Here is a 521,985-nt window from a genome sequence, read left to right as displayed (position 1 = left end):
TGAATAGTGAGAATATGTGCTAGAATCAATACTAGAACAGGGTGGCCACACTCAGGGAATTCTGGGAATTATGCGTGAATTTTATCAAGGTTCTAGAGTAGCCACCCTGTAGAAGTATGTTAAAACAAAACACTGACTAGGCTGTCATTTGAAAGGGTAAACCTATCAGTAGGAAAGTTCAACATATCAATTATGACTCAGAGTAGGTGTAACAGGAAATGCACACAATGATAAGCATGTTTTGTGAGAAAATTCTTCCACAAATTTTAAAAACAAACAACAACTACGAAAATTTAAAATTCTTTAAATTAGGCACACACAGAAGATGTACAGTGGGATCCATGAATATTACCATGCAAATTGTTCATCATGATGTTCGTGCACTTTATTTGACCCAATAAGAGCTTTAAGAATTAAAAGAAAACTCAAAACAAGCTGTTGACATCATCTGCACCAGTAAAATTCATCCCTTAAAAAACATAGGATAAAAGAGAAAAATTAATGAAAATAGTCATGGACAATTGCACGTTAATACTCATGGATCCGACTGTAGTACAGTCCTGTGCAAATTAATCGGAACAAGATATTTTTATGCATGGTAGAGTCTCAAACTTGACTATAGTTTCATGATGATGAATCTATGACAAATATACAAATTATATAACTGAAAGAAGAACATATTAGCTATTAAGAAATACTATGAATATGTAATTTATTGTTTCTGAATAGTGTATGTAATTGATGAATTAGGGTATAAGTACAAAAAATACATAAAGTGTGTAGTTATTGTCATATTTCAATTAATTTGCACAGGACTACATGTGTGTGAATTCGCCCACTAATAAATGTATGAACATTGAGAAAATATTTCAAATAAAGTAGGCCAATCAGAAATGAGGTCTACAGTCCCATGCAAATTAATTGAAATACGTCAATAACTACACACGTTATGTATTTTTTTTTGTATTTGGTCTAGGAATTAATTCGTGTGCCTGGACAAGAGATGGCGTAACGAGCGTATCATCCCACAGTTCCGTGTATCCACACATGCGTTGAAAACTCCTGTCAGCGTGCATCGTTCGTAGTATAGGTCAGTTAATTGATGTGTCAACAACAGCATTTTGTAGTCAACTGAACATGGCGCAGTTCGTGCCAGATAAAGTGTTTTTGCGGGGTGTTCTGCTTCATTACTTTAACATGCAGAAAAGTGCTACCGAAAGTCATCGTATTTTGGTGGAAGTGTATGGTGACCATGCGCTAGCTGAGCGAACATGTCAGAAGTGGTTTGCACGGTTTAGAAGTGGTGATTTCGGCCTGGAAGACCAAGAGCGACCTGGACAGCCAAAAAAAATTGAAGACGAAGAATTGAGAGCATTGCTCGATGAGGATTCGTGTCAAACGCAGGAAGAACTTGCAGAAGCATTAGGCGTTGATCAAACAACAATTTCCAAATGCCTCAAAGCCATGGGAATGATTCAAAAGATGTCATATTGGGTTCCACATGAATTGAAAGACAAGAGACGTTGAAAGACGAAAAACCATTTGCGAATTGCTTCTTCAAAGACAGAAAAGAAAGGGGTTTTTGCATCGCATTGTTACTGGCGATGAGAAGTGGATCCATTACGAGAACCCGAAATGAAAAAAGGCCTGGGTAAAGCCAGGTGAACCAGGTCCATCACAACCGAAACGAGTTATTCACTGTGCAAAAGTTATGCTGTGCATATGGTGGGATATGAAAGGTGTGGTGTATTATGAGCTGCTGCAACCGGGTGAAACTATTAATGGAGAACGTTATCGACGACAATTAATGTGTTTGAAGCAAGCTCTGGCCAGGAAATGACCAGAATGGGAGAACAGACATGATAAACTTATTTTTCAACATGATAACGCTCGCCCACATGTCGCAAAACCGGTCAAAACCTATTTAGAAAATGTCGGATGGGAAGTTTTATTCCACCTGCCGTATTCACCAGACGTTGCTCCTTTGGACTACTACTTGTTCGATTGCATGAATAACGATTTGATTGGACAGCGGTTCACTTCTTCAGAAGATATCGAAAAATGGGTCTCTGACTGGATAGCTTCAAAGGATGAGGACTTCTTTCGCCACGGAATCCGTAACTTGCCTGAGAGATGGGCGAAAGTGGTGGCTCACGATGGACAATATTTTTCTTAAGGTATTTATGTATTTTGTGTTTGAACTACAGCTTCAATGTGTGCGTAACAACAGCACGAATTAATTCCTAGACCAAATACTTATACCCTAATTCATCAATTACACTATTCAGAAACAATAAATTACATATTCGTAATATTTTGTAATATCTTCTTTCTGTTATATAATTTGTATTACATGATTTGTCATAAATGCATCATCATGAAGCCATAGTCAAGTTTGAGACTCTATCATGCATAAAAATATCTTGTTCCGATTAATTCGCACGGGACTGTATGTGTACAATGAACTTGACTAGTTCCATGATGGGCAATTGTAGGGAGGCCAGAAGATGGCTTCGCATTCACATGGAATGCCAACGACTTAAGTATGATCCAAGGTCGAGCCACAATTTTAACAAATTTTCATTGCCCTATTATTTGATTTTGTTGGTATGTCCAGGAGATGTACAAGGTAAAAGTCCTGCTGGGCATAAAACACAGCACAAAAGTTCATTCTCTCACATTGAAAAAAGGGTTTAAAATTTAAAGTACTTTGTTGAGTACCTCTTGGTTGTCATGTTATTTGTGAATAAAGGTAGGGTTCTGTCAGCATTTGTAAGACTGAACATCTGTAACACCATTAAGCCTTGTTTCCATTATTATGAAAAAATATAAATATGCTGACCAAGGCAGTAATTTATTTTATTAAAAACATAAACTAAACGTAACGTTTCAACCTTCTAGCAAGGTCTTCATCAGACTCTGTATCAAGTACAAAAGTAACAAGATACCAAAAACAGGGCATTATATACACAAAACATTACTCCCTCCAGACTAATAGAAAGCAGGGGGTGCTATTCCGGCTTCCCGCGCTACGGCGGCACGTGAAGGTCTTCTGCTAGAGTGACGTCAAACAGGGGATCCCTCGGCTGCGGGCCGCTTAATAACATGTAAAGTCATTCAAGTTTATCGCCTCATAGAGGCGATTATAACTCTTGGGAAGCAATGTTTATAACATGTAGTTCTTCTTCACTGCTTTCCCGTACCTTTTCAAGTTAACTGAGGATGTAATAATAACAAGTTCATGCTGAATTCACCAAAAAGGGAATCCATGTCTTTGGTTTTTTAACACTATCTTTCTTCACTTCTACACGCAGCAATAAAGTTGGTTGGTTGGTTGATTGGTTGATTTGGTGTTTTAAGGCCACTTTATGCACAGTAAGGCTAATCGGGACTGGACCTACAGGTTAAAGTCGAATCCGAACCACCATGTGCCTTCACCGGGTATCGACCCCGGGACCCCTTGATTACGAGACACAGCAATGAAGTTAAATGCTTATTAGATGAGTCTCATCTTGAGACGAGCACAATAGAAAGAACACCCGAAAAATCGTAAAGTGAAACAATTTTTGATTGATTGATTTAGTTTATCTTACTTCACGTTTTGTGCCTCTTGGCTAATTTGCGAAGATGGGGATGAGTGATGAAATTGATGAATGGACATTCACAAACAACCAAGCCCGACCGGGATTCGAACCCTGGACCCTTGGCGTCGCAGCGCGATGTGCTAACCACTCGGCCACAGGGTCGGGCGAAACAATTTTGAATGCCTGTGTGTGCTGAGGGGGGTGGGGTAGAGTCTCGTGCGCATACGTATTTTCATGCAAATAGATTACTAACTTAATTAATTATACCATGGACATAACTGCAACAGGATCGAGAGAGTAAGACTGAACGGAAAGGATTAAGTAAGTCCCTCTACATGTATATAACGGGTCTCCATGACAGCATAACGCTTTAGGAAGCCAGAGGCCCCAGTTTGAACCATAGTAAAGCATATAGCAATGTTTGTCTCATTCTCCACTCATTAGTTCATCATTCATCCTCATAGTAGCGATCAACACAGTACAAATTCGTCTTTAAATGAACGACACATACATACATATTGATTTATTATTATTTCGCTTTTCTGCTACTTCTGGCTAATCGCGAAGATGAGGATGAATGGTGATAAGATGAGGCGTGATGAAGGAACAATCATAAACATGTAAGGACAACACAATACGAGCCCCACCAAGGATCATAATGGCCACGAGTCCAGACGCCAGAGCCTCGCTACTCGCAAGTATGCAAAATGCAGTCCAGGGTGTACTACGTGGAAATTAATACAATTGGGCTGTCCTCAGAGAAAATATATATATATATATATATATATATATATATATATATATATATATATATATATATATATATATATATATATATATATATATATATATATATATATAGTGTGTGTGTGTGTGTGTATAACAACCCTATATTTAGGTTTTTGTAGTCTTTTGTATGAGTCCTGTCGAGTTGCATCCACGGGAAGCTCCAAAATTTCGGTGTTGTGTGCGTGTGAGTAAAACTATTATTATTATTATTATGAAGTTACAGTTACGCAATTAATGCAAATATTGCCATCAGTTTCAATAATACGAATGTCTATAACGGTATCCTTCTTACATTTAATTTTTATTTAACACGTAGTGTTTTCTTTTTTCTTTTTTTATACGGAAGAAACATGCATCAAATTATGTCCATATATTATATATATACAGTGTTGTATTTTAAAAATTTCCAGCAGTAGAATTTCAGCAACTTCTTTGCAGGTGCGACTTATTGTTGACAAGAATTAATTGAAGTTACTGCTGCATTACATAATAAGTACGAGTATATTGCAAAATCATAGAGAAAATGCAGTGGGTGGGGGATGTGTATGCAAATTATCCTAGTGGGGGAATTTTCTTTAAGAGGATTTTCTTAACTAGAGAGAGAGCATTCCAAAACCTTTCCCTCTTTCAGCACTGCTGCCTCTCCTGTGAAAAAATCTTGCGGGCGTCCTTGTCAAATTGCGTCATTACGAAGCAAATATTTTTTTCTTATTTTTAGGTTGCTTTCCTGTAACTTTTACCTAATTGGAAGGCGAGGATGAGTAACGAATAGATGAAATTGATGGACACCCGCAAAGGGACACAATGTCCAGGCGGGGCTCGAGCCTTAAACCTTCGCTGGGTAGCGAGATCGTTACTGAAACAATTAATGTTTTCATCTATTTCTATTTTGAGGGCCTCCCCGATGGCATAGTGGTGGCGTCATCACCTTATAATCAAGGGATCACGGGTTCGATACCCGGTGGAGGCACATAGTGGTTCGGATCCCACTTTAAACTGTAGCACCAGTCCCAATTAGTCTCAATGTGCATAAACTGGACTTAAAACGCCAATTCAATCAATCAATCTGTTTTATTATTTCACGTCGCTTTTTGACCTATAGAGCAATCTAAGGCAATGAAATGAAAATGAAAGATGGAATAGATAAGACACACAATGATACACAACCATGAATAGATAAGACACACAATGATACACACCCATGCCTCAACCAGGGTTAGCTTTTGAGTTCATAGAGCGTTACGCTAGCCATTCCTCCAGGTAAGGGAAATACGATAGACGATTTGACGTACACCGAGGGGGTTCATACCTGCAGTTGGGAACATTCAAATGGCACGAGTTTCTTTGAATTTATTAAGGGATTACGCTTTCGCACGACATTGCATTTTATCCATTTATTATTTATTTATTAATTTCTAAAAAACATATTTTGATGTTACGGTTTTTTAAACACAAATCAGTGTGGGTAGAATATTTATGCAATTTTACCACAGTGTAAACTTTAATGTAAGTGAAAGCATGTGTGCATCACTAGTTAAAGATTCTCACATCTACAAAAAAAATCCAAAAGCCATTTCCACCTCACTCAAGGATTATGTTAATTCAATTCAAATTGTATCAATATTTACAGCTGAATGTGAACGCGGGTTCAGTGCCATGAATCTAACCTTTACTGAACAGAATGAGATTGGTTCATAGAATGTATCGCCGAAAATCAATTTCGCTGATATCCCGTTGTCGCTGTTCTATTTTCATTAGATACGAGCTCCAATTACCATTTTAATCCTTCGTTTTAAAAGTTATTCAAACACAAAAATAGTTATCGGGGGTCATTTTAAGGTCTTTTTTTTACTTCATTACTGTCTTCATTTGATTTTTTTTTATTTTCTAAGAATTTCGGTGGGCAGAAGCCCCTTAAGCCCCTCCTGCGTACACCAGTGCTTGCCACACTCATCTAACCTACACTCCCATCAAATTTATCATTTCATCATTCATTTTTATTGTTGCGGTTACCCTAAATACGTAGAAAAGCGACGTCATATAACAACACCGACAGCGACATCCTATGTATACTAGATATATAAATTATAATGAACAAATTATTAATAACAAACATCTGTGAAAATTTGAAGGTATGAAGGATAATAAGTATTGGTGTGGTAGCGAAATATTTAATACGTAAAATTGTATTTATTTACCCATACGCAACTTCAGATTTCAATGTAGGGGCGATATAAGAGGATAGTCGTGATTACTTTTTGTTTGATTTGTATGACGCCATTTATTGTAATTGTGTGCTGTAAACTTCTTCATATTATTGCCTAGGCTTTATTCCTTGCGTTTTGCTAAATATTCTGCTGCAAATGGTTAATAGAACCAAGATATGGACAATTAAAAATTAAAATATTTCCCGTAAGCTTCCATTGCTACGCGAGCCCCGCCCCTTGACAGATCCCCTTGGTCACGTCAGAGCTCGTTGCGGCTTCTGGCCAATGGGAGAGCTCCGTGTCTCGGAATGCTCTTCCTAAAGTACTTCTATATTCCTTGAATAGAAAGGTTGAAACGTTACGTTTAGTTTATGTTTTTAATAAAATAAATTACTGCCTTGGTCAGCATATTTATATTTTTTCATGAACATCTGTTTCTTCTGCTGTGATGAAAGTTGAATTTTAACCCTGTCTGTTACACCAGGGCAGTAGCAAAGCATCCTATGAGGCCAGGCCTACCCACATCATTACTCTTCTAAAGGGGTCTTTACTTATTTTGTCAAAAAATACGTAATGAAATGCAAAAGTTGAGAATTTTCACTCCTGATAATTAAATTCTAACCCTGTCCAGTATATGAACTTTCCACAGAGTGAGGCACATTTGCTTGGGTCTCTTCTCGTCACATTCTATCATATAGTCATATACCAGGTGTGCCAGTTAATAATTCTTAATTGATCCGAAAGAAAACAAGTGCATCTGGGGAGAAAGGTAACAAATGCTTTATTCAAAGTATGCGCCATCGGTAGCTATACATTGTGCCCATCTGTCCGTCAAATTGTGGATGCTCTTCCAGAAAAATCATTCACATTTTGAAGTGATCCAGTCAGCAAGCCACTGTTCGACATCTTTGTAATTGTTGAAGTGTTGCTTGGAAAGTGAGTGAGACATCGATGAAAACAAGTGGTTGTCCTAAGGGGCTAAGTCTGGTGAGTATGGCGGGTGGGGCAAGAATTCCCAGCCAAGTGCAGAAATGGTGTCTCTGACGTCTTTCGCTGTGTGTGATGAGGCGTTGTTGTGCTGCAAAATCACTTTTCAGTGTCGTGTTGCCCAATCTGGGCACTTTTCGATCAACGCATGGTTCAAATTGATGAGTTGTTGACGGTAGCGAACGGCATTCACTGTTTCACCTGGTTTCAGAAGCTCATGGTACACCACACCCTTCTGATCCCACCAAATGCACAGTATTGTTTTCCTTCCGAAGCAATTCGGTTTTGAGGTCAATGTTGAAGGTTGTCCTGGGTCAACCCATGACTTTTTGCATTTTGGGTTCTCGAAGTAGATCCATTTTTCGTCCCCAGTCACTATCCGATGCAAGAAAGACTCTTTCATGCCGAGAAAACAACACTTCACACACCGTTTTTAGCTTTTCCATTTGTCTGTCCTTCAGATGATGTGGGACCCATTTTTCTGCCTTCTGGATCTTTCCCATGGCATGAAGACGATCAGATATGGTTTGACGACCAACATTTAACTTCTCTGCCAGTTGTTGTTGCATTTGCGTATCGTCTTCGTCCAACAGTGCTTGCAATTCGGCGTCGTGGAATTTTTTCGGCTGGCCCAGGCGATCTTTGTCTTTCAAGTCGAAATCACCACTTTTGAATTGTCGAAACTAACGCACACACGTGTCTTACGTTAGGACATTGTCACCGTACGTTTCCACAAGGATACGATGGCTTTCACTCGCGTTTTTCTTTTGATTGAACAAGAAAAGCAGGACGTGCCGCACATGCTTCTTATTTGGTTTGAAGGTCAACATGTTTCCCACGCAAACCCAATATCACAATCACTCGCACTTGGTTGCACATCCATGGCGTTTTGACAGGTACTGTCCTGGCAACACACTGACGTAACAGTTGAGACTGGCACCAACCAGCGACAAAATTAAGAATTATTAACCGGCACACCTGGTATGCGGGAAGCCTAATCTTACGAGTATTGTACGTATGCTTGTAACGTGCTCATGAGGCCGGCCTCACGGTGTTACCCACTAGGAGGAATAGAAAGAATATCAGCAACACTGCATTTCCGTCAGAGTTGGAAATTTGCGGTATGCCAGCATTGTATATAAACATTAGCCTGTTTTCATGCCGAGATTTCTATTTCATTATATAGTCTGCATATTTTGTATGAAACTTAGGCCTTCCTTCCTTTCATCGACATGAGTAAGCGATGGAGTGCTGATGGTCTTGTCAATTCACTCAACACCGTAGCATAAATATAAAATCTAAAAAAACCTTGTATTTGCAAAGTAAGTTTTCATACCAAATTATGTAAATTAAAATGCTAGTTACGGTTTATATTGACAAAGTAGTTTAACTTTCAGTGGAAATAGAATAATTTATTTTTGTCGTGAACAGGGATTCCTTGGCTTGTTGGCTGTCTGTGAAAACTTGCACTGCCCATGATGCTACAAGGCAGCATGGCTTGCAAGCGCAAGGTTCGTGGTGGTAGAGCTTTGGTTGGGATTCGTGTTGTGTGCAGCGATCAGATTTATGCAAGAAAGTGCCAGATTGGACTGAGATGCAAGAACAATTGAGTTCTTCATTGAGTGAAGATGTAATCATCGATAAGGTAGGACCCATTTTTGTTTTTTTCTTCCTTGTAACACCCATGACTAAAATGTTTTCAACTATCTTTTCCTTTGCAAGTAACAGTGGCTTGTGACAGCAAAATTTTAAAAATTGAAGTTAATGCTAAGAAGTTGTTGAAACGTTATTTAATGCGTTAACACTGTCGTCGAGTAGACATTTTTCATGCAGCCGATACAAATGAAGAGGTAGGTCGTTTTGTTTACCTTGAAGAGATAACAAGAGGAGAGGGCTTTGAGAGTACAATGCAAGGGAAGACTTTTTTTGGGTTTAGGACAAAGATTCTTATGGGCAGGGTTCCCAGACACATGGAATTGTCAGGGAATTTGAATAAAAGTAAAAACTCAGGAAAATTCATCTAATTATCATTGCATCCCAATGAAACACATCTGAGGGACTAAAATATGCTTGTTTTTGTACTAATAATTCCAACTTCAGTAACTTGCTTTATATGAAATATTTGGAAGATGTAGGCTTTAGATATGTGTTTACTTGGCATCACAGATTGATATTATAGCAGGGCGTCTACCAGTCAATAAAGTCAAGAAATTATGCTTTAGGTCAAGAACCTTTGCTATTTTTTTACAGTATAGTGAACTTACAATACCTGTACAGTGATTTGATAAAATTGAATATTTGGAAATTAAAATTGTATGAGCTGTGGTTAAGATTTCTTCACTTTATTTCATAAGAATAATTTTTACGTGCATTAATTATTAAACCAAGTCTAAATCTCTTCTTAACACTAGAACCACGGAAGCGGTCATTTTGACCGCTGTTGAATTTCAAATTGCTGTTAAGACGTTAATATCTCTTAGAATCATCTGAAATTTCTTGACTTTTGTTCTTTTTACGTTGAGAATATATTTTTGATTTAAAAATTAAAAAAAAAAAAATATGTGCAGTCAAAATGACCGCTGTGCATTACCCTCCATTTTTTATGCAAAGGTAAAGAGAAACATGCAAACCTCCTTTTGGGAGATGTATTACAAAATTCTTCTTCAAGCTACTGCCACCTGGTGTGTCATTTATTAGATTTATCACTAGGTGGCAGCAGCTTACAGATGAATGTTCAATCTCTTTGAGCCGAATAGGGAGTTGTGAAACTTGGCAAGCACTGTCTTTGTTGTATGTTCTTGGTATTTGTTTCTCGCACACGTGAGTGATTATTGTGCTCTAAGAATGGCTGAACGTGGGCTATCAGCCGAAGATATATCAAAGTATTTAGACTCAATTCAGGACATAGATGCTGACAATTCCGATGGAGGTGAAAGTGAAGAGGATCCAGATTTTGTTCCACTAGAACAGGCATGTCCAACTTCAATCAAGTAGTGATCTACTTTTTATTGTCACAACAGGCAGTGAGCTACTATTAATCGTTAAGCACCGTAGGGAAAATATACAAATAACACAATAAATAATACAATAAAAGTAATATGTGTTGAAATGAAATGGCGTACCTTTTAGTTAGTGAGCCTGCATGTCATTCACCAATCTTTGGAAGTCAATCGAGTATTCAGTGAGGGCCAGTTTTAGGGAATCCTCGAGATGCTCATCTGCCATGTTGCAACGTTGTTTACTCTTCGTCATTTTTAGGTAAGAGAACGCCGATTCACAGTAATATGTTGAACTGAAATATGAGTGCACAATTTCACTGCATCTTCTCAAATTGTGGAATTTTTCTGGGTACGAACTTCCAAAAGGATTCTTCAGCGTGACTTGAGAATGACTCATTGTGTAGTTTTCACTGATAACAGCTTCAATTTCTTTAATTTTTAAATCTGATTTGAATGGGAATGACTACGCTAATTTTGTTGAAGTCATGGAATCTGTTTTCGAACTTTTGTATAACCGAACCGATTTCACTCACACATTTATCTGTACGAGCAACAAAGTCTAAATATTTTTCCAGATTGTCCTGCATGTTAGGAAAGTGATCAAAAATATTCTTTGCTAAATCAGTCAGCATTAGCTTGAATTTGGTTTTGTATGATGAAACTGTACTCGTCATTTCAGCAATTTGCCTTGTAGTGCAAGGCTCATTTAACTTAATTTACGAAAAACTAAATATGCTGACCAAGGCAGTAATTTTATTTTATTAAAAACATAAACTAAACGTAACGTTTCAACCTTCTAGCAAGGTCTTCTTCAGACTGTATCAAGTACAAAAGTAACAAGTAACAGTTTTTGTATCTTGTTACTTTTGTACTTGATACAGAGTCTGAAGAAGACCTTGCTAGAAGGTTGAAACGTTACGTTTAGTTTATGTTTTTAATAAAATAAATTACTGCCTTGGTCAGCATATTTAGTTTTTCATAATCATGGAAACAAGGCTTAATGGTGTTACACTTAATTTACCTGTAAACTCAGCTAGAAATGCCAGATAGATCAAATAACCACTCATCATTTTCTAATTCTGGTTTCTCATCTCCACTCTCCTTCACAAAAGACTTAATGAATTAAATATGTTCTGACCTGTAGTTCTCCCTTTCAAAGATATCATTCCTAACTGCGATCGACCAAAAAACGTCCTGCGATTGACCGGTCGATCGCGATCGATGCGTTGGACATGCCTGCACTAGAACAAGACATTGAATCCAACCATTCGTCAGAAGATGAAGAAAATGAAGCAGCACCTGTTTCTACAGTTCAACGGGCAGCAAAAAGAAAAGCCACAGTGTCTCCTTTTCTATCTGGAATGAAATACAGTGCTAAAGATGGAAGCGAATGGACTGTAATTGATGCCGATGTAAATGTTCCTGGTAGGCATCCAGCACATAATGTTTTACAAGAAAAGCCTGGCCTGTCAGGATTTGCTAAACGAAATATCCTCGAAGGAAAGGTTTCAAGTGCATGGCGTCGTTTTGTGAATGAGAGGATGCTTCGTCACATAAAATCGTGCACTGAAGAAGAAGCTCATCATCAAACTGGAGGAAATGACTGGTCTTGTTACATTACAGGAACTTGATTCATTTATTGCAATTTTGTATGCTCGCGGAACACATTGTGCGAAAAGTCTTGAATTAGACAGTTTGTGGGACAGTACATAGGCACCACTATTTTTTCGTGAAACCTTGGCTAGGGACAGATTTTGTGAAATAATGCGATATCTGCACTTTGATCATAAAACAACAAGGTCCGAACGTATAAAAAGTGACAAGTTTGCGCATGTGTCCGAAATATGGAATTGTTTCATTGAAAAATGTGGCACAAATTACATACCAGGAGCATACATCACTGTAGATGAACAGCTATTTCCTACAAAAGTTAGGTGTAGATTTTTGCAATACATGGCAAATAAACCAGACAAGTTCAGCATTAAATTCTGGCTTGCAGTTGATGTCAACAGTAAGTACCTGATAAATGGTTTCCCTTATTTGGGTAAAGATGAAGATCGCTCAGCAGATCAGCCTGTTGCAGAATATGTTGTACTTCACTTGATGGAACCCTTTGTTGGAGAGAAATGTCACAACCGATAATTTCTTTACGTCAAGGAAACCCTGAAAGCTAAGAACACTACCTTGGTAGGAACAATAAGACGTTCAAGAAAAGAAGTGCCTCAGCATCTCGTCTAGAACAGTATTCTACAGTTCTTCAGAGTAGTACTGACAGCACACTCACTGTACCAAGGAAAAAGAAACAAAAACGTTTTTATTCTCAGTTCCATGCATTCAAACATGTGTATTGGTGGTGATGTAAAGAAACTCCCTGAAACGGTCAGCTTTTACAACAGCACAAAGTTTGGTGTAGATGTAGTCGATCAGATGGCTCGTAAATTTTCCGTAAAAGCAGCATCGCGAAGATGGCCAGTTCATGTATTCTACAACATTTTGGACCTAGTCGCTCTCAATGCATATATTTTGTACAAGAGTACAATTGGCGAAAATTTTGGTTGTCACTTGTTCCTGATGAATGAAGATACACGCTTGCTCTTTCACAGCTGAACACACAATGGTCAGGAGTAAACTTCAGCAGCATGGTTCATGAGCCTGACTACAGGATGTACAGTCCAAGCCAAAAGTTTGTAACAGTATTTATGGCCAGACTAGGTATTAAGGATGGTTTTTAAAAATGATATTGAAGAGATCGTAATGTAGGAATATGTAGCAGTGTCGAGTTGCTGTTAACCTAAATTCTTGGAGTGAATGGAATGATTTTTCCCACAGACGGACTTCTTGGAATATTCCTATTCAGTAGTTGTAGTAGGTATCGACCTAATTCTGGGTGGTTATGTTTCCAGTGGTCCATCACATTTTTAACTTCCATCATAATTATGCTCATTCACATGTAGGGAGCAGGGTGGTGCATATTTACTAAAGACTTACGTAAAATTCCACTATTTCGTGAAAAAAACCCTCACGTGGGAAATTTCGACATTACAGGAAAATTTATATTATGTACATCATTAGTAACACCAAATGAAAAAAACCACCATAAAAATCAAATAAACAAAAAATCACCCCAAATTTGTTGCATAGTGTATCAATGACTTTGAACACCATGTGATAAGCTGTCTTCCAAAGTTTGTGATGGTGTTTGAAATGTATTTTGTTAATTTGTGTGCTGTAAAAAAAGGTGTGAAAATTTCTCCCTCCCCCCAAAAAACATACTCCTTAATTAAGTGCATAGATATAATTTTATTCTTTATTGGCTGATACTGATAAAGTACTACACAAAATTTACTAATAGGCTTACTGATCTGATATAAAATTGCAAATGCTACTTGATCATTCACATCCGTAATTAATGTACATAACCGGTGGTGATTGTGGTGGGTTTTGCCTTTGAAATGGAACTGCCTTTTTTGACATGTACTTTACAAAACCATAACATTAATTACATTTTCTTATTCATAAAATAAAAAAAAAAAGATGAATATTGCACTAAATTACAGATCATTTATAAATATATCAGATCGGTAATATTACTGATAAAATAGATGCACCATAGGCCATTGTAATAGTAATGTACTGGGTATTGAGTACTCTGGAAAATATGTGCCGATTCTGGAAAACTCAGGGAAAATGCAGTTAGAGTTTATGTGGGAACCCTGTATGGGTTCAAGTTTTTCCGGTTTAGATCTGGCAGAACAGGCCAGTGTTGCCACATTGGATTGGCAGAAAAAAGCTAAATCGTGCCTAAAAATTGGGATTCTATTTCTCCCAAGCAACTACATTTACGATGTTTCTTGATTCTCTTTAATTAATCAATTCCATTCTGCATACATTCTCATTGTCACGATTAATGTAGATCAGAACAAATGAGACGAAAACAACCAAAATTTAAATTGTTTACTTGCACATACAGGTGTCAGATATTCATTTATCTGTAAAGTCAAGGCTGGATTTAACTACAACCATTCCTTTGGTTAGACAACATATATAAATGGTGTTTTTCTCGGTGCGAAGAAGTCTTGCTCCAAAAAACTAAGTTGGCAACAGTGGTTTGTACCAAACTGACAGTCACTGAAAGTGCGGAATCCTGTTGTCTGCTCATGGCACATACCGACTCGAAAATTATGGGGTTCTTCTTTCCCCTTTGACCTAAATTGCAAAATAAATAAATACATTTAGAAAAAAAAAGTGATGAAGACTTTGACAAGAGGGTTCGACCACTATTCTTTGGATTTTCGCGTTGTCTCATTGATTGGTAGTTCTTTCTAGAGGTGTGTGCATAAATCACTCAGGGGTTTAACCCTTAGTACGCCGCGCGGTCTGACGAAAGTAAGCCCAGTGTCGCCGAGGCTTTGAGCGGGAAATTTGAATTCGTATACATAATGGAGAAAAATCGTAATAACTCTGGCACTATGGGACCAATCTACTTCGGATAACTTTTGTTTTGCAGGCAATACATCGGTGCATGCAACCATGTAAAATTTGGATGCCCCAACCATGTGGGGGGGGAGGGTTACGGGCGGGGCCTGCATCCCCCGAATTTCAATGAAAAAAACATAAAAATGTGGAGTTTGCCCCCTCTTCTCCAGCTACTTTGGGGAGAAAACCGGAACTTTTGCTTTTTTTTCAAAGAATGGACCTTCCGCAACAGAATGAAACTTGATTCATGTTCGTGGGTGCAATACAATTTGAATAATAAGGCAAAACGTAAAACTCGAGCGAATTTTAGCCAATTTGCATATTATTCATAAAATTGTTATAACTGACACTATGGGACCAATCTACTTCGGATAACTTTTGTTTTGCAGGCAGAACATCAGTGCATGCAACCATGTAAAATTTGGATGCACCAACCGTGGGGAGGGGGGGTTACGGGTGGGGGCTGCATCCCCCGAATTTCAATGAAAAATCATAAAAATGTGGACTTTGCCCCCTCTTCTCCAGCTATTTTGGGGAGAAAACCCGAACTTTTGCTTTTTTCGTTCGCACTTGCATCTTGTGTAGCTACTGTGAATCTTTCTTCCCTGTTGACTCGGCTCTTTGTGGAAATATGTCCGGAAGGAAACGATTGTGCCTTAGGGAAATCGATGAGCTGTTATATGATACGAACTGTTTATGGTGATGCCTTTGTTAGTCCTAACAGAGGAGGGAAGGGAGCCTTTGCAATCGTTTGTTTTGTCTATACTTCTGGATAGACGCACACGCTTTAGACTCATGCTTCTGGCCTCTGGCTATCGTCAAGCTTCATTGCATTTCTAACATAGATGCGGCAGAAAGCTGACACCGCCAAACCTCATCCAATCCCCTCTCTCCTTGCCCCCCCCCCGCCACTACTTCAGCTGGATCACTAGGTCTAAACACAAAGAAAAATGTGTGCCTTATCAGTACTAAATCACAGCGTTGGAAGCTTGGAGGAAAACAGCATCGTAAATACCAAGCATTTATTGTGTCTGTTAACTGAAGAGCGAACACGTGTTTGGGCTCACCCAAACACGTGACATATTCCGAGAAAGGAGGGGGGGGGGGAATTTGAAATTTTCAAAACACGATTGCAAAACATGTTTCCGAACGAACTGTCAGTGTTTCAACCTCAATATACAAATATAAGTGTGGCAAACCCTCGATAATTGTATCTAAAGCTGTTTGTAACATATGTGTTACAGCGGCTACAAGGGACATACTTTTTTTGTAACATATGTGTTACGGCGGCGAACTAAGGGTTAAAAAAAAACTGAAATGAACAAAAATCTAGATCGATATAATCTGGTGGGCAGGTGGAGATAACGTCTAACAGACATACATAATTATCGTACTGATGGTCGGTAACAACACTTTTGAATAACGTTACGCCACTGGCAAGTTAAGATGCGGCTTGGAGACACACTGAACTACTCTCCATGACATTCCCCATCTTGTACAGATTCAAGCAACTAATGGATATTATCGCATTTTTGTGCCTACCCTGCTATTCTGGATCTGTGCTTAGAAGGAACTGTACGGTAAACAAATGCACGTGTATGAATACAGTGTTGCCAATCAATAACTGCAGAATATAGCGAAAAGCAAATTCTCACAGTGTGTAGGGTTCTACATTATATTGTAGAAATGCTTTTTATGACTTAGAAGGAACTGTACTGTAAACAAATGCACGTGTATGAATACAGTGTTGCCAACCAATAACTGCAGAATATAGCGAAAAGCAAATTCTCACAGTGTGTAGGGTTCTACATTATATTGTAGAAATGCTTTTTATGACTTAGAAGAAACTGTACTGTAAACAAATGCACGTGTATGAATACAGTGTTGCCAACCAATAACTGCAGAATATAGTGAAAAGTGAATTCTCAGTGTGTAGGGTTCTACATTATATTGTAGAAATGCTTTTCATGGATAATCTCCATAATCACAATGTGGACATGTCATACCCTATTTGTTGCTAGTTTTCATAGAATAAAGATAACAAATTTTCCTCCTAATTTCCCTCACAATAAAAGCCATATTTTGAATGGCCAGTTCTTTCCGAGTGTTATCTTTGTTTATCCGTAGGTTTATTAAATATATAAATGTAGTATAAACATATTCACATAACTAGAGTAGTTTTGCATACATTTTTAGAGTTTTCCACATATTACGTAAATTGGACAAAAATTGTAAGATAATTTGAAAAACAATCCAATATCGTGGATCTGCGATTTTCTCTTTTTATGCTATCAAAAAATGAAGTAGACCCTGTCTTGCACTGGACGTAGAGAATAGATGTGCTGAATTTCATCTAATTTACTAAAAAATCGTAAGAGGTATGACGAATCGAAAATTAACAACGAAATGGAAGTTCAGCCACTTTATTTCTTCCATTTTTCAAAATTTTGAAAATTTAGCATCATATTTGCAAACAGCGACGTAGAGAACATTCGAATAGGAACATCTGCAACAATACCACAAGGATTAACACTGCTGTTAAAAAAAAAAAATAAACAAACAAAAAATAGGTCACTTCCATGTCTATTTTTGAATGAAGTCAAATAAGTATGATACTACTGTGCAAATATCTGAAAGCCATTATTGTCACCAATGCAGGGCCAAAAAATTCAAAACAGCCAATTTTAGCGTAAGAATAGGCAGATTGGCAACACTTCTCGTTGAGTCTGCTTGCACAACAGACCCTGCCACGTGCAACAAAATATAGTCCACTTTTTAACTTACAAAAATAGAACATTCCTTCAACACAATTGTAATTATCGTACTCTAGAATTATCATAACCAATATTTAGTATGTAAATGAACTCCAGGTTGTCATAAATACACAAGAGGTGACAATTTTTACTCTGGGTACAACACACATGCGTAAAGGCTGGGCAGGCGGGAGGGAATTTCAGTTTGTGCGAGATGGATGTGCATGTTGGCTACGTTAAACACTGCAGCAGAAAACCGTTGAAAAGCGGCAAGAAACAAATTGTATTGAATGTGTTTGCAAAGTTTTGCGAGAAATATCCAACTATGGTTATCCAGGACGTGATGAAATTGACATCTGAGTTTACTGAACGCTTCTGGGAATCAGATTACATGTGCGACACGGTTGTTCACCGACTTGTTATCAATCCAGCTGATAGCAGTAGCGGCGGCACCAGCAGTGAAGGGGAGGAATCTATGGAAGGAATGGACTTTCAATCTGACTCTGCTTAGGCAAGTAAAACACTTTTATATCTTCAAATTAAATTCTTAAGTACAGAAGTTCAGCTTATCTTGTGAATATTTGAATTTGAATTTGATTTTAAAATTGTGGGAGCGTCAGCACTTAGGCTATTTTGCTCCCGTCACATAATACGGGGACCAGCCCCTTATCATTACAAAAAACAACTCTAACGTTGCATAATTAAAAATCTTAAAATGTTCTGACTTCTGTTAAAAGCTGAGGCTGTAAACGGGCACTCAGCACAAATAAGGACAAAACAAATGACATCACAAACAAAATTATACTGGCCATGGGGCCAGTCGCCAGAGCCTCGTTGGTCCTCAGTCCAGGGTGCACTAACGTGGAAGTGAGGTTGACATTTGGGTGTACTACGTGGAAGGTCACCCCTTACACCCCTATCTTGTGAATAGTTATAGTTTTCCTTTATATTTAATTTCTCGTAGCTTGTAACATTGCTTTCGCGCCAACTTTCTCTCACACGTGGTGGAAGCAGCAGAAGCTTTATGATCATCCAATCGCTGAAGCCTGGCGGAGTAATACCTTTGCCCTTGTGTTTACAGTGCAGTCCCTTCTAAGCGCGGAAAAAGTATAGCAACTCTACGCTTCGCCACTGTACCAGGGTCTCAGATTATGTACCATTATCTTTCTGCATGTATGCATGCGCAATAGACAATACAGGTCATTGTGTAAATTCAGTGTGGTGTTAGATGTGTTAACAGGTGGTAGTGGAGCATTCTGCAGCTTGAAATAGAACCAGTGATATTCATTGAAACTTTCTGTTACATATCACAGGGTCTGTCACGTCCTGGTGTACAGAGTTTTTGTGTGCATTAACATAGTTGTCATTTCAACAGCATTCTAGAACATTTTCCACATTCTATATTCATTTATGACAATCCAAAGATGGAATATAATGGTAGGGTCTGCCAGATGCTGGAGTAAAAACCATGTAACAAAAATATATTTGTAAGGATGAAGGGTTAATAGGGCTGAGCCGATACAGCCTTGAACTGATACTTGAAAATTGTAACATGTTCAAAATATTGATTAATATTGGTAGGCGAGTATTCCACTTATAAAAACCAATTTTTCCAAGTTTTGCTTTTAAAATATTGCAAAAAATTACACCAGAATATAAAAAAAATATGTTAAGTAATCACAAATACAGTTTTTTCATACAATATTTGTACTCCTGTTCAGATAAAGTCAGAGGCGTTGCCTGAAGGGTGTTCACGGAGCATACGAACCCCTAACTGAAAACGGAAAAACTTCAATTTGTTTTCTTCTCTGCTTTATAAAACACTACTTTCAAGATACTTATTTAACAAAGCAGCTTTTTTTGTTCATAAAGTCTTCACAATGCTTCAAATTTACCGATTTCCTCCGACTGTTGACAAGAAAAGCTCTCAAGATCAAGCAGCAAGAGCCCAGGGCACATCTGGTGCTATGAACTCCCTCTGCTGTATTCTTCCTGCTCCACCGAAGGAGCAGAGACAAAACAAGGGGGGAAACTGGAAATCAGAGCATGTGCTCCTTCTGAAAGAAACTCAACAGGTGGCAGCAACTGTTAAATGTGCGGATAACGGCGGAGGCATGATTTTTTTTGCTATTCCCAAGTATTTTATTTTTTGTTTCCTTTAGCTTTTATATTGGAGAAAAGTAAGCAGTATATAATGCGAGCACTGTTTGCATTGTTATAGTAATTCCTAAGATCTTCAATGCTTTTTGCCTAATATCTTTCCTTTCCAATCCATTTCACCAAAAATTAAGGCCGCAAACTTCCTTAACAACTCCATTGCAAAAAGTTGTCGCACACCCGAAGCCTTGCAGTTGCATGGCGAAGGATTTGTTTTAAAAAAGTATATCACCAAAATGAGCATATTTACACTTACATCGACATTTTAAATGTGTTGCTTAAACCTTTAGATAATGTAGATGAGTCAAGAAGACGAAGACATTGCTAGTAGAAAATAATATTTATCTTGGTACACATGTAAGAGAGTAGGAATAGATATCCATTATATTTTTATTGAAAAGGAATTATAATTGTTATAAACTCCTACAGGTAAACTTTAAAACAATAATTTTAAGTATCTCAAATTGCAATTCGCATCATGAACATTGACCATTGCCAGAGACTTACCAATGAAATATAGGAAAGCTGATGTGAAATTACAAATAGCTATTGAAATTGAGAAAAAATAATAATTCGTTGGTATCATGGTTAGTGGAAATGGTGGCGGGGTTAATTCTTAGGAATAGGTAAAATAATTTCCAACCATAAATAAGGAGAGAAAAAGGCATTTCAATAATTCAAACTGTTTACCTTAGTAATTTTTCCTTGTTTTTGAGGGTATTGACAGGAGAGTAGCCCATCTCGGTTGGGGGGGGGGGTAAAATTTTCTCTTAATTTAGGCTGGGTGTGAACACCTAACGGTTTACTTCACACGACGTTACTGGATAAAGTGGCACATACTTCAATTGTCCAACCTTATAAAGTGTGAAACTTTATGTGAACACTTTGAATTTTGCATAACTTACAGGATAATTACTCCGTAATAGCGTCACATGCCATTCTTGTGTACCGTAAACACAAGATGCCAGACTGGTATTAGCCAGTACCAATACATCGGAATAACCCTTATTTTACACCATTACAGTAAAAGAAGTAATCCGAAGATGAGTACCATGGTTCTGTAAACAAAAGAAATATCTAAATTGTGTCTACCAGTCAAGAAATTTTGCTTGTGGTCAAGACTTTTTGCCATTTTTTACAGTATAGCGAATTTGCATTATTATATACCTGTACTGGAATTTGATAAAATTGAATATTTGGCAGGGGCGTGCCGTGACCTTTCGTGATAGGCAAGCGATGGGTGAATTTTTCGTTTCGGTTAATTATAACAATTTCAAATATAATATAGGCCTAGACACATCCCCATTTACAATAATGTTCATAATGGTGATGTATCCATTTACAATAATGTGCGTAATGGTGACGTATCGGGGTTGAGTGTGTGATGTGCATACATACCGTAAAATCAAATCTTTGCTGCACAGTTTTTAAAGAAGGAAAACAGCCTTTCGATATAACTTTTTAATTCGAACCATGAAGAAAATTATGATTTACCTGATATTTGAGGGCAACTATAAATTAAATTACGTTCTTCTTTAACCCTGAAAATAAGAAACATCCTATTAGCATAAAGTAAATAAACGGACGGGTTTCGGTTTCTTACTTGGCTAGAATTATGAATCATGACTTGTCTCAGTTACTGAAGATGTGCAGATGTGATTCTGCAAACGTTCATGTCTTTGCACTGCATTATAAAAATTGCTCAAGTCACTCACCGTAGCCTGTATAGTTCCATCAGTGGCGTGCTCAGGATTTTCGAGAGGGAGGGGTTATGTATACTTTTTCTAGGTAGTCAGCCCTCATTTTGTCATATTTTCCTACTTTTGATGTTCTTTTTTAGGAATACTTGGCGAAAGGGGGGGTTATAACCCACGTCAATCTCCCCCCACCCTCTTGGGCACTGAGTTCCATGGTCCTACATTTGTATTGAATAAAATGAATTGCCAACAAAATAATTTATTAAGATCATTGCTGCCACATAACCACATAATATTGTTGTACTGAGATGTTTTAAACTGCCTAATGAAAACTTTCCCATCTTTCTTAGTTGGTTTGGTTATGAACAATTCAGGACACGGTCGCTCATGGTTCACAAGCTCCAACCTTTCACCTTATGTTCTCAAACTGAATGGTTTTGAAAGAAGGCCCCTAATAATCAAGGCCTTACCTGCAACACTGCAAATCGATGGCTCGTCTGGTATGTCAACCATGGCGGAAATTTTCAATGTAGAATCATACTTTTACATCAGGTACAAAAACACTACACAAAGAACAAAAAAACACAGTAAAAAACAACATGCATCCGCAGCACCCACACTTCTTCCGTTTCACCCTACCTGCAGTTGCAGTGTTACATAACCTCCATATTTCCGAGTAACTGACTACATGACGGATATGTTCAAGTACCGGCTGTGATTTTATTTCTTATAAATAGCACACAACTGGTGATCACTGGCTAGCTTCATAATGTAATTTGTTAATTACTATAGAGTTTCAAACATGAAAATCGTGAGGTGGTGCTACGGATGCACAGAAAATTCTGGAAGTTAGCAACACTTGTGGCCCGTGTGGACGAATTCTTTCCAACACTCTTGTCAAAGACAGATGTGGTCTTGGTGTTGCTTGCCCTCGGCCTTTTGTCTTCGTGAACGGGGATGGACAGTGACCATGGAAGAACTGCATAAGTCACTCGAAAAGTGGGGAGAAAGGCGAGCAGTCCTCTTCTTCTAACGCGGTCAGTCCTGCCGCATCGTCAAGAGTGCAGCCAGTTTATGTTTCAAGCCAATAGAACAGGAAATAGGGGAAATGAAAATTCTGTAATGTAAATATCTTATAGTAAATAAATTCCATTCTAAGGTATATAAAGGCATTGAAAAACATGGACTTAAGATATCAAAAGTGTTTTAAAAAACAACGTAAGCGGCGCTTGCCCCGCCTTTCCTTACCACACGCTTCAGATATTTGGAAATTAACATTTTAGTGAGTTGTGGTTAAGATTTGTTCACTTTATTTCTTTTTCTTGTATGTGCGAAGTTTTGTAAAAATATTAGATAAAGGGGAGGAGCTACAGTTATGCACCAATTGTGTATTTATTTCAATATTGCCCGAATGGGCACTGCTGCTAAAAAAAAAAACCTCTGGATGTATCAAGAGTATGAATTTCTCTCCATGTTGCAAGTGGGAGCATTTTTTTTTATTATTATTAAGCTGGACATTATATTTTAAAAATCTGATGAATAAGAATTTTCGGAATCCCATGTATTCCCCGGCACCCACCCAGCGTCCAATGACATGGGTACCTTAGGGGGGGGGGGTAAAGGTGGTTAGGGGCATGATGCTGATCACATCACCCCCACTCACGACCGGATCAAGAAAGTGTGGAGCGTTACCCCCACACCCCCTATACGCCTTCATGGCGTGGTGCTAAGCACAGGGCAGCACTTTACCTTTTTATCATGTATTCCTTATGGGGAATCAATTTCAACATCAAGTTACGGCTAATCAAATGGAAGTGTCTACTTTCCTGCTTGTCAAACACATCTTCAAACTGCCCTCTTTCCGTTGATATCATTTTCTATTCCATCAGAAGTTTGATATTCTCAAGAGAACAAATCAAATAATACTTCCATAAGCCCAATGCATTTTTCCTATCCTGGCAGTGTTGCCAAACCTGATGCACATAAAAGAGCTAAATTTCAACTTAAATGGAGTTAAAACTGACTTTCAAGGAGCTAGATTTACGAAGTGCTTCCTAGAGTAATGTTAGTTGTCAAAGTGGTGGGGCGCTACTATTACCGTTAACTCTAAATTGATGACAATTTATTCTTAGTTTTCACCGTCTAGATCTGGTGGGATCATCCATCTCGTGGTCGTACAAAAATCGAAAATGAGGGATTCCCTGATAACAATATTATGCCAATTTCACATCAACACTGCGCTATGAAAAAAGTAGCTGGGGATATAAGAGGCGGTGGGGTGATGCAGCCAATATCACGTCACGTGCAAAACGTATAATCATGGCAAAAGTTGGTCTATGGGCCGGAACCAGTGGTACTATCATAGTGGGGCTTGGGGGCAGGCGCCCCAGTTCACAGCCAAACGAGTGCACGGAAGAGCCAGATCTGGCTCAAAGAGAGCTAAGTTGGCAACACTGCCATGGAGGAAGAGGCTCGTGGAGACTGTCCCGCATGCCCTTAAGTAATGTGGCCAATCCCAATCCAGGATAAAGTCTGAAGCATAAAATTTTACATACATTAATAATTAAAGCAAGTCTAAATTTGTTGTTAAAGTACAGCTTCAATTTCCATCTCAACTGGCTTTGTAGTAGGGATTTTTCAATTGTAATATAATTAAGCCTTGTTTCCATATTAAAAACAATAAGTTGCTGACCAAGGCAGTTTATTAAGATATAAACACTTAACACGTAACGTTTCAACCCTGTATCAGGGTCTTCCTCAGACAAAGAACTAAACTAAAATGATGAAATAAACTACACACAGAAAGATTACATACACATAGCAGGGTCACTAGCCACACAACAACAAATCAAGTTGACAGTCCTTATCTAGGAAGATTTCTCCAAAGGAATTAAACATATCACCTGCTGACAGTTGTTGACTAATGGGTCTACTACACTGACAGGTGATTGACAGGTCAAGAATAAATATATATATTCCGTCTTCTGTTTCTTCTCACACCGATGATGCTATAAATTAGCGAAAATTTTGAATTTTCCTACTGTCCGGTGAGTGTTTCCTTTTACCTTATTTGATTTTTACTTAGCCCTTTTGGCCCTCCTTGCTTTTATCCATTATATATATATATATATATATATATAATATATTCTTCATTTCCAACTATACCTAAGTAGGGGGCGGTTAAATAAATGTTAAGATAAAGGGGGGGGGGGTGAAGAAAAAGTAATCAAAAAGGCAAGAATTGAGTAGCATGTACACTCAAACTGATAGCATCATCCTAGTTGCACAACTGTTGTCCCGATTAGATACAGCCAGTTTCTTTTCTTCTGGCTGTATGGAACGGTACGCCAGACCAGCACCTTTTTATGGGCAAGAATAAAACTAACATTTTATTTTAACAAAATAAAGGTATGTGTGCACTATCAATGTACCTGTTGGTATACACAGTCCAACTTTCAAGCTTGTAGCAGACAAACATCCACACTTCATATGTTGTCTGCACCTGTTCACCAATGGCAACTTGGGCTGTAATAATGATAGCACACAGTCCACAGTATTTGCCTGTTTCTTCATGTGTGACAAACACTACAGACCAATGACACATGTCAGTGCTTGCCACTGTTGATGGTATTGTGTTTGTACCTCGAAACCTATTTTTGAAGTATGTGTAGTAGTAATGAATAAAGTTACACCATATTTTATCACAATTGTTGCAGTCCCAAAATTGGTTTATAACAAGAGACTGGATTTTAAAGGAAAGTCCTTTTTTATTTTTTCACATGAATCATGGAATAAATAACAACAGAGTTGATAATTATCTTCCACCAACAAGGTTACATGGTTTTGATTTGTTTTCCCTTTTTCAGCAAATACCCTCTTTTTAAATATTTCTCTTTCTGGTCCCTTTATTCACAAGATATCAAATAATCTGTACGACTGTTTTTTTCCCTGAACAAAACATTCAACAATTGTCTATTTGGTGCAGTTTAGAGGAAAGAAGCGCCTTCTACCTTACCACTCCATGAGTGTTGGGAATATGTTGCAGCGATTGTTGAAACAATGCAATCTGGGCTTATGCAGAGAGGCACATATTTTTGGTAAATAAAAAAGCAAAATTTCGGTACAAAAACGGAATCAATGTCAGGGTCAAAAGCGGTAAAATAAAATAAAATATCAGTGAAAAATTGGATGAAAAGTGGTATATAAAAATACATTTTGGTTTTAAAATTGTGAATATAATAAAAAGCTGCTTACAGAAGGCAGTGGATGAAACAATAGGCTACAGGGAAAGGAAAAGTGCAAAGAAACCATGGATTACTGAAAGTATGCTGGAAAAAATGGAGGAACGGAGAAAATGGAAGAATGTAAATACAGAAGAGGGAAGACATAATTACAAGATACTGAATAACCAGCTAAGAAGAGAAACTGACAGGGCAAAAGAACAATGGATGAAACAAAAATGTGAAGAAATTGAAGAACTGGAAAAAAGAGAAAGGTATGACTTGATGTATCGTGAAGTAAACTGCTTGGGCTTCCAAAAGAAGAAATGGAAAACAATGTGGATGATAGAAGACGAGGAAAGATGTGAAATCACAGACAAAAAAGGAATATCGAATGTGTGGGGAAAGTACGTTGAAGAGCTCTACCAGAAAGAGAATCGCCCAGACAGTCTGAATGTAGAAAATGAAGACGACGTGCCTGATGATGAGAAAGGATACTATATCCTGAATGAAGAATTTGAGCAAGCACTCAAAGAAATGAGGAATGGGAAAGCAACGGGCACTGATGAAATTCCTGTTGAACTTATCAAATGCCTGGGAGATGGAAAAAGAGAAATACTGCACTTATGCAATGAAATCTATGAGAAAGGGGATTGGCCACAAGATTTCACGGAGACTGTTTTGATACCTCTGCAGAAGAAAAGCAATGCCAGAAAATGTTCTGAGTACAGGACAATCAGCTTGATATCTCACTCGGCAAAAATTCTTCTAAGAATTCTGAACAGACGCCTATACTCGAAGGTCAGTGGCGAGTTAGAGGAAGAACAGTTTGGTTTCAGGAAAGGAAGAGGTACAAGGGATGCAATTGGTTTACTGAGGACCATTGGGGAAAGATATTTAGAGAAAGGAAAGGAGGTGTTTGTAGTATTTGTAGACCTGGAGAAAGCCTTTGATAGAGTGAATTGGGTTAAACTTTTAGAAATTCTGAAGAAAATTGGTGTAGATTGGAAAGAGAGAAGACTTCTAAACAACTTATACATGAATCAACGAGTTAAAGTGAGAACAGGAGACGAAATGACAGAAGGCTGTGAAATTGGAAGAGGAGTACGACAAGGATGCTGCCTATCGCCTACTTTGTTTAATATCTATTTAGAAGATATAGTGAAAACTTGTTTCCAGGGTACAGGAGGTGTCAAATTGGGAGGAAGAAGAATAAACTGCATAAGATTTGCTGATGACATGGCATTATTCGCTGAGGATGAAATAACCATAAATAGTATGTTAGAAGAGTTAAACAGCAGCTGTGAGCAGTATGGAATGAAGATTAATGTAAAGAAGACAAAGGCAATGGTTATAGGACGGAAACCAAGGAATATTAATGTGAGAGCAAACAGTGAAAGAATCCAGCAAGTGGATAGCTTCAAGTTCCTCGGATGCACTATAAGCAGTGACATGAGCTGCAACCAAGAAGTGAAAATGAGAATCGCAATAGCAAAAGAAGCTTTCAATAGAAGAAAAATGTTTTTTGTGGACCCATGGACATAGGTCTAAGGAAGAGATTAGTGAAATGTTTTGTGTGGAGTGTAGCACTATATGGTGCAGAAACCTGGACATTGAGAAGAAATGAAGAGAAACGACTCGAAGCTTTTGAAATGTGGACATGGCGAAAAATGGAGCGTGTAAAATGGACGGACAAGGTAAGAAACGAAGCCGTACTGAAAAGAGTTGGTGAAAAAAGATCAATACTGGAGACCATCAAGAAGAGGAAAAGAAACTGGTTAGGACACTGTCTAAGAAGGAACTGCCTGCTAAGAGATGCCTTGGAGGGAATGGTTGAAGGAAGAAAAGTCCGTGGAAGAAAGAGATATCAGCTTATGGATGATATTAAATTAACTGGGTCGTATGCTATTACGAAGCGTAAGGCAGAGAACAGGGAAAGCTGGAGATTGCAGTGAAAAACCTGCCAATTAGGCAGAAAACAATGAATGAATGAATGAATGAATCTTAAATTTGATTTAAAAGCTACACTTATTCTACTGAATTAACATTTCATTTCTAATAGCACATTTTTGTAGTTATCAGAGTATTAAGTTTATTTCAGTGTAAAGGAGTCCATTTTTGCTTCTCCAATATTAACAGCAGAATTAATCAATTTTCCGGGAATTGCGTAACTCTCAGGATAATTAAGACCTCACAAGGTGTCGCATCGGTGAATAAACCCTAAATTTCGTGTTTAAGAGTTAATTTCGCTTTTTGCAGTTCATTTCGCATTATTTCGTGACAAAACATGGTCACAAAATGCATCTCACACCTTTCAAAAACATGAAAAATTAACACTACAATGTGTTTTTTTGACATTTCGTTTTTTCGTCAAAAACAAAATATGCATGCCCCTACTTATGCAGCAACAAACACATTGTAAGCGACACACCTGTTGGGTTGAAAGTGTACTTATCTGCTAGATTTTTATTGTGAAGTTTTTTTTAGAGTAGCTTTAACTTAACTGTGTGACAGTGACGAGAGTATTGAGTGTCTGTACAAGTGGTACAAGTCAGTACAAGCCAGGTGCAAGTGGCAGCAAGCTATGGAATGCAGTAAGCTGTTCCCAGGAAGATTTAATCGAAACAGATGGTAAGATTATTCACTATACCTTACCTCCAAAAAAAAAAAAGAAATGAAAAAGGACTATAGTTCATTTTTGCACTCCACTAAAAATATTATTTTAAATGAAAGCACAATATATACCATTCATATATAAAAAGGGATACATGAATACGAAATTTAATGTATCCTTTTTTATATATTAATGGTATATATATTGCGCTTTCATTCAAAATAGTATTTTAGTGGTGTAAAAAACTAGTCTTCTCTCCCCTTTTTTGTCCTTTTTAGAGGAAATTCTTTCCCTTTAAAATCCAGTCCCTATTTATAACCTTTCATCTTGTAATTGAAGGGCTCGGGTGTAAAACATGGTGACATTTTGGTCAATTTGGAGTTACAATATACAGGGTGGCTCAATAAGTCACTTAACACCCCCAGTACAAGGCCACTGCAGCGCGCAACATGGAAATAGTGATGACCAATCGTTATCTGGCCAAGGGGGAACCACATTGACGCCACCCACATGGTCGGCGGCCATCTTGATGTCCGCCATCTTGAATTCAACTTCAGAATTTTAAATGGGAAGGGGGTTGTGCAACATATCAAAATGGGCTAGAATTTCACGAGAAATGCAATGGTGAAGGTTTTTTCGATGTATCTTTAACCAGTAAAAAGTTATGACTGAATTCTTGTACCAATTTGCTCCTTTTCGAGGTGTTAGAAAAATGCCTTAAAATTTGTTTAGCGCTTCGGTAATGCATTGAGATCAAAGTGACGTCTATGGAGAGACGTTCGCATGCCATTGCACATTATTTTAATCGGATACATCCATGAAGAGCTGTGCATTATGAATGGTTGTCGCGAACAATTTACAGTGTGACGCTTCCATTGAATTAAAAGTCCTTCACAGTGACAAGGCCAATTTCAGATTCCATACAGCAGTGGCCTTGTACTGAGGGTGTTAAGTGACTTATTGAGCCACCCTGTACATCATGTAGTCAATCGTAAATGGAGTTGAATCGTACTCGAAGTGTTTCATTTCGTCAACAGATGACAGAGCTAGACGTGTTGAAAGTTATGGTATCTACCAGTTGTTTCATGTAAAGCATGGTAAGTAGCAAAGATGGTGGCGAAACGGCTGTTACTGAATTGCAACGTGTCTCAGAAAGTTCGCGAGTATTAAGGCAACAGCAAAGATGAGAACGAGTTAGAAAGTGTATACGATTCCTATAATGACCTGGAATATGTACCACCGACAAAGAATGAGGAGAACGAAGAGGTTGCCAATTAAAAATGCGACTTAAAATGTGCATGGCCACGTACATTCTATTTCATGTAAAATATGGTGTCTACTGTAGACACCATTGTTTACATGCAGCACTGCTCATAATGGCAGTTTCAAATTAAATTTTACTCCCGTACCTGGATGTGAACTGCGATCTAGTAGAGAAGCACATACTTTTCTTCTACTAGATATAAATAACTATAGTCACATAGAAATTAGTTTGATTTTTAATTGAGTATGCACATGTAAGGCTGCTTTAAGATATCATGCCTTACAAGCAACGTCAAAAATGTATTACACTTAAGGAATAATATTTTTATGGTGCACCTAATAACATATTTGTAATTTAATTAACTTTCGTATTTATATGTGTGACTTTGATGAAAGCAAATTATTTTATTGTTGATATTGCAAATATGTCTTCGTCTTGGTTCGAAATTATAACTATTTTAATCCATAAGAGCTAAATATCAGTGAAAACTATTAAAAACCTAAGTCCTGTGTACATTTGAAATCATTCTTTACAAACATGTAAAGTTAAAGAAAAATACAATAGAAAGTTACAAGGTCATAATTGTGTCTTCATTGATTTGCTTTATTTTACTTCGCGTCTTGTGTCACTTTTGGCTTATTTGCGAAGTTGGAGATGAGTGATGATATGATGAAATTGATGAATAAGCATTCAAAATCATCCATGCCCAGGCTGGGATTCAAACCTGGGACCCTTGGCATCGTAATGCGATTTCCTAACCACTCCGCCACAGGGGCCGGTAATTATTATCTTGAAGATAAGAGGTTGAAACTAGGGATGGCATTTTCGAAAAAAAATATTTTTTGATTTTTCGAAAAAAAAATCGATTTTTGTTTTTCGAAGAAAAAAATTGTGCACTTTTTATTTTCGAAAAAATTATTTTTAGATTTTCAATTTTTTTTAAAAAAAGAAGCCATCCTTATTTTATGTAAAAATTGCTTATTGAATCTCAAAAATCTAATATTGCCATTGTATGCAATTTGGATAGTCTACGTAACACAGCTTTGTATCAACAGAGGCTTGTGAATCGTATTCTGCTTGGCATACTGGGGTAATAAATAGAGCCTGTGTGTGTGTGAAGTAGATATGTGAAGCTGAAAAACAGCTCATATATAAACATTTTTTTTAAGAATATTGATCTCTATATAGATATAAGGAAGTTATTTTTAATCACAAGCATTCAGAACTTATTTTTTTTAATACTAATGTAACTAATGTAATAAAAACGATAAATTTTACTACTTTTCTAATGGTGTTCATTTCAGTCATAGACATAGGAAAGCAAACACTTGTTACAACAAGTAGCTCACGCTATTGTTTATTGAATAAAATTATTATTATTAAAGGCTTTCATTTTTGTGTTAGAAATTGTTGTGGTTGCTATAAAAAGTCTGTCAAAATATTATTATTGAACTGACATCAGAAGTTAGCTTGAATTAGGGATGTGCCGAAGTTGATTACAGATGTATGAAAATCGGCAGAAATTGACACATCGGCATCGGCAAAAATCCGATATTTAAACCGGTACAGGTTATACTAGAGTTTTACCTTCTAATAAGTTTCATACTCTAGTTTTGTAAGATTTATTGAAAATTTGGTTATGATTCGTCATTATTGTAGAGTTTTTGTAATAAAATTATTGCAAACTCTCATTCAGAGGATCAACCTAACTCAAAATCGGAAATAAAACAGTACATTGCTGAACCAGGATCTGCTGTTGTATTGGAAATTCAGAAATGAATATTCAAACCTGAAGCAAGTGCTGAGAAAATACTTGGGCATACCTGCTGCATCAGTATTCAGTGTTGCTGAACAGATTTGGGTTAAGAGAAGAAGTAGGTTACTTCCTGAGGTGCTTCCAAATCTCGTGTTTCTGAAGTTGAATCTGGCAGAACAGGAATTCATTTTGCATTTCAAAGAACTGCTTGTGTACTAATATTAAATCTCTTGAGAATCCATGTTCTTCTTAAAGGTTCACATAACATTTTGTAGATGCAAATGTACATTCGCATCCCTTGAGAATATATATGTATATACATATGATATGCAATAGAAATGTACATAGCAAATTTATTTTTGTCATGCTGAAAATAACATCCCATTTCTGTTTAATAATCTTATGTATTGGAATCGGTTAAATATCGGCATCGGTTCCAAAAATTATCGGTGAGTACATCGGCATTGGTAAATTTTCAGCTTCGTCACATCCCTAGCTTGAATAAAGCGGTATCTGACCACTCATTTTTATAATATCGTTGCATGTAAAGCATGGTAACTACAACAATTCCTAGAACAACCCTCAAACAAATCGCATATAGCACCACGGAAAAAATAATTTGGATGCAATATCATGTTTGTATGATAGTAAACATACAAGTGAATCATATTTGTTGTAAACAATTTAAAAATTTATTTTAATTTGTAACTCTGATTTTTTTGAAACATCAACTTTCAATATCTCGAAACCTGTATTTTGTCACTTACGATGTTTTACACCAGAGCCCTTCGATTGTCAAATCAGCAGGTCAGATAACAAAGCCAACGATAGAATCTTTTGACACAGAAGAGTAAATTCTATTAAGTCTGTACTTTGCAACACTAATAATTTTCTCACCATTTCGACTATACTGCACAAATCAATAACAACTAATGTGTTATCTTTTTTTAGACCGGTTAGCTAAACTGCCATGGAGAAATTAGATAAATTGATTTGAACTATTTAATTTTAATGTATATTCACAAGTATTCCATGCATCCTAATATTGCAGTTTATTACAGTCCGGCAGAATTAACTTGAGAGAAAAGACCGCTCTGTGAGTGATGCATGCAACTGCACTCGAATTGGGCCAACGGGTCAACGGAAACTAATGTTTGGGTGCACGAAATGTTACCAACTGTTGAAAGGACTCATGTGCAGTGACTGGTGAAGCAAGCGAAGTGTTTATCCATTTATTGTGTAAGACAGAATACAAGCGTTCACTGTAGGTTGGTACTCCTGCATCGGTGCTGGCAGCCATTTGTCTCAACTTAATTCTGCTGGACTGTAATAAATGGTTATTAAGTACCAGTAATACTGACTCAATTAAAAAAAAAAGCACATAATGGTCGCACCTCACTTTTTTGCACAAACATTTGGCATAAAATCTGTGACGATTATGTGCTGAAATATGGTAATTTGCATCTTCAGGTATTCTACAGCAAGAACATACTGCTACTGCACTAATACACTAAACATCAAATTATATAAGAACTTTATAAAACTTTATAAACTAATTTCACACACAAAAAATAATGAAACAACCATGACCATTCAAATATGTATACAGACCCAAATACATGCAAATCTGAATATACAAATTGCCAATGATGTTTTCTTTCCATGTGAATCTGGCTCACTTAGTGCTAACTCCATCCATCTATTGTCTATTCTCTTCTACCCAGCAGCAACATCAGTCACCGAAGAAATCTCTCATGGTTGGGTTGAAACGTTAGACACAAACAATTCATTCAAAACTTAAGTCCTTTTACAAAGGCCACTAACTGCTACATGATCAGCATCCAACACTTATAATGATATGCACATAATCTTCACGTTCCTGCATGTGTCACAACACTTGACTTGTCTTCTGACAAATGTAAAAGTTTGTACATTTCAGAATTCATATTCCTTCTGATCTGATCTACTACAATTTTAAGTTCTTTTGCTTCTTTGGTGGCTTCTTGGATCTTGAAGGAAATGGAACAAAACAACATGAAACAATAGACAAAAGCATATCTTATGGACTGAATATGATTTGGAAATTAATAATTAATATTATACCGTATTTACGCATGTATATGGCGCACCCTGGTTTTTTGTGGGTAAAAGTTACAAAAAATTATATCTCGTATATACCAGGTAACCAAGAAAGTTCATGCGGTTTTTACAACTGCCCGTAGTTTTCGTGGGGTAGTACGCAGTTCAGCCGCCAGAGGTACATGTATGTGTGATTTGCGGAAAGCTCATTCCTTGGCACGTTGGCTAACGTAGATAACAGGTCGCAGTCGATAGTTCGGGAGCAAGTATTCGCAGTGAACCATGGCTGTGTCGAATGCAGTAATCAGGGCGTGTTTACTGTATGAGTAGAAGTTGGGCACAAAAGGAGCGGAAGCAGCAAGAAAAATATGTGCAGCGTTTGGAGAAGGTACAATTAGTGAACGGACAGCGCAAAAGTGGTTTCAGACCTTCTCGAGTGGCGATGAGACACTGGCAGACAAACCTCGATCGGGCAGACCAAAATCTCTCGATGTGGACCAACTGAAGGCAGCAATTGAAGAGGATTCAAGTCAAACGTGTCAAGAACTCGCTCAACGATTTGTGGTAAGTGCTGAAACAATTCGTGTGCACTTGCATGAGCTTGGCAAATCATGGAAACTGAGTAAGTGGGTCCCGCACGAGCTGACTGCTGCGAACCGTCTCCAACGACTGAACATTTGCGCTTCCTTGCTCACTAGGAACAACAACTGTCCAATTTTGGACCGCATTTTGACGTGTGATGAAAAGTGGGTAATGTACGATAACAAGAAACGCTCATACCATTGTCTATCGTGAAATGACACCATACCTTTAACTGCAAAACCTGCTCTTCATCAGCGGAAGGTGCTGCTGTGTGTCTGGTGGACTACGGCTGGGATTGTGCATTATGAGTTCTTGGAAAGTGGTAAAACCATCAACAAAGAGGTGTACTCCGCGCAATTGCAAAGAGTGGCCGAACAGCTTGCAAAAAAACAACCTGCATTAGTGAATAGGAAGTGTGTTCTTTTCCACCAAGACAACGCTAAACCGCATACAGCAAAGATGACCCTGGAGGTGATTTCTTCTCTCGGCTGGGAACTTCTGCCACATCCAGCGTATTCACCCGACATCGCTCCATCAGACTACCATCTTTTTTTGTCTATGGAAAACCATATGCGCAATCGACATTTCCAAACTCGCAAGGAGGTTGAAAACGCGGTGGTGCAGTTTTTTGCGGCCCTACACAAAGACGTTTTCAAACATGGCATCTACAGGCTTGTACAAAGATGGGAGAAGGTTGTAGAAGCGGATGGTGGATATTTTGCAGAATAAATATAAGGTAAACACATTTGTTTTGGACCTTTTCTTCTTTGTACTAAAACCGCATGAACTTTCTTGGTTACCTGGTACAATCGCAGTGCAATCCAGTTTCAAGAAATGGCTTTCTTAGTTGTACGTCGTAAAGCTGTTGCTATGCTGATCAATAATAAATATCATACCTATTCAATGAGTCACCTGTTGCTATGTGGACCAAGAGGAGAATATCCTCTTGTGTAAACAATAAGTCATCAACCCAAGCCACCTCCCCCCTCTCCCTCCACTGTGTTTAGCATCCCAAAGCTTTCACTCTTTAACCACCTTATTTATTCTGTAATAGTAGAAAGCAAGATCAAAATTATGTTATGGATTTGCAGGGCTCAGGAAGTTATTTTCTATTATTTCTCGCCCAACAAATACTGCTGATATGCATCCCATGTGACGAAAGGTGCATGCTTGAATTTTGCCAGAGTTGCACTGCTTCTCTTGGTGTCACAGAACATTACAAAGTGAATAATCGTGTGAAATGGCCTTCAAACTTTTATACGTGGTATTTATCATTCCTTCTTTACTTTTTCTAAAAGAACTTCAAAATATATACTTCTTCCCTGACTAATGTAACATTTATACAAGACACATTCAGGACCTTCCAAATAGCAGTTAGCAGCACAAGATTTCTTCCATTAAGGAATTTACACACTCCATATATAATTATTTGGCCAGTAATACATTTTAATTATTATCTTAGGTTTTCTTTCATCCAAAGCATCATAGAAATCAGAACATTACTTCATTTTGTGATTAACTTATTTCAACCGCATTTCACATTAATGTCGTTATCTTGAATGGAACACTGTTGCCATATTCAGAAACTGCAGGATTTAAGCTTTACAACGATATATACATGATAGGGTTCCGTAAATATGAAAAATCAATGCAAGTGTCCCAAAATCATGGAATGACCTTGTAAAGTTACACGTTGGCTGTCCAAATTATTCGGTGCATAATACGCACCACAGTTTTTGGGAGCAAAAATTTTGGAAAAAAGTGTGCATTATACATGAGTAAATACGGTATATGTACATTTGGACAATAGATATTAAAAAATGTGATGTTTACCACAAAATTGCTTCAAAGCTTACTTGGACCTTTGGCTGACGCGAGGGCAGCTTTTTTCGAAAAACTGCTATGGCATTCCAGTCTCAAAAATTCATATGCTTAGAATGAATTCTATAGTATTCGCGTTAATCTTTGTTTGGTTTGCTTTTGTTCTAATAGACTTAGGTAATCACAAAACTATTGAGAATATCTAGGCAACAGTGAAAGGAATCTACAAGAAGAAATTCTACGCACATGTAATTTTTCAGATTTGGAATATCATTGCTGTTTTTCGAAAAGAGAGGAAAGTTCGAAAAAAACTGCCTGCACATCAGCTAAAGGTCCAGGCCTTAAACACAGGGGTTCCTTACTATCCATAGGTTGCACATTCCAAGACCTGCAGATAGTAGCCAATCTTATAAGTAGGAACCTCGGATGTTACGGAGCGTGTGTGATACTAAGTGTACGTCCGATCCCTGTCAAAACTGCTCCGCTTAGCTTGCTGATGTAAAATACTTCTCGCACAGCAAATGCCAATGTTAGATCTCCCATATGTCATTAAGTGTACATTCGATCTTCCATCAGAACCTCGCAATATTGCTTGGTGACGCAAAATGTTGCCACAGTAGGTAAAAAACTGTGGAAATCCTCCATTTATATGTGACTTCATATCGGAATTATTTCATGTGGATCACCCTAGTTTCATTTGGATAAAATTATGTAAATGTGGCACATTTTAAGCCTAAAACACAAGAATGGTGAACATTTGCAGCATTTAAGCGCAAAATGTGTTGAAATTCGCAAATATGGTCACAATTTGCAGTTTATGCCACATTCGTGTTATATGATGATTTCAAATGGGTGAAAAATGTGCATCTGCAAAAAAATCAAGGTCCCTACCTATAAGCAGTGGCATGGCAAGGGGAGGTTGGTGGGAGCACAGAAAATTATCAAAATGATGACTGACTACTGAAAAAAATGATACATTAGTCCCCCACCCCTCTTTCGAAAATCCTGGGCTCGTCACTGCCTGCAAGTCATTTCTTTATTTAGATACAATAAACTTTATTTAACTATGCACAATGAGAATAGAGAGAGGAAGAAAAGTGCAGGAGGGGAAGTTGGTGTGGGAACAGTTATTTGTACAACAGTGAAAATTTCACCAATCTGACATCTTTAAATCAATTTTTACGACACTTAGTGAAAAAAAAACAACCATGTTACAGTCAAGTGTCTGTAATTGGCCCACTGTTTTGCACTGTAAAATACAATGATAGAAATCACAAACAGGGTCTGTATATGGTCTGGAGAGAAAAGTATACGTACATGGTCAAAGGTATTTTGACATAAAAAACATGTTTTATACAGACATATTACAGATGCTGTACAGTGTAAGCACATTTCGATGAATTGCTGTTGTGCAACTGTAAAACACATTTATAAGACTGTACATATGAAGAAACATGTATATTACAGGGAGCTAACATTTGTCATACGGAGATATGTTAAACATATGAAGTTGGATAGAAAGCACTGGACGGACATGTTTTGCAATTGTAAGCATACACACACATACCAGCTGTATTAGCAATTAATTCTCTCTGAATTCATGAATAAGCAATCAAACGTTTAAAATATTAATATGCATTATAAAATAGCTACAAAAAAAAAACTTTGAAAATGTTTAAATAAAAATGTAAGCTCAGAGAAGTACAATATTTTCATAAACTTTTAGCAAGTTTGTGTCTATGGTCATAGAAACAGCTACTAACCTTGTTCAGAATCACTTTTGATTCTGTAAGATCTTTCCCGCGGTCTGCACATTTCTTCACAAGTTCATGAAATTCATCTTCACAAAAACTGTCTTTAGCGTCACTCTGTTTTCTTGAGTATGGTACCACCTTTGCTTTTTTCTGGAAACAAAATGTATAAAAATCATACAATACTGTACATGAAATGATAGTTAAAGACACAAGCAGTGGCACTTGTTCTAGTGTTTTATTCAGATAAAATTAACATGCAAAAAAAGCCACTGAGAGATACAAATAAAATTATTCTGGAACTAAAACAAAAGAACAATTAACCTTCAAAGATTTTCAGTTTGAAAAATAAGCCTATTAAAACATTACATCATACACGTGCAATTCATATGCCTTGTTCTTAAAGTTCCCATAAATGCAAGAAGTGACACAGGCCTCTTCATTCTATAACAGGATGTCTACCATTCAAGAAATTATGTTTGTGGTCAAGAATATTAGCTATTTTTTACGGTATAGTGAATTTACATTGTTGTATACAGAGCATTCCCCGACATTCGCTACGAGACTCGGCGGCAAGCGGCCCGGCTTGTCTTTCCTGGTGAACGGGGTCTGCGACAGTGGCACGCTACAGTCTGTTTTTTTTCACTCTCCCTGCCTTCGCTCTCTTTCCCTTTCTGTTGACGTTGCAGATTGATGCCAGTATAATCCTCCCTCGGAAGTTGTGTTGTGTCGTGTCCGTGTGTTGAAAATTGTGGCTTAATATGGCACCACAAAAGTTTACATTACAACAAAGGATTTATCTTGTCGAGTGTTACTTCGGAAAGGGGAATTGTGGAGAAGTGCGACGACGTTTTGCAACGAAATTTCCTGGTGTTCTTGTTCCACATAGGACCACTATATTAAACCTCGTAAAAAAGTTTAGAGTAACAGGATCAGTTCTGAATAAAAGTGGAAAGTAAAACCCACGTGTACTTACTGAGGAAAAACTCGATGAGATAGGACAAAGGTTAGAACAGTCTCCTCGGAAATCAATCCGCCGCCTCTCACAAGAAAAGGGTATTTAAAAAACCACAGCATTTAGAGCCGCTAAAATTGTTAATTCTAAAAATAATAAAGTATACAAAGACAATCCACACACCATCTGCGAGTTAAAAGAGAGTATTGTACGAGAAATCAGGAGAATTACAGTAGACAAACTTGCACGTGTAAATGCCAATTTCCTTCCGAGATGCCAGAAATGTGTTGCAGCAGAGGGACATCATTTTCAACATCTTCTGTAGTCAAGGTTAGTACACAATATGAAAACTGTAATTTTAATAGCAGACTCTAGCAACTGTCGCAGACCCCGTTTACCGGGAAATACAAGCACTGACACCGGGCCGCTTGCCGCCGAGTCTCGTAGCAAATGTCAGGAAATGCTCTTTACCTGTACTGGGATTTGATAAAATTGAATATTTGGTAATCTGAAATTATGTTGAGTTGTGGTTAAAATTTCTTCACTTTGATTCTTAAGAATTAGATTTTTCTGCATGTGAAGTTTTGTAAAAAAAAAATTAAATTAAGTAATGTGGCCATTCCCCATCCAGGATGAAGTCTGAAGCATTAATTTTTACATGGATTAATAATTAAGGCAAATCTAAATCTTTTATTAAAGTACAGTCAGTTTTCATCTTAACCAGCCATGTGGTAGGGGTAGAAAAAGGAAAGAAACGTCAGGAAAAAGTCAAGAATTTTGGTAGACACCCTACATAAGCAAACATTCACTGTGCATGTGAATTTCGAAAGGGTCCATTATTATTAGAGACCTATTCTTTTCTTTTACAGATGCATAAAAAAATTACGTAACATAAGTTCATGTCAGTGTTTTAGTGTTTCGCACACAAAATTTTAATTTTCCTATTTTCGTGATGATTTTTAAAATTAATAATTACATTACAAAAAAATCAAATGTACAGTAACCAATATTTTCTGAATGTGTAATACTTTCGCTCCGTATCGTAAAAATTCCACTTCATATTTTCCTCAAGTTTCGAGCAACCAAAAACTTCTTTCTGGAAGCATGTGTTTTATCAAATTCGTGGCTTCTATAGTACGTGGTCAGCTGCCTACTTAGGGTTAAGGTAAAGCATGCAGCACTGTCAACATCCTATCACTTCCTTAAGCTGTCAATCACTTTTATTAAACCTTTGCAGCAAGCATTAAGGTGAGGTACATGACAATCTGCAAGTTATATTACACCCCACAACTTTACAATGATACTGGATATTGTCAATAATTTACGTGAAATATCAATACTCATTGTTTGCAAGACTGTTGTTGACGAAGGACAGTGTATGAAAAGACTTGGCTTTCATTGCTGCCAACCATTCTAATCATGAAGATGAAGATGAGTGATGAAAGTGATAAAGGGACACTCACAAAGAACAACCATGCCCAGACTGAGATTCAAATCAGCAACCCCTGGTGACGTAGCATGCTCTGCTAACCATTCCACCATGGAGGTTGGCTCAAAACTAGTGCTGGGCGATATATCATCAACATAATGAAGTGCGTATTGCTCACTATTGAATATGAAATAAATACATAAAATAGTATTAAAACTTTTCAAACTTACGTGTGTGAGTATATGTTAATCCGGACAACGTTTCGGAGGTAAATACTTCCTCCTTCTTCAGGTCTAACTAGAAATCTAGACACCGGACATGGTGTCGCGTGAAATAGTGTTAAATAGGGATATGGTTGAAGGAACTGGTAAAAAACACTTCAGAATCCTAGTTATTAAAATCGTAAAAATCCCTATCCAGGTAAAACATTCTAAGAAATACTCATATTCAAAACTAAGAAACTATAAACCAGGTGCCCACATGGCAGCCGATGAACTCCCGTCCAGCAGTAAGGTGAAGCATGTGGGTTATGGTCGACACGTGCAGAGTTGGATATTACCTCCTCCCCCACGGGACTGATTCCCCTCAACCGCAACGTCACCAATCCAATGAGAATTTGCGTTCTTCCCCTACAACTCTCAAAACACATACTCACTCATGTAAGTTTGAAAAGTTTTGATATATCATCACGATATTTTGGCGATATATATCGTGTCAGCAATATATCGTCATGGGGACAATATATCGCAGTTATCATGATATGTTAAAAATATCATATCGTATCGTATCGTCTGTGACGATATTTTCTTGACGATATATCGTGATATCAAATTTCCGATATCATCCATCCTTACTCAAAACCCATTGCTGTCACCTATTTAGATGCATTCATGAGGTTAACTACTCATGTTCTTCAAAGAAAAATTTGTAATTTTAAATTGAAATTGTATCAGTTAATTTTATATTATTACTTTATCAATATTGACAAAAAATTCATATTGAATCTTGCTACTCCGAGAACCTACCAATGAATCAAGTTCTATTTTCCGTGTTTTGGCTCCGTACTCGGCACATAGTTGTGGGACCCGTTTCCGTTTAATTGCCACGACTTGCATCAAATAATCGCATTCATCTTGCAATTTTTCTGTAAATAGAAGTAAGCTTATATAGTTTTTACTATCAACTAAGAAATAACCTGTTACACTTACAAATATGAACAATAAAAATTACAGCAACTATATTTTACGAACCATCAATGCTGTGTTTAATTATGTTTTATACGTATCTCACAGCAATGTGAGCCGACTGATTTGGCTTATTTTACTTCTCTTCTGCCACTTTTGGCTACTTGTGAAGATGAGGATGAGTGATGATCTGATGAAATTGATGAAGGGACTGACAAAGAACACCCATGACTAGGCTGGGATTTGAACCCCGGACTTCTGGCATCGTAGCGTGCTGTGCTAACCACTTCACCACGGAACCTAGCCAACATGTGACAACAGGAAGTTGATATGAGGAGCAGTACTAATCTTTTATGATCAAAAGTACTTTCTCAACACTATGCATAACAGATTATAATGTACATTATACACGAGTAATATTTCCAAACCGGAACACACACATTTCTTTTGCTTTATTTTTCAGTCTTTATACACTAAATTGAGGCTTGAGCAAATGTCTCTGTGGAGGCCAGTGAATGCTCCATGTGGTTCAAGCTTACCACCTGCACAATCAGGGTGGCTACAAACAAGCAGAAACAAAATTCCCTGACTTTTCCAGGTTTTCCAGGACAAAATTTACATTTTTCCCTGACAATTACAAACTAAACTAAAACGATGTTTTTGCAAATGGAAATAATAAACTCATACAGATCCACGTATGGTTTTGCTAAGTACCAATATTATCTTCTATTAAATTGACTTAATTTCTCTATTCTCTATGATTTGAATTCAAACTGCAAAATAGTGAATTTGGAAAATTATTACAATTTACAAGCTAAGGAAGGATTATGGAATTTTGTCATACGCAGTAAGTTTAAAATAAAATACTTATTATGTTTAAAGTTACGACTAAATGAGAAGAGTGAAGAGTGATTGATTAAGAAATACAATTTGTAATTTATCAGTTTCCTTATACATTCTCGGTATTATATGTTGATATTTCCACTGAGGTTTGGAACCCTCTGCTTGCAAAAACTATGAGTGCGGACTCATTTTTCAATGCATAAAGCTACTTCTCTCTTCTCTGTAAAGCAAACAACTTAACTCTTGCATATAAGTGAAACAACTGAATCGAACAAAAGAAAGTGTCATATTTCCTTACATTATCGATGGGATTTCTGCTTCAGTACAGTATATCCAAGTGAAGTGCTGTGAAACTGGCAACATGCAGTTATACCATTAATGCTGACGAAAAGGGTATGTAAGTATTAGAAATTTAATGCAAGGAATTTATAGAATTGCATTGTATAGGTACCTGATTTAGCTAACCAACACATTAAAACAGGAACACTCTTAATAATAAAAGCTTCTGAAAGTTCATATACGATGGTGCCTATACGCAGCGCTAATGGTCGGAGAGCGACACACACACAAGCAGGCAGGAAGAAATGGCATGTAGCTGTAATCTGGTACAGTTGCAATGCAGCCGGTTTAGGACAGTTCTAGGTTAAAGATTGCAGCTCTCATACAGTCTCCCACCGACTGCGATGTAGCCTACATTGCACACTCAGAATTTGGCACAGAGCCACCAGCAATCGTGTGAGTTATGCAGACCGGACGTCGTGAGTGATAGTATGGTCAGACGATGGTGCAGACAATTCACGGAAGGCCAATCAAATGTTCACAACCCCATACAGCTGAGTACACATGGGCCCTTTGCATCACTTCAGGTGAGAGATCTTAGACCACTCCCTGTACAGCCCTGGCCTTTCATCTCTTTGTTTAACTGAAGAGGTTTCTGGCACGGCAAGGATTTGACAGCTACACTGCGGTAGATAGTTCCAGTCTTTGCTGTCAGACACATATACCATGGACATACAAAATTTAGTGCCATGCTACGACACATACCAGAACAATGGTGGTGATTATGCCGAAAATTAGGTTAGGACTCACTGTTACTAATGCAATAAATTACAACTGATATTCTTGTTTTATTTATGCCTAATCGGTAGGGACCTTGATATTTTGTTATTTTTTTTTCAAATTGGTGTTTTTCTTATTTTTTACTATACGGTGTTATTTTTCCCAAAATTCACATTTTCATTTTAGCGCATTTTCTGGCAAATATCTGAAATTTTACCTTCATGGTGTTTTTAAACTACTGTTTCAAATTGTAAGTCACATGGCTTACGCCTCTTCGCGAGAGTTTGATATCTTGAAAGTTATTTTGGGAAAGTTATTTTCCATACCCCTTTATTAATTTTAAGGTAAGCATTTTAGATAATGGAATTTTGGTGTGGAGTTAGGGCCCCACACTTTCTTGATCACGGCTGAAGGTGAGGGTGATGTGATCAGCACCACACTCCTGGCTACCTTTATCCCTCAAAGTTTCCTCAAGGTATCAGCTTCATATGATGCTGGGTGGGCGCCGGAGCAGTTTGAATAGGTGGAAAACATCCCGGTTCTCCCCCGCAGGGGATCGACCCCGGGTCTCTTGCATAGTAGTCAGATGCCCCAACAACTGAGCTCCATTATTACTCGCTCGACAAATGCCGATAGTGTGCACTTAGCTTGGTAATTCAAAACATATCTCGTGCAACAAATACGAAGATGTGGCTCCCGTGTGATGGTAGAAATGCACTCGATCTCCTGTTAGAACCCTGCCACTTTGCTCTGTGATGCAAATGGTTTTGATAGAAGTTGAAAAAATTGTGGGAAATAAATGATTTAATGTGGCTGTTGGAATTATTCCATGTATGTATAACTCTATAGTTTACTCTTTAGTAAAATGTTGGAAAACTTGCATGTTCTATGTACACAAACATGGCCTAGAAAAGTCAAGGATGTTGGATTTCATGGAATTTTTTTTTGTTTTAGGACATTTCTTTAAAAAAAATCGCTAAAAAAACCAACAATTCGCATTATTTCGATATTTCGAACGGGCGAAAAATGTGTCCAGACATCACTGCACATTCCTAAACATAATTTCGCAGCAATTACCATTTTTCATGGTTTTGGCGTTTGCGACAAATCAATGTACCTACTAATTGGAAATTACTTTCTGGCCACCCCTCGTATAAATCAGTAGATGGAAAGTGAAAATTTAGCAGGGCTGGCAGAGAAAAGTAAATTCTTGAAGGAAGTGATTTGCTGTTATGATTGAATGATTCGAGTAAATATGATATAAAAATATTTACGTATTTATTATTAGTATTTTATTTCATAATATTGGACATTAACTTCACTCAGTGAGAGATTTAAGACCATCTCTCACGAGATTAAACAGACAGGACAGAGAATGGTGTTAATTTCATTGCAATACTAGTGTTGCAGTAAATTTGAGGTTGGGAGCATGCACTTATAACGTTCACCAATGCAGATTTATGTTTCAGGTTTTCGTGATAGTATTCAATATATATCCCGTTTGGTTGGATTCTTCTTGATATCTAAGAATATTGCAATGTCATTGTAAACGTATGTTAATTTGTGCGAAACCAGTAATACGTCAGGATGATAAAAGAAAGCCTTCGTAAGCACTGCTGCATTCAATAAGGTGAAGTGAGCCAGAAGAGTAATAAAATTCCAGCAGCATATTTGCAGTCTAAAGCTCTTCTTGTTTATGCATGCGATTTTTGTTGGATGTTGCCGTCCATGCAATTTCTGTCGCATGTTGTAGTGAGATACTTTGTCGGGTGGCGATATTCGACAAAAATCGTATGTATCAATGGAACCTATTTGTTTCCATGTTCCTTCAGTTTGCCCAACAAAATGCCTTACTACGACGTCCGACAACTATCGGACGGCACCACACCCACTCTTATCCCCTCCATCTGTTGACAAGTCCCCTTACTACTCCCATACGGACAAGAAAAAATGATAATTCAATGCATTTTCCACGTAATATTTAGAGGCTTAACCTTTACTCCTCCGATGATACCAACCATTTGGTATGATCAGAGTAAGGTCATACTGGCCCGATGATACCATATGGTATCATGGTGCTGATTACGAAATGAATGTGCTCTTTGGACCTTCATACTATTATGTTTGGGTGGAAACTCTGACACAGGTCTGGAGCAAGCCTGGGAAATTCATATTGATGACCAACCTCCCCCCTCTCCACAACATAGCCATGCCACATTTCCGAACAGAGTTTCACATTTTGGCTCATTATTCAACTTGTATGGCACCCAGGAACATGAAACATGTTTCAATCTCTTTGGAAACGTCCATTCTTTGAAGAGAATACTAAGGTTTGCACCTTCTCCCCAAAATAGCGGGAGAAGAGGAGGTAAACTCCAGATTTTTATGTTTTTTTTCATTGAAATTCGGTGGTCGGGCCCCCAAACCCCTTCAGTTCGGTGTTCTGAATTGTACACCGTTGCATGCGCTGATGTTTTAGCTGCAAAACAAAAGTTATCCGAAGTAGATTGCTCCCATAGTGCCCGAGTTATAACAATTTTCGTCAAAAGAGTGTTCGAAGTCAATGAAGACGAAATTCCCTGACTTTTTTGACACCTCAAATTCCCTGTCTTTTCCCGGTTTTCCAGGTCTGTCGCCACCCTGACAATGTACCTTAAGGCCAATGATCATCAGAGCAGTGGGAGAACATACCATTATTTTCACAGAACCATTTCCTGTTTCTTCTGTCACAATTACAATGCACAGTTATTAATTAACCTGGTGGCTAAAGGTTTTCCACTGCTCAAACGCGACTGATGAAGCCTCCTGCCTCACTGACCCCTTCCTTCCCACTCCTCTTATACAGGGTGTCTACCAAAATAACAAATACAAAATTATCACATTTTCTTGCTTTCATTTTTCTTAACCTTTTTTAATCGATTCCTACTTAGGTAAAGTTGGAAATTAGCAATTAAGAAAATAAATATTTAATGAAAAACCCTTACCAAAAGGGCAGTTAGGATGAAAACTGAAGCTGTACGTGGGCGTACCCAAAACAAACCAAACTAATTTTGTGGTGGGCAGAGCTTTTGTAGTACCGCATTTTGCCGCTAGGAGCGCATAGAGCGAACCTTCCTGAGTACATAAGCCGAGTGCCGTCGCTGAAGCAGGTCAGGACACGTTTTGGCGGAGTTTAGAGTGACAGCTGTTTTGTGTGATCGTCGTTTTTGCAATGGCTGATTTTCGGGAACAGCGTGCGGCAGTGAAATTCTGCTTTTTGCTCGGAAAGAGTGGAACAGAAACTCTTGAAATGTTAAAAACGGCGTACAAGGACGATGCTATGGGGAAAACTCAAGTGTTTGAGTGGTTTTTCCGTTTCAAAAATGGTGAAATGTCAATTGATGACAAACCTCGTTCTTGTCATCCTTCCATGGCCCGAACACATGACAATGTTGAAAAAATTCGTGAAATCATCAACGAAGATTGACGACGGACCATTGAACAAATTGTGGAGCTGTCGGGAGTGACTTGGAGTTCAGTGCAGCGAAGTTTTGAAACGATTGCGCAACAGTGTGCGGCGGAAGAGGCCCGATTTGTGGCAGTCGGGTGACTGGTTTTTCCATCATGACAATGCCCCAGCTCACACAGCCCTGTCTGTACGACAATTCTTGACCAAAAATGACCCTGTTCCTCACCCCCCATACTCACCCAACCTTGCCCTGTGCGATTTTTTTTTGTTTCCTAGAATGAAAGGAGACATGAAAGGAAAGCGTTTCGCTGATGTTGCTGAGGTGAAGAAAAAAACGACGGAGGCGCTGTCACGCATCACAAAAGATGACTTTAAAAAATGTTTTGAAAAATGGAATCAAAGATTGGACAAGTGTCTTAATGCAAGTGGAGAGTACTTTGAAGGGGATTGAAGGTTTGTACTTAAATTGTGAATCAATAAGTTCACAAAAAAATTAGTTCGGTTTCTTTTGGGTACGCCCACGTATTTTACAAGAGAATTAGACTTGCTTTATGTATCAATGCACCTGCATTTGGCTGACTAGCGGGGCTCTGGCATCTGGACTCACGGCCAGTATAATCTTATGTGGGGATCGTGTTGTTATCCCTATATGTTTGTGATTGTCTCTTCATCCATCTTATCTTACCACCATTCATCCTGAACTTCGTGATTAGCCAGAGGGACAGAAAAGTGAAGTAAAATAAACTAAATCAATCAATCAGTCATTGTGATAGCAAAAATTATTGACTTTAAGTATAATTTGTTGTTTTATTTACTTTTTCATGACTTTCTTGACTGGTAGACACCCTGTTACACTACAGTACTAATGCTTGCTCTGCATCCCACATGTGAATACTAGATTTTTTTATTTGCTTTTGTTCTTTAGCGCAGCTTTTCTGCCACATTTGGCTAATCGAAAAGATGAGGATATGATGAAATTGATTAAGGGACACTCACAAACAACACCCATGCCCACGCTGGTATTCAAACCTGGGACCCCCTGGTGCCCTGCATGCTGTGCTAACCACTCTGCCACAGAGGTCAGCATGTGCACACTAGGACATTCTTGTGCAAATATGGCAGGGTGGGCATGTAGGTCTGCCGGAAAGTAACAGCAATATATTCAAGTTCAAAGATAACTGGATATAAAATGCCCAGTGGTGATTTTCTCCTAATACAGTGGACTCTATGTAATTAAAACTTCCAGGGGACACAAAAGTATTTGAAGTAACAAGAACAAGAGAATCAATAAACAAAACTACTGTATGGCACTATACACAAAAATAATGAACATTAAAATTGTAAAAATTGCCATATTTTGAGCTTTCCTGAGACAGCTATGGTCCTATATTGCAAGCAAACCCCCCCCCCCCAAAAAAAAAACTTCACATAATAGTGAATCGAAAAGACGTTTAACACTAAAGAAGTTTGTGATTTTTGTTTGCTCTTAGAACTTCTACTTTTCTTTCTCTGGTTGTTAAGCTAGTAGCAGAAGACTTTCACAAATCATTGGCTAGAAGGGGAGGGGCTTCAAGGTGAAACACCTTCACACAAAAGGGGTGGGAAATTCCATGTTATTGAATAGAGGGCCGTCTCTGGATAGCTGCCTTCAAATTATGCAAATAAAAGATTTGGACATCCAAATTGCACGGGAATTTTTAACATTGGTTTCAATAGGAAATTCAAGGGGAATAAACTCTGTTCGAATAACTGAATAATTCGAATTATCCAAGCTTGAATGAAAAAAGAATCCACTGTAGTCGTAGAGAGGACACCTATCCTCAGCACATGGTTTTAGCTTCAATTCTTGAATGGAATAACCAGAAGTAAATTTTAAATCCAACTCGGGGTAGTAATCACACATTATTTGACAATGCAAATGAAATGAATAAATTGTGGATCATGTTTTCAGAACAATTTCTCCATACTGCACAGAGAATATAACTGGCATTGCAAATGAGAAAGAGAGGTATTTTTTAAAAAAAAAATATATATATATATATATATATATATATATTTGGAAATTGCATCACAGAATTTGTAGCATATAATTTTCTACAGAAAACCAATGATTTTAAGTGCACAGGATTTTTTCTATCATTAACATAAGATGGCACAGGAATATATGGAGGTAGGTTATTGTGTAAGTGCAGAAATCTATAAAAAAGAGTGTGTTGGAGAAGGGGGACTCTTGTAGTCATATTATTGAAGAATTTGGCATTGCAAGTTGGTTGTGTGGGTACTCACATTTTAAACTGATTCATTAGAAATAACCACACAACATAAACAATAATTCTCAATGAGTGACTGGTTTTGAAAATGCCTCACATTATGCATGTTCTTGTGCGATGTCATGAAGTATCCATGAATTCAGTTCTGCACAGTTGGTGACCAAAATTTCATTGTGCACGTAATGTGAAAAAGCCACACAAAAATCATGTGTAAATAAAATACATGCATACGTCAAACACAGAAGAGGAGACACCAAAGAAAACTTAAAAAATAAAATAAAAGGGGCACAGCCATATAGGCTAGTTAATGCAGTTTGACTCGATGATGCACCATTTATATTGTACACTCTTAAATAACACAAGGTAATGACAAGCAGCAAAATACAATAGTGAGAGTACATTGCATGGTAGTTCAGAACTCTTTAAACAATCTATCTGACCAAAGAGTGCACTTTATAAACAAAAAATAAAATGGACCCAAATTTTACAAGCCCTGGAGAAATGCATGAGGCTTCACTGTAGATATACAAAAGGATGGTGATGATTCAGGAATTATTATTACAATTTAATTAATGAATGGCGCGAGACAGTGGACAAAAAAAGCAGTTCCTTACTTGGATTAATTTCCCTGGATGTATGCAAAGCCTTCAATACCATTGATTACAAGCTGCTAATAGAAAAATTAAAGAACAGATTTGGTTTCAATAGCAAAACAACTCTCTGGATGGAAAGTTTTCTCGCGAATAGAAAAATCTCAACGGAAGTAGGATGTTTACTTTCCACTGAGCAGTCAGTGTCCTCAGGCATTCCACAAGGTTCTATACTTGGCCCAAATTTATTCAAACTATTTACTGACGATATCACACTTGGCCCAAAATTATTCAACCTATTTATTGACGATATCACACTAATAAATTCAGATTTGTCGATTACTCTGTATGCAGATGACTGCCTTCTCGGCCATGTTGGACAAACGTACCAGGATGTAAAGGAGAAAATGGAAAACTCATTCCCCAAAGTACTAAATTGGTACAACATCAACAACCTGAAGCTTAACGTTGCAAAGACGAAGGCCATGGTGATCACACCGGTCAGGGAATCCTGGCTAACACGATGGATATTACCCTTAATGATGCCAGACTACCTTTGAGCAATCATTTAAAGTATCTAGGAATCATTATAGACCCCCAGCTAAATTTTAACCTCCAAATAAATAACTATATTCGTAAAATCTATCACCATGTTTACATATTTCGAATAATTCGTAAATATCTCATCAGAAATCTTAGTAGATATTTCTACCTTTCTTTTATTCATCCCGTATTCGAGTATGGTGCTAGTCTTATTTATGGCGGTAACTTAACTCATCTGAAGAAACTTGAAACAATCCAAAACAATTGCTTAAGAACTATTCACATGCATCCCCAAGAAAATAATTCCCAACTTTTGCGCAAGATTCACAACATACCCACAGTCACTTCGAGAATACATTACATCTACCTGAATAAGGTATTCCATAGTATACATAACAAATCATCTCCATTCCAAAATAGGATACTGAGTTCAGTACCCGAAACATCAGATCGGCCTTACATAGAGACCTAGTAATCCCCAAACCTAACAAAACCAGATTTGGCCAGAAGTCCTTCTCGTACCTAGCAGTGGTAACCTGGAATTCACTCCTGACGAAGGTCAAACTCAGTACCAGCAAAGCGCAGTTCTGTTGTCTTCTACGTTCACATGCCTAGAAATTCTAACTCCAGTAATATTATTTTCAGTGCTTACCCCCCCCCCCCCCAACCAGCACCATTCCCACCACACACATATGTTTTAAAATTTTCATCCATGTACTTCGAACATTAATTTCATACACACTCATACCCAAACCCACACACCCTTACATTTTCCTTTCTTCTAAATGTGTATAACTCTCAAACTTTCTTTATTTCATTGCTACTATAGAACACTTTATACTGTATACTCATGTAAATTCATCTCATTTTCCTTAGATGCAGCTTTTGTATATTTTTTTACCATAGGGCATCAAGTCATTATTTGCATTAATATTGTTCTAAATGAAATGTTGTATGGCTTAATTGTAACCCTATTGAGATAATAAATAATAATCAAGTAAAAGGCTTCTTACAATAAACACTGTCTATACTATAAGAATTTCAGTAAATTATACATACGTAAAACTTCATGAGCCTCTTCCTTTGAGGGACACTTTTCAGTGTCTGCATTGTTTTCTTTACCATTCTGAAAGATCAGATATGAAATAATTAACATTTTACAACAGTAACCATTGAGGAAACAGTATTCATGTTCTGAATTTACGTTAACAGTTCTGAATGATTTTTTTCAAATTTTCATAGGGGGAAGACAAAGTATTGCAGAATTGTAGAAATTATTGTTACAGTATATTTGAACCTTGGTGAAAGTAATTACCATTGTTTGGAGTTCCAAAAAGTGCAATTTATCGGTGAAAAAAAATGTAAAAAGTACCTTACACAAGCATCAGTGCTACCCATCAACAAGACAAGTTTAGTTCATAGAAACAAGAGGAAGTATCAGAGAATAGTGGAAATGGTTGTGAAAGTAAATTTGAAGCTTTCTAAAAGTAATTAACACTGTTTGCAGTTCTGAAAAGTGCTATTTATCGGTGAAAAGAAGATGCTTGCTCTTCCCTGCTTACCACAGACAAGGCATTTCATGGACTACTGCTGACACGGGGCTCAAAGGGGTATTGTGCTTTGAGACCAGCACCAACATGATGAAATGTTGATAGCATTTATTGAAATTATTGTAATGCTAAGAACCCAATACCAGGCCCATCTAATCTAACCATGAAAGCATTTACAGACATCATTTGAACACTAAGAGCTCTAAACCTGACTCACCTTGTCTAACGTAACTATGAAACCCCCTTGCACCACACACAACCAAGACAGCAGTCACCGAATGGCTGGTTGCATGAGAAGAATCAAATAGGAAAATATGTAAGTGAAAACCATTCCCAAGCAAAGATGCAATAAGTAATCACTCAAACTCTGAAGTAAGTGTTAACAGACATAAATATTAATCTAACCATGATGAAATCGTAATTAAACTATCGGAACTTGGACCAATTTTATTCCTGTGGTGATTTCCTAGACAATTTACAATGTATAAAAATGGACCTGGAGTGCCATTTGCCAAGGCATTTTATGTTTACAGTGCTTAGAAGCTCCTCGATGGGAGGGTGGTAATGTAAGCACCTTGTAATCATGCAGTCTCAGGTTCGGTACTCGGTAGAGGTACATTTTAAACTGTAAACTGTAGGTCCAGCCCTGATTAGCCTATCTGTGTATAATGTTGATTCCCACTTGCATGTCGGTGGAGGCACATGGTGGTTCGGATCCCACTTTAAACTGTAGGTCCAGTTCCGATTAGCTTTAATGTGCATAAAGTGGACCTAAAACACTAAATCAATCCAAAAACCCACTTACATGATCACTATAACCTGTATGAATATGAAACTTTGATAACATCAATTCTCGCATTTGTAAGACATGGAAATTATTAAAAAATTATGTGGACGAAGGTATTGTACTAGTAAATTGTAATTGCACTATTTTAGCACCTTGTTTAATACTCATTAAGCTTACAAGTAGAAAACTTAGTTTTATGCGCAAAGTTCTTTAATATACTACCAAACTCAATGGAACTTACAACCTTAGTGACAATGAAGTTCGACCAGTCACAAATATAGGAGTGCGTTGTGAAAGAAGGAGAACACATGCATATGCTGAACATATTTTATTCAGCAGGCTACATGGAACAAAGGAAAACATAAATTTCCGCTGCAACGCAGCAATGTATGGTGTCCACACAAAATAAAACATTTTCGTCCATCTACACGTGACATTGAAGTTCGACCACTGTTAGAGGGGATCCTGTTTACCATGGTGTGACGCCGCCCCGTCGGCGAATAACTGTGGCAATGCGTCGGGGCATGCTGCGGACAAGTCGTTCAAGGTATTCCACATCGATGCGGTGCCATTCCTCCTGCAGCAGGCAATAAGAGCAGCCACTGCCGTGACTGTTGCACACATCGCTTAAGAACACGCCACACATTCTCAATGGGCGAGAGGTCGGGACTTGATGGTGGCCATGGCAGAGTTCGCACATGATGGCGAGTCAACCATTCTCTTGTCAGCCACGCTGTATGAGGCCTGGCATTGTCGTGTTGAAAGATGAGACACCGCCTGTGGAACAGGTGCCTTCGCACTGTGGGAAGATGCCGCTCCAGTATGCGTGTATAGGCGTGTGCATTCACAATGCCCTCACAGACGTGTAGTGGGCCAACCCCAGATGCCGTCATGCATCCCCATACCATCACTCACGCAGGTTTCTGTACCCGACGTGCATAACATTTTGCTTCATTCTGTTCCTCCTTCCGACAAATGACTGTTTTCTGTATTTTCCCGTACACAACATTGAAAATGGATTCGTCCATCCACAAAACCCTGTTCCACTGCCGAAATGTCCATCCCCGGTACATTCGTGCCCACCGTAGTCGATTGCCTTTGTTCAACATGGAAAGGAAGGGTTTACGTTTCGCCTTGTACACTCGGTAACCGCATCGCTGTAGGTAATGGCGAATGGTTCTGGTTGACACTTCAATGTGAAAGCGTTCTCGAGTCCACAGTCGTAATTCGGCCACAGAAACATGATTGTTGGTCTGGATATAGCGCCTAAATATCCGTAGGTCACGCACGCTCAGCAGGCGTTTTCGACCGGGGGCCTTACCTGGCTCTGTAGTACCTGTATTTTCGTGGTGTTTGATGATGCAGCGGACGGTTGACTTGGGTAAGTTGAGTTGGCACCCTATTTCCCGTTCACTGAATCCATCCCGTTGCAACTCCACCACTCTTCTCCTCACGGTGTTGTCAATAGGTTTGCCACTGGCCATGGTGATGATGCACTGCAGTTCCTCGGTGCACAGCACGCACTTATATACGGCGGACTCCCTTATCATGTCCGTGACGTCATGCTTCCGTCGAATGCGCCACTATCTGGAATTTTCCGTATGGGTCTGGTGCCTGGTCGAAGTTCAATGTCACGCGTATAGTTCCCCGTTTTCGTTCTTTATGTGACCTTGGGTGCAACATGCTGGAATCACGATTCTTGCCTGCTCACACGCCTCCTCTTACACACATGCGTCACTTCTGCGGGTCACCCATTCCACCGCCTATGCCTCTGTGCATTTAATCACGTATTCCTTTTTGGTTGTACTTCCTTGTCACCAAGGTTGTAGATGTTACATTGCTTTGCAGAACAGATTTAGTTAGGTAGTAGAGCAGCCCTAGGCTGAACCTCGCTCAGTAGAAAATAAAGAAACTACTCTATTCTATCTACACACGGTCACAGAAGTATTCGGACACCCATTCATTTCCGTTAATTAACCATGTATCTGGTGTAAAATGAAATTAGTGAAGAATGAAGATCGGCCAGTGATGAAGTATGACTTACAAAGATATAAACATCATTAAATATCCCTTTTTTGATTGACATAGAAAGAGATACAATCTTATTTATTCCCAATGCCAGAAAAGTTTGTGCAACAAACGTATTCAGACATCGGTATGCATGGAAGAAATGTCTGTGAATGCGATAACAGAGGGCGTTGTAAATCGGAAGCTGTGCTAGAGATTCACGTTGTTTGCCCACCTGCTGCACAGGCAAAATTGTTCTTCCAGTGCGTGAAGAATTTCAAGAAAAGTGGTCCGAAGAGGAAAGGAAAGCAACTTTCAGTAGTGACAACTTGTTGTTTTCCACCATACAAAAGCAAAAACATGCAGGCAGATCGCAGAAATGTTCCAGATGAAGAAGATCACGGGATTTGACATTATCAAACGCTTTAACAAGGAAGATATGCTCGAAGATCGTGCTCACACCAGACGTCCTGAAATGTTTTCTTTAAGAGAAGAGGCTGTGATTGTGAGAAAAGAGAAGAAAGATCCTATATCAAGTGCTCCCCAAATTGCAGTCGAGGTGGAATCTGGGATAGAAAAGAAAGTTTGTCCTGAAACAATTCGTAGAGTGCTGAGGAGGGCTAATTTTCATGGTCATGTGTCCTGGCGAAAGCTGTTTGTCAACAAGATCAACCGAAAGAAAACACTAAATTTTGCGAACGAATACGCTGACAAGGGTGAGGAATGGTGGAATCGTGTAATTTTTGTTGACGAAAGCAAGTTCAACTTACACGGTTCGGATGGGCAGTCATATGTGTGGAGAAGACCCAAGGAAGAGTTAAAAGGGAAAAACATGCAAGCCACAGTTAAACATGGTGGTGGGAATGATGGTTTGGGGCTGCATGTCAGCGAGTGGTGTCGGCAATTTGGAATTTATTGAAGATACTATGAACAAGGAAACTTTTATGACCCAATTTAAAGGCCACTGTCCAAAAAATGGGAATTTCTGATAGGTTCATGGACAATGACCCAAAGCATACGGCTCATATTGTGCAGATGTGGCTTTTTTACAATTGTACCAAAGTGCTTCATTCCCCTCCTCAGTCCCCTGACATCAACCCCATCGAGCACTTGTGGGATAAAATTCAAGATGGGCTAAGGAAAACCCCGATCGACTCAAAGGAACACCTAAAATGCAGGCTTCGGGAGGAATGGGCCAAACTGTCTGTGGATTACATGGAAAAACTTGCGGCAAGTACGCGGAATAGACTAAAGGAGATGTTAAAAATGAAGGGCATGCCCACAAGGTATTCATTTTTGTTTCTTGTTTGAAAGTTTTATATGTTTTGACCTGTGTCTGAATACTTTTGTAGTTCTCAGAAATGTGTTTCCTTTTATTTAATTAACGATAACAACATTTTAATTTTATTTTTTCAAGCAGGTGGCAATTTTCATTACATGTTCATTTATTCCTTTGGGTAAGAATTGACAATATAGAGAAAGTCTGTAATTTTGTTAATTTTCAGTATACTCACTAATTTTAGTCTCCTAATCACAAATCTGTTGTAATAAACTGGGGGTCATGTGTGGAAATTGTACATTTTGATGAAACATTGTTGGTTGGCCCCAAAAACCATCCATGGGTAGCCCGGTAAAAATTTACTATCCTTCGGACACCTCTAATTTTTTTCGTTTCGTCAATTTTTGACAATCGTACTTACGTATCTGCTTCGCGGAACATTCCTGAAGGTGTATCAACGTTGTTTTGATGAAATTAATTGCAATTTTTCACATTACCAGTACGTCTTTCTGATAGGCCTTTTCGCTTGCTTGAGACGAACTAACCTAACCACGCGCCAATGTTTCGCAATTATTTCCAATTTCTAGATCCTGATACTAACACGACACCAAATTTTAACTATGTTTCCTAACCTATCCACGCGCGAATGGTTCGTGGGGCTAGCTATTCTCCGTCGGAGAATTAATTTTCAACGAACAACATGAATTTCAGCTATGAAACATTCCCACATCACACAAAACACCTTCCCGATGTTCGACAATGCTACAGGATTTTATTACGGTAAGTAGTTTCTTCTGTAAAAATAAATAAATGTGTCCGAAGGATAGTAAACAAGTACCCCAGATAATTGTGGTTATGGGATTTTTTTATATGTTTAAAAACAAGAATATGTAGACTTAAGTTTATTACATCACACCTTCTACTCAATTTTTCTCCTATCTACTCAATAAACAAAATATTTACCTCCATTTTTCAAACAAAAATTTTGCACAGACTACTTCAACCGTTGCTAGGTTTCTCTTTCTTCTATTGGTGAGTTTCATGTGACGTGAGGATGCGAACTGCCAGCTTTATTTGGGCCCGTTCCGAAAGTCGCACGAGTTTAACGCGTTAAACGAGTTATGGTAACTGGCTGTCCCATAAGTGCTTCCGTGCGTTTCATTATGCTGTCCCAAAAGTCGCATTCCGTGCGTTTGGAGAATCTCGTTCTTGCACGAAACGCACGGACCAGGAGGCTGGTTTCTTCCGTGAGAATCGTCTGCTCCTTGCAGACAAAGCACATGCTGATGGATTCAAACTTCACTAATTCGGAAAATGTATTATAATTTTAACACAGACCGATATGAAGCAACGTGAACAAGATGAGTATGCCTTGACCGTTCTTAGAATGTGATTAAAATGAGTAACAGTGCCCACAGCAGAGTTTATTTTTGCCATAAGGACATTCCTTCCGCTGACGCCATGCGGAAACTTTCTCTAAACAGTGTTGCCAACAGCACGAGAGAAAAACGGGCTAAATCGCACCCAAAATGGAGCTAAAATTCACATCCAAGGGGCTAGGTTTACAAAGGTGCGGCTGCGCACTGAAAAAAGAATCTGGTTCTTAATTCTTGGGTGTTTTGGTGCAAAATTTCTGAAACTCAAGAACCACAACTAATCAACTGTCAAGATGAGGAGCATACGCTCAACCAAATTAAATTTTCTTAACTTAAATAATTTATTTCCCCCTTAAATTGTGGTGCAGTAGATTACACAAAAGCATTACACATTTTCGGCATATTCCTCCTTCATATATATGCACACGTACACTCACACACACACACACACGGCCGCACGAACGAACTAGTCTCTGGGTGAGCCTCACTGTTACGAACGATTCGTCGATTCCGCACCGCACTTCTGTGAACTTTCAAGGACCAGATGCAATGCAACTGAATGAAGATTCGCATTTTCTTGAATCGACGTTATCCGTAATTCGCCTCTGGCTACACAGCATACCAAAACCAGAAACAAGGGGATAAAGTGACAACGTGTACTTGCTACCTGCTCCCCAGGAGGGGTCGCAGGACGAGCTTGCAGGTGCAGAGGAGGGTCGGTTAAGTGAATTCTTCTTTGCAGTTTACTGAAATACCAAAAAAACATTTCATTACTGAAAGGGCTAGATTTGTAGCAAGATTTCTCTCTGTAGGGCTAAAAAGCCCCTTGGGGCTTTTGCTGAATTTTGGGGCTGAGTACGTACTCAAAAGGGCCAGTTCTGGCCCCAAAAGGGCAAACTTGGCAACACTGTCTCTAAACAAAACCCTGTGCCTGCGCTTTCGCCTAGGGTGTTCCATAAGTCTGTAAAATAACTGGTTTCACCAGATTCACGAGCCCAGTTATTTTCGTTGAATGCGTTCGTTTCGTTAAGACTTTCGGAACGCACCCTTTGTCGTTCAATTGCAACGTTTGTTTTATCATGATTTATTTATTTGCCTATAAATATTTGGATTGCAACCACAGCGCTTGAGTCAAGTATAGTCCATTTACAAAATTTTTTAAAATTTCAGTATTCGCCAAACGTCTGAAATTCCTTTATTTTCTCCTTTTCCACATTGATACAGGGGCGCCGACTTGCCAAAATTATTGGGGGGGGGGCCTCTGATCACTGAAATAAATTAATAAATGACTCACTCTCTCCCTTTAAGTTTTGACTTCAGTGTTCGGAATCTCATAAAAGCCCATGAATTCCTAAAAAATATCAAATTTTTTATTCACAGTTCGAATGCAGAGTATTAATTGTCCACGGATGGATATGTCACAAGTTTCGTCAACCCGACTTTTAATATCTGCTACCACGGAGCGCAAAACAGATCTCCCTAATATATCAATGATCTCGTTCTGAATGTCATGTGAGAGCAATTTGTAGCCCGAACTACCCTAGTTCATGCACATCGTCTTTTGAAACTCTTTTTAGTAAAAATTTTAACAATACTCATAATTATATACTTAGTATATAGTAATAAGTCATGTGTTTTGCCGTGTCTGGTCATGCCCCCCCCCCCAAAGTTGATGGTTTAGCGGTCTCAGCCCCCCAAAGTTGCTAGTCTACAACATTTCAAATGTGTGTTTAAAGTTAAGTTCATGTAGCACAATTCTGAGTAAACTTTACAAGTGAAGCAAAATAATACATTAGATCCTCTTAAGCAAAATTATTTAGAGAGCTCTGCCCCCACATCGTTAACACTGGGGGATTCGAGCCCCCTAAGCCCCATGGAGTCGGCGCCTATGCATTGGTAGTTACGTATTTTGCATTTCTAAGGATTCTTGAAGGTGGCATTTCGTTTTTTCACAACAAGTTCAATTTTCCACATATCCGTTCGTTTTTCGGTTGCGTCATACACAATATGGCTGGCAAATCACGACTAGCGTTGTCTACGATCACTGAGTGTTTCCAACCTTCTTCATCGAAAAATACCTAATTTTGTGTTACTGATTTTGTATTTTTATTCCGGGTTCGAAAACCAGACGAACCATGTACGGATAGTCCCACGAACCATTCACGGCAAGGTTAGGTTAGGCAAACAGTTAAAATTGTCATGTTCTTGCAAAACACGGCGTGGTTGGAAACAATGATAAGGGGCTAAATCCTCGAACGCACGGAAGATTTGGTTCACGTAGTAGAAGGACATAGAGGCAGGGTTGGCATTTTTTTTTTAAAAAAAAGTACAAAACAAACTGTTTTTTTTGTTTTAAACATTAGTTAAAAAACATGTTTTAAACAAAAGAAAGTCAACCTTTTCTCAGTAAATTATAGTTAAAGTCGTTAAAGAAAAAAATACACATTTTTATGAAACTATATTACTGAAGTACAATGGCGGCAAGGACAGTTTATTTCCCTTTGGAGATAAGGGGTGCGTTCCGAAAGTCTTAACGAAACGAACGCATTCAACGAAAATAACTGGGCTCGTGAATCTGGTGAAACCAGTTATTTTACGGACTTATGGGACACGCTAGGCGAAAGCGCAGGCGCAGCGTTTTGTTTAGAGAAATTTTCCGCATGGCGTCAGCGGAAGGGATGTCCTTATGGCAAAAATAAACTCTTATTATGGCCACTGTTACTCATTTTAATCACATTCTAAGAACGGTCAAGGCATACTTATCTTGTGCATGTTGCTTCATATCGCTATCTGTTAAAATTATAATACATTTTCCGAACTAGTGCAGTTTGAATCCATCAGCACGCGCTTTGTCTGCAAGGAGCAGACGATTTTCACGGAACAAACCAGCATCCTGGCCCGTGCGTTTGGTGAATCTCGTTCTTGCACGAAACGCACGGAATGCGACTTTTGGGACAGCATAATGAAACTCACGAAACGCACGGAAGCACTTATGGTCGGGACGGGAAATTCTTTAAATCCCGACATTCGGGACGGGGAAAATTCTCAATTTCCCGACAAGGTAGGGAAATTTTCGGGACGGGATATGTTCCAAATTTCCCGCAGCTCTTGAAAACTCGAATTCTACACGTAATATTCATCTTAAATGCTTGTACAAAAACTAACAATTTCCGATACGTTCCAAACATATATTTACAATGAAGAAAATGTCGAGAATTGACGACTTTTTAAAATGACCATTCGGTATTTTCCTACTGCCTGGGATACCGAAAAGTCGGGAAGTTATTTTCCGATTCCGGTCCCGACTTTTCGGGATCCTGCACACCTTATTGCAGGCATACCAGCCACTGCTGAAGTAGGTTAGGATTCATATTCATTTCAAGAAACTAAATATATTCTCGTCCTGGAAAAATGAGGGTGAAATATTTCCTACTGCCTGAACAGTTCATATAGCAGAAAACAACCTGCAATGTCATAATAGATTCTTCAGATCAATTTATCTTTCCAAAGAACAAAATTATGTTACCAAAAGTAAGCGTCTGCGCTTCATTCAGTTATACAAACCAATGAATCGTATCGCAAGAGAAAAAAAAATCAAGTCATGATCAAAATCACGCATTGCGTATTCAGATATTAGTTTCCAGCTTCCACCAGTCTCAAACTTACAGAACGGTACGATACAAAGAACTGAGAAGTTTATATTTCTGCAGTAAAGCACTGGCCCTTCTTGTCGCACAACAGTCTTCCTACCTTCTGCATACATAGCTAGCCTGCCTAACCTAACAACGTAAGCATTCAAGCCCATATCACACGGAACTGGATTTCTAGTAGGAATGCCCTAGTTGGCGCTGAACTAAAGCCCGCATCACACGGAACTGGAAGTCCAGTAGGTATGCCCAGGTTGGCGCTGGACTGGCTACCAATTTGCTAGACTTCGCCTCACAGGATACTTATCAGCGTACTAGTTGATAGACTTTTGTTCCCATACGAGGGAAGTTGTAATGGCGGCCGCTTGAGATGTAAACAATGTATCACTTCACATTTTTAAAAGCCGATAACTATTCAACCGAGAGGAATATTGTTTCGTATAAAACGTTATTAGGTACAAAACAATGTCACTGCTTAAATACATACTTTACAACGTTTACTGTACACGTATGGAAGAATATTTTAGTTGTTTCAAATTTAAACACCGTGCACTCAGCATAGATGGTGTAACTCAACGCGACTTTCATGCTGTATATGTTATACATTGCTGAGTAACAGTCGGAAACCACAGACAAAAACGCTCCTTTGCACACTCACAGATTATCTTCACATGGCGAAACTTTGCTCTGATTGGCTGTTCCACAGAATCCAGTCGAGGAAAGCAAGTAGCAATTAGAACATGTTCTATTCCTCCAATCCAGTCAAGCAGTCAGCCAGGCGGCCATGATTGCTACCTAGAAAGTTAGTTCATTGCCAACTAGGGCATTCCTACTAGAAATCAGGGTTGACATTTTTTTTTAAAAAAATAACAAAACAAACTGTTTTTTTGTTTTATACATAGTTTTAAACATGAGTTAACAAAACATGTTTTAAACATGTTTCAAACAAAAGAAAGTCAACCTTTTCCCAGTATATTATAGTTAAAGTCGTTAAAGAAAAAAAATACTCATTTTTATGAGTACAGTGGTGACAAGGAGAGTTTATTTCCCTTTGGAGATGGGATGTGCGGGACAGAAGTTTTTGGGTCGGAACGGGAAATTCTTTAAATCCCAACATTCGGGACGGGGAAAATACTCAATTTCTCGACAAAGTCGGGAAATTTTCGGGACGGGATGTGTTCGAAATTTCCCAAAGCTCTTGAAATCTCGAATTCTACACGTAATTTCCATCTTAAGGGCTTGTTTTTGCACTTCTGGTACAAAACCTAACAATTTCCGATAAGTTCCGTTTTTGTCTGTGGTTGTAAATCAATGCAGAGAACGTCTAGAATGGACGACGTTTTAAAATGACCATTCGGAATTTCCCGACTGCTTGGGATCCCGAAAAGTCGGGAAGTCATTTCCGGAAGTCGAGATCGGGACGGAAATTTTCTTTCCCGATCCCGGTCCAGACTTTTCGGGATCTCGAAAAGTCGAGAAGTCATTTCCGGAAGTCTGGATCGGGACGGACATTTTCTTTCCCGATCCCGGTCCCGGTCCCGACTTTTCGGGATCCCGCACACCTCTACTGCAGGAAGAAAAGTTGGGGGTAATAGCCACCCCCTTTTTCCTCCACTACTGAAGTAGGTTAGGATTCATATTCATCTAAATTTCATGAAACTAAATATTATAGAATTACTATCGTCGTCCTGGAAAAATCAGGGTGAAATATTTCCTGCTGCCTGAACAGTTTATATAGCAGAAAACAACCTGCAATGTCATAATAGATTCTCCAGATCAATTTATCTTTCCAAGTACAAAATTATATTATCAAAAGTAAGCATCTGCGCTTCATTCAGTTATACAAACCAATGAATCGTATCGCAAAAGAAAAAAAAATCACGTCATGATCAAAATCATGCATTGTGTATTCAGATATTAGTTTCCATTTCCAGCTTCCACCAGTCTCAAACTTACAGGACGTGCTTTACGGGTCTCACTTATCGCACAACACTTGAGCAACCTTATGTTATGACGTCACGGGAAAAAGCTTTTTAATTTGGTAGTGTCTGCTGCCACGTTATTTTTCTGCTAATGGAACCTAACCTAACAGGCCTAACCTAAACTCCTAGGCATACCTCGTCCCCGTGATGGTTCGTGGGGCTATCTTGAATTTTTGGGGCTACCCGTGGATGTTTCTTAGGGCTAACGTCAATGGTTTGTGGGTCTACCCGTGGAAGGTTTTTGGGGCTAACGTCAATGCTTTGTGGGGCTAACGTGAATGGTTTTTGGGGCTAACGTCCATGGTTTAATAATTACTCTTTATGTCAAAAATTGATCTTTTTCTCGTGGAAAAAGCAAAATAGTATCTTGAAGAATCTTTCGCAATGCAGAATAGGTAAGTAGGAATGTTAAAAATGACGAAATAAACGAGTGAGAGGTGTTGGGACGCTAACGAAGTTTTACCATTGATGGATGGCATTAATACTTCTAAATACAATAATTTACGTACCTCATCATCAATTTATGGGACCATACAGTAATTTATTAAATTAAATAAGACATCCTAAGAGCCATCGCCATTGAACAGGCCTCGTCTTCGTTCTCATCGTAGAGTTGCCCCAACCAGAATCAAAATGTCAATTTGACATGTGCAAACTTTACCCTTTCATCAGCCGCTTCCCGTGCATAATTTTCCTGGGGGTTCACCAAAATTATGCAAAGTGGACTTATCTAAACCTTTTAAGACACTACACGCTTTGGTTCGTAGAGATAGTACTGGGAAAATTATCAAATTTTGGCCGGTAGATTACTGACAAAGTTAATTTGCTTTATGTTCAACTCAACTCAACTAATCTTTATTGGACTTACAGCTTACAAGTGGCTGTTTATGCCCAGCATACATTATAAGTACATAAGATACATTTTTAATATAAATTTTACACACAAAATTCATAAACGCTCTTAAACACAATTTTATATAACTACATTAGCTCATTCAGTAACAAAAATATATTATAATTTTATATCAGCTTTTCTCAAAAAAGCAAGTATAACATATCCAATTCTAATATCTGGAGCATACAACATTGAAGTCATATTAATAGGGAAAGGAACATTAATTTTTGACAATGTTTTGTATAAAGTCTTTCTTCTCTCTGAGTGAATTGGACATTCCAAAATAATATGATGAGCATCACCCCTTAAATCACCACAGTCACAATTCGGAGATTTTAAAATGTGTATTTTAAATAAATGATGATATGTTCTCGCGTGACCACTTCTTAGTCTATTTATTAAAACAATTGCATTTCTTGAACCTTTACAATTATAAAACCAAGGTTTTTTCCTAGTGTAATCAACATAAGGACGATAACTTTCACCAACGCTTTCTAATGCATTATTACACCATAAGTTCCATTCTTCAAAAATTTTCTTCTTAACCCTCGGCAGAAGATCTGTGTAATGCAATGGTAACTGGATTGTTTCATTCATCTGAGCAGCTTGTTTTGCATATCTGTCTGCTTGTTCATTTCCGTAAATATTAATGTGTGATTTTACCCACACATAATGAACTACCTTTCCATTGCTAATTAAGCTATTAGTTGCACGAATACAATTGATGACATATGGTGATATTTTAAATAAATTTTTATAATTAGATTGTATTGCTTGTAAAACACTTTGCGAATCAACCAGTATTAGAAATTTCTGTTCAGGAACTGTACCAATATAAATCAAAGCTTGATATACCGCATATATTTCTGCTGTAAATATGGATGCCTCCACTGGTAACCTAAACATTTTTGATATATTTCTTTCAGTATCATAAAGAGCTGCTCCTACTCCACTTTCAGTTTTAGACCCATCTGTATATATATGATAAAAGTCTTCCCAAGATTCTCTAAACTCAGCTGAATTATTAAATTTCGGGAAATATATGTTTTGAATTGGTTGTGTGGGAAATTCTAACGAGTACACTGGCAATGTTCTTGCTATGAGTACTTGACTACATTCATGATGATATTTACTAAATAGTTGTACCCAAAGCGTAGCTGATTTATCATTGGTTATTCCTGAATCATGCAGCTCTAAAAGATTTAATAAAACATCATTGAAAGGATGCCATGGTGAATGTTGAATTTTAAATAACATTTTTATAGCAATTAACTTTATCCTCACAGAAACCGAACATTCTACTGACTCCATATATACCACTACATTAGGAGTACTGTTCATTAATCCCAAACATCTTTTTAGAATTTTTCGTTGCTGGACTTCTAGTGAAGAAAGTTTTGTTACTGGAAGATTACACAAGACCATTAATCCATAATCTAATACTGCTCGATAATAATTCTTATAAAACATAAGCATGCTGGTAGGATGTGCTCCCCATTTGGTATTCGCCATAGCTTTAAATAAATGAAATATTTTATCGGATCTATTTTTCATCATATTTATTTGATACTGCCATGATAATGAAGCATCAAAGTATACACCTAGATATTTTACTTGTGAAACAATTGGAATTTGTAATCTCCTAGGAATAATGTTGAAAATATTTTGAAGACCCTTATGCTTAAATACTACTATTTTGGACTTTTCTAAAGATATTGATAATTTTTTCTGCTTTAACCATTCGTTAAATTCTATTAATTTATATTCAAACATTGAAAAATCTTTTAAGTGATTGTTTGAGTCTAAATATATACATACATCATCAGCATATTGTAGAAACTGAAATGGGGAATCTATTATTGTTTTAATATCTGATAAATAAACATTAAATAATAATGGGCTAAGAGGACTTCCCTGTGGTAGTCCTTGTCCAATATATATTGGACCTACCATTTCTGAACCAAAATGAAAATAAAGTTGTCTTTTAGATAACAATTTCCATGTCATTATGAGTATACAATGTGGCACTTTTAGTAATTGTAGTTGTCTCAATAGAACAGTAATATCTACGTTGTCATATGCACTTTGAATATCAATAAAGGCTGAAAGTACTGATTGGTTTCTTTTAATAACGCTATAAATATGAGAAGATAATGTTACTAATGCATCCTGGGTTCCATAACCTTTACGAAATCCCATTTGTCTGGGCGAAAATACCTTTTGACCTTCCATAAACCACTCTAATCTTTTTAATAAAAGCTTCTCGAAAATTTTTGCCAGTACGGAACTTAGAGCTATTGGGCGATATGACTGACCCAACGAAGGGTTTTTCCCTGATTTTAGAATTGGTATAATAATTTGAGAGGTCCATGCAACGGGAATTTTACCCGATAGAAATATTTGATTGAAAATTTTACATAACATGCTTAGTGCATTCTGTGGAAGATTTCGTACCATAGAATACGTAATTCCGTCAATGCCAGGAGCAGAATCTTTAGACCCTTGAAGAATTTCATGAATTTCATTTACAGTGATAGAGGATGTGAACCCCTTTGCGTATTTTGATGTAGATGAGAACGTGTAGAATATATTAGGAGGTTCACAGGCTGATGTAAAGGGTGTAGGAATGACTTTATTAATAAAATCGGTTTTCCATTCAGTGGACAAAGGTAAAGTCCGACTTACATGTGCTTTTCTAAGTGATCTGAACTTGCGCCATATGACGTCTAATTTTGTGTTAGGGTTTATTTCTTCGCAATATATTTGCCATGAAAATCTCTTAGCCTTTATATATACTTTTCTAGATTTTGCAGTAGTTCGTTTCAAATTTATCAAAGTTGCAGGTGAAGGAGCACTTACAAATTGTTTCAATGCTTGTATTCGCTTCCTTTTTGCTTGAAAACATTCTTCATTCCACCAATCTATTTTAGGAAAATTTCGATCATATTGCGGTTTTAGTCGGGGACAGGCATAATCCATAACTTGAGTTATTATATCCACAAATTTTTCATATTGTACAGTATATTGGTTTTGATATTCTTTAGCTGAAAATTTTAAGTCTAAAACTGAATTATATTTCATCCAATCTGCCCTCTTTACGCTCCACTTACGAATTGTTTTTTGTTTTATTAATTTTGGAAATTTTTGAGATAATGTTAGCGTGATAAAACATGGAAAATGATCACTAGTTCGTAAATCAAAGTCTATTTCCCACACAAAATCAAAACACTGATTATCAGATATTAAAGTCAGATCAATAGAGGACATATTATTTCCATTTGGTGGAACATGTGTTGGAGATCCATCATTTATAACTGTCAAGTTATTATAATCCATCCAATCTTCAACTGTCTTTCCCAAAGTATCAATTCTATGATCACCCCACAATGTATTATGACAATTAAAATCTCCTGTTATGATAAAGGGATGTTGAAAGCCAGATATAAGAGAATTTAGATGAGAGCTCTGTATTTGTTGCGAAGTATAATGAGATGGAATATACAAGCTAATAATATTATAAAGTAAGTTGTTTAACTGAATTTTTATACCGACCACTTCTACATTATATTTGGAAAATAAATCATGTGTTGAATTAAACTGAATTTGTTGAAATGGTACACTTTCATGAACAAAAATTCCCACACCCTTACTTCGCACATTATAATCATTTAATATACTATGATAGTGAGCAATATGACAATTTTCTGATTTTAAACCCCATACCTCACTAACGCAAATAATTAACGGGTGACACTCATCTATTAATTTAATTAATTGAAGTTTCCTTGCAGGGAAGGATCTTAAATTCCATTGTATTATTAATGGCAAGTATTTTCTTTGCTGGTAACACATTGTTGTTTTAAATTAAGGGGTGTCCCCGAAATCTTGTAAGTCTTGAATTAGTTTTAAAATTTGTGCAGAAATTTCATTACATTTTAAGATTATTTTCCTAATATATAATAAATCATCACTCACTGAAATTGTTGTGGTAAGTTCAGCTATTAGATGTAGCAGATTTACTAGCGATTCTTTCTGAGAAGGACTCTCCGCTGTTGTCCGGCGTCCAATCGAATCTGATTTTCTATCCTGTTCCTTAGAGGAACACGTTGTGTTCACAGGTTCACTTGTATTAGCCACTGCTGATGATGTTGACGCAATTTGTGGATCCTTGTGTTTATTTTTGTCCTTTATCAAAACAGGTTTAATTGTTTTCCTCAATTGTGAAGCAGAATGCAGTCTAAAATTTTCCCCGTGTTGTTTTTTAAAACTTTCATAAGACCGGTCAGATTCTGGTGGCACTTTCTTCCAACAGAGGTTACTCAGATATGTGTCATTTCTTCTATTTTCCCAATCTGTAACAGAATTTAATCTGATCGTAGTAGGACTTTCTGATGTGCAAGGGCTTTCCTTGTTTATTGATTCCTTTCTTATCTCTAGCAATTTAGGAAAGTCTTTAGCAGAGGTCGCATATGTTCGCTGTTCATTTCGTGGATCAATTCCAAAAAGTACTTGTTTCCTTGCATCTTGATAGGAGATGTTGTTATAAGCAATCAGCCTTTGTATTTCTCTCTCTTGCTCCCATCTTACACATGACTTATCAGTAGATAAGTGGTTTCCTTTGCAATTAATACATTTAGGACTGGCATTGCAGATTCCATGTTCCGCTTGACCGCATCTATAACACACGGGAGAGGATTTACACTGTGTTTGTGTGTGAGAGAAACGGAAACATTTCTTGCATAAAATCACAGATCTTACTTTTGGCTTCACTTCAAATATTTGTCTCCACAACTTCACTTCTTTTGGTAACTGTTGAGATTGAAATGTTACACTAATCAGTTTAGTAGGTTCTTGCCTTACTTCCCCCTCTTCATTGAAAAAAGTTTTCTTCATCCTTATTACATCTATTATTGGAACTTCAGCTCTAATGTCTTCGATTATCTCGTCTACTGGGATGTCGGTAGGTACACCATATATTAATCCTTCTCTCACTAAAAGACCTTTAGGAATTCTGGCTTCTAAATGGTATTTTTCCTTGATGAATTCATTTTTAGCAAATTTATTTGCATCATATGCTGTGCGAAATGTCAATTTTGCCTGCTTCAAACCACTTTGTTTAACGAATTCAACATCAACCTTCTCCTTACACAAATTATAACCTAATTTTACCGTATTCAAGCTCTGTGATCCAGGTAATGTACTGTCCACCAACACGATATATGGGCCTTGATGTCCCTCATAATATAAAGACATATCATATGCCTCATTTTTATATTTAGCAACACCAACCTTTGTACTTGCACTTACTTTCGGATTTTTTGGGTTTTTCTCCACTTCAGGTTCCGTGCATTCTTCATTAGATCGACCTCTTTTGAAAGAAGTCTTATCACTAACTTCCATTTCCGCTAACTGTTCAGGTACAATCACATTCATATCACTCTGGATTGCTTGCATTAAATTTTTCTCATTAATCTTCACATCCTGAGCCATCTTTGGAAATCACAAGCGATTTTATTTCGCTTTTCTCTTTCACATATCAAATGTAAAATGTATAGAGAGATTTAATCTTGTAACTCTAGAACTATTATTCTCAAATCAAACTTCAATTAATTAGATCTCAAACTAGAAAAACAAACAATTCAACACGCTATTCACACAGAATCCAAACGATACCACCATGAAAATTCCAACCTCATCACTCTCGCTTTATGTTCAGATAACAATGACAGCACCAAGGAGTGTGTGTGTAGGGGGCGATCATTTTAATTTAAGATTTTCGTATGGTATTGTATTTAGGGGTATCTCAGAATTCAGAAAATATTCTCGCCTCAATTTTGCCTCTTCTACTCTTGCCAACTCTTTTCTGGTCCCACCACTGTCAAATAGACTATATTATTGAAACTGGATCCTGAACCTACAACTAAAAATACAAATCTCTGCCTGCTAAAATGAGTAAGTATCAGTAATCGAAGCCAAGACCCTTTGATTACAAGATAATTCTTACATAAATATTCGAAAGTATATCGCTAAATCAAAGCGATTCGATTCTATTCTATGCAATATGTTAACTTCTCACACAGCAACACTCCTTCCAATACACAATCCACTTCACTCCACTGAACGTATCACCACGCCAAATATAGTTTAATCACCAGCCACTTGGTTGTCTTCTGACGTAAGTGCGAAATGCCTTCATTGTTAGGTTAGGCTTGAATAAACAGTAAATACTACATTTTTGATCAAGCACGGTAAAGTCCCGAAAATTGCAGTGTATATATTCTAAGACAACTAAACCTAAAAAGCCTAACATGTCAACGAAAGCATTGTCTGACATAAGAAGACCAAAAGGTTGTTTAAGTCTTGTCCGATAAGCGACACCTCGCCCTCGCGTTATTTGTGACTTTTCGGCTCCTTCCACCTGAAGTGTTTCCATCTTAAAGAAGAAAACTCTGAATGTGTAGGCAAGTTGTTTTCTATCATATTTATCTTATTTGTCCCATCATCTTTACTTCTAGCTTTCGTTTGGGGTCACCTCTGCATATATATTACACCCTCTTCATTAATCTAATAAGTCTTGTAAAATATAAATAATACAAAGAGAATGCCAAATGAATTCAAATTGAAACACATAGTGCAACACTGGAAGAGAGAAGAGCTTCTTGGTTCACTCCAGCTCGCTGGTGATCCTACGAACTGCGCATGTCCGTTTTGACGAGACGACCTTCCTCCAGTATCCGACTGCATGTATTTTCGCCATATGTACGCGTCGAGCTTCTGCTAGCCGTCCTATGCTTTTAGCATGGTAGGCGTTGCCTTGCGGAGGTTCAGCGGAGACTTTGCACGAAACGGAACTAGAGGGGAGCTGAGTGGCTCTGGCCCGCGGTTTCTCCTTCTCACTAAGAGAATTTGGCACTCTACGCTTATGAACATCTCAGTTATTGTTTATTTTGTATACTACTGGGGGTTCACTTCACATTTGCGCTATACAGCCAACCGCGCCTGCCTTTCATCCACATTTTCCGAATTGGAATCCGATTTCCCAACACTTATCAACCATATTATAATATTACGTTGTTCGGAAAGTAAGTTCCATCATGCAATAAAATGAAAAATATAAATAGTAATATCATGATCTTTATAGGGGTGAGAATATATACATGGTACAATATTCACACATAATCGCCATAAGAATTCAAGCACGCGTCACAGCGAGATACCAAGTTCGTTATACCCCTATCATAGAACGTTTCCGCCTGAATGGAGAACCATTAGGAAACTGCAAGTTTCAGTTCTTCGTCAGTACCATAATGTTTTTGGGATTTTCGGAGAGCTGGTGAGGGACCCAACGGTTACACAATTCAAATTTCAAATTTACTGTTACAATTTCATACAGCACAGTTCTGGAGATTTGTGGAAACTCTAATGACAGCTCAGACAAAGTGAATCGTCTGTTCTCCCTAATCTGCTCTTCCACTAAACGAACCAAATTGGGATTCACAACAGACGGTCGACCACTTCGTTCTTCATCATGAACACTAACCCGTCCACCTCGAAACCGTCTCACCCATCTTCTTACCATTGAAGCACTCATTATTCCTTCTCCATACACCTCACAAATCTGACGGTGGATATCCGTAACTGGAACATTACGTGCATCCAGAAAACGGATCACGGACCGTACCTCACGCTTGGCGGGAGTTTGGATTGTCCGAAACATAACAACAACGCACTACGCACTACTTTCCTGACCAACTTGCCTCAGACTGACGTCTGGACTTCATCAAGGTTGTGGCTACACAAGGCGCATGCGCATTCACACTGCCCCGCTTGCAACGCCACGGTATTCATCAGTGGAACTTACTTTCCGAACGAAGATATTATCGTCAGCAAACAGTTGTGGCGGTAGTAATAGTAGAAAGTAGAATTATCACACTCTGCATTGAAGAAAGTAGCCTGTGCTAAGGAATATTATAATACGACGTCACAGCAGACGACGAGCTGGGTCTGAGTCTAAACAAATAAAAACGTAATTTTTTCCTATTCAAATACATTGAGTTTCCCATTGCAAAGGATAACTTTAAGAATCGTGACAGCAGTTACGAGACAAAAAATGTGATGTGCATCGTACATCAATGTAAAGATGAAATTTCGGAGAATACGTCTATACAGGGTGTTTCCGGGCTGATGGTACAAACTTTCATGAATGATAGACAAGGGCGGGCACATGTATCAAATTAGAGATAATGAACCCTGGTCCGGAAACGACTTAGTCGAGAGTTATGGACTGTGTTAAAAATGTAAACATAAACATTGGTGAGGTCTTGCCCGGTTCCCCCGAAACTTCCGGTTTAGGCCATTCCCCGTTGCTTCCAGTACAGAAACAGCGGCATTCAAAGTAACATATGAGCGCTTGTTTTCATCAGTTGAGCGACGATAGTCAAGAAAGGTATTTGTTAAAGTTCTACTATGAAACAGTGGACGTCTAGAATCTGTCTGATGATCAATTCCACTGTAGATTATTAAAATATGACGCGTCTTTGTGGCCGCCATTTGTATATGCATAGATACAAGTAGCTATCTCATGTACACCACGGGCAGTACAAGCACGACGAACTCAAAACGTACGAAAGTTTAGAAGATATATATTCAATTATTTTGTGAATGGAAAAGTGAGTGGAAGGGAATTCTATAAAATCAGTGATATTGTTATATAGTATATTATAATGTATGCTGAAGTGAATGTTTGTCAACAAATCTGCAGAAGTAATGACACATTCAAATGCTAGGAAATGTGTGTACTATCAACTTTCCCTTTGCGCCTGAAGGATTTACTGAAAACCTATGATAAGACATGCCACTTTCACTTGCACGAATTTACTTCAAACAACAAGGGAGTTTTCAGATTGAAGCGACACCACGCATGCGCAAATAATAGACCGGTGCAACACGATGTACGTCATTGATAAAACGGTCCAGTCCGAGCGACATGAAAGCGACAAGCGACACCTGGAAGGTTTTGTTTACTTTTGAATGTTGGTTTCCAAGATACACATGTCGCTTTGGTCTGAAAGCTTCCTTTCGAACCAAATCGCCACGAGAAAATGCGTACCATGCATTGTATCGCCTCGGTCTGTTGTACTTTTATGCGAGGTGAATTGTTTGCTTTAGAATGAAGGATCCTGTGTTGCTTTTCGCTTCGGTGTGTAATCTATTGGAAGTAAACCTCCAGTGATCAATGCAATCTTTCGAACCGAAGCTACACCCCAAGCTGCACGTGTCGCTCATACTCCCAATGGCGTGCATCGTGCCGCCTGAGACTTGATTGCCCATGCGCAGTAAATGCTTGCTTATAGACTAGAGGGACTTGTGTCCCTTGTCACTTCGGGGCGAACCACCGCTGCCGTGTGTCACTTCGGTCATCTCCGATGGCGCAGTGGTAACGTCTTTGCCTTGTAATCAAGAGGCCCGGGTTCGATACCCGGTGGAGGCACATAGTGGTTCGCATCCCACTTTGAACTCTAGGTCATTCAGTTCCGATTAGCCTTACTGTGCATAAAGTGGACTTAAAAATCAAATGAATCCAATCTAAGCGTGTCGCTTCGGTATGAAACCTCACTAAGAGGCATGTAACACATACGCAGATAACCGATCGACAAAATGCAAGTCGCACGAATGACTGTGTTGAGCCGGGTGCCAATCCTTTCTTCGATCCGCTTGTATCCACAGGTTTCTTTCTACGTCCTTCGGAAACCTACAAAGTGATACTTGACTCAATAAATTTGTTCCTGATCGAACAGTGCAACCATATGCTCAGGGGCGGCGCCAGGGGGCGCGACGGGGTGCTTGTGCACTCCTTAATATTCTTCCGCACCACCTTCAGCACCCCCTACGTTCAACTGAAAACACTAACCATTAGAGTGTCATAGTATTATTTCATGTCGTCATATCAAGCGTCGAATGTTAGGTATTGAAGTAAGACCGTTATTATTGTATGCATCAGGCAAGCACTGAAAGAGATGCCGATATAAAGTACATACTTTCCTTTACTGGCGGCAACCTCTATAAAGATCAGCGGCCGTTTCTTTTTCTTTTGACAGCATTGTTGTTGTGCATTTTTTCTTCCTTTGTTTCTTCAAGTGGTCTGTTTGCGGTTTTCGATAATTGCGTACAGATTAATGTGAGTTACGTTATGCTTTCTTTTTCTTTTGCATTGTTCATAAACGGTTTATTTTCCGCCTATTTGTTCTGCTGCTTTCAAGGTATCACCAGGTCACTGACCAAGTCGTGCTCGGGAATTATAGCGAGTTGTAACGTGAACAGGGGCGGCGCCAAAAAATTTCGACCGGGTGGGCAGAAGCTCCATAGTGATAGATTAGGGTGGGCAGTATAAATGTAAGACCATATACTATATAGTATATATGTGTATGTAAGACGTATGTATCCCCCTCTATTTTACACTCCCGATTTTCCTCTTAATTCTTTTCCCTTTCTTTTCTTGTTTTCCTCTTTATTCTTTTCTAATCTATTCTCGCATCTTGTTCCATTTCCTTTCGTTTTGTCTCTGATGGACACAATTATTTCAAGGAAGTGTTTACACATGCGCAGCCATACATTCTAATCACATTCTTTCATGCATGTTAATACAGTGAAATAAATGTGAATTAGGTTTAAGCTTGTGTTGCAAATACAAGGCACATACTTGATTTTATGTAATCGGCGACAATGATAGAAAGTGCGATGGTAGACAATCGTGAAGTTTCTCGTAATTTAAATGCATGTTCCTGAGCATAGTATTTTCATCGTTTAAGTTTTTGACTGAAAGAGTTATCTTACTCCTTGGGGGTTATTTTTCTTAGCTTACAAGGTTTGTACAACTGACAAATCTATCTGAATGTTTGTAGTAGCAGCGATTGGGTGCCAACATTTGATGGGCAAGGACAATATACGCAGGGGTGCCCATCCCCCCCCCCCCAAGGCCAATGGCGCATCCCCACAAAAATCATGTCCATGTCATCCGCCTCCCCCAAATCATATCATTTGCGCCCTGAAACTATATCGTAATCCCTATACCGAAAGTAACTTTTTCTTAGCTTTTTATTACAAATGATGCACCTGCTTTAAAATAAGCAGTATACCAACACTAAGCACTATATTTTAAGAAGTGATGTTACTCATGAATATGGAGAATATTGCTCATGTCTTGTAATGCAGCTATAGCATAAAAATTCACATCCACTTCAGTAAAGCGCCAAACACGCATTGTTGTAACAAACACATTATTGCGAGCGAAGCAAGCAAGAATATTTTTACATGCATTTCTTTGCAGGCTTTCAAGAATATTATTTTAACGGGGTGTCAATACTTTCTTAGGATCCCGGGATATTTAGTCTTTTCGAACTTCTGTTTTGGCACGTTCGGGGTCGAAAACTTGTGGATACCATATCGCTAAATACAGTCTCCAAAATTTAATGTTCTAACTCTCTCTTCACTACAGAAATCCCTTGGCAATCTAAGATTTAACACTTTATCAAAAGCTTCCTATCTCCCCCTTTAAATTTAATACTCAATCCTTCCACAAAAATGTCCATGCCAATTTTAGACTTACTGTTGATATTGAAGACTGGATATTGCCTCCTCCAAAAAATTAATTCTCAGTCTCCACACCAGAATTTCTGCAACATTCTAAGACAATAGTAATACACAAGAATTGGATACCTTAATGCTCAATGCTCCTCTAACTAAAATACCCGCCATAATCTAAGACTTAGAGTTGAATACTGTTCCCGCCAACGTTTAATTCAGAATTCCCCCCAGAACCCACGTGTCAATTAAGGCCTAATATATAAGAGTTGGATATTTACCCCCCCCTCGGACATTCAATAATGACCTTAAACGCTTTGTTTTCTTCATCTAATGGATTAAATATGGTGAATTTAAGGTGTAAAATTTTTACCTGTATTTTGGAAAAATATATAAATGTTCAATTTTACATTATTTGAAGGGAAAAAATCCCCCAAAGAATCTCGATGGCGCAGCTGCGCCATAATTCCCCCTATGGGCACCCCTGAATATACGTTTTCTTGGCAGAAAAGGCTGAGCATAAAGAGGCCATAGAGCGGTGGCAAAATGTGGCTGGGGAACTGCATCCCCCACTTCCCGCTCCTCCTAATCGCCGCCACTGAATGTTTGGATTAAAATGAACGCCTTATTAGGAATGATTTAAAACACACACGGAAAACAAATTATTTGTTCATTGTCCATTAAGTATCCCTAGGCTAATGAAAGGCTATTTTGACAAAATATCACTCGTCATAAATAATAAACAAGTAAGATTGAGAAATCTGTTCAGAATTTAAGAGATTATTAGCTAAGTTGCTATTCGTGTTCTGAAGAACTGTCATATTACTAATGCGGGAGAAGCAATACACGTATGGTTACATGAACATATTTTTTGAGGTAACAAAATGATTTAGGTCACAAGGAATTCATCGAAGTTGATCATCGTACCAGTAATATTTCATCTATTTTTCATTGGGTTGTATGGCGTGACCATCTCGAACACACTAGAATGTCAACCTCTATCCTGTGCAGCATACCCTGGAAACTTTATTCTTTCAGGGTAACGATTCCCTGGCGCCTGGAATCATGTCAAAGTAATAATTTATGAGGGTTTGTATTTTGAGTGTCGGCGTGTGTTTGTTTTCGCCCCTTCGTTGCTTTCATCTAATCACCATTGAACCTTATAACGTCGTCATTATCAAAATTAGCAGAACAATGACTTACAATAAAACAAATCAACCAGAACTTACTCTTCCAAAAATGGAGTTTCATTAGTTTATACCTCTTAGAAAGTTGAGGTGGTAATTTCAATCGTACAGCGTTTCATTAGTGGATCAAGGCAGCTAATTGCGTGAACAATGACGTTGTTTTCCGAAAGTCTTAAATATTTGTGTCAGTCAATCACCCTCTAAAAGTAGAAGCATCTTCTGTGGTGATGAAATGATACGTTTGGTGCGAGATCTTTCTGTATATTTTTTCCCCAATGGCATAACGCTGCCGTATTATAATGAAGAGGTCCTGTGTTTGACTCCCCCCTTCCTCTGGTGGAAGCACAATGCACACGGGTTCGGACTACAAGTTAAACTGTAGGTTTAGTCCCGATTAGCCTATCTGAGCATGAAAGTGGGCTTAGAAACAAACTAACAAAATCGTCTTCTATATACTTCGTGACATTACTTTTTTCTTTACTTCAGCTGCATCTACAGATTCTGTTGACATTTTCGGCTGATTGATGTGACAAAATTTATGTGTAGAACGAGGATTTCTAAATAGGATAAGCCACTCATTAGCAATTGAATAATTCTGTAGCTTTTTCCATATATAACTGATTTATTAAAATTTATTCACGTCGGTATTGTAGTGAATGTTGTGATTCCTTCTTATTAGTAGAGAGAATATAAAGTTGATATTTCGTATACCATACTGATATTTTAAGATGACAGGTATATAAAAATTGTAATGAAAAAAATGGACACTTCTGGAATTTCAATGCAGAGCTAATTAAAATTATATTATACTCTATAGCAGGCATGTCCAACTTCAATCAAGCAGTGATCTACTTTTTATTGTCACAACAGGCAGTGATCTACTATTAATCGTTCCCCTTTGTAAAAATTTGTGCCTACTCAGCCATTATACATTATAGAAGTTGAATTCAAATAACGTATATTTGTATAATTACAATAGATAACTGCGATAGACCAACAAACGCCCCGCGATCGACCGGTCAATCGCGATCGACATGCCTGCTCTATAGCATACTTAAACCCGAACTTTTATAGCTGCAGCAACATAAGCCTTCCAGCTGTCCCTATCCTGGGCAAGATCAATTCAATTTTTTCCATCCCTACCGATTTCATTTAGGTCCATCTTAACGTTATCCCTCCATCTTCGTCTTAGCCTTCCTACTGGTCCCTTACCATAAGGTTTCCCAACAAGAATCCTGTAAACTATTCTTTCCTCTGCCATTCGTGTCACATGGCCTGCCCATCTAACTAAGTCTTCTCGATTAAATTATTCTAATATTAATTAAAAAGTCGAAATAATTTATTGTGTTGCTGGAGGAAGTAACACTAACATGATGTTTAGATTTGTTTATTTGGAGATTATTTTAACCATAGCCAGACCGGAATATATACGTAGTGGAGGCCCGGAGCTGCAGCCCTCAAGTTCACCCTAAATTCTGATTTAATCTTGATGATACCCTTAGGGTGACCAGACACACACATTCAAAAAAGAGGACAGAGCAGGCGAAAAAGGAGGACAAAGTCATAGAAAAGAGGACACCGCAAAAAATGGCACCACATTTGCCATTACTCACAATTTAAGCAATATTAAAAAATCTTACCAACACTTTCTTCACAGATACTTTTCAGGTGATCTCTTTCAATAACTTCCTCTTACCTTTAAGCAACGAAAGGAATCTACTAATCTGTTATTTAACAAATGACAAAGAATATCTACAATTTGAAGCACAGATTTTTTACTCCTTTTCTAATTCTTGAATATTAGAATGAAATATCCTCACAAGTGAATGCAAATGTAACAAGTAAGATTTATTTTAACTTATTTCCAAAAACAGAATAAACATTTTAGGTCGTTTGGATTGTTTCAAGAAATATGATTTTAATGCCAGGAACATTTCTAGCACTCTTTCAACAGCAGAGGAGAGTGACAGCCAGCTTACACTTACCTCATATTTGTTTCTTCCATCCTTTTAAAAGACGGATATTTTCTTGCAAGATCATTGTTGAATTTACACTTTCGCTTCGTTATTTCAAGAAAGTTAATATTACTTATTAATCCAAATTCTCACTACGCGTTTCTGTATCGCCTATGTATAACTCGAAAAGGAACTGGCCGATCTACGTGGTGGAGTGGTTAGCATACAGCGCCACAACGCCAGGGGTATCGGATTCTAATCCCGGGCCTGGTATGGGTGTTCTTTGTGAATGTCCCTTCATCAAAATCGTCATATCATCGCTCATACCCATCTTCGCGATTAGCCAAAAGGGACAGAAAAGCGAAGTAAATTAAACCAAATAAATCAATCGAAAAGGAACTGCACAGAGTCAGTAGTTAGGGTGTCTGACTACCATGCGAAAGAGAGGTTCGATCCTTGGCGGGGGATTTTTTTCTACCGGTTCAAGCTGCTCTAACGCTCAGCCAGCGTCGTATTAAGTGGATCCCTGGAGGAGACTGGGGGGGGGGGGGGAAAGGCGGCCAGGCACTTGGTGCTGATCACATCACCCCCACCTCCGACCGTGATCAAGGAAGTGTGGGTGCCTAACTCCACACCCCCCTATACGCCTTCATGGCTGGTGCAAAGCACAGGGGAGCACTTTACTTTTACAGACTATGTGCGTTCCTGCAGTCTCAAAGGGCGAAGCAACGAGTTAGAATAATACTAATGACTAGGGTATGAAATGTTGCCTATTTCATTTCTTTGTAGTAAAACATAGGCTTTAATGTTTAAAGTTCGTTTCATGGCGTTTGTAGTCCGAAAATACATTTTTATAGTGCCTGTAAATGCCTATTTTGAGGGTTAGTGCCTATTTCGCTTAATTGTGCCAAAAAATTGATATTCTGCAATTTTTGCATACTTCAGGATTTTATTACGTGCCTTTGGCTTTCCCTATATTGGAGAAGGCTTTGTTTATGTTATCTGGTATTCGGCAGATTTGAGGGTCACAATTGGAACACTGTTTACAATTTTTGTCACAATGATGCAAATTGTTTTTTCATCATTTGTTCAAATCCGCACAGTCGTAAGCACAAACTTCTTTTGTGAGAATTACTTTAACTGACGATTCCCAACAAATGCGAATTTCGATCAAAAGCGTATTAATAGTTTGTGAATCATTAGCGCACTTTTATGTATAAACTGAAGTGCTAATATAGTATAACTGTATATTGTAAGAAGAAAATTTAAATAAGTCCACATTCATTGCCCATTTTAATGTTTTTTTTTTAAAAAATTTTAGGGTGCCTATTTTCGTGCATTGTTTAGCATATAGTTCTTTTTAACTGCCTACTATCATCATTTTGGTGCCTATTTGAGAGGTTTTTAGTGCCTATAAATCCGCTCCCTACTAATGACTCAGCCGGGAAAGTGATCGTGTTCAGCTCCCAGATGCTACGTGGACATTGTTCGAACATGGATGTCCGCAGGATTTTTTCCAGGAGGGGGCAAGGAAGGTATTTTTTTCCAGGCGGGGGCAAACAAGGCACATTTCCCCCAAAAATAGTGTTGTTCCCTAAAAAAAACATTGCTTAAATTTGAATTTATGGTGTTCATGCAATAATTAACACATATTATTGTGGCTAAAATGAAATTATATGTGTGAAATACATAATTTTTGGTTGACTTTCATTTTCCAGGGGGGGGGGCACGGCCCCCCCTTCCGGACGCCCCTGTGTTCGAATACTTAACGCACCCCAAGTGATATGATGATCGTTATGTGTGGAAGCATTCTCTATGCAGCACATTTGCTATGGTCGATGTCATACTCTTTCCAAAAAAGGAGGACATTTAACGATTTCTAAAAAATCCGCCCGGACGCCGGACAGACACCTAAATAGGAGGGCATGTCCGGATAAAAGAGGACGTCTGGTCACCCGAGATACCCTGCATAATTTTGAACCTCCTAAGCCTACTAGCTGCTTTTAAACATGGAAGTATTAATTTGATCACAGTTTTTGTTTCAACAATGACAAAAGTGGCTTTTTATGGGTTGATAATATGTGAACATTTCCAGCGTAGATAATATTCACAAGTAAAATATACATGTTATGAACACCAGGTTACACTCAAATATTTAATCATTCATAAATCCCCGAGTATATGTACTTATTGAATTTGATTGGGTGGGCAATCGGGTGGGCACAAGAATTTTTGGGTGGGCGCTTGCCCACCCGTGCCCACCCCTGTCGCCGTCCCTGAACGTGAAGGGTAGTTTTCTTGTTAATACGTTCTGTGCATTTGTTCCACGTAACATGTCTACTAAACGTACCATTTCAGGCTTTTTCAAAACCCGTTAGAAAGAGGCCCTATGTTCACGAAGAACAGAAAAGTGTCAATACTAAGTAGCGTGACTTCGTGACTACATACACACTACTTTGTCGGGTCCAGCACCCCCTCCCCCTGCTCCCCACGAAATAAAGCAACCCTAATCATACCAAAAGTTGAAACCACCCCCACCCTTACGTGAACTATATATACGCCCACGTGTATAACATTATAACCCATACTGAAATGGTACGATATATTTTGAATTTTGTACTGCGAAAAGAGCCGCCTCATCTCGTTACCCCGAACGCATTAATTGGTCTGTTCACAACTTCACCACTAAGGATCCTATCGAGACGAGACATGGCAGCCTTGGTCTCGTTCTCGTTGAGAGTTGTAAATGTCTGTCTCGTGTTTATTTGTAAATGTCTCATTGACAGTCTCGTCTCGATTTATACACATTCGTCTCGGTTTCGGAGGGCAATTCTCGTTCTCGTCTCAAGTCTCGAAAAAATATAAAATTAGCAACGTATGTTGGCAAAATTTGTGTTTTTTTAAAAAAAGAACAAAACAAACTGTATTTTTTATTTAAAACATAGTTTTAAACATGAGTTAAAAACATGTTTTAAACATGTTTTAAACAAAACGAAGTCAACCTTTTCCCAGTAAATTATAGTTCAAGTCGTTAAAGAAAAAATACTCATATTTACGGGTATGAGTACAGTTTATTTCCCTTTGGAGATAAGGTTTATCATACTGCAGGGAAGGGGTGTGCGGGACAGAATTTTTTGGGTCGGGACGGGGAATTCTTTAAATCCCGACATTCGGGACCGGGAAAATTCTCAATTTCCCGACAAAGTCGCAAATTTTAAACACTTGTTTTTCACCATAGAAATCACGTTGCATTTTCAAATGTTCGTACACATACATTTCCACACATTAGAAGCACTTTAACCAACAACTTGCTGACCCATAACGTATATTTAACCTGTCTTGCTGGCGATTTTAAACAAACGAACAAAGAGTGTGGAGATCACGTGACCGAGTCAGCTTCCATCTGCACTGCTGCAGGCCCGTAGCCAGAAATTCTTAGTGGGGGGGGGGGCAAAGTCAATCCTAGAGGGGGCAAATTTTTAATATGTTGTGTCGCATTGGCAGACATAGCAGGGTACGTACACAGAGGCACTTGCCCCCTCCCCCAAAAGAGATAAGTAACAGAAAAGGGATTCAAATTCTTTATTCAAATTCTTTATTTGCGTGGGCGAGGTTCAGCCTGAGGCTGTTCTGCCACCTAACCCGTGTCATCGATTACATTTAAATTTACATTTCTTATGTTATTACAGTATTAATACAGTGTACAATAAACTGTATGATTTAGTTACAAAATCTATTGATAAAGTAATTGTAATAAATGTATGAATAAAATGATACAAAAATTGTGAAAAGACAACTACATAAAAATAAAATAAAATGAATAAAAAGTAAATAAAAATAAAAATATGTAGACAAAATACATAACATAAACATACAAGTTACATCATAGTATTTGAACACAATCTCTGCTCTGCCAAAAGAAAATTCCTTACTTCATTTCGGAAAGATTCTATTTTAGATATGCTCGACATGGTCTTAGGTAGGGCACTCCATATTTTTGCAGCAAAATATGAAAACGACGACTGATATGCCTGTGTTTTGCAGAGTGGAAGGTTAAATTTGAAATTATTTCTTGTATGGTGGCTGTGAACACTGGTGCGAGGGATCAACATGTCTGCCAGATACGACGGCTTGCCAGATGCAATTTATTTATTTATTTATTTGAGAAAATTTCAGATACAGCACAGGTGGCCATTTTACACTGAAATTGTCAACAATGAGAAAGCAATAATTATAATAAGCATAAAGATAAAAAATAAAATAAAATAAATAAATAAAAATAAATAAGAAATAATTAAGAGTAACAAAACAACATAAAAGTGAATAGCAAATTAACAAAAAAATAAGTAAGAGATGGCACTATGTGATATTAATTACAAGTATTTCTTCTGATAGAAGACCGAAAGGCAAACTCGGAGGAAAATATATCAATATTTCAGGGGAGATCATTGTATTGTGTGGCAAGTCTATAAAAGAGAGATCTTTTTTGAATTTCCAGTCTAGGTTTTTTTGTATAAAATAACCTTGTATTGCGAGTTGTGCGCATAGGTACTCTAAAGTGGAATTCCTCAAGGAGTGTGTTGCAGCGGATTTTGCCATTCACAATTTTGTGTAAGTAACTGAAATCATTCTGCAAACGTCGCTGATAAGCAGTTTGTAAGTTTAGAAAAGACAAGAGATGCGGAGATGAAAAATTGCGTAATGAGGGAACCCTGTGACGGACTATAGCTAGGAAGAAGTGAAAGACTGAATCGATTCTGGAGAGGTGAGTGGGACATGCCATGGACCAGACGGGAGAGCAGTATTCTATTATTGGGGAGATGAATGATTTGAAGTACAAAGTGAGGGCTGAGATGTCACTAATTTCAGTGAAACGGTAGAGTAAATCCAAGAGACGCATGGCCTTTTTTGTGGTGCATAAAATATGTTCCTCAAATGTGAGCTTTTGGTCGAAAACAATGCCTAGGTCCTTATGAGAGGATACTGCTTTGATGTTATTGCCAGAGATGGAGTAAGATGACTTTAACAGATTCTTCTTGAGAGAGATAGTGAGAGTAGTACACTTGTCAGGATGTAATGTAAGGTCCCATGTCAGGCACCAGGAAGTAAATGTTGCTATGTCATTCTGAAGAAGATGAGTATCGTCGGAAGTGGAGATTTCCCTGAAAATTTTACAGTCATCTGCGAAAAGAAGGTAATTGCTAGAGGGAGCTGTGAGATGGTCGGCAAGGTCATCGACGAATAATATGAACAGGAGAGGTCCTAGAACACTACCCTGTGGAACTCCAGAGAGGACAGGAAGAAAGTTAGAAACAGTTCCAGGAAGAACGACACGTTGTTGGCGATCGCTAAGGTAATCTGTGAGAAGGGTGAGAAATTTGCCATGAATGTTGAATCTATTGCATAATTTGTGAATCAGAAGACGATGACTAACAGTATCAAAGGCTTTGGCCAGATCAAAGTATATTACATCTAATTGTGAATTATTTTAAATGCATTTCATAGCATGTGAGTATAAGGCAATATGTATGCAGTAGTCGCCTACGGTACATATTGAGGATATTCTTATTATTTATGGAAGGTAAAATATGTTCACGCCTCGGGATGCAAAATATGAACCGCATGCACGCATTTTGGCATTTTTGAATTTTTGCTTGTAAAGTTTTATTTATTCTACCAGAGTACACTACGTCACAATAGTCGAGAAATGGATATATAAGTGTTTCAACTAATCGCTGCTTGATTTCTGAAGATAATAGTTTGTTAAATTTAAACAAGAATCTAAGTGTTCCAAATGATTTATTGATTTGGCGGCTAATATGCTCATCCCATGATAGACGAGTGTCAAATATCAGTCCAAGACTTTTAACTACTTGAGCTCTAGGTATGACATCATCATTTATTTTAATTGTTGTATTAGTGTGCTCGACCGAACCAATAGCATTTCGAGTTCCAATAAATGTATAACATGACTTATTAGCATTAATTGTAAGGCAATTTGCATCACACCATGTTTTTATCGCACCCAAATCATTACTTATGTATTCAATACTTATGGCAATTTCTGTTGGATTGAATGATTTCGTTAGTTGAGTGTCATCAGCATATGAATGTACGTTACAGTATTTGACAACTGAGGGTAGGTCTGCAATATAAATCGTAAACAATAAGGGACCTAGTATAGATCCTTGTGGAACACCAGATGAAATATATAAATTATTAGATAATAAAGTAGGCGACAGTTTTACACGTTGATTTCGGTTACTTAGATATGAAAAATACCAGTTAAGGGTAGATTGTGAAAAACTGTAATATTTCAGTTTACTGAGCAGTAATTTATGTTGTACCGTATCAAATGCTTTGGACAGGTCCATAATATTAATGCAGTGAGGAATTTCTTATCCATAGCCTGGAGGACGTCATTTGTGACTTTCAGCAAAGCCGTAGCAGTGCTGTGTGCCGGCCGAAATCCTAACTGTGAGGGTGGAAGAATATTGTTTTGGGCAACGAAGCTAAATGTCTGTTTATAGATTATTTTTTCTAGTAGTTTTGAACACACAGGCAGAACACTAATAGGTCGAAGGTCGTTTACATTAGTTGGTCTTAGGGAGTGGTGTTACCAAAGCTTCTTTCCATTTCCTGGGAAATACGGATTTCTCGAGCGAAAAGTTAATAATATGTGTCATAATAGGCAAAATAAAAGGTAGCGATGATATCTTGAAACTGCAACGGACCAAAAAAACTTCGTGCAACATCAAATGGCAATATTTCGATAATGACCTTTCCAGATAGCCTATTTATGTTAAACTTTATATTCTTTGGCAAATATGGACTTATCTACTTGATATTTACAGATCGATAATGTTAATAGACGATTAATATGTACCAACAGCTTTGGGCCTCTCTTCGAACTGATTAAGGGAGCCCTTTATAAATCATGCTTCATAATGATTCCCTCTAGTATGAAAGATTATTACGCACAAAGGAATCTAACGAGAATCCAACAACAAAGTGGTGTTGTGTTATGCAAGAAAAATCGAATTAATTAAATAATAATGGTTACATATTATCTATACTTTGATGAATTGTGTCAAATTTGTAATACATTTTTTTGTACTTGCTAAAACATGCGTCCCTTAGTCTACCACGAACTCTATTTCCTTCAAAGGGGAGACTCTTGCATCACTATAGACAATGTTTGCCTACTGGTTACGTTAACCATTTTGCAAAATATTTTGTGAATTGTATTGTTTAGTTGAAATACATGTTTTGACACCTGACAAACAAATAGGAATCCCTTGATTGGTCAATGACTTCTTGGATTACAATGTCATGTCATCATTATTATTTCATAATAAGTTTCATAGAAAGAAATTGTTTTAATAGGACGCAAATAATTTTACGGGGAGCCATGGCATTCTCACTAACATTTTTTTTCACATAGATCGTTTGGCTCCCAGGGCCGACTCCCGCCGCCCTATAGCTATGGCTCTGAACTTGGACTATAAGAACAGAAGACAATGCGAGCGAAGCGAGCAAGAAAATTTTACGAAATGTATTTTTATTTGTATAAAATTTGAAATCGAGAGGGGGACAATTGCCCCTCTGTGCCCCTTGCAAGTGCCCTTGGCCGTTTGAAGAAAAATGAAAGGAACACGGAAAAACTAATTCCATCATGAGTATCCAATTGTCCTGCTATTCTTAGATTCTCCTGGTCTTTTTCCTTTACTTCAATGTTTGCTTCCCCTAGAATGGACTTCCGTCCAAGGTCGGAAGGGGGGGAGGGGGATGCTCCCTGCCGTCCTGTGGTTGCGGCACTGTTTATGAGTTTCTCTTCATCAATTTCACGTCATTACTCATTGTTGCGATTAACTATAAGTGGCAGAAAAGCAACGCTAAGTAACAAACATCAAATATCTACTCTCTCTCTCTCTCTCTACCACACGAATCACTATTACCAAAAGTTAGACTTGAGAAACAAAAATTTAAGCAGTTCCAAGTTCATAGCAACACGTCCAAGAAAAACGTCCGAACACATTAGGCACCCTTAATACAAGACTATTCAAAATGTCACAACTGTTCTAGATACTGAAAATTGCAAAATCATTTCCCGAAGTCTGTATCTGGAAGGGAATTCCCCCCCCCCAAATCCTGATACGACATTATACTGAATCCCACACACCTTCATAAATCACAAAATCAATAATTGTCTTTGTTATGTTGCTAGAGTAACACATGGCTTAATTGTAAAGGTTAGTGAGAATTCCAGGTAGGAATGTGTTCTGTATTTTCCACAGGGGGGCCAAGCAGGCTCTCAGGGGGCAGTTGCCCCCTTGCTCCCCCTCTAGCTACGGGCCTGCTGCGAGCTATGAACTTGCGCACTACTGTTCTTGGCGCTTTCGAACTGTACTAGGTGACGTCACTTCCGCCAAAACCATGCCTCAAGTACGTACTTCGTACCTTTCGGACAGAGCCAAACTTTCACAGTGCCATAGAGATTATAAATACAAAAAAAAAAAAACTATTCTTAATGATTTTTGTTTGTTTGTTTGACTCCTCGTTTCGACGCTACGAGCCCTCGAAAACTGGATGTTATCCTGCTTATATATGCAAACCAAACAGCAGATTCAGAATTACCACGAATGAACTGGCGTTGTAATTACAAGTATTATACACAAAATTCATGATTTCCCTGAGGAAGTCGCATGTTCCAGGTTTGACTCTCGACCTGGGCATGACTGTTTTCTTGTGAGTGACATTTCATTGAACCGGAAATTATTATATGGGGAATGTTTGCTCGAGACTTTGGGGACAGCTAGGGGGATACTTCTATTGTTGACGTTAATGTTGCTCACGAGACGAGACATTTTCCGTCTCATCTCATAAAAGGAGACGGGACAAGCGAATGTTTTCGAAATGAGATGGGACAGACCAAAAAGTTCGTCTCGTATCGTGGTAGGTTGGGTGATACTTAGATTGTGCTGGTTGTTGGTGGTGGTAGTGTGCGTGTGTGTGTGTGTGGGGGGGTTCTCCTGGCGCTCCAACTTCGAATACTGCTTGTAGTCATTCATCTTCATTGCCGCGATTAGCCAAAAGTTGGAAGAAATGTGATGTTAGAGAAGATACATACTAAATTAACCATGCGTTCTCATCGCTGCGGTTAAACAAAGTGACGGAAAAGCGACGTAAAAGTAGGATAAATACAAAATTTGCAATATATATATGCTAATTGAAGAAAACTGTCGTTTACTAAAGGAAATTAAAAAAACTCCCCGTACCTTTTTATACCGTATCACCACCTCTTATAAATTGGCGTGTAAACCAGTGTTCTAAACGTAGTGTTATTTTAAAATATGCGAAGAAAATATTATGACGAAAATAATTGTAATTCCAGAAAATGCATTCCTATAACAATATTTCTTGCCAGTCAGAACCAACCTATGTCTTCGCAATGAACAAGGCTGTTCACGCGTTCAGCCATTGACTGTTACAAGTTTTGCTTTGTCAGCCTAATGAGAAAACCCTGTACCAAGTTGGTGAATTATTAGTAAATATTTCTATAAAGTCTTTTAGTTTTAGGACATAATTCGTCTCCAAGAAACGGAGCACACATTTTTGCACTGGAAGTTATAAGATACTTGTTTTACACAGTAGCAAGTGATTTTGCTTTCGCTTTCACGGCTCATGCTAAGAAGCCCTACCTGCACGCATATCCAAGTGATGACGTCAGAGGACCCCTAGTCTGTGCAGAGAACGTTTTCAAATCAGTGACGTAGGACGTGAATTTCAGTGGTGTTTGAAGACGTGTCTCTCGAGAACCGAAACATATCGCCGAGATATTTTGCACATCTCATGTTTGTGTCATTATCCGTAAAATGAATGGATTTAAAACGTTTTTCATGTCAAAGTGGAAATGTCCATTACCTCCCGCTACTTTGACTTCGGGTCGTAAATCAGATGAAAGAAAGTGGTTTCTTCTTTTTATTATGTGAATTTAACCTTGATCAAGTCTTGAGCAAAATAATATCTGCTGTCTACATTTTCACTCCAAACAAATTTTATAAAGTAGTTTTACAAAATTTCAGAGGAGGCTGAGTCTGCCTCGCTACGGCCCTGTTTCACTTTTTAAGCAGGCACGTTCTATGTTTTCTGCGTCTCTGACGTCAAACTTTACAGCTCTATCCATTTCCAAAAGGGGGCTTCAAAAACAAGGCAGGCGGTGAGCAGGTCAACGGGCATTGGGTCGGCATGTTCCCCCACAGATGAATAGAAATAAAGATCTGGAGATATTTTATTTTTATTTCCTGACAAACCCTCCCAGAGAAGGGACGTTTGCAGATTTTGCCAGATTCTACAACTATGCCTAAGTCCCAAAAAGTTTCAAGTCAATGAAATCATTCTCTACCCTTCCTTGTCATTCTTGTTTGAGGAAATTGTGCGTGCGGGTGTTTAGAATCGCGAATGTGGAAAATGAAATGTCTTGGGAACGAGACAACTTTCGTAAATTTTAATCAGGATTCCAAAAGGCTATAAAAGAGGAACGAAGGGAGGACGCGTTTTTAAAAAGTCAGAAGGGTGACTTCGAAATGTTATTACCTCTAAATACAGTTTGCTCCAAATTCCGCCGCGATGGATAAACGGAAATAATAGCAAAATCCTGGGGTTTAGTGTTAGCGTTGTTGTTAGTGATTAGTCGCAGCCGCTAGTGCCAGTGGCAGTGGTGATCGTAAATTTAACTCTTCTGTGAGCCAGTTGGCAATGTAGGGACAAATTGCGAGGAAATGTGTATTTCATCTTCTGCACCAGATGATAGCTTAGTTCTGCTTCTGCTTCTAGACTCAGGTGAATGACCGTCGGTTTTAAATACTACATTTCCAGTACATGGCTGCACACACAAAGGATATTTATTCTAGGGCTTATAGCGCAGAAACGAGGTCTCAATCAGCAAAAAGTCATTAAGAAAAGTTCTTTACCTTGATGACAGTTTCCTCTACAGGGTGTCAAATTTTAGATTTCGTTGGTGGTAAGTAGTTGTCAATATGTACCTTTGACAACAATTTTGATTTCTTGACCCCACGACCGCCAAACCCTCAAAAACTCACTTTCTCTCCACGTTCCACGCCTCATTTATTGCGCTGACGATGTTTCACGGCGCAAAAAAAGCCGTGATGAGTGAAAGATGAGCTCTCATCCTCTCATCCTCTCATCCTCTCATCCTCTCATCCTCTCATCCTTGAAGGATGAATGCATCTTATTGTAATTTTCCAAGTCCCGGTCAAATGTTTGTATATCGTGACCTTTGTAAACCTCTCTCTTTCGGGAACGATGTGCCACACACACGCACACACACGCGCGCGTGTGTATCACTTTCTCCCCACGTTCCGCGCCTTATTTATTGCGCTGACGATGATTCACGGCGCAGAAAAGCAGTGATGAGTGAAAGATGCACTCTCATCTTCTCATCCCCTCATCTTCTCATCCTCTCATCTTCTTATCCTCTCATTCTCTCATCCTCTCATTCTCTCATCCTCTCATCCTTTCATCCTCTCATCCTCTCATCCTTTGAAGGATGAATGCACCTTATCGTAATTTTCCAACCCCGGGGGACCAAAAATGTTTATATATCGTGACCTTTGTAAACCTCTCTCGGGGAACGATGTGCCACACGCGCGCGCCTGCCTCTTATTATTTCCGTATTGTGACACAAACAAACAAATAATAATTGTTGTTTTTTAGGATTCCTGGCCCCTATAACCTCGCCAGGGTGCGTGGTGCCCAACCAAAGAAGTAAAAGGTTTTCTAACGGCTGCGGTTCTAGATAACCACACCTCTGTAGAGTTTCACGTGTTTTTTTTTTTCTCAAACTTCCATGAAACTCTACAGAGGACCTCCGTAATGCATGCAACGTGTGCTAACGACTCTAGTGTTATTTTGATGTTGTAATATTTTTGGATATAGAGTTTTATTGTGAGATATAGATAAAAATAATTATGTTTATTATAATATTTTCTTGATGAAGATGGAGAATATATGTGTGTGTGTTACAAATAAGGTTGCATGCTTTTTTTTTCTAGTGTGTGTGTATGTGTTTTTGATGTTTCGACAGCATCTGAAACGATAAAAAAAGAAAGAATTTTATTGTTAATTTTCTTGTGTAAAAACAACAACAAATTTTTTTGTGCAAATTTTCTGATTTGTCTCTCGTGCTATAGTGCAAAAAAAGATATTGTAACTGATAACTAATGAAATTGATATTTGTAACTGATCTGAACTAGTGAAATTCGTATTGTGCTATTGTAACTGATTGTGCTAGTACAAAAAATTTCTTATTTGTGCAAGAAAAGATGTTAAAAAACTTGTTAAAACTGCTCTGTGACCCTCTCGTTCTTCACGTCGTAGGCGAAGGACTTCTCTGCAATCAGGATGACACTGCATAGGGTATCCTCGGGCAAGGCATCGTGGAACTCGCAGACGACCTTGATGTTGGTTCGATCGTTGACCACCACCTGCTTTCTCTTAGATGTGTTGATGACGGTCATGGGTCTCCGTGCTTTGAATTCGCTGGGCGTGTAGTACATGTCCACGCTTCCCTCGGTCACGCGTTTGTAAGCCGAGAACGCTTCGTAAAGTTTGAGGTAATCGTTTTTTGTCATGTCGAGGTTGTAATTCTCGCGCGGGAACACTTCGTTGCGTCCATTCTTGAGATAAATGTTCTTGATCTTGCAGTCGTCGAACTTGCTGGAATCTTTTTCCTGATTCTTGTCTCTCCCGGTCTGAAAGAGCACTACGACGAAATCTGGCATATCGAACTGTATGTTGTTGAACTGCGTCGTCACGTCGAATTCCATGTGACTTCCCGATGCCACCTTCTGTACGCACTGGTAACCGTGAAAGTGAATCGGCACCTGCGGACTTTTCAAGATCTCCGCTTTGTACTTGAGGGCGTAATTCGTTTCGTATTCCACCACCGGCATTCTCAATTCCATGCTCCGGATGACGCATTTTGCTGCTTCGGGTAAAGTGTTGGCTATCGGCGTGGTGCCGTCCGGACCCAAAGTAGCGTATCGCATCAGTGCGTTGTTGTCGTTGGCCGCTCTTCGAAACGTGATCCTCAGTCCTCCCTTCCACATGATCTCCTTGTAGTCCGAGAAGAAACCAGGCAGCAGACGCATGGGAAAGAGCACCGTGTGACTTCTCGTCGATATTTTGGTCCCGGCTTCGAATCCCCCGGCCTGGTAGTACGCTGCGTCCGTTTTGGATAATTTCAACGTTCCCACTGCCGTCGACGTGATGCCTGGATAATCTATTCTGTCGATGACGGTGTTGTGTTTCCTCACCTCCACCTGCGAGAACAGGTAAGGCACGAAGTTGTCCACGAGTATCAAGTTTGCTGCTGCGGGAAACGCGTCTCCGCTTTCCTTCTTCACCACGTCGAATTGAAGGTAGAGGTCCGCTCTGTGAGGATGAATGAACCCGTCGCCTACGTCCACGTCGTATTCGATCTCCCTGTTCGCTTCGTTCAGATTGGCGAACGTGCGACGGTTGGGAGGGAAAGATTGCAATTCGTAACTTTCGATTTGCTCCATTTTACATGTATGGTTATTTATTATATGTTGATCTCCACGATGGCCGTCGTAGTGGCACCTGCGAAATCCACCACGTCTCCTTTCTCGTTCGTCACCACCAACTCTATGTCGTCTATGCGGTTGCGACATACTGGAAAATAGATCGGCGAAGAGGGCGTGTAGATGATCGGTTCCATGAACTCGGAACTTGGTTTGAAAGTGGCTATGATTCCCGTCTGCTTGTGACTTCCTAATAATCCGTCCGAAGATTTCGTGATCATGCCTTCCGCCACGTTGCAGTGTACGTTCAGAGTCTCTATGGCCAAGAATTTAGGAATGTTGGTTGCTACGTGCTTGATGCCAGCTTCGAGTTTTGGGTGGTTGTTCTCGAAACCTAAAAGTTCTCCCATGGTGCCCAGGTCCACGGTCTCCGTCGCGGATAGGATTTCCACTCTGTGCGTGACCGAATTTTGAGAAAGGTATGTGCCTTTGGGTAATTGAGCTTGCAAAGTGGAAAGATTGTATTGTCCTGGCGTGACGACGATGTGTTCGCTTCCGACGCTAATTTTGTTGTTGTGCTGCGTGACGTTAGGTATGAGGTACATGCTGTAGAATGCACGCAGAGCCACGGATTTAGGATAGACGATGTCGTCGTGCAGCGTGAGTTTCAAGATTGAAGATTCGCTCGTGAGATGGAACACGCCCATCCTAGTGATGCTGTTTGAGGTTCCACAATGCTTTCTGGAAATCCTTGATCGTAGGGTTATTTATTTTAGAGAGAAACGCGAGCACGGAGAGGCAGAGATGGCCGCAGTTCACGTCTCCGAAATTTTGAATGCGTTCGTCGTTGTAGTATATAGAGGTTTTGTTCGTTTTCAGATAATGAATTAAATTTGTAGGTGGAACACCTCCGAAAGAATCGAAAACGAATGCTTTATCATTGTCGTTTTTGTGGTAACATATCCAATGCGTGCCTGGATTTTCTTGACCGTCCAAGTTGACTACTCCGCATTCTCTTCTTTTAACGCTTGAAGGTAACGAGTCGGACATGAAAACTCCTCTGAAGTGTTTGATTTGTAACGGTTCGATCAGAGATTCAATGTCTCGGTTGGTGAGTGCTGTTGTTTCTTTTTTTTAAACTTCTTCATCACGCCCTTCCCCCCTTTCTTCTCCATGGCCAGGTTGTGACGTTTCTGTTCTTCCAATTCCGCCTTGTTCTTCTTCGAGTCGATGACGGTTTTCGCGATGGCGGCACTTCCGCCAGCCAAACTTCCAACGGCCCCCAATGCTGCTAGGATGGCCGGGATGCTGAATATGAAACCTCCGATCTTTTGCTGTTTCCGCGAACGCTGCAAGCGTCTCAATTGAGGTGTGCTGAGAAGTAATTTCATTCCGTGTCCTTTGCTCAAGCAAGAACGTTTCTTCTCGCGTTGTTTCTTGGTGAGTAACCCATCGAGGGCACCTAGATTTTTAAGATTGGAGTATGGTATCTGGTACACGACACCCTTGGGCTTCATGTTGATGCTCTATGTGTTATTTTCACGATATGTTATTTATATATATATTCTGAGATTTTTTCTTGTGTAGTTTTTTTTTTTACGGTATGTTATTTATATATAAATGTTCTGAGATTTTTTTTCAAGGCCTCGCAGTCGTTACACAAATTCTATTACGTGCTTCGTTTTCTTGCCAAGAAGTTCCTTTGTCCCCTTGTACACGATTCGAGTTTTGTTCTCGATTAAAATAGATAGCTTCTCGTCGGATAACATGTTAGCGTATCGATCTGGTAAAAATAGACTGTATTGTGCGTTGAGCAACAGGCGTACCTTGGGACCATGCTGGGTAGAAACGATTGAACCGGAAGTTATCGTGTAAGGTTTGTCGACTTCCAATTCCCGAATTTTTACATACTCGACTGACAAATTTAGCATTTGTTTTAATGCTTGGAGATCCCTCATTTTTTCAGTCGTCATATCAAAAAAAAATTTCAGAGTGTTAGAGAGAAATTTAATTGTTTTTTCACGATGTGTGTTATTTATATATACCGAAGATTATTTTTTTCACGATGTGTGTTATTTATATATCAAGTTTTTTTTTTTTGACACGTATATATATTATTATTTTTTTAACAGAGGAAGAAAGTCCGTGCTTCGGAAAACGCGATGATGTGCGTAATGATATCTTCCGTCTCCTGCTTAGACTTGCGCCAATCTACTGTGTACCGTCTTCTTCCCTGCCTTGCCTCGTGCAATTCATCTAACCTATCGTTTAATTTTTCCCCTGCAGCCAAAAGCAGAATGTTGAGATCACCGCACCTCAGGCCGCTGATCTCCCGAAGATGGTCCTTGAGAACTATTTCGCATCCCATGTGAAATGCCGGCGTCGTTTTAGCTATGATCACAAGTTTATTAACATCTCCGTTAACTACCTTTTTGAATATTTTAGATAGTAGTTCGTGCGGCAAATCAGTTATGCAAGCCATGTTGTTTTTTTTACTGTATGTTATTTATATACCCCACCCCAATTTTTGTTTTGTGTTCATGGCGATGGTGGTACCCAGTGCGGCGACCCGTTCACCCAGCGATGCGTCTCTGCTCACGAACCTTTCGAAAGCTGCGTGCTCTAACTTTCTGTCTGCTTCGTGACGTGCATCCAGATCCGTCTGCGTGGTGTTGTAAGCGATGTCGTGATCTTTGCATGCGGCGTCCAACGGATTCACACCCTTGTCTCCTCTCTCCAATCTTTTCTCGAGTTTGGTACCCGGTCCGCAGTACTGGTAGCCAGGTAAATGCATCTCGAAAGGTAACTTGTTGATGATGTCGTTCACGAGTCCTTTTCCTTCGGCCACGTTCCAGAATCTCGGAGGTAGCGTGTTGATGATTTTGATCAGGTAACCTATGCCCTTGTCGTCGTTCACGATGAAGTTGGAAAGTTTCGTGCTGATCATGTCCACGATGCCAACCTTCTCGTTGTAGAAATTACGGTTGCCTGCATTCTCTTCGCCGGCTATCACCAACAATCGGTCCACGAGCTTCCTCACGTCGTCCACCCAAACGAATTCTTTGGGTAACGTGTTGTAGCGTTTGACGCCGCTGCCTGTTTTGACCTGGTTCCAAATCGGTTTGATGAGATTCCTGTACTTCTCGCCGCTGCTCGATTTCACCCTATTCTGCGAGGCATCGTTGTTCTGGTACAAGGCATCCGTCATGATCAAAATTTCCTTGTAACTCTGGTCATCTTCGTCGGTGTAATCTTTCGGCTGCTTTTTGGCAACGAGTTCCCACAGTCCCACCGTACCCGGATACCTGTTCCAACTATCCTTGTCGCCTAAATTAACTTTAATGTCGTTGCCTTCGAAGGTCACCTTCGATTTCCCAATCTTCCACACCACACCACCGCCTTCGTTGGTTTCCATGCTAGGATACAAACCGAACACTTCATCCTTGTCGAATTTCCCCGTACTCAGGTAGTCTCGTGCCAAAGGTCCCAACTCGATCTTATCCGAAGACGACGTGCTACCAATGGCTCGACGTCGTGCCGGTGCATCCTTCAGTTCGAACGGTGTCGAAGGAATGCTCGAAATAGGCGTGGGTACAGCGTAACTTTTAGCTGCGAGCGGTACGAGTTCGTTGATCAAATTTTTATTTTGTTCCGTGACACTTTTAATTTCTTTACCTAGACCGCTGATGGCATCGATCACAGGTTGATCCTGACGTTTCTTCTCTTCGTAGAATCCGCGATTCTCCGATTTCCAACCTTTGAAGCGTTTCGCGAGGTAATCGCGGAGCTTGAGATTTTCCTCTTCGATTTTTCGTTTCGTCATGACGTTTATTTATATACGTCGTTTCTCACAACGTTGCAACGTTTAGAAAGTCGTTGATTTTGTTTCTGTATTTTCCGTCGTTGGGTTTCCTCGTCATGTCGATCGTCGCGAATCCGAAATCGTCACCGTTCCAGCAAGTAGAGCAGCAGCGTTCCGAAAATTGATTGTAGTTCATGTCTCCGCCTACGTAGTCATCGTACGCGTGCTTGAGGTTGGTGTGATCTTGACGAAACAAACATATGAAATTAGCGTTGTCGCGTACTAACTGTTTTGGAATTTTGGAAAACGTTTGAGCTAGGTAGAAGCAATCCATTCCTTTGTGACGACCTTGCGTGAAAAAGTTGCGAATTTCATTTTGATTTTCCAGGATGGCGTCGTCGAACACAACGACTGAATTTTCACGACAATCGTCGAGTGGTTTTATTTCCGAAGCGAACGTTGCAATGTCCAGACCATCGTACACTTTCATCAGTTGCTGGTATTTGGATTGCTCCAAACTTTTCGAGAACACGTACAGGTGCCTGTTCTTCCAATCTAACCAATTCGGTGCGAGGAGAAAATTGTCCACGAGCAGTGTCGTTTTCCCACACCCCGAAGGACCTACGATCAGACAGCGGATGCTGTCGGGAAGCAACTCGCCGTTCTTTTTTTTTTCTCGTTTGACTTTCCGGATCAGGTAGACGCTTCACCACGTTCCACGTACTCACAAGATCACTTCGTTCGCGTCGATCCAACTCTTTTCCGGAAGTCCCAGCCATTTGACAAACAGTTTGTCACCTTTCCTACGCAATACTTTCTCGATGAGGTACGTGTCGGGGTGTTTCGTTTTAGAGAGTTCCTCTTCGTAAAATCTTCCTTTCAAAATCTCGCCGCTACTATCTTTTATTATATACGTGTGTCGGTTTCCGGGTAGAACTCGAACCACGGTAAAAAGTTCTGTGCTCCAATTTTTTGTGAATCCCTTCTCGAAGGTGCGTTTGAATTTGCTGATCCTCACCTGGTCTCCAATTTTGTATTTAGCTTTTTTGTCGTGGGTGTGTACTTTGGACAGTAAACTGTAGAAATTAAACGCTGCTCGTCGGACTTGGTAACGTCGGCTGGCTTCATGCCTATCGTTCTGTGTACCGTATCATTATAGGTGTCGACGAGTTCCGGCAGGATGTCGACCCATTTGTAATTTCCCCGAAGCGTGAATCGTTTCCACATGTGAGTTTTCAAGGTTCGATTGAATCTTTCCACGATGCTGGCTTTGATGTGACTGAAGGTCGAATAATGTTGAATGTCATGTTTTTGAATAAACTTTTGGAATACAGCGTTGTAAAATTCCTTCCCCTTGTCTGTTTGCAGAAACCGTGGTCGTCTGCCACCGCTTTCGCGAAAAATTGTCTTGAATGCTTCCGTGACGCATGTTCCCGTTTTCGCCTTCAAAGGTAGAGCCCATGCGAATTTCGAAAATGTGTCTATGACGGTGAGGAGGTACTTGTTGCTCTTGTTCAATTTATGTACGTTTTTCAAATTGCCGCTACTCATCTCCACGAGGTCACTTTGCCAGAGGTCGTCGATGCCCTTGGTTACCACAGCCAAACGTTCGTAGTTGCGGCGTGCAGGTTTATGCAATTCTTCGACGATGGCTTGCCTAGACATTTTTTTAGAGATTACGTTTCAAGAGAAGCACAAGCGTGATGGGATTCAAAGAGGGTGGTACCTCGCTCGTGTTTTGAATGATCAGCTTATCGCCGGCACTCACGTCGAAAACGGTAAGATCTTCGTCTTCGTGTATTTCATATATGTTGCGCGTTTCGTTCCAACGTGCCAGAGGAATGTTTCCTGCTTTCTGGACACCACGATTCGATATCAAAGTCATGGTAGGAACGCTAGCTTTTCTACCGTGAGACCAGTACGAAAATTCGTTTATCTGAATCGTGCCATCGAGGAGAAACTTGTAGTACGGATGATAAGGATGTAACATGTACAGTTTGTTACCTTCAACGAACGTGGAGATTCTCTGTTGATTGGGTACGCTGTTGATTTCGATGGCTTGCAGAGAATGCAGTTTAGCGAATTTAGTGTCGACGCCGAGCAGATTACTGTGAACGTGTCCGAGTTTATTTTCGATGGGCAGCAAATGCTCGACTATGGTATCCGTTACGGCAGACAACGACGGTTTGATTTTCACTTCCACGTTCAACTGCTTGTAGTTTTCGTTGAGTTCTTGTAACTTGGCACCGAAAGGAGCTAGCGTCGATTCCTGCGTGGATTCCAGCACTCCGACTTGATCTCTGATGTTGACGACGATGTTCTGAAGGTTCTCGACTTGATTCAATTTCGAGCTCTTCTCAGTAAGATCGTTCACGATGCTTCGCATCTCAGTAAACTGCGTGTGAAGGTCGGCGACGCTCTGCGAAGTGGGCAGCGTCGACACCAGCGAACTAATTTCGTCTCGAATCTGTTCCACGTTCGCCGTTTCCGTTTCTAGTCGTTTCAGCATTCGAGATATGTTTCTTTTCAAAGCGTGCAATTCTTTGGAGGTGGGGAGATTGACCACCCTACTCTCGAGATCGCTCAATGAACTTTTGATGTCGCTCGATTCGGATAGTGCCGTCACCGCCGTTTTCAATTTTTCCAAATCTTCGCTCGAAGGCACGCTCGTCCGTAACGATTCCAAGTCACCCTGTATGTTGTCCAGTACGTGATGAAAATGAGCAAGATTGGATTCGACGTTTAAATTTTCTAAATATTCGATTTTATGCTGAACCGTGCTCAACGTGTCTTGTATGCTCGTCAGAGCGCTCGCTTCAGCGTGAATATTTTTAATTTCTTCGTTGATCAACTCCAGTGACGCCTGAAGCGTAGCGATGGTGGTTTGAATGTGTTCGAAATCTTGATACGCCTCCAATTGAATTTTTATGTTCGCGACGCTTTTACCGATGACCTGCAGTTTGTCCGACGATGGTAGGTTCGTCATGGTATCTTCCAAAGTCTGTAACTTGGATTTGATTTCTTCCAACGTGCCGGTGAATTCTTCTTGTAATTTGGAAACGACGACATGCAAGCGTTCTGCGTCTATATCGTTCACGACGGTTTGAAGTTCAGAGAAATTCTTTTCTATTGCGGAAGTTCGTTCTTCGATTTCGATTTTTAATTTTTCCAAATCTTCATTTTTCGATTGAAATTGCTGTAATTTGGCCAAATCATTTTGAAGCGAATCCACGCTCAACTGTATATTTTGAACGTTGTCGTAAGAAGGTACGTCGACATAATTTTTTATCAGCGTCTTCAGTTCGGAATCGATTTTCAGAATGGGGTCGAGACATTGCGTTTGGAGCGTAGCGATTTCCGACTCTAAACTTTTGTTTAAGGTTTCCTGCAAAGCGATCAAATCGGTCCTCAACTTCTTAACTCGAATGTCCAACATGAGAATCTCTTCTGCGTGGCCTACACGCTTGGTGTTGCCGAAAATGTCGTTAGGCATTTTTGGTTAACGGTTATTTATAATAGGATAGACGATTCGTAATTCTACGAAGAGAGGAATAAGTTTGTCGTAATCTCCGAGGAGTTCCATGTAAAGATAATCTCCTACAGACACATCGTACGTAATGTTAGAAAGCATCTTGTCGTGCTTGATTCGAAAAATGTTCTTGCCAGTAGAAATTTTGATTTCGCCTACGTTTTCCGGATTCACGGTGATCCGAAGTTTCCCGTCGATCGGAATTTCGTAGAAATGTAAATTGTTATTGAAGACGTAAAACATCTTGCCCACATCGTCGTCCAATTTCGTCCAAATACTGTTGAGGTGAACGATCAGTAGACCGTTGAGTTTGGATAACATGGAAGGTAAGAGGTTATTGGAATTTGGTGGTGCACTTTCCATGTTGATCTGTTTCCGGAAACCAAAAAGATTCATTGTCCTTGTTAGTTATTTAAATTTTCTATATGCTGTGCCCCTTTGTAGATCGAATAAAAAGAAGAGAAGATTTTATCTACGGCGATGCAATTCAAAAGACTCGAACGAGAAATTATGTCATTAGATCAGGATGAAGAAGAAAAAATAAGAGTTGAATTTAATGAGGCCTCGTTTAGAGCGAGCTTAACGAGATAATAACAACTTCCAACTTTTCATCCCCCGAGGGCTCCTCTTTTCCTCCATATGTTTTTGAAGAATGCCAAAAGACACAGCGGACTTCATGGCTATGGGGTTACGGTTAACACACGTCACATTTATCGCTTCCATTACAGTGGCCCCACTCTCTCGTGTGGATTTGACAATCGAGAACACGTAACTTGTTGTCTCTGGCATCCAATGCGACCTTGGTTACGCGCGTCGTGTACAGTTCGTGTAATTTATTCGCAATGCGATGATCTGTGCTGAGTTGTCTTTTACCTTGAAACAGGCATTCTTTGTAGTCTTTCATGCTAAATTTGCTGGTACTTATTTTTCCTACCCCTTTCGCTTTCTTGATCTCTTTTTCTTCTGCAATCTTGACGCAGTACATTTTGGCACGAAGCCCCACAAATTCGCTGATGTAATTACCAACCGTTTCATCTTTGAACTTTCCTATGGTCATTTTATTTTCTGTCGAATGCAAGTGATGACCTGATGGTAAGTTGCTAAAATCAAAAAGATGCTTCATCGAACTCAGATCATGTTCGAGGCTTGGTGTTTGGATTAGAAAAATGAAGCTATCCGTATCAATGTAACATATTTGGATGTTATCTCCATAAAAAGGTTGAAACTGATCGTAGTACGATTGGTACATGTGCAATTTTGATAGTTCAAGGACGGTGGCACCTATGGCAATCGGCTTGTTGAGCATCACTTGCTTCTTGTTCTTCTCGACGAATACTAGATTCTCGTCGAAAATGGTGAAGTTTTTAAAGTAGGGAGACACGACAATCTTCTCAAATTTCTTTTCGTCCGTGACCAACGTTGCGTCGATGTAATTACGCACGTTCTCCATCGTCTTGCCGTAGATGGCGTTATTGAACAGTTTGTACAGATCCTTGTCTGCAGACGATGTCGATTGCGCTCTGCGTCGCGTGTTCTCGGCTATGTACGGTTCGAGCCACCTACTCTGTCGGAACTTCAATCCTCTATGTACTTTCTTCAGTTGCAAGCCGTGACTCACGTAAAATTGGAGGAGTCGGTAGTGCAGAACGTAATTCCGCTTGTTCTCCATGCTTAGTATTAGTTTTGGCTCCGATCCTCCAGGTGGCTTCTCTTTGGTGGGGGCCAGGGCCAATCCGCGATGTTTCTCGTGAAGCGTTTCGGGAAAATCGAGATCCACTTCCAAGAAACAGCCCCATTCGTTATCTTCGCTCCAGTTGAGAAAATCCTCGCAGGAGAGTTCCTCTTCGATCATCCACGCGTAGTCGCTGATGGGAAGACACTGGGACATGGAGTGGCCATACAAGTTGTTGACATCCCAGTAGACGATGTAGGTGTTGGTCTTCGATGCATCGTAACCAGGTGTATGAGGGTTATTTGCCTGGGCATGGCGTCGAGGACATTGGACGATGCCACCGCGTATCGCACTCTCCATGAAGGCATACTGTTCCTTCTCTGCGATGAGTCCCAGTTCCACGTTGGTGTATTTCATCATCGATTCCCAAGTCAATCCCGGCGTCGTGAAGAAATACGCAGGATCCAACTTGTAGATCGAGATGCATCTCTTGCGAAACGATTCGAAAATGTCCATGAGAAGAGTCACGTCCAATTTGAGATAGAGATCGTGATAATCACGAAAAGTTTGGCAATTGAAGGCTGTCCACACACTACGAGCGTGTTCGTAGTCCTCTTCGGAACAGACGTCCTCCGTGAGATGAGAATAAAATGCCTCCCGGGGTGGAAGTTCCGTCTCGTCAAATTTGTCGAAATCGTTGACGTACTCGTAGGGGTAGACGCCCTTGCGACGCAACAGATTCAAATTCTTATCTCTCCCCGAAAAACATTTTTGTTTGGTGGCCACAAGATCTTCGTCGCCAAGTTGAGCTGCAAGAGTAGCGAGGCTGGAGGACAGGAAATTGTAAGAGTCCAGGATTCTAACTTCCACACTTCCTCCTTCTTCGAGAGGGATCCACACTCTCACTGTAATATACTTCTCGCTCGTTCTCGGAATGATGCTGATTCGAGTTGTTATGTTGTAGAGCTCTTTGACGAACAGATGCGTATCGTATTTTTCCGTGTAATGCAGAAACACGGCAACAAAATGCGACTCCTTAATTTTAAGATTGCACGAATTACAGATGGTGCTCCATTCTGGTGGTCATGGTGTACGACCTTGTGATTTTCGGGGGTGAAAGTCTGGTTACACTCCGCGCATCTTGTCGCCGTGTCATGTCTCCGCTGTTGTTCCGTTGTGAGAGCAGGTGGAGAAACGTAAGAGCCTTTCAGGCTGGGTGCAAGTTCTCTCGCGCATTCCGCTATCTTCTTAACAAAATGTTTTGCCGCATCGGGTCCGCAATACAAGATGACATCATTTAATTTTTCTCCGTAGATGGAGAAACTGCAAGGCTCGTGGTGAAAAATTTGGATTGTGCTTGAGGTAGAGGGATCAGGGTTGCAAGAGGTCATGGGAACTTGGAAGCTTTCAAAGTCGGCATAAAAAACGACGGGATGGTGGAGAAGAGCCTGGTGTTTCTGAAATTTCATCTTGGTTCCGGGTTCCGGCATGACATCTTCGGGTTCTGCATTCACGGAACCAAAACACTTGTGCTGTTCTCTCATCTTCTTTCCCACGCGAAAAGTTCTCAAGCATCGATCGCAAATGTCGATCTTATCGTGATGCTTGCTGATCTGTCTTCCTACTAATCGTGAGAAATTCCGTATCAAACTGTAACGGCCATCTACAAGCAAGAGTCGAATTACATTATTCTGGCTTCTCGCAGGTCTTAACACACGAATGTTGTCGCAATCGTCAACCCCAAACACAAAAATATCGATATCTTCTTTTTTTTCCTCTCTATAGTTTTTTAAAAATTGATCGATCTCATTCACGGGCACAGGATAGGAAATTCCTCGCATGACATTCTTGTATTTCCCCTCGTATCGTCTGTAATTGGACAGGCGTTGGGGGTTAACATTATTAGCTGGGTGTAATGCGGCGATGACAGACCATAGGAAACTCTTCTCATCATTACTTTGTATGTTTAACACTGCATTTTGCTTTTTTTTTGCTTGTTTTTTTGAGCGCTACGTAAGGGTTTGAAATTGCACACTCGAAGCTGTAACGTGTGGCTGCGACCGCAAAGGGTCCATCCACTTCCTCTACCTTCAAACTCTTCTTGTTTTTGTGTCAGGTGCTCAAATAGCCGTGTCACTATCTCGTCCAGATCCTTGTGATTGCCCTCATGCAAGTCTTCACACCCTACGTAAAAGCTGAAAGTGCTTGTCTTGGATGAGACAACTTTCTCATACATGAGGGTCAAGACGAGATGAATTTTAATTGAAACATTGACGAGGCAATCACGTAATTGATCAACTACCAGAGATTTCACATTGTCGAGGAAGGTGCTCGAGTCACATTTTTCGTCACCTCCAGATTTATACGTCATGATGCGTGCACTTTTATTCAAAGCACCGCCTTCATGCGCATCAATGCGAGATTTCTTTGCCGGGGGGGCGACATCATGTTCAGGTAGACGACATTTTTTCAAATGCCTGGCAATATTGGGTTTAGAAATTAATTTTCCACAGTTACGACATGCCACTTTCCCGCAAAAACCGGAGGGACCTGGTTGCGGTTCCATTTTTTTCTCTGTTATTTATATATACAGAGAAATTTTTTTGGGGGGAGGGGGGTTGTGGTGGTGGTAGGGGAAAGCGCACTGAAACAGAAGGAAAAAAAATAGATCAAAAAAGCTGAAAAGTGCTAGATATTTTTTCCTTACACAAAAATGCATATATATATTAGACGCGAACAGTGTGTGCACTGTTGTAGGAGGTGTGTGTCAATTTTTATGACGCCTCTCAATATGTGCGTGTGTGTGTGTCAGACGCAAAACAAAAGAAATATATATCGTGAAAACAAAATAAAACACACTTGAAAAAAAAACTTACCTTTCAAGAGAGATAGAGAGACTTCAAAAAACTTGTAGCTTACTAAAACTTCCACGATGATATATGTATACTGTCAGACAAACAATTAAGAATACTGAACTGCCACAATTGACGTTCACCTTTCAAGAAAGATAGAGAGACTTCAAAATAAAACTTGTAGCTCACTAAAACTTCCACGATGATATATATGTATACTATCAGACAAACAATTAAGAATACTGAACTGCCACGATTGAGGTTCACTATGATAATGATGTACAAAAAGAGAAACTGGTGTGTTATATAGGAACGGGGAGTTTGTTGCCGTTTGTGGTTGCCGAGGGTGGAGTCGTCCACTGCGGAAGCGGATGGCAATAAACACCGTTGACAGTTCCACCTTATGCGTGTTTGTCATGGTATTCGATCATTTTTCCTCAACCAGATTCTCTTCGGGCGGAAGCAGATGCGAGATGATTAGGTTCGGGGAGTTTGTTGCCGTTTGTGGTTGCCGAGGGTGGAGTCGTCCACTGCGGAAGCGGATGGCAATAAACACCGTTGACAGTTCCACCTTATGCGTGTTTGTCATGGTATTCAATCATTTTTCCTCAACCAGATTCACTTCGGGCGGAAGCAGATGCGAGATGATTAGGTTCGGGGAGTTTGTTGCCGTTTGTGGTTGCCGAGGGTGGAGTCGTCCACTGCGGAAGCGGATGGCAATAAACACCGTTGAGGTTTCGTATAGGATTATCGATTTATGTTTCATGGAATAATCTACGTAAGATTCCAGCATTGAGAACAAACAACGTTGATTGAATTTTTGGCAGCATTTGCAATACAAATCCAAACTTGTGACGATTTTCGCCGCCACGCACCCTGGCGAGGTTATAGGGGCCAGGAATCCTAAAAAACAACAATTATTATTTGTTTGTTTGTCACAATACGGAAATAATAAGAGGCAGGCGCGCGCGTGTGGCACATCGTTCCCCGAGAGAGGTTTACAAAGGTCACGATATATAAACATTTTTGGTCCCCCGGGGTTGGAAAATTACGATAAGGTGCATTCATCCTTCAAAGGATGAGAGGATGAGAGGATGAAAGGATGAGAGGATGAGAGAATGAGAGGATGAGAGAATGAGAGGATGAGAAGATGAGAGGATGAGAAGATGAGGGGATGAGAAGATGAGAGTGCATCTTTCACTCATCACTGCTTTTCTGCGCCGTGAAACATCGTCAGCGCAATAAATAAGGCGCGGAACGTGGGGAGAAAGTGATACACACGCGCGCGTGTGTGTGCGTGTGTGTGGCACATCGTTCCCGAAAGAGAGAGGTTTACAAAGGTCACGATATACAAACATTTGACCGGGACTTGGAAAATTACAATAAGATGCATTCATCCTTCAAGGATGAGAGGATGAGAGGATGAGAGGATGAGAGCTCATCTTTCACTCATCACGGCTTTTTTTGCGCCGTGAAACATCGTCAGCGCAATAAATGAGGCGTGGAACGTGAAGAGAAAGTGAGTTTTTGAGGGTTTGGCGGTCGTGGGGTCAAGAAATCAAAATTGTTGTCAAAGGTACATATTGACAACTACTGTGGTAAAAGGGGATACGACGAACACGCGCGTGGGTATAACAATAGATAATAATACTAATAACCAGGTTGGCTTTCTTATGAAAAACGGGTGATGTCGATATTTTCAATTTTCATAATACAGGGTCCTCGCGTTCCCTAACGGCAGCCCTGCTTTGCAGACATGATTTTCATGTACGGACAAACAAATGGAATCAGTACGGAGGCCGAAAGGTTGTATTGGGCCAAGTACCCACGTAGGAGACATCCGTGGAGATATGTTTCCAAGAATGTTCCAACGGTTAAAGGAAACAGGGCATGTGGAGCCACAATTCCAGGAGCGAGGAGGATAACGATACATACGTACTCCCGCATTGGAAGAAGCAGTGCATGCACGTGTGGATGAGGAGCCTTCAATCAGCACCCGATCAGTTGCACGTGAAATGGGTGTCGCGCACAGTACTGTGTGGAAAATAATACGGGAACAGCAGCTACACCACTACCATCGTCAGAAAGTGCATGCTTTGACTCCTGCTGACTTCGGACCTCGCGTCGAGTTCAGCCAATGGTTGCTGCAACTCTGTATGGTCGATCCTAACTTTCCTGCGTATGTTCTTTTCTCGGATGAAGCCTGTTTCACCAGAGACGGAGTACTGAATACTCGCAACAGTCATGTATGGGCCGGTGAGAATCCCCACGCTACAGTTGTGACGAGCCATCAACACAGATTTGCAGTGATCCTGTGGGCGGACATAGTCAATGATTAGTTAATAGGCCCGTATTTTCTTCCTCCCCGCTTAACTGCACCAGTCTACCTTGTGTTTCTGCGAGACATACTCCTCGCGTTGTTGCAATATATCCCACTTGATCTTCGTCAACGTATGTGGTTCCAACATGATGGAGCCCCAGCTCACTTTGAACGTGCTGTCCGTGAACAGCTGCGCCAGACGTTCCGTGAAAGGTGGATAGCAAGATGAAGGAGGTGGGGCGTCCTGTTCCGTGGCCAGCTCGGTCACCTTATCTGACCCCACTTTATTTCTTCTTGTGGGGTCATGTGAAAGTACCAGACACCTGTTGAGACTGCAGAGGATCTCCTGGCAAGAATTCTCGCTGCCTGTGACATTGTTCGAACGACCCAGGGTTGTTCCAACGGGTACGCCAGAACTTTGTTCGCTTGCAGCGAAGCTGGGGGTCGCCACTTTGAACTACTTTTGTGAATGTAGCAGCTTGGAAACTTGTGCAGGTAATAAAAGTATTACATCTTCATACACCGATTTTCGATTATAACTTTCGACTAAGTCGTTTCCGGACCAGGGTTCCTGATCTCAAATTGATACATGTGCCCTTCTCCAGCATCCCTGAAAGTTTGTATTATCAGCCCGGAACACCCTGTATATAACATATACCTTACATTTGACAATGTAAAGAATAAATGGAGTTAGAAAATGTGTAAAGCGAATGTCAGAAAGGTATCCGATCCGGAATCGCAGCCAATGGGCGCCATCGGTTTAATCGCCTGAGGCTGCTGGTCTCCCATCATCCATAGGAGCAGGGTGACCGACTTGAGATCGGGTGAGCTTCGGCGCGGCTTCGGGGCTGTGCTTGGAAGTGGAATGTTATGAAAATGCATGATTTTCTTACTCCGGTTATTCTTTACCTTATTCTCTGTAAGATATGTGTGATATTTAGCCGTATTCTCCGAAATCTCATCTTTACATCGATGTAGGACACGCATTATAATTTTGTTTCATAACTGCTGTCACAATAACTAAAACTACCCCTTCCGATGGAAAATACAATTGATTTGAATAGGAAGAAAACACGTCTTGCCCGTTCTTTAGACTCAGTTCCAGCTCGTCGTCTGCCTGTGACGTCACCACTAATGAACTCCATTGCTGCTACAACCATTTTCGTCGTCGCCTTCTTCTAAGAGAACCCTGATCCATTGACCCTTTGCCCTGACCCAGTGGTCTGAAGTAGCTCTGTTGACATTGGGTGGCATCTTTCCATACAATGTTTCTTGGACTTGACAGTATTTGGGAATGAAGATAAATTCAATTTTTTAAATACCAACTTATTGATGGCAGATATTCTAGACGAAATAATTCTGTACATTTGAAAGTTCCTCTGCACTGTTGTTCGTGACCGAGTCTCATGATACCAGAGGACATGGTGAGGCTTTTCCTGATTTGTGAACATTTCCGGTTTTCTGGGCACTGACACTGCTACACTACAGCCACATTACTGAAACCTGCAACAAATAAACTTGGTTAGTTTTCCAACATTTTGGCACCACTTTCACATCTCTACCTTGCATATAGCGGATATGAATAAAGTTTGTAATCAGGGAAAGACTTCTGGGACACCCTGTATATCATGCGTTTACGAACTTAATACATTTTCTCTTTATAGTTTTGGGAGTTTCTTCTATTCCTACTCCCGCCGTCGAATTACACATGCTCGCAACCAGAAAAAAAAAGCATAGTGTAAAAATCTATTTTTTTGTATTATCAACCCATGGCAGCTCGAGAGGACCCAAATGACGTCAAGTTTAGTGCTGTTTGTGCATAAACGTACTATATTTAGCTGTTTTTTTGCAACCTATCCGTTGCGCTTTAACATTAATTACGAGTCGTCTCCGTTTCGAATGCCACCGATCAATATTGATTTTTCCCCATTTACCAGGCCTGTGCTTTACTTCTCAGACAAATATGTGATGATATGTTATTTATTAAGTGTTTAAATTGAGTATAAGAGATTTTTTGTTAGTGTAGATGTTTAAAGAAACCAAAATGACAAAAGAGTTACTGTCTTATAATTTTATTGTATTTTTCATGGTTAACTTGACTTTTTTTTCATTCAAATAAGTTTTTATAACACAATTTTCCATTAGACCTTGCATTTACATTGTTCATATGGGTTACCTAACCGGTTGCTCAAAGTGGGGACATTGCATATTTTCCAGAAAAATGTTTTTCCTACCTCCCCATATGATTTCTTACATAACAACCTTGTTTCCTGATAGTCTAGGACCTACTCAGAAAAGAAAAGGTTTGAAACATTTTTTCATTGATAAATTTGCTCTTGTAGGCCAAAGTATGTTAGTGTCTCCATTTTGGACTACTCTCTCCTATGCAGCTGAAGAATTTAGTGATATATATACATATATATATACATACACACACACACACTATATACATATCAGCGGCGGCGATTAGGGGCGAGGGAGCAGTTGCCCCCCACTTTTCGCCACTTTTGCCCCCGCACTCTGCTAAACCTTAGTTCTTTTTGCCCTCCCCCCAGTTTTGGCGCCTTACCCTCTGGTTTTGGAACCCAATCGTCGCCACTGATATATATATATATGAAAGAAGGTAAAAGGAAACACTCACTAGACAGTAGAAAAATTCAAAATTTTCGCTAACTTCGTAGCATCATCGGTGTGAGGAGAAAGAGACGGAACCGGAGAGAGAGAGAGAGGGAGAGAGGGAGAGAGAGGGAGAGAGAGAGAAAGAGAGAGAGAGAAGAGAGAGAGAGAGATAAAGATATAAGAAAGAGAGGAAAGGAGATACAGAGAAAGAGAGAGGGGAGGATGAGAAAGAAAAAAGCAACTGGGGTATTTATTTCAACATAACTATAGTATAGAGCCGTGGGTACTGTTTTGGACGAGAACATGGGAACTCTCACGTGAAAAAAAAAACAAACTGTTCTGTAAGTAGAAGTGGCATGTTTTTTACCTTTGTCCTCTCGAGTCACAAGCAATATCTCGTCTCTAGGCAGGCGAAGGGGACCGACCATTGCTTCGCGTAGCCCACGGAACAATGCCATTGTGGCAGGAACATAAACAAGTTAGGAGCAGTAATGGATAATTTGAAAACCCCTTTCAGGGTCCGTGGACGCTTCGCTAATGTAGTTTGGGTGAACGGCAAGTCGGTCGACAGCTTCTACGAGCCTTCACTGGAGCAGTCTCTTAGGTCCAGCGCGAGGACAACGTTCCAACGAGTACCTTGAGATTTCCATAGTTAACGTGGTAGAGTGGGATTGTTTTCTTAACATCTCTGGCTGTTTACAACGTGCAGCTTGAAAACGAGTTACAGTTCCCGAAACGTCCAATCAACTAGCGGGGATCCTGCAAGCATCATACGTCATATCAGCCCTACACCAATCAATCTACATATTGCTCATGTTCTAGGCTCGCTGGAGAAGCTGGGAAAGTAAAATGATTCCACAGGTCGTTCAGTTTCACGTGGATGCAGTGGCGTACGCAGAAAGGAGCTGATGGGGTCATAGTCCTTCCCGAAATTTTGAGAAAATCAAAATTTTAAAATGAAAGCAATAAATATCTTGAGAAGAACCAATTCCCCTTAAAATTACCCTGACTACCATTTTTGTCTTTGAACAACTTTTAGAAAGAAGGTTGAAAATGAAGAGTACAGAGGAAAAATCTGATAAGTTCAATTTTATCTATGGCATTAAATAGCCTTGTATGCTATAACTGCACAGACGAAAAAGTAGGGAAGTGCTGAGAAATGCGAAAGCTTAAAAATGGTATACAGAGGTAAAGTAGTGAGTCTTGAATGCTTGAAATTGTTCTGGTAAAAATGTGTTAATAAGTTTCCCCCCCTGGACATATACGAAATATCTTATAGCGTATCCCCTACCCCTGCTATCTATTTAGAATTTCAGCCCCTTCCGAAAAAAATCTGTGTACGCTAGTGCCTGTAGGGAAGAAAAAGATGGAGTAAGGGATAATTGCCTACTTATGTTTCTCCATTCATTCCTTTGTTCACTTTCTCTCTCTCTCTACTTATCATTTCTTTTTCTATCCGCCTCAAGTTTCCTTCCTTTAAAATTCTTAAATTCAAGCGTGAGATAACTTTAAAGTTAACTTTAATTTCATAACCAATTATTTAAGAAGCAATTATTACTTGTATAATAATAATGAGCTACGTATTGAAAAATGAATTTGGACAGATGTCAGGTTATAAATATGTGGTAGAAATAGTACAGTGTAAAGTGATACCAAACAGAAGCAAAAAATAATAATAATATGGATGTGTAAATATAAATAGCAACCTCATAACAGAAACGCCAAGCTTGAAATACATAAGATACACACACACACACACACACACACACACACACACACACACTTCGTTATTTAAAAAAGACAATGAAAGTATCATCACAGTGTTTCTGGTAAATTTCTGATTTCATTTCTCATAGATTTCGGACTGACACATTCTCCCTCCCATAGCCTTCGCAAATTACGCCTCTGTATAAGTTTCTTTCATGCTAGATCAGTCATCACTCACACGTTAAACCTTGTTATTGACAGAATCAGAGAAGAAACCATTTGCATATAAAATAATAGGGCAAATGAACGAAGGAGAATAAGGTATCATATTTAATTAGAAGAAATCGTTAAATATTATGGATACATAAAAGCACCAAAGAAGATAATGGATGCAATATAGTTCTGTGAAGACGGTGGCAGAGGACCAAATGTTAAATAAGCTACATCAAAAAGGAAAGTATGAACTAGGCGAGACAGATGCATGATAGTGCACTTTGTGCACAGATAGACCAATCGGTACTGGGCATACAGTTTTAAGTTTAACCACCATTTGCCTCCGCCGGGTATCAAATCCGAGACCCATTGATTATAAGGCCACGACACTTTGGTGTTGAGGATTTGAGAATGCTGAAGATTAGGTATTGGAGAAGGAAGATTGTGAGGGACATTAGAGCATGGCTGGGAAGGGGCTAAAGCTCATTAAGGGATTTAGTAGAAAGAGGTGGAAGAGAAAGGAAAATATATAAGGAGAGAGAGAAGGATGGAGACAGAGATAGAGATCGAGAAAGAAAGAACGAGATAGGGAGGAAAAAGATGCAGGGAGAGAAAGAGAGGGAGAGAAAGAGGTAGACATAGAAATAGAGAGAGAAAGAAAGAAACAGGGATAAAAAGAAAGAGATAGGAAGAGAAAGAGAGGCAGAAAAGGAGAGGAGAAAGAAAGAAAGAACGATGAAAGAAAAGGAAGAGAGGGAAAGAAAGAGATAGGGAGAGAAAGAGAGGGAAAGGAAGAGATAGGAGAGAAAGAGAAGGAAAGATAGAGGAAGAGAAAGAGAGAGATAGGGAGAGAAAGAGAGGAAAATAAAGAGACAGGGAGAGAAAGATAGGGAAAGAAAGAAAGAGATAGGGAGAGAAAGAGGGAAAAAGGAATAACATAGAGAGAGAGAGATAAACCAAGAGCCACACAGAGGTGCACGCAGGCACACATACATAACTTGCATACATGTAATAATAAACTCCACGACGTATCAGTTCATTGAGGTTTAAAATATACCAGTTCTTTTCCTTGGGTGAAGCTCATCGAGTCCCATTGCTTATTGCCTTTATTACTATGCCCAAGCGAGCTTCTATTCTTACTAAGTATACTCTGTCCCAGGAATCTGTGAAGCAAGGCTGCGCATAACGGTGGAGAAAAGGAGAAAGCGAGTGGTCCGAGCGAAGCAGTACACGCCGCTGCGAAGGCTGGTAACTGCATTCGCTTCCCCCGTATCCACGCAATCCTCTTCCCTCTCGCGTGTTCATTGGTGGAGCTGCTTCGCGTCACTACTTGCGATGAGACTTTTTTCGTTCGCCTACTCCAGAGATAGTTGGAAGAGGGTGTAGTTGCGAAGTCGGTGTAATCCCCTTCCCACGCAGGCGTTCATTGGTCGACGCAGAGGAGTCATTTTTGTTCACTTGCCTCGGAGATTCGCCTCACACCGGCCCCCGTGGTTAGCAGATCGCGCTACAACGCCAGGGGTGCCGGGTTCGAATCCCGACCTGGGCATGGGTATTGGTGAGTGTCCATGCATCGATTTCATCATATCATCCCCATCTTCGCAAATTAGCCGAAAAGTAGCACAAGAAGCGAAGTAAAATAAACAAAATCAATCCAATTGTCCTCACGATGCTGGGTCAACGCCTATCATCTCCTGTACCAACGACGACAGCGCTAACCACTCGGCTACGCGGGAGCAAGAATAACATCAACAATCATTAGAGGCACATATTTTTGTTAAATAAAAAAGCAAAATTTCGGTACAAAAACGGAGTCAATTTCGGGTTCAAAAGCGGTAAATAAAATAAAATATCGGTGTTATAGCGGTGAAAAATTTGGATGAAAAGTGGTATATAAAAAGACATATTGGTTTTAAAATTGTGAATATAATCCTAAATTTGATTTAAAAACTACACTTATTCCACAGAATTAACATTTCACTTCTAATAGCACATTTATGTAGTTATCAGAGTATTAAGTTTATTTCTGTGTAAAGGAGTCCATTTTTGCTTCTCCGATATTAACAGCAGAATTAATCAATTTTCCGGAAATTGCATAACTCTCAGGATAATTCAGACCTCGGAAGGTGTCGCGTCGGTGAATAAACCCTGAATTTTGTGTTTAAGAGTTCATTTCGCTTTTTGCAGTTCATTTCGCATTATTTCGTGACAAAATATGGTCTCAAAATGCATCTCACACCTTTCAAAAACATGAAAAATTAACACTACAATGTGTTTTTTCAAATTTCGTTTTTTCGTTAAAAACGAAATATGCATGCCCCTAACAATCATCAAAAAATAAGAACAACTTCCGATATTTCGAAACCTGAAAACTGATGTACAACTCCATTTCTGGCTTATGTAATTGGGCTTTTGATATTTAACTTCTTTTAATGAGAAAATTGGACATTAACTATTCATCTGAAAAAAAAAGCTAGTATATCGACACAGCCGCCGGCAAAGGGAATGCATTTTGAAACTTTAAAACCGATTTCAGTCTGTAAACCAGCGGGAAAAAAAGCGTAAATTTCCCATCAAAGGAAATTATCCGACCATTACAAATTGCAATCTCTAATCCCGTGGAAATTTGATTTCCAATCCATAGATGAGGGGAAGAGGGACGGAAGCGAACAATATTACAAGAAAAAAAGGATTTATCCAGTATTATGGATTGACATAAAATCCACAGTTAAGCTTTTTGTTAACATTTTGCTGTCGATATGAGTTGAAAGCTCTCGGTTTGTTGTTAGTGGATATTCATGAAAGCAGCAATTTAGCACATTGAATTATTTAGCTTCTGTTCCATCGCCGAAGCTGCGAGTTCTAAATATTATTTGCCACGGTGGGAATGTGGGTGCACTGCCGTTAAAATGTATGGTAAGGTGAGAAGGGAGTTGGTGGATCTCTTCCCTTCAATTACGGTCATTTTTTGTAAATTACAGGAACTTGAAGGGGTATTAACGGTGGGGAGTGGACCATGGATCACCCAAAATTAGGCTAAGACAGTATATGATTCACTGATTGATGATAAAAATAAAAATCAAAACACATACAATAAAAAAACAATTTCTTGCGAATTACCAGAAAATATATGACCTTAAACTGGATTCGAACTAAGTAGAAATACGGTATGCGCCAAAATATACAGTACTGAAACTCGCGCATCTCGAACACGTGGTTGCGTTTGTCGACGGGGCATAGCTCCAGCTGCACGTGTTCGCAGTAGTGAAAAGCAAGTTGTGTTGTGCAGTTGTTGTTGGAAATGGGTCTCTCGACGGAGGAAAAAGTATTCATAGTTGAGCATTATTTCCGCTCATACGGAAGCGGTCGTGAAGATGGACCGAGTTTGAAAAAGGTGACTGGTCTATATGCAACCCAAATGACAATCGTCCACTCCACATGCCCTAACCTAACCTAACCTTAGGTTTCCTGACAGTTACGCAACCCAAGAGGCACGATTGTTATTTGGGTTGCATATAGACCAGTCACTATATTGTAACATGTCTTATACTTTTGTTCATCTTTTTATTTCAGTACTGTATATTTTGGCGCATACTGTACATGTATTATTATTATTATTATTATTTATGTTACTTATTTGCACACAAGCACTGTATATACTCGTATTTCATCTGTGTTTTGTCATTTCTTTATGTAGTAGCATTAGCTTTTCTTTACATAAGTCTTTTACGTTATTTCATTCATGCAGTATCGTATAATTTTCCAGTATGATAATGTAATCTTTATTTGTGAGGTTAGGTGATAGATCTGCATTTGCTGAACCTTGCCCAAGAATAAAGAGAATTGAATAAAGTGTGGGGGGCCATCAGCGGCTGGAAAGGCGCTGACTTTAGAGACGCGAGACACACTCTGTCCTTAAAAATTCTTCAAGGGAAAATGGGGGGGGGGGGGTCAGTGCCCTTCTCCCATTTTTCTTTCCTTCTTTCTTTCTTTCCTTCTCACTTCTTTCTCTCTCTCTTTCTTCTCACAAGAAAGAAAGAAGGAAAGAAAGAGAGAGAGAGTTTTTCCTTCTTTCTTTCTTTCTCTCCTTCCTACTTTCTTTCTTTCTTTTTCTTTCTCTCTCTCTGAAAGAAAGATAGAAGGAAAAAGAAAGAAGGAAATAAAGAAAGAAAGAAAGAAAGAAGGAAAAACTCTCTCTCTCTCATTCTCTCTTTCCTTCCTTCCTTCTTTCTTTCCTTCCTTCCTTCTTTCTTTCCTTCTCTCCTTTCTACTTTCTTTCCTTCTCTCCTTCCTACTTTCTTTCTTTCTTTCTTTCTTTCTTTCTCTCTCTCTCTGAAAGAAAGAAAGAAGAAAAAAGAAAGAAGGAAAGAAAGAAAGAAAGAAAGAAAGAAAGAAGGAAAAACTCTCTCTCTCATTCTTTCCTTCCTTCCTTTTTTCTTTCCTTCTCTCCTTCCTACTTTCTTTCTTTCTTTCTTTCTTTCTCTCTCTCTCTCTCTCTCTGAAAGAAAGAAAGAAGAAAAAAGAAAGAAGGAAAGAAAGAAAGAAGGTAAGAAAGAAGGAAAGAAAGAAAGAAGGTAAGAAAGAAGGAAAGAAAGAAAGAAGGAAAGAAAGAAGGGAAGAATTAAAGCTTTTCTCTCTCTCTCTTTCTTCTCACAAGAAAGAAAGAAGGAAAGAAAGAAGAAAAGAAAGAAGAAAAGAAAGAAAGAAGGAAAGAAAGAAGGAAAGAAAGAAAGAAAGAAGGAAAACTCTTTCAATATCCACTCTCAAAGGACAATTTTTATTGTACCATAAACGAATGGCAATATGTAATAATTGGTAAGGTATCCTTCTCTAAAGCACCCATCCGTTTAGTAAGTTCCAAATAACGTTACACTTCCCTCTCTCCCCGGAGGAGAATTGTGACACCCCATTAAACATGCGAAAAAGACAATAAAAGTTGTTTGTCCTCTGGGAAGTTGCATGTTAAGTAAGTGGGAGAGAGGGCTACTATTCATGTAATGCCTATTTTAATCATAATGCCATGGTATTGACATTTGCCAATAACCGCCGAATCACACAGGCTTAGGGAATTTAATTATACGTACAGTTGCAGTCACTACTAGATTTTAACGATTCCATTGCAACAATACAAAAGTGTTCGTGACTGTACATGAGCAAATGTAGGATCCTCAGCTTTGTGTCCCCCGGTGCGGTGACACTACTCGCATCCACTACCGACCTCCGTGGAGTAGTGGTTATCACATAGCGCTACGACGCCAGGCCTCCCGGGTTCGAATCCAGGCTGAGCATGGGTGTTATTTGTGAGAGTCCCTTCATCAATTTCATTATATCGCCACTCATCCTCTTCTTCGCGATTAGCTAAGACTGGCAGAAAAGCGAAGTAAAATAAACCAAATCAATCAATCACTCGCACCTCCGCACTCGTACTCAGCCAGACGTCAGAAAACCAAGGACGGTGCTTTACGAAAAAGGTGTTTGAGAATTGTGCTATAAGTGAGACACTGCATTTAGACACTAAACGAAAATTCGCACGCTAGCTCTAAATTTGCCAACCCATTGTGCGGTCTGAGGTTAACTGTCTCTCAGGATACAGCGGTTGATTGAAATTCAAAGTTCCATTTCCTGTGCAAATTTACAATGGCCTTTAACCTACTTTTGATCGTGACTGTATAAGCATATAATTGTTTTAATTTGGCCTAGAAATTCCTATTATTGCCATTGAGCTTCATTCACTTGCTCGAACTTTTTCACATCAGCTCAGGAGAAGAGTGGTTCGAAATTCATTCTCTTTTAACTTTTTACTCTCTGACTGCAGTTCCTAATTCTTGCTTTCTCCTCGTTGTCATTTTGACAGCGTTTTTTTTTCTGTGGGCGAGCCATCCATCATCCTCTCGTTTGTCAGTGTCAGTCTTGTGTTGCCGATTCAGCTTGAATCGACACATTCTACACGCCAGTGCTGGGAGCTAGCTTAAAGAGAGAAATGAATCGAACCGATTATTCATCTGGTAGAGTTACTCACCAATTCGGCGCCCTCAGGGGAGTTTAAAGGAGGAAGGAGGGGGTCAGGCGAATTCCCCTGGAATAAGAAAGACTTGCTTATTCTTCCTTATTTTATATGTAAACTTTTTTCCTTGCTCTTTTATGATTTTGTACTGTTTTGCTCCATTTCGTCTTTCTCAGTCTTGGAATTTATTTCCTACTTACTGTTTTGATCTCTTGTCGATCATTTCTTTTATTACCTTTCCTCTTTTCATATGCTTCCTTCTTTTCTCACTCTCGCGTTTGTTTCTGTTCTCTATATTTTTCTCATTTGGTGTCTTTCTCTCTCTCTCTTCTTATATTTTTGTTTCTTTCACTCTCTTCTGTTCTCACTTTGCTGTTTTTCTCTTTCCTTTATTTTTGTTTCTCTTGGTCTGTCTCTCCCTTTAGTTCTGTATCTTTATCTCTCTCTTGCTTCTTTAACTTCGTTGTTTTTCTTTTTCTCTCTCTCTTTTATTTGTGTTTCCTTTGGTCTCTCTCCCTGTTTTTCTTTATTTCTGTTTTTTCAACTCGCTCTCCCTTTTCTCACTTTGTTGTTTTTCTCTTTCTTTCTTTTATATCTGTTTCTCTTGAACTCTCTTTTCTCCCCGTCTTTCGCTATATTTCAGTTTCTTCTTTCCTTTCTTCGGCTTCTCTCTCTAGCACTAGTTCTTTCCTCTTTCTTTCTCTTTGTGTATTCCTGTCACTTTCTTCTTCGTTGATGCTTCTTTCATTTACCATTTTACAACTATTTTACGATCACATCATGACGTCACACAATCTTCAATATAACATACATTCCGCTTCAAAACACAAGGTTTTGATTTAAACCGCTCCCCTTAGAAAATTTTCTGTGAGTCTCTTCAATTCTCACCAACAGTATTCTAAGTCAGGCTAGCATATATCTCGTATGTGCAGGCTCGAGCTAATATCGTCATTTGTCCCTCCTCTTTTTATCTACAACTAGTGTGAGCTGCTCCTGTTACCTGGATATGATGCCGTATATACATACAGTCAGGAGCGTATATTCTAATCTAGGTAGGCTATCTGCGAAGCCTGAAGCGTCAAGAATAAAATACAGGAAAAAATCGATCAGAAATTGTAAATAAAATTATTCATATCAGTGAGATGAGGATGGTGATTCTGGAGTTCGTAATCTGATTTCTTATGAGTTGGCAACCTGATTACTTATGAGTTGGCAACCTGATTTCTTATGAGTTGGCAACCTGATTACTTATGAGTTGGCAACCTGATTACTTATGAGTTGGCACCCAGATTTCTTATGAGTTGGTAACCAGATTTTCTATGAGTTGGCACCCAGATTTCTTATGAGTTGGTAACCAGATTTTCTATGAGTTGGCAACCTGTTTTCTTAGTAGTTAGTTAACTTATTTCTATTCATAGCCTAGGAGCACGTTGACATAGTGAGATAGCCCAGAGTTTGGACTCAGTATACGCTACTGATATATGTGTATATACATAATCGTTGGGTCAATTCCATTGTGTCTGACCTTTTAAACATATTTCAAATATCTCATTTCTTTCATGTTGTTGTCGTTTTCAAAGCAATCCTACTATCGAGGCCACCTTTCAGATAGAGTCTGGGGCTTTTTGATTTATTTTATTTTACTTCGCTTTTCTGTCACTTTTCGCCAATCGCGAAGATGAGGATGAATGATTATAAGACGAAACTGACGAAAGGACAATCATAAATATACGAACAGAACACAACACAAGCTCCACAGAGGATTATACAGGCTGTGAGTCCAGTTTAGTGACAACTAATTTAAACCAAATGTTATATTTATCGACAAACATAGGCATAATCAAACTTATATTTTATGATTATATCATCATTTATTTACTAATATTTAATTTCAAAGGTACATATTAAGTAGAGCTAATGCAATAAGTTAGATAAATCAGAAAGGTATTTATGAGTAAAATTGTTGGGACCTGTGCATTGACTTTTAAATTCTCTTCACGAAGGCCAAGAAACACTGCTACAAAGAATTAGTGTTTAATGTTTTTTTAAAATTACAATTTTACACCTTTCGTCAACATTATGATAGATAAAATTAGGACAAAACCTTAAGTGGGAACACATGTTCAGCGATATTTTGACTTTTTCAAGGGGCAAAGTGCAGGTTGGTTGCGTAGAATTTCTACCAATAGCTGCAACTGCTTGTATGGTGACGTCATTTTCCCAACCTCTCTGAATCTCAGTCGTGCACTCCACCGCTGGACTTTGGGTCTCCATTTTACGCCGGAGATCAATACAGAGTTAGCCTCAGTCCAGTGAATCCTCACAACAGTGATTAAGGAGCCGAGGGTGCCACGGTAAAAGCATCAATATTCTAATGGATACCCTGAGGCGGAAACGTGCCTCACGTTTCCTACGAAAATGGCTCAACCAAGTCAACAAGCTCTCTCACGCTCAAACACGATAGGGCCGAAAATTAGATCCCGGGAAGGTAACGCTCAGGGCGCTATGTTACCTCTCGCACTATACCCATTGGAGGAAGAAGCTGTTGCGTAGTAAACCCTTGAGAAGTGATCTTGAAGTTAAGGCGACGAGTGAAAGTTTCGCACTCCCATGTTGCAAGTGGAAGCTGTTTTTATAGTTGATTATTAAGCTAGGTACGATCTGTAAAAAAAATTATGAAGAATCCCATGTATTCCTTGTGGAGAATCAACTTCAGCTTCAAGGCAAGGTAAGGCTAGTCAAATGGAAGTTTCGACGTATCCCAACACAAGCAAAATCTTCAACCTGTCCTCTTTCTGTTCATGTGCTTTTTTATATGCCATCGGAAGTTTGATATTCCGAAGAGAACAAGTGAAATAATACTCTTATAAGCGTAATGCCAGGTTTTTACCCGTCCTACAACCATCCTGGGCACAGACCTCTCTTTCCTCAGCTCGCCGCGGATAAAGATCGGTGGGGGAGGAGCTGTTTCGGATTCTCAAGTCTGGATGGACATGGAAACTGATGCTTGTACCCTTAAGATCTACCATTTTCTGTCAACTTTTCCACTGTTGCATTTATAAAATTCTTTGTTCTTCCTTTTCTTTTGACTTCAGTGTATGTGAACTCACATGTTCTTAACTAAACGTTGGCCAAGATAAGTATGTCCATGTGGCGCTGTAGTCGAATTTTCAACCGTAAGCGAACGTGGCCGATGCAATCAGCTGCTTGTATTGTTCCTGTTTCCGCATTGACAAATTTTGCTGCACTGTCAAGGGGAAGCGAGAGTAGAACGCAAATGAATGTTCTACTTAGCGAGTTTTCGGGGACATTCTTATCATGGTTAAACTGTAGCTGACTGCCCAAGGCTGGCTAGCCAGTCTACCAACACTGCAGAGCGTGAGCAAGAGTGTTAGTGATAGGTGTCGCGATGAGATAACGTCAGCGGCGCGCTTGGTGATTGGCGGCTGAGGGAGTTGTAACTCGCACCCAAGCTACAAATGGAAAATAGCCAGGCATCTTACTCTACAGCAGCCTGTGTCTGAACTTCGCTCACTAAATATTTCGTATATTATCCAAGAGTAAATATAAAAGCCGTGCCCTGAAATGTAATCAAATCTAACATATTTTATGGAATTTCTTGGTGTTGTGGCTTCAATATAAAACAAAACCCGTTAAAATTCATCGTCTGATACAGGGATGTCCCTCCTTCTGCCGTGTCTATCTTGGTTGGTTTTTCAATAAGTGCGGAAAATTCGGACGGTACTATTAATTATCTAGTATAAAAAAACATTAATCACTTACAAGAAAGTGGGCACAGTTCAGAAATACCATTTAAGAGGAAGATAATTTGTTTATGCGCATTGTTCATTAATTGGATACTCTCTTATAACTAAGTCTCTATCACTACACCAGTGAATTGCTAAGACGTAGTTGATTGATTTGGTTTATTGTACTTCGCTTTCTGCCCCTTTTGGCTCATCGCGAAGGATGAGTGATGATATGATGAAAGGACACTCACAAAGAACACCCATGCTCAGGCCGGGATTCGAGCCCGGGACCCCTGGCGTCAAAGCGCGCTTTACTAACCGTTCTGCCACGGAGGTCAGTACGACGTCATTCTGATTGCTTTTTTTATGTCGAACGTCTTAGCAGTTGGTAGATAAGAAGGAAAGGGCCACAATAATTTTCGCTCATATATAAGTATTAATATTTTGATGGATAACTTTGCAAATGAATGTTCACAACAGTATATAGCTAGTGTAAACAAATTCATAATAGTTAATCAATCAATTATATAATGGCTTCACGTTAATTACTGATGGATTTTCAGTCAAGTTTTAGTTACGTGGAGAAGCATAGATGACACTCTATACTCTATGATCATCTAATTATTATATATTTAATGATTTATTCAGTAAAGAGATCAAAGTAATGAGTCTTTTACTAGCTAAATAATGCACCTTACTTGGTTTTACTTTGAGAAATATCTTCCTACTATCTCTTTATTTCGTGGAAAATTCGAATGAAGTTTATACGTACTCTTTTGTTATGGCGAGATAGAATACGATGGAAACGCTGCACTTCTGACATAATAACATGACATGATTCACCCACATCACTTAGAAAGCCTTACCACGCAGTAGATATCTTACAAGGCCCATGAGATTCTGAAGCCATAAAACTACGTACGTAGTGAGAGCTAATTGACATTAATAAAATATTGATACCTGTTCTGAGGAAATACACCGTGTTCGAAAAGTCATTGAACCGAGATTCTGAACGTAAGTAACTTTTGTACAAAATGCGATAGAGATACTAAACTTACATGGGAATTAACTTCGTCTGTGTAGATATTTTTGAAACACTAAACAAGAAAATCGTGCTCTGCATAAACGTTCAGTACGTGGATCGAATTGATAAAAGAACGATAAATCTTTACGCATTTTACGCTTTACATACGATTTTTGGGGTTAATTATGGAATATTCATAAAAAAAGTGTTCTTTTTTACGAGGTGTACTGGCAAAATTGGTCGTGTCAGAGGGCAGTATAGTTCAGGCCCTGATTCGAACGCCACTTTACTTCAAAGAAAGTTCCGAGAGATCAGTTTTCCTCTGACAACCACATGTCAAGTCCACGTGGAGTAAATGCGATGTTGCCAATTCAGTTTCTTTAGAGATTTCATATTGTGAGGTTACGGTTATCTCTGCTAGGTTGTGTTATTGTGTTGTGCTATATTTTTATACAATGTGGAGACGTTAGGAGTGTAACGTCGCCGCAGTTCTTGCTGGATGTCTCAACGCTGCAGGTAAAAGTGACAACAGGGCTTCTCAAATGCTGTCTCGAAAGCGGATACGCGTCCGGTCGGCTTCGAGCTATGTAAACGATACCGAACTGGCGTTCGAATCAGGACTTCAACTATACCATATACTCGATTAAAATTTTCACTTTACGTTTTCCCTCTTGAGTGTTGGCAACTATTGCTTCATTGTTTTGCAAGCGGTTGCTAAGTAGCTGGTTCAAAGAACAGGTCTTGGTAACTTCATGTTTGATAGGTGTGTGCTAGAGGATATTTTACTCAGAAAGTTGGATATCGCTGGACTAAATTTGTGAGTAGAATGGAATATAAACTTTCTGAAGGGTAATATTGTGTGATCAATAGTACAGTTTAAACACTATTTATTTTCTAAAATTACTATACATCTTATAGTTTTCGGGTTCAGCAGATTTTACTACTACTAATAATAAATACACTTTTTGGGACTTCATTCATATGTGACAGGTGTTTGGGGCTTGCCAAGGATATCCCCGCATGGAAGATGATCAGATAAAGTCCGTCATGATCGTAAATATGTATAAGGCAAAGCGTCATAATTGAACTGGGTCTCATATCTCATCTCATCAGCAATCTTGATGGTTTTCTATTGAAATTTCGGCAAGATTCGTGCCATGCCTTCTTATTTGTTAGTTTGGCCTTTTATCATGTCTTCTTCTTTTCTTCATTTTTTGGACACTGTTATTCATTTTGCTCAATTGTCATGTAAAGTGAGCATATTACATTCATTGTATATATGTGGTAGGATTTACTTATATGTTAAACTTGGCTAGCTAACTATACTAGACCTGCTGTATTTTCTTCTATTTTCTTGTAGAGAGAGAGACGGTCACAATTACAATGCTCGATTTATGTTGCTTATTTCTTTTATTATTACTATTCCTGGTTCCTTTTAGTGAATGACTGACGCTATGCGCACATCCATTTTGTTGTTTTAATATTTAGCCTGCGATTTCACTTAATTGAATCGTGGCATTTTGTGAATTCTTCTTAACGAATTCCGTTGATGATGTTGCTTATTCCAGAATTTGATCTTTTCCCTTAACATAAAATCATATAGCGTTTCCTGATCTAACATTTCCCTGATTTCAATGCTTGAAACGTATTTGTCATTGCCTTATTTTGTACACTTTAAAAGTAAGTTGGAGGTCTTATAAGTGCTAAGGCAGACCACACACAAAGCCATTATTGGCCCATTGTGGCCCGCGGGCCGTAGTTTGGGCAACCCTGTTATAACATGTGCGCAACAAAAGATAATTGAAATTGTAACTTTATAATAACAACTGGAACCATGGACACTATTTACGATCGTTTTACAAAACACTACATATAAATTTTACTAAACATATTTCATTTTGCACAATTATAACTTGTAATTTCGTTTGAATTGTTGTGTTAAGTCCACTTTAGGCACAGATAGGCTCATAGCAACTGGACAGTGGAATTCGAATTACTGTGCAATGTGCCTCCACCGGGTATCCAACCAGAGGCCCTTCATTACAAGGCAACGACGTTACCATTAAACCATCAGGGTTGTAGTTTAGTATTTTTACAAAGATATGACATACCTCTAGTAAAATTATGAATTTTCTGCCTTAAAATCACGTTTAGCCAGTGAAAACCCAGTGATGAATGATATAATATAACCGTAACTGTGGTTACATATACAGGGTGGCCCAAAAAGGTAACTGAACACATAATACAACGTTCTACATTTCGGTTACATTTTTTGGGAGCTCCCTGTACTTTCGAAGGTTAGGAACTTATCATTCCCTGGTTGGAAAAGAAAAATCTTCAGTTTAAAATCAAACACAGCATCAGCTTGCTATAACGGGACGTTAATATCATTTTTAGTTGCTAAAACCAATAATTTGGTATTTCTGGGTGCTTCAACTTCATGGAGACTTTAGGAACCGCACTACAGACAATTTCTACGTCAGGGAACAATGCCTGCAGTTGCATCCAGTTTTCCCGTAGCAGTCTGGACAATAGCGTCTCCATGGCGCTATTGAAGGGCTACTAAACTTCTCCAGTTGGATTTGCATGTGGTTGAGCGGACACCAACTTGACTGCGAAAACAGTGAGGTTCAGCAAGTTAGAAGCTGCGGTTTTGGTGGCTACCCACGAGCAAAAAAGGGATAAATCGAAGTTTAGCCACAGCGTATGCAAACATTCATGGCAATAAGTGGGAAGTTGAAACAAATATAATTGCAATTATTGTAAACTGCAAGTGTTTCCAACCCGAATTATATATCCCTAACATGGAATTTTCTTTACAATTACGTTTACACCTATCATGTTTCCACGCTAGCAAGAGTTCCGCACGGCATTAATCACCAAATCTCGAACTATGATATAGCGACATTTTGTTCTATATATGAGCATGTCATCATGGACCCGCATGAAATAATTTACAAACGTTACTTTTACTGCATAGCGGAGAGAAAAAATCTCAACCGAAAAGCCTTTAAATAGGAAAAAGATTCAAAAACGTTACCTGCATTCCTATTTGTTAATGACCAAAATTATTGGTGAGAAACTTTTGAAACACTGAGGTTTCTTGAATACTAAAACGTGCGACATTCAAAATAGTTACAGTCAATAATACTCGGATCACGGTTACCCGACACAGCGACACAAGAACAGTAAGGGACGGGGGTACAGAGGTACATCGTAGTCTCCTAAATCTGATCCGTATAGTGCTCCTTGTACACTCACCTCACTTAGTACTCTGGCAGTTTGTTTCTTTACACAGTATATATGCAGAAGATACAATTAAACCTACAAATGTATCAATATACGCTGCACATGTACAGAACCCACGTTGTCCGTACAGTTGGACGCACAAGTATTGTTGATGACTATTTTCTTTATTTCTTCTGTTGCATCCTACATGTTTCTAAGGACTAGATTTTTTATGTGTACAGTGGAATGTACAAGTATTGCTCGGTAAATTGTCCAGGACTACTTTAATTGATTTTACTCTCGCATCCTACGTGTATTTAATCGGTTTGTACAGTGGGATCCATGAGAATCACCGTGCAAATTGTCCATCACCATGTTCGTGCACTTTATTTGACCCAATAAGAGCTTCAAGAATAAAAGAGAAACTCAAAACAAGCTGCTGACAACTTCTGCACCAGCATACATAAAAATCCATCGCTTAAAAACACATAGGATGTAAGAGAAAAATTAATGAAAATAGTCATGGACAATTTTACTCACATTTCCCACTGTACGCACGCTCGTGCAGAGAAGCTCTAGTTGGTAAAACAAAGAGAATAAGCATGGTCATGGACAATTTGCTTGGTAGTACTGATGCATCCAACCATGTCCCAAGATTCTAGATCCTAGTACAGTGAGTTGCATAAGTTTTACCACAACAAAATTGTCCATCACTGTGCTTCATTTCTTTGTTTTACGAACCGAGAGCTTCAACAATTGAAACAGAATTTGAAGCAATCTGCTGACAACTTATGCATCAGCATAAGCAATAATCCATTACTAAAAAACTCGCAGGATGCAAGAGAAAAATTAATGAAAATAGTCATGGACAATTTGCCGAGCAATACTTGTGCATCCCATTGTATCCTCCTTGGATAATTTGACTGAATGCAATATGCTGTCGTTGAAGAAAGCTTGATAAAGAGATAAACGCAAAAAGTTTCTTTAGTCGACACAATTTCCCGACACAAAGGAATTCAAACCACTGGAAAACTATAGTTTGCGGTACTAATTACCTTACGTAAGCTATGCTCTTGTAAAACTTTATAAGGAAGTTCAAACTGTTTGAAATTTGTTTAAAATTAGTGTAAAAAGCTGGAATAAGTTGCATTATGTATTTTCTCATTCACTTCATTTCTGTCGCTTATCTACCTCGTCAGATTAATGATGACGTTGAATATCATTCATGATTACATAAAATTGATGAAGATAAATTACAAAAGAACACCCAAGCATGGGCTGAGACCTCAATCCAGTATCTTCTGTTGCTAGTACCCAACACCTTTGGCCACCTTCTTCCACCATTTTTGCTACTATTATGCATTATGAGTGGTGTCCATGTGATCACCCAGCGTTTTTACAGGAACGGCCTTAATCTAGTCCCTTGCATGGATTCTTAACTACACTAAATCCACAGAAAGGCACAGTTCAGCAGACGATACAACCCAGTTCTTTGCAATGTCTAGTCTTACGGCGGGCGCTCTACATGCTGGCAAGGGAAGTGGGGAGCGGGTAATACGTTGGGGCAGCGTTGGGGCCGTGAGTTACGAAGTCACGGGAGGAGGTGCTGCGCGCACCTCCTTCTACAAGCTGCTGTGTTACTCAACGCGCTGGATTGGTCGCTTCATTCCTTTCCAGCATGTAGGCCGACCGCCGTAAGACCATACAAGAGCTACCCGATTGTGAACTTGACAAGTGCGTGATACCACTCAGCAGCTTTTGCCGTACACACACATTGTCATCAGATTTTAAGATCAAATTGTAAACAAAAATCCATGACAAATTCTCGCAAAGAAACGCATTTGAATGACGCTATCGATTTCATGATACTTCAAAGTGGCGTTTGTTTTACCAGCGGCAACAAAAACTATTTAGAATATATTGATGTGGTAGCTATATTCATAACCTTATTATATTCTGGTTTCGATTTATATAAGGCTGTAGTAGCATCATCCACATATCCGTGGATGTGCATTGCTTTGATTTGAGATACGAATTAATTTTTAATACATTTCCCAAGCAACTCCTACAAATTGTGGTGGTTTCTATGGAAACGAGATTCCAATATTACAGTAGTTGCAGGATGGAAATTCTAGTTGAATCATACGGCTAAACCGAAGTAGAATTTACTGTTTGAACAAAAATTGACTATTTTTTTCCCAGTCCATTCATTATTGCGATAGAGACAACCGTTTCCTTTGCTGGAGAACTTTCAGTTGGCAGCAAAGTTAAAAGTTCCCGGAGTAGCTACAGACAGGAACTAGCTAGGAGGAAAAAGAACACCCGGAACTGTGCCAACTGGAAACAAGGCTGTGGAGGTTCTGGCACGTTCCAAGGAAGTGGACGACCAAATTCGGGGTCACGTGGTAGTTGCAATTATGCAATTCTCCATGGAGGAAAGAAAAGGGAAAGAGGCACAAAGGGTAGGTTGGATCATGAGAGAAAATAGAGTTGGTGGAATTCTAAAAACAAGCCGTTCGATCAATCTTAGCCAAACAGAAAACGTTACAAGAAACGGTTACTTTTTAAGTAACTCTAACTAACTAACGCTCTAGCCTTCTGTCCCTATCCTGGGCAAGCTCAATCCAATCTTTTCCATCCTTACCTATTTCATTTAGGTCCATCTCAACGTTATCCCTCCATATTCGTCTTGGCCTTCCTTGGTCTCTTACCATCAGATTTGCAAACAAGAATCCTGTAAACTCTTCTTTCTTCTCCCATTCGTGCCACATGGCCTGCCCACCAAAGTCTTCTTGATTTAATATTCTACGTAATAATATCTGGACAGGAATATAAAGTGTGTAGTTCTAAATTATGTAACCTTCTCCACGCACCTGTCTCGTCATCCCTCTTAGGTCGAAATATTTTCCCAAGGATTTATTTTCAAATACTTTTAATTTATGTTCCTCTTTTAATGTAAGGGACCAAGTTTCACATCCATATAATATTACAGGCAAAATTACTGTTTTGTATATTAAGCCTGCTTTCTATTTCCTCTTTATTATCATCTTCATTTGTTAATACGTACTTGAATTTGGAGACTGATTCAAACGAGTTACCAATAATTAAATTTTGATTATTACTTAACACTTGGTTTCGGCCTGTAAGCATATATTTAGTTTTCTCTTTGCTAACTTCCAAACCTATCTCTTTAGCGGTTTTGAAAAATATTTTAGCATTATTCTTAATTGTATTTATATCATCCCCTAATAAGTCTACATCATCTGCATATGCTAACAACTGAGTCACACCATTTAATTGTAGTCCTTCTTTAGTTTCTTTTACCTTCCTAACAGTATTCGAAGGCAAAATAAAAGAGCAATGGAAGATAATGCATCTCTCTGTCTTAACCCATCGTGAATTGTAAATTTGTCAGACATATCAATACCACCACGAATTTTATTTCTCTTTCATTATTGCATACTTTTATCATATCAACAAGTTTCTTAGGTATTCCAAATTCGGCTATTATATGGCCCTTCAAAATCAATGAATAGCTGATGGACATTTTGATTATATTCCCACTTTTTCTCAAGTGTGTATAAAGTGAAAAACCTGATCTATAGTTGATCGGTTACGTTTAAATCCACATTGATAATCACCTATAATTTCATTACCATGTGAGTCCTGTTAAAAGAATGTTAGATAATATTTTATATGATGTTGAGAAGCAGAGAAATCCTACGGTAATTATTGCAGTTCATTTTATCACCTTTTTTAAACACAGGAACAATGATAGATTCTCTCCACTGTTGAGGAATTCATCTTTATTCCATATTGAACAAATTAATTTATGAATTTCACATATTAACGAATTCCCACCATATTAAATCAATGCCAAGTGCTTTGTTATTCTTTAGCCTTTTAATAGCATCGTTAATCTCGTACTAAAGGTTCTGCTGTGAGTACTTCATTTACTTCTAATTTATCTCCTGTACATGAACATTTAAAAGGTCTTTAAAGTAGTTCCTCCATCTATTTAAAATATAGCCTGGGTCCGCTAAAAATTCACGGTTTTAATCTTTTATCAAGTTTACTTTAGATTACCACCCTTTTTTAAATTTATTACACCTTTATATTAATCTGACATTTTTCAATAACTCTAGCACAGTGCCTTTCCTAAAAGCACACAAATAACAACTTTGTCTTAGTAACGCAGTAAAGTTAATTTTACCGTGACTTACCTTTACTCACAAGGATGTATTTAGGGGGGCAGGGGGCTACGGCACTACCGAAAGACACACCAAATACTTAAATAAAATAATGAAAATATCCTTCTTTAGCATTTTTCCCCTATGTTGTTTCAATAGAAATGCTTATATGCATACCTGCAAAGGAGGGAGGGAGAATAAATACAAAAAACAGGAATTCTGTGTGTAATCAAGGTGTCCCGGGATCGATACCCGGCGGAGGCACATAGTGGTTCTGCATAAGTAGAAATAGAAAACCTGAACAAACATAAAGAAAGCTAATTACATATACCACGTGAGGAGAGAATACATCGGATGTTGTAACGTAAGTTGGAAGTCCTCGCCTCGATACCTAATCGTGACGTTATTCAACGGTGTTCGCTGAATATCCTGTACGTACAGTCCTACCTCTTTGCATCCACCTTGACATAATATGTAACTTCTTACTTTATGACTTATGCTGGGCATAAACAATCACGTGTAAAGCTGTAAGTCCAATAAAATTTTGTTGAGTTACTTTACGACAGGAACAATTTTTAACAATTGCATTCTGGCAAGATTTCCTTCTCAGATTCCGAGAAGCTTTTCAACGCACATAGTTGCGAAATTTGTTTTAATTACATGCTAGGAAACATCTTCCCACGTTGCTCTATCCTTTACCATTCTTCCAAAACCATCCAATAAGAAGTTCCCGTCTAGTTGCAGAAAGAATTCTCAAAGTTTCATACCACTTTGGTTACCACACGATGTTTCTCTACCCATGAAGAAGGTTCTTTCCCGACCCAAACCGCAGAGAGATGTTTCCAGGAAGATAATAAGTGACGTAACCAGCGCGTTCGTCAGCCACTCATTACGCACATATTTCTTAATCAGAAACGCATTTCATTCCAGAGCCCTCACCCTTCTTCCCACGGACAGTTGAGTTTAGCTTGATGAGATGGGTCTGTAATTTCGTTACAGGTTTCGAAACGGTTTGCAAGACGCAAGGGGGAAAAATCTCATCACGTGATCATATGGAAATGCGTGCGACAAGTCGAGTGGGAAAGGTGGTCAAGTGACTGATAGATTCTAATGCCCTGGACATTACACCAAGAATAAACAGGATTGGTCACTTCCTATGTTTTCCACGTAAGTTTTGCGAACACCATGACGTCACAAAATGTAGCAGGCAGGCAAACCTGGTAGTTGTAGTGAATACTACACTCTCGGCATCAGATGATTCGGCCTACGCCATCAAGTAAACCTTCCATATTCCACGCTATAGTTCCTTGTTATTTAGTTGAAATAATGTTTGTTCGTTCTTTTAATTTCCCAACTACTTAATGTGTCACAGGCAACTAGTATTAGATGGACAAATAGACTAACCTATAATGTGTAAACCTGACAACATAATGAAACAAACTGATAGATTTATCAACAAGCAAAAAACAGGATAGAAGCAAGATAGCTGTCGTATCGAAATATCGACAGATAATTCCGATGTGTGTATTCAAGTTTCTAAAATGTTGTTAAGTGTATTCACGAACAACAAATATTTCTATTAAGGTAAAACAGGAAGTTTTGTTTACCACAACCTGTGATTACTTGCTACGACCCTGGGGGTACGTACTTAAATGTTATTTACCACGGCTACAGAAATATCTTAATCTCAGGGGATATGTTCTTTATTCGAGAATTCCAAATAAGAAAGCGTTTTAAAGCCAAGAGGATATAGTTAAATGCGGATCTATATTCTGAAAACTGTACACAATACAGAGAAAATATATAGCAAAGCTTGTATATACATTGAAATATATATATATATACATTGAAATATATATATATATATATATATACTGATTCCAAATTTACGTCGGTGATATTCTTCTTATAAATATATGTATAATTGAAAGGAAATTTCATTCTTCTTTTCTTCTCATAATTTTGGGAAAAAGGCTTCTTCTTCTTTTCTTCCTTCTATTTTGTTAAAAGGCTTCTTCTTCCTTCCTATCTTTGATTTGGGAAAAGGCTTCTTTTTTCTATCGTTGATTAGTGAAAAGGCTTCTTCTTCATTTCTTCCTTCTATTTTTGGAAAAGGCTTATTCTTCTTTTCTTTCTTCTAATTGTGTCGTCGGAACTGGAACGTGACATACTAGAGTCTTTTGCTCACGACGTGAGGAGCGAAGGATATATTCCTAAACTGACTCGAAGTTTAAAACCAAACTTTCACAAGTAACATTTTTAGTATGAGCCACCGTGTTAGAATTGGGTCCAGACAACTGATGTTAAATTACTATTATTTTGATTGCGAAAAAGAAAACATAATAAATATTTTTTCTTTCATTTACTTGTCCCAATGTTTGCCGGTCTTTTTGCCTGTACAAATGCATGAAGTATGCACTAGACCTTCTTCATATGTACTAAAATAACAATAACGTGAATAATTCAATGTATTTTGAGCTCCCATATCCCATATCATATTTAGGCGAAGATACACCTGGTGATGAGACTACCAATTGCCGTCAACACACTCGGAGAACCTGTTTTGCACATACAAATTTTGTTAAGCAAAATCAAACACTGTAATACAATAATATAGATTTTATTCCGGACATTGAATAGAAGTTAACAGTTCACATAATATGAACAAAGGATTAAGACACAATGACATGAAATCGAGTTTTGAAATATTATCTCAAAATGCATAAAGTTGAAAAAGATTCTTTGTAATATGAAGCACGATTTATTATGGAGTTTGTGTTGCATGTACATTATCAGAAAATGCATATTGTAATGTACACTTGAGTACATTAAAATTTCAGGCTCTCTTCATTTTGGTTCTCTATTGCAAATACTTACCGTTACTATATTTTTAGAGAAATTTATTTCAGGTCGCTGTAAGCGGATATAGATAGAAAATTATTTACAAGTATCATGATTAATAAAGATGCATTGTCTTTTATGAGAGTAATGGAGCATTTGGAGTTATAATCTTGCAGTTGGAAACGCTGATTGTTCATTCGCGGAACACCATACTGAAAGGAGACATGGCTGAATTAAAATTATATACACTGGGTATTTCATCACGGTATCACAACTTTCAGACGTCACATAACTTGGAGAATACACCGGTACTTTTCATGTTTCTTTTAAAAATATTTACAAATTTTTATTATCTTCACTTTTACGTCGTAGAAAAAAATTGGGTATCTTCAGCACGACGAAGCCCGAGCGCACATTTCTTCCGGCAGCGTTACAAATGCGAATCCGAATCGGGGCTGAGCACTATCGCGGAATTGGAGTCCTTGAACAGAGGTACCAGCTCCGTCGGCGCGTCGTCGTGGTTGAGAGCTCTCCTGAGCAGCAGCTCCTGCTCGCTGGATATGTTGAGCTTGGTCGTGCTGTTGCGAAGCGGATGCGGCGATCCTTTGTGCCTCGAGGGACCCGTGCTGTCTTCCGTAGACTCGCTCGACTCCCGCACGACGCTCAGCTTCCTCGGATGGTCCGCCGACTGGACGACGCCATCTTGGATCGGTTCCAACGCCGGGAGATCCCCTGCGGGTGACGTTATGCTCGCCACCTTGGAACGCGACGACGGTTCCGAGGTAATGCTGTCGCTCGAACTGCTCCTGCCTTTAATAAACTTGAAACTGTCGATGGATGTGATCTGCGTAAGGAGCGAGCCGCGATGCTGCGCGGCTCCTGTCGAAAACGTGTTCTTCTGCGCAGAATTCCCTGTCGAGTACGCACCCTTGTACTTTGCCGCCTTCTTGGTGCAGAACCCGTACTTGCTGAGTATCGTGAACAAGTCTCTCCGATATTGCTTCGTGAGTATCGCGTACAGGTAGGGATTCGCACACGAATTCAGCGGATAGAAGAACACCAACAGGATCTTAGAGTTGGTGACGTCAATGAGCGGGTACCCTGCGACAGCCGTGAGGGCGAAGAAAGCGATCGGCGCCCAGCATGCAAAGTCCGTGAACACGAGCAGCGCCATTCTTTTCGCTACAGTCTGGTCTGTCTGCGACGCCATTACATTGTGACCGCTTATGGCACAGTATATTTTTAAGTAACAAGCACAAATGAGTACGAAGGCTAGACCATTGACCATCAGCAGCGTTACGAGGTAGATCCTATCTTCCAGTTCTTCATTTTCCATGGGGAGGCATATGCTGCGAAGAAATAACAAAAACAAATATATGACATAATTTCTAAAAACTGTAGAAGTTCCTTATTTTAAAAACACTTGTAACAAATAACAATAGACTGAAAATAAGAACACTGATACAACACATTTTCCTACAAAGAAGTGACATAGGTGAATACTATTTCTTATTTATATGTACTGTAACTAGAGGAAGTGATACAGGCCTCTCGTAACATGAGTAAATTCGCTTGCGACTGAAACACATTGAAATGCAACTTTCTTGTTGTACATGCAATATTATTGTTAAGGTCCAAATGGTGTTCACTGGCTGAGGTTATGAGGTTGGAGGCGAAGATGTAGTTCGGAGGCAGACGCCGTGTGAGGTCGGAGAGGCCGAGATGGAGTTCGAAGACAGAGACCGTGTGAGGTCAGAGAGGCCGAGATGGAGTTCGAAGGCAGAGACCGTGTGAGGTCGGAGAGGCCGAGATGGAGTTCGAAGACAGAGACCGTGTGAGGTCAGAGAGGCCGAGATGGAGTTCGAAGGCAGAGACCGTGTGAGGTCAGAGAAGCCGAGATGGAGTTCGAAGGCAGAGGCCGTGTGAGGTCGGAGAGGCCGAGATGGAGTTCGAAGGCAGAGACCGTGTGAGGTCGGAGAGCCCGAGATGGAGTTCGAAGGCAGAGACCGTGTGAGGTCGGAGAGGCCGAGATGGAGTTCGAAGGCAGAGGCCGTGTGAGGTCGGAGAGGCCGAGATGGAGTTCGAAGGCAGAGACCGTGTGAGGTCGGAGAGGCCGAGATGGAGTTCGAAGGCAGAGGCCGGAGGCAAGACTCATGCTGGTTGGGCCTTGCGAGCCAGAAGTCAAATGGACATATCTGGTCAGTACACCAATAAAATTGCATTTACTTGCATTTGGATTACATGGGAATTTATCCAAATTTCTTAGTCTTACTTTCGACATAAAAGCTAAAATGTCAATAGTCGAACTTGTAAAAATACTGTAAAATGTTTAATGTATTAAATGCTAGAAGCAGTAGTAACAGAAATAAGATCACAGTGAGACTATTAGTTGCAGCAAGAGCCAATTGGAAGCAAACGATATTGGGTTGAGAATGGCATACACCTAACAGACACAAATGAAGATAATTAAGGATGCACACGTAGCTAAGCTAATTAAAACAGTAGACATCATTGGATAATGCAAAACTATTTTTACTATGGATACAAAGCATCAAGCACATTCACTTACCTCTGATTTTGCACTAGAATAAAGCAAATAGCATTCATGCAAAACAGCAAACAAACAAACAAACAGCAGTGGTAGGATATAAAGGAAGCACGTGCACTTCATCAATTCTCTCATTGGATGGAAGCTTTAACGTCATAGAAGAGGTATGAAAGCAGCACAAGGGAAAGTTTATGTGGCGAAAAAATCCTCAGTTTGTTTCACTATATCACACACTCATCGTTTCCATATAATGGTGTCTCATGTTAACGATCCAGTTACTTCGGATTGTTCGTTGTAGAATATCGTATGTTTAACTGAACTATTTATTAATTACAAATAGTTAAAACTTGATTGATTGAGTTGGTGTTCTAAGTCAACTTTACTGCTACCACTGCGCCATCGGTGGGAGGTCCAGTTGAAACATGAAATTAGAAGATTGTTTTCATTAACCGGTAAAGATACGAGCGATAGACATGTAACAATGAACGAAAAATATGAAAGAAGGATACCTATTTTGAAAATTTATATATTGTAAAACGTGTTTTTTTTTTTAGCTGAATTTGAAGAAATACGAAGTTTTATGATTCTTGGGTTTGTATGGAAGAGTCACATAAGATGAAGCAATGCACTTCCGTGTGTGAAAATCGTAGCTGAGAAATTTCATATACAGGGTGTTTCAAAAACGGTAACTGAACATGTATGTTTTGCTGAGTTTCAGTTACTTTTCTTTAAAACACACTGCACTATGAATATAAAGCTGAGAAGATTAAAGCATTATAGAAATTGCACACACGTAAAAAAAGGCTGAGAATAAAGCTAGCATGCACAAGCACATAGATTCAGAACCGAAAGAAAACAGAATCCTACCTTGTTTTCGAATATCCGCTGATGCCAACCAGTGGGAGGGCTGCCATAGCGATAGAGTATGTCCACCCAATGGCCATTATTTTCGCAGCCATCCTCAGCTTCAATCTTTTGTCCAGGTGCAAGGCGTACGTGATGGCGTACCACCGCTCGCTTGTAATCACTGTCAATGTGTAGATGGATAGTTCGCTGGCAAAGACAGTGAGGAAACCTGCAATTTGGCACCCAGGACCTGCAATGAAATTTTATAATTGTTGAAAATTTGCTAATGAAGTTCAGCAAAGTTTACTCCTTTCCAAGAGTGGAATAGAATTTACAAGGTTATTTAAAAAGAATGCTACAAAATTAAAGTTAATATATTTTTAAGGTAAAAGAGATACAAAAGCAATTCTGGTGGGAAAGAAGAATGGAAGGTTGTAATTTTACCAGACCAATTACATATGTTGGATATGAGCACTCTGGCTAACACGGCAGATGTCAAAACGATAATTCATTTCTTGCCAGACGCGTTCCAACATATCCTCGGTTATCAGCTCTACTGCATGAGATATGCGCTACTTTAAATTATCCAGGTCTTGTGGTAGTGGAGGAACGTACACAGTGTCTTTCACAAACCCCCATAAAAAGAAGTCGCATGGGGTAAGATCTCTGGATCCTGGAGGCGCTTTTAGCAATCATAGTAGAAGTCATTGCCATTTTAGCTATCAACAACAAGTAGCACCTCTAGCGGATTTTACGTCAACTACAACCACAGACTATAAATTTACAACCTTCCTTTCTTCTTTCCCACCAGAATTGCTTTTGTATCTCTTTCAACTTAAAAATAAATTAACCTTACTTTTGTACCATTCTTTTTGAATAACGCTGTATTACCAAGTCGCAAGATTTACTCTTGCAGAAATAGCACAAGATTTCGAAGTACACCCACATGTCTGCTGGTAGCTGAAAGAATGTCTTACAGGTATAGTATTCTAGCAAGATTCAACGATATGCAGGTTCGATGGTAACAGTCGATAGAGTTGATTTATAGCGTGTCACCATCGAACTTTGGAGCAGGTGGAACGCATTCTCTATGAAGATCAATCAAGTTCAATCTTATGGGAATCCGATGGAAGCATTTGGATCTCACGGACGCCAGAACACAAGCTTCTCGAATTTGTAGCGATAGCTCACTTCTTTTGTTGTTTGCTATATAGGCCTTCTCGATGTCGCAGTGATAACGTCGTCGCTATGGGTCCTGGGGTCGATACCCGGTGGAGGCAAATAGTGGTTCCTAAACTTAAAATAACGTAAAGGTCTGAATGCAAGGGTCAGATAGCTTTTGTGATATCCATCAAACTGTTACCAAGCGTTCAGAATCAATTATTTATTTACTTATTGAAATTTACAGTAAAGTAGAAAACACTTTTAAACAGGAAAAACAATAGTAAAACAGTAGACTAGTGTCAAAAATAAAACAAACAGAAAAAAAAAGACAAGACAGTACCAACAGAAATCAGTTTCAGAATAACATTACTTACGTACATTTTCTTGTAACTTGTTGATAAAGACGAATAGGAACTGAAGATATCACTTCGTTTGAGATGGTGTTAACTGATTTGGTAGCCATATGGAACGTTGAACGAGAGAGAGTCTGGAATTATCAGTGTGGAAAGTTTCATTGCTCCGTGATTTATGTCCACATACTCTGAGGAAAAGTTCGTGAAATGGGATGCTACATCTCAAGTTTCCATTTATGACTTTATAAAAAATTCATACCTGCAATGTATCTACTTGATTATAGGGGTACTGAACGGCTTAGTTTAACCATGGAGCTGATCAGATTACATACAGAACGAGCCAAAATCAAGGATGTGTAGAGTCTTAGAGTCTTACGCCTTCATGGTGCGGAGCAATTCACAAAAGAGATATACTTTTGAGTTTTATGTAGTAAGACCATCCTCATCAAAGCTATTCCCGCAGAAATGGAGGTAAAGTCAAATAAAAGTAACATGTTGTTACATTGCCCGGTTTTTATCACAGTAAAAACTTGTCGTTACTCCTTCGCGGAAAACAACGAGACGTTTCAAGCCTACACTGATACCACGTGAGGTAAACTCTTCGATTTTTGATGAATTATCTTAAGCATCCACACTACCTGTCAGTCAGTACTCAATACAACTTTCATGTGGTAACGTCCTCACCTTGCAATCAAGGGGTCCCGGGTTCGATACCCTTTGGGGACATATAGTGGTTCGGTTCCCACTTTAGGTCCAGTCCCGATTAGCCTACCTGTGCATTAAAAACTCAAACAACTTCCACAAACAAAACAGTATTAATCTGGAAATATTTTCCTCAGTTACACTATCGAAATGATACGTTTTCATCAGCTTACGTCATACTGCTAATAAAGAACTAACTTCTCCTAGCAACCGGAAAACCTTCAGGTTGACGTCACAATATGACAAAAGTATATATTTTATATTTAACAATTTGAACGTCGCATTATTGTTTCACACGAGAGCGTAACAATTTTTGCTACAGCAATTCAGAAGTTTCAAGCAGCCCGAGTGAAATGCATTGGTACATACTCTCGACTTCATGGGACATTTGCAGTTTCCATAAGAGTCCAAAGAGTAACTTTAGTATTTCAGAAAAAAACATGAACTCGATAAAATATGGTTATATTAAATGATATTGAAACGCCAACCTAGTGATGTGTATGGTCTTGGATCTTCGTAAGCGTGCATTGGTAACACTGTTGCCTTGTAATCAAGTGCCCCCGGGTTCGATTTCTGGGGGAAGCCCACTGCATAGTGGTTCGGAACCCACTTTAACCTGCAGCTCCAATCCAGATTACCTTATATGAACACCTAACGTGGACTAAAAAGGAACTTTTTGGTCTGTATAGACTTTCCGAAATAAATTAAGTCAATACTTAAACCTTGTTTCGTTTCAGCATATGGTAAAATTTATCTACATTTGTTTTCTTTTCCAATAGTCCCACTTGCGTATAGTTTGTAAATTAAATCTTAGAGAGGGTTTCTGTGTTAACACAAAATGCATGTCCATATTTTAAGAGGAAATTTAGATACTTCGGGAGAGATAAATGCAATTTAATATTGATGTTAACAATAACAAAAAGGAAAAAAACAAAACAAACAACATAAAAATTAGGGATGGGCCGATATGAAATTTTCGCCGATACCGATAAAGTACCGATATAAAATTTACCGATACCGACAACCGATATTCTACCGATCCGATATAAAATTAGAAATGGCCCTTGAAGAACCTGGAAGGTTCATTGACCTCCTTAATATATGTGTGCTTCAAGGTGACTGCAGTGCAAAAGGAGTTGCATATTTACACATTTACTTTTTTTAGAAAGTAGGGCATGGAGATTATCCATAAAAATTACAACAAAATGGCAGAATTTTGCACTAAATTATCATATTTATCGATATATCGGATCGGTAAAATAATCGGTAATTTTACCGATAAACCGATACACCGATATGCCTATATCGGCCGATACCGATAGAGTACCGATTAATCGGTCCCATCCCTAAAAAATACATAACGCATGACACAAATATATTTCCAGAGCTTTCGCTCTTGCATCGCTGGCTCTATTGATTTTCATTTTCACATATATTCGCTGACTTCTCGGTCTACAATAAATTTAGATTTCTTTATAAATTTAAAACTTCTAAATTCAAAAGTTAATTAACAATTGTTGGATCTTTGACGTGAGAGTGACGAAGCGAGAAGCTTTGCAATGATGTAGATTTTTCTGTCTTATGATATTCTACCATTGAATTTATGTGTTACTCTAATTTAGCTCTCCACCCCCCGCCCCAAAAAAAACTGAAATATTGTTAGTATATGGGTTGTCAGTTTCAAAAGAGGTGTGTTTTCAGATGTAGTATTGATGGCATTTGAAAGCACGAAATACAATATTTACTTCAGACATAAGTTATCGTTTTAAAATCTAATGGAAATATTTGTGTTACAAATGTGTGGTTATTATCCTGTTATTTGGGAATAAAATCATTTCTGGCAGGGATGAAAATTTGCCTTTGATAAAAAAGGGGTGTAACAGCCCCCTAAGGTAGATTAAAAAATGCAGGTCGTAAATCGACCTGCATTGGACAAACATAACACATTAAAAAGGTAAAGATAATTTAAAAACTATCTCAGAAACAGTGGAAGAGACCTGCTCTTCTCAAAGAACCTAAAAACATTGGTTAAAACACTGACATCGTCTCCCAACATAGAAGACAAATCGTTGGAAAGGTTAAAACACTGCCTGAGGTGATTAAAATCAGCACATTCCAACACTTAAAAGAACAATGCAAGTACGGCACAACGGAGAAGAGGACTCTGCTTGTGTATTACACAAATTCTGAACAAGTCTCCCTTGTTTTCTTATTGCTGGTTCATGCAAGCAATTTGACATTAACTTATACCAACAAAGTGTGTGTTATACAGCGTGTCCCAAAATGATTATCGGGTTTTCAAGTAGTTGGTATATTTAAAAGACGAAGGTGGATGTTTATATCGTACCTGTACGATAAGAACGGCTGTGCAAGTTTGCTATCCTGAGCGATTGTCATTTGTTTCCCATCAGTCACAGCGACGTAGGTGTATTACAAGATGGCGACTCCCGTCCTTTTTTGTAATTGAATTTGCAAGGTGTGATTATGCTGGTTCAGTTCAGCGAGCTTTACGATGGCGATTTGGAAGTTATCCTCCGTCCGATAACAACATTCGTCAATGGTTTAATAAGTTTCAAACAACTGGATGTGTCTGCAAAGGAAGGAGTTCTGGTAGCTTGCATTGAACATTTGTAAGGTACGCTATGTAAACTTGTTGAGTTGTTGTTTACTCCCATGTAAGCTTTGTCCGTGTACCGCACATATAAGGGAAATTATACGACTATGAAACCCCGATAATCATTTTGGGAGACGCTGTATTTGAACAAAAAAAAAAGGCTTTTGATTTACCTGTTTGCCAGTCAATGGCGAAGTTGAAGTAAACATCCAGCGTGCGCAGGTCCATGGCTGCAATGAGTAGCAAGTACAACCCCATGCAAAAGTCCGCGAAGGCCAGGTTGCACATAAGAAACTTGGGTACAGTCATGCGAAACCTGCTGCTGAGGAGCACAACGACCACGGCCAAATTCCCAACGATCGCAGCCACCACCACAAACCACACGGCGATGCGCAGCAGCCAGTTACCCATGATGTCCTCGCAAGGGTTGAAGGCGTCCGGTGCCGGCTGACAGTTGACGTCACGAAGGTTCCTCGACAAGTTTCCGCAGTATGCCTGAATCATCTTGGAGTTGAGCGAAGCCGTCGTTTGGTGGAAGAATCCATCGAACTGGCTCTCCCCACCGGATCCTCCATGTTCCAGAGTGTTGCCGAAAGCTGTCTTCGGATCCAGGAAGAACGGGTCGAAGTGATCGACTAATGTTCTCTGAGTTGGGTCCCTTATGATAACGGGTCCAGGAGAGATTAGGATTCCCCAGTTGACCCGAGGAGTGGTCTGATCGTCGGGGAAGAATACAAGATGCCCATACTCTTCTTTGTCTTCGCTGGATTCAGGTCTCTGCGTTGAATCTTCATAGTCTTTGGACTTCAAGTTTCTCCGCCTCCTAGACCATGAGACCTCCGGTGCATCTGGAAGTGGCGTGGTGGTCTCGAAGCAATACTCTGCCACTTCTTTCTGAAACAATACGTAATTTACGATAAGAAAAAGAATTTGATAGTATTGATCTGGCATAGAACTCAGATTAACAGTATCACTAAAGAATTGAATTTTGTAGGAAAACTCGTTTCTATGGATACAAAGGTCGGAACACTACAGCATGAAGCTTTTTTGGGAACAATGCAAGATGAAGCATTATTCCGTTTCTATGGTGATTTAAGAGGGGAAATTATGTGCAAAAATTTCAGATCTGGAATCAACATCGCCATGTAAACAAACAAAAAAAAACACAAACAAAAAACAAACGTCAACAAGGAAATCTACAGTGTAACATACCCCACAGGATACCCCCCTTAGTGAAAATCAAGAGTGAAAGTGAAAGTGAATTGTGAAAGTGCCATAAGGATTACCGAGGAAGAAGACACGAAGAAGTAGGAACACATCAATCAGTCCCGCTGGCTCGAAATCGCAAAGGATAGGCGGTGTGAGCCAAGAAACAGCAAGCAAGCAAGCAAGTCTGGAATCTTCAAGCATTCAAGGTCTGCAATGGGTAAGATAATTTGGTATGTCACTACAGAATATTCAGTTTTATTGAGAACACACAATATTATTTCACTCACATAATAAATAAAAATAAGGTGTTAGTGCATTTGATAACATTGCTGATATTTAGTAATAAGCTTGTAGATGTAATGGCAATAAACGTTACAACAATTAATAAATTAAAGATCTTGTCTAATAAGTAAGAACTGGAGACAAATAAAATGCTATTTCTATAATTACAGTAGGTAGTACGCGTATAGCCACATGCATGGGGAACGATGAAAATAAGGGAAAAGTGATTCATACCTTGGACGGAAAGAATGACGAATGGCGATGTACAGAAAAATATCAAGAACTATTAATATATATATATATATATATATATATATATATATATATATATATATTTGGATGCCTAAAGAGTAACTAAACTTTTGAACTAATTCTATTCTAGAAAGGAAGAAAGATGGAGGAAAAACACAAATATGCAAAATGGTATGACTGTGTACATATTCAGACTAGCTAAAGGTACATAATACATTTGATTAGATAACATTCGAGATGGCACAGAAAGTTGAAGATGAATATACAATGAACGAGAAGAGGTAAGAAGACATTTATTATTAATACATTACTAGAATTAGATAGATTTAGAACATTGGTAGTCTACTCTGAAAGTGATTACCCTGTAAGGATTTACGCTGAAAAATGAACAGAAGTGTGAACGAAATTCTAACGATTGACTTTCGGTAGTAGTGTCTACGAAAATTAATGCTACAGTGGACCTCGGCCGCTTCGAGACTTTTAAGGATGAAATATAACAAGTAACTCACTAAGAAGGCGTTCATTACCAAGGATGACGACATTCGCATTGAAACTTCAATTATATAAACAAATGGTAGTTTTGTCAAAAATACTACCGACATGCACGGCATACCTCATTCTCCTTTAGACATATTGAGGAAGAGGAATTATTTACTACGAAAGGGAAAGCAAAATGATACAAGTGAGGAGTACCGTTATTACGTCTCTCGATACAATGTTGATTCCTACCAGTTTGGACTTGTAACAGTGGATTTACATGAATTCAGGATTAAAAATTGAATTCTTTGAAAAACCTGTTGGGCCTGAAAAAGACACCACAGAAATGTTACTCCAATGATCCATAACGTAATTACGTCAGGACTTACCTGATGTTTTGCATACCGTTCGGGATCGTGAGTTTCTGGGTACTTGAACGCACAGCAATGGTACGGGTATGTGAGGCGAGCGTCTGTCAGGTACTACAACGGAAGAAAACAAATCTGTAAGTCACGTATTCGCACAAGGCAGCATACATGGCCTAATACCACTGCACTGTTAACAAAAAAGATATATAGTATATGTATACAGAAATAATTGTCTTTTTGCAGTGAAGGTCCGATTTATCACCTCTGATATTTACACAAGAAGTGTATGGATGATTCTACAATTAGGGGACAATATAAAATCCCAGCTCTGTAGCAATAGTCACTAAGTGTAGTAAATTCTAAAAAAATCCCATATTCTAGGTATACAAACCCATTATGACATACCAATTATTATAAAAAAAGGTTCAAATATGTCATTAGCATGGATGTCCCTGGCAAGACATATTAAAGTTGAAATGCAAAATATTATTTTTCTCTGGAGTAACAGTACACGCTATTTCAAGCTACAGTGAGTGATCATGTGATTCGGATAATTCTAATCTGATTGACTGGGTTACAAATACTTTTCTTGTAAAACCAAGGTCAGTACATTAATTTGTTGTTATTCAGTAAACTAGTAATAAAATTATAATATAATTAGAATTTACTTGTTGAATGATTTGAAATCAGAAGCCAAAAGCCGGTTGTAATTCAACACAATCTCCTAAAAAATAAAAATTAAAAAGATCTCGTTTGTCAATAGCATGGGCACTACTCACTTGCATGGAGCATGAACTTTTCAATGATTAAATAAAACGTTATTTCTGAACATTCAATTCTGCTGCCTATATAGCATCAAAATACGTATTATACATCTAGTATCAAGAAGAAGTAGTAGTATATAACTTTTTGATCTTCATTTTTCCCCCAAGTCCCTTAATTGTAGAATTGCCCATATTGTACTGTACATATTCACAAATTTATAAATTGATTTGGAATTTCGTTCTCACATGGAAAAAAAATCAAATCGATCGCATTCAAATTTGAACAAGTAAAATCCTTCTGGATCAATCATTATTATCCTTAACGAAAGTAATTGGACAACTTATTGCCTTGTTATTGGAAACGACGAATTTCTTATTTTGCATACTTCTCGACATTGCCTGCAACACAATTTCCATAACAATAACAGAACAATTGAATCAAGAAAATATAGATGGACAAATTAGGTTCCACTTATGGGGAAGGAAACTAAAACATGTATAGGCACTCACTCAGGTAAACCTGAAGGTAAGAGGCTTTTGAGAGTGCGTGGGCGAAACAGAGGATAAAGTAAAAAACGGAATTGAACATATGGTGCAATGACACTGTAGAATAAGGAAAAAAAGGTTTTAGTGTTGGAAGACAAATGGAAGCATATATAATCGATAAAGGATAAGACGAAAACAGACTTTTGTTTCATTGGCATTGAGGAAGATATGATAGAAAGAAGAAAAATTGTGTGTGTGTGCGTGTGTAATCACAGGAAAAATTGGAGGCATGTATTGCTGTGACAATGAAATGATAGGAACATATTGAGTCTTGTGTAACTGTGACAATAAAACATACAAACAGGGGAGGCATATATGTGCTGTCACAATGGAATAATATAACAAACTGTGTGTTGTGTAGCTGCGATAATAAAATATGGAAACAAGCAGGGGCGTTTCAAGATAAAATTTTCACCCGACCGAGGTGAATTTTAGGCACCCCCTACTACCCACCCTGCCATCCATAACTTTCCATCCTGTTCCTGCTACTTTCCACTCCCAATTAAAACCTTGACCATGTTACATATTTGCGATTTTAAATAAGAAAAATAGCAGCCTTATTTAAAAATACTTTACTTGTTACTGTTAAAGATTGCGTTTATTGTATGTATGCATTTATTCAATACCTACGTAATGATATAAAAATAACAGCAATCTCTTAGCTTAAATTGCTACTTGATTTTGTAATGTATGTGTTGTTATGCAGCATTAAAGTTTTTAATAAATCTCCGTTGGAGAAATGGTAGTATCAAAGATAAAGGCTAAATTGAGCTGCGCTTCTGGAGCCTTAAATTCTGCACTGCACTGCATACATTTGAAGTGGAGTATCGGACTGGTTGGTGTCCCCTGACTCTATTAATATATATATATTTTTAAAGCCACTAACTATTATGCGAGGGTCACTATTTATATTTTGAGCTTTGGCAACACTGATTGAAGTTAGGCGCGATTTGGCGTTTGTACGGAATCGTCTGGCATTATTGACCATAACGTACCTCAAATGTTTTGTCAATAGCTTCATTTGTGTTGTTTATGTTGCCTTGGAGATTGCGCGACAACAATAAAATGAAATTAACTCGTGAACATTTTCGTGCGATGATTTTTTACGATTTTCGACGTGGATTATCAAGACAAGAGTGCATCGATCAACTTACTTCCACATTTGGCGATGAAGCCCCATCCTTTGCCACTGTGAAACGCTGGTATAACGAATTTAATCGTGGCCGCCATTCGCTCACCGACGAGATTCGCGAAGGTCGTCCAAAATCAGTTGTTGTTCAAGAAAACATTGATGCTGTGCAAAACCTAATACTGCAAGATCGTCATGTGACATACTGTGAGATTGAGGCAACCATAGGCATTAGTTCCACCAGCATATATAAAATATTACATGATCATTTAGCTGTGAGAAAGGTATGTTCTCGTTGGATCCCACACAATTTGACAAAAACTCAAAAAGACGCTCGCGTCAATTGGTGCAAACAAATGCTCGATAAATACAATCGTGGTGCTTCAAAAGACGTATATAAGATTGTAACAGGTGACGAATCATGGATATATGCATATGAGCCGGAACGTAAACAGCAGTCGACTGTATGGGTGTTTCAAGATTAACCCAATCCAACAAAAGTTGTTCGCGCTCGAAGCACATCGAAACAAATGGTCGCCTGCTGTTTTTTCTGGAAAACTGGTCATGTGACAACTGTGCCTTGAGAGGAACGTAGAACGGTCAACTCTGAATGGTACACAACAATTTGTTTGCCAGAGGTCTTCGGTCAAATACGGAAAACAAACAAACGCCGTCGGATCATTCTTCATCAAGACAATGCCAGCTGTCACACATCTCGTCTAACAACCGACTTTATGAACAGTCAAAAAATCGAATTGATGGGTCATCTGCCGTACAGTCCTGATTTGGCACCCAATGACTTCTTCTTGTTCCCGAATGTCAAGAATAAATTGCGTGGACAACGATTTTCGTCGGCGGAAGACGCCGTTGATGCGTTCAAAAACCATATTATGGAGGTGTCTCAAGAAGATTGGAAAAACTGCTTTGACAAATGGTTCGAACGAATGCAAAAGTGTATTGACCATAAAGGAGAATACTTCGAAAAACAATAAAGCAGTTTTCAATGCCAAATTCCCGTTTCTTCATTGTTAGGCTCAAAATATAAATAGTGACCCTCGTAGTGGCTGCCAAAAAGAGAGGATAAAGTGATGAAATTATGAATGTTTATCCTTTCTACCTGTAGCTTAATCACCTCTTACTTCTTTGAATACTTATTTATGTGTACCTAACAATTAAGTGCAGGTTTGAACTTGTTCAATAATAAAAACCACTTCTATTTTTCTTCTATCTAATATCTATTTTTTATACATCGCTTTCATCTTCTCCAAATCTTTCTATCACATTTTTACTTTCACTTAATCGATATTTATCCTCCGACAATTAATTTATATTCTTTCATCTTGTGCTGTCATATGGAGGCATATGTGCTGCGACAATCAAATGATAGGAGCAAAATGATTTTTGTGTAACTCTGACAATGAAACATAGGAACAAGTGGAGGCATATGTGCTGCGACAATCAAATGATAGGAGCAAACTGAGTCTTGTGTAACTCTGACAATGAAACATAGCAACAAGTGGAGGCATATGTGCTGTGACAATCAAATGATAGGAGCAAAATGATTCTTGTGTAACTCTGACAATGAAACATAGGAACAAGTGGAGGCATATGTGCTGCGACAATCAAATGATAGGAGCAAAATGATTCTTGTGTAACTCTGAAAATGAAACATAGGAACAAGTGGAGGCATATGTGCTGCGACAATCAAATGATAGGAGCAAACTGAGTCTTGTGTAACTCTGACAATGAAACATAGCAACAAGTGGAGGCATATGTGCTGTGACAATCAAATGATAGGAGCAAAATGATTTTTGTGTAACTCTGAAAATGAAACATAGCAACAAGTGGAGGCATATGTGCTGTGACAATCAAATGATAGGAGCAAACTGAGTCTTGTGTAACTCTGACAATGAAACATAGCAACAAGTGGAGGCATATGTGCTGTGACAATCAAATGATAGGAGCAAAATGATTCTTGTGTAACTCTGAAAATGAAACATAGGAACAAGTGGAGGCATATGTGCTGCGACAATCAAATGATAGGAGCAAACTGAGTCTTGTGTAACTCTGACAATGAAACATAGCAACAAGTGGAGGCATATGTGCTGTGACAATCAAATGATAGGAGCAAAATGATTTTTGTGTAACTCTGACAATGAAACATAGGAACAAGTGGAGGCATATGTGCTGCGACAATCAAATGATAGGAGCAAACTGAGTCTTGTGTAACTCTGACAATGAAACATAGCAACAAGTGGAGGCATATGTGCTGTGACAATCAAATGATAGGAGCAAAATGATTCTTGTGTAACTCTGACAATGAAACATAGGAACAAGTGGAGGCATATGTGCTGCGACAATCAAATGATAGGAGCAAAATGATTCTTGTGTAACTCTGAAAATGAAACATAGGAACAAGTGGAGGCATATGTGCTGCGACAATCAAATGATAGGAGCAAACTGAGTCTTGTGTAACTCTGACAATGAAACATAGCAACAAGTGGAGGCATATGTGCTGTGACAATCAAATGATAGGAGCAAAATGATTCTTGTGTAACTCTGAAAATGAAACATAGGAACAAGTGGAGGCATATGTGCTGCGACAATCAAATGATAGGAGCAAACTGAGTCTTGTGTAACTCTGACAATGAAACATAGCAACAAGTGGAGGCATATGTGCTGTGACAATCAAATGATAGGAGCAAACTGAGTCTTGTGTAACTCTGACAATGAAACATAGGAACAAGTGGAGGCATATGTGCTGCGACAATCAAATGATAGGAGCAAACTGAGTCTTGTGTAACTCTGACAATGAAACATAGCAACAAGTGGAGGCATATGTGCTGTGACAATCAAATGATAGGAGCAAAATGATTCTTGTGTAACTCTGAAAATGAAACATAGGAACAAGTGGAGGCATATGTGCTGCGACAATCAAATGATAGGAGCAAACTGAGTCTTGTGTAACTCTGACAATGAAACATAGCAACAAGTGGAGGCATATGTGCTGTGACAATCAAATGATAGGAGCAAACTGAGTCTTGTGTAACTCTGACAATGAAACATAGGAACAAGTGGAGGCATATGTGCTGCGACAATCAAATGATAGGAACAAACTGAGTCTTGTGTAACTGTGACAATGAAAAATAGGAACAAGTGGAGGCATATCTGCTGCGACAATCAAATGATAGGAACAAACTGTGTCTTGTGTAACTGTGACAATGAAAGATAGGAACAAGTGGAGGCATATGTGCTGCGACAATCAAATGATAGGAACAAACTGAGTCTTATGTAACTGTGACACTGAAACATAGGAACAAGTGGAGGCATATGTGCTGCGACAATCAAATGAAAGGAGCAAACTGAGTCATGTGTAACTTTGACAATGAAACATAGGAACAAGTGGAGGCATATGTGCTGAGATAATCAAATGATAGGAACAAACTGAGTCTTGTGTAACTGTGACAATGAAACATAGGAACAAGTGGAGGCATATGTGCTGCGACAATCAAATGATAGGAACAAACTGAATCTTGTGTAACTTTGATAATAAAACATAGGAACAAGTAGTAGAGGGATATGTTGCTCTAACAGTGAAATGATAGTAAAAAAAAATGTCTCTTGTGTAACTAGTCTCGTCTTCTGTGGTCAGACAGAGTAACAGAAACAAGTGGAGGCATATGTTGCTGTGCCAATGAAGTGACTGGAACAAACAGAGGGTTATGTTATGTATCTGTGACAACAGTATATAGGAACAGTCGAAACACGTCTTGCTGTAGCAAAGAAAGGAAGAGAACAGACATGTTTTTTTTTAACTGTACTGTCGCAATAAAAGTACATTCATGTGTTATAATGGCAGTGAAAGGATATGAACAATGGGTGTGTGGTTGCTATGACAATAAAATATACAGGTGCACATAATGGTTAGATCCAGTCCAGATTAGCCTTTATGTGCATAAAGTGGACTTAAAACTAACACTCCGACAATATAACATAGGGAGAAATGGAGGGTTGGGTCTCTGCGCCTACAAAGATTGGAAAGAAGCTGAAGGCTTGTTCTATCGTTTCAACGAAAGATGGAAACAAAAAAAATAAAGAACGTGTTGTTACTACAATGAAAGATAGGTGCATCATTGCCATAATAAAGCATAATTGCAAATGTAACGTTTGGTGTCATAATAGAGGATAGGTGAAAGAGAAATAATTGTGTTGTCACGGGATAAAATGGTAACAGCAAATGGAATGTTTGCGTTTGTGCGTCAGTAAAGGATAGAGTAAAAGGAGTATTACGTTGTTACGCATGACTATACAAGATTGTGAGACGTGCAATTCAAAATGTATTACTCCTTACCTGGAAATTGAAAATGGATGGGACCACTTTGAGCGTTCGGGTGTTGACCACTCGGAGAACTTCCAAGTCCTTCAATCCTTCTGTCGGGAGCTGAGTGATGGAGGTGTTGGACAAGTCTCTGAAAGAAACGGAATTATTAATGAAATGTAACATTCTTGCTATAGACCGTCTGCTTCAGTCGGGACCACCGACGCAATTCCGCATGCGTTGACTGGACGAGTCCAGTGGCAAAATAGGGGTGGAACGGATAAGGGATACAGGTTCCGTGGAAATCGTTTTATGCTGAAACAACATTGAAGTCCACACGTTGTAACGTCACCGGCAATACGAGGCACATGTAAAAAAAAAAAAAAAGGTCGATATTTTTTTACTTGCGACTGGCAACACTGACGAAGCTGCGCGTGCACGGAAGCATGCTTTAGTATTCTGTGCCTGCAACAGAGGTATATTTCTCAGTGTGGAGGTGCGTACGTGCGTGTAGCAGGAAGTTGAAATGGCTGCTGTAATAGAAAATCCAGCCAAATCATGGCAACCGTGTTCTGGGACCAAAAAAAAAGTGCCAATTGGTTATTACAGAGCATAAAATTAAGCGAGAAAATGTTTATTTTGATGCTATACAAGTGCGTACCCTGGCTATTTTTCTACATAGTCACCATGTCGCTCCATGCATCTTTGTTACCGTGGAACAAGTTTACGTAGACCCTCTGCGTAGAAATCTGCCGCCTGGGATCTCAGCCAGTCGAGAACTGATGTCTTGAGAACTTCGCTATCATCGAAACGTTACGAAGCAAGCCACTTTTTGAGATGAAGGAACAGAAAGTAATTACTTGGGGCAAGATTGGGACTGTATGGTGGGTGATTAAAACGTTCAGCAACAGTACGGTCAGCTGTGTGTGGTCGTTGTCATGAAGAAGCAGAATTCCATACCGTAACATTCCTCTTCACCGGTTTTGGATGGAACGTCGCAGATTAGACAGTGTTTGGCAATACATGACTGTGATGGTCCCTGTTCCAGAAATTCGACGAGGATTACACCGTTTTGGTCCCAAAACATAGTTGCCATGATGTGGCTGGATTTTCTATTACAGCAGCCATTTCAACTTCCTGCTACTCGCACGTACGCACCTCCACACTGAGAAATATACCTCTGTTGCAGGCACAGAATACTAAAGCATGCTTCCGTGCACGCGCAGCTTTGTCAGTGTTGCCAGTCCAAAGGAAAAAAATCGGCCTTTTTTTTTTTTTTATATGTACCTCGTACATTAAGGAGTTAGGGGTTAAGAGTTGAGTGGTGATTAAGAGCCATCATAAACACGACAAAGTGAGCTAAAAACAGAACAACCAAACTCATACAGAGGAAATACTGATCCGCGGCCTACAGATGTTTCTGCCTGCTTCCTTTCTAACTCGTCTTCTGTGGTCAGACAATAACAGTGTTGAGAATGAGTTACGGCTTACTTAGTTAGCTGCTAAAAGTAATGCCAATTCACTGTATACCCTTTATTGACTATTAACTCATCTTAAAAGCTGTTACATCATGACTAGCAGATCATTACCATTAAACTATTGTATCATGTATTATAAACAGTCTTTGGAATGTTACTTTTTTCAAAAGTAACCGAGTTACAATTACTTCACTCAGAGAGAGTTATAGGTACAGTTACTCATTTTGAAATAACACTGTTACAGTTACAGATCTATGGGCAGGTAGTGACTCGAGAGGGCTCGACCAATGAACGAGTGAGAGGAAATGGGAGGGGGCAAGGCGATTGCAGCTACCAATTGTTTGCAGCAGCTCGTACTGTTTCGCTCCGCCCACTTGCTTTCTCCCCTTCTCTACAGTTATGTGCGGCGTTGCTCCAGACCCCTGGGTCGGAGTATAGAGAAGGTGTAACACATTTCTTGCAAGCAACCAGGGTGTCCAAGTATAGATAGGAGACATGGGTTAATCTGTTAACGATCTTAATATTTGACAACATAAAAGGAATATCGAGATAAGTTACCGTATGAAAATTAAGTGGATTCCATCTAACCATATGCTTCTTCACGAATGTTTGTTCCAGCCTAAATATAAAGTTCCTAAATTTTCCCTAATGCCTATATTTTGAAGGTACTATTAGTCATTATAGTTCTCAAACAATTGAAAAACGGATTCACAAATAACCTAATCATCAAACATATGCTACTAGAAAGCAGGGTACAGAAAATTATAACAGTTAAGTATCCAAGCAAAGTGACCTGTGATTGAATGTAAGGTTGCGTTAAATGAGTATGTAAAAAAATTATTGCTGCATTACACAATTATTCTTGCTTCCCGCACGGTCGATTGTGCTGTTAGATTAAGTGAATAATAATAAAAAGCACGAGAGCAGTATTTGAAAATAAGATCCTTAGGAAAATATTTGGACCTAAAAGGGATGAGGATCCAGGTGAGTGGAGAAGGTTACATAATTTAGAAGTACATAGTTTGAATTCATGTCCAGATATTATTAGAATGATCAAGAAGACTTAGGTGGGCAGGCCATGTGGTACGAATGGGAGAGGAAAGAAGAGTTCACAGGATTCTTGTTGGGAAACCTGATGGTAGAGGCCTGTAGGAAGGCCAAGACGAACATGGAGGGATAATGTTGAGATTCACCTAAAGGAAATTGGCAGGGATGGAAAAGAGTATATAGATCTTGCTCAGGATAGGGACAGATGGAAGGTCTGTATTGCTGCAGCCATGAACCTTCGGGTTTAAGAAGGCTAGAGACTTAGTTAGAGACCAGCAGCTTCTTAGTTGCCAAAGCTCTATAATCAAAAGATATCGGGTTCGAGTATCGATGAGTTTACATTTGAATGTGTTACGTTCCTAGGAACTTTCCTCACCCTTTACTCCTTTAGTCGGGAGCATTGAGGCTCTAAAAGGTTTACACTGAAACCTATCTTCAGGGTAGGTGTAGAACAAATCCAACCAAAGTCGTGAAGTTTTAATCAAATGTTTATTTACCGCTTGAGTACTTACAGCCAGTGGTTAGGTAAATCGTAACTGGAACTTGGAGATCAATTGTTAATAGATAATTTAAAACTTACTAGAAAGGTCAAACTAGGGTGGCCCAAAAACCTAGGTTTTACAGAAGAGCGGCATACACCTATTCACTTCTTCCTAGACTTGAAATTATCACCCGAGACCGCCAATTTAGGCTTTTACAGAAGAGCGGCTAACACCTGTTCACTTCTTCCTAAATTGGAACTTATATCCCATTCGGCTAACCTAGGTTTTACAGAAGAGCGGCTTACACCTATTCACTTCTTCCTAGACTGACACCAGAAGAGACCCCCATACAGACCAAACTGCTTCGTATTTATACCCAAAGTTCCAGCCTCGAACACCTGTCTTTAGGTAATTTCTTATTACAATACTCCAAATTACAACAGAAGGATATTTGAAAAATAAATAGTTTGGCTATTAATCATTTACAAAGAAAGTTTACATATTCATTTGAGTTAACAATTATTTCTTTAACGTTGATAAAATCTTACATTTTGGAAATATACAAATTTAAATGTTCCGACATTTTTTTAATTACAATTAGGTTAGTTCATCAAATATTGATAATCTTTGATTGGTAAATCTATATTTACATCATAATAATGCCAGTTGTCTTAAGCAAGCAGACTTCATTAGATTGCTGCAGAAAGGTTAATACATTAGTTCAACAACGCCTTGATTGGCGGGTTCATATTTGCGTCACAACATGTAGTATCATAGACATTAACAAGAACTCGAGGTAACACTATATCAATTTTTATTTTAACATGGAATTGCAAAATTATAAAATAAGTAAGGTCGTAACAAATGGTTTCTATCGTATTTTAGCTCTTGTCTCAAAGGTGGCTTAAACTTATTTTCTTCATATATATATTTCTTTTATATATATATATAAAAGAAATATATATATGGCCCGATGGCGCAGTGGTAGCGTCGTCGCCTTTTAATCAAGGGGTCCCGGGTTCGATACCAAGTGGTTCGGATCCCACTTTAAACTGTAGAACCAGTCCCGATCAGCCTTACTGTGCATAAAGTGGACTTAAAACAACATATCAATCAATCAATCAATCAAATAGTCTTAACATTAAGTTTTGAACCCGCACTAAAAGAGACAATTCGTTACATGGTAAACGACAACGCGATATCATCCGGGCAGAAAATTGTAAAGTGAATTTTGTATATGACGATCAAAACACAGGCGACCGGAAGGATATCTGGTGCCACAGGCGCGTACTAACACCTAATGGACTCGCTCCGAGAGTAATTAATTGCTCGCGAACTTCCGTGTAACAGAGCGATGATGTTAATTAAGCCATATCTCTGGCGATTTGACAAATTAACAACGACGCTTCATAGCGTAATCAGTACGGTTAATGCGGGTGAACAACTATTGAAAAACGACCCAGAATCATACCCCCGCAGTCAAGTCAACGTGGGGGATGATGGGAAAAGTCTCGTACTTCGATCTATACACAGAAAAATAGGAGCCAAGCGAGTCTTCACACGTCATGAATGAATTTTGTCAAGTACTGAGCTGCCAGAATTCGGTCTCTCGAAAATTAATAACGACTAAGTGTTGCCAACCCAAAACTGTTGCATGAAAGCACAGTTCAAAGCAAGTTTCCAGAGCATGCCCTAGAAGTGACAGCAGGGCACTCGCACCAGGCCTTGTGCTTCAGAGGCCACAGAGCTGGTCAGAAGCCCTAAAAGAATCAAGAGCAGCTTATAATCTCAATGTGAATTACGTTAAAATCCAAGGAGGCAAACTGTTTTGTTTTTTGAAATATCGATGGTTACTGAAAACAAAAAAACAAACCCCAAAACCTCCACATTGAAACATGTTATAAATACAGTTGCGCCAAAATATACAGTACTGAAATAAAAAGATGAACAAAAGTATAAGACATGTTACAATGTAGTGACTGGTCTATATGCAACCCAAATAACAATCGTGAATTTTGGGTTGCATAACTGTCAGGAAACCTAAGGTTAGGTTAGGGCATGTGGAGTGGACGATTGTCATTTGAGTTGCATATAGACCAGTCACCTTTTTCAAACTCGGTCCACCTTCACGACCGCTTCCGTATGAGCGGAAATAATGCTCAACTATGAATACTTTTTCCTTCGTCGAGAGACCCATTTCCAACAACAACTGCACAACACAACTTCCTTTTCACTACTGCGAACACGTGCAGCTGGAGCTATGCCCCGTCGACAAACGCAACCACGTGTTCGAGATGCGCGAGTTTCAGTACTGTATATTTTGGCGCATACCGTACTTCAGTGTCAATCAAAATATTTTTGTATGCACCCACCAATCACATAAAATGGCATGGTGATGTGAAAATCTAAGTTAATGTACTAGCGTTTCGGTGAAACTAGCCAATCTCCGTAGCAGTGGTTAGAACAGCGAGTTGCGACGGCAGGGGGTCTATGGTTCGAATCCCGGTCTGGACATGGGTGTTCTTTGTTATCAATTTCATCATATCATCATTCATCCTCTACATCTCGATTAGCCAATAGTGGCAGAAAAGCGACACTCAATAAATAAAGACAATAAAATAAAGTAACTTTCCTCATTGCATTAATCAATATTTCTACATAATTTGGCAAAATTTCGGGACGGAACCAGGTCCTGAAGCTCTAATCTTATTTTGAACAGAATTCACTTTCAGAATTTAGTGCAACTGAAAATCCATAAGATTCAAAACTTCATTTTTTCTACTACTTTAATGGGAAGAACAATCTGTCCAAATTCACGGTATAAGAAATTTTGGAGTTTCTAATTTGTCACAATAAGTTGAAATTAAGTTGATTTATTATTTGTAGCTATTATAAGTCTTTCATGAAGCACTAGGGTTGACTAATATAGAATTTAGTGATAGTCAGCCATGATGCTACACTGATACGTAAGACAAAAAACCTAAGATCTATTTACTGGTTATAGGTCTACCTATGGCCTCTATCAATATCCTAATGTAGAACTTCCCCGAATATAGCGCCCTCGGAAAATATCCGAACTACAGACTTCCCCACGACTTAATTCTATCACAAATAATAGGTTTATCTGTGATTCCACACTAGCGCCACTGCTTTCATGCCAGAGCTACAAACATGATGTTGGATCAGTACCAATTTTGATCCACATCAGTTGCTTCTGATAAGAGTTTTACACTTATGACGTCAGTAACATGCAACTACGTTTTACACAAATGCACAATAGTCACTTCAGAAATAAAAGAATTTAAACATGGAAGAATATCAATAAGGAAATAAATATTTTTCGTGTAAAGGAAAGACATAACGAGGCAACCATAACGGTGTGGAACTGTCTTGCATTTAGTTCCATACAGAGGCGTACAATACTTGCTTGGTTTCGGAGAATAAATGTTTCTGGTACTAATTGAGGCTATTAAAGAAAACAGAATAACAAACTCAGTAAATTAACGGAAAACATCAAGAAACTCTGTGAAAGCAATGATGATTTTGAATTGCCTGATGATATTTTGGATCCATAATTTTTTTAATAAAAAAATAATGGGTACAAAATTCTTATCTGAAATAAAAATAAAACAAACTGCTTGTTACACATTTAACTTGCTACATTACAACACTGTAACATTGACAATATCCACTCTATAAATTATTCTTTCTTTGTTTAAAAAAATTACCATTGTTATAACTGTATCTTTAATCAAACTAAAAATAAATGTCTGATGAAGAGAGCGTGTGTTCTCCTGAAACGCCACAACGAAAAACTGTTTATTTATGCTTGTAATAACCTTAGACTACAAGAAAAATAACAAAATCAGGACAAAGAAACGCATTATTCCAACTAACTAACTCTCTAGCCTTCTTAAACCCGAAGGCTTATAGCTGCAGCAAAACAATCCTTCCATCTGTCTCTATCCTGGGCCAATCCAATCTCTTCCATCCTTAACGATTTCCTTTAGACCATCTCTTCGACTTGGCCTTCCTACAGGTATCTTATTATTATATTTATTATTTAACGTATTATTCTAATTATTAGTAATTGTACTTACAAATCTCTCAGACTTCTCAATCCCACAAAAGCCTCAGGGTCTATGTGCTTCAGATTTTGGTTTCCATTGAGACTTCTGCAAATACAACAAAGAGATCAATTATTGGAGAGTATATGATTGTTATTATTTTTACAATACTTCTTTAGGTTGAACTTGAAAATGGGGATGTTGATAAAACAAATAGATAAAACAATGAGACATTATCGGGACGTTAGTTGCAACAGATTTTTGTAATTTGTAATTTTACACTTTTAACTTATGTTGAATAACATCCACATGTAAATTAGAATACGTTTCAAAATGTACTAGCTATAACTTTTTATATGAAACCAATTTCATATCACATACAAAGAGTAATAAATATACGATCATAAACAGTTGATAATATAACCCTATTCATACTGCCTACAAACCGATAAAGAGTTGGCAAAAATAGCTACAAAGGATATCTAGTAGTCTATTTAGGAAGTATAGAATATCATGCAACATCTTGACATGTTTCTAATTAAAAATAATTGGAACAAATGTAAAGTATAAAAGCGACTATTTTTTTTAGAGTTTTTTAACATTCAGTAACACACATTAGCTTTGAAATTGAGGTACTACTGTAGTGCCACCCTAAATTGTTTTTTTATTATATATTTTTGGCTTTTCGTTTTCCTTTATCACTTAGAAGTTTGTAGGAATTCCTTTTTATTCAAAGTCGCACCCAATCCGTTGCTTGGCATGCTTCTTCTTTTCCTTTTATTGTGTATTAGTGTGTGTGCGTTAGGGCCACTGGACAAGGCTAAAAAACCGGCAATACGGAAAGATCACGGGTAACTTTTTTTGGAGTCTTTGGGGTGGACGAAGGGACAACAAGATAGAGGTGAAAGGAGGGAGGGTGCATGTGAGAAGGTGTAGAAACACTTTGTGTGTGTGCGTACAGGGACGCAGGGCGGTGCTTTGGAGGAGACAAGTAGGTGAAATGCGGTTGGTGTGCAGGTGGCAAAGGTGCGTGTGATATATAAATTGATACCACTCCACCCCGGCCTAGAGGACGAAGGGCGTTCCGGGCCCAAAGCCGGAACAACATCAGCCAGCCTAGAGGAAGGTGAAAGGAAGCTGGGACCTGGAGCCGTGACCAACCGCCCCCTTATCCCCTCCAACAACGGCCCACAACCTCTCCTCCATATAAAGGAAGAACAGTGCGTGAGTGAGGAACGGAAGTGATTCTATGTACGGTGCACCACATAGGGACCCCCCCTTCAACTTTAACTTATGGCCATGAGAGTTGCATAACAGTTACTTCTTTTTGTGTTGTATGTGCTATGCCGGGTTATTGTATATTTTTTATTATCAATAATAATCTATTTACATGTTCAGAGTAACATTCAAGTTTTTTTACATATTACCCCCCCCACACACACACACTACATAGTATTGTTAATACACTAAAATTTCAGTCATTTTACCACAGTAATTTCTAAGACACAAATCATTATATGACACTTACATGTCAACTATATAACTTACTCTAATGGGATAGGAAAGCAACAAAACAAACAGTGAGATTAATAGGCCAGAAAAAGCTTAAAGGCTGATGCAGAAAAGTCTAACATGATTCTTAGGATGGCTAACTAACATGGAAGGCGTAGAGCGGAAGAAGAAATATGTTTTATTGGACGAAAAGATAGCGAGGCACACTAATAAGTATGAGGAGAGTGGTGATATTCCTAAAGTTTTAAGACCAGTGTCATAATGTTTTGAAATTTGACTAAGTTCATAATTATATTATTAATTGACGAAGCTCTTTTTAGTTAAAAATTGTGCAGTATGTATAGTCGCATAAAAAACAGGTCACACTTTTATTATTAAATTGAATGTAATTACACGACGACTTTAATCATGTCTGAATGTCTATATGTTCTAACTGACATGCTTCAATCTGAACTGCAACTTTTAAATCATCAGTGACCAGTCTCAAGTCTGGAAATGAGTCCTTTTAAAATTTCGTTAAAAAAACTCAGGAAGGGTAAGAGAAGGTAGAAAAATATGTTCCCAATTAGGACAATATAATGTTATATTGTCCTAATATAACATTATAGTAATAATATAGTGTTATTCGTGTTCAGGTAGCAAGCGTTCGCAATTAGGACTGCTCGCAATTAGGTGTTATCAATCACCGCAAGACAGACTGATCAATCAAGAAGATATTACTTGCTATACCTATCAGTCCAGCAAATTTCATCTTTGTAGCTCTCATACTTTCTGAGAAATTGATCTTGTACAGAGATGGTCACAAGCGTCACACAAAAGTGCATTATCTCAGATTTTGCTGACCAGTACCCGAAGTAAGGTCAGTTACAGTGCACATTTCCCCGGAGCGTACAAGGAATAGCACTCATTTACACATGTCCTAGGTATAAATGGATGCCCAGCAGTTAATACTCTCCTGTCTTGCCTTATGTGCAGGTGCCACACGAAACATCCTACGAGAAGCTGGAATTTTCTTTTGGTCTCAATCAGCGTCTCCTCTATGGTAGTAAAAGCTGTCATTGCCTTGCGTCTCTTGCTCCCGTCACAAAATAAACCAAGATTAACACCAGCCCGGAAACCTTACGTTCCACTCGGGAACTTTATCTCACACTCAGCTTAATATTACATTCTTGGCCGGTGGAAAAGTGATCCGTATGAGGTCGTTGCAGCGAATGGCAACGATAGAAGACTCTCATAAGACGCAGATGAAATACTACTGCAGTTTTACTCAAGGACAATAGAAGGAGCAAGACTGTTCAATTGCCTCGGGAAGTATTATCCGCAAGTTCCTAGTAGTTTAGTAGCACACCAAGAGATGTCTCTGTCTTAAGCAACGTTCCTTCAACAATGAATCATACCTATATATTGTAGTTATACGAAAGAGGAAACGAAAGGAAACTCTAGCACTGAGATAGACAAAACGTAGTAAGCTAAATTAACGTTATTTCTCCACAAAAATTAGTTGTTATATTTTACTTCGCTTTTCTGCCACCTTTTGGCAAATCGCGGAGATGATGAATGGTGATAAAATGAAATGGAAGAAGGGACAATCACTAACATATATGGACGACACAACACGAGCCTCACTGTGAGTACAGAGCCAGTATAGGAAGCAGTCCTGGCCTTTGTTAAAGTATCATCCCAGCATTCATCTGGAGTGAAGGGGAAAACCACATACTTCTGGCCGCAGGATATGAACTTGGTACCTTCCTAATGTATAATAACATCCCAGAAATATATTTTGTAATATTTAAGATTTCTTTGATTTGATTTAGGTTATTTTTAGTCACTTTTCTGTCCCTTGTTACAAATTGCGACGATGGAGATGAATGGTAACAAGATTGGATGAAGGAAGGAACATTCACAGACGCAAATGGACGACACAACCCAACTTTACAAAAGATTATCGTGACTGTGGGTCTAGTCGCCAGAGTGTACGTACTATGTGCAAGAGGGATTGAGACTTGAATTCCTTCTGAAGAGGTTGCCTCCCCGATGACGCAGTGGTAGCCTTGTAATCAAGGTGTCCAGGTTCGATACCCGCTGGAGGCACATAGTGGTTCGGATCCCACTTTTATCTGTAGGTCCAGTACCGATTAGCCTTCCTGTGCATAAAGTGGACTTAAAATACCAACTCAAACAATCAAAACCTTCTGAAAAGGACACCCCGAGATAGTCAAGAATTAAAAAGTAACACGAGATAGTCAAGAATTAAGCAAGTAACAAAGTACTACAATACAAAAGAAAACGGTTATTGTTTTTTTTAAATATAGGCACGTATACATTCCTTAAAAAAGTACCCGGAATTTGGCTGGTAAAAGTCCCACATTGGAGGTATCGAGAATTCAGTTTGTCCGTAGAATGGCAGCACTGTACTGAATGACCACGAAGAGGGGTTAGAGTAATCTATCCATCAGTTTGTGCACAGCAGCTGTTTACGTTAGTTGTGTTGACTAGTGTCCTGCGATTTGCAGAATGGAGACATATATCGAGCAAAGAATTTGTTTGAAATTTTGTGTTGACAACGGACTGTCGTATGCTGAATCATTGAAAATGCTACAAAAGGCCTTGGGTGATTCGCGTCTGTCGAAAACACGAGCGTATGAATGGTACAAGGCTTTCAAAGAAGGCAGAGATGATGTTGCTGATTTGCTCCGTTCTGGTCGACCTTCCACGTCGACGACTGACGAAAACGTCGGAAAAATAAGGACAATGGTGCTTGAAAACCAGCGTGTGAGTGTGAGAGAGGTGGCTCGTGAACTTGGCATATCACACATGCCCGTTCACAACATTTTGACTGATGTGTTAGGCATGAAACGCGTCGGGGCACGACTTGTTTTGAAGGAGCTGGATTTTCTGCAAAAAGCACATCGCAGGGATGTTGCTGAAGACATGATTTCGCGAGCCCCTAGTGACTCAACCTTCAAGAAACGCGTTAAAACTGGTGATGAGACACGGGTGTATGAGTATGACATGCAAACAGGTCAACAATGTTGTTCGGAATGGCGCTTCGAAAATGAACCAAAACCCCAAAAACCACGAAAAAGTCGCTCAAAAATTAAGGTCATGCTCATTGTTCTCTTTGATTATCGTGGTGTTGTGCACCCAGAATTCCTTCCAGCGGGACAAACTGTGAATAAAGAGTTTTATGTAACCGTTATGAGGCGTCTGCGTGAGAATGTTCGCCGGAAAAGACCAGAGTTATGGAAAAACAATTCTTGAATTTTGCACCAGGATAATGCGTCGTCGCACACGTCGACTCTTGTTCGCAAGTTTTTGGCCATAAACTCAACACATGTCCTCGCCCAAGACCCATATTCTCCAGATATGGCTCCGTGTGATTTTTTTCTCTTTCCGTGACTCATGTTACCACTTCGGGGAAGGCGTTTGTTTTAAATCAATTGAATCCATTAAAGGAAATTCGCAGAAGGAACTCAGGGCGATACAGTCTTCTCCGTTTCAAAAGTGTTTTGAAGACTGGGTTAAGCGTTCGCATATGTGTGTGCTGCATCTGATGGGGCCTATTTTGAAGGCGACAAAATAAATGTTGATGATTAACCATGCATTTTGCGTTTTATTCACAAATTCCGGGTACTTTTTGTACGTAGTAGTATATAGGAACAAATCAGATTTGTTATGGAATAATTGAAATTCGCTAAAAAAAACCTACGAAGTGTTCCTCTTTTTTGGCAGAAAACAAAAGAAATATTAAATAAAAATGATAATTTGCAGAAATTTTAACATGTGTGGTTCAATAATTACAGACTACCATTAAATTTTCTCCTGAGTGTGGCGTATTGTACAGTGGGATCCATGAGTATTACCGTGCAAACTGTCCATGACTAATTTCATTAACTTTTTCTTACATCCTGTGTGTTTTTAAGCAATGTATTTTTATGTTTGCTGGTACAGAAGTTGTCAACAGCTTGTTTTGAGTTTTATTTCAATTCTTGAAGCTCTTATTGGGTTACCTAAATAAAGTGCACGAACATGGTGACAGACAACTGTACATTCAAGCTGTACACTCGAGAAAAAAAGTACTCAGACAATGGACTGGAGAAAAAGTAACAAAGTGACTGAGAGGCATAGCAGTTCTTTACGTGACACACACAAAATATAGCATCTATTCGAGAGAAAAAGATAAACACGAGTCATTGGAAAACCGTTCACGATTTGAAATTCGAAAGTGCTCTTTATTCCACGCTGCAGTTTCTCACGGTGAAAGCAGAAGAATGAGAGACGGGAGTAAAAGAGTTCATCCCAAGCTTTGAGATTTCCCTTTGTTACTTTTGTTAGTTTATCTGCGGCGCGGAGGAATTCCGAAAAAGTTGCCCGTGGCTTCGAGTGCGGTGCCGGTGGAAAGATGCATCCAGGTTTGAGGACTGGAGAGGAGGGGGTCGGTGTAGACCTCGTACATAGAAAGCCAGCCAGGCGGAAACCACTTGCCGCGAGCATCGAATGCGTCAGCTTCCCAAACTAGATTTCCAAACTCCACAATTCGCCGGTGTGCCCATCATGCTAACTTTATCAGCCGCACGGATGAAACGCCCCGAAACTCAGGAGAGCAGAGCGTGGTTGCATTTGGCGAGTCTCTCATTGGATACACTGTTCACCTTTGCTTCCACTTTCTGCATTCATTTCGGATCACATGGGTTCATCTACTACCAAACTATGCCTGCAATCAATGATTGGTTGAAATGAAGATTGACAAGTATCTCTGCGGTCACTGGAAATTTTTATGTGCTTACACTGCATTATGGATCAGTATCTGTATTCTCACTTCTGTAGACCATCCTGTCTATACCTTCCTTGGTGCGGTCGAAATATGTATTTCAGACAGTTCTTAAATAAAATAGGTCTTCACTGTTCAGCAGCCGTGGAAGACAAAACTAGTTAGAGAAAACAAGTTTACACGCAATAGGTGAAGTAGGTTGACATGAAACTGTACTTTTCACATCACTATTTTGTTACAGGGTGTTCGTGGCATGTTTTTGTTGGCTTTCACAACTCATAACTACATGCTTATCAATTTTGTCCGAGAGCGAGAGAGGGCGAATAAAGCTTCAACGTTGTTTGAGCAACTGACGATTTTCACAGAACCTGTTTCACTTATCCGTTCCACCCCTATTTTGCCACTCGACTCGTCCAGGCAGCGCATGCGCACTTGTGTCAATGTCCTCGACTAAGGCAGGCTAACTATATACGGTATGTATATTTAATGAAGAGAGGGAAAAGTTTTATAAATCAATGCAGAATGAAAAAAGGAAGAGAAAGAAAACAAATAAGATACAGAGAAATGAAGAGAAGTAAAATAAGTGAAAGAGCGAGAGAGAGGTAACTATTTTAACAGTGTAACAAACTCTACAAGTAACCAACAAGTGCCATGAAGGAACTCAAAGGGTGGGGGTCAGAGGCCCCACACACTCTTGTGTTGTCATTGTGAAGGTGATGTGATCAACAACATGCTCCGGTCGCCTTCCCCCAATACCCATTTATTAGAGGCTGGACAAACTCCAGGGGAATAAGATACCACTCACACGGGGATTCGAACCTTGATCTCCCGCCTGTCAGACACCCTAGTGACAGGACTCTACAACTACCAAGTAACCACGATATGGTTACTTAAAGTTGCTTCCTGCAACGATGCTACAGGTAACAGATTGCCTTCAGAGACCCACACTTCAACAGTAATTCTCACAGCTCTCAGACCATCTCACGAGCACCAATGATCGGTGGATACTGTTCCCAAACCCTTCGATCCCATCTTTCCAATACAGTGAGAGACATAGAGAAAGAACCCAGCCCGCTTGGTTATGGCTCCCAAGCGGCATTTTTCCCACGGAAATGCTCGTCAAGATAAATCCCGTAACGGCATCCTGTCCCGGTTATTGATGCTGGGCGGGGAATCTGGGGAATAAATACTCACAAGGTGTCCGGGGGGATCCCCTGGGGGGGCCTTTGTTATTTCCACCTGACGATAACCACATCTGTCTATGCAGATAGGTCTCGTAGCATGTTTAGTGTGGTCATTTCTCAAATTTAAACCAATAACATTTTTGCGGGGGGGGGGAGGGAACGCTATATTCACAGTTACTATGCTGGGTCTACTCTATCGTTTTGCTGATGTGAACAACCTGCCTGATCTGGTCTATGCCACGCCCCTCAAATTTAGATACACTAAATTCGGTTCTAATTTCTTCTCGGTCATTGTTCGTCACCATTCTGAAAATGTTATACTCCTCACGAGAGACAAACTAGTAGACTATATATTCCTGCATAAAATAGTCAACGGCAAGATCAGAAGTGACAGCCTTCTTCAGGAAATTCTCTTTCGAGTGCCGTTTCGCAAAACAAGAAGCATTTAACTTTTCGCTTCTCAGAAGCCAAGATTATGCCTCATCTAGCGTTCCCTGTTCCACAGAATACAGCCAATACAATAATTTAGCAAAGCAAATAGAGATTTTAGAAAATCAGGCAGGTTTTCGAAGGCTGTCGTGTAAAAATATGTAAAGCAGTTTTTCACATGCAACTTTTTATGTCGTTATTTTCTATTGTTAGTAGATTCCAATGCAAAATGGATAATGTTGGATTTGGAATCTTGAAATAACAAACAAAATTAGAACAGCAAACATCATGTACATTCTGTCCAGGGCATCTTTGGACCAAGAGAACGAGCGCAAGTAGTGAATCGAGAGGGCTCGAACAATGAAAGTGAGAGGAGAAGCGAGTACATATAGGAGAAAACGCGGCAGTCGTTTGCTGCAGCGTGCACTGTATTGCTCCGCCCACTCGCTTTCCCCTCTTCTCTACCGTTATGCGCGGCCTTGCTCCACAGATTCCCGAGACAGAGTGTACTACGAATTGATGCGCATTGTGAAACGTAATTTACTCACGAGAACTGATCAAGGATTGTACTGAGTTTTCACTTATTGGTGTTGCGTCTGTTCTAATGGAAGCCTGGTGAACGATTTTATCCTTTGTATTTTACTAATGTCACGTAACAACAACAACAAAACTGGATACCGACGGACCAACAAAATAATTTAAACCAATGACGGAACATTGTTCTTACTTCTTCAACACCAGTATCAAATTTCACTCGTTGCTGCAACGAATAGGAATACATTTTGAAACGGCAATCTCACAAACTAATCAAATACGCAAAACAATAATCCCGCTAGAGCTCTTTTCTTGCAATTTCAGTAGGCAAACTATTCGAATTGGCTGATCGGCAAATTTCAAATCTCATTCCATCTATTTATACAATCGTCACTCGATCTCGATCGCTAAATTTTGATTCTGAAGGAAGAGAAACAAAAATTTAATGGTTAAGTTATCCACATTATTCTACTCATCTTTTGATCAGTTTTCGATCGGATGGATTGAATTCGGAATTGCTCACGTGGAACGGACAGCCTGCTCGTCAGACAAATCAGGTTTGTAGCAGAGCGCTCAATAATGCAATAATAAGCCAGTGAACGGCGCAAATGCACTTCGGGAATTCACACAGCGTTGTAAACAGTAACATCTAAATATAACACCATTAAGCCTTGTTTCCATGATATGAAAAACTCAATATGCTGACCAAGGCAGAAATTTATTTTATTATAAAACATAAACTAAACGTAACGTTTCAACCTTCTAGCAAGGTCTTCTTCAGACTCTGCACCAAGTACAAATGTAACAAGGTACAAAACAGGAAGATATATATATATATACACACACAAACATTACTCCCCTCCAGATTATTCGAAAGTTAATAATTGTAGATTAGGCACACACAGGAGTTGTACTACGTAGAATAATTTTCAGGGAAAAATGCAGGCTCGAACAGAACTCGAACCCTGGGTCACATATCCCGTTGCGGCAGCTCTGTCAGAGACGATTCCACGCAGGTAAAACAGCGATAGCGAAAGATCAGGTGAGGCCAGGCCGGCTCGGTAGCTCAGTGGTTAGAGCAATGGTACGGTATGCCAGAGACCCGGGTTCGAATCCTGGTCGAGCCTGCATGTTTCGCTGAAAAATTTCTACGTATTAGAAAGTTGTTCTGGAACATTCTAGCAGGTGGCTTTCCCTTGTCAACTGTACTTTCACCTAAAAGGCTAAACATATTTTCTTCCATCTAGAATGTGGTTGGACATCTCACGCTCTTTTTCCTTCATTTTTCTTCCTTCTCCTCTCCTCTTTCTCTCTTGTCCTTTCCACTCTTTTCAACACCTTCTTCCATTCTTTGTTTATCTTCAGTACCCCATTCCAGTTCATTGTGTCTTCTTCACCTTTCTTCTCTATTTCCTTGGCCTCCTTCCATTTTCTCACTACTACTCTCTTCTCCCTTCCTATCTGCGTAGCCTCATCCCACTCTATGTCATGTCCTGTTTCTCTCGTGTGTTTAAATATCGCATTTCTCTCTCTCTTAAGTCGTACATCATCCCTATGTTGTTTCAACCTATCTTTCAGCCTCTTTTTCGTTTCTCCTATGTACACACTATGGCATTCTTTACATTTCACTTCATAGATAATCCCTTCCTCTTTTTCTTCTCTGTTTTCCTTTTTCTTGTTAGCATTCTTTGGATGCTTCTCCCTCCCTTCCTGTAAGTTTTAATGCCCGCTTTCCTAAGCACATTGCATATCTTTTCCGTGGTCTTCCCCATACTCCTTATTCCAAACCTCCTCTCTTTTTATTTCTCTTCCTCTTTTTCTTTCTCTTCCAATTCTCCCCTGCCACTTTTCTTCCTTCTTCTGTTTATGTCCAGTCTATCCTGCTTCTCATAGCCATTCTTTTCCAGCTGTTTCCATAGGATATTTATTTTGCCTTTTTTTCACATTCTTTCGTGCATATTCTTGATTCTGTCTTCCATATTCTTTATAAAATTTCCTTTTGTCACCTCACTTACACCACTTCTTTTGTAGCAGAATACCCCTGCTGCACACACATTAGAAGAAGTGCACACTTCTATCGTCCTGTTTTGTACCTTGTTACATTTGTGCTTGGTGCAGAGTCTGAAGAAGACCTTGATAGAAGGCTGAAACGTTACGTTTGGTTTATGTTTTATAATAAAATACATTTCTGCCTTGGTCAGCATATTGAGTTTTTAGTAACATCTAGTCTTTGGGATGCGTTTGTATACAACACATTTACGCATACGTATACATATAAACTCACAGAGATCAGTGTTTCCATTTTCATCGTTTCTAGTCTACTCAAGATAATAAAGATCAGGGATGAACTGATGAAATAGATGATGGGACCTAATTTTTTCTCCAGGATTCGAACCTAGAACCTATTCTAAACTTTGCACCACGGAGCCAAGCTACTGCAGGTCTGTGATAAGGTATTTTTAGTATAATGACAATTGCCAATTGAGTAAGAGTTTTGGTTTTAAAGTCTACTTTATTCACAGGGAGGAGGCTGACCGGGACTGGACCTACAATTTAAAGTAGGATACGAAACGGGCATTGAAGCCTGAACCCTTTGATTACAAGGCGACGACGTCACCAGTACCTTATCGGGGAAGCAGAAAATTGCTAATATATATATTAGTGATCTATATTTAGACAGAGATGCCTAATTGCAGTGCTGTCATTAGAATATGGCAAGACTGTCTTTATTAAATAGTGTGGTATGTTAAATAGCGAAGAGCCTCCCCGATGACGCAGTGGTAGCGTCGTCGCCTTGTAATCAAGAGGTCCCGGGTTCGATACCCGGTGGAAGCACATAGTGGTTCGCATCACACCTTAAACTGTAGGTCCAGTCCCGATTAGCCTTACTGTGCATAAAGTTGACTTAAAACACCAAATCAATCAATTAAATAGCGACCTTATATCTACAGGTTGTTTTTTCGGAGCGGCACATTTATGAATAGAGCAAAGTAAACAATTTCACGTGCACCCCTCCACACACACACACACACACGCACGCACGCACCCCCCCCCCCCACACACAGGTGAAGCGATTATCAGCACTATTCCGGTTGTCTTTGTCCCCCAGACCCGCTCCATACAGGGACATTGTTGAAAAAATTCTCTGCTGGAATCACCTACACAGAGAACCGACTTTTTTCCTATTAACACAGGGTTTCAGACTGCGTTTACAAAAAATGCTTAAGTTTTAAGTTATTTCATTAATGTTTTGTAAACACCGACTGAACTATCGCGGCTCTTTTCCATACACACAGTGTATATATATCTACATACGTGCGCGCGCACACACACACACACACACACTCCAACAGTTCTTCAATTCAATGATATTTTGGTTTTTCGTTACTATGGTGCCGGCCTCCATGGCGGAGTGGTTACCACAGCGCGCTACGACGCCAGGGGTTCCGGGTTCGAATCTAGGCCTGGGTATGGATGTTTGTGAGAGTCCATTCATGAATTTCATTATGTCATCACTCATACCCATCTTCGCAAATTACACAAAAGTGGCACAAGAAGCGAAGCTAAATAAAGCATATCATTCAAATTAATTGTTGATTGTTTATTGAATTGGTGTTTTAAGTCCACTTTATGCACAGAAAGGCTAATCGGGACTGGACCTACAGTTTAAAGTGGGATCCGAACCACTATGTGCCTCCACCGGGTATCGAACCCGGGACCCCTTCATTACAAGGCGACGACACTACCACTGCGCCATCGGCGAGGCCCATTCAAATTAATCAATCAATTCATTACTATGGTGATTGTAGTAAAATGGTTAATATACTCATGTACCAGGTGGTTATAATTAAAGTGACGGTGTTCAGAGTGGTACAGCACGGGCTGTAATGAGAGTAGCAGTCTGAAACTTCGTAGATATGCTAATGAAGCAATGCGCTCGCGAATTATGCCAAAAAAAAAATAGTTCCAATTCTCGCCACCAGGGTAAAAAACGGCGCTGTAAGCAGTCAAAACGTGGAATTTTCCATAACTCTGACATCAAAGTCGGTGAAATTGCCTAACCATTGTGTGAGCTCCCTGGTTGTTGTTGGTGACGCTTGTTGCTTTTTCCTTTAGTAATGTTCATGTAATTCGAATAGTGAAATTGTAGCGATATTTTATTACAAAGAGTATTGTTTTCTGCGATTTATAGTGTTTTTCCTGTAACTATACCAAGTTTTGACTGCTTACAGCGCCATTTTTGACCCTGGTGGCGAGAATTGGAACTATTTTTTTTTTTTCATAATTCGCGAGCGCATTGCTTCATTAGCATATCTACGAAGTTTCAGACTGCTACTCTCATTACAGCCCGTGCTGTACCACTCTGAACACCGTCACTTTAATTATAACCACCTGATATTAAGTAACATTTGTCGATTTATTTTACTTAATTATTGCAACGAAACTGCCTCACACTGCGGACAGTTGCAACACACACATATGTATATATACATATACCTAGTCATATCATAAATTCTGTTACACAGTTTAGACAGGGATGGCAACACTGGTTGGCAAGGTAACCCCGCAATGTTGGATCAAACAACAACCAGTATCAGCAGGACTCAGGAACGGCCCAAAAGGCATAGACCACACAGGAGTTTCTCCAGAGGAATATGCCTGATTTCATTGCTCCGGCTGATTGGCCCTCCAGCAGCCCCGACCTCAGCCCATTGGACTACAGGTTGTGGTCCGTCTTGGAGGTCATGGTCTGTAGGAAGAGGCATCCAAACCTTGCGAGCCTCAAGCGTTCTCTTGTGAAGGCAGTGGCGGACTTTCCCCTCGAGACCGTGCGTGCTGCGATCAATGACTGGCCTCAGAGACTTCGGGCCTGTGTGAAAGTCAGAGATGGCCATTTTGAAGAGTGATTCGTGCTCTGTGTTGGCAAGACCTGTACCTTTGTAACATCTAAATCTTAATACATTAGCTTGAGCACTGTGCCTGTAGTTCATTATTAACTTTGTAACATAATTTATGATATACCTAGGTATATGTAGGATTAGTACATGCGGCATGTTGGCATTACGTTGGAGATTTTCAACACCTCAAGGTCACATCTAGCAATAGCTCTGGTTTATGACGTATTATGTGAAGTGTAAATACTTGGTTCTAAAATTTCAATTCTTGCATACGCATACCTTCTCGTACCTTCACCTACAATTCGGAGGAAACGACTTCAATATATCGACTCCCTCATAAAATTTGTGCTAAACGTTAAAAACTAGTGTAGGAAGATGATTACGTGAAGTGATTAATAAAATTATGTGCATGTAACTTCTTACGAAATAGTTCCGACAGTTGGACTGCATTGCGACGCTGGTCTGTCCCCTGAGGCAGAGGAAAATTCAGCCATAATGAAATTGCAAGCGAATTCACTCATTATATTAAACTGGCACTGGAGCAAAACCGACAGAGATATATGCAATTGCTTCTGATTGTGAGACCGTGTGTATGTATGCATGTATAACGCTGGCATTCTCATTATATTCTCTACAATGTAATTTCCGTGGAACATGTCTGCACGCACATATATGGGGAGACGGACACTGCTGCGCATAGGTTAAACACATGCATTGCAGTGAAGGAAATTTGAAACTGCCTAACGACATTCCTAGGAAAGGTATGTCAAACAGTCAACCAGATTTCCAATATTTTCTAGATGCCAATCTCCGTGGCGGAGTGGTTGGCACAGCGCGCTACGATGCCAGAGTTCCCGGTTCGAATCCCGGCTTGCGAAAATATTTTCTTTGCGAGTCACATCATCACTCATCCTCATCTTCGCGATTAGCCAAAGGTGGGAAGTAAGCGCAATAATATAAACCCAATCAACTGATCAATATTTTACAGACGAGGAGAAGAACACAATGATTTGTTTGGTAGCAAATGCTACATATTACGTAATCTGTAAACATACGAGTTCAATAGTACACTTTTTACACTTTATTTAAAGAGATAATGATGTAAAATGTTGCAATATCGAAAAATATGTAACTTCTTGGAAACTATCTCAGCGTTATGTGTAGAAGACACTGTTCGTCGTTGTAATGTAATCGGTAGGTTTCTGGTTCGTTACCCGATGGATGAAAATAGCACAATGGCTCGGATCCCGCTTTAAACTGTAGGTGCAGTCCCAATTAGCCTATCTGTGTATAAAGTGGACTTAAGAAAATGAAAAGCTCACAGAAACAACTGTTAATACGGTGCGAGAGGGTAAAGAGAAATGTGAGTGAACATAGGAAGGAGCACAAAAAAACAAACAACTAGAACTATGGCTATGTATAGACTATAAAAATAAAAAATGGTAGATCGACCCGGGTTCAAATCCTGGTCGAGCCTCTATTTTCCACTTAAATTTCTTTTCAATATGCTATCGTCCATAAACATATTTAAGAGCATATAAGAACTTTAAGAACTTGCAAAAAAAATATTCATAACGTTTTCATTTATATTGGTATTTACAAAGGGAGATACTCAAGGTCACCTTCTGACGTCACGTGAGTCTTGATAATGGCCTTGTTCCTACTTCTGGACAATTAGATAAAAAAGGCAAATTGAGTTTAGGTTAACCTCCTTGCATAAAATGGGCATTAATAGAACTTTACATATCATTGTCTGGTAACTTCCGCAGTAAAACTGTAGGGTAAAGATGCTCCGTGGAGTGGAAAGATTTGCATAGAAGCGTGTGGGAAGGTGCGGAGAGAGCGCTACAGGAATTCCTATTCAAAACCCTCCGAAGTTGCAACGCGGGTCGCGACAATCGGCTGCGATGCAGGGGACAAGCGGGAACTATGACGTCACGAGACGCGCTCAGAAATTATTAACGAGGGCCCTCGCATGTAACCGAATTAACGGCCCCGGAGAATTCAGCCAACTCGGTCACTGCGGGGGAAGACTGCCATGTTCACATATGGGAAGAGGGGAAGGGTGGAGTGTGTGACGTGCTGACATAGGCGAACCGCATGCAAGCGTATTCATTGCATGTACTCAAAACGGTAGATGCGTGTGCTGTATAAACTCTCCCACAAGGACAATTTGTTAAGAGGCGAATACAGTTCAGGGGCGTGCAGTTGCCCACTCCCTTGTTCGCTAGAACACCCACGCTTTCAATGTAAAGTCTCGCTTTTCTTTTCTTGGCTGTATGAGCGATAATTTCTCTTGTTTAGGAAAGTCACGTTAATATTCCAAATTGTGAACAAATATATCTGTTTATAAATCTCTTATAGCATACAAATGGATCTTCCTGAGACCTTATGACTGTCTTCTACATTCACGAATAACAGTATGTACTTTATTTCTATAGTAGGCAAGTTCATAAAATTAACAGGGAACCATTGAAGTTAAATTGTGCTCTTTTAATTCTTGCAACATGAGATATATCATATTGAGCGCTGAAGACTGGAAATCTAATTTTTAAATTGCGTAATAGTCTGCTCATCCTTCGCATACTGTATGGACTATGTATTCAGCGTAATGTATAGTTGCAACCTGCAGTCGTTGGTATCTACATAGTTTTTAAATTAAACTACATGTTCTTGAATATACTTTATAAGATTATGAATTACTTAATAGATTCGCCTGAAGTGTTGCAATATTTTAAACTTAATGTTAAGCCAATAAATTTTAGGTGTTTGCTTCCTTTTTATATTGATAAATCGAGAAACAATATACATAAATCTTCAATTGTTATCAGACTATGCACAAATTATAACAATCTTGTTCAAAAGGGAATTAAAGTAGACTTTGCGCTTCCTTTTATAACATATAGCTCAATAATAAAAAGACATATATTGTCATTGCCTAATCATTTAAATTCACAGTAAATTTGATTGAAGCTGTGTTTGTATTATATTATTTTTATTGATACTATGTATTTAAAGTCATACCTTATATACTATTATATGGATTTGATATTTGTACAAATTGTATAATTATTCTTAGTGTTCATCGTCTATTGTGCGATGCATAATATGTTTGTATCTGAAAGTATTTATCAGTACTCTGTTGTGAATGTACTATATTGTGTTTGTATTTTGTTCTGTTACTTTGTGTAACTTACCTACTGCCATTTTTATCTTTTTTTATCTTATGCTTTGTATTTTGTAATATTGTAATTCTGTTGTTTTGTAGTTTTGTATTTTTTGTAATTTTTAAAATGTATATTTAATGTTTATTATAAATATTTTTAATATGATTCTTTGTAATTGGAACTATTGGTTCTGTTAAGGATCGTTTGCTAAATAAATAAATAAATAAACACTCAATTTATAAAATAATAGTCCCGCACCGTGGTCGTGCGGTCTAAGGCGTCAGGCTTTCGGCTCCGGCTACTGGATGCACGCAGGTTGGAGTCTCCAGAGGAGAAGTGTACAACTTCTCTCTGAGATTTTGGCCATTGTATGGGAGTGCTGGCGACCCACCGTCGTGAGGAAATTGGAGAGCTACGAATGAGTAGCGTAACCCGGTCATGGGAACCTACAACTACGACTGGTGGTTCGTCGTGCTGACCACACGTCACCCCCTTAACTGGTTGGATTCTCTCCGACCTCGGCAGTCGGTAGGTAAGCACGGGTTAATATTATACAATAATAATTTCTCTCAACTGTACAACATGTGCACCATTACTACACAATGTATAACAAAGAAGCCACAGAATATAAACTGTTAGGTCAAATTCGGCCTAGATCATTTATCTATACTCTTAACTATAGTGCAACCCTTACTATATATTATACTATATAATATATTACTATATTATATATATTACATTTATACTCTTAACTATAGTATCTTCATTTTATTTTCTCTTAGAAACATTTAGGCAACAAGTTCAATAGATTCCTCGGAATGCTCTAGCAAAAAATTAAAATATTTTCAGAACTTTGAATGTTTTCATAGTTTTTAAACCAAGGTGGGCTAGTGAAGGGCTCGCAAATTGAGCAAGAATCCTTTTCTTTCCTAGTGTCCGAAGACGAGGCCCAACATAATATATGGTCATTTCGGGTCATTGTAGGCCAGAAAAAGGTGGATTTTATTTGTCCTTTTTTGCCTTTTTAGGCGTTTTTTGGCTTATTGGTCATTTTTTAGCCTTTTTTTATGTCTAAACGGCTCCTTTTTGCGACTACACCTTCTTTCGACTACGTTTTTACTGCCCATTCTGAATTCGAATCATCATCAGTTCATCACCTCTTAAACATCCTGTCTGTAGTAAAGAAATAAAAAAAAGAAATAAATAAATACATTTGAACCATCCCTGAGACGAGAGAAAAACATTTTTGGACGACTGAAGCAGATACGGTACAAGGTCCTTTAACCGTAACTTGTCTGGAAGGTCGCGCTGTAAGTGGCAACTTTATCTTCGTTTGAAGCTTTCAGCACGGTGTATACGACCAGACAGCACGCTCCTGCAAAGATCTCAAGTCAGATAAGGAGGTGCCGCGCATATTCATTAAATATGTAATTAAAACTGAAGTTATTAATTAATTTGGATCACATTTATCCGTCCTTTTTTCCGTTTTTAGGTCCTTTTTTAATATTTTTAGGTCTTTTTATAAGTCTCTTTTTGGGAATTTATAGGTCTTCAACTTCCGAGACCTAGTTATAATACTGTCGCCTTGAAATCACAGTTTTCAGGGTTCGATCAGGATTCCAGGCATTGCATCCAGTGACTGAGGAAAGCAACGGAAAAACTTTAGGAAGGTCGATTGTGAGAGGTGGCCTGCTGGAAGTCAGCAAGATGGTAGCGTAATGTTTAAAAAGGTGACAGTATTGCATACTCTGAACACCTGTCACTGGAACTAAACAATACAGCTTTATTTCTTACCGAACAAAATAACAAATAATTCTGTGACACAATGAGGAATGTAATATATATATATATATTCATTTATCTCGTGCACAAGCAAGAAAAATGTTGCGAATTTCGCAGAGTTAGCAAACATTGTCAGGCAACCATGGTCGGGAGAACGGAAGCAGTTTCCTCGTCGCTCCTCACTGACCACAAATATCGGGTGCAACGCGGAAAAACAACACATGTTCAAGAGGGATAGGCGCTTGAAACATAGGCACAGGGGCATGCGATAAGAAAAAAATCATCTCTTTTCAGACCCAGACAGTGACAATCACAAACGACGCACAAAACCACTCTAAGTGAATGGTGGGTTCAGATTTTTATAACACTTTATAACTAAGTTAATAATGCAGGAAGCAAGAAATATGACAATTTCTGAAAAAAATTCTATGCTTCCCCTTAACTCAGTGCACGTTTCTGGTGCACTTGTGGTACAAGGTCCATTGACATGTGTTTGCCGCTCGCTTTGGAAGGTCCGTTCATAACGCGCCTTTTGAGCAAGCCGACTTGGTTGTAAAACTGTGACGTCATAGACATGACAGATCGCTGGGGAAAGTTTAGTATCCGCTAGTTTTAGCAGCGGAAACGTGTTTCTGTGTTCTTTCCTTGCTCTTGTATTCGTGTATTCGAATGTATTTTTAGTCATTTTGTTGTGTTTTTTATATTGTAGTGTGAGTGATAATAATAATGTCTAACTGTGCTGTGAGCACATGTCGAAACTATCTCAGGTAAACTAAAAAAATTGATATTGTTTACCATAAATTTCCTCCCAACGAGAAGTTCCGAAAAATCTGGGAGAGCGAATGTTATCGAAAAGACAAATTTCAGGTTGCTAACTCGAGTATTTGTTCTTCACATTTTTCACCAGAATGTTACGAACGCGATTTGAAATCGGAATTATTAGGAATTACACCAAAGAAGAGACTGAAGAAAGATGCCATTCCTACATTGTTACTTCCAGTCACACATGTGCAGGTCTGCAAGATGTGCTAGGAAAAGGGTTCTCTCTAAGGTAAGTGAACAATTATTTGTGAACAGCAGCGTGCCACCTCAAGAACAAAAGCCTTTATCTGTGTTGTCATTCGTTTGTTCAATAGAAAGTGAAAAAATCGTAAACAACTGGAAGTGCTTCGTGGGGAAAAAGAAAAGCTAAAGACAGATATAAATAATTGTCATGAGGAAATCAAAAACCTTAAAATCAATTTGCAAAAATGGCAAGCAAGGTATAAGAAGGTATTGAAGTCAAAAGTGGCTTTAAAAACAAGGGACCGGAAGAAAGTGAAAACTATCGTGAACAAAAAAGTGAGACAAATTTTGAGCAAAACCTTTACTCCAGGGTAAATCAACATGTTAAATAAGTGGAGAAGAAAGCAGATGTGGAAACAGGAAGATATAATCCCTGCATTAACACAAAGGGCGATCAGTGAACAATTGCATACCCACATGAGATCAGAGGTCGGAATTCCATTACCCAGCATTGCAACACTTCGTCGCTGGGCGCAGAAATTGAGACTCCCACCGGGAATTCTTGCACCAGTTTTGAATATTATGAAACAGCAGGGACGGTGTTTGAAAAACTGTGTCCTGTTTGATGAAATGAATGTTAACGGACGAGTGTGCTACTACAGTGTAATGCTACTACAGTGAAAATGACAGAGTTTTGGGTCCCCATAGAAACGTTCAGGTTTCAATGCTTCGGTGGCTCAGTCGGTAACGCGTCTAACTACCATGCTAAAGGTCCCGGGTTCGATCCCCGACCGGTTCAAATCCGGGAACTTTTCTAACGTTGGAAGCGGCCCCGGCGCCCACCCAGCGTCCAATAACATGGGTACCTGGGGGAAACCCTGGGGGGTAAAGGCGGTCAGGGGCGTGATGCTGATCACATCACCTCCACTCATGACCGGATCAAGAAAGTGTGGGGCGTTACCCCCACACCCCCTATACGCCTCCATGGCGTGGTGCTAAGCACAGGGGAGAACTTTACCTTTTTACCTTTTTCAATGCTTCGAGGATTGACAGGTGAATGGAAACAGCCAGTATACTGTAACTTTGATACGGCTATGACCAAGGCTTTGTTGTTTGATATTATATCAATGGTTGGGTTAGCTGGGTATAAAATAGTCGCTATAGTTTAGGTTCTAGGTGGAAGTAATAGAAAGCAAATGAAACAAAAACAATGGACCCAGAGCTGCTCTTCTTCCAGTTCTTTCCAGCACTAGCTGTGTGTAAGTTTATGCTTTTACCTACTTATAATTCTTCTATACACAATTACTTTCATGTACTCTGCGTAAGTTGTTTTGCGATGCTCTTCAGTATGTGTTTTTCCTCTTAAAAACAAGAGCGTTGCATGCTTTACAGTGCTGAAAATAGCAAACACGCAGAGAGTATCATGCTGATGAAGTCACAGAGCCCTGCCGAGGTTGTAAACACGAGGATTGACAGAAAGGCGTGTTATGACCAGACCTTCTAGAGCGGGGAAAGTGGGCTTCGACGGACCTTGCTTGTGGTATATATACACATCGATGTCTGCTCTAGAGATAAATTGGAATTCTAAAGAGATGCAGACCAAGATCGAATTGGGAGCCCGCTATTCGGACTAGCATGGCAAGCGTAAGGAGAGCGTTGTTGAATTTCATTCAAGATACCGTGCGAATACTTTCAAAGAAGGAGAAATCCAATATTAATGTGGTAGCTCTTCAAAGTAAGAATCGGTGTCAAAACCCCAATTCGAAGTAACCGAATTCAAAATTATCCGAATCTGGATCCGATATGACACATCACATCAGAATCTTCATTATCCGAATCAATTGAGATCCGATTGGAAGGTTTGGAACATCTCGGCTATAGGTATTACAAGAGCAGCGAACTTAAATGGATGAGTAGAGATGGCGACACCATGAAGCAAAGTTTAGATAAGCTGTTATAGGAACAAATAAAACAGAATTAGGATAAATTTTGGGTACAAAGATAGTGAATTACTATGAAAATATTCATGACGAGTACACAATGCAAGAGGGGAAGAAAAAAAACCCATGTATGACAATAAAGAGCAGCCACTCGCTTATAGCGGAGATGATATTATTAATACTATGAGTACGAAACAGCCAATTTGATCGGTTAGTTCGTATGAACTTTCCAGCCTGATCATTACCAGTGCGTAGTTAGAGATCGGTTAGTTCATTGAACTCTCAAGCCTAATTATTGCCTATTTTTGTGGGAGCAGGAAAAGGTTTATTATCCAATCATCAATTTTTCAGGTTTTTTTCGAGTTTGTTTCAATTTTTGTTGAATGGCATTGCTTCGCGATTGCCACAATTATGAAAAAAACAACATGTGTAAACTTCAACCAAAAGTTTCATCAATGAGAATGGACACAAAATACCCTCACCAGAAGAAACTCATATCGAAGTCAAGGAAACGGAGCTTCGGCCAACACCAGCCGAATGGACTTGTTTGTCTGTCTGTCTGTCAATGATGAGAGGTTGAGTGAGCTTCAGTAAATGTTTATGCTTGGCAATAGCTTGGCAGATGCCTACCCACTGGACCAATGTGGATATTCTTGTGATCTTGTGCGGGAACGGATTTCGAAACACGATTTCATTGTTTTCGTCAAAAGATCGTCATGACTTACAAGCATACATATGGCAGGTCTTATTCATTTGGTTATAGGGGAGAGTTGCGGAAATTGGACCGTTGCCTAAGTTGGACCGCCCTTGTTTCTGCCTATAGACGAGTATTTGAAACAGGTGAGTTGGCACAACTGGTTGGCGTCTGTGTCGTGTACAAATGACTGAATGGTCAGTGAACTAGAGATGTTCGACGAAGTACTCGTAGGAATGGTGTTATTGTGTTTCCATTGTTCGTGTTGCAATTATTGTGCTTCGGATCTTAAGCTCTTGTGTAGACTAGGGGTAAGTAATCAAATGTCCTGTAGTATATTATAAAAGTGCCATTCATTAACCACTAACTACATGTGGTAAAACTATGGTTTAATTGCTTATATTCGTGTAGCGTCATATATTTATTAACGGGGTATAATTGCCTAAGTTGGACCACCACTTGTTTCCCAATTTAGACCGGGGAAAGTATGGGCTGTGGACAGAGATGGAATTGCAAATGGCTATAGCAGCATTCAATAATGGGGATTATGACTTGAACGAATGTAGTAGAAGGTTAGTTTGTTTGGTTTTACAGCTGACCGAATATTCAACGTGGATGAGTCAGGTTTCACCACAGTCCAGAAACATCCACAAAAAATTGTAGCAAAGAAAGGAAAATCACAGGTAGGTGCTGTTACAAGCGGCGAACGTGGAGTAAATACCACAATGGTGTGTGCAGTGAGTGCTGCAGGTGTCTAGATACCATAGACATACATACGGAGGTCGGCTGGTGGTCTGGTCATACATGAACGTCTTACGAATTGCCTGAGAATATCTTAATAATCAATATACAGATTGGTCGCCCTATAGAGATGATTTTATGTCACGTCTAGTTTAAATGAATTAGATGCTTTAGTGCACAGAATTGCATCTACTTGGCTGATTGTTTTTGAGATATAAATAAAAGACTGACACCCACGGAATCAAGCCTCGTTATCTCAAAGACAATTGGTGTCAGAAATATATTTGTTTTCACTCAGAAGTCTACCAAACCCTACAGTGATGTGACTAATTATCTGGATTTGTCTAACAGTCTGCAAAAGGGTACCAATATTGATACCAAGTGACCGTTAGATATTTCGGGATCTATAGGAGCTAGAAAGATGGACCATGGTGCAACGTTGGCATCCGCGGCGGATTGGTCAGCGTGACAGCTAGCTAAGCCAAGGTGTGTTATTTTGTTTACTCAATCATCTATTTCATTAGTTCATCATTCATACCCATCGCCACGATTAACTCAAGATGTAGAAAAACGATGCAAAATAATCGAAAGCAAAACGTTAAAGTATAAAAGATATACCGGGTGTCCGAGAAGTGTTTGTATGAAAACAAAAATTAACTGTATCCGCTATATGCAACATAGACATGAAAAAATAGTTCCAAAATGTTCGGAAACTATTCAAGTTTTTTTTTTCAGATTTCTGTACCGTTGCAGTAGTGTAGCAGTGCCAGTGTCCAGCAAACCGGAAATGTACACAAATCAGAAAAAGGCTGAGTGTGTCCTGTGGTTTCACGAGAGCAGGTCACAAAAAACAGTGCAGAGACAGTTTCAAACATCGTGCGTATCTGGGGTAAAGAGCCCCCTCATGAGGTGAGGAAGTCGACCATGGGCAACCCGAAGGTGAACGTTTGGTGCGCGCTGCTGCACGACAGAATAATCGAACAATTCTTTTTCTGTGAGGACACCGTAACATCTGGAGTGTATCTCGACATGTTGCAATTGTTTGCTGTTCCTCAATTGCTAGAATACCACCCAGATGTTATCTTTCAACAAGACGGTGCACCACCTCATTGGAGTCTGGAGGTTCGTTCCTACCTTGAACAGACATTTCCTGGAAAATGGATTGGTCGAGATGGACCGACGGCGTGGCCTGAACGATCTCCAGACATAACCCCTTTAGATTTTTTCTATGGAGTTATGTGAAAGACAATGTCTACAGAACTCCTGCATCCGATCTTGCAACTCTGCAACAACGGATAACCCAAGTCATCACATCAATCCCTCCTTTGATGTTGGCTAATGCATGGCGAAAAGTTGAATTTCGACTAGATGTACTCCGTGCTACCAAGGGTGCTCACGTGGAGATTTATTGATTTCTTTCCTATTGCCAATAAAACTTGAATAGTTTCCGTACATTTTGGTACCATTTTTTCATGTCTATGTTGCATATAGCGGATACAGTTATTTTTTGTTTTCATACAAAGACTTCTCGGACACCCGGTATATCCAATATATATATAGCCCCAATCCCACCACTCACTCACTCACTCACTGACATAAATGTTCTCCATGAAGGAAGCCCCGGAGGCGAAAAATGCCCGATTACGACCCCCCATGAAATCGTCCCAAAAGGCCGAGAAAATTCAAAAATCTCTCAATCGGCCCTTCCTTAAGGGTGAAAATGCCCTTTTCTCACGCCCTTAGCAACCGTTGCCACGGGCATTTCTTTTGCACACATTGTTTCCTTCAATTCTTAATTGTCTAGCTACATTATATTTGTCAAAGATCAATAGCACACAGATGAATCAACACCTGGTTCAAAAAGGTGCCTTAAACAAGGGTGACATCTACATAAGGAGTTTCAGCCCAGAATCAATTACTTACGCATATATTGGTAAACTCAATTCGAAAAATGTTACCTACATCGTGGTTCTTTTAACTAAATGTTTAGAGGTATAATAACAAACAATTATTTAGAGTTTTTGCCGTGCTTGTTGTTGTCCATGGAAACGGACGTTGCTAGGGAACTTAAAGAAAGTTTATTTTCACCCCGAAAACTACTGTAAGGGAATTATGCTAGACTTTTCGAATTTCAAAATACGAGCGTCAGAATTTATTACGGAGGCAAGGTAGGAATTTGAGGAGAATGACGGAAAACAGTTATTATCCAATTATGTTTAAAAATGTAAAAATGACAAAAGACGTAAATATTGCATTTCCAATTTAGTGTCGCTATTGAATTCGTTTATGCAAGACATCCAGCTAATAATCTTGAAACGGTTATTAATTACTCAGTTTATTATTAAGAAAATAGACAATAATGCTTTGAATATTTGTGCCTTATTAGAGCCCATACACACACAAAGTTACTTTCTAAACTTTTAAAATTAATGAACTTATACACTTGTTCCCCTTCATCCAATACAACATGCAGACATTGTATCCCATTTATAATATGATTACGCCCACAAAGTGGCCGAAGGTCACGCATGCGAGCGTACAAGACGTGGCCTTGGCCACGTCGAAAGTACGCGAGTCCAATATATATATAGCCCCAATCCCACCACTCACTCACTCACTCACTGACATAAATGTTCTCCATGAAGGAAGCCCCGGAGGCGAAAAATGCCCGATCACGACCCCCCATGAAATCGTCCCAAAAGGCCGAGAAAATTAAAAAATCACTCAATCGGCCCTTCCTTAAGGGTGAAAATGCCCTTTTCTCACGTCCTTAGCAACCGTTGCCACGGCCTTTCTTTTGCACACATTGTTTCCTTCAATTCTTAATTGTCGAGATACATTATATTTCTCACAGATCAATATCACACAGATGAATGAACTCATGGTTTTGAAAATGTGCCTGAAACAAGGCTGACATCTATATGATAAGGAGTTTCAGCCCAGATACAATTATGTATATATTGTTATACTAAATGCGGAAATATCTACATCGTGCTTGCTTTAATTAAATATTTAGGGGGTATAATGACATGCAATTCCTTAGAGCTTGCCGTGCCTGTTGTTGTGCATGGAAACGGACGTTGCTAGGGAACTTAGTTTATTTTCACCTCGAAAACTACTGTAAGGGAATTATGCTAGACTTTTCGAATTTCAAAATACGAGCATCAGAATCTATTACAGAGGCAAGGTAGGAATTTGAGGGGAATGACGGAACACAGTTATTATCCAATTCAAAAATGTGAAAATGACAAAAGACGTAAATATTCCATTTTCAATTTAGTGTCGCTATTGAATTCGTTTATGGAAACACATCCAACTAATTATCTTGAAACGGTTATTACTTACTCAGTTTATTATTAAGAAAATATACAATAATATTTTCAATATTTGTACCTTATTAGAGCCCATACACACACAAAGTTACTTTATAAACTTTTCAAATTAGCGAACATATACACATGTTCTCCATCATCCAATACAACATGCAGACATTTTCAAAGTCATTAAGATCATTGAGGAACCCCATCTATAACGTGATTGCATTCACAACGTGGCCGAAGGTCACGCATGCGAGCGTACAAGACGTGGCCAAAGGCCACGTCGAAAGTACGCGAGTCCAATATATATAAAGCCCCAATCCCACCACTCACTCACTCACTGACATAAATGTTCTCCATGAAGGAAGCCCCGGAGGCGAAAAACGCCCGATTACGACCCCCCATGAAATCGTCCCAAAAGTCCGAGAAAATTCAAAAATCGCTCAATCGGCCCTTCCTTAAGGGCGAAAATGCCCTTTTTTCACGTCCTTAGCAACCGTTGCCACGGGCATTTCTTTTTTGCACACATTGTTTCCTTCAATTCTTAATTGTCTAGCTACATTATATTTCTCACAGATCAATAGCACACAGATGAATGAACTCATGACTTTGAAAAGGTGCCTGAAACAAGGGTGACATCTACATAATAAGGAGTTTCAGCCCAGATACAATTACGTATATATTGTTATACTCAATGCGTAAATATCTGCATCGTGCTTGTTTTAACTAAATGTTTAGTAGGTATAATTTCTTAGAGCTTGCCGTACCTGTTGTTGTCCATGGAAACTGACGTTGCTAGGGAACCTAAAGAATGTTTATTTTCAACCCGAAAACTACTGGAAGGGAATTATGCTAGACTCTTCGAATTTCAAAATGCGAGCATCAGAATTTATTACAGAGGCAAGGCAGGCAAAAGAGGGGAATGACGGAAAACAGTTATTATCCAATTACGTTCAAAAATGTTAAAATTGAAAAAGTCTAGCTACATTATATTTCTCACAGATCAATAGCACACAGATGAATGAACTCATGACTTTGAAAAGGTGCCTGAAACAATGGTGACATCTACATAATAAGGAGTTTCAGCCCAGATACAATTACGTATATATTGTTATACTCAATGCGTAAATATCTGCATCGTGCTTGTTTTAACTAAATGTTTAGTAGGTATAATTTCTTAGAGCTTGCCGTACCTGTTGTTGTCCATGGAAACTGACGTTGCTAGGGAACCTAAAGAATGTTTATTTTCAACCCGAAAACTACTGGAAGGGAATTATGCTAGACTCTTCGAATTTCAAAATGCGAGCATCAGAATTTATTACAGAGGCAAGGCAGGCAAAAGAGGGGAATGACGGAAAACAGTTATTATCCAATTACGTTCAAAAATGTTAAAATTGAAAAAGTCTAGCTACATTATATTTCTCACAGATCAATAGCACACAGATGAATGAACTCATGACTTTGAAAAGGTGCCTGAAACAAGGGTGACATCTACATAATAAGGAGTTTCAGCCCAGATACAATTACGTATATATTGTTATACTCAATGCGTAAATATCTGCATCGTGCTTGTTTTAACTAAATGTTTTGTAGGTATAATTTCTTAGAGCTTGCCGTACCTGTTGTTGTCCATGGAAACTGACGTTGCTAGGGAACCTAAAGAATGTTTATTTTCAACCCGAAAACTACTGGAAGGGAATTATGCTAGACTCTTCGAATTTCAAAATGCGAGCATCAGAATTTATTACAGAGGCAAGGCAGGCAAAAGAGGGGAATGACGGAAAACAGTTATTATCCAATTACGTTCAAAAATGTTAAAATTGAAAAAGTCTAGCTACATTATATTTCTCACAGATCAATAGCACACAGATGAATGAACTCATGACTTTGAAAAGGTGCCTGAAACAAGGGTGACATCTACATAATAAGGAGTTTCAGCCCAGATACAATTACGTATATATTGTTATACTCAATGCGTAAATATCTGCATCGTGCTTGTTTTAACTAAATGTTTAGTAGGTATAATTTCTTAGAGCTTGCCGTACCTGTTGTTGTCCATGGAAACTGACGTTGCTAGGGAACCTAAAGAATGTTTATTTTCAACCCGAAAACTACTGGAAGGGAATTATGCTAGACTCTTCGAATTTCAAAATGCGAGCATCAGAATTTATTACAGAGGCAAGGCAGGCAAAAGAGGGGAATGACGGAAAACAGTTATTATCCAATTACGTTCAAAAATGTGAAAATTGAAAAAGTCTAGCTACATTATATTTCTCACAGATCAATAGCACACAGATGAATGAACTCATGACTTTGAAAAGGTGCCTGAAACAAGGGTGACATCTACATAATAAGGAGTTTCAGCCCAGATACAATTACGTATATATTGTTATACTCAATGCGTAAATATCTGCATCGTGCTTGTTTTAACTAAATGTTTTGTAGGTATAATTTCTTAGAGCTTGCCGTACCTGTTGTTGTCCATGGAAACTGACGTTGCTAGGGAACCTAAAGAATGTTTATTTTCAACCCGAAAACTACTGGAAGGGAATTATGCTAGACTCTTCGAATTTCAAAATGCGAGCATCAGAATTTATTACAGAGGCAAGGCAGGCAAAAGAGGGGAATGACGGAAAACAGTTATTATCCAATTACGTTCAAAAATGTGAAAATTGAAAAAGAAGTAAATATAACATTTTCAATTTATTGTCGCAATTTAATTCGTAAATGAAAAACATCCAACTACTAATCTTGAAACGGTTATTACTTACTCAGTTCATTATTAAGAAAATAGACAATAATAGTTTGAATATTTGTACCTTATTAGAGCCCATACACACATTAAGTTACTTTCTAAACTTTTCAAACTTATACATATGTTCCCCATCATCCAATACAATATGCAGACATTTTCAAAGTCATTAAGATCTATGAAGAACCCCATCTATAACATGATTGCGACCACAACGTGGCCGAAGGTCACGCATGCGAGCGTACAAGACGTGGCCAAAGGCCACGTCGAAAGTACGCGAGTCCAATATATATAAAGCCCCAATCCCACCACTCACTCACTCACTGACATAAATGTTCTCCATGAAGGAAGCCCCGGAGGCGAAAAACGCCCGATTACGACCCCCATGAAATCGTCCCAAAAGTCCGAGAAAATTCAAAAATCGCTCAATCGGCCCTTCCTTAAGGGCGAAAATGCCCTTTTTTCACGTCCTTAGCAACCGTTGCCACGGGCATTTCTTTTTTGCACACATTGTTTCCTTCAATTCTTAATTGTCTAGCTACATTATATTTCTCACAGATCAATAGCACACAGATGAATGAACTCATGACTTTGAAAAGGTGCCTGAAACAAGGGTGACATCTACATAATAAGGAGTTTCAGCCCAGATACAATTACGTATATATTGTTATACTCAATGCGTAAATATCTGCATCGTGCTTGTTTTAACTAAATGTTTAGTAGGTATAATTTCTTAGAGCTTGCCGTACCTGTTGTTGTCCATGGAAACTGACGTTGCTAGGGAACCTAATGAATGTTTATTTTCAACCCGAAAACTACTGGAAGGGAATTATGCTAGACTCTTCGAATTTCAAAATGCGAGCATCAGAATTTATTACAGAGGCAAGGCAGGCAAAAGAGGGGAATGACGGAAAACAGTTATTATCCAATTACGTTCAAAAATGTGAAAATTGAAAAAGAAGTAAATATAACATTTTCAATTTATTGTCGCAATTTAATTCGTAAATGAAAAACATCCAACTACTAATCTTGAAACGGTTATTACTTACTCAGTTCATTATTAAGAAAATAGACAATAATAGTTTGAATATTTGTACCTTATTAGAGCCCATACACACATTAAGTTACTTTCTAAACTTTTCAAACTTATACATATGTTCCCCATCATCCAATACAATATGCAGACATTTTCAAAGTCATTAAGATCTATGAAGAACCCCATCTATAACATGATTGCGACCACAACGTGGCCGAAGGTCACGCATGCGAGCGTACAAGACGTGGCCAAAGGCCACGTCGAAAGTACGCGAGTCTTGATATATAAGTGGCTGTAATTCAAGTTGCCCTACTGGGAGCCCTCTTGAAGCATCGGATTGCGCTGAAACTTGGTAGAGAGGCTATTGAGACCATGGGGAAGTGAATGACGACGAGATAAAATAATTCAAATTTTCACCACCAGGCGGAAATGTGGCGCTGAGAATTAAAACTCCTCTACTCGGAGCCCTCTGGAGTCCATTTGAAGCAACCGATTGGGCTCAAACTTGGTGTAGAGTATATGGAGAGAATGGGGAAGCGAATGCTGACCGAAAAAGATGTTCAAATGTTCACCACCAGGCGGAAATGTGGCGCTAAGAGTTAAATTCCTCCTACCCAGAGCCATCTGGAGCCCGTTCGAAGCATCGGATTGCGATGAAACTTGGTAGAGAGACTATGGAGACCATGAGGAAGCGAATGCTGACGGACAAAGAAATTGTTTAAATTGTCACCACCAGGTTGAAATGTGGCGCTGATGCACATAGAACAACATCCTGCTGTTGAATCATTGATCACGCTGTCTTAGGTTTCCAAAGGGTCATTCACGGTTGACGGCGCGCATATTCCATACGCACAGTGTGTTTATACATACACACACACAAACACAAACACACACGCGCCTTAAGTGACATTTGTAGATTTATTTTATTTAATTATAGCAACAAAACTGCCTCACACTGGGGAGAGTTGCAATACACACATATTATGCACATATATATACACAGAGAGCAGTGGCGGCAAATGGGTTCCAAAACTAGGTAGGGGGCAAGGTGCTCAAACTGAGGAGGGGGTAAAGACAGCTTACTTTCCCTCGTCGATAAGGTTGAGCATAGCGCGGGAGCAAAAGTGGCAAAAAGTGGCCGCCGCCACTGATAGGGAAGGCCAAAAAGATGTTACCACTTATATGGTAATTTGAAGAAAGGATAAGTTATATGTTTACATGCTATGCAAGTGATTATTGGAGACATGTTATATGGAAACTGTAGTTGATATGCAATTGATATGTGTTATTGGTACCGGGTTCAAATCCTGGCCTGGGCATGGATATTTGTGAGTGTCCATTCATCAATTTCATCATATCATCACTCATCCCCATCTACGCAAATTAGCCAAAAGTGGCACAAAAAACGAAGTAAAATAAAGCAAATCAAAATGATATGTGTTATTTGCTGTCATTACAGGTTTGAAAGTGTAGATTGCAGGTATAATTGCATATGGCAACACGGTGGAGTCTAAGGGAAATGAGGAAGGTGGCTGCTTGGATGGAAGTTTGTGGGTCAGTTGTTGCGGTGCGTAGGAAGCTTTAGGACTGGTTGGAGAAGGATCTTCCATCATGTCTGACTGTCTGTCGGATCTACGCAAAGTGGGTGCATAGCAGTTTCGTTGCAGATGAGTGCAGGGGAAACAGTGGACGAAGAAGAACTGTGCGTGTTGAGGAGAACTTTGTGTTTACTGAATGAACGGAACTGAACTGCATATTGAACACATCTCTACTGACATAATATATATGTATGTGTATATATATGTATATATATATATACTTATATATACTTACTTATATATATATACTTGCCCGATTCCTGGTTGTTGTTATTATTTGGCGCCACATTTCCACCTGGTGGTGAAAAAATGAACGTATTTTTCCATCAACATTCGCGTCACCATGGTCTCCATAGACCCCGTACCAAGTCTCGCCCATCCGTAGCTTGCAACTGGCCTCAGACGGTTGTGAGTGTGGAGTATGAAAAGAAAGCTCATTGTCATCCTGTTCAGTACTTATTAAAGAGTTGGCCGAAAGCGTAGCTCCAACGTATCATTCGTCAGTATGCGGAATTTCTCAGAAACTAAGTTAAGATAAAAGTGAATGCACTCCTACGAAAGAGACAGCAATTCTCTAAACCCCTTTGATATGTGAACCGCAGCTTGATACGTCGCCACATCACTAAAACAAATAGTCAAGTGTACCGTAAAGCAAATAGCTTACTCCTTTGTTAGCAAACTAGGACGACCTGTGAGAGGAATCCTACTGAGATTTAGACGTTTCACAGGAAACCGAAACTTGCGTCATCGTTAAAACATGACGAGAATGCGCTGCAGTTGGAGTACTAAGTTCTTGCATCAGTGTTGCCATCTAGCTAAAACTACAACTAAAATCAAGGATTTTTATTGAATGTGCATTCCCAGCTTGCCTTTTATGTACATAGTAGGGTTGGCTACAAAATCTGGATAACGGATATCCGGATTTCAAATTATCCGATATCCGCTTCGGATACAACGGATAATTCGAATATTTAATTAAGAATTTGTGGAAAATACGTACAGTGAAGTACGAAAATGACGAATTTAAAAATATGTGGATAGCCCGTAAAACGATATTCGGACATCCAGACATTTCGGATATCCGATATCTGAATAGAAAATTATCCGATATCTGGATAACCAGTAGCTAATATGAAGAAACGTCTGAAATTATGAAGTATGAAAAGGTAAAAAATGCAGAAGTGTTGAAAGAAAAGACAAAGTATTCCAAAGTTATGAGTATAGAATTATCAAACTATGAAAATTTTGGAAAATACAGGGCGAGCGAAAAGCCACCGGACTCAACTGCGATTCTTTTTGTTTCAAAGCTATTTATTTATAAATTATAAATTCAACAGATTGAAATATGCACAATGTAAAATGTATCTCCTGTGTTCAATGATATGTCTTGTTCCTGAAATTTGCTACTTATTGTTATTGTTATTATTACCATTGTTAACGTAGATCTTAGTGCGATATTAAAAAAATAAGATAATAAAGAAAACAAATGCACATAATGAAATCCACACAAAAAGTATAGGTCTTCAGCTCAAAGTAAGCCTCCAACATAGCAACACGCTTCTCGCAATTATAAACCATCTTGCACTGCGCGATCAACAAACAGCCACTGCTGCAGGTACAACGCCAGCCTCGCTTTCAAAATAGGCTCCTCCCCTTTCCAAGGGTTGTCCAAACAAGCCGTACGCGTTTGGTCCTACGGAACGAAACCAAACTTTGAAAATGATTTTTTTTTTTAAATTTCAGTCCGGCGACTTTTTAGCTCGCGCTGTATAAAATACCGAAGTAATGATGGGTGTCCGAGAAGTCTTTGTATGAAAACAAATATTAACTGTATCCACTATATGCAACATAGACATGAAAAATAGTACCAAAATGTTCGAAAACTATTCAAGTTTTTTTTGTTTCAGGTTTCTGTAACGTTGCAGTAGTGTAGCAGTTCCAGAGTCCAGCAAACCGGAAATGTACACAAATTAGGTAAAAGCTGAGTGTGTACTGTGGTTTCACGAGAGCAGGTCACAAAAAACAGTGCAGAGACAGTTTCAAACATCGTACGGAAAGGTGCCGCCCGAATGGTAGGAGCATTAAGTCGTGGTATGACAAATTCAAGACCACAGGATCTGTTGCTGATGCACCGAGAAGTGGCCGACCATCAACCTCAGACGAAAGGGTGGAAGATGTCAGAGTGGCTTTTGTGCGCAGTCCGAAGAAATCCGTGCGTGCGGCCTCACGTGAATTACAGATGCAAAAAATGTTCTGTTCATGATGTGTTACACAAACGTTTACTGTTTCGTGCATACAAAGTGCAAATCCTGCAGGCTTTGTTGCCCAATGACGGCAAACGTCGGTATAACTTTGCGGTGAAAATGTTATCACGCATTGACGCTGATAATGGCTATCTGGAACGTGTTGCTTTTTCAGACGAAGCGGTCTTTCATGTCAGTGGTTTAGTGAATAACTTGCGTATTTGGGGTAAAAGCCCTCTCATGAGGTGAGGGAGTCGCCCATGGGCAGCCCGAAGGTGAATGTTTAGTGCGCGCTGCTGCATGGCAGAATAATCGGACAATTCTTTTTCTGTGAGGACACCGTAACATCTGGAGTGTATCTCGACATATTGCAATTGCTTTCTGTTCCTCAATTGCTAGAATACCACCCAGATGTTATCTTTCAACAAGACGGTGCACCACCACATTGCAGTCTGGAGGTTCGTTCCTACCTTCATCAGACATTTCCTGGAAAATGGATTGGTCGAGATGGACCGACAGCGTGGCTTGCACGATATCCAGACATAACCGCTTTAGATTTTTTTCTTTGCGGTTATGTGAAAGACAATGTCTACAGAACTCCTGTATCCGATCTTGCAACTCTGCAACAACGGATAACCCAAGTCATCACATCAATCCCTCCTGTGATGTTGGCTAATGCATGAATTTCGACTATATGTACTTCGTACTACCAAGGGTGCTTTTTAGTTATTTTTTGTTTTCATGCAAAGACTTCTCGGACACCCAGTATTATATGCAAATGATGAAGTACAAAGTATCTATAAGTAACAAAACATCAAAGTATAAAAAAATCGAAAGTATCGAAGTATCCAAATGTGGAAATACTTAGATAATAACATCCAGTCATACCAGAACGTGGAAAATCAGATATGATGGTGGTACTGAACAATTGAAAAACCTAATTTACGAAAATATAAAAAGAGAAAGAAGGAACAGCAGACAGCAATACCGAAAGAGAAAAATCTCCTGAATCATGGGAATTTAAAAATGAGGAATTATGGAATAAAGAAACAAGAACACCGCACATATCTTACCACACTGCCAGAAAAATGCAAAATGTCAAAGAATAGAAATAAAGGAATTCTGAAATACACAAATGTACACTCTCATACTGACGCATCTGAACACAGGGCCAAAATTCCAGAAGTATGAAAATGAAGAAAAAATAAGATCTTCGCTTCTTAAATATATTCCGTGCCGACATACGATTTCGCTGATCCGGGGTTAAGTTGTTAGTACAGTGCGCTACGACGCCTCGGGTTTCTTTTCGAATCGCGGCCTGGACACGGGTGTGCTTTGTGAGTGTCCCTTCATCAAAGCAATGCAAATTCCGAATATTTTTCAAATTTTTGTTCACCCTACAAAGAATGACATCATGGTTGAATGAAGAAATGGTTATGATGAAGCTTGAATAATTTCTTCTAATCATCATACAATCCTTTGCGTCATAATTACCATAAAGATGAATAAAAGCGACGCAATATGAGAAAAATAATGTATTGAAAAATCTCTTTCTTACTGGGATCATTGAAACTGGTAGTTGCACGTATTTTCCTTAAAATTAGACATCCTGCAAATCAGTGCTGACGTTCGGGTTGCATAAAGTCCAGGCGCTTAAGCAAATCTGCAAGTTCTTGAGAATTCAGACAATGGTTTTGGCTGTGGTTTTGGTGTCATGAATAGAGAGAGCATTGCGCATATCCTCATGGTGGGATATGATCCTCGTATAATGTTTTATGCATCGATCTCTAAGTGTAGAGCACGAATATAAGGTACCGTCCGATACATTTATACATTTTGTATATACATTCGTGGACACTGCATTTTTGAAGCTTGGGAAACTAAACGGATTGGAATGTTCACGGCATTTCTTGTAAAATTCAATAATGAAATCTTTGTAGAAAAATCCGTGATTTAGGAGTCAAAGATCGCAAGCGGCCGCGGTGGCTCAGTCGGTAACGCGTCTGACTACCATGCTCAAGGTCCCGGGTTCGATCCCCGGCCGGTTCAAATCCGGGAACTTTTCTAACGGTGGAAGCGGCCCCGGCGCCTACCCAGCGTCGAATAACATGGGTACCTGGGGGAAACCCTGGGGGGTAAAGGCGGTCAGGGGCGTGATGCTGATCACATCATCCCCACTCACGACCGGATCAAGAAAGTGTGGGGCGTTACCCCCACACCCCCTATACGCCTTCATGGCGTGGTGCTATGCACAGGGGAACACTTTACCTTTTTTTTTACCTTTTTAGATCGCAAGACAATTTTGTGTCCACGATGACAGACGTAAACTTAGTAAACTTAGAGATTTTGAGTTGAAAATATAACAGCTGATATATGCCATTGTGTATTGCAATTGAGCAAAATTAGTCAGCAAGTTTCGAGATAGTGGATGAAAATACAATTTCTTTTCTTTTGAGTGTGTTTCATATTGTAGTATTGTGAAATCTGTTCTCTAGACACCAATGGGATAAAGCTGCCAATATTGTGATTGTGTTAACTTGCATAAAATTAGTGTTTTTGATCTGAAGTGATCGCAGCTTCTTGCTATATATCTCGGAAGAATATCGATCAATGTGTTTCAACTTTGCTGTTGGCATGAGGAAGAAATATTTTCTGTTACTTTACTGAACGTATAATAATAAAACAGTCTTATTTTTTGTTTCTACAATCGGCAGGGAACGTAGTTTTAGTTCTGTAACAGTACATGGTTACTCATAATTAAGTTTCCCATCAATATTATATACTAACATTAATAAAATTCCGTATATTTGCAGTTCTCTACCACGAGATAGAGAGATTTCTTTTGGCATGTTTAAAATAACTTCACACGGATATTCAAGAATTTTTAATCGACAAATAGGTATGCATGCAAAATTTGATTTTAATCAAAAGGAAAAATTACACTTTGTGATTTCTATGTAAGAATATTTGTCAAGTTAGTAAAATCACCTAACATGAAATATTGACTAGGTTAAGGCACATACTAAAATAGTCAATTATGTACTTACAATTTCGCTATTTCCGCACCACTAAAAGCGTGCCTCTCCACAACTTCAATCTCATTGTAGTTGAGTATCCTAAAATAATAAAAGCATTTTAATTATTAGAGTCTCTCCCTATTATTATCCAAACAAATTCGTAATAATAATTACAATACACACTAGAAGAATAATGCCTTCAGCATAACTTTAAAAGTTAATTTATTTATTTCAAAATTGCTGTACAGTAATCAAAATATTGAAAATTTGACATATTATCATGAGTCAAGAAATTATAAAATTTACGACATATTGAAAGCATATATGATTTCACATTTGCTTAGAGCTGAATATGTGAATATGTACACAATATTTCTAAACACTGTATGAATTTTGTGTGTGGAAATAATACTAATATCATTAAACATTCTTGTGTGTCTTTCAATTCGGCAAATGTTAAAGAAGGTAGTTTTTGGCTGCTATTTTCGATACTAAGGTGAATTCACAACTTTATACCAGGTGGTTATAATTAAAGTGACGGTGTTCAGAGTGGTACAGCACGGGCTGTAATGAGAGTAGCAGTCTGAAACTTCGTGGATGTGCTAATGAAGCAATGCGCTCGCGAATTATGAAAAAAAAAAAATTAGTTCTAATTCTCGCCACCAGGGTAAAAAATGGCGCTGTAAGCAGTCAAAACGTGGTATAGTTACAGGAAAAAGGCAGGAAAGATCATTCACATAAGAACAATGGGTTCTGGCATGTTTATTAGGAACTATGGTTACAAGAACTGTTCAATATGGCCTCCCAATTCAGCAACATGCTGCATTCGTAACACGGCATGGTCGACGGCTGCTCGCAGCATGTCTGGTGAAATCTAAGCGACATGTCATTGTATGCTAGCCTTCAGATCAGGCAGAGACCGGACATGTCCCTGATAGACACGATCTTTTAAATATCCCCACATCCAGAAGTCACGTGGATTAAGGTCGGGGGATCTGGAAGGCCATGCATCTGGAAACTGCCTAGAGATGATGCGGTCATTAGTGAAGGTTTCTCGCAGCAAATCTTTCACGTGACGAGCGACATGTGGTGTTGCCCCATCTTGCATGAAAATGGTGGTGTGTTCACAGTTCCGTTCTTGCAAAGCTGGAATCATGTGTTGCACAAGGAGGTTCCTATTATTATTATTATTATTATTATTTATTATTATTAAAGTAGGGTTACAATTAAGCTTACATTTTTTTTACATTGATTCCGAACTACAAAAACAGCTTTTTGCCCTACATGAATTTATATACAGTTACGCTATTTGTTTATAAGTATACATAAAATGGAATATTATAAATTTATATAATTGAAAAATATAAGAAATATACTAAAATAAACATTTTTTTGGAGCTACGTTTTATGAAGGAGGAAATGAGGTAGAATAGGCACTGTGTCAGTATTCATAGATTAATGTCCTAATCTGTTGTTTAAATTTGGCCAAATTTCTCTCCTTTCTGCAATTTACAGGTAGTTGATTCCACGCTTTACTTGCCAGTGATGACAGGGATTTTGATTCGTATCTTGCCTTGTTACATTTTGGTACTCGGATACTGTTGGTGTTGTTGGATCGCAGATTGGGATAATGTATATTGCTAGATATCATTACTTTGTCCTTTAATAAGTGGTGGTACTTGTTAATTGCCTGGTGAATTTTTAGTAGAAATGCATATTTTCGTCTGGATTCCAGCGTGGGTAATTGGAGTTCTTCTCTGCTTGCACGTGAGGTCGTGTGCGCTGTATTTCTTATGCTACGAATAGCCCAAATTTGCATTTTCTCTAGTTTTGTGGTGTTATTTCTATTAATCCCATAAAGTACAGAGGAACAGTATTCAAGTAACGGCCTAATAAATGCTTTGTAGAACGCTAATTTGTGGGCAAGGTGTACATATTTGCATACAAATTGAAACTGCTTGATTCTAGGTGCTGCGCGTGAACACATTCTTTTTACATGTTGTGAAAAGGATAAACTTTTATCTAGGTGCATACCGAGATATTTCAGAGATTCACATGGTTTTATATTGCAATTTCCTATTTTTATGTTGTCAATTAGCGTATTGTTATTATTTTCACTGGATAGTATTAATACTTGCGTCTTAGACTCGTTCACTTTCAACATGTTAGATTGATACCACTCAAGAACTTCGGGCATATTTTCCTCAATATTTGAAATTACTTTTTCTAATTTGCTTGACGCGCAGTACAGGAGACAGTCATCTGCGTACAAATATAATTCCAACCCAAATTCCCTGTCTGCGATGTCATTCACAAACATGTTATACAGTTTAGGACCTAGAATAGATCCCTGTGGTACACCGAAAGATACATTTAAACTGTTTGAAATCGAGTTGCCTACTTTTGTGTCGATACTCCTATTCCATAAATAACTTTCGATCCAGTTGCATGCAAGGGCAGAGAAATTAAATTGCTGATGTAATTTCTGTATTAATAAATTTGGTTGAACACTGTCGAATGCTTTACTGATGTCTAGAGAAATAATGCCAATGTATTGCTTTCCTTTACGATCTAATATATTTCTCCAGTTATGTATCAGTTCATGCACGAGTAATTCTGTCGAGCGATTTTTTCTAAAAGCAAACTGTCTATCTGTCAGTAGATTGTTAGAATGTAAGTATTGTTCTAATTGCTTGTCTATTACCTTTTCAAGAATCCTGCTTAATGAGGAAGTTATTGATATGGGGCGATAATTATTTACTTGCGTCGGGGACCCCCCTTTAAATATAGGTGTGACCCTTGCGTGTTTCCAAGTGTTAGGAAAGATTCCGCTTTTTAAGGATGAATTAATTATATCTGTGAGAGGTTCGACAATCCATGGGGCGAGTAGACATATTATGCGATTACTTATTTCATTGAAATCTGGACCTTTTCTGAGGTTAAGTTTTTGAAGAATTTTCATGACGTCATCACTTGAGACGGGCTTAAAACTGAAGCTGGTTTCTTGATATTTAGCGTCTTTTTCATTTTGTTTGTTACTTTCATTTTTCTTCGCCCTTAAATTGTTAGTGAATGTGTTGAATATTGACGAGCCGACGTTAGCAAAGTGGTCATTGAGGACGTTCGACACCCTCGCATCTTCCGTAATTGTTTCATTGTTATGTTCAATAGAGGCGATGGATTGGCTTTTGCTATCATTTCCAGTTAAGAACCTGAAAATCTGAATTTGTTTTTGCCTGAATATTTATCGGAATAGATCTGCGTAAGGATATAATTTCTTTTTGCATCTTTAACTGTTTTTGTTACGTAGTTCCTTAAGGTCTTATATTGTTCCCACGTGTAATTATTATTATTTGAACTACGTGCGCGTTTAAACATCCGGTTCTTGAGTGATATCAATCTAAGAAGACCGCCAGTGATCCAGGGACGCTTGTTGCCCCTAACACGAAACGTTTTTATTGGCGCATAGATATTTAGAGCTTCGGTTATTAATGACTGCAAATATGTCACCTTATCGTTTATATCCGGCATCATTGTTGTTTTATGAAAGGGTAGATAAGAACAATGATCAACGAACTGTTGCTCAGGGAAATGTTTAAAAGAACGCTTAGTTACGAGTATTCTTGGAGATCTTTGTGGCCTTAGGTTAATTGAGGTGTATATCAGAAAATGATCGCTTAAATCATGCATTACTACGGCGGATTTATCATGCAATTCTTTCTTGTTGGTAAAAATGTGGTCTATGAGACTCTCACTCGTGTCGGTGACGCGTGTCGGCAGGCGAACGAGCTGCTTGTACCCCCCTGATTCCATCGTATCGAAAAATGCATTGTCCGCTTCAGTTGGTTTCATGACGTCATGATTTGTGTCCCCGACGAGAACCGAAGCGTGGCAAGCCGGAAATGACTGCAAAATATTTTCTAGTTTTTCATTAAAAGTGACGGGAGCCTTGGGATGTCTATATACGCATCCTAGAATTAAAGGTTTGTCGTTCTGTTTGAGTTTTAAAGACACCCACAATCCTTCAATATCTACATCTGACACAGAATATATAAGTTCCGATATTACAGCTGTTTTTACGTAAACAATAATACCTCCCCCTTGCTTAGGATAGTCTCGATCAAGTCTGTACATTTTGAACCCTTCAATTTCAACATGTCTGTCTGGAATGGAATCATCGAGCCAAGTCTCGGTGATTGCAACGCATGTGAAGTTTATTATATGTGAAGCTGCGATTTCATCTATTTTGTTCTTTATGCGGTTAATATTGATGTGGCCCACCGTGATATTTTCTACGTTTTCGGGGAAAGCAAGGTCTTCTACGTGCGGATACAAGTTTGCAAGGAATCTCCGGTTTGCCACGCTCAGCCTGTGTAACGTCACGGGGGGTGGCGGCTCATTGCCAGGCGGGGAGGGAGGAAAACTATTTACAGCCCCAGCATTGTGGTCTCGACCTTGGCCTCGGGGGGAAGGGAGAGAGTGGCCATTCTTGCAAATATCAGGGAACATCTTTCAGGGGTGTCCAACGAACTATCTGGCACTGACACTGCACATTGACCTCTTGCCTTCCTACATTTAAAACAACGAAACTCATTATTACAAAAATGACTGAAAAAATATAATATATGTGAAACAAAATTAACTTATTTAAAGAAGAAAGGTAAAACTAAAAAAAATATAAGATTCAGAAGCACATGATTGAAGTGAGTGAATGATTACGGTGGTTAATATATGCAATGAGTGCCAACCGAGGACAGAGTTTGTCATTTTCCATACTTGTTTAGGTCATCCAGGCTGTCTACTTTAACTGTGGCGTTGTTGTGAAGTGCCAGGATGTTGCCATCGGAAGTCCACACGCGTTGAAAAGTTCCACTATTTCTTACCTGGTGAAACAGCTGCAGGTTTTGCCGGGTGAGGTTTTCCGTGATGGAAACGTGGGGGGCGGAATCCTTCAGGATCTTCTTCTTCTGAAGCACCAACCGACGAGTCCTGTAGGACACGAAACGCACGATCAGCGCCCTGCTCCTCCCGTCGCGCCGCTTCGCTCCCAGGCGGTGGCATCTCTGGATCTGGGATGAATCGACGGGAACCTGCACCTTGTCCCGGAGGATGTTCAGTACCTTCACCTCGCAGTTCTCCCCCCTCAGATTCTCCCACGCCATGGATCACGAGGTTCAGTCTTCTGTCATATTGTTCGATCGAGTTTATATGCAACTGTAATGCACTCACCGTCGACCGAAGGGCCTTGATTTCGGCATCGTATTTCTCCGTTCTTTTACAAACGGCTTCCTCCACCGCCTCGGCTATCATTTGAGTCAGGGAACTCTTGATTAGCGACTGAACCTTGTCGCTAACAAAGGCCAGGGCTACCCTCTCGTCCAGATCCCCCAGTTGAGAGTTCAGTTCTTTGGCAACAACCCTTTCCATCGTGCTCTCGATTCTGTTCCATTCACCTTTTGTGATGCCCTATAACGTGCAGATGTCACTGTACACCTAACAGGCCCTCGAGGTGTCATCTCCTCAAAGAAAAACGGACCAAGAATGAAGGAACTAGTGAACCCACACCAAGCAGCCACGTAAACTGAGTGTAATGGTTGTTCCTGCACAACATGTGGACGAGTGGAACCCCATATGCGATAGTTCTGAGTATTCACTGAACCGTCCAGATTAAAATGCGCCTCGTCAGTCCACAGAATATTCCCCGGCCACATGTCATCCACTTCCATGCGTGCCAAAAACCGATGGGCAAACTCACGGCGTTGTGGAATATCTTGGGGTTTCAATTGGTGCACAGTTTGAATCTTGTAGGGATACCAGTGTAAAATGCACCGCAAAACCTTGCGAACTGTTGACCAGGGGAGTGACAATTCACGTGCCACAGCTCTAGCACTGGTTGCAGAAGTTGAGGCATGTGCTGCACGGTCAGCTACAGCTACAGCAACTTCGTCCACAACTTCCATGGGGATGGGCCGCCTTCCTCTCCCTGGTGCAACACCCAATTTATTTTTATTTACATTTTACTTGGGATTACCGCTAAGCAGTTTCTCCCATATCTATTTGTGCAACACCCAATTCATCTGTTTCCTCGAATTTCTTCATCATCTTCTTCAGCCCATTAATTGACATGGGCCCTCTTCTCAGCCCTTTCTGTTGGCGATATTTCCGCAGTGCAGCGTTGCTATTGCTCCCATTCTGGTAAAACAACTTCAATAGCAGTGCACGCTCTTTCATCGCAATAGCTATTGCTTTTTACACGGAAAAATTCAAACTTTTAATGTTCGGCGAACATTCACATCACTAAAGGAAAAAAAAGCAACAAGCGTCACTAAAAACAACCAGGGAGCTCACACAATGGTTAGGCAATGTCACCGACTTTGACGTCAGAAAATTCCACGCTTTGACTGCTTACAGCGCCATTTTTGTACCCTGGTGGCGAGAATTGGATTTTTTTTTCATAATTCGCGAGCGCATTGCTTCATTAGCATATCTACGAAGTTTCAGCCTGCTAATCTCATTACAGCCCGTGTTGTACCGCTCTGAACACCGTCACTTTAATTATAACCACCTGGTATATAACGAGATTCTTAACGAACAGGGTACTTACAAAGTTTCAGTCCGTATTTTAACAGAGTGCGACGGGACATTTCGAATTAGGTTGTTTTCAATTTCGCTGGAAAGAGAAATAGGAAAATACATTATAAAGTAATGTTATAGTTTCAACTTGAAGAAGTAGGTACACAGTATTAGTACACAAATAACAGATGGAAATACATCGTCATACCGGGAGGACCACGGCCGATAGATAAATATAGCTTTTTATTACCTTCCCCAATTATTGTATTCTACAGACAGCACACTAAACATAATTTTAAGAAGTAACCACAATTAAGGGAAATGAAAAGCATACTTAATTCAGGAAATAAGTGTTACTTTTCTCTCCATAAACTTTTATCTTCTGGTATAATATAGAAGAAACTAAAAGTTAATTAAAATATACAAAACAGTAATTTTGCCTGTAGTATTGTATGGATATGAAGCTTGGTACCTTACGTTAAAAGAGGAACATAAATTAAGAGTATTTGAAAATATATTCCTTGGGAAAATATTTGGACCTAAAAGGGATGAGGAGACAGGTGAATGGATACTATCCTTCAAAAATGCCATGGCATATGAAACGCCATAAGATTTTTCACTTTATACGGTAGCATTTTCGTCACGGCATTTATGTTATGAAAAATGATAAGGAATTAGCTTTCGTTTAAAGCGAGCCTTAGGAATATGGAACAAGTCACACCAATTACACACTTTTTTTTTGTATCGATACGTTCATAAAAAGTACATAAAATGTACTTGGTCAGTTTAGGTTTTTGTAGCTATATCCTCCTTAAACGAAACCAACTTTTTTAAAACTCCCGGATCTCACTCGTGCGATCGATCTACTCGTCACCGCTGGCAGGAGACTGGAGAGAGAACGCAGGGAGAGGGCCAACCGAATAATACAGATACGTTGAATAACTTATAATAGTCGCTAAATAATGCAGGAAAGAGGCGACGAAAACGCGCGTGGGTTCGTGTGTGTGTTGAACAATCACTCTGTAGGTGAATCTTGGCGAGAAGAAAGAAAATCCGCGGACAGCGTGTGAACGACAAGAGATTTTCAACTTCACTTTCCTACTTCAAACGTTCCCCGCTTACACATTTGTAGTGTCAAAAAAACCAACATAACACGATGTAAATGTTTCATGTATCGAATACGCATACATTTATACAACAATGTAAGTAAGTAATTTCAAGTTACAGGTTCTTTTGACATACAAATTTAACCTATTCGGCATTAACTTTTCACTTCCTTCCTGTTAAAAATATATGACATACAATAAACGTACAAGAGATAGGGGCCTGGATTTTTCGCTGTTACTGTGTAAAATATGGTGTTATCCTTTCTTTACCTGCTACTTTCTATATCAAAATTAGCTTTATAAAACATTATTCATCCTCGTCGTTGCGATTAACCTAAAGAGGCAGAAAAATATATAACAATAAGAGGATATGTAAAAATTAACGGGACTAATAGCACATTGTTTTAAGACTATTGGCTCTCCTCAATAATTTCACTTACGAACATTCAAAATAGTCTCCTGAAGTGATACACTGATTCCAACGTTCAAACGAATTTTTAAAGCAATAATTGACACCCTCCTACGGCAGTTTACTTAGCACAGAAAATATCGTCCGCAAAGCTCTTTTTTACACAAACCTCTTCAGTGGCATCATAACAATGTTGCCTAGGATCTTTAAGAACCACATGATCATAAACAATTTAAATACTGTCAAACAAAATCTGACTGCCGGATGCTATTGTATCCTCTCACCAAACTGAATAGTTCCAGAACAGTGGCGCTTATCTCGCAAACGTCATTCAAGGTCACGCGCCTCTATAACAACTGACTGGTGGTAGCGCATTTAAACAGAATTAAATCAGTCCCATTATATGTTAATACACCCTCGTATATGTATAATGTGTGTGTGTGTGTGCGCTGTATGTCTATAAATATACATTTTTCGAGAAATATATATTTTTTTAAGTTTTAACTTTTTCCATGTGTAATCCTACAGGATTGGGCACAAAAAACCTCATCTCACTTGGTCTGATACAAAAACTTTCCCCTAAAATTAATGTGCTTTAAAAACAAGAACAGGCGCAAATATGCGGGAGGGATGACGTAACGTGACCAGATGCGTAGAGTAGTGGAATGGGAGAATGTAGAAGGAACAATAGTTTAAGAATGTTTGACAAGATGAGGTGGGCCGGTTTTTCGTGACCACCTCTGTACTATTGCACATATATATTTTTCTTTTTGCATTCGGGGGCCTAAGCCCCATCAGTCCTCTCGTTAAGTACGCCCTTGGGTTGGAGGAAGTTACCAAAATTTTCTACACCAAAAGCGTCAGAGTAGCACTGGCCACTGTAAAAAGAACCCCAATTAAAAAAAAATCCGACCATGCAACTGTACATCCGTGTAAGGAAGAAACAATACTTACACCATGTGCATAATAGAATTGGAGTGAAGGTTGTGGAGATATGGAAATACTTCTAACCCGGTGTGTACTATCCGCCTGAAAGGAGAGAAAGAAAACATTATTACAAAGAGATTATCCGGGTAAACTATCAGTTTGGATCCACACAGATATCCACACATTCTACCAAAAATATAAAGACCTTCTGGTGCTTCCTTCGTAATTTCAAGCGTAAATCAGAGAAGGGGATGCAATCAGCTGTTTGCCGTGTCTGCCCGCAGCGTTGACAAGTTGTGCGTCGTCATCTTTATTCACTGCCAAATGTTCGTATCATCGTGAAGGGAAAAACCGTACCCCGGAAAACCTGAGGCATAATATTTTACATTGTTGAATTGTTTGACAACAAAACGAGGGAACGAATTTATAAATATGGCAACACGTGTAACGTGGAAAGTCATTTGTTAGGTTGTTATTTGGCCAGGATTTTTCTTTTCTTGGTACCACTGTATGTTCTATACTCGCAAGGAACTCACATTAATAATTATGCATCTGGTAAAAAACCAAAATACTGAATATTCACGAACAAGCTGTTTTATATATATATTAAAAGGAGTTAAATCATCTGTATTAATGAATGCGTGATAGCAGTGTTTAATTTAATAGTTAACAACATTTACACATTAATGTTGCTAAATATTGTAGAGCGTAATAATAGTGAAATATGGATAATAAAGAATTTGAATTAAATTTTAGTCCCTTGTAATTCTCGCAACACACTCATATAGAACTTCAGCAGAGTCATCTGTACTTTCATTAGGAAAAATTGTAATACTTCTGAAATGTGTGTCAAAATCTTCTATAATAACGGACTTAATGTACAGGCTGTTTCACTCGGCCCCCGATTTTCGCTTATAAAAATCAAACTATTGGTCATAATGTAATGAAATTTGCTACTGACACACCTTGGTGTGTGAGAAGCATGGTGACGTCACAGCGACTGTTGGAAGTGGTCTGCATTAGCATCAATGCATGCCTAAACACGTTGTTTCCAGTTTCTTTATCGGTTATTGAATGAAAAACTTTGCAGGCGGTTTCCGGACACCTAAGTGTGCAATAAATTGTTACTGACACGCCTTTATGGACTCTGTTTCTCAGTACGTCCGAAAAATGAACACGAACCACTGATTGTAAGCACGAACTTTCAACTCAAACCGAACAAACACGAATCACTATCAGGTGCGTCACAACAGCAGAGCCAAGAACGCAGACTGAAAGCACACGTGCGTACAATTGTCATTTAACGGCAGAATCGCCCAGACGAAGGACTAGAGAGACTGTAGCGCCATGTCAAATGACGTCACCATGCTTTTCCTACACCAAAGTATGTCCGTAGTAAATTCATTAATTACATTATGACCAATAGTTTGATTTTTATAAACGATAATCAAGGGCCGAGAGCGAGTGAAACGCCCTGTATAAGAGGCCTGACAGAAGTAATCTCAACTACCTGATTATGCATATTCAAAAATAAAGACACAAAACCAAGCGAATTGTCTTTAAACGACCCGTATATAGCGCACCATGCAGGGTTTCCCACAGGGGATATTTTCCCCCTTCAAATAATATAAAATTCAACATCTAAATATTCTTCCAAAATATATGTGAACATTTTACACCTTAAATGCACCATATTTAATCCATTAGATGAAGAAAATAATCTGTTTAAGGGTATTATCGAAGGGAGGGGTGGGGGGGGGGGAAATATCCAACTCTTGCATATTAGGCCTTAATTGACACGTGGGTCCTGGGGGAGGGGAGTGGATTTCTAAATTAAACGTTGGGGGGACAGTATCCAACTCTAGGTGTTTGATTATGGGTGATATTTTAGTTAGAGGGGCATTGAGCATTAAATTGAGGGGGTATCCAATCCTTGTGTATTACTATTGTCTTAGACTGTTTCGGAAATTATGATGTAGAGACTGAGAATTAATGTTTTGGAGGAGGCAATATTCTCTCTTCAATATCAACATTAAGTCTAAAATTGGCATGGAAATTTTGGTGGTAGGATTGAGTATTAAATTGAAAGGGGAGATAGGAAGCTCTTGATAAACTGTTAAATCTTAGATTGTCAAGTCATATAGTAGTGAAAAGAGAGTTCGAGCATTACATTTTGGAGACTATATTTAGCGATATGGTATCCACACGTTTTCGAACGTGCAAAAAGAGAAGCTGGAAAGAACTAAATATCTCGGGATACTGAAAAAGTAATGACACCCCATTAAATTAATATTCTTGAAAGCCTGCAAAGAAATGGATGCAAAAATTTTCTTGCTTGCGATTCCAAGAATGCGTGTTTGTTTGGGGCTTTACTGAGGTGAATGTCATGTTTTATACTATAGCTGCATTACAAGACATAACCGATGTTCGTGATATTAATTAATAAAATCACTTCTCAAAATGTAATGCTTAGTGTTGGTATACTGCTTCATTTAATGCAGGTGCATCATTTGGAACAAAAGTATATTGAATCCGCATTTCTATCTTCTTGTCAAAATCCACGTAATTATTGTTATGGGTTACTAAAATAATTATATCTACCCCCAAGAAAAGGGGTGGGGGAGGTGAGTTCTTTGAAGGAGGAACCATATTATATTATCCCCCTGAGTTTAAGAATTTCTAGCTAGGGTTCTGTAATGTCTCGTGAAACAATAATTGAATCGGTCTTACTGCTGGAACAAGGTTGAATTCCCTATCTTTATCTTAAGTTTTGTAACAATTTGTGTTAAATAAACCCACTCACAAACACTATTTATATGCATATTTACATAATTTAATTTATTATATTTAACCAATCAATGTGCTAGCTTTAAGTTTTTCGAAAATCGAACAATTAAAAAATATGGACAGTTTAACATGGTATTTCATTCAAATAGACATCAATTCTTACGTATTCATCCAAACTATTTTTTGGGGTGATTAGGATGAACGATTTTAGGGACGGTCTTGAGTGATGGGCATCCACTCAACATGGGGTGTATTATTCTGGTATATTTTCTTGTTGGGCTGGTAATATTCGTGAATATTTATTATTATTTTGTCATTTATTTCCATCAAGTATAGTGTTCAGTAAAACTAAGAAAAAAATACTTTCGGTAGACACGCTGTTGTAATTAAATACTTTGTGGGGATTGAAATATGATTTGAGGGCGCGAATGATATGATTTGGGGGTACGCATATGATATGATTGGAAGCGGGGGTGGACGCGTGACATGATTATGGGGGGGATGAGCACCCCTGGCACCACGTACCGGGGATCTGACTTTCTAGACCCAAACAGCTTGCATTTTTTTCAAGTACACCTCTCCGATTGTCTTCAAGATTTTGAATTAACACAGAAATGTTGGGTCTCCCGTAGTCTGTAACTCTACACTCTGTGTCGGGAACCTGTGGAGCAAGGCCGTGCATAACGATAGAGAAGGGGTGGGGATGCAAGTGGGCGGAGGAAAGCAGTGTGCGCTGCTTAAAACGGATGGTAACGGCAGCTGCGTTTCCCCCTCCATGCAATCACGTCCTCTTTCACACGATCATCGGTCGAGCTATCTCGAGTTGTACTTTCGCAGAGGACTTGTTTTTATTCTCTTGCTCCAGAGATTCCCGGGACAGAGTATAGAGTTGTCTATTACTGGGTGAAATAGCTAACGAAATCCAAAATATTAGATGGCAGCATCTATGTTATTGTTACCTCTCAACTAGAAAACAACAACAACAAAAAAAACAACAGAAAATGAGTTTCTAATTAGGAAATCAAAGCATGAATATAACGAGGAAACAAACAAATACTGGAAAATTTGCCATCCCTTTTGTTACTGTTTTACCCCTCTTGTCTGAACAATATATCTATTGATACACAAGTAGGTAAGTACAAGTAGTATTCTACCAATATTAAATACAGTATGTGCCAAAATATACAGTACTGAAATGAAAAGATGAACAAAAGTATAAGACATGTTACAATATATTGACTGGTCTATATGCAACCCAAATAACAATCGTGCCTTTTGGGTTGCATAACTGTCAGGAAACCTAAGGTTAGGTTAGGGCATGTGGAGTGGACGATTGTCATTTGGGTTGCATATAGACCAGTCACCTTTTTCAAACTCGGTCCACCTTCACGACCGCTTCCATATGAGCGGAAATAATGCTCAACTATGAATACTTTTTCCTCCGTCGAGAGACCCATTTCCAACAACAACTGCACAGCACAACTTCCTTTTCACTACCGCGAACACGTGCAGCTGGAGCTATGCCACGTCGACAAACGCAACCACGTGTTCGAGATGCGCGAGTTTCAGTACTGTATATTTTTGCGCATACCGTAATATCTTAAAATTCGCGCCATCCAGTGCTAAAGTTGAGAATTAACATCAAGGGGAAGAATACTCGATTTACATCCAATTCTAAGGAAAACGATAAACAAAGCCAAAAAATATATAATATTCATGAAGTTATGAACGCGTCAGGGGAAAGTGAGTGCATCTAGGGGAAAAGCTACAAGCTCTCCGACCACTCGTTTAGGAAATGGAAACATGGAGCTCTTTTATGCAATTTGGCGCCCTTTTGAGACGATGGTCATCTTTTTCGAAGGTGACTTCAAATCTATTAAAACACCTCTCATCAAGACGAAAATACAAGCACCAATAAGATCTGTATAGAAATAATATTTCTAGGGGATGCATATATCTCGTTGAACATTTTTCATGGCGTGCTTATTTTGAACATCGAAGGACATTAGAAGTCTTATCTTCTTCAAAGTAATGGCGAAAAAGAAAAATGTAAAGATTATACGCGGCTTATTACAACAGTTTGTTTGAATAAAATCAGTATATAGTGGTTCGGATCCAACTTTAACTGTAGGTCCAGTCCCGATTAGCCTTACTGTGCATAAAGTGGACTTAAAAACATGTATACAGTGAGTTTAAAGCTAAGATAGTTGCATATTAAAAACAGAGCCTCCCCGATATTGGCACACTCAAGAGGTAGCTGATGGGGTTGCAACACCTCCAGAAATTTTGAGAAAGTTGAATTTTTCAAATGACAGCAGTAAAGAACTCGAGGAAAACCAAAACCAAAATGAAAAATATAAAACAACCGCTCATTGCAATTTTTCTCTTTGAACTTTTAAAATGAAAGTTAAAACGGTAATTACGAAATATTTTATTGGGCATTCCGTCCCCTATAATGGCGCTGTAGCTTCCCCCCCCCCGAAAAAATTATTTGCCAAAATTTGAGGATGTATAAAAATGGTGAAATAATTACACTTTTAAATCATTTGCTGAACACAGTGATTATCAAATATTTTAGTGAGGCAATTTCAAACATGCAATCTTGGTTTGTTTTGATTCTGAAACAATGAGAACGATGCTCGCTCTTAATATTGTGAATACGCTCTGATACAAAACTTTGTAATAGGTTCTAAAAGGTTAGGTGCATTGAGTGCCCCATGCAATATTATATTCAGAAATGAAATAATACATCTTTTTCTCCTTAAATCAAATCTTTCCATATTGAATGTATTTAAGATTTCATTATATTAAAGAAAATACTTGTATTTTATATTATCTAACCAATCTGCACTGTTTACTTGTAAGGTGCCATCATCACTCTCCCTTCATTTCTTTTCCTCCAATTCCAGGGGAGTCCTTTCAGTGCTGCCAATATTCCTATCAGCACATATCAACAGGTGAATGACTATGAAGAGCGACGCATAGCGTTACGCAAAATTAGGAAGGAAAACATAACAACTGATGAGGGAAAACGCTCAAAATGAAAATAAGACAAATACCATCCTTTTAAAATCATCATTGCTTAGCTGCATGGCTGGGGAGAGACCTGCGCTCGATCACCAGCTCTAAACTTCGAAGGAGACGAAGAAAGTGAGCGGAAACATCCATCGCGACACTTTAGGCTGCTCTCATACTGAACTAGGCTTCGTGGCGGTTCCTCTCTCGAACCTTTAGGCCACCCTCTGTCGTCAGCGTCCTCGAGCATAAATCGCCTTCGAAAAACTATACAATCGCAGCTATTACATTAAAAAAATCACGAAGACAAAGCGTCCATCCTCATCTCTACCTTCCTATTTCCTTCAATCACCTTGCAATATCCTATTTCATCTGTTTCTTCACCTCGTCTAATTCAGTGGGCTAATGGGATACTCTGACCCCTCTCAGGTACGGGTATAGTAGTAGAAATACGTGGGATATGAAGCTTCAACTGTTATATACTAAATCATTTGACAGGCTACGGAAAAGGGAAATTTTATAAATGAATAACATCTGTTTCTGAAGAAAGGTCTGCGTCTTCAGTAGGCTTCTTTATGGGCAATTATTTTCCTGAAGATGGTTTATTTTCAAGATACTTTTATAAATTTACATCTTAGTTACAGATCTCCATAAATAAAGGACAGAACAGATTTCCTTCTTATAATTAAATCTACGCGAGTTTTGCAGTTTATTTACATAATATGGATCAAGCTGTCATATCAGTTATATAAAGACGACCAGGCGCTTGCTTGGAACTTTATGCACGCTCCTTGACATAATGAAGCATAACCTTGACATGACTGGCGAAAGTTTTAAGTATTGACTCCGATTTTAATATAAATTGGACATTATGGTCTGGCTTTAAGATATATGCAGAAATACAAACTGCTATAATTCGTAAAATATTAGAGACATCGACTTGATATCGGGTATGGCAGATATCAACAATGAATAACCTGATAATCAAATAATAATCATGGAGACGAAATAATCTGAACTTATTCCGTATGATGGCATGTTAGCATGCCCACAGGGCGAACCTACTCATACGGCAGAATAACATTAAGTCCTGTTGCATTATGCAAAAATTGAAAATATATTACGTATAAGTTTCGAAGAAATCAAACTGAATTATCACAAAGGTTGAAAGAAATCGTAAATTAACTTATTCTCACGCATGGTGACATGTTAGCATGTCCACAGGGCGAACCTAACCATGCGTCAGAATAACAGTAAGTTCTGAGTCGAAATTTAACATTATTTTGCGAAGAGTTTATTTAAAATTTCAGAAAACTTCAAAAAAGGTTTAAATTAACTTATTCTTTCGTATGGTGACATGTTAGCATGTCCACAGGGCGAACCTACCCATACGACAGAATAACTATGTCTCTAAGCTAATTTGAGAACGAAGACTGAGTTCTTGAACCCTCCCATAAAGGGAGCTGAGTATTTATGATGTTAATCCATCGGAGTCGGTGATGAAAATGCCCCAGAATAAGGTTCCGAAGCTGTATTTATACCCCCGCATGTCAAGCAGAGCGCCTCCCGTGACACAAAAGATAAACATAGCTACAGCTGTGATATGCAGAACTAATTTGTGTGTAATGGCAATATTCTAAAGATTAAACAGTATGTTCCATAAGGTTCATTTTTCTATGTCTAAAACAACAGTTATGATCCTTAAAGTTTCTATAATATTCTCTACTATAAAGTTGTCACATTCTTAAAAACTTCTTCCCAATGTCCATAAGGCTTATATTACTAATAACTCCAACTGAAATTTAGCTCTTATGGCTTTCATAATAGTTTGATTCTAAAACTGAGAACACATATTTTTGACTAATTGTCAACAATGAAAGATTTTGCTTTCAAGAAGCTTGCAAATAACAAATTCTAAACTTCTCGAATGTCAGAATTAGGTCATTAGTTCAACAATTAAATATCTCATCTTTCATAACGTTTTTATAGTGAATATAAAAAGCAAAATAATTAAGAATAATATTAAATATGACCGAATCTTTGATATGGTTCGGGAGGATCATATCATACTGAATTCATCATTCGGCTAAGAAAGTGGTCTAAACGAAAAATAAACAGGGACAAAAACAATCCAAGTGTTAATAAAGAACAACTAGTAATTGCAAAAGTCATATATTTTAATAGGAAACTTTTTCCTTGGATTAGGGTTATTTGTATCAGGCTGCGAAGTCAATATAGTAAGTTGGTTAACTTCCTTCATAAAAAACGGGATGGTATTAGGAATAACACATGAAATGGAAAAAAAAATATTGTAATTCTTCTCTCACTTTATTCTTTGTTATGTTCCATGCAGAACTTAACACGAATTTCGAACATCAGTGTAAGAAAGCTATACATGTACAACATTTTGTCAACGTAATGCAATTTATGAATATCAGTTGGTGTTTTAAGTCCACTTTATGCACAGTAAGACTAATCGGGACTGGACCTACAGTTTAAAGTGGGATCCGAACTACAAGGTGCGGCAGAATTCATTAGACAGTTTGAAATTCCAAAACTATGTATTGTAATATAAACGGATGATCAAACACTTACATTGCTGTAAGGTACATACAAAAGCATTTCATTTGGAGTTTACGATTTGAAAATAATGTCAGTGAGATAGCTCCATTGTTCTGCAAACATATCTCTGCACGCTGCATAACAGATTCCATCATGTTGCGCAGCATCTCCAGTGGAATGTTCTGAATTTCAGCTCTTATGGATTCCATCTGCTCTTCGGTAGTGTGGGGTCTTACTGTTAGCAGATACGGTGGTTCTGAAGGTTTTCATCCAAGTTGAAATTGTCTGGCGTGTTGGAACCTTCCCATTTCTTCCGATGTTAAACTTACGTCTGAAGTCACGTTGCGTTGCAGTAGCGGAGTCATTGTTCTTGAAAACCTGCTCCACAGCGCACGCGCGCTGCTCACTTGACCAGACCTCCATGTCTACTGAAGGCTTTGAGATGCTTCACTAAATAACGAGTGAAACAGCGCGCTATCTATCGACATACGGGAATGGCGCTAATTTCAAACTGTCTAATGAATTCTGCCGCACCTTGTACTATGTCCCTCCACTGGCTATCGAATCCGGGACCCCTTGATTACAAGGCGATGACGCGCCATCGGGGAGGCCCTCAATTTTTTTTAATACAGGGTGTTTCAAAAAGAATCATCCGATTTAAAAAGGCTATATTTAGGAAGCCAATGAACATAGAATCTTGCAGTAAGTTGTAAAATACATGTTGGAACATCAAGTTTTACTTACAGTATGTTTTGATTTGTTGCAGGTAAGTGATTTACTGGTGCAGCTCACTCTTTAGTCCGCATCAAGAAGGCAATCCAGCAACAGAAAGCTTTCTGCGTTCTCCACTTCAACAAATGTGAGTCCATTAAAGCTGTGCAGCGTGAGTTTCGTCGTAAATACGGTGCTACACCACCTACTGCTCACAGTATTGGACGTTGCACAGTTGTAACGAACTCGCATTTCTTGAAGCAGAGCATGCAGAATGCTTCCTGTTGCTGGGTTTCCTTCTTGATGCGGACTAGAGAGTGAGCTGCACCAGTAAAGCACTTACTTGCAACAAATCAAAACCTACTGTAAGTAAAACTTGATGTTCCAACATGTATTTTACAACTTACAGCAAGATTCTAAGTTCATTAGTTTACTAAATATAGTCTTTTGAAATGGGATGAATCTTTTTGAAACACCCTGTATTTAGGTGGAAAAAATCATTATTTTATCTACAAGTCAAATATGCTTTGATCTTCAGTAGGTTTAGTACTTCCGAAGTTTCTGATAGTTGGAATCCATGGATAAATGAACAGATTCTTCACATCCATAGCGTAACCGACTTTAAACGACACCTTATTCTTAAATTTCTGCAACATAAATTGTGTTCAGTTTACCCTTCATCTAGTCAATTTTCAATCCTCTTAGAAGTATAGCTGTGATAAAAGTAAACATATGTATTGCAATATAAACGCAGAAGAAAACTCAATCATAACTCACCATTGGCGGTAAACTGCTTCTCACTTGTGCACCTTTTTCGTACCGCCCATATACTCTCGATCTTAAGATATTACACTGCATGAGAAAAGCGCGAACTTCAACCGAAGTACACAAACATTCGCACCCCGCTGAACACTGACTGATCTAAGAACACCTATAAAACTATATCGAAAGTCAGGCTTCCTTCGTAACCTTGGAATTAGTCGACACACAACAATCTCAACATCTAAATTCTTGTCAACATTGTTGCAGTTTCCTTTGTTGTTTGCAATGCAGCTTCACACCTTTGATCAAAACTACTGGTTTCTTTTCGTTTCATTTGTTTGTTGAAGCTAGCGTCAAATCATTTGAAACATTGCTTGTTTTCGCTGTAACGCGAATTTGTAGCTGTGCAATTCTGTTATGGAATTTGCAGATATTTGATGTTCTTGTGCACAACGATAGCTCGCTACAATCCTTCTGTCAGAAATGCTTGAAAACACTTAACACTTAATCACAAGCCTTTCAATCATAAGTTCACCTGCTTTAAAAGCGTCTTTGGTAGAGCAGACGGGTCGGGCATCAGCACCATTAGGCGAGTAGCGGCATAAATTGTAAATTCATCCAATAACACTATATTTACAAAATACCGTTTCAAAGATGAAACAAAGGAAATAAAAGTAACTACTCAAAATTCAAGACAATGTAGTAACATATGCTGCAAACTTTGACTAAAATCGTGTCTTTCATTTACACTTTCTTCTTTTTCTGATATCCAGCGGGACCTCTGGGATTCTGGGGCCCTACGTCTCTGCATCATATCTTTCAACTTTACTAATTACACATTAAATTACGGAGACAGCTACCAGGTTTCAAGAGTGTGTATTAATGTCTCTTGTTGTGTAATCTACATAGGCGCAGTTTCGTCCGTTCACTTGGGGGGTGGGGGCTAGCATTATTCATATTTATATCCATTACGAAAATCATAGTAGCCATTCTCCTTGGGAAACAGGTGAGCCCAAAATCATCTTTTATGTCGAGAGTTACATTTAGGCCTATGAAATGAATAAATACACTATTACAGACGGTTGCAAAGTTATTAAAGAACACACCCCCTCTTTAGGATAAATTTTTAGTCTGTTATTATTGGATAACCCCTAGCCCCTACTTAACTACGCCCATGGTAATCTACAAGTAAAGGTGGCAGCTTGTTTAATTCTTTCTCACGCATGTTGTTTTTTCCTCATAGAATAATTGTGTTTACCTAACCCGTACAATCTATCGCAAATTTACATACTGTAATTAGTCTCAGGTTAGGACGAGGTACCCAGATTCGCTTCTTCCATGCACGCTTGGCTCGAGGGCCGAAGAGATTGCTCGCCAACAAGGATCAACCGAAGAAAATTACGAGGGATGATCGGAAAAAAAGGTTACAAAGCATATAACGTTTGTTTTATTCACTGTAACGTAACGAAAATTTATGTGTAAATTAATAACATGTTTGTCTTGTTGCGAGTTTGAGGACTTCGGATTCTGACCATGTATACCCGAGAAGCGGACATTTAAAATGGTGACTCGTCTAGAAAATTGGTCAAAAGTAGAAGTGAGGGCAGTGGTGCGGTTCCTGTGGGCCAAAAACACTACACCTGCTGACATTCATAGGCAGATTGTGGATGTGTATGGGGAGGGGACAATTTCAAGGCAACACGTAGCGAAGTGGTGTCGTGCCTTGAAAGAAGGACGGACCAGTATTGTTAATGACAACCCTGGACACGGCGGTAGGCCCAGTACCTCAACCACTGACGTGAACTGTGCTCTTGTGGATGAGTGTATTCGTGAGGACAGAAGAAGAACATTACGCTCAATATCAGCTGAGCTGGGACTACCATTTGGATGGCTGGCCACCATTATCTGACATGTGATGATGTCAAAAGAATTGCCTCACGGTGGCTACGAGAACTTGACGCGGATTTCTGTGCAACCGGTATGGAAAACCTCATCTACCGTTGTGACAAGTGCTTGAACAAAAAAGGTGATTACATCGAGGACTAGTGTTGAGTGCCCTCCATCATCAGGTATGTTAATCTTACAGCTATTTCTAACACATACGCCATAATAGGCTTTGTAACATTTTTTTCGATCATCCCTCGTACTTCCAAAGTTAAGCCAATGTGAACATACACGTAGAACTGCCTATCAGCGACATACGTTCAAAAGAGGAAGAGTCTGTTTAAATACAATACTTCTCCATCTCTAAATGTGAATAAACTCTTCCTATGTTAATTGGATAGTAGCTATTCTCCATTAATGTAAACAGAGTCACGTGACTTCTGACGAATATTCCTTTCCTGTGTGTTACTAGTGGTGTTATTTGCCCACGAACACATTACTTACATTGCTTATTAGCAGTTACGTTGAGTGGTATGGCTTTATCACATGCGCTATATTCCTACGGTCAAGATTTATGCCCCGCATACCCTCGACTGCAGACCTGGAAATAGGTAATAAATCATACACGAAGTGAAAGATACTTCGAGATTTCCTTGACGTTGCTTAGTTGTGAAACCAGCCAGCAGAGGCGACACCATCACAAGTTCAGTCAAGGCGTCAAAATAGGCGCCGAAAAATATGTCCGCGCAACTTAGGCGACTACTCCGCTGGCCACCAACGTCAACGGACCTAACCCCATGTGGCTCCTTCTTGGGGGGTTACGTTAAGATTCACCTCTGCCACAGGACTTCGATGATCTTCGACACGGAAGCATTGCTGCGATTACCAATATGACTCCCGATATGCTTGGTCAGGTGTGGGCCGAAATAGAATACAGACTAGCTTTGTGCGATAAAGGACGAACACACCACTGAACAGTTATGAGCACTGTAAACCGAATTCAAGATGCTTCGTGCGATAAAGAAACAACAAACTGAACAGTTATGAGGACTTGAAACCGAATCCAAGATGTTTTGTGCGATAAAGGACGAACACACTGAATACTTATGAGCACTGTAAACCGAATCCAAGATGCTTCGTGCGATAAAGAACGAACTCACCACTGAACAGTTATGAGCACTGTAAACCGAATTCAAGATGCTTCGTGCGATAAAGAAACAACAAACTGAACAGTTATGAGGACTTGAAACCGAATCCAAGATGTTTTGTGCGATAAAGGACGAACACACTGAATACTTATGAGCACTGTAAATCGAATCCAAGATGCTTCGTGCGATAAAGAACGAACTCACCACTGAACAGTTATGAGGACTGTAAACCGAATCCAAGATGCTTCGTGCGATAAAGAACGAACTCACCACTGAACAGTTATGAGCACTGTAAACCGAATCCTAGATGCTTCGTGCGATAAAGAACGAACTCACCACTGAACAGTTATGAGGACTGTAAACCGAATTCGAGATGCTTCGTGCGATAAAGAACGAACAAACTGAACAGTTATGAGGACTGTAAACCGAATCCAAGATGTTTTGTGCGATAAAGGACGAACGCACTGAATACTTATGAGCACTGTAAATCGAATCCAAGATGCTTCGTGCGATAAAGAACGAACTCACCACTGAACAGTTATGAGGACTGTAAACCGAATCCAAGATGCTTTGTGCGATAAAGGACGAACACACCACTGAACAGTTATGAGCACTGTAAACCGAATCCAAGATGCTTTGTGCGATAAAGAACGAACACAACACTGAACAGTTATGAGGACTGTAAACCGAATCCAAGATGCTTTGTGCGATAAAGGACGAACTCATCACTGAACAGTTATGAGCACTGTAAACCGAATCCAAGATGCTTTGTGCGATAAAGAACGAACACAACACTGAACAGTTATGAGGACTGTAAACCGAATCCAAGATGCTTCGTGCGATAAAGGACGAACACACCACTGAACAGTTATGAGCACTGTAAACCGAATCCAAGATGCTTCGTGCGATAAAGAACGAACTCACCACTGAACAGTTATGAGGACTTGAAACCGAATCCAAGATGTTTTGTGCAATAAAGGACGAACACACTGAATACTTATGAGCACTGTAAACCGAATCCAAGATGCTTCGTGCGATAAAGAACGAACTCACCACTGAACAATTATGAGCACTGTAAACCGAATTCAAGATGCTTTGTGCGATAAAGAACGAACACAACACTGAACAGTTATGAGGACTGTAAACCGAATCCAAGATGCTTCGTGCGATAAAGGACGAACACACCACTGAACAGTTATGAGCACTGTAAACCGAATCCTAGATGCTTCGTGCGATAAAGAACGAACAAACTGAACAGTTATGAGGACTTGAAACCGAATCCAAGATGTTTTGTGCGATAAAGGACGAACACACTGAATACTTATGAGCACTGTAAACCGAATCCAAGATGCTTCGTGCGATAAAGAACGAACTCACCACTGAACAATTATGAGCACTGTAAACCGAATTCAAGATGCTTCGTGCGATAAAGAACGAACAAACTGAACAGTTATGAGGACTGTAAACCGAATCCAAGATGTTTTGTGCGATAAAGGACGAACACACTGAATACTTATGAGCACTGTAAACCGAATCCAAGATGCTTCGTGCGATAAAGAACGAACTCACCACTGAACAGTTATGAGGACTGTAAACAGAATCCAAGATGTTTTGTGCGATAAAGGACGAACACACCACTGAACAGTTATGAGCACTGTAAACAGAATCCAAGATGCTTTGTGCGATAAAGAACGAACACAACACTGAACAGTTATGAGGACTGTAAACCGAATCCAAGATGCTTTGTGCGATAAAGGACGAACTCACCACTGAACAGTTATGAGCACTGTAAACCGAATCCAAGATGCTTTGTGCGATAAAGAACGAACACAACACTGAACAGTTATGAGGACTGTAAACCGAATCCAAGATGCTTCGTGCGATAAAGGACGAACACACCACTGAACAGTTATGAGCACTGAAAACCGAATCCAAGATGCTTCGTGCGATAAAGAACGAACAAACTGAACAGTTATGAGGACTGTAAACCGAATCCATGATGCTCTGTGCGATAAAGGACGAACACACTGAAAACTTATGAGGATTGTTAACCGAATCCAAGATGCTTTGTGCGATAAAGGACGAACACACTGAACACTGATGAGGACTGTAAACCGAATCCAAGATGCTCTGTGCGATAAAGGACGAACACACTGAACACTTATGAGGACTGTAAACCGAATCCAAGATGCTTCGTGCGATAAAGGACGAACACACTGAAAACTTATGAGGATTGTAAACCGAATCCAAGATGCTTTGTGCGATAAAGAACGAACACCCTGAACACTAATGAGGACTGTAAACCGAATCCAAGATACTTTGTCCTTCACTTCCATGATACATTACATGTACGCTAAACCGTTTAGTTATACCGTTTTTCAAAATTCTGTCACGGACTTTATAATTAATCTGCATTATTTTGTATTTGACATTAGTAATTGAAGTGGTCACATCGAAGTACACATATAAAAATGTTTTAAGGGGAAACGTTGTTCTTCTAGTACAGGGATTCCCAATCTTTTTAGGTTCGCAGCACCCTTGGGCTACTCCAGTACTAATGTTATTCATTTATTGAAAGATAATATGAGCAACAAACATCAGAACAGAATACAGTTTACTAAAATGGAAATCAGTCAAAAGAGTTTTGTTTTGTTAATGTGAGACTTGCGATTGATGCTTAGAGAACAACTGTTTGTTACCAGGCCTTACAGTTGACAACGAAATACTCATATGATCCTCAAGGATGCTATTTCTTACTTTGGGTTTTATTGTCACCGTAGCAGAGGAGGCTTGCTCGCACAAATATGTAGTTGAAAAGGGCAAAAGTACATCCATTCTTTCATATTTCCTTTGCCTACTTCCTGATAATATATTCTTTCGTTTCTCGTTAGTTTCATTTATCCCTAAAATATTGATAGATTGAGTTAGCGTTTTAAGTCCACTTTATGCACAGTCAGGCTAATCGGGACTGGACCTACAGTTTAAAGTGAATCCGAACCACTATGAGCCTCCACCAGGTATCGAATCCGGGACCCCTTGATTACAAGGCGACGACGCTACCACTGCGCCATCGGGGAAGCCAAATATCCCTAAAATATCTCGCGGCACCCCAAGGCCGGTCTCGTGGCACCCTGATTGGGAATTCCTGATATATATCAGTTATAATAGTTGTACTTTTCACGGATAGATGGCACACTTTCCTACAGCATGAAATTTTCGTCTGGAGCATCGAGTAAGCAAAAGCAATATAGCCGATTGTTGTCCTGCTTTTGTGAAATTTGGCGCTTGTTATTCAGAATGTAGTTCACATGACCTGGTCAGTCAATATTAAGAATATTTTCATGTGTGTCGTAAAACTATTACAATACAACATATGTTTATGTTGTATATGTTTACTTGAGTGTGAAAATCGTTTACAGTTGATAAACTTTAATGTGAATTATAAGGTATTAAGAGTAAGACAACCATTTTACTGCAATAAATCAAACACAAAATTCCATCAAAATTCTCCAATCATTAGATTATTAAGTAAACATAATAATATTGTCTCGAATGGAATTGATTTGGATTTTGCTTTTAATATTAAAAACTATCTATATAGTTTAAACAACATATTAGATATAATATACAAATAAAACAGATCCAATTCTAGAGTGATATATTCATAGTCTCAAATACAATTTATAGTGTTTTAAATTTTGTATACATATAAACGAATTCAAATTTGAACTTTTGCTTTGTATTCATTATTTCTGTTTTTTATTTAAATAGTGGTATTCGTATAATTTCTTTATTATTCCCAAGCTTTTTTAGTTTGTTACTTGTTTATGTTTTGTTTCTTCTGTCCTTAATTTTCTCCTCTGTTTAAAATTTGTAATATGTATATGTATATAATTTTTTGTATTTGTGTAACTTTTGTATTTGTATAACTTTTTGTATTCGTATTTATCTAAGGTTTTGTGTAATAATTACTATGTGTTTGTATCACGTATTACATATTTATGTAAATTATATTGTATATAGCAAATTGTAATGTCTATTGTAATTGGAGCATTCGCTGTGTTATAGGCGACTGGTTAATAAATAAATAATTATGTTACCCGAAATTACGAACACGTTTCGCCGGAAAGGTTTTGTTCTAGTGTGTTTTTTGTCGTGGGTATTGCTACATTATCTTGGAAACTATTGGAGTTGCAATGATGACTAGACTGCACAATCGATTCTTGTGTTTTACCGTTTGAAAGTAAAAAAAAACATTGTGAGCTAATAGTACGTATTAAACACTTCGAATTGCCACTGTGCATTTCTAAATTTGAAGTTACATTTCTATGAAATAATAAGAAAAATACTACTACATTACTTGCCATAGCTGGTTTCCTTGAACCTAATCCATGTTGTAAACACACAGTATTGCCAAGTCGAACTTTGGTTTTCAACGTGAATATATATGCGAATTTCCACTAGGATTCAACTTTTTTAAAATCATGTTTTCATTCGTATTTTTTCATGTTTTTATTCAAAGGGACTCTATAGAAAAAGTCGGGGCCGCGGTAGCGGTAGGGGGCGGTAGGTCAATTACCCCAGGGGCGGAGCCCGGAATCGGGGGACAATTAACACTACTTTTTCCCCACTTCCAATTGTTTTCTCACCTTAAATTTTACATTTCTGGAATCCTTGATTCATACTCTTTCCAATATCATACATATTTATATTAAGAAGGGTCGATTCGACATCCTTACCGCAATGATTATATCATACCATTTAGAGCTCTTGTTCTGCTCTACAAAATAAAACTATATATATCGTACATAATAACTAGGGAAAGGATTTTAAGGTGCTGATTTTATGTAGCTGCTCAAGAAGAGTGAAAATCATTTTTTTTTTGTCCATCCTCATCTTCGCGAAAGGGGCAGAAAAGTGAAGTAAAATAAATTAAATCAACCAGTCAGTCATTGTGATAGGAAAAATTCTTGACCACAAGTCTATTTTCTCGAATTTTTATTTATTTCCTGACCTATTTGTTGATTTCTTTACTTTTTCTTGACTTTCATGGCTGGTAGACACATCAAAGTACGTATATAAAAATGTTTGAAGGGAAAACGTTGTTCTTCTAGTACATGGATTCCCAATCTTTTTATGTTCGCAGCACCCTTGGGAGATAAATAACTTAGGGGGCTAATGGTAAATAATGCTTTATTTACCATTTCCTTTTATTTTCACACACAACTGATTGAATGAATAGCTGTTAAAAGTTCAATCGTGGACAAGTGGTAAGCACAGCGGCCCTGGGAAGCCACAGGTCCTAGTTTCAAATCTATGTGTTTTTTCCATGGATAGTTTCATAAAGTTACCACTTATCCTCATTGTCGCGATTATCTTAGGGAGGTGAAGATCGGCGCTAACAACAAAAAAATACAAAACTATTCCATAGAGTGGGGCCAACTCGGTAAGCGAGCTCGTTAGGGGATTGTTACATGATCTTCCCATCAATGGTCCCGGGTTCCAGTCCAGTGCGTATTCCTCTCCGGGTGTTAGATCAGTTTTATCATTCATCTTCATTGTCACGATCAGCCAAAAGTTGCAAAAGTGAAGCAATGCAAAAGATAGGAGGGGAAAACTTTCGGTACAAGCGCCGTATTTCAAGGGAAGAAAATTGTTCTGCTTTTCTTTCGATAGAATGATCAAGTTGTTCTACTCTTAGAAGTACCGGGCCTCCACGATGGCTCAGTGGTAACGTAGTCGCCTTGTAATAAAGGGGTCCCGGGTTCGATACCCGGTGGAGGCACATAGTGCTTCAGATACCACTTTAAACTGTAGGTCAAGTCCCGATTAGCCTTACTCTGTCAAATCAATCAATCAACCAATCTTCGAAGTACCGAATTTCAGAATAATAGAACAGAGTTTCCATTTCAACTTTCTTCAAAATTGTGAAGCAAGATAAGATGACAGTAATTGAATTGAGGCAATTTTGGCATCCAAAATAACTTCTGTTTCTCTCACACAGGGGTGTTCAGTGATGTATTGTTGGGGAACAAGAAGAATTGGACCTTACTAGCATGATACATAATAAGCGATTTAAAATATACTATATGCTTTATTTACCATTTCCTTTTATTTTCACACACAACTGATTGAATGATTGAATTTTGTTTTTTTAACTTAGTTTTTCTATCTTTTACCCTATACTGATAGTGACGACAGGGATGAGTGGATGTCTTGTTGAATACCAGAGGAACACACACATACCATACCTGGGATACGAACCCACAGGCCCGGAATACGTTAGGCTTAAAGGGGACGTCACACATGTACCACACAGAACACAAAATGCATTAAAACAATGTTGATGCATTTTTTGAGCATCAAACCTCGTTAAATGAGGTATTTTTAATAGTTTCACACGGAACAGTAGATGATAGAAATACCCTTTCATGCACTTCTCTTTGTATTTTGATGCACTAAAAGTATACCATTGGCATTGTACAGTCACCAGCAAAAAAATGGGAAACCTACGAGGGCCGTACCGAAAGTAATGCAAAAGTGGTCATAACCTCTTTATTAACTGATGTAAATCGTTCAAATTGCAAAGAGTGACTCTTCCTCTATACAGGTGTTTCAGAATCTTTGTCTTCCGTGCAGGTGAATAATGGATTCCAAGCAGAAGCAACGTGCTGTCATCGAGTTCTTGACGAAGGAGTGGTGCAGGCTGTCCGACATCCACAGAAGGCTACAGAATGTGTACAGAGATGACACCATTAGCAAGAGCAATGTGCACAGGTGTATGAAGAAGTTTACAGAAGGGGAAACCAGCATTGAAGAGACAAACCGCGCAGTGGGAGACCATGAACTGCGACCACTGACACGAATCGTCAGCAAGTGGATGAGTTGATTTGCGCGGACACACGTGTCACAATCCGTGAGCTTGCGGAACAACAACTGAACTGTGGCCACAATGCCTTGCAGAAGATGGTGGAAAGCTAGGGGTATCGGAAAGTGTGTGCGAAGTGATTGTAAGTCTCCTCTTTGGCAACAAATCAGGTGATCGGCAAATTTGGCTGCTCCGTGGTTCTTCATCCACCGTACAACCCAGATCTGGCGCCCTCCGACTTCTACTTGTTTGGTCCCATGAAGGACAGTCTTCGGGGACAACGATTTGACAGACGGGGTGAAAGTGGCTGTGGAGAAGTGGATGTCGGACAGTGCACACCGGACTTTTTTCAAAGATGATTCGAAAGTTGGGTTCAACGAGGGAGCAAATGCATCGCTTTAAATGGAGACTATATTGAGTAGCTGGTTTGTATAGAGGAATAGTCACTACAACTACATGTGCAATTTGAACGATCTACATCAGTTAATAAAGAGGTTATGACAACTTTTGCATTATTTTCTGTACGACCCTCGTATATCCTGAAAAATACTCTCTTCCCTGCAACGAAGTTTTGTGTGTTGCCTAACTCTAAGTGGAGTTTTCAATGGTAACTTCTATCACCGTCGTAGATTTAAGAAACACACATAACGCATTGCAGGGAAGAGAGTATTTCAGGATATAGGTTTTCCATTTTTATTGATGGTGACTGTACATTTTCGAACTTTGGGTAATGATATCCTGAATTAGTAGACGTGAAGCGCGGCACCGTACACCGACATGTCCATCGACTGCCGTGCACAATTACGCTAAGCCATTGCCGTAGGGGCTAAAGACATTAGCTCGAAACCGCTCTGCCCTCATGTAGACAGACAAGATGCAACCGCTCCCGTGGTGTGACGCGATAAACGGTCGGAAATGGACGTACCTGTTTCTTTGGAATTAACCGCAGGTGACCACAGAGAGAATGAGCAAGTGATGATGCATTAGCATCAATCATGGGTTGTTTCTGTTAGCTGGCAACCTACGTATATCCAACTTTATTTACACATGTTGAACCGGAACCGTTTGATTACAAGGCGACGTTACCACTACGCCATCAGGAGGCCATCAAAGTGCATCAGCTCGCTTGCTGGGTGCCAAAATAACCAAATGGTTAACGCTCCCGCCTCTGGTGCGAACGGTTCAGGGTTCGATCGCCGCGGGAGGTTCAACATTTCGGTGTTGAAAATTGAGGAGCTACTTGAAAGTAATAGTGGCGGACTTCGGTGTCGAAAGCCGGTAAACTGCGGCGATGGGACTCGTTTCACTGACCACGATTCGCCCAATGAAAACGCTGCTTTGCAGGCTCTGGTTCTCATAAAAACTTTCACTACGGAATGAATGAATTCAGTTGATTTACAAGGGCCATTTTTCGTGTAGTAGCAACACTGTTGGTATACGCTTGTCAATTGTCGCTGGGACAAAAGACGATCGGATCTTGTTTAGTATTGTACACCCAACGGCGAAAGAAACAGTAGGCGAATTGTCCACCACCATTTTCATTGGGTCTGTATTATACAATGTGATAATAGTGAATTGAAGTAATTGCGTCAATAAGCAGAGAACAATATCTGCTTCGAACCAACATAATTTCATTCCTTAAAACATCACAGGATGTAGATTAAAAAGTTGTGAAAATAGCGGTCGACAATTTGCCTACCATTATCTTTGCCATTGACTGTACTACGATCGTGTGTAAATGTTTGGTGGTGAATAGTACTGTTGTGTGGTAGTTAGAAGACGTTAAAGTGAAGTGTGTGTATAATACCGCCACGAACAATGTTCTCGCGTGAAGAACAGCGAATATTCATCAAATTTCAGGTTGCAACGTGGAATGAATGCACGGCAAATTCACAAGGGCTTACGCGAGGCATTTGGGGAGCACACGTACCGTTGCCAGATGGGGCAAGGCCTTTGAAAGTGATCGTGGATCAGCCGCGAAAGAACATGGTGGTGGCATCCTCACACGGCAACAGTTCCACACCACCTTGATGCACTTCGCAGATTGCTGGAGAATGTCGGCGTTGGACATGTAGTGAATTAGCAAATGAACTGAAGATTTCACAATCCTCTGTCAGTCCCTGCGACTTTGATTTGTTTCTCAAGACAAACGAACCGCTGAGGGGGAAATGCTTTCCAGACGTCCCGAGCATCATTTCGGCCACAGGGCGGTCTCTGCAAACACTGGCACGAAAGGGAGCTATCAGTGGCATCTAACGGCTGCCAGATGTTTGGAAACGTGTTCACGCAGCAGCAGGAGATTACATTGAAGGATTGTAAATGATTCCAGGTATGTATCTTCTTCTATGTCTCTTTATCATACATGTTGCCACTACAACAAAAATGGCACTCGTACATAGTTTTCTGTAAATTTTGATTAATCGCGACGATATAACCACTCAATATGACGAAATTGATGAAGGTCCACTCACAAAGAACATCCATGTCCAGGCGGGCATTCGAACTCGGAGTCGCAGCGTGCCGCGCTAACCACTTCACCACGTAGCTTCCCGTTGTTCCGCGGAGTTTGGTTTAATCTACGTATCAGTCTGTTTGTACCGATTGAAAAATTGTAATTACATATTAATTCCTGCGGATGACTCTTTCTATTATATCTATCTATCTATCTATCTATAGATAGAGAGATAGATAGAGGTATGGAACGATTCAAGGGAGACTCTGTAAAAAAGGCGAAATCTCTCGCCAGACATCAGTGCTCGGTCAAGCGACAATTTGCAACACAAGGTAACATTCCACAAATAGCGGAAACACATAACGTCAGGAGACACGGCATTCTTCGATACTACCGGCTTCAAGCCCGTCATCGGCTGACAAATACAGAAGTGCTGTCCAAGCAGCTAGGAAGTATTTGCCAGCAGCTTAAAAGAGCTAAGCACCAGAATTCGAGGCTCAGTCAAGTCTCAGAATTCAAAGGACCTCCAGAAGAATACCAGCTACCAGGCGAAGACCTCGACACCTTTCAGGTCTCAGCCCGGCTCGGGAAACCGAGAGGAAGCTTTCGCCTAAGGCAACCGCAGTACATTCGCGAGTTGACTATTTTCAGCACCACGGCCTGCAACTTGTAGCCGTCGGTCAGACCATCGTCCCGGCGCCTTTTCTAGGGCCGATACTCCAAGACCAGCGTGTGCTTTGTCGCCAGCCACGGGCAAGAAGATCGTGGGCCGTCGAACTCAGGACTCCGTGCTCTGTCGCCTGGCGTCCACACTCAACCGCTTGGCCGAGAGGTAAGATGTACGTCGTCTACGTCCCTTGAAATCATTCCACTCCCTGCCAGAAGCCTGTCAGCGAGATTGTATGGGGACCATAAACGTAACCTAGCTCTACCATCTCACCCCTAAAGCGTTCACAGTAACGATCCCCGTAGTTTAAGTAATTGAAACCAGTGACCGCATCAATATATATATATACAGTAGAGCGTCGATTATCCGAAGTAATTGGGGGACATGGGTGTTCGGAAAACTGGTTTGTTCGGATAATCGAACTGTACATGTTTATTTGCCAAAAAGAAGTACTGTACAGTAAATTTATTCATAAAAACAGGCATCTCTTTAAGTATGTATTACAAAGTAACGTACAAAGGCAACTTTAGTAGGAATATATAGTATGTGGTACAGTTTATTAAACAAAAATATGTACATATTACATACGCATTTTGCATGAACAATACACACAGTACACAAAATTAACGTTTAAAAAAATCCTTTATTTTGGTCTGTCTAAGCAAGCCTACACTCTTACGAGCAGCTAAGTCACGTACTTTTTTCATTACAGATATCTGAAAGTGAGCGAGTACACAGTTCGGTTAAGAGGTCGTTCGGTTGACCGACGTTCGGATAATCGACGCTCTACTGTGTATATATATATATATATATATATATATATATATATATATATATATATATATATCCGATCGCCCATACAGCAGCTATTTCATTACAGTAAACATTATATTTCTTATCTCTAGCTGTTTCTGAATACTAGATACGCATCGATCAATTGACTTCTATTCTTAGAACGGACTAATATATGAAACAAATAAGAACAAACCTATTTTTAATTTGGCAATTTTCGTCGTTTTTACCACTTTGGTTAATCGGGACAATGGAGTGGAAGTGATTAAATTGGTGATGGAACGAAGACAATGGCACATACATGCCCTACCAAGATATCGAACGTGTTACTCCTCGCTATGTAGCCTAGTAGTAGTACGCTAACTGCTCCCCCCACGAAAAGCTACTGGGAAAACATACATCGAATCAAGCTGAAACAGTTACAGATCTTTCAAATCACTAGGTTCCAATCCTGTTAAAAGCGTGGAAGTTTCAATGCGTTTGAACACCATTTGTTTCATTAATTCATATTTTTCTTCTTATTGTCGCTAGTGGGAACGGATGGTGGGTTGAGGCATATGACCATACTGGATATCTGTTACCATATTTACCTGTATTCCTGTTTCTCTCTTTCATAAACAGGAAATCTGGTTAAAAAAGAAGAGGTTCACTCACCAACCCGACCGAAAGCCCACTGATCGTCGCAATTAACCCAGACAGTGGCGAAAATAACGAGAAAAAAAAGCAATATAATTAGCACTATAAGTAAAAAAAACAACATTTTTTTCAGAGCACCCTGTATGAATACATTTCCCCCATGAAAATCATTGTCGTACTGAAGCAATATTCTCAAAGGAAAATAATCCTAACAGTGTAATATAATAATATTGATGATCATTTGTACTTACAGAATCCTTAGATTGGGGAGATAAACTTGAAACACTTCGTCTGAAAGCAACTTCAGCTTTGGCGCATGGTCGATGTATCTGAAATATAAGAAACCATGACTACAATGACAATGAACACCACATTATTACCCATAAAGAAATTACATTTTCATTTTACACAAAATATTCTTCTTAACTATGTTTTATTACAAATTTTGTTTTAAAAGAAACAATTGCACACGTTCAAGTTAAAACACAGTTGTAGCTAATAAAATATATTTATCCTTCTATAACATTAGGATATAATTATTATGAGAGTAAAATTGTAGAAGATTTTTGGATTCAAGTTTTCTTTCAGACGTGGAATTAAAAACTAATATAGTCGAATTTAGGCCAAATTACTGTGTAAATTATCTTAAAAGCATGACGTTTTTATTCCTTATAACATCTCCAGACTAGAGCTGTTATCTATGGTGAGAATTTAAAGCTTTAAGATTGACGATTTATGGTACACCATAATTAAAATTTGAAAAAGCGGGAATAACTTGTCCTTTTCAAATTTCAGGTTTTATTTTGCAAAGAAAATAACATTTACGTGAAAATTATCTTTGGAGTCATTCCATGCCAAATCAACACAGATATGTGCAATTTTCAACCCGACCATCGCAGCTTTTCAAGAAATTTGAGTAGTTGAAACTATGCACGGGACTTAATAACCGTGAAAAATTGAGGTTCGTTCGTATTGTAATTGAAAATGATTCAAGGTCAAAGTCAGCAAAAATTGCCCTTTCTGAGCCCGTTTAGCTAACCTAAATGTACGGTAACTCTGCCCCTATTTGGCCTAGGAAGCTGATATAAAGCTTTGGTTAAAAAGACAATATTGTCACCTGACCTTGACCTTTGACCTTGAAAATCTCAAAACATGTCCTCGCCAAAAATCGTTGAGAAATATATTTAGCACATCATGCTGTATACTAAAACATTAAAAAATCAAACTGGGACTGCAATGGGATCAGAAGATACAAAATAATATACGTATATAAGTATGTGACTGATAAAAACCTCATTACAATGTACTAGGGTGAGTCAAAAGCCCCTTAAAACCACCTATACAATGTAAAGGACTAATCCGGGGTAAAATTAGTCATGATAGAAACAGGTTAGATCCAGGGGGAACCATAGTAGTTTGTGTCAAGCGGAAAGCCGCCATATTGAAAAAAAAATCAATGGAAACAGGGTGATGTAATATATCAACATATATATATATATATATATATATATATATATATATATTTCTGTGAATTTTCAAATTATGGAAAATAAATTATTTAAGACAAAGAATGAAGGTAATTGACCTTTGAATATTCTAGTGGAGTTATTCAGTGACATCACCTACTGAAGAGATAGGTTCCCTCGCTAATATCTAGCAAGATGCTAACAGTGTGACCAGAGTTGTTATTCAGTTACACAATCTACTGAAGAGCAAGGCTCCCTCACTATCCACATCTATGAAGTTGCTAGCAGGGTGGTTGGCCACAGGGTCAGTCAGTTATACGTTCTCCTGAGGAGCCAGGTTTTCTCATACACCACGCCCAACCTATGCTTGCATCGTGTGGCAACATCCTTCACAGCCCAATTACAATCTGTGCAGAATAACGTTCTCTGCATCATCTCGGGCGCCAAAATGGTGACCTCCACCTCGAAACTCTACGAATCCATGAGAAAAAAATTGGCAACTCCATTCAGACCACCATTACCCTGCCATTCAGCTTCTTGGCCAAGTTCCAGCAGCTTGATACGCTTAGAAATTCCCACGATTACAGTACTTTTTGTATTTTTTTTTACACTTAATCCGAAAGCTACAAGTTCTTCTTGTAAACTCTTTTTCCAACTGATTACCTTACGTCCTACGGTGTCCTATCCTACACTCAACCCTGAGACAATTGCAGGATGACGCTAACCAGTAGATGACGCTGCGTCAAAGATATTTCCACGACAGTTCCAATAATGAGGCAAAGTTATTGACTGAAAGTTGACCCACACTACATGAAGCCACAATAATGGATCGAATTTAATGGAGAGGGACAAGTGTAGAAATGCAACAACAAAATAAATGAAGTACATGATATAAACATGTTCTATCCCCACCCCTCTCTTTCTGCAAATGCGAAGGCACGGGACACAAAGCAGAGAAGAGGGAAATATGAAATGAGCAGGAGAGAAAAAATTCCCAATGGAAAAAAAATACTTTAGGAAAAAACTTGAACTGAAAATGTATATATACCCATTCTCTCAAGGGAATCTTTGGAGCAAGGCCGCGCATAACGGTAGAGAATGGGAGAAATCGAGTGGGAAAAACAAAACCGTGCGCGCTACTGCAAACGGCTGGTAAAAGTAGCCGCGTTTCCCCTCCATGTACTCACTTCCCCTCTCACCCGTTTACTGGTAGAGACCTCTCTAGTCCCTACATTGTGCACAGAGTTGTTCTCGTTCATTTGCTACACAGATTCCCATACCATTACAGTTATAAAGCTGCAAACATATTATGAAGAGTAGATATTACCACAAATATAAATGTACTTACATTGTTTTAAGTCTAGCGAGATTTTGGAAAGCTCTTCCTTCAATCTGCTCCAGAAGCTTCACGTGCATTAACACTCTGGAAAAAAAAATCAATATTTAATACCAACACATAATTTCGATAGTAACATAATGGATGAAGATGTTAATAAATATAACAACAATGATAATTTAATTCCATGTTTGCAGGACCACACACACACAAAGATATAACCATACACTCAGTGTTAAAGCATGTGCCAAAAGATGAGCTCTATCCTATCTGTTGTTTCATAGAACAGCTTCTGAATATTTTTGTACAATCAACACTTGGTAATCCAAGTAGATTTTCCTAGAACATTTCCTCTGAAGCTTAACGCAGAACTTGGAAAAATGTGAAGAAATTATATTTTTATTGCATAAACTGTCACTCAGTGGGGGTGGGAAGTACAGCGTTGTGAGGTCAACGGAACTGGACTGCAGTGATAAGACTTCTGCCCTTAAATACTTAGGAATCAACACAAGGCAGTCAAGAATAGTTGGACTGTAATGTCTTAGGTTGGGTAAAATTATTTGCAGACATGGGGGAGATCCTTCTTCGGGTGTGGAATGTGGTCGCACTAAATATATATTTATCTATCTATCTACACACACCTTATAAGTGTTCATTAAAACGTAGATGATAATACAGGATTTCTATAAATTAGTTATACAAAAGTAACCGTTAATTGTGAAGAAAGTATATGTGTAACAGAAATGGTTTATACATCATATCTTCAACTTTATTGTCGCACGTTGTTAGTTTCAGACGCCGCCACTGGAGGCGTGAGCGTTTGTTTATCTTACACAAGTACCGACTTGGATTGGTCGTGGTGGAACGATTCCGTGGCCACCTCGTTCGCCTGACTGGTACCCATGGATTTATCTAACTGGGGTTACATTAAAGAACGTGTGTTTGTTCCCTCTCTTCCCAGCAACCTTCCAAACTTTTAATGCATTGAGATATTGATCTCACTTCCTGCAAACTAAGACATAGACTTAACCTCAATTTTGTTATGTTCAACAAATTTTACCTTTTTATTTTTAATAGTTTCAGAGACTTCAGTGGTTGATAGTACTTTGCTGATCACTGTATGGTGAACTAAAGTAATATTTTCTGCTACCACTATTTATTTACATCCTGTATAAAAAAAAAACAATGTACGATTACCGGGGTGGGAATTTTTCCATGGAGCGATGCTAGAGTCCTCATTCAGCCTCTTATAAATAGGTATCTGCGACTAACTCGGGGGAAGTAAAGGTGGCCGGAGCGTGGTACTGATCACACCACCTTCACGACATGTTGCAATGTTCATCCTTTACGTAAAACAAGTTTATTTATTTATCGTTTCGAGTGATTAATCATAAAGACAACAGTTAAAATATGATCATTCTGTACACACACACGCACATACAGGATTATGACAATCTGTTTCTTCTGTTCATGATTCATGAAATTACATAATGGAAACTATGCACATACTGTATTTTAGAAGCCAATAGCTGCGCTTTTCTGTTACTTTAAATTGGGCCTCCTCCATGGCGCACTGGTAGCGTCGTCGCATTGTAATCAAGGGGTCCCGGGTTCGATACCCGGTGGAGGCACAAGTGGTTCGGATTCCACTTTAAACTGTAGGTCTAGTCCCGATTAGCCTTACTGTGCATAAAGTGGACTTAAAACACCAACTCAAACTGTTACTTTAAATTAAATTATGACCATCCTTTATTTAGTAAACTCTTTGTTTCTTGTAACTAAATTATGGACATCATTGTCAAGATGTTTAATAGTAAATTTCTATGTCGTTTGTGATGAGAATTTCAATGTATCCCCCACTTCTTCGTGCACAATAATGTAAAAGCAGCATAGAAAAGAACTGACGAATCAGAACAAGGCATGACGTGACAGCAGCAGATAATTATTTTCATAGCAAAGTGTAATTGGACACGTTCTGAAATAATTGTTAACACAAAAACGCGATGTCAGTCATGTGAAAAGACAGTATCAAGCATTTGTTATTGAAATCGACAGAAGTTAATGTTCCGGAAATCACCCCATTGCAATGTAATGATCAAAAGCCAGACTCGCACGGTTGTTTTGGAAGGGACCGTGAGACGATTGTTGAAAGGCAGCTTCGGCTGACAGCTCTCTCTGGGGATGGAGATGTGCAGGTAATTGTTGTAACTCTCATTGTAGCGCGCGTCACGCGTGAATTGAAATGTCCGAGACAGGGTATTAATAACTTCAATTCTCTCTCAACACGTGTAATCCGGTCAAAAGGGCGAATCGACACTCGCCTTAGCTGGGAGGATGGCAAATTGATTCAAATTGCGCAATGTCGCTTTGATGTTCGATCCAGTATCGGTTCAATTGTTGTCTCTTGTGTCGTTGCAACGTGTCCGCCAAGTGGTCACTTCCTTTATCCTGTTTGAGTTGCCGTCATGTGTTTAGTCAGAATCTGGAAAATGATGACGTGGAGCTTAAGTTGTGTGTGTGTGTGGGGGGGGGTGGAGGTTGTTGCAAGAAACAACGACATTTATACAGGGTGTTTCAAAAGATTCTCAAAATTCCAAATATGTTTATGCAAGAGGTTAAAAAAAGTAAACTTTGTGACTAGAATTTCCTCCTCGCTTTCAAAGATTGTTCTTCGACGAAATGTGTAAATGTTAATAATAAAATAACTATCATTTCAGTATATTAAATGTAAGAAATATTTAATAAAGAGAAAAGATTGTGTCGGATATTTGTTACGTGTCCATTGGAGTGATAAAAGAAAAATGTTTGATTTAAACAATAACAGATGGCAGCACCAGTGACACAGGATAAAACTAATTTTAACAAAGTAGAAAGGTGTAAAGGATGATTAAAAGGAAGATGGAAATTTAGATAATTAAAATGAGTGATTGAATTAAGTCGAAATTGCAACGATGAATTATGAGAAAAGAGGAAAATGTGAAAGATAGTTGACAAGTACACTTACGATATGTATAAAAAATCAAAGAAGGATGAGAATCGAAGCCCATGATTAAGGGGCCTCCCGATGGCGCAGTGGTATTGTCGTCGCCTTGTAATCAAGAGGGAGGCACATACTGTTTCGGATTCCACTTTAATCCGTACGTCCAGTCCCGATTAGCCTTACTGTGCACAAAGTCGAATAAAACCAAACCCATGATGAAGAAACGAAACACCACAGTTCTGGTAAAGAAGCTAATGCCGATCTAACCTTTGATCGATCTTAAGCTACCAATAGATTCCACTACAATAAACATTCTCTGTAACCAGTTTACAAGTAGTAGTATATTTACACATAGGGCCTCCACGATGGCGTAGTGGTAACGTCGTGCTTTATAATCAAGGAGTCCTGATTTCGATACCAGTCTGAGGTACATAGTGGTTCATATTCCACTTTAAGTTATAGCTCAAGTCCCGATTAGCTTATCTGTGCATTTGTTAGCCTAATTGACTCCGACAAAGTCTGTCATACGATAAAATAAAAGTTCCTGATTGGAATATTCAGTACCTGCGTTGCGTTTTCCTAAATCTAGACAATAATACACTCCTCACAAAAAGTGTTAGGCATTAGGTGATAGGCACGCTTTTGGAATGCAACAACACATGGTATATGTCTGTCTGCTGGACGTTCTTGTGTTTTCGCCGATAGAAACATAAACAACTTGACCGAAACGGTTGTTGTGTTTTGAAGTGAAGGTCAGGATTTTTTTTTAAAAACGGTACTATGGCACATGGAGATCGAATTTAGACATTAAAGGAACAGTCTCTGGTATGAGTAAAATTCTTCAAAGAGTACGAAAAAATGTTGAGAATGCAATAACTAAGTTACACTTTTCTACAACAACACCGTTCTCCGTCCTCAGTTACTTCGCAAAATTGAAGTATAGATGTCACCACAAGCAGTAAAATAACTGGGTCTGCCAAATTGTTACTACTTTACGCACAAGCATCTGCTAAATGTCTCTCTCTTAAGGTTAGCTTTAATTTCTATCATCCAGAATCTAATTTGATACATTTGCCAAGAATAAAAAATGTAGTAGTATGCTACAATTACTACTGTCTCACGGAAGTAGATTTCGTCCTGATATAGTTTAGCATGGTGTGGAATAATATGTTGAATCAGCCTGGAGAGTTCAATGAACTAATCATTCAACAGCCTGGAGAGTTCAATGAACTAACCGATCTCTAACTAAAGTTAAGTGCTTAGTTGGAGATTGGTTATTTCATCGAACTCTCTAGTCTATTTTTGGTGGAGCAGGAAAAGGTATTTAAAGTCCTTGCCTTGTCTTATTCTCCTCCAACAGGTCGGTAGGTGCCTGGGCTTGCCTGGAGTTGATAGCTTCCTGGAGATGAGGCATACTCGAAAAAGGTTTATTAAGCTAAAACGTTTATTGAGCTTACATTGAATTCCAACTTAATGACTATAACTTCTCCATAAGAACAGTGTCTGTTCAAGAGATTAGCTGTTTCCAAGGAAATCATCTCGTCTCATTGTTGACTTCTGTAACTAATAATGCCTTCCGCGATACTGGACTCTGCAACAAAGTGAGTCCTATTCGAGATCTGATTGAGGAAATATATTGCAATATTTACTTTTATAGAACATAAACCTTACTGACTTCTTGCAATTGTTAGAGCATGGGCCTGACACCGGTGAATGCATTGAATACTTTATAACAATACTTGATTTTGTTTATATAAATACCTCTCATGGAATTTATTACTGAAATACATATATTTATTGTACATATATTTCGAGAGCAGCAACTAGGAACCTCGTTTGCTAAATAAATGTATTATTATTATTATTTATGCAAATGTCTGAAAATTTTGATAAACGATTGTTGTTCATCCTTCGCCGAAAAAAAATTGTGATAAATTTGACGCCGATTTTATTATAAGCAAACATAAGATAATTTAAGTACGCATAAAAACTAGACAACGTAATGCACACCCACATTTCACGGAGAATGTCTATCTCTGCTCTCTCGCCAGACTCCGCTCAATTGTTCCTTGTCATTACATTAAATGCCAATAGATGGCACTGGTTGGACTTTACACACAATAGCACGTTCACAATTGACATGACGGAACAACGAACAGTTTTTATAAAGTTGTTTTTTAAATATTTGATTAATATGAAATTATATACAGTAACTCGTCGCAGAGGCATAGGTGTTAGGTGCACGCCGTTTCGCTTCTTTCATTTACCAGAAATTAAAGTGCCTGGTTAAGAAATGTATTGATCTGGTAGTTTCAAGCAAGTTAGTGGGAAGATGAATCAGTGATCGGTTAGTTCGTATGAACTTTCCAGCCTGATCATTACCAGTGCGTAGTTAGAGATCGGTCAGTTCATTGAACTCTCCAGCCTAATTATTGCCTATTTTTGTGAGAACAGGAAAAGGTTTATTATCCATTTTGCCTTGACTCATCTCACTCAACAGGTCGCTAGGTGCCGTGGCTTGTCGCGAATTGATAGCTTCCTGGAGATGAGGCCTTGCTCGAAAAGGTTTATTTACTACGCACTAAACATGGCATCTAATTAAAATACAGTTAATCTGTGAAGAGTAAGGACATGGAATAGGTTTCTGTGACGTTATGATATATCGATAAAATATTGTATGTGGTAGTATACTCACATTTCCTCCAGAGTGGCTCCGTACTTCTGTAAATCTCCATATTTCAGCACTGTAATTCCAGCGTTGACGATGGTTCTGAAAGAGAAGGATGGTAATTTTTAATACTTTGTGAGAGGACAATGGTAACATTAAATTCAATGAGAAAACTGTATACTTCGCCATCAAGGACGGCGCTACAGAGGGGAGAAAAGGGGCTGATGCTCTTCAAAATTGATATCCGCCCCCCCCCCCAGGTTTTTATAGTACGACAGACTCATTTTGACCGAAAACAACAAAAACCGGAAGTTTGTTACGTAATATTATTCATTACAATCATCGAGTAATTTCCTACTTTAGTGAAATGATAGATGTATCCTGATATCGTAGGGAGTGAGGTGGGAAGGGGGGGGGGGCTGAATTACAGATCCGACTTAGATAAACTCACCCTGGGAATCGAACCTGGGTCTCTCGCGTGGCAGTCAGACTCCCTACCGACTACACTCTGTCCCGGGAATCTCTGGAGCACGAGAACGGAAACAAGACCTCTTGGCAAGTAGTGGCTGAAAAGAGCTCGACCAATGAACGCAAGCGATGGAACGGGTTTGCGTGGAGGGGGAAGAGAGACTGCAGTTACCAGCATTTGGAACAGCACGAACTGCATCGCTCTGTCCACTCGCTTTCTCCCCTTTTCTACCGTTATGCGCGGCCTTGCTCCAGAGATTCCCTGGATAGAGTATAGACCCGCGGATCCTCCACTCACATGATTCTAAGTAACTGGGCAGTCAGGAGTCGCCAAACTACTTACGAAATTGACAAATTGTGCTGCGTGTATTAAATGGCTGCGAGATTGTTCTAGTTTTCTTGCTCAAATTTTGTATGCTCTGTAACACCCTTTGCGAATGCAATATCAGAAGCAGAGAAAGTTTTTGTACGAGGGCTGCTAGAAAAGTTTCTGCAATCAATAAGTAAAAAGACATGTGAAATTCTGCGAATGGCTTTATTGTTTTTGAAAGTATTCATCCTTATTATCGATACACTTTTGCATACGCTGAAACCAATTTTGAAAGCATTTTTTCCACTCTAAAGCTGATACTTCAGAAACCGCGGTTCAGAATGCGTCAACAGCTGCTTCAGGCAACACAAATCGCTCACCAAGCATCTTATTTTTCATGTGTGGGAACAAAAAGAATTCATTAGGTGATAAATCAGGTGAGTACGGACAATGATCATTAATTCGACATTTTTACTGTACAAAAAATCTACAGTTTGGTGTGCTGAGTGGGAACTGACGTTGTCGTGGTGAAGAATAATGCGACTATTTGGGTTTGTTTTACGCAATTCATTGATGACCTCTGACAAACAAATTATTGTATACCACTCAGCATTTACAGTCCTTCGATCTTCTAAAGCTATTGTTGCCACATGTCCAGTATAACCGAAGAAACAATCAATAATTTGCTTGGCAGCACTCCTCGAACGAACAACTTTTGTTGGTTTCGGCTCACTTTGAAACACCCAAACAGTGGATTGCTTTTTAGTTTCGGGTTCATATGAATAGATCCAAGTTTCGTCCCCTGCAACGATGTAGTACACAAAATTTGACTTGCCTCGGTTGAACTATTTTAGCATTTCTTTACACCAATTTACACGAGCCTGTTTTTAAGCTTCGGTCAAGTTGTGTTAGATCCAACGGCTTGAAAGTTTCCGTACGTTCAGATGACCATGCAAAATCGTGTGTATTGCTCTCATGTCGATGTTCAAGGATGCCTGAATCTCACGGTATGTCACACGCCGATATCTCTCAATAATTTCACACACAGCATCAACATTACTGGCAACAACAAACGTGGATGGACGACCTTCACGAAATCCATCACTGAGAAATGTGCGACCACGCTGGGATTCGGAAAACCAATTGTACACAGTCCTGTTGGATGGTGCTTCATCCCCAAAAGTTAAATGATGTCCCTCGATGCATTCTTTCGGTGTTAAACTACATTTGAAATCATTAAAAAATCATTGCCCGAAAGTGTTCACGAGAAATTTTCATTTCTCACACGAAACTACTACTTCAAACTGCTGTGCAAAATATTCTTCCGATTCTTATAATAGCGGAACACTAGCGCCACTCTTGGTGCTAGTTTGCAGAAACTTTTACAGCAACCCTCGTATTAAAAGATGTGTTGCTTTTACAAAAAAACGAAAGTCTTTTATATAACATCGATATTTCTCGATAAAAATAGACTTTCTGCCTCAAACAGGGAGTGGACAAGTTCCGAGAAGTAAGACTTGAAGAAATCCTAGACAGTACGCCTACAAGCTTTCTAGGTTCAGTAGACCTCGTGAAAGTGCTGAAACATCATAAGGGCTGTAATTAACTAACAAAGCAATGAACCGAGAGTGGAAATATCCCCGGATAGATATTTTCTCTGAAGTCAACGAAGGCATGAAATAAACCGGAGCCGAAATGTAGCAAACTTTCATCGTTAGCGCTGAAGACATCGAGAATGATGAGTCTGTGGATTCATGCGGCCTTGCAGAGCCAAGGGCGGAATCATCGGTGCAACGAATCTCCATTTGGATCACGTGTGCTTTGAAAATATGCTGTAGCATGTAACTTTTTCGTACTAATTATCAACTTTCCCCAGTCTGAGAAAAGAGCATGTCGAGAGTTTTTATCATTATTTTTCTCTTCTAAGTATTTGTACTTCGATGCTTGCAAATTGTAAAGTACCTGAACCCAATATGGCCTACATAAGGTTTACGATTGTTTCTAGTGGCCGGGAAAGGTGAAGCTAGTGGCGAGATTCGAAAGAGGAGACATTTCTGGACGTTTACTGAAAATTTGAGTCAATTCCAAATAATAGCATGCGTGCAGGGAAGATTTCATTACAAAATTATGCTTAGGCCATATTGGGTATATATGAACTCAATATGGCCTAAGCATAAATTTTGTTATTTCACATCAAAATATGCAACAGAAATTGTAAAAAAAAGTACAACTATGTTGTCTTCATAAGTAGATAAGTATATTGATACACTTACATTTTATTTACATAATTACATGTGAGATTTGCACAAAGAAATAACATTGTTTAGAAACCAATAAACAAGGGAGTGGCATGTCACAATTTGTTATCACTATGGATTACACATCACAGTCTGGGCAATTGAAAGTTCCTTCACCATTCTTAGTGAGCTTCACACACACACACTACGTGAAACATAAGAGTAACAAATATCACATTTGCGCATGTCTTTCCTGTGCAGGCCATATTGAGTACACCTTATATAGTGTGCATTATTCCTTAGTTATAAACAGTGTTTTAGATTAAAGTCTAAACTAAGTACATTGTTGTAAAGTACAAATTGTGAGCTATCATAATATGTACTATCACTTGGCAGATGTAGTAATAACTTGACTATGCAATATTAGATCAAGTAGAACACAATCATGAGGTCAACAGGTTCAATCACGTCATTCGGACAGTCTAAATGACATACTAGCGCCATCTGTTGAATTAACCTTGTAACTACTTGGGAACAGCAAAGAGGCCATATTGGGAACTAGGCCATATTGGATTCAGGTAGTCACACTTACGGCAATGTTACCCTGGCTTTCATCCCATAAAAGAAATTGAAGATATTAAAATAGATTTTAGTTTACGGTAAGTTAAATGTAATTTCAAATATAACAATGATATAACAGTTCTTTAAACACTTATTGTTAATTGGCAACATAAAAACATAACTGTTAATATTTCATTGTTGAATCATTTGTAGTAACTGATATCGCATTTTATTCTTTATACAGGGTGGCTCAATAAGTCACTTAACACCCCCAGTAAAAAGCAACTGCGGCATGGAACGTGAAAATGGCGATGACCAATCGTTGCCTGGCCAAGCGGAAACCACATTGACGTCACCCGCATGGTCGGCAGCCATCTTGATGTCCGCCATCTTGAAATCAACTTCAGAAATTTAAATGGGAAGGGGGTCGTACGACATATCAAAATGGGCTAGAATTTCACCAGGAAATCAACTGCGACATTTGTTTTCACCTAACTTTAATTGTTGCAGATTTAACAATACCACAAAGTTATGGCTCAATAAGTCACTTGACACCCCCAGTCAATATATTTAAACCTCTCAAACCTGTACAGCTCAACCTTGATGAGAAAAACTGCGGGAAAATGCACATTCACTTGTTTTCTCCTATCGCTTCACCTTCTCTTGTGCCCGAGTTGACATCGAAGCGACAGGCGGTACGCTTGATGATTTCACCAGTCGAAAGCAGGCCTGTCATGCCACTACGGTGTAAAACGTTGCCGATGATTGGCTCGTTCATAAGAGACATGTGTCACCTATCGTTTGTCGCTTCGGTGTAAATTATTCCCAAGAGAGACAACTTTAGATCTGAACCCACAGCTCCATCGCACAAGTTGGTAATTTGTAGTTTCTTTTGCGTAACGCTGGATGGCAGCACTTGTTACTCTCTTTTACTTCGACATAAATCCATTTCGACTCCTTGTAGAGAGAGAAAAAGGAATGAAGTTATTTGCGAGAAATTTTTTGACATAAAATCCATCAATAATCCACCTCAATCACTAATTCCAGAGCTCCATTTCCTGTTAAATTCTATCCACGCCTCACCCAAGAATTTCCGATGTTTTCCCAAATATGAACCACATGCCAGGCCTAGTGGCGCGAGCTGGTGGAACCTTGGTTGAAAAGCGGTGAGATATGACATTCCCGTCCGGGTCGTTAGCTAGTAGCATGCAGTCAGTCAACACGTAGGGTTTTAGCGTTAAACTATTCCAATGCCTTCATACATATTTAAGACTTTTTCATTTGTCGATATTCATAGCGCGCATACCAATTCATCGATTTCCCAACAACATTGTAAGGATAGCTGAACTATTTCGATGCTAAAACATGTTGCGCGGTAGCAGTATACGAGGGTTGGTGAAAAAGTAAGGGTTCCCTTGAATTTTTTCTTCATTAAAGCAGTAGTGTAATCACGGAAGAGACGTGGGAGTATATTCTGGTTTATGTTCATACATTGGGAATTCCATTCAACGCTCTTCCAGCATAACACCAGTGATTTAAAAACCTTAGCATGAAATTCAAAGTGAGTGCCTGTTAGGTTATTTTTTCCCCATGTCATTAAAGAAAATCATGTCCACGTTCGATGGGAAAAATCAAATCACAATATTTTTTATTTTATTTCTCACTGTTCCTATCTTTACAACAGGCAATCCTTGCATTAATTATCACTCTTCACAACAGTAAACCAATTTATTCATTATATTTTTCGTTCCATTTTCCCGGTCTGCTTAACTGCTATCATTGGCAAAAATCGGTTTCTCAAACATGCTGATAGCACCAAACTTAACCCTCCTAACTAATTGCCATGCATTATTCTCACAATTCTAATTCTAATAATCCCTACGTTGTTTTGTTAGGTGGCCAGGTTTAGGATTGCTAGCAACCAATTTTTCACGACGATGTGCCTCTCACTCGACCCTGTATGGCTATAAGTCACCAATACTAGGAGATGTGAGCCTTTATTAAATTAAAAACAACTTAGGGAAGTTACAAGATAGAGAAACTAAGGTAGATCAATTAAAATGTCCACCTTGACAGGCAAGACAGATAACATAGAAATGATTGTAGAGAGTGAAGAAGATGTGATTTTTCGCTTACGGTACATGCCAAACGAAAAGAAAACGAAAAAAAATCTGTCATAATGCAGTTTCCGGAATGTAGTAGAGTGGGATCCATGAGTATTGCTCAGCAAATTGTCCATGACTATTTTCGTTCGTTTTTATCTTCATCCTACGTATTTTTAAGGGCTGTATTTTTACTTGTACTGGTTCAGAGGTTGTAAGCAGATTGTTTGGTGTTTTGTGTCATTTCTTGAAGCTCTCATTGCATAGAACAAAGGGAGTAAACGTGATGATCGACAATTTGCTTGGTAATACTTATGGATCCCACTGTACCAGAAACCGACCCTGAAGTCTGGGTGCCTATTGCAGCCAGCACCCACCCCTAGCTTTTAAATAACGCAAGAGAGAGTTATATTTGTCAGGTGACAAAGAAAAGTAAGTAAAAAGACCTGTCGCCTTTAAAGTAGAGGGTTGGGATTATTGGATAAAGGCAGGACGTGATGCACATCTTACAGGAACTGGCAACGCTGTGAAATTCTCGCTTCGCCGCAGCTCAGAGGAAAGCACGTCCCGTGGCTTAATCAAAAATTTTCGTCTTGACCTGCCTAGAAAACAACGACTTCTTTCTTATATGTAGTAAGCCTTACTTCGTATTCCCATACCGTCCTTCAGGGGTCTCCTTGTGTGTGTGTGTGTGTGTGCGAAAGTGACCTGTATTTGTCTGGGATTCCTGTTGCAGTATCATAATTTTGCTGGTTCCCGCTTCTAAATCTTTCAGTGTACTGATCAACGACACTGAGAAAAAGAAGCTGGTTGTTCTACCATTCTTTGAAATATATATTTCTTTGAGTACATGACTTCACGTATAGTACAAAAACTGTTAACATTTTATCTCTATCACGTTTGATTTTCAAATTGCAGCCATGTTTTCACAATGGCGCGTTGTAAATTTTGGTTTTGGCAGACATATCTCTGAAAGGGTAAAGCCTAGATTCATGAAACTACAGTAAAACCTCGTTAATCCGGACTAATGGGGGAGGGATAAGTTGACCGGTTTAACGAAAGTCCGGATTAACTGAAATAACCTAAAAGAACAGTAGAAAGTGCATTAAAACTTCGTTTATAGCAACAAAACACGTTCATTATGGTGTACTTAAAGGGCATAGGCCTAAATACACTATACAGTACAGTAAAAAGTCTGCGGGAAACAGCAGTGGTTGACTGCCTTTTCTTTGGGAAGTTCTCTTGTTGACTTCTAGCCACATTTAAAACCTTGCATTCTGCTTTCTTTGGGGGCCTTTAGCTTGTCTGGATTAACGAGGTTTTACTGTATAATCGATCTATTCATCACATTTTGGACAATAAATCATGCCATTATATGTAATAAATTCTTTAAACCTTCCTTAAGTGGTATAATTTGATCTACAAATTTGTATCGTATTTTCTAAATATGTACTTTTCATACCATTTTTATCAAACGACGTTCATTTGTTTTTCATTTAGCACATGTATTAGCAGTACCAAATATGAAATTTGAGAAAGGACCCTCTTAATAAGTTAATATATTGGAAATCATACACACAAAAAATATACTTTTCTCAAAAATGTTCGAGTGACCAATTAATTCAAAATTTGACCATTTCAAATAGTCTTAGTTTACTCGATAATCGAATTAACTATTTGTATACTACGTAACTGTGGTGGACATAAATATCTCTCGAAATTACAACGTTAATTAGTATTAATTTACTAATTGTTTAGCTATGTAATTGCGTTACTCTTGAAGCCATAACTTCTTATATCAAAAACAGCACAAAGATAATAATAGGTTTGACGTCCACAGGGGCGGCGCCAGCGGCGTGCGAAATGGTGCTTGCGCACCCCTTAATTTTCTTCCGCACCCCCTTTAGCACCCACTTTTCAAAACTGATTTTCAACCTAATGAAATCTTACATTACGTTATGTTATTAAAACAATGTCGTCACTCTGAGAATGTTTGGTACTGAAGCACGGCCTGCTTTATAAAGGCAGGAATCCTGAAATGTGGCAACGCTGTCTCGCCGGCCTAAACATCCAGCTACAGCGCATTCGGTTTAGCCTGAGCTCTGGCATGCGCAAAGCGGGAAAGGTTTGTCGTTACGTCACGTGACTCATAGGAGCAGTGTTGCAATACGCGGAAGTTACAATTCTATTAGACATGAAACTGGCAAAGCTATATGCTGTTGTGTCATTAAGAAAACTACTTACGAATCTAAAGTAGCTCACTGTCTTTCCTGATCGTGAAATTCGTCAATTCTTCTACGAATAACACACTTGTCAAATTCATCCACATCACTTTTAAATGTCTTTCTTGCGCGTGGTTTGTTAGGCGTTACTAATCCCTTCCCAGTTACTTTGTAGCGATCACTTTCGTTTCAAAGTACTTACTGACATATCAGTAGATGTGGAAACACGCCTTTGCACTTGTTTCACGTTCAACGCAAGACCACTGTCAACTTCTTTCTTTATAAACTTATGCACATTAAGATAATTTCTCTACTCTGACTATGAATCACTTTGCTTTCTCTAATATTCATTTCAGTTTTCACATCAACTTCCGTTGAGTAAAACACCCTAAGTAACACAGGTCAACAATCACCTTACTCGTGGTAACACTATCTGCCCCCCCCCCCCCCTCCGAGAGGAAGATGAGGAGACGGAGGATGCCTCTTTCGCCGAGGGTTTCACCGACAAAAATAATCATCTGCCTTTTTTTCCTTGAACTATCACTTTCTCAAACTGTCGCTTCTTAAAAATATGCAGTAAGTATCGAACACGCCTACCAATAAGCTCTGAAGTCAAATTATGGATATAGGTAATTGTTAAGGCAGTTAGCAACTCTGCTCTCAGTGGAACTCTCGCATCGTCGCGCTGACGGCAGGCTTCTGCGCAGCTGAAGGCCAGAGCTCAAGCTAAACCGTATGGCCTGTACAGTGTCTCTCAAAAGTTTTAGGACAACGACATTTTAAACTGGGCAACCCAATTTACACAAGGCGTTGGTGGGTTGCTTGTACAGTTAGGCTCAATTTCAGGGTTGCCACATGCACAATAGATATTTATAAAATACGCGAAAGGAATAAAAACAAGTAATATTGTATACAATTATTAAAAATATCACTATTATGTCGCAAGTGACAAAATTCTTTCTGAAAGAAAAAAATAGGTTTTCTAGTATTTCATCGCTGATGAGTCTACAGAAAGGGAAAACGAAAGGTAACAAAGGAGAGGAGAAAGAGAAAGCGAGAGGAGAAGAGGAAAAGTAGAGGAGAGAAGAAAGAGACGATAGACGAGGAGAGGAGATGCAGTGAGGAGAATGGAAAAAGATTCTAGGAGAGATGAGGAAAATGGAGCAAAGAAGAGAGAAGAGGGGAGTGGAGAGTAAAGTAAAGGGGAGAAAAAGAGAAGAACGAAAAGAAGAGGAGAAGAGTGCGTGGAGTCGGAAATCTAAGACAGCAGAGGAGATACGAGGAGTGGAGATGAGTGGAAGAAAGATGCGAGAAAAGTTGGGAAGGCGATATGAGATAAAAGCAGAGCGAGCAGAAGGAGGGGATAGGAGAAGGAGAAGAGAAGAACAGAAGGGACTTAAGAGAAGAGGTAGTTGCAGAAAATATCGTCTCAGCGTCAAGAATTGATGCATTGGTCAAATTATCGACATGACACATTCAATAACATTTTGAAATGTATTGGAGAATGTATTAAATCGGTTCGAAATGCATTTTAGTTTAGTTAAGAGCAAGGTAAAATCTTCCATGTAAGATCTTTGATTTTACCTGCGATTATACCACTAAAAACATGAATGTAATTTGAATATTTATAAGAATTATCCAATTTTTGTCCACTTCTCGGTTCGTTGAAATGGAGCTTTTGTAATTTAATATTTCCCCTCCCCCAATCGTTAATTCCAAACTGAATCATTCCGTTTCACTCGGCGTAGACAATGAGCACAATGGGATAGGTCTAAAACGTACGAAAATTTTCTGCCACCGGAAGGGTTTGAACCTACGACCATCAGATCGACAGTCCTGAACGCTAAACACTACCCTACAAGCTTTCGCTCCTGAAAGTAAGTAGAAGGAACTGCCCAATGTGAAATGTAGATGCAACTCTCCTCCTACATGTAATGTGCAAACAATACTTGTTTGTAACAAAGAAAACGAAGGTAGCAGGACTCGGCGAAAATATTTAATGGAGAATTGCACATGATGAAAACTTTTCATTCGATATTTGCGGAGGTATCCTTGCATTGAACTCGAGTGGGAAAAGGGGTAAAATTAGTATGTCCTGAATTGCCACAAATATAAATAGTTATTTCATTAATATTTGTCAATGTCTTTGAAGCAGTACACAATTATCGTTAGAGTATCATAATTCACGATTTTATACATGAAAATATCCCTTTGAACGGAGTCAATTCATTTATTTTTTTATTTTTTTATAAATTCCATTTGCAAAACAATGTAGCTACTATACACTGCTATTACAAATAATGTTACCATGCTCTTGTTTGTAATAAAAGTTGAATTAAAAAAAGAACACCTCCTAAGGAGGATCGAACCTGGGACCGCAATCAATGCTTTCAAGAACTCTAACCAATACACTACGCCCTTCGCTTCCCTTGGAGCAACAGTTCTTAATTATTCTGTCGCGTCAATATTGTAAACGTTATCCTGCAAAAAGAAGTTCAATACTCTGATATAGCTCTGTACTTCTAGAATTACTCTATACACATGCAATTGAAAATTAACTCTGAATTTATTTCTTCGTTGTTAGTATATATAAGCTTGTGAATATATTTTATTTGTAATTTTATAACGGTTACGTGAACATCTACGAAATAGTTCCTTATAATAACCTCAGGTTGACCAAGTTGCCAACATAAACAAATGGAATACAGTTTGTCTTCGAGCTTACATTGTTACATACCTTACGTATTACTATCCCAATACTTATTCAATAAGGTTTCTTGGTTGGCAGAAATTATGACTTAAACTATTGCACGTTGAACTAGTGCCCACCTAGCCGCCTCTGATGAAATTTATCATTCTTCAGATTCTCTTTAAAATTCGACTCTGGTCACTTGTAACTTGCTGGGTGCAGACGCTGTCCATCGACAGTGTTTTGCGATAAGAAGCGGCCTTGAATAGCGTGAGTGAGTCACTTTGAACGCGAGCAAGCTACGCTACCAAGGTTGTCTGCCTTTGAAAACCAAGTCATTTTTTTTTCACCGTTTTCGAACGCGATTGCTGTTGTAGAAGTATATATTCTTTTAAAAAGAGCAAGAAAGGAAATTAGACCAATGTTCTCCCATCGTTTAAAACCAAATATTATCTATTAAACGAAAAGTTCACGATTGTCAATAAACCTATCTGAGCATAAGGTGGATGTAAATAATAAATTTAATACAAAGATTCTCCAAAATTTCTCTCCCACTGTCTACGTCAGGCCATAACCGAGGGGGGGCATGGGGGCCATGCCCCCCTCGAACCCTGAAATATTTAAATGTGAACCTATCAATAACTACGAAAATAACAATGTCGATTTTAGAAATGTGTAAACATTTCAATTTTGTTCTTACATAAATGAATCTGTTTCTTGCGCAAAAGTCTTCAGGCTGCATATTGGATGGTTTTAGTTTTATAATGCAAGGCTAGCAGACGTCCGATTCACCGATTTAGTCAGGACAGTGCGTTACTTTCAATCCCTGTCCCGACTTTTTCGAACTGCAATCGTGATGCGAGAATGTCTCTTTGTTATTTTTTTCTTAACTCACAATTAGACATGTTCTTTATTGTAATAATAATTCCTAGTACGCAACATTTAATTTATAAATATATTATTTTCTAAACATAGAATTATCATGACTTTTCAATGGCGCTCGCGCTATTTGAACTATTTTGTAATATCTGTCTCTCTCTCTCTCATATATATATATATATATACACACACACATTTGGGTCTGCCCCCTCCCTCAAAGAAATCCTGCTTACGGACATGGTCTACGTCAATGACAGAAATGCAAGCAATATTTATATTTACATTTAACCCAATTAAAGGAATGTGGAAGAATTTAAAATAAATAAGAAAGAGCGGAACGACTGTTGCTCTACTTTAAAAATTGTTGTTCTTCGTCTAACATTGCGCAGATTTGGTAGTTCGCAAACGGTGTAATTATTTCGTGTTACCTTACGCAACAGCAAATACATTTCATAAGACTGTTCTGACCACCAGACGTGCTTCAGTAAACAAGCATTTCGTCTGTTGCAGTATCACAGGAAAAGAACATCGTCCTGCAATGTTCAAGCCTCTAGATATTTTCATTAATAATGTCTAATCACAATAACAAGTTAGAAGAAATAACTCGCATTTTCACAACTACCAATATTCTCGTTTTTCTTCATCACTTCGAAAATTATTTCTCGAAGTTAACTGCTATACTACAAGAAAGCAATCCAAAATTAAAGTAAAAGTTCAACTACATGTATACCCAACTTCATTTACAATATTGACGCGACAGAATAATTAAGAACTGTTGCTCCAAGGGAAGCAAAGAGCGTAGTGTATTGGTTAGAGTTCTTGAAATCATTGATTGCGGTCCCAGGTTCGATCCTCCTTAGAAGGTGTTTTCTTTTAATTCAACTTTTATTACAAACAAGAGCATGGTAACATTATTTGTAATAGCAGTGTATAGTAGCTACATTGTTATGCAAATAGAATTTATAAAAAAATAAACAAATAAATGAATTGACACACGTTCAAAGGGATATTTTCATGTATAAGATCCTCAATTATGATACTCTAACGATAATTGTGTACTGCTTCAAAGACATTGACAAATATTAATGAAATAACTATTTATATTTGTGGCAATTCAGGACATTCTAATTTTACCCCTTTTCCCACTCGAGTTCAATGCAAGGATACCTCCGCAAATATCGAATGAAAAGTTCTCATCATGTGCAATTCTCCTTTAAATGTTATCGCCGAGTCGTGCTACCATCGTTTTCTTTGTTACAAACAAGTATTGTTTGCACATTACATGTAGGAGGAGAGTTGCATATACATTTCACATTGGTCAGCTCCTTCTACTTAGTTTCAGGAGCGAAAGCTTGTAGGGTAGTGTTTAACGTCCAGGACTGTCAATCTCTTGGTCGTAGGTTCAAACCCTTCCGGTGGCAGAAAATTTTCCCAAGTTTTAGACCTATCCCATTGTGTTCATTGTTCACCCCGTGTGAAACGGAATGATTCAGTTTGGAATTAACGATGGGGTGACGGGAAATATTAAATTACAAAAACTAAAGTTCAACGAACCGAGAAGTGGACAAAAATTGGATAATTCTTATAAATATTCAAATTACATTCATGTTTTTAGTGGTATAATCGCAGGTAAAATCAAAGATCTTACATGGAAGATTTTACCTTGCTCTTAACTAAACTAAAATGCATTTCGAACCGATTTAATACATTCTCCAATACATTTCAAAATGTTATTGAATGTGTCATGTCGATAATTTGACCAATGCATCAATTCTTGACGCTGAGACGATATTTTCTGCAACTACCTCTTCTCTTCAGTCCCTTCTGTTCTTCTCTTCTCCTTCTTCTCTCCCCTCCTTCTGCTCTGGCTTTATCTCATATCGCCTTCCCTACTTTTCTCGCATCTTACCTCCATCCCACTCATCTCCACTCCTCGTATCTCCTTTCCTGTCTTAGATTTCAGACTCCACGCACTTTTCTCCTCTTCTTTTCGTTCTTCTCTCCTTTACTCTACTCTCCACTCCCCTCTTCTCGTCTTCTCTTCTCTCATCTCGTTTTCCTTCTCTTTTCTCTTCTTTCCTCCATTTTCTCATCTCTCCTAGAATCTTTTTCCATTGTCCTCACTACATCTCCTCTCCTCGTCTATCTTCTCTTTCTTCTCTCCTCTACTTTTCCTCTTCTCCTTTCGCTTTCTCTTTCTCCTGTCCGTTGTCACCTCTCGTTTTCTCTCACCTCTTTTCCGTTCTGTAGACTCATCAGCGATGAAATACTAGAAATCCTATTATTTTTCTTTCAGAAAGAATTTTGTCACTTGCGATATAATAGTGATATTTTTAATACTTTTATACACTAATACTTGTTTTTATTTCTTTCGCGTATTTTATAAATATTTATTGTGCATGTGGCAACCCTGAAATTGAGCCTAACTGTACACGCAACCCACCAACACCTTGTGTAAATTGGGTTGCCTAGTTTAAAATGTCGTTGTCCTAAAACTTTTGAGAGACACTGTACATAGCATGGGCGCGAATAGCAAAATTGATGTTGACTCTAAACACGGGAATCTGTGTAAAATGTATTCCTTTTTCAAATCTGGACAGAAGATTGACATTACGATGTAAGTGGAAAACATACATTAACAATTGAAATATAAATTTGCCGTTAAATAACTTGAAATAAGCAAAAAATACAATGCCAACTTTGCATTCCATACGCAGTATCAAGTATGGAACTTTCCAATAATGTCTAGCTTGCCCTTATTTTATTTGCTAGCATTTCGGAATGGCATTCGAATCTTGCAACTAAATATTTAAATGATGGAAGATCTAACACACTGGACTTAAAGTTCTAAAAGTAAGACGTACAAAGTAGTTGTGGATGAGATAAACCAGCATGAACGAGTGTTACATTCAGAGTTTAAATATATCTTATGTAGCCTACATATTTCTGTACAACGTCTTCATTTTAGCAGTCTATGACATAATTGCCAAGATTTTGTTCAACAGACAGTACATTGTAATTATGATGTGCATATGTACAAATATTTGTTTTGCTTGCATATAGCCCATGTGTGTACAAGGCTAAAATATGTCACGTGCCAGTTTCGACGACACAATGAAAAATGCTAGGAAGAAATGTTTCCCGAGAGCGACGAGAGATGGCAGCACGCCATATAAAGAAGAGCAGAGTTCATTGTAGAAATTTGGAGCAGAGAAGACCGATTATATATATTATAGTAAATGAAAAATATATAAAGGAAGAGTATAAAAATTATAGAAGGAGTGAATAAAATGTTGTATATAGCCAATTAAGATAAATAAGAATATGCTCGTAGATGAAACAATTATGAAAGTTAATAAGTGAGCAAATGAATCCAGAAATGTATCTCTCTCCTTTTTATCTTCTGACGAGGAGAATATTGTCAGCTTTTGTATTTGTCCATCCCTCGGTGGCGCTGTGTTCAATTAGACGCCCCGAAGCACTTGCGATTGCGCTTCTTATTAGACGCACTGGGCCATAGGCAGCGCTAGCTGTTAGCGATCATGGGCTATTCCCCTTTTGGTCGTTACATAGGAGGTGGCGCTATTGTCAGTTTAGTCGACCCTACTCTTTCTATAAGTATAGCTTGTATCGTTTGCCAAAGAAACTGGGAAAGTGAGCGCATATATGTAATAGATAAGATTACGATTTAAAAGGGAAGAAATAAATTAGAAGAAGGAAAAGAAGAAGAAGCCTTTTCCCAAAATAGAAGGAAGAAGAAGCCTTTTCCCAAATCAAAGAAAAGAAAATGAAGAAGAAGTATTTTCCAAAAACAGAATGAAGAAGAAGTCTTTTCCAAATTAGAAGGAAGAAAAGAAGAAGAAGCCTTTTCCCAAATCATAGATAGGAAGGAAGAAGAAACCTTTTCCAGAAATTACAAGAAGAAAGAAGACGATTTCCTTTCAAAAAGAATATAACCGACGTGAATTTGGAATCAGCATATATATATATATATATATATATATATATATTCATTGTATATACAAGCTTGGCTATATGTTTTCTTTGTATTGTATATAGTTTTCAGAATATAGATCCGCATGTAACTATATCCTCTTGGCTATAAAAACGCTTTCTTATTTGGAATTCTCGAGTAAAGAACCTATCCCCTGAGATTAAGATATCTGTAGCCGTCGTATAAGTTTATTTTAAGAAGTGGACTAGAGGGACGTTGCAAATAATGCCGACTGCTGGTGACTATCTAGTCCCTGCAAGAAAGTGGATAATTTTGCATGGTTTAGAAATTAGAAGGTATTACATTTCCGTTATTTTTCTCTTGCGGAGATATGTTACAGTGAAGTAATTAGTGATTTTGTGTTCTACAGTTTTTGTTAGGTTAGGCAATTTTATGCTCTTAGAGGCTTGTTTGAGTTTGTATTGTTTCCCGAATTCTTGTTTGAGTGTTGTAGTTTAATCCTTGTACTTAATACAAGTAAAAGCTTAGCGTGTGGTGGCTCATGCACACAACTTTTCTCAGCGTCAGCGTGGAATTTGCTTTTTGTGTAAACATGTTTTAAGCCTCTATGTCATGGTTATAGCTCTTCGACGTCACTAATTTATTTTGCACATGATAATTAAGAATATTAATGACATCAATATGGGATATTTATTATATTCGATGATTCACCACATGTGAAACGTACGGAATGCTCCGTGAAACGCTGATATGCTGCTCACGACATGTAATGTATATTTTTAACAACTTGATAACATATTGCTTTACTTAGGAAAAATAACTTTCAATACCTAGAGAATGCAATTTGAGCGAATAAAGTTATTACGGGATGAATAGCCAAATTGAAGGCTCCGGCCTCTATTAAAGATGGCCGTGGCTGAAGTAATACCGCTATCATTGAAATTCAACGGACAATCCATTGATCCTGAAAGAGATTTTTTTCTTTTAGCATTGTTGATAAAAACAGTTTGTTTTATTTCCCACCTACTTGTTCTTCCTTTATTCTCAAAATTGCATTGCAACAAAATTTTAGTTGCTTAAGTAGATCGTGCCCAGGAAATTATTTAACGCGAGATGGTTGTTTTTTTCGTTGTTGTTGTTGTTTATTCAAACTTCTGTGTTAGGGATGGAGTCTGATAATTACATGGAGCTGACTACATGATTTGGTAGTTATTTTTTTTTATTTGCAAATAGTAGAACTTCAGGTTGCATAGCGATTTTCTTTTACCCAATGCACAGAAATTGAACACTCAGCAGTGGTCTCTAATATCTGTGCATTGTGAATAAGTACAAAAAAGACAAAGAACTGTTCGTCAACAAAATGTTGAGATGTTTATGGAAAGGATATGAGTTGAATCCAGTTTCTATTTAAATAGGTGGCTCAAGCCTGAACTTAGCCTAACACCAACGCCAAAGTATTTTCAATTGAATTTCAATTTTGTGAATTACATCATCAGCAGCAATAGTGAAGATAAAATATAAGTTTCTGGAAAGATATGAAATCTTGCTCTGCCCGCCTACCCCCCACCTGCAGGTTCCTTGCTTGCATGTTTGATGATTTCCATATTTTCAACATCGCACCCCCTAAACTTCATTCCGCACCCCCTCAGCACCCCTAGATGATTAATCCTGGCGCCACCACTGGACGTCCTACATTGTAAAGTAATGAGTGAAGTTATACAAATGGCCAAATCGTGAAGCATAAGAAATGATAAACGTTGTTTGGTTTTTTGCACCCTACTGATCCAATTAATTTCTACGATGTTTCTCTAAATCCATAGCTCGGAAAATTTTAACTTGCATTTCGTAAAGATTGAAATCCCATGGTTTTTACCTACAGGGTGACCAAAATTAAAGGTGCCCTACTCAGAGCCCTTCGAAGCAACGGATTGCGCTGAAACTTGGTATAGAGTCTATGTAGACCACGTAGATGCGAATGCTGACGAAAAAAGTAGTTAAGATTTTCACCACCAGGTTCAAATGTGGCGTTGTAGCAAAAACCAGTAATTTGAGTTTATATCGGCACATCAGTGTTCAATATGCGCCCTATAAACGCGAACGATGGAAGCACAAGACAGTATCATCAATGGGCGCACGAAAAGTTTCCCCGTGATGTTTACTGTGTACAGTCAACGGCAAAGATAATGGTAGGCAAATTGTCCACCGCTATTTTCACTACTTTTTTATTCTACATTGTGTGTTGTTTTAAGGAATGAAACTATGTTGGATCGAAGCAGGCATTGTTCTCTGCTTATTGACGTCATTATAGCAAATCATTGTCATCACATTGTGTAATATAGACCGAATGAAAATGGTGGTGGACAATTCGTCTACTGTTTCTTTCACCGTTGGGTGTACCAGATTTCAGCGCCACATTTCAACTTGGCGATGAAAATTTGAACTATTCTTTTTGCTTTAGCATTTTTTCCCCATGGTCTCCAAGCATCTATACCAAGTTTCAGCGCAATCCATTGCTTCGAACAAGCTCCGGAGGGCTCTGAGTAGGGCAATTTTAATTGTGGCCACCCTGTATAAATATATATTTTCAGCTAATAAGTAATATATTTGTGTGACTCTTTGACTACGATCAGATATAACTTTTATTGCCAGTACTTCATTTAGTCACACAATAAATATACGGTTATTATTTATTTTAGATCCGAATTACTATGTTTTATATAGTTTGTGGAGAGTGGCTTGTGGAGGTTAGGATTCCTTATCTGATCAATATAATCATATTCTGGTCCTACCATCTGTCCGAAGCTAAGTACAATATGCAATACATCCTTTTCTGTTTTGAAGTTTAACAAATAAAAAATACTAACACAATGACTTTATTTATTAATTAATGAGGTATCAAGGCAATGTCAGGGGGGGAATTACAGAAGGGTTTGACAACATTTCGGCTTCCGACAATATCATTGCCAAAAAAGACAACAATGCAAAAGAAAAAGACAAAGAAAAATAATTTCTCTTCCTCTATACTAGTATTATTCCGGAGTATTTTGGTGGAAGGAATCCTTATGGAGATTTTTCCATACTCCTTCCAGAAACCCGTCGTGGCGTAGTGGTTAGCACAGCGCGTCCCGACTGGCATGGGCGTTCTTTGTGAGTATCCCTTCAACAATTTCATCATATCACTCATCCTCATCTGAGCGATTATTTCAAAGTGACAGAAAAGCGAAGTAAAATAAACAAAATCAATCAATCAATCAAACCTTCCACAAAACAAAAAGAGAGTGGTATCTATGGGAAATGCTATTTTATATTTATTGTAAATTTACACATTAAAAACATTAAACTTGTTCGCATATCCACAGATGGGAGGACCAAAATCTGATAATATTGATCAGGTGAAGTAGTGAAATCTAGAAAGATATTACTGCACTCTGCACAAATAAAAAAATATAATAATTTATTTCTAAAATAAAAAAATAACTATATTTTATTAGACTGGCAATAAAAAGTTGAATCTGATCCATATCAAAGAGTCATGTACACATATTTCTTTTATTATCTGACAAGTATTTGTAGAATACAAATATAATTCAGTGCTTTTGCACACACTTTATAATCAGGCCAGCACGTAAATATATGTGAAGCAAGTTCATCATGGGATTTATTGCAATATAGAGACTTACCTGCTCCTTCGTTTCCGGTGGCGATAACCATGTTCAAATTGTAATATAACAATAATTGTGCAATATTACTACCGTTTCATTTACTGCTATTCAGAAATAATTATACCACTTTAAACTGTAAGATCAGTTCCAATAAACCTATCTGTACAAAAAGTGGGCTTATAAACAAACTCAATTCTTCACTTTGTCCAAAATTTTCAAGAGAAAAATAATTTTACCTCAAAAATAGTGGCTAATACATATAACGTTTTTATTAGGAGACAATAGGCTAAGGATTTCTGCTGCAAGATACCTTTAGCATACTACGAGATTTTTCCTACTAGAAATGGCCACACTGAATTTTGTATTGTTGTCTTTATTAAATGCATAATGCACTTGAAAACGTTGTCCACTAAATGAGAGTACCGGGTACAAAACTTCCCTTCTGTTTAGCCTGCACAAATTGGATGAAACGAAAGTCGTTTCCTGTCCTAAAATATGGTGACCATACTCGAGGGTTGTACGTGGAGATGGTACGGATGGAGGAGATTGTTCGAGTTGACAGGCGAGTGACAATAGACAGCATAGCAACTGCAATAGGGCGTTCTCATGGCTTAGCCTACAGCATAATGCATGACCGTACACCGATTGTGCTGGTAGTGTTTAAGAGTCTCTCAACCACGGGTATGGTAAAAAAAAACCACACAAAAAAAAACAGTTACGCATGCGTGCGTCTGCTATCTAGCAACTACTATAGAATATCATCAAACTTAGTTTTACCAGATCGCTACAAGGGAAATGTAGGACATGTTGACCCAAAATGTAGGACTTCATGTCAAAATGTAGGACAAAAAACATTCGCAATAAATAATACATATTTCTACAGAACACGTTAAAAAGTCATTTCAAAATGACGCTTTTTCAATTTAAAAAAATGAATTCTTAACTAATTCTTAAATGTACTGTAATACAATGCACTTCTACTACATGTAGTACTTATCAGAAGGTCCTCCTCCGTAGCCGAGCGGAGTTCCGCGGAAGTGCCCGTGCGAGCAACATCGCCGTGCCTCTGCTCGTGAACCGGTGAGTCATCGGGACTCTGGCGTGCTAGACGACGCGAAACGCGTAAATTTTCAAGTCACGTAAAGTTGTTAAATTGAAGGAAAATGGAAATCCGTCGTGTAAATACGCTAAAGTTATGGTTTTCAAGTGTGAAGAAGTGCCCATCATCGCTGATGCTTCATCGTTGGATACGGGATACTCTTGCCTTGACTGAAGACCAGGTATTAAGTATTGAACTGGACCAATACCGTAAGTGCGTATATATTAAGCTAGTGACGCGTCTATTAGGCGAACAGTTAATGAATAAATTTGAAGGGAAGTTAGTGTATTGTGATGAGGATGATGAACATGAAATTAGATTAGATTGGGCTGATAGGACAACTACACTAGTGAGACTACATGTTATACCAATGGAAATAACCGATAGTCATATCCGTACAGTGCTTGCGCAGTATGGTGAAATTAAGACCCCTCCGGTGGACGAGCGATATTCGGATGAGCATATTTATAAAACTCGTACAGGCATTAAGGTGGTGAGAATGGTTCTGAATAAGCCAATCCCGTCCTATGTATCAATACAGGGCATGCAATATTGGGTAACATATTATGGACAGAAACCTACCTGTAAAATATGTGAAGACACTCAACACACAGCACGGTTTTGTCCACACCGACGTGGTGCTATGGGTGAGCGAGTGATGCAAGATAATACTGGAGCATGTGCTACTCCTGTAGATATCCAGCCTAAGCAGTCATATGCAGCAAAGGTACATAGACCACCTAGCCAACGTTCAGCGCACGAGACGGATATAAAGGCTGACACACAATTTACAGTGTTGCCAATTCCAATGCAGTTGCACGAAAAAAGTGTGAACAATGAACGCGATAAAAATCTGCAAATAGAGCCGAAAAAAGCTGATGTTTTAGTACACAAAATGGACCCTACGAAGGAAACACCTCTACCTGCGTCTATCCACAGCACATCTTGGGCGGAAGAGGTGGCATCTTTAGACAACCTCCACAGTGACGTACGGGATAACGTGTTGGTGACTGACAGTCTGGAAACAACTGATCAAGCGATGCGCGAGTCTGACACTACGAGTAATCTTCAAATGGAGACTGACATGTACGAAGCAGGAGGATCCCATACACTGGAAGATCAACAAAACAAGGTTCAGCTTGGTGAAACCACAACAGGAACTAAGGACAATGCCAAAAGAAAATCAAATGTGAAGAGACTCCAGGAACAGAAGCAGTTGAAGAAGAAAAAAGTACAACAAAATGTGGCACCTGACCCCCACCACAAGAAGAACGTGAAGCAGCAGGCAATAGCCCCCTCCCCAGTGCGTATAACCAGATCCCAAAGTGTGACAAATTTGGCCCCGAGTGTTGATTTAAAACCTGTGATCGGATCCAAATTCAGTGTTTCCCCTAGTGTGTCTAGTGAATGTGTGGGTGCAAGTAAAAATGAAAGTCAGAAATAGCATGTGTAAAATGAGTAAAGGTATATGATGCTTGGTCACGTGTTTACACGAGGTACCGTGCACATATGCAAGGTTTACGTTTCGTGTGCATGGAAGTGAGTGGAAAAACAGTGTACGAATGTTAGTGTCCTCTGGGCAAAATGTATAATTCACAGTGTTGGGTAATCCTAGTTCTTAAATTTCTGTTAATTGTATATATGATGACTACTCTCCGTTTAGCTACGATCAATATTAACAAAATGCGATCTTTCACTAAACAGGAGGCGCTAGGAGATTTTTTCCTACAATCATCTTTAGATATAGCACTTCTTCAAGAATGTGGAATAACAGCATTTAACCTCCCCCCAAACATATTAGTCTATAATAATGCGACTTTTCAAGCAACGGGAACAGCCCTGTTAGTACGTAACACCGTACCGATTACAAATGTGATGTGCCATCCCAATGGTAGAATTATCTCAGCAAAAATAGCTAATGTTTGGGTATATAATTTATATGCACCTTCAGGGACACAATTTAGGAAACAGAGGGATGCGTTTTTTGCGACGGATGTCGCTACTGAAATGCAGGGTACAAGAGAACATATAATTTGCGCGGGCGATTTCAATTGTGTCCTGCATCCGCAGGACCAAAGACCTGGCATTAATACCTCACAGTAAATCAGAAAAAATCAACTCTTATGCATTTAAACCCGGATATAACTTACCCTCAGAGCGGAGAATTTCATGTTGTTCCATCGATAAAAATACTTGGAATAATTTTCGCGCGCTCCCTTCAACGAATGATCCAGTTAAACTATGACAGAGTGATAAATGGTGTTAAAGCAGTTCTACAAATGAATAAATTTCGAATACTTAGTATACAGTCAAGAGTGACGTTTGTACAGGTGTACGCTCTCTCCAAGGTGTGGTATGTAGCAAAAATCCTCCCGTTGAGGCAACTGGATATTTTTAAGCTCAAGAGTGCTGTGAACTGGTTTGTCTGGAACGGTCAAATCTTGCGTGTAAATCACGCAACGCTTTGTTTACCCTATGCAGAAGGGGGAATGAACCTTGTAAACGTGGAATATAAAAGCCAGGCTCTACGTATACAAGCTGATGTAACGACACTGATTCAACACCCAAACAGCCTCACTAGTAAAGTTCTGAGACACGCCTTGGACAACATTCAATTGGAGGCCCCCATTGATGTTACAAGACTTCCAGACAGATTATGGTATTTTAAGAATACAATAGTGGATATCAGTTACGCTTTAATACAATCTCCAATCCTTCCAACGCAAGAGACGTCAAAAATATATAGAAGACTGTGTTCACTATCACAAAAACAGTGTAAAATTGTAAATCGGAATCCAAGAGTCAATTGGCGGGAAGTATGGAATAATATACAGGCCCGCCACCTTACGTTAAGAGTCAGATCAGCGTGGTATATAATTGTACACCAAATATTCATTACTGGAGTTAAACTTTATGATATAAAATTAGTAAATACTCCAATATGTGCTACATGTAATGTACAAGATAATTTAGTGCATAAGCTTAGTGAATGTCAAATAATCCAAAAATCATGGTTATATATAAAAAAACTTGTGAGTACAATTTGTCGTACATCAGAACGTAACATTTCAGTAGATATTCTTTTGTATCCTTCCTTTGCATATTATCCAAGAACAAAACGCCACAGTGTACAATGGCTCTTAGGCCAATATGCCCTTTTTGTATCCATATATAGGCAACAAGATTTTCACATCCAATTTATCAATCACCTGCACCAGGAATACCAAATGATCCCTCGTTGTAAAAGAGATATGTTATATGCAAATTTCCTAAATGTAATGTTAACTTTATAATGACAAAAATGTAAACATGTACAATAATATGTAATAGTTTCAAATAAAAAAAAAAAGCGGGTTAAGGCGTTCACTCGTCTTAAGATCGTTTCCTGCGGGACGGCGTAGGTTCGAATCCGGCTCTGGTCGGAATTTATTCGGCCTACGTATAGGGCCGGGGGGAACCCACCATCGTGGGGAAATTGGGAAGCTTCGAATGAGTAAGCGTAACCCGGTCACGGAGACCTACTATAACGGCTGGGGATACGTCGGTCTGACCTCCCGACTATTGCAATACTAGTTGCAGATCTCCACGCTTAGAGGTGACGAAGGAAAGCGTGGGAGGGAGACCGGCAGTCGGTAGTTAAGCCAAGGCCCTTCAGGGCTCTTGCGCAAAGGATTATATTACTTATCAGAAGATAAAATTTTCTCAAAATTGCAGGTTTAGTCTAAATATATTGATGAGAGACTGGACAGTCAATCTTCGAAAGTATAGGGACCAGCACAAAACTTTTTACAGACTTAATGAAATAAAAATTTCTCTCGTGAGTCCATTGTGTTGATTTTAGTGAAAGTAGTCTCTCAAGATTTGCATTACGACCTGTAATGTCTAACAAACATTCAGCAAATATCGTAGTCTGAAATTGTTACAGAAGTTTAATCTTGGGTATTTTTAGTATAATTACAGGATTTCTATCAAAATATCAAATCCAAAATTCTTGTGTTTTTCAGGAATTTTCTTGACCTTTTTTTCGTTTTTGTTAACCTTTATTTATTCGATCCCTACTTAGGTAAAGTTGGAAATTAGCAAATAAGAAAATACATATCTGTGGAGCTTGTGTTGTCGTCCCTATGTGTACGTGATTGTTTTTTCATGCATCTTATCTTACCACCATTTATCCTCATCTTCGCGATTAGCCAAAGTGGCAGAAAAATGAAGTAAAATAAACTAAATCAACCAATCAGTAATTGTGATAGCAAACATTCTTGACCACAAGTATAACTTCCTGATTTTTATTGACTTCTTGACCTACTTGTTGATTTCTTTACTTCTTGACTTTCTTGACTGTCGACACACTGAATAACTCTGTTCTCTATACCCCCTGCTTTGCAATAAAAATATTGAATAAGAATGGGAAACACCTTGTGCAATCAGTATAAACCCCAAGGCAAGAAATTCCGCTCAGGCACTGAACAGTGACATCAGAATGTGGACCCAAAAACTTTGTTCATTAGTTGATTCCGTTTTCCTGTTTGTTCTCTAACAGGACAAACTTTTATTTTCATTTTGGGCAATGGACTTGTACTCGTAACTTGCATGATTCCCCTTTGTTCAACGAAACACGTACGTATTTTCCTAATTAGTATTATGTGACGTTCAAAATATAGGACATTTATTATATTTTTCGAATTCCTCCTGGAATGACACATTCAGAAATTATTTCCTAATATGTTCAGCTATCCTACATCAGTTTGTGACCTATTTACCAGGATAGCCACTCTAGGACCATGATAAAATTCAACCCCCCCGAAAAGCAGGTACTCTTGAAATGCGTTCATCGCAGCTTTCTGCAACGGAGAAGATTACAAGACACCTCCGCAGAGGATGTGCCAGGTGTGCAACAGAGAATCTTGCACATTCGCAGGATCTAATCCACCCCATTCCCGGTTCGCAGATTAATGTCTCTCGACAAGGACATCTTGCAGGAGGCTCTGACTGGGTCTAATCCCTTCCGGAGAGAATGGCATTTGGAATTACAGAATTAATTGCCGCCTGCTGATAACGAGCCGTCCTTTTATGGCTCCTGCGGAGATTCCACGCATTGGTGCTGCTCCATCCACCAGGATGAAATCCGTCAATTTCCCTCTGCCGCAGGTGGTGTAGCTACGGAACGAATATTGAAGCCCTTTTCTCTTTCAAACCCGAAAAATAATATTAAAAAAAGAAGGTTGATAACGATTGTGGTGGAAGTCAGAATTTTTTAATTAAATTTTCAGATATGATTTACAGAGATAAAAAAAAGTATGACTGGACTAATGTTTGGCATGGAAACATGTACAAATTAGCGATACTGTGAAACTTCTTGCAGAATGGCCACTCGTTTTACGTACAGGCATGGGCGTATTTAAGGGGGGTACAACGGGTCTAAACCTCCCTTCAGTTCAGTAAAATTACCAGAGTACATGTTCTATCCTCTTGTTCATAAAAATTTCTTCGGACAATTTTATTTCTCCTAAATTCGAAACGTATAGGGCGGGATACGGATGGGAAGGAAATTACGAAATTGCACACACCAGATGGGACTGCAGACAAAATGTCTACATTTTCCTGATTGTTTCGGAATTTTTGCAATAAGGAACTGCATTGGGACTGTCAAATCAGTTATAATTTTTTTCCCTCTAGTCTTCTTAAAGGAATTTAGTTTTTAAAAACTCAGTGTAAGAAAACCAGGTAAACATCGTGACATTCTCAAGTTGTTTGACACAAGATGAACAGGAAAGTATCAATACTAAATAACGTGACTTCGTAACTACATACACACAACTTTGTCGGGTCCAGCAAACACCCCCCCCCCCCCCACCACTCCCCAACAAGCTTCCGGTCAGCAGTGTCCTGGATTTTCACTTATGGAATAAAGCAACCCTAATCATACCAAAAGCTGAACCCCCTCCCCCACGTGAACTATATATACGCCCATGCGTACAAGTACGTATAACATGTCTCGTTAACACCAGAAATTACTCATGAATTCCTAACCTCGGTAAAAGGAAAAAGCAGCCAATCCATTTGTCACTAGCAGTGGCGCAGGAACGGGGGGGGGGGGGGGAGGCAGAGTACAGGGATATATTGTACCCCCCAAATTTTTGAAGGGGGGTACTGTACCCCCTAAATCTGTAAATCCAATTTTACCCCCTGTACCCCCTCACCTTAGATAATTTGACAGACGCAAGGCGCTACTGTTAGAAGAACCTATTTTCAATTCGATCAATAAAAAGTTTATATTGTTTGTAACTTAAAAGCATTCTCTTCTACTACATTATTCTACTACATTGTGCTTGCTACTGGTTAGTTCACTGTCCTGTTTTCGAGGTTTGGGAAACTCTCTAAGATGAAAATTGTTTAAAATGTGTGTGGGACGATGGAATCAGGTAAAGTTTACTCTGAGAAAATCACGCTCCAGGCGAATGGTCTTTTGCGTAATAGGGAACACTTTTGTAAAGGAGTAGTCGCGTCAATTCAAAGATAAGATGAAAAACTAAATATGCTGACCAATGCAGTAATTTATTTTATTAAAAACATAAACTAAACGTGACGTTTCAACCTTCTAGCAAGGTCTTCTTCAGACTCTATGTCAAGTACAAATGTAACAAGATACAAAAACATGGCATTATATATACATGAACCTTACTCCCTCCAGACTATTAGAAAGTTCCAGAACAACTTTCTAATAGTCTTTTTTCGATCCTGTCATTTTGCGACCGTGTCTTTTTTTCCGACCCTGTCTTTTATCGACCCTGTCATTTTGTGACCGTGTCCTTTATCGACCTGTCATTTTGCGACGCTGCCAACCTCGAAGTACGGAATTTTATCCTGAATAGATGAAACCGGGCAGCACAGGCTCGCAATTGTCAGTAATGGATTTACTTTCCAATTACAGTAAACAAAATATGCGACTTATTTGAAAGAATAATAAGATATAAGCTTGATATGTCTGGATAAGACAAATAGTAATTTAAATTTATTTTAAGCAATTTTTTCAAATATGATAACAGAATTTCGAACGAGATCGTCTGGCTTTGATTTTGTAGATATTTATTTCAGTCTCGTCTCGGAATTTGAGAGGAAACAAGAGACTGTTCTTGTCTCAATACCATCTCTATTTACCAAAAATCTCGTAATACATAGGTTTAAGTGTAGTTTTACAAACACCCTATTACAAATTTATGAAAATTATGGGTGAGGTACAAGAGCACATTGTAAGTGCAAGTATTTGGTTAAAATTCCATTTAAAAATCAAAAGAAAAGGAGGTCAGTCATATAATCTTCTGATGAAGATTTGCATCTTATCTTCAATTATAACACCATTAAGCCTTGTTTCCATTATTATGCAATACTAAATATGCTGACCAAGGCAGTAATTTATTTTATTAAAAACATAAACTAAACGTGACGTTTCAACCTTCTAGCAAGGCCTTCTTCAGACTCTATATCAAGTACAAATGTAACAAGATACAAAAACAGGGCATTATATATATACACAAACATTACTCCCTCCAGACTATTAGAAAGTTGTTCTGGAACTTTCTAGCAGGTAGCTTTCCCTTGTAAACTGTACTTTCACCTAAAAGGCTAAACATATTTACTTCCATATAGAACGCGTGACATGAAAAGGCCAACCACAACCCTGTACTCTGCCCCCCCCCCTCCCCGTTCCTGCGCCACTGCTCGTGACAAATGGATTGGCTGCTTTTCTTTTTACCGAGCTTAGGGATTCATGAGTAATTTCTGTTGTTAACGAGACATGTTATACGTACTTGTACGCATGGGCGTATATATAGTTCACGTGGGGGGGGGGGTTCAGCTTGTTGGGGAGTGGTGGTGGTGGGGGGGGGGTGTTTGCTGGATCCGACAAAGTTGTGTGTATGTAGTCACGAAGTCACGTTATTTAGTATTGATGCTTTTCTGTTCATCTTGTGTCAAGCAACTTGAGAATGTTACGATGTTTAACTGGTTTTCTTGCACAGAGTTTTTAAAAACTAAATTCCTTTAAGAAGACTAGAGGGAAAGAAGAGGTAGTCCCCTATGAGTAGCACCAAAACCTTCTTTCTGATTATACATATAAGCGTGACTTTTTGTTTTTAAAATGAGTTGGATTTGTGTAGACAGGAATTAATTGAAGTTACTGTGTATACCATAATAAATATATTGCAATATCATGTAGCAATTTAAGCCAAGTTTGATGTCATTGAGATAATGCTTTATACACACACACACACACGTGTTTGTGTATCTACCTTTGTGGCCACTAGAGGGGAGGTGTTGCGGGGGGGGGGGTATCTCGACAATTAAACAGTAAATGGGGTCTCTCCACACCTCATCTTACGTCACTCAACTTTAAAAAAAACTTTCAACAAAACATATTTTTAATAATTGCTGAAAAATTGACGATTTAAATTTGTATCTTGACATAATGAAAAGACCAAATCCACTATACGATCAGAACAGCTAATCGACACTGGGCCTACAGTTTTTAAAGAAATCTAATCTGGGACCTAACTTTTGGGGATCTGATTCGAACTTGGGCGTAACTATAGGGGGAGGGAGGGAGGCAAAATCAAAAAGGTTTCTACCCCATAAAAATATTAATTATGAACTTTATTATTATTATTAATATTAATAATAATAATATTACTATTACATATGAGACACTCTTAAGCCCGGTTTACATTGGTCGAGTAAACGGTATAATACCTACCTGGAGGGAGTAGGGTAAAGCGAGATACTCTCCTCGTGTAAAGAACTGGGGAGAGTACTGGAGCCAGTACTTACTCCAGTAGTCAGGACAGTCGAGTGGCTGTCCACGGAGGACAGCGAATCGACCGAGTTGCTTCCTTCCCTATTGTCTTTTTTCAGTCGCGCGTAAACTGGACAGACCACTCAACCAATGTAAACACTTTCTGAGGAGAGTTTAGCGTCTGTGTTGTGGTGTAGATTGTTGTGAGCTTGCTTTTTTATTTCTTTAATGAACAATGAATATATGGGAGGTGCTCCAAGTCCGACAACATAAAGTTTGTAGAATTGTACGTGAATATGAGTGTCCACGGAATTTGTGTCGATTATAGGGAGAAACAAAACTACGTGCGTATGAAGCCATAAGTGCAGGATATGGGACTTTTTATGTATTTTCCGTAGGAGAAGTAAAATTGAAAATAATCAATTTACGTTTTACGTACTGTATAACCAAACACGATTGAAAATACAAAATCAACGACGTCGATGGGTTCATTCTGTCAAAAGAGCACCAAACAGCTGCACCCACTATCCCACTTTGCTGGAGTCGAGTAGGAAGCAGGGGTGTTAAAGGTCCAGGAATTTTAAATAAATTCAATTCCGGTCCAGGAGAGAAAATCAGCAAGCGTAAATGGGTTCTGGACCGTTAAGAACATTTGTTATCTGTTACGTATTACAATTCGGTCCAGGAACCTTTTTCCGGATCAATTTAAATACGGTCCAGGAACCTTTTTTCCCGAATCAGTTTAAATAGGGTCCAAGTTCCGTATTGAAATGAAACAATACGCAACTTGGACCGGATTACGGACCTGACGATAAACAATTATCCACTTGTGAGCATGAAAGAATAACCCAGGTGCTGGCTGCCTCGAGAATCTAAGGTACAAGGTAGAAATGGGCGAAACGCAAGCGCTGCAGTCACGTTGCCCCTCTCCATGTAGCCTCATTCTCTCGCGCGCGTTCCTTCAATTGGTTGTATCAGCACTGCCGTTCCCAGCAGCCTCACGTTACCTCATCGACGGTTCTTATTGGCTGCTGTTTCTGGATCGGATGTCGGAGCAACACGTAACGGGTTTGTTTGAGCTCAATGTGACGCCACGCTAATATAGTCCATTGCGTTATGTACAGTAACTCTTCGACGAGGGAGTTTTTGATCCTGGCCCACGAGAGAACAACAGCTTTATTATTTATTCCCTGTGCTACGCTTTCTACAACAGCAGTGTGACATTCCAATGTAAAACGTACTCGCGGACATTTTTAGAAGGCAACTTTTAATCGGTCAACCCTGGCCCGGGAATTGTAAATAATTTCAATTCGGGTCTGGGAGAGAAAATCAGCAAACGTAAATGAGTTCTAGACAGTGTAGAACCTTTTCATATTTAAAGCATTTCAATTAGGTCCAGGAACCTTTTTCCGGAGAAAAGAGGTTCCGGTCCTGCAGCGGAACCCAATAGAATTTATAGCTTCCTGAACCTTTAACAACCCTGGTAGAAAGTGTGTAAACAGTTACTCGCCATAGAAGGGTTGAGTCCGGGCCTCCGAGAGATACTTATACTTACGTGTATGTATTGGCCTCACACCAGCTTTCATAACGTCACAGGATTAGTCAAGTATAGTCCATTTACAACATTTAACAAAGTGCATTGTAAGAGTATAATATTTAGTTTTCTGTGAATAGTCCCCTCTTATTCGTTCAGAACGTTGGTTTCACCTGAAGAACGTTTCAAATGTTATATAACATTGGAAAATACGTAAATAATATTGATAAAAATAAAATCCAATCTTTACCGTTCTGCCTAAAGTACCTTTATTTTTCAAATTACCAATGGAAAAAAGGACGATATAGATAAAATTACATCCTACATTTGGAACTTATTGTAAGTTCGTAAAATCGTCGTTAGTATATAATTGCTATTAAATTGCTGTGGAATGAGAACTTATTGTCCAAGTTATATATGCAAGATAAGTTTGTAAACGTTTACGTACAGATGGTTGAGGGAAAAGCTTGTAAGATTAGAATTTCGTATTAAATAAGGTTTCCAACTTTCGAAACTCAATTCCCGTGTCAAATTTGATAAAGGTTTAATTTTCTGTAAATCTGGTAAATATTTGGATGCACAAGTTTGGTTGTAGGTTACATTTTTTTAAAATCTTTTTCGCATCAAAATCTTAACATGCAAGCAAAAAGAGAAAGTGTACAAGTGGTAATACAACAAACCAGTGGCGCAACCACAGGGGAGGCAGGGGGCATTGCCTTCCAACCTTGGTCGGAAATGAGTTCTAGGGGGGCAAGGAGCAAACATTGACGGCAAAGTGTACCTGCAGGGGGCAATTACCGCCCAGAGCTTCAAATTTTATGCAAATAAAAACACATTTCGTAATTTTTTCTTGCTCTCTTCGCTCGCTATACCGGCTTTCTTAGGCTTATCAAGTTAAGAACCGTAGCTAAGGGACGGTAGGAGACGGCCCTGGGTGCCGAACGATCTAAATGAAAAAAAGTTGTAAAATTGATTGACAGATTTGTGTTTTTTTCTACTTTATGCACAGAAAGGCTAATTGAAACTGAGCCTATAGCTTAAAGTGGGTACCGAAACACTATGTGCCTCCACCGGGTATCGACCCCGGGACCCCTTGATCAAAATGGGACGATGTTACTACTACACCATCGGGGAGGCACAAAAGTTGTCAATAATATAATGCCATGGCGTTCCGTGACATGATTTGCACACTATTAAATTAATATTGATTGTAGCCTGCCAAAAAATCGGATCCAAAAATTTTCGTCCTCGCTCGCTCGCAATTTATATTTGTTCGCTGCAATGCATTGTAAATCACCAGACGGAGAAATAAGATTTGTCTAAATTGATTTTGTTTTAAATGCATGACCAATTGTTTTGAGAAAAGAGAGCGTGCACATGTAAACCAGCTTTTAATTTCGGACCCAGATACAAGTTTGCCTGCTCGCTCTTTCCTCGGGCAGTAGCCTAAACGAAATACGTTCTATCGAAAGAAATGTTCTTGGCTGGCCGTTAGCATGCATGAACTAACTCTTGTCAACAAATCCACATAACAATTAGTTTAGAATATTATTTCTGGAGCCATCTAGATTTGTACTTGCTCGCTTGCTTTATCTTGGCTCACACCGCCTAAGATTTGTACACTGACCTCAACAAGTACTCCGGCAGTTTATTTCTTTATACAACATCTTTGCAGAAGCTCTACAGGTGTATCAATATAAGCTGTATAAAACACAACTTATTACTAACTTCGTTGATCCTGTACTTTCCTTCTTCATTTCGCACTTCAATGCGTGGTGCCGAATTCAACTGTTATCGCAGCGGTGAAACGCGATTGGCGGACAGGTTGCTATGACAACGAGCTGTTATTTTTCGAGTCAGCTACCTCGTTGTTCCAGAAGCAATCTTTGTTGTGGGCGTGTAGAGTTATCTAGCAACGAAGATGATTATAATATTGCCCGCTGATATATTCGGTTTCTTCAAGGTTGGTAAATTTGTCACCCTCGTTCGTGAGTTTTCCCCAAAATTCCCTGAACCACCCTTGACAGTTTTACCCCCTCGTAGGTATGGCTGGGTGCTTGCCACCGCTGTTGGCATAGCATTGAAGTATGCACATGACAGGATGGTTATAAAAGTTCGGCGTCGAATCTTCAGTTATGATGAAATGTTCTACACATACCGTAACCGAATTCTCTTCTACACATACCCTAACCGACTTCTGATGATGGAGAGTTACCATATGAGAGCCACTGAAGCCTACCCACAGATGTTGCTGCTGTTGCTTATTGGAGGTTTAGAATGGCCAAGACTGTGTTCATTGGCTGGGATCACCTGGTGCTTGACAAGGCTCATCGACACATCGTTTGGGGCACCAAACATAAGAGGAAGAACAGAAATTAAAGTAATGCTGAACTTTTTGTCCAGCTATGTTATGCTTCTGGCTACAGTGAGATATGCATTCAAATTAATAGGGCCGATCAATTTAACACCATTGCGCATAGTATACAGCTGTATCAAGTGGATAATATGGCACATATTCGTAGGATTGCGCAAAGTAATTGGATGGCGCAAATACATAGAATGGCGCTTCTTTAAAGAGTGGTGCGAAAAAGCCCACAAGATGTGGAATGTGTATGTAGTCGTAGTAGAGGGAAGAATACGCAGTATTACACATTTTATTTGTTGACTAGCTCCTGCAAGGCATCATGCGATAAATATTATTTAAGAAGAACCATGTTTGGAAGAATGTGAAAAAGTTAAGATGCGTACAACAAATTCTGAAGCAGCTTTTACATGCACAGTATATTCTTATATTCTACTCACTCGTTATTTCACTTTGAACTTATTGAATGTGAAGCTTCCACTTGAGTCAATACAAGGCCATTGTATTCATAGCATTCACAATTGTTGAACAAGCTGATGGTAATACAAACTAATTGTATTCATATGGAACCATATGCTATGATAGATTATAAAAGAAGAATATCCTTTACTGCTAGAACCAATGTGGTGGAAACATCATACATGAAGTGAAATTAAAATTTTAATATATTATCGGTTGTTGCTTATTGTTTGAGAAGTATTTGAATTTGAGACTTGCATTCTGAATTTGTTCAACATGTTTTTTAATTAATGTTTTAGTGGATATTATGGGCCCTATGGGTTTAAATTTCTGCTGATCACAGACTATAGAGCAGATACCAAAGAAAGGGCATTCTTGAAAGTAAATTTCCTGCATGTTATAAGAAACGTTTCTGAGTATACAAGGACTGACAAGTACTCACATATGTTAATACTTTCAACAGACTTCTTGATAAAGTTAAATTTCAAAAACTATTGATATATATCAAGAAAAATTAAAGGTACACGGTAACAGAATGACAGGGTCGATAAAAGAAACTGTCCATAAAAGTCACGGTCGCAAAATGACAGGGTCGATAAAAGACAAGATCAAAAAATGACAAGGTCGATAAAAGACATGGTCACAGAATGACAGGGTCAAAAAGAAAATTGGTTCATAAAAGACACGGTCGCAAATTGACAGGGTAGAAAAGAGAAATGGTCCATAAAAAACATAAACGCAAAATGACAGTTGTTTGGTCAGATTTGTTGGAATTACGTATGTAGAACACTATGCTGTATCGAAATCGTTCAAATCATGGTGAAGGAGTAATGTCTACTGTTCAATATTTGGCTGTAAATCGTTTTATGGGTCAGAACATGTGAAAATATTTCATGCGTTTACATCCCCGAGGAATCAACAAAATGAAATTTGTAAATAAATCAGGTAAAACAGAATTGGTGGCTTGGGGGATGATACTGAAATGCGACAAGAAAATTACGAATAATGTACGAGTTTACTCACGCCATTTTTCGAAAGAAGATTATATATTACCATGCAAGTAAAGTTTGAAATTGTACTTTATAAATTTCATTTTTCGAAAAGTCATAACCGTCTTGCCCAATGTATTCAGATAAACAATGTATGGGTAACTTCAATGTTTCTTCCATAACAGAATGACCACACGTTACTCCTACTAACTGAACGCAAACATAGCATGCATGGACTTCCGAAGGGGGAAGGGGGGGTAAGGGGGGCCACCCGCGGGGAAATGAATGTCCACCTAAAAGGTATATATTTCACACATAATTTAATTTCAGTTATAGTAATTTATGTTAATTATTATAAGGGTATTGAAGGAACATAATAATTTCAGACTGAAGCAGTGTTTTTTGAGGGGAAATCACTATTATGGGAACTTGCCCCTCCCTGGAAAAATCCTGTGGACGTCCATGATAGCATGTATCCTATATCTAGCAGCCATATTAGAGGCGACACTAGCGCTCAAGTGGTAATTTTAATCACGAATACCAACCTTGGATCTTATAATGCTTCATGATATTTACTGGCTTGTCTGCCAAAAGAACCATAAATTATATCAATTTTCAAGTGTGTTTTGATGATTCCATAACAACGGCAACTTGCTCAAGACTACAGTGTTCAATCCAATGAAGGTAATGTACTTACATGCGCGTGACGTTGCTGTGCAGAGTGTCCGGAATCTCCACCAGCAGCACCCCTGAACACTTGCACTCGATCTCCTTGTCCTCAGTGGTATTCCAGCACCTGCAAGAGTTGTTCCCCTCCGCCTCCTCATCCGTCTCCATGTCATGGCTGGCGAAAGGGACGTACGCGAACGAAGGCTTTGATAAAGTCGTTCCATTCCTCGTCTCGTTGGGGTCGTCCTGGGTCCCGTTCACGCACGCCGCTGTGGCGACGAGGCACGTCAGCACGAACAGGAACAGCAACAGCTCCACCACTGAACCTCTGTAGCTTCCGGCAACTGCTGGGTGGCCGCATTCACCAATATCGTGGTCGAACAGCCTGAAATGGTAAAAGAAGAACGCTATTTAGATCGTTTCACGAAATATATTTTTACTTCTTTAAAAAAAATGAAATCGAGAAGGCAATTGCCCCCCTGTTCCCTCTCCTGCCCTTGGCGGTCTAGAAGGAAAAATGCAAGAATTGTGTGGAAACTAATTCCATCCCGAGTATCCTTTTCTCCTGACACTCTTAGATTCGGCTAGTCTTCCATTTTTTACTTCAATGTTTGAATTGATTTCGTCTAAGGTTGAGGAGCAATGACCATTGCCCCTTCCTGCGATTACGCCACTGCCTTCGAAGGTTCTCTCGCTGCCGGAGTGGCTGTGGCTAGTGTTCAACAATTTTTTTCATGGCAATGCATAGATAGTCTACGCAAATTTTTGATTTGCGTGGCGGAAGCCAAAGTTTAGTTTCTGGGGGTTATTGTTATTTTTTTTTTGAGAGAAACATCTTTCGAGACACTGAAAGAGAGTAGATTAACGGATGCGTATATTTTATTTACAAATAAAATAACTCTACCCGTTGACGAAGAGTCAAGTACCTTGTTCTGCGTACTGCAGTGGCAGTGGGCAAGGGAAGCAACAGGTTTCAGAATTTCAAGAACAGCTCATAATTACGTAGCTTGTTATATTTTCAGATAAAGTTTTGTTTCATTTGCGTAGTTATTTTTGTAAATAAGAAAGGAGAAAAATAGAGATTCAATCATGTATGCAAGTGTCAAGTTGGAATATATTTTCAACTAGTACTGCTGGTCTAGACCAGTGTACGAACCATTTCTTTACATATTTCAGATAGAGTATTTCATTAATTGGATCATGTTATCTTTCATTGTGGGGTTGTTACTTTTGTAATTTCTGTATATATTTAATCATGAAATAAATAGTATTGTAGCGTCTGGGCTATAATTCAAGAAAGAACTGAGTTTTCTCATTATCCATGTGAAGGGTACAATATGTTTTGTATGGTAGCTATTCAATGTCTTTTGATTTGATCGAACATATTTTTTTGTTAGTTTTTAATGTGTGATGAAAGCAATTTACCTCAGGAAGTAACATAAACACATAACAGGAAGAACCAAGGCAGGTTACTTGCGTATAAGGCAAACAAAAGTATTACAAAGTGTGTGTTTTTGTATTTTAGAAGTAGTGAAAACATTACCACAATTACAGTAATGTTGTGGAATGTTTTCCAAACACAGTACCTCCATCTCGACAGAAACCAAGTAAAAAATAAACCCTGAACAAACTTGGATGGTAGCGGATCTTCCCCGGTCAAGTAGGCATGTTTCTACAGAAGAAAATCTTCAAGCTGAACTTCAACAGATATCATATTTGCATTGAAAGGAGATTAGGACACACTGAGCATGTAAAGTATGTTAGTTAAGGTCAATTTTCATGGATCAGGTCTTCCACTCGCTTAATGTTCACGATGTACTCCGAGTCACCTCAGCCTGGTTAGTCTTGCACTGATGTACGGCCGCCTTTAAACCGTATGCACCATTAAGTGTTTTACTGCGGCTAAAAGTTCCCTGCGCTTGAAGGCTTTTATGAATTACACTAGGTTTTACGCCTTCATTCACAAGAAATTTCATCAGAACAACTGCACTCACAGGAATGTCCGCCATCTTGTTTAACAAGTGACTTGCGTGCCCGCGACGTTAGCGCTCCACGCGGTAACATTAGACACTTGTAAGTAAAGTCTTCTCTATACGTGTTCCGTTATTCTGAGCAAAAGAACGCAAGTCTTAGATGGACTCAAGGAGCCTCATATTTCTTTGCAAACCGAGAATAATATTAATTTAATAGGGAGCCACGACGTTCACTCTTTCACATTTTTTGTTGTTTTTTGACGATGATTCCGCTTTGCAATTTTTAAATAGTAACTTCATAAAAGTGTCACGATTTTCCCAAAGACGGCCCAGGAATGAAATTCCTGGCCAATTTGACGACGTGAGCGTCATTCAGAGCTGGTGATTCCGCCTCGTCTTTTCACGTAGTTCAATGGCGCCCGCCCACGTGGGATCGCCTTCCTTTCAAAATCGCTCGACAGAATCAGCCCGGAAGCATCGGCTGTCACCGCGTGGGTAGGAGACGTGTCTTTCACCCCGCGGTGCCCAATATCATAAATGTCAGCCGTGTCAATAGGAAGGGGAAATATAATAGGCAGGATCCGATCCAACGTTACGGTAATGATGTTAGGGGGACGATCCCTCTCTTTGAACCGTTTACAGCTGCTCCATATTTTCGAGACAACCGCCTAAAATTTAAATACAGGTTTGCTGTTAAATTTAAAGTTTTACGCCGTAAAATGTCCCTCTGAAAACTAGAGAGAGAGTGAGAGAATGAGAGGAAAAAGAAGGGGGAAATAGAGAAAAGGAGAGAGGGGAAGTAAGAAAGGGAGAAAGAGAAGGAAAGAGAGAGATAAAGGAGAAAGGGGGAGAGAGAACGAGAGGGGAAAGAATGGAGACAGAGAAAGCGAGAGGGAAAAAGAGAGAAAAATGAAAAGGAAAGCAAGAGGAAAATACACAGAAGGAGCGAGAGAGAAAAAGTGGGAAAAAGAAGAGAGAAAAGGAGATTGAGAAAGAAAGAGTTAAAAGGAAGGAAACAAACAGAGATACTGCATGAACTTATGAACCCCAAAAGAGGGCCCTGGATGGATTTTTACATATTCAGGACCCATTATGCTGTGTGGTCAATCCCAATTAGCCTATATGAGTAGACTAAAATCAAATTTTGCCAATCTTTGGCCTGCGCAACATTCTATTTTGCATTAAGAACACGTAAGTTTTTGATAGAAATAATCTATTTACTATTTTTACGTCGCTTCTCTGACATTTGTTTTGACTAATCATGCCGTTGAGGATGAGTGATAATTGGGTGAAGTTAAGGAAGGGACACTCACAAGTAACACTTTATTCGAGGTCGCGACTCGAACCCGGGAAATTCTGTGGGGAAATCTAACGGCCAGAGTAATGTAGAAAGCCAGTACACGTGTAAAAAAAGCTAGTAGATGAATATTACAGTTGCATTAAATTCCTATAATTACATTAGTAATATACAGCGTGTCCACAAAAACATTCCATGATTATAAACGACCACAAAATTTTAATTATACATTATACATTATAATTATATAGTATATATTACGAAATTTATACCTATACCATTCGAAAGAACAGCTCAAAGAATTTTAGCGGATGTGTAATTGTTGGCGTTAACTACAACAATACATGGCATAACGATAACAGAATGAAAAAATAGGAAAAAAAAATAGCCAAAAGTAGCAGAAAAACACACTTTAGGATGTAAGAGAAAATTAATGGAATGGACAATTTGCACGGTAATACTCATGGATGCCACTGTAAACATCCAGTAAACATCAACAGTAACACAATTTGCTTCTAAAGTCGTTTTCACGTTCAGAGGACACAACGGCTCTTACGGAGAAACCGCACAGTGTTGCCAATACAGCGCTAGCTCATGTCACTGGGAAATGATGAGCTTCCTTCACAATGAAGATGTTACATATTTTGTATATATAATTATAATTATATGTAATTATTAATATTAATATTATACTGTGAACATTACAGTTCACAAGTAAGGGGAACCTGGCACATGGGTTAGATTCAAGTTGCAACCCAAACAAAAAAATGACCTACTTGAACTGATAAGACTGTGATTTGTGATTTGGTGTTTTAAGTCCACTTTATGCACAGTAAGGCTAATCGGGACTGGGCCTACAGTTTAAAGTGGGATCCGAACCACTTGTGCCTCTACCGGGTATCGAACCCGGAACACATCGATTACAAGGCAATGACGGAACTGATAAGACGTAAATGATACAAGCAAGGCATGTCATATTTCTATTCCTGAAGTCCCATATCTTGTCACGTGTTGGAAAGCCTTTCAAGTGTTAATATGGTGTCTATGAATTTATGTGTACGTTGGAAACTGAAAGGCGATCTTCATTTCAGTATTAATGTCGACAGTAATGTAAACAAAAACAACGTGCATTTGCGACAGCACTAATGTTGCTCACAACAGCAGCATTGGAAATAATTGTCAATTATTAAATTTAAGTAGTTGCAATTCTATTATAACAAACTGCATGAAGTTATTTTTTTTTCTGAATGGAAATAACTCGAAAACGTGGTGGTAATTAGCTCGAATGCTGCGGTGAGTCAGCTCAAGATGGCCAGACAACGTCTCCTTACTTCGCGCGCGGTTCGGGTTAAAAAGAAACTTCAAATGCATGGAAGTAATATTTCTGGGAACCTTTGAGTGGTTATAAAAAATAATTTCATTATTTTCTCCACAACTTTGTCGTTGGAAATTTTTACTTGGAATTACAGAACAAAAAATGGCCAGCGACGACATTTTCTACTGCACGAATATAAAAAATCTCCACATACTTTATTTGAATATTTTTTAATGCGAATATGCTTTAAAGTATTGATAAATTCTGAGCACCACCATCACCTATGACAATTAAAAAACAGTGTCAATTTTTTTCATAATGAATGCTTTAAATTTATGGCATGTTTCAACGTTAGGAATGAAAACAATGTAAAAATTTTGTTTTCACAGAAAATTTGCGTTTTAAATTTATCTAAAAATATGTAAGCAAGTTACAAGTTTTTTGTGTCCACCATCGTATTCTCTACAAAATTTCCTGCAAAACTGCAGGTACCGATTTTACGTAAACTAAATTGTAAATCCAGAAATTTCACAACAGCGCGCTCGTATTTTCCCATAAGAAAAGCATTGTCCATAAGAGCCCATTGTGTCTTCTGAAAGTTAAAACGACTTTTAACAACAATGCCATTTACAATAACACATTAACAATCGAAAGATCTTTTGGTGTGTTCTCTCTTGTCCACCATTAAGTTTCTTCTTATTATTATTATTTGAAGTTTCTTTGCAACACTCATTCATACAGCATTGTAAAGTATGATCCATGAGTATTACCGTGCAAATTGTCCATGACTATTTTCATTAATTTTTCTCTTACATCCTTAAATGTGTTTTTCTGCTACTTTTGGCTAAATTTATTTAATTCTTTTCATTCTTATATTGTTATGACATCTATTGTTGTAGTTAACGGCAACAATTACACATCCGCTAAAATTCTTTGAGCTGTTCTTTTGAATGGTATCGGTATACATTTCGTAATATACATAATTGAAATTTTTTGGTCGTTTATAATCCAGGGATGTTTTTGTGGACACGTTGTATTATGCTAAATATTACATCTGTAGTATAAGCACATTTTTTTTTAAACAAAAAATCTTTTTGGCTGCGAAAATAAGCACCTACTTGCTTGGTATGACTATTCATTAGCCTTTTCCCAAATGAAAGCTCTCCTATTTTTTAGAACCGTTTTGCTATTTATTATCTTTTGACCTCGATTCTGGGAGACAGTGGCGGATTAACGACGTTCCTCGTGGGGTAATCACTCAATTTTTACATGATATGAGGTTGTGCGGTTCAATTAAGATTTGTTAGGTGTTTTATACGTCTCATGTTGATGGCCTTTTTCATATTAAAGGAAATTTTAACTTTGGAACTCACTATACTTCCATTGAGCCACTTCTGCTTGTCACGGATGTTACATTTCGCCTTTCTTAGTACAATAACATTCATGTGACACATATTTGTATTAAGCCAATTACAGAAATTCGAGTATCAACACGTTGTCTTCCGTTAACTATGTCTTTCTGTTTGCTTATAATATTATTACTTCTAGAAAATGATGAAACATGTGTCAATGTTGCATGTAACATCCACGACACACGTTTCAATCATTTCTTGTAGAAATTAATGAAATTATCGAATAGAAAATCCTGATTAACAAAAAGTTAACATACTCCGGAAGCTGTGAAGCAAGGCCGCGCATAACGGTAGAAACGGGGAGAAATCGAGTGGGCAAAGCAGTGAGCGCTGCTTCAAGCGGCTGGTGGCGTAGTCGACATATCCCCTCCATGTATTCACATCTCCTCTCACTCGCTCATTGGTCAAGAATCACTACGAACGTTTTTCGTTCTTTTGCTCCAGACAGAGTACAAAGGTTTTAATTTCAGTAAGTCTAATTGGTTTAATCGAAATATGTGTTATTAAAAGTAATTCCACAAGAAGGACGGACTGGCTTCGAATGATAAATAATTTATTTACAATTATCATTTTAGAATGAATAACAAGTGCCGTCAATTAAAAAACTTAAGAGCCCCGAAAATATCATGAATACGCCACTGACTACATTACAAATAAACAGTATCGACTGGTGATTATCCGTGAATCTCAGAAAAAAATAGATGGAACTAGTGCAAGCCTCATAAACTCTGCACATTTCAATACACCCTCTTCTATAAATGAATAAAGGGATGTCTCCTACAACAATATTTTTTTAAAAATACACATCACCATAATTTGCTACTCTTGGTAATACTTATATATACCGTTTTTGTCCAATAAAACCAAGATTTCTCACTATGAAGTTTTAGTTATTGTCCAATGTATATACATCAGTTAATATAAACTAAAACATTTTTAGTCAACGCTTTGCTTTTTTCGTAAAATGAACACTGTTTACAGAACACCTTGTACATGAAAATGTATTTGTCATTGGTGGATCGTTGCAAAAATAATTCCGGAATCAAAATCTCGTAGTTGGTAATGGATTTACGTTTCTATCCTGTTCACTGATAATGACGCAAGCGGATGAAAGCGAGCTTACCCTATTCAAGGACAAATAATCCCCTTTATCATTTCCGACAGACGGTAAGTCGCAATCGAAATCATATTATGCAGGAATACGCTATCGTACAACCTGACTTCAGAGGCGTCCGGTCATCGGGAGGTGCGGCGATGACCAAGAAAAAATAGTAAAAATATTGCATTTTAAATATTTTAGAGAAGAAGTGAAAAATTAATCAGAATATTCGCATATTTTCGCCAAATTAGTCACGTGACACCATGAAACGGCTAGAAACACGCAAGAGATTCGCAAAGTTTAGCGCACCGAAAGGAGAGCCCAGTTCTATCCCCGTGCCCAGCCGTCCCGCTATGTTTCCTGTTGAGTTTAATGGTGTCAGGCGGGCCAAGTCATCGCAGCAGGTCTGCGAATCCAAGGTCCTTCCGCCGCTCTTGAACAAGATACCCTTTTTTTGAGCCCCTATGTTTACAACCACGGCAGGGTTTCTGTGACGTCATCAATATGAAGCTTCTCGTAGTGTCTGCTATTCCCAGCATTGTAAACTTACACAGAATACATGAAAGTAATGGTGCATAGAAAAAAATTATAAGTAAGCAAGCATAAATTTACCCAGGTTAGTGCTGGAAAGAACTGGAAAAAGAGCAGTTCGGGATCCACTGTATTTCCTCCATAATATTTCTCCATTTAATTTTTTGAATCCTGAGATTCAAATATCGATTTCGGGAAAAAAAAAACGTTCTTGCTTTAAAAAACACGAAGTACTTTCTATTGTTTTGAGTAATTCGGATTTTAAATCACGTTCGTAATATTATAGTAAAAAATGTTAGCAACCTTAAATGTTGTATTTTGGAGAGGATATTGTTTCCCAATTTCGGAACTTCTCATCGGACGGAAGTGTATGGTAAACAAACTCAGAAATTGTCGTTTTCTTGAGATAGTGTGGACATGCGCTTACAGCACCGTGAGATATTATCATCACTCAGGTACTAAAATATAAATCGCATAACATAACGCATGACCTTGTCGTTTACCGTGGAGAAATATTGACCCCCCTTCCCCTGGTTGAAAGATTTACCATAACGTTTGGCAATTCTTGCGATGACTACATAAAAATGTCTCGCTTCGTCTCTGCTAACTGTAGGATGAAAGGCATTCATGGTAACTTGATATACTGTTATTTATAACAATTGTGTTCTCAATATTTATCTGCAGAGCGTCCATTGAAGTGGTGGTTAGCATTGTAAAGCGAGGTGTAACGGGTTCGAATCACAGCTAGGAATAAACGTTTTGTGTTTGTTGTGCTGTCGATCAGTGGCGTTGTCGTAAATAGTACCGGGGCGCTGTACGAACTGCATCACCATGACATAAACTACTAGTAGTAAATACAATGAGCTTCACTATATGGTGTCACAGTTGTCAACAGGATGTTTAGTATTATTATCAGCGACAGAAAAAAACTAAAACCAAGTGACAGCTCACTTTTCTCAGGGACCAGCTTTTTTGGGGGGAGGGTAATCAAGGGGTCCCGGGTTCGATTCCCGGTGGAGGCACAAAGTGGTTCGGATCCCACTTTAAACTGTAGGTCCAGTCCCGATTAGACTTACTGTGCATAAAGTGGACTTAAAACATCAACTCAATCAATCAATCAATTTGGGGGGGGCAAGTATGGTCTAAGAAAGCCATGAGTCCATCTAAGATAAAGCTGCACATTTTGAAATTTGATCTTAAAACTAATTTATTAATTAATACAAGATTGTATTAAAATGATTAGTTCTTTCGCAGCACCTATTAATATGTGGCCGGCTCTACCATGTCGCCATATATTTTAAAATTCGGCTGGCAACAGTGAAAAATTTATAATGCCATTTTATTATAGAGATTTAATGATACACGTGTTACAGAAGACACACAAACATGAAAAAAACGCATACTGTATACGTTACTAAAAAAAAAGGAAAATAGAAATTTCCACAAGGGAACTCTAAATATTAAAAAATATTTTGAAAATTCAGGTAGCAGGTGCAATTTTTAACCTCCATGGCGACCGGGCGCCTGTATTTTTCTACTCACGATTATTAATATTATTATTAAGATTATTTACACACAGTTAACGCATACCACAGACTAATATATTAAGCTTTAATGTACTTTACTTCTCTTCTGTGGTGAAAGGAAAGCGACACTTGATTGTGACTTGTGAGAAAAGCAAACTAGGAGAGGTGGAACAATTTGTCTGTGCTTATTCAATAGTGATTTCACTAAAGAATAATTATTATAAATTATAATCTATACTTCTACAACATTGAGTGGTGTGATAATAAAATAGATTCGACGCATGTAACCTCATGAAATTTTTGAATTGTTGATCTTAAATTATATTTTAGAAAATAAAATGAAAAACAACTACATTCTGTTCCGGAGCAAGCAAGCGAAAAACAAGTCTCCGCAAGTAGTGACTCGGGAGGGTAAAACGCGGCTGCAGCTACCAGCCGTTTTACAGCAGCGCGCACTGCTTTGCTCCCCCATTTCTTTTATTTATGATCCAAAGAGAATGGGAGAGCAAAGTAGTGCGCGCTGCTGTAAAATGGCTGGCGGCTGCAGCCGCGTTTTACCCTCTCGAGGTACTTTCTCCCATCTCTACCATTATGAGTGGCCTTGCTCTACAGACTTCGTAGACAGAGTGTACATATTGCGGAAATGATCAGCTGGAAAATTTCTGCATGTCATTATCATCACAGTTTCTATGTGCTACCTTCATTTGGTGCAAAGGTACATAAACTTTAATCTTAAAACTCAGCTAGCTTATCTACAGGGTAGGGTTCTTTGTAGACAACGAAACCAGACAGGATGCCTTCCAATGGAGACGTTTAAACGAATATATTATTTAAACACAGGATACATGGAGTAAGAATATTTACATGATAAGCTACTTTCTTCTATGCTTTTTATTATTTTCTCTATTTGTATATTCTTCTATCTGGACTTCCTTCGTTGTGGGCAGATCTGGATCGGGACTTCCTTCTCAATGGACGGTCTGGATCGGGACTTCCTTCTCAATGGACGGTCTGGATCTGGACTTCCCTCTTAATGGACGTTCTGGATCTGGACTTCCTTCTTGTCTTCTTTGTGAACTTCCTTCTGGATTTATTTAGGTTTTGACTATTAACGAATTCCTTTATCAACTTTTTCCCTTAAGCTTTGGGAATAATACTAATATCCTCCCTTGGGGCTGCAATTGGAACACGCCACCACTAACTAGGCCCAACAGAGTGTATACTTGGTGCAAACGATTTACACGCGCATCCAAGTAGGTGCTACAGTTAAACTGCGCAACCAAAAAGTGCTGTGGGGCGTCGATCAGAACGCGCTCGCCACTGATGTAAACAAAATTTCCCCTATAGGAACGGTAAATCAATCATACAGATGCAATATCTGTTCAAAGACACAAACTTGTATCAGTGCTTTGACTTCCTTAATTTTCATATTAACTTACATGTGATCACTGATTTGATTTATAAAATATATATATATTAATTTACTTGTTTCATATTTATTCTTTGTCTTCTTATAATATATTCTATTGTTTTTCATCTTTCCAATTTGCTTTGTTCTTATTTATAAAGTTATTCACATATATTATGCCAATTCTTAACCTTGCACGCCTGGTGCTGCCATCTCTATTCTTCTTTGGCAAACTATTTACATTACTTGGTCCTATTGGGTACGTAACATCTGGTGTCGTAAATTATATTCATAGTGCCGTTAAAGTACACCACAATTATTACCTTTGTTATGGTAAACCTGTTCATTTCTTTATCTTGCCGTACGCTCTGCCATCTTTCGGTAAAATGCAAAATCGTTGTCAAATAATTCTGTGATCGTTTACGAGTACAATTTCAGACCTTTCAAGATTCCCAATAACTTTGTTCGACGCCTTGCAATTGTCGATCTATTTTGTTGGGTCTTAAATTTCTGCTTCAGTGACAATTGAAGAGTGTACGGATGGTTTTCAACTGAAATTTAAACTAAGATTGTTTTCGAAAGGTGCAAGACTTCCGAGAATATTCTGGCAGTTCGGTTTTGAAGTCGTGGACTGGTAGTGAAAAGTTTTTCGAATTACACTTCGACTGCAGCGCCAAATACGATCGGTATATAAAATTGACGACACGTTGTTTTTCCCGCGTTTTAAACACTTCTTTTTCAACATATAAATCACATAGCATTTCAAAATGTTCTCATACACACATTTCTACACATTAGAATAACCTCAACCAACAACTTTCTGACTTTCTATCTGTGATTTCAAACAAATGAACAACGAGTCCAAGAGTCAAGTACTCAAGGCTGCAACAATGCGTGCCCCGTGCTGTGGTCTCGATTGCTAGTTTAATTGGCGCTTCGGAACTGCAGTAGGTGACGTCACGTCCGACAAGACCGCACTTCAAGTTTGCTCTTTGTCCATTTCGGACACAGCCTGAGCTAATGTAGATAAAGAGGGAGGTCTCACTTATCGCACACCGTGTTGAACACCGCCAAGAGTTTTAAAACATGCCTAACCTAACGACATATATCGTGACGTCAGTAGATGGTGCTCAATACGGGTGCGATAAGCGATACCCAGATAAGAGAAGCAACGGGTTGGAAGGTCCAATACGAAATCAAGGAACAAAGTGCCTTGGTTGTACGCGCTGTTTCGGCTTCTAATTAATCTGATTGGTTCAGCGGAGGAGGAAATTCTCATATCCGTCTGTCGTTTCAATGCTTCGAACGGTCGCCTTATGTAACTCGATTTCAAGGTTTATTGCATTATCTGCTTAGTCTTGTTCAATTAGCAGCATCAGGACCGATCACGCGAGTGCCAAAAGGGTGTTCATTCAATGGGGCGAGCTGGTCTACGTGGTAACACTGTGCGTTCCAATTACATTAGCTGTTTTGCAGTTTTGCAAACGGGCGCACTCTTCCAATGATGTTGATGGTTCTCTTGGAAACGGGGAAACAAATGAGTTGGGAGACCACTTGGGCCAAAGCGTGGGTAATACTGATGCTTCGAATGGGGCAAAAAAGGGCACTGGAGTATCGGAGTTGAGAGAGGCACATAAAGTTTGCTGAAGGGAGAACTACTTGATACTCTCCCTGCAAGTTGATTGATTTAGTTTCCCTTACTTTGCTTTCTGGCACTTTTAGCTAATCACAAAGATGAGGATGAATGATGAAGGCGAGATGGGTGAAGAGACAATCACATACAGATATGGACAACACAAGCCCACAGAGGATTCTACTGGCTGTGAGTGAAGATACCAGATCCTCGCCTGTCAGCAAAATGCAGTGGGAGGTTGGCACGTAGATTGTCTTCGGAAATAGTCACCCCGTAGTACACCCTTGTTTGCATTTTACAGTATAACGAGGCTCTGGCGTCAGGACTTACAGCCAGTGTAATCCACTGTGAGACTTGAGTTGTGTGCTTGTCCTTTGATCAATTTTATCTTATCACATTTTATCATCATCTTCGTGATTAGGCAAAAGTGGCAGAAAAGCGACGCTAAATAGCAAAAAAATACATATTCTCTTTCTCTCCCTTAAAATGTATCTTTCTTACGTTTAGACTTAATACAAAGACACTATTACACTTACGGACACGGCATTTTGTGTACTCTCCTATTTTAGAAAATTGTATGTGGGCAACCATGCACAAAAAAAATAAATGTTTTCGTTATTCAAAATCGCTTCGCTACCTTATTAGGTTAATGCTACAGTAACGATGAATCATGATTAGATGAAATAGAGGTTTGAGGTTTTAAGCCCACACCCAAGACGGCGGCTTTACGACTACGCCATCGAGGAAGGCATAGATGAAATAGATAAGAGTATAACTGACGGCACCCTTCTCAAACACCTTTCTTGGTTAAGCCCTGCCTGCCCTCCATCTTCTGACGTCAGGCTAAATTCTTTTCAATGCTAGGTTAGGCATGTTAGGTTTAGATGTCTTAACATAAATACACTGTAATTTTTATGACGTCACAAGTCAATATGCGGGACTTGACCAAGAAGATGCGTAAGAAGTGTACAATATGTGAGACTACGACCAGCTTCTTATTGCACTTCCATTTAAATTATTCACTAAGAAATATTGTCCTTCATTAGGACACAAGTCTTGCAACTGAAGTCGGTACATTAACCTAGCATAAATATAAAGATATGGCAGTGGAAGACTTAAGCCATAAAATTGTAGGTTTAGAGGAATTAGGTGGCAGGCCATGTGGCACGAATGGGAGAGGAAAGAGGAGTTTACAGGATTCTTGTTGGGAAACCAGATGGTAAGAGACCTGTAGGAAGGCCAAGACGAAGATGGAGGGACAACGTTGAGATGGACCTAAAGGAAATCGGTAGGGATGGAAAAGAGTATATAGATCTTGCTCAAGATAGGGACAGATGGAAGGCCTGTGTTGCTGCAGCCATGCACCTTCGGGTTTAAGAAGGCTAGAGAGTTAGTTAGTTAGTTAGTTAGAGGAATTATACATAAAATGCTTGCTAGTAAAGAGGTTTATTTAACAACAAAATGCCTGAAGGGCTTGAGACTTCCTTACACGTTATTTAACCAAAAAGAGATTATAGTAATTTCATTTTAATATTAATTTCCCCCAAAAGACCTATCTCTAAATAGAACAAAGTGTGCAGTGCTTTAACTAAAAAAAACAACTAAATACTCTACATAAAAACTTAAAATACTAAACCACTACAAAACAACTACTCCCTGTACTATGTTCCATTTCGAGTGACCCCTTTCAACACTCAAAGAGAACTCAACGTGTTTTAACCTCTGCTAATGAGTGGGAAGTAAAGTTCCCACACGAGGCTTGCTTTCCTCCGACCTCCGGAATTTCAGCCACGTCCCTTTTTTCAAATTAAAGCCATCTGGTGGCAAACTAAACATTTCTTTCTTTTCACTCGTACACCTTGCATATGTTTATACATTTACCCCCCTCCCTTTTTTGGAAGTCAACCTTATATATCCATATGCTAAACAAATAACAAAAATACAATATTTTTACAAATAAAAATAAATTTTTCATCTTCAGCTGGGAGTCAGTGATGTGCGTCTACGCGTAAACAACGATAGTCTACATTCTACACGTAGACTATTTTATACACGTAGATTACGTAATCCATGTAAACAACATGGCGAAAGGTGATAAATTAGCAAAGGGCGCCCTGGAATTAAAATAAAATTATACTGCGTATTAGTTGCTGATGTGTGAGGAGAACTATTCATACTCTTTCTTCCAAATTCGAACCATTTCTCACCTAGGAAGAAACCTAATATAGGAAATATTCTAGTGTTTTATGGGAAAAATACCACTCTTGCCTCACGACTGCCATCTGTTGTTGTTTTTTGCATACTATTTATCTTCTTCCATAGTTGATGATAGAAGAGAAGATAAATTTTGTTGTAAATAGGATTCTTTTATTTCGTTAGGAACCAATATAGTTGAAAATGTCACTTTCCTTTCATGAAAGCCTTGAAAATTAATTTTAATGCACTTTAGATTGTCTACGTAGTCTATGTAAACTACAACCCAATGTAATCTACGCGTAGATTACGAGTAGACAACGCATGTAGACGTAAACTTATAGTCTTCGGCATATCACTGCTGGGAGTAGATCCAAGGAGAAACGCCGACCTCGAACCCAGAAGCTGTACACACAGAAATAATCGGAACAGTCTTTCATGTCAATATAGGCGTTTAGAGACAGAGGGACACGACCATCTTATACGGCTTCTTTTTTCAAAGATTGGACGTACCCTACATGTAAATGAACAAGAAACAACTTCCTGTGGCTTCTCCACCAATTCCACTCTTGCTGTTGCCCCATATGAGCGGTTTGTAGTCGTTACATCGGAGAAACCGAAATTCAGCCACGGCATGAGATGGCTCGTGATGTAATTTCCTGCCAGTTTTGTCGAAGTAAACAACCAAAGCCACGAGATTAGGGCTTCATATCATCCCGGAAACAGCCAAGAGCACGTTTATGATGGAGGTAAAGGTGGGTGAAAAGTTTACAGTGACTTTCTTCATTCTGCGACCGTCTCTCGGAAAATGTCACAACCAAGATTACCTTATTGTCTCTAGTTTTAACTTTTCTTCGCCTACAGCTCATTGGGGTTCCCGCTTGACTGTTTCAGAAGGTAAACCGTATTAGCGTCCTTGTTAGGATAGACCAAAAGGTAGAAGTTGGGAGAGGATTTCCTGAATTATTCTTCAAACATTTCTAATTGTTGCGTGCAATACGAAGTATACGTACAGTCCCGGCAATAAAAATAGGACATCTAGATCCTACGGCGGTGGTAGAAGTTGCCATCGAATATTTGCTATTAAAATCCTCATCGCCGTTGAGTTAGGCAACACGCATAACGCGTTGCACGGACGCTAGCATTCCATGCCAGTGACTGTACATATTGTCTGTTTCATAATAGCCAGATGTGCTGTAATCAACTGCATCCATGACGTTTCAAAGCACGATAGGGGTGCGATTGTTATATGGTATGCGAAAGGGATGAGGATTTACCTCTGTTGGAAGGAAAAGAGGGGTTGGTGAGGCTGCTTGAATAAATAAGAACGAGAAAAAATTGGGAGGCGCTGTATGTAATTTATAAGTAGGGCTCGCAAGTTGAGGAAAAATCATTTTTTTCCCCTAGTGTCCGAAGACGAGGTCCAGCATAATATATGTTCATTTTGGGTCATTGTAGGCCAGAAGAAGGTGGGTTTTATTTGTCCTTTTTTGCCTTTTTTGGCTTTTTTTTGGCTTATTGGTCCTTTTTTAGCCTATTTTTAGGTCTTAAAGGCTTTTTCTTGCAACTTCACCTTCTTTCGACTAGGTTTTTACTGCCCATTCTCAATTCGAATCATCAATTCATCACCTCTTAAACATCCTTTCTGCAGTAAAGAAATTAAATAAATAAATAAATATATTTGAATCATCCCTGAAACGAGAGAAAACATTTTTGGAAGACTGAAGCAGGTACGGTACAAGGTCCTTTAACCGTAACTTGTCTGGAAGGTGTAAGTGGCAACTTTATCTTGTTTTGAAGCTTTCAGCATGGTGTATAAGACCAGACAGCACGCGCCTGCATAGATCTCAAGTCAGATAAGAAGGTGCCGCGCATATTCATTAAATATGTAATTAAAACTGAAGTTATTAATTAATTTGGATCACATTCATACGTCCTTCTTTCCGTTTTTAGGTTCTTTTTTGATATTTTTAGGTCTATTTATAAGTCTTTTTTTGGCAATTTATAGGTCTTCAACTTTCGAGCCCTATTTATAAGATATCTATCTTAAAAGGTACAAAATAACTGTTTTCAAGAAACAAATATTTTGCATGGAATCACTTCACTTGTACATTGCTGTGAAAAACTATTTTTGCCAATTAATCTACATCAGCAGACATTACGTCCACATGAACACATCGCTAAAAATGTGAATTTGGTAGTCTGTGGAAAAGTAACATGTAAAATAAAAGATTAAAGCTTTTTGAAGTAAATTACGTTAATTGAAAAGCTAGTTTACAAGATAAATTAACATTCAAGATGAAACGAACGTAACAAGTGTTGATAAACAGAGCACAAATTTCATTCCTTCATCTTATGCTGGAAGGAAGGGATTTTTAAAATGAACAAGCCCTATCAGACTACTGGCTTTCTAAGGCCCGAAACACGCACCCAAATATCATGATTTTTCTTTATTTATTTATTTATGGGGTGTTAGGATCTATTAGGTTCCAACATAAGCTCCTTACTAACTAACTCTCTATTCTTCTTAAACCCGGAGGGCTATGGCTGCAGAAACACAAGCCTTACACCTGTTCCTATCCTGGGTAAGATCAATCCAATCTTACCGATATTCTTTAGCTCTGTTTTAGTATTTTGATATGGGGTCATTAGGGTGACCAAACGTCTCATTTTGACCAGGCCAGTCCTGTTTCAGAGGCTTGTCCCGATCGTCCCGTCGATATTCTAAAAAAAAAAAAAACACTATTTGTCCTGTTTTGAAAAAGTCTAGGAGTTAGGTTGAAAACCAAATCTAAATTTGAAAGACATTTCATGCTTTAACAAATGGAATTTTTATACTATACCCTGTCCCAGCTAGCTGTAGAGCAGGGTCGCGCATATCGGCAGAGGAGGAGGAGGAAAATGGAGTGGTGAATGCGCAGCGTTGCCAACCGTTCGGTCCTGACCTTAGTCCGTGCACTAAATGCACGGCTTGTCAAAATTTGCTCTTGCAGTTTTATCCCTAATATTTCCCTAAGAAATTCTTAAATCAATCGTACTGACCTGGAGACAAAAATTACGGTCCGTTTGCCATGTGCGTTCGGTATTATCCTTCTCAAAAGTTTGCAACGCTTACAGGAAATCGGGTATCTCCCGTCCCGTTTCTCTCACTGTTCATTGGTGGAGCCGTCTCGCGTCACTACTTGCGCAGAGACTTGTTCTCGTTCGCCTGGTCTACAGTTAGCTGGTACGGAGTTTAGCAGTACTGTGGCAAAACAGCTGGACTACGTTTCAAGCACATCAACAATCAAAATGTTCCATTGTCGTCGAGAACGTTCGAGCAGACATCAGTTTACTGCCTTGAGTTTACTGTCAAGTTAGCTCGCGTCGCTGGTTGTGTTAATTTGTGTGTGTTCCGTTGTTTGTAAAGCAGTGAATGAGCATTGCCAAGTTAGTTTCAATACTGACAGAATCTCAAAAGACAAATATCACGTTCTGTGTCTGATATGTGGGGAGTTTTATGAACGCTTGGTGAAGAATAAAGCTCTAATCAACAAGATTGGTTCTTCTGATACATATTTCTGGAATTCCTCAACTTCAGCTTAGGCCTAACATCAAAGGATGATCAGAAGGGATCAGACACACCGTGTAATCCATACTGAGGTTGAGCCCAAACATTTTTTTCCGGGAGTCATCCTATGTAAGGTGGATCTCTGATACTATGTATTTGAATCAATCAATGGGTGTATTTTAAAAGGGCACATTGGTTTATTGTACGGACCTCGGTAGCGGATACATGTTCACTTCACCATTCATCGTAATCCTTGCGATGAATCCAAAAATTAATATAAAATAACTAAATTATATCAATTTGTATGGAACTAACTGCTGCCTTGTTTTACTCATGTGGTACGAGTATATGATAAATACAAAGTTATTATTAAAACTGTGTTTCAAGTATTGGAACAAAAATTTAAGTAACGAATTAGTCAAGGTGATCACTACATAAATTGTTCTATATTTATGACCAACTAGCTGATTAACCGACGTTGCCCGGGTATTTATTTATCCCAATCTTGTATTAGACAGGAAAATAATGAATTCTAACTATAGTGTAAAATGTAACTAATTTTAATTTAATTTAATTTAATTGATTTAGTTTATTTTACTTCGCGTTTTGTGCCTCTTGGCTAATTTGCGAAGATGGGGATGAGTGATGAAATGATGAAATTGATGAATGGACATTCACAAACAACCAAGCCCGACCGGGATTCGAACCCGGGACCCTTGGCGTCGCAGCGCGATGTGCTAACCACTCGGCCACAGGGTCGGGCAGTAACTAATTTTAAATGTTATTGTGAATGTCACCAATTAGCTTAGCGACTCCGAAAAGTATGGATTCGACACTAATCTAGGTAATTTGTGGCATTTTATGTTTCACCCCCTCTCACCCCCCCACATGACGATAGGTGATGAACTTGGAGTTGAACCGCATTGGGATTATCATGAAAACTATCGATTCCATTCGCAACACAGCCTGAACGTTAGACAACCCGAGAAACACTATCGTTGTGCGGATTGCATAGAGTCACGGATGTCTGTTTGAGCGGAATTTAAAATTGGTGGTTCTCGATTATTCTTACATGTCACCCCTTCCCGCCCCACCCCTAGGGGTGCCAGGGGTGTCTTACCCCCACAGTACTTATTTCCATATTGCAAGTGATACGTGTACCAAGTTTGGTTGAAATTGCTCCAGGCGTTCGAGAGTTATGCCGGAACAAACAAATATACCTAGGTACACACCCACACACACACACACATACATCCATTTATATATTCATATATATAGAGGATTATTTTCCTTTACTTGCTTCACGATCAGTACCCCAGCATGGGTGTGTGCAATGTGGTTTATGCGTAATCAGAAACAACTAGATGTTCGCGCCATCTCTACGTTACTCTAGGAAATATTTAAATTTTTCACATCACACAATCGGTCTATCGCAAGAAACATTATCATTGTAATGTATGAAGGTAAGATATTCGTGCAAGCAACATAATGAAAGAGAAATATTAATTAATTATTTAATATATTAGTTTCAAATTGAAGAAAATCAATTCTTGGATGATGGATATTTGGATTTTACACCAAACAGGTCCTGTGGCAGACACATTTTGTGAAAGAAGCAAGGAAGGAATTCAGGTCAAATTCCTTGAATACTTGAGACGAAAGACTGCGGCAAGTTACAAACGAAACACTAGAGTGAGTAAATTCATAAGTTAACGGAAAAATATATAAAATTAATTTCAAAATGTGAAGTTGTAGTAGAATGTTTAAAAGGAAGGTGAAAATATATATCTTCAAATTTTTATAGTTTACTTCTTTTTAAAATTATAGTTGTGCTTGCACGAAACACACAAACATAACATTCTCCTTCTTATTCATTTGAAATATAACTATAAATACTTTCGTTTAAACTCACCGTCATAGAGTAGATCTCCAAAAATAGTATGGAATAGGCAGTGGTGCCAACTTTTGTGATGCGATTATGATATTGGGTAGGCACAATCTAAATATTACTTTTGTAACTTTACACCGAAAATAATACTTGCAAAATATAACGACTTACCCTCAGTTACATGAATCTTTACATTGTTGATCTGCCAACATTTGTATACCCGTGGCCTTGAAGAAGTGACGCTAGTGTCGAATGTTTAGCCTCGAGGAAGTTTGTAGTTCGCATATTTTCCCAGGGCATAGATACTTCGGCGCTACAGTAACTCGCATAACATAAGATTTACCACTAGGCTATCCTACATAACCTATAGCCTAGGGGCCGCATAAAAATGAGGCGATGGAGGGCCAAAAGTGACCATTGACTATTAAAATTCTTTAATATTGTGATTACAGCAGAATAAAACATGTCAAGTCCTTGTACTAGCTTATTTCATGAAAGAAGGTAGCGGGCAGTGGCGTGCCCAAGGAGGGGTTGGTGGGTGTTATAACCCCCACCCCTTTGGCCCAGTATTTCTAAAAAAAGAATGTCAAAGGTAGGAAAATATGACAAAACGAGGGCTGACTACCAAGAAAAAGTATACATAACCATCCCTTTCGAAAATCCTGGGCACGCCACTGGTAGCAGGAGGGAGTTTCTGGCGTTTAGATAACTGCTTACATCTTAACTAGGGAAAGGATTTTAAGGTGCAAAATTATGGTCGGGAAAGTGAAAAAAAAGGTTCCAAAAATGTTTTCAAAAAGGTGCAAAAAGAAGTGCCTTTCTGCGCCTTCTGTATATAATGCGCGCGGACCGCAGAGAGAACTGTGGTTATATAATGCGCGCGGACCGCAGAGAGAACTGTGGTTATATAATGCGCGCGGACCGCAGAGAGAACTGTGGTTATATAATGCGCGCGGACCGCAGAGAGAACGGTGGTTATATAATGCGCGCGGACCGCAGAGAGAACTGTGGTTATATAATGCGCGCGGACCGCAGAGAGAACGGTGGTTCTGCCGAATAGGTTTTGTTGAAGTTTGTGTTTTCTCTCGCGGGTTTTGCTACGTACATCTTGGGAACTATTGGGGCTGCAATATCGTTTTATGGCTCTCGTTCTGCTCTACAAAATGAGATCATAGGATTTTATGTAGCTGCTCAAGAAGAGTGAAAGTTATTTATTTTTCTGTCCAATTTTTTTTAACAAAACATGAAAGAGAAGGAAGGAAAAAAGGTGCTGAAGTATCAAAGAGGGAGTAAAGAGGGGATAAATATGTTAATCTTACGTAAAGGTGCAAAAAGGTGTGTTCATTTTACTTGACTTCATGTCCTGAACTACATATCTCAAACGATTGGTATGAAAACAGCTATATTTTTGGAAAGGTCTCCGTCCTCAGTTACTTCGCAAAATTGAAGTATAGATGTCACCACAAGCAGTAAAATAACTGGGTGTGCCAAATTGTTTTTACTTTACGAAAAAGCATCTGCTAAATGTCTCTCTTTTAAGGTTAGCTTTAATTTCTATCATTCAGTATCTACTTTGATGCTTTTGCCAAGAATGAAAAATGTAGTAGTATGCTACAATTACTACTGTCTCACGGAAGTAGATTTCGTCCTGATATGGTTTAGCATGGTGTGGTATAAAATGTTGAATCAGCCTGGAGAGTTCAATGAACTAATCATTCAACAGCCTGGAGAGTTCAATGAACTAACCGATCTCTAAATACACATTAATATCTCCTAGATTGCAATGCAGTTTAAATACCTTTTTCAAGCAGGCTTCATCCCCAGAAAGATATCAACTCGGGGCAAGCCCCGACACCCGCCGACCTGTTGGGTTGGAATGAGTCAAGGCAAGACCTTAATAAACCTTTTCCTGCTTCCCCCAAAATAGGCAATATTTAGGCTGGAGAGTTCAATGAACTAAACGATCAGTACTGTATTTTAACTGGGGTGCAAGTCTGTGTGGCAGACTGCAAAGGAAGCCACGCGAGGTCACGTAGCAGTTCTCGAATATAAACAATGGTTCCTGGAAGAAACGAATGTAAATATTTTAAATGACAATTGAAAGTCTGGAGGGGTATTGAAGGTTCTAATCAACATCCTTGTTTCTCAGTTCGCGCCAGTTTGACGGAATGTAATAGTGCAAGTGGCGCTTATGAATGCAGCGTGCAAAGGGGCGGCTGCAGCTAGCGACCGTTTGCAGCATCGCGCGCGGCTTTCGTCTACCCACTCGCTTTCTCCTCATCTCTACCGTTATGCGCGACTTTGCTCCACATATTCGGATACAGAGTATAGATTTTGAAAATGCCCAAAATGGGCATTACGACTGCATTCTCTGCCTTCAAAATCGATACATTAAAATTTAGTTCACAAACACACGTATATTATAACAATCATTCACGCAGTGTAGCAACCTATGTAAATTTATCTAAAGTGTAGCAACGTTATTCATAGCGTACGTGCCCCAACGTCTCCTGTAGTGACTGACGTCCCCTAATTTCATGAGGGAAGAGCTATAGAATCATAGAAAGCCACGGGAGAATCCCTCTTGTCTCGATTCTACCAGAGCCTATTCAGCCGCTTGATTCAATTACTAGAGACGCCTGTTGTTCATGTCTAGAGCAGGACAGGGCTAAATGAAGAGATGGGGCGTGAGAATCTTTGATGGAGGCTCAGCGATGCTGCTAAAGGAGACGGTTGGGCTGGCAGATCATTTCCTGCCAGGGGCAACGATACAAAGGCTTCAAGTAACACACCCAAAATGTGTTCATTGTAGAGGCTGAGTGAAGCCCACCGATAAATAGTATTTGTCCAACCAAATGGAGAAATATTCAGAAGTTATTTTCAGTAGATCAATCATATACACATAGGGATATTGGAATAGAATTGGAAAGAAAAGAGAGTGTGATAGGAATAGATACATCAATATTGAAAGGAAGAAAAAGCAACAGAGAAACAGAGGTAGGAAGAAAGAAAGAAAGGGATGGAGGTAAAAAGGTACAGGAAAATAGATAGCTAGAGCAACAAGAAAGATAAAAGGAGACGAAGGAAAGAGAAAAATAGAGAACAGAAGGGGAAGATAAGGAAGAATATAAAGAGAAGGAAAACCGATAAGGAAAGAGAAAGATTGAGAACAAAAATAGGAATATGGAGAAAAGGGAAGAGAAAGATTGAGAACCGAGAGAGTAAGATGGAGAGAAGGGAAGAAGGAAAGAGAAAGATAGAGAACAAAGAGAGGAACATGGAGAGAATAGGAGAATAACAAATAAGGACAGAGAAAGGCTGAGAACAAAGAGACGAAGATTGAGAGAAGATAGAAACAGATAAGGAAAGAGAAAGATAGAGAACAAAGAGAGGAACATGGAGAGAAGAGAAGAGGGAAACAGATAAGGAAAGACAAAAAATAGAGAATTAAGAGAAAAAGATGGAGAGAAGAAAATAATGAAACAGATAGCGAAAGAGAAAGATCGAGATGAAATAAAGGAAGATGGAAATAAGAGAAAATAATGATTAAGAAGAACAAAGATTGGAAAATGAAAAGAAGAGAAGAAACAAACAGATGAGAAAACAGAAAGATTGAGAGCAAAGAGAGGAAGATGGAGAGAAGAATGAAACAAATAGGGAAAGAGAAAAATAGAAAACAAGGAGAGGAAGAAGGAGAGAAGAGAAAAGAAAGATTGAGAACAAAGAGAGGAAGATGGAGAGAAGAGAAGATGGAAACAGATGACAGAAAAAGAGGGAGAACAAAAGGAGGACGTTGGAAAGAAGAGAAAATGAAACAGATAAGGAAAGAGAAAAGAAGGAAACAGGCAAGAGGAGAAGGAGAAGATAGAGGACACAAGGATAAAGAAGGAAGGTACTCCCCATAGGAAATGGGGTTCCCCGTAGAAAGAATACGTGGAAGGGAAATCTGAGGAAGCAGTTGGACGTCAATTGCATGGTATCCAGATACCAATCACAATTACGGAAACACGATAGACGAAACCGGGGTAATTTCCGCATGGTTGCGTTACCGGGTGAGTCGGGGGTCAATGGGCATAGCAACACCGACAGTAAATGCAAGCAAAATGCTCGTTGGCTGGCGAATGTCATGGGAAAACATTGTGGTTGAATGTGACCTCACATAGGAAACAGTTTCAAGGAAGGTATTAAAATAGAATACCCTGAACACGTATGATACACTTTACTTCACAGGTAGAACACTACAAGAAGTTACAGCAAGTGCTCAAAATGACGACCGTTCATTTCCACACAACAGCGCAACAGTCGGTGTAGTGAATTCCGTACTCTTTCCAATTTTCCCGGTGTATTTCATATTTGTGCACATGCATCAATCACACGCTCCTCTAACTCGGCAACATTATCGACAGGAGAGCTGTACAGCATGGTCCCCATGAGACCCCAAATACAAAAATCCAATGGATTTAAATCGGGTGACCGTGGTGGCCACAATACAGGCCCCGCACGACCTATCCAGTGCCGACCATATCGTCGCGTAAGGTGCCGCCGCACAGGTAAAGCAAAATGTTCTGGTGCACCATGGTGCATGAACCACATACGCAATCGCTGGTGAAGGGGAACATCTTCCAGGAGGCGTGGAAGATGATTACGTAGGAACTGAAAGTACCCACGACCATTGAGTTTGGGTGGCAGGATGCGAGGTCCCAATATGAAATCACCTACTACACCCATCCACACTTTCAAGGTGAAACGTTGCTGATGTCGTGACTCAAACATTTCCTGGGGATTTTCGTCACACCATACGTTAGTATTATGAAAATTCGCAATTCCGTCACGAGTGAATCCAGTTTCGTCTGTGAACAAAATGTCACCTAAAAAGCGTGGGTGTAATGCAAGTTTTTGCAGCATCCACTCACAAAACCTAACCCTGGCCTCGCAATCCATTGCTTGGAGACCTTGTACGTGTTGGAGATGGTACGGGTAGAGCAACTGGCGTTGTGAAATGCGCCACACACTGCTGTGAGAAACACCTCGCTCCTGTGCCGCGGTCCTCCTAGTTGACGTTCCTGGTGCTTCTTCAACGTGCTGTAAAATGCTTTCCTCTTCTTCCACTGTGATACGTGTTGGCTTACCGCTTCATTCTCCATATGCAAAACTTCCGTGTTCTCGGAGGCGTTAGTGTAATCTTATGAACACGCAACGATCAGGGTGCCGTCGGCGAGGGAAAGCTTCCTGGTACACGCGTGCAGCCTCCACTGCATTGCCGTCTGCTTTCCAGTAGAAGAAATGCATGTTCGCATATTCCTCGTTAGTGTACACACGTTCCATTTGAACTGCGAAGTACATGCACTTCATTGACATACACTGTTGTACGTATTCCGTCTCGAACAGACACACTTACTGAACTACGTCTCGGTGTGTCTTCTAGCCTTGACGCAAGTCACGCTGCACCCTGACGGTAAGGATAGGAACTACGCAAATTACGTATTACTAGTAGAACACGTAGTACCTTTTACGTGATTCAAAGGCACCTACAGTATGATGTACATTAATTTCCAATAACATCATGTACGTTTCGATTAGGGATGGTATTGAGACGAGACTAGTTTCGATTAACAAAACGCCCAAGTGGTAAAGTGTTCGGCTTACATTCAGTAGGTTGAGGGTTCAACTTCCGTGACCATCGGAAAACAAAATTCATTTTACCACTGTAGGTATTGGTATTGTTTCTTTCATCTTACATATTCTCTTTTTGTACGGGTGTTTCTTCCGTCACAAAGGTGGGATGGGATGGAGGTTTTCATTGGCCCTCGTCGACTCCCTTCACACATCATACTCTTTCCATCTTTTACAAACTACCAACCACAGCTAAACACTATTTTCCCGTGACATTCGTGAGCCAACGAGCATTTTTCTTGCATTTACTGTCAGTGTTGCTATGCCCATTGCACCTACGGTAACGCAGCAATGCGAAAATTATCCCGGTTTCGTCTATCGTGTTTCCGTAATTGTGAATGGTATTTGGATATCATGTAAGTGACGCCCACCTGCTTCCTCAGATATCTCTTTCACGTATTCTTTCTACGGGGAACCCCATTTCCTATGGGGAGTCCCTTCCGCATAGGTCCCACAGATCTCCCATGGTACGTTTCTGGTAGAGCGCATAAGATTACTTTATGATTTCTTTGAACAGCCTTTCTAACTGATAGTACTCATCCTACAGAGGTGTGTACAGTACTTTCGCACACTTTCGGTGGTGTCTAGCTCCAACACTGAGCATCTCTCGGAAAAGTGGAAGAGGAACTTTCGTCTGGGTTTGACGCGATGCATCTCTGGTTTCATTTATGACCATCACTTATGATACACCCTGTATATATATATTGTGGAACGACTCAAGGGAGACTCTGTAAAAAGGTAAAATCTCTCTCCAGACATCACTACTCGGTCAAGTATCAATAAACTGCACAACGTAACATTCCACAAATAGCGGAAGCACATGACGTCAGGAGACTCTGCATACTTCGATACTACCGGGTTCAAACCCGTCATCGGCTGGCTAATACGGAAGAGCTTAGCATGAAGCTAGGAAGTATTCGCCAGCAGCTTAAAAGAGGTAGGCACTGGAATTCGGGGTCATTCATTCGTTCGTTCAATCATTATTCAGTCATTCTGTCAGTCAGGTCTCAGAATTCAGGAGGATACCAGCTATCAGGCGAAGAGTACCTGTACATTATCAGGCTCGGGATTCCGAGACGTAGCTTTCGCCAAGGCAACCGCTAACTCCATATGCTTGTTGACCATCTTCAGTGTCGCGGCTTGTAAGTCACAGCCGTAGTTCAGCCGTCGCTCGAATAGCCTTCTCAAAAGGCAATCTCTTCAAGACTAGCTTGTGCTTCCTCGCCTGCCATGGGCAATATACATATATGTGTGTGTGTGTGTGTGTGTGTGTGAGAGAGAGAGAGAGAGAGAGAGAGAGGGGGGGGGGGAGACCTGCTGCAAACATATTGCGGTGATATTTCTTTGACTGACAGCTGAAATCTTCGTCGAGAAGAACTTATTACTTATACCGTTTGGTACTCGCTACTAATTTCAATGCAACTTCATTTAAAATTCTTCTTATCAGATATAAAAAAAATACAGCGAGAGATGGCGACAATATCCCTTTTATTCTTTCACTTTTTAGAGCAAGAAGTTCTTGTAGTTCTCAAGAACATTTGAGGAAAGAAATATTTTCTCTAACTTTTTTCCGTAAAAATGTGCAGAAAAATAAATATTTTTTTCTTAACGTCTACTTTGCCTCTCTGAACCAAACGTGACGATGAAGATGCATGAGGATTAACTTTAATAAATGAGGCAACGAACGAAATTGTCAGTAACTAGCAACTTCGTAACCATTGTTCAACAAGTATGTTACCATTGTTTAAATTAAACCAAGAGAAGTAGAAAAAAATAAACATTAAAACTTACTCAGGTTTCGAACTTCCTTTGAGGAATGAGCTTATTTCTGTGCGGCTTGGCAGAAGAGTTCGGCAGTTACATAATAATAATAATAATACTCGTAATTATAACGCGTTAAAGTTACCTTTACTTTCTTTCTCAAAGCAACATGTTACCGTTACTGTGCTTTATGATAGAAGTTAAGAAAAAGATATACTGTGAACAAGTCTAGTTGGAGATAGATTGTGTTTTGTCTTTGTTGAATGTCTTTCATGTAGTTATAAGTTAAATAAATGTTTTTCTGTTAACGTTTTGCCTAATTGAAGATCATTACACTTTATAATGGGAACTTTTATCTGTTTACACAAGTAGCACATCTGTTGTATGCAGTGCTTGTTTTCCCAGTATATCTTTACAACTTCAAAACAGTACATGTTTCGTCCTGGCAAATAAATCATCTAGTTTTGAATTTATGAAGGTAGCAAAAGTAACGTAGCGAAATGTTACAATTAGCAAAATTTTAGTAACGCAAGTTTTGATTGCGTTACGTGTTCCTCCCCAACAAAAATGCGGAACAGAGATGAGCGAAAGGAAAAGTTTATCGAAAGCATTGCTGTCTATGGGCTACCCAGAACTTCCCATGTGACCCGCCAATTACCAGCCTCTGAACGAGGTTCCTTCATTACTGTGGAACAGGAAACAATTTTAACTTAATTTCGAACGGACTGTTGGTTGCCAAGTTGTACTCCCGACCGGCTCCTTTGAGAATCTGGGGGAAATATTTGTGCTAACAAATGCGAATATTATTTTTGAGGGTTACGTAGATCTATTAGAGAGGCGAGGTCCTTAGTAACACCACCAGCACTGTTAATTGGTACCTTATTCTCCATTCACTGTAATTTTATTTGATTTTATGCCACTTTTGGTTAATCGCAACGATGAGGATGAGTAATGATATGATGAAATTGATGAAGGGACGCTCACAAAGAACCAGGATTGTTAAAGGTTCAGGAATTTTAAGTAAATTCAATTCCGGTCCAGGAGAGAAAATCAGTAAGCGTAAATGTGTTCTGGACCGTAAAGAACTTTCTATATCTGAAAAGTATTTCAATTCGGTCCAAGAATCTTTCTCTCCGGATGAATTTAAATACGGTCCAGGACCCTTCTTTCAGGATCGGTTTAAAGAGGGCCTCACCGATGGCGCAGAGATAGATAGCGTCGTCGCCTTGTAATCAAGGGGTCCCGGTTCGATTCCTGGCGGAGGCGCATGGTGGTTCCGATCCCACCTTAAACCGTAGGTCCAGTCCCAATTAACCTTACTGTGCATAAAGTGGACTTTAAAACACAAACTCAATTAATAAGTATAAAGAGGGGTCCAAGTTCCGTATTGAAATGAAACGGTACGGAACTTGGACCGAATTTAAATTGTGCGAGGAAAAAGGATCCGGATTCTGTTGCGGAACCCAATAGAACCATTAGAATTTATGGGATCCAGGATCCTTAACAACCCTGCAAAGAACACGCATGCTCAGTCCGGCATTCGAACCCGGGACCGTTGGTATCGTAGCACGCTGTGCTGTACCACTCTGCAAAGAAGGTCGCCTCTACTGCCAAAAGTAACGGTTTTGTAACGGTTTACTTCCAAAAGTAACGGTTTACTGCGAAAAGTAACGGTTTCGTAAAGGTTTACTTCCAAAAGTATCTGTTTTGTAACGGTTTACTGCCAAAAGTAACGGATTTGTAACGGTTTGCTACCAAAAGTAAAAGTTTACTGCGAAAAGTAACGGTTTTGTAAAGGTTTACTGCCAAAAGTAACTGTTTACTGCCAAAGTAACGGTTTTGTATCTGTTTACTGCCAAAAGTAACGGTTTTGTAACGTTTTACTGCCAAAAGTAACGGTTTACTGCGAAATGTAACGGTTTACTGCGAAAAGAAACGGTTTACCACCAAAAGTAGCGTTTTACTGTTATTATGCTTCCAAAAGAAGCGGTTTAGTGTTATTATGCTTCCAAAAGTAACGGATCACTGCCAAAACCAACGGTTTTGTAATGGTTTACTGCCAAAAGTAAAGATTTTGTAACGGTTTACTGTAAAAATTAACGGTTTTGTAACGGTTTACTGCCAAAAGTAACGCTTTGGTAACGGTTTACTGCCAAAAGTAACGGTTTTGTAACAGTTTTCTTCCAAAAGTAACGGTTTACTGCGAAAAGTAACGGTTTTGTAAAGTTTACTGCCAAAAGTAACGGTTTTATAACGGTTTACTACCAAAAGTAACGGTTTACTGCCAAAAGTTACTATTTTGTAGCTGTTTGCTCCCAAAAGTAACGGTTTTGTGCCGGTTTACTGCCAAAAGTTGCGGTTTACTGTAATACTTCTAAAAGTAACGGTTTTGTAACGATTTTCTGCCAAACGTAGCTGTTTACTGTTATTATGCTTCCAAAAGTAACGGTTTACTGCGGAAAGTAACGGTTTTGTAACGATTTACTGCGAAAAGTAACAGTTTTGTAACGGTTTACTGCGAAAAGTAACATATTTGTAACGGTTTACTGCGAAAAGTAACAGTTTTGTAACGGTTTACTGCCAAAAGTAGCGGTTTACTGTTATTATGCTTCCAAAAGTAACGGTTTACTGTCAAGAGTAACGGTTTTGTAAAGGTTTACTGCCAAAAGTCTTAAACCACATATTTCTGCTGTTTTTACTAAAAATCTCCCTAGTCATCGCTATACAGCATTGATCAATTTTCCAATTTGTTTGTAACGAAGGAAGGATGCCACCATAAGCAATACGTAAACCTCAAAGGAAAGATGCATGCGTTAATTGTTTGTTTACCTCGGTGAGTCTGCGGTAACACCCTCGAATGAAGGGTGTTCGTTCTGCCTTGACCTGTTTTGTCCTCGGGTGCTGGACTCTAGTGAACCGTGCTGTGTCAACAAAATTACCCCCTAATTGCCACAAGCGGCGCTGTGATCAACTCTGTATTTGTCGCACTAATTGGTGCAAGCAGGGTGGGAAAATATAAGGTTGCGGAAGAACACGATAAGAAAGGGAGATGTTTGTCTTGCACTATTTCATTAACGGTCACGCATTGTACGTAGTTGAGCTACCTTATGCTGAGTTATAGTTAGTGGTGAGGACGACGCAGTGGCGTAGCCTGAGTTTTGTTTTCGGGATTAGGGGCTGAAGCCCAATATATCTTGTATTAAAGACTGGCAATGTTTTTGTGCAGCAATGTATCTTAGCCACCCCATGTTAAAAGTAAATGCCGGTGCGTGACGTGAATCTGTGTCGCACGGTTGCATACATACAGGATAGAAAGTGTCGTTCCTTGAGGGGTCGTAGTGTCGAAACGAGGCCTCAACGAACAAAACATTACTAAGAAGAGTTGTTCGTACTTATGCCATCAACACACATGATAAAAAAATTGTCTCTGTCATATGGCGGTCTTTATGATGTTATAAAAATACTGGATAGGCTAACCTGACTGCAAATTAGACGCTTTCTTTCAGACTCATCGACTAGGAAAACCTACATTTTGACTATTGGTTGGATATTTAATGTGTCTTTAATGTGTTTGAAAATGGTGGAAAGACCACTAGACATAAAAATTATGTTATTCAGATTCCTTGACTTCGAAAACCTCAATTTTGACTCCAAACTCGAACTAATAATAATAATAGGGGAAGCGGGGGCTAGTTGCAACAGGGGTAGATTGCAACACTGTTAATATCTCCTCAACGTGAAGAGTTACGAGAACGAACTTGCCCTTCGCGCATGCGCATTTTGTGGAGGAAGAAACGTTGTAGATTGTTGGTACATACGAGCTGATAACAGTTACAGGAAAGAAGAATTGCTGTTTTCAGACCAGGTGAGTAAAATTTGAAGAATTTATTTTGAAGTGACTGGCGACTAGGACAAGTAACTGTCATTGACTATGTTACTATTAATGATACACATGTACTTTCACCTGTAAAAGAATAACAGCCATGTTTACAATGAGATTCATGTTGAAGACATTTTCGTCCTTTTGTTAAGTAAAGTGGGTGAGGGGTAAGTTGCAACAGGTGGAAGGGAGTGGGTACAGTGTATATAGTGTGACGGCTGGGTACATTTCAAGAAATATGCGAAAGAAGATGCGTTTTATGTCTGTCATCATTGTTTCTCAGATTAAAGAAAGTGTTTTTTTTTTGTTTGTATACTCCTTTATCTACATTTGTAAACCACAAATATGCTAAATTTAGGTCTAGGCCTACTTGAAGTTTAAAATATTGTTACAATGTCAGCATATGTTGAACAGTTTCTAACATAATATTCATATCGTATGTTGTATCATTTGTTAAATAAATTAAGATTTACGTTCTTTTTTTCATTTATGTTTCCATGTGTTGCAATATGCCCATCCACTGTTACAACTTGCCCCGCATACGGGGCAAGATGCAACAAAAGTTAGGTGTTTGGAAATTTTAAATTTCCAAGAAAAGTACATAAGTGTCGAGGTTCTCAAATTTTCTGTGCACGTGAAATGTATTCCGCTTTTCAACTACAAAGTTTCGTGGACGTATGTTGAAAAGCAAAAATTATACAATTTTTTGAAGTTGAAAATTCAAAAAGTGTTGCAACTAGCCCCCGCCTCCCCTAATAATAATAAAAATAATAAAGAAAGACTTCTTTCAGCGATCCACCATTGTCATAAAATAGTAATTTAATTTTTCCGAAATAAAGTTTCGTGTTTTTTTTACAAACTTATCAGCTTCGAAATCCTATGTTTCGAGTTTGATTCAAGTTTTCATACCAGCTGGATCAAAATGTTGAATTTGTTATGTTTTGGTTCGGTTTGGTTTGAGTTGGTGTTTTAAGTCCACTTTATGCACAGTAAGGCTAATCGGGACTGGACCTACAGTTTAAAGTGGGATCCGAACCACTTGTGCCTCCACCGGTATCGAACCCAGGACCCCTTGATTACAAGGCAATGACGCTACCAGTGCGCCATGGGGGAGGCCGAATTTGTTATGTGAATGATAAATCAGAATGATTAAGCAAATCTGCCATTTTCAAATAAAGAGCCTAAACATATGCCGCACCAAAGCTTTTTCTGTAACTCCTAGGGACCTAAAGAACGAATCCGCAGGGAAACTTTGAAACTGGATGTAAAAATTTCTACACGAGGGAGAGGAGGAGGTGGGGGCATAGGGTGCATCCAGAGGCTATATATCTTGAAGGATATAGAAGGGTTACATGTTGTCGATAGTCGTCTATCAGACCTTGAGGAAAGAAGGGAGAGGGGTTGCAAACACTGCGATGCCAGTCGTACACAGAACCCCACTCTTTTGGAACCGCAGTGACGTATCAATGAAGATAGTAATGTTAATGTCACAACGAGATGGCGCTAGTCTACGTTTTAAATGCGTCAATAGCGTACATATCTTTTCAGTCTAACTCATTACTCTAGATATCATGTACAATCACGGGAAGAAGTAGTCACGTGTCAGCAACAGACAAATACTACAGTTGCTTATTTAATTATATCCTTAGACTATATGCAATTTGGTATACCGAAGTGTAATTCGGGATATCTACCTCCAAAGACGTACATTGAGAGTATCTCATCTTCTTTCTACCGACAGTATAAACATCTATAAAATTGCAATTCTTGCATTTCACTGGACAACTCTTACCACACACAACTAAACATTTGCTATGCATTTAGGGTTCATATTTATTGCTCGCTCCTGAAGAAATCGGCTCGTGAGTAATGACTTTCATTTGCCCAGGAGCTATATATTTTTGAATTTCATCTTTTGAATTAACATCTCACGAGTCTCGAGAATATCCCGAATACGTAGATTACTACTCCAAAGCAATTTCATTCCGCGAATATAGAGGGGATTTAATTATGCAAGGATTCATATGGGTCAAAAGAGAGACTCATAAGAGCCAAGAATTTCTTCCAATGTTGGGAGTTATTGCACGGAAATAACACAAGGAAATACAAGGACATATTTAGCGCATGCTTCATTTATGGATCATATTAATGCTAGCCCTTGCACCAGTTACGCAATAAAACAAAACTTTTTCCGAAATAGGTCGTACCGTACTCTCTGCATTCCTAGAGACTCCTGTGTAGTAAGTTAGCTTGGAGCTGTTTTCATAGAGTAGGAATTTAGTTTTCGTATGTTGCCCGACAAAAAAAAGCATGCCGCTGGCAACCCTGAATCAGGAATCTCTGGAGCAAACGAACGAAAGCAAGTCCTCTGCGCAAGCATTGACTCGAGAGAGCTCAACGAATGAACTCGAGAGAGTGGAAGTGAGTGCATGAAGGGGAAAACGTGGCTACAAGTACCAGCCGTTTGCAGCAGCGCGCAATGCTTTGCTACACCCACTCGAATTCTCCCTTCTCCAATCGTTATGCGCGGCCTTGTTCCACAGATTCTCGAGTGAGTGACATGCTGGAAGTATTTAAAACTCTTGTATCTGCTGAACCAAGACCAATATTGCAGGATATAATATATTTTATTTTTATATTCTTATTTGAAATTCATATGTACTGAATCTATATTATTATAAGCCTCTCTCATGTAGCTAACTAACTCTCTAAAATAGTTTTATACGGTCTCCCAGATAGCGTAGTGGTAATGTAGTCGCCTTGTAATTAAGGAGTCTCGGGTTCGATACCCAGTGAAAGGGGACAGTGATTCGCATCCCACTGTAAACAGTAGGTCCATTCCTGATTAGCGATGCTGCGCATAAAGTGGACTTAAAACACATAATCAATGAAAATAGTTTTATTCATGTGTGTCAAATATACGGTGATGTAAATCTCTTCACACAAACATACATACGTATATATGTGGGGGAGTGTATACATGCATAACGTTACGAGTAGCCGGTAACGATAAGTTATGTAATACAAAGGTCGTCCTGTCTATACAATTTATTGGCCAAAGTGACTTTTGTTGGTAGTGTTGTGATCAAGGTAGATTGGTTTAAATCACTGATTTAAATCACAAGAATAATGTAGATAAGGATTTTGTAGATATCAGAATCACTTTTGGTGAAAGTACATTAATCTCGTAATAATTTAATGGTGTTTATTAGGCTGTAAGAAAGGAAACAAAATATATATACTGATACGGTGAAGTTCATACGAGAGGAAATGTAATGTATAAACAGCAAACATCCCAAAATTTATCTTGATTTGAAATTCAATATTTTTTATAATAAAAAATAGCAAACATTTTGTGTAGAATAATATACAAAATACTAATCATGTTAAACATGGTGTCATTATCATTAAACTGTAAATAAACATTTCAGATGATATTCTTCAAACTATCATTAAAAAAGTTTCCAAAATTCAGCTACAAAACTATAGAAAATATTTTAAGTTATAATTATATAGTAGTACATCCAGAATGTTATATTTTCACTAGAAGAAAAGTTACTGAAATTATTATAGTTTCATTAACATACTCAACAAACATTTCCATAGTAAATTCATTATTGTACAGTATCAGAAACAGAAAAATGTATATTTACAACGGCTGTCGCAGAGAAGGTGAGACTAATTCCTGTATAGGAAAACAGCGACCTCCATTGGCTAGCAAATGTACTAGGGTGAACATTTGTTTCATTAGCTGCCGATCGAGACCAAAATGAGTGCAATAGGTCAAAAAGTTGTGACTGCGTAGCAGTTAAAAGACAAGTATGTACATGGACCCTAGGGTGTTTCATTTTTCCAAAGATGTGATTTTCATATGACTTTGCTTACGCCCCGAGTCTCAGTGATGTAAAAGATATATGTGCCAAATTTCAAGAAGATTGGATAATATTTAGGGGTTGCACACATTGATCACTTTTATCTCAAACTAGTGAAATTTCTAATATTGAAGTGCTTTGTACTAATGGGCTTCTCATGTATTTCTTTCATCTTTTGCAGGTAATTGAACTTTAAAATGGAAACCAAAAGAGGAATTTGGCTGCTAGAAAAGGTGCCTAGTGGTGAGTTTTTAGGAGCTCGGCTCCCTTCAAAGGAACAAATGTGGAGGAAAGCAAATATCCCTGTTAAGACGGAGGAGAATATCCGTGCTGGTATACAGAAGCTGTACGAAGAATACCAAAATCTGGGTAAAGAGAAATCGAGAAACACGGATAAAGCAAATATGAAACGGCAGATTTGGAAAGGTGATCTCGTCGAGTTATTTGACATTCCCCGGCAAAATGTGAAAGATAAAGAATTTCTTAGGTCACAAAGAGAAGATCAAGATCGTATGAGTTCGTCAATGAGTGGAGCAGACAAGGTTTTCGCCTCAAAAATGAGAACTAAGTGTACAAAAGAAGACACAAATGATTCATATAAGAATAAACATTACAAATCTATCGCTGAAATCAATAAGACAGTTATACTGGAAGACTCATCTCCATCATCATCAGTACCTAGTGACGAAGAGGCCGAGTTTCCGCATCCAGCAACGAAAAAATTACGTTCAAGTCCTAGATTAAAACCTCTTGATCAGACACTCACGTCTACTTGGGATCGAGAACAGCTCTCTATTCGACAGGCAAGTACTTCATTTATAGCAATATAAATATATATATATATATATATATATATATAAAGAGCCTTGGTCAGATGTTTCAAAATTTTCCGTATCTCTAGCTACCGTTTACCGAGCTCGGGCGATCAATAGAAGTAAAATACAAAGAAAATCGAAGAGTCACTCTATGAAAATCATCCTCAAAACTTTGGAAGATAGAGTTGCAGTTCTAGTGACTGGCAAAGATTTTGAGCATTTTCTTGGCGTACCTGTTGCCTTGAAAAGCACTTGTTGAGGAGATGGCTGAAGTAGTTATTCGGGAAGTGGACCGATTTGGGCTACGTGACAATATCATCGGTATGTGTTTTGATACTACAGCATCTAATACAGGACTGATCCAAAGGGGCATGTATCAGAATTGAAAGGGAATTCGGACGAACGTTGTTGTGGTTGGCTTGCCGTCATCACACCCATGAATTAATATTGAAAGGAGTGTTTGAGGAGTGTTGTGGAGTACCATCAAGTGATCCTGACATCCAGATTTTTCGGAAGTTCCAAAGTCTGTCAGCTTCACTTGATAAGAAGTCATATTCGACAATGCTGGATGAAGAAAGTCCCGTTCAAGGCTTTCTAGAAGAACGACGAGTGAAAATGGTTAACTACATCCAAAATGTCCTAAAAGACGGAAGTCATCCAAGGGAAGACTACAAAGAGTTATTACAACTCTCACTCATGTACGTAGGAGGTTGGTCTCAAAACTACTTCAGTTTCAGGATCCCAGGGGCTCTGCATGAAGCAAGGTGGATGGCAAAGGCAATATATACACTTAAAATTGTCCTTTCACCAAACAGTTGAATATTCCTCAACGAGAATTGAAAGGAAAGAAACGGGTTGCACATTTTGTCAGCCTCATATATGTTCGCTTTTGGCACGAGGCAATTGTAAGTCCATGGGCTCCAAAGAATGATTTGGATATGCTACAGCTTCTGAGCACTTACCCAGATGCAGAAGTAAAAAAAAAAAGTGCTCTCACAGTTGCTAAGAGACACCTTTGGTATCTGTCAGAAACAAACATAGGATTGGCTTTTTTGGACGAACGTATTTCTCAAGCTGATAAGGAAAATATGACTAAAAATTTAGAAACCAAACCTGCAAAGAAAAAGGAAATGAAACGATTAGAGGGTAAAAAGCTAGTTTTTGAAGGAAAAGACCTGAGCCATTTTGTTACTAATAAAACAAAGACGTTCTTTGAATTGTTTGGGATCCACGACGTGACAGAATACTGCAGTGATTCTCTACGAAGCCATGTGAACGCTCTTAAGGTGGTCAATGATACCGCAGAAAGAGGAATTGCTCTGATAAAAAAGTTTTACGAATCGGTCAGGGACGAACAGGAAAAACAATTCTTGATGAGGGTAGTCGAGCATCACAGAAAAGTTGTCACCAAGCGAACAAATGAAGGGATTGCATCGTTCAAAGTTGATTAATGTAACACATGTTTTGCCTATCATACTACCTATTAATCTTAGTGTCTAGTTTTAATATTACTTTAAGTTTGTGATTTCTAGTTTTCCCAATAAAAGTAATTAACATTGAAAAATCGTATTTTTTGCCTACTTTTACAAAACTGATCAAAGTGTGCAACCTCTAAATATTATCCAATCTTCTTGAAATTTGGCATATATATCTTTTACATCACTGAGACTCGGGGCGTAAGCAAAGTCTGCAAAAATTTTACATTTTATTTTTTGCCTTACAAAATGAAACACCCTAATGGACCCCTCCAAGAATCATTAAAATGAAACCAAAAATTACAAACCACAAAATTTTTATTCAGAATCAGCCATATCGAGTAGACGTACATATTTTTCAAAATAGGCACCATTGACAGCTAAGCAAGCGTCCATATGCTCCTGCTACTTACTTTGTGAATGTCTTTGAAGATTCGTCGTCAGGTAGCGAACTGAAGAAAACTTGCGCTGCGGTGATCACTTCTTTGTTCCACGTAAAGCGGCCTTTAAAAGTGGAAATAGCCAAAAGTCGCAGGGTGCAAGGTTCGGCCTGTATGCTGGATGCGGGAAAATTTCTATTTTTCTCTTCGTCGCGTAATCCTGAAAAGCCCGCGCGGTATGCGGGCGTGCGTTATCGTGGTGCAATAAGGAGTACTTCAAAGCGCCTGATTCGCGCTCATCTTCGAACAACTTGTGCCGTCGGTACACTGTGGCTCTACTCAGTCTGTCTTGATCGGTATATGCCTGTTGAAACATTGCATATGTTTACGCAGCACTTTTCCCTAAACGCCAACAAAATTTTATGGCATGTCGCTGTTCATCTTGAATACTCATGGCGAAAAGCAACGTTATACACAAGAACCTGGAGAGGTAAACGAAACACATTCCACGTAAATCAACACAGCTGCTCACTAACGTGGTTTCGCAACATGTGACAACTTGCTACGGAAACAGAATGAGTCATCCTACACGACGCGACTAGTGCCAAAACCATAGGCAGTGTTGCCAAGCCAGGAAAAAATCTGTCTCACCTTCTCTGCGACAGCCTGTACATATAACGTATTTGCTTTAATCAAACTGTCCACATGGGCCTCCCCGGTGGCGCAGTGGTAGCGTCGTTGCCTTGTAATCAAGGAGTCCAGGGTTCGATACCCGGTGGAGGCACATAGTGGTTCGGATCCCACTTTAAACTGCAGGTCCAGTCCCGATTAGCCTTACTGTGCATAAAGTGGACTTAAAACACCAAATCAATCCAATCAATCAAACTGTCCACATATTTTACAGGACCGTTTAGTAGAAAGGGCCTTTCTATATATATGGTGCTAAGAACCATGCAAGCAATTTTAAGCGTGTTTTTTAAAAATACAAAATCGATTTAAATAAAATGAAATCTGATTTAAATAAAAAAAAATAATCAAATTAATTTTAAAATAGAACTCATGATTCTTATCCATCCTGGTTGTGACTAACAACAGGGAAATCCCCTGTGAAATGTACGAATTGTGGGTAATTGCAGTACTATAACTGAAAGGTTTGATACACCTTGACGGACTCATGCCCCGTTCGCAACCCAGCAGGCATAAAGGAGCACATTGATATGGTAACTCTACGTAGCCCTTCCACTGAAACATACCTGGCGGATAACAAAACATTTACATCCTCATTTCCATCCGTGTGCTCTGAATGGCTAATGCTCTTTGCAAAGGAACGAACCAATAACAGGAGACTGGCATCCTTTTGTGCATCAGAAACTGAGTGAAACAGTTGAAAACAAATGTGTACCCACAGAACAGCTGAGCTGAATCCTCAATTCTCGATCTGCACCTGGCGAATGAATAAGGACAGCAGGAAAAGCCGAAATCAGCGAGTTCCAACTTCGCCCACTAGAGTGCTCTGCTTGCTTGAGCAAATAAACCCTAAAATAAAATTAGTTGAACCGTCATGTGCTCCAAGATTACTAATCAGAACATTAGCATATTCTGTTAGTCAGAATTTATGCCACAAGAGAAGACTATTGGTATTTGATTCTGCTAAATGTTATCTTCAAAGTGTGCTAGGAAGAATGGCAGTATGTAGGGTTTAACGGGTCTAAGGTCCTTGTTCAGTAAATATTTTGCAATAATTGTATAATCTAGGGGTTCTCAATGTTTTTAGTTAAACGGCTACCTTAGTGTTTTAAGATTTTTCCGGGAAGCCTAAGTCAGAATGTTGGCTTGCATTGCAACGCTCAGTTAGTGTGGTTACTAAATAAGTACATATTTGGAACAATCATATCTAAAACCATGTGCAGACTAACAAGCAAGTGCCATTTCAGTGAAAATATTGGAACATTTCTCGGCGCCTCTGTAACCCTTGTAACACTTTTGGAACCATAATCAAGTAAACGAATCTCAAAATTGAAAATTGGTCAAAACACTAGTTTTTATGAAAGTATTTGAAGTTATTAGGGCCTACTATCGCACACAAAGCAAGTGTTTTAAAAATAAGAGCCAAATTCTAAAAAGTTAATGCAAAAATAATATTGTTATATGTAAGGGAGGGAGGGGTATTCCCGAACACAAGTATGAAGCTTCCTCCAAGTTTCAAGAAAGCTTGTATTGATTGGTGCTGCCATCTTCCGTAGAACTTCTCTTAAATCGCCTTTACTGTAGTATCCGTTGTTCAGTAGTGAAACAGTTTTTTTGTATTTACTTGCGATTTGTTTTAAGTAGAACATACATTTCGGAAGAAGGTTCGTGTAAATTGCTTTAACGTCATTAAAGAATTCACACATGAATTACAAAGTAGGAAGTCAGATGAGTGTTTGTGTATTTTTTGCTTTGAATACGGAAGGATGCAACCAGGGTTGTTAAAGGACCAGGAATTTTAAATACGAGTAAATTCAATTCCGGTCCAGGGGGAAAATCAGCAAGCGTAAATTGGTTCTGGACCGTAAAGAACCTTTTTATCTGTAAAGTATTTCAATTCGGTCCAGGAACCTTTTTTTTCCGGATCAATTTAAACACGGTCCAGGAACCTTTTTTCAATGAAACAAAACGCAACTTGGACCGAATTTAAATTGTGCGAGAAAAGAGATTCCGGTCCCGCAGTGGAACCCAATAAACCTCTAACAACCCTGGTTGTAACTTAAGTATTTCTGGATAAAATAAATGGCTAGTTTTGGGGTAGCAGCCTTCATCCTCATGTTCGCTTTTATCTCGCGCTGTTAAATAAAAGTTCTCCCACAATTGATTCACGTTGACGATGATGTAAATACATTGAGACATATAATTGTGTTTAAATAGTTTAAACTGCTAGTTTTATGTTTTATTGACAGACAGGGTTTATATTTTGCCTTTTATTATTTTTCACATGATCGTCAAGGTTACAAAACTGTTGATTAGAAAACGGTACATAGGTTTTCTTGCTCTTTAAGTTGAATGGACCTCTTAAAAAGCAACCAAACTTCATACATAAGGTAATTTTAATATAATATCAAATGTGTTCACCATTACCCCACAACGCTGGGTAATGGCGAACATTGCCACATATCTTTTAACCCTTCGAGTACCAAGACTGGGTCAATTTGTCCCAGATGACATTTCTTTTTAGGAATGTCACTATTTTGAAGAGCCGTAGTGGCATATTATTATAGATATTCCTCATTCAACATGCGTTTTTACTTTTGCACATCATTTCACTAAAGTTGGTATATAAAATACCAATAAATAAGTTTGTATGCAAAGCACACTACATCAGTGAACCACTCTGCAAGGACTGTCAAGTGTAATCAGAAAGGAATATGTGATGTCAGTTTCTTCTAAAGGAGACATGTTATTTGTATGTTTATATTTTAAACTTTGAATTATTATATTTCAAGTATTGTTTGAAAGAAAACTGCTATTAATAGAGTACATTAAAAATTGCATGTCTTGTGTCCACACTAAATGTGTATGTGCTTATTTACTTTCATATAGACATACATGTTATTGTATTATATGTATATAACATGTGTTGTAATACAAGATACAGTGAGGCACATTGTCCTTATTATTGTACATCCCAATTATAACTCACTGCATCCAACTAAATGTATTTTTTTAAAAAAAGTGCCTGGGTCAAAATGACACTTTACGTAACATTTTTACGCCAGAATTCAATGTAACATTGTATGTGAGCAATACAATTATTCATCACAAAATACTGAATAAGTGAAGCACAATTCGAAGCTTTTTAGTTGGTAACAAGTAACTCAAAACGCACATCTCCTGTAAGTGTTCTCCATTACCCCCTCTAAATTTACTTTTACATCCCGCTAAATATCGTAACGAATTATAGAATTATACTTTCTCTAGAAGCTTCAATCTGACCGAGGGTCATTCACTTGTTTTCAGCAGCTGTCTACTCCTCTGAGATATTTTAATTATGCAGAGTCAAGTGTGTACAAACTTCGTGAAACATTTTAGTGACAAGAATAAAACTTGACGAATCGGTGTAGTGGAAGTCTCCACTGGGAGGGCATTAGATAAAAAGGCAGGTTTATAGGGACACACCTTTGGAATTGACTTGAGACAGTCAGGAGTACTTTTGGGAGTCATGGAAGGAGAGTAGTCAGCCTGACTTAGGTTGAGAAGGAAGGAGAAGTCTGGAGAGAGTCAGTATTATTTTACACTTCGATCTTTCGATTTCTTCATCGATCTTCTAACTGTTGACATGTATTTATCCTAACCTCACCATCATGATTCAGGTTCAAAACCAAAAGAGTGACTATTTGCCATTTCGGTTTATTTTAGTTAGTGTATTTTGTTTCAGGATTACCTCTTGCTGCTTAGCATCAGACTAGTCCTGATGACAAGTGGTCTCACCATCTGAGGATGAATGATAATTAAACTACATCACCCATAAATCAATTGGGAGTGGCAGGTTCAAACCTGTCATTCGTAAGAATGGAGCGAATTGACAATATAGAGAAAGTCTCCAATTTTGTTAATTTTCGGTATACTAAGTAATGTTGACCTCCTAATCCTAATCACGAATCTGTTGTAAAAAACTGGGGGTCACGTCTGGAAATTTGAAAAAAAGCCGATTGATTTTTTTTATATAGGTGTATATCCGTAGTTTTACGAACGAAATGTTATAAGTTTTACGAAATATGCTTGCCTAACCTAACCTTCCGTGAATGGTTAGTGGGCCAATGATCACTTTCAATAAGAAATTCCTAGTATTGTAGCACGTAACCAAGGAACAATGTTTCACGGAACACGCCATTTTCCCTGAAATCAGTGGTGGAGTATATGCGTAGTTTTACGAAGGAAATATTATAACTATGCTTGCCTAACCTAGCCTTACCTCAAATGGTTATCCCTGAATGATTTGTGGACCAATGATCACTTTCAATAAGCAATTCCTAGTTTTGTAGCACGTAACCGACGAACAATGTTTCATCACTACGGAACACGTCACTACGGAACACGCCATATGGAGAATTATCGCTGTAAATAACAACGTTATTTTACAACTTCTACACGTAAATGTAAAATTTTAACACGTGACCCCCACATCGTAACTACAGATACGTTACCAGGAGTGCATAAGACATGAGTATAAGAAGTAGGAAGTGAATTACAGACTTTCTCTATATTGTCAATTCTTACCGTAAGAATGATACGATATACGCGTATACTTACCAGAAGGAAAATTCAGAATAAACCCATGTGTCTACTCCATAAACAAAAGAAAGTGCTGGGAACGTCACCAATCGAATCTTTTCTATTGAAAACAATACCAATTAGCCTAAAAGAAGTACTGTATAACAAACATTTATCTAGGAGTTTCTCGTTGCCGAGTCTTTGATGAAGAGAAGCGAGGGAACATCATAAATTAAGCATCTAAAGAAGAAGTCCGGAAAGTCTTCTGTGGGAAATGAGCATAAAATAGCTTTACGGCGCTTGGACTGGCAGACTCTCTTTTAAACAAATGGCGGTTTGGCAGTGGTGTGGTTCCCGAAGTACCGGGAGATACCTCCGTTTATTTACCTAAGTATGAAAAGGACTGGCGGACATCTAAAAGTAACTCACTTCAGCGGATGCTCATTGGGCTCCCACCACAAGCATTGACATAACACCCTCCCCCTTCTGAACACGTGTTGGTGGCTTCAATTTTTACTTCCGACGACCTCCACGGTGGAGCGGTTAGCGCGGTTCGAATCTCGGCCTGGGCGTGAGTGTCCCTTCATAAATTTCATCATCATTACTCATCCTCATCGTCGCGATTAGCCAAAAGTGGCAGGAAAGGGATGCTAAATATCAAAATTTAAATGAAACCAGTTTTTACTTCTGTTAACTCCAAGAACTATATCGTTCAGACATCCTTATAATCGAAAAAAATCATATAGAAGAAGAGAGCTGATTGGTTGATGAATTTATTGTTAGTGAGGAGCATGGGAGCCCATAATGAGGGTCAAGATGGGCTCACTTGACACCCTAAAATATGAAAAATTGCTTACTTATTAATTGCTTTTATGTATTTGGGCCGGCCACCGTGGCGGAGTGGTTAGCACAGCGCACTACGAAGCTAGGGGGTCCCGGGTTCGAATCCCGGGCAGGGCATGGACGTTTGTAAGTGTCCATTCATCAATTTCATCATGTCATCAATCATCCTCATCTACGAAAATTAGTCAAAAGTTGCAAAAAAACGCGAAGTAAAATAAAGCAAATCAATCAATTAATTTTGAATTCGCATTTTTGCTTTCTTGTTATTCTTCCTCAATTTCTTCTTTCTTCTAAGGGCTTAGAATCTTTTTGTTCTTGCTTACCCTTTCTATCGCTGAAAGTATTTTTTCTCTTTTGTTGTGTCTCGTCTTCTCCATTATTCTTTCTCTCTAACTTTACTTTAATTCTTGCTATATCTAATTTAATTTATTTCCATCTTCTTTTTCTCGCTATTATTTTATTTACCTTCTCTCTCCTTTGTTTATATCTCCCTTGAATACATGATCGTTTTCATTTCTGCTACTGGTCTCAACGCTATACCTAAATCAATTGATACCTCAGTTAGTTCCAGATCATAGCTGACAATTTGATGAATTAGTACTAGTCACAAAGAAAACAATGTGGACTAAAAGATATACTAAATACTAGATTATTGAAAATTTCATGTGAAATTGTTTTTATCGCCTATCTGTCCGTGTGCGTCAACAATCAATATCACTTGACTAACTTTTCCTGTCTCCATCTGTTGGTGTCTTTAACGATCAATATCACTTGACTTAGATTTCCTGTCTTCATCTGTTGGTGTCTTCAACGATCAATATGACCAGTAATCCATTAGCGCTCATGAATTATATCGCGGATGCAGACCTTGAATAAAACACTACGAGGTACTAGCAATTAATATTTTTGGAAGATATTTTCAAACGATACATACGTAGATCATCCGAAACGCATCATTGTCACTCCACCGAAATTCGAAGTTTTAACATCTTGTATTTTATAAGACAAGGAGTCTGGCAAACCCAGCTTGGAACAAACGCTAAAACTAAATGCTAGAGCTCTAAACTTGGCCCTCCTAACCTAACAACACATGCATTACTAAGCGAAACTGTAGATCAGGAATTGTTACTCGTAGATTAGGAGAGCCCCGCATCAGACCCATAAGACAAGTAACGTCTAACGTAAGATTAATAGCTATCTAAATGAGAACGTGAATTGAGCTTTTCATTTGATTTGATTTCTTTTTGCTATTTAGCGTCGCATTTCTGCACTTTCTGGCTAATCGCGACGATGATTATGAGTGATGATATGTTTAACCTTTAGACCGCCGAGCGGGTTTTCGAAAGTAACCTCTCTCTGCCGCCGCCTTTGAGCGCGATTTTTAAATTTTACACTTATTTCAGAAAAACGTTATATCTCGGAGAATATTTAAGCAATCTACTTCGGGTAACTTTTGTTTTGCAGCTAGTACATCAGGGCATGCAACCGTGTAGGAATCGAAACGCCAAAGGCAATAAAAGGGGTTAAGTGAGCCGCGGACCCCAACATTCAATGAAAAAAATCATAAAAATGGGGCGTTTTTTTCATATATTCTATAATGTAATGCATCCAAGAACATGAAATGACTTTGATTCGGTTGAGAAAGGACCATTCTTTGAAAATAAGGCTAAAGTTTGAACGTCTCCTTCCAAAAATAGTGGGGGAAGAGGGGGCAAACTATCCCATTTTTATGATTTTTTCACTGAAAGTTGGGGGCCGCGGCCAACCCAACCCCTCTTATTGCCTTTGGCGTTTTGATTCCTGCACGGTTGCATGCCCTGATGTTTTAGCTGCAACACAGAAGTTACTCAAAGTAGATTGGTCAAATAGTCTACGAGTTATAACATTTTTTGTCAAATAAGTGCACAAATTTAAAATTCGCGCCACCTTCCAAACGCAACTTTGGAGTCGGGGAAGGGGGGTCCTGGGGAGGGGGGTTTCTTCCACATGACATTTCAAAGTTTTATCTGAACATCTTTCAGCGTTTACAACCTCACATACAAGTATGAAGGTGCTAAAACACATGAACTTTTTAATCAGCACGTTGGGTCACCAGTGACCCATCGGCCAATAAGCGTTTCATAAATGCACACTCATCCTAAAGTTACTTTATCATGCTGCTCAGTGGCATGGGAATATTTTGTATTGGGGGTGTGAAAACCTCAACCTCCACACACACACATATACATATATATGAAATTGTGTGTTCGAGTATGGGTGGGTGTGTATGTGTACCATTCTAGAACAGGTGGCACAGCTTCCAATTTGTAAAGTGAAAATTTCCTTAACCTTGTACTGGCAATAAAAAAAAGAAATATTTCGATTTCAATTTTTCCATTATTAAAGGGTGAGGTTCAGCCTGCGGCTGTTCTGCCCCCTAATATTCACAAGTGCTTGAACGTCGCTGGGGACTATGTGGAAAAATAGTGTAATGATGATTCTTTCTACTCATGCCATGTTCTTCAGAATAAAATTGATACGCACCCACTTATTGTATCATTTTAAGTGTTAATATGTTAAATGTCTATGATACCGTAATTTGTTTTGTTCAATTGGATAGTCTGTTATGGTTATGGACTAACCTTAAAACATTTGATTGTGGGTTGTTAGGAGGGAGATATTATTAATGTTGCTGGATGATGGAAGTGATTTTGAAAATGTGAATGTGTTAATTTGTGTAGTCAAGAACAATTATGATCTTAATACAATTTTGTTTGTAATAAGGAGTAATATATTAACATTAACTGACATCTAAATATATTTTTGGTTTGCGAGAGTTAGTAAGGATTACGTAACATACCCGTATCTGTTTTCCCACAACCTGAGGGCTACATAGTAGGCTGATAAGTCTCATGCTCGCCGTAGAGGAATGAAAGTATGTAGATCCATACCGGGGAACGTAACAAAAATGTCTGCAGATGGCAGACCAGGGGACACTTATTTTCCGACTATCCGGATACAACGGATAATTCGGATAATACAGATTTGATGCAGGGTTTTTAGAAAGTCCGCACCGTGATATATGAACATGACAAATGAAATAATATGTGTACAGCCCGTAAAACGGATAAACAATATAACACTAATCTCAACTGCCCCCCTGTGGCTAGCACATCGAGCTACGACGCCAGGGGTCCCGGGTTCGAGTCCCGGCCTGGGCATAGATGCTTGTGAGTGTCCACTCATCAATTTCATCATATCATCACTCATCGCCATCTTCGAAATTAGCCGAAAGTGGCTTAAAAAGGGGAAGTAAAATTGATCAAACTAATCTCAACGAATGACAACGTTAGAGGGTATGGGGGGGAGGAAAGCATTCCCCTCTGTGTGCAGCCAGATTCCTCTCACTAGAATGGAATAAATTTAGTAATTAAATTAGTTTTAGCCTAAGCACTTTTCCATGTTATATTTAGATGCCCAATAAACGTGACCCGCCATACCGCTGAACTTTTCTCTCTTTGCTTACGTCATTGCTCTGAGGTGAAAGGCTCAGATTAGGCTACGACCATCTACTTTAATAGTGCATTTTAATGCAGAGATGTGCCACCGAAAAGGTTTATGTAGCATAGCTCGTTCTGCCGTAAGAGTGAACGAAGCGCATCCGGAAATTCCGTAAAAGTTCCTTAAGGGATCGTAAAACCGAAACGTGATCGCAGTGTCAAAACTTTTAACCATAAACAAGGCACAAACTTGATGGTTTAGGAACTATAGATTCTTCCAGTAATGCTTCCCCACCTTGCTTTTAAAGTCTGTTTAGTGCTCCTACTTTTGGGCCTAAGTTTCGCAAAGTTGGTTGATTAAATTGTGACACCTCTTGTGTCCGCGAGCAACAGCCAGCATCATCTTCCTCTCTCTCTCTCTCTCTCTCTCTCTCTCTCTCTCTAGTTCTCTACCCCTCTCTATCCCTTTTCCCTACTTTCCTTACTTCTGTCCCTCTGTCTGTGTGTCCTTATCCATACCTCTGTGGGTGTCTCATCATACATCTCTTTTTCTGTTCTTCTTCACCCTCTTTCTCACTTTCTCTACCTCTCTCAATCTATTCTGTGTCTCTCTCTCTCTCTCTTTATTTTTCTCCATCTCTATTTTTCTCTATTTCCCTCTTTCACTTTCTCTACCTCATAATTTATTTTTCTCCACCTCTCTTTTTCTATCTTCAACTTCTTCTACCTCACTCTTTTTTCTCCACCTCTCTCCTTTCACTTCGTCTACCTCTCTCTTTTTCTCTGTATCTTTCTCCACCTGTCTCTTTTTCTCTGTATCTTTCTCCACCTGTCTCTTTTTCTCTGTACCTTTCTCCACCTGTCTCTTTTTCTCTGTATCTTTCTCCACCTGTCTCGTTTTCTCTCTATCTTTATCCACCTGTCTCTTTTCTCTGTACCTTTCTCCACCTGTCTCTTTTCTCTGTATCTTTCTCCACCTGTCTCTTTTTCTCTGTATCTTTCTCCACCTGTCTCTTTTTCTCTGTACCTTTCTCCACCTGTCTCTTTTTCTCTGTATCTTTCTCCACCTGTCTCTTTTCTCTGTATCTTTCTCCACCTGTCTTTTTATCTCTGTACCTTTCTCCACCTGTCTCTTTTTCTCTGTATCTTTCTCCAACTGTCTCTTTTTCTCTGTATCTTTCTCCACCTCTCTCTTTTTCTCTCTATCTTCCTACACCTCCAACTCTCTTTCCAGTCCTCCACTAAAGCAAGCCTTCAAATGTCGCAAAAATGTTTCGTTGTAAGACGAGAGGAAGCATTTTCGCCTGTTTCAGAGACATTCTAAGAAAAGAAACAAAAGCAAAGAGCAAGTTCAAAAATTCAACACATGCTCTCACTTGTTCGAATTAACTAATTTTAAATTGCAATTAGTTTAACGGTTTAAGACCGTCAATTTCCAATGCCATCCAATTACGTAAAATTTGGCATAATTCAAACTTAAATAAGAAACGGTTGCGTCCTGTTTCATGAAAATTAGGATACAGACAGTTTTCACGGTAGATATTGAACTTTCCAAAGTTTATCAAACTTCAAACAATGTAGCCTTATACAGGGACCTACACTTTGTCCCAGGAATCTATGGAGCAGGCGAACGAAAATACAGTAGGTCTTCTGCGCAAGTAGTGACTCGAGAAGGATCGGCCAATGAACGCGTGAGAGACGAAGGGACTGCATGGAGGGGAAAACGCGGCTGCGTCTACCAGCTGTTTGCAGCAGCGCGCACTGCTCCGCTCACTCGTTTCCGCCTCTTCTCTACCGTTATGCGTGGAGTTATTCTACAGATTCACGAGACAGAGTGGAAAATGGAAAAATATCAGGTCGATACTGAGGAGACATTTTTCATATTGAATTTAATTGTTTTTATTTAATCCACTTTATGCACAGTAAGGCTAATCGGGACTGGACCTACAGTTTAAAGTGCGATCCGAACCACTGTTCCATGTGCCTCCACCGGGTATGTTTTTCATACGAATAATAATAAGTTAATATATCACTGGGCTAACCTTTCGTTAAACACAAGTTAACTTGTAAATCCTAGTTGGAGACAAAGTTGCGCACCCTGTCCACAAAAATCTAGCAATTACCCTGCCTGTGTCGCTCAAGGGGATATGCGTCGACTGTTTTTTTGTTCTGTTTTAAAATTCACAACATAAAAGAGCATCGTAAAAGCTCTAAATGATGTCAGAGTCACTTACCGTGGAACATGATTTTTTAATGGAATTATAGAGTCCAATTTTCTAGCCGCTACGACATTTTTACGCGTAGCTGCTCTGAAATATCTGCATGTATCCAGCACAAAGGGACATGCAGCGTTGACAGTTTTTGTGGCACATTCATGAAAGGTACGGGTTATTGGGTGATTTCAACATGCTCCATACGCGCAAATGCTTGGGCACTTACTTTGTATAAACTCTTATACTTTATAGTGCTTGCTCAGGGTCAGTACCCTTGGCCTCGAAGCGCGTAACACTAACCACTATGACACTTTGGCGTCAGTTTTATTTATATTTTTCTTGTGGGACTTCCCGATGGTGGAGCGGTAAGGCTGTCGCCTTGTAATCAAGAGCTCCCCGGTTCCAAACCGTGTGGAGGCTCATAGTAGTTCCGATCCCACTTTAAACTGTAGGTCCAGTCCCGAAGCATATCTGTACATAAAATTGACTCAGAAAAGAAAAATTAAATTCAATATTTTTCATATTTCGCATTGTTTTTATGCCGTTTTTGGTTAATCGCCATGCTAACGGTAAAACAATGGCTAAATTCGTTACATCACTAATAAAAACTCGTCTTGTAATCAAGGGGTACCCGGTGGAGGCGCATAATGGTTCGGATCCCACTTTAAATTGTTATTGATATGGTGTTTTAAGTCCACTTTATGCACAGTAAGGCTAATCGGGACTGGACCTACAGTTTAAAGTGGGATCCGAACCACTATGTGCCTCGACTGGGACCCCTTGATTACAAGGCGACGACGCTACCACTGCGCCATCGGGAATCCCACTTTAAACCGAGTCCCGATTAGCCTTACTGTGCATAAAGTGGACTTAAAACACCAACTCAAGAAACCAACAACTAAGGAAAACTGAGTATATGGGTATTTAAGTGCCTGATATTTGGTATCTGAAATTGCCGGCTTGGTAGCAGATTAGTGCTAGACTTTGGTTCCTGGATTAGAGTCCCGCCCTAGGGATGAGTGTAATCTAATTAATCGTCACTCATCCTCATCATTGCAATTAACCAAGAGTGGAAGGAAAGCGAAGCTAAATAATAAAAATACAAATAGAAATACCTGAAATTATCTGGCAACAAATTATTCGGTCCCAAACTATCCGATGGTAAAAAGTCCAGAAGGAAATCCAGGCCCAAATACCAAACCAGAAGGAAGTTCAGAAGGAATAAGACCATCACCCGTTGATGAAGGAAATAAAGTCATGAACCATATAGAAGAAGAGAAATATATATATCAAGATGAAAGCTTATTAATGTGAATTCAACTGAAATAATAACTTTTGAAATAAGAAAATGGTTATGTAAATATTTAAGATAGGGTGTTCTCAACTATACCTCATTAATATAAAGAGATAAGATATTATATAATCTTATTAACCGTCTCCATTGGAAGGTTTACTGCCTGATTTCCTTTCTAAGAGAACCCTATCCCCTTAAGATATTTAGCCATGGTATAATACGACGGACGTTCCGAAAGTAAGTTTCGTCATTTTTTTCACAGGAAAGCTGTATTACAAAGTGAGAAAACACATTGCCATAACAAAAGAAAATCTTTCCTGAATTCACGACAGGAGAAGCGACAGCAGAGGAGCGATGGCGCATGCGCAGAGTGCCTAAGAATAGAGATAAGCAGCAGCAGACCGACGTGCCTGAGCTCATTCGAGTGCAAACCAGTATGGCAGAAAGACGTGTTCTGGAAACGTGATCACAAATGGAAGTTCGGCACGCTATTGCCACACACTAAGCAAACTAAAGTCTGTCATTCGCCGCAAGAGACCAGGGATCTTAAGTCGAGGGGTTTTGCCCTTGGACGACAATGCAAGACCCCACACAGCACGGGTCACTGCAGAACACATTTGTCGTCTGGAATGGGAGAGATTGAATCACCCGGCCTACAGCCCCGATCTTGCCCCATCAGACTTCCACCTTTTTCCTGAGTTGAAGTCAACATTATCGGGACGTCCCTTCGGAAGCAACGAAGAGGTGCAACAGGCTGTGAAGAACTTTCTTAAATCACTGGGCATCGATTTTTACCAGGAGGATTTCTTGAAATACAACAAATATATCAATGTCGGTGGAGGCTATGTGGAAAAATAGCCAAAAGATTTATTATGACATTGTATTCTTCTGTTTGTAATAAAGCTTCCCTGTGAAAAAAAATGACGAAACTTACTTTCGGAACGTCCCTCGTATAAATGATTGCACCCAAAGGGAAGTTGCAAGCGGAGGTCGTAAACTTGAAGACTTTCCCTATACAACAGTACTAAATGCTTTCTGATGTAACAAACAAATTTCAATTTATAAAGCGTTTAAACTGTCTGTTTCTTTTAGGCTAACCCTGTATTATTGCATTTCATCCATTGCCGAATTATTTTGTGACAAGTTATCCGATGGAAAATTAACCCGTGGTAAAGAATTTGCATTGATATGTTATCCGTTGTCAGGTAATTTGGATAATTAATTATAATCAAATTATAATTTGAACAATTATTCGGTGGCAAATCGTTCTTTAGGACATTATTCGATAACTAATAGTACAAATTTCGATTTAAACATAAAGTTTTGTAACCCTGTTATTTCAAAAGATTTACTACTAGTAAGACTACTACTATACTAGTGATAGTAACGCATGTTAATTCTGATAATGCCTCAACTGCTACAAAAGTTTAACCTTTAATCGGCACCATGGGTCATATATGACCCATAGAAAGTATAGGCGAAAACAGCCAAAGAGTCATATATGACTCATGGTGCCGATTACAACATTCACATGCTTTTAGGACCTTCATACTTGTATGTGAGGTTGTAAACGCTGACAGATGTTGAGATAAGACTTTGAAATGTCATGTGGAAGAAAACCCACCCCCTCCCCCTTTCTCTAATATGCAAATTAGCTATTTTTAGCCAAAATGCAGGATTGTACATATTGCGTCATATTTCAGCCTGTATGAGAACTAGGGACTTGAAACACGTTTCACTTTGTTGCAAATGGTCTACTCTTTGAAAACAATGCAAAAGTTTGCGCCCTTGTTCTAAAATAACGAGAGAAGAGGGAGCGAACGCCAGATTTGTTTTTATTAAAAATTTGGGACTTGGCCCCTCCCAACCCCGTTTTTCTTACTTGGGCTTTCTTAATTGTACATGGTCGCGTGCTCCGATGTTTTTGCTTTCAAACAAAAGTTATGCGAAGTAGATTGCTCAAATAGTCTTCGAGATATACTAATTTATTCTCTAATATGCAAATTAGCCATTTTTTGCCAAATGCAGGATTGTACATATTGCGTCATATTTCAGCCTGTATGAGGACTAGAAACTTGAAACAAGTTTAACTTTGTTGCAAAAGGTCTACTCTTTGAAAACAATGCAAAAGTTTGCGCCCTTTTTCCAAAATAACGGGAAAAGAGGGGGCGAACGCCAGATTTGTTTTTCATTGAAATTTGGGGACTTGGCCCCTCCAAACCCCGTTTTTCTCACTTGGGCTCTCTAAATTGTACACGGTCGCGTGCTCCGATGTTTTTGATTTCAAACAAAAGTTATCCGAAGTAGATTGCTCAAATAGTCTCAGAGATATAACGTTTTTCTGAAATAAGTGTAAAAATTTAAAAATCGCGCGCAAAGGCCGCGGCGAGAGAGGGCTTACTTTCGAAAACCGGCTCGGCTGTTTAAAGGTACAGTATTGGATTACTCTATAAAAAAATACTTAGTGAAAATCACTCAGGAGATACAACGTATGACGTCATCTCCATTCTTCTCGCTCTCAAGTTGTCCTCCAGAACACATCCCAGCATTTCACCTAACTCGTTTGCATAAGCCCGCGATGTATCACCTACTTTCACACGTTCTACAGAGAGTCCTGGAGAAAAATTACTCAGATTTCGCGGTGGCAAATGACGCAAGCAAAAACTTAAAAGATGTATGGGGAATTTGCCAGATGCAACTCCGAAATGTATCTGTCTTGATCGCTTTCTCCAAATCTGCTTTCTGAATCTGCGCGGAGGAAACAAGTAGTGTTTGGGAGGAAAATATCTTGGTGTGGTGTCGTCCTAATTGCGAGCAGTCCTAGTTGCGAACAGTCCTAATTGCGAACACTTGCTGCCTGAACAGGAATATACTCGAAGGAGTATGTCCTAATCGCGAACACATTTTTCTGCCTTGGGACCTACAACTTTCTCTCATACTTCCCGAGTCTCTAACATATTTTTTTAAAAAAGGGATTTAGTTCCAGACTTGAGACTGCTCAGTGTTTTGTTGGATCATAGAAAATTCGACATGATTCAATTAGTCGCCAAAGTATATATAACTTAATAATTAACGTGTGGCTTATTTTTTATATGAATACGTACTGCACACTTTATTTACAAAGCAGAAGAGCATGTATGATGAGTCAATCAGGTTGGCTACTGTTGTTAGTCAAACCAGCTGTCTCTCTGCGTCACTACCTGATCTGTTTCTGAAAACAGGTTTTTCAGTTTCATGTGTTCGCAATTAGGACATGGAATTATTTCTCACTTTTGTGTGTTCGCAATTAGGACGATTTAGGCGTTGTTCGCAATTAGGACTGTTCGCAATTAGGACACAACTAATATCTTATTGAAAAGTTCCTTTCGGCTGCAGGATACCGATTTTCAACATGTTCAGTAAGTAGTGAAAATGACGTCTGTGAACTCTCCTCCCCACCAAACATAGAGCACTAATGTACCTAATAGTTTCTTACAGAATTAATCTTGCTCTAATGAAGCACTAAGAAAATGGTTCACTCTAGTATAGATCACAAACGAAACATTAACGATTGGCACTATTAGATAAGTTAGAGCTTTATGTAGAGGGGGAGGTGGCAACGTGAACTTACCCCCCAAATAGTTGTCTTCTTATGGTAATTACTATTGTTCCAATGAAGCTTCAACAAAATGATTTACAGTCAGTGGCGGACATTAGGGGGGACGAGGGGGCAGTTACCCTCTCCCCCACTTTTTGCCGCCGCACCACGCTAAACCTTCTCTACCTGTCCATGACCCGCAGTTTTGGAACCCTATCTCCGCCACTGTCTACAGTTGTGTATAACACTAACGAAAGGCGCTATATGTAAAGTTAATGCTCTATGTGAGGGGGTGGGGGCAGATTTACGGGCTTAAAAAGAAGTATACTGTAAAACTGAAATACATGTAAGAATCAAACGAGTTATGATTCACAGTATTCTACAGTATTTTCACAGTAGATACGAGGAAGTTCATGGCAGTGAGTACAATTCCTTTCAACTTTTTGTACTCAATTACTTGCTGTGTATTAAGATGCCTTTACATACATCCAAACTTTACGTACACATTTATTTATATTTCCTTTGTTAATATAAAATATTGTTAGTTTCTATTGGCGGGCGCGCACGCATACACACATATGTATATCTTCTATATATATAAAAATGGATGTATATGTGTAATGTTTGTTCCGGCATAACTCTCGAACGCCTGGAGCAATTTCAACCAAACATGGTACACATATGACTTACAATCTGGAAAGAAATACTGTGGGGGTAAGACATCCCTGGCACCTCTAGGGGTGGGGGGTGGGAAGGGAGTAACATGTAAAAATAATAAAAAACGACCGATATATATGGGTAAAGTAATTGAAGCGATTATCTTAACAAGAAAGATACAGAGTGAAACAATGTTTATCCCACGGATACCACTCATTCCAACGGATCTCCCTTTTAAATTTAAGAGATTGCAATTTCCAGTGAGACTTGCTTTCTCTATCACGACCAACAAGTCACAGGGGCAGTCTATTAAGTACTGCGGAGTGGATTTAAGATCTCCATGTTGCTTGCTCAAGGGTGAGTTCACCAAAGAATTGATTTATTCTTGCTCCTGGAGGTGAAACTAAAATTGTTGTTTATAATCAGGTTTTGAGTTAAATTAATATTATAGTGAATTTGTAAAGAAAATTACTTTATAATTTGAATACTGTACTTATACTTTTAAATACCTGTAAATAAAATTAGTTACATTTTACACTATAGTTAGAATTCATTACTTTTTTGTCTAATCAGAAGATTGGGATAAATAAATACCTGGGCAACGCTGGGTAATCACCTAGTATCTTATAAAGTAGTTGCAAACTTAGTTCGAACTTGTTTCAGTTTGTGCTTTTAGTTTTCCGCGAAATGCAACGTAAGCTTCTGTAAGTTTCCGAGCGTGTAATTACTAAATGGATTCCGATTACGAGAAAGTAGCTCCCGAAGCGTTCCCACATGTTATCTCACGCTTCCGTGATGACGCAACTTCCGTTCGCATATGGCGGCGTTTAACCTCTTATCTCCTATTAAAGCGCCGCTCTTACCTGGCATCGCATATGCTGTGACACGCGGGGAGAGTCAGAATCACCTGCAGCACGAGGTATCTCGTGTGAACGAAGTCCATTTCCTTGTTCCTTACGGCTCGATGTTCGTTACCCAAAACTTTTAGCATTATTCTACTCTTGATAATACACCTGTTACCTTGTTATATCCCCTTAAACACAAACTACCTGACCACACTACTTTACAGCCCCTTCAGTTGGGACCATCTTATACGCAGCAGTTTAAACCAGTTTAAACTGCTTTTTGCTTGTTTCGCTTCGGGGATAGTATCAATACTCGACGATAAGTAGTAAGTAACTAGTTACAAGTAACAGTTACTTTTTAGGAATTCTAATTGTGACTAGCTACATTTAAAAGTTAAGTGGCGGTAACTGTAATGTAGAGTTACTTTTTAGCATTATATAGTGTTATCACTTTCATGACACTTAAATTGTTATCTTGAACCTTTGTAATGTGGAGAATGAGCTGAACACGTACATAACATATTAAATGTTTCCTTTTTAATGCACCAAATACTGTTATATATCTATGGTATAACGTAATAAATGTTCCATTAATGCATCAATAATGTTATGTATTGTATAAACTCTTAAATGTCTCCTTTTAATGCATAAAATAGTGCTATATATCGCATACCGAATTAAATGTTTCCTTTTAATGCATCAAATACAATATTATATCAATATCATGCAAATAATATTGATATGGGAGCCATTTGTCAAGAAAATTTTTCTTATTACTTCTATAAAAGGAAATTACATACATTTTTGTTTATGGTAATTAGAAATTAAACTTTGTTTTCTTCCTACGTATGGTTTATCTTCTCAATTTCAAATAACATTCTAAATTCTATAAAAAAGATCAAGATATTAACTCATTTCCACCACAGTAAAATATTCAGAAAAAATAAAGAAAAAAGTTAGAAAAATGCTCATAAGTCCAGAGCAATCTATTGTTCACCATAGCAAACCATATCCCAACATTGTAGCGATTTTTTTAAAAACCTATTTTATTTCAAATTATTCAATAATAAGTTAAAATCAGACAATATTGTAAAAACTATTCAAATTTGTTCATGTGAAACTTTTTAAAAAATTATGTCAGCCTGTATTGATTCTTCAAAGAAAATATCAATAAGGAACGGGGTGAAAAAAATATCATCACAACTACTGAAAGAAGATGGCAGAAATATAAAATAAGAAAATCTGTAAGTAGTTTCTTATTTCTTTATCTCAGGTTGCGTTTGTGTTTTACCGAAGCAATGTGACGTGCAATATTTGTATATTACGCCTAGACTGCTTGAAAAATGTCATAATATATTGCATAAGGTATGAAATGTTACATTTTTCAATGCAGCAAATAGTGTCAGTAGAGTATTTTTGTGACTCCCACTGCAACTTTGATTTCTTGACCAAACGACCACAAAAAGTTGAAAAACTCACTTTCTCTTCCTGTTCCGCGCCTCATTTATTACGCTGACGACGTTTCACGGGCGCAAAAAGGCAGTGATGAGTGAAAGAGGAGCTCTCCTCCTCCTCCTCCTCTCCTCTTCCCATCTTCTTATTTTCTCATTTTCTCATTTTCTCATCTTCTCATTTTCTCATCTTCTTATTTTCTCATCTTCTCATCTTCTCATCTTCTTATTTTCTCATCTTCTCATCTTCTTATTTTCTCATTTTCTCATCTTCTCATCTTCTCATTTTTTAAGGACCAAATGTTTGTAGATCGTGATCTTCGTAAACCTCTCTTCTTATCCTCTTATTTTCTCATCCTCTCATTCTCTCATTTTCTTATTCTCTCTACCTTTAGAACATTGTCGTCAACATTAGAGATGAAGTTGGAGTGCTGGAATCAAGGGGGCCAAATGTTTATATATGGTGATCTTCGTAAACCTCTCTCTTGGGGGGGGGGGAAGGATGTGGCATATACACATGCGCGCGCTCTCATCTTCTCATTTTCTTATTCTCTTATTCTCTTATTTTTGAAAGATGAGTGTATTTTATCGTAATTTTCCAAGTCCGGGACCAAATGTTTATGTATTGCGACCTACGTAAACCTCTCCTCTCATCTTCTCATCTTCTCATTTTGAAAAAATGAGTGCACCTTATCGTAATTTTCCAAGTCCGGAGCCAAATGTTTATATATATCGTGACCTTCGTAAACCTCTCCTCTCATCTTCTCATCTTCTCATTTTGAAAAAATGAGTGCACCTTATCGTAATTTTCCAAGTCCGGAGCCAAATGTTTATATATATCGTGACCTTCGTAAACCTCTCCTCTCATTCTTTTATTTTTGAAAGATGAGTGTATTTTATCGTAATTTTCCAAGTCCGGGACCAAATGTTTATGTATTGCGACCTACGTAAACCTCTCTCTCGGGGAGGGAACGATGTGCCACACACATACGTGCGCGCGCTTATATATTGTAACACAAACAAACAAACAAATAATAATTGTTGTTTTTTAGAATGCCTGGCCCCTATAACCTCGCCAGGGTGCGTGGTGCCCAACCAAAAATGTAAAAGTTTTCTAATGGCTGCGGTTATAGATTACCGCACCTCTGTAGAGTTTCACGTGTTTTTTTTTTCCCCCAAACTTCCATGAAACCCTACAGAGGACCTCCGTAATGCATGCAACGTGTACTAACAACTCTAGTATTATTTGATGTTGTGATATTTTTTGGATATAGAGTTTTACTGTGAGATATAGATAAAAATGATTATGTTTATTATAATATTTTCTTGATGAAGATGGAGAATGTATGTGTGTGTGTTACAAATAAAGTTGCATGCTTATTTTCTAGTGTGTGTGTATATGTTTTTGATGTTTCGACAGCATCTGAAACGATAAAAAAGAAATTTTATTGTTAATTTTCACGTGTAAAAACAACAACAAATTTTTTTGTGCAAATTTTCTGATTGTCTCGTGCTATAGTGCAAAAAAGATATTGTAGCTGATAGCTAATGAAATTGAGATTTGTAACTGATCTGAACTAGTGAAATTCGTATTGTGCCATTGTAACTGATTGTGCTAGTGCAGAAAATTTCTTATTGTGCAAGAAAAGATGTTAAAAAACTTGTTAAAACTGCTCTGTGACCCTCTCATTCTTCACGTCGTAGGCGAAGGACTTCTCTGCAATCAGGATGACACTGCATAGGGTATCCTCGGGCAAGGCATCGTGGAACTCGCAGACGACCTTGATGTTGGTTCGATCGTTGACCACCACCTGCTTTCTCTTAGATGTGTTGATGACGGTCATGGGTCTCCGTGCTTTGAATTCGCTGGGCGTGTAGTACATGTCCACACTTCCCTCGGTCACGCGTTTGTAAGCCGAAAACGCTTCGTAAAGTTTGAGGTAATCGTTTTTGGTCACGTCAAGATTGTAATTCTCGCGCGGGAACACTTCATTGCGTCCATTCTTCAGATAAACGTTCTTGATCTTGCAGTCGTCGAATTTGCTGGAATCTTTTTCCTGATTTTTGTCCCTCCCGGTCTGAAAGAGCACTACGACGAAATCTGGCATGTCGAACTGTATGTTGTTGAACTGCGTCGTCACGTCGAATTCCATGTGACTTCCCGACGCCATCTTCTGCACGCACTGGTAACCGTGAAAGTGAATCGGTACCTGCGGACTTTTCAAGATCTCCGCTTTGTACTTGAGGGCGTAGTTCGTTTCGTATTCCACCACCGGCATTCTCAATTCCATGCTTCGGATGACGCATTTCGCTGCTTCGGGTAAAGTGTTGGCTATCGGCGTGGTGCCGTCCGGGCCCAAAGTAGCGTATCGCATCAGTGCGTCGTTGTCGTTGGCCGCTCTTCGAAACGTGACTCTCAGTCCTCCCTTCCACATGATCTCCTTGTAATCGGAGAAGAATCCCGGAAGCAGACGCATGGGAAAGAGCACTGTGTGACTTCTCGTCGATATTTTGGTCCCGGCTTCGAATCCTCCCGCTTGATAGTATGCTGCGTCCGTTTTGGATAATTTCAAAGTTCCCACTGCTGTCGACGTGATGCCTGGATAATCTATTCTGTCGATGACGGTGTTGTGTTTCCTCACCTCCACCTGCGAGAACAGGTGAGGCACGAAGTTGTCTACGAGTATCAAGTTTGCTGCTGCGGGAAACGTGTCTCCGCTTTCTTTCTTCACCACGTCGAATTGAAGGTAGAGGTCTGCTCTGTGAGGATGAATGAACCCATCGCCTACGTCAACGTCGTATTCGATCTCCCTGTTCGCCTCGTTGAGATTGGCGAACGTGCGACGGTTGGGAGGGAAAGATTGCAATTCGTAACTTTCGATTTGCTCCATTTTACATGTATGGTTATTTATTATACGTTGATCTCCACGATGGCAGTAGTTGTTGCACCTGCGAAATCCACCACGTCTCCTTTCTCGTTCGTCACCACCAACTCTATGTCGTCTATGCGGTTGCGACATACTGGAAAATAGATCGGCGAAGAGGGCGTGTAGATGATCGGTTCCATGAATTCGGAACTTGGTTTGAAAGTGGCTATGATTCCCGTCTGCTTGTGACTTCCTAACAATTCGTCCGAGGATTTCGTGATCATACCTTCTGCCACGTTGCAGTGTACGTTCAGAGTCTCTATGGCCAAAAATTTAGGAATGTTTGTTGCCACGTGCTTGATGCCAGCTTCGAGTTTTGTGTTGTTCTCGAAACCTAAAAGTTCTCCTATGGTGCCCAGGTCCACGGTCTCTGTCGCCGACAGGATTTCCACTCTGTGCGTGACCGAATTTTGAGAAAGGTACGTGCCTTTGGGTAACTGAGCTTGCAAAGTGGAAAGATTGTATTGTCCTGGCGTGACGACGATGTGTTCGCTTCCGACGCTAATTTTGTTGTTGTGCTGCGTAACATTAGGTATGAGGTACATGCTGTAGAATGCACGCAGAGCCACGGATTTAGGATAGACAATGTCGTCGTGCAGCGTGAGTTTCAAGATTGAAGATTCGCTCGTGAGATGGAACACGCCCATCCTAGTGATGCTGTTTCAGGTTCCACAGTACTTTCTGGAAATCCTCGATCGTAGGGTTATTTATTTTAGAGAGAAACGCGAGCACGGAGAGGCAGAGATGACCGCAGTTCACGTCTCCGAAATCTTGAATGCGTTCGTCGTTGTAGTATATAGAGGTTTTGCTCGTTTTCAGATAATGAACTAAATTTGTAGGTGGAACGCCTCCGAAAGAATCGAAAACGAATGCTTTATCATTATCGTTTTTGTGGTAACATATCCAATGCGTGCCTGGATTTTCTTGACCGTCCAAGTTGACTACTCCGCATTCTCTTCTTTTGACGCTTGAAGGTAACGAGTCGGACATAAAAACTCCTCTGAAGTGTTTGATTTGTAACGGTTCGATCAGAGATTCAATGTCTCGGTTGGTGAGTGCTTCTGTTTCTTTTTTTTATATTTCTTCAAAGCATCGAGGTTGCTTTTTTGTTTTTTGGTTATACCTTTCCCCTTCTTCTCCATGGCCAGGTTGTGACGTTTCTGTTCTTCCAATTCCGCCTTGTTCTTCTTCGAGTCGATGACGGTTTTCGCAATGGCGGCACTTCCGCCGGCCAAACTTCCAACGGCCCCCAATGCTGCCAGGATGGCCGGGATGCTGAATATGAAACCTCCGATCTTTTGCTGTTTCCGCGAACGCTGCAACCTTTTCAATTGAGGTGTGCTGAGCAGCAATTTCATTCCATGTCCTTTCGACAAGCAAGAACGTTTCTTCTCGCGTTGTTTCTTGGTGAGTAACCCATCAATGGTACCTAGATTTTTTAGATTCGAATATGGTATCTGGTACACGACACCCTTGGGCTTCATGTTGATGCTCTATGTGTTATTTTCACGGTATGTTATTTATATATATTCTGAGATTTTTTCTTGTGTAGTTTTTTACGGTATGTTATTTATATATTTTCAAGGCCTCGCAGTCGTTACACAAATTCTATAACGTGCTTTGTTTTCTTGCCAAAAAGTTCCTTTGTCCCCTTGTACACGATTCGAGTTTTGTTCTCGATTAAAATAGATAGCTTCTCATCCGATAACATGTTAGCGTATCGATCTGGTAAAAATAGACTGTATTGTGCGTTGAGCAACAGGCGTACCTTAGGACCATACTGGGTAGAAACGATTGAACCGGAAGTTATCGTGTAAGATTTGTCGACTTCCAATTCCCGAATTTTTACATACTCGACTGACAAATTTAGCATTTGTTTTAATGCCTGGAGATCACTCATTTTTTCAGTTGTCATATCGAAGAAGAGAAAAATTTCAGTGTGTGTGTTAGAGAAATTTAATTGTTTTTTTTTCACGATGTGTGTTATTTATATATCAAGTTTTTTGACACGTATATATATTATTATTTTTTTAACAGAGGAAGAAAGTTCGTGCTTCGGAGAACGCGATGATGTGCGTAATGATATCTTCCCTCTCCTGCATAGACTTGTACCAATCATCAGTATACCGTCTTCTTCCCTGCATTGCCTCGTGCAGTTCGTCCGACCTCTCCTCCAATTTTTCCCCTGCAGCCAAAAGCAGAATGTTGAGATCACTGCACCTCAGGCCGCTGATCTCCCGAAGATGGTCCTTGAGAACCATTTCACAAGGGATGCGAAATTCCGGCGTTGTTCTTGCTATGATTAGAAGTTTATTAACATCTCCGTCTACTATCTTTTTGAATATTTTAGATAGTAGTTCGGGTGGCAAATCAGTTATGCAAGCCATGTTGTTTTTTACTGTATGTTATTTATATACCCCACCCCAATTTTTGTTTCGTGTTCATGGCGATGGTGGTGCCTAGTGCGGCGACCCGTTCACCCAGCGATGCGTCTCTGCTCACGAACCTTTCGAAAGCTGCGTGCTCTAACTTTCTGTCTGCTTCGTGACGTGCGTCCAGATCCGTCTGTGTGGTGTTGTAAGCGATGTCGTGATCTTTGCATGCCGCGTCCAACGGATTCACACCCTTGTCTCCTCTCTCCAATCTTTTCTCGAGTTTGGTACCCGGTCCGCAGTACTGGTAGCCAGGTAGATGCATCTCGAAAGGTAACTTGTTGATGATGTCGTTCACAAGCCCCTTTCCTTCGGCCACGTTCCAAAATTTAGGAGGCAGCGTGTTGATGATTTTGATGAGGTAACCTATGCCCTTGTCGTCGTTCACGATGAAGTTGGAAAGTTTCGTGCTGATCATGTCCACGATGCCAACCTTCTCGTTGTAGAAATTACGGTTGCCTGCATTCTCCTCGCCGGCTATCACCAACAATCGGTCCACGAGTTTCCTAACGTCGTCCACCCAAACGAATTCTTTGGGTAACGTGTTGTAGCGTTTGACCCCGCTGCCTGTTTTGACCTGGTTCCAAATCGGTTTGATGAGATTCCTGTACTTCTCGCCGCTGCTTGATTTCACCCTATTCTGCGAGGCGTCGTTGTTCTGGTACAAGGCATCCGTCATGATCAGAATTTCCTTGTAACTCTGGTAATCTTCGTCGGTATAATCTTTCGGCTGCTTTTTGGCAACAAGTTCCCACAGTCCCACCGTACCCGGATACCTGTTCCAACTATCCTTTTCGCCTAAATTGACTTTAATGTCGTTGCCTTCGAAGGTCACCTTCGATTTCCCAATCTTCCACACCACACCGCCACCTTCGCTGGTTTCCATGCTGGGATACAATCCGAACACTTCATCCTTGTCGAATTTCCCTGTACTCAGGTAGTCTCGTGCCAAAGGTCCCAACTCGATTTTATCCGAAGACGACGACGTGCTGCCTATGGCTCGACGTCGTGCCGGTGCATCCTTCAGTTCGAACGGCGTCGAAGGAATGCTTGAAATAGGCGTGGGTACGGCATAACTTTTAGCTGCGAGTGGCACGAGTTCATTAATCAAATTTTTATTTTGTTCCGTGACACTTTTAATTTCTTTACCTAGACCGCTGATGGCATCGATCACAGGTTGATCCTGACGTTTCTTCTCTTCGTAGAATCCGCGATTCTCGGATTTCCAACCTTTGAAGCGTTTCGCGAGGTAATCGCGAAGCTTGAGATTTTCGTCTTCAATTTTTCGTTTCCTCATGACGTTATTTATATACGTCGTTTCTCACAACGTTGCAACGTTTAGAAAGTCGTTGATTTTGTTTCTGTATTTTCCGTCGTTGGGTTTCCTCGTCATGTCGATCGTCACGAATCCGAAATCGTCACCGTTCCAGCAAGAAGAGCAGCCTTCCGAAAATTGATTGTAGTTCATGTCCCCGCCTACGTAGTCATCGTACGCATGCTTGAGGTTGGTGTGATCTTGACGAAACAAACATATGAAATTAGCATTGTCGCGTACTAACTGTTTTGGAATTTTGGAAAACGTTTGAGCTAGGTAGAAGCAATCCATTCCTTTGTGACGACCTTGCGTGAAAAAGTTGCGAATTTCATTTTGATTTTCCAGGATGGCGTCGTCGAACACAACAACTGAATTTTCACGACAATCGTCAAGTGGTTTTATTTCCGAGGCGAACGTTGCAATGTCCAGACCATCGTACAGTTTCATCAGTTGCTGGTATTTGGATTGCTCCAAACTTTTCGAGAACACGTACAGGTGCCTGTTCTTCCAATCTAACCAATTCGGTGCGAGGAGAAAATTGTCCACGAGCAGTGTTGTTTTCCCACACCCCGAAGGACCTACGATCAGACAGCGGATGCTGTCGGGAAGCAATTCGCCGTTCTTTTTCTTCCTTCCACTTTCCGAATTAGGTAAACGTTTCACAACATTCCACGTACTCATAGAATCACTTCGTTTGAATCGATCCAACTTGTTTCCGGAAGTCCCAGCCATTTCACCAAAAGTTTGTTGCCTCTCTTGCGCAAAACTTTTTCAATAAGGTACGTGTCGGGGTATTTAGTTTTAGAGAGTTCCTCTTCATAGAAGCGCCCCAATAAAATTTCACCGCCACTGTCCTTTATTATATACGTGTGACGGTTCCCGGGTAGAACTCGAACCACGGTAAAAAGTTCAGTACTCCAGTTTCGTGTGAAACCCCTGTCGAACGTTCGCTTCAATTTACTAATCCTCACCTGTTCTCCAATTTTGTATTTAGCCTTTTTTGTCGTGGGCCTGTACTTTGGACAGTAAACGCTAGAAATTAAACGTTGCTCGTCAGACCTGGTAACGTCAGCTGGCTTCATGCCTATCGTTGCGTGCCGTGTGTGATTATAGTCGTTAACAAGTTCCGGAAGAATAGTGACCCACTTGTAGCTTCCCTGAAGCGTGAAGCGTGACCACATGCGCGATTTCAGAGTGCGATTGAATCTTTCCACGATGCTGGCCTTGACGTCACTGAAGGTCGAGTAATGTTGAACGTTGTGTTTCCGAATAAACTTTTGGAATACGGCATTGTAAAATTCCTTCCCTTTGTCCGTGTGCAGAAACCGTGGTTGTCTACCGCCGCTTTCGCGAAAAATTGTCTTGAATGCTTCCGTGACGCATGTTCCCGTTTTCGCCTTCAAAGGTAGAGCCCATGCGAATTTCGAAAACGTGTCTATGACGGTGAGGAGGTACTTGTTGCCCTTGTTCAATTTATGTACGTTTTTTAACTTGCCGCTACTCATCTCCACAAGGTCACTTTCCCAGAGGTCATCGATTCCCTTGGTTACCACAGCCAAACGTTTGTAGTTGCGGCGTGCAGGTTTATGCAATTCTTGGACGATGGCTTGCCTAGACATTTTTTATTATTTTTTTAGAGATTACGTTTCAAAAGAAGCACCAGCGTGATGGGATTCAAAGAGGGTGGCACTTCGCTCGTGTTTTGAATGATCAGCTTATCGCCGGCACTCACGTCGAAAACAGTAAGATCTTCGTCTTCGTGTATTTCATATATGTTGCGCGTTTCGTTCCAACGCGCCAGAGGAATGTTTCCTGCTTTCTGGACACCACGATTCGATATCAAAGTCATGGTGGGAACGCTAGCTTTTCTGCCGTGAGACCAGTACGAAAATTCGTTTATCTGAATCGTGCCATCGAGGAGAAACTTGTAGTACGGATGATAAGGATGCAACATGTACAGTTTGTTACCTTCGACGAAGGTGGAGATTCTCTGTTGATTGGGTACGCTGTTGATTTCGATGGCTTGCAGAGAATGCAGTTTAGCGAATTTAGTATCGATGCTAACGAGGTTGCTGTGAAGCTGACCCAGTGTGTTTTGTACGGGCACCAAATGCTCAACTATGGTATCCGTTACGGTAGAAAATGACGGTTTGATTTTCACTTCCACGTTCAACTGCTTGTAGCTTTCGTTGAGTTCTTGCAACTTGGCACCGAAAGAGGCCAGTGTTGATTCCTGCGTTGATTCCAGCACTCCAACTTGATCTCTGATGTTGACCACAATGTTCTGAAGGTTCTCGACTTGATTCAATTTCGAGCTCTTCTCGGTAAGATCGTTCACGATGTTTCGCATCTCTGTAAACTGCGTGTGAAGGTCAGCGACGCTCTGCGAAGTGGGTAGCGTCGACACCAGCGAAGCAAGTTCGTCTCGAATCTCTTCCACATTCGCCGTTTCCGTTTCCAGTCGTTTCAGCATACGTGATATGTTCCTTTTCAAAGCGTGTAATTCTTTGGAGGTAGGGAGATTGGCCACTTTACTCTCGAGATCGCTCAACGAACTTTTGATGTCACTCGAATCGGATAGTGCCGTCACCGCCGTTTTCAATTTTTCCAAATCCTCGCTCGAAGGCACGCTTGTTCGTAACGATTCCAAGTCACCCTGTATGTTGTCCAGTACGTGATGAAAATGAGGAAGATTGGATTCGACGTTCAAATTTTCCAAATATTGGATCTTCTGCTGAACTGTGCTTAACGTGTCCTGAATACTCGTCAACACACTTGCTTCAGCGTGAATATTTTTAATTTCTTCGTTGATCAACTCCAGAGACGCCTGAAGCGTAGCAATGGTGGTTTGAATGTGTTCGAAATCTTGATAAGCCTCCAATTGAATTTTTATGTTCGCAACGCTTTTACCGATGACCTGCAGTTCGTCCGACGATGGTAGGTTCGTCATTGTATCTTCCAAAGTCTGCAACTTGGATTTAATTTCTTCCAACGTGCTGGTGAATTCTTCTTGTAATTTGGAAACAACGACATGCAAGCGTTCTGCGTCTATATCGTTCACCACAGTTTGAAGTTCAGAGAAATTCTTTTCTATTGCGGAAGTTCGTTCTTCGATTTCGAGTTTCAATTTTTCCAAATCTTCATTTTTCGATTGAAATTGCTGTAATTTGGCCAAATCATTTTGAAGCGAATCCACGTTCAACTGTATATTTTGAACACTGTCGTAAGAAGGTACGTCGACATAATTTTTTATCAGCGTTTTCAGTTCGGAATCGATTTTCAGAATAGGGTCGAGACATTGCGTTTGGAGCGTAGCGATTTCCGACTCTAAACTTTTGTTTAAGGTTTCCTGCAAAGCGATCAAATCAGTCCTCAACTTCTTAACTCGAATGTCCAACATGAGAATCTCTTCTGCATGGTCCACACGCTTGGTGTTGCCGAAAATGTCGTTAGGCATTTTTGGTTAACGGTTATTTATAATAGGATAGACGATTCGTAATTCTACGAAGAGAGGAATAAGTTTGTCGTAGTCTCCGAGGAGTTCCACGTAAAGATAATCTCCTGCAGACACATCGTACGTAATGTTAGAAAGTATCTTGTCGTGCTTCATTCGAAAAATGTTCTTGCCGGTAGAAATTTTGATTTCGCCTGTGTTCTCCGGATTCACGGTGATTTGAAGTTTCCCGTCGATCGGAATTTCATAGAAATGTAAATTGTTATTAAAAACATAAAACATCTTGCCCACATCGTTATTTATTTCCGTCCATATACTATTAAGATGTACAATTAGTAGACCATTGAGTTTAGATAATACGGAAGGTAAGAGGTTATTAGAATTCGGTGAAGGAGTGTCCATCTTGCTTTCTTTGCGAAAACCAAAGAGATTCATTGTCCTTGTTAGTTATTTAACACAATAAGTGTTAATGAAGTCCGCTGTGTTTTTTGAAGAAGAATAGCATAGGGAGGAAAAGAATGAAAGTGGGAGCCCTCGGGCGATGAAAAGTTGCAACCTGTTATTATGCTGTTAAGCCCGCTCCAAAACGAGACTCATTAAATTCAACTCTTATTTTCATCGCCCGAGGGCTTCCACTTTCATTCTTTTCCTCCGCCTGCTTTTGAAGAGGAAAAAACACAGCGGACTTCATGCTATGGGGTTACGGTTAACACACGTCACATTTATCGCTTCCATTGTAGTGCCCCCACTCTCGCGTGTGGATTTGACAATTGAGAACACGTAACTTGTTGTCCCTTGCATCCAATGCTACTTTGGTTACGCGCATCGTGTACAAATCATGCAATTTACTTGCAATGCGATGATCGGTGCTGAGTTGCCTTTTACCATGAAAAAGGCATTCTTTGTAGTCTTGCATGCTAAATTTGCTGGTACTTATTTTTCCCACCCCCTTCGCCTTCTTGATCTCTTTTTCTTCTGTAATCTTTACACAGTACATTTTGGCACGAAGCCCCGCAAATTCGCCGATGTACTCCCCGCCAACTTCATCTTTGTATTTTCCAATCGTCATTTTGTTTTCTGCCGAATGTAAGTGATGGCCTGATGGTAAGTTGCTAAAATCAAACAGATGCTTCATCTTAGTCAGATCATGTTCGAGGCTTGGTGTTTGGATTAGAAAAATGAAGCTATCCGTGTCAATGTAACATATTTGGATGTTATCTCTATAAAAAGGTTGAAACTGATCGTAGTACGATTGGTACATGTGCAATTTTGATAGTTCAAGGACAGTAGCACCTATGGCAATCGGCTTGTTGAGCATCACCTGCTTCTTGCTCCTCTCGACGAATACTAGATTCTCGTCGAAAATAGTGAAGTTTTTGAAGTAGGGGGACGCGACGATCTTTTCAAATTTCTTTTCATCCGTGACCAACATTGCGTCGATGTAATTACGCACGTTCTCCATCGTCTTGCCGTAGATGGCGTTATTGAACAGTTTGTACAGATCCTTGTCTGCAGGCGATGTCGATTGCGCTCTGCGTCGCGTGTTCTCGGCTATGTACGGTTCGAGCCACTTGCTCTGTCGGAACTTCAATCCTCTATGAACTTTCTTCAACTGCAAGCCGTGACTTATGTAAAATTGGAGGAGTCGGTAGTGCAGAACGTAATTCCGCTTGTTCTCCATGCTTAGTATGAGTTTTGGCTCCGATCCTCCAGGTGGCTTCTTTTTGGAGGGGGCCAGGGCCAATCCATGATGTTTCTCGTAAAGTGTTTCGGGATAATCGAGATCCACTTCCAAGAAACAGCCCCATTCGTTATCTTCGCTCCAGTTGAGAAAATCCTCGCAGGAGAGTTCCTCTTCGGTCATCCACGCGTAGTCGCTGATGGGAAGACACTGGGACATGGAGTGGCCGTACAGGTTGTTGACATCCCAGTAGACAATATAGGTGTTGGGCTTCGATGCATCGTAACCAGGCGTATGAGAATTGTTTGCCTGAGCATGGCGTCGGGGACATTGGACGATGCCACCGCGTATCGCACTCTCCATGAAAGCATACTGTTCCTTCTCTGCGATGAGTCCCAGTTCCACCTTGGTGTATTTCATCATCGATTCCCAAGTCAATCCCGGCGTGGTGAAGAAATACGCAGGATCCAACTTGTATATCGTGATGCATCTCTTACGAAACGATTCGAAAATATCCATCAGAAGTGTCACGTCCAATTTCAGATAAAGATCGTGATAATCGCGAAAAGTTTGGCAATTGAATGCCGTCCATACACTACGAGCGTGTTCGTAGTCCTCTTCGGAACAGACGTCCTCCGTGAGAGAAGAATAAAATACCTCCCGGGGTGGAAGTTCCGTCTCGTCAAATTTGTCGAAATCGTTGACGTACTCGTAGGGGTAGACGCCCTTGCGACGCAACAGATTCAAATTCTCATCTCTCCCCGAAAAACACATTTGCTTGGTGGCCACAAGATCTTCGTCGCCAAGTTGAGATGCAAGGCTTGCGAGGCTGGAGGACAGAAAATTGTAAGAGTCCAGGATTCGCACTTCCACACTTCCTCCTTCTTCGAGAGGGATCCACACTCTCACTGTAATATACTTCTCACTCGTTCTCGGAATGATGCTGATTCGAGAAGTTATGTTGTGGAGCTCTTTGACGAAGAGATGTGTATCGTACTTCTCCGTGTAGTGCAGAAACACGGCAACAAAATGCGACTCCTTAATTTTAAGATTGCATGAATTACAGATGGTGCTTAGAAATAATCCATTCTGGTGGTTATGGTGGACAACCTTGTAATTTTCGGCGGTGAAAGTCTGGTTACACTCCTCGCATCTTGTCGCCGCGTCATGTCTCTGTTGTTGTTCTGTTGTGAGAGCGGGTGGAGAAACGTAAGAGCCTTTCAGGCTGGGTGCAAGTCCTCTCGCGCATTCCGCTATCTTCTCAACAAAATGTTTTGCCGCATCGGGTCCGCAATACAAGATGACATCATTCAATTTTTCTCCGTAGATGGAGAAACTGCAAGGCTCGTGGTGAAAAATTTGGGTCGTGCTTGAGGTAGAGGGATCAGGGTCGCAAGACGTCATGGGAACTTGGAAGCTTTCAAAGTCGGCATAAAGGACGACGGGATGGTGGAGAAGAGCCTGGTGTTTCTGAAATTTCATCTTGGTTCCGGGTTCCGGCATGACATCTTCGGGTTCTGCATTCACGGAGCCAAAACACTTGTGCTGTTCTTTCATCTTCTTACCCCCGCGAAAAATTCTCAAACACCGATCGCAAATTTCGATCTTATCGCGATTCTTGCTGATCTGTCTTCCTACTAATCGTGAGAAATTCCGTATCAAACTGTAACGGCCATCTACAAGCAAGAGTTGAATTACATTATTCTGGCTTCTAGCAGGTCTTAAGACACGAATATTGGCGGAATCGTCAACCCCAAAAACAGAAATATCGATATCTTCTCCTTTTTCCTCCCTATAGTTTTTTAAAAATTGATTGATCTTATTCAGGGGCACAGGATAGGAAATTCCTCTCATCATATTCTCGTATCTTCCCTCGTATCCTCTGTAATTGGACAGGCGTTCGGGGTTAACATTATTAGCTGGGTGTAATGCGGCGATGACAGACCATAGGAAACTCTTCTGATCATTACTTTGTATGTTCAACACTGCATTTTGCTTTTTTTGTTTTTTTGTTTTTTTTTTGAGCGCTGCGTAATGGTTTGAAATTGCAGACTCGAAGTTCTAACATGTGGTTGTGACCGCAAAGACTCCATCCACTTCCTCTACCTTCAAACTCTTCTTGTTTTTGTGTCAAGTGCTCAAATAGCCGTGTCACTATCTCGTCAAGATCCTCGTTATTGTCATCGTGTAAGGCTTCACACCCTACGTAAAAGCTAAAAGTGCTTGACTCGGACGAGACAACTTTCTCATACAGCAGGGTCAAGACGAGATGAATTTTAATTGCAACATTGACGAGGCAATCACGTAATTTATCGACTACCAGAGATTTCACATTGTCGAGGAAGATGCCCGAGTCACACTTTTCGCTTCCAGATTTATAGGTCATGATGCGTGCACTTTTATTCAAAGCACCCCATTCATGCCCATCAGTGCGAGATTTCTTTGCCGGCGGGACTACAACATCATGATCCGGTCGACGACATTTTTTCAAATGCCTGGCAATATTACGTTTAGAAATTAATATTCCGCAGTTGCGACATGCCACTTTAACGCAAAGACCGGAGGGACCTGGTTGCGGTTCCATTTTTTCTCCCTGTTATTTATATATATACAGAGAAATTTTTTTGGGGGGGTTGTGGTGGTGGTAGTGGAAAGCGCACTGAAACAGAAGAAAAAAAAATTGAAAAAATGCTCGACATTTTTTCCTTCCACATATATATTAGACGCGAACAGTATGTATGTATGTATGTGTGTGTGCACTGTTGTAGGAGGTTAAAAATATGGGACATGTAAGTGTGTGTCAATTTTTTATGGCTCCTCTGAATATGTGTGTGTCAGACGCAAAACAAAAATATTAATATATCATGAAAAAATAAAAACTTACCTTTCAAGAGAGATAGAGAGAAACTTCAAAATAAAAACTTGTAGCTCACTAAAACTTCCACGATGATATATATGTATACTGCCAGATAAACAATTAAAAATACTGAACTGCCACGATTGACGTTCACCTTTCAAGAGAGATAGAGAGACTTCAAAATAAAACTTGTAGCTCACTAAAACTTCCACGATGATATATGATATATGTATACTGCCAGACAAACAAATTAAAAAATACTGAACTGCCACGATTGACGTTCACTATGATAATAATGTACAAAAGAAGAAACTGGTACGTTATATAGGAACTCCTTTTTTTCCCCCTTCTCTCCTTCCTACTCCACGCAACTCTCTTTGGTGAAAACACAATGAGCGCTATAGTCAATATTCTAGCAAATAAAACCCTTGTTGGCTGATTCATTTATTCATGCTATATTTTTTTTCAACAAAAGATTTTATGATGCGCACAATATCCTGTGGGGACAAATAACAATAAACGGGACGTTGATAGTTCTACCCATGTATGTATTGTCGATTATTTCCCCCCGGCCTCTATTCCACGCCCCGTCAGGGTGTGGTGTGTGAAACAAACGATTCCCAGTATAAAACTCAAAAAGCGGAAGTTGCTGCTGTGTTTGCTTCCGTCATATTCCCCTCTGATTCTATTGTTATCGGGGATGTGATGGATTCTTCATTCAGAACCGTGGGAAAGCTGAAAAAAAATAGAATCTCTTCGGGCGAAAAAGGATGCAAGGTGAATGGGTTCGGGGAGGGGTTGCTGTGGATAGTTTGGTCCGTGATGAAAATGTTACATTGGGCGACGAAACACAATTGCTCCACAGTGGGACAGGAAAAATTCTACCGAGCGTCGCTATCCACGCGAACATTAGAAATTGCCTGAATGCCTTGGGGGCTTGGCATAGGATTATCGATTTTTGTTTTTAGAGAATAATTTATGTAAGATTCTAGCATCGAGAATAAACAATATTGATTAAATTTTTGACAACATTCACAGTACAAATCTAAACTCGTGATGATTTCGTCGCCACCATGCACCCCCCCGGCGAGGTTATATAGGGGCCAGGCATTCTAAAAAACAACAATTATTATTTGTTTGCTTGTTTGTGTTACAATACGGAAAATAATAAGAGGCATACGCACGCGCGCACGTATGTGTGTGGCACATCGTTCCCTCCCCGAGAGAGAGGTTTACGTAGGTCGCAATACATAAACATTTGGTCCCGGACTTGGAAAATTACGATAAAATACACTCATCTTTCAAAAATAAAAGAATGAGAGGAGAGGTTTACGAAGGTCACGATATATATAAACATTTGGCTCCGGACTTGGAAAATTACGATAAGGTGCACTCATTTTTTCAAAATGAGAAGATGAGAAGATGAGAGGAGAGGTTTACGAAGGTCACGATATATATAAACATTTGGCTCCGGACTTGGAAAATTACGATAAGGTGCACTCATTTTTTCAAAATGAGAAGATGAGAAGATGAGAGGAGAGGTTTACGTAGGTCGCAATACATAAACATTTGGTCCCGGACTTGGAAAATTACGATAAAATACACTCATCTTTCAAAAATAAGAGAATAAGAGAATAAGAAAATGAGAAGATGAGAGCGCGCGCATGTGTATATGCCACATCCTTCCCCCCCCCCCAAGAGAGAGGTTTACGAAGATCACCATATATAAACATTTGGCCCCCTTGATTCCAGCACTCCAACTTCATCTCTAATGTTGACGACAATGTTCTAAAGGTAGAGAGAATAAGAAAATGAGAGAATGAGAGGATGAGAAAATAAGAGGATAAGAAGAGAGGTTTACGAAGATCACGATCTACAAACATTTGGTCCTTAAAAAATGAGAAGATGAGAAGATGAGAAAATGAGAAAATAAGAAGATGAGAAGATGAGAAAATAAGAAGATGAGAAGATGAGAAGATGAGAAAATAAGAAGATGAGAAAATGAGAAGATGAGAAAATGAGAAAATGAGAAAATAAGAAGATGGGAAGAGGAGAGGAGGAGGAGGAGGAGAGCTCCTCTTTCACTCATCACTGCCTTTTTGCGCCCGTGAAACGTCGTCAGCGTAATAAATGAGGCGCGGAACAGGAAGAGAAAGTGAGTTTTTCAACTTTTTGTGGTCGTTTGGTCAAGAAATCAAAGTTGCAGTGGGAGTCACAAAAATACTCTACTAGTGTCTTATATGGCATAACGTATTAAAGGTATCCTTTATTAATGCATCAAGTAGTGCTATATATTACATAACGTATTAAACGTTTTAGTAATTTTAAACTTGCTTTGTGAGAACATATTTTTCATATCTTCAACAAGTGAACAAGATTAGTATTAATAAGAATGAAATAAAAGTAAATCAGCCATTTGAACTAATAATGAATTGAAACGTATTAAGGAAGAAAATGCATTAAAGTTTAAGTCAATTAAAGAGAACATTCCAATGCTTCACTTGATTTATCTTAACACTTTATTTTATTTTGATGCATTAAAATGCATTGTGTCAGAAGCTTTGATGTACGTCAAAACATGGCACCAAGAAGTGGAAGCATGTCTGTATCAATAGATGCATTTGAAGCGCATAAATTCAATGTGATGCATTCTCCTTTCTGTTTGAGAGTCAATCAGGCCCCATATTTCTACCCCCCCCCCTCAGTTCGTCATTCATCCTTTTGTAACTGAACCAGTGCAATTCTTTCCATTGAAACTCATAGCAAAGAGAAGGCATATCTTCGTGGCTGGTTGTACGGAGCACAGCTAAGTCTATACAGAAGGAAAGCGAGCCATTTGGAGAGTATCTGAGGCTCGAAAAAGGCATTTTCCTTAAATCCAGAGTCCTTCAGTTCGGAGAAGCCGTGCAGGCCAATGCATGCGAAAAGCAGGGCGGACTATAAACATGAAGTTGAAGATTCTGTTTGAACACGCCGCCTCTGAGAGGGATATTTGAAGATGAGCTCAATCTCCTGGAAGAACTTGGTTGAAGAATATAGAAGAGGCTGCCATTGTTTCCTTCGCTAGATGCAGAGTTGTCGTGGAAATTTGGAAGGTTTCCGTGTCTCCGACGCTGGAACGTTTCAGGAAGATCAATGAGGTGTAAGGTCTAGGGTGCAGTGTTGCCATATCGCGGAATAATTGTCTTAGGTTTGAGGAAGATTTTTGTTTAGTTGGTGCTTTAAGTCAACTTTATGCACATTAAGGCTAATCGGGACTGGACCTACAGTTCAAAGTGGGATACGTAGTGATGTGTATCTTTATTCTTTTCGTCATTCTTCCGGATCTGCTGGATTTAAAATAAACTGTCTGTCTTTTTTTTAATACGTTATCTAGGGGCCAGGATTTTTGTGTAATTATATATTTTTTCCTTTGTATGTAGGCATGCAAAAATTGCAAATGCCGGAGAATTACGATGTTGGGAACGATATATGTGAATTTCATGTTACATTTATTTTTACATTTTTTGATGTTTATTACATATTTCCAGTTTATCTTACACATTTGACATAAAATGTAGTATTTGGACCACATTTCTGATTGATTGGGTTTATTTTACTTCGCTTTTCTGTCACTTTTGGCTAATTGCGAAGATGAAGATGAGTAATCATACGATGAAATTAATAAAGACATACTCACAAACGAACACACCCATGTCAAGGCTGAGATTCGATTCCGGAACCCTTGACGTTCCAAGCACTCCATGACAGAGATCGGCTTTTCTGGTTTTTCATTGAGTTAGGACCTATAACAAACATTAAAACTTTCATTTCTTCAAAAATGTGGTAATTTTTTATTTAATTGTGGAACGTCTGTCACCTTACCTTCGCTTCATGTCATTCAAGTCGCGAAATTATTCGCTGCTGCTGATTCTTGAAATCATTCACGTTATGAATTTATCGGATCATGAATTTCCGATGTAATTTAGCACATTACAGTTTCATTATTTCAAGATAACTTCTTAAATACGTATTATATGTCTAATTGTGAAATATAGTACGATTGCAACCTTAACGTGTTACCTAGAGTTACCAGATCGCTATAAAGGAAAACTAGGACATAATGTCCCAAAATGTAGGACTTTAAGTCAAAATGTAGGACACTTTAACATTCTCAATAAATAATACACATTTCTAGCACACGTTAGAAAGTAATGTAAAGTTTAAACTTTGCAGATTTTTAAAAACATGATTTCTCAATGAATTCTTAAATGCAAAATTTCCAAACCTGTAATCCATACTAAACAATACACTTCTAAGTGCACATGTTTTAACTCGTTCTTCTCAGGGGAGCTAAATTTTATCAAAATTTCAAGTTTAGTCAAATATACTGAACAGTCAAACTCTCTGAACCCCAGTACCAAATTTTACAGACTTTTTGAAAAAAACATTTCTATCATGATTCCGTTGTACTGATGGTAAAGAAAGTACTATCTCATTATGACCTGGAATGGCAAACAAATATTGAGCAATTATCGTAACTTGAAATGGTTTCAGAAGTTTCATCTGGGGTAGTTTTTAGTTCAATAACTTTGTTCTCTATACCCCCTGCTTTACAATCAAAATATTCAATAAGAATGGGAAACACCATCCATCAGCATAAACCCCAAGGCAAGAAATTTCACTCAGGCACTGAACAGTGACATCATCAGGATATGGCTAAAAAACTTTGTTCATTAACTGCTTCCGTTTTTGTTCTATAACTTAATCAAAATAAATTTCACTATTGAGTTTGGGAGCATAGTCCATAGACTTGTAACTTGCATAATTTCACTTTAACTGAATCACGTATTTTCCTAATTAATATTATGTGACCCTCAAAATGTAGGACATTTATGATATTTTTCAAATTCCTCCCGGACGCCGGACATAAGGGTAATATGTAGGACATGTCCGGGGAAATCCGGACGTCTGGTAACCTTAGTATTACCTTACTTTATAACGATAAAATATTGCTAATTATCAGGTAAATCAATTAATCATCGTAATAAGCAATAATATGCATTGGATTGTGGCTGTTCACCGGGAGTTGGACGGCGGAGAGCGAAGGACTAGCCTGTTTCCCGAGAGAAGAGGCCGAGCCTCGGGTAAAGAAATATAAAAATACAACTTTATTACCAATGGTCAGATTCAACTGAAATTAAAGACAGCCCAGCAGCAGATTATCATCGACGAAATCCCCAAAGTAGAATTTGATAGGAGATAAATTAAGCCCGATATTAAAGGTTAAAGAGCTAGACTGGATAACAATAGCTACAGACTCCCTGGCACTGTCTTCGGAACGAACGTGCAGGTTACAATAGGCCCGGTCTTAGGGTAACCTCTCTTCGAGGTGCTTTTGAAGAAGGGTCAAAGAACTCCAAATATACGGGCGAAGATAGCAGGACAAGAGGCTACGATTTGAGGACAATTTATCAACGCTTGGCAAGAGAGGGTACAGTAACGAACCTTTTGAATAGCAAATAAATAGACGGGCAGAGAAGCGGAAGACACCAGTTTTACTCAGATTTTCTTCGGCGTGTTATCGTGCACAATCTTTCGCGAACCACCCGCGTAAAGTATCCGCTTTTTGTGTCGCACCGTTCCGTGTTGTGTTATTTCGCACGTGTCTGTGTACTATCAAGATGGAGTAGAGACAGAGAAAGGCCCTGCTGGGGGGGCGTCCGACCCAGTTTCCAATCCTTGAAGATGCGGAGATCCAATCTTATCGCCCGGAAGCCATCTATTGACCACGCCGATAAACATCCACGACTCCACCACGAGGACTTCAGTCAGAGCCGACAAAGGTAAGCCGGAATGGACGTGAAAATGGATAAGCTTCGTTAGCCCCGTCGTGACATCCAAGGAGCTCGCTTAATTACATAAAAAATCTCGAACAGACATTGCTTATTACGGTGATTAAATTGCATCAACTATATTTTTAACATATAAAACCGTACAGCTTTCATTTATTCAATTATCCAAAGTATCTAACATTCAGATTGTACGACGCTATAAATTGTCAATATAATAATATAACGGTGATCCTGGTTAACCGCAAAAAGTAACAATATAAAGATTAACATTCAATTACAACAACATAAAAGGAGTAGTGTTTTTGTCGTGCAGGTTAAGCTCCTACCGGAACATGGTTTTTTCATAAATGCAAATGCGAATGTCAAATTAAGAACAGTTTAAATTAATGTACCTAACTTTAAACATGCCGCCGAACTATTATTGTACTAATTACTCATGTCTTTTGGATTGCCGAGATACGAATGCGTGTGTGAATGTATGAGTGAAATGGGCAATGATGTAATGTTTATGCATGTGCTCTTTTATAGAAATTACAGTATATATAGAACTAAGCCTGTGGTGTGATTTGTTCTACCCTATGTAATCTCTTGGGCTCCGACTGATGGCACTTACCCTGGGACAAAAGGTAAATAGGTTATTAATGATTGCTTTTTGTTTATTTGTTTAATTGTTTTTGTGGGTCTGACATTACCATTGTAGCGTAGAACCAGAATGACGTCAGGCACGTTAAATAAGTAGACGTCGCGCTACATAAAAGATGGCGCCCGAACATGTGACATGTAGGTAAGAGTAATCCCGAACAAGCGACATGTAGGTTCGATGAGTAATTCCGAACATGCGACATGTAGGTTCGACGAGTAAGCCCGAACATGCGACATGTAGGTTCGATGAGTAATTCCGAACATGCGACATGTAGGTTCGACGAGTAAGCCCGAACATGCGACATGTAGGTTCGACGAGTAATCCCGAACATTCGACGTGTAGGTCCGAGTAGGCCCGAATATGCGATAATTAGGCCCGAGTAGGCCCGAAGTTTAAATAAGTGTCGATAGAAGGAAGGAAGTTATTGATATTCGCAAAAATGAGTTTAGTGTGCCATAATTATTCAGTTATAGAGCTATGTGCCTACATGCCTTCGACAGGAACCAAGAGATTGATAGAGGTAGAAAATCAAATATTAATCACTTATTGCAGATGAAAAATACCACGCAGGACGCCTAGAGTATGAAGCGTTTAGTTCTTTGTGTTGCTATAATCAGTAATTTTCTAGTTTAGAGTATTTAAGTGTATTTACGCATAGTTAGCATGTGAATTGTGTATTTAATTGTTTGTGCAATATATATAGTGGGCGTGAAGTAATAATGGTTAAAGTAATTTACATAGCGAGAGATTTTGGATTTTTTATGCGGCGATAAGGATAAAGCATCGATCAAGGATGGTAAGGGGGGAGACGCAAAACCCCGTAGGGTCTATTTATGAAAAAGAAAAGAGAAATTTATATCTCGCTGCGAGAACGCATCGAATCCAAGGAAGAAGAGAGAGAGAATAACGACCGAGGAGAAGGGTGATGGAGAGAATAACTCGACAAAGGAAGAAGATTGAAGAAATGGACAATCCAAAGGAAGGAGAGGAAGTGACGTTACTGGAAGGCGACCAGGGAGGAGAAAGCAACCGTGCTCCGGAGAATACCGTTATCCCTGAAAGTGAGCAACCAACGGCATTGTTACCAACCCAAGGCACCATGGATGTTCAAGCGATAATGGCGCTCTTCACTACGATGATGAAGCAACATGAAGAAGGGAAAGAACGTCGAAAAGAGGAGAAAGAAAAGAAGAGAAAATTGGAAGAAGAAGAGAAGGAGAAGAAGAGAAAATTGGAAGAAGAAGAGAAGGAGAAGAAGAAAAAATTGGAAGAAGAAGAGAAGGAGAAGAAGAGAAAATTGGAAGAAGAAGAGAAGGAGAAGAAGAGAAAATTGGAAGAAGAAGAGAAGGAGAGGAAGAAAAAATTGGAAGAAGAAGAGAAGGAGAAGAAGAGAAAATTGGAAGAAGAAGAGAAGGAGAAGAAGAGAAAATTGGAAGAGGAAGGGAAGGAAAGGCAAAAAGAATTGCGAAGAAGAGAGAAAGAACAACAACACCGAGAGATGATGGATCAGTTTCTACAAGCATTAAAAAAGAATGATGAGAAAATAGAAAAAGCCCAAGAAGAGTGTGTTGAAAGACATCGTGATAACTCGAAAGACATTGAGAACCTGGAAAAAACAGTGGAAACTGAAGTCAGGCAGATCCATGAACACCTGGCACACCTGGGAGAGAAGATAGAAGAAAAGAAGAATGACGTGGAAAGGAGAATGGAAGAGGAATTCCGAATGGTTGATCGTCGACTTGCAGCGGATTCCAGAATGGTGGAAGAAAGATTTGGACAAATCGAAACAAAGATGACCTCAGAAGAACAGCAATGGAGGAAGATAAAAAACATGACGCAAGACTTACGCCAAGACGTCACACGAATCAAAGAAACGATGCAGAGAGAGACTTCTTCAATCGTTATTACGTCACCACGAACAAGGAACGAGGAAGACCAGCGAGAAACAACGCCCCTGGCGACATTAGCACAGGAACCATCTCGATCGGGGAGTCAGTCCACAGGCGATGACGTCATGGAGCAGGATAGCAGTTGCTCGCGAGTCCACTCCGTGGTACAGACCAGTGTAGCCACATCGGAAATAGGCAGGCGTGCCATCTTCTCGAAGTTTTCACTGGACAACTTTATGATTTTCGACCAAGAGAAGACAGAAACTTTGCCATCCACGTTTCTTCAAGAATTCAAAAGAGATTGCATTTTATATGGGATTCACGAAGAGGATCACCTGAAGCTCATCCAGAAACTTCTTCGCGGTTCCGCACGCATTTGGTTAGACCAACAGGTACCAGCGTTCAAGACCTTTAGCACCTTCGAAAAAGGTTTCATTGAACAATTTCAGTGCAGATCATTGGTAGAGAGGAAGGTTACCCAGTTAAGAAACAAGCGGTACGACGTCAACGGAAAGCTCACATACAAACATTTTTTCTGGCAGAGGGTGAATGAATTCCGTTCGCTTAAGCCCGGAACCGAAGTGATAGAAATCCTCACGGCCATCAGAGCTATGTACCCGAGCTACGTACAGAGACAGCTTACAGGAGATGTGTTAGAAAATTTTGACCGAATGTCGCTTATCCTTGAAGACATGGATTTGCTGAAGGAGAACGAAAAACATCGATGGGAAGATCAATCAAGCAGAAGAGGGAATAATAATTTTGATAGGAAGAGAGGAGAAAATTTTCCACGAGTGCAAATGGCGACTACACGCAATACATACAATGGACGTCGACAACAATTCAATCGACAAGAACAATCGCAGTACAGTCCTCCAAGACAGCGAGACAGGGATACGAAACGCTCGAATCGAGGAAACTACCGTGGAGGCAGACAGAACACAAACGCAGGTTACCGAGGGCGTGGCGACATGCGATTTTCACGCGGGGAGGAAGACAATCGTATGGAAGAAGGCAGAACACAAGCTATTCATTTAGTAAGAACCGCCTACAACAATGAGAAGCAAGAGACTGACGAACAATGGCCTCAACCATCAACGAGTAGGGGACTCAATCCCAACGCGCCAGATTACCAGTCAGGTACTCGTCGGGATAACAGCCACGACGCAAGAGCGGAAAACTAACACCTTCCGACGACAGCTCGGCTCGTGTCGGCGGGGAATCTGAGATGCACATCACTGGGGAGCTCACCCGCAGAACTTTTTCTTGGTCAAGACAACAATAGTACACTTCTGCAGCACTTAGGGATCAAAGAAGAAAGACAAGAAACACCGTGGAAAGAAAAACTGATAGCTGCCGAAACGAGAGTCCGAGAACTAAAACAGAAGAGGAACCAGAAAAGTAGTAAAATTGGGGAAGAAATCAAGGAAAATGATCTTGTATTTATAAAAAGCCACTATCTGAGCTCACAAGTTGATAAAAAGATAAGTAAATTCTTTAACCTATACGAAGGACCGTATATTTGTTGTGGAAGATTAGGAAATAACATCTTAAAACTCACAAACTGCAAAAATGGCAAAGAAACTACACCTCAGCACATAGATAACCTCAAAAAATGGAACTGTTCTCAAGAAAAGAGAAAGATGTGGCTTCAACAACTAGAAAAAACCTAGAGTACTGAACATCGAAGAGCCTTTAAACTTGTAAATTATTCCACATACTAGTGTAAATAATTTAACACAATTATGATATTATTATTATTATTAATATTCAAAAAACTGAGAACTTATATATATATATATATATCTATATACATATCAATATCTGAGCATATATCATGTTATGTTAATGCCAACATTAATAACGTATTATTTATATTCTTATTACCTGGAATAGATATTATTTAGTAAAGAAACATGTATTTTAAAAGGTTTGAATTGATGATAAGAAATATTTTATGTAATAACTCAATAATTCTGAACTATATCTCAAAGAGTGAATTTTTATCATAACTTAGAGTGTGAATGTAGTAAGTTTACATATGTATATGCATACATAATAGGATAATTCTCATAAGTGTTAGCAAGGTGTTTGTTAAATGATCAATGTTACAGAGTCAAGAACTGCAAATGAATGTTGAGTAATCCTGCAATTTTATGTTTGGTTAATATTAAATGTAATGATGTAAAATTAATTGAAAAGTGCAATTTAGTCTGTAGAGAAAGACAACTATATATTGCCTATGTGTAATAATTAGGCAAGATATAACGTTAATTATTAATTGTGTTTTGATGAATTTCCCCTTCGCATATAATCTTAAGCTCAGAAAAAATTCATGTGTAAGGAGAGGGGAATGTTATAACGATAAAATCTTGCTAATTATCAGGTAAATCAATTAATCATCGTAATAAGCAATAATATGCATTGGATTGTGGCTGTTCACCGGGAGTTGGACGGCGGAGAGCGAAGGACTAGCCTGTTTCCCGAGAGAAGAGGCCGAACCTCGGGTAAAGAAATATAAAAATACAACTTTATTACCAATGGTCAGATTCAACTGAAATTAAAGACAGCCCAGCAGCAGATTATCATCGACGAAATCCCCAAAGTAGAATTTGATAGGAGATAAATTAAGCCCGATATTAAAGGTTAAAGAGCTAGACTGGATAACAATAGCTACAGACTCCCTGGCACTGTCTTCGGAACGAACGTGCAGGTTACAATAGGCCCGGTCTTAGGGTAACCTCTCTTCGAGGTGCTTTTGGAGAAGGGTCAAAGAACTCCAAATATACGGGCGAAGATAGCAGGACAAGAGGCTACGATTTGAGGACAATTTATCAACGCTTGGCAAGAGAGGGTACAGTAACGAACCTTTTGAATAGCAAATAAATAGACGGGCAGAGAAGCGAAAGACACCAGTTTTGCTCAGATTTTCTTCGGCGTGTTATCGTGCACAATCTTTCGCGAACCACCCGCGTAAAGTATCCGCTTTTTGTGTCGCACCGTTCCGTGTTGTGTTATTTCGCACGTGTCTGTGTACTATCAAGATGGAGTAGAGACAGAGAAAGGCCCTGCTGGGGGGGCGTCCGACCCAGTTGCCAATCCTTGAAGATGCGGAGATCCAATCTTATCGCCCGGAAGCCATCTATTGACCACGCCGATAAACATCCACGACTCCACCACGAGGACTTCAGTCAGAGCCGACAAAGGTAAGCCGGAATGGACGTGAAAATGGATAAGCTTCGTTAGCCCCGTCGTGACATCCAAGGAGCTCGCTTAATTACATAAAAAATCTCGAACAGACATTGCTTATTACGGTGATTAAATTGCATCAACTATATTTTTAACATATAAAACCGTACAGCTTTCATTTATTCAATTATCCAAAGTATCTAACATTCAGATTGTACGACGCTATAAATTGTCAATATAATAATATAACGGTGATCCTGGTTAACCGCAAAAAGTAACAATATAAAGATTAACATTCAATTACAACAACATAAAAGGAGTAGTGTTTTTGTCGTGCAGGTTAAGCTCCTACCGGAACATGGTTTTTTCATAAATGCAAATGCGAATGTCAAATTAAGAACAGTTTAAATTAATGTACCTAACTTTAAACATGCCGCCGAACTATTATTGTACTAATTACTCATGTCTTTTGGATTGCCGAGATACGAATGCGTGTGTGAATGTATGAGTGAAATGGGCAATGATGTAATGTTTATGCATGTGCTCTTTTATAGAAATTACAGTATATATAGAACTAAGCCTGTGGTGTGATTTGTTCTACCCTATGTAATCTCTTGGGCTCCGACTGATGGCACTTACCCTGGGACAAAAGGTAAATAGGTTATTAATGATTGCTTTTTGTTTATTTGTTTAATTGTTTTTGTGGGTCTGACATTACCATTGTAGCGTAGAACCAGAATGACGTCAGGCACGTTAAATAAGTAGACGTCGCGCTACATAACTTTGAAGCAGAACAGCCCGAAGGCTTCGTGCAAGTGAATATAGCACCCAACACGACATTCCACAACGGCAGCTATATTTTTACGTCGTTAGGTTAGGAGCGTTAGGTATGAAGTTGGTATCAATTTCCGACGTGTTCTTTCGCTATTTCAGTGTGAATACAAAAAGGTTTTTAATAATAAACATCGGCAAAAGTACTCAGAGATGGCGGGTTTTAATTTACGCGGACCATACTTTGGGATCTGGTATTTTCGTTATTTGCGTCTTCCGCACCCTGGAACCAATTTTACATTACGTAAAACATCGAAATCTGTCGATTAAAACAAAATTAAACGTAATTCTCGAGGGGGTACAGTGTGTAAACGCCCCCCCACTAGAAGAAATCGCTCACTTGTTTGCGTAACCTTATACACAAACTCCTATAAAAGCATCAACTATCTATCAAGAAAGCCATTGCTAATCTACATGCTATTTTTTACTCATCACAAAACACACTATCTTTCTGGTTGCTGAAACGTAACTTAAAAAAACGATCAAATTAAAACAACTGAACATGTGGTTTTGCTGCGTCTCTGGAACGAAAATTTAATTATTTTTTCCCCAGGGTTAATGCGAAAAGAGTGAGCTCCTAACGAAATTAGCTTAAAACCCAATGAGCGCCGTTACTTCCAGTAACCAATCGGCTGTGACTGGAACTGGGCGAAATTTGCAGTGAAAACGGGACGAGACAGGAAAGACGACGATACGAACGGGAATTAATTACTACAAACAAAAGTTTGGAACTAATTAAAAAAACATATGTATTCAAAAGTTCACATACTACATTCTCCTACGACCTGTAGAAAAAAGTTGACTGTCAGTTTCCGGCGCCATCCAACTACCATAGGAAAAAAACAATGTGATGACAGTTTTTAAACTTTTAAAGGCCATTACATACTTACCCTAATTAATGATTCAGTTTTTTAAAAATATCTTTGAAGGTGCACACAACTGTAATTTATAATCATAATGAAACTTTATGCTTGATAAAATATTGAAATTTAAATTTAAAAAAACTGTTGCGTACCGTTTTTTTGTGAATTAACAGGCAGGACGTTAAACTTTAACGGTTAGATGTGATAAATTTTACGGTAACGCCCATGCTTACATGATCGTGCAACGAGAAATGTCGATAAAGTGGTTTAAGACAAAAGTGGCTTTGTCTGAGAGTACGCACAGCTTAAACAAAAATGTATTGTTAATATGAAATGAATATTAAGAATACAAACTAACTGTGGTATTTCCAAACCAAAAATGTACTGGTTTCCACAGGCACATACGCACACACATGCTACTGCTAATAAGTTTGTAAGGTAAAGTTCCCTGTGCATATAGCACCGTGCCATGAAGGAACATTTAGGGGGGAATGTTGGAGTAGAGCCCCCATACATTCTCGATCTTGACCATTTTGGAGGTGATGTGATCACAGGGTGACTACCCTTAGGCCACGATAAAATCCAAGTATAATTCCCGATTTTCAAGGCAAATTTTCAAATATTTATGGCTACAAGCACATGTTTTCTATTTCAACTTACTTATTACCGCCTCTCACCACCCGCCGACATACAGACACACAAATGTATTTCATATGGCTTTATTCAAGGTGAAATTCCTTAGGTGGATTTCGGCCCGGTCTCGCATGACTGTGACAGTTCAGAGAACGGCTGTGATTTTTGTAATGATTTTTTGTTCGCGTGTATTGGTTGCATTGTTCACTTTGGAGAGTCGTGCCAGTGTTTGTGGTTGCCTATTGTATTCGGTCATTGTTGACTGTTGACAGTAATTCCCATTTTGATCAAACAATCTTGTTTTGTTCAGAACGTCTGAGAAACAGTCTGTTGTAGTGTTTGTGGCATTGATATTTGTGTTTCGAAGTAATTTAGGTCCTCTTCTTAGTCAATAAGTTTCAACCCTCACAAACGTGAGTAACAGGACTTAACGCCATCTGCAGTCTACTAGTTTCATTGTGCCTTCTCATTGTAAAAATGGAAAAAAATGAAAATATTGCTGCAAATGAGGAGTTAATTCTGGATTTCTTCGATGGTCAAGAGCAAAAGTGCTTGAAATGTAACGTGTACTTGTGTCTTAATAAGGACGTTAACTGTTTTCTAAAATTGCACACAAATGATCAATAAAGTTGCGCTTGTTGAGGTTTTGCATTTGGTACACGATTTGCAACTTTTTGCAAAAACTTTTTCCTTGTTTTTAGTAATTGTTTAACATTTTTAAATTACGGTAGACAAACTTTTATATCTTTTGTGTTTTGAATCGCATCTTTGTGGAATAAAACAAAATGCAAGAATGATAGCATTATTTTATATTCACATTCACAACCCTCACCTTTGTGAGTATCAATTTCAAGTTGCGTTGGGACCTAACCCTCACACTTGTGAGCATATGTATATATATATATATATATATATATATATATATATATATATATATATATATATATATATATATATATATATATATATACACACATGTATGTATATATGTATACACATGAGAAAATTTTGAAACCATGGTAATTCTATTATTTAAACGGTATTGTTGTAGAAAATTGAATTGCATAAACAGAAAGTTCATCAATACATTCTCGGATCTGTAAGGGATAAACATTTAAAATATTTACTTTAATGTGGGGAGTTTACGTTAACCACTTCACATACTCAGACTCGAAATACATGTACAAACAAAAGTCACAAATGTTACGGTTTATATTCTAATCTACGAAAAATTGTTAATTGTATAAGAATTTCAGACTAAAATTTACCTAATCATCTTCAAGATATCTTCCGTCTCTGTTGCATTTTCCAAGCAGCTTTCTTTTCCTTCCTCGATAAAAATAAAAGCTAAACAGTGAAAAACTTGCCTCAGGGCATTTATAAATATGTATAAATTCAATGGGATTTGGATTAATAAAATTTGCAATTTTTCACGTTTACGGAGAAAAAGCGAGCAGAATTCACGCATAATTCCCGGAGCCAATAATTTAAGCAGAATTCCCGATGAGTAGTCACCCTGGATCAGGACCACGCTCCGGCCGCCTTTACCCCGCAGAATTGCTCCCAGGTACCCATTTAGTTTGGGCTGGTTAGAGGGGCAATGCCGGAAAAATCCTGACATCAGATCACCCACCCCGGGAATGGAACGCCGGTCTCCCGCGTGGCAGTCTGACGTCCTACCGATTAGAGCACTCCGGCTCCCAATAAGTCTTTAAACGGTTTATAAATTGCACAAACTATCAATACCATTTCACGAAAACACATGGGAAGAAGCGAGAGGTGGTACTTTGGTCACATGGTGAGGTTTCGAACCGGGAACCCTTGAGTATAAGGGTTTTCTGCAATAAACATGTATGTACGCAGTATTTCAGGATAACGTTCGATAATGTTAAGAACCTCTCAAAAACCGATCTTCTCTCCCGAGTTGGGAACTTTCGTCATAGTTCCTGAATTGGGACATCCAGAGTTGGGACATCACCGTAAGAACAGAAAGGTTGGCAATTCTGTTCCTTACAAAAGGCGGAGGGGGTGTGGATAGAGCCCTTCACCATCTCAACATTCATCCGTAAATGTCACACATACACCTTCTTGGTATTCTTAATTCTTGCACAATTATAAAGGGTGTTCCGTATAGGACGCCGAATTTGAATCCAGTGCTATTGTTATGTTTCGAGGTTGGCAGACCTGTTCTTACCAATGTTGGCATCTGTTGTCATGCCGATTAATGTAGCCTCAATTGTTTTGACTCGTTTGTTGTGGTTTCCTTCCGAAAATCCTCGAATAATCCAGGAGCGTGAACTCCATCCATCCGCTGAGAAAGACTGTGTGGGGTGGGTTTTGGCAGGTGGAGTGTGATCTTACACCCTGTGAGTTCTTCTTATGGGGATTTGTGAAATCACAGGTGTACGCCAACAAACCACGAACCCTTTTGAAACTGAAGGCGGAAATCATGCGGGTGATTGAAGGCATCGGGACAGACATCTGCAAGAGGGTTATCAATAATTTTGTGGAGCTTATAAATGCATGCAGACTCAGTAGGGGTGGACATATACCTGACATTGTCTTAATGGGAGATGTTACTGCTTACGTGAAATATAACTATTTTCATGATATTTTCCCTATTTTTATTTAATTTTCTTATTCGGCGTCCTGTACGGAACATCCTATATTTAGTTCCCAGTACAAGGCGCATCTTGCGTCGGTCGTAATCCCTGCGGAGTCCTTCCTCGCTGTTTGTCTTCGCCGTCAGTCCATTAAGTATCTCTGGAAGCTGGCCAAAAGCGGAGGCATCAAGCGTGCTACACGCAGAAGGCAGGGCTTGTATGCGTTGCAGCTGTATCGATGGGGGATGCTTTGCAGCAAGCACGTGGGGTGTACGTAGAGGGAGATGTAAGGGAGGAAGGGGGAAAAATTAAAAATGATGAAGAGGGAAGGGAATTAATTATTTTTGTTGGGTTGGATGTAATATCTTATTCATTAATTTTACCTAGTATTTAGTTTTTGGATTAGATTTATGCCTGGTGTTATTACTGAAGCCATTACATACAGACAAAGCTTTTATTAATTGGTAGCGAATGGGGAGACAAAGAAAGACAACAAAGTTGAAAAAGAAAGTGAACAGGAAGGCAAAAGAACCAACACGAGAAGAATTGGAAAGAGTGAATGGAATTGCGGGGGGATATAAGGGTAGAATATATATATATATATATATATATATATATATATATATATATATATATATATATTATATATAAATGAATGTATAGCAGGAAGAGAGAGAGAGAGAACAGGTGGGGGAGATAGAGAGGGGAAGATAGCAACCAGTGTGTGTGTGTGCATGCGCCCGCGCGAAAGAGCAAAATCGAGAATGAGAACAAGTTGAAGAACAAGTGTAACCAGAGAACATAATAAACGCGAAGAGAGGTAAATGTAAAGAGAAGCAGGATGATATGAAGGATACGGAAAAGAGAGAGAGTTGGAAGGTATACAGACAGAATAGAGAGAGTGAAGATATATATGTGTGTTGATTGATTTGGGTTATTTTACGCCACTCTTTCTGCCATTTTTGGAAAATCGCGAAGATGAAGACGAGTCAGCATAGAAACAAACAGAATGATGACACTGATACAAATTAAAAATGGAGGCAAACAGTCTGTGAATGATGGAAAATGGAACTAGCCAGACGGGGCGAAAATGGCAGGAGAGAGAGAGAGAGAGAAAGAGAGAGAGAGAGAGAGAGAGAGAGAGAGAGAAAGAGAGAGAGAGAGAGAGAGAGAGAAAGAGAAAGAGAGAGAGTAAAATCAAAATTTGTGCTCTTCGTGCTAATCAAAAGTGAATTCATCTTGTTTCTGTTAGATCAAACACTAGATGACACCACTTCACAATAGTAAATCAATCCCTATCGTAAACAAGAACAACATAAATGAAAGTCAACTTCGTCGTTATTTGAAAAATATCTCGTTCAGACTAACGGTGGGCTCTCAAAAAAGAGTTGAATTGCGGAGAACTCTTGAGGAAAACATGCAAACAAACTGTTACAACAAGTAATTAACCTAACACACATAAAATTAACAAAAACAAATGAACGTGAAATTATGGTCGATTATATCGATGTGATTATACTTATATACTTTTTGTGTATAAGAAAAGAGTGTCCATGTCGATCTGCTCTTTCGCCCCCCCGCCCGCCCCCCTTTTCCGGGGTTCATAACTTACATTTCGTCTTCAGTCTTTAAATCTTTCCACCGATTCATACACTCTCCCCTAACTTAAACAATTGTCTCCGTACTGAACCTTCATTCTGCTCTAGATTTCAGAAGGTTTCACTCCCTCTGACCACAAAAACCGAATAACACTTCCTTTTTTTCTTCTACGGTGCAATTCAACCGTGGAGCGGCCATGTTGTACGAACGACTGCGCAGGCACAGATTGCTCAATCGTCACCACAACTTTATGGTGTGTTGCTAAGGAACTATTTTGAGTCCCAAAATACAAATTTTCCTTGTGTATAAATCTCCATAAAGTTTGGAATAAAATTCCTGTTATTTAATGACCTACCCTCGTATATCAATTCATTTCCATATTTAATTAGATATAATCACAATATGATTATTTGAATTTAAACCACTATTATTATTATTATTATTATTATTATTATTAGACACCACTTGGTTTGGACCCCTCCTCCCCGAAATATACACGCAGGGTTTTTAAAGGTCTAGGAATTTTAAATTCAATTCCGGCCATGGAGAGAAAATCAGCAAGCGTAAATGGGTTCTGGACCGTAAAGAACCTTTTTATCTGTAAAGTATTTCAATTCGGTCCAGGAACCTTATTTCTGGATGAATTTAAATACAATCCAGGAACTTTTCTTCCGAACCAATTTAAATTCGGTCCAGGAACCTTTATTCCAGGATCAGGTTAAATAGGGTTCAAGTTCCGTATTGAAATGAAACAATAGTATGCAACTTGGATCGAATACGGACCTGACGATAAACAATTATCCACTTGTGAGTATGAAAGACTAATCCAGGTGCTGGCTGTCTCGAGAATCTAAGGTACAAGGTACAAATGGGCAAGACGCAAACGCTGCAGTCACGTTACCCCTCTCCATGTAGCCTCATTCTCTCACTCGCGCTTCCCTTCACTTGGTTGTAGCAGCACTGCCCATCCCTGTTGCGATATTTGCTGGGAACACAGCAGCCTCAGGTTACCTCATCGACGGCTCCTATTGGCTGCGGTTCCTGGATCGGATGCTGGAGCATCACGTGATGAGTTTGTTTGAACTCAGTGTGAAGCCACACTAATATAGTCCATTGCGTTTGTACAGTAACTCTTCGACAAGGGAGTTTTTGAACGTGGCCCAGAAGAGAACAACAGCGTTATGATTTATTTCCTGCGGTACGGTTTCTGCAACCGCAGCGTGACTTTCCAGCGTAAACGTACTCGCGGACATTTTTAGAAGGCAACTTTTAATCGGTCAATCCTGGTTTACGAATTGTAAATAAATTCAATCCCTGGCTGGAAGAGAAAATCAGCAAACGTAAATGAGTTCTAGACAGTGTATAACCTTTTCACATGTAAAGCATTTCAATTCGGTCCAGGAACATTTTTTCCGGATCAATTTGAATTCGGTCCAGAAACCTTTTTTCCAGAATGAATTTCAATTCGGTGAAGGGACCTTTTTCCAGAATAAATTTCAATTCGGTCCAGGAACTTTTTCCGGAATAATTTAAATACGGTCCAGGGACCTTTTTTCAATGAAACAATACGCAACTTGGACCGAATTTAAATTGTGCGAGGAAAACGTTTCCGGTCCTTCAGCGGAACCCAATACAACCCATTAGAATTTATGGATTCCTGGACGTTTAACAACCCTGTATACACGTGCCTGTTCAAGAAGTGTTCATCCCTTTCTGAAGTCATAGAGGAGTGTGGTGTAATCCGGAAAATCCTGCTTGCTCTCTTGGTAATGACAAAAGATGAGCCCTGCGGTGGCGTCATTTCGTGACTCCTCACTGGATATAAAATGCTCGTTGACAGGGGGAGATAATGGACGTGCAGTTGTTGCTCTCAACAAATGTGGCTTGGCAGGGCAGGGCTCTCGCCGCATGGGCCATTGGAGCTGACAGCCCGGTGGAGCTTATGGAGCTTCTAAAAGGGGTTTTCGAGCTGCCAATTCGTTAATGGGCGAGGCATGGAGCAAGTCGTGAACTGCTGCAATGGCAATTTTCGTGAGTGATGGCGGAGAAAGTGCTACATTGAAGTAAACAAAATCTCCCTCATCCAAATAGCGCCAGGCTGTGATGGGACTAATCGCTGTTGGGTACAAACGACAGAGTTGGGTCGGTGCATCAACCAGGCAAAGAGTGTTCTCCCAAGTTCTGTTGCGGTAGAAGGGCCAAGATGGATGGACGACAGTGAACAACAGCCTTAACTAGAGCTGACCCGATACCTATACATCGGAATCGGAAAGTATCGTTCGCGGGGTCCGCAAAAATACCGCGCCAAACTTTCTCGCAGTCTAATTATCCTGAAAGTTATGCAAAATTCAAAGTATCCATTGATTTTGTACAGTCACGGACACTTCTGGGTTGTAATAAACCCATTTACTTTCAATGGGTTCGTTACAACCCACAAGTGTCCGTGACTGTACAGCGGGATCCCTGAGTATTACCAAGCAAATTGTCCATTACCAAGTTGACTCCCTTTTTATACAGTGAGAGCTTCAAGGATTCGAACAAACGCCAAATAGGCTGCTGGCAACGTCTGCATCAGCGTAAGTAAAAATTCATTTCTTGAAAACTAACAGGAGACAAGAGAGAGAAATTAATGAAAGTAGTCAAGGATAATTTGGCGCGCAATACTTATGGATCCCACTGTACCAATATTATGTGAGGAAACTGTATTTTGTGATTACATAGTAGGTATTTTTATATTCTGATGTAATTTCTTAATATTATAAATCAAAACTGTGGTAAATTAAAAAAAAGGTAAAGTGTTCCCCCGTGCTTAGCACCACGCCATGAAGGCGTATAGGGGGTGTGGGGGTAACGCCCCACACTTTCTTGATCCGAACTGAAAATTGGCAAAAATGCAAAAAAAAAAAAAATGCACATTAAAATTACCTTTATTGGGTTCTAGACGAAGTGCAATATTGTGTATATTTAATGGGCATCGTGTCCGAGATGTCAGTAAAAAGATGACATTTCATCAACTTCCGCTCCCTAGTGATTAGCGTAGACTGTGCTAACCATTCCCTAACGAAGGTCGGTGTACTTTTAATAGCGATTTTGTGCATTAAAGTCAAAATTGAGAATGAGAAACAGCATATTCGGAATCGGCACACCAAATTCATTCGTAAAATATATATTACCCAGATTTCCCTAACTTCAACAATCCTCTCTACCCTTTTAAAACTAGATTTCTCACAATTTGTCCCAGTGTGTAGCGGTGACCGCAAGACGACCAGCTCCGTTGAAACTGGTCTGAGATTTGTGTGCATTTTGGTTCATGTACTGTACAACATGTGATTCAGAGACGTTCCATGCTTGATTGAGCTTCACGACACCATTGAGCATAGCAGAGTAATAGCCACTCGATCCATTGGCCATCGGGCGCTCTGCCAAGCTTGGTGTCCTGTTCGGATGGGAAAGTGGGACGTAGGAGGTCAAGATATCCACAACATTGAGACGTTTATCGATGCCTTCTTGTCAATGGTCTTTCCAGTAGCAAATAACATGTACTTGAGAGCACTGATCCCGAGGCTTTTCTGAAAAACCTGATAAATGCGATCATTTTGAGGGGGAGGACATGTTATGTTGCGAAGAGTTGACAAAGCTGAAGAAGAGGTGGGTGATTTTTAAATCCTTTCAATCTTTTATGGATATTTCCACGAGGATTTGTTCATTGATTTTTTGTACCACTTGAAATGTACGTATTTCTTTGAGTGCTTGTAAAACCCGAAATCATTTATGCCTGGAAATGTTTCCAGAAGAAACACGTGAAGTTTCAATAAGACTCATCAAGATCTCCGAAATTACTGTATGGGTGCATATGTTGATTCAAATTTCGCAAGAAAACATGTAGGTGGAATTGATCCTTAAAGAACCGACCTCCGTAGCAGAATGGTTAGCACAGTGCGCTAGGAAACCATCGATTTGGGTTAGAATCGTAGCCTGGGCATGGGTGTTCTTTGTGAGTGTCCCATCAATTTCATCATATCATAAAAAATCATCAGCTTCGCGATAAGCCAAAAATTGCTGAAGCGAAGTAAAATAAACCAAATCATTCAATCAACCCTTACAAAGTACAGATTTTCAAACTCTTTCCCATTGAGTTGACGGGATATTCCCTTTGCTTTTTCTTAATTCATTGAAGAAAATAATTCTCTAAAGTAACACCATTCAGCTCACACAAGAAGTTTCTGTAATTCGTTTGGAAAAATCCGTACAATATACAGGGTTATTCATGTAAAACACATTTCTTTCCCGTTTCATTTCAACGGGACTACATTGTAATGTTTCGTGTAACGCGGGACAGTTGGAAGATTCATATTCGAGATAGATAGATTGATAGAGAGAGAGAGAGAGAGAGAGAGATGGAGGGAGTGCAACTGTGCAGGATTTGGTAGCTGTGGTCGCCATATTGCCTCAGTTTTTGTGAAAATGCAGTACACACTACGAATATTCATGGTGTTTGTTGAGCAATTAAATGACATGGAGCTGCAGCAAGGGTATTTTCAACAGGATGGCGCCACGTGCCATACATCAAATGAGTCCATGGCGCTGATCCGAAATTCCTTTGAGGAACGGATAATTTCCTTATACTTATGGTCATCAAGATATCCTTTGATCCTTCTTTCTGTGGGGGTATCTTAAGGAAAAAGTGAATGCTCCACCCTCGGGCATTGAACTAATTGAAGAAGAGCATTACAAACGAAATTACCGGTATTGCCAACAGCATACGCCAGCGAACGGCCAGGAACATGGTACGTCATGACTAGATGTCCTATCAGGAAGGGGAGAACATTAGATTTATTGAACTCCAATATCTATGCTGCATTTCAGAAGCATTAACTTGTTGCTAGCTTTATTCCTGTTCACATATATTGGTAATGAAATATGTCAGTTTTATATGAATCACCCTGTATTTATCGAACAGAGATAAATCATCGCGAAAATCATTTGCAATTAAGTTCTCTACAACATTTATGATTTAATAAACATAACTAATTCTGTCACGTGCCAGTTCGGAAGACACAATGAGAAATGCAAGGAAGAAATGTTTCCCGAGAGCGACGACAGATGGCAGCACGCCATATAAAGAAGAGCAGAGTTCATTGTAGAAACTCGGAGCGGAGAAGAGCGATTATATATATTATAGTAAATGCAAAATACATAAAGGAAGAGTATAAAATTTATAGAAGGAGTAAATAAAATGTTGTATATAGCAAATTAAGATAATTAAGAATATCCTCATATATGAAACAATTAGAAAAGTCAATAAGTGAGCAAATGAATTCAGAACTGTAGATCTCTCTCCTTTTTCATCTTCTGACGAGGAGAACATCGTCAGCTTTTGTATTTGTCCGTCTCTCGGTGGCGCTGTGTCCAAATTAGACGCCCCGAAACACTTACGGTTGCGCTTCTTATTAGACGCACTGGGCCATAGGCAGCGCTTGCTGTTAGCGATCCTGGGCTATTCCCCTTTTGGTCGTTACATAGGAGGTGGCGCTATTGTCAGTTTAGACGCCCCTAATCTTTCTATAGTATAGCTTGTATCGTTTGCCAAAGAAACGGGGAAAGCGAGCGCATATATATATAATAAATAAGATTACGCTTTTAAAAAGAAATACAATAAATTAGAAGAAGAAGAAGAAGCCTTTTCCTAAAATAGAAGGAAGAAAAGAAGAAGAAGCCTTTTCCTAAAATAGAAGGAAGAAAAGAAGAAGAAGCCTATTCTATAATCAAAGAAGAAGAAGCCTTTTCCATAATCAAAGAAGAAGAAGCCTATTCTATAATCAAAGAAGAAGAAGCCTTTTCCCAGAAATTACGAGAAGAAAGAAGAAGAAGATTTCCTTTCAAGAAGAATATAACCGACGTAAATTTGGAATCAGCATATATATATATATATTTCAATGTATATACAAGTTTCGCTATATATTTTCTCTGTATTTTGTATAGTTCTCAGAATATAGATCCGCATTTAACTATATCCTCTTGGCTATAAAACGCTTTCTTATTTGGAATTCTCGAATAAAGAACCTATCCCCTGAGATTAAGATATCTGTAGCCGTGGAAAATAACATTTTTTAGTACGTACCCCAAGGGCGTAGCAATTCCCACTCACATTTTCCTCGCGATTTATGCACGAAAATGCTCAATCCTTATGGTTTCTCCTCTACAAATGCTACTGGGATTATACATGTAATCCTTCTCAAGAAAAAACGCCATCTGGGAAACAGTTACAATCAATCGAGGCTCTTGGGACTCTTAACTGCAACTAGGGCAGTCATTAATGGTGGAAAGCACGTGTGACAAATTCTGTCGAAATGAACTGCTCTTGAAATAGCACTCATAAATGAAATTCATTCTTACCGAAACATACTGGATCCTACAAACATCTCCACTCATACAATTCGTTGAAACGTGAATGAAAGTAACCGTACTCACCCCATAATCTTCGAAAATTTTATGACACTATTTTCTGCAAAATAAAGTGGAATGCGACTATTACGTGAATCTATTTCTTTAAAAAAAAACATGCCGGTATTACAGGTACTTAAAAATCATTACTAAAGTGTATTTGGTGCAAGATTAGGTTGCACGGAATACTCGTCAATGTCCAACCTTATAAAATGTACCACTTTATGTGAACAAGAGTGTACGTTATAATTGAAAATAGTCCAAATCCACGCATATCGTTTCTTCGTGGCAGTTCAGCGAACATTTTTCCGGCTTGAGGAAAAAAAATAACATATTAGTTATTGATTCGTGCATTATAATCGAAATATTACACTGGAGAAAATGCGACGTACGCAATTGCAAAATGTAATCTTCTGTGTCCGAAGATTCTGCGCCGCTGTCAATGGTATTGTTATCTGAAGCGCCGATGAAACGATTACGCTATAAAAGGTTGTAAATCAATTTTTGAACTGAAAAAAAAATCAAAGTGGAACAATTATGCGATGAAATACGCTACTTCCATCCATTAGCGGGAATACTGTAGAGGAAATTATTTTCTTTCTCTGAATTATAAGAATCTTACAAAGGTGTACTTTGTAGGTAAAATTATAACAGTCAGCATGCCCTTGCAATTTGTGCATATAAAACAGACGCCCGAGCGGGCACACACACACATGAATTCCAAACTCTCATTTTATTACCCATAGATGGTGCAGAATTGTTATGTAAACAATTTCCACACTATACTGTAACGAAATATTCTCAAAAACTAAAACCTACACAAGTAATTTGAATATATCTCAAGAAGTATACTTGCTTTGACGTATATTAAGTGAAAGCCAATTCAACTCTGTACTGCAAGTGAAGGAGGAAACCTCATCACATTATTTCATTCAATTTTTTACAAATTACTAGGAGCATGACGCGAAAACGAAATTTCGGTTTAGAAATCTAGTGTTCAAGTACCGTTACGAATCTGAATTATGTAAATCCTTATTGAATAATGAACTGGTAGAAAATTTCGAATGGTTCTACAGAATGAGGCAAAAGTTATTTTACATAGGGAAATAAATACCTGCCTACAAATATATGCATGATTGATATGTAATGGTTACGAATACAGGCTTCAATTCGACACTCCATGATGCGTTAGACGTCAGCTAGTGTAGTAGGGAGGATTTGGAAGACGGCACCTGTGATCCTTTCTTTGAAGTGGTCCATGCTCTTAATTTTCTCAGCGTATACGGTTAGCCTTTACATGTCCACGCAAGTTAAAAAGCAGGGGTGTCAGGTCTGGCAACCATGGTGGCTTGACACGCACCTTCTGCCTTTAGGGCTTTATGTTAGTCGGTTACAACCCTTTTATCGGACTTCTCTTAGGGTTAGTAGGACCAAGCCCTTGCGTGGTCTGAGGTGCAGGATTTATTTTTAATTATCACCTATGCAGGTTTAAAATGAAAGATCATGAAGATCTTTTACTCGAAGATTTATTTAAACTTCCGATGATATACAAACACTTTTCAAACAGACAATTCACCCGATACAACTTGTAGGCCTAAACCTATTAGTTGTACCGAAGTTTATAACCCTGGTCTTTTGATGATGCAGGAGAACACCTTATTCAGAGTTGGGTTTGTAGAATATCCGCCAAATGGAGTACAAGTACACCAGCCGAACCGAAGAACGAAGCAAGATATTTCCCCAACGTCCCTTGAACCATCAGCCTTTCAGCAACTAGGAGAATGTTCCGCTGGCTTAAAAGCTTGCTCTTTTATATCAAAACTCTGTTTAAATTTTTCCAAGGTAACTACATGGTTGTTTTTTACGTATCCATAGTTTCAGCATCTCTGCAAAAATTAAGTTAAACAATCCTTTACCTATAGAGGTAATAACAATAATACATTTTTAAAGAAAGAAGTCTAACATTTTAAACAAATAGTGCTTGAAAAAATATGTGTTGACTGGGGCGACACAGGCTAATCAACAGCACCTCGAGGACCTTCCTTTTCGTCTAACCACCTACAGTCTAGCAGAATTAACTTGAGACAAATGGCTGCCGACGCCGTTGCAGGAGTACCAACCTACAGCGAACGCTTGACTCACGCGAATCACGGGCAATCAGCTGACAACGGGAGATGGGAGATTTGAAAAATTGTACATTGTGTAACGGAAATATCACTGTATTAAGAGGACATGATAAGAAAATTATAAGCATTATAAGTATTCTATTTTACACAATAAATGGATGAACAGTTTATTCTTTACCTTTATTCCGTAATTTGGAAACACTGCCGCTTCGCTTGCTTCACCAGTCACTGCACGTGAGTCCTTTCAACAGTTGGTAACATTTCGCGCGCCCGAACATTCGAGTTTCCGTTGGCCCGTTACAGCGGGAAGTCCCCCGCTCTAGCCAATTCGAGCGCAGTTGCATCACTCACAGAGCGGCCATTTTTCTCAAGTTAATTCTGCCGGACTGTACGTAACCTGACTTTCGCCTATCACTGTATATTAAAAGTGAATAAGTGTTGAAAATTGCATTGGAATGTCAGTAGTTTATTCCAGAAATGCAAAAACAACCACTTCACTGAGAAAAAGTGTTTAAAAATCCAGATTTCTCTAGCCTATATCTACTTATACATACGTGCTATGTTGGTAACTGGCAGTGCTCAAAGCTGATAATAATAATAGGCACACGTGTGTGTGTGTTGTATTAGATTAAAATTTTATGCCCCCCCCCCCGATTATTTTTCAGGAGGTATGCCCCTGGAAAACATACACCTGATCAACTGCCTGCAGAACTACTACACTGGATATTGTGCTAGCGATGTACATGATCACACAGTTCTGGAAAATTATTTTTATGAGAATCATGAGCATTGTAGCAAATTATTTTCCTCATCTCAGTTGCCAGAGTGGAAGAAAATTGTTTCCGGCCTCAAGTGACAAGATTGTTGACTCCATTTCGTCCTTCTCTCTTCGCAGGAATCTTGGAAGAATGAAAGAGCAGCAGGGACTTACAACAAAGCTCGTTGTCTCAAAACAGAACAAGGCCACTAACGAGAATTAGGTCCTGGCCAATCTCAAAACACTTTCCATAGGCCTTGACGACTAAAGATGCGTCACTATATGCATAATGGCCTTTTCAAAGAACCATCCGTAGACAAATATTTTGATGGCAACGTTATTACATTTCCTTGTGGAGGAAAGGGTTGTCACAGAAAGGAACAAGATTGAGCAATCGCCTTGTAAGTCTTGTACACACAGGCGAATGCTGGGGAAAGGTGGAATCGTGACAAGGAAGAAACAAAGAGACTTTGTGAAAGCAAGGAAAGCTGTCAAAGTGAAAATGAGATATTCTCTGCTACAAAGAAATAAAGTGCCAGGAGAAATGGTTCACACGTAACAGAACAATCTGTAAAGAATAGGAAGTTGCGGTATTCTCTCTGAAGGTTATTGTATCAAGAAGAAAACTGAATGGGAAATTACCGATAAAAGAATGCACGCATGTAGCCAGTGGTCGAATTGGAAATAAATTATTGCCGGTATGCTCGTATGAACAGACCTGTCTTTCCATACAATTTTCCTTTTTTGTGGATTGTTAGATAATACATCGATTCTCAATCTCTCTCTCTTTTGTCACCACAAATTGTAATAACTAATAATTAATGTATCAGACATTAAGCCACTCACCACTGAGAAGTTCCTAAGACAAGCTCCTTAATATGAGTGACGGACGTGTCATGTTTTAGTAAATAGATAATAATAAACAGATAAATAAATACACTAAATAGTAAGTTTATTAAGTATCTTTTTTTAAAAAAAATACTGCCCGTGTGCTTTTTGGCATCTTAATTTACTACCGGTATGCCATGTAATGGTAAACAAATTGTCCATTACTATGTTCACTACTTTTTTATTCTACATCCTGTGTTGTTTTAAGGAATGAAATTATGTTGATTCGAAGTAGGCAATGTCCTCCATCTGATTATTAATGTCTTTATTTCAATTCATTATCATCACATTGTGTAATACAGTCCGAATGGTAATGGACAATTCACCTACTTTTCCTTTTGCTGTTGGGTGTACATGCATGTTGTTCTGGAGCCTTCTACCAAGCGAATGACAGGTTCTGGGTTCACTATACTTGTGGTGTATCTCTTGGCTGCTGCACTGCTTTTCCAAGTTATAATAAAATCGCTCAATGGCTATTGGTAACATTATAAAAGCCAACATTCAATGGGAAAATGGTTGATATGGGTATTTAAGCGACGTGATAGCGGTGCATAGCTTTCAAACAATGAACAATTGTTGAAATGATATCCCGCAGACATTTGTCATGAAGTACTAAGAGGAGACCATATCGATCATTCTTGGGGTGCGTGAACAAACCTTTTGAGTGTACTTGCATTCCTGTACACGTTTCGTGTAATGTCTGCAATTAATTTTTAGAATCAGGGTAATCATTTTTTTTATGCACGCTGTATTATATTTGCCGTTGGGTGTAGCCTATATGTACGCCTCTACAACACCCAAACCGTCAGGCTATGCGTACAACGCAGAATAACTTCTTGTGGTTCCTGAAAGTTTCAAATTGAAAGTGAAGCCTGAAGAAATTATGAGATCTAGCCGAGATTCGTTGTGTGTTGCAAGCAGGGGCATCAACGTTTGAAAAACATTGGGTGGGCTCAAAACGGATGAGTTATAAGTTCACAAATAAGTCTCATAAATCCTTCCTTCCATGCATCATGATATTAACGCACACCAACTTTTTACTTTCGTAAAAAAAATCTGTACCGATTTTAATAGGCCTAAGCACTTCACCACGAATCATGGTAACAAATATATAATAATGATGATGATGATAACGCAACATGTAAATTCAAGCCAGTGGTTGCAAGACATCCTTTCTGGACTAGCCTTCGCTGAAATCCAACAAAAGGTTTAATTTTTTTCGCTACACCCTAACGCGTACAACAGAAACACTCCGTGCAGCGAGACGAAAGCATTTTTCTTAAGGTTTATGCCATGACGAAAATTGTACCGTGTAAAGTGAAAAATCTTATGGCATTTCAGATGCCATGGAATATTTCATGGCATTTCTCAAGGATAGAACCCGTTCTATTTCTGTAGCATAACCAATCAGAAGCGATCTCTAGATCACGAGTGCATATGTAATGGCGGCCGCGTGAGATGCAAACGATGTATCACTTCACATGTTTAAAACACGATAACGATTCAACCGAGAGGAATAAGGTTTCCTATTCAATGGTTTTAGGTACAAATCAATGGCGCAGCTTAAATACATGCTTTATAGCCTTTACTGTACACGTATGTTCAGTGGTTTCAATTGTAAACAACGCGAACTCACCATAGATGGTGAAACTCGGAGTGCCTTTCGTGCTGTGCATATTATATGTACTTTGTAATCTCAAAAGCCTACCGAAATTTATGCTAAAAGATTTTTGGAAGCATTTACGTAGCATTTATGCTAGCAAAAATGTTAAAGAAAATGTTTTCGTCTACAGCGGGCCTAACAAGCCTTATAGTATTCATGTGAATGTCTAGTGCATCACGTGTTTGGCATTTGTCTTTGCCCGAAACTACAACAGCGTTTTCTGAATGATGCTGTCGTAACGCTGTAATTACGTCCCCTACCCACTCATTGTTTACATTTGAGATTTGAATAAAGGGATACACTGCATGTGTTATTTCAACAATGTAACTGGGGGGATGAACGCATACCGCAACTGTTACCAAGCAACGCATGTCAGCGTGTCAATTTGTCGGCTAAAAGCACGAAGCATAATTACCAGATCCTCTGCATGGTTTGGCATAAATGGTGATGGTTTCTTTAAGATGAAGGTAGGGTGAGAATTATTATTACAGTAAAACCTCGTTAATCCGGACTAATGGGGGAGGGATAAGTTGACCAGTTTAACGAAAGTCCGGATTAACTGAAATAACCTAAAAGAACAGTAGAAAGTGCATTAAAACTCCGTTTATAGCAACAAAACACGTTTATTATGTTGTATTTAAAGGACATAGGCCTAAATACACTATACAGTACAGTACAAAGTCTGCGGGAAACAGAATTTCATCAGTGGTTGACTGCCTTTTCTTTGGGAAGTTCTCTTGTTGAGTTCTAGTCACACTTAAAACCTTGCATTCTGCTATTTTTTTCATTGCGTTTTATCTGTCCGGATTAAGCAAAGTCCGGCTTATCGGGGTTCGGATTAACGAGGTTTAACTGTATTATTATTATTTTGCTTTGGGGAGCGGGCGACCATTATTGTATTCACGTGTATACCGGAAAGTCAAGCATTTGTAAGGAAATCTATATTCTATCTAGGAAATCTCTGTAGAAAGGTCATGCATAACGGTAGTGAAGAGGAGAAAACGACTGGGCGGACGAAGCAGTACACGTAACAGCAGTTAGTGTTTTTTTTCATTCCCGATGTGCCACTGATGCGACGTTCATTATATTTAATTACAAAACTGGGTATGTTCAATATCAAACTATTATTTTACGTGTCAAAGTGATAATTTTTAATCATATCCAAAAACATTCCCTATCATAATTATATTTTCATTACTTTTCACTGAATTTTGACTCTCTAATTAACTTTCATTGTTTCACATAAAAAATATTTTCACTTTGTAATTTAATTCTATAATTACACGAATAGTGCATATTAATAATTTTTGATTGAAATATTTGAACACATTTTCTTTGTTTCGAATATGATTACAGTAATTTTGGATATTTTTAAGGACGTTAAAACAATCATTCAAGTCAGGAAATGTCAGATTAGTTGCTTAATTGGAAATAAGAGCGTCCCATAAACTCATAACAAACCGTACAGAGTAATTTTTATCTGGCCGCGGGGCCCTGGGCGAGTGGTCCTCCTTAGGGCAGGCTCTGGGCAGAACTGCTGCATTGTTGCAACTTGAAGCTACAATGACGAAAGAGCTCTCGATCGTATTTTGTTTCAGCTCTTGTAACAAAATAGGAGATTGTTTATTGTTGAAGCGTAGAAAGCTGGGAAGGGTTTAGAAGCGACATTGTCGAGATAGAGTGGAAAGCCAATTGGGTGCTTCTCTGTACCATTGTCCAAGGTCGACTACTTTATTGAAAGGGACAACATTGGAGAAGAAGAAAAAAAGTCAATACTGGAATAAAATCCTTGTCAGTCTTAGACAGATGTACAGATTTCTCATATACAGGATCTGGCAATCTTGCCAATTTACGGAATCTTTGAGTTGATAACGATTGCTGTTATTTAGCGTCGCTTTTCTGCCCCTTCTGCCTTGTTGCGACGATGAGTGATGATAGGATGAAATTGACGAAGGGACTCGCCTACCAACAGGAAGGGTTTCGAGCCAGGGACCTCTGGCGTCGCAGCGTGATATGCTAACCACTCTGCCACGAAGATCGGCAATTACCGGAAGCATATTAACGGAACCAAGTATCAAACAGCAATTTTGAGCATGGATAGTAACGTTCAATGGAGGCACATTATCCTTTTACCTGTCGAGATCATCTGACATCTGGAAGCCTCTGGTGATGGAATAGTCTGGCAGCGAAATCGAACCATAGGGAGGGGGGGGGGGATAAAACGGGCCCTTACGGATGATGGATGAATCTAATATGGTGGTCAATCTCTGCATCGTCCCTGTTAACTCACACGCTCTTAAACTCATTCGGAGAGAGAGACGGACAGATTTTTACATTCTGGATTACACTGCGATGCACACAGAAAACTAAATGCATCAAGTATACTAAATCGTGTTTCTTGGACTTTGCCAATAATCAGGTTCATAGTTTGATGCATTCTTGTATATGATTTGTGAAGATATCGAGATGTACGGTCGCCGGCAATAAAAATGAGAGACGTACATCCTGACATACTTGCTTCCCTGCAAGGCGTTATCTCCATTTCATGATCTAGGTGTCCCATTTTTATTGCTGGTGACTGTACGTTAATGCATCAATTCATGCGTTTTGTGATGCACCTTCCTGCATCTTTGGGTCTGACCTACAGACTTTACGCATTTCCCTGTCTCAGCTGATGCATTTGCTTTTCTCAGCGTATGTGGTCAAATCTCCTTGCCAGTCCAAATACCCACACACCAATCCCACCAAGCTGCCGCTTTTCCAATGTCACCTCCAAATATCGAATTTCCAGAATCAGCCTCTCTCTCTCCAGTACTTACTTCGGAAGCTAAATTTTGAACTGGTCCCGCGGGCGGTATGTTTGAAGTACTACAAAGGCTCTCAAAGAAAGAAACCTACATCTATAAAACTTAAGAAGGCAGAAAATAGATTAAAAGGCTAACTTCTGAAGAGACGTTAAAAGAGAAACGGTTAGCTCGTAACCTTCCCCATTTGATGACGTGCTTCGGCTTCACCTAAGAATTCGCTGAAACGCTCTTAAAATACACTCAACGAACGTTACAACCCCCTCCCCCTAATTTAATTTGCGTTGAGGAGAAGTTAAAAGAATTGGTCAAGGATACGACCTTGCATTCCTATAGATATTTCTGCAACATTTGACGTTAATGAGTAACCAAATTTTTGACAATTTTGCGAAGTTTGTTCGTCAAATGTTACTAGTTAGACTGTACATTCGGTGTCGTGTCGTTTGCGCGGAGGGTTCTTATCGGTTTCTTTCCGCCGTGACAAATGTCAAGACCTTCCTTGGCTCGTTTTCCCACAATCCAGAGTGTCATCACCGCCGCGCGCACGTGTGTTTATGGCCACATGGTACATAGTGCATAAAATGGACTTAAAACATAAAATCAAACAAACAAACAAACAAACGTGTGTTTATGACGTTGCACAGCTGTGTTTACACTGAAATGTTAAACCTATCCCGAGAGTCAAATATGACTTTTCTTTACTTATTTCAAAAGACGTTACACAGGATTACTTGTATCAATTTTATTCCACAACACAAAATACATAAATCAGCATCAGACTATTAGCTATTAACCATTTATACACTACATAAAATCGTCAAAAAACATTGTAAATACAGTATTGTTAAAATATTGCAAGCATTCGACAAGTACTACGTAAATGTACACATTCGAACCAACATAAATCTGCCATTCTATTACACTTAATTGTTATATATTACATAAAATCGTCAAAAACGTTACAAATTCAATGTTACTTTTTGCAAACATTATATAAGTAATAACTACGTATATAAAAGCACAATATTTCGATACACTTGTACAACAACACTACACTAATTAATACTAATTTCCCTAATATAGATCCCTCATATATACTTACATTCATTTACCAATCATGTTCCTTTTCAATGGAAGATAAAAATAGCTGCAGCTGGGCAACGTCATAAACACACGTACGTGCGGCGGTAATGACACTCCGGATTGTGGGAAAACCCACCAAGGAATCTTGACATATGTCGCGGCGGAAATGAACCGATAAGAACCCTGGGCGCAAATGACTCGGCGCAAGCGACAGGAACTCGTACATTCTGTTTGTAAAATGCATTTTCAAGTCTTGCATCATAACAGTGGAAGTTAAAGACAAACAGTTTCCATTACAGAAATATAAAAAGTGACTTCTAGAAGTCTATACATTCTAATTATTACGCAATAAAAAATATATTTATATAGCAAATCCCTTAAAACCAACAAAAAAATTAAAGAAAGAGGAAGAAATCTCTTTCATGCCAAATAGTATCATTAATTATAGCATTTGTTAAATCATACAGGAAATTACAGGATAAACTTAAATAACAGATTACTGTATGTTCATTAGACGAAAATAAATATTTTAACTGGACATCTTATCATACTCCATAAGGCATACCTTAAGAAACCCCGCTTATCTAAGACAGATTCTCAATCCTTTTCGATTTCCATACACTTAACATCAGATCGCAAGAGAGATCTCAGCTGTCCATTCCCTTTCACAGCTCAAACTTATACACAAACTCCTTCACGGTATTCACTGCCCCTTTGTGGAACTATACTGCTCCTCGATAATCGATATGAATCCTCGATATCAATATTTAGAGCCAAATAAGATACTTCCTATCAAGTACCACATCAATTTAATCTAAAATGCATATCAACTGCAGAAAAGAACGCTGTTATCCGTCAACACTCTAAAATGCAATATTACCCGAATATTTCCGACATGAGAGACGGGTTTATGTATGTGTGTGTATGTTCATGTATGTCTTTGTCTAGCTTTAGATTTTTTGTGCTTTTTTGTGTGTGTTTGTTCTTCTTTTCCATTCCTTATTACTTTAATTCTTTGTACATGCTTAAATCAATGAGAAATGTAGATGCAACCATTGGTTAAGTAGTAGATGACCCCCCCAACCATAACTTCGTCATGGAAAATATGGCGATATAAATTAATAATATATAAATATGTTATAATTCTAACAATATTGTGAAAAGGTGGAAGTAATGAAGGGAAGAGAGATATAATCAAAGGGATAATGAAATACGTAATAGTGACGTATGAAGCTAAAGAATGGTACGCTGAAAATTTCACATGAGACACAACCTTCATAAGCTATGCAAAAAAATCACTTTCTAGCAGATTTTGTAAACAACAAAATATTATCCAGATGCTATGTACTTACAAACCTAGAGAGATTTGGAACGATTTGGTTGTAATCCAAGAACCTAGACCTGAGATTGAACGAACGTAGAACCGAAATTCGAAGGAACCATAATTTTGTACCAGACTGAGAATCTTAAGGACGAGAGGAACAAGTTTCTGGACTGAATCATTTTGGGGAGTGGAATCACAAGAACTGAATGCGGAAGTGGAAATGAATCATCCGTTCATTTAGCAATTAGCTCTCTTGCAGTCTCGAAAATGCACGTAAATTTCAGATAATATGCAAGATTCCGTGTCATTTCCCTGACTTTTCCATGACGAGCCAAATTCCCAGACATTTCCCTGACTTTTTGATGATAAGCCAAATTCCCTGACAAGCCAAATTCCCTGACTTTTCCATGACAAGCCAAATTCCCTGACATTTCCTCGACTTTTCCATGATAAGCCAAATTCCCTGACATTTTCGATTTCCAGATGAGTAGTAACCCTGCAGTTATCAAACTCTCTAATACCATTTCATCTGATTTTAGTGGTCGGGTGATTGATGCTTCTGGAAGGGTGAACAAGTTAAATTTTTAATTTTTGATAAAACACAAAAGTGACATCTCCCCGTAACTACGCCTGTCAAAATCAGACAAGCTTCTTCCCTCTTCCTCTTATCTTGGACGAAGAAATCGTTCCATAGGATCTTGCAGCACTACCGCCATCTAGAGAACATCTCTGAAAGGATGAACCCCCAACAAAACCAGGAAATTCTGCTTCTCTTCCCTACAGAAGTGTATTGAGGCAATAACGTCCTCCCCTATTCATCCCAATTTTACTCCAAAGAATTTGAAATTGAGAAGTTGGTCCCATAGCGGCGTTCCCTCTCTTTCTTACACAGAATCTTGAGGAAACTGCGTAAGGTTTGTATCCTTCGCCCTGGAGAGGATACAAAATTAAGTTGATTGATAAAAATTTCCCTGGTGGTCGCCTGAAACTTCTGCATAACCTAATAGAATTTCGTACTCGCGTATAAAATCCTATACAGTTTGAATTGCAAAATTGGAAAAAGGAATTTGTACGATGGGATTCCTACGAAAAACTTTCAGGGTTCTTTATTTACTTTCTCCGAATTGAAAAAACAATAAAGAAACGTCTCTCTAATCACAATTGTTATTTAGAGAGCGTTCGGGTTTCGTGCTGCAAGGACAGGGTTGTTCCAAACACCCTTCATCATTTTAAGCTCAAAATATATCTAAGTGAAAGGGCGGTTGGACAATTGCGATGATATTCTAATCTTTTTTCAAATTGAAGGGTGACTTAACACCCCGTAGAATACCTCTTACAAGATAATTATGTGAAATATTGATATTTTCGAATAAAACACTAATTCCTCTCACATTTTGTCCAGGCTTGAGACTGGCAAGGTAGCTTGTAAACGTACTTGCATTACAACCACTTTTAGGTTAGGTTAGGTTAGGTGTACCTGTGGGTTAGTCATCCTGATGGTCGCAATGATCCTACTACTAATTTGTAAAATGACCTTCACCGTCAAAATCATCGCAATTGTCCGTGATTTTGACTTCAACGCATTTGTCCTAGATTCGTTTATGAGAATATTACGAAGTAAATCCCCTTACTACAATCTACTATTATAGAACATTTTCGTTCGCTTGCTCCACAGACTCCTGGGACAAAGTTAAAAATAGCTGCAGAAAAGTACACCCAGAATCACCCTGGAGCGGATTTATATGTACTCAAAGATGTTAGATATGTAAGATAAAGGTAAAGTTCCCCGTGCATATAGCACCGTGACATGAAGGCACATTTAGGGGATGTTGTGGTAGTGCCCCACACATTCTCGATCTCGGCCATTTTGGAGGTGATGCGATCAGCACCACTTTGCGGCCGCCTTTACCCCTAAGGTATACTATATGTCTTGTTTACATTTATTTATGCAATTTGGCCATAGATCCAATGAGATCATAATCCACTTCGGTGTGAAATCTCCTTAAAGAATGTTCTTTTTTGCCAGAGACAATGGCGACAGACTTTTTAAGGCTCTGTTGTATTTCTGTTGAAAATCAGAAAGAACAAAAGAAACGAGAATTGTTGCTTTTTCTGTTCCTTTCTTTTGACATAATTATTTTTCCAAGATATTCATTAGTTGTACTTAACATTATTATTAAAATGTTTAACAGTGTACAAACTGATAATGTACAAAGTAATATCAACAAGAAAATAAAATACAATAACATGCTGTTCTGTAGCCCATAAAATACTAGTGTAGCCTTTATGTTTAAATGCAATCATTAAAATACGTCTTGATATTTTTTAGTTTAAAAATGTCTTCTCTATTGCAATATGCCTCTTTCATGCCAATTATGGTTATTAGCATTGTCATCGTCATGAATGAGTTTTTTTTTGTATAAGTTGGTTGATCCATATATTTAACGCAAACGTAATCCAAAGTTAATGGAAAAGCGGTCTTCACTTAGGTTTCACGAAACTTATCGTATACCCTGAGAAGATTTTGCTTTGGCTGATTGATTGATTGTGTTCGTCCATTTTATGCACAGTAAGGTCGGGACTGGGGGTTCCCGACAAAACGTACCTGCGACAAAACGTACCACTTGGGTTTTCGCGATGAAACGTGCCACTCAGATAAACAGCTGCCTGTGAAGGATCCACTAATAACATTAAAATATTTACTCCGCGACAAAACGTACCACTTCAAGGCAAACTCTTGAGCTTGCCCTTGACATGTCAGACATTCCAATACGGCAGTGTTCCGCAACCTTTTTTTACTCACGCCACACCCCAGACGGGCCTAGACTCAACACGGCACACCAAAATGTCTGTCCCCTCAAAATCATATGAATCTTAATATAATTACGAAATATTTCGTCCTTATGTAATCAATTATTATTATCATTGTTATTATTATTATTATTATTATAAAACATGAATAGACTTATGAATTTATTAAAAATTTATTAACTTTAATTCACTGTAGAAAATACACATTTCTAATACGAATTTTAAAGTAAATAACTCTACTCATACCTTCAATGTGATACTTGAGCCTGCTTAGCTGCACACAGACGACTGATTTGTGGCGGAATCGTTGACAAAGCAAGCCTCATTTCATCATCGATGGATTTGAGTCTCTCTCTCTCTTTGATGTTTTAATTGCAGTCAACGTCGAGAAGCCCAGTTCACACAAATAAGTAGTTGAAAATGGTAATAACACATTAACTGCCATCTCGGAGATTCACTGCTTATTGACAACCAAAATGTATCCAAAGGCACTTCGAAAAATTTTAATTTCAATGTTCTGTCTGCTTTCAAATCTGCCAGTTCCTCTTGTAAGCGTAAATTTTTCGGAAGATATTTCGAATCCATACTGAAAGGATCACGAACCCAGTCAAAATCTTCAACGATCTCTCCAAAATATTTTTTGAAAGTCTGCTGCAAGAGTACTTATTTTTCTTTAAATAAGTTCATCAACACCTTGTTATCGTCAGCAACGGGCCATACAGTTTGGAACATCTCACACGATCCATTTTCAATTGTCTGTATCCACAAGTTCAACTTATTAATAAATCCTTGAATCTTATCCATACTAGTCAGAATATTTTTATTTCTACCTTGCATTTTTCTGTTTAGTTCATTCAAGTGTACGAAAATATCGGAAAGATATGCCAACTTATATACCCATTCATCATCTGCAAATAAATCCGCATACTCATGCCCCTGAATAGTAAAAAATTAAAGTACCTCCTGTTTAAGTTCAAACATTCGCGTTAACACTTTACCTCGAAATAACCATCGTACTTCTATATGTAGCAGAATTGTAGTGTGCTCTGATCCCATTTCTTGACACAAAACGTTAAAAAGCCGCATATTTAGGGGCCGCGATTTGATGAAGTTCACGACTTTTACTACTTCGTCCATCACAATTTTCAGAGGAGATGGCAAAGACTTAGCAACAATGGCTTCGCGGTGAATGAGAGAATGGTCGGTTCGTAAGTTAGGATTTACTTCGCGTACTTTACCCACGAATCCTTTCACTCGGCCTGTCATAGAAGCGGCTCCGTCTGTACAAACACTAACGCAGTTAATTCATTAGGGACTACATATTCATTAGTCGTACAAAATATTTCTTCGCTGGTTTCTCGCTCGGGTAGTTCTTTGCAGAAAAAGAAATTACTTGCAATTACATCCCCATCAACATACCATGTAGGAAAGAAGTTGTGCGTGACCGCCAATATCGGTGGACTCGTCGATCTGAAGTGAGAACTTTCGACTGCTCTTTATTTTCTCCTTCATAATGTCTGTGATGTCACTGGACATGTCACTAACTCGGCGGCTGATTGTGTCAGCAGAGAGAGGATTTTTTGAAATTTCAGTAGCAGCTTCTGAACCCAGGACTATTTTTACACGCGGGCGTTAACAACGTTTCTGCTATTGTGTGTGGTTTTTTGGCCTTTACGATAAGTTCGGCTACCTTATAGCTATAGCTAGATTCCTGTACTTTTTGCGAAACACGTACTGACGTAGACATGAGCGTCACTTGTTTTTTATTTTGTTCCAACAACCGACGAAAATAATTCACATCTTTACTTAACAGAGAGGAATGTTTTGTTGACAAATGTCGTTTTAATTTACTGGGAACCATAGCAGAATTACTGAGTTTTTCACCACACACAACACACTCAGGGATTGGGCATGTTTTGTCACTACACCAAAAAAAAACCGTAAGATAAATAGTTATCACTATATTGCCGGTGAACTACTTTCTGTTTTTTTTTTTCGGGCTCTTCGTACAAGGAACTTATCCATATCGAAAAACGAAAATAGTAAGACTGGTGTAGCAATCCAATATTCGCACTACTGAAATACTGTAATTGTTGTCTGACAATGTGTGGATCCTTCGGCGAAGGAAAATAGCAATAAAGTTTAAGAAGCGCCGACAAACAGACACAAAACAGCCAGCCGTACACAAAAGATGCAGTGTTACAAATAAAGGACTCGATTGAATAGCTCTATTGTATGATTGGTGCGGGCCGCTAAAAGGCTTGCTAAAAGTCTTACGCGGCTTTTTTTTTTTACACAAAGCTTGCCTGTAACCCATTAAACCGGCACAATATTACAGGCGAGAATACATATAAGTTGAGCAAACTATAACAATATTGAGTAAATAAATTACATTTAATTTCTATGAAAATATAACAGTTATCAGCAAGAATAAACAAGCACCTTCTTACTTATGATCGACAATTAATTTCTTACAATATTACAATAGTAGGTAAAAGTTCGCGTCACACCTTTCACCTTGTGACGGCACACTGATTGCGGAACACTGCAATACGGTGCGCTATCTGCCACCCGAATCAGCACCCAGCTAACTTGACCTTGACATGTCAGACATTACACCACGGTGCGCTATCCAGCACCCAGCTATATTCTTTTTCCGGAATGTCTGGAGTAAGAGAACGCGAACGCGTCCTGCGCGCACGTTGCGGTGTGTGCCTCGTCCAATGAAGGCGCGGAGGGGAGGGGTCGCGCGAGAGGGGGCGACTCGACTGGCCATTCGCGGTCCAGTAGTTCTGTGGGAATTCTGCATTCAGGAGAGCGCCGCATGGTATGGCTCCGCCCACAAGCTTTCGCCTCTGCGCGTCGCTACTCCAGATATTCCGGAAAAGGAATACAGGTTCTTCGTTTTACCTCATTAGTCATTACGACTTTGATCTCTTAGGTGGAATATTCAGTTTGGAGCCAAGGTCCGTTGACTTGTTTGCCGCCTGGGGAAACTAGCGGTCTACGGATCTTGGTTTGGAGCATGAAGATGGAAATAGCGCTACGTGTTACTAATAAGGGAGGTTTGTGTGCTCATTTCGAGGGACACGTTTACAGGAAGAAAAGAGAAGCGAAGGATGGCACTATCATGTGGATTTGCGTAAGGCAGCAATCTGATAAGTGTTGCGTTTTCATAAAATCAAGAGAATAAAGTGGTTAGGTTAGGTTTGAAGGCAATACACGCAGAAATTGGAATGAAACAGAAGGATCCTCCGACATGACAAGAGACAATATTCTTGCTGCTGACATAACTAACATGAAAATAAAAGGAGTCGAAAAGATAAAACAATAGAAAAAAGTGTGGGCGACAGCTTAACCACAGCTGATTTTAAACACGCCAAAATAGCTATATATATATATATATATATATATATATATATATATATATACACACACACACACACACATTATATAGTAATTTTGCCAGTCCAAAGCCTGGATAAAATGTGATGGAAATCAGCAAAACTAGAGAAAGTCGTAATTTCGGTAAATGATTTTTGATGCCGTCGCATCAAGTGGTACGTTTTCTAGCATCGCAAATATTTTAAGACTCAGTATAAAACCCTTCGGAGGTAGCCGCCCAGGTGGTAGGTCCGTTTCCTCGCGTATTCGAGACTGGACCTACGGTTTAAAGAGGTATCCGAACCACTATGTGCCTCCACCGGGAATCGAACCCGGGACCCCTTGATTACAAGGCCACAACGCTGCCACTGCGCCATCGCGGATTCTCTACCGAAATTTTTGGGACTAGAACACTGTGTTTAACTCTGTACAGCACCTCGGTAAAATGGATTTCATCACACTACCAAACAAAGATGAAAGTAGAAATTTTCAGAGGAAAATTAAGGCTCGACCAGTACTCGAACCCGGGTCTCTGGCATACCGTGCCATTGCTCTAACTTCTGAGCTACCGAGCCGGCCTGGACTCGTATGATTTTTCGCTGTCGATGTTTTACCTGCGTGAGAATCGTCTCGTTTCGCTGAAAATGTGTACGTAGTACATCTCCTGTGTGCGCCTAATCTTCAATACAGATGAATGTGTACATCTTGCATCCTGATAAAGTGAATCTTGCTGAAAGTTTTCCCAACAGTCTGGCAATGATTCGAATTCAAGTCTGCTTGGCGAGTAGTGAGCGAGTTAGCGAAGAGAGAAACAAATACAGGGAAATGACTGAACAAAATTCCTAAATTCTTCGAAGATTTTCGGAATCACAACGTTTGCTCTGTGGAGTGCGAGCGAAAGTAATGACCCGAAAATCTAATTAGCGCAGAAAATCTCGAGAACGAAAAGCTAATTAGGGAAAATTGATAAAGTGATTATCTGGGTGAGTTTCAATCTGAGAAAAAGCTCCGCAAGACAAAAATTAATGGCTGAATATTGAGGAATTGCGTAATGGATATTTTGTGATTTGCATCTTGATGGTAAGATTGTTGTCATAAGTGAACAAGGGAGATATAATAGTAATCGAGTGAAAAGGTAAGTTCCATCACATTTCTACCTCAAGAGTAAAATTTCAACGTGTAACTTACGGTTGTACTTCTACAATAATGATTGATTTCGTCCCGTTTTGTGTCTAAGAAATGGCTTCCTACGATTTCACAGCCATGTCGTCTTTTCACCGAGCACGACTAAGGTGAGTGTGGCACAATTCCGATGGGTTCAGGCCCGTACGAATTGGTCCCGACGTGAAGTCACTGGCCTCTAATGCTAAGAGAAGCCAACGCTGACTTAAGGCTGGTTTACATTGGTCGAGTGAGCGGGAGAGTTACTGGCCTGTCTGCTCGACTCGACCCTTCTATGGAGAGTAGCTATTTACACACTTTCTACTCGACACCAGCAAAGTGGGATAGTAGCTGCAGCTGTTCGGTGCTATTTTGACAAAATGAACCCATGGACGTCGTTGGCGATTTTTTTTAAAGAAGTTCTGAAACGGTTTACACACTTTTTTTTCACGAGAAATGAATAAAATTACACGAGGAAAGAAAATTAATCTCCTTGATTTTTTCATTCAATTGTTCTTGGTTGTACGTAGAATGTAAATTCTTTATTTTTAATTGAAGACTAACATTAGTAAACGCTGTAAGTGCCACAATAATTCAAACACCGTTTTCCACGTTAAACTGTGAAATGTGCCATGCTTTATAATGTGGTAAACGTGAAATGTGGCTGGTAGTCCTCTAAGTAGTTCAAAGGGCGTGTAAAGAGGTCACTAGTGCGCACGTTCTTACGGGCTGATGTGCGGAACGATGCGATTTCCTAACACTTTCGCTTTTGGCACTTACAATGTTTACCACTTTTAGTCCTCAATTTTACTTCAAATACATCAAGTTCATCTCCCAACACTTATTGCCTCATACACCCGTAGTTTCTTTTGTTTGTTCCTATAATCGACGGACACTCGACTGTCCTGAATACTGGAGCGAGTACTGGCTCCAGAGCTCTCCCCAGTTGTTTACACGGGGAGAGTAGCTCGCTTTACCCTACTCGCTGCAGCCACTCTCCCGTCTACTCGACCAATGTAAACCAGTCTTAACGCACGGACCCGATACCGAAGCGCCGATGTCCGGAGAAGCAGAACCCGAGCTGACAATGACTTCTCCTCCTTTCGTCTTTGGAGAGTTCCGATACGGCTTAAATTTCGGCCTGATTTTTCAAAATTATTCTTCGTTCGGCTTTTTTGTCCAAATTACGGTTGTCAGTCGGAATGTGTAGTTCCTACTAACAATTAGAAATGCAGATAGCCTTCGGGCTGATCCCTACACCTCTACTAAAATCCCGATACCTACCTTCCATGTAAGGATTGGAACCATTAGGGTGTGCGAAGTTCCTCCCCCTTCTTCGCAGGGGTTCCAAGCATACTAGAATCTAGATGAAGCTCAGCTAATTCAAGACGCAGCCGCTTGGTGGTGTTTTACTCTCTTTCTCTTGTAGTCTTTTCAACTTCTTTCTCCTGGTAAAAAAATTCTTTTCCAAGATTATAAACCAGGTCAGCATGATATCCGATGTCCTGTAGGTAGTTTGGTACTAGTGCATGCCTGCATGAAATGAAGGCCTCCCAAAAGGGGCCACGTCCAGCTGAGCCTAGACATGACTCTCAGGGATGGACTACGCCTGGGCCACAGAACGACCCCAGGGCTTTAATGTGCTTGGAGAGTGCATTAGTGTCTTGGGCTAGCTAGATCACGCCCTGCGGTGTAGTTGCCGGATGACTACGGTCGGGCACCACTCTATGCTGTGAGTCTTTTAGGGGTAGCATATTTCCTTTAAATGCTCCATTAATTTCCTATGATTAGAGATGTTCCACCATCTTTAATTCCTAATTTACTTTAAAAGAATAATTGTAATAATTTTTAAAAACGGATAAATAAAGATATTTCGTAAAATCTTGAGTAAAATCGAAGAAATTACAGACGAAGAGTAAGGGGACATGTGCACGATGAAAAATACAAGTTGAGCCAATAAATGGTGGCGATAACTAGGAGTCTATGCTCTGGAATCCTCATCTGACGAAGAAACCGCGAACTCACAATTAGGAAATGAATTCACATGTTTAGAATCCTTGGAAGACTGGGGAAAGGCAACATTCAGAGTAGACTGTTAGAAGTGCATGTTTTATGGTGACAGGTGTAATATTTGTGAGAGAAAGGTGAAAATAAGGAACAATGAATGAGCCTGGGAAGACTATAAATAAGTCAACCTAAGAAACGTTTTCTACTTTCCATTATATATAGAAAAAAACAATTTGTCGACACATATTCAATTTCTATCTTGTTTATACGTCATGTAATAATTTGAAAATATTTTGCTTTTCATTAATCGAAACGATTGCTTTTGATAATGCACATGTTTTTTCACAATGATACCCTATTTTAAACTTTTTCGGTTTACTTGAAACAATATTTATCATGTGGAGCATCTCGCTTTTAATTCTTAGGAGAAATGACCAAATGCATCATTTTTCGAAATGACTCAAATTTCAGGTCGAATTTAATTTACAGAAATTTTAACATGATACGCGTACATGGAAACATGACTAAATTACGGTTGGGTCAAAAATATGACCATACCAGTAGAGTAAATGTAGGTTTTTTAGCCAGTCGTATCAACTATCGAACTGGAATATAATAAAGAAAAACATTTGGTGGACATACCAAGTAATAACCCATCGGAAGGAAAATCAACTCGATTAGTCGGTTCTAACTGGACGTGATAGGCAACAATCGATCGAGAGTGACCTGTTGATTTCTCGAAAACTATCGTAAAGTGGTGTATCATCTTGTCCCTGTACAGTAAGTATATACTTCCTTACCGAGACTCAAACGAAAAATCTCAACATATGTCCACGGTTAATCAGTCCATTGCTGGTGCAGGACAAATTTCAATTTCATTTTTCTTCATTATATGGAAAATCACAACGATAAAACTTTCTCAATGTAAAGAGAAATGATTGTAGTTATATATATCCGAAAATGAGAAAAATCTATTTGGGGAGGGGGTGTTTTGAGCTATTCCAACTTAAAATTTGAACGTTTGAACAGAGTGTTCAAAAATTAATAAGTTTAAACGTATGATCAGCTCATAGTATGCTATGATCTATTCTCTTTACAGCAAGCCCAAGAACGCTTCTCTCTCTTCATCTATTCCCGAGATATGTGCAATTAAAAATAGAAGGTTTATAAAAAAAATTACTTTTTGAACAACCCTCACATAATACGGAATATTCAGATTTCAGAAAAAAATATTTTTCTAGTTGTCGGTTTTGGAGCAAAGCAAAGCTGTGATCCAAATATCATCATAATCGATGACTATGAAGGTCAACTCCTGCCTGATTTGAAATGGAATGGCCCATACAGACACATACCGTATATTAGCCTCTATATATATATATATATATATATATATATATATATATATATATATATATATATATATATATATATATATATATATATATATATATATATATATATATATACAGGGTGTCATTTTAATGTCGCCCACGGACCACAGATTCGTATAGAGGACATCAAAACAAACAACTTTTCCCAGTAACATTTTTCTCGTTGGTGCGTCGATTCGACGCTACAGCCGTTCAAAAAAGACCGTTTTGCCGCCTGGATGCTGGCAACCCAACACAACATTTGATCGTACCTGTGACGTCATATCCTCCGGCGAAACAGCGCGCGGCAGGGTTGCAAAGAACACACAAATGTTGTGAAAAATGACAAACTACCAACCATATTATTAGCTGTAAAACGAAGCGAGAAACGCGTCCAGCAGACCAAATATCATAGCCTACCAGCCAGAAGATCAGCAGTCATCTCGGGAAGGGGAAATGAAACCAACGATATGAGAAATGGTAAAAAACGTATTCAAAATGAAATGTCAATGTCGGATTTTGTCTCAGCCTACATCTAAATTATCAAGAACTATAAATTTTATTGGACTTACAGCTTACACGTGGCTGTTTACGCCCAACTACATGTCAAATATTTGCAAATCTCGTTGCAAGGTTGATATCTACAGGTTTGTGTCCAGATGCCATGCGGTACTTTTGTGCTGATAACGGAAGTATCCGAGGTTCACGTTGTTACATTACGACTAAAACACGTACAACCACAGTAACAATCTAATGATGAATCAGTACAGAATATACTGCCCTGTTCACAGATGCAAACTATTACATGTGTATCCGGTGCATAGATAAACACATAGTTGTTTTAGAGCTTGTAGTATTACTACTAATTATATCCCTGTATTTTCAATCATTTTTGCCACTTGCCTCATAATGCTCTGAATATACATTATATTATCTGTTGCTTACGTTTGGAATTTTGAGTTCTTTCATTTCTGTTTTGTCATCTGTTCAGTGTGTCACAGACAACTAGTATCAGAAGGACGAAGTGGATAGACAAAATTGTAGATGCCAACTTGGTAACTTGATTTGCAAATATTTGACATGTAAGCTGAGACAAAATTCGATATGACTTCCACTTGAATTCTATTTTCTTTCTACCATTTTTCGTATCGTTTGTTTACTTCCTGTTAGGTTACAGAACATGTTTTCTCATTTTGTTTTACGGTACATAATGTGTCTGATTGTAGCTATGTCATTTTTCACAGAATATGTGTGTTCCTGGCAACCCTGGAACGCATCGCTTCACGACGGGATATGACGTCACAAATGCAATCAAATGTTGTGTGTGGTTGCCAGCATTCAGGCGGCAAAACGGGCTTTTTTGAACGACTGTAGCGCCGAAACGATGCGTCAACGAGAAAAATGTTACTGAGAAAAGTTGTTTGTTTTGATGTCCTCTATACGTTTCCGTGGTCCGTGGGCGCCATTAATATGACACCCTGTATATATATATTGTAGCGATATATATATATACACACACACACACACACACATATATATATATATATATATATATATATATATATATATATATATATATATATATATATATATATATATATATATATATATACAGGGTGTCATTTTAATGGCGCCCACGGACCACGGAAACGTATAGAGGACATCAAAACAAACAACTTTTCTCAGTAACAGTCGTTCAAAAAAGCCCGTTTTGCCGCCTGAATGCTGGCAACCACACACAACATTTGATTGCATTTGTGACGTCATATCCCGTCGTGAAGCGATGCGTTCCAGGGTTGCCAGGAACACACATACTCTATGAAAAATGACATAGCTACAATCAGCCACATTATGTACCGTAACACAAAACGAGAAAACACGTTCTGTAACCTAACAGGAAGTAAACAAACGATACGAAAAATGGTAGAAAGAAAATATAATACAAGTTGAAGTGGTCATATCGAATTTTGTCTCAGCTTACATTTCCAAATCTAGTTACAAAGTTAGCATCTACAATTTAGTCCATCCACTTCGTCCTTCTGATACTAGTTGTCTGTGACACACTGAACAGATGACAAAACAGAAATGAAAGAACTCAAAATTCCAAAAGTAAGTAACACATAATATAATGTTTATTCAGGGCATTATGAGGCAAGTGACAAAAATGGTTGAAAATACAGGGATATAAGAAGTAGTAAATACAAGCTTTCCGACGACTGCGTTTATCTATGCACCGGATACACATGTAATAGTTTGCAACTGTGAACAGGACAGTACATTCGCTACTGATTCATCATTAGATTCTTACTGTGGTTGTACGTGTTTTAGCCGTAATGTAACAACGTGAACCTTGGATACTTCCGTTGTATGCACAAAAGTATCACAAGGCATCTGAACACAAACCTGTACATATCAACCTTGCAACAAGATATGCAAATATTTGACATGTAGCTGGGCGTAAACAGCCACATGTAAGCTGTAAGTCCAATAAAATTTATTGTTGTTGATATTTCACATGTAGGCTGAGACAAAATCCGATACTGACATTTCATTTTGAATACGTTTTTTTACCATTTCTCATATCGTTGGTTCACTTCCCCCTTCCCCTGAGATGTGCTGATCTTGAAGCTGATAAGCTACGATGTTCGGTCTAGTGGACGAGTTTCTCGCTTCGTTTTACAGCTAATAATGTGGTTGATAGTTTGTCATTTTTCACAAAATTTGTGTGTTCCTTCCAACCCTGCCATGCGCTGTTTCGCCACAGGAAATGACGTCACAAATACGATCAAATGTTGTGTTGGGTTGCCAGCATCCAGGCGGCAAAACGGTCCTTTTTGAACGGCTGTAGCGTCGAAACGACGCACCAACGAGAAAAGTGTTACTGAGAAAAGTTGCTTGTTTTGACGTCCTCTATACGAATGTGTGGTCCGTGGGCGCCATTAAAATGACACCCTGTATATATATATATATACATCTACATACAGGATGTCATTTTAATGGCGCCCACGGACCACGGAAATGTATAGAGGACACCAAGACAAACATTTTTCTCATTGGTGCACCATTTCGGCGCTACAGTCGTTAAAAAGAAGCCCGTTTTGAAGCCTGAATGCTGGCAACCACATTCAACATTTGCTTGCTTTTGTGACGTCATATCCCGTCGTGAGGCGATGTGTTCAAGGGTTGCCAGGAACACTCATTCTGAGAAAAATGACATAGCTACAATCAGCCATATTATGTACCGTAAAACAAAACTAGAAAACACGTTCTTTAACCTAACAGGAAGTAAACAAACTATACGAAAAATGGTAGAAAGAAATAGAATTCAAGTGGAAGTGGTCACATCGAATTTTGTCTCAGCATACATGTCAAATATTTGCAAATCTCGTTGCCAAGTTGGCATCTACAATTTAGTCTATCCACTTCGTCCTTCTGATACTAGTTGTCTGTGACACACTGAACAGATGACAAAATAGAAATGAAAGAACTCAAAATTCCAAAGCTAAGCAACACATAATATAATATATATTCAGGGCATTATGAGGCAAGTGACAAAAATGGTTGAAAATACAGGGATATAAGTAGTAGCAAAACAAACTCTCCGACGACTGTGTTTATCTGCGCAACGGATACACATGTACAAAATAATAGTTTGCAACTGTGAACAGGGCAGTTTATTCGCTACTGATTCATAATTACATTATTACTGTGGTTGTACGTGTTTTAGCCGTAATGTAACGACGTGAACCTTGGATACTTCTGTTATCAGCACAAAAGTACTACAAGGCATCTGGACACAAACCTGTAGATACCAACCTTCCAACGAGATTTGCAAATATTTGACATGTAGCTGGGCGTGAAGAGCCACATGTAAGCTTTATGTCCAATAAAATGTATTGTTGATATTTGACATGTAGGCTGAGACAAAATACGATATTGACACTTCATTTTGAATACGTTTTTACAATTTCTCATATCGTTGGTTTACTTCCCCTTTCCCTTGAGATGACTTCTGATCTTCTGGTTGGTAGGCTATGATGTTCGGTTTACTGGACGTGTTTCTCGATTCGTTTTGCACCTAATCATGTGGTTGGTAGTTTTTCAAATTCCACAAAATTTGTCTGTTCCTTGCAACCCTGCCATGTGCTGTTTCGCCGCAGGAAATGACGTCACAGATACGATCAAATGTTGTGTTGGGTTGCCAGCATCCAGGCGGCAAGACGGTCTGTCCTTCTTGAACGGCTGTAGCGTCGAATCACGCACCAACGAGAAAAATGTTACTGAGAAAAGTTTCTTCGTTTTTTATGTCCTCTATACGAATCTGTGGTCCGTGGGTGCAATTAAAATGACACCCTGTGTATATATATAGTAGCCTTCGGTTATTTCGACCAAGGGGCTATTCCGATCAAGAGAAGTATAATGCTCTTCTGCGCATGCCTCTTGCGCTGCTTGGCGACCATTACACCATTAGTTGAGTGGAACATGTTGTGGAAAGAAGTTGTTTGTATTGGCACGGCGATTTTACCGTTGATTCAGCTCTAGCATTGGATTTTGTCTGTGCAGGTATGTAACAGAACTCTGTACTTTTCAATAATTAAATATTTACGCCACCAAACTTAAGCTGTAGCTCTTGAATGAATCGGTATTCCTGTATGACTTGCTTTGCTGTGTTAACTAGGGAGACAGATTTCCCCGCCCACCATATTTGTGACGTATTTATAATGCCTAAGGGGTACCCAACCCTGAGAGAGAATATCTGCCGTCTGGGGCAATTTCGATCAGTATTTATGGGGCTTTCCCGATCACTTGTTTGTGATCGATATTTAGTTATGTAAAACTGAAACGTATACAGTATGTCACATACTTGTTCGTACACTAAATTGATAACAAAGAAAAATTTAAAATATGGAAAACTAACTTCTATTTTTAGTGAGATTTCAATAAGTTCTCCCATTTAGATTAATACATGTGTACTAATAGGGATGTGGTATATAAACGGTGCCTATTATTATTATTACATAATGTATTACATTGAACTGTAAATGTATATAAGTAATAATAGTAAATTATTGATTTTTCTTAACATGCTCTGAATGATTCTGTTCCTGATGAAGCCAGCTCATCTACCTCAGAAACAATGCCTGTCCCTTCCGTTCCCTGTACTTTAACTCCACATAAATCCCCTGATCCAAACAATACAGCCCCATTCTCAGAAATCATTCCTACCCTTAATAAAACAGTGTCCTGGAAATGCAGGAAGAAACTAGGACCACGCCATTTCGCATCTGATCATGTTTTCGAAAAAAAGAAGACCACATTGGCTCAAGTGAAAACTGCATTTAATGCGAGGCCTCGTAAGAAGAATCAAGTCAGGAGAAAAATAGTCTCTTCCAGTGATGAAGAATCTACGAGTGACATCACACAAGAGGATGAGAACGTCCCTTGTGGCTTCCGTGGTATGAAGTATTACTCGGACGAAAGTGCAGCAATAGGAGACTGGATACAATGCCAGAAGTGCAAGTTGTGGTTCCACAAGACCTGTGTTGGCTCTTTCGGCAGAAAGCAATTTACATGTGGAAAGTGCATTTGAAAATCACGACTGTGTTAGTGATCACAATAGCACCAAACGTGATCGTAATTACCCCAAACTTTTCCAATAATCCGCACTGTGCAACTACTTGTTTTTGTTTTTTAATTATTATGTGTACAGTATGTACTTCATTTCAAATGCCCAGTTCCTTATTTCCCGTAAAATGTGGATACTAATGTAATGTATCAACCCATTATTGTTTAAGAAATTTAAATTTATGACGGAAATTGAATTTTGAATCTGAAATGATCGAAATAGCTCCTGGCTACCCTATATACAGAGCATTCCCTGGCATTCGCTACGAGACTCGGCGGCAAGCGGCCCGGCGTCAGCGCTTGTCTTTCCTGGCGAACGGGGTCCGCGACAGTCGGTAGAGTCGGCTATTAAAATTACAGTTTTCATATTGTGCTTGACTACAGGAGGTGTTGAAAATGATATCAATCTGCTGCAACACATTCCTGGCATCTCCGAAGGAAATTGGCATTTACACGTGCAATTTCTTCTACTGTAATTCTCCCGATTTCTCGTAAAATACTCTCTTTTAACTCACGGATGGTGTGCGGATTGTCTTTATATACTTTATTTTTTATTCAGAACTGACCCTGTTACTCTAAACTTTTTTACGAAGTTTAATATAGTGGTCCTATGAGGAACGAAAACACCAGAAAATTTCGTTGCAAAACGTGGTCGTACTTCTCCACAATCCCTCTTTCCGAAGTAACACTCGGCAAGATAAATCCTTTGTTATAATGTAAACTTTTGTGGTGCCATATTAAGCCACAATCCTCAACACACGGACACGACACAACACAACTTCCGAGGGAGGATTATGCTGGCGTCAGTCTGCAACGTCAACAGAAAGGGAAAGAGAGCGAAGGCAGGGAGAGAGAAAAAAACAGACTGTAGCGTGCGACTGTCGCGGACTCCGTTCAACGGGAAAGACAAGCTCTGACGCCGGACCGCTTTCCGCCCAGTCTCGTAGCGAATGTCAGGGAATGCTCTGTAGATAGATTCACAAGTCCGTGTCTCTGTGGGTGTGAAGCAATTGAAAGGCAGCAATCGACACATTAACAATGCTTCGATACCTCCGAAACCATTAGAACCATAAATATGAAATTTAGTGTGCTGAAATAACTGCAAAATCTCTACTCGAAGCAATAATACCATGTCGATCGGTTGTGAATTTATCTTTTAGTTAATTATCGAAACCAGACGATATGTATCGATTTCTCAAAAACTACTAAGAAACGTAAAATTTGCTGGACAGAGAAATGTATCAATGATATAATTGTCTATCTATGGCAGTCAAACAATACATATATATTTAACATTAGTTATATCACAAATAAATAACTCTAGAAGTATGTAATTTGGTTTGATTTGATTTTTATTATTTAGCGGCACTTTGTTGCCACTTCTGGCTAATCGCGAAGATGAAATTAATCAAAGAAATCAGATATCCCAGATACCATGCAGATACCTTATGAAAGCTTTCTTCATGTAAATATAGAAAAAAACATTATAGCCAGTGTAGGCCTTTCCTTGTACGTGGGTGGGTATTCTTGCAAATTTTAATGACACGCACGCTTTATTAATATTTTTAATAACGGTAATGAAGTGTAGGAATTCTGCTCTTCAATTGTATCCTAATAATAATGGTAAGTCAAAAAATATACTCAATAATATTATATATGAACTGGGCACCATCTACAGGTCGTTCCACAAAAACAAAGAAGAAAATGAGATGACGTAACTGTTTTTTTGAAATGCTACCGTCGTCAGTGTTGCCAACCGTGAATATATTCCAAACTGATGTACGGTCCAGAATATGGATCACAGAGTAACCATGGAAAAGGTACACATAATACTTTTTACGGTTCCTGATGTTAGTTTGACTAAAACGGGATGTTTCTTTTCAGGAATAGGTAGACTCATCTTTCTTAATCCCTACACTACGTCTCGGGAATCTATGGGGCACGGTCGCGCATTGCGGTAGAGAAGGGGAGATAACGAGTGGTAGCTGCAGCGGCGTTTTCCTCTCCATGCACACACTTTTACTCTCACGAGTTTAATATTGGCCGAGCGCTCTGGAGTTCTGCTTGCGTAGAGGACTTGTTATCATTCGCTTGTTACAGAGATCCCCGGTACAGGGTGTACGAAAAAACTTTCAAAATTGAGATGTTCTCATCATGGTTGTTAACGGTCGAGGAACAAATAAATTCTAATGGGTTCTATTTAGGGCTGAGCCGATACCGATGCCGATGTATCGGTATCGGAAAGTATCGGTTTGAATTCATCTATCGATACCAGCCGATATTTTCCCGCCATTTTGGTCTTTCACGGGGTCTGCAAAAATGCCGCGCGACACTTTCACGGAGTCTAGTTATCCTGGAAATTATGCAAAATTCGAACTGCATTTTATTTTGCACAAATTTTGAACTAAAAATTGTATATTTTTATTACATAACATCTATTTTAATATTCTGATGCAATTCTTATATATTCTTAAGCAATCGGTCCCTGGAACCTATTTTAATTCATTCAGAATAAAAGTTCCTGGACCGCATTAAAATTAATATGGAAAAAAGGTTGTATTTAAATTGGTCCGAAAAATAAGGTTTCTGGACCGTATCTAAATGATCCGGAGAAATGGTTCCTGGACCGAATTGAAATACTTTACAGATAAAAAGGTTATTTACGGTCCAGAACCCATTTACGCTTCCTGATTTTCTCTCCTGGACCGGAATTGAATTTATTTAAAATTCCTGGACCTTTAAGAACCCTGGCTCTTGTTAATATTACAGGATTGAAAAATATACGCATTCGTAAAATGGAATATTTTCCCCAACGTTGGGGTGGAGATACACGGATCTGGTGCGGGGCACACCCAGCTTCCACTGAACGCCAGAACTATATGCTAACAGCTCTAAACCTGCCCCTCCTAAACTAACCACATTGCATTATCAGACTTAAGCGGAATGGTAGGTTAGCGACTTTAAAGTTAACCACAGGGGTGGTTATCAACGCCAGGGGTACCGGGTTCGAATTCCATCCTGGGTATGGATGTTCATTGTGTGTCCCTTCATTAATTTCATCATATCATCACCTATGCTCGTCTACGCGATTAGCCAAAAGTGACAGAAATGCGAACTAAAATAATCCAAACCAAACTGAGACAATGGCAAAGATACCAAAACCCAAAAGTGACATAAATTAGTCAAGAGAAAGACTATGACAGAAGTAGTTGCCGCCGGTCTATGGAGAGAAAAGGGTATTACCCACCGGGACCAACCCATCTCAGCTGAAGAAATCATTTATTTCACTGTAGTCTGCTTTCCGCGCTACATACATACTAATGAATGCATGTAACATGTAGAATAATTTGAACAGGCGGAGAGGGTTCAGCAACGAAGTTCGTGAAATGTTAAAGTAAAACGGACGCTAAAGAGAGACATACCACTTCCGGAATCGCACTTCACAGCTCCGGTGCCGGAAACGATACGGTTGCAACGTACCTCATCTACTAAGGAATTCATTAGAAGCTTTTAACACTTTTGCGCTAGATAGAATTTCAAATGGATTCAATTTCGAGTTTTCCACACCAGGCCTCTTTATTGCTTTCGGTTTCAACGGCAATGAATGTACTGTGTCGTGGTTTCGACTTCGGTGTAAGGAGAGCATTATTTATTATCTTTCTTCTGTTCGTGGTTTGGGAAATGTTGATCAAACATCAAGGAAGGAGGAGACAAAATCGAATTAATAAGGAGCTATTCTGGGAACAAAATCCTACCAATCTCATTTGTGGCAGCAGCTCCTAAAACCATAATCATCTGAAAGACTGCAACAAGTATGGTTGCCACATGTAATCCCTGGGTTTTTCTCGAAACGACTTCGAGTTCGATAACTCTGAAATAAGCAGCTTATCGATATTCGCCAAAGCCTTTCATTTCAATTACTAAACAGCGTTGCCAGATCTTGGATACCTAGAGGAAATGTTAGACATATCGAAGTGAATTAGGAATAATATGCCAATACGATACGCAAGTTAAGATTCTTGTTATTGTGGACGAGCACGAGAAATTTCCTCCCTCAGTAATTTTTTTTTCACAAAAATACGCTTTCAAGAACTGACTAGAATTTTAAGACTAATAAGCAATTGTCGAGATGCAAAGAAAACCAAACTGTAAGAAAATATTCCAAAAGTTGTTTTCTTATAAGTGCGACAGTGTCGAAAGAACCATAGTTCTTAAACTCTACCTCGGTAATCTATGGAACAAAACGGTAGAGAAAGGCTCAGGGAGAAGCGAGTGGGCATAGAAAAGCAGTGCGCGATGCTGCATATGGCGAAGGCGCGTTTTCTCATCCATGTACTCACTTCCCCGTCAATTGTTTACGTGTTTGCAAAAGAAAAGCCGATAGATGGCTTTAGTTTTCAAATAATATAAAAGTACATTTCATATTATGACCAGAGACACAGTTTCCTTACTTAATTGACAAATGTAATAACTTTGGAATGTCTTAAGTAACGTTAAATTCATGTGCAGAGGTTTATAAGCAGAACATCATAAATAAGTTGAATTTCAAACTTGTTAAATGTGATTAAAATATTTGTTAGGATAAAAGTATTTACCTGCGATATAAAATTGTGGTAATAGGATCTGGGTTCATTCTTGTTGTAATTGATGATATGATGGCATTAATGAGGAGACACTCACAAAGCACGCCCTGGCCAGGATTCGAACAGGGGACCCCTGGTGTCGTAGCGCGCTGTGTTAAGCATTCCGCCACGGAGATCGGCCAACATTAGAGTGCTTCTAATCTCCTCATCCCAGTTGCACATTGGAATCATGTGTAGAATCAATATAAATCGAATCGTAAGTCATGTCTTGTGTAAGTAATCAGTAGACTTGGTACCGACACGACCTTGTAAAAATCGAGACCGGGTTCATCGAGACGAGACAGAGAACGAGAGAGATCTCTGTTAAATCGATAAGAGACCGAAACTAAGTGTCTACTGTCTGGCTGCCTTAGCCGAGACCATGGACGGAAGTGCATATGCGCCTGTAAAATCGATAAGAGACCGAAACTAAGTGTCTACTGTCTGGCTGCCTTAGCCGAGACCATGGACGGAAGTGCATATGCGCCTGTAAAATCGATAAGAGACCGAAACTAAGTGTCTACTGTCTGGCTGCCTTAGCCGAGACCACGGACGGAAGTGCATATGCGCCTGTAAAATCGTAAGAGACCGAAACTAAGTGTCTACTGTCTGGCTGCCTTAACCGAGACCATGGACGGAAGTGCATATGCGCCTGTAAAATCGATAAGAGACCGAAACTAAGTGTCTACTGTCTGGCTGCCTTAGCCGAGACCATGGACGGAAGTGCATATGCGCCTGTAAAATCGATAAGAGACCGAAACTAAGTGTCTACTGTCTGGCTGCCTTAGCCGAGACCATGGACGGAAGTGCATATGCGCCTGTAAAATCGATAAGGGACCGAAACTAAGTGTCTACTGTCTGGCTGCCTTAGCCGAGACCACGGACGGAAGTGCATATGCGCCAACCGGACGTGTTCAGTGGCTAAATAGGGATGACGGCACTTTGTGCAGGAAGCGGGTTCCTTGAAAATCGTCTGCTGTGGAAACAACAATGAAGTTTCAGCGCAGTAACATCGCCGCCAAAATACATAGAGAGATGTTTACGAATTATGTAAGGGTTCAGAACGAAATTAAAGCCATGCATATACTATATCAGCAAACAGAACATATAAGGACAGTATTCAAAACGTCATATTAGTAGATATACTTGTTTGTAAACCAGTAGCTTTATATTAGATCATTCAATTAAATTGATCTCCTTAGTAAATATTTTTATTAGCATAAATGTACACAGCATTATTCAGGATAGTATTAAATAAATGTAGTAACTGAATGGTTTGTGACATTTTTAGTATAACGAGGGTGTTTTGTTGAATGTGCAACAGGGGGCCAAAACGTCCCAATTTTCTTCATGCCATTTCGAAACGGTTTCTTGAGAATTGCAAGAGCCATCACAAACACAACACAGCATGCGATAATAAACACAGCAAGCGATAGTAAGCACAGCAAACGGTAATAAACACAACAAGCGAACACATAAGCGAAATACCACAGGGTAGTTTTGGGGAGTGCATCTCCCTGCTTCCCGTCTCGCGTTTGGAATCGTCCTTTCCAGGTAGTTTCGTCTTCCTTGGCCGGACTGTAGTTGGAGACTATGGTAAGCTATATCTAAACAAAAATACCTAAAGCAAATTTACTTTCCTATGCAACTTCTTCAGGTACATGAAGCCAATATCTGCTTGATAATTTCTGTGTCTATTTGGTTTATAATAACAACAAGTCCAATCTATTAATCACAATACTGAGCTTGTGCTGCAAGATTCCATACACTACTACAAAAGAAATAGACACTTTCAATGCTTTATAAATCAAAAACTATTTACGTTATCAGGGAACACTTTTCACTGTTTTATAAACTAATTCTTTGAGTTTTGTCTCGAGAACTCACAGATGTTCAATATGTGCTCCTTGTGTCACACCAAGACGATAATCAAATTCAACCCAAACCCGGTGTAAGATACCTGCGTCTACGCTTTTCACAGCTGTCGTCATGCGTTGTTTCAACTCATCTAAATCATTAGGAAGTGGGGGGACGTACACCTTGTCTTTGACAAATCCCCAAAGAAAAAAAGTCGCACGGTGTGAGATCAGGGCTCCTTGGTGGCCACTGTGTGAGAGCGCGGTTGTCGTCAGTTGCACGACCGATCTAGCGCTGTGGAAGGGTTTCGTCCAGAAAAGTCGCAACACCTCGGTGCCAGGGAGGTGGTGCTCCGTCCTGTTAGAAGATGAAGTTTCCACTGTCCTGATGCAGTTGACGCATCAACCAATTCATTAGCATTTGGTGAAATGTAACTCCTGTTACCGTGTCTTCTTCAAAGAAGAAGGGTCCATAAGCCTTCAAGCAGGATACAGCACAGAACACATTTACTTTTGGAGAATCCCGCACATGTTCAACAGTCGCCGTCGGACGTTCAGTCCCCTATATTCGGACGTTTTGCTTATTCACTTTGCCACTCACGTGGAAAGTTGATTCATCACTGAAAATTATCCGCTCTATGAAGCCTTCTTCTTCTTCATTACGATCCTGCATTTCAATGCAGAAATCTCGACGCTTAACCTTGCCATCTTCCTTTAGATGCTGTAATAACTGCAATCTGTAAGGCGTCATTATCAGTCTCTACAGTAAAATTTTCTACACAGTTTGTTGTGGCATTGCCTTGACATAAACACCCTGCTGTTTCAAATTGTCTGTACCAATCGTAGATCGACTGTCTAGTAGGTGCTGGTTTTCCAAAACGTGTTCGAAAATGTCGTTGTACGACATTAACTCAGTTTGTTTTGGCTAGTTCAAGAACACAATATGATTTTTCAACAGCGTTTGCAGCCATCTTAGCAGTTGTTGCACCGGAACAACAAACACCAACAATGTGTCTTATTGAAACTTCCACAGTTCCTCAACCTAACAGCGCAAAATTCATGTCGATATTACGAATAGTTTTTGTTTTATACAACATTGAAAGTGTATATTTCAATTGTAGTAACCCTGTATTTAGGATAAAATTCAATTTTTAGAATGTTCGGAAGGACTCAGTAACACGAGATGGAAATAAAAGAATCTCGGAAGATGGCAGCACACGTAAAAATAATATAAATAAATTGTTAGAGGATAAGTATCGATTTAGTGAAAGTAAAAATATAGTAGAAAGATGTAGAAAAGTTGAAAGCAATGTATAGAAAATAGATAATAGACGAAATGGAAAATATAAGTGATATTCAACATTGGACAAGTTCAAACTTATAATCACTTGTTAGCCCGCATGAATTTTATGGTGGCTATTTTTGCCAATTTTAGTGATAAGTGCCTTTATATCTCTTAAAGCTGCTCTCCTGAAAGTCTTTTTTAGTATTGTTCTTTGCTTTTTTACTGCCTATAATGATAGCTTTTGGTCCTGTCGATCCTCATCCTGGTTATAAGTCCTTTCCTCCCTTACTTTCCTAATAACGATGTGAACAGGGAGAGAGTAAACAATATATAAAACTGAAAGAAATGATATTGCACATGCAACAAAGTTTTATGCAGCGAATGTCACCAAGGATCTGCTTGCACAGTTTCAATGGGAGGTCCTTCACCATCTGCCATACAGCCCCGACCTTGCACCCAGAGACTTCCACCTGTTCCTGTACCTCAAGAAAAATCTTGGTGGTATACACTTTGCCGACGACGATGAAGTCAGGGAAGAAGTCACAACTTGGTTGCAGATGCAGGCAGCGGAGTTCTACGATTCAGGGATACAAAAACTTGTTCCGCGTCTGAACAAATGTTTGGACAATGGTGGCACTTATGTGGAGAAATAGCCTCTGTATCAGTGTATCAATTGTAACTTTAGTTGCGAGCTATACATTTCTTTTATATCTTTTTTTGTTTGTATCTTTACTTTCCCGACAAGCCTCGTATTTTGATAACACTCAGTCAGTAACTAACTTGTGAGAATTCTTTAAGTGTATAATGTCTAGGGTGACCATAATATTTTGACTAAAAAACGGGACGTCTCAAGGTAGTCAGTTTACCCCTCCTGAAAAATCGGCAAACTGTTCATAATCTGCCCCCTCCCCCCACCCTCTCAACTGTCGGTAAAGTTAACTCATACCAACAAGATAGATTTCATTGTTGAAACATGTAAGCAAGATTTTTCGTCTGTCTACAGATTGTTCAGGCTCGAGCAAACAAGCTCAGTGGGAGTGGATGTAACAAAATTCCACCGCTTTCAGAAGGACGTCATGCTTTTACGTGGTCCACTTCTAACTTTCCAAAAAATCTGTACCCATTTATCGGACAATTAAATCTCATTTTTATTTTTTTTCCAGTCTTTTCGAAGTTGTGTTACGAATCCTCTTGCAACTTGCCACCGATCGAACGATTTTGTTTCGTCTTCTGAATTAGAAAATACATTAGGATTCATTAATTCGTTTGAAATTGTATGTTGAGTTTGTGTCGAGACGCAGGAATTTAAATTCTTTGTGCAGTACCGCATTGAAACTACATGTACGTATGCTTGCTTCTTGGTCATGCTGATTCATTGCTCTAGAAATAACGTAAACCACACAAAACAATAAAATCCTCGACGTGAGCTAACTTAAAGAATGCTGCCTGCTCGATTCTTCTCAACGAAATTGTAGCATTTGAATTGGTATGGGGAATTGGCAAAACATGGCAAAAAGAGACGCTAAATATAAAAAAAACAATCAATTTATGTGAATAACTTGAAACAGTGCTTCCATGACACTAGTTTAAACATTTCATCGGCTTTTTTTTTTTTAGCATGAAATGTCTCAAATTTAGATTTGATTTTCGAGCTAACTTCTAGATTTTTATAAAACGTGGCACATTAAGGATTATTAAAATATGGACGGGACGACCGGGACAAGTCTCCTAAACGGGACTGTCCCGGTCAAAACGGAATGTATGGTTGCTCTCATAATGACGAAACATTGTGTTTTCTTAAGTGCGGCGGCTGTATTTCTAAAATAAAATGTAACAACAGGGAAAGGTAACAGTTCGTTATATCGGAGACACATTTCTTTATTTTTACAGAAGAAACTACTTACGGAAATGAGTTTCTCCAAGCTTTCCAATGTTCGTCGAGGTATTTTCTTTCATCGTGGAATATATTTGACCGGGAAATCATGTATTTTTCAAGAGCCATTGCTTTCGCTACGTGAACTGCATGCTGCGTACGTTTGATGACGTAAGCCCCTGTCAGTGTTTCTAACCCCTTTTTTTCACTATGCTTGCCTAACCTAACCTAATCTTATCGGAAATGGTTCGTGGGGCTATCCGTGAATGGTTCGTTGGTCTATCGGGGAATGGTTCGTGGGGCTATCCGGGAATGGTTCGTGGGGCTATCCGGGAATGGTTCGTGGGGCTATCCGGGAATGGCTTGTGGGGCTATCCGTCAGCTACCCAGGCTATCCGTCAGCTACCCGGGCTATCCGTCAGCTACCCGGGCTATCCTTCAGCTACCCGTGCATAAAGTAAAATTTTCACACGTTCACATTTTTTTCGTGTAAAAAGCATAATGGCACCTTGAACTATGTTCCGCAATACACAATTGTTAAGTACGAATCATGCGAAACACAAAATATCCGATTTTAATGTGTCTCCGATATAACGAACTGTTACCCAGGGAAATTATTGGGTGGGCTCGAGCCTCACAGGCCCTTCTTGGTCTTCTGTAATCTACAAATTTTGTATTAGTATATTTTTAAAATCTCTTACCTCCCCTACTCTTGAATACTGCTCCCCTATCTGCACCATAGCTTCAAAAACGAACCTCTCCCTGATTCATTCTGCCCTTCAACTTTTTTTTCTCGCCATAGAATATCTTATCTGAGCGATCTACATAAAACAGATATTATGTCCGCTTTGAATATCCAACCACCACTCAACTTGTCGCGAATTAGCATACATGAATTTTTTGCATAAAATCATGAAATCCGGATTTCTGATCAACAAATTTCATTTAGGAGTTCACACACGGCCAACCCGCAACGTAAAGCTTTTTCACAATCGCACTACAAGGTTCTCCCTTGTCTTTTCTACAGGCTTCCTCGCTCATATAATAACCTGACTCCAAATGTTGACACATTCTTGCCAGGGCACAGTTTCAGAAAACTGTTAACAATTTATGTCTTTGATAAATTTTCTCAGTATGATATGAAAATTCTGTTAGGTGACTGTAATGCACAGATTGGCAAAGAAGAGACATTTAAACCCACGATTGGTAAAGAAAGTCTTCATGAATTAAGTAATGATAATGGTATAAGATTGATTACTTTTGCAACCTCAAAGAATTTAATTGTGAAAAGTACCACTTTTAAACATAAAGATATCCATAAATATACCTGGTCTTCTCCAGATGGTAAAACTCATAATCAGATAGATCATATTCTCATTGATAAGAGAAGGCATACTAGTATAATTGACGTTCGTACACATAGAGGTGCTGACTGTGCCAGTGACCATTATTTAGTAATTGCTAAATTACGAGAAAGACTCTCAGTGATAAATCATAAGCAACAAAATCTAAAAGTTTTAAAATTTGATACAGGAAAGTTTACTGATGAAAGAATTAAGAAAGATTACCAAATTAAACTGTCAAATAGATTTGATGTTTTGCAGGATTTAAATGATGATGAAAATATAAATGAAACAGACGTAAATAAGAATTGGGAGCACATACGTAATGCAATAGAATCAGCAGCTAAAGAAAGTATAGGATACCATAAACCGAGAAAAAGTAAGCCATGGTTTGATAATGAATGTCATAATCTAATAGAAATAAGAAATCAGGCTAGACTTAGGTGGTTAAATAACTCTGATGATACAAATCTAAACAATTATAATAGAATAAAGCGAGAAGTTAACCGCACGTTTAGAAGTAAAAAAAGAGATTACTTGAAAAGCAAAATTAACGAAATTGAAACAAACAGCAAAAATAAAAATATCAGAGATTTATATAAAGGTGTAAATGAGTTTAGAAGGGGGTGGCAACCTAAAGTAAACTTGATAAAAGATAAAGACGGTGATTTTCTTGCTGACCCAAGCGATATTCTAAATAGATGGAAGAACTACTTTAATGATCTTTTAAACGTCCATGTAGGAGATAAATCAGAAGTGAATGAAGTCCACACAGCAGAACCTTTAGTTCCAGAACCTAACTTGACTGAAGTTAAAGATGCTATTAAAAGGCTAAAGAATAACAAAGCACCTCGCATTGATTTAATACCAGCTGAGTTAATTAAATATGGTGGAAATTCATTAATATGTGAAATTCATAAATTAATTTGTTTAATATGGAATAAAGAAGAAATCCCTCAACAGTGGAAAGAATCCATAATTGTTCCTGTGTTTAAAAAAGGTGATAAAATGAACTGCAATAATTACCGTGGAATTTCTCTACTCTCAACAACATATAAAATATTATCTAACATTCTTTTAACAAGACTAACCCCATATGCTAATGAAATTATAGGTGATTATCAATGTGGATTTAAACGTAACAGATCAACTACAGATCAAATTTTTCACATCAGACAGACACTTGAAAAAAAGTGGGAATATAATCAAAATGTCCATCAGCTATTCATTGATTTCAAAAAAGCATATGATTCGGTCAAAAGAGATAAATTATATAATATATTAGTAGAGTTTGGAATACCTAAGAAGCTTGATAGTATGATAAAAGTATGCACCAGTGAAACAGAAAGTAAAATTCGTGTGGGTATTAATATGTCTGACAAATTTACAATTCATGATGGGTTAAAACAAGGAGTTGCATTATCTCCATTGCTCTTTAATTTTGCCTTAGAATATGCTGTTAGGAAGGTAAAAGAAACTAAAGAAGGACTAAAATTAAATGGTGTGACTAAGTTGTTAGCATATGCAGATGATGTAGACTTACTGGGGGATGATGTGAATACAATTAAGAATAATGCTAAAATATTTTTCAAAACTGCTAAAGAGATAGGTTTGGAAGTTAACAAAGAGAAAACTAAATATATGCTTACAGGCCGAAACCAAGTGTTAGGTAATAATCAAAATCTAATTATTGATAACAACTCGTTTGAACCAGTTTCCAAATTCAAATACTTAGGAGTAATATTAACAAATGAAAATTATATTAAAGAGGAAATAAAAAGTAGGCTTAATTCAGGAAATGCATGTTACTTCTCTCTTCATAAACTTTTGTCTTCTCGTTTAATATCTAAGAATCTAAAAGTTAAAATATACAAAACAGTAATTTTGCCTGTAGTATTACCAGGTGTATAAGCTTAAATCTGCTGCTTGCTCATAGATGGCGTTAGTGAGTGTATGAAGCTACCATGGGCACGCCATACCTGGTGTTTGTATGAGTTGGACATCTGCCAACACAAATCAGTGCACATCGCCACCATGTGCAGACAACAACAGACAGTGTTCCTGTGGTAAGCATGTCTAGTTTTGTGCCAGAAAAAGAGCATATGCGGGAAGCTCTGCTTTTCTGCTTCCATTTGAAGAAATTGGCTGCCGAATCGCATCAAATGCTTGTGGAGGCCTATGGTGACAGTGCTGTATCGGAAACAACGTGCAGGGATTGGTTTCGTGGGTTCAAAGATGGCAATTTTGACCTGAGGGACAAGAAGTGTGAAAATCGGCCCAGGAAGTTTGAGGACCATCAATTGCAGCCTCTTTTGGACGAGGACGATACCCAAACACAAAAGATGCTTGCCGAGCAATTGGGTCTTACTCAAGCAGCCATTTCCATGCGTCTACGTGCCATGGGAAAGGTTCAAAAGATCGGAAAATGGGTGCTGCATGAATTGACCGATCGGCAGCTGGAGAGACTCCAAAACACATGCGAAATCTTGCTTGCCAGACATAAAAGAAAGTCTTTCCTGCATCGGATTGTGACTGGCGATGAAAAGTGGATATATTTTGAGAATCCTAAACACAAGAAATCGTGGGTTGATCCCGGCCAACCATCAACATCTTCGTCGAGACCAAATCGCTTCAGCCGGAAGACGATGCTGTGTGTTTGGTGGGATCAACAGGGTATCGTCTACTTTGAGCTGCTGAAATCTGGTGAAACTGTCCCTGCCCACGGCTACCACCAACAACTGATGAAATTGCACTGTGCTCTGTGTGACAAAAGGCCGGATTATCAACAAAGACATGGCAAGCTGATTTTCCTCCACGACAACGCCCCACAGCACACGTCAAGACTGGTCCAAAACTACTTGGAGACACGCAACTGGGAGGTGCTACCCCATCCCGCCTATTCACAAGACCTGGGCCCTTCCGACTACCATCTGTTTTCGTCGATGGGCCACGTCGTCGCTGAGCAGCACTTCGATTCATATGCAGATGTCCGAAAATGGCTTGATGAGTGGTTTGCCTCGAAAGAGAATTACTTTTTTTGGCGTGGTATCCAAAAATTGCCCGAGAGGTGGGCAAAATGTGTATCTCGCGAGGGCAAGTACTTTGAATAAATTTCTTGTTGCTTTCTATGACCAAACCATTTTTTTTTCTAACTACAAAACAGCAGATTTAAGCTTATACACCTGGTATATGGATGTGAAACTTGGTCTCTTACATTGAAAGAGGAACATAAATTACGAGTATTTGAAAATAAAGTCCTTAGGAAAATCTTTGGACCTAAAAGGGATGAGGAGACAGGTGAGTGGAGAAGGTTACATAATTTAGAACTACATAATTTGTATTCATGTCCAGATATTATTAGAATAATTAAATCAAGAAGACTTAGGTGGGCAGGCCATGTGGCACGAATGGGAGAGGAAAGAGGAGTTTACAGGATTCTTGTTGGGAAACCTGATGGTAAGAGACCTGTAGGAAGGCCAAGACGAAGATGGAGGGACAACGTTGAGATGGACCTAAGGGAAATCGGTAGGGATGGAAAAGAGTATATAGATCTTGCTCAAGATAGGGACAGATGGAAGGTCTGTGTTGCTGCAGCCATGAACCTTCGGGTTTAAGAAGGCTAGAGAGTTAGTTAGTTAGTTAGTTAGTTAACAATTTATGAAAAACTCAATATGCTGACCAAGGCAGAAATTTATTTTATTATAAAACATAAACTAAACGTAACGTTTCAACCTTCTAGCAAGGTCTTCTTCAGACTCTGCACCAAGTAAAAATGTAACAAGGTACAAAACAGGACGATATGTATACACACAAAAATACTTCCCTCCAGACTATGGGAAGAAAATGGAAGGAGTCCAAGGAAATAAAGAACAAAGGTGAAGAAGACACAATGAACTGGAATGGGGTACTGAAGATAAACAATGAATGGAAGAAGGTGTTAGAAAGAGTGGAAAGGACAAGAGAGAAAGAGGAGAGAAGAAGAAAGAAGAATGAAGGAAATAGAGCGTGAGATAAAGAGCCCAACCACATTCTCTTTCAGGTGAAAGTACAGTTGACAAGGGAAAGCCATCTGCTATATTGTTCCAGAACTACTTTCTAATAGTCAGGAGTGGAGTATTTTTGTATATATATATATATCGTCCTGTTTTGTACCTTGTTACATTTGTACTTGGTGCAGAGTCTGAAGAAGACCTTGCTAGAAGGTTGAAACGTTACGTTTAGTTTATGTTTTATAATAAAATAAATTTCTGCCTTGGTCAGCATATTGAGTTTTTCATATCATGGAAACAAGGCTTAAAGGTGTTATAACAATGTATGTGTTATTTTAAACTTTTTCTGTACCATCTTGTACCCTATTGTATTGTTGTTATTGTTGATGTTTTCCTGCTGTTACAGTTTCAGTATAAAATGGCCATTCGGTACTGTATCTGAAACTAAAATTAAATTTAAAAGAAATACAAGGGTAATACCATTGTCACTGGTGGGTCGCAAATACTATATTTATAATATTAAAGTACTCGTAACTATTCTACTGTTAGTTAAGCAACATTTTTCTTACAATTCCTGTGCAATGAAATATGAAACTTAACACTATTAATTATACATAACCACCCTTAGAATACTTTCGCATAAATATTCTAGTGGAATCGAAGGGGAAATTTAACAGTTAACCTTTTGTTTACCAGCTATCTATAAATAGATACCTCTAGGTATACCCCTTGTTTACCAGCTATCTATATATAGATACCTCGACAAGGTCGTAGTTTTTACGTCATAATGTCGCTATTTTTCGCTGTAATTGCGATTTTCATCTTTTATATTATTGTTAACACATATACTGCACCGTAAAGACTCTTTCCCCCATAAAAAGGGGAGGAAAATGCCTGGAAAATGGCGGCTTCCTTTGAAACTGAGTCAGTGGCGCATAGACACGTCTTTTGGGAGGTACAAGTTGTGTTCCATTACTCGTATGATAATAACGAAATTATTTCGTGTTCCAAATATGCCTGCGATCATTTCCATGTGTATTTGACAATGTCATGTACTTTGTTGTTCAGGGGCGGAGGGGGGAAGGGGCATTTGTCTTCATAAATTTTGGAATTTTCCTGTTCCTCCCCTCCCCCCGCATCCATATATATACTCAATGTGCATAAGTTTAATATAGTCCGATTTTGTGGTTTATTCCGCGTATAACGGTACTTGATTCGTCCGTCTAGGGCAATTAGCTTCGGACCTACAGTCGTTTCAAAGTAACTGCGCATTTGGCTGAATGGCTCAGTGCCGTACAGTCATATCGTTTTGTTGTACAAGTCGTGTTGTATAGTTCATATCATAATAGTGCAATTATTTTCTTGTTCCAGATGTGCCAGCAATCATTTCCATGTGTATTTGGACAATGTCCTGTACCTTGTTGTCCAGGGGCGGAGGGGGAAGAAGGGCATTTTCTCTGAGATTTTGAAATTTTCCGGTTCCTCCCCTCCCTCCGCATCCATATATACACTCAATGTACATAAAGTGTATGTAGTCTGAATGTATGGTTCATTCCGCGTATAACGATATATATTTCGTCTGTCTAGGGCAATTAGCCTCCGATCTACAGTTATGTAAATGAAACTCTGATTTTTGTTAAAAATTGGCCGTAGCAAGGAGCTTACCTGGCAAAATGGGCTTAAAGGGAAAATGTATTGTTTTTTTGGAGTCACGGGTGGGATACAATACAAAACAAAGGTAAATAAAAAATAAACAACCATGTGTAAAATACCTTCCAACTTCATTGTGTATAATACTTGAATTTTTGTGTAAATTAAAATTTGGATCGTTCACTCACGGAAAGTTACATCATTGAACTTAATTCTAAAAATTAAGGTTTAGGAGCACTTTGACATGCAATGTCCCAAAATAAAAATACAAGTTGGCGCCACTGTCTATAATGATAAAAACCCGGCATGTTCGTTTAGTTAGCAAAGTTAATCTCCCACCCTCTGCCGGCGTCTTGGCCTGCTAAAAATATCATATCCCAAAACGGAACGGCAAGAAAAGGTTCATTGTGAATGGAAACCCTCGGAGACAAACTATAGCAATGTTAAAACTCACACGTGCCTTACAAAATGAAGCCATTTCGTTCCGGAATATTTACGAGTTCCTTATCTGTTGTTGTGGTGTGCTGATGAAGAAAACGCGCTAAGTGTCCGTCGATGAAAATAACCGCCTCGCCCAGCCGCTTCGAGGGCGCGGGTGACTCAAACTGGTTTCCTCCTGATTAAGCAATGAGAAGCTAATTACGTGGAACAAATCATCGGGCAGAGCGAGCGACTGCCTTGGCTGAAGGAGCTCTTCCTGTTGAGAGGAAAAGGTGAAATGGAATTAGCCGGCTCAGAGCGCTTTAAGTGGTCGACTTCCGATCTCGCCAACGAAGTTCCTAGGTTCGAGGCTGGGCATATGTGTTCTTCGTGAGTTCCAGGGTTGGTTAAAGGACCAGCGGTCCAAATTGCATATTGTTTCATTTCAATACGGTACTTCGACCCTATTTAAACTTATCCGAAAAAAAAAAGGTTCCTGGACCGGATTATAATGTAACCGGAAAAAGGTTCCTGAACCGAATTGAAATTATTTAAACATAAAAACATTCTTTACGGTCCAGAACCCATTTACGCTTGCTGATTTCCCCTCCTAGACCGGAATTGAATTTCTTTAAAATTTCTGAACCTTTAACAACCCTCGTGAGTACCCCTTCGTCAATTTCATCTACACTCTAGCCTCGTCCAGATCGCTGTACTTTTTGACTCTCTGTGCCCTCATGTGTCCAGTTGGTTACAAAATGCAACACCGAGTCGTATAAGTCGTTGATTTGGTGTCACGTAGTGGATATGGTGTCTGCACCGTTTGCACTACGTTCTTAAATTGTGTACAGTAGGGTGGAACGAAAAAAAAAAATTAAAAAAATCTAATAGTGCGGAAAAGTTGGCTTTTGTTGGAAAACGACAAAAATAAAATTTGATGGTAATCGGAGCATGTCTTGAGGTGCAGCAAGTACGATAAAGTTTCATAAATTTGAATTTTTTTTGCTCTATTTCAACCTTTTTCTCTAGTATATTTCCGCTATAAAAGCCCAAATCAAAAAGTTCGTACTTTTTATGCCTTTTTATTAATATAACAAACGTTTTAGGGGGTTTTAAATTTAATATTTTAATTTTTTTATCCTCCCATAAATTTAAAAACCCCCAAAACGTTTGTTCTATTAATAAAAGGAATAAAAAGTACGAACTTTTTGATTTGGACTTTTATGGCGCAAATAAGAAAGAGAAAAAAGGTTGAAATAGAGCAAAAAAATCAAATTTATGAAACTTTATCGTACTTGCGGCACCTCAAGACATGCTCCGATTACCATCAACATTTTATTTTTGTCGTTTTTACATCAAAAGGCACCTTTTCCATACTATTAGAATTTTTTTTAAATATTTCTTTCGTTCCACCCTAGTGTACAGTGTGATGTATGGTCACATATGATGCGTGCCAGCCAATGAACACCGCTATTCTTGCGCACAGAGTATACTTAGTTCAACGCAATTTCCTTGCACCAGCCTGACGCTGGGATACATCATCAACGCGCCTATTGTGAAAAGTGCAGCGACCTAGAAGGGAACCCTGTTTCGGGAATCTATGGAGTAAGGTCGCGCATAACGGTAGAGAAGTGTGGGTGGGACGACGAAGTGCGCGCTTCTGCAAACGGCTGGTAGCTGAATCCATGCGCTCACTCACATGTTCAATGGTCGAGTCCTCTCGAGTTACTACTTGCGCAAATAATTGTTTCCGTTCGCTTGCTCTAGACATTCCCGAGACAGAACGTAATCATCACTCATCCTTATAGTGACGCTCTCCTACGTGGTTCGCTTACTTGGAAAGTTTAGAACATAACGTTATGTGTGTATGTCATCTAATATGGTACAAATATTCAAAATACGATAGGTCACACTAAAAGTTTTTAGACACGCGCAAGTAAAACACTGGAGACCAAAAGTATGAATGCTATAATTTTTCAAAGTATTCTCCATGACATTTGATACACTTGTTCATCCGCTCAAACCAAGTGTGAAAGCACTGGGACCACACATCTGCAGGCACCTCTTGAATGCACTGAACGAAGGCGGTGACTGCCTCCTCGGGAGTAGGAAATGAAGAACCTCGTAATGTATCCTTGATTTTAGGGAACAGGAAGAAATCACAAGGGGCGAGGTCGGGACTGTAAGGAGGATGAGACATTTCTTCGATGTTGGAGGCTTTGAAGAATTCAATTGTTCGTACTGCTGTATGGCTGCGCGCATTGTCTTGATGCACAATAATGCGACTTCGTGGGCGTTTTTCACGAACTTTCCGTACGATCTCCGGTAAACAAACCGTAGTGTACCATTCAGCATTAACGGTCCGACGTCCCTGTAGCGGCACTGTTGCAATATGGCCCGTCCGACTGAAGAAAGTGGCAACCATTTGTTTGCCAACACTTCGTCCCTTCCTGACTTTTGTTGGTGGGTCTTCATCCGGGAAGATCCACTGCGTCGACTGTCGTTTGCTCTCGGGTTCATAACAGTACACCCAAGTTTCGTCACCTGTTACGATGCCATACACTGCATTTGATTGTCCTTGGTTAAAGTTGTCCAGCAATTTCATGCACCATGTGACCCGTGCCTGCTTTTGCTCCTGAGTAAGATGGTGTGGAATCCATCTGGCACAGAGCTTCCTGACACCAAGGCGGTCATGCAGGATCGTTTGAACCTGACTCATACCAATACCCAGTGTTGCACTAATAACTGCATATGTCACCCGGTTATCCTCCTCTATCATGCGACGCACTCTGTCGACGTTTTCTTGAGAAGTTGCTGTCACAGGACGACCATCACGTAATTCATCACTGAGTTTCTGACGTCCACGTCGAAATTCTAAAAACCAATTAAACACAGTCGCACGGCATGGGGCTTCCTCCTGAAATGCATTTCGGAGCCTTTCATAACATTGCTGCTGCGTTAAACCTGCTCGAAAATCGTAAAAAATCATTGCTCTGAAGTGCTCCCGTGTTAAATCCATTTTACTGTACACACACGACAATAATTGACTAATTTCTGGCACACAACAATTAACAACTATAAATTCTGCAGCATTATCACACTTCACAGACTACTAACTTCAACATATCCTAGAGACAATGTATTGCTGCAATCAGTGTTGCCGCATCTAAACACTTTTAGTGTCACCCACGTATTATAGTCTATTTTCTTAATAATAAACTGAGTAAATAATAAGTCTAGGGCCCGGGACTATATGTTATAACATATTTTTCAATTGGCTTCGGATCTATTACTGGGGTGAGATCCTTACATATCTGATGAAAATCAGCCGAAATAGACAAACTTGACAAAGCATATTTTGACATATTTCACCAATTTCGCGTTTTTACAACATATTTCTTCAATTTTATTGTAATAAGACATATTTCTGTATAATTTCGTAATTCTCTCGCACATAATCGGTTATTTCATATTTTTTTCTTTGTAGCTTTAGCACAACGGATAGTTCATATTGTCGATGGCAGGATATGGAAATTACGGAGGAAGAAAGGTGCCGTCTTTTCTTAGTACAGAACAATATAATACCCCACTTCTTTATCCCGCCGACAATTGATAGCCATGCAAACATTATTGAGGCAAAATGTTCTCTCTCATTGTTGCACGGGAAGTAAAGAAGTTTCGTTCTCACAAATATCAGTCAAAAGTAAAAATAACATTCGGTACATTACAGCCCCTACTCTACTCTATCGGGTATGGGAGAAATTCGAGAGTACTGTTGTGCATATTTTTGACTTTACTGTGAATATTTCTGCATTTTTCTGACATATTTGTATTCATGACATATTTTCTAATTTTTATGACATAATTACAAACATATTGTACAGTTTTATGGGACATAAAGTCCCGGGCCCTAACAGTTTGAAGATGGTAAGTTGCATGCTTTATACAAACGAATTCAATAGCGACACTAGATTAAATTGGAAAAGCAATATTTACGTCTTTTGTGATTTTTAAATTTTAAAACGTAATTGAAATATAATTGTTTTCCTCTTTTCCCTCAATTTCCCACCTTGCCTTTGTTCTAAATTCTGACGATGTGAGTACAACTCAATTACCGTAGTTTACGGGATAAAAAAAACTTTCTTTAAGTTCCCTAGCAACGTCCGTTTCCCTGGAGAAGAACAAACATGGCAAGCTCTAAAGAATTGTTTGTTATTATACCTCTTAACATTAAGTTAAAACAAGCACGATGTAGATATTTCCGCATTGAGTATAACAATATATACGTAATTGTATCTGGACTGAATCTGCCAATGTAGATGTCACTCTTGTTTGAAGCACCTTTTCAAAACCAGGAGTTCATTCATCCGTGTGTGTGAGCTGTGAGAAATATAATGTAGTTAGACAATTAAGAATTGAAGGAAACAACGTGTGCTGCAAAAAATGCCCGTGGAAATGGTTGCTAAGGACGTGAAAAAATGACATTTTCACCCTTATTGATGGTCCAATTGAGTGATTTTTGAATTTTCTAGGCCTTTTGGGACAATTTCATGGGGGGTCGTAATCGGGCGTTTTTTTTGGCTCCGGGGCATCCTTCATGGAGAACATTTATGCCAGTGAGTGTTGGGATTGGGGCTATATACAGGGTGTCGTTTTAATGGCGCCACGGACCACAGATTCGTATGGAGGACATCAAAAGAAACAACTTTTCTCAGTAACATTTTTCTCGTTGCTGAGTCGATTCGACGCTCTAGCCGTTCAAAAAAGATCATTTTGCCGCCTGGATTCTGGCAACCACACACAACATTTGATCGTATCGGTGACGTCATATCCTGCGGCGAAACAGCACATGGCAGGGTTGCAAGGAACACACAAGTTTTCTGAAAAATGACAAACTACCAACCACAATATTAGCTGTAAAACGAAGCGAGAAACGACTCCAGTAGACCGAACATCATACCCTACCAACCAGAAGATCAGCAGTCATCTCAGTGGAAGGGGTAAGTGAACCAACGATATGAGAAATTATAAAAAACGTATTCATAATGAAGTGGCAATATCAGATTTTGTCTCAGCCTACATGTCAAATATCAACAACAATACATTTTATTGGACTTGCAGCTTGCATGTGGCTGTTTACACCCAGCTACATGTCAAATATTTGCAAATCTCATTGCAAGGTTGATATCTACAGATTTGTATCCAGATGCTTAGTGGTACTTTTGTGCAGATAACGGAAGTATCCGACGTTCACGTTGTTACATTACGGCTAAAACACGTGCAACCACAGTAACAATCTAATTATGAATCAGTAGCGAATACACTGCCCTGTACACAGTTGAAAACTATTACATGTGTATCCGTTGCGCAGATAAACACAGTCGTCGGAGAGCTTGTATTACTACTACTTATATCCCTGTATTTTCAACCTTTTTCGCCTCACAATGCCACACATATTACATTATGTGTTGCTTATCTTTGGAATTTTGAGTTCTTTCATTTCTATTTTGTCATCTGTTCAGTGTCACAGACAACTAGTATCAGAAGGACAAAGTGGATAAGACTAAATTGTAGATGCTAACTTGGTAACTACAGTTGCAAATATTTGACATGTAAGCTGAGACAAAATTCGATATGATCACTTCCACTTGAATTCCATTTTCTTTCTACCATTTTTTGCATCGTTTGTTTACTTCCTGTTAGGTTACAGAACGTGTTTTCTAGTTTTGTTTTACAGTACATAATGTGGCTGATTGTATGCCATTTTTCAGAGAATATGTGTGTTCCTGGCAACCCTGGAACGCATTGCTTCACGACGGGATATGACGTCACAAATGCAATCAAATGTTGTGTGTGGTTGCCGGAATTCAGGTGGCAAAACGGGCTTTTTTGAACGACTGTAGCGCCGAAACGATGCACCAAGGAGGAAAATGTTACTGAGAAAAGTTGTTTGTTTTGATGTCCTCTATACGTTTCCGTGGTCCGTGGGTGCCATTAAAATGACACCCTGTATACCGCGTGAGGCACCTAAAATACCACCTGAAATAGCGAAGAAACCAGAAACAGTAGCGATGTGAGGTTTGCGGGAAACAATAATATCAAATGGGGCTCGTAAATCGGAGGTATGGGGTGGGTCGAAAAATATCGACAAATGGCGCATCTGGAGCAAAGTCATATTTTTTTAAATGGAACGATATACAATAACATGCATAATATAAAAGAGCACACGCAGAGAAACACAACGCCGTTGGTCTCATGCATCTACTGTACATAGGAACGAAGATATGGCCATGTGAAAATATGTAAACAAACTAACAAGTGGCCCACTTGACCGTCAGTACCACGGCATGTAAGATTCTCAGGTGCCTGACAGAACTGCCTTTACGCAGAGCAAGTTTTGATAGCAGGTCCACGAGAACGTGTTAGTTCATAGCAAGCAGTCGTAGTGGTAAGAGCGAAGATTATGGTGTTCACAAACATAGAAAAAGCGGACATGATCCTGATTTATGGGGAATGCCGAAAGAATGCCTCAGAAGCCTACCGTGTGTACGCAGAGAGATATCCGGACAGACGACAGCCATCTCGACGTCTGTTTGGTACGTTATTTATTAAATTAAGAGACACCGGAAGTGTAACACCACGAGCACGTGTGCGGAACAAGCCAACTACAGGTGAGGCAGGTGCAACAAATGTTCTCGCCGCTGTTGCTGTGAATCCGCACGTTAGCTCCCGTGAAATTGCCAGGGATGCTGGGATGAGTCAGCGAAGTGTATTGCACATTCTGCACACACACAAGTTTCACCCATATCATATCTCCCTCCATCAGGAACTTCACGGGAATGATTTTGTGGACCGTGTTCGGTTTTGCACATGGATGTTACGACACGACACACCCGATTTGTCACGTATCCTCTTCACTGACGAGGCAACTTTTACCAATCATGGAAATGTCAACCTAAGGAACATACACTATTGGTCGGTGACAAATCCACATTGGCTTCGCCAAGTGGAACGGTATGTGGCACAGAAGTTGAAGAGGAAGGACGTGTTTTCTAGCCGCTCCGTTCTAAGCTCGTGGTAAACAATGGGGGTTTCGACCGAGACCTGGCGTTGCCGGATTGGAATGTTCGTGGTGAAATCAGGCCTGAAATGTCAAGTGTCTGCGGAATGTAGCTCTGAATCGAAGCAATGTTATTGTGCATATGGTTTAGTGATTTTAGTGCTACTAGTGATAGGTGGTGTGGAACAAAATCCTGGGCCCAGTGATGAAATGGGAGAGATCAAAGCAATGCTGCAAGAACTCAAGGCTTCGAACGACTCCTTAGTTTCCGAAGTTCGGCAATTCGGCACCTCACTCAAAACCCTCGTCACTAGAGTGGACATTCTGCAGAGAGATGTTGGCTCCCTTACGAAACGTGTGGAGGAACTGTCTCAACAAAATAACTGGCTGGAACAAAGACTGGACGACCAAGAAGACAGAAGCCGACGCGATAACTTGGTGTTATACGGTGTTGAAGAAGGGGACTCGGGAGAAGACTGGAGCCAGACGGAGACGAAAGTGCGAACGATAATTAAGGACAAATTAAACATCGATCTGCAAGAGGATTCCATCCAGAGAGCGCATCGGATCAACACAAACAGTAACCGAGGTCCTCGTCCCATCGTCTGTCGCTTTTTGCGATACAAGGAAAAATAAAAAGTTATTGGATGCCGCAACAAACTGAAGGGAACGAAGATATTTCTGGACCAAGACTTCTGTTATTCCACTCGCAAAGAACGCCAAGGATTACTCGAGCATATGCACCGAGCCCGGAACGCTGGTCACCGTGCGTACATTAGTTATCGCCATCTTGTGGTCGACAACATAAGATATTCCCTGCGCGATCTGCAAGCTGACCCTGGCAACCCTTCCGATGCCCAAAGTGTTGGTCCCCGCCTGGAGCAAAGTGAAAGCGGAGGTCAAGAACCCTCACCCCTCGTTCGTCCAGGAAATCTAGGAATGCAGGATGGAAGGGGGAGCAAGTGGGCAAGAGGTAGCGGTCTCCGAGCTCTTTGAGGACGTCAAGGTAGCCACGCCCAGCGCAACTTGTCAGGTAAGAAGTTTATTTCACCTGTTCGTGTCCCTGCTTTTGTGGAGACGTCAATCAATCTTGCTAGAACTGACCCTTCCAAAACTCTGTGCGACAATGAAAAAAACATAATTAGCATGAACATAATTTATCAGAATCTGAGAGGAGTTCGATCAAAAACCAAACAGTTCTTTTTAAGTGTATTGAGTAACAATTACGACGTGGTCTTGTGCACGGAAACGTGGCTAAATTCTTCAGTTTCAGATTCCGAACTACTCGACGATAGATATAGCGTGTTCAGGTCAGATCGCAACACGTTAGAAACTGGCAAAACACTAGGTGGCGGTGTCCTCATCGCCATAAAGAGAAAATTTAATCCTGTAATGGTCGATGCTCTTTTACACGAACAAAGCATTGGCAGTTTAATTACAAAGTTTAAAACAGAATCTGGTCGCGATTGTTACATGTGTGTAGTGTATATTCAACCTGCATCTCCCGTGGACGTATACGAGACCTTCTTTAGTCATATAACTGCACATTATCCTCTGGGGAGCCCGTTGGTCATTGCAGGTGATTTCAACATCCCTGAAATTAAAAATTCCAACACTGAGTTGCTCACGTTAGGCGCACAATGTCGGGAACTGAAATATTTCCTCGATTTCAACGACCTCAAAAGCAAAAATTCCATCCAGAACGCCAATAGCAGAACTCTGGACCTAGTCTTAACAAATATTGAAAATACTAAAATATTTCGCCAAGAACCTCTGGTAAGCGAAGATAAACACCATCCGGCTCTAGGAATAACTTTAACACAAACCATGCCTAAACAAAGAGCTTTAAATCCAAACATCCAACGATATAATTTCAAGAAAGCAGATTTCATTAATTTGTATCGGAAACTCGAATTAGCTGACTGGGACCAAATAAAAGAATGCGAAGACGTAGATATTGCCGTTGATAAATTTTATGAAATAATCGAAAGCATTTTTAATGAATGTGTTCCACGCTCTCGCTCCTCTGTAAAAAAATCTTACCCATGTTGGTTCACGCGGGAAATTATTAAAAATCTGAAAGCAAAATCACGTCACCACAAAAAATGGAAACAAAGAATGGGAAATGTAACACATCACGAAACTAAGTATAAAACTTTAAGAACGAAATTAAAATGGGAGATCAGTAAAGCTTACCAAAACTATATTGAAACTTCAGAAATCAATCTTGCTCACGATACTAACCAGTTTTGGTCCTTCATTAAAAATCAAAGAAAAAATCCACCCGTGCAGCCAACTAAGTATAATGATAAAACCATTGACGATAATGAAAGTATCCAAGATCTCTTTGCAAAGTATTTTGAATCCGTATATTCCAAAGAACCATCTATCTACAAAGATCCGCATCCTAATGTAAACATGAACTCACTTCCTAGTATCTTAAATATCTCTGAAATATCATTAAATGAAATTGAGGAAGCCATTAAAAAACTGAAACCTAAAAAATCCGCCGGCCCTGATTCAATCCCCCCTTATGTAATTAAAGGATGTTCGGAAATTCTTAAGTACCCTCTTCACACCCTTTTCAACTTGGCTGTCAGAACTTCGAGATTTCCAGCAATGTGGAAAACAACAGAAATCTGTCCGATTCCCAAAGCCGCTGATAAGGCTGACATATGTAACTATAGGCCTATTGCAAAATTGTCAGTACCAGCAAAACTCTTCGAGCAGATAATATACAAACATATATATTTTCATATTAAACCCATTCTTTCCCCCAAACAGCACGGATTTGTCCAAAAACGCTCAACCGTAACCAATCTTGTCGAACTGACAAACTACATTGCACCCAGTATAGCTAATAAAGGGCAAGTTGACGTTTTATATACAGACATTTCAAAGGCATTTGATACAGTTCACCACGATATATTAATACAGAAATTTGCCAACAATAGCCTTTCTCCTCCACTTATTACCCTTCTTTCTTCCTATCTGCAGAACCGCCGACAATATGTCGTGTATCAAGGCTGCAGATCAACCGAATTCGTGGCCAGTTCGGGAGTTCCACAGGGGTCGAACCTTGGTCCCTTGCTATATTTAATTTTTATAAACGATTTGCCAGAACTACTCACAAAATGTGAGACATTAATCTTTGCTGATGATGTTAAAATATACAAAAATATCGAAAACGCTGATGACTGTACAATATTACATGAAGAGCTGAATAACTTGCTTCAGTGGTGTGAAATTAATAAAGTCAGCCTAAACCTAAAGAAATGTAAACTTGTATCATTCACCCACAACAGACACCCTATTCAACATTCATACACTATTTCTAATGTGTTAGTACAAAGTGAGAATATAGTTACCGACCTAGGGGTCACTTTTGACCAAAAGTTAACATTCCAATCACATATTGCCCGCATTTTAAGCGAAGCTCACAGAAATTTGGGATTTATAATGAGAATGGGTCATCAATTTAGAAAAAAGGAAACATTTCTCTTGCTATATTATACGCTCGTCAGATCTAAACTCGAATATGCTTCTCTTGTTTGGAACCCGCAATTCAAGAAAGATATCGAAAAATTAGAAAAGCTTCAAAATAAATTTCTCAGATATCTACTATTTGAACTTGATGGTACATATCCAAAACTCACTCCTAGCAACATATTACGCGAAATCTTTAATATTCCGTCACTCGACGAAAGGAGGCAAACAAGTCAAATAACTTTTCTCTCCAAGCTTATCAATGGTAAAATAGATTATTTTAATCTGTTGTCGAATTTAAATTTTTATGTGCCAAACTGTATGTTAAGGCCCAGAACTGATCTCTTTCAAATCCCCCTTGGAAGAACCAAAATGACCGAAGCTGAACCCATGAGGAGAATGTGCAAGTTATTTAATTTAGTTTCTAAGAATAATCCAAGCGTAGACCTATTTAAATGTAATTGTAACATAAGATCTAATCGCTGAATTTCTGTATGTTTTGTTTTGTTTTGTTCATTGAATTTTGGTTTTCATTCAGCTTGTAAGGTTATATCCAATAGTTTAGCGTCATTTATTGTTGTTTTGTCTCTGTGTTCCCTTTGCTTCTATAATCTAATAGTTAATTTCTCACAATTATTCTTAAAAGTAAAATGTATATTGCTTCATTCATATTTCTTGTTAATTTTCTTAGTTATGTTCTTGTTTATGTAATGGTGTCATCCCATATTGAACACTGTAATTGGGCATGCGCCTGTTGTGTTTCAATTAAATAAATAAATAAATAAATAAATAAGAAAAGCTCCATTTGGAAAACTTTGGAAAAACTTCAATCAGCGCCCATGGAGTGTGAACGTGTGGTGTGGTATAGTGGGTGTACATCTCATTGGCCCTTTTTTTATACAAGGGACACTGAATGCTGACCGATACATACAGTTTTTACAACATGAACTGCCTGTACTATTGGAGGATATACCACTTCAGACAAGGACGGAAATGTGGTACCAACATGACGGGTGCCCAGCTCACAGTGCAAGACGCGCTACAGCATGTGTGGAAAATACATTTCCAAATCGTTGGATTGGACGTGGAGGGCCTGTCAAATGGCCGGCTCGTTCCCCAGATTTGACACCGTTAGACTTTTTCCTGTGGGGAAAGCTGAAGGACATTGTCTACCGGGATGTGCCAACAACTCCAGAGGATATGCAACACCGCATTACTGCGGCCTGTAGGGACATTCCCTACGAGATGCTACATTCTGTGCAACGATCTTTGCGTGGGCGCCTCGTTGCCTGTATCGCAGCTGACGGCCACCACTTTGAACACACACTTTGACAGGTTTTCGCTTCTTACGCAGTGGTTCTTCGACATACTGTCATGGTCATTTTCATTATGCTGTAACACTGTCAAATACATGGTGCTGACGATGTCTACTGTATTTTTCTTCCTTTAACACGTTCTGTCTTCATCTTGTCCAATGGCTTCCGACATCTCATACTTGTACATGCCGTGGTACTGACGGTCAAGTGGGCCACTTGTTAGTTCGTTTACATATTTTCACATGGCCATATCTTCGTTCCTATGTGCAGTAGATGCATGAGACCAACGGCGTTGTGTTTCTCTGCGTGTGCTCTTTTATATTATGCATGTTATTGTATATCGTTCCATTAAAAAAAAATATGACTTTGCTCCAGATGCCCCATTTGTCGATATTTATCGACCCACCCCATACCTCCGATTTACGAGCCCCATTTGATATTATTGTTTCCCGCAAACCTCACATCGCTACTGTTTCTGGTTTCTTCGCTATTTCAGGTGGTATTTTAGGTGCCTCACGCGGTATATTGTATTTGACAATTAGCCTAACAATACAAATGCATGTACAAATTCTAGTGAATCGGAATTACGCTAAGAGTAGCTTTTCCTTACTGCGGTGACGCGGATTCATGCCTGCGGACAGGCATGTTTGAAACAAAAGTGTTTAAAACACTTTTACAATTGAGTAGAGACTGTCCTCATCTTCACGATCAGCTAAAATTGGCAGAAAGGAGAAGTAAAATAAGCCAAATCTATCAATCAGTCAAATGATGTAGTGTCAGTGACACCACATCTGCTCGATTTCTACCAACAACATTAATATCGTTTTGAAGCAAAGAACGTTGAGAATGGAAAAACAGTGCGCTAACCCTTTGACTTCAGTAACTGGTTTGAGCCACGTGCCTTTAAAATCTAATCACCGGAGCAGAGTGGAAAGCAACATCCGTGACAAACTGGAGTAGCACCGAAGCATTTACTCTCAATGGTTGGAAGGTCGAGCCTCATCCCAAGGTTGCGACAGCGCTCGGGCATTTGCAAGATAAAACAAACTGTCGCAACGAGCTTCCTTACAATGCACGTTGCAACGCCCTAATATTTTCACACCTAAATAATTCATTGTTGCCTGCTGCTTCCTGTGAATATTTTCGCACTGAGTCCCCAAGGTGTTACATCACTTAACATACAAGCTGTATAACCTTCGTACGATGATAGCCTTCCTACAACGTTTAGCGAAGAAGACTTTATCTGAATATGTACGCTTACATGACGAGACCGCACAGGGTGGCTTCGTTTCATTTCATTCTTGTTATTTATTGTCGCTTTTCTGCCACTTTTGGCTAATCTCGACGATGAGGATGAGTGATGAAGGTCACTCAGAAGGAACACTCACTTCCAGGTTTCGGCTGCTGTAAGAACGAAGTCAATATAAACAAATACACGTGGCTTCTGAGACATCACATTGGTCATTCGAATGGCAGCTGTGGAGGAATCTTGCGCTTAGGAATATAGTGCATCATATCACTTACTGCCACGAAAAATATAAATGTGAGTAAAATAGCGTCAGAACTAACACATAGGAAAATAATTATTTTTCGTAAGTCGTGGTTTTGTTTATACTAACTTCAATCTTACAGTAGATGGAGAATAAGTGTGTCTGCATCTTTCTCAGGATTAACCAAGAGTAATAGAAATGTGATTTTAAATAAGAAAAATCAAATATAAATGCAGCAGCTAAACTGAACTGCGAATTCTTGTTGGACAAAAATCTGAGTGATATCTGAATAAATTACATTAACAGGTCGTAACATAGAAAGACCCTTGCGATTTATGTTCAAATGAAAACACTAGTGAAAAGACAGGGACTTCAGTGGGCAAAATACACTAAAGTCGTCCAGTAAATAGCGAGGCGCTCTAAGTGCATAAACCTTGCTCAGTGAACAATGGTGGATTCGAAATTGTTGTCATCGGAGCTACATCTATCGGTGTGAATTTTGTTCGTATTTCCATTGGTGCGGTGACAGAATTGATCAACATTTAAACGTTATATAGGGTTATCCGGATATTTCCAACTGATGATTAAAAGGTACTACTTTACTATAAGGGTGACACCTATAATATTTCGCACTTTTTTACATTGCTAACGTACTATTCTGGAATGCGGAATATTTCTTTAGGTGAAATAATAAATTTCTAACGAAGATAATGACGAGTACTTACTGTTAATCGTTATTTCGATTCTGTAACACACATTATGGAGATAGCGTACTGGTTCATCGCGCGTTGTGAGAGTGTTTTGTCGATTTATGCAGTGTTGCAACCTTGTTCACCGGAAAATACCTACTTTCGTGCCCGGATTTGAAATTATGCTAATACCTCGCAAACCATTGACGTTAGCCTCACAAACCATTCACGTTAGCCCCACAAACCATTGACGTTAGCCCCAAAACCATTCACGTTAGCCCCACAAAACATTTACCGTAAGGTTAAGTTAGGTTAAGCAAGCATAGTTAAAAAAAAAAAAAAAATACTCGACACGTCATTTTATAGTGAAAACACGGCGAGTTTGAAACACTGACTATGGGGTTTACGTCATCTAACACACGAAAACATTGTGCTCTCGTGCAGAAAGCAAATGGCGGCAGCAAAATCAGCGTGTCGGACAGAGATTTTCGCAGAAAACAATATGCATTCGCATTAAAATGGATCAAAACTACATTCACGAACTTCCACAACGCTGCAGAAAATGTATTGCGTAAGTACTTTCTCCTGTAAAAAGTAAGAAATCCGTCACCTCTATAGTAAAGTGTTACCGATTAAAATTCAAGATGGAAATAAAATCGTGAACCTTTCGAAAATAAAGAGAAAAGCATGGACTTGGCCATGGGTGGCCACAGGGAGTGTTAAAAGTAGTCACTTCGTTCCTACGGAATAAGAGTATTTTGCCTAGTTATTCTTCTTTGCTCTCTTTTGTTCATTATCCTTTTCTTTTTTCTTCAAACATCTTTGTATACTCTATCTCGGGAATCTGTGGAGCAAGAAAACGAAAACAAGTCTCTGCGCAAGTAGTGGCTCGACCAATAAACGCGTCAAAGGGGAAGTGGTTGCACGTAGAGGAAAATAAGGCTGCAACTACCAGCTATTAGGAGCAGCCATTACTGCTTCTCCCCGCTCACTCGATTCCTCCCCTTCTCTACCGTTATGCGCGGTCTTGCTCCACAGTTTCCTAGGACAGAGTACAGCTTTTGTTTTTCTTCTCTGGGTTCTTAGCATTTCTTTGCTTACTTATTCCCTTCTTCATTGTTTATTTCCGTTTTGTTTCCAGTTTTCGCGCACATGTTCTTCTTCATTCTGACCATAGTCTGACCCCAGCTTATCTTCCCAAGGAAAGCACCTCAGACTACGGACGTGTAGGGTAAATATTCTGAATGACATCACGATCCAGTGGCCTCATCATTTTTCATTTCGTATTGAGCAGCAGCATGTGGTGCATGAATTTCTCTTTATGTGAAAGAGTGAAAATATTTGGCTGTCAGTAATTTCTTTGACTTCTACATTTGTAAGATTGATTGATTTGGTGTTTTAAGTCCACTTTATGCACAGGAAGGCTAATCGGGACTGGACCTACAGTTTAAATTAGGATTTGAACCACTTGTGTCTCCACCGGGTATCGAACCCGGGACCCCTTGATTACAAGTCGGCGACGCTACCACTGCGCTATCGAGGAGGACCCTTCTTCACAATACTTCTTTTTACAAATGTTAGTAGGGGGTCCAAATTTGGAGTACCTTTTCAAAACGCTCATTTTTGCACCTTTTTACTAAAATTGAAAATGCTCTTGGCAGTATTTCCTAAAGTGGATTCTGACACAGGGAGCCTTTGGCAACTTATTAGAAAATATTTTAAGAATAAAAAATCATTTTCTCTCTCTCTCTCTCTCTCTCTCTCTCTCTCTCTCTCTCTCTCTCTCTCTCTATATATATATATATATATATATATATATATATATATATATATATATATATATATATATATATATATATATACACACACACACACACACACACACACACACACATACACACACACACACACACACACACACACACACACACACATATATATATATATATATATATATATATATATATATATATATATATATATTGTTGCGTTCACTGGTTTCAATTACTTAAACTACGGGGATCGTTACTGTGAACGCTTTAGGGGTCAGATGGTAGAGCTAGGTTACGTTTATGGTCCCCATACAATCTCGCTGACAGGCTTCTGGCAGGGAGTGGAATGATTTCAAGGGATGTAGACGACGTACATCTTACCTCTCGGCCAAGCGGTTGAGTGTGGACGTCAGGCGACAGAGCACGGAGTCCTGAGTTCGACGGCCCACGGTCTTCTTGCCCGTGGCTTGGCGACAAAGCACACGATGGTCTTGAAATATCGGCCTTATAATAGGCGCCGGGAGGATAGTCTGACCGACGGCTACTAGTTGTAGGCCGTGGTGCTGAAGATAGTCAACTCGCGAATGTACTGCGGTTGCCTTAGGCGAAAGCTTCGTCTCGGTTTCTCGAGCCTGGCTGAGACCTCAAAGGTGTCGAGGTCTTCGCCTGGTAGATGGTATTCTTCTGGAGGTCCTTGAATTCTGAGACTTGACTGAGCCTCGAATTCTGGTGCTTAGGTCTTTTAAGCTGCTGGCAAATACTTCCTAGCTGCTTGGACAGCACTTCCGTATTTGTCAGCCGATGACGGGCTTGAACCCGGTAGTATCGAAGAATGCCGTGTCTCCTGACGTCATGTGTTTCCGCTATTTATGGAATGTTACCTTATGCTCTAAATTGTCGCTTGACCGAGCACTGATGTCTGGCGAGAGATTTCACCTTTTTTTACAGAGTCTAACTTGAATCGTTCCACAATATATATATATATATAAATATATATCGATCTAATGTTATTTCCAAGGCCTCCCCGACGGCACAGTGGTAGCGTCGTCACCTTGTATTCAAGGGGTCCCGGGTTCGATACCCGGTGGAGGCTCATACACTTTAAACTGTAGGTCCAGTCCTGATTAGCCTTATAGTGCATAAAGTAGACTTAAAACACCAATTCAAGCAATACTGTTATTTCCCTTCTTTATTATGGAATGTCCATACCACTGGCGTACGCAGAGGCGGGGCTTGATTGGGCTGTAGCCCCTCCCTAAATTTTTAGAAAATAAGTTCATTCAAATGAAAGCTGTAAATAACTCTGGAAAAAACAGTGGTAACTGAAACCCCGCCTTAGAATGGCCCCCCTTTCCAATTTCAATTTTTGTTTTCGATAAACTTTTACGACGAAAGTTAAAATGGAAATTATGAAATATTAAATTGTGTGTCCTGCCCCATAACGCAGCTTACTTTAACAATTCCAGCGCCTTCCGAAAAAAAACTTGCGTACGCCAGTGTCCATTACCATGTTACTTCTGTATCTTTCACGCAATGAGAGCTTCAAGAATTGAAATAAAACTCCAAAAAGCTGCTGATAACTTTTGCACTAGCACATGCAAAGATCGAGTCCTCATAAAAAACGCAGGACGCAAGAGAAAAGTTAATGTAAATACTCATGGACATTTTGCAGAGCAATACTTTGGTATCCCACTATACGTGCCTATCACAGAGATGACATAGTGCTGCTAATATTGTCAAAATTAAGAGTCGGGTCGCATCTGCCCCGTGGTAAGGAATTCCATTTTCCGGTTTAATACGGGAGAAAGATTGAGAAGCATTCTCTCACCCCCCCCCCCTCTCCCACTCGAAAATCAATCGTGCAAAAGATGGAGCAAACAGGAGGAAATGGAGACATCAAGAGATGACCGATCTTAAGAACATCAGAACATACACGAACGTAGGAAAAATTATAGAAAATAATAAATAGGGTGACAAAGGTCATCAGGAAAACAGAGTGACATCCACGATAACATTAAGAAGGTGCGATGAAAATAGGTAGTACAATTTCTTTTCACTAGATGTCTCTAACGAACAATCATAATATTTGCGTTACTATAATGCATACCTTCAATGTATACAACAGCTGCTTTGTTCAAGTAACACAAGTAAATAGTTGTTTCAACTATCTGCACATGCCTAACACATGTATGCTAATGCCTTTACTATTATTTCATATTTACTTCAAGCTCTGTATAATAAAGGAGATGTGGATGATATATAAATGGATATGTGGATGATTATACAGTATACGTATATAAATAGATATGTCCTGTAACTTTTCATGAAAAAAATTCAGTAGCACCATCAGGCCCCTCTATTTCTAAGATGTCAATTATAATATTTTTTACTATTTTTTCGCCTTGTATGAGATGATTTCTTAGCAGTAAATCAGATAACATTATTAAATACATTATTAAGGAAGCCCCTTTTCCAATCCTTGTGGAAACATTAAATATTATGTGTTGATTATGTGAAGTATCACTTTATATGTTTGAAATTTAAAAAGGTTATATTATTATACTTACTAATACAGTTTCAAAAACTACCCACAGAGATATTTCACAAGAATGACAGCACCAGAAACAACAGACGGGGAAGGGGGCGAGGGGGCAGATGTCCATACATACATCACCAAACTGTGGAGAACGATGGGTAAACCACAAATCTACGGACACTGGATTGTATTGATGCGATTGAGGAGGCTTCCTGTGGAAACTAGATCTGCTGCTTGTCGATCTGTTCATCGTTGTAGATTTATGTATTGCTGCCAATGGCGGTCATTTTGAACACCTATTACTTTGAGGTATGATGCACCAAAAAAAAAAATCGTATTTGCTGTTATTAGTGTTCCTGTTTTTAACGTTGAAAGAGTGTAAACTAGAATGCTGTAGAGAGGATTTAGATAGAGTACGGAATTGAGCTTTTCTTCCCTCGAGCGAATAACGCTCGACCAGGTAAAACGAGCGGCATACACTCGAAGCCCAGTAGTACACGTGTAACCGTAATTTGTCTGTGTTAGTGGGCCCTCAAATATGGATCGCGAAGTGAAAGAGACAGTGAAATTGAAACTTGAATGAACAAAGTCATCGTCTCCGTGTTAAAATGTAGTTTAGTCTATCTAACCGATACACAGTGATATATGAAAATCAAATAGATGATTGTGGGCTGAAACTAACAAGACGGATATTTTACATATGGGTCTACGATTATTGTCACATTAAAATGATATTCCATTGCATACGTTCGAGGGTGGGAGGCTCGAACGAGAACGAGCGAGCGAAAGTGGTCCCATGCAGCAGTGTTGTTAAAGGTCCAAGAACCCATAAATTCTAATGCAAGACCGGAACCTTTTCTCTTGAACAATTTGAATTCGGTACAAATTGAGTATTGTTTAATTGAAAAAAAAGGTTACTGGACCGAATTGAAATATTTTAAATATGAGAAGGTTCTTTATGGTATAGCATCCATTTATATTTGCTGATTTTCTCTCCTGGACGGGAATTGAATTTATTTACAATTCCTGGATCTTTAATAACCTACCATGCAGAACTCTAATGTGCGCTGCGACGCCAAGGGTCCCGGGTTCGAATCCCGGTCGGGCTTGGTTGTTTGTGAATGTCCATTCATCAATTTCATCATTTCATCACTCATCCCCATCTTCGCAAATTAGCCTAGAGGCACAAAACGCGAAGTAAAATAAATTAAATCAATCAATCAATCAAGAACTCTAATGTAAACGCCAAAATTATGGCTCTCAATATATCTCCAAGTAGTATTAGTAATAAATAAATATGATTGTTTTCATTGGAGCCCCTTTCTTGCCAGTTCTTCGTACCCTTGGCCCATCCATTCAACTTTCAGTTACCCTTCTCCAAAACCCCTCTAGCGTTTGTCTAATTCCCTCCTTCAAGGTACAGTTACCCTGCATTTACTTTCATGCAACATCCAAAGGTGAAGCAAGACAATACAATATCGACCATGTCGTAGCAGATATTGCCGTCAAGCCACGAACCCAGCGCAAACTTGCCCCATTATACCGCAGGACGGGGAGCATGGAAGAAGGCCCACTTTGTCATCTTCCATACAGCTTGGAAGATTCCCAACACTGCTGCAAGAAATAGTATTCACTGGCCTTAGAGGCGAACAAAAGAACCACAGCCCTTGCAAGGACTTCAGAGAGATGTATGTGGAGATGTAGCGGAGGTATAAGCGAAACATTGTTGCATAAGTTTCATTTGAGACTTCTATGTTGCCTGTCAGCGCATTTACGTGCACTTTTCTACTCATAGACTCGTTTCTCTGCAGCAGTGTGTTTTTGGTCATCTCTGGAAGCAAAAAAAATTTGAGTGAAAATCTGACCAAAGTTGTAATGGTCCGATCCACGATTCTGGCTACCAGAAAAGTAAATTCATCAAATACACTGCTGGACAAAAGAAAACGGACAATTGCATTTTTTGTGATAACGCATAAATTCTGATTAGAAGGCTAACCAAATGTTGCAGAAATTATTGGAATTATGAAAACATGAATATATTCAACAGAAAGCAAATTAAAATTTATTGTTAATAAGTTAAATTAGAACATAAACGAAAGTTACAGAAAACTACCAAAAAAAATAGAAAAAAAAATCTTAGCAATATAGCGCACACTACGACCATCATCATACTGCTTTTACTACCTCTTCACGTCTCATTTTCAAGCTAGCAAACTTACAATACACTTGCAAGAAAAACACCAGCAATGACAATGTCAATAATATCTGTTGCTATGGTTACTATGAACCAAAATTCATGCCTCTCTAGACATTAAACAAAATAACATCAACAGGAATTGAAAATCAATAAATTAAAACAAAATTGCATGAAATTAATTTTGAGCCTACTAGGTGTTCCAAATAAGTAAATAAGAGTAAATAAATAACTAAATAGATAAATAATAGACGGAAAAACTATGGAAGATGTTCAATAATGAATGTTCTATTGTTCAATACTTAACTGAGAGCGTAATTCATAATTAATTGCAATTCAGATGTCAAATATTAAGGTGTCCGTTTTTTTTGTCCAGCAGTATAGATTCTACTCACTTAACATACATATACTCATGCAGCTATGCAAGTAATCAATCGTTTCTTCTAGGAATATTATCGAGACCACCCTCTTTAAAATCGAGACGAAACTGACGCTGTGTATGAGAGTAGGCTGCATCCGTAGAAACGAGGACATTTATCTGCTAACACACCAAAAATCGTGCATTTTGAGTCAATTCAGAATTGTTTTACTATGTGACTTGTTCAGACAATTCAAGGAGGGGGGAGGACTGTCTCATTATTTAAAGGTAAGTTCTATTTTTTCTTTAATGTGGAAGAACATTTAATTTATAACAAGGAACAGGGGTGCCAGTGTTGTTGTGCAATTACGATTTCTATGATGTGAAATTGCACTTATTTCGAAAACTAAACTCCTATATCAATTGGATTTATTTTACGTTTCTTTTCTCACATTTTTGTATAATCGCGACGATGGAGATGAATGGTGATACGATGAGATAGATAAAGGGACAAACACATATGTACGACAACATAATTACTACAGAGGATTAACCTGGTTGCAGGATCAGGCGCCATTGCCTCGTTAGTCAGCAAATTCAGATAACAGTCATCATCTTGATTACGTCAAAATAGGTGGCATAGAAAGTAATATTGGTTTAGGGAAAATTTTCACATACATTTCCAATTTATTCAAGTATCATATCACAAGACTCTCGGACTGTCTCGTTCTCGTCTCGGTATCATCTCTACGACTTCTGCCGCTCGGAACAACAGTTCGTGGTTGCTTCTTCGTATTCAAAAACTCTTTTCTCGAAATATCTTCTAATGAGTAAAGCTTTGTCTTGACTATTCTAAAAATGGAAGTGGACGATTTGGTGCTAATGCCGTCTAACTAACACCCCGGTAACAAGGGCATTGTGTTTAACGGACAAAGAATTAGCCACAACAATGAATCTATAATTGGGACTGGCGCAGCGAATAAATCCATTCTCTCCAAGTAACCATGAATTTATTAACTTTTATCTGTGTCTTTGTTCGTGTTGTAAAAGCTTATTAACAACTCGGTACAGGTTGTACAAGTCATTGTTGTGGCATTATACTCCACCTCTGTATAACAAGGAGTTACTGCACACGTGCAGATTTACATAAAACAAGTTATTTCAGAACAGGCGGCCATTTTTCAAAATGGCGGACACATGAAAACGAAACCGCATTTACATGTATACATTGCCGTTTCAAGAGATAGAAACGGGTCCATTTTATTAAAGCTGAAATGCATAATCCGAAAGTCTCAAGCTTCATGACTAGTCAGTTGACTGGCCTTCCAGATGGCGTAGTTGTAACCTCGTTGCCTTGTAATCAAGAGGTCGTGAGTTCGATATCCGGTGGAGGAACATAGTGGTTCGGATCCCACTTTAAACTGTAATCCCGATTAGCCTATCTGTGCATAAAGTCGACTTGAAACAACAATTCAAACAAGTATTTGCAACAGTAGTAAAAACTGAAATTGTGAGCCTGAAGATAATGAACAATTTTATACACAGAATGAAAATTGCAAGAAAATAGCCATGAAAAAATACTACAATGGCAATTATTTATAATCATTCTTCCGGAATCTACAAATCATTGCATTGATATGATAAATTTACCCATATATGGGAGAAAAATCGCTCATAAGATCACGTTACGTTCAGAACGATTGTACAAAAAGTCATACATTAAGCAAAAATATACAGAATTCGATGTTAGATTCTCAAATATTACTTTGTTCTGAAAATTGGGACAAATGCAGTAACAGATACATTATTAAGTATACATAGATACGGCAAAAACATAGCATATGATTACCTATTCTCTCCCTAGATGGAGCACAGTTTCCGGTAACATAACAGGCAGCTTTTCCAAAGAAATTAGAATGTGGAAATGGAATTAGAAATGCAAAAGAAAGGAGAACTTGCTAGAGGTTCATGTTGCACAAGAAAAAAATATTCATTACTTAAGTTCACTACGGTCAGTAACTTATTTTTAACAATAAACATACATAACAATAGCGATGGTAAACTCTTTTTGTGTACAATTTAAGAAATTTTTCATTATCACCCCATACATGACTTTGAACTTAAGCTTCGCCCAAAACAAGGTCACTCGTCCCTCCTCTACATAAACAAACATAGACCAATTTTAAAATATGTATATTTCACTTGACATATATATATACAGGGTGTCACCATAATAAACGACAAACTTTCACAAGACGTATAGGACATCAAAATTAACAACTTTCGTTTCTAGCGGTTACTTTTGGAAGATGCGAGATTTCGCAAAACAGCATTTATCATCCTGTGTAGCCACTATCATTCATTTTGGCAGTCGGGTAGCATAAAAAAGCGACATACGCTTTGGAAATAAAATCATGTTCCAATAGGCTTTGTCAGTCACCGACATACACTTTTCTTTCAAGATATATACTGATTTATCACACTTATTCTGCTTATAGCATTTGATTTGAAGGTTTTGCCTTAAACAAGTACTTCGAAAATACTATAACGAGATATTTACTTATTTTGGTATCCATTATTTTTAATATTCACGTGCAAATGTCAACTTGTCGATACTGCAAAGAAGTGATTGCAAAAATTATAACAGTCTTGTCTCAAGTCAACGTCATCGTTAATTTGATTTTTAGGTCAAAATCCACTTTTTGCACAGATAGGCTAATCTGGGATTGGACCTACAGTTTAAAGTGGGATCCGAACCACTATGTGCCTCCATCGGGTATCGACCCAGGGACCTCTTTATTACAAGGCAACACCATCTGGAAGGTTCTTTATCTCTTAACTGTATCAGAGTTTACTTATCAAGACAAGACTGTCCTGTGACAAAAAAATCGAAATGTCTTAAATGTCCTATTAGTTTACAATTCGTTACTATGTAGCCTACTGACGACGATTACTAGGCCTGAGCCGATAACGATGTCGATGTATCGGTATCGAAAAGTATCAGTTAGATTTTATTTGCCCATACCGGCCGATACATTTGATGGTTCGCAAAAAAATGCAGAGCCGATACTTTCGAGAGATCTAATCGTACTGGAAGTTTTGCAAATGCGAAAAACTGTATCTTGTGATTACATAGCAGGCATATTTTACATTCTGATTTATTGTTTTAATATTTTGAAGCAAAACTCTGGTAAATTGATGCTTAGAATTGGAGTGCAATTCCCACTCACTAATATTAATCAGGATGTTGTAAAAGCTTATCAATTCTTATTATTTTCAAGCATCTGTATCGGTGGGAATCATCATTATCGCAATGAGCAAAACTGACAGAAAAGGCATAAATGAACTTGTATTTTGAATTGGGGGTGGCTACTATATAACTTTTGGCTCATCGCGAATATGAGGATGAGTGATGATTAGATGAAATTGATGAGGAGACGCTCACAAAGGAACACACCTGTCCAGGCCGGGAGTCGAACCCGGAGGCTTCCATTCTGTTGCATTATTTGAATACATTACAGATTGCTGTAGTATTACTGCGGCATCCCAAGGAAAGGTTGTTTTTTTTGCTTATTTCTTCAGTTCCATTTTCGGCCACTTTTGGCTAATCGCGAAGACGAGGATGATGACATTGGTGATGAGACACTCACAAAGAACACCCATGCCCAGCGATGAATTCATGTGTTGGTTCCGAAAAGGGAGAAGGTGGAATCCTCCGGAAATTAAAATGCCCCCACTCGAAAATTTCGGACAATAGCTAAGAAATTTAGCAACCATGTTCACGTTAACTTGCTTTCATTCACTTTAATTTAACGTAGAAATTACCTTTTCTGTTTTTTCATCGTATAGTAAGTACTGATTCAGTCCTCTTTAAAATTAAAAGTCAAAATAATGAACAAATTTAAATTATCATCCGTTTTGTTAACTGCAAAATTAAGAAATATGAAGGGTCAGGATACGCTTCAAGTTTGTGTGAAGGTTTCAACTGCTGAGGGTGACGAGGAACCAACAAAAAGTTTCATTGTTGATGTCTTCCACAGATATGCTCTAGAAAGGCTAGATGCCTTAGTTTGCTCTAAATGTAAATTATTGCATGCTATATTGCTACTTTATTGGTTCTCATTCTTAAAATTACATTTAATTACACTAAAGGCGAAATTAAAAAAGTAAAGTGCTCCCCTGTACTTTGCACCACGCCATGAAGACGTATAGGGGGTGTGGAGTTAGGGCTCCACACTTACTTGATCACGCCGAAGGTGGGAGTGATGTGATCAGCACCACGCCCCTGGCCGCTTCTACCCCCCGAAGCTTCCTCCAGGTACCCACTTTATACGACGCTGGGTGGGCGCCGGAGCCGCTTGAACAGGTGGAAAAAAATCCGGTTCTCCCCCGGCGTGGATCGAACCATAGTTTCTCGCATGATACTCAGACGCCCTAACGACTGAGCTACCGCGGCTATTCTTAAGACGTAAGAGACAATTTAAAAGTATTAGTATTGTTCTATTGTTGTTATAATTTGATGCCCCCATCCCCTCACCCCGGAGGAAAATGGCCTGATTCAACACTGCCCATGCCAAGGCCGGAATTCGACACCGGGACCCTTGGCATCGTAGCGCCCAGTGCTATCCACTCTGTCCGGAAGAAAAGGGTTTCTGGTACGATTCGCACGTGTATGATGCCGGTTATGTTACATTAATCACGTTCTTAAACGAACTGAATCGAAATAAGACAAAAGTTTAACAGAACTCTGGTTAAATAATAACGGTGTTGAAGGGAAATGATTAACAATCTTACCTTTGTAGCGGCTTCATCTGAGAAAGAACATTTCCCCCAAATCTCCCCAAACGATACTTCAGTGGCTTCCTCACAGAACAACGTTTCCCAAGCGGCGGTCAACTGTTAAGATTTTATTGTTGCATTGATTGTTGACTTAGCGTACGATACGATACGTTTCGGAGCTTCAGGCTGGAGCACAAGTTACTTAATGCCTCTTAATTTTCGGCACGGGATTAGTGACAGCGCAAGGCATGCTGTCGGAGAACTTTCGAACTAAGCACTGCACTCGACGGGATTTACGTCACACATCACACACGGACGAGCGAGATACTAAACCCGCATCTCGTCGGAAGGAAACGTGTAGGAGGAAAGAGGGGGGGAGGTTACGCATGCGTCCCGAGACTAGGACGATGCGCGTGTGGACTGGAGGAGAGATGAGTGGGAGACGACCCCCGGAAGACAAATTTGAATTCGCTCAGGTGACCGTATATCAAACTCCTTTGTCGGTCTCTTGGTTGCGGTAGGTCGTCGATGAGATTCCGTTTGGATTTAACTGTACGCAGCTTTCATCCGCTTGCGCTAGGCTTAATCGCGACGAAGAGGATGAGAAAAGAACTCGTGATACGAACAGCCGCGACTGAGCCACAGCTTTAACGGAGATGCAGATACAGCGATGCTAAACGGGAAACAGGTTGGGCCACGACCCCTTTACCCCCCTCCAGTTATTACCTTAGACAGATCGGAACGGATAAATGGTGCTGGACCTACAGTTTAAAGTGGGAGTCGAACCATTGTGCAGTGTGCCTCCACCAGGAATCGATTCTGGGACGCCTTGATTGTAACGTGACAGCGTTATCAGCACGCCATCGGGGAAGTTCACAATTTTTTTTTTAGAAAAATATATATACAGGGCGATTCAAAAAGGAATTGACGCTTTCTAATTTTTATTTCACCCAGCCAAATTAAGTTATGAGAGCGTGAGTTGCACGTACCTTTCACCTTAGTTCATTAGACGATCGCATTCCATTTCTATTTCGTTATTCTTTTTCTCTCAATCTATTTCGATGTATTTTTTAAACTAGGCGTGCGTAAGGGGTGACCTTCCGGTAAGGTTTTCAAAAGTCAACATCACTTCCACGTGGTACAACCTGGTAACTGCTTCTTGCAGGCCAACGAGGCTCTGGCGTCTGAATCTAGGGCCAGTATAATCCTCTGTAGGGCTGCGTTGTCCTTGTGTGTGCTGAGTGCCCCTTCACAGCCTCAACTTTTAACCTAGGTAAGGAGATTTTAGTCCTTGAAGGCAGAAAAGTTCTAGTTCTTGTTTAGCAGTGAATGAATGGATTAGTTTTAAAAATCTGGGAAGGAAGTTTTTAAGACATATTTTATTTTCTTGTTAGGGAGCTGTCCTTAACTTTGATTAAGGTGTTTCTCTCCGTATAACGTGACGGGCTGACATACAGGGTGGCCCAGAAAAAGGTAACCGAAACATAAGGTAACGAAAATTATTCGGTTACCTTTCTTTGGGCCACCCTGTACTTTGTGTGCTGAAATGCCCCTAATATACACATCAATCAATCAATACTTTAATTTCCTTTTCATTTTTTTCTCTTTTTATCTCTCCCTCTTCTTCTTTCTTCATTTCATTCACGGTCTTCCCCTCTTTAAAAAAAATCTTCACTGATAGAACGTCCCCTCTGGTAAGTATATTTACCAGGCTTATTGTCGTACAGGCACGTACACAGGTTATACATTTATTAACGGTACCCTCTGTATATGTGCGCATTGAAACTTTCATCAAATTGCTCACAGATTCTGATACACCCTGTACATGAGTTGGCCGCGGTGGCTCAGTCGGTAATGCGTCTGACTACCATGCTAAAGGTCCCGGGTTCGATCCCCGGCCGGTTCAAATCCGGGAACTTTTCTAACGATGGAAGCGGCCCCGGCGCCCACCCAGCGTCGAATAACATGGGTACCTGGGGGAAACCCTGGGGGGTAAAGGCGGTCAGGGGCGTGATGCTGATCACATCACCCCCACTCACGACCGGATCAAGAAAGTGTGGGGCGTTACCCCCACACCCCCTATACGCCTTCATGGCGTGGTGCTAAGCACAGGGGAGCACTTTACCTTTACATGAGTTTGTAAAGAATCATGGAACGAAAATTAGGAATTGAGTAAAATATACAAGGTCAGAAAAGTTAGATGATAAACCCAATTTCTACGAAAGGTTTTGAGCTAGCTACTCTCGTAAATGGAATTTGCAAGAACTGTACCGTCAATTGCAACACTATTAGCTTCAGTGCTGGGACTTACGCCTTTATTTTTAATCCCATTCATCAAATATTACGACTTTTACCTGTGTGGTTTTCTGGTTGAACACACGGTAACAACGAATGAACCAAACATTCTTTTCACGTTTTTCATGCTGAATATCACGCACTGCCATCTCTTTTTCACTGCGGAGAATTCAGTATAATTGCATTGATTGGCTTCAAAAGCTGGAATATAAAAGCCTCGCGTTTTCAATGGATTGCTGCACGTACGCCCGTTTATTTATTTAGCCAATGAATTTGAACTGCAAAATTTGGATTTGCGAGATGTACATTTCAGCATCCAGCTATTCAACCATGAGTATTGAGCCGGTTGGGAAATGTAATGTTATTTTATTCTGCATGGGGAAAAACGCTTTCGTTTTGTGCCTCCCAAAATTTTCAGAGGGCATTCGCTACGTTTCGTTAAACATTCTTAATTCCAGGGTGGCGAAAAAGAGTAGAGGTATTGGAGCGGTTCAAAGTAATACTTGGTACGAGGCCTATTATTTTTATTAATTTAAGTACAATGGAAAACCTATTTTGACGATGTTTTTGTCGATTTTATACTATTGCAAATCTGTGATTTTTCATCTCGTACTTCGTACGAGTGTCATAATTTCTTTCGAGTTAAAGTACGTAACACCTACACCGGCGCACACCCACACCTACACCCACGCACACCCACGCACATCCACCTACACTCACGCCCACCCACGCACACCCACGTTATGCAACAAGTTATTACGCAATGTTTACGCAACATGTTATTACACAGACCCGTATCTAGCGTATTGTTGGTTATGACGTAATGGGTGTCTTCTGATTGACTTACTGTTTCGGATGTTTTCATCCGCGCTTAGGTTACTTAAAGGGTTTTCGCATTACAGATCAGTCAGTATCGTGAGAGTGTTTGAAGAGTACGGATGTGTTCTTGCAGTGTTAAAAGTTAAGTATTTAATTTATTTTAAAGCTACATACTATTTATTATTTTTAAGTTTAAAAAGTGTATCAAGTGATTTTTTTTTCATAGTAATTTCGATCAGCTTGAGTTTTGATGTGGTCAGATGTTACTTGTTGTCTCCGGAAATTCTGTATAAATAACACAGCTGAAAATTTTATCGTAATAGTATAGTCAGTGGTGCAAACTTCAATGCTGAAATGTTAGTTTGGAAGGCGTGAATGCCACAAAACACCGAAGTGACGCGAAAGTGAGCAAGACCACACGGATCAGAAGTTTGCACTTTGGACTGTGCAGGTAACAGTGGCGCCAGACATTTTGCTTTGTTTAGAGGTTTGAAAAAAAGTCTGAAACTGACGTTCGTCATTGAACTTTTCCCTGACCAAACAAAGCAAATGCCTCTGTGTGACATAAAATCCCTGTAAAGCCTATAAAAACCTCAAAAAAAGGGCTTCATTTAGGCGCATAAACCTAAAAAAGGTTCTAAAAAGCAAAATAGTTTTCTTTAAGCACTATAAAACATCATCAGTTGTTGTGTTTTTAAACGAAACGCTGACATAACTTAGGGTAAGGACGGGGCAAACGGACACCCGAAGCACAATTTTCAAAATAACTGTGAAACATTTTATTGAAGAATGAATATAACTATTGGCATAAAAGGTGTGAACCTTCAGTTAACACATGATAGCACATAGTATCCAAGCAAATGAATATCTGTCTAAAAATAGTCTGATCAATCCCCGGATGCGGCAGTGTCCGTTTGCCCCGCACGTTCGGGGCAGACGGACATTGGATCGGGTCAGATAGACACGTGATGATTTATGAACTATCATCACTCTTACAATAACAACACACATAATATGGGTCATTTCCCTTTGCAACACAATTTACATGGAACCAGAGAGAACACTAAGCACTCCACCCAATTTTGACCCTGGGTGTACACATATTTGCATTTACGGCACTCATCACTTGTGGAGCGTTTAAATTTCTTTGATTTTTTGCTGCAGCTTTCCGTTTTTTGTTCTTGAAGCAAGCGATGAAGGAAGGATCCCGCAATACATGTGATTGCCCAGTTTTGCGTTTCCTGCTGCAGGTCCCAGAAGTTGATGGCAAAGGGTTTAACTCCTCAAAACTTCCACGAGATGACACATCCTCTTCTCTTGCTGTGGGCTCTGATGATCGCTCATCTTGAACATGGACAGTTGCAGAAACAAAGATATCCCCAGGCAGTCGTTTTGGATTAACGGGATATATTCCATAAGCATTGCACCCATTTACACCATTGTTCGTTCTCGATGTCTCACCGTCCTGTAACAAGGGAACATTGTATTGAAAACACAAACATTTGAAGGGTACAAAATACATTCTATACAATTCACACTTGCCATTTTCATTACTGAGTCAAATATATATTAGTATCTGAATCAAAAAGTACCTAACAATAGTTAAATGCAATACAATTCATCTATGTCCGTTTGCCCCAACGGCAACCTGTCCATCTGCCCCACTTGTAGCCTTTGACATTACATTCCGAAAAAAGACCACCAGATGGCAGCACAATGTTGTCAACACGTGAGTATATATAAAGGAATCACTGCCTTCACCACACTTCGAATCACAACTTCGGCGGGACAATAGCAACCTATGCAATCCTTGTGTTCGCAACACGTACATTTTCTGCTTACCTGGTCAGGTTTTTACAGACAGACACTTGAAAAAAAGTGGGAATATAATCAAAATGTCCATCAGCTATTCATTGATTTCAAAAAAGCATATGATTCGGTCAAAAGAGATAAATTATATAATATATTAGTCGAGTTTGGAATACCTAAGAAGCTTGTTAGTATGATAAAAATATGCACCAGTGAAACAGAAAGTAAAATTCGTGTGGGTATTAATATGTGTGACAAATTTACAATTCATGATGGGTTAAAACAAGGAGATGCATTATCTCCATTGCTCTTTAATTTTGCCTTAGAATATGCTGTTAGGAAGGTAAACGAAACTAAAGAAGGACTAAAATTAAATGGTGTGACTCAGTTGTTAGCATATGCAGATGATGTAGACTTACTGGGGAATGATGTGAATACAATTAAGAGTAATGCTAAAATATTTTTCAAAACTGCTAAAGAGATAGGTTTGGAAGTTAACAAAGAGAAAACTAAATATATGCTTACAGGCCGAAACCAAGTGTTAGGTAATAATCAAAATCTAATTATTGATAACAACTCGTTTGAAACAGTTTCCAAATTCAAATACTTAGGAGTAATATTAACAAATGAAAATTATATTAAAGAGGAAATAAAAAGTAGGCTTAATTCAGGAAATGCATGTTATTTCTCTCTTCATAAACTTTTGTCTTCTCGTTTAATATCTAAGAATCTAAAAGTTAAAATATACAAAACCGTAATTTTGCCTGTAGTATTATATGGGTGTGAAACTTGGTCCCTTACATTGAAAGAGGAACATAAATTGAGAGTATTTGAAAATAGGATCCTTAGGAAAATCTTTGGACCTAAAAGGGACGAGGAGACAGGTGAGTGGAGAAGGTTACATAATTTAGAACTACATAATTTGTATTCATGTCCAGACATTATTAGAATAATTAAATCAAGAAGACTTAGGTGGGCAGGCCACGTGGCACGAATGGGAGACGAAAGAGGAGTTTTCAGGATTGTTGTTGGGAAACCTGATGGTAAGAGACCAGTAGGAAGGCCAAGACGAAGATGGAGGGACAACGTCGAGATGGACCTAAGGGAAATCGGTAGGGATGGAAAAGAGTATATAGATCTTGCTCAAGATAGGGAAACATGGAAGGCCTGCGTTGCTGCAGCCATGAACCTTCGGGTTTAAGAAGGCTAGAGAGTTAGTTAGAGTTAGTTAGTTAGTTGGTCAGGTTTTTATGCTGGATTCGCCTTTTTCTTCTTTACCATTTCTTCCGAGGCTCAACACAACTGCTCGCAAACGTTCAGGTTCGTACACAACTCCAACTGCTGCACTATTGCTAACTTCCAACAGAAAATATTCTACTTTTCTTAGGGGACGTCCGTTTGCACCAGTGTCCGTTTGCCCCGTCCTTACCCTACTATTTCTTACACACCTGTAAAGGAGAAAATAGGTTAAAAACCTAAAGTACGAGGTCTAATCATCACCAACGTACTTGATGAAGTGTTTAATTACTTGATTGAAGAATATAATTAATTCAATGTCTCCTGTTTCTATTTCGAACTCCGTAGCTTATTCTCGACTATGACAATGAATAATGATTTGATATAGTAGACGATGGGACAAAAGCAATCATATCCACGTAGTGTGGCTGTTTCTAAAGATAGTTCCAGGTCAGTCTTTGCTTACATGTATCAAATCCGTGTTAAATTATTGTTGTCTTCTTCTTATATTGAGACAAGGTGTACGGAGTGATCCTTTGGGAAAGCACGTATTGTCAACTTCGCTTCCACGTAGTACACCCTGTACTGCATCTCTTACACTGACGAGGCTCTGGCGTCTTGGATTTGTGTTGCGTGCTATCCATGTGTGCCTTTCATCCATTCTAACTTATCATCCTCATCTTTGCGATTAGTCCAAAGTGGCAGAAAAGCGAAGTAAAGTGGCAATACATCAAATGATTACACTGAGACAAACATGAAATATACCGACATGCTCATTATCATTACATACCTTTACAGTTTCTTTACGATCTGTGACATCACAGTAGAGAAATCTCTTACGCCATCATTACATTAATCCCCATTCTTAAGGTGTATAGAGTATTCATGTATTCCAGGAAATGTAAGAGAGAATGAAAGAACTAATAATTTCTGTATTAGTAATATAACAAAAACATCATTTCTCTGCACATTATAACCATTCCATTACCCTTATTGGTAAGTTTCTTATCTCCGGAAAACAGCTGAAATTTGCTAGTTCATTTAATTTGAATATTCGTACTTACGTATTCTGCATTGAGAAACATTGCTGAAGGTGGCATTTCGCTTACGCTCTATTTGCGACATATCGAGTAAGTTTTCTTCGTTTCTTTTTGCCTTCGGTAACACGCAAAATGGCGGTCACAGTTTCGCTACCGTACTCGGTATGCAGTGTTTCCACCCCACTGCACCCAAAAATGACTACGTAGCCCCACAAAGCATTGACGCATAGCCCCACGAACCATTTCCGGTAAGGTTAGGTTAGGTAGGGTCACGTTTAGATTACAATAGTTAAAAATAGGTTTAGAAAAAATATACGTAGCCCCACACATCATTCTCGCATAGCCCCACGAACCATTGACACATAGCCCCACAAACCATTTGCGGAAACGTACCTTTTTCAGTTACAAAAACACGTGTTTGGAAACACTGACCGGGATTGACCATGATTACGTCATCACACACAGGCTACATCCACCTGGAAGTAAATGGATGCAAGAGCTTTCGTGCATCGGTCACACATTTATATCGAAAAATAGATGATTTACCGGCAAAATTCAATAAACGATGCGAGAAAACACTTCTCCGAACTTCCACAACTATAAAGAAACTGCATTCGGTAAGTAATTTCTCCTGTAAATTTGAAGAAATCCGTTTTCCGGAGATAAGAAATTTACCCACGTATTTATTTCTATGTAACATTTGGACTAAGAGTATTTATTTCCTTCCAAACTTAATATTCGTATATACGAGCGACATATATGTTTTGGCATGCAAACTGCTACTTGCTAAGAAATGTTAGCAGCCTGTTATTAGTAAAGATTGATAAAGCCTTTATTGAAGATACAGCAGTGTAACTTGGGGCAAGAGCAATAAGTGCCTGACATGTAACTTTTAATAAATAGAAAACAGGATAGAAAGTAAGATTAAAAAGAGGAAGAGAGAGGAAAAAAGAAATAAAAGAGAAATGTAAGAAAAAAGCGGTAGAGAGAAATGAAAAATTAAAAGGAAAAAAGAAGATACTTAAGCGTAGAAAGAGCGAGAGAGTAGATGCTTAAACAGCAATTGGGAATGGGAGAGGGAAGGACAATGATACTTAAATAGAAGAAGAGATATGAAGAGAAGAATATGTAAAAGGAAAGAAGAAGTAGTTTAAACAGCAAGGGGGGAGAGAAGGAAAGAAGAAGATAGTTAAGCAGAGGGGGGATTGAGTGTGAGAGTGAGACAGAAGGAAATATAGAAGGAAAGGAAGGAAAGATGATATTTAAACAGACGAAGAGACAGAGAGGGAGAAACACGAGAATGATACTGAGTAGCGGACAATATGAGACAAAAAGAAATTGAGAAACAGAAGAGAAAAGATAGAATGAGGAAAAAAGAGACAACGGAAAACAGGAGAATTTATAAACTATAATTACCTAAGTAGAACCGACCCGAAAATATTTCTGCTACCTTTGAGCCCATCTGAACAAAATTATCTGGCGACGCCTAGCAAATGTTTATGATTTAAAAATCGTTTTCCGTAAATGGTTGGCCGCGGTGGCTCAGTCGGTAACGCGTCTGACTACCATGCCCACCCAGCGTCGAATAACATGGGTACCTGGGGGAAACCCTGGGGGGTAAAGGCGGTCAGGGGCGTGATGCTGATCACATCACCCCCACTCACGACCGGATCAAGAAAGTGTGGGGCGTTACCCCCACACCCCCTATACGCCTTCATGGCGTGGTGCTATGCACAGGGGAACACTTTACCTTTTTTTTTTTTTAAATGGAGACATCTTAGCAGACACTTTCCTGGAGGACTTAAAAAGGACTTCTTTTCAAAAACCGCGTTCACGCCAAGGAAACCCATGTTTGTTTCTCAGAGATTAGAAACTTTTTCTTTCACCCTTAGTTACTTGAAGGAGAGCGTTGATTCCATGAACTCTATGTAGGACCACAAAACTTGTTCTCGAAAGCGTGTTAGGGAAGAAGGATTTCTGACGGTGCAAGTAGTATTCTGACACCCCAAAGCTACTCAAGTGGAAGGAAAGGATGTCAGGTTATGAGAGGATCTTCAAAGACACTGGGTAACCTAGTGAATAACAGCTAGAGATTTAGTTCAATGCAATCCCTTTTCTATTTTCTACAAAACACCTTTTGGATGTAAGATTTTGCGACTGCTTCAGGTCCTCTCACGTTTGAGGTAAAAAAAATGAAGGTTGCAGCGAAGAGAGAGAGAGAGAGAGAGAGAGAGAGAGAGAGGGAGAGAGAGAGGGAGAGAGAGATAAGGAAAATATAAGGAAGAGAGAAATACGTGGGAGAAAAGAAGATACTTAACACAAAAAGAGATAGAAAGAAATATGGAAGGAAAGAAGAACATACTAAGAAAGAGAGAGAAAGAGAAAAATGTATAGAATGAAAGAAGACAATACTTAAACATAGGAAGAGAGAGATAGAAGAGGATAAACTGAAGACAGAAAGAAATTGAGATTTTGAGAGAGAGAGAGAGGGGGGGGTGGAGGATGAAATAAGACAAAAAAATGAGACAAAAAAGAGAGAGAGATGAGGATGAAAGAAGACAGAAAAATGAGAGAAGACAGAAATATTGAGAGAGAGAGAGAGAGAGAGAGAGAGAGAGAGAGAGAGAGGAGAACATTGATAGAGGATGAAAGAGAGAGAGAAAGTGCATAAACAGAAGATAAATAAATTGAGAGACGATGAGAGAGAGACAAAGAAGACGATAAACATAGCATCCTGCCACATGCCTTTACAAGTCAGAAAGCATATATTAGCATTGCAGAAACAAAAGCGGCGCAAACTACGGTAGGACATTGCTCCCACCAGCTCCCTCTGGCATTCCTCCCCCTAAGAACAGCTATTTTGATACACGAACGATGCTTACGTCATGGCACGGCAGTTGATTCAACAATGGATTACCACTGCCTCTGTACAGTAACCATTCATCACACTGCCATATAGTGAAATGTTCACATACAACAGATGTCATGTTCTTTGGGACATACGATCATATTTGGTACCACCGTTTAACTTTGAGAAAAGCATATGGTTACCATGACTTGTGCCCCAGCACTCGTATATATTCACAATCTTTAAAAATTCTACCCATACTTTCTCCCTGGAATCTCTGGAGCGAGAAAACGGAAGCTTCACTCCGCCCAATCGCTTTCTCCCACTCTCTGCGATTATGCGCTGCCTTGCGCCACAGATTCCCGAGATATAGTATACAGGGTGTCTCAAAAGTAATAGCGCAAAATGACACAGGTGAAAGTACACGATAATGGAAGCAAAAAAGTCTCAGTAAACATGGATCTGCAAACGAGCCGTTTTCGAGATAATCGCGAATGTGTGATTACAAGCCGCCACTGACTTCATTGTTTGTGAACGTCGCCCTAGTTGGTAAAATGCTAATAATGTGTACGAATGTGTGGTTAGAAGCAGTCACTCATTGCATTCTGTAAACACCGAGTGCTTTACTCCTTGCGCGTTCCGAGGTTTGCTCTGTTTACAAAACAGAACATTTCCGAGAGGTGGCGTTGCAATCAAACAGGATACAATCAGTACACAGTCTAATCGTACTGTGGGAGTCACGTCAGTTGCGCTGCGTAGTGACTTACATTTTGACATTGACACTTACAGTCGGGACGCGATAAGAAGCGGTGTGCAATCAGAACGCAGAACGGCAGAACGTGACCAAATTCTGTCTTCTCGTTGGCTGCCATGTGGTTGTGGTTTTTCTACGTTGCCACGTTAGCACAAACAGGCGGACAGGCTAATCAGCTGTTGGCAAGCTCGGGAAAAAATAAAACGTCACGCGAAATTAAGCACGTACGTATCAGTATTCTAATATATGTTATTTCCGTCGTAAAGTGATAAATTAACGAATCTAGAAGTTTTAATCTAAAGTTTCTTGTAGGTTAACGTTAACTTCCCGTGTGAATTTCACTTTCTGGCAAGCATGAAACATTTTCTGCTCGACACAGCAACCGAAAACCTTCAATGAAAGAACCTCTCTTGTGTTTTTATTATGGTACATTGCAAGCATCAGCTACCGGCATCTTTTTACTTGTGTTGCATCGTATCACAATTACCTACAAAAGAAAATGCATCTTGTGTTATGAACAACTGTGGCAAATCGTTCTCCTTTAATTTCATGCCGCCTCTATTTGCCTTCTTTGTCACAACACTGTGTTCGCCGACCGCAGCTATTCCCGCCTATTGTTTTTGTATACAAAACTCGCTATTTGTTTTGTAACGACATGGAATTTATACTTCTGTGACATTGTTGAAGCTTCAGAACGTACAAACGAAATGCATTTTTTGAAATTTAGGGCGAATTATGTATAAACAAATTACGTACAACTTTGTTTCGTTAACACGTTTTTAAATTATATTTTGTGGAACCTACAAAAATTTACTTCTAAAACAGAATTTCACAGAACAGAGTTACTGTATTACGGAGAACAATTTATCAAGAACAAATCAATTGTGTGTGAATTGATTGCTTGATTGATTGAGTTGGTGTTTTGAAGTCCACTTTATGCACACTACGGCTAATCTGGAATGGACCTACAGTTGGAAGTGCGATCCGAAGCACTATGTGCCTCGACAGGGTATCGAACCCAGGACTACTTGATTACAAGGCGACAGTAGTATCGGAACGCGCTAGTGGCAATTAGTGCACGTGTTTTAATTAATTTGTATGTACTTAGAACTAATTTGCACGTACTTAGAATTCATTTGCAGGTACTTAGAGTACTTTACATTTATGTATTTGCATGTTTATAACTTTTTATGAATATATATTTATTTATTTTATGAAAAATATGTATATAGAAGGTAATTAGAGGTACTAAAGGCTATGCATATGTTTTTATATTCATTACTGCAAAGTATGTAATGTATCAATCGATAATATTAATGTTTATAATATTGAAAATAAGAGTTGATGGTTTATGAACCGCTATGAACGGTGGTAATGGATGTAGGTACAGGTTCAATTACGATTGGGGACGGTCCCGGTACTCGAACCCGCGATATGTAATATTATTAATTAGTACTATGTAATAATGTATTTCATTATGTTATAAAAGACGGTGGTTTCACACGCTAGACAGAATACTGTCTCAGAATTTCGACTCCGCTCTGATGCCAGACAGAGAGAATGAATTAATATTCCGCGCAGGTAGAGGAGAAAGGAATTTGTGGAGTGTGCGTTCAAGGTCAAATGACGTCACAACGTCAGAACAAAGAAAGATCCTGATTGACCAATCAGAGATCGCGTCGGTAGGTTTTCAGAACCGGTTTTTTCAAGGTTAACTAGTACGCAAGAACAGGGGAAAGCTATGCAATACTGTAGGGCAGGGGAGGGATTGAACCAGACAACAAAGGATGTCTGGAAATGCGCAGCAAGGGTCAAATCTCTGAAGCTATGCGTCGCTTGTAGAACCGGTTTCCGCCGCCAATTAATATTCCGCTCAGGTTTGCCTCCAAGGCACAGGACGCTTTACCGCGTGTTTCAGGGTAGAGCGCTTGCATGTTAGAACAGGTTTCTGTCAAAGTAGCCCAAGATTACCGAGAACACAAGAAAAAAGGATTTTGGGATACCCAATTAGATTGGAGCGAGAATTTTACTCTGAACAAGGAGAACGAAGCGTAAGGGTTTTATATCTGTACTAGTAAGAAGGGAGAGCTATCAGGGACTGGGCATACAGTTTTCACTATGTGCTTTTATCACGGGGTATCGAATCTAGGACCATTTGATTATTGATTTAGGTAGTAAATTTATGTTACTGTGTGCTATTTAATATAATATTGAACTTATTTTTTACCAAACTTTGACTTTATGTCAAATCTTTTACAATTTTATGTTAATTTTTTACCAAAATAACACTATTTGTACTATTCAAGCAACATTTTTTATTATATTTTAGATTTACAAAGACATTTTTTCAACTTTTAACTTATTATTTTACAACTTTGTTAATTTTTTACCAAAATAACACTATTTGTACTATTCAAGCAACATTTTTTATTAAATTTTGGACTCACAAAGACATTTTTTACCAAACTTTGACTTTATGTCGAACATTTTTCCAGCTTATTCTTATTTTTATCAAAATAACACAATTCAATCTGTTTAGGAAAGACTTTTAGTTATATTTTCGACACACAAAGTGTGTGATCTCAACTTCTATCTGTTAATTTCACAAGTTTAGGCTTATTATTACTCAAATAACACAATTTAATCTGTTCAGGAAAGATTTTTAGTTACATTTTCGACACACAAAGTGTGTGTTTTCAACTCTTATCTGTTTATTTTACAAGTTTAGGCTTAATATTACTCAAATAACACAATTTAATTTAGTCAGGAAGGATTTGTTATTATATTTTGGATGCACAAAGAGATGTTTTCAATTTTTATTTGTTTATTTCACAAGTTTAGCCTAATATTTACTCAAATAACACGATTTGAACGTGTTTTTATTACATTTTGGACACACACACACACACACACTCACACACACACACACACACACACAGAGAGAGAGAGAGAGAGAGAGAGAGATTTTTCCAAGTTTACAGGATTATTCTCCAAGTTTACTCAAATAACACAATTTAAATGTGTTTTGAATTATATTTTGTACACATGAAGTGTGTTTCGTCAAGTTTTACCCTTTTATTTTACAAGTTTAGGCTTAATATTACTCAAATAACACAATTTAATCTAGTCAGGAAGGATTTGTTATTATATTTTGGATGCACAAAGAGATGTTTTCAACTTTTTTACTGATTTTTTGCAGGGTACGTATTAATTTTTATTTATTTTGTTTTGTATTATATATACATTTACAAATTTTTAACTTAGAGTTTAGTATTTATTTAATTTTTTTCAAAAACACTAAAAAAAAGTACTTTTAGCTAAAATGTAAGCCACAGAATATATTATTATTATTATTATTATTAGGGTTTACTGATTTCCACTATGCTATTTTTGGTTCTGTATTTCTATATGTATTTATTTAGGTCCGGTTACGCCTGCTACGTAGGAAAGTTTGTTTATTTTAGAGTTTGCTGAGTATTTTGTTACTTTTATACTAGGTAAAGTTTCCAAAATATATCAGGTAGGGCTCCATCCATATACTTTTGTTTTTGCTGTTTGGAGATGATGCGATCAGCATCACTCTCCATCTGCTTTTTATTTTATGTACCCAATATTATTTTGAGGCTTAGTGAATTCTAGAGCCTATTTATGCAGGAGAGAGGGCTTGAAAATTTTGATTTCAGATAACCCACAACTATTTGTCAGAGTATTTTAAAGGATATTTTATATTTATTATGTGCCACTAGAATATCAAAGCTTGCTTAATTTTTATGTCTGTAACGCTGTTATTGTATTTCTAGCTAAGGCTTACTGGATAAAGTACACGAAATGTTTATCATTTCAACTATTTGCTTTTATACGAAGCCAAATTTTTAGTGTAACGAAAATTATTGTGTGTCTATAAAGACTGAAATCCCTTTCCCGATGGGTCCATAACTGGACGCTTACGAACATTGTTCCTTTTATTTTAAAAAATATAACCATTTATCAATATATTGACAATTCACAGGACAAGACGAAGTTCACAGACGACTGACTATATGGACCATAGGTCCACTTGCTAAATTTGTTTCTATGCTAGAAGAATAATTTAGCCTTATAGCCTTTTTCAAGGTATTTTAGAAGTATTACTGGTTTTTTGGGTGCATCAACATTTGGGTTATTTCCATTTGGTTTATTATACGAGGCTACAATCACTATATGTCTATGAGGACTAAAATCCTCTGATTGAAACTAAAACCTTAGGCTGTAACTAGGGACTTAGTATATTGTATAACGACAATTTATAGGACAACACGAACTTTACAAAGGATTGTAGGTGATGTAGGCCCACACGCCAGAGCTTTGTTAATCTGCAAGAAGCATTTACAGCTAATGCTACGAGGAAATGAGGTTGATTTTTTACTGTTTCAAAAGAATGCTATCTTTTATACACCCAATATTTGCTTTTTCAAGTAACTACATGTACCAGAAGTACTTACAGGCCAACTCTAACTAGACTTCGACTTATTCTATATCAGGTGCTAAATTTATAAAGAACTATGATTGTGTATATTTCTGAGGAAGTACGCAAAAGCAGATTACCCGATTAAAGTATCTGAAAAACAGATTTTTCTATGTAAGTATATTTTTATTGACTGGATTATTTAACAGATCAAACAGGAGGACTGCAAAATTAATTAAATGTAGTTCTATAGTATAGGTGGTTTCAGAGATATAAAAAAACAAATATAAGATTTCGCTTTTTTTTGCTTCTGAGGCTAATCGCGACGCTAAGGGTAAATGGCGAGGAAATGTAACGGAGGAGAAACAGTCCCAAAAGTTATGGGCTGCATGTAAGTTAATACCACAGAGATATTACAGTAGGTGTAGGTTCTACCACCAGAACTTTTCTATCATAATAATAATGGTTATGCTGTACTGTTAGTTAAAGATGCTGATATTTGAGAAACTTAAAAGCTTATTTGCAAAATTTTAAGATAAATAATAATCTGTTAGACTGTAAACATATTTTATATCCATTCTGCGCAAGATCCGATGACAAAATTTAAAAATTGTAATCGCCCAGACAGGGACTCGAACCCTGGACAGATAGGTTAAAAGCCTAACGCTATACCAACTAAGCTATCTGGGCACAAGGTATTCTTTTTTTGAAAAGTTAGTTATGTTAAGAAATATATTGAAACATTTGAGAACACTCTTGGTCTGGTTCGACAGAGAAGGAGACAACATTTCCAAATTTTTACAGACTGGGTGTATTTTTCCACTATAGAGGCCTTCACTATATGTAATTCGAAATGCTAAAGTTCAGCTAGCTTCCAAAATTGAGGCAAAGATTGTGTTTGACGAGATTAACAAGTTACAATTATATCCAGTTACGGACAAATAAAGCTAAAACTCTCAGATTTACTGTACTAGCCAAGTTTTAGTAACATTTTCTTCACTTTAGTACAAATACCAAAGAAATAGGTATATTTTATTTATAATTTGACAAAATGTACTAGTATTTAATTCACAAAGTTAGGTAAAAAACAGTATTTTTTTAAAAATATTGTTACTGCCTTCAAATTTTATGTTATTTAGCCACTAACAACTGGTTTAAACTGTTTGGCATCCTTTTAATAGGAAAATAAGGAATTATTTGTTTAGTATTTTTACTACTTTATATTTATTTAAGAAAACAATTCTACAGTTTAACTTAATTTTTAACAAATTGTTACTAATTTATATATCAAAGTTATGTTATTTAGAGTGTATGAAGGCGTATAAAGTTAATATTTGCACTTCTCAGCGCAACTAACAATTATATTTTACACACAAAAGATAATGTTTACAGTTAAATTACTTGAATCAGAGAATAATATTTTACAGTAATTGATTCATTCAGCACTAGTCAGTACTTTTATGCATCAGAAAGTTTTCTTAATTTTCTATTACGCATGCTATTTTGGGCTATTCTTAAAATGTATTTCTAAGGCAAACTGGTTTAATTTTCTGCTTATAATGCAAAGTTGACATAGTTTTCGCACAATGCATTGTACATTTGTTATATTCTCTACTTACAATCCAAATATTATGCTTATTTAATGTATAACTAACTAACTATCTAGCCTTTTTAAACCCGAATGTTCATGGCTGCAGCAACACATGCCTTTCATCTGTCCCTGTCCTGAGCAAGATCTATATACTCCTTTCCTTCCCTACCAATTTCCTTTAGGTCCATCTCTACATTATCCCTCCATCTTTGTTTTGGTCTTCCTATTGGTTTTTTTTTCATCAGGTTTCTCAACAAGAATCCTGTATACTCTTCTTTCCTCTCCCATTCGTACCACATGATCTACACACCTAAGTCTTCTTGATTTAATCATTCTAAAAATATCTGGACATGAATACAAATTATGTACTTCTAAATTATGTAACCTTCTCCACTCATCTGTCTCCTCATCTGTTTTAGGCCCAAATATTTTCCTAAGGATTTTATTTTCAAATACTTTCAATTTATGTTCCTTTTTCAATGTAAGGGACCAAGTTTATTTACTGTATTTAACTTTCATTTTTTGTAATTAACAAAAATTAAAAGCGTATACTGTAGTTATTATATCTTTTTCTATCAGCTTATTTTGAAATTAATATTATTAGGTATAGTCTTTGATTTATAACTATATTGCTTTTCTATCAATTTATCTAAGAGTACACGCAGACAAACACATGTGTACACACTTTTATGTACATAGATATGCCTTTTTTCAAAATTTAGTATGAAGATTGCACTTTAGCTATTCAAGCAAGGGTAGGAAAGGTAGGATTTCTGAGAATTTGTTGCAGGATTTTGTTGTCCAAGTATAGATGAGAACTGAGCTGGGAGACTGTTTTGAACCTTTTCATGAGAGTTTGCATGTGAACTGTATGCAAACTGAGCACTATTGACTGTGCAGGCTTCTAAGTTTTGCTGTTATTTCATCAACTCTCTGAGACTGTAGACAATTTTCCCACTTCAAGTAGTTTTTATTGATTGTATTTGTATATGTTTTGGGGACTTAACAGTTTTATGTTATGAGGCAGTTTGTTGTAGAATATGTTTACCTGATTGTTTTGAGATATTGAGTGTCTGCTGTTTTACTTGTAATTATTTTCCTTCTTGTGTTGTGTATTTGACTATATTTTGTCCAAGTTCGTAGTATTTAGAATAATTGTTATTGACTTGTAGATGTACGGAGTAATAATCTTTTGCAAGATGCCCTATACTTTAGTCTGAACATTATTCTTAGCGTTCACTTTTGAAGCCTTAGTATTCTGGTAGTATTATTAATGTAGAGGTAAATTAGGCTGAAATGTAGGCATTTTTCTGATAAATTATACTCACTTAGTTGTTTCAGCAGGTAGAAGTTGCATGATGGTTTACTGCTGATGATGTTTGAAAATAAGAGTTGATGGTTTATGAACCGCTATGAACGGAGAATAATCCTGTAAACTTGGAAAAATCTCTCTCTCTCTCTCTCTCTCTCTCTGTGTGTGTGTGTGTGTGTGTGTGTGTGTGTGTCCAAAATGTAATAAAAACACGTTCAAATCGTGTTATTTGAGTAAATATTAGGCTAAACTTGTGAAATAAACAAATAAAAATTGAAAACATCTCTTTGTGCATCCAAAATATAATAACAAATCCTTCCTGACTAAATTAAATTGTGTTATTTGAGTAATATTAAGCCTAAACTTGTAAAATAAACAGATAAGAGTTGAAAACACACACTTTGTGTGTCGAAAATGTAACTAAAAATCTTTCCTGAACAGATTAAATTGTGTTATTTGAGTAATAATAAGCCTAAACTTGTGAAATTAACAGATAGAAGTTGAGATCACACACCTTGTGTGTCGAAAATATAACTAAAAGTCTTTCCTAAACAGATTGAATTGTGTTATTTTGATAAAAATAAGAATAAGCTGGAAAAATGTTCGACATAAAGTCAAAGTTTGGTAAAAAATGTCTTTGTGAGTCCAAAATTTAATAAAAAATGTTGCTTGAATAGTACAAATAGTGTTATTTTGGTAAAAAATTAACAAAGTTGTAAAATAATAAGTTAAAAGTTGAAAAAATGTCTGTGAGTCCAAAATTTAATAAAAAATGTTGCTTAAATAGTACAAATAGTGTTATTTTGGTAAAAATTAACATAAAATTGTAAAAGATTTGACATAAAGTCAAAGTTTGGTAAAAAATGTCTTTGTGAGTCCAAAATTTAATAAAAAATGTTGCCTGAATAGTACAAATAGTGTTATTTTGGTAAAAAAATAACATAAAGTTGTAAAATAATAAGTTCAAAGTTGAAAAAATGTCTTTGTAAATCTAAAATATAATAAAAAATGTTGCTTGAATAGTACAAATAGTGTTATTTTGGTAAAAAATTAACATAAAATTGTAAAAGATTTGACATAAAGTCAAAGTTTGGTAAAAAATAAGTTCAATATTATATTAAATAGCACACAGTTACATAAATTTACTACCTAAATCAATAATCAAATGGTCCTAGATTCGATACCCCGTGATAAAAGCACATAGTGAAAACTGTATGCCCAGTCCCTGATAGCTCTCCCTTCTTACTAGTACAGATATAAAACCCTTACGCTTCGTTCTCCTTGTTCAGAGTAAAATTCTCGCTCCAATCTAATTGGGTATCCCAAAATCCTTTTTTCTTGTGTTCTCGGTAATCTTGGGCTACTTTGACAGAAACCTGTTCTAACATGCAAGCGCTCTACCCTGAAACACGCGGTAAAGCGTCCTGTGCCTTGGAGGCAAACCTGAGCGGAATATTAATTGGCGGCGGAAACCGGTTCTACAAGCGACGCATAGCTTCAGAGATTTGACCCTTGCTGCGCATTTCTAGACATCCTTTGTTGTCTGGTTTAATCCCTCCCCTGCCCTACAGTATTGCATAGCTTTCCCCTGTTCTTGCGTACTAGTTAACCTTGAAAAAACCGGTTCTGAAAACCTACCGACGCGATCTCTGATTGGTCAATCAGGATCTTTCTTTGTTCTGACGTTGTGACGTCATTTGACCTTGAACGCACACTCCACAAATTCCTTTCTCCTCTACCTGCGCGGAATATTAATTCATTCTCTCTGTCTGGCATCAGAGCGGAGTCGAAATTCTGAGACAGTATTCTGTCTAGCGTGTGAAACCACCGTCTTTTATAACATAATGAAATACATTATTACATAGTACTAATTAATAATATTACATATCGCGGGTTCGAGTACCGGGACCGTCCCCAATCGTAATTGGACCTGTACCTACACCCATTACCACCGTTCATAGCGGTTCATAAACCATCAACTCTTATTTTCAAACATCATCAGCAGTAAACCATCATGCAACTTCTACCTGCTGAAACAACTAAGTGAGTATAATTTATCAGAAAAATGCCTACATTTCAGCCTAATTTACCTCTACATTAATAATACTACCAGAATACTAAGGCTTCAAAAGTGAACACTAAGAATAATGTTCAGACTAAAGTATAGGGCATCTTGCAAAAGATTATTACTCCGTACATCTACAAGTCAATAACAATTATTCTAAATACTACGAACTTGGACAAAATATAGTCAAATACACAACACAAGAAGGAAAATAATTACAAGTAAAACAGCAGACACTCAATATCTCAAAACAATCAGGTAAACATATTCTACAACAAACTGCCTCATAACATAAAACTGTTAAGTCCCCAAAACATATACAAATACAATCAATAAAAACTACTTGAAGTGGGAAAATTGTCTACAGTCTCAGAGAGTTGATGAAATAACAGCAAAACTTAGAAGCCTGCACAGTCAATAGTGCTCAGTTTGCATACAGTTCACATGCAAACTCTCATGAAAAGGTTCAAAACAGTCTCCCAGCTCAGTTCTCATCTATACTTGGACAACAAAATCCTGCAACAAATTCTCAGAAATCCTACCTTTCCTACCCTTGCTTGAATAGCTAAAGTGCAATCTTCATACTAAATTTTGAAAAAAGGCATATCTATGTACATAAAAGTGTGTACACATGTGTTTGTCTGCGTGTACTCTTAGATAAATTGATAGAAAAGCAATATAGTTATAAATCAAAGACTATACCTAATAATATTAATTTCAAAATAAGCTGATAGAAAAAGATATAATAACTACAGTATACGCTTTTAATTTTTGTTAATTACAAAAAATGAAAGTTAAATACAGTAAATAAACTTGGTCCCTTACATTGAAAAAGGAACATAAATTGAAAGTATTTGAAAATAAAATCCTTAGGAAAATATTTGGGCCTAAAACAGATGAGGAGACAGATGAGTGGAGAAGGTTACATAATTTAGAAGTACATAATTTGTATTCATGTCCAGATATTTTTAGAATGATTAAATCAAGAAGACTTAGGTGTGTAGATCATGTGGTACGAATGGGAGAGGAAAGAAGAGTATACAGGATTCTTGTTGAGAAACCTGATGAAAAAAAAACCAATAGGAAGACCAAAACAAAGATGGAGGGATAATGTAGAGATGGACCTAAAGGAAATTGGTAGGGAAGGAAAGGAGTATATAGATCTTGCTCAGGACAGGGACAGATGAAAGGCATGTGTTGCTGCAGCCATGAACATTCGGGTTTAAAAAGGCTAGATAGTTAGTTAGTTATACATTAAATAAGCATAATATTTGGATTGTAAGTAGAGAATATAACAAATGTACAATGCATTGTGCGAAAACTATGTCAACTTTGCATTATAAGCAGAAAATTAAACCAGTTTGCCTTAGAAATACATTTTAAGAATAGCCCAAAATAGCATGCGTAATAGAAAATTAAGAAAACTTTCTGATGCATAAAAGTACTGACTAGTGCTGAATGAATCAATTACTGTAAAATATTATTCTCTGATTCAAGTAATTTAACTGTAAACATTATCTTTTGTGTGTAAAATATAATTGTTAGTTGCGCTGAGAAGTGCAAATATTAACTTTATACGCCTTCATACACTCTAAATAACATAACTTTGATATATAAATTAGTAACAATTTGTTAAAAATTAAGTTAAACTGTAGAATTGTTTTCTTAAATAAATATAAAGTAGTAAAAATACTAAACAAATAATTCCTTATTTTCCTATTAAAAGGATGCCAAACAGTTTAAACCAGTTGTTAGTGGCTAAATAACATAAAATTTGAAGGCAGTAACAATATTTTTAAAAAAATACTGTTTTTTACCTAACTTTGTGAATTAAATACTAGTACATTTTGTCAAATTATAAATAAAATATACCTATTTCTTTGGTATTTGTACTAAAGTGAAGAAAATGTTACTAAAACTTGGCTAGTACAGTAAATCTGAGAGTTTTAGCTTTATTTGTCCGTAACTGGATATAATTGTAACTTGTTAATCTCGTCAAACACAATCTTTGCCTCAATTTTGGAAGCTAGCTGAACTTTAGCATTTCGAATTACATATAGTGAAGGCCTCTATAGTGGAAAAATACACCCAGTCTGTAAAAATTTGGAAATGTTGTCTCCTTCTCTGTCGAACCAGACCAAGAGTGTTCTCAAATGTTTCAATATATTTCTTAACATAACTAACTTTTCAAAAAAAGAATACCTTGTGCCCAGATAGCTTAGTTGGTATAGCGTTAGGCTTTTAACCTATCTGTCCAGGGTTCGAGTCCCTGTCTGGGCGATTACAATTTTTAAATTTTGTCATCGGATCTTGCGCAGAATGGATATAAAATATGTTTACAGTCTAACAGATTATTATTTATCTTAAAATTTTGCAAATAAGCTTTTAAGTTTCTCAAATATCAGCATCTTTAGCTAACAGTACAGCATAACCATTATTATTATGATAGAAAAGTTCTGGTGGTAGAACCTACACCTACTGTAATATCTCTGTGGTATTAACTTACATGCAGCCCATAACTTTTGGGACTGTTTCTCCTCCGTTACATTTCCTCGCCATTTACCCTTAGCGTCGCGATTAGCCTCAGAAGCAAAAAAAAGCGAAATCTTATATTTGTTTTTTTATATCTCTGAAACCACCTATACTATAGAACTACATTTAATTAATTTTGCAGTCCTCCTGTTTGATCTGTTAAATAATCCAGTCAATAAAAATATACTTACATAGAAAAATCTGTTTTTCAGATACTTTAATCGGGTAATCTGCTTTTGCGTACTTCCTCAGAAATATACACAATCATAGTTCTTTATAAATTAGCACCTGATATAGAATAAGTCGAAGTCTAGTTAGAGTTGGCCTGTAAGTACTTCTGGTACATGTAGTTACTTGAAAAAGCAAATATTGGGTGTATAAAAGATAGCATTCTTTTGAAACAGTAAAAAATCAACCTCATTTCCTCGTAGCATTAGCTGTAAATGCTTCTTGCAGATTAACAAAGCTCTGGCGTGTGGGCCTACATCACCTACAATCCTTTGTAAAGTTCGTGTTGTCCTATAAATTGTCGTTATACAATATACTAAGTCCCTAGTTACAGCCTAAGGTTTTAGTTTCAATCAGAGGATTTTAGTCCTCATAGACATATAGTGATTGTAGCCTCGTATAATAAACCAAATGGAAATAACCCAAATGTTGATGCACCCAAAAAACCAGTAATACTTCTAAAATACCTTGAAAAAGGCTATAAGGCTAAATTATTCTTCTAGCATAGAAACAAATTTAGCAAGTGGACCTATGGTCCATATAGTCAGTCGTCTGTGAACTTCGTCTTGTCCTGTGAATTGTCAATATATTGATAAATGGTTATATTTTTTAAAAATAAAAGGAACAATGTTCGTAAGCGTCCAGTTATGGACCCATCGGGAAAGGGATTTCAGTCTTTATAGACACACAATAATTTTCGTTACACTAAAAATTTGGCTTCGTATAAAAGCAAATAGTTGAAATGATAAACATTTCGTGTACTTTATCCAGTAAGCCTTAGCTAGAAATACAATAACAGCGTTACAGACATAAAAATTAAGCAAGCTTTGATATTCTAGTGGCACATAATAAATATAAAATATCCTTTAAAATACTCTGACAAATAGTTGTGGGTTATCTGAAATCAAAATTTTCAAGCCCTCTCTCCTGCATAAATAGGCTCTAGAATTCACTAAGCCTCAAAATAATATTGGGTACATAAAATAAAAAGCAGATGGAGAGTGATGCTGATCGCATCATCTCCAAACAGCAAAAACAAAAGTATATGGATGGAGCCCTACCTGATATATTTTGGAAACTTTACCTAGTATAAAAGTAACAAAATACTCAGCAAACTCTAAAATAAACAAACTTTCCTACGTAGCAGGCGTAACCGGACCTAAATAAATACATATAGAAATACAGAACCAAAAATAGCATAGTGGAAATCAGTAAACCCTAATAATAATAATAATAATAATATATTCTGTGGCTTACATTTTAGCTAAAAGTACTTTTTTTTAGTGTTTTTGAAAAAAATTAAATAAATACTAAACTCTAAGTTAAAAATTTGTAAATGTATATATAATACAAAACAAAATAAATAAAAATTAATACGTACCCTGCAAAAAATCAGTAAAAAAGTTGAAAACATCTCTTTGTGCATCCAAAATATAATAACAAATCCTTCCTGACTAGATTAAATTGTGTTATTTGAGTAATATTAAGCCTAAACTTGTAAAATAAAAGGGTAAAACTTGACGAAACACACTTCATGTGTACAAAATATAATTCAAAACACATTTAAATTGTGTTATTTGAGTAAACTTGGAGAATAATCCTGTAAACTTGGAAAAATCTCTCTCTCTCTCTCTCTCTCTCTCTCTCTCTGTGTGTGTGTGTGTGTGTGTGTGTGTGTGTCCAAAATGTAATAAAAACACGTTCAAATCGTGTTATTTGAGTAAATATTAGGCTAAACTTGTGAAATAAACAAATAAAAATTGAAAACATCTCTTTGTGCATCCAAAATATAATAACAAATCCTTCCTGACTAAATTAAATTGTGTTATTTGAGTAATATTAAGCCTAAACTTGTAAAATAAACAGATAAGAGTTGAAAACACACACTTTGTGTGTCGAAAATGTAACTAAAAATCTTTCCTGAACAGATTAAATTGTGTTATTTGAGTAATAATAAGCCTAAACTTGTGAAATTAACAGATAGAAGTTGAGATCACACACTTTGTGTGTCGAAAATATAACTAAAAGTCTTTCCTAAACAGATTGAATTGTGTTATTTTGATAAAAATAAGAATAAGCTGGAAAAATGTTCGACATAAAGTCAAAGTTTGGTAAAAAATGTCTTTGTGAGTCCAAAATTTAATAAAAAATGTTGCTTGAATAGTACAAATAGTGTTATTTTGGTAAAAAATTAACAAAGTTGTAAAATAATAAGTTAAAAGTTGAAAAAATGTCTGAGTCCAAAATTTAATAAAAAATGTTGCTTAAATAGTACAAATAGTGTTATTTTGGTAAAAATTAACATAAAATTGTAAAAGATTTGACATAAAGTCAAAGTTTGGTAAAAAATGTCTTTGTGAGTCCAAAATTTAATAAAAAATGTTGCCTGAATAGTACAAATAGTGTTATTTTGGTAAAAAAATAACATAAAGTTGTAAAATATTAAGTTCAAAGTTGAAAAAATGTCTTTGTAAATCTAAAATATAATAAAAAATGTTGCTTGAATAGTACAAATAGTGTTATTTTGGTAAAAAATTAACATAAAATTGTAAAAGATTTGACATAAAGTCAAAGTTTGGTAAAAAATAAGTTCAATATTATATTAAATAGCACACAGTAACATAAATTTACTACCTAAATCAATAATCAAATGGTCCTAGATTCGATACCCCGTGATAAAAGCACATAGTGAAAACTGTATGCCCAGTCCCTGATAGCTCTCCCTTCTTACTAGTACAGATATAAAACCCTTACGCTTCGTTCTCCTTGTTCAGAGTAAAATTCTCGCTCCAATCTAATTGGGTATCCCAAAATCCTTTTTTCTTGTGTTCTCGGTAATCTTGGGCTACTTTGACAGAAACCTGTTCTAACATGCAAGCGCTCTACCCTGAAACACGCGGTAAAGCGTCCTGTGCCTTGGAGGCAAACCTGAGCGGAATATTAATTGGCGGCGGAAACCGGTTCTACAAGCGACGCATAGCTTCAGAGATTTGACCCTTGCTGCGCATTTCTAGACATCCTTTGTTGTCTGGTTTAATCCCTCCCCTGCCCTACAGTATTGCATAGCTTTCCCCTGTTCTTGCGTACTAGTTAACCTTGAAAAAACCGGTTCTGAAAACCTACCGACGCGATCTCTGATTGGTCAATCAGGATCTTTCTTTGTTCTGACGTTGTGACGTCATTTGACCTTGAACGCACACTCCACAAATTCCTTTCTCCTCTACCTGCGCGGAATATTAATTCATTCTCTCTGTCTGGCATCAGAGCGGAGTCGAAATTCTGAGACAGTATTCTGTCTAGCGTGTGAAACCACCGTCTTTTATAACATAATGAAATACATTATTACATAGTACTAATTAATAATATTACATATCGCGGGTTCGAGTACCGGGACCGTCCCCAATCGTAATTGGACCTGTACCTACACCCATTACCACCGTTCATAGCGGTTCATAAACCATCAACTCTTATTTTCAAACATCATCAGCAGTAAACCATCATGCAACTTCTACCTGCTGAAACAACTAAGTGAGTATAATTTATCAGAAAAATGCCTACATTTCAGCCTAATTTACCTCTACATTAATAATACTACCAGAATACTAAGGCTTCAAAAGTGAACACTAAGAATAATGTTCAGACTAAAGTATAGGGCATCTTGCAAAAGATTATTACTCCGTACATCTACAAGTCAATAACAATTATTCTAAATACTACGAACTTGGACAAAATATAGTCAAATACACAACACAAGAAGGAAAATAATTACAAGTAAAACAGCAGACACTCAATATCTCAAAACAATCAGGTAAACATATTCTACAACAAACTGCCTCATAACATAAAACTGTTAAGTCCCCAAAACATATACAAATACAATCAATAAAAACTACTTGAAGTGGGAAAATTGTCTACAGTCTCAGAGAGTTGATGAAATAACAGCAAAACTTAGAAGCCTGCACAGTCAATAGTGCTCAGTTTGCATACAGTTCACATGCAAACTCTCATGAAAAGGTTCAAAACAGTCTCCCAGCTCAGTTCTCATCTATACTTGGACAACAAAATCCTGCAACAAATTCTCAGAAATCCTACCTTTCCTACCCTTGCTTGAATAGCTAAAGTGCAATCTTCATACTAAATTTTGAAAAAAGGCATATCTATGTACATAAAAGTGTGTACACATGTGTTTGTCTGCGTGTACTCTTAGATAAATTGATAGAAAAGCAATATAGTTATAAATCAAAGACTATACCTAATAATATTAATTTCAAAATAAGCTGATAGAAAAAGATATAATAACTACAGTATACGCTTTTAATTTTTGTTAATTACAAAAAATGAAAGTTAAATACAGTAAATAAACTTGGTCCCTTACATTGAAAAAGGAACATAAATTGAAAGTATTTGAAAATAAAATCCTTAGGAAAATATTTGGGCCTAAAACAGATGAGGAGACAGATGAGTGGAGAAGGTTACATAATTTAGAAGTACATAATTTGTATTCATGTCCAGATATTTTTAGAATGATTAAATCAAGAAGACTTAGGTGTGTAGATCATGTGGTACGAATGGGAGAGGAAAGAAGAGTATACAGGATTCTTGTTGAGAAACCTGATGAAAAAAAAACCAATAGGAAGACCAAAACAAAGATGGAGGGATAATGTAGAGATGGACCTAAAGGAAATTGGTAGGGAAGGAAAGGAGTATATAGATCTTGCTCAGGACAGGGACAGATGAAAGGCATGTGTTGCTGCAGCCATGAACATTCGGGTTTAAAAAGGCTAGATAGTTAGTTAGTTATACATTAAATAAGCATAATATTTGGATTGTAAGTAGAGAATATAACAAATGTACAATGCATTGTGCGAAAACTATGTCAACTTTGCATTATAAGCAGAAAATTAAACCAGTTTGCCTTAGAAATACATTTTAAGAATAGCCCAAAATAGCATGCGTAATAGAAAATTAAGAAAACTTTCTGATGCATAAAAGTACTGACTAGTGCTGAATGAATCAATTACTGTAAAATATTATTCTCTGATTCAAGTAATTTAACTGTAAACATTATCTTTTGTGTGTAAAATATAATTGTTAGTTGCGCTGAGAAGTGCAAATATTAACTTTATACGCCTTCATACACTCTAAATAACATAACTTTGATATATAAATTAGTAACAATTTGTTAAAAATTAAGTTAAACTGTAGAATTGTTTTCTTAAATAAATATAAAGTAGTAAAAATACTAAACAAATAATTCCTTATTTTCCTATTAAAAGGATGCCAAACAGTTTAAACCAGTTGTTAGTGGCTAAATAACATAAAATTTGAAGGCAGTAACAATATTTTTAAAAAAATACTGTTTTTTACCTAACTTTGTGAATTAAATACTAGTACATTTTGTCAAATTATAAATAAAATATACCTATTTCTTTGGTATTTGTACTAAAGTGAAGAAAATGTTACTAAAACTTGGCTAGTACAGTAAATCTGAGAGTTTTAGCTTTATTTGTCCGTAACTGGATATAATTGTAACTTGTTAATCTCGTCAAACACAATCTTTGCCTCAATTTTGGAAGCTAGCTGAACTTTAGCATTTCGAATTACATATAGTGAAGGCCTCTATAGTGGAAAAATACACCCAGTCTGTAAAAATTTGGAAATGTTGTCTCCTTCTCTGTCGAACCAGACCAAGAGTGTTCTCAAATGTTTCAATATATTTCTTAACATAACTAACTTTTCAAAAAAAGAATACCTTGTGCCCAGATAGCTTAGTTGGTATAGCGTTAGGCTTTTAACCTATCTGTCCAGGGTTCGAGTCCCTGTCTGGGCGATTACAATTTTTAAATTTTGTCATCGGATCTTGCGCAGAATGGATATAAAATATGTTTACAGTCTAACAGATTATTATTTATCTTAAAATTTTGCAAATAAGCTTTTAAGTTTCTCAAATATCAGCATCTTTAGCTAACAGTACAGCATAACCATTATTATTATGATAGAAAAGTTCTGGTGGTAGAACCTACACCTACTGTAATATCTCTGTGGTATTAACTTACATGCAGCCCATAACTTTTGGGACTGTTTCTCCTCCGTTACATTTCCTCGTCATTTACCCTTAGCGTCGCGATTAGCCTCAGAAGCAAAAAAAAGCGAAATCTTATATTTGTTTTTTTATATCTCTGAAACCACCTATACTATAGAACTACATTTAATTAATTTTGCAGTCCTCCTGTTTGATCTGTTAAATAATCCAGTTAATAAAAATATACTTACATAGAGAAATCTGTTTTTCAGATACTTTAATCGGGTAATCTGCTTTTGCGTACTTCCTCAGAAATATACACAATCATAGTTCTTTATAAATTAGCACCTGATATAGAATAAGTCGAAGTCTAGTTAGAGTTGGCCTGTAAGTACTTCTGGTACATGTAGTTACTTGAAAAAGCAAATATTGGGTGTATAAAAGATAGCATTCTTTTGAAACAGTAAAAAATCAACCTCATTTCCTCGTAGCATTAGCTGTAAATGCTTCTTGCAGATTAACAAAGCTCTGGCGTGTGGGCCTACATCACCTACAATCCTTTGTAAAGTTCGTGTTGTCCTATAAATTGTCGTTATACAATATACTAAGTCCCTAGTTACAGCCTAAGGTTTTAGTTTCAATCAGAGGATTTTAGTCCTCATAGACATATAGTGATTGTAGCCTCGTATAATAAACCAAATGGAAATAACCCAAATGTTGATGCACCCAAAAAACCAGTAATACTTCTAAAATACCTTGAAAAAGGCTATAAGGCTAAATTATTCTTCTAGCATAGAAACAAATTTAGCAAGTGGACCTATGGTCCATATAGTCAGTCGTCTGTGAACTTCGTCTTGTCCTGTGAATTGTCAATATATTGATAAATGGTTATATTTTTTAAAAATAAAAGGAACAATGTTCGTAAGCGTCCAGTTATGGACCCATCGGGAAAGGGATTTCAGTCTTTATAGACACACAATAATTTTCGTTACACTAAAAATTTGGCTTCGTATAAAAGCAAATAGTTGAAATGATAAACATTTCGTGTACTTTATCCAGTAAGCCTTAGCTAGAAATACAATAACAGCGTTACAGACATAAAAATTAAGCAAGCTTTGATATTCTAGTGGCACATAATAAATATAAAATATCCTTTAAAATACTCTGACAAATAGTTGTGGGTTATCTGAAATCAAAATTTTCAAGCCCTCTCTCCTGCATAAATAGGCTCTAGAATTCACTAAGCCTCAAAATAATATTGGGTACATAAAATAAAAAGCAGATGGAGAGTGATGCTGATCGCATCATCTCCAAACAGCAAAAACAAAAGTATATGGATGGAGCCCTACCTGATATATTTTGGAAACTTTACCTAGTATAAAAGTAACAAAATACTCAGCAAACTCTAAAATAAACAAACTTTCCTACGTAGCAGGCGTAACCGGACCTAAATAAATACATATAGAAATACAGAACCAAAAATAGCATAGTGGAAATCAGTAAACCCTAATAATAATAATAATAATATATTCTGTGGCTTACATTTTAGCTAAAAGTACTTTTTTTTAGTGTTTTTGAAAAAAAATTAAATAAATACTAAACTCTAAGTTAAAAATTTGTAAATGTATATATAATACAAAACAAAATAAATAAAAATTAATACGTACCCTGCAAAAAATCAGTAAAAAAGTTGAAAACATCTCTTTGTGCATCCAAAATATAATAACAAATCCTTCCTGACTAGATTAAATTGTGTTATTTGAGTAATATTAAGCCTAAACTTGTAAAATAAAAGGGTAAAACTTGACGAAACACACTTCATGTGTACAAAATATAATTCAAAACACATTTAAATTGTGTTATTTGAGTAAACTTGGAGAATAATCCTGTAAACTTGGAAAAATCTCTCTCTCTCTCTCTCTCTCTCTCTGTGTGTGTGTGTGTGTGTGTGTGAGTGTGTGTGTGTGTGTGTGTCCAAAATGTAATAAAAACACGTTCAAATCGTGTTATTTGAGTAAATATTAGGCTAAACTTGTGAAATAAACAAATAAAAATTGAAAACATCTCTTTGTGCATCCAAAATATAATAACAAATCCTTCCTGACTAAATTAAATTGTGTTATTTGAGTAATATTAAGCCTAAACTTGTAAAATAAACAGATAAGAGTTGAAAACACACACTTTGTGTGTCGAAAATGTAACTAAAAATCTTTCCTGAACAGATTAAATTGTGTTATTTGAGTAATAATAAGCCTAAACTTGTGAAATTAACAGATAGAAGTTGAGATCACACACTTTGTGTGTCGAAAATATAACTAAAAGTCTTTCCTAAACAGATTGAATTGTGTTATTTTGATAAAAATAAGAATAAGCTGGAAAAATGTTCGACATAAAGTCAAAGTTTGGTAAAAAATGTCTTTGTGAGTCCAAAATTTAATAAAAAATGTTGCTTGAATAGTACAAATAGTGTTATTTTGGTAAAAAATTAACAAAGTTGTAAAATAATAAGTTAAAAGTTGAAAAAATGTCTGTGAGTCCAAAATTTAATAAAAAATGTTGCTTAAATAGTACAAATAGTGTTATTTTGGTAGAAATTAACATAAAATTGTAAAAGATTTGACATAAAGTCAAAGTTTGGTAAAAAATGTCTTTGTGAGTCCAAAATTTAATAAAAAATGTTGCCTGAATAGTACAAATAGTGTTATTTTGGTAAAAAAATAACATAAAGTTGTAAAATAATAAGTTCAAAGTTGAAAAAATGTCTTTGTAAATCTAAAATATAATAAAAAATGTTGCTTGAATAGTACAAATAGTGTTATTTTGGTAAAAAATTAACATAAAATTGTAAAAGATTTGACATAAAGTCAAAGTTTGGTAAAAAATAAGTTCAATATTATATTAAATAGCACACAGTAACATAAATTTACTACCTAAATCAATAATCAAATGGTCCTAGATTCGATACCCCGTGATAAAAGCACATAGTGAAAACTGTATGCCCAGTCCCTGATAGCTCTCCCTTCTTACTAGTACAGATATAAAACCCTTACGCTTCGTTCTCCTTGTTCAGAGTAAAATTCTCGCTCCAATCTAATTGGGTATCCCAAAATCCTTTTTTCTTGTGTTCTCGGTAATCTTGGGCTACTTTGACAGAAACCTGTTCTAACATGCAAGCGCTCTACCCTGAAACACGCGGTAAAGCGTCCTGTGCCTTGGAGGCAAACCTGAGCGGAATATTAATTGGCGGCGGAAACCGGTTCTACAAGCGACGCATAGCTTCAGAGATTTGACCCTTGCTGCGCATTTCTAGACATCCTTTGTTGTCTGGTTTAATCCCTCCCCTGCCCTACAGTATTGCATAGCTTTCCCCTGTTCTTGCGTACTAGTTAACCTTGAAAAAACCGGTTCTGAAAACCTACCGACGCGATCTCTGATTGGTCAATCAGGATCTTTCTTTGTTCTGACGTTGTGACGTCATTTGACCTTGAACGCACACTCCACAAATTCCTTTCTCCTCTACCTGCGCGGAATATTAATTCATTCTCTCTGTCTGGCATCAGAGCGGAGTCGAAATTCTGAGACAGTATTCTGTCTAGCGTGTGAAACCACCGTCTTTTATAACATAATGAAATACATTATTACATAGTACTAATTAATAATATTACATATCGCGGGTTCGAGTACCGGGACCGTCCCCAATCGTAATTGGACCTGTACCTACACCCATTACCACCGTTCATAGCGGTTCATAAACCATCAACTCTTATTTTCAAACATCATCAGCAGTAAACCATCATGCAACTTCTACCTGCTGAAACAACTAAGTGAGTATAATTTATCAGAAAAATGCCTACATTTCAGCCTAATTTACCTCTACATTAATAATACTACCAGAATACTAAGGCTTCAAAAGTGAACACTAAGAATAATGTTCAGACTAAAGTATAGGGCATCTTGCAAAAGATTATTACTCCGTACATCTACAAGTCAATAACAATTATTCTAAATACTACGAACTTGGACAAAATATAGTCAAATACACAACACAAGAAGGAAAATAATTACAAGTAAAACAGCAGACACTCAATATCTCAAAACAATCAGGTAAACATATTCTACAACAAACTGCCTCATAACATAAAACTGTTAAGTCCCCAAAACATATACAAATACAATCAATAAAAACTACTTGAAGTGGGAAAATTGTCTACAGTCTCAGAGAGTTGATGAAATAACAGCAAAACTTAGAAGCCTGCACAGTCAATAGTGCTCAGTTTGCATACAGTTCACATGCAAACTCTCATGAAAAGGTTCAAAACAGTCTCCCAGCTCAGTTCTCATCTATACTTGGACAACAAAATCCTGCAACAAATTCTCAGAAATCCTACCTTTCCTACCCTTGCTTGAATAGCTAAAGTGCAATCGTCATACTAAATTTTGAAAAAAGGCATATCTATGTACATAAAAGTGTGTACACATGTGTTTGTCTGCGTGTACTCTTAGATAAATTGATAGAAAAGCAATATAGTTATAAATCAAAGACTATACCTAATAATATTAATTTCAAAATAAGCTGATAGAAAAAGATATAATAACTACAGTATACGCTTTTAATTTTTGTTAATTACAAAAAATGAAAGTTAAATACAGTAAATAAACTTGGTCCCTTACATTGAAAAAGGAACATAAATTGAAAGTATTTGAAAATAAAATCCTTAGGAAAATATTTGGGCCTAAAACAGATGAGGAGACAGATGAGTGGAGAAGGTTACATAATTTAGAAGTACATAATTTGTATTCATGTCCAGATATTTTTAGAATGATTAAATCAAGAAGACTTAGGTGTGTAGATCATGTGGTACGAATGGGAGAGGAAAGAAGAGTATACAGGATTCTTGTTGAGAAACCTGATGAAAAAAAAACCAATAGGAAGACCAAAACAAAGATGGAGGGATAATGTAGAGATGGACCTAAAGGAAATTGGTAGGGAAGGAAAGGAGTATATAGATCTTGCTCAGGACAGGGACAGATGAAAGGCATGTGTTGCTGCAGCCATGAACATTCGGGTTTAAAAAGGCTAGATAGTTAGTTAGTTATACATTAAATAAGCATAATATTTGGATTGTAAGTAGAGAATATAACAAATGTACAATGCATTGTGCGAAAACTATGTCAACTTTGCATTATAAGCAGAAAATTAAACCAGTTTGCCTTAGAAATACATTTTAAGAATAGCCCAAAATAGCATGCGTAATAGAAAATTAAGAAAACTTTCTGATGCATAAAAGTACTGACTAGTGCTGAATGAATCAATTACTGTAAAATATTATTCTCTGATTCAAGTAATTTAACTGTAAACATTATCTTTTGTGTGTAAAATATAATTGTTAGTTGCGCTGAGAAGTGCAAATATTAACTTTATACGCCTTCATACACTCTAAATAACATAACTTTGATATATAAATTAGTAACAATTTGTTAAAAATTAAGTTAAACTGTAGAATTGTTTTCTTAAATAAATATAAAGTAGTAAAAATACTAAACAAATAATTCCTTATTTTCCTATTAAAAGGATGCCAAACAGTGTAAACCAGTTGTTAGTGGCTAAATAACATAAAATTTGAAGGCAGTAACAATATTTTTAAAAAAATACTGTTTTTTACCTAACTTTGTGAATTAAATACTAGTACATTTTGTCAAATTATAAATAAAATATACCTATTTCTTTGGTATTTGTACTAAAGTGAAGAAAATGTTACTAAAACTTGGCTAGTACAGTAAATCTGAGAGTTTTAGCTTTATTTGTCCGTAACTGGATATAATTGTAACTTGTTAATCTCGTCAAACACAATCTTTGCCTCAATTTTGGAAGCTAGCTGAACTTTAGCATTTCGAATTACATATAGTGAAGGCCTCTATAGTGGAAAAATACACCCAGTCTGTAAAAATTTGGAAATGTTGTCTCCTTCTCTGTCGAACCAGACCAAGAGTGTTCTCAAATGTTTCAATATATTTCTTAACATAACTAACTTTTCAAAAAAAGAATACCTTGTGCCCAGATAGCTTAGTTGGTATAGCGTTAGGCTTTTAACCTATCTGTCCAGGGTTCGAGTCCCTGTCTGGGCGATTACAATTTTTAAATTTTGTCATCGGATCTTGCGCAGAATGGATATAAAATATGTTTACAGTCTAACAGATTATTATTTATCTTAAAATTTTGCAAATAAGCTTTTAAGTTTCTCAAATATCAGCATCTTTAGCTAACAGTACAGCATAACCATTATTATTATGATAGAAAAGTTCTGGTGGTAGAACCTACACCTACTGTAATATCTCTGTGGTATTAACTTACATGCAGCCCATAACTTTTGGGACTGTTTCTCCTCCGTTACATTTCCTCGCCATTTACCCTTAGCGTCGCGATTAGCCTCAGAAGCAAAAAAAAGCGAAATCTTATATTTGTTTTTTTATATCTCTGAAACCACCTATACTATAGAACTACATTTAATTAATTTTGCAGTCCTCCTGTTTGATCTGTTAAATAATCCAGTCAATAAAAATATACTTACATAGAAAAATCTGTTTTTCAGATACTTTAATCGGGTAATCTGCTTTTGCGTACTTCCTCAGAAATATACACAATCATAGTTCTTTATAAATTAGCACCTGATATAGAATAAGTCGAAGTCTAGTTAGAGTTGGCCTGTAAGTACTTCTGGTACATGTAGTTACTTGAAAAAGCAAATATTGGGTGTATAAAAGATAGCATTCTTTTGAAACAGTAAAAAATCAACCTCATTTCCTCGTAGCATTAGCTGTAAATGCTTCTTGCAGATTAACAAAGCTCTGGCGTGTGGGCCTACATCACCTACAATCCTTTGTAAAGTTCGTGTTGTCCTATAAATTGTCGTTATACAATATACTAAGTCCCTAGTTACAGCCTAAGGTTTTAGTTTCAATCAGAGGATTTTAGTCCTCATAGACATATAGTGATTGTAGCCTCGTATAATAAACCAAATGGAAATAACCCAAATGTTGATGCACCCAAAAAACCAGTAATACTTCTAAAATACCTTGAAAAAGGCTATAAGGCTAAATTATTCTTCTAGCATAGAAACAAATTTAGCAAGTGGACCTATGGTCCATATAGTCAGTCGTCTGTGAACTTCGTCTTGTCCTGTGAATTGTCAATATATTGATAAATGGTTATATTTTTTAAAAATAAAAGGAACAATGTTCGTAAGCGTCCAGTTATGGACCCATCGGGAAAGGGATTTCAGTCTTTATAGACACACAATAATTTTCGTTACACTAAAAATTTGGCTTCGTATAAAAGCAAATAGTTGAAATGATAAACATTTCGTGTACTTTATCCAGTAAGCCTTAGCTAGAAATACAATAACAGCGTTACAGACATAAAAATTAAGCAAGCTTTGATATTCTAGTGGCACATAATAAATATAAAATATCCTTTAAAATACTCTGACAAATAGTTGTGGGTTATCTGAAATCAAAATTTTCAAGCCCTCTCTCCTGCATAAATAGGCTCTAGAATTCACTAAGCCTCAAAATAATATTGGGTACATAAAATAAAAAGCAGATGGAGAGTGATGCTGATCGCATCATCTCCAAACAGCAAAAACAAAAGTATATGGATGGAGCCCTACCTGATATATTTTGGAAACTTTACCTAGTATAAAAGTAACAAAATACTCAGCAAACTCTAAAATAAACAAACTTTCCTACGTAGCAGGCGTAACCGGACCTAAATAAATACATATAGAAATACAGAACCAAAAATAGCATAGTGGAAATCAGTAAACCCTAATAATAATAATAATAATAATATATTCTGTGGCTTACATTTTAGCTAAAAGTACTTTTTTTTAGTGTTTTTGAAAAAAAATTAAATAAATACTAAACTCTAAGTTAAAAATTTGTAAATGTATATATAATACAAAACAAAATAAATAAAAATTAATACGTACCCTGCAAAAAATCAGTAAAAAAGTTGAAAACATCTCTTTGTGCATCCAAAATATAATAACAAATCCTTCCTGACTAGATTAAATTGTGTTATTTGAGTAATATTAAGCCTAAACTTGTAAAATAAAAGGGTAAAACTTGACGAAACACACTTCATGTGTACAAAATATAATTCAAAACACATTTAAATTGTGTTATTTGAGTAAACTTTTAGAATAATCCTGTAAACTTGGAAAAATCTTGTAATTATTTTCTTGTAATCTTGTACTTGTAATTATTTTCCTTCTTGTGTTGTGTATTTGACTATATTTTGTCCAAGTTCGTAGTATTTAGAATAATTGTTATTGACTTGTAGATGTACGGAGTAATAATCTTTTGCAAGATGCCCTATACTTTAGTCTGAACATTATTCTTAGTGTTCACTTTTGAAGCCTTAGTATTCTGGTAGTATTATTAATGTAGAGGTAAATTAGGCTAAAATGTAGGCATTTTTCTGATAAATTATACTCACTTAGTTGTTTCAGCAGGTAGAAGTTGCATGATGGTTTACTGCTGATGATGTTTGAAAATAAGAGTTGATGGTTTATGAACCGCTATGAACGGAGAATAATCCTGTAAACTTGGAAAAATCTCTCTCTCTCTCTCTCTCTCTCTGTGTGTGTGTGTGTGTGTGTGTGTGTGTGTCCAAAATGTAATAAAAACACGTTCAAATCGTGTTATTTGAGTAAATATTAGGCTAAACTTGTGAAATAAACAAATAAAAATTGAAAACATCTCTTTGTGCATCCAAAATATAATAACAAATCCTTCCTGACTAAATTAAATTGTGTTATTTGAGTAATATTAAGCCTAAACTTGTAAAATAAACAGATAAGAGTTGAAAACACACACTTTGTGTGTCGAAAATGTAACTAAAAATCTTTCCTGAACAGATTAAATTGTGTTATTTGAGTAATAATAAGCCTAAACTTGTGAAATTAACAGATAGAAGTTGAGATCACACACTTTGTGTGTCGAAAATATAACTAAAAGTCTTTCCTAAACAGATTGAATTGTGTTATTTTGATAAAAATAAGAATAAGCTGGAAAAATGTTCGACATAAAGTCAAAGTTTGGTAAAAAATGTCTTTGTGAGTCCAAAATTTAATAAAAAATGTTGCTTGAATAGTACAAATAGTGTTATTTTGGTAAAAAATTAACAAAGTTGTAAAATAATAAGTTAAAAGTTGAAAAAATGTCTGTGAGTCCAAAATTTAATAAAAAATGTTGCTTAAATAGTACAAATAGTGTTATTTTGGTAAAAATTAACATAAAATTGTAAAAGATTTGACATAAAGTCAAAGTTTGGTAAAAAATGTCTTTGTGAGTCCAAAATTTAATAAAAAATGTTGCCTGAATAGTACAAATAGTGTTATTTTGGTAAAAAATTAACATAAAGTTGTAAAATAATAAGTTCAAAGTTGAAAAAATGTCTTTGTAAATCTAAAATATAATAAAAAATGTTGCTTGAATAGTACAAATAGTGTTATTTTGGTAAAAAATTAACATAAAATTGTAAAAGATTTGACATAAAGTCAAAGTTTGGTAAAAAATAAGTTCAATATTATATTAAATAGCACACAGTAACATAAATTTACTACCTAAATCAATAATCAAATGGTCCTAGATTCGATACCCCGTGATAAAAGCACATAGTGAAAACTGTATGCCCAGTCCCTGATAGCTCTCCCTTCTTACTAGTACAGATATAAAACCCTTACGCTTCGTTCTCCTTGTTCAGAGTAAAATTCTCGCTCCAATCTAATTGGGTATCCCAAAATCCTTTTTTCTTGTGTTCTCGGTAATCTTGGGCTACTTTGACAGAAACCTGTTCTAACATGCAAGCGCTCTACCCTGAAACACGCGGTAAAGCGTCCTGTGCTTTGGAGGCAAACCTGAGCGGAATATTAATTGGCGGCGGAAACCGGTTCTACAAGCGACGCATAGCTTCAGAGATTTGACCCTTGCTGCGCATTTCTAGACATCCTTTGTTGTCTGGTTTAATCCCTCCCCTGCCCTACAGTATTGCATAGCTTTCCCCTGTTCTTGCGTACTAGTTAACCTTGAAGAAACCGGTTCTGAAAACCTACCGACGCGATCTCTGATTGGTCAATCAGGATCTTTCTTTGTTCTGACGTTGTGACGTCATTTGACCTTGAACGCACACTCCCCAAATTCCTTTCACCTCTACCTGCGCGGAATATTAATTCATTCTCTCTGTCTGGCATCAGAGCGGAGTCGAAATTCTGAGACAGTATTCTGTCTAGCGTGTGAAACCACCGTCTTTTATAACATAATGAAATACATTATTACATAGTACTAATTAATAATATTACATATCGCGGGTTCGAGTACCGGGACCGTCCCCAATCGTAATTGGACCTGTACCTACACCCATTACCACCGTTCATAGCGGTTCATAAACCATCAACTCTTATTTTCAATATTATAAACATTAATATTATCGATTGATACATTACATACTTTGCAGTAATGAATATAAAAACATATGCATAGCCTTTAGTACCTCTAATTACCTTCTATATACATATTTTTCATAAAATAAATAAATATATATTCATAAAAAGTTATAAACATGCAAATACATAAATGTAAAGTACTCTAAGTACCTGCAAATGAATTCTAAGTACGTGCAAATTAGTTCTAAGTACATACAAATTAATTAAAACACGTGCACTAATTGCCACTAGCGCGTTCCGATACTACTGGCGACGACGCTTACCCTACCACTGTACCATGGGGGAGCCACATTTGGGTGTGTGAAGTGAGATAATTTGGGAACCTACGTGAGAATACAGGCTGTGGCAATACAGAGTTCAATAAATTACAACGAAACGCTTGTCAATTGCTCGATTTCCTTAACATTAATGATACATTTGGTGCATGTGTTATTAATGCTTCGAGCTACCTGTATGTAAAAACATAAAAAATAAAAGAAAGAACAGAAGTAGTATCAAAATCATTTCTCTTCTCTGTGTACCAATTACTTTCTTTCTTCTTTCCGACATTGCACTACAATTTCTCCAAACAACTCTTACAAACACACACACGAACCCCCGCTCACGCACAAAAGTAATCAATACAGAAATCGGACTGAATATTAAAAAAAACGCACTTCACTTAGTCAAAAGCTCTCCGCCTATTAACGTTGTTCCTTCTAATATGAACAGAGTCGGAATGAGAACAATTGGAAGTTTCCAGTTGTTGACTGTTGAACCAGATGTTTAAATCCTACACGTTTCTGTGGGCTCGCGAAAATTCTGAAGTAGGTCAATCCGGCAACAGCGCGTCGCTACCAGAGCGGGTGGTTCCACGCCGGTTGCTAGCGCGTCCCGACTGTAGTATTTTACCAACTAGGACGACGTTTGCAAACAATGAAATCAGTGGCGGCTTGTAATCACACATCAGCGATTATCTCGAAAACGGCTCGTTTACAGACCCATGTTTACTGAGACTCTTTTGCTTCTATTATCGTGTACTTTCACCTGTGTCAGTTTGCCCTATTGCTTATGAGACACCCTGTATATTAACATAGGTGTACTTACTAAAAAAAACAGCTATTTGAATGAAGTGATAAGCGTGCTGCACCAATACTTATTACGTGGATGTTTCGTATTTGGTTTGTCGAATCTGCTGACATTAATCCGACGGAAAATTGAATTTAACTTGCCAATAGTGTCAACAATATTCAGCAAATACATGGGATGAGTGTAAACTTATTGTTTCAACGCAGCACTTTGTAGGTATCCTCTTTTTTTATCAATTGAATATCACTTTTTGACATATTTTGACAATTTTTTGTCAATGTTTTAGCGTTTAGCGATGTTTTAGTACAATTTTCAATGCACCACTTTTTTTTCCCACATCGCACTTGGTAGGTATATCACGATCTTATGTGATATAACTTAACCTATTTATTTTTTTGTGCTAAACTACACGAGAGCCTCTACGCGCTTTGACCTACTTAGAGAGTAGGTGGAACCCAACGTTCTGGAAGGGCCCTTTGACCTACTTTTTATTTTACCACGTTTTACGGACTAAACTAACCTACAATGAGAGAAAAATGGACAGAAAAAGCTCTGGCATCACTTTTTAAGCTATTTTTTACCTCCTGCAAATTTTGCTCTTATGCTAACTCGCCCTTTGACCTACTACTTTTTTATTTTACGACGTTTTACGGACTAAACTAACCTACAATGAGAGAAAAGTGGACAGAAGAAGCTCTGGCATCACTTTTTAAGCTATTTTTTGTACCTCCTGCAAATTTTTGCTCTTATGCTAACTCGTCCTTTGGCCTTCTTTTGAAATGACTTACGACATTTTCCTATAAGTCTGCTGTCTCCTCTTACTGTAAGGTCCCCTCAGTGTAATCTACTACGACCTTGCTCTCAGCGTAATCTGCCACGATGTTTTTTTAAAACTCTCATGTGTGATCTTCTACAATGTGTGGCCCCCTGCTACGACCTAACGGGACCTCTATCCTACGATGTTTTGCCCCCCCCCCTTCTACGATGTTTTTCTCCTCATGATGCAAAAAAAATATTAAAAAATGGTATTGTAGCGATATTTGAAATCGACTGTGCTGTGTGAAGGGCATGTTCACTGAACAATAGGAGAGCGGGAGAGTACAAGCAAGCGCCACCTCAAGTTTTTTTCAAGAAATTCGATTTGATTCTAAAAACTCTGCATCCTATTGGAGTGCTTTGGGCGTTTTTTTTTTTTAGATTAAAAATTTTGTAATGGAGGATGTAGAAAAAGCCATTCTTGCTCGACGAAGGCAATATATTTTAAAACTGCTCCGTGACCCTCTCGTTCTTCACGTCGTGGATGAAGGACTTCTCTGCGACCAGGATGACACTGCATAGAGTATCGGCAGGCAGCGCGTCGTGGAACTCGCAAACGACCTTGATGTTGGTGCGATCATTGACCACGACCTGCTTCCGCTTCGTCGTGTTGATGACGAACATCGGCCTGCGTGCTTTGAATTCGCTGGGCGTGTAGTACATGTCCACGCTTCCCTCGGTCACGCGTTTGTAAGCCGTGTAAGCTTCGTAAAGTTTGAGATAATCATCTTTGGTCATGTCGAGGTTGTAATTCTCGCGCGGAAAGACTTCGTTCCTGCCATTCTTCAGATAAACGTTCTTGATCTTGCAGTCGTCGAATTTGCTGGAATCTTTTCCTGATTCTTGTCCCTCCCGGTCTGAAAGAGCACTACGACGAAATCTGGCATGTCGAACTGTATGTTGTTGAACTGCGTCGTCACGTCGAATTCCATGTGACTTCCCGACGCTAACTTCTGCACGCACTGGTAACCGTGAAAGTGAATCGGCACGTGTGGACTTTTCAAGATCTCCGCTTTGTACTTGAGGGCGTAGTTCGTTTCGTATTCCACCACCGGCATTCTCAACTCCATGCTCCGGATGACGCACTTGGCTGCTTCGGGTAAAGTGTTGGCTATCGGCGTGCCGTCTGCATTCAAGTTGGTGTATCGCATCAGTGCGTCGTTGTCGTTGGCCGCTCTTCGAAAGGTGATCCTCAGTCCTCCCTTCCACATGATCTCCTTGTAGTCCGAGAAGAATCCCGGAAGCAGACGCATGGGAAAGAGCACCGTGTGACTTCTCGTCGATATTTTGGTTCCCGCTTCGAATCCCCCCGCCTGATAGTACGCTGCGTCCGTTTTGGATAATTTCAATGTTCCCACTGCCGTCGACGTGATGCCTGGATAATCGATTCTGTCGATGACGGTGTTGTGTTTCTTCACCTCCACCTGCGAGAACAGGTGAGGCACGAAGTTGTCCACGAGTATCAAATTTGCTGCTGCGGTGAACGCGTCTCCGCTTTCTTTCTTCACCACGTCGAATTGAATGTAGAGGTCCGCTCTGTGAGGATGAACGAACCCGTCGCCTACGTCCACGTCGTATTCGATCTCCCTGTTCGCTTCGTTCAAATTGGCGAACGTGCGACGGTTCGGAGGGAAAGATTGCAATTCGTAACTTTCGATTTGCTCCATTTTTTTTCACTATGTGTGTTATTTATTATACGTTGATCTCCAGGACGGCCGTCGTCGTTGCACCTGCGAAATCCACCACGTCTCCTTTCTCGTTCGTCACCACCAACTCTATGTTGTCTATGCGGTTGCGACATACTGGAAAATAGATCGGCAAAGAGGGTGTGTAGATGATCGGTTCCATGAATTCGGAACTGGGTTTGAACGTGGCTATGATTCCCGTCTGCTTGTGACTTCCTAACAATCCGTCCGAGGATTTCGTGATCATGCCTTCCGCCACGTTACAGTGTACGTTCAAAGTTTCGATGGCTAGAAATTTAGGAATGTTGGTTGCTACGTGCTTGATGCCAGCTTCGAGTTTCGGGTGATTGTTCTCGAAACCCAAAAGTTCTCCCATGGTGCCCAGGTCCACGGTCTCCGTCGCGGACACGATTTCCACTCTGTGCGTGACCGAATTTTGAGAAAGGTACGTGCCTTTGGGTAATTGAGCTTGCAAAGTGGAAAGATTGTATTGGCCTGGCGTGACGACGATATGTTCGCTTCCGACGCTAATTTTGTTGTTGTGCTGCGTGACGTTAGGTATGAGGTACATGCTGTAGAATGCACGCAGAGCTACGGATTTAGGATAGACGATGTCGTCGTGCAGCGTGAGTTTCAAGATCGAAGATTCGCTCGTGAGATGGAACACGCCCATCGTGATGCTGTTTCAGGTTCCACAATGCTTTCTGGAAATCTTCCACCTGTGGCTTATTTATTTTAGAGAGAAACGCGAGCATGGAGAGACAGAGATGACCGCAGTTCTCGTCTCCGAAATTTTGAATGCGTTCGTCGTTGTAGTATATAGAGGTTTTGTTCGTTTTCAGATAATGAACTAAATTTGTAGGTGGAACACCTCCGAAAGAATCGAAAACGAATGCTTTATCATTTTTGTGGTAACATATCCAATGCGTGCCTGGATTTTCTTGACTGTCCAAGTTGACTACTCCACATTCTCTTCTTTTAACGGTTGAAGGTAACGAGCCGGACATGAAAACTCCTCTGAAGTGTTTGATTCGTAACGGTTTGATCAGAGATTCAATGTCTCGGTTGGTGAGTGCTGTTTCTTTTTTTAAATTTTTTCATCACGCCCTTCCCCCCTTTCTTCTCCATGGCCAGGTTGTGACGTTTCTGTTCTTCCAATTCCGCCTTGTTCTTCTTCGAGTCGATGACGGTTTTCGCGATGGCGGCGCTTCCGCCGGCCAAACTTCCAACGGCCCCCAATGCTGCCAGGATGGCCGGGATGCTGAATATGAAACCTCCGATCTTTTGCTGTTTTCGCGAACGCTGCAAGCGTCTCAATTGTGGAGTGCTGAGAAGTAATTTCATTCCGTGTCCTGTAAATGTTCTGAGATTTTTTTTTGTTTCCCTCTCGTGTAATTTATTTTTTCAAGGTATGTTATTTATTTATATATATGTTCCGAGATTATTTTTTTTGTTTCGTGTAATTTTTTTTCAAGGGATGTTATTTTATATACTCCGCGCAGCCCCGTTACACAAATTCTATTACGTGCTTTGTTTTCTTACCAAGAAGTTCCTTTGTCCCCTTGTACACGATTCGAGTTTTGTTCTCGATTAAAATAGATAGCTTCTCGTCGGATAACATGTTAGCGTATCGATCTGGTAAAAATAGACTGTATTGTCCGTTGAGCAACAGACGCACCTTGGGACCATACTGGGTAGAAACAATTGAACCGGAAGTTATCGTGTAAGGTTTGTCCACTTCCAATTCCTGAATTTTTACATATTCGACTGACAAATTTAGCATTTGTTTTAATGCTTGGAGATCACTCATTTTTTTTACATGTATTTTATTATTTTTTTTTTCACGGAGGAAGAAAGTCCGTGCTTCCGACAACGCGATGATGTGCGTAATAATATCTTCAGTCTCCTGTTTAGACTTGCGCCAATCATCCGTGTATCGTCTTCTCCCCTGCCTCGCCTCGTGCAGTTCGTCCATTCTCGAGAACCGAACGTATAGGCTGAGAATTCGACGTTTCAGAAACGTTTCAACGTATATAGAAAAATGTCAAAACGTCAATTTCAAGAAGAGGACAATCTCAAGTTGCGGGAATATCTAGTGAAGCGCTTCAAAGGTTGGAAATCCGAGAATCGCGGATCCTACGAAGAGAAGAAACGTCAGGATCAACCTATGATCGACGCCATCAGCGGTCTAGGTAAAGAAATTAAAAGTGTCTCGGAACAAAATAAAAATTTGATCAACGAACTCGTTCCACTCGCAGCTAAAAGTTACGCTGTACCCACGCCCATTTCGAGCATTCCTTCGACGCCGTTCGAACTGAAGGACGTACCACGACGTCAAGCCATAGGTAGCACGTCGTCGTCTTCGGATAAGATCGAGTTGGGACCTTTGGCACGAGACTACCTGAGCACGGGGAAGTTCGACAAGGATGAAGTGTTCGGATTGTATCCGAGCATGGAAACCAACGAGGGTGGCGTGGTGTGGAAGATTGGTAAATCGAAAGTCACCTTCGAAGGCAAAGACATTAAAGTTAATTTAGGCGATAATAATAGTTGGACCAGGTATCCGTGTACGGTGGGACTGTGGGAACTCGTTGCCAAAAAGCAGCCGAAGGATTACACCGACGAAGATTACCAGAGTTACAGGGAAATTCTAATCATGACGGATGCCATGTACCAGAACAACGATGCCTCGCAGAATAGGGTGAAATCGAGCAGCGGTGAGAAGTACAGGAATCTCATCAAACCGATTTGGAACGAGGTGAAGAGTGGAAGCCGCGTCAAACGCTACAACACGTTACCCAAAGAATTCGTTTGGGTGGACGACGTGAGGAAGCTCGTGGACAGATTGTTAGTGATAGCCGGCGAAGAGAATGCAGGCAATCGTAATTTTTACAACGAGAAGGTTGGCATCGTGGACATGATCAGCACGAAACTTTCCAACTTCATCGTGAACGACGACAAGGGCATAGGTTACCTGATCAAAATTATCAACACGCTGCCTCCGAGATTCTGGAACGTGGCCGAAGGAAAGGGACTCGTGAACGACATCATCAACAAGTTACCTTTCGAGATGCATTTACCAGTACTGCGGACCGGGTACCAAACTCGAGAAAAGATTGGAGAGAGGAGACAAGGGTGTGAATCCGTTGGACGCGGCATGCAAAGATCACGACATCGCTTACAACAACACTCGCACCGATCTGGATGCACGTCACGAAGCAGACAGAAAGTTAGAGCACGCAGCTTTCGAAAGATTCGTCAGCAGGGACGCATCGTTGGGAGAAAGAGTTGCAGCACTGGGCACCACCATCGCCATGAACACGAAACAAAAATTTGGATGGGGTGTATAAATAAATAACATACAGTAAAAAAAAACAACAACATGTCTTGTATAACCGATTTACCGCCCGAACTGCAATGTAAAATATTCAAACACGCAGTAAACGGAGATGTTAATAAACTTTTAATCATAGCGAGATCAACGCCGGAATTTCGCATCCCTTGTGAAATGGCTGTCAAGGATTATCTTCGGGAGATCAGTGGAATGAGGTGCGGTGATCTCGACACTCTTCTTTCGACCGCAGGGAAAAAAATAAACGAGAGAATGGACGAACTGCACGAGGCGAGGCAGGGGAGAAGACGATACACGGATGATTGGCGCAAGTCTAAACAGGAGACTGAAGATATTATTACGCACATCATCGCGTTGTCGGAAGCACGGACTTTCTTCCTCCGTGAAAAAAAATAATAATAAAATACATGTAAAAAAAAATGAGTGATCTCCAAGCATTAAAACAAATGCTAAATTTGTCAGTCGAATATGTAAAAATTCAGGAATTGGAAGTGGACAAACCTTACACGATAACTTCCGGTTCAATTGTTTCTACCCAGTATGGTCCCAAGGTGCGTCTGTTGCTCAACGGACAATACAGTCTATTTTTACCAGATCGATACGCTAACATGTTATCCGACGAGAAGCTATCTATTTTAATCGAGAACAAAACTCGAATCGTGTACAAGGGGACAAAGGAACTTCTTGGTAAGAAAACAAAGCACGTAATAGAATTTGTGTAACGGGGCTGCGCGGAGTATATAAAATAACATCCCTTGAAAAAAAATTACACGAAACAAAAAAAAATCTCGGAACATATATATAAATAAATAACATACCTTGAAAAAATAAATTACACGAGAGGGAAACAAAAAAAAATCTCAGAACATTTACAGGACACGGAATGCAATTACTTCTCAGCACTCCACAATTGAGACGCTTGCAGCGTTCGCGGAAACAGCAAAAGATCGGAGGTTTCATATTCAGCATCCCGGCCATCCTGGCAGCATTGGGGGCCGTTGGAAGTTTGGCCGGCGGAAGCGCCGCCATCGCGAAAACCGTCATCGACTCGAAGAAGAACAAGGCGGAATTGGAAGAACAGAAACGTCACAACCTGGCCATGGAGAAGAAAGGGGGGAAGGGCGTGATGAAAAAATTTAAAAAAAAGAAACAGCACTCACCAACCGAGACATTGAATCTCTGATCAAACCGTTACGAATCAAACACTTCAGAGGAGTTTTCATGTCCGACTCGTTACCTTCAACCGTTAAAAGAAGAGAATGTGGAGTAGTCAACTTGGACAGTCAAGAAAATCCAGGCACGCATTGGATATGTTACTACAAAAATGATAAAGCATTCGTTTTCGATTCTTTCGGAGGTGTTCCACCTACAAATTTAGTTCATTATCTGAAAACGAACAAAACCTCTATATACTACAACGACGAACGCATTCAAAATTTCGGAGACGAGAACTGCGGTCATCTCTGTCTCTCCATGCTCGCGTTTCTCTCTAAAATAAATAAGCCACAGGTGGAAGATTTCCAGAAAGCATTGTGGAACCTGAAACAGCATCACGATGGGCGTGTTCCATCTCACGAGCGAATCTTCGATCTTGAAACTCACGCTGCACGACGACATCGTCTATCCTAAATCCGTAGCTCTGCGTGCATTCTACAGCATGTACCTCATACCTAACGTCACGCAGCACAACAACAAAATTAGCGTCGGAAGCGAACATATCGTCGTCACGCCAGGCCAATACAATCTTTCCACTTTGCAAGCTCAATTACCCAAAGGCACGTACCTTTCTCAAAATTCGGTCACGCACAGAGTGGAAATCGTGTCCGCGACGGAGACCGTGGACCTGGGCACCATGGGAGAACTTTTGGGTTTCGAGAACAATCACCCGAAACTCGAAGCTGGCATCAAGCACGTAGCAACCAACATTCCTAAATTTCTAGCCATCGAAACTTTGAACGTACACTGTAACGTGGCGGAAGGCATGATCACGAAATCCTCGGACGGATTGTTAGGAAGTCACAAGCAGACGGGAATCATAGCCACGTTCAAACCCAGTTCCGAATTCATGGAACCGATCATCTACACACCCTCTTTGCCGATCTATTTTCCAGTATGTCGCAACCGCATAGACAACATAGAGTTGGTGGTGACGAACGAGAAAGGAGACGTGGTGGATTTCGCAGGTGCAACGACGACGGCCGTCCTGGAGATCAACGTATAATAAATAACACACATAGTGAAAAAAAATGGAGCAAATCGAAAGTTACGAATTGCAATCTTTCCCTCCGAACCGTCGCACGTTCGCCAATTTGAACGAAGCGAACAGGGAGATCGAATACGACGTGGACGTAGGCGACGGGTTCGTTCATCCTCACAGAGCGGACCTCTACATTCAATTCGACGTGGTGAAGAAAGAAAGCGGAGACGCGTTCACCGCAGCAGCAAATTTGATACTCGTGGACAACTTCGTGCCTCACCTGTTCTCGCAGGTGGAGGTGAAGAAACACAACACCGTCATCGACAGAATCGATTATCCAGGCATCACGTCGACGGCAGTGGGAACATTGAAATTATCCAAAACGGACGCAGCGTACTATCAGGCGGGGGGATTCGAAGCGGGAACCAAAATATCGACGAGAAGTCACACGGTGCTCTTTCCCATGCGTCTGCTTCCGGGATTCTTCTCGGACTACAAGGAGATCATGTGGAAGGGAGGACTGAGGATCACCTTTCGAAGAGCGGCCAACGACAACGACGCACTGATGCGATACACCAACTTGAATGCAGACGGCACGCCGATAGCCAACACTTTACCCGAAGCAGCCAAGTGCGTCATCCGGAGCATGGAGTTGAGAATGCCGGTGGTGGAATACGAAACGAACTACGCCCTCAAGTACAAAGCGGAGATCTTGAAAAGTCCACACGTGCCGATTCACTTTCACGGTTACCAGTGCGTGCAGAAGTTAGCGTCGGGAAGTCACATGGAATTCGACGTGACGACGCAGTTCAACAACATACAGTTCGACATGCCAGATTTCGTCGTAGTGCTCTTTCAGACCGGGAGGGACAAGAATCAGGAAAAGATTCCAGCAAATTCGACGACTGCAAGATCAAGAACGTTTATCTGAAGAATGGCAGGAACGAAGTCTTTCCGCGCGAGAATTACAACCTCGACATGACCAAAGATGATTATCTCAAACTTTACGAAGCTTACACGGCTTACAAACGCGTGACCGAGGGAAGCGTGGACATGTACTACACGCCCAGCGAATTCAAAGCACGCAGGCCGATGTTCGTCATCAACACGACGAAGCGGAAGCAGGTCGTGGTCAATGATCGCACCAACATCAAGGTCGTTTGCGAGTTCCACGACGCGCTGCCTGCCGATACTCTATGCAGTGTCATCCTGGTCGCAGAGAAGTCCTTCATCCACGACGTGAAGAACGAGAGGGTCACGGAGCAGTTTTAAAATATATTGCCTTCGTCGAGCAAGAATGGCTTTTTCTACATCCTCCATTACAAAATTTTTAATCTAAAAAAAAAAAAGCCCAAAGCACTCCAATAGGATGCAGAGTTTTTAGAATCAAATCGAATTTCTTGAAAAAAACTTGAGGTGGCGCTTGCTTGTACTCTCCCGCTCTCCTATTGTTCAGTGAACATGCCCTTCACACAGCACAGTCGATTTCAAATATCGCTACAATACCATTTTTTTTATTTTTTTTTTGCATCATGAGGAGAAAAACATCGTAGAAGGGGGGGGGGCAAAACATCGTAGGATAGAGGTCCCGTTAGGTCGTAGCAGGGGGCCACACATTGTAGAAGATCACACATGAGAGTTTTAAAAAAACATCGTGGCAGATTACGCTGAGAGCAAGGTCGTAGTAGATTACACTGAGGGGACCTTACAGTAAGAGGAGACAGCAGACTTATAGGAAAATGTCGTAAGTCATTTCAAAAGAAGGCCAAAGGACGAGTTAGCATAAGAGCAAAAATTTGCAGGAGGTACAAAAAATAGCTTAAAAAGTGATGCCAGAGCTTCTTCTGTCCACTTTTCTCTCATTGTAGGTTAGTTTAGTCCGTAAAACGTCGTAAAATAAAAAAGTAGTAGGTCAAAGGGCGAGTTAGCATAAGAGCAAAATTTGCAGGAGGTAAAAAATAGCTTAAAAAGTGATGCCAGAGCTTTTTCTGTCCATTTTTCTCTCATTGTAGGTTAGTTTAGTCCGTAAAACGTGGTAAAATAAAAAGTAGGTCAAAGGGCCCTTCCAGAACGTTGGGTTCCACCTACTCTCTAAGTAGGTCAAAGCGCGTAGAGGCTCTCGTGTAGTTTAGCACAAAAAAATAAATAGGTTAAGTTATATCACATAAGATCGTGATATACCTACCAAGTGCGATGTGGGAAAAAAAAGTGGTGCATTGAAAATTGTACTAAAACATCGCTAAACGCTAAAACATTGACAAAAAATTGTCAAAATATGTCAAAAAGTGATATTCAATTGATAAAAAAAGAGGATACCTACAAAGTGCTCCGTTGAAACAATAAGTTTACACTACTGACAAGGTAAACATGTATATACCTACGTGGTCAATATCAGTGCCATCTGTTGGCAAATGTGCGTAACGAATTAATTTTCCAGCCCAATGGTAATTGACGGTTTTTGAGGATTGTTTTGGACAAATTAAATATTCCTCTCTCTTCAGTGTGCAAATTACACCTTTCGCTTTGTGTATGTGTTTGTCGGGTGGGGTGAGGGAGGGTGAATGAACTGCAGAATTCATATGTAAGCAGGATATACACTCTATTTTGAAAGTGGGTACTTTCTTGAAGTAACTTGAAGTAGAGTTACTTCTCCAAAACTGGCTCAGAGTTCCAGTGGTGTTGACTTCCTCAGACTTTTGGGGGACAAGATTGACAAATTGCAAATGTATGCATGTACGGACACACACAAACACACTTGATCCCTGATGGTCTGCTCGTTAAGGCGTCTTACTGGTACGCGCGAGAGCCGTGTTCGATTTCCGGGATGAGTGATGAAAGGTGGGAATTTTTCCGGCCATGTCAGCGGCTTGCACAGTCTCAAATCAATGCGTGCCTTGGGGGCAACCGGAAGGTAGGATAAAAGCGACTGGAGTGTGGTGCTGATCACATCACATCTAAAACGACCTAGATCGAGAATGTGTGGGGCCTACCCCCCCACATCCCCTAATCGTGCCTTCATGCTCCATGCATGGGGAACGTTACCATTTACCTATTTCAAAAAATTAACTATTATTAATTGTAATACAGCACGTCATTTCACTATTCGCGTTTAAAATTACCACCTGAGCGCTAGTGTCGCTTCCAATATGGCCGCTCTACGTAGGATTCAGTAGTAGTACGTAATAGCAGCGTGTTGTCATGGCTCGTATGGAAGAAACGTTTAAGTTACGCGTTATATTTAAATATTTCGAATGCGATGAGAATTCCAGGAACTAGAACGAAGATGAAGCTGTGCTGAGAGCGAAACATTTAATTATGATAATAAAAATAACACGGAAAATGCAGACGAAACTAATGTATACGCACTGGTTCTTCAAAGCAGTGCTGTTTCATCTGCACTGCACCTCGGTTGTAACTGCCTAACTGGGGCTCTCAGAAACTATTTGAAAAAAGCGATTCACCTGTATTGCAAAGGTTGGGCAGGAAATAAATGTAAACATGCCGTTGCAGTTTTTTCCCCAAAGAGGCAGGCTGGTTTAATAACAACACCATATAATAATAATAACAATAACAATAACAACAAGTTCATCGAGGCTATCTTCAGTCTTCACTGAAAATTGACTGACTGAATGAAACAGCAACATTAGAATGTCAATTATGTTTTTTTATGATTTCGGACATTAATTAATTCTCATACTATTTTCATCTTCACACTTAATCGACTTGCATATGTTCTAAATTGCATGCATAATACATTGTTTTCGAAAAATAAAGAACAATTTAAAATTTATTTTCATGGCAATAAAATCATCTTTCCGAAAGATTATTTCGGAAAATAAAGTGAACAGACTCGTGCATTCTTCGTAATTTCCTTTCCGCATTTCAGTTATGCCAATCTTGTCAATCAGTTCTGTTTTCCCTGATTTATTTAAACATTTGATTTTGTTGATTCCACGGGGTAGAAAACACATGTAAGCTTTTCACTTGTCCTGAATCACAAAACGATTTAGAGCAAAAACCTGAACAGTAGACGCTACTCTTTCGCATGTTCACCATGCTTTGAACGGCTTCAAAACGGCGAAGCGCAGCGAAGTGTCCTACGTGGAGTTGTTCCTGAAAATCTCACGAGATGGCATATCGGATAATTTTAATCGCGAATTGCTCTCGCCACGAAAACAGTCCAGTCAAGGTCGGAGCTTTCCCTTGCCTCCTCCACGCCCCTGGCCCTCTAGGGTTGCCACACTTATTCTAAGCTGGTCGGTCGACACTACGCGCGTTGTACACATACTGTTATTTCGTCGGTTGAAATTGTTGTTAATTGGCAACACTGTAGGTGGGTGGCCTGACCTTGACTGGACTGTTTTCGTGGCGAGAGCATTAGTCGCGTTACTGTAGAAGTCACAGACAAAATCAGAAAGAAAGACAACACCATGACTACGTTATAAAAAGAGTCACACCACCACTTGACGAAATTCTGGGCCACGATGCCGCCTCCGAGTTTCAAAGATTATGTATGTGGTGTTTCTTTATAGGATTCCGTGGCCTGTATATCAATTTTTTCGTTCCTCTAATCCGACTTTCCAGAAAGGCGACCTCCACTTCTACCCAAAGAGCTTCTCGCGATGCTGTGGCGGAAGAAAAAAACCCGCTGGAAATCGATTTTATCAAGGACTGCGCCTGATCGTGAGTTCGAATCCACAAGAAGACAAGTTTCGCCGAATTATATTTAAGCTCGTCTGGACATTGAGTCAGTCTCGAAAATAGCTTCTTCGGAAATTTATTCCTATCAAAAAGAAATCGAAATTTTTGAGAAAGTTACTTTATATTTTCTTCTAGAACAGGATCTTTATTCATTTGCTTTATTTTACTTCTCTTTTCTGTCACTTTTTGGCTAATCGCGAAGATGAGGATGAGTGATGGTATGATGAAACTGATGAAGGGGCACTCACAAAGAACACATTTGCCCAGGCTAAGATTCGAACCCGAGACCTCTAGCGCCGTAGCATGCTGTGGTAATCACTCCGCCACATAGGCGTGCATTCTAGAACAGGAGAAACTTCATTATTTATGAGAGATAGCTCTCGTATGCACGCGTGGACTGCAAAGCGAACAGCGGTGCTGTAGTGTTGTAAGAAGGGGCGAAAGGAGCAAGGCAGGAGGCTTGGTGATCGCGTTCGTGGAGCGTGGAATTGTAACAATGGCAGAAGAACAGGTGGTTGTTCCCAAAGCAAGCGACTCTGCCAGTTCTGCTCCTCCCTTACTGGCCTTGAGGAGAGCAGGCGGGAAGTTCGCACTACACGGAGCGCTCGCTGGCCTCCGCAAGTACAAGCATGATACTGAAGACTCAGCGTTGTCAACCTCCCGATAAGAACAAGCACTGTTTAATATGTGAAATTATGCTGATAAATTGTGCTATGATCTATTTGATTTTGATATGAATTTAAAATTTTGGGTGCGTCAGCACTAAGGCTATTTTGCACCCGTCACATTATACGGTGTCCAGACCCTTATCGTACTAATAACAACTCTAACGTTACGGAACTAAAATCATAAAATATTAAAATCTTCTGACTTTCGTTAAAAGCTGAGGCTGTAAAGGAGCACTCAGCACAAATAAGGACAAAACACAGGACAACACAAACAAAATTATAGTGGCCATGGGGCCAGTCGCCAGAGACTCGTTAGTTTGCAGTCCAGGGTGTACTACGTGGAAGTGAGGTTGACTATTGGGTGCACTACGTGGAAGGGGCACCTCTTTCACCCCTGCTATGATCTATGTAATTATAACAATAATAATAATAATACTACGTGGGCAAACCATGTGGCACGAATGGGAGAGGAAAGAAGAGTTTACTGGATTCTTGTTGGAAAACCTGGTGGTAAGAGATCTGTAGGAAGTCTAAGACGAAGATGGTGGGATAACATTGGGAACTGGGTTGATCTTGCCCAGAATAGGGACAGATGGAAGGCTTGTGTTGCTGCAGTCATAAACCTTCGGGTTTACGAAAGCTAGAGAGAGAGAGAGAATTAGTTATTAATAGTAATTTATTATTATAATTATTTTTAGGATGATTGTAATTGTAAGTTATCCATCAGAGTTCAACTAGAGAAAGTTTGAGATGATTTGTCGACTACAAAGCGGGGCATTTGTTTCATTTCTGCCATGAAATGTTCCTTACGAGGTAACCTGGGAAAAATAAAGGAAAGATGAAAAGAAGAAGTTGTAGTTGTAAAAGCATGTCCCTGGAACGAAAATAAGATCTTGATATAATTTTATTTTTAATTTCTCAAATTATCGTCCTTTGAAGTGAATTTCTTCCTTCCAGAGAACCAAGTTTGCAACTTATCCTAGATTTTCCCATTATGCAAACATAGGATGCTTGGCAGCAACGAAGTTGCATCATTATGCTAAGGTTGGAATCGCTCTAGTCTTGCACACATCTAGACCTTCCTTCGAAAGCAGGTACAGTTCATGCAGTTTTCCAGAATACTGTATGTTCAATTTGTCAATTGAACTAGCAAGTTGACCTTCCAAGCCCTGTGCCCACACCGCTAGGAAATTACATAGAATCCTTAGTTGTAATAGAACTGTATCCATAAGTTCACTATCACGTGGGAAGCCTGACGGTAAGTGGGATGGCCAAGACGAAGATGGAATGCCGACAGGATATAGGTAGGCGGCAACACTGCGTCAAAAAACCTCCGGAATTAGGACTGCCATAGATTTAGTTATTTAGGGTTCCATATTGAACCTTATTGATCAAGATTAAGTAATATATTTGACTCATATAATTTAATATGCATGTAATGAATCGGCAAATAATTGTAACACACAATTATAATAATTACAAAATACAAGATTCTTCGTACAATGTTCTGATTATGTTCATTGCTATTTGCTTATTTATATTACACTAGCTGATTACCCGGCGTTGCCCGGGTATTTATTTATCCCAATCTTGTATTAGACAGGAAAATAATAAATTCTAACTATAGTGTAAAATGTAACTAATTTTAAATGTGATCGTGAATATCACCATATTAGCTTAGCGACTCCGAAACTATGGATTCGACACTAATCTAGGTCATTTGTGGCATTTTATTTTTCACCCCCTCTCAGCCCCCATGCCGATAGGTGAACTTGGAGTTGAACCGCTTTGCGAGTGTCACGAAAACTATGGATTCCATTCGCAACACAGCCTGAATGTTAGACAACCCGAGAAACACTATCATTGTGCGGATTGCATAGAGTCACGGATGTCTGTGCGAAATTTAATATAGGTGGTTATCGATTATTTTTTCATGTCGCCCCTTCCCACCCTACCCCTAAGGGTCCCAGGGGTGTCTTACCCACGTTCGAGAGTTATGCCGGAACAAACAATTATACACACCCACCCACACACACACATACATCCATCCATTTTTATATATATAGAAGAAGAAGATAGATAGATTACACCGATTAGAAATATCAATACGTATTTCTTACACGCCTGCTTTTCCTGTCAAATCTATAAAAATCGTTCATTTATTCTTACATATGCATATGTACTTATATGTTACTTGTATGGGTGTTTTAGTATTGTACGGACTACCTCATTTCAGACCGTGTGTTTTCTGAGGTTAGGTTAGCTATAGAAACGAAAAAGGCGTTCAATATCCTAACCTAACCTCAGAAACCAGACGGCCTTAAATGATGTAGTCCGTATAATATTAAAGTACCCACATATGTAACTATGCGAGAATTATAATTTGATGGTTTGTGAAGCATAACTTTACTCATATATCTAAGTAAAGTGTGGTACTACTACAGAATAAATGCAAAGTGCTTTACTCTGTAAAAAAATAACATTGAAATTTGTAACTTTTATTGGTTATCTTGTCCAGTGTTTAAACGAGGTATAGGCCTGCCATCTATCATTCTCCCATTTGTCCCCATCAATCTCTTTCTGTCAATAGGCTACTCAGCCGAAGCAACGCACTTTCACTAGGGCCGGGGGCAAGGAGGAGAGGAGAGGGGTTCTGGCAGAGGCAATGATTTATTTCACGGTTCATATCACCTGCTTCCAAAAGTATCGGGAAAAGTTCATGGGTTTCTGAGTTTCAGAACTTTCCACATTATATTTAAATAGTATTCTAATTTAGTTATTTATGTCGCTTTTATCACTACCGTGGCGATGAGTGAACGGAGGAACATCAGTGGCGTATCCAGGGTCCAAATTCTAGGCCCTCGTAAACGACGTGTGTAAGTGTTTAGACACAGGGGTTTATTCAAAGATTTAAATCTGGGGGGTGTAAATTTATACTTAGGAGAGTGTAAGGGTAAATTTAGAACCAAAATGACCAAACATTGGGCTTTTGTGAAGAATTTTAAGGGCTGTTGCGTGTGTGTGGAGTGGATAAATCACTAGTTAGACACCCATTTTGCTCGGTCTCGGCGTCTTCAAGGAAGCCACGTTGCCATGCCAACAGCTGCCAGGTTGCAAACTCCTACGAGGTTAGTTTGAACATTTTTCTTCACGATTTCAAGTCGATATTTATTCAGTATTTTAGTCTTTGGGTTTCAGGCTTCACAGATAGCGTAGCTAGCCCAGAACATACGCCCCTGAGAAACATACACCCGAAATGTGACCCTCACACGAAAGGTAATGTTCCTACGTTAACCACTTCGCCAGAGAAGCGGGTTATGTACGTGTCGGTAGAGGGCGCAATGTAATAAATGTTTCCTTAATGTGAAGGGGCGGCTTAAGGGCCGGACGACTGTATGGGGCGCCAAATCGTGGTGTCGTTCTTAATTAGCACCTGCTCAGAAATTCCCCTTACAAACTCCTAGGGCTAGTAGAGGGGACAGAGTAGACAATATTTGGGATAGGAACCCATGTCCGGAAACGTAACACCTCATATGACATGGTTATAATAAATGATTACACTTTAGGTCATCAGGTGATCTTCTGACGTCATGTACTGCCTACCCGTTTGTATACCAACACAGGCACATCCGACATATTGTCATGGGTTCCTATTCGAAATATTGTCTACTCAGTCCCCTCTACTAGTCCTAGGAGTTTGTAAGTGGAATTTCCGAACACCCTGTATAAATGTGGCTATTTGTTTAAAAGAAAAGTTGTTACAAACCAAACATTTCAAAACGAATGGAAAGAGTGTCGAAAAAGAAACCTAGATGGCAGCACAAGATAAAATAATATGTATAAATTGTTGGACTACAAATACACACTTATTGAAAGTGAATATACGATAGATATATGTGAAAAAGATGAAAGCAATGTACGTAGATAGATAATAGATGGAACGGGAAACGTAAGTGGCTTTCATTATTCAACAAGATGAAGTATATAGTCAAATATTAGGCATGCATAAATAGGTATTCACGGAAGTAAAAATTTATGTATTTCGAAAGCATATCCCGGGGTAATGTACCATCTTTCGTTGCTACCATACTTCCAAGGAGGAAATTATTGAATTTAGTGCTGCAGCATGTATACACTCTCATTTTGAGTTTGAGTTTATGTTTTAAGTCCACTTTATGCACAGTAAGGCTAATCGGGACTGGACCTACAGCTTAAAATGGCATCTGAAACACTGTGTGCCTCCACCGGGTGTCGAACCCGGGACCCCTTGATAACAAGGTGACGACGTTACCACTACGCCATTGGGGAGCCCCTCCTGCACTCTGATGCAATGCAGAATCGTAAACACGTCACAACATGTTGCGATCGAATGGTGCATGAAGTGTTGAGTGTTTCCAATTTTTGTATACATACAATTCCATGCTGTAATGGAGAATCATGAACACGCCACTTCACGTTGTGATAGAGTGGTGAGTGTTTACAATTGTTGAAAACATCCAGTTCCATGATATATTATGGAGAATTGTAAACACGCCACTATATGGTGTGATCGAATGGTGCATGCAGTGGTGGAGCGTTTACAATTGTTGTAAACATCAAATTCCTAGATGTAATGCAGAATAGTAAAGACGCTACTACATGTTGTGATCGAATGGTGCATACAGTGGTGGAGCGTTTACAATTGTTGTAAATATCCAATTCCATGATGTAATGGAAAATCGTAAACACATTGTACAGCATGGCGTGATCGAAACGAACAACTTCCTTATTCAAGAAGGTTTACGACAGGAAAGATATGGAGATCCAGCTCGCGATCCAGCACTTCACAAATTCCACGCATCACTGGCTTCTCATGTCACAATATGTGCACGGTATGGAGAAGACCGTACAATCTTCAGCCAATCTCGCCAAAATGTTCCCGGGGGCAGTTTTCATAAAGCCGCGGCCATGCAATCCAGCAGACGACATACATATTGAGTTTTCCTCGCTGTTTGGACAATCTTTACAGCCACCACGAGATATAGATGATGCTGGTTGGCTGGAACGTAGATACCTCACGGGTGATGACATTGGCTGCCCTCTTCAAGATTCTATTGTGCTAGTTCGGAAAACGACATTCCCAAAATGGAACTTTCTGAGAACCCTGTCGACATTTCAAATTATGTAAATCTGCTTAGAAGCCCTACTGGAGAAAACTATTCACAATGGCCAGATAATTAAATGTATTATTATATAAATAACTATAAACAAAAGTATACACATTTATTTATTTATTGATTTATTTATTTAGCAAAGATACTTAACAGAACATGTTCCAATTATAAAGGATCATATTAAAAACATTTAAAATAAAGAATAAATATACATTTAAAAATTACAGAATTACAAAATTACAAAATACAAAGAAAAAGATACAGGAAATAGAGAATAGAAATGGTAGTAGGTATGTTATACAAAGTAACAGAACAAAATACAAACACAATATAGTACAATCGCAACAGAGTATTGTTAAATACTTTCAGATACAAGCATATTATACATCGCACAATACTCGATGAACACTAAGATTAATTACACAAATTGTACAAATATCAAATCCATATGAGAGTAAGTGAAGCATGACTTTAAATACATAGTATCGATAAAAATAATATAATACAAACACAGCTTCACTGAACATTGTATTATGTATACGGCGTATATACCCTCGACTTCAGCCCTGGCTACTTCATCATTCATCCTCATCGTCGCTATTAATCCAAGGAACGTAGAATGAAAGAATTAGAATGCCTGATATGTCAGAAAAGATACCAAACCAACTAAAATAAAATCACGTGTGTGTGTGCGCGCATAAAAGGCAAATGTGTTTCATCATTCGCACAACATAAAAGAGTGTTTTCTTGGGAACGAGTTTTAACCGTGTTCTGTTTCGCGGATAGGAACAGTTGGTAGTTACGACCATATCGTGCTCCCTTGACGACAGGTGTTTTATAAACGACCCCCAACCCCCAAGATAAAGATCAGCCTTCACAACCTCTTGGTGATAGAGAGAGAAGGGGGGTTGAAGGGGCAGCGTGGTGCGAATTTTAAATGTCCAGTGCTTGTCTGGATTTTGAACAAACGAGATTGAACGTAAGATGGCCACACGTACGATCTAGGCGAAAAATAGTTCATCTCAAGTTTATACTCTGAGAAACTATTACCGTCAAGTAAGACATTCGTGTCTATTTTAATTAATATTTTTTTTTAAATATTGTTTTTAATTCAATTACGATTTACTGTTACCACTGAGGTAATAGCAAAATAAGTTGCAGTTGATTTACTGCAATTACAATACTTTAATTTATCCTTTATCAACGATATTCATGGCATTTAATCGTATCAGGTGTTTGATTTTTGTTGTTTCGCGTCACTTATCTGCCAGTTTGACTGATCGTAACGACGAGGATGAGTGATCATGCGATGAAATTGATGAAGGGACACACCCAAAAAACATCCATGCCCAGGTCTGGATTCGAACCCGGGACCCTTGGTGCCGAAGTGCGCTCTGTTAACCACTCCGCCACGGAGGTCGACCCAACAATAATTTTGATTAACCCTGTATATACTACAGACACACGCACATATTGAAACATGCGTTATTATTTCAGTACTGATAATTCCTAACATACGTTCATAAATGAATCTAGAAATTATATCTACTTTTTCTCCCTGAATTGATTGTTCACTTATTTCTGGATTACAGAGTAAAATTTCCAATCAAATTTCGACATTTGAGGAATTTAAAAGGTAACTATTCGGAATTTCCAGACTGTTCGGGATCAGAAAATAATTTTTGCATCCGATCATTCTGAACAAATTGCCGGCTTTGGAACCATGACACCACCCGTAAAATTTCAGCTTTTGAACTGAAATTGTATAAGTAGCAGCATATTGTTGTGGCATTACATGTGAGCGAAATAGGTTATTACATTAAACCTACCATAACGAAACTTTGGAAAATATACTTCTCAGAGATGCTTCACGGAAGAGATTTCGCTTGAGGTAACATGACTAAGGGAGTCAGCCAGCCATAATGTTGCTAGGTGTCGCTGCGAGAAACATTCCCACTCTGTTGAAAGTGCTGTGGCTACTTTCGTGTTTTCTGCGAAAAGCGAAAATAAACTTTCCAACAAACAAGCTACAACACGTAGTGTTACGTCCTCTGCAGTCCAGGAATTAGACGCATAAACTAAAGCTCTACTGGGATTATCCTCCCTTTGTTAATCCAGGTGAGAAGGGAAACCAAATTCACAGAGTGGCATCCGTCTCGCAAGGTAAGAATGTGCTGTGATACTGAAACTCTGAAGACAGAGAATAAATATACTAAGGACTGATGAAATGTCAGATGAGCCAGCTCTAAGGAGGGACAAGGAGGCACGTGCTCCAGAGCTCACGCTGTGGACACGAGATAGAAATTGAATGAAAGCTCTGTCCCATTTTCCTTGTCATGCTTTGAATCTTTCAAAACAATTCAACAGAAGCATTAGTAGTATTCCAATCGGGCACAATAGATACCATTTCTTTTGTCATACTTCGAATAGTAATGAATTTTTGACAGTTCAACAAAAGCATTAGCAGTATTTCAATCCGGCACAAGAGATAAGAAACAGTTAAAAGAAACCCATGTTCCATTTTTCTTATGCTTTGAAAAGTAATGAATTTTTCAAAACAATTCAACAGAAGCATTAGTAGTATTTCAATCTGGTAAAAAGACACCATTTACCTTGTAATATTTTGAAAAGTAATGAAATTTTGACACAGTTCAAAACAAAGCATTAGCGGTGTTTCAATCCGGCATAAGATGTAACAAGCATTAAAAAGGAACTCATGTTCCTTTGGCCTTGTTATGCTTTGAGAAATAATGCATTTTTCAACAACAGTTCAAGAGAAGCATTGGCAGTATTTCAATCTGCAGGGACTGTCCAACCCATTCCGCTTGCTGCTGATAGTAACCCTTGCAGAATTCAGTCGGGAAATCTCTTTGAAGTAGTGAGTGCGTTGGTGGTGTTTGATTCTTCTGGGATTTCGTTCAATCAAACATGGCGGACTGCTTCTTTGAGTCCGTTCCGGATATCAAAACAAGAAATTTCCCTTTTCTGGAAACCCCCTCGAGTCTAGTCAGCATAAAGAATCGCTTTACATACAGCTTCATTCGTAAAATAAATGATTCTCTCTGTATCCTATTGAATCTAATAGAGTTTGGTGGCTTCAGTAAAGGCCTCTCTCCTCTGTATCTGTACCAGCAGCTTAAAGGCTAATTGTGCCATCGTGTTCAGTGTTGCCACAACTAGCGAGAAAAATGTCCCTCCCCAAGATACCAAAATTCCCTTTCTCCATGCAAAATTTCCCTTCATCTCAGTACTACAATTTAAATCACAGTCACAAAGCTTCATTAGGTACTTCATTATCTTTTCCACTGTCCCACAAAAAAAATAATTTATAAGAATTACTAGGAATAATTTCATAAATGTAAACAAATATGGAATAACAAATCTGATTGTAAATTGTGCAAAAAATATACGATGTGCACACATTGTGTTTTATTACAATAACTTTTAAGAGTTAGGTAATGGAAAGATATTAATTTTTCCTAAGCAAAATTAGAAACTTTAATAATAATCATATTTGGAAGAATAAGTTAAGCGACTAAAGGGGGAAAAAGAGAGATTGAACTGATTGTATGAGTCCGATTACTTGAACTTTCACTGCAATTTGAACGTGTTTCACAAAATGATCCTTTTTGCTTTTCACCTACATTTTTCCCGAATTTTCTTGTTCCCAGGGAAATTTATCTTAATTCGGCAACACTAATAAAAGGCTACTCTTGTCAGCGGAGCCGGTCTTAATATAGGGAAAAGAAAACCAAGTCACTTGTAGGAGACCCTCTGTATCTCGAGAAGATAGCTATCATTTTTCCATTCACTATAGTGAAGCATGAGCTACTCTGTTGCACTAACACTTGTGCAGATCCCAGAGAACTCTTGTGCACTGCTAGCTGCCCGGCTGCACAATGCAACTCAAGCCCTCCTATCTCATTTCCTCCCCTCTTACAACGCTACCATAACGCTCGTTTTCGATGAAAGCATCTCCTTTAACATTTTTGCTAGCATAAATGAAAAACTCAATATGCTGACCAAGGCAGAAATTAATTTTATTATAAAACATAAACTAAACGTAACGTTTCAACCTTCTAGCAAGGTCTTCTTCAGACTCTGCACAAAGTACAAATGTAACAAGGTACAAAAAAGGACGATATAGATGCACAAACATTACTGCCCTCCAGACTATTAGAAAGTTGTTGTGGAACATTCTAGGAGGTGGCTTTCCCTTGGCAACTGTACTTTCACCTAAAAGGCTAAGGTTGGACTCTTTATCTCACGCTCTTTTTCCTTCATTCTTCTTCTTTCTTCTCTCCTCTTTCTCTCTTGTCCTATCCACTCTTTCTAACACCTTCTTCAATTCTTTGTTTATCTTCAGTCCCCCATTCCAGTTCATTGTGTTTTCTTCTCCTTTCTTCTCTATTTCCTTGGCATCCTTCCATTTTCTCAACTACTCTCTTCTCCCTTCCTATCTGCTTAGCCTCATCCCACTCTATGTCATGTCGTGTTTCTCTCGTGTGTTTAAATATCGCATTTCTCTCTCTCTTAAGTCGTACATCATTCCTATGTTGTTTCAACCTGTCTTTCAGCCTCTTTTTCGTTTCTCCTATGTACACACTCTGACATTCTTTACATTTCACTTCGTAGATTTACATTTCACTTCACCTCTTCCAGAGAAGAGGAAGAGGTTGGGATTATCTACATTTATTTGTACCATTAAAACCATTGAATAGGAAACCTCATTCCTCTGGCTTGAATCGTTATGCACTCGTGATCTAGACGTCGCTTCTGAATGGTTATGCTACGAAAAATGTTACGGAAACAGAGACGGTTCTATCCTTGAGAAATGCCATGAAATATGCCATGGCATCTGAAATGCCATAAGATTTTTCAATTTACACGGTAGAATTTTGGTCATGGCGTAAATGTTAAGGAAAATGCTTTCGTCTAAAGCGGGCATAAACCTGCTCGTTCCGAGTTCCACGCGTGCATACGAGAGCGCTCCGCCACAAGACAAGACGCATTGCCCAGTTAAGGTAGAGGATCCCTATCGAGACGAGACTTGGTAGAGTTGTCTCGTCTCGTGCGTGAGAAGATCTGTCTCAGATTCGTTTCCAGTCACGGAATATGCAGTACAAAGAACCTGCACAGTGTGTCACACAGTATAGAGACCATTAAGGGAAGTTACCTTCCTTCATAATGTTTATCTAATGCCTAGGAACCCTCGAAAAAAAAACCCCTTTATCTTAAATGTATGCAACCACGCTGCACAGGATAAAAGTTGATACTAATGAATTAACTTTCCAATTAAGTAAACAAAAGAAAATGGTACCTGTCAATAAACAAGTACAGGGTATATAATAAGTCAATACCTATTTTTAAGTTGGCAACATATAATGTAGTAACCATTGTATAACGGAGACTATCACAGGCAATGAAAACTAATTCTGTACCATTTATGTTACAGGTATCTGAACTTACCAACAACGCTTAGAACAGAAGAGCGAGGAAGAATTGCTGCAAGCCGTCTAAGCTTGTTGAGAAAATATAAAAATTCGTTTAAATTAGTTGACAACAACTAGATCTAATGGAATCTTCTAGTTTCCTCTGAACAATATCATTAAATTAATTTGGTAATTGCTGATGTGTATTGAAATGCTCCATTTCGCACACCCCAAAATACAATTTAATCAAAATATTTCAACTTCAATAAATTTGTTAATGAAAATTGTTGCGCAAGCTAAATTGACAGTGGTGCCCGTTCGTCAACCCCCAAATTTGGATAAGGGCGTCCCCGATGACGCAGTGGTAACGTCGTCGCCTTGTAATAAAGGGGTCCCGGGTTCGATATCCGGTGGAGGCACAAAGTGATTCGGATCCCACTTTAAACTGTTGATCCAGTCCCGATTAGCCTTACTGTGCATAAAAAGTGGACTTAAAACAAGAACTCAATCAATCAAAACCAACTTTGGATGCGGGAAGAAACGATCTAACTCCGGTTCTCGCAGTCGAAGCCCGAACAAAAGGCCGTCTTTCTTCGTGGTTGCCAGCTCAGGCTGCAAATCGTTTCGCCCTTCCCGCTCTAACTCGAAAAAGACTCAACCGTTGATATTCACATTTGGAGTCTGCACGGGAAACAGTTCCCTCGGGTTTCGTTTCTCACCAGGACTGGTAAGAAACGATTTCCTCTTACCTCCAGTGAACGCTGACCATCTTTCCAGGTGGTTGCCAGTTCGGGCTGCAAGTAGCAAACTTCGCCTGTCGCGGCCCGGCGCTTGAGGAACATTGGGGAAGGGTACCAAGGATACCAGTATGCCGTATCGGCTATGTAATGAACTGGACATATAATTTTACTTCACGAATTTTCTTTCTTTTCATTTTATCTATTATGCACGATTGTTTTAATTTTATTTATTCTCACTAGAGAGCAGTAGAGTTAACAAACTTCTAAAGTTGGCAAACAACGACAAACTCCCATCATAATAACATATATCAATAGTTTATTAAATATATTACGAATTGAGTTACTACTACATACTATACACTATATAACAAGGTTCCAAATCGAAACACGTTATGAAGAAAACTTATTTCTCTCAATGTCCTATTTACGTACAGCACATAATATGTCACCGACGGGCCTGTGGTTGAGAAAATGTCTTTTGATGTACCAGGTGCACTTATGTTGTTACATTCAATACCATGCTTAAAAGTAATCCTAAGTAACATCCGTCGGATGTTGCATTTCTTTGTTATTTGTATTACTTCTTTTCTTATTATTAATGTAATTATTTTATGCTACTCAATAACTCATATTGCACTTCGTTACCATTAGTAACGATAATACAATGTTTGTATTATTGTCACTTATTAGCGCTATAATTTTTGTGCATTATAATTATTATTCTTTCTTGTTCTCTCTCTCTCTTATAGAGAATAGCGGCCCAACAGGGGGAAACCTACGTGCTCTAATAAAGACGATTACTATATATTGTGCGAATTAAACTTTTTGCTTCGGAAGGGGGGGGGGTGCCCACCCAGTAGCGTATTTGTGATTTTACCTTGGGAGGTAGGTTTTTTTGGGGATATGTAAATTTGTATATATGTTACCGGCAGTGACGGCGATTAGGAGGGCAATTGCCCCCACTTCTTTCCAACTTTTGCCCCTGCACTATGCTAAACCTTATCTACCAAGGGAAAGAAAACTGTCCTTGCACCCAGTTTTGGAACCCAATCGCCGCCACTGGTTACCGGTCAGTTATTGCCTGGCGTTTCTACTAAAATAGTAAGTGCCTTAGAACATTGGTTCTAACCTAGGCCATTAAATTTTATGATAACATTTACATGTAACTCAGAAACACTTAATACATATATATTACATTCTAGGAAAACCAAAACTCAAACACAAAACTAGCTATCGAACTAGCAACACTAAAAACATGACTAAATTTATATTGTCGACTTACCTACAAGGCTCTTGTGAACTTGAATTACAAATATCGTATCACAGTGCAAGAAGTACGTGTACAACATTGTTTACTTACCGGAAAGGATAATAATATTCTGCGAAATAATAAAATGCAGTTATGGCATTCAATCGAACATAATTTCAATGTGACAATAATCGTAGAAACATAAAATGTCAACCTAAGCAGTTTCAGCCCATAATCGTCTATTTCATTTTCACGTATCTCGGTAAGATATACAAAACTGCATTTTAACATGGAGATGATGACTATGTTCAGTTATTTTTTTAATTTCACTTTGTATTTTACTTCACAATCCATATTTGAGGGCCCACTATCATAGAGAAATTACGGAAACACGTGTACTAATAGGATTCGAGAGTTCGGTCGTTTTTCGCTCGAGCGGAAGAACTATCAATTCTGTATGCCATCTAGCGCTGCCCGAGCGAAAAACGCTCATTGCAGCACTCTAGTCTGTTCCTTTCTGTCCCTTCATCAATTTCATCTAATCATCATTCATCCTTAGACTAAAGAGGCAGAAAAGCAATGCATAAATAAGAAAAATTACATTAGACAGCTCCATCATGGCGCTGCATGTTGCTTGTGAGTAGCCCTCGATGACTGACGTCATCAATAATCATCAAGTGGGACTATCTGTGAGAGAGGTTTACCCTGCATCTACAGTGAGGAGTTGATGATGATGCATTGCGATGCTGCCTGACCCGAAATATGTTGGTAGCCTAACAAAGTCCATAGTGTTCTAGACGTGGTCCGGGAAAAATTGGTCAATCTGACGAAAAACTATGGCAACAATCATAATAATGAGGAATATTATTTCATTGGAAAACATCACGAATTGTGCAGGAAATGGATGATTGTTTTTGTATCCTAACAATTATTACTGTTAAAGATAGCTTTTTTTTTTTTTAGAATAAACTCGTTTCAACAAGTAACTGAAGAAGAGAATTAAAAATATCTTGATTAACATTTAATTCTACAATGAACATTTCACTATCTGAAGACACTATGACCACAAACATAAAGAATTCCACGTATTTCATTCCAACACAAACATCACGAAATGTGTAAACGATGGGTTAATTTTTGTATGCGAAACATTTTTACTGTTAATGATAATTTTTGGAATAAACTGTTTTCAACAAATAATTGAGAAAGACAATCAATACTACACTTATTAAAAATTAGTTCCAATGTGAACATTTCACTACCTAAAGATTGACGAAAAGTATACAAACAAATATAATTTGAATTCAGTGTCGGCATCTATAGTAGTACATTTCATTACAAAATATGAAGACGTGTGTAGGAGATATGAACATTTCTTAATGTTAAAGATAATTTTCTGGATTAAACTGCTTTCAACAAACAAGTGAGAAAGGGACTTAATATTATCTAGATCAGGAGTTCCCAAATGCTTTCGTTTCACGGCGCCCGTAGTGTGTCAAGATTTTTCCGTTGCCCTCAAGTCAGAATGTAGTACTATCCAACACTTGCAAAGCTCAGTTAGTGATGTTAGGTTGCTTGCATTAAGTTAAAAAAACACATATTTACAAATCAGACACATTTTACATGTAAAAAGTACTAAATAAGCACATATTTGGAACAATCATATCTAAAACCATGTGCAGACTAACAAGTACGTGTTATTTCAGTTAAAATGTTGGAATATTTCGCGCCGCCCCTGTAAGCCAGCCACTGCGCACACTTTAGGAACCAATGATCTGTATAGATTAAACATTGATTCTAAAACGAACAATGGAACACCAATATTTGAAACAATTTAACTTTGTAATTTTTAGTTAAGTAAATACAATTGTGAATCTTCATACAATATTTGTACAGTAACAAATTATAATACAATTAAGCCTTGTTTCAATATTAAAAACACTAAGTTGCTACCCAAAACAGTTTATTAAGATATAAAATATAACACTTAACAGGTCTGAGGAAGAACCTGATACAGGGTTGAAACGTTACCTGTTAAGTGTTTTATTTTATATCTTAACAAACTGCCTTGGTCAGCAACTTAAGTGTTTTTACAAATTATAATGGTAAGCGACGACCTTCCAATCACTAATTGCTAGAGGCACATATTTTTGGTAAATAAAAAAAAGCAAAATTTCAGTACAAAAACAGAGTCAATTTCGGGTTCAAAAGCGGTAAATAAAATGAATTTTCGCTGTTATGGCGGTGAAAAAGCGCCATATAAAATGACTTTTTGGTTTTAAAAAATGTGGATATAATTCCAAATTTGACTTAAAAACTGCACTATTACACAAAATAAACATATCCCTTGTAATAGCACATTAAATCAATACCAGAATATTAAGTTTATTCCTGTAAAAAGGAGTCAATTTTTGCTTCTGAAATATTTACAGCAGAATTAATCAATTTTCCGAGAATTGCATAACTCTCAGGATGATTCTGACTTCGGAAACTGTCGCGTCGGTATATAAACAGTAAATTTCGTGTTTAAGAGTCTATTTCGCATTTTGCAGTTCATTTCGCATCATTTCGTGACAAAACAGGGTAGGAAAATGCACCTCACACCTTTCAGAAGCATGAAAAAATAACATTAGAATGTGTTATTTCACATTTCGTGTTTTCGTCAAAAACGAAATATGCATGCTTCTACTAATTGCATTATATTCGTGAACACACTGGATTAGAAAGATCACTGTTACATTATCTTCTTAATCTTCGTCAGAATGCTTACTATCAAGATTATAATTGTATTATTTTCTTCATCGCGTTTATTATTAATGCTCCAATTGCACTATTTTCTTCAATATGTTTACTGTTAAATCAAAGTTCAAAACCATACACAAATTCGTATATAACTATACAATCCACACAGATTTCAGTGCAAGGTAAGTTAGAAGAACTAAAACCCTATCTGCTGGAATTCCTGGAAAACTCACTGCTGGCAGGAGGAATGACAAAGGATTCTGCAGTGGTTCGACAATGTCACGTGACGTCTCTCAGGGAGCAAACTCAGGAATATTGCCAGGAAGAAATGTTTGCGAGAGTTCCCTTGGCGCCAGAACGAACGTACATGACAAAACTCTGGAAAATGTACAGGCTATCCAATGGAAAAAGAGCAGAATAGATTTTCTTCCTAAAGGGTAAAAAAAGCAAGACAAAAAAGTCGAAATTCTCATATTGCAAGCAACCTATCACGTTTCTAATAGAACATGCAGCTGTGCCAAGAACGATAGGAACAACTCCTATTATACCAATGCCGTTTTAGATTACACTAGGCACATGACAACCTTTCTTAAAGGATAAGGGACCATCTTGGCTCAAAACCAGGTGCGGGTACTTTTCAAAAGGAAGTGTTCTCGTACCACGATATTAAAAAAATTGTATGAAAACTCAAAAAAGACACCTTACCTTTCTTGTTAGTCTTGTCTTGCTTCTTACTTCATTGTTTGCCCCATCTTGTACCCCCGTGTAATTAATTTCCGTCCAAAGTTGGGGACAATGCCCCCTACCCTCAGTGGTGGGGTACCCCTACGCCACTGGTGGCTATTCTGGACACTTCAGGGTTATACGTAACATTAAAAATGGTACCTGACACCAAGGTGTCATTTTGTAAAAATTTCAGCGAAAAATCCAGCTCAACCAGGACTCGAACCCAGATCGTTCCAGTCCTGGAGGTTGGCATGAAAGTAGCTTCCTGGCCCGATGCGATACAGAGACACCTAGCGACATATCAGGGGACTAGGAATTCTTTTCGGCTGTCCTAAACCAGAGGCCAGAGAACCTTCCTCCCTTCACCACCCCCTCCCCTCCTCCGTGACTCCCGCAGTGAAGTTATCCAGGAAAAGGGCACCCACCTGTTTCTTTTCATTCTGGTTTCGGAGGCTAAAATTTCTCCTCTGGCAAAGCAATTCGCATTTCACTGCTTGCTGGCTGACTCTTGCATGGAGCGAGAAGAGTGGCAGGCTCCCGAGACAGAACCTTCATCACTGAAGTTTTGACTGAATAAATTCGGTTGATTACAGTGGCTACTATAATTATGTTGAATTTTCTTGTTGAGGTTGGAATTATCAATTGAGAGTAAAGAAGGAGGTAGAGAATATCAGTTGAAAGAAAGTATTTTTTTAAGGGGGTGTTTTATTATACAAAATTGATATATAATAATAGTAATAAGGTAAAAATTAGTAACAATTATTATTTCAACTATTAACGAATAGAGTCTCTATAATAAGTAGAGATGGGCAGGAGCAAAACTACCTGGAATTTAAAAAGAGGAAACGTGGACATGCGTAATAACATATGGAAAAACTGAAAAGGAGAAATACGGACAAAACAATGTAACAAAAATGTCAGGAAACAATAGTTTAATATTGAACTTACACTTTGATGAAAACATCACCCAATCTCTCCGTTTATCCGTGGTAGTGACCCTACGCATCCATTCCATCTAAGCTTTACATTCCTTTCCCGTACAAATTCTCAACAAATCCATTACTTGAACTGCACGGGATTTCTGTATATTGGTCACCATGTGCTTCTGAAGACACTAACTCATTCGCATCACCTTCATTAGTACTGTCCCCTCCTCTCAGAAACTTCTTGAAATCGTCTTAATTACAGGTTCAGAGCCTTGTTTCGATATCTTTTCTTCCCCATCCTGATCTTCCTCATTGGAAATTTTCCTCCTGGCTAGAGAAAACAAAGTCTCCAGTCTCTGGCTACGGCAACCGCCCTTTGATGCTATGTTGACCGTGGACGAAAGCTAGTTCGCTGGAAAATTAGCCATCCATAAACTGTTCACTTGAAGAGATATGGATAGAATGAAGATGAATGGATTTTACAGGGACCTTTACAATCTTTCTCTTTTATCCTTTTTACATGACCGAACTTGAAAAACACTTTTTCAGTTTATGAACTTGGGTATTATTTAAGGGTAGATGTTTCTCCCTTCATTACATAAATTGCTAAGTATAGATGTCACGCTATTTGAATTTGAGCTATAATGAAAAAAATGTTAAGCTTTTTCATCTAAAAACAGCAGCTTTTATGTAATGATAATATGTAAATTATTGTTTTAAACTGCAACGCGATACATAATTTTATAAAGAAAGAAGATGTTTCTCTATATGTTGTTTCAATATGTGCCTAGCGTAGACAGTATAGTGTACATTAAAGTTTTATTTAGCAGTTTTCTCTGGAGTTTTAAATTTGAGTTATCAATAAAAATAATTCTTTAGATCCAAAAATCGTCCTTTTCATGAACGTACTAGCCGATTGCCCGGGTATTTATTTATCCGAATCTTGTATTAGACAGAAAAATAATGAATTCTAACTATAGTGTAAATAGTAACTAATTTTGAATGTGATCGTGAATGTCACCAATTAGCTTAGCGACTCCGAAAACTATGGATTCGACACTAATCTAGGTCATTTGTGGCATTTTATTTTTCACCACCTCCGATAGGTGATGAACTTGGAGTTGAACCGCATTGGGAGTGTCAGGATAACTATGGATTCCATTCGCAACACAGCCTGAATGTTAGACAACCAGAGAAACATTATTGTTGTGCGGATTGCACAGTCACGGATGTGTGTCTGTGCGGAATTTAATATCGGTGATTCTCGATTATTTTTACATGTCACCCATTCCTACCCCACCCCTATGGGTGCCAGGGGTGTCTTACCCCAAACTATTATTTCCAGATTGCAAGTGATACGTGTACCAAGTTTGGTTTAAATTGCTGCAGGCGTTCGAGAGTTATGCCGGAACAAACAAATACACACACCCACACACCCACACACCCACACACCCACACATCCATTTTTATATATATAGAAGAAGATAGATAGATTGTATAAATTATTGTTTCAAACAGAAACCCGACATAATTCCATGCTCTCCTTAGTCTGTTCGTTCTCTACATGGCTGATATGAAATGTATAGTGCAACTTAAAACTTTCATTTATCTAGGCGTTCAATATTTGAGTTGTAGCCAAAATATTCACATCCAAGAAACAACATTTCTATAAACGTATACATCCTTGTTTTAAACAGGAACACGCACATAATATCGTAAAAAAGGAAGATTTTTTTGTCTGTTGGTTCTATATGTGCCTGGCAAAGTGTGACTTAAGTTTTACCTATGCTTCTCCCAATTGGTAAGTGAAGGTAAAATCATCAATAACTTTCTTTGTTCCTCTTCGAATACACTTAAAATTCAATTATCCGGGTTCAAATTTTTTGCAAGGCGCGGATGTATCTTTATCAACATCTATCCCAGGCCGTCTTAACCTTTCGTTCGCAGCGTCCATTAATATTTGTAAGAGATACGAGAGGAATTTTTGTGAATGGATGTCACATATGGTCGTTCATCGTGAAAGAACAGGATGAACGAGCCCTGTTAGGAAAGACCCTTTATTATCCCAAACTAGTTCTAAAATCACAGAAACAGTGGTGCTCAGCTTGTAGGATATTTACTTGGATTTTCTGAAACAACCTTCTCTCATTTCCAGCTATGTTCTCCGCAGCACAACCGCCTCCTACTTTTTTCCTCAACCCACATTAATTTACCTCTCCACGTCAACTGCCTTACCACAACTTTACCTCGCACCGCTCTGCATTTCAGCTCGTGCTCTTCTATTTCCTTCTCCGTGCTTTTTCCTCAACGCACCACACATTCCTTAAATATCTTATGTTGTCGGGTACTGCCAGTACTTGATCCCAAACATGAATTTATAAAATGCATCACGTAATTATTTCAAGTTGCTTATCTGGGATGTTTTGTTACTATCACACAATACAGCTTACTAAAACACTCATTTTATAATAATAATATTAGTAACAATAACGCTGAACAGATATCAATAGCATACACAGAGAAGTAAATGCATACGTTGAAACAAAAAATGCATAAAATCTGCAGCTGGTAACAAATCATCAAGGAAGGTGCTTCAAGAAACACCAATTGATGCATTAGAGTACAGCTTGGCATTTAAAGAAAAAATAATTTGCATCACACGATGCATTTCGGCATTACCTTTGCAAACTAAATGCATCAGACTGTAAACCTGATTCTTGGCACTGGCCAAAGTGTATCACTGGATGCGTTTCTGGTGCATCAAATAAATTAGGCATTTAGAGTTCTGTGTGCGATGTTACTTAAATGACAAGGATCTTTACCACATGGTTTCTTTGCTTGTTTAAAGACACATGAAAGTAGAAAATACTTTTCAGACTAGTAAGCATCTCAATATCTTCAGACCTCTCTACCCTCAATAGTTCTGCAAAGTCTTCATGCAAGTGAGCATAGAAATTAGAAACAGACGTCTCCTTGACTGTCTGGAAATAAGAGTTGGTTATATTGTGCATTTTATATTAAGAAGCTTCGTATTATAACTGATCTCTATCGATAATAAAAATTATACAAACAGTGTCAGGAAATGTGTGAAATTTTTAATCCCTTTAATAACTCGTATCTTCGTAAATAAGTATGAAAGCTCGTAACATTTCTTCAAGCCTTCGCGTACCCACAGGAAGGGTATTACGGCCCTGTGAGGGTTCGTGGTGCACAGATTAAGAACCGCTAATGTATCCTCATTGGTCATGATTAATCTTGAAGACTGAGAACCGACACAGAGTAAGGAAAATGAAATAGTACACAACCCATGTTGACTGATTGAATTATTGACTTGGTTCATTTCGCATTCGTGCCACTTTTGGCTAATCGCGCCGATGAGTGATGAAAATGATGAAAGGACACTCACAAAGAACATCCTTGGCCAGGTCGGGATTCGAACCCGGGACCTCGTAGCGCTGAATGTTAACCATTCCGCTACGGAGGCGAGCTGCATAACTCAATGTTAAGCCTTCGGACATATTACATGAGTCATTCCATGCCAAATCAAAACAGATATATGCAATTTCCAACCTCACCATATCCCATTTTCATGAAGTTTGGGGAGTTGAAACTATCAATGGAACTTAGTAACTGTGAAATTTTTTAGTTTCGTGCGTCTTGTAATTGTTAAATTATTCAAGGTCAAAGTTAGCATAAATTGCCCTTTTTGAGCCCGCTTAGCTATACTAAATCTGCTGTAACTCCGCCCCTATTTCACCTAGGAAGCTCAAATAAAGCTTATTGTACAGGGAATTGAACAAGCTTTCCAGTGATATATAACGAGCCTACCTTTGGATAAAAATATAATTTTGTCACGTGACCTTGACTTTTGACCTTAAATATCTCAAAACATGTCATCACCAAAAATCTTTAAAAAAATATATTTGGCCCCTCATACCATACTCTAAAACATATCAAAAAATCATTCTGGGACTGCTATGGGATCAGAAGATACAAAATAATATGTGTAACTATGTGACTGATAAAAGCCCCATTATACGTCCCTTAACATTCCTACAAAATGTAAAGGAGTTATCCTGGGTATAATTGGTCATGAAAGAAATAGGTTAGTCACAGGGAGATCCCTAGCCGTGTGTGTCAAGCGCAGGTCCGGCATATTGTTGACCGCCATATTGAATTCAACGCAAAAATTTCAAAGAAAAGGGGGTGATGTAATATATCAAATCAGAGGCGGAGTTACAGCAGATTTAGTATAGCTAAGCGGGCTCAAAAAGGGCAATTTATGCTAACTTTGACCTTGAATAATTTAACAATTACAAGACGCACGAAACTAAAAATTTTCATAGTTACTAAGTTCCATTCATAGTTTCAACTCCCCAAATTTCATGAAAATCGGAGATGATCAGGTTGTGGGCTGTGTTGATTTCATATGGAATGACTCACATGCAGATCAACCTCCACACCAATCCGAGCTACATACGTACCATGTCTGATATCTAAGGAGCAACAACATCAAGGGACTTAGTCAATTGTATCGTAGCCCGTCTATTCCAACGTTGATATCACGTTCAATCACGGCACCTCTGTAATTCATGCACAGGTAGGCTATTCGGAACAGGACCTACAGTTTAAAGTGGGATCGAGCCACTATATGCCTTCATCCGGAATCGAACCCGGGACTTCTTGATTACAAGGCGACCACGTTACATCATAGAACGTATTGATGTATTTTTCTTATTCGTGTGAATAGAGCACTCACGCAACGTAAGCCAACGCTTTAGCTATTCCGAATAGAGAGAGACTCCGGGGTTATAAATCTCACGGTTCATTCCTTAAGGTCACCACAACGGGACCTTTTCCCCAAACAAAAGACACGAATAAAGCACATTCAAGCCAAAAAGCAATAAAGTGATTTTTTTCTCGGGTGCTGTATGAGAAATAGCTTTCGTGTTGTTTTTATTCCATTCTCTTGGCCTGCTCTCTGTTATTCCATTCTTTTTTCCCCGTTTAGGATGCTGTGGTCGGCTCTTCCCAAGTTCTCTGCTTCATTTTCAATCCTCATTCCACTCTGGAACCGTCCTTTTCCTTGTTTCACGCAGGTTCAATTGCTTCTTTTTCGTTTTTCCTTCCTTTCTTCCTTCTAAAACGAAGATCTTACCTTTTTCACCCCAAAACCATTCATTACTTTTTCTTCCACAGGCTGTTCTTTTCATCCCCTTGCTGTACAAGAACTTGAAAACGTGAATTCTGTCCTTTCTGCATTTGCAGAAATGCACCCGACGATTTCTTTTCTTCCATCTTGGAGAAGCTTATTTTCAGACGTGTGTCCTTGAAATCTCATACATGTTTCTGGTAAATAGCCTTTACAAATATACATACATGAAGACATATATTATATACTCGCTGATTATCCGGCGTTGCCCGAGTATTAATTTACCCAAATCTTCTATTAGACAGGAAAAAAATAAATTCTAACGATAGTGTAAAAGGAACTTGGAGTTGAACGGCATTTGGAGTGTCACTATTCATCTTAGAGACCCCGAAAACAATGAATTCCATACTAATACCGGTCGTTTTCGATTATTTTTACATGTCACCCCCTCCCTAGGGGTGCCAGGGGTGTCTTACCCCCACAGTATTTCTTTCCCCATTGTAAGTGATATGTGTACCAAGTTTGGTTGAAATTGCTCCAGGCGTTCGAGAGTTATGCCGGAACAAACATACATACAGCCATTTTTATATACGTATATAAAATATAGAAGAGTTACGACGTGGCGGGAAGAAGCACTACGTAAACCTCGTTCTACAGACTGCAGCGTTTCTTATCGCGCTGGATTGGTCGCTTCCCTTGCCAGCATGAAGGCCGACCGCCGTAAGGCTGGGCAAGAGTTACAACAGCACGAAACCTGCCTAACCTATGCACGTAGGCATATAATAGAAGAAATAACCATGTAAATACGTTAGGCTGGTTAAGCATTGTTGACTTAAGTTCGTCACGGGATGTAGTTCGTATATTCTCCGACATTCAGAAATCTTAGCGCTAGTATACTGTTACACCCTGTCCCGGGAATCTCTGGAGCAACAGAACGAAATCAAGTCTCTGAGCAAGTAGTGACTCGAGAGGGCTCCACCTTATGCACAGTAAGGCTAATCGGGACTGGACCTACAGTTTTCTAAAGTGGGATCCTAACCAGTACGTGCCTCCACCGGAACCCCTTGATTACAGGGAGACGACGCTGGAAGGTCCCAGCATGGAGGAGAAAACACTGCTGCAGCTACGTTTCAACAGCGCACTGCTTTGCTCCGTCTACTCCCTTTCTCCCCCTTTATACATCTATGCGCTTCCTCGGACAATGGATTCCCGGGACAGAGTGTATATTAAGCCCGCATCACACGGAACTGGATTTTCAGTAGGTATGCCCTAGTTGGCGCTGGACTTGCTATCAATTTGCTAGTTTTCGCCTCACACGATACTTACCAGCGTACTTGTCGATAGGCTTTTGTTCACATCTAGAGGTCACGAGTGAAGTTGTAATGGCGGCCGCGTGAGATGTAAACAATGCATCACTTCACATTTTTAAAAGCCGATAACTATTCAACCGAGAGGAATAACGTTTCGTGTAAAACGTTATTAGGTACAAAACAATGGCGCTGCTTAAATACATACTTTACAACGTTTACCGCACACGTATGAAATAATACTTTAGTGGTTTCAAATGTAAACACCGTTCACTCAGCATAGATGGTGTAACTGAACGCACCTTTCATGCTGTATACGTTATACATTGCTGGAGTGACACTCGGAAACCACAGACAAAAGCGCTCCTTTGCACACTCACAGATTGTCTTCACATGGCGAAACTTTCCTCTGATTGGCTGTTCCACACAATCCAGACGAGGAAAGCAAGTAGCAATTAGAACATGTCCTATTCCTCCAAACCAGTCAAGCAGTCAGCCAGGAGGCCATGATTGTTACCTAGAAAGTTAGTTCAGCGTCAACTAGGGCATTCCTACTAGAAATCCAGTGCCGTGTATTTTGGGCTTTAATTGGTGATTCATTGCTACATTGAGACATTTTAGAGTCGATCATTTAAATGTAGACGTCAAGCCTCTTAAAGACATCCCGCTTGTTTTTAAGATCACATATACAAAAAGAAGAGAATGTTGAAAGTAATGAAAATTATCTTACTATCATCTTTGCTGCTACTGTACATGTGTGCAGTTATCAGTGTACCTTTGGCATTGAATTTTACATATGTACGAGGTAGCTAATAAGCACAATCTTATTGCACAATGAAAGTTATACAGGGTGGGTCAAAAGTCGCAATACACCTAAATAAAAGAAGCCACTGTGGGGATAGGTGTCAGTGAGTGTTGGATATGCGTGTTGGGGGTGGGGGAAAACTTTATGATGAGGTTGATCTTGACGGTCGCCATCTTGAAGTCCGCCATCTTGGATTCAACTTCATTTTTTTTTAAATGGGAAGGGGGTCGTGTGACACATAATTTTAGGCTAGAATTTTGTCAGGAATTAAATGGTTTTGTCCATTTTGACGTATCTTTATTCGTGTAGGAGTTACAAGGTTTTCTCTTCGTTGCAGGTTGACAGGACAACATGAAACTAAGCGACGCTGAACGGGTTGAGATCATCCTAATATCAGGGGAAAGAAGTTCTCGCACCATTGCAGACGATTTCAACGCTCGCCATCCAGACCGACATCCAATTTCCCACGCCACAGTTGCATCACTGCTGTCCCGGTTCACTGCCACAGGGAGTTGTAAGCCCATAGTGTAATATTACTCATGAATGACGTATTGAGACTCAATAGACAGGTGACTCAGGAAGGTTATGCCATTGGCTGGGCTTCTGCGCTGGGCGAGCGAGAGGTCTAGCGTGGCAGATCCTTGCCGACTGAGAGAGACTTTGGACGAACTGGACACAGGCTGGACAGGCTGAGTATACTGCATTACCGTCTATCAACCTTTTGGGGCCTGCATGGCCGGGTGTAATTTACCTAAAGATAATAGAGTTATTTTGAGTTCTTAAAAGTGCAAGAAAAGGAATTTGTTTTTGTTTTAATATTTTTTAGGTGGATTGCTCCGGGTCATGTTGGCTGTGGGGGTTTTGGGCGGGGCTGCGGTTGGCTCAGGCTCGTGTAGCCGTTACTGACTGACTGGTGACAATCAAATGGGACGAACTGTACTATTTTAACTGGGCGTTAATCCATAGAAATTTCTGTTGAGTTAACTAAATTTCGAAAGTATAAGTAATAATATTATTTGTAATAAAGAATATGTGTTAAAGAATATTAAGTTTAAATTGTATAATTTAAGTACCTAATATATGATCATTTACGTTCCACTGCGCCGATAAGACAATCCTCGTCTTTAGTATTAAAGGGGAAACAAGAGACGTAGAGGATTATAGAGTGTGAAAGATACGCCACGGTCTGGGAGGCCACGTTCATCGACAGATGAGGCGACAATCATCGCCGTGTTAGATAGCTTCGCCCTCAGTCCCACAAGGAGTGTGCGTAGCATGTCTCATGTGACTGGTGTTGGCAGATGCTCCATACGCCGGATCTTGAAGACACATCATTTTCATCCATTCAAGCTGCAGTTATTACACCACCTTTCTGAAGACGATCCTGACCGCCGGCTTCAGTTTGCGGAATGGGCAACAGCACAGCTTGCAGATAACCCACAGTTCGCCCAGAATGTGCTCTTTACGGACGAAGCTAACTTTTACGTTAACGGGGAGGTTAACAAGCAGAACCTGCGTTATTGGTCAGACAGTAACCCACATTGGACTGATCCATGCACGATGGTTGGACATACCAAAGTCATGGTGTGGTGCGGGATCTGGGGAACACGGGTCATTGGTCCTGTGTTCATCCACAACAATTTAAATGCCGACAGCTGCAAAGAGATGTTGGAGGAGCTGGTGTTCCCATCCGTAGCGACGGACGATGGTGACTTCCCCTTATGGTTTCAGCACGACGGGGCACCACCTCACTACGGTCTGCAGGTACGTGGATTACTCAACGAACAGTTTCCACAGCGCTGGATTGGCGTCGAGGTCCAGTGGAGTGGCCTGCAAGATCCCCCGATCTCACTCCCCTGGACTTTTACCTATGGGCCACCTCAAAGCCATGCTGTATGCGGTAAAAATCAATTATCTTCGCCACCTGGAACAGCGGATCATTGATGTATGTGCGGCTATTACACCAGATGTCCTGTTACGTGTGCATACGGAGTGGCAGAAGAGAATGGAAATGACTGTCCAGCATGAAGGAGGCCACATCGAACACATCATGTAAAGTGTGCCACTTTTCAAAACTTGAAAAAAGAAACCTTTGTAACTCCTACACGAATAAAGATACGTCAAAATGGACAACACTATTTAATTCCTGACAAAATTCTAGCCTAAAATTATGTGTCACACGACCCCCTTCCCATTTAAAAAAAATGAAGTTGAATCCAAGATGGCGGACTTCAAGATGGCGGCCGTCAAGATCAACCTCATCATAAAGTTTTCCCCCACCCCCAACACGCATATCCAACACTCACTGACACCTATCCCCACAGTGGCTTCTTTTATTTAGGTGTATTGCGACTTTTGACCCACCCTGTATTATAGAAAATGAGAGAGAGAGAGGATAGAATTGAGCCCGTAACTATACAATTCTACAGAGAATATTTAGCATAAAATGTTATAATAAAGACAAAAATACACTAACCTACCTTATACTGATGCAATTCCATAGATCGCCAGACCTTACTTCGACTAGGAGGCGGAGATGTTATGCAAATATGTGTAAATAAATAAAAATATTATAAAAACATATTACTTCCAAAACTCAATATGCTGACTAAGGCAGAAATTTATTTTATTATAAAACATAAACTAAACGTAACGTTTCAACGTTCTAGAAAGGTCTTCTTCAGACTCTGCACCAAGTACAGATGTAACAAGGTACAAAACAGGACGATATTAGAAATAGTCTGGAGGTTTCTAGACTTCTAGAAGGTTGAAACGTTACGTTTAGTTTATGTTTTATAATAAAATAAATTTCTGCCTTGGTCAGCATATTGAGTTTTTCATATCATGGAAACAAGGCTTAATGGTGTTATAATTACTTCCAAAAATAACTTACTATTATTGCAATTATAATTATTAACATCGATTTATCTACGTTACAGGAAAGAAGTAAGTTTACTATGAATGATTTTGTACATAAGATATTGCTTTTCCAGTACATAGTGAATGTTTCTTGAGTAACATGGTTTATAAAATACTCAAGCTAAACATGAAGCACAAATCGGTTCTACTATTTTCCAGTGTTAGAGGTCTGTCTAATAACGGATCAAGTAGAAGAGTACAATTTGATCGATTGTTTGATTTAGTTATTTAACTTCGTTTTTTCTGCAACTTTGGCTAATGGCGACGATGACGATGAGCGATGAATGTTGAAATTCATGAAGGGATACAAAAAACGCCCAAGGCCAGGCCGGGATTCGAACCCAGGACCACTGGCATTGGCATATAAAGTACTGTAATTGTAGCCTGTACACAGTGACAACGGTTTGTTAGTAGCTGAAAGGTAACTTCCAGACACCAGATACTAGTTTAAATAGCCGAAAAACATGATTGTTGATCAGGACCAAGTAGAGCAGTGTCCCCGGTTCCACGCCCGAAAATGGCGCTCGGTGGCGCTCGCAGTGTTGCCAACGCCTTACTCGAAAAAATCACCAAGGTTTTTATCTTGGTCTAACCTAATTTAAAGCAAGGAGCTGGCAATACTGCGAGTCTCACCGAGCGCCATTTTCTCGCAGTGTTGCCAACTTGGACGAGGCGTAGCCTTTTACGGTGTATGTTAATGGTTTGCTCTCGTAAGGCATGAGCCTTATTTTCTCGCAGTGTTGCCAACTTAGGGGCGAGGCGTAGCCTTTTACGGTGTATGTTAATGGTTTGCTCTCGTAAGGCATGAGCCCTATTTTCTCGCAGTGTTGCCAACATCTTACTCGAAAAAATCACCAAGGTTTTTTTTGGGTCTAACCTAACCTCAAGCAAGGAGCTGGCAACGCTGCTTGAGGTCTGCCTTGCAGCGTTGCCAACATCTTACTCGAAAAGTTACCAAGGTTTTTATTTGGTTTAACCTAACTTAAAGAGTAGAGCAGCCAAGCCGGTTCACAAACCGAAAATGAGGCTCGGTGAGGCTCGCAGTGTTAGCAACTCCTTACTCGAAAAAAATCACTAAGGTTGTTTTTGGGTATAACCTAACCTCAAGCAAGAAGCTGGCAACACTGCTTGAGGCTTGCCTTGCAGTGTTGCCAACTCCTCACTCGAAAAATTACCAAGGTTGTTTTTGGGTCTAATGTAACCTAAAACAAGGAACTGACAATACTACTTAAGGCTTGTTCTACAATATTACCAACTCCTCACTCGAAAAATCACCAAGGTTTTTGTTTTTGGGTCTAACCTAACCTCAAGCAAGAAGCTGGCAATATTGCTTGAGGCTTGTCTTAATGGTTTGCTTTTGTAAGGCCGCGTCCGAATCGGCAGCAGATGTCACCTAAAGCACTGTTCCATCCGGGGACTCAGCCAACCTCTGTTGTCCGAATTCGCGGCAGACGTGGAGTCGGAGGGGAGAGCAGAAAGGTGCGACAGATGCACGCTTGAACTCGCTGTGACGCTGCGCTTAGCAGCCATATTCTAACTTTTATTTTGTACAGACAACATTTACTGATTAGAGGATGTAAAACTCAGTTATATTTTAATATTTTATCGATAATACTCAATGTAGAAAAATTATAAATGATGAAATAGCGTGTTATATTTTTAATATGAGTAGTAAATAGGTGGAAATTATTGTGATGTTTGTTTGGCGTCTGTCTTCTGCTTCCGTGCGATGTGCCTGCGCCCCCCAGAGCGCGGTGGGTGAAGTTCGGGCTGACACCTGGCGGGAAAAGTGACAACCGTACTACAAGGGGACATGTAGATTCGGACGACTTGGACGTGACTTCGACGGCACGCGAGAGCAACGGGAGAGAACGGGACGGAGCGCTTGCCAATCCGGACACGGCCTAAGGCATGAGCCTTATTTTCTCGCAGTGTTGCCAACATCTTACTCGAAAAAATTACCAAGGTTTTTGTCTTGGTATAACCTAACCTAAAGCAAAGAGCTAGCAACACTGCTTGAAGCTTGCTTTGCAACATTGCCAACATCTTACTCGAAAAATCACCAAGGTTTTTTATTTGGTCTAACCTAATCTAAAACAAGAAACTGGCAACACTGCTTGAGACTTGTTCTGCAGTATTGCCAACATTTTACTCGAAAAGTCACCAAGGGGTTTTTATTTTGGTCTAACCTAACCTAAAGCATGGAACTGGCAATACTGCTTGAGGCCTTACAGTGCATAAAGCAATTTGCCAACCTACTGACACTTTTACCATAGCTTTTTACAAAAAGAGAGAGAGAGGGAAGAGTTAAACAACCGACAGTGTTGCCAACACCTACCTACAGCTTTTTTTTACTTGGCAAGGGTTTAGCCAATTTATACACTGGCGCAACATACACACACTGGGCAATAGAGCCGGCAACAAATATATACTGCCGTAAAAAAAGAGAGATGGATGGATGGCAACACAGTATGTGTGTGCGTGTATAATATGTAGCATTATTAACTAGAGTGTGTTGGCAACCCACCTCCAACTAAAAAAGATACCAATATTGCTGTAAGATGAAGAGAGAGACTAAGCTGGCAACAGTGGTGAGCGAATATGCATTATTTCCAAGTTCTGGGTGCCAATGTATATCGCGACTTTTGCAAACCTCTCTCGCGGGAACGATGTGCTGCACATGCACACACACGCACGTACTTATTTTTATTTTTGTATTGTGACGCAAACAAACAAATAAATAATTGTTGTTTTTAGGATTCCTGGCCCCTATAACCTCGCCAGGGTGTGTGGTGCCCAACCAAAAAAAAGTAAAAGGTTTTCTAATGGCATTGAGGACAGAGTTGGCAACACTGTGGGCTCTTACTGTAGCTTTTTATGAGGGGGGTCTATTGCCCTCTGTTTACATCTGGCAACACTGCCGTAGATTTTCTGACAGTGTTGTTAACCTACTGGGTTTTTCACTGTAAATTTTCATCAAAGGGCCTGAGGGGTCCATGTATTTTTTATGTCTGGCAACACTGTTGGGGGCCTAGTGTTGGCGACCTGTGAGCTCTTACTGTAGCTTTTTATGAGGGGGACCTATTGTTTTTTTTTTACATTTGGCAACTTTATTGGATGTTTTTTTTGAGGCTTGGGTTTTGCCAACCCATCTGAAGAAAATTCCACTATATGATTTTTCACTGGCTAAGCTAACCTACAAATAGGAATTGGCAGCACTGACGAGGCTCGAATTATTATTTGAGGCTCGAATCATCATTTGACGCTCGAATTATTATTTGAGGCTTGAAATTAATATTTGATGCTTGTCGGTATTACCAACCCACTTCACAAAAATTCCACTATATGATTTTTCACTGGCTAAGCTAACCTACAAATAGGAATTGGCAACACTGACTTATAAACCCACTGGGTCCTCTTGGCATGTTTTTTCATGATGTGTTGCTAGGCTATTGGGTATTTTGGTGTATACAATGTATATATTTTGAGGAGGGGGGTTATGGTTTTTTATGCTGTACGAATACTGGGAGCTTGACAGTGACAACTAACAGAGTAGGTAAACCTACATCCAGGAACTGGCAACACTAGTTTCTGACAGTGAATTTGAAATAAAATATTAAACAAAATACATGAGTAAGTACTGTGGGTACAAATAGTACCAGTGTTGTGCCCCCAACTCCAACTGGGCAACTGGGGGAAATAATTGTACAACAATTTGTACCTAATTGTACAATACTTGTACCTAATTGTACAACATACATATACACAGACATAAAAGAGAGAGCCTTCTCACAACTTACTTCATGTACAATTTATATGATTTTACAACTGTGAAAAGAAAGCATATGTGTTCTGTATGCACATATTTATTCTTATTTTTTGAAGTTGAATGCAAGCACATGTTTTTATGTTCTCGTAATACTAACCTTCCTCCACTGATTTTAAATTGCTTCCATTCGCTTTTTTTTCTGTGTTATTTTTGTATGCACGCAACATTTGCTTTCATAATGCCACGGGGGCGAAAAAAACATGCATACTTCTGTTTTTTTACATGTATGTATGTATGTATGTAATGCGATTTGTGTGGGAGCCAAAATTTTGAACTTATGGCTTAATTAATCTGCATGAATGCTTAATGTTTGATTTTTTTTATTTCTAGTTCGACATGAGATATACACAATTTTTATTTTTTTGAAGTACAGTTAATATTACCTAGTTCGGGTTAAGCTGTAACATACAACTAGCGATCGACACGACCACCTGACACACAGACAGAGAGAGTGTGAGCAAATTCAAAGTGTGATCTATTGTGAACTAAACTAACCTCACTCACCCACCCACATATAGTTCAGGTAATTCAAAAAGCAGAAAGTAGTACATAGCATGACAGGTCGATCTATCGTAAACTAAACTAACCTCACTTGCTCACTCACATATAGTCTTACAGGTGACTCAAAGGCAGAAAGGCAGCTATATCACTTGTAAGGGGCAACACACAAGATCTATTGCAAACTAAAATTAACCTACGACATAAGCCATGGACATATTTTCCAGATAGGGTATAAGCAACTCACCTCTTGCAATTGTATAACGGGGAAAATTAACCTACAGCTGGCAACACTGTTTGAGTTGCTTTCGACGAGGCAAACTTATATTTTGCAAATAGGCTAAAGCTAATCTTCTACACCTAGAACCTTGAAACATATACCCTCGCAGATTATGCCAACTTACCTCATGTAAAAATATTACCTAGTATGGTTAAGCTGTGACATACAACTAACGATCGACACGACCACCTGACACACATATGGAGAGAGTGAGACAGCTTATATGCAATATATTCCTACACATGTACTGGGTTTAAAAGGTAACTTGCAACAACTATTTCACTCACCCTCCTATCAAAATCTTCTAACCACATGTTTTTGATACTTGCTGCCAGAACATGGTGGTTTTAGACTGTAAATTCAACCTGATTATTCTATTTGTGCATGATGCCTGCATTTGGAATATTTTATTCTTGGCATA

General features: G+C 38.9%; 3 protein-coding genes and 1 non-coding gene across 4 annotated transcripts; 2 read left to right on the top strand and 2 right to left on the bottom strand.

Annotated features, from left to right (window-relative positions):
• Positions 1-11,798: 11,798 nt before the first annotated feature.
• On the top strand, positions 11,799-12,197 carry LOC146000524 (uncharacterized). Its single transcript, XM_083138270.1, has one exon. The coding sequence runs from the start codon at positions 11,799-11,801 to the stop codon at positions 12,195-12,197; it is 399 nt and encodes a 132-aa protein (XP_082994396.1).
• A 21,163-nt stretch (positions 12,198-33,360) lies between these two features.
• LOC145999975 (uncharacterized) lies at positions 33,361-56,706 on the bottom strand. The gene is made up of 5 exons (XM_083137269.1): positions 56,644-56,706; positions 51,117-51,183; positions 41,146-41,264; positions 37,749-37,889; positions 33,361-33,512 (listed from the first exon to the last, which is right to left on the bottom strand). The coding sequence occupies exons 1-5, from the start codon at positions 56,647-56,649 to the stop codon at positions 33,375-33,377; spliced, it is 471 nt and encodes a 156-aa protein (XP_082993395.1). The 5' UTR covers positions 56,650-56,706; the 3' UTR covers positions 33,361-33,374.
• Positions 56,707-131,408: 74,702 nt separating this feature from the next.
• Positions 131,409-436,111, bottom strand: LOC145999974 (lutropin-choriogonadotropic hormone receptor-like). Its single transcript, XM_083137268.1, has 14 exons — positions 435,835-436,111; positions 269,646-270,002; positions 234,660-234,734; positions 228,997-229,071; positions 226,434-226,511; positions 201,926-202,000; positions 199,488-199,553; positions 192,914-192,982; positions 156,297-156,371; positions 149,223-149,340; positions 142,454-142,546; positions 140,018-140,738; positions 135,033-135,261; positions 131,409-132,966 (listed from the first exon to the last, which is right to left on the bottom strand). The coding sequence occupies exons 1-14, from the start codon at positions 435,849-435,851 to the stop codon at positions 132,048-132,050; spliced, it is 2,967 nt and encodes a 988-aa protein (XP_082993394.1). The 5' UTR covers positions 435,852-436,111; the 3' UTR covers positions 131,409-132,047.
• Positions 165,749-165,820, top strand: TRNAT-GGU (transfer RNA threonine (anticodon GGU)). The gene has a single exon. It is a non-coding gene; the product is annotated as a tRNA-Thr (tRNA).
• Positions 436,112-521,985: the final 85,874 nt, after the last annotated feature.

Source organism: Lepisma saccharinum, chromosome 16 (assembly GCF_977018435.1).
Source record: "Lepisma saccharinum chromosome 16, izLepSacc3.1, whole genome shotgun sequence".
Classification (NCBI taxonomy): Eukaryota; Metazoa; Arthropoda; class Insecta; order Zygentoma; family Lepismatidae; genus Lepisma; species Lepisma saccharinum.
The sequence above is the reverse complement of the archived record's forward strand: the minus strand, read 5'-3'. Positions and strand labels throughout refer to the sequence as shown.

Coding starts and splice junctions, on each gene's coding strand:
- LOC146000524 (XM_083138270.1), top strand. CDS start 11,799: ATGCCTGCACTAGAACAAGACATTGAATCCAACCATTCGTCAGAAGAT.
- LOC145999975 (XM_083137269.1), bottom strand. Junction 41,265..51,116: donor AGAGGCTCATGAAGTTTTAC/GTATGTATAATT, acceptor TTCTATTTACAG/AAAAATTGCAAGATGAATGC. Junction 37,890..41,145: donor AAATAGAACTTGATTCATTG/GTAGGTTCTCGG, acceptor TTTTGTTTCCAG/AAAAAAGCAAAGGTGGTACC.
- LOC145999974 (XM_083137268.1), bottom strand. Junction 156,372..192,913: donor GGTGCGGAAATAGCGAAATT/GTAAGTACATAA, acceptor TTGTATTTGCAG/AAGTCTCAATGGAAACCAAA. Junction 140,739..142,453: donor AACGGTATGCAAAACATCAG/GTAAGTCCTGAC, acceptor GTATTGTTTCAG/AAAGAAGTGGCAGAGTATTG.